Source organism: Acromyrmex echinatior, chromosome 18 (assembly GCF_024713525.1).
Source record: "Acromyrmex echinatior isolate Ae372 chromosome 18, ASM2471352v2, whole genome shotgun sequence".
Taxonomy (NCBI): Eukaryota; Metazoa; Arthropoda; class Insecta; order Hymenoptera; family Formicidae; genus Acromyrmex; species Acromyrmex echinatior.
Window position 1 is genome coordinate 1,191,861 of NC_141869.1, and position 576,716 is coordinate 1,768,576.

Sequence of the window (576,716 nt, forward strand, 5' to 3'; positions counted from 1 at the left end):
GACGCGGTCGTGGGTCGTGGTGGCTAGCCGCGTCACGGCACCGGCTATTCTCTCGTTCTATTCCTCATCGTTTTCCGGTGGAACCGGATATCGCACGAAAGACCCGTGACGCCGTTCGCGATACCAGTTCATCGAGAGCGATCGGTGACGCTTATGCCGCGAATATCTGACAAACAGAAACATTCTTGATTATGTTTTTAGATATCTTCTGATGATGTCTCGATCTTCTGATAACGTTCAAGATCTATATTCGATATTTTCGTATACGTAATGTCTAAGGAAGGATTAATAAGGTTTTGAAATGTTGAGATATATTTATTTGTCAAGAATTTCGAGTGTTGGATCATTGAACATTTTTATGTATGCTATTTCAAATTTTTGAAATCCTTATGTGTTTCAAGATATTCATATCTTGGTGTTTTAATATTTCTCGGACTGCAAATGTAATTCTTCACGAATTAAGATATTTAAATATTTCTAGTATATTTCATTAAATCGATGATATTAATATATCAATCAATATTTTTTCGTATTCTAATTTAATATGAATTGTAACTTGTAAAAGGAAATTTAAAAATTGGCTCGCAGTGCAATTTTAAAAGCGTGACTAGCAGAGTCCTCTGTTGCTTTATTCGAAAATTTCCTGGAAAACAGTTATCGATGTAAGAAAGCATTTAAAAAGAATGTTAAACATTAAAAAAATATACCTCTCAAATTCGAACAACAAATTAAATACTCAAATTATAGCGAATTATTGATAAAATGCATGATCTCGAAATATATTGCAACATACAAAATCATGCTCGTATTCACTTGTAACAATTACATAGACACAGCATATGTTAAAGCTTTATAAATTAAAAAAAAAAAGAAAATTAAAGAATAAAAATATCAGTTTTATTTTATAATTCGTCAATTGATTAATTACATAAAATTAAGAAAAAAAAAAGTTTTGCCGAAACCCGGGATTGAACCGGGGACATTTAGATCTTCAGTCTAACGCTCTCCCAACTGAGCTATTTCGGCTCATGACGATAACTCTCTCGTTAGACTTTAGTTCAGTTATCACCAACGTGTAGTTATGAACCGTTATGTAAATTGTGACGTAATCATAACTGACTTTTTCTCAGACGGTTTTGCATTACATAAGCAATATTAGAGTGATACGTAAAAATTAACGATTGCAAAATTCATTAAATTATACGAACACGATTATTACACGTTGTGTTGTGCTACTCGAGATAAAATATGCGTCGAGCTATAATTAATTGTAATCAGGTTCAGACCGAGGTGATATCAGAAGGCCGTTGGATAGAGGAAGATCCGCTGCCACATTCCAGTAAGAATATAGTCCTCGTCATTACTGGGAACCCAGGTGTTCCGCGATTTTACGAGGGCTTTATCAAAACACTCAAGTCGAGATTAACGTCGTCAGACACGCCTGTGTGGGTTATCGGACATGCTGGACATGTTCAACCACCAGAGAACCTGGATATTGCTATGCCCAGCGATCAGAAGTGGGCAGAGTGCTATGGTCTGACAGCGCAAGTTCAACACAAGGTGGATACTCTAGCCCTCAAGCATTTTCTATTGATCTCCTGACCTCTTATAATAAAGCTATAATTTTATGGTTGCAGGCTGAATTCATAAAAAGATACATTCCGGAGAATGCGCATTTACATCTTATTGGACATTCTATAGGTGCCTGGTGTGTACTCAAGTTGCTGAAGGACAATGACATTGATAAAAGGATACGGAAGTGCTATCTGTTGTTCCCTACGATAGAGCACATGGCAGACACTCCTAATGGAATATTTTTTAAAATTTTTGTACGTCTTTACATGTTTATCATTATATTTATCTATGAAATATTACTCAGAGAGGGGAGAGAGAGAGAGAGAGAGAGAGAGAGAGAGAGAGAGAGAGAGAGAACATCATTTAACAATAATACTCCAGCACATTGATGTTATGATATTACATCTTTAATATCATGTCTTGATACTATAATTACACACTCAACAATAAATGTATTATAATGCATGTATTACATACTAGTTACATTGTTGAATGTGAAATTGTAACAAACCTGGAGTTTGATGTTATATATGTTACTGTTAGTTGATGTTTACTGAGTTATAATTGCTGCATACAACACATAATTGTTTCCTATTCTAGTAATTATATTTCTAGAAGTAATTATATTTATCTTCTCAGGTATCACATACGGCACCAATTTTGATTTTCCTGTCTTGGATCTTTACAATGATGTTTCCAGTAACTCTACAAACATTTATGATACGTACTTTCGGTTGGTTTTTTGGCATCTCAAGTAGATCTGTTAGAGCAGTTCGAGAAATGCTGGATCCGAGAGTCTTAAGTAAGATAATCAATCTTGCCAAGGAAGAGATTAAATGTGTCAAAGAAGCTGATCATGAAACTATATCAAAACATGCTGATAAACTCTGGTTGTATTACGGTGCCAATGACGGTTGGGCTCCGGTGAAATATTATAAAGATATAATATCAAAACATCCTGGTCTGAATGCTCAATTATGTCAGCGTGGTTTTCAACATTCGTTTGTATTGAAGGATGACGTGGACATGGGACACATCATCAGCGATCTCATTAATGAAGATTCGGGACATTGATGGTTCAGTTAATTATATTAATTATATTTTAGCTAATTATATTTTACAATTTATATTATTTTTTGCATTTATCATTGATATTATTTTTCTATCTTCATTTGTATATGGGTTTATATTTTTTGTTGTGTTTTTGTCATATATTAGGTCATTTAAAAAGTATCCGCGGTTTTTTGTTCAATTTTTGAATGAAAAAACTGCGGATACTTTTTAAATGACCCAATACATTAATTATTATGTATCATGTTTTTGGGCATTTTATTTTATTATCTTTAGGAATGCACACATTTTTTAACAGTGATTGCTCTGTAGCCAAATATAAAATGTGAACAAAAAGTGGTACAACGGACATTTTTTTATGTATTTACAGTATTTTATAATAAATTATTATAACGATTTTATTATTACTGATTTAAAATTTCATTTCTTAAACAGCAACAACGATACTTCCACTTATTTCACATTCACAAGTTTGATTCTGTTTTCATTTTTGGCGCCATTTACGACACTAGCGATATAACTAGGCGAAATATTCAACCATCCAAAACTTCCCTAGAATCAATTTATAGAATGCTTATATATATATAATTAATATTTTTTACTCTCATTTAATATATCTTCGTAATTATATTTCTCATTCACAATCTGTAATGCAACTTTTTAAGTAGTAAGTATCTAAAAACATTATTTAAAAACATTGTAATATAATTTTAAAAATTTGTTCGGGAAATGAAGCAACCACTCAATCAATCGAATATTGCTTATGATTAATGTTACTTTTGAATCTACCATCTTATCTCTTCTCAATCGTTTTTTTTTATTAGAATCCAACCGATGCGACGCACTCTTCTTTTTGATTTCCCAACCTCGGACTATAAAGCCGCGCTTCTCACAGTTGTTGATATGACTCACGCCCAACAATAGAACTAGAATACTGCAACCACTGCGGATTGTCACAGTTAGCAGGTAGTTGCCTGAGATTCGTCACTAGACTCGTACTGTTGTCATAGCCAGGCACATTGCTCGACCACCGAGCGGCGTCTACAAATAGTGAAGTTCCATTGAGAGGAACAGCATCAAAATGTCACGTCTCGAGGTAACGTTGCTGCTGATTTGTCTTCACACGGGATACGTTTATGGTAAGAAAATGAGGTTGTTCAACAAAATAGTCAAACGCGATTTTATTGGAGGAACGTGTGTACATACATGTATGTACACATATAGGATCGTTAATGCATCAATCCAAGCGGATTTTTTTAGGCACTTATCATATTATATATAAGACGTACGTTTATGAGGGTATGATTAATGATGCACTCTTTTGTGTGTGTGATTGTATATTACGTTTTTATCATACCTAGATAATCGATAGTTACTTACTTTTTATCTTGTTTTTTTAACGTATTAAGAAACACGATACATGATTTCTTTACATAGTTTCTTGATGGAACTCAAATTATTTCGTAATGGAGTCATAAGTTTTTCGTTGAAGCTGAAGCTTAAAAAGTTTGTTTTTTATCATGTAAGCGAAAATTTTTTTCTCTTGATCGCTAGTCTATCACAAGGCAACTTCGATCAAACTGCTCAGTCGGGAAAATATTTCGCAAAATTTTTAAGGTCATGTAATTCGTTATTCTTAATTTTTTCTCTATTAAACTGATTAAAAATAATATAATTTTATCCATGATAATAAGATAATACAGATACATTATTTGGTAAATTAATTATCGATTAAATTAATTGAAATGTGACTGAAATCATTTATCCGAATGCTCAGACGTTAGAGAGAAAAAAACTTCATACTGAATTTATAGCACTTCGTTCTTTAGGCACAATTTTATAATCTGTTAAATTAGATAAATTGTGTTTTTATATATTTAATATTATTCGCTAATTTCAATACATTAATAAAACATAAAGTACTATTAATATACATATATTATATTAATTTGAGATAAGTTGCGTATCGTATTCATTTCTGTGAATCTCGTGAAATCGGATCTCTCGCAAATGCGCTTAGCAAGACGCTACAGTTATCGCTGTGTTAAGATGAAGAAGAAATTGATAAAATTTTCAAACGTCGGCTTATTAACTTGGAATTAAATTTGTTAGGATCTCTGTGGATAAACAAAATACGAGTTTAAATTTTTCGTTAGTTATTTATTAGCACGAAAACACATTCTGCCAAGTTCAAAAGCTTCTTATATTAATTTTGATTTTTTATTTATATTATATGATATACCATATTTCATTTTTAATTTTCATTCATATTTTTCATATATTTTTAATGCGATCTGTCGTAATTTTCCTTTATTTCAAAAAAGTGTCACTTTATGTATGTAATATTATGAATGCCATGATGTACTATAAATAGAAATAATCACTCTTTAGACGGTTTCAAGGAAGTGAGATAAGATAAACGAAAAATTTATTTATATAGAGGGTAAATGTTTCCTACCACAGACTCCTGTTAGTTAAAAATATAAAATGCATTTTTAATTGTTGTAGTATTTAATTTTGTCAATTATCGATCTCAATTTCTTGTGAAAATCAATCTATTGTCTGACTGTTTATGATCTGTTTGATACAACGTTCAAACGTATCATTGAGGACATTGTGTGTGTATTATGTGTATTTTGATAACATCGAGATTACTGTAATCGATACAGTACTTCAATCAATCTATTTCTCTCTTGTAATAAGTGCTATAAACTATAGTTTATAATTGAGTATTAGCAGTAATTGATTAAGATCAATGCGCGTTGATTATGGTTTACAGAGATTTCTTTGATTTTTTTTTACGCTCGCATATTTTTCGCGTATAAGTGCGTGCACGCACAGCGATCGATTACGTTTAATATAAATTCAATAATTCGGAATTCAATAATTATAATGTGATACCACGAATTCTATTCCAGTCGCGTCTTTTTTATTAAAAATATTTGTATGGAAAAAAAATTTTTTCAGAATTTTTTATCAACTTTTTAGTATTGCATTTTCTTATTTGTACCAACATGAGAAAATGCGGTATTAAAAAATTCTGAAAAAGTTTTGAAAAAATTCTTACAGTTCTATAAGAAGAAAATAAACAATTTTTGTCTCTTGCAGTTTTTCTGTAAAGTTGATAGTATTTGAGTAAAAAATTGTTGAAGACTAATTTTCGGCAATTTTTAGTAATTAATATCTTGTTAACTTTGTTAAAATTGCGAAAATTGCAAAATGTTAGAAGACTTTTCGACTCAGAAAAGTTTAATCCGCTCTACTTGCCCATGAAATATTTGGCGATTATTTTGGGACACTGTATATTTTAATTTGGATTATTTTATTAACTTTAACCATTTTTCGCTTCGTACCATTTGGAGATAAAAAATTTATTGTCAAAGAAAAAAAAATGATTTAAAAAATTTAGAAAAATAATGAACAAATAGAAGAAATTATTGAAAAAGATTTTTAACTTCTTGAATCGACGAACGAAACTTGACAAGGTTTTTTAAAAGTCCTTTTTTAAAGATACAATGCGTCATCGTAGATCTCTAATCTTCCTCACATAGTTTAGTATTTACATACAAATATAAACTATAAATTGCTGCCGTACATTTCCTAGCTGATACGCTAGCGAGTTCAAAAATTCTTTGACCAGTTCTTGAAGCCAAATATTCCTATAGTTTGTAAATAGGGAATAATCATTTATTACTATTAAGATAAGATTAAGGTAGTATTGAATTGAAATTCAGAGAGAAATATACATTTTGAATGTGTGTATATGTTGGAGAATAACATTTATTAATTTCGTTATTAATTTAATCTTTAATTTTTTTTAACTGTTAGTACTTAAAAAATTTTTAATGCATGTTACGAAATATTTTTGTTTATTCTTTTTAGGACTTTTGAATTGTAACTTTGAAATTTTTGAAAGGAATTTTTTCGACCGCTGGATTACTACATGCCCAAGAATAGTTAACTCAAAGAGCGACAGTTATTGCTGCGTCGATGTAAAGAATAAAAATTCTTATTGCTGTCCTTTGTGGGATTTTATACAGACAACTGGGTAAAACATTATAATCGTTTGTAACATACAGTTTAAGTAAATAATATGTAATACGTTAATTCTACATGATGCGCAATCTTTTACATAATTTGTAAGTGTAAAATAACATGGTAAATAATAGAATTACTTAGGATAGCAATTTACATAACTAAAGATAATACATGATATTTCTTTAATAAGGATATTATTGTTTTACAGACTTAGTTTGATTCTTCCTTTAACAATAGCAGCGATTGGAATTATTTTTCTATTAGTATGCTGCATATCTTGCTTCTGCTGCAACTGCTGTCCCTGGTATCGCCGTCAAATCTATGGAAGTACGTCTTCTTTCTTAAATTTTCGTGTATTAATATTGAGTTATCACACATTTTTCTTAAATTTCCATGTTAAATAAACTAACTTTTAATATTTTCATTATGATGGAACAAATATAAATCGATAGATTTCAATGAATTATAGTTTGTGTAAGAGACAGCGACATTTATCTTTATAGAAGCATTTTTCTAAAATAGTTAACGTTCACAAATACTTTTGTGCGATAAAAATCACGAACATTAGATAAATTTTTAAATAAAATTAAATACATATATTGATGAATTCTGAATTGGCAAGTAACAGAGTCATCATTCTTTCTAGGACCAGGCTTGGCATAATACCATTCCAACACAACGTTTCTCCTACGAAGAGCATATGCCAATATTTGATAAATTTTTAGTTTATATTCTGCTTCCTAATTATATAATATGTAATCTAACATTGAACTAATTCCCATGAGGAACATGTATACTTATTTTACTGTACATATATCTATTGCGAAAGTATATTTTTTTCTTATAAGAATATTAGCATTATCTCTTTAATCTTATTGTTACGTCTCTTAGGAGAAACGTAATATTACTTTTTCCATATATGTGGAATTTTCCTCAGATATATGCAACTTTCAGTCTATGTTGCTTCTGAACGGCCTAATTTAAAGATAATTCTCATGGCAACGCTACTCCTGATTCATTGCTACTGTCTTCTAACAGTATTATGCCAATATATTTTTTACAATATTACATTAATAGCAGAGTGTTTTTGTAGAAAATCTAAATTTAAATTCTTATCCAATTGCTATATTCTTATAAGGAGAATCTAATCTTCCAATTATAGATGTAAGATAACTTGCGCAGTGGAAACTAATAAGTCTGAGACACAACCTCGCGTATAACGTACAATAGTACGTATGAAATGCTGTGTTACATTATTATATATTTTTATATAAATCGCATTTTGATATTTTTTTGTTACTTTAACGATGTCTCATTTAATGTTAAGCATACCTCATTAAAATGTACATATGAAATGTTCCAAATTACTTGTGAGAAAAATATGATATAGTTTTTATTTTATAGATTGTTATTTTTTTATATTATTAAGAGTAACATACAGCTGTGTGTGTGTGTGTGTGTGGGTAGGTATATTTTATATATATATATACACACACACACACACACACACACACACACACACACACACAAGGCTGTATGTATTTAAAATATTTTTATTTGAAAAACAGTATTAAGTATAAGACAATTGTATTTTGTATTATACATTTCAACGCAGCAAATGTAAATATTTTGTGTTTCATAGCAGCATATAAAAGTATATTTTGTATTTCAATATTAACGAAAGATTGAAAATATTTTGTATTTTGTATTTTTAAATACTAAGATTGACAATTAATGTTATTATTTGAATTACAAAGGACTTATTTGTTTTATTTTATATAAATACAAAATACAAAATACTTTTATTAGCTCTCCGCTAAAATACAGAATACAAAGTTACAAAACTGTTACAAAAACTATATTTTTAAAAGTATTTCAAATACATGCTAGCCTGTCAGTGTATGTATATATATATATATATATATATATATACATATATATATATATAATATATATATATATATATATATATATATAAAAGATTTGATATTAATTACTAAGCAAATATGTATAGATGGAACATTTCGTATGTAGATTGATTTTTTAATTCTTTTTAATTAATGCACCTTCAAGTGCATTACATGAAATGTGTTCAAATAAACATTCCTTCTACATGTGCATATATGCATGACATTAAGTTTAGCATTAGATTCGCCTCTACGAATATTATAGTTACGATAATTAAATTTTATAGTAGCATACAGGTCATGTATTTTACTCATAGAAGCTTAAATATATAAATTTTTTTATAAAATATTAAAAATTGTGTGCTGCAACCCGACTTTATCACCAATACACATCATAATTGTTTTATTTTAATCGAATGATAAGTTATTTAATAAAAACACATTTAAAAAATTTATCAATTAAATATTACTTTTTTAAATTTAAGATCTATTTAAAAAATTCTATATTATAAATTATTATATTTTATTTTTTGTCCTGATTTTATTGTAATTTTAGTCTTGGTACTAATTTGCTCACTGTCTCTGAAACAAACTTAGAGATATACTTAGAGATATCTTTATGTATCCGTTACACAAATATTTGTTGCAGACATTCAGACACCTATTGTGCAAGTAATTCAGCCCCCGGCAAATGTTCCACCAAGCTATACTAGCCAATCTACTCAAAATATTCCACCAAGCTATACCAACCAACCTACTGAAAAATTTCCAATAAACTATACTAATCAACCTGCTCAAAACTATGTTCCATCATATCCAACGGGTTCGACAGGTATTTGATCAAAGTTTCTATATATACATTTTAAATTTTTTACATTCAAATACAGTTAACATCTAACATATCTATGAAGATTTATAAAAAAAATATTTACTTTTAACTTTTCATATATTTTAGAGTTGATTCTTTTTAGAAGTATTTTGAATTTTGGTATTATTTTTTAACATCAAAGAGAAATGCAGTAAGCTTCTTCAGTTTCTCGAATAGATAATCATTTTTATTTAATTTTTTAGCAATGCCGCAACCCCCACCATACACCGACGAGGCGTACGCTAAACAGGCTCCATACAATCCTGCTTATCTACCATCACATCTATAGTGATCTTTCAAGTTGTAGTTATCATAACTAATGATTAATGATGGAGAATTTGTGATTCCTTTCTATCATTCAAGCGATTCTCGTCATCAGTTTCGAGTTTGTGAACGCCAGTACAGAAAAAAAATATTGTGTTCATGGTATTATCGCATCACAATTGCGATTTGTGCTTGTGCGTATGTGCATGGACAATTTATTTAACCATAAATATTCGCACAAACTTTTTACCGTTTACAAGAAATGCATTTTTCTTCCTCGATATCTTTCTAGAAAAATGCTCAATACTTTTATATATATTTGTTAAGACATATACGTAATTATCAGACTATAATTTATATAAATCTTTTTTTTTTGGGAGAAAAACGGAATAAGACAAATGAATAGAACAAACTCTGTGAAATACTCTCAATAAAATATGAATTTATAACAAAGAAAAGAGAAAATGTATATATAGTTTCCCAAAAGTGTGAGAATTCCGTAATAATTTTTGTAAAAACGAAGATATAAAATTCGAAAAATGATGAAATACATGTTTCGAAAAAATTACTTTTTGATATATATATATATATATATATATATATATATATATATACATATATTTATCAACTTATCCATAGATGTGCAAGGGCGAAAGAGATGATGAAAATGGCATTAGAGGTCAAGTAGGGGCTTATCTGAAAGGCTTTTGATGGTAATTAAAATGCTGACAATTTTAAGTCGCTACAAACGACTCCATTCAAAAGGATGATCGTTCAAAAGTGAAAATTTTATGTTGTGAAACTTGACATTTTCATCGCCCTTCCCATCCTCGTGCACCTTGGAACGTTGATTAAACAATACTGATGCCAAAAGGTAGCTTTTTGAACATATATTTCACCGTTTTCTGATATTTTTATTTTTACAAAAATTATTGCGGGATTTCCACCATTTCGGAAAACTATATACAGTATTAACTATTAAACTTTGTATAGTATTAAAATACTCTTAAGAAAATTATATCTAATTGTAAATAATATTAACTTACACGAATTTCTTTAAATTTCTTGTATTATTATTGCAGCGGTATATTGAATTATGACCTCTTAAATCATGTGATTCTTGCGTTTTTTAAAGAGCAATAAGAAAGTTCTTTTATATGACTTGCTGATTCATCGCAAACGTCCTTGTTATTCGATGAAAGTACAGGATTCCAGGATAAAATTTTGATGTGATTCATTTAATCCAGTGAAAATCGCGTTATTATTCTCAATATTTTTGATATACAATAATAATCGTTATTAATTAATTAAAAGGTACAGGAACACTTGTAACGTTCGTGATATAATTAATAATGTTCAATTACGTACAATTACAAATTGTCATCGGTCGCACATGTCGCCTTCAATATGAATCTCTTCATGTTAAGAATTTGCGGAGGTGCGAGTTTTCGTAAATTAACGCAGTATGCTTATCGTTTCTATACTTTTTTAAATCAATTTTTTCCCGGGAATCATGTGTAAGAAGCGAGCTTCGGCAAATTATCAGGGTATTTTTCGTAGAATATAATAATTTATATTGTACAATGTAACAATTGTGTTATAATTTAATCCCTTCAGTCTCAAGTGTTATTCTTTTTTTTCTTCAATAAAAGATCTAATTTTTTTATACAGTATCTTTTTCTATTTCGACATACTTCGATAGATGAAAGTCTAAAACAAAAAAAAAAGAAATAAAATTGATATTCTCAGCGACGAAATCGGCGTGAATATAATTTTGACGAGATTTAATATCGGACACAATGTTTTTCCTATCAGGATTGGGCCCCTGTACTATAATTTATAAATATTTCTTAACCTTCTTTCTTAGACTTATTTCGATCTTACTGCACTAAAAAGGCACATATTTCCGCACCTGATACAAACGTTATTACAATCTAAACGCTAATGATCTTCCTTTCTCCACTGGTTTTCCCGTCCCGACGCCAACTACGTGTCAACACATACTATAAATATCGCTCCGTTATTAGGCTACGCTCGGTGAATTTATTTCACAATATTGAATGGATGACGATAATGCAACATGACGGTAGTGGCACAATGGAGAAAAACAAACATGATTCACAATTTTTTTTTCGCATTTTCGCGTATCGCGCATATATGTAAAATATATTACATATATTATGTACGAGACAACGTCTTGTCTTGTATTTACATGAAATATACGTAATATATTTCCTTAGATGCTAGTTTGTATAATAATTATCGTCTTCTATGTAAGTCTAGTGCCTACGCAGACCTTATTAAGGCGATCAACTACGCGAACCTTTGTACAATCGTTTGGAGAACTATGGGAAGTTTTCGAGAGGAAGAAATTGTTTAATCGGTCACAATGTTTTCGATATTTCGACGTTGTCGTTCTCGCCCAAACTATACTCCGTGAATGTGGTATTACGCCAGGTAAAATTATAATAATAATTCCATCTGGCAAAACCCGTACCGACAAAAACGCATAGCATTGTCATTAAAATCGTTTACGTGCTAATTATGTACAATAAAGCGCTGTCGCGCGAACTGTCCGTCGTGTAAATTCGTTGACAAAGTAATCTCAATTTTAAAGAATTGTCCCTTTTCTTTCTTTGCCTTGAATAATTGTATTATAAAAGTATAAATGTGACAAAAAGTCTGAAATGAAAAAGATAAGACGAGTATGATTCTGATCTTACTCTGATTTCCGCTCAAATAGTTTTCACATTAGGTACCTTTTCATGCTGATGATTGACGCTCATTTTCAGCGTCAAAATAGGCTGCGATCAAAATTGACGCTGGACAATGAAAAATGCATTGAAATAATGTCATGTATATAGCGATTAATTTTGAACCAAGCGATCTGACATTGGAAATTGAATAAATGCAATTTCCAGTGTCAGATGCCACGTGTCAAATATTGAGACAACGTGATCAAGCTATAATGCTTTCCAATATCTCATGAAATAGTATCTACAGTGTCTACCTTATTAGATTAGAAAATGCGATATCAATACAATAAAAAATACAATTGGTGTTATGTGTATGCGTAAAAAAATCGAGCCTGACACAACAATATCCGATAAGCAAGTTCGCATTAAGTGTGTTGGCGAATCGGAAAAGCAATTCCGGCGCCTGTGATCCCTAATCTTCTCTCATCGTCAAAGGTTCCGCATTTATTGGCGTGAATCTCTGTGAATCGAGCATTCGTCATAAAGACATCGTCATAAATAATTGCGTCGTGTGCAAGGACAAGAGACACTTGTTCTATCTATGTAATAAGTTTAAACGGATCTGTAAAAAACATATCTGTATCGGACCACGTTGAAAAACAGTGAAAAACGCAAAAATTTGTTTCAATTGTTTACAATCTCATAAAGGAACTCCGTATAAATTTTCGAGTTGCACCAAAGCAAAGTTTGCCAAAGACGCCATAATACGTTTCTGCATTTGGAAAAATCGGTAATTAATTCTGAAGCGTCAAGTTCAGGATCTACCTTATCTAAATGACTACCAGAAATAGTCGATGGCGGAGAAACTAGTCTAGCGGTGGTGTTATATTTTAGGCGTCGAAATTATTAACGAGCGCAATAATCCATCTTCGCGATCGCGATCAAAATGTAATTAAATGTCGAGCCTTACCAGACACGGCTAATTTTATCACTGAATCTCTCGTAGAGCGTTTAAGAGTACAGGTAATTAAACATTCGATTTCTGTTAACGCGATTAACAATATTCTGTTAATTGTAGGGTTGGAGAAGTTACTCTTTTTGTAAAAATAACTAGTTACAGTTACAGTTTTCTTTTAAAAGTAGCTAGTTACAGTTCCAAGTTACCGAGATTAAAAATTAACTCGTTACAGTTACGGTTACTAAAATAACTTTTCAGTTACTTTTCTGTTATCATGATAAAATAATATGAATGACATCGATATTATTAGGGCTATCAAAGAAAAAGAAAATTTACGTTTGCAATTTACTGACCAATCAAAAAATACTTCGAAGCATTTGTAGCATTAAGTGGATCGTAGCCTTAATCAATATTCAGATTTTAACTAATCACATTAAATTGACGAATAAGTTTAAAATGTAAAGTATTAAATTAGTTACTAGTTATTGAAAGAAATGTAACTAAGTTAAGTTACAGATGGAAAAAAAGAACTAAGTTAAGTTACAGTTACTAAAAAAAAGTAACTGTAACTGTAACTTAGTTACAAGTAATTAGTTACTTCCCAATCCTGGTTAATTGAATCTGGGATGATGTTATCGTTGTTTTCCATAGGACAAGTTCAACCTGTCGCGTAAAAATCACGACCTTTACCTACAGAAGACGCGATTAGGATGGGTAATCGCTGGGGATCCGCCAACACGAATTCCCTCGAAACTTTCGACATGTTGTCTAACAATCTGGAGAAACAACTATCTAAATTTTAGGAAATCGAAGAAATAACGATGGACAGACCAAGATCGGAAGAAGCATGATGTGAAGCATTTTTTAGAAACCATTTCTCACGACAAGAGCGGGCATTATATAGTGCGATTACCATTTCGAATCTAACACAAATATTTCAGCGACTCCCGTTCTGTCGCGCTCTGCAAAAAAAAAAAAACAACGAAGATATATCACTAAATGATGTATTGAGGATTAGAGTCCGACCAAAATTTTTATTAAAACTGAAAACGAACACTCATTACGCGTCAGTTTCGACTCAAATCATATAGTTCTTCTTCATAAATATTAATTTTAATATGTGTAATTATTGTTTCAATAATTAAATTATGATATTTATGAAGAAGAAGTACTTATTCTTTGGTCAAAATTGACACAACCAAAATTTCGGTTTTCGATTTCGGCCAAAATTTAATTACAATGTTACTGTTTCAATAAATTATGATATTTGAAGAAAAAGTATATGATATATCCATCTATATGGTAGACTTTATAAGATTCCTTTTTTTTTTAAATTTCGGTTGAAATTGACATGTAGCCGAATGTTTCGGCAAAAGTTTCGGTCGGACTCTATTGAGAATAAGGCCCACCATCTAAAATAAATTATGTATGCATTTAATCCGATTTCGTACTTATAATTACGTATTTATAATTACGTTTTAACGGCAGACGTCGAACAAATATATTGTCAAATGTGGTTACACGAGGACGACCGACGTTACCAGAGGATACTCTGGCAGGCAAACGAAAACGTCGAAACGTTCAATTCAATACGCTTACGTTCGGTATTTCTTCAGCATCATTTTTGGCTATTCGCGTGATACGGAAACTCATGGATGACGAACGATACGCGTATCCTCGAGCAGAGGAAATTCTGCACAAACATCTATCTTAGATAATTTGCTAACCGGCGTATAGACAATAGAAGAGGCTCGAATAAAATTCGGGATGAATTAATTACATTATTAGCTGAAGATGGCTTCATAATTAGACAATGGGCGTTCAATGACGAATCATTGACTTGATTAGCGGGGATTTTTTTATCCAACGGAGACCGTTTGTTAAAAACTCTAAGAATAGAATAGAATACTACTCTTATATTATATGATGAAGTATGTTATTTGGCCCACTCTATCAAGATACTGGAAAAGTTGTCGAAACGAAATATTCTAGCAGAAATTGCAAAAATCTTTGATCCAATGGGTTTGCTAGGTCCCATTATCCTGCGTGTTACAAAATTAATGCAGGACGTATGGAAATGTAAATTGCAATGGAAAGAGTCTGTTTCGCAGTCTATACTTTCTGTAGTAGGATGGAATTCCCGCATCAATTAGAACCAATGGGCCAAATTTCTTTTATTCGTAGGAGACATTCAAATTCACGGGTTTTGTGACGCCTGCTTGGTTGAAGACACAACTGCATTCACTTAAAACCTACGTAGCGAATCGAGTTGCTGAGGTGCAGGAAATTACCGAATCACACGACATGTGAATTCGAAGGATAACCCGACTGATGCCATATTTTGGACAATTACCTCGTGTTTTCTTGCAGAATCATATATGATCGAAGGGTCCTCCATGGTTAATAAGGAAAGAAAGCGACTGGCCTTCCCAAATTATGCAATCAATAGAAATACTCGAATTAAAAGCAAACACGTACATGATAACGATATTTAACGATTTCGAGGCGATATTAGAAAGATACTCCTCATGTCGAAATACAAATTTTAAAACTTCTTCAATCAGCGTAATTTTCGAACGAAATTAAAAGTTTAAGAGGGCAAGGAGCTGTAGGATTCTAAGTAGAAGTAGGATCGCTAATTTGAATCCTTTCGTAGACGAGAATGGGTTGGAAGGCTTCAATCGTCACAATTAACGTTTTCTCAGTAGCATCTGATTTTGCTCCTAAGTAGGCATATCTTAGCAGCTAACATTATCCGAGAAAAACACCTTATATCTTATAAGACATTCGAGACCCAATATCATGCAAGAGTTCAAACCACATTGTATAGTCTCCGGAAAAAATTCTAGTTAGTTGACGGTCGGGATCAAGTGCGAAAAATTATCCGGGCGTATTGCTTCCGTTTTAAAGCTAACTCACAAGGAAACTTCACCAATCGATTTCAACGAAACTCGTTGTAGCGATAGGTATTCACGTTGAGTGTTACTGGGTAAAAGGATAATAGTCACTATTCAAGCGTTTGCGAGAAAATGGAAGTTGAAAATTTCGAACCTAATAAGCCAGTTGTTAAAGTTGACAGATATTCAGATCCAGATTAGGAAATCTATCACATCGACGACATTGAGAGTTACATAAATTTTCTACTTTTAAAATCAATTCTCTGTTTTAAAAACACAAATTCTCTGCTTTAGAAATACAAATTTTCTTCTTTAAAACAAATTACTTTTTTTTATATAATTTTTTTAATTTTCAATTTTGATTTTCTCGCTACAATGAGTTTCGTTGAAATCGATTAGTATTACATCATGAAAGCTCCTTGTCAGTGAATATAAAAGTAATCTCTCTCCAATATGTGTGTAAGAGGCAGCGCCGTTCGTCATCACGGGTGTAATTTTTGCAGAGCTTTTTTCATTAAAGAAAAAAAAACACTGCAATCGAACAAAAATTAAGATGTACATGTGCATGTTTATATGCATGTTGTTCCACGTTCATTGTATTGTCGCCGTCGATCAGATGTCGGTTCTGATCTCGCGATCGCGAGGAAAATAAAAATCGGACATTTTCGAAAAGCATATCCGATAAGATAGAGAATCGCCGAATCGATCCAATCTTCTCGTGACAACGATACCGAGCGCAAATGAGTCTGCGAACTAAGATCGGTATTCATTCTTATTTCCAAGATCGTCTTAAGTAATATCTTAATTATGTTAATATGGCCCTCTGAATTGATGACATCTTAAGACTATACTTGAGATTAGAGATGTAAACGACGGAAAAATTCTAGAATTTTAGAATAAAAAATTCGGGAAATAAGGTTTTTTCCTTCGGCTTTGACAGTTTTTTACTCGAATATTTTTTTTTTTAGCATTTCGATGCTGTATTATTGTTCCAGAATTTAATCGTTTGTTTTATCAATAAGATTTCTGTGCAAAAAAAATTGTTAAACAGTTAAAATATAGTATAATGATTAATATCGACGATTATAAATAATATACTTTACTTCTATTATTTGAATGATGTTTTATACTGTACTTCAATTTCAATTTCAAAAGTTAAGTAAGTGTTCCATACTGTTATTAATATAAATAATACTTTAATAGACTAATTGACACTGTTTTTGTCGTATACCATGATTGTAATTATACATATTCTAAATTTGAATTTGCGAGACAACGTTCATCAAATCTGTAATTACTCTTAAATCAATATTATATTGGGATGTTGTCTCAAGATAAATAAAATATAGAATATAAAATAATTAAAATATAGAATAGAATTATAATATGCAACAATATCTATTATGTTTATAATAAATATATAAAATCTATTATCTGTATTAATCTATTATCTGTACTAATAACATCTTTAACTTATTTAGTTTAAATATAAAATATCTGTCAAATAATTATATCGAAATAACTACATATTTTTTCATGAATTTTATGTAATTTGATAAAAAATACCGTTATTTACAACTAGTTTTTTACTCAATACTTTTTTCCGAAGTAAAAATACTTTTTTTTTACATCTCTGCTTAAGACAGTCTTGAATACAAGAATCGATTATGAATACCACTCTAAGCTAAGCTCTCGATCCATGTACGTCGACCATTTTTTCTCTGCGATCATTGTCCAATGTAGTATTTATAATCATCCTTATCAGAATAAATCGTTACTGCATTTTTTACTGCTTTAAACAGTGAGTGCTCTCAGTATTATTAAGGAACGTAAATACAGTGCAAGAGCTAATGCTCTTGTGCTGACATATAAATACATTGTACCCGACAATTAAAAGAGAAACAGCGAATAAGTCAAGCGCGAATATTGGAGCGCGAAAATAAATTAGATAAAAATTTTGTTTAACGATGAACATAATATATTACGTTTTGGCTCTTTTTTGATACCTCTATCTTCAGATAAAGACGTCCAATATGATAAAATATTCTTCAAGAATGAATATCATTGAAGTGAGTCACATTCAAGATTTTAGCATGATCGATAATAAAGTAACACTTCTAACTAAATCTTACTGAAAAATATTTGAGCGGAAAGAAATTCAATGAAAGTTATTGCACTTATGATGTGAACAAACCTACAAAAAATTTCTTCGAGGACATTCGATCGACAGAACTTGATGTGAGGCCGTTTTTTTTTCATGCTTTTCCGCAATGTTCACGCGCGAAACAATATTGCTCGATTCGATATTTTATCTTTTTCGATAAAAACTACTTTTCTTAGGCAATTATGAGAAAGAGGCCGCGTGACAAGCGTTAATATGTATATATGTATAAATACCGAGCGCCGACTTAGTGGCGGATTACTTAAATAATATTTATTGCGGCACTTGGTCAGAATACGCGCTTCGTTTTCTTTTATTCAGTCTATTACTCAAGCGCCTTAACTTGCGCCATCACTTTGCCTTCCCACAGTGGCAGGACCTCGGCATCATCCGTTATCTCCTCTTGTATAACTTTCGTATCTAAGTCTTCGCATTCCGTTTTGAAAAAGTATCTATAATTAAAAAAGGTAATTAAAAAAAGATAATTAAAATATATGAAATTATTTAGTCTGTCGATAAGTAACGATGTATGTACCGATAGCTCCCTTTCTTCGGAAGGTACTCCTTGAACTGCTTCAACGTGACGTAGTGACCAGGAATTCTGGTCCTGTAAGGGAATTGCTCGTCACAGAAACTGAACACAACAGTGGTGAAGTCGTCCTGCTTCGGTTTCCTCAAAGTAGACTGGTTGGATTGGACGTACGGTTGATACTGCGACGCGAACTCGTACGGCTGTTTCGAAACGTTGGGGTGTCGCTTGCAATTAGCGCGCATCCTGTTTTCTTCTACTTGCAATCTTCTACGAGTCTCCTCTAACTGTATTTCCTGTGACATAGTTATTCGTAATACATTCAGCTCTTGATAATCTAAAGAGGGAAAAGAACAGCTCCTATTCACCGTATGAGGTAGAGGCGGAGGTGGCATTCCCGGATCAGCAACGAACGGTTGAGCAGGAACTCCCATACTCCATGGTTCTCTGTTTGGCCTTTCCAAAGATCCACTACGCGAGCCGTATCTCTTGCCATGGCGACTACTATGCTTTAAATCAATCTTCTTGTCCATTTCTTTAAACCGAGGCATCAGACGAACTTCCTTGTTTATGGAAGGCTGCACATCGCTGACTACGCTTACTCCGCTATCTGTTAGCTCCGTCATCGATTTTTTCGTAGCTGATCGTCTGGTCATGTCCGACCTTCGGAATCTCTGATCGTGACCTGCGCAAAATAACATTTTATTTTACTATACACAATTCGTTCATAATGCACACGTATGCCGTCATTCATCATTATTATATTTACCTTGACCATGCAGATCCTGCTTGTGAAGGAAATCACCGTAATCTGATGGCACAGATTTAGATTTGGGAAGGTGTGAACCCAGTGAACTCATAGAGCCGGCTCCAACAAGATCGCTGCCCTCTTGGAAGTCGTGGATATTACCGCTGTCCACCGAGAACGTGGAGTCCATATCTTTCTCTTTCCTCTGCTTGTAAGGCCGTGGATAATTGTGGGTAGGACGCCTTCTCTCGGGTGAAAGTCTGGGAGATCTTGAAGGTGTTTGATCTGACCAAACGCGAGATACGTGCTCGTCGAGAATAGCCTGATCACTGTCCTCCTCCATAGACAACTTTTCCTTCAGCGCATCACCTAGAGTTTTGGAAGCTCCACAAGGTTCTACCAACGCATCGCTAGCGATCGATAAGTCATTTTCTTGATACAGATATTTCTCCAGTTTCTCGTGGGCCTTCTGCTCTCGTTGCACGATCTCCAATTTTTGTCTGAGCTCTTCCGCGAATTGCGCCGGCGACATCTGTTTCGGAGATGTTATACGTTGGGTTCGTGGGACAACATGATGCGCCATGGATTCGCGATTTATATTCGCGGATTCTTTAATTGCCCTACTAGATTGCTTGCTGTATTGCTTCTTGCTTCTCTGTCTGCTGCCCGTACTATCGCTGTAGGCGATAAGTTACAAATACATACGGATTAGTAATAAAGTTTGATAATGAATGATCAAGATGAAAGTTGGAAAAATCCCACTCTCCGTTTATGTGCAAATTCAACGCTGTAAAATTAAAAAGATAAAAACAACTTACATGGATCCGTCATTGAGGGACACATTGTCCACCTCGGTACGTGCATCACTGCTCAAACTCTGAAGCTCGGAATCCTGTCTGGATACTGGGTTGTAGGAGGAATATAGTGCGTGCATTCTGGATGGTACGTGCATGTGATACGGACTAGCCCCATGTTGCAAGTAAAGGCTATAAGTGCCACGCAAAATAGCAAAACAAAAAACAACTAAATAAAATATAAATAAAAATATCAGGTTATTTATCAAACAAACAAAAAAGAAAATTTTGCATATCCTGCATATGGACAAACTATCAAAAACGTTATTAAGGGAAATAATTTATTTTTAGCGATGTCAATCGCTTCAGGAATTGGTAATAAAATGTAAACTTAAAATATAATTCAGATTATATGCAAGTTTCATCACATCAAGCTTTAAAAGAAAAGAAGACAGCATTGTTAAGGCATTCGCAGGACTGATTTGAAGCGTACTATACAAATGACGAATTACATTTTAATAAGACTCGATTTCATTTCAAAAAGCGCATTACCCGGCAAACGCTTCTGGCCTCGGTCGTACATCCATCGCTCTACTCTGTTGGGTAACCATTAGCATATCTTTGGTCAATCTCAGTTCTCCGGGCGTCTCGCCGGTCGAGTGCGAATTGTGCATGTGTACACAACCGGTGCCGATGTACTCGCTGTCTTCATGCACGGTGGGCAGCAGACTCGGTCCGCAGGAAAGAGACATCTCGCGGCTACCTGAACTCGAACTTGGACAACCGCCGGAATCAAGAATCTGATAGGACTGAATGTACTGCAGGTACACGTCAGATTGAAGAAAATTGGGATAAGTCGTCTCGTTGATCAATCGCTCGACCTCTAATTGCACTATGTCGAACACTTTGTGATCGGCGCGACCCTCCTTAACCCGACGATCTGCCTCTTTCATTACATCTTCTGGTATGCTTAGCTGCGACTTGAGAAAAAACCTTCGATAGATGAGCTTCACCAATTGCGAGATTTTCTCCATGTCCTTCTGCTCTTTAAGACCCTCGCAGGCGAACCAGAAATTGAGCGGATCCAAATGCCCCTCCTGACTTAGGTATCTCTTAAACAGCTCTAAACCCATCGGATCCTCTAACAGGGAGTGCAGACTTCTCGCCCACCGTGCGTAAGCAGGGGGCGAATTGCTCTCCATGGTAGTGGTTCCGCAACAACCCTCCGGTTCGAATCCCAACGGTGCCGAAACATCGCAACCACCGGAGGCTTGCGATGTCGCAAAGGAAGAGCGTCTTGGCGTCAGAGCGGGACTTTGTGGACGGATCCGACTAACATAGCTTCCAGTTTCCTCTCCTGGAATACGCAAAACTCTCGCTGTAATACATTTTAGTATATCTTAATATATATTCTCCTTATAATATAAATTAAGCAATTATAATTTTAAAAAAAATTTATCTCAAACAAATTTTTAATTATTTTATTTAAAATGTTTTTAAAGAATATAAATTTTTAGAGCTACAATCTCATTTCTAAAAAAATTAAAAAATGTAAACTAATAGTCTGATATGATTATATATGTGTATGCATTAGTATGTAATTACTTCTACTCTATTATTTAAATATTTTGTTTTACCTGGCACTGGCGGCCTGGGAGAGTTTTCACTGAAGCAACGCGCTTCGTTTTGCCGAAATGCGTTCATTCTATCTATTACGGCCTTCATGTACTACTTTATTATCTACGCTTAACTTTTGCCCGCGATGCCTCTTAGTGGACATGGTTAGTCCCAACCTGAAACAGTAAATAAATTTTATAACATAAATTTTAAATGTTACATTTTTACATGTTGTATTTTTAAAATATATAAAATTATATATTTTAAAATAGAAATAATAGCTGTCAGGATATATATCTCTTTATAGATGACATATAGAGTATATAATATAGAGTATATTCATTTAATATATGGAATTAAAATAAAAATAAAAGTCATATTTATAACAGTTACGTTCCCTAAACGTTATTGATTTCAACACAGTCATATTTTTGCGTAAGAGCGGAGTGGGTATATGCAAACAAAGGCAGGAAATCTGGGATGCTGGATCGATCGAGCTCTGTGGTGAGTCATATCTCTCAATTAAGCAGCTAAGGGAGTTTTTTCTGTTGTCAGGAACTTTAAGGGTGGAGCATAGCGGAGAAACTATAGACCATCTCCTGGCAGGCTGCGCAGAGGGATGAATTTTTGCGTGTACATGTATATATGTACAACCCCTATTGGTCTGTTGCGCAGACCATTTGTGTGGTATTGATCGACAAAACCTATAACGCAATCTATTGAAAGTTCTTGTCAGTTCCAAAAATGTCTATATCTATATTGCGAGTTTAATACCTTTTATTAACTGAAATTGAGCTCTAACACAGCGGAAAAATATTAATAGGTTTATGTGGTAGGCAATATCAGGGGAAAAAGGCTATTATGCCTCTAGGGTTTGTTCCTTTGTTATGACAGGGCATTGAAATATGGTTCATATATGGGGCCATATTTCAGCCTGAGCAGCAAATGTACAACTATCCACTTGAGCAAGAGATATTACCCCTTGTATACATAATTAATTTACAAGAACAGCTTTCACTACACTAATATATAACATATCGTAGTGTAAACTACACTAAAAAACTTGAAACATACACAATACATAATCTTGATTACACACTTAAAAAGAATTCTCTATACACATTCACAAAAAATGCACAAAGTGTAATCGACTTGTATCACCAACACAAAACAATTCACGATGAAATAATTTTGACATAAAGCTATCATATCATAGAGCTATTGAAAGAAAAGGTATAGCTCTTGAATGAATACGAAACTTGATCCTAACCCACACAAAGGCAGAAATATGAAATGAAAACCTGTCATATTCAATCATTTCGCTCCACTGCACATTTACCTGAATCAAAAAAGAAGAAGAATCAGAATACATACCATCGTGGTGGTGAATCTAACGCAGACAACTCTTAAATTTGTTAAGTCTACACAAATCTATTATGATTTTGATAAACGTGAATTGATCCAATACCACAAACACTGCAAAATCTTTATTATATTATAAAGAATAAGCCTAAGATGCTTTCGATGGCTTCGATAGCACTGCTGGAAGCATACTGAACCAAGGCTGCGTCCTGACCAGGACTGAAGCCACACTGATATAGCGATAGGCAGGGTAGGGATAGCGTCTAGACTCCTTGTGACCTATGTCGACTTCCGAATGCCTCGCTGAAGTATTTTCTTGGATTGTTCGCTGAAGATGAATCAAGACCTCTAGTTTGTATATACATTTCTGACACCAAAGATTTTTACACAATTGATTATAAACACATTTCAACCATAAATTATAACCTAGAAAAAATCATGGAAGAATATCTCAATTTTACGGAAATACCTCTTTATTCTATTGTTCCATAATTACAACTATTATTGTATAACTACAGCCAAAGAATCTATTGCTGCTAAAAATATAGATTCTTCTATATCTAAGTAACTTCTTCATTTGTTTTTTTCTTTATATTTAAGAAAGAAAACAAAGTATATATTTAGGCTATCAATGGATTGGAACAATAGAGAAAGAGCTCGAATGTTCTAATGCACCCACGCTATTCGCATGCTTTCAAATATAATAATCAGCGAATTCCTCAATTTGTTTGCAGTTATACCTCTTCTGAACGAGGGGAAGGTGGACTGGTCGAACGCGATATTCCCTGATGAAAGGGAAAGAAAATGTTTGTCAGCAACGGCGACCACGAGGTATTAACTTAAGAAGCTTTCCCAACCGTATCAGTTCTACTGCAGACATCTCCTCATTGTTTGACAATCTCTCCGAGTTCATTCTCAAATGTTGGGCGAATAGACGCTTTCGATTTGTCCGGCGAAATCTCCTCCTCGTGACGGCAAAATAAGCCTCACAACACAATCGCCGTTTGACGACGCACATCGCCGAATTGCATTTCTTTTCTTGTACTTCCCCTCCCCCACCCCCCTTTCGCTTGTCGTCGATCGTCGGAACGAATGAATCCGCATTCGATCCGTCGAAAAGCGTCGATATTAAGTATCGATCGTAGAGATCTTTCGAAATCGTAACGTACAGCTCGAAATATTCGAGTCTCATTGTTGTATCAAAGTGGTGCCGCCACCTATGGCGACAGTGACACCAATTTGAAATTCACCGACAAATCTATCTTGCCGATCGTTTGCAGATAGTAGATATGGGAACGTTCGTTTTTCCTGCGTAAGATAAAGTAACTCACTACTTCAAATTCAACATAAACAGAAGGAGAAGCTAAGAACTTCGATAAATGTGTGTTCAATAATTTGATGTGTACAGAATTTTCTACACACAAAACACTTCGAAGAATTAAGAAAATTCCTATAATTTTAAATTCCAAAAGAAAAAAATTAATCTCAAAAAATTGACACGGTATTAGAAATATAATTGGCAAGAAAGTCGCACTATCTAAAATTTTAAATAATTTCTGAAATTCTCTAAGAGAATTCTGAAATTATTATTATAATTTTAAGTTTCGGGAAAACTGAAACTTTTGAAAAATTAATAAAGAATTAGGAGATTGTAATTTGGCAAGGTAGGTTGCCTCATTTAAAATTCCAAGAATTGTTTCGAAAATTCTTGAGATTTCTATTTTTAGTCAAAACTTTGAAAAACCTACACTATCGGTATCAAGAGAATTGATAAGAAGATTGCACTATCTAAACTTCCATACGCATAAGAATTTTCCTAATTTAAAAAAATTTTTCTGAATTTCTAAGAACTGTGATTTTCTAAAAATTGCCAGAAATCGGGATTCCGGATATACTCTAAAAAATGTACATATATGATATAAAATCGACACAGACAATTTTAGTATTATATTTCGAAATTGGGAATAATTAGAATAGTTAAGATTTAACGAAGCTCATCTTTTCATGGAAAAAAAAGAAGATTTGTATCGTCGTTCTGATAATCCACAAGTTCTTGCCAACTATATGTTAGCGACGGTGCTCCGTCGAATAATTACGACGAACGTCATTAGGCAGGTATAAAATGAGAGGAGGAAAGAAGGTTGAGGTGTGTACAAGATACAAATTAAAATTATTATATTTCGCGCCGCTCCTGGTGATTAGACTTCGCGAGGACGTTAACGAATTACGAAACGATTATCTGTGTGTGCCAGCCATCATCTCCATCATCGCCATCCCGTTTTATCATTAATGACTTTAACCCTCGTATTTTCAGAACTGGGAAATGTATAAACCTTTTTTAGTTCGGCACGATCCGATTCCAATCAGAATCGCGCGCGTGGAAGTCCGAGATAATTTTTTTATCTTTCTTTCTTTTCTTTTAATTCACCAATTCTCGTTTCCCTCAAAGCTGAGAGAGTTTAAAGTAAGATAACTTTGATCTTCTTAAATCCAGCGATTTTACGCTTAATTTTACATTGCAAAGAGTTTTAATATTTAGACGATAAATAAAAAAAAATACTCGCGTTGCAACAAAAACATATTTATATATACATAGTGTATTTTTGATATTTATATATAGTTTTATATTTTCGATATTTCACATATGGAATTACCATAAAGATTTGTCAAATATTCGGTTCCTTCCCTTGCAGATTCTATAATAAAATCGCGATTCGTCCAGCGTAAAATCGCGTTCACTTCACGCGGTCGACATAGCATTATATAGTGGATTTTGAGACGAAATACCGCGAAAGCATAAAAGGGACACGCGTTCGATATATTAAGATTTGCCGAAGCGTGCTATATGGTTTCCTCCGTGTGTTGCGAAGAATCCGACAGAAGGAATTTTCGCACCGAGAGGTGTTTCTTTCTCACCCCTACGCGAATGATATTAAAATTTACGCCCCTGTGACTTCCGATTCTAGATACAAAGAAATCGTGCCGCGCGGCTTCCGGTCACCGCCGATATCCGGGCCTATAACGTGTCGCCGAATATCTGACCCTTGGATTTTTCGTGTCTCTTCAAACTTTTCTGTTTCGTAAAAATGACGCTTGAGAGATTTACAAGTCACTCTATGTGTTTCGGTATACCATTGATAGCTAATTAAATTTTATTACCGAATGACATGTGGATTTTAGACAAAGAATTTGTGCGAAAACTGCATTTTCAAACTTAAAGACTGCAGCACAGAATTTTGCATAATGAATAAGGTATAAGAGAATCAATCAATCAAAGTGAAATAAAGGACTTTAATTGATTGTTTCTCTTATGCAGAAGTTTGTACTGTGATTTTGTAATCTACATAAATATACATAAAACTTGACCGAACTTGACGCTCTATAATTTTAACATGTAGATGAATACATTGACAAACATTGACAGCAATAAATTGACTGAGATCCGCTTGTCTTAAAAAAATTTTTAATCCTTAAAAATTTTTAAATGTTATTAATTAAAATTCTTAATCATTTAATCATGCAGGTAACTGAGGGTGTGCCCGATGAATGCACTTAATATTCGAATAAATAAATAAAAACTGAATAAAAATATCCATTTGAATACACTTTTTTTTTATTCGTCAAGAAACGAATACTTTTTTCATTTCATTGGAATGAATATTTTTTGAATATGATTACGAATATTTTCGTTTTCGTATTTACTTGTACTCTGTATTATTTGCACACAGTTTGCAAGCCTACAAGAGAATAGAAATCTGTAAAAACAATGAAATCGTCAGAGGAATCCATCAGTGATGACAGATGACAAATTAGTGACGCGGCACGGTATATAGTTGAACAAATTGAGAACAAAAATAATATCATCTCAAATAAAGGCTTATGTATTAGGTGTTGGAATTAATTCGTAGCGTTTTTTAATGAAAGAATGTTATTTATTTCACATGAGCATTAAAAAATACATTAATGAAAGTACTTCCCATCACTTGTAAAACGCTACGAATTAATTCCAACACCTAATAAAATTATGTCATATCATATTAATTGTACTTATAAATAAAAAATGTATTGCTTTTTAAAATATTTTTTTTTAAAATTTAATTTCTAAGTTTTCCTCATGAAATCTAAATATTACAACGACAAAAATTAATAAAATTTATTTTGTTTTAATTTAAAATCATCAAAAAAAACTATATATATATATAATAGTTAAGAAGTAACAATTGCTATTGGAGCTTTTTTCAGTTTATATTTTGTTTAAATACTTAAATGAATATAAATAGTCGTTAAATAATAGGTTTTTTGTGAATAAATATTTTTGAAAACCCAAAATTTTGAATGAATATATGATTACATTTTTTTAACGTGAAAATTTTGAGTAAATACAATTTGTAGCTCAATTACAAATTTTTGTATTCATCGGGCACACTAGTTGTGAGACGCGATGCAGTCGATAATCATGAGATCATAGTGACACGTGATGTCGTTCACAACATACAATTTGAGAAACGATTGTCGCTGCGATATGTCCCAGAGCGGATAAAGGGCCATTCATCGTCTACCGAATAGCGATGTTACCGACGAAAATGCAATGATGGGATTAACTGTACCAGCATCTCATAGATGTACATTGTAGGACGACAGGAATTTAAACGAAGAAAAGAGAGAAAAGACAAAAAAAAGGTCTTTATTAATTAAAATTATTGAAATTAATTTAAATTCGACAAAAATACAGAGACAAATATATTTTTCTACAAATATCCAAGAAATCTAATTCTACATCGAGACATAAAATATCTCATGCAATATTTTAATATGTATTATACAGAATATTACAAATAATAACAATATGTATACAAAGCGATATTCCCATCCTTAAAATATGAAACGTGTATCGCGTTTGATTTCTGAAGATTTCTAAAGAAAAGATTTCGCTAAAAAAAACGTTCTCATGAGAAAGAGAAAGAGGAAGAGACAAGAATTGTCGAAGCCCTTTGGACCTTTTTTACCGTATGAGATGTCGCGTAGCTCTGAGATGTCCCGAGATTGTCGGGAATGCACTTTGAAATCGTCGTCTCGCGGAGGACCATCGAAATGATTTGCTCATCCGAAGCCACTTGAGTGACGATTCGCGACGAATCTACTTCTCCATGAATTTTTTCTATATTCAAGTATCCTATAATCGGCTTTCGATTCCTCGTCATTGCGCGATATTCTTTATCCTACTCAATAAATGACGTCGCGATAAGGTAAACGGATCTCGAATCTTTCAAAATTTTTAATAATCGAAAACTTAATAAATACACTGGAAAAATATAATATTAACAATATAATATAATATAATATTAACAGTAAATAAGTATTTATATACTGTTACAGTAAATAAGTATTTACTCAATAAAAAAATGATGGTTAGGTTAAATTAAAATGGTTTTTGTATCAAATAAATGTATGTTTAAAATTTACTTAGAACTATTCAAACAAATATTTATTAAAATTTAGTATTTTTCAGAATATAGAAAATAAGAAAATATATGATAATCTACAATAAAATTAAAATTATTACAAAACCTTAAAGCTCCTGAGTAGTTACCACAGCCATATTGAAACGTGACGTCAGAAGCGAAAACGTGATATGTCAATTTTTATTTCGTGCCATTTATATAAAACTAAAAACAATTTAAATAAAATGATGAGATTGCTTTAAAAGATTTGTAAAAATGAACGAAAACTATGCTTATCCTCCCAGTCAGTAAACAATCGTACAAAGTGATAAAAAACACATGTAAGTAAAAATAAACTACGCATGTGCATTGAATAAAAGCACTTGTACCTTTTATCACTTTTTACGATTATTTACTGACTGTCTGGAGGGCATAATTTTCGTCAATTTTTACAAATGTTCAAAGCAATCTCATCATTTTGTTTTATCCAAATTGTCTTTATTTATAAATGGTACGTAATAAAAATTAACGTATCACTTCTCGCTTCTGACGTCACGATTCAATATGGCTGGACTATTCATTCAGGAGCCTTAAGCTGAGTATTAATAATTAGAATAATAAATATTCAATCAATATTAAATCTTAGAGTAATAAAATTATAATAAAACTCTTTGTTGAATGCTAATTAAAATTAAACGTTAGATTAAAAGAATCAAAAACGACGGTGATGGCTGGAAAGAATTAGAAGCGAGAACGACTACGGCCAGCCACCGCCGGTCGGTCGCTCCCGATTCTCGCGAGGGCCGTTTATCGGCGCGAGCGATTAAGATTCTTTCAAAAAACGAGAGACGCGGACAAGGGAGAGAGGGATGGAGGGAGGTAAGGAGGGAGCGAGTGAGAGAGCGAAGAAGAAAGGCAACAACGGACGGAGAGGAATCTTAAAGGCCATCCGGCGATATACCTCTCTATGCAGCCGCTGACATGCCGGCTTTTTGTACGCCGCTATCGAACAGAATCCCTTAGAAAACCGTGAGTTTCTGTTCTCGACTTCGCTATCAATATCTACTCTCTTCCAATCCGCATCAATCGGTAATCATTCTCCAAAAATAATAAAAAATTGCAGTATTATTTAAGAGGGAGAGGTGCATCAAGCTGCTTGGTATTCGTTATTATCTTAATTATCGATCTTTAAACAATGTAATCTACTAATATGGATCTGAGATTGCTAATTAAATTTAATTTGATTTTTGAGTTACCGAAAAATTCCATAATTCTCGATTAAGAATATTAATCGCAACGATCATTATGTATAATACATATGGTAAAAAAAAGAAAATGTTTTGTCAATCTAGAGCTTGAAATGCCGCTCAACTAAACCGGGAAGGTTCAAAACGAGTACTAACAGCAAGCAGAAGAGAAACGGAATGACATGGCGAGAGAAAGCACGAGAGAAAAGGTAGAAGCGGAATAAAGAGGCGTATAGGTAAGTCTGGTCCTCGATGCAGGTACGGCGGTACTTTTGGAAGAAAAGGAGAGAAGAGAAAAAGAAATCAAAGAGAGAAGCAATGCCGTATCACGATATCTTCCTATCCCTCAAACTCACCAGTTCATGTATTCATGCTTGCTATCAAAACTATCGCCAATATCGTCAAAAATTTTAAATTATATATACATAATTATAAAAAAAAAAGAATAATATTTTACATAATATTTTAAGAAAGTATGTAGCTGTATTTCCGAAACATTATAGCTTTGTTCCAAATCTAATAAAGAATCTAATAAAGAATTATTAATTGCCATCGTAAACGCATTTATACGATCAAACAGCAATTTACAACTTATAATTATTTAAGAGTAAAGAATAATTCTTTCGAAATAGTAAGAGTAATATAAATTGTTATACAGGTGTCCATCTTAGAGGCCCAACGTTAGAGCAGCAGTTCGATCGCACCCTATAGGAATACGGTCCTGGGGGAGGAGACGGAGGGAGGGGGGGGGAGGGAAGGGGGAACGGAGATGATGGAGAAGCGCGAGAGCGAGGTAAGAGAAAGGCGGAGAAAAGAAACGGATATAAAAAGAGAAACGGAAGACGTAGGCCTCGGCCGGCGGCTGGCGACTGGCGGCGGCACCGCTTGATGTACGCCGGGTCCGTAATTACAGGTTTTCGGAACGCCTCACTCGCTCGCTCGCTCGGCGAGCCGCGCCGCTGAGAGTCTCCGGGGCCCTTCCCTCGTCGCGTCGCGCGATCTAACGGGTGTCCCAAGTGCGTAACCGGGGGTCCGATATGTCCATGCAGCGTTCCAACAAGTTCCAACAAGTTCGTCACCGACGAACTCGATTCGAAACGGCGAATTGATGAAAGCGCGTTTTCATCTTGTTTTCTCCTTTTTCTTTTTTCCTTCGAGGCATTTGAAATTCTAATTATAGAGCGGCGCTTTGACAACGCGAAATGAAAAACGGGGGAACGTAAACTTGAAAATTTTTTCTCGCCGGGGAACGTATCTCGCTTGATAACCGTAATATGTAATAATGTGATACGTCCCGGAGTCGAGAGCAGTAATTTCCACAAATCTGATTTTCAATACTGTACATTTATATCGTAAAAGATGTTTCCTGCGTCGGAATTAGAGCCTATCAAGATTGCATTTAACGAAAATTTTTTCGTAACGGAGGAAAACTTCCGCGAAAGATAGCAGCATCCTTCACAAACATCCCGGGATATTTCTAGGAAGAACCGTTCTTACAGGCAGGTAAACGTCCTCTTCGCTTCTGGATCGAGATACCGATCCAGTGAACCGAAAATTCAACTCATCGTAGTACCGCATTCCCATTTCGATCATAAAATAGCTTTTTTTACTTTTATGTATATCCTTATAGTATTCAATTTTATAAAATTGAAAGTATTTTACCACATAATTGATTTTTATTTAGATCCAGGTTTCGTTCTTTATTTGCATATTTATGTTTGTCAATATTAATTAAATTTAGTCTTAATTTAAAGATATTGGTTAACGTTCTAACATTAATAATAACTTGAAAATTTAATAAATTGTTCTATTTATTATCTAAAGATATATGTAAAACCTAAAGTCGATTCTCTATCTAGTTTATCCAATTAAATTTTGTATGTGAGTTTTTATGGAGTATCCCTGAAGGAAATAAATCACTGAAATCTATATCAGTATAATTTTAGTATAATTCCATATCTATTTTAGTATAATTTATACTAAAATATGGATTAATATACATGAAATGTTATTAATATGCGGCACATCTTTCTTTTTTTACGATTGATTTCAAGGAAAATTTACGACCAAAAGTTTTTACCGATGATTAAAAAAATACAAATTCACTTGTAATGCCAAATATCACATTATTGACATTACTTAGGTTTTATACACGATATGGCGCATAATTTAACTTATAAAAGTATAGAATTTCAAATTTGAGTAACTTTTGTCTGGGACTGTATAGCCAGAACATCCTTAACTTACTCTTCATTTTTTATAACTCTTATGATTATTCTACAATGTACCTTTTGTTTCTTGCTTTTTGCTATTTTTTTACATCTTGTCTTTTTGCTTCTTATCCGTTTTTTTGTTTTATATCGCCTGAAATAAAACTTAACGAGTTAAGCTTCGGAAGAAACAGGAAGCACGTAGTAAGAAACACAATTGTCGATAAAACGATTACAAAGGGGAAAAAAGCAAGAAGTAATAAGCAAGAAACAGAAAACAAAGAGCACATTGTAGAATAGGCTTTAGAATTAGAAAAACATGAAGAACAGATTAAAATTAATCCACATTGATAAAAATTGATATTACATGATTCCTAATTAATCGACGCTTCGCGGGCCACCCTGTATTAGAAATGCCATCGAACTCTCCACCACCAATTCAAATTCATACGAGCACCGACGAGAAAATCAATCGACCGCTCACTATTAGCCCATATACGACCGTAGGAAGCCAAACGTCGAACATCGCAATGAAAACCGTCGTTGCGACGCGACGCACTTAACGGGTGTTAAATAATTATGCGAGTGGTTTATCACGATGCGCGTTAGGACAGTGGCGCAGGGTGATTCCCTTACAGCCCTGGACGATACGAGGCTTCTCAAACGAGGAAAGCATACACACGGCTCCCATTCAGCTAACCCTTTCAACTAACCCTCTCTGCGCCTCCGTCCCTCACTGCGCCCGTCCCGCGCGATCCTCCCCCCCTTTCCTCCTTTCTTCTCTCCTTGTTCTCCATCCCGCTGTTTCTCTCCTCTCTATCCGCGAGAATCCCTTCGGCCTCTCGTCTGAGGAGAGCAACGTCGGCGAAATCTCTTTTACGCGCTCAAGAGAGCGGGGACATGTCCGAGACTCCCCTCCCCCTCCCTTCTCTCTCCCCCTTACTTTTCGCCTCTTTTCTTGTGGTCCCCTTTACAGAGCACGCACACATGGGAGTTCTATCTATTATGATAAAGATTCGAATTTTTTTCAAAGATTTGCTTTCTCGCAACGACAGCCGTAGGATCTTTTTTGAAGATTTTTAACACGGGTCACAGTTTTGAGACCTTGACCATCGATCCCTGAAAGAAAGAAACGAGAGACGATATCGCTAACTTACACTAGTATTCTTCTATTTTCACGCCTATTATAATTGTATAAATCATAAGTTATCATTAGTCGATTGAAAATTTAATTATATCGCTTAATGGATTGCGATTTATCACTCCCAGTAGTTCAATATAATAGTAATATAGCTGATAATTATCAATTAATTGATATCATTCATAAACTTATTATTCATATTATTCATATATAATTATACCCTTTTAGTAATAACTCCACAAGCATTGGCTGCGTTCAGCAGAGAAAGTAGATTTGCAATTTTTATAAAATTCTTTGTTATGATTGATTTATACGAGTTTTTATATTTAGATCCAGTAAGGAACTAAGAGCAAGATCAAACATCTTAAAGAATTTCAAACAACAAAGTTGCTTTCTCCGCTGAATAATAACATAACCGTTATTTTGTGCAAAGAAAAAAATTTTTCTATACAGAAATTAAAGAATTATCTACTTTGTATATATAAAGAATTATCTATTTTGTATACATAAAAGAGCTTTTTCTGCTAAACTCAAAGCGACCGAAATGAACAGCGTCGCTTCATTCACGGGACATTTGCGTTTTCTCTACCTTCATAAAATCGAATACCTTTTCACGATACCGATCTAAGAACATATTCGTTCAAGATAACCGATATGACTAGTAAGGACGGTTATATCGGTGCGGTAAAAGACAAGGCGGAAGCGATCAAAGGCGTGTCACCGTTATCGTCAGATGACTTTACGCACATCATCTCACAGAGATACTACTCGAGCTGCAAATCTTTCAAAGGAACTTCAGAAGGGCCGCTCACCCCAGGTGGTGGCGTTGGCAAGGACGACATTCAGCGCGGTATTAACCAAAGCCGGTTCCCCTTCTTCTCTTAACAAACAACTACCTGACCTAGCTTGAGTTTTCAAATATCTATGCTATCCATCTTTTAGTTAGACTATGTCAATGCTGTAGGTATTTAGAAGATGACAAAGTAAATTAGGACAAACTTCAGTAGTTAAAAGACTTAAAAGAAGATGTGCGTCTCGGTTTTTTCAGGGAGCAACCTTCCCTATATTTGTATACGAAGAAATATGTTACGTCGCACTTCATAGGTACTTCAATTAAAAAATGTTGGAGTTTTTTTTTGTAGAATTGTAACACTCACTACATGTACAAATGTGAGAAATAAACAGACAACAATAGAGTATAGTAATTTATACTTTATGGACTAATCTTTCAATATTTTCACTTGAAATTTTAATTTTATGTACCAATTTTATACTACCAATTAGGTTGCATTTTATACAACAATATTATGCCGTGATAATAGCGAGATTGCACAGAGCGGAAGTGGTCCCTCCTTCACCCCTTTGATAGGTGTCGCGATTAATGATCCCGTTTGGCGCGCCGTAATTAATAGTCTCCCGTAATTCACCACAATTAATACCTTAACTCCGCGCCGGTTCATGGAGACTCAGCGATGCGATGCGATTCGTTCATCATTATCGTCGCCGTGCGTGGCCGATGACTATCAGTCGTGACGTCTCGTCTACTTGCTCTTTTTGAAATGCCGCCGAGAGCAATTGCCCGATAAAATCGATATCATTCTCGATGATCTCGCGGCTATACCAGAAAATTATCACAAAGATGTTTCACAAAAAATTTATCACAATACACACAGAAAAAGATTTTCCCTTAAACTCAAACTCCTTCTTTTCTTGCTCTTTAAATTCAAATTTTATTCTTTCATTGTTTGTTCTCTTGCTCTTTAAATTTTAATTTTATCGCTGCACTTCCATCGAATTCCATCAAAAGTCCACGATAGAAACAATGTTTGTAAATCAAATCCTCTTCTTGACTTTGTAAATGCTGAAGAGAATAAAATTCTATTATTCAGAGGATCAGAAGAAGAGATGTGCTTCAGAAGTTTTTTTGAATACGATTCCACAGAATTATTCTCATCCTTGAATTATCGATTAAGATTTTGTCGTTTCCCCGCTTTTTTTTTTTTTTTAGTCGAGTAGTGACTCGGCGGAAATATCGTAACGATTATTATCGTAACGATTATATGTTATCTATCGAATACGGCGAACGGCGAATCTCGTACTTAGGTGATTGCAGCATCACTCGCGCCGAGATTTTCCAGACGGTGGCATCGAAGTCTCCCGTAGTCGGACGTACATTCTCTTTTCTTTCTTCTTCACGAATCAACCTATCACACAGAGTCGATTTTACTTCCGCGTGAAAATTACGTTCATTTTTCATCATCGGTAATCATCCCGCGACAACTGCGCGTCATCTAACAAGTCGAATCAGCGGAATCGGAATTTGTTTTTTTTTTGCAACAGTTTACCTGGATCGTCAATTTATCTAAATATTTTCTTTGTGAATAAGAACGACAATGGACAATCGGTTAAAGGTTAATTTTTTTCCATATATTATCTTCACCTTCGGCTTTTAACATTCACAATTATTTTTAAAATAATCTATGATGATAATAATAACACAATAATTTATATCCACACGTAATTATTCATCAACGTAACATATTTGTATATTTAGCATCTCTTTTAGAACTTCACACGAAACGATCACATTCTGAAGAATAGACACGTGTTCACGATGGGGACGATTTACAATGATAATCCGGAGAGAAAAACCGAAAGACTTCGCCGGCAAACGAAAGGACTGGTTGACGAAGGATCGGATTTGTAGGACCTGTGTCCTACGCAACGTACACGGTGAGACTGAAACTACAGTGACCGTAGGAGCCAAGGAAAAGAGCGAGCATTATCTCCGTCTCTCCTTCTCGCTCTTCTGTCCCTTGCAGCATGCTTCTCTTTTTCTTCTCTATCGTGCTGCATCCCCCCACTTGTTCTTCTTCTCTACCTTCCTTCGTAAGCACACCGATCTCCTCTCCTGCCCGATTCTCTTTCTCTCTATCAAAGGAGTGAGAAAGGGAGGTCTTAGTGGACGAAGCGGCGGTACAAAAAAGTGATAGGGTCCAGGTACAAGGGCAAATTCTTAAGATCTTTAAACGGAAACTTGAATTTTTCGACTTTATTAACCGTTTTTTTTCTATTGAAATCATCAATAAACGTTTCAAGTAATAATCTCAAAAATAAATAGTGACCATACATGAAAATTTTTTTCTTAGAATTTACCCTGAAAATATGATAATCCTGGAACAATGTATTGTATTTCGAAGAATTTTATGTTTTCTCCCATTCGTTTAATAAAACTAATAAAATATAAAATAAGTTTAATTTTACTGAATTTTACTATGGTAAAAATCTTTAAAATATTGCATTGTATCACAACTATCATATTTTCAGAGTAAATTAAAAAAAAATTCTCTTCGTGTACGTATTAGATTATTTTAACTAAAGCTCTTATTTTTTTATCTGTAACATGAAATACGCCAAAAAAAATTTCGCATTATTTGTATGATTATTGTACCGAGAAAGAGATTTTAATATTATTTTTTTTTTACTAAGAAAAACATTAAAACATATTTGCTCATAAAACATACATTTGTTTATAAAAATAATATACAGTTGGAGACATACAATGATGTGATAAAGCGACAAATTCGCATGACAGTCGGGAAGAGGACAAAGAAAACATACGAAAGACCGAAGGCTGTCGGAGAGTTAGAAGGAGGGGGGGAGAACGGAAAAGTGAAGAAACGTAAGGGGAAGAAAGTCGGCAACTTGAAAGGTGTCAGCGGTTTGACCGGGCCGACGTCGGATCGTCAACGAAAGAAGCCGGATGACACCCGATCTTGAAAGATAATGATATATACACGAGGTGTCCTAAGAAAAAAAAAAAAAAAGAAAAGAAATTTATACTCTCGAAATTTCTCTTCACGATGAAATTAAACCCTTTATTCGATTCTCTTCGTCTGATCTTTTCTTTTGTATTACTATCGATTTCGATATATCGAATACACGGCGAAATACTTTCGAAATAGCTATGAATTACGTCGTTCTCTTAAAAAACGAGATATTAGATCATTTAAAAAGTATCCGCGGTTTTTTGTTCAATTTTTGAATGAAAAAACCGCGGATACTTTTTAAATGATCCAGCATTTTTTATAATAATCTGTTCGACTGAGGAAAAAATGCGAGATTTTTGTCAGATTCTTATTTCAAGAAGATAATCAATTTGTGTCGAATTAGTCACGGTGTCTTCGATCAAGTTTTAATCGTGTATTTGAAATGGCATTTTCCAGCTGCGTGATTCAACTGCAGCAGCCAGCTGGCAGCCCGACAGTCTTATCGACTTTGGTAAATACGAATTTAAAGAGATTGTCAGGTACACGACTCCATTACTCCGAAATTCTCTTAAAGCGGAACTCGCGACTAATTTTACCCGTTCCAGACTAAATCTGTCTTTCACATGATTGAGAGAAATATAATTTTAGTTTCGCTCTCTTTATACGATATTGTATACTACATTCAAATAAATTACGTATATTTCCATACAGCTAGATGAATAAACATATAGTATAAAAGATTTAAAGTATATAAATCATAATAGATTTAATTTTTTCAAAATTTTTTATCTTGAAAACTTACGTAAATGTTTTCAAAGTCGAATCGTTCCTAAAATTCAGCAATTTTGCTCTCGCGTAGCAAAATTCCCTCAGGTACAATATCAGTTTTTTAAAAGGGGTTAGCGTTTTAATCTTGCAGAATCCATGAGAAATTCACGCGCCCGGCAATTAATGGAAATTAAACTATCGGCGATAATAATGGAATCGCGCCTGCGACGGCGGCCTGGAGCTCCTCTTCGGCGGGCAACAGGAGAGGGCAGAAGGCAAAGGACGAAACCAACGAGAGAGAACCGGTGTTGGTTCGACGTTGTCGTCGAGGAAGAGAGAAAGATGGAGAGAGAGAGAGAGAGAGGACGCGCTCGCGAGCAAAAGTGAGAAACTGGTAGCGTGTTTGCCAGAGCTCGGGCGCGACCGAGAAGGGAAAAGAGAAGCCGCGACGAGGACGATGATGTTGACGAAGAGAGAGAGAGAGAGAGAGAGAGAGAAAGTCAAAGCGGGAGGGAGAGAGACAGAGCGTGTTCGTTTGATCTCGCCGCCGCACGCGATCCCACACACGCGCGCTCCTCTGGTCCCCCTTCGTACCCCCTCCGCAAGATGTGGATTCGCATGAATGCACTAACACATCACGCGATTTAAAACCTCCGCGTCTCCTCCCCCTCCTCCCCCTCTTGAGTCAGCCACATCACGATCCGACGTTCTCTCCTTCGCCACCGCCAATCGACTCCGGTGCGGCGCTCCTGCCTCTCTCTCTCTCGCTTTATCCTTCTCTTTCTCTTTTTCTCGTCCTGGGCCTGCTCGCTCTCGCGCCGCGCGATGCGGCGGACACGCGTAATAAACACCGTGCAAAGCAACCCGGCGTTGAGTCGCCTATAATTTCTCACGGAAAATTATATGTTAATGCGCCCTTAATGGCGTCGTTCGTTAACGGGATCGCCGTCGTGGCCGAGGGAGCCCGGGGGACGACAGGAGAATTACCGCGAGACTTGTTCGAGCAGGATCCTCTCCTGCTTCTTCGAATGAGAGAGAGAGAGAGAGAGAGAGAGAGAGAGAGAGAGAGAGAGACAGAGAGAGAGGCGGGATAAATTCGTACTCTGAACTTGGATCGAAAGTTATATCAAGTCGTGATGCAAGCGATTCTTACAATTCCTCCTTTTTTAACAATCCCACGGTTAAACTCTGAAAACTATAAACGTTTATGTTGCACAGTGGGATTAAAAAGAGGAACGGTAAGAAATCGTTACAAAACTATAGAGTTTAAGATCTTGCTGAGCCGAGACAGGAAAATGTAGAACGGCACTGCGGATTATGCCGGAGATCTCGCTGGGTTTTACGACGAGCTTTTTCTTTTACATCGGATGAAAAATGCATAGCTCTTTCCGAGTTTTGCCGTTTGATCGGTTTCGGTCGGGGCTGTTTGAGAGAAAGAGAGACCGTAGGCAGATCACCGGTGAAATCCTGCACCGAAACTTTTACATGGGATTAAGCGGGACGAGATTTGCCTCTTACCGACGTTAAAAGATTCAGCCAGCCGAATAAGGAGGCAATAGTCTCCGTCGACCGTCGCTTCCGGTATCGTGGCTGAAAAATTTACGTACCGCGAGTTTTGCGTTTCATCGTCGAGAATGCGCTTATGTTATGTTAACGAGTATGTATCTATTTATTGCAATGCAATCAAACCAATATAAAATAAAACTATTTATCTTTAAGGCCATCACATGTAAAAAAAATTTAGTCGAAATCAAAAGCAATGCAATTGTAAACTTAATATTTCATGTGTCATATGAAAACTTTTCAAATCTATTAATTGATTACACATTGAAAAAATTTTAATCATTTTTTTGATTCAATGAGTGATCGTTAATCAATGTCCGATTTAATGTCCAACTTAATGTAGTTAATTTATTGATACAATAACTGGATTCATTTATATAATTATATATTCATTCTTGCAATAAATTCTAGTAATAGTTTTACAACCTAAATCATTATGACAATTCGTTGGACCAATTTTCATTATTTTGTCATAATTTCAATAAATATTTTATTGTGTTTTACGTAGTTTTGGTTCAGTGCAGAACAATGTCCTCAGATTGTTTTGCAATCAATCAAGAGACTTGAAAAATTTTATGTCACACGATGAAATATTAGGTTTATGTTTTAGGATGTTCGATTATGATTAATCGACATGCTTACGATTATTTATGACTGAAGACAAAAACACAGTTTTACCTAAAAAATGAATCGATCAAATTTTTTCCTTTCTATAAAATAAAAGAATGATGGATTGCTTTACTTTGTTATACTTTACGCCGGATCTATAATAAGTTTTAAGCCTTAAGCCATAAGAAATGGACATATCACGGTCAATTATTCTCCTCGTATGTAATTGGTCAATTTTTTCGACTCAGTTTTTTATTAGAAATAGCACTGTACGATTAGTGAGTATTATTTCAGTAACATCCCGTATAAGTACATAAATTAGCAGAAGCATACAGAAGGCGATAGAAGCAAGGTAAAGATAATAATATTCGCTAGTAATAGCATTAGACTCCAGTACACGTTCAGCGACATATTCAATTATTGGCAACGCTTGAGATGAAGTTGAGCTCCGTACGCTCCTCAAGCGATACGTCATCTCCTGCTATTTCCAAATGTTCAAATTGTGAATAATTGTACCATGATTATTATGGATAATTTCATCAGGATTCTTATGAATGACATGAGAGTGAAACGATTTTTAAGAGACGTTTTTCCACTTCGAAAAACATAAAGACTTTCCAGACAGGTGGTAATGCGTTCTTTTTTCCTCTAAAATCAGCAGGATTGCAAAACTTAACAAAAGAACTACGTATTTCTGCTCAGAACGAATTAGTGAGATAGCCGACGTCGAGGTATCCTTTCAAAGCTGCAAGAACACCCCGTGTTTCATTGTGCCTTTATCGGTGTTGTCCCCTCGTCGACGCGGCACTTTCGAAAGAAGGAGCACAGCGCCCGTTCGTCCGAAAGCGAGAGCACTCGAATGAGAGAGCACACTTCGAATTCACCGGGCGATTAGCGTCGCTCGGCGGTTAGCTTTGCGATAGATACGCGAATCAAAGCGGTCGGGACGACAGACGGCGATGAAGCGACACACTGAGGAAGCTGAAGTGGTACGAGAAACCTGGAGAGGGAGGAACCGAGGAGAACCGGACAAACAGCGGAGAACAACAGAGATAACTGGCCGGCGATACAGTGGCAATTATTGCCAACGAAACAGATGATATCACGTCAGAGAGAGCATTCGATACTTCCGCTCGCAAAGAGCAGCCGATACTTCCGGTTTACGTTAGAAGCAACGCGATAATCATCTCATACCGCGATGGTTAACGTCATTTTCCTTCTGTGAATGCATAAATTTTTAATGTTAAAAATGTATTATATAATTTTCATACGTATATACATGTAGTTTGTTTAAAGTTTGAATAATAAGTTTAACATATTTGTAAGAATAGTTATGTTCTTAAATGGAAATAAACCTAGAGAAATTTCAACACAAAACTGAGTAAAGAGGGCTATACTTGAATAATTTTTCATTTTTCATATTTTACAAGCCATTAAAAATGTAAAAATCAAATCAGATCAAATCTATGCAAAGTTGTTCTTTATTATTCGAAAGGTGGGATTTTCGGGACGTCATTTGCAGAAAGATAGACAAATTTTTACTGTTTAAATTTAAGATATCCCCACTGAAAAAAATTTGTTAAATTTTAATACATATTTTTTCAATACTAAACACTTATAGTAAATAAATAATTGCTCGATAAAAAATGATAGTTAAATCAATGGTTTTTGTATCAAATAAATATTATATTCATTAAAATTTAATATTTATTTAATATTTAATATTTTTATTCAGTGCCTGAATAAAAAAGTTAAGATAATAAAATAATTTCTCAGGAAATACAGTAGTAGAAATTTGACGAAATTTGTCGACGAAAGAACGGATTTCTCTCAAAAAATCTTCAATCGAGGCGCGACGAGTCACTTTGTCACTTAAAAGCTAAAAAGAAACGTTACACATACACGCACTCGTGCGTGAGAATGGATTAAAGGAAAGCCGGTATCTCATGAGGTCGAAGCGACACTTTAAAGAGATTCTCCTTTTACCCCACGCCACGGTGCGATTTCAGTGAGAAAATATTGCCTATAGACAACGACAACGACAACGACGACGGCGACGGCGACGGCACCGAGTGTATATACGACGTAAGTCACTTTCTTTGGCGGTCGGGCGCGTTTGCGGCAAACAAGAAACGGACTTGAGAAAAGTGGAGAGAAAGAGCGTGGGCGACACCGCGCGGGCAAAGAGAAAGGTTAAGAGGGGAAGGAGGGATAAAGCTTTGTAATATCAAAGAGCATCGTTTTAGCGGTTCTCGCTAGAGAGTCTTTGATATCGAAATGGGGAGGAATTCTCTTCCTCCTCCCTCCCTACTTTGCCGATGTCGGTCGCTTTTTATTTCGACGAGCAGAGCACGTGGTATCAAACAGCACGACCGGTGGAGGAGGATGAGAGAAACCCTAGCAGCTACTTTGACGACGCTTCAGCGGTGTTGTGCTCCGGGGGATTCCCAAACCGTGCACCGTCGTGCGTGCTGTTCCTCTCTCTTCACCCTCCCCCATCCTTCGCAGAGGGTGGCCACGTGTCTCTTCCGGTCGCGTGATCTACCACGGCAGATTTCCCTGTGTTATCTATTACCAGTCGGCTATTCCACCGCGGGAGTAAATAAAAGGACAGGAGGCAAGCAAGCCTCGGGGAGAACGAGTTGGCTAAATAGTAATCGTCGCGGCGTTCGGCTTTCACAAAGCCGAATACCTCGCGCGCCAAGAATTCTCAAGAGGTCTTCGATTTTGAACCCTGATCCTTGCGTTGTTTCCTTAGAAATTCCGTTGATTGATTTTATATTATTTTAACGTCTATCGCTAATTTTATTTAACAGACAAATTTATTTATTTAAGTAATTCTTGCATTTTTACAAAACATTATTACGTCTGCTTGCACTTTTTGCACTCAACATCTCCACTTTCCCTCTTATCACCGTTCAAATATACAGGGTGTCCCCTGTATAAGTGGACAGTCTTTTTTATCTCATAAATTAACAAAGATTTAAGTGATTCTAATTAAACTCTAAAATTCTTTACTCTAGGATCCTCTTAAATGTAAATTTACTTCATAAATTATTGCGAACATTTTCGCTCGAAATTCGTATAAAAATCCGTGATCTTTTGACGAATGACTGTGTCATCACGAAAATCGCGTAGTCGTCATCGTGGTCGTCGCGAGATACGCATCTTGCTGGACCGATGGCTGTGCCAGTTGCGTGTCCCGTTTCAGATGTTAATAGGTGTTAATAGATAGACACAGCTACGCGGGCAGCGTGCTTCGTCGAGGGTGCCGCTTGCATACTGTGGTTCGGTGAAGCGGAGTGAGAAGCTTTAGTGGTGGTAGTGGATGGCCGGAGGAGACGACGATGACGGCGACAACGGCAGCGACGGCGGCGGCGGCGGCGGCGGCGGCGGCGGCGACGACGACGATGACGACGACGACGTCGAGTGAGGCAGAGCAAAGTGGAGCTCAGAAGCGGCCGCTTTGATGTAGACACGCTCCGCGACTCCTTCACGCCAATAAACTAACGGTTAGGTTAAGCCGTCTCTTTAAGCCGTAATATCATTATCCTTGCCTTGTGCCCTCGGCGCAGCACGACGTCGACGTCAACGTCAACGTCGCTTTTGTCGCGTAGCCGCGCCGCGCTTTCTTCGCGTAAATGTCAACGCGTGCGTGTTTCTTGCGTGCTTCCGGAAATACGAGTGCATGGCACTGTCCGTTAGAGGACAACGATATGGGGTATATGCTTTAAAGATTTATACGGTGTAGAAGCGCAGGAGAGCGAGAGTCCGATAGAGTCGGCACAGATCAAAGCCTCAAATGGTTGGATCTCAAAATGTCAATGGCACGTTAAATATCCGACTCTTCGTTACGCTGCTCTTTAAGTTACGCCAAACAACCCGGTTGGATACACACACACACACATATATTAGGTGTTGGAATTAATTCGTAGCGTTTTTTAATGAAAGAATGTTATTTATTTCACATGAGCATTAAAAAATACATTAATGAAAGTACTTCCCATCACTTGTAAAACGCTACGAATTAATTCCAACACCTAATATATATATATACATACATACATGTAGTTTCTGTTCCGAGCTGAAAAATTCTCTTTCAACTTCGATCGTGACTAAAGGAACACCCGGTATACGAAGCACGAGTAGGAGGCCATCGGCAGTGCGGCACGGCGCGGCGAGCAAGGACCGAAGAAAAAAAGCACCGCGACCAGTCGAAACGAAAGCACCGACCGCAGAAAACCACCGCGGCACGAGAAAACGCACGGCTGCATCCGCATCGCCGACACGCGCTCGTTCGGACTCGTACGCGACGTTTTGCGGACTTGGTAGCCCACTTTTAATGAAGTAAGTCTTCAGAGACATCAGCATTTAGCTCATCAGCGTTTAGCGACAATATTATATGTAATTTTTGAGCTTGAGATTTTTAAAAAAATCACATTTCGATTCGAAATTCAGTTCGTTCAATCGTAACGATTTTACACCTTTTTAAATAAACGATACGGTTGTGATTTTCACAGTCATATTTTTTTTTTCAAAACGAAAAACGTATACTGTATAAAGGTAATAGTTATCTGTATCCAGTATTTCAAAAATTCCAGCAAATCTGTCATATTATAAGTTTACCAAAAACATTGAATTTATTCAAAGTATATTCGAATATTTCAATCAAGATTATTGAGTTAAAACAAATCGATTTGCTTAATTATATAATACATAGAAAGTCGCTTCTTCGATCGATTCGATAATATATTCTTAAAGAGAAAATTAATTCTTGTTTTAAATACATAATGAGTTTTTTAAAATTCGTAATAAGTACATTTTAGATTACCAAGAAACTATTATTCGTTAAAGATGATCGCTACTTAGAAAAAAGTAGGCTGAGTTAGCAGTTTTCTTAGCAATAAAATGATACATATCTGTATTTTTTCTGAACTATAAATAAAAAAAGATTACAGCAGAAAAAACAGCTTTACAACTATAAGATTCTTTAATCTTTGATTTAATAATTGAAATTGAATTTTACAACAGTTGCAAATTGCTTTTTCCACTGCTAAATGCAATCGATGTTTCCTTGATTGACAATTTAATTTATCGAAAGTAGAGTATGCGCTTTAAGAAGCATGACGAAGAGCGGTAAAATAATGATGTTTTAAACGCGAGTTATTTTAATGGATTCATGAGAAAGTCAAGAAAAAAAAGTTGTCAAAAAATTTTTATATTCCTACATAAAAGAAGTTATATTAACATCATTAGTCGACAGCAGTTTAATCAAAAATAATCCCGTTAATTTTTAATGATAGTTTTGATAAAATAAATACATCTTAAATTTTTTTTTAATAAAATGTTGTATATTTATTTCATTAAAATAAATCATTGAACTAACATCATGACTATTTTAATTAAACTGTTATTAGTTAATACTGTAATAAATCATTTTTTTTCTGTATAACATGCTCATCCTTCATGGATTTTAATTATCGTATGTGTTTTAAAACATTTTTAATATTGCCGGATGTTCTCCATAAACCTTTTAAACATCTGACAGTTCTAACTAAAGCTTTTCACACGAAGAAAATGTCGCTGTATGAAATCGCGCGTAAGCAAGACGACGACGTTAAGGGGAGGATGACAGAAAGAGAGAAAAACGATAGAAGGGGCCAACACGGTGTCCAGATGCTCGAACGTCTGCTAGAAATTTGCAGCACAATAAACCCCGGGGTTTAAAAAAATTCAGGTAACATCCTTCGGAATCTCAAAGAAACGTAAACAAAGTTCAAACGCCGAAACTCAAAGTACAAATCTCCCTCCCTTTCATTCTCCACTCCGGAAACTAAAATTCGTCGGAAACTACGCCGGACTGCCGGACAAAAAACGTCAAGGTAGGAATAATTCCGACACGCAAAACGAGAGGATCCTTTTTTGGAAGGAACGAATGTGCTTCGGGTGCTTTCTCGGTTGTTACCGCAGAGGTCAGGGTCAGGTATCGCATCGAGAGAAATTGCGAGCGGCAAGTCACAAATCGCGAAGCGGCAGAGGAGACACGAAGGGAGGGAGGAGGGAACGAAAGAGGAGAGCGAAAGAGAAACAGAGAGGATGGAAGCAGCGAAGGAGGGAAGAAAGCAACAGCGAACAGACGAAAGCAAAAGAGCAATGACTCACTCTGTATATCCGTCGGTGTTTACTGACGATACCGGGACGACAGCACGGCTTCTTGGCGACTTGGGGACGACTGGTGGTGTAGCCACGAATCCATGCTCTCGCGGAGGTGTCAACTCTCTCGTACTCGCGGCGATTCGCCGTGAACTGCAACGCGACACACGTCTTGTTTCTTTTCTCACTCTCTCTCTCTCTCTCTCTCACACACACACACACACCACACATGCACACTCTTTTGCACGCATTCTGGTATATTTACCTATACACGCATATCCTTCTCCCCCTCGCTCGGTACAGACGGATGATCCACCGTGATCTGGTCGGCACTTCTTCGACACGACGCACACCACACCGTTAAGCACACCAACGAACACACGCATTCACGCGCGACGATTCGCGGCACGCACTCGATGACGGGATACGACGACGGCAGAACGTGTCGTCGTCAGGCGTTTCGTGGGGACGGAAAACGTACGGGATAGCGGCAGAGATCGCGCGCGAGGGGGACACAAGACGAGGATCTAAGGACGGCACGGGAACACCACGTAACTTCGCAGGCACATCTCGGCGGTCGTCGCCATCGGTCGCTGGCTCCCGCACGAGTGCGCGTTACGCACGCGAGCGCGCCCTTACGGCCCACCGCTGAACCCGCTGGCTCGCTCGGCCAATCAACACGATCCTCCGTCGGTAATCCTCCCCTCTCTCTCTCCTCCTTCGTCCATCCGTCATTCGCGCCAACGCGGTGTCCTCGTTATAATTGTGTCCTGCGGTAATAATTTGTAATAATTAATTGTATTGATTAGTAAAAAAAAAATAATTGTATATTTGAAAATTACGTTTGTATGTTTTTTATTGTTTGTTACATGATGTTTACAAATTTTTTTATGTAGACAAAACTAACATATAAATTATTGTAAATTAAATAATACAAAAAAATAAAGAAATAATTTAGTTTTAAAATATTAATATGATAATATATGATTTTATAATTTTTGCAGAGTTTATTTTTTTTTCTCTCTTTTCCTTTATATTTAGAGAGAAAAAGAGAATTTTTTCAATTTTTTTTTTAATAATCTTTTATGGTTTAATAGATTGGTGAAATGCAGAATGCGTCCAAAAAGAGTAATTCATAAGTAGTTACTTTCTTGATTTTCTTGATATCAAGATTTTTTTATAGGAATCAATTATGGGAGAAAGGAAAAGTTGCGTGTACTATAATTATTGTGTGTGCGATACAATAATTACGTGTGGAAATTAAAAAAATTACTATTCAACGTACTTGATTGTAGCTTAGCAGTGTTGTGTGAAATCGATGCGGACCTCATATAAATTTTACTTTAAATATGTTACCAAATCACACATACGTTAACATTCAAGTTAGGACTTCTTGATTACAATCAATTAAAACAAATTTAATTTTTAATTAATTTTTAACATTTTAGCATGAGATAAAAATATATATATTTCTATCTCCCTCTCTCATTAAAAAAATTAATATCTAAATAAGAAAATAAAATTTCCAATTTTAATTTAAATTTTATTTTCTTACTTATAGATATCAATTTTTTTTACAAAAAAAATTATATTCTTCTAGAATCTCATACTAAAGTGTTGAATTCTATTTAAAAACTAAATTTGATTTGAAAATAAATTCTAATTAACTGAGGTCAGAAAGTTCTAATCTGAATATTATTATAATAAAGTATTTTATAATAGTGTTCAAGAATATATTATAATGTGTATGATTAAAAGTAGCGCGCGCACACACACACACACACACACACACACACATACACACACATACACACACATACACATATACACACAGCATACACAAAGCGATTATATTACAAAAACTGATATATTTAACAAACCACACTTTTTGAAAATTCAAATAAAATATATTTAGTTACCTAAATATTAATCTAATATCCTGAACTGTCAATTAACCCCTTTATCGAAGTAATAATCGACCAGGAAATATATCGAAGACGTTTAGAAATTATGATGATTGCGCAAGTATTGGAGAACAATTGCTAGTACTCGGCAATTGCTTGCAATTCTAAATACATTTATCACGCAGATCTGTTTTTCTAATGACTGATCGTTTGTCCTCCACACGCAACTGTATTGAGTACAAATCCAGTTTCTCAGAAGGGGAATTCAATACTCTGGAGGTCCCTCAGACTCTCCCACCGACTTTTGTTAAAATATCAAGTCGTACCATCGTTACATTCAGTCTGCTATGCCGCGCGCCGATACACGTTAAACGGGATGCGATCGAAACTAGTTCAACAAATTGTTTAGATTATTTCGGAAATTATTTGCTTTCGCAAATACGTATTTTTCTTTTACGAAAGAGTGTTATGCCCCAAAATAAATAAATCTCTTATTAAGAATCACTGATAATATTTCGGCACATGCAGTGATATTATATATACTTGGCATTTTTCATTTCTGTACATTTTTCAGTGTTCTTTTTCAATTTGAAAGTTCGAAAAAAACAATCCAGCGGAATTAATTTAAATTGGATACACATCTAAACAGTTTGACGGTACGTGCAGTAAAACGATTTCTTATTTCACAGCGATCTTTCCGGCAAGTAATAATGATCTTTTTAGTGTAGCTTTTATATTAAGAAACTCTTTTTATATTAAGAAACAACTTGTCTAAAAAGAACGATATGGAATTAACCAAGTCATAGTAGATTGTAATTTACATAGATATAATGATATCGCGTTATGAATTAAATTCAAATACGTAAAAAGAATAAAAGATATCTTTTTTAATTTTTCATTTTACTTTAAGATTTTATACATATTTTACGATTTCATTTTTTGTTTTGTCAAATTTATGTTATCACAGATGTGATAACGACAGATAAATGTGATAAGTAAATGATATAAAAAAGTGTTATTAATAGTAATATTGAAAACATAAAAATATAATTATTTCAATAATCGTATAATATATGAACGTTTATTTTGAGTTATTTTTGTGCTGCGAGTTGAAAATGATTAGAAAAAAGTAATTTTGTTTGATTATTATTCTTGAATATCGTTCATAAGTTACACGTGTCATCTATTATTAAGAAGCATCAATTATTTTCGTTTGTACGAAAAAATAGTTCTGCTGCAGTATTTCTAGATTTGTTTCAACTAGATACAAATCTAAAAATAATTTTGTTGGATCACTAAAATAACTATATAGAATACTCAAATGATGACAACACAAAGATTTCAACATTCTAATAACTAATTTGACTTATATAATTATTTTGATGGTCAAAGAAAAGTTATTTTTATATCTATGTAACTAAAATTTTAGATACATCGACATTTTTCCATTTTCACAAAACGATACTGTACAGAGTACATCAATTGAATGAATCAAGAGAAAACACGATAAAATAAACATTTTTTTGTTCGAATAATCTGAATTTTAATTAGCGAATATATCAATTTTAAGAAGAAATTTTAAGAAGAAATCTTAAGAATTATCGTTTATTGTTAGTGATGTTTTCCAAGGTATTTTTCTATCGAACTATAATTAATATGTTGCTATATTTAACTTTTCAATAAACATTTTATTAACATATTTATTTTATTACATTCCGGAGCAAGCACTTTGCTCAGTAGTTCTCTCTCTCTCTCTCTCTCTCTCTCTCTCTCTCTCTCTCTCTCTCTCTCTCTCTCTCTCTCTTAATCACATAATTTAATGTTTATTGGAAATACTTTGATGATGCCCTCTCTTTCTGCGCAAAACAGCAACTAACAATGTCAATTAAAATAAGTAATAAAAAATAAGTAATAAAAAATTACTTATTAAATTACAAAAAACTATTTATTCCAAATGATAAACATAATTGATATAATTACCACGAATTAATTATGATTTAATTGCAACAAATTATACTGTAAATTATATACTGCAAGGTATATCGCACATGAAAGCAAGTATTTTTCTTAATCGCGAAGAGCACGCGCATTATCTACAAGCCCTCGTGCCACTTAGAGAAAGCTGACGACTGCGTGATCTTAAGAAAGAGTTTTTAATCTTTCGAAGTAATTTTCACACTAAATAAGAGTAAATGCGTTTTCGATGCTCTGTCATAAATATTGAAACAATCTGAGTGAGCATCGCGCTGAATATCATGGAGCGGAAACTCTTTTTCTACGTTTGTGGTCGATAATGAGGAAATCATTAATATATGCCACCTCATGTAAAAAGAATTAAATTATACATAGATTCGTGCGTATATATCCAGAGATATAGATATTTTAGATATTTTATCATATGTCATGCAAGTATATTTCAAAGTATACTTGAAAAAAGGTCGCATCGGTTAATTACATTAGCGTTTAGCATTCTTTCTTTCGCAAAAAATATCGTCGTAAAGAGTGAAAAAGAGAAGTCTTTATTATCGTTAAAATGTTAAGCTTTCTCGGAGATAGGCGTGAGAAAATGTCAACGAAAAACTTATTACTCTACTATAAAAGAAAACTTATTACTCTATTATAAAAGAATAACTAAATTAATGAATTTGTAATAAATTTTTATATTTAGTAAATATTTATTTAGAACTATTCAAAATAAATATTTATTAAAATTTAGTTTTTTTCAGTACATAAATTATGTTGTATAATTCAAGCAGAATATAAAAATATCATGATATCAAAATAGCTTTTGATTATTAAAAAATACTTTTTCAGTCATAATTTATTTTAATGTTATTTCATATTATCATGATCTCTCTCTCTCTCTCTCTCTCTCTCTCTCTCTCTCTCTGTCTCTCTGTCTCTCTGTCTGTCTCTCTGTCTGTCTCTCTGTCTGTCTCTCTGTCTGTCTCTATCTCTGTCTCTGTCTCTCTGTCTCTGTCTCTCTCTGTGCGTGCGTGCGTGCGTGGTGCGTGCGTGCGTGGTGCGTGCGTGCGCGCGCGCGCGCGCGTGTGTGTGTGTGCGTGTGTGTGTGTGTGTGTTATTTTACTTGAGGAATATTTTCAATAATTCTTATATAATTCTGAAATAATACGACTTCATCACGCATTAGTGTTTATAATAGTCAGTAAGACACGTGTGAAGACGTTTGTAGATAATATAATTAATTTAGATTGTAACGAGATTAAGTGAAACGATCACGTTGTATTTACAAAGAGATGATAATAATATAAAATAAATAAATATTTATAATTTTTGTGTATTGAATTTATTTTTGAAGTTACACCAACATTGTTACTATTGAGAAACATTTTGTATGTACAAAATTTCAATATGAGTTTAAAAGCAAAATTTCATGAAGGAGCGAAGAAAATATGTGTCACTCGTCATTCAAAGTTGAATGTAACTATTACGTATTCTTATTATACGTATTCTTATATAAATGAATTTATCTTGGAAATATATATTAGTTCATCCTAACTTTGATGTCAAATAACGTATTTGGATGATGTAATCATATATAACGGTCTTATTTCCAAATGTATTATTGAAGAAAATGTGACACAAGTCCTTGAATGAACTTGTTTGGATTTATTTGTGCTGCAAATGCAAAACGCGTATACAGTTATTGGCCCCAAAATTCCTAATCCCAATCTATTGCGAAAGAAGTCACATTGTTATTCAATGATCCATGCGTGTCAAGCATGCGATAGACTTATGGTTTATCCGAAGCTCCGCGAACCGTGACGCGAAATTCAATGCAAAATTCAATAAGACCACCTACCAATATTGCTAGCTATGCTGATATGCGATGTATCCTTACGTATAATAATTACGTAATACTAAGTTCGATCATAACACGTTTTGTTGATTAGCACATTTTTTCCAAACATATTAGTGCACGTATACATATTGAAACGTACGCAGATATTTCTTAAACTCGAAAGGAAAATCGGTTGAACTGAATTTAATTGTTTGTCAAATTAATATAAAGTGTCAACTGACGGTTGATTAACTGAATGGTGCTTACTTTATAGGCAATGCTGTGGAAAATGCGTATAGTGTTCACTATTATAAATGTTGTATACAATGTATTTCGTCCGATATGGTTGTTTTTTCACAAGAAACCACCAAGTATTCCACCTATAACTCGTTCCATATGCATGTTGAGTGCCACGAAACTCGCTAAAAAGATCAGAGAGAGAGAGGTACGACATTTATTACATTTCTATAAAGAATCCTTCTGCGTAGTTTCTTTCAGCGATAGCTTTTATCGTTTTGTACCGATTATGTATGATACATGTTATGTAATTATGACAAACTTAATTTTATTTTTGTTGTAAAAATAAATTTTACTTTGTAATATATAGGAAGAAAATTAAAAAGTTTATATATGCAATGTTTAAATGTATTTAAATCTATTTAAAAAACAGATTACAAGTTATGAAGTAGTGCGAGAATATATAATGCGTATTAAAGAAGTAAACTCTTTTATAAACGCTGTCGTTGACGAACGATTCACTGACGCAATAATCGAGGCAAAAAATTACGATCAACAATTGAAAGAGGGCAAATTTAATATTAAAACTTTAGAAAAAGAAAAGCCGCTTTATGGTGTTCCAATTACCATCAAGGAATGTTGTGCTGTAAAAGGTAAGAATAGTTTTTTTATATTGTTGCTTCAACATTTTCATCTTTACATTTTAAAGAACACATGTATCTAAAAAAATGCACAAAAAAAAGACGCTATTATGTGAAATATATTAAATAAGTATTAATTACATTAAGTATATCAAATGCGATTGTAAAGAATCTTGTGTATGAAGTAAATAAAATTTACTATGATTGCAGGTTGCAGTCATACAGGTTGCACTTTGCCTCGCAAAGAGATAAAGGCAGACTGCGATGCCGCGGTCGTCGAGATGCTCAGAAATGCTGGTGCGATACCATTGTGTGTTACTAACACGCCTGAGATGTGCGGTGGTTTTGATAGCACTAATCTACTATATGGCCGTACTTGTAATCCTTATGACACTAGATATTCGGCCGGTGGATCATCCGGTGGAGAAGTAATTCAGCTCTAATTATTAAAAAAAAATTATTATTTGAGAATCATTTAAGACTTTTGAAGAAAAATTCATCGTCTGTCCATATAAAATAGAAAAGATAGATCGAAAGAATAATATACAATAATAGAAAACATATTTTTCTGTGATTTATATATATAATTACATATACACTGAGAAAAAAATGCTGTTGATTCCATTAAATTCTATATTACGGGCTGTCACAACATAAGTGATTAATTCATGTATATTTTTATTGACATAAAGGCCTTGATTATTGAAATAATAATTTATTTATATTAATTACTTATGTTAGTGGCCCGTCTAAAAAGATAGACTAATATAGACTTTAATTGAATCAACAGTATTTTTTTCTCAGTGTATGTACATATAAAATATGATTAATATGAAATATAATTATACTTTTTGTATAATTAGTCGATTAACAATTAGAGATTAACAATTATCATCGACGCTGCGTTTTATCGGTTACGAACGCAGATTATCTTTCAATCAACTTCGATCAACATCGAAATTCTATGCGAATTCCAATTCTTACGCGAGCGAAAGATATACGTTGTCGTTTATTAATCATTACTGACTTTCGCTTAGAACACTTTCCTTTCCCGGAACACCTAGACGTACAATCACGCGATATCATTCGGTTGTAATGATGTAAGATCAGAATGTCTAAAAATTGGCGAATTAAAATACCACAGAAAGACACCTTATATAATAGACGGAATTAACGTATATAATTCCTGTTTAAAATGATACAATCTAGTTTCAAATAAAAAGAAAAAAATGTTTAAAATAAAAATTCTTATTTAAGGGCGCATTACTTGGGGCAGGTGGTTCCGTAATTGGAATTGGCTCAGACTTTGGTGGTTCTATAAGAATACCTGCTTTTATAAACGGCATTTTCGGGCACAAACCCACATCTGGTAAATTAATTTTCTTTATTATATTGGTATTCCCATTGTGATCCATTGATAAACTTAATTCTTTTAATTAAATCTTGTTGCTGTTTTAAATTACTTTCGGATACATATACCTATTAAAGATATTAAAAAAACGTCTTACAAAATATTTTAAGTACAAGTTCGCTGGAAAGATAAAATGGAAAATTGAAGAAACTGAGCGGTTTTAATATTAACCATATTCTCTCCTATTCGTTTTGCAGGAATTATTCCGACTAATGGACACTTCCCATTCACCGAAGACAAATACTTTCATAAGTTGCTAACCTTTGGTCCAATGACTAGATACGCTGAGGATCTTGGTTTGCTCATGAAAGTGATGACATCGAAATGCAATCACGACTTGCGTTTAGATGTGCCGGTAGACTTGAAGCAAATAAAGATCTACTATCGACAAAGTTTGGACAAAACGATTGGTGTATTATCCATGTCACAGGAAATTGAGAATTGCGTTCTGAAAGCCGCTAATCATTTCGCGCGATATAATGTTCATGTCGAAAAGGTACAGTATTTGCAGCTGATATATCAATATGCACGCAGGATTTAACGTACGTTAACTTGACATTACAGTTACCAATAGAGTGGCCAGTAACAATTATCGACATTGCGTTAACGGGATTCTTGAATATAAAAAAGCCGCCTCAAATGGTGCTAGACGCGAGCGATTCCAAGGTATAAAAGATGCAAAATACACGAAGATCAGTATATTAAATAATTTAAACTTAGACCTTTATAACTCTTAATGATAATTAAGTCGATATCGTTGTATTATTGTCATTGCATATTTTTTTTATTATACACAAAATCCACGTAACGACAAATATAATACGATATCGTTGGGATCTTTAAGAGAATATAGGAATCTTGAGGAAGATTTAATAACCTAGCTAATTTTCCATACGTGAAAGTCACATCACGTACATGCCTTTTCCCGCTGAAAAAAATGCGGACGTATTTCACTGTAAGATATTACGATAGAGATATTGCAGCCTGCTAATGCAGAATTGTTGCAATGTTGTTTCAGAAGTGGGGTACTTAATTTATCAACATTATGATATTATTATTAGAATCTCAGAACTAAAAAATAAAATGTATTATATGTACAGTTATATTATATACAGAGGAGATCGGAGCAAATTGTTACAATTTTTTATTAGGAATTTTTTTCCGTATAAGTTTATTTATTTAAATTACTGAATACCTATGTTTCAAGTACTTTATCTAATCAATTTTTTCTGATTTATATCTATGTTTTTAAAAAGTGAAAATTAAGATTTTCTATCAATAGGTAAATTGTAATAACTTACCCTATTATGGGGCAAGTTGTTACACTTATTAGGTGTTGGAATTAATTCGTAGCGTTTTACAAGTGATGGGAAGTACTTTCATTAATGTATTTTTTAATGCTCATGTGAAATAAATAACATTCTTTCATTAAAAACGCTACGAATTAATTCCAACACCTAATATAATATCACTTGAAAAAAAAATATATATATATATTGTATATAAGCAAATTCAATATTACAGTATAAAGCATATTCAAAATTACAATGAAATTCAACATAAAATATTTCACAAGAAATATTTATTTTATAATACAAAATTAAAAAAATTTTTTTTAAATAAATTATTAAAGTTAACGTTGGAAAGTCAGAAAATTAATATTACATTTGTTGCTTTTCTCACAGACAGGTGGCCATCTTTTAACTTTTTTTGCCGCTGTCGCGATACGATTTCTACATTTATAGATTCTCTGTTTATCTTTTTTTTTGTAAGATCATTCCATAGACTTTTATAATTAGACTACTGACTCATTATGATAGAAAGAAATGAACCTGATTCCTAGTTGTACTTGTTTCAGTTCATATATGCGTATGTATGCGTCCTGTTTGTAAAAATCGCATAAATTTCTGTGAAAACACTAACGTTCTTATCCGTGTGATTTATACATATAGAGTGAACACAAATATAGTGCTGCCTAGAACTGCTTCAAACATGGACACGAAGTCGACAATCTATTTATAAACCTGTGCATCATTCTGTAGAAGAAAAAAAATTATTTTCAATGGAGTACAGTGTAAGTTGTTACACTGTAACAACCTGTCCCGATCAAAGTTAACAACTTGTCCCAATCTTCCATTTCCAATTCGAAAAAACAAAAGATCAAAAAGTACATATCGATTCAAAACAAAATGTGTTATTATAATCAAATGTATACAAAAGAAGTATACAAAAAGATAATCACATAACTGTAAATTATATATACAATAACACAAGCGATATACAATAAAATATTTACTTTTAATAGTAAAAATCAAGAAAATATGCGTAATGTCTTCTAGAATTGAAATAAGGCGGCTAAACTAAGTGAAATTGTAGAGTATCATAAGAATCACATATAAAAATTCATAAAAATGTGGCAAAAAAACAAACTGTAATAACTTAGACGGAGAGCATAGATTCTTGCATAACACAGAATGCATAAGAAACTGAATCAATCAAAGTCCTTTATTTTCTTCCTTTCCATGAAATAAAGGACTTTGATTGGTTGATTTTCTTATGTCTTATGTTTTATGCAAGAGTCTGTGCTCCCGATTAACTCCCTGTAACAATTTGCTCCAGTCTCCCTTACAACTAGATGTAAAAGATACACTTCAGTTTTGGATTGATGATGTAAAAGACAGCTCCAGTTTTGTTATTATTGCGATTTATTATTATTGCAGCACCGTAAGAATTTAAACGTCGAAATGATGAAAGTTCTATTTGGTCTGTCAGAACATACGAAACAGTTGTTATTCTTCACTTTTCCATTGGAAACGCATTTTCCATTCACAGAATCAGAGATATCGCATTACACGAAGCATGCAGAGGAAATTCGACAGAAACTGCTGGTTAGTTCTGGAAGTCTAATACAATTATCATGTCTGTACAAGTCAATTTCGTTACCAGGTTTTTTTACATTTAACTGCCGCTTTCCTTCGTCTGTCCTATAGGATCTATTGGGAGACAATGGCGTACTTATTTACCCGACCTTCCGAAAGCAATTTCTTCCGCAGTTTGTATTATGCGAATTAATGTCCGTTGCGAACTGCGCAATATTCAATCTTATCGGTTTTCCCGCGGCGCATGTACCAATGGGGCTTAATCTGCACGAAGGAATGCCCACAGGCGTTCAGGTAAATTTTAATTAATCAATTCAGATTAAATAATATATATATATATATATATATATATATGTATATAAATTTAGATCATAGCTGCGCCTTATCAAGATCGTCTCTGTCTGGCGGTTGCAAAAGAATTGGAGATGGCCTTTGGTGGCTGGGTACCACCATCTGTATCAATAAGCGATTAGGAAATGTATTCGGTTTTTTTAAGTAAAAAAAATGTATCGAGCTAAGAGTCATATCTTTACAAAAACAAATGGTGCACAAATAAAGGATCTTATAACGATCTTTATATTAGCAATTCCTCTTACAATATTTCAACATAAGTCTGAAAATATGATGTTTCTAAATAAAATATGTATATTCTCTACTCTGCTAAAGATTTATTAATATTAATTAATAAGTTTATATAAATATTTATTAATATTATTGTATGTATTTATCATATATGTAGCAATACGTGAATTCTAAGAAATCATCTGAATGAGATCACTACCGCTTTATAATATTACTCAACATTAAATCTTTGCAAAATTTAATTCGACATATATCACTGTGTTCACAATTATTCGGCTTGTATAGTACAATTGACAGTATAAATTGTTTATTGTCCGTTTCGTCTGTATTGTTTATTATTATTTTTATTTCGAACGACTTACGTACTAAATATCATCATTATCGTAAACAAATCTTGTTATAACGTTAAGGTGTTTTCATTAAACTGTTTAATCAAGATTATTTTTATAGCTTGCAAAGGTATGTTAATAATGCATAAGCTTAATGTGATAAGGAACAACGATATCTTATCTATTTCTGTTCTTATTTATAAAGAAGATTTATACAGAAAACTGTTTTAGAATTACATAACTTTATCACGAAAAAAGATAAGTTATATATATTTTTTAAAGTTATAACCATCTTTAATTATTTAATAAAAAATATTATAGAAAATATTATAGAATACTGATGAACGACAAATGCTAGAATGATTAAAAAGCTAGATTTTTAAAATAGGAATTTTAATATATCAACAAAAAAGTTTTTTGACTTACGTAACTGAATGACGTAAAATATAATTTACGATATAAATGTATCGTTTGTGCCGTAATGTAAAAGGCACATCTCGCAAGGCACAGAATCGCCGATGTATTCATCGGGCGAGAACTTACGTAAGATACGTAAAAATTATAACAAATTTAGTGATTTATGCGGCGTTTCTTTTTTTTTTGCGCGACATAATGCAGAAGTATAATTCTTCTACAACTGCGTCGCGAATTCTTCACTTCTTGCGATCACACGGCGCAATATATGGTTTACCACCATATTTCTCCCACTCGCGATTGAATTCATGTTCTAAAACCTCGGCACCGCGTTTCCTCGTTAATCCAGTCTCATCTAGACTTAACTCGCACATCTGCATATCGTCAATGCCTAACAAACAAAAAAATAATTAATAATTTAATTGCATTTATAAATCTGAAAAATCATTTTGACGCGCAGTTTAAATGATTACATATTTAAGCTACGTTTTAAAACTTCCTTTCTGAGGAAGATTTTACTCTATATGCTGTAATATACGTTACGTGTATTATATATTTCGAGTAAAATTTTCCTTAGAGAAGAAGTTTTTAAACGTAACCTTAGTATATAAATTCACACAAAAATTATTTAAAAGCAGCTTCGACCGTAATAGACATTAAACTCTTACTTGTTGTGAAAAAAATAATTTTTTGAAATTAAATTTAACATAACGCGATATGATTTAAAGTACATGTAAAGTATAACACAAATTTAAGCAAGAATTTAAGCATTTCTGTCAAAACACTGTGAAGTCATGAAAATACCAATATAAGCTATATTTTCGTACATGCGTATAAAAAATATAAAAAATTATTCTGATGTTTTACTTTTTGTTTCAGTCGTTAGCTACGTTTCATTTACACTTTTTTCATATTATGAAAAATTAAAGATTAATCATTTTTATCTGGGTCAATTATTACTTATTATGTTTTCAGAAAGTGATTCAAAGCATTATTTACAATGCAGAGAGTTCGTATTAAATATACGAGCATAAGTAATAAATACATAAAGATAAAAACATTATGTAATACGGAATTTTACCTGCTACGAGGAGTATAGGCGATTTATCAGGATGAAGTTCCATTTGCCGTGCGACGTATTGACCATCAAAGTGCGCGTACCACCATCCTCTTTTGCCGCCACCGTGCGTGTTATCTTGCTGTCCGGCTGCAGAGGAACGAACGAAAGGAATTCGAAAATATCTCTGAGATGACTCAACTATCTGTTGCTTTAATGGAGTCCTTGGTGTTTTTGCAGCTGGAAAATGACATGTTAATTTAAGATTATTTTCCAGATTGATGAAGATATTTTTCAATCATCACACATACATATACAAATCTATTAATCTTACTAAGTAATTGCAACGTGAAAACTACTTTATGAAATTGCTTTATGATTTGATTAATCTGATTATTAGTTTTTTCTTTTGCAAGATTTCTTTGATTGAAAAAGATTGGCTGCAGTAAATTAGATGGTAAAATATGGCACAGCACTTTTAATTGCAGCAGCCAATTATTTGTTACAACAGCCAATTTTTGGCAATATCAGTATTTCGATAGATAACACAATCAAAAATTGACTGCTGTAACCAATTAAAAATGTTATGTCATAATCAGCCAATCTTTTCTTTCAGTGTAAAAAACTTGTTTAAATTCTGGCAAGATATCTATAAATATCTAAAGACTCTTTTATCTCCATTGAAATGAAATAAATAAGTTAAGTCTATTGATCGTAAGTGATCAAAGATCAAGGTCAATGAGATTTTTAGTGATATAGTGCAAAAGAAGGATTTAAAATGTTAATAAAATTGAGTCGAGAAGGGCTACGAGCCATAAGAAAAAGATGTAATGAAAATAATATAGTGTATTAAACAAGATATAGATATTACAAACGACATTTCGATCCCGATCGGATCATTCTCAATGTTAAACAGAACAAATATAATTATTGAATTTAAATTATAAATTCTTAATTAAAATAAAAATAAAAATTGTAGACGACTTAAAAATAATAATTAATAAAAATACAGATAATAATAACAGATTAATAATAACAACAGATAATAATTAATAATAATTAATAATAACAGATTAATAACAGACGTAAGATCGCTAGATCTTATCCTGTGATTATTACGCTGATAAGTCACACATGTTCTTCGCATCATAGAAATCACAACAGACTCCATTATCAACCAATAAGAATGTGTATGTAAAATATTGTTGCTCGTTACAAATGTATCATGATTAAATTACTAAAAAATCGAAGACTATAGAAACAGTAAAACAATCAATATAATAATATAAAAATATATAAATCTAAAAACAATTAGTATAAATTTAATAAAAGTAAAAAAATAATTGAATTAAATATAATAAGTAAAACTAATGAAGACCTTAAAATGTAAAATCAGTTATAATATCCAAAATTGAAAGATAAGATCAGTCGGAATATAAAAATATATAATATAAAGCAGATTGCGATAGAATGTCTTTATTGTCTGACTAAATTGCGTTCCACTTAACGATCGCAAGCATCGTTTGTACTTGTTTAACATTTGATAAACGACAAGGATGAAATGATTCCACAAGCATTGTGAGCGTTAAGTGGAACGCAGCTCAAATGTTATGAAATGACAAAAATGTTACAATTACAAGTGGAGGGGCAGGGGGGGGGGGTAAGAACTGACAGGGAAATGGTAACTGAGAAAGGGGGAGAAAAAAGAACTAGGAAAATGAAGGGAATTGCATAATAGGAAGATTTATATAGCGATTCCGTGTCATTCTGCCTATTTAGATCTTATCTTTGCTTTTTTATGTGAACCAGATATTAATCGCTTGTTGTAAGAAGGCTCGCTATATAAAATTCTTACTTTATTCCACTTAAACTCTGGTTACAATTAATTTTGTAGTTAGTGATAACCGATGATTGATCCCGTTTTCTTCTTTTTCTTTATATCTGACTTATAGTTCCTGTAATCTATTTTTTAATTTTCTCTCGTTTGATCACGTAGCTGGTATCATAATCCTCGCAATATATTTTATAAACAACCTCTTGATTTGATAAGAAATCCAATTGGTCTTTGTCTTTTTTTATGTAATTTTAAGAGTGTTAGGGAAAAGGCTAATTTTGAATTCATTTTAAGAGCAATGGACATAAAACTTTCAAAAACCGATTTAACGTATAGGATAGTAAAAAATTGTTGAGTAATTTTTTCCTTTTTTATTAGGTTGAACAATATTGCTTTTGTGGATGTGGTAATTTAATCTATTCTATATAGGAAAAAATAAAGAGGATAACCATTATCCAAGAAAGAATGGGTTCGTAGCCCTTCTCGACACAATTTTATTTATATTATTTAGGCCATTCTTTACTATATATATAAAAATGTTAATTTTAAGAGATGTAATATATCAATTGTTATGTATTAATGTATACATTTTCAACGAAATTTTTCCAATTGTTACAAGTTGTTCAAACAGTTGTTTATTAATCTATTAGGTGTTGGAATTAATTCGTAGCGTTTTTAATGAAAGAATGTTATTTATTTCACATGAGCATTAAAAAATACATTAATGAAAGTACTTCCTATCACTTGTAAAACGCTACGAATTAATTCCAACACCTAATAATTACAATTGAAGCTACTTCATTATTATTAATTTGCAGTGATTGTAATTATTTACCTTCTTCCATGATAGATTTTGGTGCTCTCTCGTTTTCGTCCATGATGGTTCTCCTGCGGTTTCTCGCCTTCCAAGCGTGATAAACTTTCAGTCTGCGATGAAATTCATGACGACAAGCCTGGAATAAATAATTTTAAATAAAAAAAGTTACGGTTATATAACCGATATGCGTGCACGTACTTCAAGTAACTCAATGTCGCAGGACGTATTGATTGCGTCTCGCAACTCAGAGTACTTCCACTTCGACAAATCGTACTTCTTGTTGCTCATAGCCGCCTGTTGATTACGAACCTGCTCCGATCTACATTGCAAACAGATATTCATAAGAAAATAATATATAATGGATTTATAACATTCCGTAATACAATATTTTAACATTGGAATATATCATGCGCTAAAAAACAAATGCTGGTATTAGTCAACAAGAAAGTTAATAGCCGAAATTAGTGCATCATGCGGTTCAGTGTGAGTAAAAAATTTACACAAGAATCTGAAAGTGTTAAAATAAATCTCACAATTAATAGTATGCCTAAAAATGTACATAGAATCATTTATTTTCTTTGACAGATTCTTTGAGAAATTACAAGCCTTTCTTTGATAGAGAATAATTTATTTGCGAAATAGGCTTTATCGAAGAATCGGTCGATGAAAAATGAATGTGGATCAATGCGTGCGAGGATTATTAATTCATTCGAAAAGGAGAATTTCATTAGAAGTTAGTCTTTTACACGAGAAACCCGAATAATTATACGGTACCTTATTAGCCTGTTGTTGTTCATAGGTGTTCGTACATCGGAGCCACTGCATCAATTTAAACAACAAAATTGTATCTTATTTCTATTTTAACAACGTTCTTGATTTTTCTCATATTTAAATCAACGAATGTAAAATTATATGTATCGATCAATATACCGATGAAGTTACAGTTGAATGAAATTATAACTGACAATTTTAATAATTCAAAAATATCGTTTATATTTTGTACGTATCAGTTATATTAATTAACAAATAAGATTTTTACCTTCGTATAGGCGGTGGTGAATCCTCGACTTGACCATTCGATTCTTGAGCAAGTCTGACCGCCAATTCGTGGTCTCTTCTTTCTTGTTCCAGTAATTCTCGGTACCGATTCTCCTCCATGGCTTCTTTCTCCAATTGAGCCTTTAAATAATACAAAATAAGAGCATATATAAATATATATTAATAATTAAATATTTACAAAAAAATTGTCAGACTATTTATCAATTCTTTGGTAAATAAAAAAAAATTTTTTTTAATATTTATTATTTCTCGAATTTAAAAATAAGCTAAACTATTTGTAAGTATAAAATAAAAATACATAAACACTTTGCTTATAACAATTTAGATTTTTACACTAAAATTAATTTACCTGTTTATAAATTAATATTATCACACAGAAACTTAACGAACCTGAAGAGCAGCTGCGGTCTTTTGATCCTCCTCCTCTTGTTTTCTCCTCTGCTCCTCTTCGATCTTTCTTCTGGCTTCCATATCGAGTTTTTTCCTCCTGTTCTCTTCCTCCTCCCTCCTCCTGCGTTCCTCCTCCTCCTTTCGTTTCTTCTCTAGCTCGAGCTCCTGCTGAATCTTCCTTAATCTTGCTTGTTCCTCAGCGACTTTCTGCTGCTTCACCATGTCTTGAAGAGCGATCATTTGTTTATTCATCTGATTTACTAGAGATGTGTAAAGACCGTCGATCTCCGTCGGTGCAATCCTTGGATTGTTTTTGATTTTACGTATAGCTGCCTCTAGATCGTCGTCGAGCCTCTTCATGTCCTGCGTCGATTTCTCCCGATTCTTCAACTGACTCGCGGTCTCCTCCATTCGTGTCAACTGCTTCCGTAGATTCTTGATTTTCATAATACCGCGAATACGTGGCCGGTGTTGTTTCTTCGCGATGTACATCCTCGCCGTTTTCTGCAACACAATCAGATGCTGTTGCCGATAGATGATCTTGTTCTTCAGCTTGATCACCGACAACGCACAGAACTGCAGCTTGTTCCAGCGCGACTTCAGTAGCCACTTCTTCACATTAGCAACTAGCTTGCGCAGATTCTCCGGATCGGACTTCATAATCCGATCAAATTCTGCGAACTTGCCTGGCTTGAAGAAGACTCGGGTGATGCCGAACTTGAAGTCCTTCTGATTCAGCTTTAGACTGTGCAGCAGAGCTTCGCAGAAGAATCTGGGATCGAGCTTGGCAAGCTCCGGCGGCAAGTAAGACTTGTACATATTATAAAGTTCGTGAAAAGGGACCCGGCTAGGATATCCGTGCTCCATCAATTCCAGAACCGACGTCATTCCCGAACAGCGTAGTTGATTCATAATGCTGTTACCGTCGAATTGATGCGCTACCATATCGCTATTCGGCTTGATGCATCTTATAAAGTTTGTTCCCTAAAAAATTCAGGTAAGCATTATAAACAGAGAAGACAGAATAAAGTGTAAAAAAATTAAAAAATCCGTATTCTTACATTGCTTTTTAACTTGTCCATCAGTTCGCCGAGCTGCGTCTTGAATTTACTGCCGACACTGATAAAGGTGAGTTTTCCCTTTTGCAACGAATGATTGGCGAATTGCGTCCTAAGGAATTTATTCCCACTTTCCTGAATAAGCCCTTCTAAGGAAGCGTGCAGTGCATCGTTGTTTTTTTCAATGAACTGATTCTATAGGATCAAAATATAAACTCACAGTTACATACATATTTTTTCAGAAATTTTTCTGGATGCAAAAATTCAAAATGATTCTGGATGCTAAAAATCAGGAAAATGTCTTTAAAAAATGCATTTATGATTTTTTTATTTTCCTTATTTTGCAATTTTTTACCGTTTGATAGCAGACACCGCCGGCGTAATGGCGAATCACGAAGCCCTCATCATCTCGTAATTCTCGATGAGCCTTCAATCGTGACGTTCGCGGTAAAGTGATGCGGAAGTGACCATTCCACGCGCGGTGAACCTCGTTGGTGAAATGTGCGAAACTGTGAGTTGGCAGTTTCGACTCCTCGTCTAGCAGGAAGAAGATACCTGTATTCTTCGATTCGATTAAATCTGAAAGTTAGCGTGACACGCAATTTATTTTCAAAATCTATAAGAAATACTATTTATCATGAAATGTTATCTTAAGAAAAACTGTGAAAACATTTGTTTGGATAAAACGATACGTCTTCTAAATTACTTTACATAAAAAATAATTAAATAATTCATTAATTGATAATACATACCCGGGAAAAAAATATATATATGATATGAAATATATATGAAACATTTTTTCCGGATAATTTATAATTTTTCATTTTAAGGAATAAATGTCCGAATTTATGATTTGCTCTTTATTATTTGCAACTTTAATTTTACGCACCGATGCAATCCTGATTATCGACGTACGAGATTTTTGGAACGTTCAAGGACTCTCGGGCGTAAAGCTCCTGCTCATATTTCAGGATCCGTTCGTTGAAGAACTGCTGAAGTTTCTCGTTGCAGTAGTTTATGCAAAACTGTTCGAAGCTATTGACTTTGAAGTATTCTACGCATGAGAAATAAAAATTGTTACGATTCGCTTTTATATAAATCAGAAAAATGTTCACTGATTAAGAACATTGTTCTCACCAAATCCTGCAATGTCCAGTACGCCAATATAGTAACTTGAAGCCTTGAAAGGTATGCTCTTGTTAATCCGCGCAACAATGTGATCAAACAATTTGCTATAAATAGCCTTGCCGAGAGCGTCCCTAGCATTATGGGCTTCGTAAACCTTCAGGGGCACCCTATTGCAATTAGACAGTTAGAAAGAATAATAAAAAAGGCCGCATTATAACAGAAAATTTAAAAAATATTTAAATTCATTAGAAAAGCAATAAAAAGTAGAATATTATTTAAAATCTTTGTGTACTCACATGATGACGGTCCCTTTGATACCACCCCGACTGGTTTGCATTACTTTCGAGACAAGAGCTTGTCGCAACTCTTCGGGATCAACTCCCAGTAACTTTGCGGATATCGTTACCGCTTTTCCCGAGTCGGCGGTTATCCTACAACCGCCTTTTGTATCCTCCGGATTATCCTCGAACATAATGTTGCCGAGATGTAGCACTGCAGCCACCATCGTGTAGATCTCCATGCGTTCCGCATCCGTTAAACCGAGTCGAGTAAATGCCTTTCATATTATAAAAATAATAAAAAGAATGAAAATATTAGCGCAAATATACAAGAAATTTCAGAAATATATTAACAAAATAAACAATAAAATAAAATATCTTAACAGGACTCTCACTTCTTAAAATAACAATAATAATCGATTCAAGGCTAATAAGAATCAGCGCGGGAGGGAGTGCGCAATATTAATGTGGAATGATGACTTAATTCCAATTTTTTTATGATATCTTCTTTATTCAAAGTATTGAACGTTTCGATTCTCTTTGGAGTCTTCCTCAGCAAACAATCATCGCAGTATAATTTGATGTTAGACACGGTCAACACTCTACAAATATTGTAATTAGTTCCGATATAATGACTAAATCTTATAATTATTGAATTCAAGAATATCCAAAGCTTCTAAACATGTTTGGAGTCCATTAAGCGTCCACTTCGGACTTGGAAACCTGTAAAGTGGTGACTTTTCTTGACGGACTATCGGGTTGTTCTGCGATGATTATTATTATTACTATTCTAACAAATCGAGATTAAATAATTACTGGAGATTTTCAAGTTTTCAAATTGTTTGAAATCGCTTGATTTATGTCACTGAAAAAAATTTCGCCATACCTGATCGATAGCATTAAATCCTTCAACATCATCCAAAATAGGATCGTGGAGACTACCCTTTTGTGTTTGCTCGCGACTCTTTTGCGCCTCATTCAATCGTTTCTCCGATCTCGCGTTGCAGAAATACTGAGTGCAGCCATTCCTCAGATAATGAAAGTCATCCGGCTTGGTAATCCCCAATTTTGCGCGCAAATCAGCCGACGCACCAGCGCACATCATGTAGAACACATGATAATTCCGCTCGTCCGGGCTCTGCAGGCACACCCTGGACTTCTCCAGCAAGTAGTGGGAGATGTATCCGCCGACCACCTGACACTTGGCATCGAAATGCACCTCCATGAACTTGCCGAAGCGTGAGCTGTTATTGTTGCGCTTCGTCTTCGCATTACCGAACGCTTCCAGAACCGGAGTTGCTACGAATCAATTGTAACAAAAAATACGTCACAATCGATTTCTAACTTGTCAAACCATGACGCTGAGTAAACAAGAAGAACAAGATTCTTTTAAAACGCATTGTTTAGCTTGCGTATTTTTTATGTTTAATAAAAATAAAAACATTCAATAAAAATATTATATATTTAATATTATACAAGGTGTTTGATAAGTAATGATAAAACTCCCGCATAGGAGTAGAGCGGACTGAATTGAGTTGAAAAGTCCTGTACTATTTTACAATTTTCGCAATAGTTAACAAAATATTAATTACTAAAAATCGCTGAAATACTAGTTTTCAATAATTTTTTACTCAAGTACTTTCAACTTTATAAAAAAATAGCAAGTGACAAAGGTTTATTTTCTTCTCATAGAGTTCTGAGAATTTTTTCAGAATTTTTCATAATACCGCATTTTCTCATTGGAAAAAGTAGTTGCCAATAAGAAAATGTAATATTAAAAAATTGATAAAAAATTCTGAAAAAATTCTTAGAGCTCTAGAAGAAAATAAACAATTTCTGTCTCTTACTGTTTTTCTGTAAAATTGATAATACTTGAGTAAAAAATTATTGAAAATCAATATTTGGTGATATTTAGAGTAATTGATATCTTACTAATAATTACGAAAAATTGCAAAATGGTAGAGAACTTTTCAGTTTAATCCGCTCTACCCCTACGCAAGAGATTTTATCATTACTAATCAAACATCCTGTATATGATGTTATTCTATTAAAATATTCTGTAATTTATGAATACACATATACTATATACACATATACTATATTTTATAATTAGCAACAAATAATGTTGTATGCATTTATTATAATATTTTTGTTCTTATATAATTGATTCATTTTTTTGTAAAAATTAATAAATTTCAAAGTTTGAGATTATAAATATTAAAAAGAAAATGGCAAGTTTTTTAATATTTGTCATTATTATGACTTTGAGTTTATGGTACTTGAGATCATGTTGAAAGAATCGCAAAATTACCATAAAAATAAAAACATTAACTATTATATAATTATTTAATTAAAAATTTAATTTTTATTTCACGATGTTAGTTGGACGGAATTAAACTTCACGGATTTAATTGGGGTTCGTATTAATTATTTTCTTTTACCATCAAGAATCCTCTGTTCAATCGGACCGGCCGTCGAACCCCAGAGATCACAGAGATACCGCAGGAGATACTTAGTCGACTCGGTCTTGCCAGCTCCCGATTCACCGGATACGATAATGCTTTGAGATTGTTTCAGCACTTTCATATCTCTAAACGCTTTGTCGCCTGCAAACATAAAGCAAATGACTCTATACTCTCGCCGAGAACGAATCAATTAGGGGGGAAAGGGGGGGGGTAAGAGTCATATAGGTGTGTGTACGCGATCACGTACCGATGGCGAAGACGTGCGGTGGCGTTTCACCCAAAGATTTTCCTTGATAACCTTTGATAGTCCGCGGTGAATAGAGATCCTTCACCTCGTAATACGGATTCACAGCTATCAGAATGTTGGCGACGTAAGTCTGAAATTTAACGATGTAACGAGAGATTAAGAATGACAAAAGTGGTCGTCGACCTCAGCATCATCGTAATCACTTACATATATTCTGTCCTTGAAATAACGAGTGCGAATATTATTTAGCAGCGTGGCCTCATTCAGGTACATCAAGGCACCTGGAAGGAGATAATTTAGAGATAAAAAGATGAGTGGGAGAAAAGGATCAGTGAAAGTGCCTTTGCAAAAGAGCGAAAGTCGCGTGAGAAGCGAGCGTGACCGAGCGATCTTAATCTAGCTCTGATATATAAAATAGACGAAACGCACAAATGCGTCACGGTGTGTAGTAATCGGGGGGAGGAATTGCGAATAAATAGCAACGTATCTTTTCACTCCCGTTTTCTTCGCTCTTAAGAAGGTTTTCTACTTTATCGCGTTTTTTAAGAATTTATTGATATTATTTATTTATATTACTTTTAGGAATTTTTTTGGGAAGGGGGATAGAAAAATATTTTTGAAAATTAAATCTCTTTAACATATACATTCGCAGCAAGATCAGTATTGTCTTACTTTTGTTGGCAAAGTCAAAGTTTCTCAGAATTTTTCTTTTCTTGTCTTTCGTTAAAATTACAACGGACAAGTTTTGAGAGAAAATATTTACAATTATCCTCGACATCTTTGGTGTAATCGCCGGCAGGATATACTTCGTCCAGTGGACAGGTGCGTTGCGGATATTTCGGATCGAGGGGCATGATCAAAGCATCCCCGTCCACCATGTCCGTGAATTTCCCGATGATGAAACCCTCCTGAGGGTCACGGACCCACACCTGTTGGTTCTCCATCCCGAGCTTTACTCTAGAACAAACGATTACGAAATGATACATTCTGCGATCTTTTCTTATTTTTACTCTTTAGTCTATGTTTTAGATTCTTCGAGAGAAAGTGCATTAACTAGAACGTTTCGTATAATATAAATCATAATTTTCTAACGTGAAAAGTACAATAAAAATTATTTATGAGAAATGTTATCGCATATGTAGAATATCTTAAGATCATCCGACGATCTCTTTTTGTTGTCTTACAGTTAATTCCTTTAGCTAATTTAAAATTAATATTCTTTCATAAATTAAATTATCGTCAGTAATTTTCAAGCAATTAGCCGTTTAAATTAAAGAATTCTTTTGAGTATTGGAAGAAAATTTTAAATTCTGGTCTGTTCAAATTTATTGTATAATATTATCATTTGAGTCAATATGGTTAAAAGCTCTAAAAATAAAAAAAATTTCACAATAAATCTTATATTAATAAACAAAGTCAAATATCAGAAAAAGTTTTTAATCCTCTGCTGACAATTAGGATCTTTAAAGGCTTCATTGATATTTTGATTGTAAATTTTGATAGATGAATTTAAATCTGTAAAAAAATAAATTAAATATAATTCGACTTCTATGATAATAAAAATTTGTTACTGGAGCTTTAATAAGTATATCAAATTTTTTCAAATTTTTATATATTGTAATTTGAAACAATACAAAATTTGCTGTTTCTTAAAAACTTTTATTTGTTGATGCAAGAGTTAAAATTCATGTTACTGATAAATAAAATAAAATAAAAAATTAAATAAAATATTATTAAGAAAATATAAATTACATTTTAAGTCAAATAAATCCAAACAGATTCGCAAGATTAAATAAGCTTGATTAAGATCTTAATCTAATTTTGATGGAATTCTTTCTACGATGACCTTCGATTTCTTCGCTGCGAGAGAAAATCGATTTCAAATTGAACAAAGTATTTGTAGATAAACGGATATCCGGTAGTTTCGCAGAATTATCCAATACGAAAGCGCAAACTCACGTTGAAATTTGCAACGAGAACGATCAACGCGAACGAGCGAGCTATAAAGATGAACGAATCCATTTGTCATTCTCACTTATACGGAATGTAAATCGCCAATGACAATTTCTGCTGATGCATACACTTTCTAGCCGTGTCTTTCGAAGAAGTTTCCGGCGAATGAATCGTCCATGTCTGACTTCCGGCGCTCTACCACGTATGCTGAATGGAGATTCTTAGCAGTCCCATCAATTCTTGGTTTTATTTTAAGCCGTGTATTACCTATTGGCGAAAGAAGCAACAAAAGTGCTGTGACGATCGATAAGGATTGAAGAAGGATTGGTCGTAGTCTAAACGATAGTTTGACAAACGAAGATCTCTCAGTTTAGCTTTAGATGAAAAAGCTTTAAATGATTCTAATAAATAGCAATCAGCGTGTTATCAGAATATATATGGAAAGAATGATTTTATTGAAATTAAAAAATTTTCTTAAATACAGATTTGAATAATTTTATTAAACCATCAAAATAGTTGTGTATTACGCTTAAGCGTTAATAACAAAGCTGCAAAAAGCATTCTAGCTATTAATTTGAACGTCTCGTATAATTTGATAATCCAAACATTTTGTGTGTGTGTGTGTGTGTGTGTGTGTGTGTGTGTGTGTGTATACACAAAGAATACATTTATAAATCTCATTATGTATCAAATATTTTCTTTGAATAGTAATGATACAAAATGCCTTATAAATTTCTGCAAAATTTCTTTCTTTAATCTTTTAGACTTAAATCAATATTAAAAATATTTTTAATTTCGTTTTCAAACAAAAATTACAGAATTATTAAATTAATTGTGTATTTCATTAAAACATTTTTTTCTTCCATTTTATTTAATTGAGTATTCTGTCTAAAATACTTCGCTAGTATAATTAAAATCGATTATTCTAGAATATTCTATATATACGCAATGATCATCCCGTGACATGTAGGACAATTCTGTGATAATAACGGAAGTAGAAGCTTATCGGTTTGAAAATTGGATGAAATTTGGACTTGCACTTTGATATTAATACTCTTCTTTTTTCCTCAAAAATTGAAATTCTCAATTTATCGCTTATCACAACACGTTATCGAGATAAGCATGACAGAAGGTACGACGAATTCAAAATAATCGCCAAAACCATATAGTGCAGCTGCTCCGTGTATTCTTTTCGCTTCTCTTTCTTAAAATAACGGACGATATCGGATTATGTTTCACCTGTCAAGTATATCTCCTTTGTATCAACATTATTATTTCATAGATTCCTAAGAAATTCTATAATATAAAATATGAAATTATAACGTATCTCTTTCTCGAAGCTCTCGTTTCTAAAATTAATATTTAAAATATTGACTACCCCAGCAAAAATCTATAAATGAAACAAAAATATTGACAACTCATTTCACCTTGTGAAAATTTCAAAAACCTTAGGAAGTTGAAGATTTGTGTCTTTTTCTCAAAATTATTATTCACAAATTGTGTAATGAATACAAAAAATTGTAATTGAACTCCAAATTGTATTTATAAAAAATTTTCGCATAAAAAAAAGTGTAATCATATATTCATTCAAAATTTTGGGTTTTCAAAAAATATTTATTTACAAAAAAACTATGAATATTTAACGAGTATTCATATTCATTCAAACAAAATATAAACTGAAAAAAAGCTCCAATAAGCAATCGTTACCCTTAACTATAACCGGCTATAATTTTGATGACTTTAAGTAAAAAGAAATGAATTTTATTTATTTTTGTCATTGTAATATTCAAATTTTGTGAAGGAAACTTAGAAATTTTAAAAAATATTTTAATACATTTTTTATTTATAAATAATTTATATCTATTTGATAGAACGCTATATACATATTCCAATATAATTCCGATTACGTCACAGTAATGAAATTCATAAACGTGTTATAAGATATCTTGGGTGCGTCGTTCATTATGATGGACATTAAATTCTGAGATATATTATTTATTTTCAATAAAAATATCTTTGTTTAACCTATATGTCTATTATATAGGTAGGTAGTTTCTATAGATTTCTGTTTTCTCTTGCAGGCTTGCAAGCTATAAATGTGCAAATAATGCAGAGTAAAAGTGAATACAAAACGAAAATATTTGTAATCATATTGAAAAAATATTCATTCAAATGGAATGAAAAAGTATTTTATTCGTTTCTTGACGAATAAAAAAGAAGTGTATTCGAATGAGTATTTTCATTCACTTTTTATTCATTTATTCAAATATTAAGTATATATTCACCGGACACACTTTAGAAATTATTATTTACAAATTCCTCAATTTTCTGCCTGTCTTCGCTATCATGCGGGGACAATTTTCTCGATTGCGTAACTCAATCCTCTCGACGATTTTCGAGTTCAGCATGCGCGGCGGACACGCTTCCCGAGGTTGTGCAGGCGGTCGTGCGCGGCGATAAAATCACAGGCACAGAGGTACAAAACTCGTCGTCGTCATCGTCGTTCTGGCGACACGGCCACACCGTGTGTGTTTTCCGGCGTCACCAGGTACGACAATCCGACAGGCAGCCGCGCGCGATCAAAGGTCGTCACGAGCCGCTGCATCTCGCGTTTTACACGTGACAGAATTTCGAAAAAGTTCCCGGTACCCCCATCCCTCGTCGTCGACCATGACACGCTGCACTAAACCTGTCGCATTTGCATACGAGTGCATCTGATATCTATAACATTTTATTAAGAACAAGTAAAAAGCGATTTAAATATATCCGGCTTATTACTTTTATTTATCGTACTAAACCGGTATCTTTCCTTTTGAGTTCAATTTGTTACGCCTTCAAGTGCTCCAGTTTTATTTTTTAAGCTAAATTGATATATAATCTTTCTGTTACATATAAAAGCAGCAAATAGATTGGTAACCCAATCTATAATAGATCCGTTCTTTTTAGCTAAAGTTCTTGCACGGTTCGTCTTTCTTTCTTTTTTCTTTACATTGAAGAGAAAAAGAGAAAAAATGAACCGTGCAAAAAGTTCAATTAAAAGGAATAATATTTTGTAGGCCTAATATTTTGTTATTTTTAACTTCCATGTGTGTCAACATGTAAATCCATCTCTATGTAGTTTCAAAGTAAATATCGCCTATATCTCTTTAAAATCAAGAGAGAGAGAGAGAGAGAGAGAGAAATAAATATAGATAAAGCATTTATTTCCATTCTAGAGCAAACCTTCTAAGAACGTACAAGTAATAACAATAATAATAATTAAGCAGGCAAAGAGAGAGACAGAGTTTTAAGTCTCGCTTAAAGTAACTTTGGTGCAATTCAGCCCTATAGAAATATTACGATTAGGTGTAATTCGACTTTGTAATTATGAATTTAAGTGCCGAAAGGAGCGCGTGACAAAACGTAAAACTCAATACGCAGTTCGGTAGAATAGCTGAATAAAGACTCTCTGAATACCTGCAATTGTTACTTGATATATAACACCGTGTGATTACCGTGTCGAATAGCAGTCGCAACTGCTGGGAATCACGCGCGGTCGATCTGGAAAGCGCGAGAAATTGCCTTGTTCCTTCTGTCGTACTCTCCGCATCCCGTTAGAGATATCGTAACGGTAAAAGCCAGCGGTAAATCCTTGCATCGATCCACAGGACATCGCAGCTACGAGTCGGTGGTGCATGTATTTTGAATCGCGCTAATCCACGGAACCGAATCTCATCTGGTCTACTGATGACGAACAACGGCGACGACGGATATCGAAACGTGACGGCTGTCTGAATTGACTCTACCACGAAACGATGCGATCGAACGAAGCGAACAATGTAGCAACACGTCGCGGCGTCTAAGCATGCTAAGAAGCAATTTTCTGCGTTCCGAGAGATGAGAGGTGCATCGCAAATAGGAAGAAGAAAGAGAGGAAGAGACAGAGAGAGAGAGAGAGAGAGGGGCGAGGAATCGTTCGTATCGGTTCGTTCACCTTCTTCTACATAGCAGAAGAAACCGTAACGTCCAGATGTTGCATCGTTTTTCTCCTTTCCCTCCCGCGTCGTCTCGTTAACCCTTTCCTTTTTCTTCTTTTCCTCTTTTTTTTTTTTTTTTAATTCGCGATACAGCAAGGCGCGGTACTATCGATCCTCCGGCTTTCTCACTCTCGGGCTCGGCGTCTCTTAAGATCGCTTTCGAGCATTGTTCCTCGATCGAGGTGTGGTTCCTCGCGAGGCGCGTTCTCCGCCTTTCGTTCGCGACCTCAGGTTTATAGAGACAATCGTGCTAATGCGCGATCCGAATCTCGATCCGAACGTACTTTGCGTGCGGAGATACCTCGCGCTGACGCGTCGCGCGACAGACCTCTAAATCCATTGAAAGAGCCGGTCGAAAGGGAATGAAAGGGACGTGAGAGGAAATAGGAAACGGCAGGTGGGACTGGCATACGAAACAGGGAGACACGCGTGAGCGCTCATCGAATTTACCATACTGAAACTCGCAGTCAAAATAAAGGAAAAAAAATATATAATCCGTGAATTCTCTCCAAAGTCTTCTACTATTCTTCCAAAAAAAGATAGATACAGATATCTTTAACGTTTTTATTTATTATGACTTCATCAGCGGCATAAGAACAGGAAAAAATAATGGAGGTTTTATTGTAATGAAGGAAGGAAATATCCATCGTTTGTGTTTTTAAATTTATAGTATAGATTAAACATTATATGTAATTTAAAGTTGAAAAATTCTTAAAAAATTGAATAAAAAAACTAATAACAAAAGTTTTAATGAGACTCACATATGTTCCTCTTATAGATTAATCGCGTTAATAAAATTATTTATTTATGTACTATTTAATAATTAGTTATTTAATTATTTATTATTTATTTTGTTACAAAAATAATGCGTTAATTTTATTATACAATCGCAATTGAAAGATTTGCAATCCCGAATCGCAATATTAAAAATGAAATCGATAAGTAGATAGCACGTAATCAGAAACAATAAATATATTATGTAAGTACAGTTCGATGTTTATGAAAATGCATTTATTAAAATATAGTTTATTCTCAAAACCAAATAAGATCATTTCGTTAATCGATAAACTTTCAGCAAATGAGAGATCTAATTATATCAATATATTCGCCGCGCGATAGGTTTCTTGTTTCAATCACGGTAATGTTTCACGTCATTTAACATTAATTAGAACAACCTTCACACTATCACCGTCATCAAGAGCACTTAGTGATTAGATCGAGTACAGTGGGTCGAGCTTTCGGTCCCGCGGTCTGCCATTTGAATCAAGTTCCGCTCAACATTTTATGGCAATTAACGGAGCAGCGCATTTTGTAAAATAATTCAACTATATATCTTCAACTACGCCGAAATATTATCTAGATACATTCTCGATTAATCTCATCATATAATATTACATATTATTAGCTGTTACTGCTAATTTAACTACATATTGTATTATTTCGCTATGTCATCATTAAATAGCATTGGCTACATAATGTGAACATTTTTTCGATCAGTGACGTGACGTGATTCCTTGGAATACATCGCAGACACCATTAGTTTAACAGTACATGTAGACATATACAGCGAGTGCAAAAAGTATTCGTATAGAGAAAATATTTTTTAAAAAAACTTTATTTTTAAAGTGTAAATATTATTCAGCGAGAAATGAGTCATTGAATTGATGTCGAATCGATATCGATATGATAATTTCAATATCAATTTGACGTCGATTCCAAAAAGATGTGTATTAATTATAGAAAATATATCATCTGAAAAAAAATTGAAAATTAAATATTGTATTGTTTGGATACTCAAAAAATATTCGTACATTTGAGAAATTTAGCTTCTAAAATTAGAAATACACGTTTGTTTATGTTAGAACATAATGTATTCATTGTATAAAATTTATTTCTTACAAATAAGACTTTTTTATAACAAATTTCCTTATACGAATACTTTTTGCTCTCACTGTATATGTGTGTTTATCCTGTAAAGCGAGCGGAAATTAATCTTGACAGTATCCGAGGATCGGAATGCAAATTTTTGATGGACGATTTACTGTAAAAGAAAATCGATCAATGCGATGGCTCGGGAACGGCATGATCGGAAGTCGCTACAATTCACATTTAAGTACACATAATCGAGACCACGGATGAGTCATGAGCGTCCTCGATGTCTCTCACGGCTGTTCGCCCACCTATATATACATATATAGGATCAAGCGATTCTTTTTCCGCGGTTGCGTAACGAAATTCACGCCGTATCATACATTCGTTCGTTGAAAGGATCCGCCACTAAATGACAGCGAGGTTCTTCTCGCAAGAGAATCTCAATTCTGTCGATTCACTTTCGCTGTTACTTTTGTTAAAGAGAAACAATAGGGCGACAAACGCTATCTCCAATTTGAATGAGTTTCTTACATGATAAAATGACGGAAAATGTTCCGAAATCATACGAAAGCATATTGTTCCGCATGTGTTCTTTTGTTGCTGAGGTCGGGATAATTTCAACAGCTGACTCGACGTCTCCGGCCAAGTATTACCGCAATGTATAGGAAAAAAAAATATAAAGTACCTTATTTCTCAGATGAAAAATTATACCGAGTTTGAAGACACTTCACATGGAAAGAATAGTTTTGCTGAAATATTTAAAAATTTAGCTAGATAGAGATTTGAAAATAAACTTTGTTGGACTATCAAAATTCATGTACACTGGAAAAAATAATTAAATTTTAATAAATGTTTGAAACATTCTATAAGCCAAATATCTACTAAATGTAAACGTACAGATTTATTTGATGTAAAAACTATTAATTCAACTATTATTTTTTTATTGTGAATAAATATTTATATTATTGTAAATATATGTTTATTTAGTACTATTAAAAAATATATATATTAACTAAAATTTGCAATGATTGCTAGAATATCAAAATTTTTTGCAGCAAAATTATTTATCGTGTTTATATTTTCCACATAAATATTTTCGATAAAATTATTTTCAAATCTGCAACTAGTTAATTATTAAATATATCAGCAAAATCGTTCTCTCCGTGAGAGAATAGATAAATCGCTCGCGAGAGATTTAGAGTGATTATGCGAAGCCAGGTTCGCACGCTAAATGACGTTTTCTCCAGCAGTAACAATTAAGACAAGAATTCCGAGGAATTATAAAATTGGTTTAAGTGTTCTTATTAAGAATCGCAATTAATACGACGTGTGGCACGAATGATTAAACTCGAGAAGAACAACGAAGTTACATCGCGCCCCACAATTATATGACGTTCGATAAGAAATCCGAGATAAAACGTAATTAAGAATTTTGTGACAATTAAAATAACTTTGAAGTAAAAATCGGGACATATAAATATATACGTACATGTAGAAAATTAAGTGCAAAACGCTTTAAATAATAACGTCACTCACAATACATTGCGATGTATGATTCATTATATATCAGACTTATCTGAAATAAAACCTGTTCACCCAATCGTTATCATTTGTATCGTTATCTCTCTCAGACTTAAGGTGATCGTTTTCGTAATTCTCTTCCTTTTTTTCGTCGAAAGAGACGCCATTGTGAAAACGTAGAAAACCGGCAGCGGTAATTACGGTTTTGCACAAGTATTCATCCACCCATCTATTTCACAATTGAAACGACGTTTCGCGAGAGCGAGGTGCGCGTATCATCGTATACATATTACGCGTAATTTTTTTTTTAAGAGAACGCGGCCAATTTTTCTCTTTCTCCCCCTTTTTTTCTTTGTCCTCTGTCTAGCTGTCGGATTGTTTTACGAGGTGCACGTAGCCGTTTACGCAGGTTCACACACTAATTCACACAGGCCGCGCCGCGCTTTTGCATTCGCGCATTGCATTGCATTGCATTGCACCTGCGGCGCGCCGCTTCGTTCCACTCTCCTAATCACGGACTAGATAAACCGGCGAGCGTGCAGAAAAAGGAAAAAGAACTTCCAGCAACAATTTTTCATTCCCGCTTCGGCTCTCGCGCCACCGTAAAACAGACATACGGTAATACATTACGTAAAACCTATACGCGTCCGTACTTCTGAATTGTTTGCCCCGCTGATTTATTGAATGATAAACGACGAATGTGTGAATGTTTCTTTTCCTCTATTAAATCCGTAATCTTTTGCAAACAGGACAACTTTTAAAATAGATAAATATAATACATCATGGCTTTCTTCATAGCGCGAATTTGTTTTCACGTCTCCGAAACTGGAAAGTGGAGCTTGAATTCTATTCAAAAATTTATTGGAAATTAAAACAGATAAAGAGAATAATATAAATAAATATAAGAGAATGATATCCTATACTGTTTGCATTTTAGGAAGTTATTAGTTCTTCAAACTCCTTTTTCATCGTTAATACAAGTTCTCCGATTCATTCGCCCTCGATCTTGTTGTTCTTATTATACTTTCAAAGTCCCCCGGCTGATCAAAACATTGAGCATATACTTACGACGCATTACATGAAGATTATACTCGGATTACACCTGTTGAAAACAATAATTCGTGCTCGAGTAACGATAACTCGAGGATCGGCTTATCGCTACTCGGCGGAGCGCGCGGTCGCGCTCCGAAAAGTTTCGCGAAAATTCGCGGGTAGAATTTTCGCAAACAGTTCGCAGGGCAGATTTACGGAAAACGGTTTTACTTACCGTCTCGCCGTGCGAGGACAGTCAGCCGGCCGGAGCGAAACTATAACTTGCGAACGGCACAAAATTCCACATGCAACTGTCGGCGTGCTGTCGGCGTGTGGCGTGTCGACTCGGCGCGGCTTCGGACTGTTCGGAGCGACGAGCCCGCTTCGTCCGCTCGGCGATCCACGGCTGTTTCCGCCGATGCCACGCGGCAAACAGCGATCGTACCACCGTCGCTGTCGCTCGCATCAGCGATACCCCCGTCCACCCCCGTCCACCCCCGTCTAGAGATGATCTTGAAACACGGAATGATAAGAGGTCTGTTCTTTTTAGCTGAACTTCTCGCACGGTTCATCTTTCTTCCTTTTCCCTCCACGTTGGAGAGAAAAAGAGAAAAGGTGAACTGTACAAGAACTTTAGAAACTGAACCGAGAGATTCAAGGCGCGCAAATGAAATGAATTCTCGGATGCAGAGAGAGATTGAATTGTTCAAGATTTGAAATAATTATATATCTGAAATTATGTAGATCATTTTCGTGGTAGTCGTTGGTACCAGCGATGTCCCAAGCTTAAAATCAGTTGGAGAACGCGGATTAACGTTGAATGAAACGCATTTGTGACCAAACACTATTAAATTTGTAATCTACAATTTAAAGTGAAAAATAATATTATATAAAAATAATTTTTATAATTCATACTTAAATACTTTTTTGTATGTATATATTTTGATATGATTGCTGATTTACAAGATATATTTTTAGAGACAAAGATTTTTTAAATACTTAATACGTACATATGTAGTAAAATTTTATCATTGTATAAAATAATGATTTGTATTACAAACGTGATATGATTATCTAATTTTTTACTTTATTCATTTATTAGACAGACTAAAGCTGCGTTCTATTTGACGCTCGTAGCGCTATTTGTTTAACATTTGATAAACAAGACTGAAAGTATTCTAAGAGCGCTATGAGCGCTTTAATGGAACGCAACCTAATATATCTGTAATAGATTGTTATATCTAATATTACATTTATAAAATCGTTTATTATAACACAACAGAAATAGATTATCATGTTAATGTACAGTATACTTTGCTAACTTTTGAATTTATATTTTGTTGACTATAAACGTGACGGTGACAGTTATCAACAGCATGCCAATTTATCGAGTGTTGGTATAAATATAACAATTGTAATTTTAGAAAATTTGAAAAATATTTAAAAAATATAATTCAACATGAGATTAGTCTCTTTCTATATTTATCCAATTTTTAAACATTGAATGTTTTTTAACATTTTATTTTTTTACTCTGTTTAATAATCGATAGGTAAATTATCGATACTGTAGATATATATAAATTATTAAGATCATCAATATTTCATTCCTACAGCAATGTAATTATATAATAATTATATATAGTTATATATTGAACACATATAATTTTATCATTACTTTGTCTACATGTAACGTTGGAAAGCATACAAGACAATATAAGTCGGTTCTTTTCCTTGACATTTGATAATGATTTATTCACTGCGTAAATAGATTGCATTGATATTAATCAACATCTTCGTCAAGAAAAATTGGATCAGAAAGAGACGTGTTTGAAACAAACATCCGGTAGTTCAAAGACGCTATAAATAATAATACGAGAAAGTCGTAAATGCAGATCTCTGAAGTGCATACGCAATAAAGAGGCGAACAAATATCGTTACCGGCAATCGAGCAACACCGAGCTCGTGTTATAAGCGCTTCTGTTCTTCCTGTATTACTTACTACTTTAGACACCTGCCAATTGAAAAGATAAAACACGTAATAGAATGATTTATTGCATACATTTTATTTTCGATATTTTTAAACTTTATTTCCTGAATATTACGACTGGTCGTAAATAAGATTTATCCTCTTTTTCTTTGCTCTTTCAATTATATTATTTAATTAAAAAATCTCGAGCTTATTTGTTTTCGAAATTACAATAAAGTTCAAGTTTCGAGTCACGAAAATTAAAGAGTCTCAAAAATAGACAAAGTATCAGGAGAATATGATCGGCAACGAGATGGCACTGTCTAAGGTTCCAAGAGATCTCCATTGCGTAGTTGATATGTTTACCTTCTTTATTTATCTGTACAATTATCATAACTTTCAATACATTTTCTGCATGTGCATTTAAGGCATTTCTTTGTATTTAAAAAAAATTACTTTATTTAATCCAAAATACATATCCATGTTCGTAAAAAAAAAAAAAAAAAAAAAAAAAAACCAGTACTGTTCATCATTATCTCAATTTTATAAATGAATCATACTTTATACAATTTAGTATGCACGAATTTAATGATGTAGTCATAATCAGCGGTAATCCCGCTTACGATTTATTTGCATCAAACAGGATAATTTTATTTTTTCGCGTTTTTCATTACTTTTTTATTTAAATTTTTTTTACAATTCAAATAGGTACTAATCAAACGAATACCATAAATTCCTTCAAAAGCTTTTATAAGCTGAAAAGAAATCTTATTTTAGGCAGGGATCTCATTGTGATATTATGCAATTAGATTTCAAGTTAGTCAAACATCGAAATAGTTCCGGCTAGCAACAAGGAAAATTTAATAGCCGCAATTAGAAATCTAATTATATGCATTAGCTAAAAACAAGGCTATATTTTCAAATCAAGATAGTTATGATATCGAGACTTGGGCAAGAAAAATAGATTCGCGGATCACAATCTTTGTTTTTCATATTGACGTGATTAATATTTAAAAAGAAACATTTTATCTCTGGCCATCATAATTGTAGATAATATAAAAGCACAGTATAAATTAATTATCATAGTATCAAACAAGTGTATTATTTGACAAGCGATCAAAATAATATTTACGAAATCGAAGTAGCGCGATAAAATAATAAATAGTTTACTGACATTGAACTTTTGCAATTTCATGATTTTCGCAATCCCATCGAACGGACAGCGCGATTTCGCGAACTCGCGCAACTCAGTTTCCTCAACGTTGCAGGTGAAAGTTAAATACCTGAAACAGAATTTCATGTTGGTCATAGCGAACGGAAGTTCTTAAAAATATTGAAGACTACTGATGAAATTGTTTATCAGTTCTACACACATCATATTCCCATTAATAGTGCCTTTCTTGCGGAAATATATTGATATAAAATTGAGTTAACAATCAAGCAAGATTAAAGCACTTCAAGGAAAACTTCATCAAAGAAAACTTGAACATTCAATGATCTCCCTCAGAAAATAAAATTTTTTAACGTAGTATAAAAAGGAACTGTAATATAATTTTTCAAACATATATTTTTTCAAAGAAATTCTTATTTTCATTTTAAACATTTAGATTTTAGATAAAATGCATTTTTTTCGCAAAACTATAAAGAACTGTAAAAAGAGGATAGTTTACATGAAATATATATTTGTTTATTTCAAGATAAAAAATTAAACTTAACTTAAAATAAAAGAATAACAGAAGTGACTCATACTCGTTAGAATTCGTAAAAAAAAAAAGTGTAACAAAGCGCATTGTGTAAAAGCGAATGTTTCTTTATGAATTCTAAAGATGGTCACATCTTCTCAGTCATCGTCAGTTGTAATTTAAATGATATCGAGAATGCATACGGCGTTGCTTTTTCGGTATTCTTTTTTTGTTGCGTACATTTATAGACAGTGCAAAAGTAATGACGATTAAATTGTCGTTCGGTCGCCTTTCATCAAGATCTGTTGCAAATGATTCACGATCTTTTTTCGCAAGATGTGTAAACCAATTATATTTTAACGTTTAATTTATTTCGTTATACACATTAAATAAAAGCACATCAGGTATGTACACGATGATGATGCACTTGTTCTGCGTCGTACAAATCGGTAGATGTTTTCTGATGTGATTACGTCAGATATTCAAATTCGACGTAATCATGTTCAAAGAATAGAAAAAAACTATATATGGGAATATCGCAGGAGCCAACAAAGATTCCGACACTTCTAATGAATCTACATGAAACGAGTGATGAATTAATAGAAGAAGCGACAAAAATTCGTTTTGTAAACTTTCAAAATAGCTTTATTTAAAATATAAACATGATAATCTGCTCGTTATTGAAACTAGTTTCGCTTAATTTTAATGTATTTTAAATATATATTAAATTATATTATTATATTTTTAACATCTTATTTTATTCGCTCGTCTTTAGCCAAATTTTAATATAATTGATTTTGTATTATATATCTTTATTTACTTTTAATTTAATTGAACGATTGAATATAAAAAAGCCAAGATTTTTAAAACTGATTCTTAACTCTCGAAAGTGATTATCTAATTCTATGTATTCTAGAATAAAGTAAAGAAATATCTTCCCATATTTCAATTCATTTTTTTTCTTTACGGAAATATCCTGTTTCAGCAAAAAAAATGAGTGACATGTTGACGTAATAGATATTTCAAGGCTACAACGCAGAAAAGAAAATATTTAACGATAAATAATTTGAAACAGAAAAGCAATGAGGCCAGCAACTGAAATAAGCAGGAAATATTTGTACCGGTTAAACTGAAAACACTTGCAATTCTGGATGAAAGAACAAAATAATTTACGATTAATATAACGCGTCAATTTATGTTATTTTTTTTCGCTATCTTTTAGTATTATTCGATATTTTTAACAATTAAAAAAAATGATAAAATAGAATTTAACTCAATTGCTTCATGTCTGTTAATTATTCATGCATATTACCATGTTGATTTAAATCACACCAATTTAAATTTATTTTTAATTAACAATGTAAGTACGCATAAGTACGTGTGCCGTGAGCAAAATAAACAACTTTTACTTTATATATAACTTTTACTTAATAATTTCCGAACGCAGAAATTATGTAAAAATGATACGAGCGAATTACAAAAATAATCTTTATTCGGTTATCTTCTACACATTGCATAGTAAATAACATTGATAAGCGGGTATCTTAATTAAATACACGCCCCTTGTCGTGCAATTAGAATGTTATTTTTAGTTTACAGAGCATAAAATTTCTTTTCTCATACATACGAAATTCTGCGAAAGCACGACGGGAGTTTCCCTTCATCGGGGGATTCTCGCGGAAGAATAGATAACGTGGAGAATCCGTGAAATAATTGTATACCACGGCATCATCCGGTATTCCGGTCGATTATTCGATAATAGTCGACTGCATTCTGGACTACAGACTACTAGGATGTTCTCTGTCGAGTTCCCACCCCCCTCCCCTCTCCTCTTTTCCTTGATCACGTGTTGTGTGCGTCATATACGTAATTGGAAACGCAAATTCATGCTCTCGAATTAAGGGTCACTTCGTATAATTTCGATTAATATTAATCGATGTTAACTGAGAATTCGTATAATTGCTAACAAGCTTGCGTTAAGGCTCCTGACAAGTTGTGAGTAGTTATCACAGCCATATTGAATTGTGACATCAGAAGCAAGAAATGACACGTTAATTTTTATTATGTGTTACTTTAAATAAAGACAATTTAGAACAAAATGATGAAATTCCTTTAAAACATTTGTAAAAATAGACGAAAACTATGCTTATCCTCCTTAACAGTCAGTAGATATAATGATAAAAAGTGATGAAAAGGCATGAAGTTTATGTAATAGATTTTTATGCAATAGTCGCGCAAGCGCAATTTATTTTTACTTAGATGTGCCTTTTATCATTATTTGCTAATTTTTTTTACTGATATATATATATATATAACTGAAATGCAGATAATCTTATTGTAGATATATCTTAAATATATTATTAGGTGTTGGAATTAATTCGTAGCGTTTTTAATGAAAGAATGTTATTTATTTCACATGAGCATTAAAAAATACATTAATGAAAGTACTTCCCATCACTTGTAAAACGCTACGAATTAATTCCAACACCTAATATGTTTTTTATTTATTATCTTATTTATTATATTAAGGATCAAAATCCGATTCTGCAGCAGGCTTTATAAAACAAAAAAAGTCTTGTAGTGAAATATTTGATCTGTTTTCCTGCATTAGATTATTCTAGAACTCTCTTTCTCGCTTTAGACAAATATCTATCTTACTTTAAGTTTCAAAAGTGTACATTTTCAGTTCAGTCACAGAAAACAGACCTATTATACGATACAAAATATGATTCCTCGCGACTATACCTGCATCGTGAGAGCAACAGATCATTTTATTTATTATAATATTTATTATAATATTTTTAAGAGCAAAATTACAAAATCTGGATCTTTAGGCTTCGTAAAACATTAGTCAAAACAACAAGTTTCAAAATATGACAAAATATTTCTTCTGTAAGACAATATACGAATATAGAATAGAGATATGTATCTGCACTGCAAATGAGGTGTAAATGAGTTTTCTCATTACTCCTGCCGACCCTTAATCATCGAGTAGAATTAATCGATGTTGGTCGAAAGTCCTCCTCTGCTTTTCCCCACCACAAGGTAATCCTGAATGGCGCCCGACGGAGAATCCTCTGATGCTTCATTCCTCGCTCGTGCATTCCACCCGACTCGGTGTGATGCCTCACAGTGATCCCTTCTGCTGGTACCTCTTTAAAGTCACCGACACGTCTTCGGCGTCACTACTCCGTGTCCGGCATCGTCACAGATCAGATCAACCGATGGTCCATCCGTGTCTCGACTACGCCCAGCATATCCTCCTCTATTATCGCGAAAACTATAAACATTTATAAAATTATCTTGACAATCGTTATCGGGAATTACAAGTAAGATATTTTCTTTTTCTGCGAGTGTGTTAATTCAAGGTGAATCTTGACAACAACGATTCATATCTCTAGACACATCTATTGACAATCTGTCATTTCATCGACACATATCTCGTCTATCAAACATCATTTACAGCGATTCGACCAATTATTACCTCAATTATATGTAACGTTCTACAATGACATTCGTTCTTCGTTCTTCGTTGATGTGATTAGCATGTTTGATCAGCATTTTGTGATCAGTGTTCAGTTTCTATCGACGCATTCCTGGGATTGATTTGTCGGACTAGTGGAATTTCACTGGAAAACGACGCGGTATTCGTCTTTTTTGTTGAGAAGGCTGTAACTTAAAACTTACTTAACTTGAAAGATTCAGGTAAGAAAACAGATCAAAGTAGTAGGAAAAAGTTTTCCCTACCTAATTCGATGTGCATGTATCCTCTATATTGTAAAGGAATCAATGTATATATATCCTCTATATTGTAAAGGAATCCTCAGTCCTTTCAGGTAGCCATCCTTTAGATTTATTAGGTGTTGGAATTAATTCGTAGCGTTTTACAAGTGATGGGAAGTACTTTCATTAATGTATTTTTTAATGCTCATGTGAAATAAATAACATTCTTTCATTAAAAAACGCTACGAATTAATTCCAACACCTAATATTTATTTTTCAAAATTTAATTTAATTTTTTATTTTAATAATATTATTTTCCTTTCTAAAATTCCTTTCTAATTAACATTCCAATGTTTAATGTACTAATGAACGAATTTTTACAGAAATAATCAATATATTTTATGCAAGAGTAATATTAGCCAAAATAGAACAACAAAACAAAATCATAATATCATAAAGATAACGCCCAAATAAATTGTAATTGATTGAAAAGTGACTTTTAACAATCAAATTTGCAGCTATTTTAACGTTCTTTTCTTCTTTTGATGTTATGATGACTTGTGCTTTACTTGAGTTATCTCAGGTATAGGAAAATTTCAGAAATTAATATACAGATTTCTAACACACAAACTAGTTTGGAAATATTTCGAAATAAAAACATAAAATTTTCAGGTTTGCTCTTTATTTTCTCTAAGAAAACATGATCACCGTATTCATCGTATTATGTTCACAAATAATCAGATTAGAAAAAAAAATTATTTTATGAAGTTTCTGAAATCGGCTTTAAAGCAATTTAACAAACGTTAAATTCTTTCTGTTTGAATATTTAATGAATAATATTCTCGTTGAAACAAATTGGAAATTTAATTATTAATTAAATATGGAATACTTTTTATTTCATTAATTAAATATGGAATAAATAAATAAAAATTATGAAAAAATTACATATTATTTTATATCACATTTAAAAATAAAGTTTATGTCTGGATCAAAAGTTATTTTGAATAAAAAGTAATATTTTTTAAATCTATTTTCTAATAGAAATGTATGGAAATGCATTATACATTAGTGACAAAAATCTCAATTTTTTAAAATATAAATACTTTAAAGTATACTTAAAGTATAATTAAAGTATTTAAAATTTATGTAAAGATATGTTGCTATGTAATAATTAGTTGTCCTAAATAAACAAAATATTTATTTGTTCTAAATCTTGTAATTAAGCGGTGAATTGCAATAAAACTTTATGTGAGTTATTTAAAAAATTTAAAGTATTTATACGAAAACATTTAGATTTTTGTTATTATTTTTAAAATTTTAGTTTATAATAATAAAAATAATAAGTAAATAACTATAAATAAAAGTATCTGTGAAAATGTGTTGTTTAATAAAAAATAGAATGTTATAAACACAACTTTCATATATTTATAATTTGTTTAAACTATAAATTTAACATATGGATTATATACATTTATCGTACCTTCTTGACTTATCATAGCTTGCTTGTACTCTTCTTAACTTATTGTTAGAATGAAGCTAAGATGCATTAAAACGACGATTAAGTGTTATTAGCATTCTATTATACTAATTACACAAATAAATATTTTTTTGCCTTAAACACTACAAAACAAGGTTTTTCTTAAAAAAAAGTCTTAGATGGTTGAATGCTGAAAACGATCATAAGTCAATTTTATCAACATGTTAAGTTTCCAAAATAATTGATTTAATCAGTTTAATGTTGCAAAAATGACTTTTTTGTAATATTTAACATTTTTTTCTAAATAAGATTAACATTGAAATTCTGATTAAAAATTATGAATGTGTTGTATTCATCTCTTATAAAATATATTTTTAAAAATTTTAATATTTCATTTTTAGCCATGTACTATATAGTTTAAATTTTAAATATAGAATTTTTCCAAGATAGTAATTTTTCAGCTGTGACCATGAAATTATATATACTTATAATTTCAAGTTTGTTATCGGTATAACTTTTATCGTATAACTTTATCTGAAACTATGTAACTTTTAAAATTTTATCTGAAACCGTATTTTCAAATCTTGTTCCTTTCAAAATATTCTAAGTAGACAATTAAAATGAGACACTCTGTGTGTTTATATATATATATATATATATATATATATATATATATATACACACACACACACACAAATTCATATTTATACATTTAGCGACATTTGCCGCAATAAATTAATAAGATAATTCAAAGGATGCCACAAAAGAAAAGATGCCACTTTGTTTATAGTTTCTTTATAAAACGCACGTTGGTCATACATGATTGTGCAAAAACATATGGTAAACAGTTACACAGTTGTCGGCAGAGATGAATATGTTCGTACCAATGTCATTCTTAGAAAAGACAATACGAAATACGAAAAGGTCATGAAACATGCTCTTTGTAATATTGATATGCTAGTAGCTAAGATCTATACTTCGATGCTTATTGTAAAACTGGGCAAATGATATAATGGGGGTTTTGATCAGTGTTTCCTGGCGGTCATGTGGCTGATATAAATTATAATTTATAAAAATTGCAATTAAATATTCCTCTTATACTTGGGGATAAGATGACAGTAAATACAAAACAATTTTTCCTACTTGAAACCGTCATTAAAACGATTTTTTGAATTAAAATTTTGGATGCTATATAATTCGAAATATTTTAAGTTAATGAAATGCTGTTTAAATGAATAAAAGTATGTATCCAACTTACTTCCTAAATTACTCTCTTTCATATTGCCTCAATTTATGTTTTATCGTATTTTTATATGTTTTTACAACTTAAACTCTTGATTATGGACTGTAAATAAGTAAAATATGTAAGTTTACATTACATTGCAAGTTTGCATTACATTATTTAATTGTTTGTGACATCTTCTCTCCCATAGCAGGTGACATTCTTATTCATATATATGTAGAGGCAGATTTAATATTTTTTCGTAATTTAATTCAATAACATTAAGAAGTTATTCAAAAATAAAGGTTTAAGTGTGGCATCTTCCCCCTTTATTATGTATCAATAATCACAAACTAGAAGTTATAAATAGGTATGACTTCATCGTCATAGGCAGAAAATTTATTATCTTAGAAAACTCTATGTTTAAATTCTTCACAGCTAAAAATAAAATATTGAAATAAAAAAAATGCATTTTATAAGAAATGAACAATATACATCCATGACTTTTGATCAGAATGTAAAGACATTCCTTTTTACAAAAAAAAAATGTCAAATATTGCAAGAAAAATGCTATTTTTAGCATATTAAAGGTCAATTATTTCGAAATATGATGTGCTAATGAAATTTGACTCGACATTGCTTTCAGCATTCAAAAATCTATCAGTATCAGGCTACTCTTCATCCTGATGAAGTGACTTGCAACGTTCATGAAACGTTGATATATCAAGAACGGATATATTATAAATATAATTCGCGAAACAGTCTCTATATAAAAAGTACTCGTGGAACTTCAAAAATATTATCCATAAAAATCTGTAAGGAACACCTTGATTGGTAAAAAGTAATAAAAAAAAATATTTTTTGTAAATCATGCTGACACTATGTATCGCATATTAAGTAATGTATTTACGCGTGTTCTACTTACTGAATATGACTCATGAATCTTATTTCAGTTCCCTTGCACACGGGAAAATTCTGTTTCCCGAAATTCTGTTAGAAACGAACGAGGATAATTGTAGCTAAAAGTGAAAATATTTTTTTTTTTCTTGTACTTTAGAAGGAAAGTCATATTTAAGTCATATTTTAGTTATAACGTCATATTTTCAATTTTGATTTTTTAGTATAAAAAATATGAAACTTTTTATTTTAATAAGGAACTCTGTAGAACTGTGAAAAGTGCTACTGCAATTGTTATTTTTTTTTTATATTAATAGAACGGCGTGCTAACTACACAATTCAAATTTATGTGGACCTGTGAAGTCAATTCATATTTTATTAATACATAAAAAATTGATGATAATTCTAATAGTATTTTTCATAGTCTTCTAGTTTCTTATAAAAATAAAAAAAGAGTTTCCGCATTTATTATAATAAAAAACCAAAATTGAAAAAGTAGCAGCCGGAACTCTGTTTAAAAATGATTGTAGAATTCTGCTAGAACTAACAAGAAATGTCGCTGAAATTGCGATAAATTAATGACACGACACTTTTTTTCAAGTGCCGTGATGTCTTGTATATTTCAAATCTATTAAAATTAATAATTATTAAGATTTTGTTTTCATATTATATGTATTAATACCTACAACTCAAGTACAAATGGGAATTGTAAAACATAGATACTCTAAAATTCTGAATATCTTTCCAAAGCGGAAAGAGACGCTAAATGTTTTTTAAAAATTTTTTATCAATACATGTATTGATAAATACATATAATAAATGGTAAAATAAACTCGTTCTCTCTTCCTAATTTTAGAAACAAGCAACGAAAATTCAATTCAGATAATAAAAAACAGAATTTTTATACAGTTTTTCCACTTTTCCTCGTACAAGGGGAATTCCCCGTGTTTACGGGAACATCCGGCCGGAGAAATGCTAATGCAAAGATACGTGCAATGCTTTTTCATTGCATTTGATATCGTATAATAGGCTGGATCGCCGCATCAGCACTTAGAAGTTGTCACGTTTTATATATATATATATATATATAAATCTATATATTCTATATCTAATATATATATACGGTATTTCAAACAATTATATAACTTAATCGTAAGAAAATTTGAAAGTTATGTTTGCATCAAGATTGTCTGAAGATAATTAATAACTTAATTAGTGACTAATGTGGCTATTACGATTCAAAGTATATTAATATTAATAAAGTTGATAATATTATTCAACACATAATTAATAGTAAAAATAATTTTAGTAATAAAATCTTCCGAACATCAGGTAAATAAATTTACCGATCCGTTATCTTCTATTTTGAATGATATTCACTTATGTAGATAAAGTGAGAGATGCGAATTCGCGATTCGGATATCAATAAGGCATTGATCGGAAGTACATATAACTGCGTTATATATACGATGTTATGACGCATAATCGACCGACATATGTATTTACACGTAAGAGGCTCTTGCGCAATTGCGTAATCATACGTAGAAATATCATCAATATCATGATAGTATCAGCTGTTTAAATATGGATTAAAAGGCAATCGCAGAAAGAGAGTGGAGGGAAAAAAACACTTGACGAACTCCCCGAGGTGTGGAAATGTACTCATAGATAAAGAATAATTGAGAAGCTTTTTAATTTAATAATAAGTAAACAGTGTGAGAAAATTGTTTTTCGCGATAATTTCCAACGAATTGAATCTTTGACGAGAATTTTTTCCGGTGTTTTTAATGTCCGATTTAATTTTAAAATTCACATTATAATAATAGACAGAAAATATAAAAAACAGCTTGAGACGAATTCCTTATTTTTTCCAGGATAAGCGATCGGTTGCTCGCAATCGATCTCCTCGAACGTTTACCTTGAACGACACAGAAATCTCTCCCCCCCGTCCCGGTAACTTTTGACTTTTTTTATCTACCAGAGGGTCACGTCGCACTGCACTTTCACTGCATTCGATACCTCGGTGCCTAGCACTGCCGCACATTTCAAAGGCCGTTACTTCTCGCGGCGTTCTCGCGTTGTTCGCGTCGATTGCATGAGTCGAGTCGACTAACGATCACCGTTAAATCGCGCCACTAAATCGGCACGAGCGGGAAAGATCGGCGCAGTATGATTCCCGAGTCGGATTCCCACGTCCCGAGAGAGCTTTTCGCAACAATTTCCTTTCGCTTCTCTTCAAAAAAAAGATACACCGTCGATACGTCGATCGACATCATCGCGTGAACGCCGGTCGATTTGCTACTCGTAAAGGAATGCATGAAAACCAAAACGATCGGACAGATTAAGATAACGATTTCGAAATTACGAACCAATGAATTAAAATAAAGGAAACGTATATCTGCATCAATTTTTCTATAAATTTATACTGTACATTGATACTTATATACGCTTTTATAAAAGCATATGTAAAGGCAACTTATCTTTAGTTCTACTCTTAAACCTTCTCTTTTGTCTTCATCTGAGGCATGCCTGTGGAAGAATAAAGACAATAGAATATAGCCTATCCTTTAGTCTTGTCACGCATTCTCTCATATGAAAGCGTAGTCTATCTATGTATAGAAGTCTATGAATTTTTCTCTTTCTTTTCTTTTTTTTTTTCAGCTACAATACTATGTATCGTCATCCGATCGTCACAGGGTAAGGCACCGTCCTTCACTGAGAGAAAAATGTTTCGCATTTGTGACTATAATTACAATAGATGGTAAAATAATCATGATTAGGAGCTTCCTTTTTAAAAATTATACTTTAAATTGTGATAAAATATTAGTACAGTAAACTATAAAGATATAAATGGCAAATAAAATAAATATTCTTATTCAATAAATGTACTCGCAATTATAGTGAATATAACTATTTTCTTAAATTCACTTTCTATTTACGTGGTAATGATAATTAAAATATGTGTTAAGAAAAAGATTTTCAAGCAGTATGTGTGTGTGATTATTATTAACAGCATAATTAACTATTGTATATTTGCGTAGATATAAAACAACTATGTAAATATATAGTTGTTCCAAAAATGACTATGAATCATAATTAAATTATGGTAATTGCAATTTTTTTCATTTTTTCTCTGCGTTCGCGATTTTTCCTCATCTTTCAACTACGGACGATTATTATCGTTTTCTTTTTCTTTACACAAAAACGTATATATCCCATAATCGTGCACATGCACTGAAGTATGAATGTATACGTATGTATGTAGCTATGTAGAAATCTTTATATACATATCAATGCCTGTTGCTCTGTTGGTGGGTCCGTTTCCAGTTTCCATCCGCGGGTGCCTTATCGCTCGTCGACGTGACGATAGTGAAGAGATCGGAAGACGATACAACCGAATGGCATACCGTATATATATGACCGGTGGAAAAAACAGACGATTAGTAATGCGTCAACTTTCGTGATTATATATGGTGTAGCAAACGTGTGTCGCTTGCTAGACGCCGTACTTGGAAAAGGATAAATTAATGTGCTATCATAAGAGAAAAAGTCTATAAAAGAGTTTTTAAAAAAAGGTAAAAACGACGAAGCGAACATTGATTTATTTGGTATAATCTATTTGTAATCAGCAATTTTTTGTTATCAGACACATTTTTGCAGCGTAATTTTCTGTCACAATTACAATATATCTTGAAAAGTAATAATACAATCATATCTGTCATTTAGAAAAAAATTGTCTTTGTGTGATAACTGATAATTAATATAAAGAATAAATATAAAGTATATATGTATGTATGTATATATATATATATATATATATATATATACACATATACATTTATATATTTATATATATACACACATACACACTACTTATTGTCAACTAATTCTCACACTACTTATTGTTAAAATAATTCATTTTGAGAAGTTAATTACAACTTATATTTTAATTAAATTAGTCTTTCATAATATATTCCAATATTTAACAATAAAATATAATATAATAGTACAATAACTTCGACGCAAGATTTAATGTTGAAGTTTAATGTTTCAGAGATTATAACCTGACAATTTTATTCCAAAGTTCCATGAAACCGAGTCGCCCGTTGATTGAGTTTTTTGATACTGAATTGCATTGCTTTCGTATTCCGATTGCATATTGTTGATGAAATCTAATTTTAAAAATTAAGATACATATTTTAAATCAAACAAATTTTTAGCATTTTGAATATATTTGCACTAAATTAAAAAAAGATATCATATAATTCGTTTTAGACAAGTTACGCCGAGATATTAAAGCTATTTAAATTTCTAATTAACACAACAAAATAAGATTATCTATCATATATATATTATCAAGAGAATATATGTATTAACGAGATAACATTTATTGCTTTCTTTTATGATATGAGATATGTATCAAAGATAAGGAAAAGTAATGTGAGAATTAAAAATAATTTTCCTGAAAAGTTCTTTTGCGTTAATTTCTTTAAAAATGAAACCATGGGAGTTTAATTATACTTGAGTTAACCCATTAAGGCCCATGATTAGACCAATAAGATTAAAAGAACAACAATTGGAAATAGAATCCGAGCATGAAAAATATTTCCGACACATAATAGAAAGTACATTAAATAACAACTCTGCAATTGTTCTGCAGTTATAATCTTTGTAATTATTCTTTTGTTAACTTTACTACTCTAATCATAAGCAGGAACAAGTTTTAATAATTTGTAATATTTATTACTTTTTCTTGCATAAAGGAGAATGATTTAAAAAAAGTTACAAGAATTTCTTTTATAATTCTTTTAAAATAAATTTCTTTTATAATTCTTTTAAAATAAATTCCGTCTATAGTCAATATTTAATAATTCGTTTATTATTAACAATTAGTTATAAACCTAATTTTTATAATGTTATTTTATATTTCATGCTCCAATTCTATTACAAATATTTTTTTTGATAATCTTGCCATGGAGTTCAATAAGTTAATATACAGAGCTTTTTATAAAACGATTTATAATAAAACGATTTATTATTAATTTAAACGTATTCTCTCAGACGAAAAATTCTTGCAAAATGCTATGTTCAAAAATTATAGTACTTTTATAAACAATAAGATAGGAAACAAGACCGTTAATATTAAATAACATTACAATCCGAAGCGCCACTACGGTCTAAGTATTAAGATGTTGAACTAATATATATATTATTCAAACGAATGAATTAATTTCAGAAATAATAATTACGTGTCGATATGGTTGTCGATATTAACGCAATAAATCTGAAATGTAATACTCCCCCCAAAATTTCTCGCAATAAGTTTATTACAGTTTTTTAAGATTAATTTGGGGAATTTTGGGGGGAGTATTACATTTCAGATTTATTGCGTTAATATCGACAACCATATCGACACGTAATTATTATTTCTGAAATTAATTCATTCGTTTGAATAATATATATATTAGTTCAACATCTTAATACTTAGACCGTAGTGGCGCTTCGGATTGTAATGTTATTTAATATTAACGGTCTTGTTTCCTATCTTATTGTTTATAAACGCGCGCTGAAATAATGCGTTACTCTCGAGACATATCGGTTATTGCGAAAAATTATTGCTAAGGTCTCGGTAGTCTAAAGGCTCAGGACGCTCGCACGGAATGCAAGAGATCCGGGTTCGACTCCCGGCCGAGGCAATATTTCTCGCAATAAGTTTATTACAGTTTTTTAAGATTAATTTGGGGAATTTTGGGGGGAGTATTACATTTCAGATTTATTGCGTTAATATCGACAACCATATCGACACGTAATTATTATTTCTGAAATTAATTCATTCGTTTGAATAATATATATATTAGTTCAACATCTTAATACTTAGACCGTAGTGGCGCTTCGGATTGTAATGTTATTTTATAGTACTTTTAATTCGACAATAATTATAGTACTTTTAATTCAACATGGTTCCCTTTATTCTTTAATTGACAAACGTAATAGATTAGGATATGCTTTTCGATCATAATATGTGACATGCAGAAATTATATTTATTTTCGTTAAAGAACATTTATCAGAAACACTTATCAAACACAATAGATAATTATTCGATAAAATCAAGAGGTATGAATTTACTATCAATATTGTCGGAAAAACTTGATTCAGAGATTATGAGATCGCTTTGAATAAGATAAATATAATAATAAAACAGTTGAAGAAAGAGGAAATGAGAAAGAGAAGATTAGAGATTAATTTCTTTTAAAATAAATGTATGTAACAACGAGAAACTATATAAAAAGCTTGGATATGTGGAAATTGTCCTGTGAGACGTGAAGAGATAATGTTTCCTTAGTAAAGTTAATATATTGACACAGAATTTCTATGCAGTAATAAAATACCCTGAAGTCGTAAAAAGAGAGATAAAATATATTAAAAATGCGTGAGTAGACGTTTAACTGCTGACTGTAACAAATACCCGCGAGAAATGTCCAGATGAAGATGGGTCGTAAAAAGATTAGGCACGTATTTTCGTAACAAATTCTAAAGAGAATTGCACGTATTTTTATTAAGAAAATACGCAATACAATAGAGCGAAAATATTAAACGGTCGGTTAATTATCATTTATTAGACAATCCAATGTTTTATTAATTCGCAGTCACGTATCTTTAATAGCAAATTTGATTGAATGTACTCAATGCGCTATACTGGTGTACATTAAAACCTTATATAAATTAACGTAAAAATGTGTGTTTAATATAAACATAAAATCCTTAATACATTTTATTGTGCTGTTAAATCAAATCTGTATTTTATGATTAAAAATATTTGTATTTTATTTTAACACGGATTAAATCTCTGTACATTATGTATAACTTTAATATGCACTATAATCCAACCAAATTCATTATAAAATAAATAAGGTAAAAAATTATTTTCACGTTTTCGGTTTGATTAATTATAAATATCGTTGTGTTTGCAGTGACAAAATATTGCACCATGTCGCTAACAGATGCCTTGCTCTTGATGGCGAGACTGAATACGTCGTCTTTTGACGACGAAGAGGAACATTCCTCGGAGAATATGGAAAAGGACGTATTAATTGCTAAAGCCGTTACCATGGTAGTTTTATGTATTGTCAGCACGATCATGGGCATAGTACCGATGTTTTTGGCTAAATGGTTAAAGTGGGACATGAGCGGTCAAAACTCCAGGTAAAGATATCAAGCATTTTAAGCAACAGCGCATGACTTTAATATAATCGTACAAATCATGACAAGAATATTTTTTTATCATAATAATTCTCAAGAGCATTCTTACTCCTTATTAGAGTGTTTGTCAACACTCGAAGGGACCTACAGTTTAATCCGAATGGCGAATGCGAAAAATCGCGTATATGAGGTGCAGGTGGGATCGAATCCACAGATCACGAGTCGATGTGATCCTATCTCTTCTGCATATATCTATTGATATATATCTATTGATATATGGAACTTACTGTTGTTAACGCTATCAGTTGTACTAATCAGAAAAAGTTGTGACATAGAGACTCTCGGTGGTTCGTCATTGCCTTTCAAAAAGTGCTCTGGATGGATTTGAACCCGGATGTTTGGTTCTCACAGAGAGCAGCCACGCAACTCTCTCTGCCACAATCGCTAATGAGTTACATGACAATAATCTTGACAATAATTTAAGTTTACGTAGCTGTAAAAAGTCTTTAATGAGATATAAACACAAAAATAAATATTTATATTTTTATTCGCGAGTATCCACGCGACAAGAGAAAAGAATCGATCAGAAACAATAATTCAAAACGCATAATGATCGCTATAATACTCAAGAGATTACAACGTAATCCTCAAATGACATAAGTACAGATATATATTTGCGCCGATATCGTTTTAAGACCGATGATGTGATACGGCTGAATGAGTTAAATCATTAAATACCGTTTTATCACGATGTAGATCGATGAAGACGGTGGGTATTCTACTTGGCTTTGGCGGAGGCGTTCTCTTCAGCACGACGTTCCTTCATTTGATACCAGAAGTCGCGGAAGGCGTACAGAATCTTATTGAGTCTGACAAAATACCGCAGCTCAGCTTCTCACTGGCAGACATGCTTGCATGCACCGGGTGAGTCAATCCTTTGACGTCATTACGTGCAGATGCAAAATAAAAATCATCATCTTCTCAGAAATAGAATATCTCTTCATGAACGAGTGAGATACCTTGGATCAATAAGAGATTAAGAATCATTCGTTACTCGTTTAAAATTGTTAATCTGATCACAAGTTTATAAAAATAACTATTTGATTTTATAAAGATAAACTTTTTTCTATTTAACTCTTTTTTAATTCAACGCAGTCATAATAACATATATTAATTTTATTATATTCTTTGATGATATCGAATTGAAAGTATCGCGAACTGAAATGGCGCGCTTCGGAATAAAGGAATTAATGACCGCGGATTTCTTCCGTAGCTTCTTCATCATGTACTTGGTGGAAGAGTCTGTGCATACGTATCTCAGGAAGCGACAAATGACGAGGCGGGATTCCAACAAGAAGGACATAAATCTTAGCACGAACGAATTGGTGGAAAACGGTCAAATACAATCGTACGCTAGTAACGGTCACGCACACACGTAAGCCTGTTTACACTCGACTTTATCAATCTTTTTATAGTCGAAGTATCATGCCGATGATACTTCGACGGCACAAAGAAGTCACAATAAAACTTAATCTTTTCTTAATTTATAGGGGCCACAGCCATTTACCGGCGATAATGACTTCGGATGATGACTTCGTGATAACTTCGCTAAGAGGATTATTAATAGTACTCGGCTTATCCGTGCACGAGTTATTCGAGGGATTGGCAATTGGTTTAGAAAGCTCCGCCAATCATGTCTGGTAATTACATCGCGAATACGTCTTAATTCAAACCCTAATTCGAACCGCGCTCGTCTACGCTCGTAAATTAAAAAAGCCGTTATAACGGCGAATTGTCAAACCTCACTTAACTATAAATGAATAGAATAGAATTTATTACACTTCAGCATATTTACAGCCAGGAAGGGGACTAGTTTACATAAATTCTTAACTCATTCATACATCCATAACTCGTCCACAAGCTATCGCACATATATTATTATACATTTTTGCTTATCCCTTTACTTTCCTACTTTTCTGGTTAAAAGACTGTGACTTCGCTTCTTTACATCCTACATTATTTCATTTTATTTCTTTTCGCTTTATCCACTTTTTTCGTTACTCTCGTTCAATACGTACGTTATCTCTATATCACAGTCTTATCACCGTCACTTACTATAAATGTAGTACTATTATCACAACGGCTCCATATCTGAGATTGTAATGAAAGAAAATTTCAATATAATTTTAAATTAATCTCAAGAACACAAGTCATAATGATGCACTCAAAAAATTGATCTTACAGTTTTATAACGAAAATGATCTAAGTACGAAAAATTAGCTAAAATAGATAAATTTCTAGCAAGTATTGCGATATTGGATATATATTGCATCTAATAATGCAGAGATAGAATTTAGATTTGTGCTATAAATTCTATGCGTATGATATATAATTTTTTATCAAATACGAAACATAGCAATAATTCTAGCTGGATCAGCAAAATATATTTTCGCATATATCATATAACATCATCATCATGTTATTTGATACTTAAAAACAAACTTATAAATGACAAATAAGATCATGTTGATGTCCTTATAATATTATTACGACTTCTATGTGTTTGTCTTGAGATTTTATTAGCGTAATTTAGATTCAAGAATCAAATTTAATTAAATTTCCTAAAAATATCATTAAGCTTAGATTAATAACTTTAACATTGTAGATTAGTCGATGATTAATAAATATCTCACATCTTAGTAAAATCGCGCTATATATTTAACACCGCCAGGTTAAACCGCTCTCGCAAAACGAAGGACAGTGGTATGACAAACGATACGATTCATCCATAGGTATATGTTCCTCGCGGTGGCGTCCCATAAATTCGTCATTGCTTTCTGCATCGGAGTAGAACTGATCGCGTCCAGAACCAGGCCGTACCTGTCCGTGATTTACACATGTACATTCGCCGTGGTGTCACCGCTGGGAATTGGCATTGGGATGGCTCTCGTCGGCGGCGGAAGTGCGGCCGCAAGTGGACCAATGGCAGTGATACTGCAGGCAAGTTTCTCCATTTCTTTTAGGGGAGATACCGGTTTGATGAAATAAAAAATTTCAATGAGATAATCGATGACGGTAATACGTGTCGGCGTGTCGAAGAAGCTCCTCGTATTCAAAGAATCGGGATTCCGCGTAAATCTGTGAACTGGTCGAGCAACAAACACGCGGTATGTAAGGAGAAAAAAAATACTCTTATCGCTTTTTTTTTTCTTTATCTCAGGGATTAGCATCGGGTACTCTGCTGTTCGTGGTGTTTTTCGAGATCTTGCAAGAACATCGCACCGGACTCAGACAATACTTCTCGATTCTCTTCGGTTTCCTCGTGATGTTCTGCTTGCAGATGTTGAGTAAGTACGAACGATTTTATTTTGTGCTAACGCACAACGATGTTTTTGTATCTCTTGTTGATAGCAAGCACATAGGAATTAGAGTATTTAGCGCTATAAATAAACATCCGATTTCTACGCTCTATTAAACCGCGTTCTTCGTATCTAATAAATGTAAGAACTGGGAATTTTAATGGATAAGAATATTGTGTCGACGAGTCTCTTATTTATCGACTTATTTATATTGCTAACTAAAAGTGCACAATATTTCTTCAAACGTATCAACATTTGGAAAAATCGAAGGACAGCAATAAACAGAATGATAGATGCTTTCCATTTTTTTTTTAATACAAGTGTCGACAAGTGTCATTCTATCTTTATTACTTATTAAATATATTACTTATTAAATGTAAAGAACAATAGAACAATGCTCGTATCACTAATTGGAAAGCACTCATTATTGAATGAGAATAGTTTACAAAAATAATACATGATAAAGCACAATTTAATGGTTTATCATGTATTATTTTTCTAAACTATTCTCATTCAATATCATTCTGTTTATCATATATTGTGCTTCAATTTTTCTAAGTAGTTGATAAGTTTGAAGAAAGATTAGTTTCGTAATTAACAATCAGTTTAGTTTTCAAATCCCTAGTTGAAATAATTTTCAATAAATGCGAATATTTCTTTATTAATATAAATATAATATCTTCTCTTTTCTTCAAACCGAATTTAGATAAACCTTAAAAATTAAAAAATACGCTTTAATTAGATAAAAACACGTACATCTAAACAATAAAGGAAACGAAGAAATATTCTGTGAATAAAAATTTAAAATACACCGAAATGAAAAAAATACTTCAAGCATATATCCGAGGTCGAAGATTATCGACACAGCTGACACTTATCGATTCTTAGTGAGTAATTATTGTCATTGATCAATAGCCAACTTATCACAATATATAAATATGTGTGTACAGTTTGCAGTTTTAAAAGGGAGAACTTTTGTTAAAACTAATATTCGAAATGACGTGCACTGTAAATTGTGCAAACTGTACACACAAGAGATAGCAGAATGGGATATGGAGGGAGAAAGAGAATGTGGCACAAAATGTAAAGGACATCCTGGCTGATGATTCACGCGGCACTATTCCCGTAACGTTTGATTTTGTTTGTTTGTGAAAATTTTTTCACACTGTTTGACGATAACCAGAAAAATAATACACGACAGTTATTAGACACGAAAAAGGTTCCCGTTTGCAACGTTTACTTATTTATGAGTCATACAAATTATTTCTTTGCTTACGTGTTATTCTTCATATACCGTTAAATCTGTAGTGTCAAATTCTATTTAATGTAAGTCGCCACTGCTTCTACTCAATTATGTCGTTATTTTATACTAAAACAATCATTATATTTGACATTATACAGTGTCAATTTGACACTATACTGGGTGGTTTTTTATCCAGAGACTGTAAAATACCTGGAAAAATAAATATTATACGAAAAAAATGTTCTAAATAAACCTCAATATTTTTGAGGGAGCAATTCTATTCCGCAAAAGTTAGCCACTTCCCGCCCCCTCCCTCCAAAATATTGAGGGTTCATTTGGAACATTTTTTCGTACAACGCTTATTTTTCCAGATATTTTGTAGTCTCTGGTTAAAAAACTCACCCAATATAGTGTCAAATTTAATTACCGTTTAATCTAAAATAATTTATTTATAGTAGGAGCAGTGGCGACTCACATTGGGTTAAATTTGACATTGTAGATTTAACAGTATATGACTTACAACTCAATGATCATGAAAAATCTAAACTATGCATAAGAAAGTAAACGGCGCGATTATAAATTGCGACATTTTGTTTTTGCGACATTTTATCAATATAAGTAACGATGAAGGATGTTGCCATCTTTATCGTTGATCTCGGTTTTATTACATTAGACGAAATATTTTACGGCTGCTTGAACTTCGTGATTTCGACGACGTTCAATGAAGCGTCCAACACGGTGGTGTTATCCTTTCGCTTTTCACGCGAAAGGGTGAAAGTATCATAGAGCCAGTAAATAATCACGGAGGCGTGATCGTCTCGATGGTCCACATCGTTAAATTCAAAGCTTTGAAAGTGACGAGTACTTTTACATTTTCTCATCCATATCACAATGCTATAGAAAAAAAAATTTCTCTCGGTTAAAAGAAATTATTAGTTTCTATAAAATTGTATCTCAAATCCTCTCTGTGAGAAATCTAGAAGGTTGACTTTTTAAAGATCTTCTCTTTCCTCCATTCCGTTATTTAATCTTCTCGTTATACCGGTACTACTCAAGGACAGATTCATTTATTATATTTGCGGTCTAATTCACGAATTAGATGTGAATGTTATTTATGGCACTGTGGGCGCGAACGTGGAATAGCCTGTATCTGCACGCGTGCCTCTGCACGTCGCCAACGAACTTCTCTCATTCACGCGTGTACACGCGCCCACGCACGAACGCGTCTACCGCCCACGAAGACGACGGGAAAATATATTGTACGTTGCTCTTCGTCGGAGCACAACATAACTACAACGATGTAACAATTGTTGAGCGCGCCCAACAATTACGCTGTAAAGACAAAGTGGGAATTCAGCATCTTTTATCTTTTCTCCCTTCCCTTTTTTTATCTCCTTTGCTTTTCTCTTTTTTCGCTTAAATCCTTCCTTTCCTAATTTTTTTCTCCACTTTTACCTTCTCTCCTGACCTTCTTTTCCTTTTTTTTTTCATTTTTTTCTTCCTCTTCGTTTATACTTCCGTTGGTGTGCGTTTCCATTCTCTTTTTCCCCCATTGACCTCGCGTGCATTTCGATGAGAAGAAAGAGAGCAACTCCAACGGGACCGTCGGTCTTTACGCCATTGAATGAGAGACGATCAGTCGTGGTGCAGGTGCCAGAAAGAGTACGCACATTAGCGAATGATCGTTGGACAAGGACGAGCGTAGCGGTCGCGGGAGTGGGCAGGAAACGGTTCGGTTCGGACTATGTAAGACGACGAGGCGGCGGCCGAGGGGTCCGATCGAGTCGAGTTTCCATCGAGACCGGAGTAGTGTCCGATCGGCCGTCGCGGCGCGTGGAGCTTTACGCCGTTTGTAATTCATTTGTGTCGTTCAAAATCGTAGGATACGACTGATCAGCGGAGAACCCGATCAGGTTCAGTCCGAAATCTTGCTCCGGGTAGATCACCGCGAACGTCTCGATTATCCACGCGAGAGAGTCTTCATGAATTGGAGAACGGGACATCCTCGATAAAAAGTGCAGGATTGAGATGAATCCCATCGCCGACAGGAACACGCGAGAAGTAGTGAAGTGGTGACGACGTAAATTCTACCGCGACGTCGGTGTCTTGCGCGGATTTCACTCCCGATATTTTGTTCGCGTGTGCTTGACGTGACCGTTTCGGTGATCGATCTTACTGGCGTAAAATCTTCTCGAGAAGGAAGAAGAGAAAAAATAAAGATCGAAGCTCCTTTCCTCGTCATATTGTTATCGGTATTAATTTAACGACATACGAAATGGAGGACACGACGTCCGGACAAGATCCGTCCAATATCCTTCTGATATCAAAGATCGGCGCGATGGTCGGTCTTGGCTTTGGTTCCCTCGCATTGGGAACGCTGCCATTGATGGTGGGACGTTACAGAGCCAAGAAACAACTTCAGAAACGTCAGCAGGCGATGTCTTCCAATTCTAGCACTTCCACGTCCACTTCAACATCCGACGCTTCCTCGCCGCACGTTGATTCGGCCTCCGCGGCGAATAAGCAAGTACGTCCGAGAAACGATCAGAATCCTAGCTACTGATACCTGGTCCACTCGCAGCATCTCCGGAAAGCTCGTCTTTGTGCCAGTTACAATCGAATCGACTCGCTGCAGATGTTACGAGGTCACATTCGGGAAAAAATAATGAATATAATCAAGGATATCCAGTAGAATATTCTTGATACCGGTGAATATCCTTGGATCTATTAATTCTACTTGCGTTGTGTATAGATTGTTTTTTAATTCAGCGATTTTTAATTCCCGAATATCGATTATGTTCCATTTTATCTTCGTTAAGTGTATGGCTTATTCTGATTTCAAATACTGTATAATGTGTTATTGTACGAGTAATCTTAAATATATCTAAAATGGCACAAAGTCGAGACAAATAATATTTGATTATGTTAGAAATAGGGAAGTCGTATTTGCAAAAAATATTTAATAATAGTTGATTTAACTCATTTAATGATAGTCGATCGATCAATATTAATTGTAATCCGGAGTAGCTGCTCTTAGGATGCTCGGTATTTTACAATCAGCATTTATAGACTCTCTGGACTATTTGGAATCAATTTGGAATTAATCTTGATTCTTTTAGCTGCAAACGCCGTATATATGCATTTGCTTATAACAGTAATAAGTAAATTTTAAATAAACCATTACAACTTCTTATGAACATCACTTATTTTATATTACATAAAAAGTTGATTCCAAAATAATCAAAGAGTCCATAGAAATTAATAATCCGAGCATCCTACTTAATGCGAATATAAATTCTAAAACGGATTCCAAAGCACCGCGGCATCGTCTTCAGGGTCTCTTGACGTCACTCTTGCTCTGCTTCGGCGGCGGCGTGCTCCTGTTCACGACGTTCATACATCTGGCACCGGAAGTTCGCGCTAGCGTAGAGACACATCAGTCGAATAAACAACTGCCCGATTTGGGTTCCCTCGGTCTGGCTGAGCTGCTTTTCTGCGGTGGTTTCTTCCTCGTTTATTTGGTCGAGGAAGCTGTGCATGCCGCCCTTACTGGCAAACCCGAGTCTTCGGAAGCATTACTTTACCGAACAGTGTCGGTGCGCAGATGCAACAACAATCAGACAGGTCCATCAAGTTCGTCGGTGATGTCGAATGGCTCGATCACCACCGTGTCCACGACGACCAAGTCCACCGCGTGGAAAGACACCAATGATGCCGAGGACAGTAAAGATCCGGCAAACCGGCTGAAACTCCAGCTCAATGATTCTCGCGATCAAGCAGGCAAGGACGACAAAGTGTTGCCGCCTATATTCGTCCTGCCTGTCGCGTTATCGAACGAAGAACATAAGGTTGTTCGGAGACATTCTGATCTAGAATTAGCAATTCCGGAACTAAACTACTCGATCAATCATCATCATTCCCATGACCATCATCATCAGCATGGTACGATGCAAAACACCTCAATACAAGGACTACTGACTGTGCTCGCGTTATCCTTTCACGCGATATTCGAAGGTTTAGCGGTGGGTCTGGAACCATCTATTAGTTCGGTCGCATATCTGGCAGCTGCTATCGCGACCCACAAACTGGTGATTGCCTTCTGCGTCGGAATGGAACTCTACGTGGCTGGCGCGTCGACCAAGACCACCCTTGGCTATCTGTTAATCTTTGCCATGGTTACGCCGATCGGGATCGCCGTGGGACTCGTTCTCGCTCATTTCAAGAACGACAGCGATAATTTAGGACCCACACCTACCATACTCCAGGGAATGGCAGCTGGTACTCTACTTTACGTGGTATTCTTTGAGGTGCTGGCGCGGGAGAGGGCAAACGAGAAGAGCGGCTTGCTGCAACTAGTCGCTATCATTATTGGCTTCACGCTGATGCTGGGTCTACAGATCGCCAGTGAGTTCGTTTCCCGGAAGACAAGGGAATCCCCCGCGTCTCCAAAATGCACCGGAGCGTATCGCGACGCAACATACCGCTGATGCCGGATAAATGCATTATCGTCAGTCTAACGATGACCTTCGTAACGTCGCTTAGTGCGCGTTTCCGTTTCCCTTCTGCTTTTCGCGTGACCGGTAAATTTCCGCGTGTCAAAACGGGAAATCGCAAAAAAAAACAAATTTATTATTGTATGGTGAAAGTTCATCCCGGCTTCATTAGGATTCACCGGAAGCTATCTCTTCCTCAACTACCTCGACGCGAATTTGCGTACGCATTGTTATTCACAGAGACCAGTTTTATCTTGACTAATTCAAACATTTTTCCTGGTTGTCTTCAGATTAGTGTATAATATTTCATATGCGAATTATCGCGTTTCAAAATCTATAATCTTTATTAGGTGGACATGTCGACAAAGCAAATCGCTCATCGTGGCTTCTCAATCGTAGATATTTAACATTCTTCTTATGTACAGCTAGAGTACATTTTAGAATTCTTCTCATGTAAAATTACCGTTAAATTTAATTTGATAATACAGGGAGTTTTTGCAATATCGTTTATCCAGATACGGTGAATGCTAAAGTCAGGTTATTTTCTTCTTAATAACTAATTAAGAAAAGGATAATGTAACTTTAGCGTTCACCGCGTATTTATTGCAAAAACTCTAATTACTTACGGTAAAATTACAGTAAAATAGTAATTTATTGGTAATTTTGATAAAATTTATTGTCTTTATAATTTTATGTACAAATAGATTGTATTTTCATACTTATGTGTAAAATAAAACAACATTCTTCTAATATTTCTAAGAAGAATCGTTGATAGAATAATAGGGCTATTGATAAAATCTAAACGTATAATTTAATTCGAACGAAGCTTACTAAATGTTGTCGATTGTCATCTAGAGATGTAAAAGTAACGTTTATAAACGTTACAATAAATTTAATTTGATAATTACTTAGGGTAAAATTGCGATAAAATTTAGTAATTTTGATAAAATTTGTTGTTTTTTATAGTTTTACACAACTAGGTCTTATTTGCTTTCTTGATATTGATGCATAAGATAAAACAACATTCTTCTAATATTCTCAGCAAGAATATAAATCGCTGATAAAATAATAACAGAATCATTCGCTAAACCTATACGTAAAATCGATGCTAAAGTCCGTTTTCAATATAGTGTCATTATAGTTCTCTAAAGATTAAAAATTATCAAAAGTATTTATAAATGAATATCATTGATGAATCTTTTGGTAACTGTTATCTTTAGGCAATCATATAATGGAGATATCAGATCCGATTTTACAAACGTAAGATTTAACTTTAATTTCAGTTTAACTTAGTCTCTAACTTTTTCTAATTCTAGAATTAGAAAAAGATATTGACAACATATTGATAACATATTGGCAATTGTGTTATTAAAATGAAAATATGAGTTAAAGTCTTTTTAAAATGGCTAAATGCTTTACATCTAATTATTTTATCATTTTTTAAAATTATCATTTTACCAGATTTCAAAAATTATTGACTAATTTATCGTAATGTATCGAGTAAATTACCATCAAATTCAGTCATTTTCGGCTTTAAATACAGCACATAAGTTTGCAGCAACATTGCAAATATTACAGTAATGTTGCTGCAAGCTCCTGTACTGTATGGGCTGAATTAAAATTTTCAGAATCACCCGTCGTGATTGTTCCATCAAGGATATTCGATATTCTTACAATTAAAATTTTCAGAATCGCACATCTCGGTGCAAACCTATTACAGGTACGTCCTTGATACACTTCACGTGTTGGTTCTTCGGTACTTATCTAATCTATCGATTTGTCTTAAACCGACGAGCTACAAGCTGAAAAGTCAGGGTCAGGACAAATTGGAGTAAGAGAAGCAGGGTTCCTCGTCATAGAAATTCTCGTGCAATGCTCATTTGTTCAGAACTTAACGAACTTTTCGCTTGCCGCGAAAATAAATCTTATCTAGACGTTTTAAACGTTTGTTAAAAAAAAAATTGATATACGAATCAGGCAGATATGTGTATATATATATATGTATATACTGTGTAGAATTAAATTATTTGTTGACACAGAATACCAGCTGATAACAGCTGTTTACTTCTGATAGTTTATGCTACTATCATGATTCCAGAATACGGTTAGTGACTGAATAAAATTGACGGATTCATAATGCCAGTAGAAGCAAAAAATAATTCGTGCTAATCGTGAAATGTTTCTAATTCAAATTCACTTAAAAATTATTTCATTCTTTTTTTCATAATCAAGAGTATTCGCCTCCACTTTTAAAAATTAAATCTCCGTCGAAAATGTTCGGAATTAATGAAATGAGTTACTAAGTGAGAATTTCTATGACGAGAGACTCTGCTTCTTCTATTCCAGATTGCTCTGACTCTGACTATTCAATAGTAAATATTGTATTAGATGTTTATTTAGCACCTAATATTTTTAAAGATTAGATAATAAGCAGGTGAACAACATTTATCAGGGTTGAATTGAAGTAGGAAAAGCAAAGATCTTATAGGAACGTTCTCGTTCAGTAACACATTTCATTAATTCTTAACATCTCCAACGAAGTCGAGACTTAATTATAATATCACTGACGTGATCGGTTATTTGCACGCGTGCGGTATACATTATTACTTTGCATCCAATAACATTAAAGAAATTGTATGAGTGTCATTTCGTCGAGAAAGTAACAACAGGTGGAAAAGATGGAGCGTAATATCTCTGCAGATCGTCTGTTACGCAATCGTAATTACATCTTGACCTTCTCGCAAGAGTACGAAAGGTTCGTGAAATCGAGAGATATCGTAGGTGCAATGTTCCACTTCAATTCTAAAGCTGAATGACGCAAGAAACTAGATGCATTAACAAATTTTAATCTTGCGAAACAATATCATAAAAGTACACAAATGAAAAAAAATCTAAAACCCGTTAAACTAGATATTGAGATTGAGATTGAAATTAACCAATTAGAAGAAAGAAAACCAATATCAAGTTTAGTGAACTTTACTAAAGTCAAATTTAGTTTCAATTTCAATCTCTAGTCTAATACGAGTTTTAGGAATATTAATAGAGTATAATTGTTATTAAAATATGATAAAATAGCGCATATGAAGTATTTATTAGTTCGGATATTTTATAATGTCATACGTATAAGAAGTACGTATAAGAACGCAAAATATTATAATACAAAGAAATTAGATTATATGCTTTCTATTCATTAAATGATTTATTGGAGCATTTATCCTACGTAAAATACGAGCTCGTTATTCTTACTCGTGTCTATGCGAAACATGAACTTTTACACAAGTCGCGTCGGCTACCACATGATTGGCAAATTGCATACGGAAACAACCCACTTCTTCCAAGGCACACACAGGTTTCACGTGTAGTGCTGGAATGACGTATGAACACTGTCATGTTGACAACAGACAAGCGAATCTTGATCTCATAAGGGATCTGGTTATAGTCCCAAGGCTTTCTCTCCACCCATGGCAATGACCCAGGACGGTTAGGTCGATGGACGATCCGACCGACTTTCGACGGCTTTCTCAACCATTTGACGTATTTCGTGATGACAAAATTGCCGTCAAGTGTTTGAGTGCCGTTTGGAGAATTTCGTATGTATATATGCACACACACACACACGCAGAAATTAATTACGGAGAGCTCGATGAGCAATGACATGGAAACGGATGGTGCATGATCGGATGCGTAACATACACACGCTCAAGTTATGATATAACTTTGTCGCGAAATATAACATTTCAAAGGAAATTTTATAATTCATTGTTATTAGCTCCAGTAATTAATAAAATCTTAAACCTAATAACGTTAAACATTACTGTGACTTTACGACGAACTATCCTTCTCTTAAGCTAAAAACTCATCTCTTATTGTTACCAAATTATCTCATAAAAATAAATTAAAATAAATTCAGAAAATGTATTTCCAGAAATGTATTTCCAAAATGTATTAACAGAGTCAAATAACGAAGTTAAATAACTTATTATTTAAAAAATCGAGATTTGAAAATTCAATTGTTTCTTCTTCTAATAATGTAATTAATAATAAACGTAAAATAGAGAAAAAGAAATAGAAATAGAAGAATCTATCTCTTCTAACTTACAAAAATTTTGCAAAATTCAGTACATATGTGAACACAAATAGTTCAATTATTCTAATTCATCTTCACAATCGGAGAGGTATACCTTCGCAAAATGAACCGCCAGTTCTTTTTACAGATCCCCTCGCGTGCTTTAAAAATCGCGTGAAATCTCAAACATCTACGCTTTCTGTCTACAGCTGCCCATTCCCACTCACATGATGGCAGTGGTCACGGACATTCACATGGTGGCCATGGACACTCGCATGATTGCCATTCGTCCAACCATACGGAGATAGAAGAGGAACATGATCATGATCATGATCACAATCACAAGCATGACGTAGTCACAGGGATGATCGACAAAGTAACCGACAGCATTGCCGAGGTCCTCTCTAATGCCCTTTCGTCCTCGACGACACCGTCGACGATGGTACAGAGGAATAATATAAACGAGACCAGTCCATTACATCCTCAGCGCAGTTAGGGGACCGATCTTTAGGTTCCCGTACGTTCCAATCTCTACGACTGAATTCTCTTCAGTAGAGATTTCAGCGTCAACAAAGATCTCTCGGGAAACTCAAAGCTCTCGAGATGGCAACAATGCCTTTACTCAGGGGACTCTTTTCGCATTTTTTTTTTAATCATTTAGCAAAGGAAATGAAATATTAAAATGAGAGGAAGATCAGCGTTGACTTGATTTTTTTAATGCGTGACTATACGATCAGATGGATATTTCTGATGGACATTGTGCAAATAGCGAGAAACTCACTATGTTCGATAAGACAATATCTTTCATTGCTACTTTGACTGGGAACGGCGTGACGTACGGAACAAACTTTCCGGATTTCCGATCTTTTCGCTGACTTATCGCGACAAACATCCTGAAAAATTTCTCTCAAAGTCGCGATCAGAAAAAAAGCGTTTCCGCGCCGATATAACGTATCCGAGTTTATTTTTTTAGATTACGTAATAGAGAATAAGTTAATCCGTAGTGCATGATTATTTAAATGTCTTCAAGACTTAGATACTCTAGTATCTAAAGTATTTATTGATAGAACATGAAGGCGTTCTCCAGAGTTAAAATAATTCTTGATAGTAATACAAAAAAAAAGATGCTGAGCTCTTCATTACGACGAGAGCCAATCCATCAATTTCCTAATTATTCAACGAATCCAAACAGGCCACGCGCATTTATAGTAAGAATTTTTAATAAATTACCACAGATATTTTTTACAACTGTGTCATATTTTTTTATGCCTAATGGGAAATGCGAAGTTTTTTAGCAGATCTTTTAGGCTCTGTAATTTCCTAAATTTTACGTTTCCTTATATTTTTGTAAAAAAATTAATAAAATGTTTATTATTTTTACACTAAAAAGGAATATTTGAGACTTGATATTATTTCAAGACTAGTGAGAGTTTATCCTCGCGATTGGAAAGTGATTGTAGTAAAAATAAATCACTTGAAGCGCATATAAAATACACTTTTCAAACACTTCTCCACAAGGCAAAAACACTTTCGTAAACGTCATCTGGATTTCGCGTTGAGAGCGGTTATTGTTGGAAAGCATGCCGTGTCATTATTGTGATGCGACGAAACAATAGTGGCCGCGAACAAGCCACGCAAAGAAGCACACTACACTATGCATCGACCAACATTTGCGATTACATAGGGTGTCCCTGTCTTCTAAAGTAAAAAAAAAAAAGTAAAGCTTTATCTGTTCAGCTTAGTTCCCAAAAAAGTCATTCTTTATTTTCGATCGTTTGCTAAAACGCTATCACAATACTTTTATAAATAGAAATTAGAATTAAAAATTAAAATTAAAATTAAACTAATAAAAATTAATGAAATAAAAAAAAGAAGGAGAAATTCCGTCGAAGCTGATCTTAATGCTTACCTAATAATATAATCATATACAAATTATTGAGGACCAAGATCCGCTCCGACCGAAAATAGAATTCTTTCTCTTGAATACTTTTTCATATCTTTGAAAATTCTGTTTTTAAAGATATGAAAATTTATTCAAAATTGATGAAAAGTATACTGGCGTAAATAAATTTCTTGGACACCCTGTATATAAACCCTCCATAAAAAGCTCCCATACGTCTCCGTCTGCAACTCTCGACATACGGAGCGTCGTCTTAACAAGATAAATTATCGTATTTTTGCGGTTATAGAGGACGTATCGAATGCAATGCGTTGCGCAGAATGAGATATCAAGATTCGAGTCTCCGTAAATTAATCGCGTTTAATTTAATCCTTCATGATCGCAAAGAGCGATCTCAAAATTCATATCATGAGTTTCTCACGCGATTTTGAAAGTAGCGATACTTACGCAGTTTCGTTGTTTATTGTCATAAATAAGTTTAATTAATTCAAACTTTAATGAAAATTTTCTCGCGTTACTTACGAGCATTGAGAATCGAACGACAGTGAGATTAACTCGCGCTTCGTACAAAGTATCGTATCGCGGCCAGTCACTCTGCGTTTATTTGTATTGTTTTGAGACCTCCTTTTATCAGGTTCGATGCTCGCCATAATCATACAAGGGTGCATTAACACGCGTAAATAAATGATAATAGTTTTGAAGAAACAGACGCGTTTCAGCGAGACAACGTCTCAAGAAAATAAGTTCTAACAAATTTTCCATTGTTGCATACACCTTCGAGTTATTTTAATTATTAAACGACTGAGACGTTCATTTTTTAAACCATTATGCGTCATTTAAATATTTTCTACACACAGAAAAATATATACTGTATTTAAAAATTATTTGTTTTACAATTGTTTTATATATCCGCAAATCATATCTAGCATAAGTTCATCATAAGTATCAAATTTATTCAAAATATATTCTGAATCTAAAATAAGAGATTTATACTTCAATAATGGTTATTCAATTAAAACAAATTGCGCTTATTACATTATATCGCTTCTACAATAATATTTTATAATATTCTTTAAAAGAAAAAAGTTTTTGTTTTGAATACATACTTTTTAAATTTTGCAGTAATAAGTATATTTTAAATTTTATGAATTATATTCTAAGATTATTATCTTTGTAAAGATAACGATCACTTAGAAGAAAAAAGTAACTTGAGTCATTACTTTTTTTAACAGTAAATTATTTTTCTGTGTGCACATTTATGCAATGAAGCGATAAATTTTAAATTCCCAAGGTTAATGTAGTGTAACAGTGTTTTTGTCTCATTGATCATGTTGCTATTGTTAGAATTTTATAGCATACGTAATATTAAGTATAAAAATTTAAATATTAGCAATGTATACATATAGTTATTGTTAGTTTAGAATAAAAATTAGAAATGCAAAATAGACATCGATGGATTTCAGGCAGGTGAGGAGATCGTTTGCATGTTTCATTTCTTTTTTTTTCTATCGTGTCACAATTCGTATATTCATATATTTATGGTGACAGTTATCTACATATGATGATGCATTCTTATGCAGCTTACAAAACACGTTGTCGATAACATATGATGCTCATACTTCCCGGTTTCCATAAACACGAGATTACGAGGGTTGTCTCGTTTGAGTTCCCAAAGTGCGTGCAATATATATCTTAAGGAACAATTTATAAAATGCCGTTTACCGTGCCGGCGATGCGTGAATGACGAGCGAAGAGAAAAGCGCACGACTGTTTATGACCACTTCGCTGCCAGTAAAGCCTTCTTCAACGCTAGAATCGCCGATATCACATTTTTGTGCGATACGACAATTCACATTTTTGGAATTAATACGACGGATGCTTTCCATTTAATGATACAAATCGACACAGACCATCATTCCTCCATCTTTTTTTACATACAATGGATAACAAAGACAAAACGACATTTGTGTCGATTTGTGCTACCAAATGGAAAGCACTCGAATATTCATTCATATCTTTATTCTGTCTTTTTTGGAAAAAAAAAATGCGCGTATATAAAACTCGCAGTGAAAAAAACATTACTTACATATAATTTGCATTCGAAAAAATTTCAGGAATCCGATGGATCAAGTATTGAATCGCTCTCCGTAATCTCTTGTCGTATGAAACGAAAATTCCACAAGACTCGTCGATTTGGGAGTCGCATTCAAAATGTAACAGACAAAAAGTGCTGTGTCCCTTGCCATGTAGTACAATTTCATTCCGCAACAATTCGCGATAAAAATCCAAGATGGGAAAGAAAAGAACAGAAAGCATATAGAAACAGCCTACTTTTTCGCTATTTGCCCGTCCACAAATTCGAGATAACTGGAGCCGACTTTCAAAAATGCCACTCCAGTGCCGATGCCAGCTAATGTACAGCAGACTGGACTTGGCGGGACTATGGAACGTATCACTGCCCACAGTAAGACCGATCCCAAGCTCAATAATACTGCGCCAGTGGCACTGAAAAGTAAATGCGACGAAAATAAGAAACAATTCCAAAAGGAATGTGTACAATTTGTCTCACAAAAGAATATATACATCTGCACAAGATGAGAATTTTAAAAAAAGTGTATATCACTTTAAAGTACAATCCAATAGCTTATTACATCATTGAGTATTGTCTTCATTGCGTGCTTTTTGTTTAATGACGGAAAATGACATCAATCTTTTTTGGCATTTAGTGATTAATAATTTTGTACATCTTTCATGAAGCTTCCTTTTCATAAAGCTTTTCATAATGCTCAATATTTTTTAAATGAATTGATTTGTATTAGGAGACTACACCAGCCAGTCCAAGCTCATAATTTTTTAACTTCTAAGCAGTGAAATTAATTAAAATATAATAACAACAATATTATTGGCCGAGTGATCTAAGGGTGTATTCACACCTTGATGGAAAAGCGGAAAGTGGAACAGCAGCAAGCAGAACTCTAACTGGTAGTCTACAATTTCGGCTTTTTGTACTACTTACTACCAGTGCGAGTTCTGATTGACCATTGCTTTTCCACTTTCTGCTTTTTCATCAAGGTGTGAATGCGCCCTAAGACGCTAGACTCAAGGCTCATACCTGAACTCGGTTCAACACCGAGTTTGGGGCTTTCTGATCATTTCTAAAGGCATAGATTTGAATCCCACTTCTGACAACAATACATGCTTTCCATTTAGCAACACAAATTGACACAAGTGTCTTTGTTACTGAATGTCGAAAAAAATAGATGTACCTAGTTGTGTTATCAAATGAAAAGCATTTATGATATATACATTCTTGTGAGACTTACTGTACATATTACCAGTATGGGATCTTACCTGTATAGAATTCTCACAGATTGTGGTGCAGCCTTCATATGTTCACGTGTGTAGATGTATGATCCAGTACCAATCAAAGTACCAGCCAGTAAGAAATTCGTAATGTCTTTCTTTGGGAATACTCTGAACAAAAAGAAATAGTACTATTTATAATCTCTCTTTTAATTCACATCATTTATCTTCTGCGACTCATTAAAATTTAAAATCTAAGATACATTCTTCTATCGTAATATTCAAATTGCATAGAGTTACGTAATAAGAGACGACAGAAGAGGACTCGTCATCGTCGTGTTGAATTGAACGAAGTGGAGACTTACTTGACGACGAGGCTCGGGTTCATGACATTGATGGACATCGAGGTGTACGAGAGGGCGCCGAATGCCGGCGCATAAAACTTGGCGATGTTGCACCGCGTGACCGGTCGCAGGCCAAGCTTCTTTATGATCGTCGAGCAGCAACCGCCGCCGTTACCGCTGCCGCCGGCGGCATCACCGCCGCCGTTTCCCGTACTGGACATTGTTTCCTTCGTTGTGTCCACGCGCTGTCTTCCGTACCGCTGTCACTGGAAAATTCCTTCCTCGGAGAAATTACTACTTACTAGCTGTCGCCGCACACCAAGTATCGTCTCCTCTCGCGAGTACTTTGGTCGGTAACCTTCGACTCGCTCGTACACATACACAGTTACACGCGCACGCACAAATCACATGCACCGCGCGCACGCGTGAAAATCACTACAAAAACTGCGAAGTACGCGGCAATGCGCAGGCGTGAAAAGTAAGGTAGCCCGTTGAGTGGCGTTCCTATCGCCGTAAGGTTAAAGTTACTAGATTTCTAAACTACTGCCAGAGAAAAACTTGTAACCGTAAAATGCTTGTGGCGTTGCGAGCGTTGGTTGCGGCGCTGCGAGCGTCCGTCGCGGCGCGAAGTTATTATATCGCTAAAATCATATTGCATTATGATTAGCGAAAGACAATAAAATAATTAACAATTACATTGCATAGCTTTTAATATTATCTTTTATTGTAATCCTTTAATAATACAATAATTATTTACAATATATAAAAATGTTGTTCGAAATATAATAAGAATTATATTATAGGACCACAATCAATAAAATTTAGTAATGAGGTATTATACGAAAATGTCGAAAATACATACGATAACACAAATTTTCTAAACCAATGTTTAATGAAATATTGATAAATGTAGAATGAAAATATTAACAACAATTAGATCGTACTTACTATTAATTATTAACTTGCGATTATATTATAAAACTTATTAATATCGTGATAAAAAGTCATTAATACATTTACGACAAGAATTTCATCGCATTTAAGATAATTATCCCGATAATTTGATCAAGGTCCCTCCACGTTGATAAGGTTAGTTTCCGATACAAAGAAGAAAAAAATCTTCATAGAAAAGCGAACTTGATGTATTCTGATTCCACGTCCAATTCATAAGATCCATTCGCAAAAAAAAGTTAAGCAATCCGTCAAACACCAGCGATCTTATTACAGAAGGATGTGAATTCCAAATCTTTCAGACCACTTATGATAGAAATAATTTTGGTAGCATCTTAATTACATTTTTATTGCATTTTTAATATAATATCAAAATTTGCGAGGAAATTATATGTTCTGCCACACATTACTACAAATTATCTCTTATTAAAAATAAAAAGATAAAATGATTTCCTTATGGAATGATGATTACGAAGGAATATATTTAATAGTAATAAAATACATGCATCATTGTAATTTTTTATATGTATGAATACAAAAGTATCTCGGGGTACCAACTGTTCAAGATAAATCGAAATTTGATAATAACGAGATTTTAAAGAACTAAGTATGCTTTCTGAAAAATTTGTTATTATATATAATTTAACAATTTTTTTTTCTGCATTTTCCCAAAATTTTAATTATTAATACCTCGCTAATATAAAGGTATCCATTCGACTTATCTCGAATTTTTTGTATCCACACATTTTTAATTAAATTCATGTAATCACGATATCATTAATAAAAGAACATAAGGTATTTTGATAAAAAAATTATCTAAATCGACAAAAATCAAAACTTGTTAAATATAATCTCGTAATATATCTGCATGTATTTTATCATAGAAAAGTTTATAATATACATATAAATTAATAATTAACAATATTCTGGAACGGTGGGATGTCTCCAATACCTAAAAATGATTTTAAAATAACAGTTAAAAAATTAACTATATACATTCGTAATCATATTTTTTTGTTAGAGCAATCATCGAAAAATAAGCAAATTATTTGCATAAAGCTTAAATTTATTTACTTAACAATTTGGATTTAAAAAAATAATCATTATATGTATAGCCATACATTAAATATATAATATTAAATTCATATTGTTATTAAGATATAGTACTATTACTAACATTATTATTACTAGTGGGAGAACATTTAATAAAACAAAAAAAGCGACGAAAATTGTATATTAAAGTATACTAAATTAATTTCATAACTTGATTTTAAAATATATAGCTTATAATTGTCTGACTCATTGACAAAATTATTACTTCCAGTGCAAGATGAGAAAACTCGGGATTAATTCCGATCCTGTACAAGAATTCTCAATAAGATACCAAACTAGACTTTGCGAATGGACTTTACAGAAAGCGACGAGGAATAAGTCTTCGTATGATATTGTAAAAATAATTTCGACTTTCTATCGGTACAAATCACGCATTCATCGTATCAACATAGCATCCACTTGACGCGAGGGATAGCGATGAGGCTTTCGTACATAATAAATTAATCATTAATATTTGTAATTTTTTAATGTTAAAAATATAAATGTAAAAAACAAACAAGAAGTTAATATTTACCTATATTACTTCAGTCAAAGCTCGAATCTTTACTGACTTTTATTTAATAAATTAAATAGACGAAAAATTGACGATTATTTTAAATATAAAATTTTTAATTAAAAGTCACTTAAAATTATTAATGACTTTTTCATATTTACAATAAAATCCAAATTAAAAAAATTGTTCTATCAAATTCGTTAAATTAAAAAATAATTTTTGTTATCATATGGTTCGTCGATTTCGTGTAATTTACATCAATAAAGCAACAATAAATTTGATTTACTACGACAAAATAAATGCTATCTGTATGGAATAGATATATTTAATATGAATATATAAACATTCCAATAAATGTATAATTTAAATTAGTAATTATTGCGGAAATTACAAAAATAAACATGATGGCATTTACCTGGATATAGTTCACATAAATTTTATATTACGTATGTAATATTATTATACATACATTTATTTATGGTAAAATTAATTACAATATTAATGCGTTAATACATACTTTGTATATGTATAGAATTTTATAAGATATTAAGTTTAATTTCAGGGAAGTTGAAAATTCAATGAAATTTAAAATTATATATAATATATAATTATAAAATTAAAATTATATATAATATATAATCATATTTGACATTGGGTTGTTGACAATTAAATAAAATTTAAGATTAATATTTAATTTTTAATCTTTTCTTTGCAATTATCAAGTACGTACACATGATGTCTATGTATCCTTATCTACATATTATATAATTTAGTAATTAGATTTATTATATAATATTTTTTTAGTTTAATTATATTTATTTTTTAAAACAAAATTTAATTACCCGATCGCGAAATCTATTTAAGTGTCATTTTATTTATAATAATTTAATTTTTCAATTTATCTACATTTATTGTCTTTATCTATACAGTCCCTACCTATCCATATACTTGTCCTACCTATCCGTATTTTCATTTATTCGTGCCTATTCGCGTATCCTATCTCTGTTCATATATTTCTACTTTCTACATTACTTCATTAACGTGTAACACCGCGAATATAATACGTTAATGACTGTGTTCAGCAGAGAAAGCAGCTTTGCAAATATTATAAAATTCTTCAACACGATTGGTTCTTGCTTTAGGTTCTTTATGAATTTAAATGAACTAATGATTGAATTAAATCAAATTTTACAATAATTGCAAAACTGCTTTCTTTGCTGAATGCAGCAGCTAATGCCTAACCATGTCCTATCGTGTACTGATAAATTCAGAGAGATTACCTAATTGTGATCGTATTAAATAAATGAGCAATAAATGATAATAATTAAAATAGACTTTTAATTTTTAAAATACAAAAAATTAATAAATAACAAAGCTAATGAGAGCTATTGCGGATAATGAAGTGCAACTAGAATATGTGGATTAAAAAAACCTACAAAACTTGCGCTTCATTATCTGCACTAGCTCTCATTAGCCTTGTTATTTATTAGTTATTGTATTTTAAATCAACAATATAAGAACTCGCAATTTGCGAGTAAGTTGCCCTCCCGAATATTCAGAATTTATATTTATATATATCTTTTAAAAAATTAGATTGGTGTTACACACCAACACCCACGTTCGTTCAGATCCTCGTCTTTTTTCTGCCAATATTCTGGCTTAATATGCCAGAGATCGACAGCAAGGCTTTTTGCTGCCGACTAAAAGCGTAAAATTTTACGCCTTTGTATGATGCGCGAAACACGAACGCGTCGCGAAGGGGCCACCATATTAATCAAATTGATTAAATATTAATTATCAATAATAATAATTTTATTAATACATGTGTGTGAATAAATTTATTCTTTATTCGAAACTAAAAATATAAGTATTTGACTAAAAATAAATCTAAATTTAAAAAAATCTCTATGAGGGATATTTTCAACATTTTGATTTTATAAATCTCAAATATTGTGAAATTAGATCAAATTTCTTAATATAAATTTTACACAATATAAACAACAAAACTTCAAATTAAATATAAATCGGAAATTACTAAATCGATTACTAATATCCCATAAAATTTAAGGCCCATGTACGTATTCTTAACGATTCGAACGATTCGTTGCTGAATCTCATCTCAAAACATGCAGAGAGATAAGAAATTCAGATAAATGATGTAAGATTCAAAAGGGAGGAATTTTCCCTTACATTGATAAATATCGTATATCGTTTATGTTTTAAATTAATACAATCATTTTCTGCATAATTTATTATTTCAAAATTAAGTATTTTAAAAGATGCAAAATTCCGAACACGATTTTTAAAATAATTATAAGATAAAATTCTTTTATTTCTTGACACAATGAACCTATATTGGATCTTACATCATGTTACTATTTTGACTGGTATAAAATCCAGTTACTACATATGGATAAGTTATAAAAGTTTAGGTTAAGTAAGTGCATTTAGTGCAATTTAGGTAAATTATAGTAACAGTTAATAATCATAAAATATTTTTTATAATAAAAGCGAGGTTAATAAATTATACGACAAATGCGCTACATTAAAATATCTGTTATTTCACTAGTAACAAGTATACAAATAATAAATGTGAAGCAATACAAAGAATATCTTTGAAAACAGTATGTTATATACATATATGCGTATGTATACTATTTTTTCTGCACTAACTTAAATCAAATTTAATCCTGAATGAATATTTGAAAATAGGATAGATAGAAAGAATAATAAAACTATACTTATACTGTAACAAACACTGTTCTATATCATAATATCTATAGACAAAAAAACAATTTCATTTCTCTAATTTCATTCTCTAATTACTTTTTATATACATATATTCTTTATATTTTTTAATTTAATGTATTTCATTTATTTAAAAAATACGAATACTTTATTAATTTTTGTTTTTACTTCCAAGTGACCATTAAGATGTAATAGACAAGGTGTTTGATAATTCTGTTGACAACGCTCGTAGGTACAGCAAACTAAACTGAGTCGAAAAGTTTTGTATCATTTTGCAATTCTTACAATAATTAACAAGATATTAATAATCGCTCAATATTGGTTTTCAATAAATTTTTACACAAAAGATATTAATTATTAAATAGGCGAATATAGATCTTCAATTTCGGCACTATTTAATAATTAATATCTTGTTACTATTGCGATGATCTATTGATCGCACTATCAATTTTATAGAAAAACAGCAAAAATTGTTTGTTTTCATCTCATAGAGCTCTAAGATTTTTTTCAAAATTTTTATCAACTTTTTAGTATTACATTTTTTCTTTGGCAAATATTTTTACCAACATGTGAGGAAATACGATATTAAAAAATTCTGAAAAAAAATTTTAGAACTTTATAAGTAGAAAATTAACAATTTTTGCCGAAATTGAAGATCAATATTCGCCACTATTTAATAATTAATATCTTGTTACTATTGCGAAAATTACAAAATGGTAGAGGACTTTTCGACTCAGTTTAGTCCACTCTACCTGTCCACGAGCGTTATCAGTACAATTATCAAACTGTATATATTTTAATGTAAAACATATTTAAAAAACCGATTACATAGAATCAACTTTTATGATATTTTTAAGATTGAATTATTTTGTATCAATTGAATTGAATTACATACAACTGAGATTAAATTACTTATATTATTATTTTATATATATATATATATATATATATATTAGGTGTTGGAATTAATTCGTAGCGTTTTTTAATGAAAGAATGTTATTTATTTCACATGAGCATTAAAAAATACATTAATGAAAGTACTTCCCATCACTTGTAAAACGCTACGAATTAATTCCAACACCTAATATATATATATATATATATATATATATATATATATATATACACACATATATAAAATATATTTGTGTTAACATATGAATTTAGAAACAAAATTTGAGCCTTTAACATTGTAATTTTCTTGAATGAAATAATAAGTTCTACTTTATTGTTTTAGTTAAATTAATGAGAGATTGAATAAGAACAATGGTGAAAGATTATTAAAAATAACTTAAACTGAGTGTAATATGATATTATAAATTTTACAGTGCATGTACAATAAAATAAGAAAAAGCATCCAGGATTAAATTTATCCTAATCTGTTCTAATTTATCCACTTTAAGATAACGGATGCATGGAATGCTACATATACATTTATAAAAAATATACGGGTATATTTTTATTAAATTGATGCATATATGCATCTGTAAATATATTATTATAATAAAATCACCACGCATCCGTTACCTCAACAAAAACATTAATTCATCACTCACCAATTTGATGCGTAACAGCGGAGTTTCATCTGCATCGTCGCTACGATGATTCTGTAAAAAAAGAATATAAAATCTAAATTAAAACAAAGCAAAAAATCAAGTAATATTTAAAAAAATATTTTGTAAACGTAATTCTCTTGAAAATAATCATATAATTTTTAAAATATTTTTACAAGCATCGAATTTTTTAATTTACCATTACTTACATATTCATAAAAATAATTATATACTCGAAAAAATGTTATATATATTAATAGACATTACATATATAATTATATATTATATATAAACATTTTTTATATATGAAACATTTTTTCCCGGGCATTTTCTAAAAAAAATCTTAAAAATACATAGATATTTATAAAAATTTTAAGATAATTCTTTTTTTTCTAATTATTACTTTTAAATCATTGTAAAATAAAGCGAATAAAAAAAAGATATTGATTTTACAATAGCAAAAAAGATATTTACCGCAAGGTTGCTCCGCCGATGCCCGATGCCTCTCCCAGACCTCTTCCTCCTCTCAAAGTTGGGATTGACACATCCTCTCGCACTGGACACTCGCGAAAAACACTCGCGAATAATGAACTATAATCGCGCGCGGACTATAACTTGAGTCCGATTACTTGAACGACACTCCCGAACAAACGCGCGACGCGACGAACCGGCTGCGGTTCGTTCATTTTCAAATAAAGCGGCGACGAGGGTACGTTAGCTTCCCCGTTGGATTTTTATACGAAGAGAACGATTTTATTCAATATCTAAAAATTTATCTAGATATATCATTCAGATCTGAAAATTTTTAGATTTGAGAAAAATCGTTCTTTTCGTATAAATATCCTCTGGGTACTGAGCCCTCCCACCACGTCAAGGTGTACCCGTGAGAGGGAAGATAATCTGAAAAATGTAATAGCTATTATCTATATTACTATGCAATCGGTTAACTTTTACAAACGAATATCAAATACAGTCTGCAATTCGTTATCATTGCGAAATAAATTTAGAGCAGCTAAAAGGATTGAATCTTTTATTTATAGATGATGTCTGTAAGATATGATTAAAGTCAATGAAATGGGCTATTTAATAAAAAAGAGAAATGTTTCTTTTATTATATCGATAATAATAGTTTCAAAGAATTACGTTTAATTTTTAAACGGATCGTATAACGGAAGGTGCACAAAAACAAAAAAATAATGAAATTATTAAACTACATTCTGAAAGCAGGAATTGCGTTATTTGCATGAGAGTATTATTCATATTAACGTTTTATGATTCGTATGATACCGTTCGTACAGACAAATGCGACCGTGTCGCTCTTCTTCACATTTCTTTTTGAATATAATAATCGCAAAAAATGCTAGATGTATAATAAGAAATATTTTATAAATATTCACGTAATTCGATTACTAGAATGATTAATTATTCATAAAGTACAACGTTTCGTATTATATTTAGCATTCTTCGCAATAAGATTTTAAAAAGTAATGTAAAAGAACCGCAACACGCGACACGACTACCTATTTCTAAGAATCTCAGGAACCGCGCAGTAACTACGCGTAAACGTAAACATGACGCGCCGCTTCGTGCCACCCCGTACCATCCTCAACACAAGGTCGCGCCAACCGTCTAACTGCCGAAATAAAACGAATATTACGAATATTACGAATAAATAAAATAATATATTCTTCCCATTTTTAATGTTCTTCGATTAATAAAACGATTATTTCTAGTTTTAGCGGCGCGAATCGTTCAATGCGATATCATAATTATATTGCGATATACCGAGGAACATATTTGACTTTATTTTATAATTTATTTTATTTTATAATTTTAAATATCAATTTTTCGTATCCATTACAATGTAAAAAGATATTCTTATTAGCATGGTCTTCCTTATATAATTGCTCACGTGAAATAACTTTTACATCCCAATATTACATCTCAATTTTGATTACTCTTTTCTGTGATGTACAATTAAATAAAGATTAATAATATGTCATCCTTTTTTTAAACGAAGATAAATACAAAAATTTATTTTGAATTATAAAACAATTTTTACTAAATAGAATAACAGCATGCATCTAACAATAAGAATCTCATTTCTATTGTTAGTTATCGTACATCCGCGAACGCACGAAATATTTAAAATATTCATGAGTTGCGTATGTGAGTAATGAATCTCAGAAATAAAGGGAAAAAATGCATACAACCTATAATCCTTTTCAATCCTTAATATACTCCTTAGTTTTAGGCAACCTTATGTAATTCGCGTTCGTAGATATTGCTGTTAATTAATGCGACACGCGGAGCGACTCGAAAACACGTACGTCTCTCACCGAGATCGCCTAGCGAATGCCGAAGTGACCCCTACGTCTTCGCTCCGCGTCCCACCGCTTTTCGTCGCCAGTGACCCCCTTCCCCTACCGAGCTTTTCGCCAGATGTTTTTAGATTACACTCAACTATCGCGTATTCAAACGACGAAAAATATTCAACGATTTATTCAATTATATTTTTCATATTTTACATGATTTTGACAAACGGATATCGCCGTACATTTCGCGTTTTGCTTTGTGGCATCTCGGGCACAATCCTATATTATTTGCATGATTCTCTTAAACGAATTAGTAATTATTCGCGTGAAATATTTTTGATATTTTCTATAATTCTCAATTTTCATAATTCTTTTTAATGATCCATACTTCAATAAAGATTGATAAAATATTCTATATATGTTCTTTATATAAAGATAAACGCAAAAAATCTTAATAAAATGAAACAATTTGTGCTAAATACAGATTTGGTTAAAAGTACTAAATATCTTGTTAATCGTTATTTAATTTTTCAATTAATAAATTAATTTAGGACGCTACTTTTACTGCAAATTATTCTGTCTTTCAGAAATTCTTTAAACGTACGTATAATAAAATATAAAATAGGTTCCGGAAACTTATTTAAAATATTAAATAAGTCAGAAATGTAGTTATTTAAAATAACAAATACTAAATTTCTATTTTAATTTTTTTAATTTAAAATATGTACTTTCATCGCTTTTACAAGTATGTAAAAATTATTAAACGATTTTTACGTGTATTTTGGCAAAAAGAATTTGTAAAGTTGTATATTTACAACAAATACTTCTGCATTGTTGTAACTAAATATAGTTAACAAATTGAGAAAAATACTTTTTCAAAAATGTATAACTCTGAAACATAAATATTTAAACGAAAAATTTAAACGTTAATGTTTTTTTTAAACTAAATTAAGTTAGAGTTAATGGCTTACAAGTTTTTAATTTAAAAGAAGTTAATAAATTAAGGTTTAAAAGTAACTAAATGATGTTAAAAATTAATGCATTTGAAATTAATTGAATTAATATTTAAACGAAAAATATGTTCAGGATTGTCAGGTAGTAATTAGTTAAAACGTTAAAAGTTACAAAAAAGGTAAAAAGTTAATAACTTTTAATTTAGATAATTTCAAATGCATTAATTTTTATTTAGTTACAACAATGTATAATTTGTTATAAATATACAACTTTACAAATTGTTTTTAAAGTTGCCAAAATATACGTAAAAATCGTTTAATAATTTTTACATACTTGTAAAAGCGATGAAAGTTAAAATATACATTTTAAATTAAAAAAATTAAAAGAGAAATTTAATATTATTATTTATTATTTTAAATAACTACATTTTTGACTCATTTAATATTTTAAATAAGTTTCCGGAATCTATTTTATATTTTATTATACGTTTAAAGAATTTCTGAAACACAGAATAATTTGCAGTAAAAGTAGAGTGTCTTAAATTAATTTATTAACTAAAAAATTAAATAACGATTAACAAGATATTTAGTACTTTTAACCAAATCTGTATTTAGCACAAATTGTTTCATTTTATTAAGATTTTTTGCGTTTATCTTTATATAAAGAACATATATAGAATATTTTATCAATCTTTATTGAAGTATGGATCATTAAAAAGTATTATGAAAATTGAGAATTATTGAAAATATTAAAAATATCTCACGCGAATAATTACTAATTCGTTTAAGAGAATCATGCAAATAATATAGGATTGTGCCCGAGATGCCACAAAGCAAAACGCGAAATGTACGGCGATATCCGTTTGTCAAAATCATGTAAAATATGAAAAATATAATTGAATAAATCGTTGAATATTTTTCGTCGTTTGAATACGCGATAGTTGAGTGTAATCTAAAAACATCTGGCGAAAAGCTCGGTAGGGGAAGGGGGTCACTGGCGACGAAAAGCGGTGGGACGCGGAGCGAAGACGTAGGGGGGCAAGGTGCGGTGGTCGATCGTCACTTCGGCATTCGCTAGGCGATCTCGGTGAGAGACGTACGTGTTTTCGAGTATTAACAGCAATATCTACGAACGCGAATTACATAAGGCCTAAAACTAAGGAATATATTAAGGATTGGAAAGGATTATAGGTTGTATGCACTTTTTCCCTTTATTTCTGAGATTCATTATTCACATACGCAACTCGTGAATATTTTAAATATTTCGTGTGTTCGCGGATGTACGATAACTAACAATAGAAATGAGATTCTTATTGTTAGATGCATGCTATTATTCTATTTAGTCAAAATTGTTTTATAATTCGAAATAAATTTTTGTATTTATCTTCATTTAAAAAAAGGATGATATATTATTAATCTTTATTTAATTGTACATCACAGAAAAGAGTAATCAAAATTGAGATGTAATATTGGGATGTAAAAGTTATTTCACGTGAGCAATTATATAAGGAAGACCATGCTAATAAGAATATCTTTTTACTTCTTGCCTTTTGTCAGCATTACATTGTAATGGATACGAAAAATTGATATTTAAAATTATAAAATAAAATAAATTATAAAATAAAGTCAAATATGTTCCTCGGTATATCGCAATATAATTATGATATCGCATTGAACGATTCGCGCCGCTAAAACTAGAAATAATCGTTTTATTAATCGAAGAACATTAAAAATGGGAAGAATATATTATTTTATTTATTCGTAATATTCGTAATATTCGTTTTATTTCGGCAGTTAGACGGTTGGCGCGACCTTGTGTTGAGGATGGTACGGGGTGGCACGGAGCGGCGCGTCATGTTTACGTTCACGCTTAATTACTGCGCGGTCCCCTACTGAGATTCTTAGAAATAGGTAGTCGTGTCGCGTGCGATTCTTTCACATTATTAAAATCTTATCGCGAAGAATGCTAAATATAATACGAAACGTTGTACCTTATGAATAATTAATCATTATAGTAATCGTATTACGTGAACATTCATAAAATACATTTCTTATTATATCTAGCATTTTTGCGATTATTATATGTTTCAAAAAGAAATGTGAAGAAGAGCGCATTTGTCTGTACGAACGGTATCACACGAGTCATAAAAAAAGCAACGTTAATATGAATAATACTCTCATGCAAATAACGCAATTCCTGCTTTCAGAATTAATATAGTTTATTAATTTAATTATTTTTTTGTTTTTGTGCACCTTCCGTTATACGAACCGTTTAAAAATTAAACATAATTCTTTGACTAACTATTATTGGTAATATAATAAAAGAAACATTTCTCTTTTTTATTAAATAGCCCATTTTATTGACTTTAATCATATCTTACAGACATCATCTATAAATAAAAGATTCAATCCTTTTAGCTGCTCTAAATTTATTTCGCATTTATAACGAATTGCAGACGTGTGTTTGATATTCGTTTGTAAAAGTTAACCGGTTGCATAATAATATAGATAGTAGCTATTACATTTTTCAGATTATCTTCCCTCTCACGGGTACACCTTGACGTGGTGGGAGGGCTCAGTACCCAGAGGATATTTATACGAAGAGAAGAGGTTTTTCTCAAATCTAAAAATTTTCGGATCTGAATGATATATCTAGATAAATTTTTAGATATTGAATAAAATCGTTCTCTTCGTATAAAAATCCAACGAGGAAGCTAACGTACCCTCGTCGCCGATTTATTTGAAAATGAACGAACCGCAGCCGGTTCGTCGCGTCGCGCGTTTGTTCGGGAGTGCCGTTCAAGTAATCGGACTCAAGTTATAGTCCGCGCGCGATTATAATCCATTATTCGCGTGTGTTTTTCGCGAGTGTCCAGTGCGAGAGGATGTATCAACCCCAACTCTGAGAGGAGGAGGAGGTCTGGGAGAGGCATCGGGCACCGGCGGAGCAACCTTGCGGTAAATATCTTTTTTGCTATTGTAAAATCAATATCTTTTTTTTATTCGCTTTATTTTACAATAATTTAAAAGTAATAATTAGAAAAAAAAGAATTATCTTAAAATTATTTTGAAATTTTATAAATATCTATGTATTTTTTTAGAAAATGCCTATATAAAAAATGTTTATATATAATTATATATGTAATGTCTATTATATAATTATTTTTATAAATATGTAAGTGAATGGTAAATTAAAAAATTCGATGCTTGTAAAAATATTTTGAAAATTATGTGATTATTTTCAAGAAAATTACGTTTACTAAATATTTTTTTTTAATATTAATTGATTTTTTGTGCTTTGTTTTAATTTAGATTTTATGTTCTTTTTGTTACAGAATCATCGTAGCGACGATGCAGATCAAACTCCGCTGTTGCGCATCAAATTGGTGAGTGATGAATTGATGTTTTTGTTGAGGTAACGGATGCGTGGTGATTTTATTAATATATTTACAGATGCATATATGTATCAATTTAACAAAAATATACCTGTATATTTTTTATAAATGTATATGTAGCATTCCATGCATCCATTACCTTAAAGTGGATAAGTTAGAACAGATTAGGATAAATTTAATCCTGGATGCTTCTTCTTATTTTATTGTACATGCACTATCATATTAACACTCAGTTTAAGTAATTTTTAATCTTTCGTAAAAGTCGTCATTGCTCTTATCCAATCTCTCATTAATTCAATTGAAACAATAAAGTAGAACTATTTCATTCAAGAAAACTACAATGTTAAAGGCTCAAATGTTGTTTCTAAATTCATATGTTAACACGAATATATTTTATATATGTACATGTGTACACACACACACACACACACACACACACACACACACACAAAATATACATATATATATATTAAGTAATTTAATCTCAGTTGTATGTAATTCAATTTGATTGATACCAAATAATTCAATTTTTAAAATATAATTCATTGATTGATTCTATGTAATCGGTTTTTTAAATATGTTTTACATTAAAATATATACAGGATGTTTGATAATTGTACTGATAACGCTCGTGGGCAAGTAGAACAGACTAAACTGAGTTGAAAAGTCGTCTACCATTTTGCAATTTTCGCAATAGTAACAAGATATTAATTATTAAATAGTGGCGAATATTAATCTTCAATTTCGGCAAAAATTGTTAATTTTTTCCTTATAAAGTTCTAAAATTTTTTTCAGAATTTTTTAATATCGTATTTTCTCACATGTTGGTAAAAATACTTGCCAAGGAAAAAATGCTATACTAAAAAGTTGATAAAAAATTCTAAAAAAAATCTTAGAGCTCTATGAGAAGAAAACAAACAATTTTTGCTGTTCTTTTGTTAAATTGACAGTACGATCAATAGATCATCGCAATAGTAACAAGATATTAATTATTAAATAATTAATATTTTGTTACTACTTATTTTTACTAACATGTGAGAAAATACGATATTAAAAAATTCTAAAAAAAATTTTAGAACTTTATAAGGAGAAAATTAACAATTTTTGTCTCTTGTTGTTTTTTTGTAAAGTTAATGGTATTTGAATAAAAAATTATTGGAAACCAATATTGAGTGATTATTAATATCTTGTTAATTATTACAAAATGATATATGACTTTTCGACTCAGTTTAGTCCGCAGTACCTACGAGTGTTGTCAATAGAATTATCAAACACCTTGTATATTACGTCTTAACGTACTTGGAAGTAAAAACAAAAATTAATAAAGTATTCATATTTTTTAAATAAATGAAATACAATAATTTAAAAAATATAAAGAACATATGTATATAAAAAGTAATTAGAGTAAATGAAATTGTTTTTTTTGTCTATAGATATTATAATATAGAACAGTGTTTGTTACAGTACAATAAGTATTATTTTATTATTCTTTCTATCTATCCTATTTTCAAATATTCATTCAGGATTAAATTTTATTTAAGTTGATGCAGAGAAAAATAATATACATACATATATATGTATATAACATACTGTTTTCAAAGATATTCTTTGTATTGCTTCACACTTATTATTTGTATATTTGTTACTAGTGAAATAACAGATATTTTAATGTAGCGCATTTGTCTAATTAATTGACATTTGTATAATTTATTAATCTCGCTTTTTTATAAAAAATAATTTATGATTATTAATTGTTACTATAATTTATCTAAATTGCACTAAATGCATTTACTTTAGCCTAAACTTTTATAACTCATCCATATGTAGTAACTGGATTTTATACCAGTCAAAATAGTAACATGATGTAAGATCCAATATAGGTTCATTGTGTGAAGAAATAAAAGAATTTTATCTTATAATTATTTTAAAAATCGTGTTCGGAATTTTGCATCTTTTAAAATACTTAATTTTGAAATAATAAATTATGCAGAAAATGATTGTATTAATTTAAAACATAAACGATATACGATATTTATCAATGTAAGGGAAAATTCCTCCCTTTTGAATCTTACATCATTTATCTGAATTTCTTATCTCTCTGCATGTTTTGAGATGAGATTCAGCAACGAATCGTTCGAATCGTTAAGAATACGTACATGGGCTTTAAATTTTATGGGATATTAGCAATCGATTTAGTAATTTCCGATCTATATTTAATTTGAAGTTTTGTTGTTTGTAAAATTTATACTAAGAAATTTGATCTAATTTCACAATATTTGAGACTTATATAATCAAAATGTTGAAAATATCCCTTATAGAGATTTTTTTTAATTTAGATTTATTTTTAGTCAAATACTTATATTTTTAGTTTCGAATAAAGAATAAATTTATTCACACACATGTATTAATAAAATTATTATTATTGATAATTAATATTTAATCAATTTGATTAATATGGTGGCCCCTTCGCGACGCGTTCGTGTTTCGCGCATCATACAAAGGCGTAAAATTTTACGCTTTTAGTCGGCAGCAAAAAGGAATATTTTTCCTTGCTGTCGATCTCTGGCATATTAAGCCAGAATATTGGCAGAAAAAAGACGAGGATCTGAACGAACATGGGTGTTGGTGTGTAACACCAATCTAATTTTTTAAAAGATATATATAAATATAAATTCTGAATATTCGGGAGGGCAACTTACTCGCAAATTGCGAGTTCTTATATTGTTGATTTAAAACTAATAAATAACAAGGCTAATGAGAGCTAGTGCAGATAATGAAGCGCAAGTTTTGTAGGTTTTTTTAATCTACAAATTCTAGTTGCACTTTATTATCCGCAATGGCTCTCATTAGCTTTGTTATTTATTAATTTTTTGTATTTTAAAAATTAAAAGTCTATTTTAATTATTATCATTTATTGCTCATTTATTTAATACGATCACAATTAGGTAATCTCTCTGAATTTATCAGTACACGATAGGACATGGTTAGGCATTAGCTGCTGCATTCAGCAAAGAAAGCAGTTTTGCAATTATTGTAAAATTTGATTTAATTCAATCATTAGTTCATTTAAATTCATAAAGAACCTAAAGCAAGAACCAATCGTGTTGAAGAATTTTACAATATTTGCAAAGCTGCTTTCTCTGCTGAACACAGTTATTAACGTATTATATTCGCGGTGTTACACGTTAATGAAGTAATGTAGAAAGTAGAAATATATGAACAGAGATAGGATACGCGAATAGGCACGAATAAATGAAAATACGGATAGGTAGGACAAGTATATGGATAGGTAGGGACTGTATAGGTAAAGACAATAAATGTAGATAAATTGAAAAATTAAATTATTATAAATAAAATGACACTTAAATAGATTTCGCGATCGAGTAATTAAATTTTGTTTTAAAAAATAAATATAATTAAACTAAAAAAATATTATATAATAAATCTAATTACTAAATTATATAATATGTAGATAAGGATACATAGACATGTGTACTTGATAATTGCAAAGGAAAGATTAAAAATTAAATAAAATTTTAAATTAATCTTAAATTTTATTTAATTGTCAACAACCCAATGTCAAATATGATTATATATTATATAATCAATAAAATAATATATTATATATAATTTTAATTATATATTATATATAATTTTAAATTTCATTGAATTTTCAACTTCCCTGAAATTAAACTTAAATTAATCTTATAAAATTCTATACATATACAAAGTGTAATTAATTTTACCATAAATAAATGTATATATAATAATATTACATACGTAATATAAAATTTATATGAACTATATCCAGGTAAATGCCATCATGTTTATTTTTGTAATTTCCGCAATAATTACTAATTTAAATTATACATTTATTGGAATGTTTATATATTCATATTAAATATATCTATTCCATACAGATAGCATTTATCTTGTCGTAGTAAATCAAATTTATTGTTGCTTTATTGATGTAAATTACACGAAATCGACGAACCATATGATAACAAAAATTATTTTTTAATTTAACGAATTTGATAGATGTATAATTAAAACAATTTTTTTTAATTTGGATTTTATTGTAAATATGAAAAAGTCATTAATAATTTTAAGTGACTTTTAATTAAAAATTTTATATTTAAAATAATCGTCAATTTTTCATCTATTTAATTTATTAAATAAAAGTCAGTAAAGATTCGAGCTTTGACTGAAGTAATATAGGTAAATATTAACTTTACATTTATATTTTTAACATTAAAAAATTACAAATATTAATGATTAATTTATTATGTACGGAAGCCTCATCGCTATCCCTCGCGTCAAGTGGATGCTATGTTGATACGATGAATGCGTGATTTGTACCGATAGAAAGTCGAAATTATTTTTACAATATCATACGAAGACTTATTCCTCGTCGCTTTCTGTAAAGTCCATTCGCAAAGTCTAGTTTGGTATCTTATTGAAAATTCTTGTACAGGATCGGAATTAATCCCGAGTTTTCTCATCTTGCACTGGAAGTAATAATTTTGTCAATGAGTCAGACAATTATAAGCTATATATTTTAAAATCAAGTTACGAAATTAATTTAGTATACTTTAATATACAATTTTCGTCGCTTTTTTTGTTTTATTAAATGTTCTCCCACTAGTAATAATAATGTTAGTAATAGTACTATATCTTAATAACAATATGAATTTAATATTATATAATTAATGTATGGCTATACATATATATTTTTTTAAATCCAAATTGTTAAGTAAATAAATTTAAGCTTTATGCAAATAATTTGCTTATTTTTCGATGATTGCTCTAACAAAAAAATATGATTACGAATGTATATAGTTAATTTTTTAACTGTTATTTTAAAATCATTTTTAGGTATTGGAGACATCCCACCGTTCCAGAATATTGTTAATTATTAATTTATATGTATATTATAAACTTTTCTATGATAAAATACATGCAGATATATTACGAGATTATATTTAACAAGTTTTGATTTTTGTCGATTTAGATAATTTTTTTATCAAAATACCTTATGTTCTTTTATTAATGATATCGTGATTACATGAATTTAATTAAAAATGTGTGGATACAAAAAATTCGAGATAAGTCGAATGGATACCTTTATATTAGCGAGGTATTAATAATTAAAATTTTGGGAAAATGCAGAAAAAAAAATTGTTAAATTATATATAATAACAAATTTTTCAGAAAGCATACTTAGTTCTTTAAAATCTCGTTATTATCAAGTTTCGATTTATCTTGAACAGTTGGTACCCCGAGATACTTTTGTATTCATACATATAAAAAATTACAATGATGCATGTATTTTATTACTATTAAATATATTCCTTCGTAATCATCATTCCATAAGGAAATCATTTTATCTTTTTATTTTTAATAAGAGATGATTTGTAGTAATGTGTGGCAGAACATATAATTTCCTCGCAAATTTTGATATTATATTAAAAATGCAATAAAAATGTAATTAAGATGCTACCAAAATTATTTCTATCATAAGTGGTCTGAAAGATTTGGAATTCACATCCTTCTGTAATAAGACCGCTGGTGTTTGACGGATTGCTTAACTTTTTTTTGCGAATGGATCTTATGAATTTGACGTGGAATCAGAATACATCAAGTTCGCTTTTCTATGAAGATTTTTTTCTTCTTTGTATCGGAAACTAACCTTATCAACGTGGAGGGACCTTGATCAAATTATCGGGATAATTATCTTAAATGCGATGAAATTCTTGTCGTAAATGTATTAATGACTTTTTATCACGATATTAATAAGTTTTATAATATAATCGCAAGTTAATAATTAATAGTAAGTACGATCTAATTGTTGTTAATATTTTCATTCTACATTTATCAATATTTCATTAAACATTGGTTTAGAAAATTTGTGTTATCGTATGTATTTTCGACATTTTCGTATAATTACCTCATTACTAAATTTTATTGATTGTGGTCCTATAATATAATTCTTATTATATTTCGAACAACATTTTTTTTTATACATTGTAAATAATTATTGTATTATTAAAGGATTACAATAAAAGATAATATTAAAAAGCTATGCAATGTAATTGTTAATTATTTTATTGTCTTTCGCTAATCATAATGTAATATGATTTTAGCGAAATATAATAAAATAATTAAAGAAAAAAAGAGATATAAAATTAAAAAATAAATTTAAAACATACTTACCTGCAAAAACCGACTAAATTTATTAGTAACTCGTTTTTTTACTGGGGAATATACTTACAAAGAAAAGAGGATCGCCATTAAAAATTGGCGGGAGTGGTGGAGAAATCTTTTCAATTATATATCATTGCATGAGTCTAAATCAAATAATATGATATTAGGTCATTTAAAAAGTATCCGCGGTTTTTTGTTCAATTTTTGTTTTGAATGAAAAAACCGCGAATACTTTTTAAATGACCCAATAATTTACAATATTTAATATATAATATTTTATGAAATGATATACCTATATAATATTTTTCTGAATTTTTGATTTCTTTTATATTATTACAGATGCATTTTGCTCCTAAAATATAGGAACAGAGAATGGATAATAAACTAGCGCATTTAATAGCGCAAATAATGCGCAATAAATAACATTTTGTATAAAGTAATGTGCAATATTACAAAATGTACAATATTGCAATAGTACAAAATAAATGAAATTTTATAATAAATAATGTATGTAAAAGTTTTATTATTTTATATACAATATTTATTTATTATCATTTTTTAATTTGTCACAATTTTTGAGCATGAATTCAAAATTTAGAAAATAATGCGTTTAAAAAACTGGAGGGAATAGCTAAAACATGGCGTCACTCTGATTGTAGGCTCTCTAATTTCGAATAGTGCTAATTGGTTGTTTCAATGACGCATTCTTCTATTCCGTAGCCCTTTTCCGCACCGTGTGATTTCACCCTAAGGTTTTCGACTAATCGCATTGCTCGATTGATACGGTTACGGATGACCGAATCGAGCAACGTGATTGGTCTACCTACGTTATGTGTACGATTACTATTACGGAAAGTGGGTGTGTGAGATTAGCTTGCTGATTATTGATTGGTTACGCGCACGAAATAATAAAGAGATCAAACTTAAGCGGCCGGTCACAAAAAAAGTGAGCTTGAAATGGTGTAGGAAAACCCATGGAAAATTCGGCAGATGTATTATATAATAATATTGTGATCATTATTTTTAACATAACAGTTTAAAGCTTGAAGAATTATAAAATTGAAATAAATATATATTTCAGTTATATTTTAATTCATACTAGCAGACATATGAATATTAGCAAGCATATAATGTTAGCAAGAAAATTGAAAAAAAAAAGTTTATTTTATTAGGTATTGGAATTAATTCGTAGCGTTTTTTAATGAAAGAATGTTATTTATTTCACATGAGCATTAAAAAATACATTAATGAAAGTACTTCCCATCACTTGTAAAACGCTACGAATTAATTCCAACACCTAATAAAAACAATGTTTGATATTGTTTAGCATGCTAATAAAAATTAACAGGACACATTTAAGCAAAGAAAAAAAAATTACATTTCTTATACATAGAGAATAGAGAAGTGTACATAGAGAACAATAAGTTATTTCAAAATAATTTACATAACTTTGATTTCATGTGACTAATTTCATAAATATCTATACCTAAATTATAATTTAATGTTTTTTTAAAAAAAAATATTAAAAAATAATAATCTATAGTATTTGTTACTATAAAAACAGATATAACAATTTTAATTTATAATCAAAATATATATAATGTAATTATTTATTGATTATAAGCCTGTTCTTTTTAGTTGAACTTACACAGTTCAGCTTATCTTTTTTTCCAATATTGAGAGAAAAAAAGGACAGATAAGCAATGTAAGAAGTTCAATTAAAAAGAAAAGCCTTTAGAGCATCTTAATTATAGAAAACTTTCCATTTGATGATACAAGTCGATATATATACATATATATATACATACATTATAAATTGACAAATCAATTGTCCATACTTGTGGATAATAATTGATATAATAATATTTTGTTACGCCCACGCGGCCGATTTACGAAGTCTCTCGAACCGCCGAAATGAACAGCACGAATGTTAAGAAGAAGAACAAGAAGCGTTTATTAATGAAGAATACAGAACAGAACACCGCGAAAGATGTTAGATGGAGCAATCAAGAGATACGTCCGAACACGCCGACCGCTCAAATCTGGCGATTTTGTTATCAGACGAATGCCTAATGCTCGTCTCGGCAATGCGTGCTCTTCGCTATACTACAGGCGTCGGCAAAACACGGGCATAACAATATTATGTATATTTTAGCAATTTTTCTTTATTCATACAAATCAATGAATTAAACTTTTGATGTTTCGTATCATAAAAAAAATTTATATGTTATCATACTTTGCAAAAGTGGCATCTTCCCCCTATATATACGGGTAAGATGCCACTTCCTATGGGAAAAGATATCACAAACAATTAAATAATGTGATGCAATATAAACTTACATATTTTACTTATTGTATACATGTATATTATTATTGTTATATATGCATGTTCATCTATACTTATATCGTAATTTCGTGTAGTAAGTTAATATTATATTACTAAGATTAATTCATTTTTTTATTGTATTGTAAAAAAATATGCAATTATCAAGTACAGAACAACTGAAAAGAAATAATACCTATCTACAGCGCGGCGCTTATAGCACAAGTGGGAACATAACATTATTATATAATACATGAATAAATTCGGTATTCGATGCTCTTTAATTTTTGTTCATATAAAATTTTTTAATTTTGCAGAATTAATGAGTAGGATTGGGAGAAAGTTAAAAAATTTGATATTAAAAAAAATGAATACATCATTATATAGAGCACAAAATATCATAAAACTTCTGTATTAAACGTTTTTTTATATATATCACATAATTTCGAAGATATTAAAAATATTAAAAACGATAAAATTCTATTTTTCGAGGGAGTGCTTAACTCCCTAAACCTTGAGATACACTGATAAAAAAAATATGGATCTAATACTTTTTTATACTCTACAATATATCCAAAGCCCATCAAAATCGGTGAGGGACGACTCGTTAGCAGATAAAAATTATTATATTTTGCCAAAATATCATCAATGTTGCTCTCATATACTTATTGTTAGTTTAATACGTACTTCCGATGTAAACAAATTAATTAAATTAAACCTATCTTATGAAAAATATCATCTTTCTGTTATGGAGAAGTGCTTCAATTTATAGAATAAGACAATCGATCTTCAAATAAGGCAAGCGAATAGTATAAAAAATTGTAAATAGGGCTCTTTGTACATCATGTATAACAAAATGGAATTCTTTTCACGACAGCGTGATAGAATTATTGAAAATTAAAGAATTATTAACGAAAATTTCTGAAGCACTTGCCATATTTTACTGCTCAAGATATTGAATTCTTAAAAGAATATAAGACATGTACAGATCCCACAGCATATTATTATTTAAATATTTTGCGAGGTGAGAAAGAAATATTTTTTGGCGATATTTTATCTCTTTGAATCTTTGGAGTAAAAAATAATTTTAAAAATATTAAAAGATTAGATGAAAACGATATAAAACATTAAAATATTGCGAGCCATAAGAGCATTTTCTAAAACATTTGCGTGACCGTTTTCATAATATAATTAAATTAAATAATAATACAAAAGATTTTATTATTGCTACAGTATGTTACCCAAAATGGAAACTTTGTTGGGTATTTGAAAATCTAAAAGATAGTAAATTGCAGTTTATTAAAGTAATCAATTCTATTATTGAAACAATTATAAATAATGGAATCTCAATTGCTTCGACAAATATTAATAAATTGTATAGTAATAAAAAAGAGCAACAATTTTTTAGTTTTATGGACAATTCATGTATTTCTCTATCTCAAAGTAGAACATTTAGCCGAGATGGAATTGCTTCAATATTTATCATTCAGATGATGATGTTTCGCTTCAAAATCTTCATAAATATTCAAAAATTAAATTATTTCTTAAATATAATACATACTGCAATACCATCTTCTGCTCCCTTAAAACGTCTGTTTAGTTTCTAACTAAGATTTCTAACTAACGATTTCTGCAAGAAGCAAGCTCGTTATTGCAATTGTACTCGTACGAACAGGATTCCAATATCTTCAATTGTTTCCAATTGCCGCTTGGGAAAAGTAAAACCCCTGTACGCGTGACCTCACTGTTTCCCATTTTGTAAGAGCTTTTTGTCAGAGGATCCGATTCGCAAGCATTTAATTGTCAGGACGACTATTGTAACAACGGCTCCGATGAAGGACACGATACCGAAGACCGCCAGCACCGCGAACCAATTCTTGAATGTGCTGATTCTGCTGTCGCAATCGTAACTATCGGTGTCATTAAGATTGAGAGCCGACAGATTGACTGGTCTGAGGGAGATCGATTTGTATTTGTGCTTCGCAACGATAGAATTCCGCTCTTTCCTGATGAATCGATAGGATATAGCATAAGTGAATTCCTGCCCATTGTGGGACCCTTTGGCGCTGTAGTACTGGATCAATAGTTCGTTTCCGGTAGACATCAAAGGTATTTGGATATTGTTGATGTCCCAATGAGACGCATCACAATACGACCATATTAAGAAGCTGTTGTTTACCTGCAAAATTCATAAAATGTAACTGTTTCGTAGAAAAAAAAGGAAAAAATAGATAGAGAAAGAATAGAATTTTAATGTTTGAATCGAGTATGCAAAATTTTCGAATTCCTCTTTGTCATTTTTCCTTCATCAATTTTCATATCTTCAGTTATTAAAATTTATTTAAAATTAATAATTAAAATTTATGTACTCCCTGTAAACGAAGATTAAAAAATTCGACGAAGATAAAACCTCGCGGAATGAATCCTTATCGATTCGTGCACCCATAGAAAAGATTTCCGTATCTAAAGTAACTACTCTTTGATCTATCATAAAATAGAATCAATACAAGGACAATCATATTTCTTGTTATTAGAGGAAATTTTATTTTTTTTCAGAAAAAGATTAGGCTACGGTATTCGCATGTTTTTCATTATTTTAAAAACATGTGAGTACCATAGCCTAATCTTATACGTCTCATCGTTTATTTTATCATATGGATTCATCTGTACGTACTGAGGATAACTAAAAAGTTAGCCGAAACATGTATACAAATTACCAGTTAAATATGATAAATACAATTTAATAATATTGAAATTTATCGCGCACGTATTACAGCGCTAATTCCCTATTTAGCCAAATTTATTATAATAATATATTTTTTAACTTGTTAATTATATTTTTTATATCAGGAAATTATTATTATATTTTCATATTATTATTATATTTAAATTATTATTCGTTTATTTTAAACCTAAAATTGTATAATTTAAATTATGTGTGTTACTGTTGTCTCAAAATAATAAGGTAATTTTATTTAATTTAAGAGAGGAAAATACGAATTATTGATCCAATCTTAATATTGTTTTTTTTTTATTACATATAAGGTTGCGATAAAAGAATATTGTTTGAATATTTTTTTATACGTCAAGAGAATATTTTTTGTCTCGTTATCAGAAATCCTTTCTAAGAGAGCGAATTCCGAGAAGCCATTATAGAAATCAATTAAAAAATATGAGAGCTTACTTGCGCTCCGTTATAGACAGTGATTTCGTTGCTCGGACAAGAGTTTAAAGTGAAGTTTCGCCTCCCCGTCTCCGGTTTCTCGTGTTCGGGCTCATTTCTGAGAATCTTTATATAGATCGAAACCTTCTCAGTGGTTCTACCGAGGAACTTGTAAGTGCACAAAGTATCTGGGGGATACCAGCTCTGCGGGGATCTAATGTTCTCCCTGCTGTTCCGTGGCCGCCCGGTGCTCCTGTATGCGAATTCGCATCTCGTACGTCTCACCTCTCGTGAAACGCGTTCCTCTTGAAGGGTCACCTGGAAGCCATCGTGGGTCACGGTGCCGTCCTCGCGAGCGACGAACTCCAGGATCACGTTTTTCCCGCTCGAGTAAATGCGCGGGACTCGGCCGCTACCGCAGAACCTCGAGATCTCCAAGATCCTCCCGTTCACATTTTCCAGAAGTGCAAGATAGTCGCCGCTGCCGCATGTATTTGCCAACGATCGATTTTCCCTGAGATATTTGGGTTCCAGTGCCTTAATAAATTATACGGGATATTATTGATTTAGGTGAACAAATGTACTTGTTCAGAAATACTTTGATATAATTAAGTTTTGTTAAACGAAAACGTGGATCTCGTCATGTGTAATTATTTAAATCTTCATATTTTAATGGACAAAATAGTGTCAGTTTTATGTCAGAAGTCTGGTATTTGAAAATATTAATGAAATAATAGGATTTTGCTGTATATAGATTATCTTAAGGTTCCTATTCACTCACTGCCGTCTCAAATTATGACGTCAGAAGCGAGAAAATAAAAATTTTGCAAATTATATTTGAATAGAAATATTTTTCAATAAAACAACATTTGCAACTGATAGATTGTAAAATATATGAAAATTATCTTTTTGTTTGTATAATTAGGAAGAAATTAAATCATATTTATTTTGTTTTCGGTTATGCATAATTCATTTCCATATGTATGTTTATTGATTAATTAACAAAACAAAAAGAGAGTTTACGGTGTATTTTACAAGTCGATTTTATTTTATAAATTGTTTTATTAAAACATTTCCATATTAAAATATCTTGCAAGATTTTATATTATATATATTTTCTCATTTCTGACGTCACAATCTGAGATAGTAATGGTGAATGAACAGGAACCTTAAATAGCAATAAGAGTTCCATGATTATATATGTATACTTAATAATTAAAATAATATTTTAAAATAGTAATTGAAATCACTCTTTAAAATGCTAATAAAACACTTAAAGTAAGTAAAGCATTTCAACTGAAAAAAATGCATATGTGTTCTTTTAAGCAGAGCAATTATATTAGCAAATTAGCAAAAAGAATTCATTGATCTTCCACTAATGCGTTTTTCTTTAAGCTTAAACGAACTACATACCATCGCTCTATTGATCGTTTCGTTCGGTCTTTTAGAATCGCTATTGAAATAATGATTCGGAACGACCCCTCGATGGTTCTTTCTCGTTATCTTCGAACGCATTGATTTTATGCGAAACTTCGGCTCGTTTGTGTCAGACTTAAGCGGCAGTTCTTTGTAACGATATTGCTCTCCCCTGTACTGCTGTATCGCCTTTTTCTTGTAATGCCTGAGCCTCGCTAATTGTCCATTCGTTTCCGTGGTGTATTTCATCGCAGGAATCCGACTACTGTACTCGTTCCTCGACCAATCGTCCCTGATAATAGATTCATCCGCTTCGATGAAACTCTGACCCTTCGTGACCAACAATTCCTTTTCCCTGGAGTCGAAGGAGTCCTCGCAATTCTCCATCTGGCAGCTCTCCTGATCGGTGTAGTTCATCAAATCGAAAAGGTCCTCGGGCTGACCACCTATCCTGAAGCGACCAGCGTTCGACTCCAAGGCTATCCTACATCTGAGAATCGATCGAATTCGGCAATCACATGGAAAGAATGGTTCTGCTGAAGTATCTAAAAAGTAGCTAGATATAAGTTTGAAAATAATTTTGCTAATCTATCAAAATAATTATATAGTTCAAGCTGGTTGCTAGAATGTCAAAACTTTTTGCAACATCATTCATCATGCTTAAGTTTTTTACATAACTGCTTTGATGGCTCAACAAAATTATTTTTAGATCTATATAAATTTTTAGATACTTTAGTAAAGTCATTCTTTCCATGCAGCGCGATCCATGCGACGCAACAGTTAGTAATTTAGAACTTTGAAATTGAGATAATTTTATCTCTCTCGGCGTTTTATTCTCGGAAACATGTTTCAAACCAAATTAGCTCGATAAGTTTCGCCAGAAAATCGAGTTTGAACGACTCTACCCGTTCGATATTTAACGTATAATTAGTGATGAAGCGTAAGGAAGCAAAATTTGCAGCAAGCAGAGTTTGCTGGTTCGAAGAGAAGGTTTGTGTTATCTTGGTGAACTGTTCGTTCGAAACTTCGGCGAGTTTGAGCTTAATGGTCTCAAAGTCTATTGTGCGCACCTAATCCCACGTGGATAAACGCTGGGATAACCCGGCGAGGTCAGTCTGCAGGACCTGTGCTTGTTGTGAACGGTGCACTCCACAGGACACGTTGACGACGTGGACGTGGAATAGCCACGATGACGCTCGATCGCCAGGCGCATTGGCAGGACGGAGAATTGGGCGGAAAAAATGACCGGATTCGCCGAGGCGAATTGCTTGTCCGACATCAGGGTGATCGTTAGATCGGGACCGCGACGTAGAAATAGCCTGTGGAATCGCAAACGAGATTTTAGGTGCTTTCCAGCAAAATACATACAACACAGTGTAACACAGTAAATTCTTGTTGTTTGCCAAGGTTAAACAAAGATATTAAATGGTCAATACTGTGTTACACTTTAGCTCTTGTTGGAAAGCACCATTTATCTCAAATCCTGAGAGTCGATAGGATTCATACGATTTACGAAAAAGGAATAGATACATACCTCGTAGCATTTCCGCTCACACGGCCGCAATATCGACCTGTTATTTCGTCGTCAGAATCGTCAGCATTGTCTGAGAATTGAAAATATGCTCCTTCGCAACGGGCCTCTTTCAAAAAGCCTACCTGCAACCTCCTGACTTTCACTTCGATCACCTACAATAAATCCACATTTTATTTGATTATATTTTGATATTATTAATTGAACGTCTGTCTATTTTTTATTAATTATTATTTAAACGCCTTTTTCTTATAACAAATCCGGCATTCTTTTTCCAATGCTTTTATGCAATGTTTTTTCCACTACTCATTACTTTTTTATCAATAAAGATACATATATTTGCTTGGTCATTATGCTCTTTAATCTTTAGAGAAGAGAGTCTATTTTCAAAAATTTTACAATTTTTTCTTTGAATATGATTTGTTATATAATTCATTATTTTATTGTGTACTTTGTCTAAAAATACGTCATTGTTTCAGCATCACTATAGTGGCTTTCCCGTTCTGTAAAGATTAATGTTTTTCGTTTTGATTAAAAAAAAATTACAATATATTCATTATGAAAATTATAAACAATGAATTAGATGTCTAGTATTGTCGTAATGCAGCGTTTAAGAGTTAAAGTGCTCTAATTGTCTGTTTCTCTTTAACCTTTATTTGCTTATTTGTTGCATTTATCTTTTATTACCAAGTAATTCGTTAAATATAATCAAATGCAAATAATTGTGTTAACCTGCGGATCCTTGAGTGGCGCTCTGATTCGCACGATGCAACGACCCATTCTTCCTGTCCAGCGAATCCAGCCGACTGAATTTCTGATGGTACGGTTGCATCCTATTGTAATGTAAAAAATGTATCGTCCCAACGAAAAAAAATAACGCGCGCAGATACCTTGTATTTACAACAAAACAAGCGCAAGTGCGTAATGAAAAAAAAATTGTGAAAATCTCATCTGAAAAAACATGCACATTCCAAAATGCAGAATGCACCGATTAAATAGTTATATATTTCTCACTTTCTTTTATTTTACCACAGCATTTAAAAACGCGTTCGTGTAAACTGTATGCAATAATATAGAATAAATATCTGCAAATAATATATATTTCGAACAAAATAAAATTCGGATATTACGTTCGGCTACCCCAAATAATATTTCGTCCAAATAATATTACTTCCTATTTCTTTGGCCCTTCCGCCAAGATTCCCTGGAGATTTTACGAAATTGATTTCGCTAGGCAAATTATTTCACAGGAAAGGACGAGAAACGGTTATCGAAATACCGCCGGTATTCGCCGATGAAAACACGACCTTATTTATTTAACGACCCTCACCCTTCAACGGACTAATGAAATTACTCAGAGTTTACTGACTAATTAATTACCATAGATGTAAGCAATCTCGCTGAACTGAGGCGTCGTTTGCCAATATCGTGTTTCGTCCCGTGCTTCCCGACTCGGCTATATTTGTCACCTTAATTATATCATGCATGCACGCGTGCGTGTACACGCGTGGAACGTGTCTATGTTCGTGCAATGCCACTGTTCAACCGATTAATTGATACTGCTTAATAATATTCCCGTGAACATCTTTTATCTTTAAATTATGCCAAATATTTGATTAAATTTTAGTTACGTTATTAGAAATTAATTTTAAATAGAGCAAAAATTTAATTATTTTACGGTAAACGAACTTTAATAAATAAAATAAAATAGTAGTATATATTACATTTCGTTTATATAAATGTAATAAATTTTTTTCATGTATTTTTATATATCCTTCTATACCCTTGTTCTTTATGTAACTTGAAAAATGTACTGCACTCTTTTGCTTCTTAAGTATATATTTAGTACCTTTCATCGATGTTAGCAGCTAGTGCATGGTATAGAACCGCCACAGGCCGTCCGTATCACAGACGCGTGACAATGCATACGATTAATTACAGTAAGTATCCTCGGGCGGTATGCTTTTCTGCGTAATAATTTTCTCGTTACAAGGGATATGAATAGTCATCGACCAACGACTCTTTTGATATCAAATACAGGAAAAACATGTCAGATATTTTGTATTTTTACAAAATTGGAAAATTTGTTTTAATTTTAACACGTTTTGCGTGTCCCAAACGGTCCATTTAAATTTTCGTGTTAATTTAACACAAGATAAATATATTAGACAGTAATGCAAACATTAGATAAAAATTCACACAAAAAATATTTAAAAATTGTGGAAACATATTTCTTCGATGAAACTTTTAACATTTATAATTAAATTGATACGTACATTCATGTTTTATTTATTTATCTTAGGATTTATATTTTAAAATTACATTATTTTTATATTATTTGTTCAATTATTCATAAATTATGTTATTTTAATACTAAAAAATGTTAAATATCAATTAAAATATTTAAATAATATTTAAATAATATACAGTAATATTATAATAAATTGATATTCGAAAGTGCAGTTAAAAATTCGACAAAAAATTTTTAATGTGTATTTTTTCATTTATATATTTCGTTTTTTCATTTATATATTTATATATTTTATAGATATATTTCGGGAAATTAAATGTCATAGATATATGGTATTTACTTCCCCGAAATATTTCCCGAAAAATTTCCATGTAATCGTGATTTTTATATAAGTATTTGTTTCATTTGACCTAAGGACGAAACACGTTTAATCTCTTACTTGCACTCATCAGCAATTTTAACGGTAGCATTAAATACGTTGTCCCTCGATCTAGGCGAATGTTATTCCATTACAAAGGTGATCAACGTTCTTTCTCGATAGAGTTTCACCCTTCGCACTTCATTAAGCTACGCAATTTCATTCTCGTGGAGGCTTCTATCGAAATTGCAGTTTCTCTTCAATCGAATTATTTGCGAATTGCTCGAACAAATTTATCCCAATACAAACAATATAGTATATAAATTATTCAAAAAGAAAAAAATATAATATCTCTAAATATAATATATAATATCTATAAATATAATATTATAAAAAAAACCATATTTACATATTTAATTCTCCGTCTATAATTGGATCCTTTAACATAAATGATAAAACCTTTATGTTTGATAAAAATTGAAAGAGCAAAAATGAGAAAAAAATGAAAATTTATTTTAAAATGTATAACAATAAGGGAACCTGACTTCGTCCTTTATTTCGGAGAAATTTGAGAATATTTTGTGGCAAGAAAAGACCCAGATTGTAGACGAAAAGTTAAGAAAATTAAAATTACCTTGAAATAACTCGATAGTAACCATTAATAATATCTTGTTTGCGGCACTAATTAGCTAACATACTCAATTGCGTTATCAACGAACCTCTGATCTCCACGGAAGCCCATAAAGGATCATTGAGCGACAGGATCAGTAGTGAAAGCAGATACAAAGCAGTTTCCGATCTCATCTTCGCCGCTGTGTATTATGAGGCCACTTTGCGTGTCTGCGTTTTCAAACATTCGCATCTCTTCTCATCGCAGACTCTCACCAAGGCAACCAACTCGTAGAAGTCCAAGAGATAGGATTATCTGCGAAAAAGTCGCACTTATTTCACGACCATCTCCACGGTCATTAACTCGTTAAGTTATCTCTAAATATTAGATTAAACTTCATTAGTTTAGTAACAAAATGGATCTAAATTTAACACTCGCGTTGACACTAAAGACATTGGCTGACACCAAAGAGACTTGAGAGTTTGCAGTTTCGCGAAAAATTGATTTGATCTTTCCCCTTTTTTAATTCGCCTGCTCATTCAAGATTCTCTTGGCGTATGGGAGGAGACGAATGGCGTAAAAATAAAAGACGGGATAAAGTTGAAGGATGGTGGATAAGCGGAAAGTAGGAACGAGGGATATACATGTAAGCCTTGTAACTTTAGAAGACGCGACGAAAAATTTCAAAGTTGTTTGAGCCAGCTTGGGGAGAAAGAGAGAGAGAGAAAGAGAGACAAACCACGGCCAGTGATCCCTCTCGAAGAAATAGCATCGGTCTTTAAGAACTTTCCAAGATTCTTCTCTCTTTTTCTCCTCGGTGAGCAGCAGCGACCAAACTGTCCGTGGAAAAAAAGCAAAGGATAATCAGGTCTTTTTATCCTGGAGACCCGGAACACCGAGAAGTTCGGAATCCACCGACTATATATATATCTTCTTCTTCAAGCGGAAGTAATCGATTCTCGTTGAAATATATAAGTCGGAATGCACGAATGTCGAAGGACAAGAAAGGATTGCACGATAAATGAGACGCAACAAGTTGCTGACTTTAACTTCTTTACGATAATAAGAAAAATAAAATACGATTGTTTTTTGAAGATTATACTTCCCCTCGCGATTAAATAATCTTCTGCAATAATTTTGATTTGAATTTTTTTTAAATTAGTAAGATATAGGTATTCGCGTTTAACATTGTAATCATTTACGACAAAATCTGATAATATGTTGAAATATTTCGTGATACTAAGCAAACATTGAGAACGCTTAGTTACAAATAGCAAACTGTAACAGCTACACTGAGAAAAAAAATTTGTTCAACGAACTAAATTTAGTTGTTTGCAGATTTGGCTAACTCAACAAATTTTATTTAATCGAATTCAACCGTAGTCTGCTTAACATTAAACAGTTTGTTAAGCAGACTACGGTTAAATTTAATTAAATAAAATTTGTTGAATTAATCAAATCTGCAAACAACTAAATGTGTTTAACTAAATTAGTCGAACAAATTTTTTTTCTCAGTGTACGTGCAAATTATTTAACACGTTTTCTTTAATAAAAAATTTTTGATTGAGCGCTATTAATATTATCTTGTACAACGATTTCGCGAAATGGAGCGAAACGCGCAATAGTAATTCATTCGTGGAAAATAATTTTGAAATGAAACAAACAGAGAATATTACATTTTATCAGACGCATTCAAAGCGCTTCGTGACAACGGTTAGCGCTTCAATGATTATTTATGATGAACAGCATATTATATATTATACAGTGTCGTTGCCATTCGTGCATCTATTAATGCTCGAACGGGAAAACAGCAATCGTTCCGTGCATTACAATTATCCATTCAATTATCCTTCTAGGTGCACGCAATATAAAGAAACGTGATTATTAAAATATTAATATTTGGACTCCTCAAATTCAAAACAATAAATTAGTATGAAGATTATGTGAGTCAGCGCGGTAAACAGTGCGCAAACTAAATTAAAATTTTGTTACAAAAAACCTTGATTATACATAAATAAATTTCAAAATGTACGTTTTGGTTCAATTTTGAACCATCATCAGCGTGAACTTCTCATGACAATATTAAGAAACTAAATTATTATAATTTTGTGTATTGAATCAAACCGCATTGTTACATCCAATGTTTCTTTTCTGGTCACAATCGTGAGAGAAACAAGATTCATCCTTAGTACACTCAACCAGCTCCTAAGCTCGATGGAAAGGATTGCATGTATCTTAACTATAATTATTATAAAAATTATTGAAGTAATAAGCGTAGTTAAGCGTAGTTTTGCTATTAGTGTACCTATTATTCATCTCCAATTAATGTAATCAAATGAAAAGCAAATAATTAAAATTATGCATTATTTTCCTACAAGTCAATCATTAAAAAAAATATATAAAATTGTCACAAATAGAATTAAAATTAGAATTATCGTCAAACATTGACTAGATGACGAAAATGATATATATTATGTTAAAAGGTCATACAGGTCATATAGATAAACATTTAAACAGCACTTACATAAAATCAGAAATAATTAATCAAATCATTGTACATAAAGTATCATAAATAATTGACCAAATCGTTATAAATTTGATGTAAACCCTCTGTATCCGTTTTCAAATTTAATCCATTTTTTTTTACTTTTTATATGTATTATATCATTTCTAAAATGAGTTTTATTGTACATTCTTTCTGCATTCTCCAGAATCTTGACTTCATTCCAATTAAAATCATGATTGTGATTCTACAATGACAAAATATGTTGTTGTTCTTCTACGTATATGGTTAAAATGTTCTGATATTCTTGTTTTTAATTTCCTGCTAGTTTGTCCAAGAATACATCACAATCCTTACAATCAATTTTATACTGTATTCATTTTATTGGAGTCCGGCAGAGAGTCTTTATGTACTTAATAAACTGGTTTAATTTATTCATACTATAAATAGTTACTTTTTGTTATATATTGTTAAATGCGTTTTTAAATTGTTCAGAAATACCTTTAACATAAAGAAAGATAATTTGTGTTTGATTTTTGTCTGATTTATGATATCAGATGTTTTCTGTGTTTTTTGTTTTAAAGTTTTCTTATTGGTTAAACATTTAATTCTCTCTACCATCTCAAAGATGAACTGTATAGGATAGTCATTATTCAAAAGCACTATTAATGCAAGATTTTCTTGATGAAACTCTGGATGTGAAAAGAAACGCTTTCTGTGAGTCTTATATTATATTTATTATATAAAATTATGTGAGTCCTATTATTATATTTATTATATTGTATAAAAAAAAGAAACATTGGATGTAACAATGCGGTTTGATTCGATACATAAAATTATAATAATTTAGTTTCTTAATATTGTCATAAGAGATTCACACTAATGATGATTCAAAATTGAACCGAAACGTATGTTTAAAAATTTATTTATGTGTGATCAAAGTTTTTTGTAATAAAATAAAATAAATTTTAATTTAATTTGCGCGCTGACTCACATAGCCTTTATACTAATTTATTGTTTCGTGATTATTTCTTTCATGAACATTTAGCAATTACTAATTGACTATCGCGTACGAATCGGGTATAATATCTGTTTCCTCGATAAGATTACGAATCAATTGATTGGTTTATACATTTAGAAGAACTAAGAACAAGACCATATTAGAGAATTTTACAACAGTTGCAAAGCTGCTTTTTCTGCTGAACGCAGCCAATGATTCGTAATCTTATCGAGGAAACAAATATTATATCCAATTCGTACATGAAAGAATTTTCCTGAACTACTAATATTTAAATATTTAGCTAAATATAAATCTTTGAAAATAATTTTATTAGATTGTTAAAATAGGAAGGACACTCAAGCTAGTTGCTAAATTGTCAAAATTCTTTATAACATTGCTTATCACGTTTGAATTTTCTATACATAATTATTTTTATGATTTAACAAAATTATTTTCAGATTTGTTATTTAGTTAAATTTTTGTATTCTTAAGTAAATCGTTCTTTCCGTATATATTCGGAATAATAATAATAATCGAAGCTATATAGGATATTTATAAGTTATCATCTCATTATGATATTTACGAGCGATCCTTTTAAAGATGCTTGACATCGAATAGATTTTCCGTCGCGCTTTGAATATTCCGCATCTCAATGTAACTCGACCGTCATTCTGGATTCGCAAAATAATACACGAATCCGCGGATCAAGTAACATCAAGTCATAATACGTCAACTATTTATTAATACGGACATTTTGCGAGATTTGCGAGATGTATTATGCACGTAATTAGCCGTATTTTCATAAATGAGTGTTGTGACATGAGGATATAATAAGAGAAAACAGAAATGAGAGGAAAAGACTGGATGAGGAGCCATCGGATGGTGGCGAAACAACCATGGAATAAGTAATTTCTTGCTTTATATTTTATTACAATTATTTATAATTATCTCTCCTCCCCCTCCTCCCATAAACAGTAAAATTATTATTGAAGGTAATAAAGTAATGACATTTAATAAACATTTTATCGCGATATGAATAATTCTTTGTAAATAGGTTAGTTCAACAAATTGAAATTAGAATTTGCTACACTTAAAGAAAAAGATGTAATAATTGGTAGTAGATAAAATTATAAAGGTGATAGCTATACAAGTTTTATATGTAGAATTAATGTACATAGTTGAATAAACTATTTCATAATTGTTGTTACTATTGAATAGTCTATTTAACTATGCACATTAATTTATTCAATATATACGATGCTTCTACTTATTAAACTTGTGCAATTGTAAATTTTATAGTTGCCGTCACTATTATATTTTTCTCTGATGTCGCTAAAATATCGCAACTATGGAGTATCGTGTCTTCAATTAATTAATTAATTTTAATTATCAATTTTTATTTTTTTCCTCGCTTACAGGAAACATAATACATACTATGTTTCCTGAAATGCTTTGCAAACATACATATATATTAGGTGTTGGAATTAATTCGTAGCGTTTTTTAATGAAAGAATGTTATTTATTTCACATGAGCATTAAAAAATACATTAATGAAAGTACTTCCCATCACTTGTAAAACGCTACGAATTAATTCCAACACCTAATATATATTTTGGTCCATAGAGAGCATTAGACAAATAAATGCACGCTGTCGCGCGAGTCGGCCGAACGTTACATCGCGTTGCATGATGCACATATTTCTGATTCTCGATTTGGTCCGAATTTAGCGGCACACGCGCAAAAGCCATTTTCCACCGGAATGACACACACGGATCTGGTTATTTTGGGCAATTGTTAAGTGCTGTCGCAGCTACACCGAAAACACATTTACACGCTCGTGTCTCATCAAGCCATGATTCAGCAGGCTCTTATCTCGCTGCTTTGTCCTGCCCTAATAAATGTAAGGCCGCGCGAGCTAGGCATAATCAGTCTTATCCCCGTAATTACCTAAATCTCGGTATATTTATAACGGTGTTACCCGAGACACCGTTAATTTAGTATCTCGTGTATCGTCGCTACATCTCTCTTTCTTTTTTGTACGCTTTGCAACGTGATCCGTCGACGCTCTTTAATTTCCTATGTTTTCGATAATTAAATAAGTAAGCTTTCGCTAAGCGGATCAATTTTTCTAAAAGTTAGCATTATTTGAGGGTGCGGCGTCGCAATTGCATCAAGTTTTAATTGCAGATACTCAGAGGAACCCATTAAGCAATTTAATTCTACATTAAAAGGATTAAACTTTATTTGACGTTGAAATTATGGTCGTGATACGTTGAATGAGATTTTAAGCATGTATTATCATAAAAATATCAGAAATAATAGATATAATAAAAGCGTATTTATGAGAGCAGAAAGAGAGAGAGAGAGAGAGAGAGAGAAGTACAAATGTAATTTATAATCATGACAATCATACATAATTGAATTATTATATAATATGTGCATTTTTAACTCTCGCACATTTTACAATAAGTCATTATTTAAGCTTTAAGTCTGAAGCCGTGAGAAATTGATCACTCACAGCCGAATGTAAGAAGAATAATCGACTATCGGTTAATTTTTTACAATTTAAGACTTAGACTCAGTATGTTTGTAAAAATGACGAAAATTAATACGCGATGACCCATCATGTGTAGTAAAAAGCTCTAAAATGGCGTCTACGATGAGATTTTAAAGTAAATTTAACTTTAAGTTGTAAAAAGAATTGATCACAGTCGAATGTAAGAAGAACAATGATTGGTCAATTTCTTATGGTGTAAAACTTAAAAAAACTTAAGTTTTACGCTTTAAAATCTCATTATAGACGCTGCTTTAACCGACGTTTGACTTATTCTTCATCTTTTTCTAATGCTAGAATTGGAAAGAGATAAGAAATAAATTGAACCTCGATTAAGCATTGTGAGTTATGAAACTGAGACTTAAAGTTTATAGGTAATAATTTATTGTAAAAAGCTCATAACACACAATGTTTTTTCACGGTCTTTTATATATGAGTCACACAATATAAATGTATGTTTGTAAAAGTGACAAAAATTAACGCAGAACAATCCATCAGGATTGCTCTGTGTTAATTTTTGTCATTTTTACAAACATACATTTATATTGTGTGACTCTTATATATACTTCACTTTAGAAAGTATTTATAAAGTTGGGTATTTAAAAAAAAGGAAAAGATAAGGACTACATGCTAAGTGTTCCTGGTATTTCAAAGAAAAGAAATGTGCACAAAACTATAAATGACTCAATTATGTTTACTAACTAAGCGTTAAATTTACATACATTTGCAAGTGCATATACAAACGATTACGTACCTAATTTTAATCATGAAGTCTCTTACGATATTCTTTGTGCTTTCCTCGTCGGCGAGTGCCACGTGCCCCAGATTGGAGTACAGAACAAGAGCATCTTACGAATCGATCGAAATGAAATCTCGATCGGTTACTTCACAGATCTTACAAATAAAATAATAATTAATAAATGATTTAGTTCGATGACTAGATTTAATCGATATTCGATACTTGAGACGTAGGAAAATAAGTCGGTTGTCGTTATTGCTGGTGTCACGTGTCCCGTACCGTATCGCGCGACACCCGAATTCTCTCTGTCGCGGTGGAAAAGCTATTTCCACGAACGCTTCCAGCGCGACACGTAACGCTTTTTATCGGGGTAGGCACACGTGTCATGCGAGATTATTGGCCTTTGTGAGGAGGCTGACGAATGGTCCACCGCATATGGCGCGTCGCGCACGACTGAGGCCAGATTTCGGTCCAGTAGAATCACTAGAATCTCCCTCTGATCCGCGCTTCTCCCCCCGACCACCCCCGTCATGCCGTGCTCCTGATGCATTACGCAGAATCCACGCATCCCTCGGATATTGTTGAGAGACCCTCTCGCAATAATGTCTTTTATCTCCTGTAGAACATTTGTCACACACAGTTTAGATTTTATACAAATCTTGTACGGCTGAGAGACAACATTTTAAGAAATGCCTAAAAATTCTTTTATAATAACAACGTGATTGTTATTATTACAATATTACATTTGTGACATATAATAATTACAATATTATATTTGTGACATATGATTGATTCAATTTTTTTAAATTTTAGGATATGAAATTAGCTTTTGCGTAATGTGATCCGTAAATTAAATGAGATATAATTTGGCAAATCTTACACCTGATCTCATCCCGGATTTTCCTAACGGACAGACGACAGGAAGGATATACGAATATAACTGGCAACCAAACTTGAATGAAACTTTCTAGAAGATTGCTCCCGCGGGACTCGTGACGGAGTCTAATACGCTTTAAGAATATCACAAACGGAAATCGTGAAAGGGGCAATCTCAAAAGGTGCCATTTAATTCGAGGAAAATCTCTGCACTTTCGCCAAGGAATGTAGAAAAAAATTCATGTCTGCAATTTGTAAAAGTTCGCTTTAATTCGACCTCATATTTGCGATCCATTTTTTTATTTCCTTTTTCAAAAATGTAAATAAATATATAGAAGTTAATAAAAAAAAAATTCGAGGATTAATTTTGAAGATTGAAAAGATCAGAAAAGATGAAAAAAAGATTGGAAAAATTAGAAAATTTCATTCAAATTTGCCATAATTTCTTGAAACGCGTGTTGTTAAAAATTATTATTAATTTAAGATATTACATAGCTTGAAGACAACAAATAATTGCTTGCACTAAAATTATACAAGTTCACTTAAAAAATATTTAAATATTATCAAGACTCTTAATCGAATATAGCCTTCACTCATATTTTAAACCTTTCTCGTTTTATTTGCGCTTAATACTGAGTACATTTAAATTGATTATTTTAATTCGGTTTTTATTATAAAAAATATTTAAATATTATCAAGACTCTTAATCGAATATAGCCTTGTTTATTTATTTTTAAACTTTTCTCGTTTTATTTGCGCTTAATACTGACTACATTTAAATCGATTATTTTAATTCGGTTTTTGTTATAAAAAATATTTAAATATTATCAAGACTCTTAACCGAATATAGTGTTGTTCATTCATGCTTTAAACTTTTCTCGTTTTATTTACGCTTAATATTGATTACATTTAAATTGATTATTTTAATTCGGTTTTCGTTATTTCGGATATCTAAGATTCCTATCAGGGTTCGTTCTAGTTCGATCAGTACCAATCTAGTCGGATAATGAATGGCTCAAAATAAACTCGAATCAAACGAAGTCGACGGCGGCGATTCCATCGCGACTTCGAGAGGAGGCATTCTACTGGAAAAAGAACTTAAGACGTGTGAAGGGATCGTCGAACTTTTCACAAACTCGAAAACTTTGGATCTTTTCTCCCGCTGAGCCCTCTTTCCCGCCTGATCTCGCTTGCTCATCCCGCTCACGTACGTGAGGGTGGTTGTTTTGGCGATGAGGGTAGTCGGGATTCGCTCGGGCGGTGCTCTCGGCAAAATACGAGATCCGAATTATTGGGACGATCCACCGAAACCATCGCGATTTCCAAGTGCGACACGTATGAAGTCGATATATCGTCGCAAACGATATATGCCACGAGCGTTCTTCCTTTCAAACACGAGTTGTCACGAGGAGATAAAAAAAAACAGGTTCGTTAGGAAGACGCGAGAAAGTGTGGTATTGAATGGATAAATAAAACCAATTTTATTTTGTAATGATGTCTTTTATGCGATATATTAGGAATTATTGATTAATTATTATTGAGAATTATTATAGGAAGTGGTATTTTTCTCAAAACTTATCGATTGTTTTTAATTTAATCTAAATACATCGGGGAATTTATATTCCATTTTCTCTTGTTTCGATTGCATTTTGAAGAAAAGAACATATTTAAACGCTATTTAAAATTTTTAAGAAAATATTTACGATTTCCTTACTGAAAAAAAATAAAATTTTAATAAATATTTGTTTGAATGGTTCTAAGTAAATATTTACTAAATATAAATAATAAACATATAGTTATTTAATACAAAACCATTAATTTGATTTAATCATTTTTATTAAGTAAATATTTATTTACTCTAAATAAACACTTACTTATAATTAGTACCATTCAGAAATATGTGTTAAAATTTATTAAATTTTTTTCTGTTTAAATAGACGCTTTTGATTTATTTTTCTTTCTGTCTAAAATAATTCTATACGATTCCGTTTTCCTTTTCTGCCCCGCAGAAAAAGGTTTTTCCGAACACTTGGCGGTCAAGTGATCGTCATTATATTGGCGGGATCCAGTGTATCGAGCGGACAACAGAAGTGGCTTGTACCCGTCGCTACAAGAGGTACAAAGAGCACGCGGGGGATCCACGAGGCACCCCACAAAATTCCAACTGCAATAAATTATATTCGAGGCACGTGCCAGTCGTAGGGGTGAGTGTCGTATGTGCTGTACCAAATGGCACTTTCATTGCACTTGCCCCGCGGTCTTTGCATCTTGCCGAGTTTCGTCACCCCCAATTTATAGCTCCTCTTCGTCTTCCTCATTTCTTTTTTGGGGGGAGGACAGATCCCACTTGAATGGAGACACGTATCATACATTTATTACGCGTTACGTTTATTTATAGAATTTTTTTCAACACGAAGATTAAAGATTGTGGACAATTCGAGAGGTATTGTATAAGAAAGGGAATTCGAGGCTTTTGTTTTATTTTCGGGATTTAGTTCTTTTCATGTTAACTTCCCTCGATGAGTTGTCAGGAAGATATATTTTATCTTCGTACTATATCTACTGATAACATCATTATTTTCGAAAATGATTCGCCGTACAGTGCATGCGAACAACGAGCGTGGGAAAAAAAGGGGATGGAACCATTAAGCCACGCAAGATCTATCATTTTTCATACTTTAACGTAGCGTATACGGGTGCGTGAATAAACCAACGTGAGATTCTCGCTCGAGCGCGAACGTACAGCGATAAATGGCACGCTGGTGAACAAATGATAATTACGACGAAACCGTGTTTTGAAATTTTGTAATTTTCGCGCGCCTAGCATACAGAAATGAAAAACAAGCCGTATAACATAACTATTTTTATCTTTATTAAAGAAATGTATTTAATAATTCTCTAAATTTTATCCAACGCATTACTGCAGATAATTTTAACTTAAAACATAGATTTTGTTACGCAAAATTTAGATGGAATTCACAATAATAAAGTAAGAATTTAATGACAATTGGATTATCGAATTTTTATATATCTTTAAGGATTTTTCTTTTTTTTTTTTACGTATACTCTGAAGAAGTATTCAATCAAAATTGAATCGAAACATGAGCTCGAAATAGATTATAGACAATTTAGCTTTTAAATACTATATTTTTTCACTTTATGCATCAATTTCCACGCTCGATTCCTAGATGTCCTTTTCTTATTTAATTTTGTACAGCAAAAGTTTAATGCACAACGGTCGAATGGATTTTAGATACTTCGAATAATTTCTATGTGAATTTGAACTAAATATATAGTTATTTGAATTGCGCGCTGAATAACTACATATTTAGGGGGGAAACTCATGTGGAAGATTGAAAAATATCGAAATTTTTTTTATAAATCAATAGTATGCAACATATAAAACAAAATGTCAAAGCCGTAGAATTGAATTCGCAAATTTAAGGCAGCTATACAGACAGCTATTAGTGGCAGTGTCGAGCCCGCAGATATAAACGCGTCGTCCTTCCGATCAATTCTTTTGTAGTTGCTCGAAAAGAGCAACAGGCGGGTTTATTATTATATTTTGAGGAAAAAGCAAGAGATTGAGATGTATAGCATTGCAGATTAGCATAAAACAGCTGTAAGTTTAAGTCCAAAAAATGTTATTTTTCTCTATCGATAAATTATGCGTTTTTCTCGAAACGACTATTTTCAAACGGCATTTCAATACATTCTTTCAATAAATTCTTTGAAAATTGATGAATTTTTAGCTATTTACTTGAGTTTCCCTCTTTAGTATATAAATTTACATAGAATTTATTTAAAGCGTCTAAGATTCAGCTTCGTTATAGGCATTAAACTCTTGTTGTGTATACGATGTCACGTATATGGTCTTAATAAATCATTTATTATTGTTTAAATGAAATTGTTGCTTTTTTTTATTTTTCTGTATAACTGTAACTTTAGATTTTTGAATATTTATATTCGCGAACTTCTCTTGAAATTTCTCAAATTTGCGACTGTCAAATTTCCCTCTATATTTTTTTAGCGATATTTTTATATTCTCGTATTTTTACATTCTCTCGTAGTTTCCAAATTTCTACATTTTCGAATCTACTGACCCATCAATCATTATTTGTGACGGATTTATGGACCTGGAGTTACCGGATATATGGATCTCGTCTATAGCCGACTTACTTGTCCGTTCAAGGTCGTGAAACATCCATTGTTAACTTATTACCAGATGGAAATAATGCACGAAGTTGTGGAAGCATCGTTATTGCCAGACATCGTAGCGAGACGTTAGTTTCGTGTCTCATCGTGCGGTTGACGTTTAATTCAAAATCTTGTGTTGCCCTTCCCTGGCCATGACTCGAGCTTATTCACGCCTTTAGTCGCAACGCCCGCGTTGCTCATAAATCTCGGAAAACTTGCCGGTGGCTACGGGTTAACCACCCACCAATTAGCATCCTGAATTCGAGGGTGCGAGCGAAAGTTTCCGATTTCCCTATTGTCGCAACAGCGCGATACCAGAATGTCTCTCAGACCCTAATCTTAATAACAGATTCTTCAATAAGGTTGAAGTCAAATTTCTTTAAAGAAAATTATTTTAAAGACTTGTTATTTTTATTTTATTATTTATTTATTTACTTTAGAATTATTTATTTATTTATTTAATAAATAAATAATTCTCTTTCTCTCTCTCTTCCTCGTCAAATCTTCGATATTGAGCACCTCACGATTATTGTATTATCTAAATATAAATCGCAAGGAAAGATTTTTAATTTTGGAAGTTTTATAGCATGATTATTTATATTTTAATCATTTAAATTAAATCGAACACAGTAAAAATAAAATTTTTTTGGTCTTCAATAAATTTCTCATTGAATCAGAGAAACACTACCTCTTCAAATCGTTTGAAGATGCTAGCGATCGCGTCCAACAATCCGTAATGTCCAGAGGGATGAATGGCAAATGGTTGGCTACAAAACAGTGAGAGCTCCCTATGGGCTCGTTCTCGACAACGGCCGTCTGCAAAAACATTAATCACAAGTCGGTCGGTGTTTGCGCTGTCTATTTCAAAGCATGTCCTACGCACTTTGTCATCGATAGATCGTCAACAAACATTTTCGAGCTTATAGCGGTACAGTTTTTAATCGAAGCTAGATAGAGGCAGAATGTAGTAACAACAAAATATGGAACTTTCTTTTTAAACATTTGAAATAAAATAAACTATTTAATTCCAAAAGTAAAAAGAAGCTAATAAATATTAAAATATTAAATACGATAATTATAATATTTTTTTTATCTATCTATAATATTAAATTACGTATTCATTTATAGTTAATTACATTATTCTAAATTATAACATTATAAACATTTATATATATATAAAGATATATTTATAAATATATATTATATACTCGAACTGTTTCTAAGAGATAAAAAGGTAAAATATTGTGTTTAACATCGTGGATATCATTGGATAGTGCAATTAATAAATACTATACGTAAGCGAAAAACTGGAAATTTTTCCCATCTGCTGGAGAACTGGAAATTAGTCTCGAAAACTGGAATTGAAATTTGGAGATCTGATCCTAATCCTAACAATAAGTGAGAATCTAATCCTGAAGGAAGAGATCTAAATTAATGAATAAAAAGACTAATTGGGAAGAATTTATGAGAGATCTGGATAATTGCATCAACTTGAATGTTTCGATTCGAACTCCCAAATCAATTAGAAGAGGAAGTCGATATATTTATTGAAAATATACAACAAGCTGCATGGAACAATACGCCATCAATTAGAGAAAAAACATATAATAAAAACACTATTACTTACTCAGATAGAAATACGCAACTTAGTAAATGAGAAAAGGAAGGCACGTAAAAAGTGATAACAAACCCGAATGTCTTATAATAAACCCGAATAACTCAAATATATATTTTATATAATGATTTTATATTATATTATATATAATATATAAGTATTGTATAATAAATTTATATATAAAGTATGTTATACATATATAACATTATATATCATGACATGATTTATAATTATTATAAATATAACAAAAATGTAATTTTTAATTTCAAGTAAAATAATATACACATTTTCTTTTTTTATTTTCGAAATAGGTGTATTTTTATACATTTATTCAGCATTATTGTATGTTTATGAAATAATAAATGCTTTTCTCGAAAGTGCTTCTTGATTCGTATGTCTATATATAAAGAAACGACAATAGGTGTTCAGTCGGTTTAGTAGGAAATGACGATAACCGAATAGCAAGATTCATAATGATTGTTACCATGTTTATCATGGGGACGTAATTCTGATCCTATTTTTATTATCATAAATAAATATAATTAAGCAATTATACATTTTAATGAACATATATAAAATGTCTCTGTAAAGAATTTAGTGATTTTATAATTTAACGTTTGGTGAAAAATAGATATTTTTTTTGATAAAATTTGAAATATATTAATAATTTATTCAATCACAGCATATGTAACATCACAACTAAAGTTTAATTTTTTATATAAATATAGTAATTACATAAATATGTAACATCATAATTAAAGTTTAATTACATAAAATATAATCACATATCCATACATTAAAAACTTTATCACATACAATTATTTACAAAATTTTTAGCGTTTTCGATCATAGCAAATTTGAACCAAGCTGAATTGGATTAATAATATGTCATGTTGTACCAGAGAGAATAAATCGCTGAAATCGTTGAAATCTTTATTAATTTAATAGATTTTAGTTATTTTAGCGATTTCAATTATCTATTTGCATCAGGAGCAAAAAGGTGAATATTGTTGCATAGTTAACATCCACTTCTTCAGAGGACGGTAGCATTTTGCAGTTACAGATTTTAGGCCGTCATGTCCTCTCTTAGATTTCTTTCTGGTTCTACTATTGATTAATGTTACATATTCTAACAATAGCACAGCATGCAACACCATTAATTCAACTCAGATTCGTTTAAATCTGTTATGGTCGAAAATGCTATATGTAACTTATTGATCCGTAGCGATATCTGTAATCATTTATTTCTTACCAAAGTTTGCAAGTGTAATATTTTAGGGTGCCACAAATCTGGAAAATCAGAAAAATCAGGAAAATTGAAATTGGTCGTGGAAATCAGGAAAAGTCAGGGGAAAATGTAAAAATCTGGAATTTCAAAATTTGCTCACAATTCTCTGAAACTGCTTCTATTTTCCAAATAATTGTTATAATTTTTTAAATATTGTATCTAATGTTTATAGTCAAATATGTTTAAAACTTATGCACTTTAAATGATTTTAATAAAATAATTAAAATTTATATTCTATTCAGTATTATTTAATCCTTCTTTTTCATTATAATTGCATTCTTTTTTTCAAAATTAATTAATTTTTTACTGACTTGAATTTGCACCCAAAATTGTACTATGCTACTAAGCTTTTTTCCGTTGTTTTTAATAATATAGATTAGCTTTCCTACAATCCTTGAATCTAAATGTCAAAATTTATATATTTTATATTACTCATGGAAAATTTGGAAAAGTCAGAGAATTGTAAAATTCATTTCTCTGTGACAATCCTGCATTCGCTTTACTAGTCTTCTGACTTTTTGTCGCAAAGTTTTCAGAATTACCTTTTGTTGCTTGATGTTCTTGATTACTATTTTTCAGTAAATTTTAATTTGCATTGATGATATAGATATCTCTTCCCATCGGACATCATATAGATACTTCTTGTTTTTCTCTGGCTCATTCAAGTCTGCTGGAGTGAACAATATTATATACAAAAATTAATTATTTTATATTTAATATTTTTCATTGTTTTTAAACATAATATTAACTCTCTAGTAATATTCATTTTAACTCTTCTGTCAGAAATAAGAGTCTAGTATTTCTTATCTTTCAAATAGTTTGTCATCTCTTTTAACTCCTATACACGATTCTAGTATCAGTACACGATTTCAGTATCTAAAGCTTTTCTCAGGGACATTGCATTCAATCATAGTGTTCGTTAGCTGGTTGTCCTTGTTATTTGTTTTTATTATCTGAAACTGTGTCATCCCTGCTTGTCTCCTTTAAACAAAGGGATATTGTATCTGGCTTTAAATAACATTTGTTGACTATACTATATAGTAACTATATAGTATTATAAAATAAGTTTCCTTGAAGTAACTTGAATATATTTGCCACACTTTGGTAATTTTCTCCTCTGTACCAAGTATGAGCAACCATCTCTTCAATAATTGATCAGATTTTGGAAACCTTAAATAAATTAAATCCTTTTGAGTCAAATAATGTATCAATATGATATTCATTATAGACATACACAGTAAACAACTCACTTGAAAAATGATATATCTTATAAACGACTATATCTATTAAACAACTAGTCTGGCAGTGACACTTTGCTTGTATGGTACTTACAGCAGATGCATATATGTGTCATTATATGCCATATATGCCAGATGTATATATATATATGTTATTATAAAAAATATTACCTGGCGATAAAATTACGAAGAAAAAAGATTGCAAATATTTCCATCACGCCAAATTTTATAGCATTCAATTCGAAATGAATTAATAAACTCTAAATGTAAAAAATATAAATAAAGCATCATATTATTCGTTGAACAATACAAAGATATTTTTTATATATGTCTTCTAATAAAATCTCTTATTCAGATCATTGAAATTATCGACTTACATGCATAAAAGTTAAAGTTTATATCGGTTGCTTCTGTTTATAAATTAGTGAAATGACAGATTAACTCCAAACAGTTCAAAATCTGAACAGGCCCAAGTATATACTTCAAGTAGGTCCAAGCTGAATAAGTACTCTAAATCTAAACAAATCAAAACAGATTTCGTGCATTACAACAATACTGATTCCTGTCAGTGATTTTTACACAGTTCAAACAGAACGCGTCAATGCTAGATTTCTACATTTATTTAACCACCGACGAGACACTATTAAAGACCACCAATCCTGGGTAAATTTTCAGATAAAAAGAGTTCGGAAATAATTGGACAACGCTGACATTATCGACAATTGATATAAATTTGCTATTATTAACATAAATATTTGGCTCATATATTATTAAATTCATGATTCTTTATTATAAAATAAATAAATGTCATAAATGTTCCATAAATAAATATGCATACTTGTAAAGCTATAATATCCTATATATTACAGAAAAATTACATTTTTTTTCTCTGTAGTTATCATTTCTATTGATAATCAAACTCAGATGATAATATTAAAATCACAGTTTTAAATAAAAATCGAGTATTATTAATTAAGTTTTAAACATAAAGCCTGTTCTTTTTGACTGAACTTTTGCATCACTTCATCTTTCTTTCTCTTCTATTCTCCTAGAGAGAAAAGGAAGAAAGATGAACTGGTGCAAAAGTTCAGCCAAAAAGAATGGGCCTACATGTCTACTAATAATTAATCATGAAATTAATACCGTATTATTAGTTTCTTATGCCTGTTTCCACCAATTAGATTAACTTTAATCACGGTTTAATTTGGGACGGAATCAGATTATGCATTGAAGATTGAGATTAAAGATTAAAGATTGAAATTTCACTAATGAGGACAAAGAAGTTTCGGTTTCCTTTTGTTCTGATTGGTCAAATTTCAATCTTTCAATCCTCAATCTCATTCTTCAATGCATAGTCTGATTCCGGCCTTGTTCTTTGTCTTTTTTTAGTTCTAAAAATTAGAAAAAGACGAAGAGTAAGTTGAACCGAGATTAAAGTTAATCTATGTTGGTGGAAATGAGTATTAATCACTTAAATTTTAACAGACACGCGACTTTCATAAATGTCGACCATCTTAAATAGCATTTTGTCAGTGGCTAACGGCTTTAACGGCTTCAATGCTAAAGAATGATTGGTTCACACGTTATTCCTTAAGGTACATTTTCATGAGCTGCTCAAACTGGCCATTTCAGCAGATCCACCAGATGTTAATGACCAATGAAATTATAAATATTTCAGTAAATTCGTTCACAATTTTCACCTCATTTCAAAATACACGATTGACCTCCAAGGCTGTGTTGTAAATGACGGACCAATTAAAAGTGGCTGTTTCGTGTCTTGACTTTGAATACTCTGATTAGAGGGTCTTTACTCCTGTCTTATGTACGCTCGTATGACGTATGTAAACACGAATCCTGTCATCGCATATGAATTGTGAATCTCGCCGTTCCCATTCATCCCGTTTGCCAATGTTTTAAAATGGCGGACGCGAACGAGAAGTTGCTAGCGGAACTTCTGAAAAAGTCTGGGAACAACGTATGCGCGGATTGCGGGGCCAAAAGTAAGTGTGTTTCTTCAAAGATCTCGTTTACCTTAAATCGTCACTAGCGAATGAGACTCGTTCGACCGCGACTTAACCTCTTGATGTTCGATGTTTAGACATTTGTTTTTACGACATTAAATTTTACGATAATATATCGTAAAGTTACTCGAGATTACTCGTGATACCTGATATTTAACATTGTGCGGTGTCACGGACTCTAATGACCATCGGATTTGATAGTATCGATAATATCGTTAAACAGTAGTAGTGTAAAATCCCCCTCCCACTTCTCCCAAACTCATTGAAGTTTCTTTTACTAGGGATACGATATCTTTCATTCATTTTGCTGCATGTTATTGTTAGTGTTATTTTATATTTTAGATCCAGAATGGGCATCTTACAATATAGGTATATTCGTTTGCACAAGGTGTGCTGGTGTACACAGATCTATGGGAGCACATATTTCAAAAGTGAAGCACTTAAAATTAGATAGATGGGAAGATTCTCAAGTGAGTAGGATACGCGAAGTAGGTAATAATAAAGCAAGAATGCGCTACGAAGAACGTGTGCCCTCGTGCTACCGCAGACCAAATCCAGATACTCCACAGTGAGTTATTGAACATTTGTGTGGTTTTCCTGTTTTAGTCATCACTTTATGACACATTATTCATGGCACAGTTATCAGCTCTAGCTTTTATACAGATTATCTTTTAAATAGTATTTTTATTGGATGTTATGCAAAGCATTTGAATTATCAGAAATTAATTTACAAATCTAGATATCTCACAATGAGTTATCAAGCATTTGTGTGGCTTTCCTGTCATAGTTATCACTTTATAACACATTTATTTATGACACAATTATCAGTTAGCAGTTAGCAGTTATATAGATTATATTTTAAACAGTATTTTTATTGGATATTGTACAAAGTGCTTGAATTATCAGAAACTAATTTACAAATCCAAATACCCTACAATGAGTTATCAAGCATTTGTGTGGTTTTCCTGTTTTCATTATCATTTTATGACACATTTATTCATAATACAGTTATCAACTAGCAGTTATATAGATTATATTTTGAATAGTATTTTTATTAGATATTATATGTATATAAAGTATTTGAAATATCAGAAACTGATTTACAAAATTTATTAGAGTTTTAGTTGAACAGTGGATAAGAGCAAAATACGAGAGAGAGGAATTTTGTCATCCTGAAAGACAAAATCATTATGTATCAGGATTTATGGAAGGGTTTTTAATGAAACGTGGAAAGGAAGATTCACGTTATCATCCTCGTAAATTTGTACTTCGCGAAGCAGAGGATACACTCAAGTATCATGTTAAAGAAAATAAGGTAATTTAAATAAGATGCAATGCAAGTCTAGGAATGCAATATTTAATATCGCACTTACTTTAAGGAACCCAAAGCAGTTTTAAGGATATCAGAATTAAATGTTGCATTTGCACCACCTAAAATTGGCAATCAGAATAGTCTTCAACTGTCCTTTATGAAAGATGGCACGACGAGACATATCTATGTGTATCACGAAGATCCAGAAGTAATCACGAATTGGTACCTTGCCATCAGGTGTGCGAAACTACACCGCTTACAAGTAGCGTATCCAGGTGCAAATGAGAATGAGTTACTGTCGCAACTTACAAGGGATTTCCCGCGCGAAGGCTTTCTATGGAAAACTGGTCCAAGACATACAGACGCTTATAAAAAAAGATGGTTTACCTTAGACGGTAGAAAACTCATGTATCATGACGATCCTATGGTACATACTAACTTTTACTTAACGCTTGTGTTATTTAACAGTCTATATTGTTAGTCTTTTTCTCTTTTTCTATCTTTTAAGGATGCACATCCGAAAGGTGAAATCTTTCTGGGTCATAGTTCCGAAAGCTTTGCGGTAAAAACGGGCGTACCACAGGGTGCTAGAGATCAAGGGTTTTCGTTTACTCTTGAAACACCTGATAGAACTTACTTGCTCTCTGCACAAAGTGATGACGACAGATCGCAATGGATTAGTGTGATACAAAAAGTAATAGATAAACCACTAACGCCACAGGACGCGACCGGTAAGCCGGTAACCGAAACGTCAGATTTTTCGAGAAAATATGTGTGTATACGTTGGTTTTCATTTACAGTAGCGGCGAGACTCGTAAGAAAGCGCACAACAAGCGGAACAATGAATATATTTTCGTCCACGAGATAGGGCTGGATTCCTCTTAGACGTCTTTCTTAATTATATGCCGGTAATCGAATCGTATCGAAATAAATAAATATATGACTCAGCACACATGCGAAATGGCACGTATAGCTTCGAATTATTTACTCATCTTACTGTTGAGTCATGTATTTATCTTGCGCACGGTTGCATAGAGACATACGCATAAGACTGCTCGAAGATGTTGATCAATGTGGATAAACTACAAGCACCAACCACTTCTCGATAACATTCTTGAAAATAAAGCTTGTGTCGCTTACCATCGAAACGCGTAGGCAGGCAGTATCGTAACAATATTACAAGAAATTTTTACTTAGCAATAATATTGTGTGTGATACTTGTCTCTGACAGTGTAATGTTCGGAGCACTGAAAAAAATTCTCTTCCAGAAGTTTGATCTAATCTATTACAGAACAATCTACTGAACAGCAAATCTAGCTTAGGATAGACATTATTTTAAAAATCATTGATTCGCAGTATTTTCTTTCCTCCTTTTTTTTATTAAGTTAGTACCAGCTGGTTTATTTAGATTATCATTATAATTTAGGCCACAAGTGATAATGATACACAATCTGTACATAAAAAATAAATTATGAGGGCCTATCATTTTTCATTTTCATTCTTCAAAAATATAAAGAATAACTCTGTCCTATGCTATTCCTATAAATAAAACTATATTCGGAAATGAATAAATAATGAATTGTCTATATATGTGCTGATTATGCATTAAATATTGTGACATTTCTTTGATTGTTTCATTGACAGTAAAAACAATGATTGATATAGATTATAGAGTAAAAAAGTATTATTTGTGATATGTATTTATGTGAAAGATTTCAGTATTTTATTTTCTGCTCGTGTTCAGAAACAGGTAAATTTTTCAAATAACATAGAATATTGACCCAACAGAAAGCAGCAATACTAACATATGTCACTCGAAAAGATGGCGGAATTAATAGAAAGTTCACAAATTGCACTGGCAACCAATATCCGCATGAAGTCTGGAAAACAAAAATATATGTAATCCCCGTAATGTAAAATTTTCGCGCGAATTGGAAAACAAACCTGAAAAGTGTGCACGAATTTAATTTTGCATTCTTGAAGGAGATCTGACTTAGCTTCCATTAAACTCATACCTGTAAGATTTATGAATCAGACTTATTATTCTATCATGAATAAATTAAACAATCTTCACATAAAGCGCTCAAAGATACGAACTGATAAAGAACAAGATAATTAACGGTGGTGTTAAGATAAATTGGTCTGCAAACAGTTTTTTTAATACAATCTTGGTGGATTTTCCACTATAAAACGTATCCAGCCATTTGTACCTGTCGTTAATATAATTTAAGAATTAATTTATAAATTCATTACGAAAATAAGCACTTTACACCATTTGATGAATATTGTCGAAATACCATCCGTGTAGCATTGGTCCAGCTAAGAGGCAACCAAAGATCGCATATCTTTTCAATTGCGGCCAATTATAAGTTGCAGAATTAGAATTTTTATCTACGAGATCTAACACTTCACAAAATTTTTGTATTTGGATTAATATTGATCCTTTTATGTTGGAAGAAATTTCACGGTCTATGGTAATAGGCTGTATCGGCTACAAGAGCACAATCCATTCGTTAGCATGATATAGAAGAATTTATATTCTATACAAAAGAATCCGAATCGGAAATTGCACCTTTGACATCTTAGTGAAACTCTGTTGGATGAACTCGGCGCTCGTATAGAAGAAACCATATACCATTGAATTAAACAATAAGGGTCTTTTCTGCATAATACTGCTTACAACTCGAAGAGCCTTCGTCAATGACATATTTTGTCTTACTCCTGTTACAGTCACGACTCTTATGTCTTATTACTTGATTCAAGATATTCACGTTTCAAGATGCGTTATCAAATAAGCAAGATATTACTGTTACAGTTTTACTAGCGCTGAATAAGGAATTAAATGGATACTGACGCTGATACTGATTGAGTGCAAAAGCCGTACTATCCATTTAGACTCAATTACGTTCAATCATGACTCAACTATATCAATTGTATCGCATCAACATGTGCTCTCTTTCTCGCTTATCTCTCAAATTCTTGTTGTAAGTGAACATATGCATTGAATTCTTATATTTAAAAAGTATCTTGTATTTAAAGAAATTCTATACATTTTTTTATATAGTATAAAATCGTACAATTACAAATATATAAATTATATTAAATTTGCTTTAATAACAACAATAGTTAATTAGGTATAACAGATTGTAATTCAGAATGCAACCAACTCGTCCAATCAGAAGATGTTTCCTTCTCTAGGGTAACTTCTCGAAAAACTTCACTTCTTTCCTCCTAAATTATAATTTTATCATTAGGTATTTAATTTTTTTTTACAGTTTCTGTTAAAAATGGCTAATATTCTATACATGCCTATAAAACGATTTAATCTAATTTTAAATTTAAACAAATAGATAACTACATTGAATCATTAAATTTTTCGAAGAAATTTTAGACGTAATGGTTTAATGCTAAACGTGTGATAAAAAAAATTATATCTCTTAATAGACTAACCCACCTCTCGGAAACCAAGTTTCTCAAACATTCTTATGCTCACTGCATTGTCTAATTTAATTTTGGCGCAGAATTTGTTAATGTTTAGCGTCTCAGTACCTGTTACAAAAGTAGATATAAATTATAAGAATGTTAAATCGAATAATTGTTATAACAGCCGAATTACCATAGAGTAACATTAATATAATAGATTCCCAGCCTCTTCTTTTGCCTCGATTAACTTCCTCAGCTATCATAATTTCTATTTCAGCGACGCACAGTCCCTGTGAGTCGTGCAAAAATAAATTTGTATCTCCCACCATGGCATCTGAAATGAATTAGTCGAAAGAAGAAGTTAGATATTAGGTATATATAGGGTGTGGGTATATATAGGGTTCCTACAACAGTGACAATAGGCACTTTCCATTTGGTAACACAAGTTGATACAAACATCATTCCATCTTTCTTGATATTCAGAGAATAATAAAGATAGAATGACATTCTTGTCTTGACTTATGTCACTAAATGCAAAGCAATCAATAATATTATTATAGAAATATATTATTATAGAAATTCTAAGGATGCATTCATATAATTCCCATATAAATGCTCGTTCATTTTATCTTTGTTCACCAAATATTAAGCAATAGATAAAATGATATCTGGAATATTCGAAATACAAACTACAATAGATTGTATAAAATAGACTGTGCTCCAAAATATACTGTTAAGAGTAGTGCATATGTTATAAACTATAACTTTCAATACTGAAAAAATTTGATATACAACTATAATTTATGTACATACTTATTTCATTTTTGGTTGTCAGGTAGACATGTTTGTCCAATATGATAAAAGTGCATTCTGTAACATAAAACCACAATCAAAATCATATTTTGTATAGAAATTATATTTTGTGAAAGTAGAAGCAAATATTTCATTACTGGCTAGTATCGAGTACAAAAAATAAAGCAATACAAAAAGAGAGAAAGAAGATACGTAGAAATCATTTAATGCAACATTTCAACACAAGTGATTATTGTGATAGATAAATCAATAAGTAATCTCATTTTATCCTGAAAAATCAGAATAGTAAATAAATTATGTTAAAGCTAATAATTGATTCACCCATTTATATGAAGAATTACGATAAAAACTGATAAAGCATTTACGTCTAAAGGGTTTTGTTAGCCTAGATAATTACTATCCTCGTCCTCCAACCAACGTTTCTGCATCTTGAATTCCTCCTCCAGCGTCAACGGCTCGGAACTTGTCAGATATTGCAGAATAGGATTTTTCATCCATTCATGATATCTGAACATAATTTTCAAGATAACATATTAGTTGTATTTTGATCATCCAGTTAATAAAACATTAAATATAAGAGAGTAGTTTATATACAAACTTTATAACATGCTTTTCTTGATACGGTACTAAAATGATATTTGTTCCAGTGATACGAGTATTCATATTTTTTCTCATAATTATTAGCAACAATTAAATAATTTAATCAAAATTTGGTAATTATTCAGACTACTCTCCGCATTTCAAAAATCAATAAAGGCTTATTCGATGCGTTTTTGCATAAAACGAAAGAATCTGGCAGAAAAAACCGAGCATTAAAGTTAATTACACACACTTTCCGGTTCTACAATACATTAGTTGCAAGCCGGTCACAAGTTTGACAGCCAATCTGAAGCTTGCATTTTGAAATCAATACTTCATATTGGCTGTCGCAATAAACTTGCGATCGGCTTGCAACTAATGTAAAACCGGCTTAAAGACCATTCCACACAACTTGTATAGTCGCATAAATATAATGCATAAAGAAAATCATCTAATCATATTTTACGTTTGCCTTTATGACAGAAATGTGATAATTTTCTTTATGCATATGCAGTTATGCAAGTTATGTGGAATGGCCTTAACAGTAAGGTTTTCGACCAATCAGGTTGCTCGATTGTTACGGTTATGGTTACGGACAACCGAATCAAGCAACGCGATTGGTTGAAAATCCACGTTAAGTGTATGGAAAGCAACTATGGTGCTCGTAACTAAGGTCGGAATAAGGGCTGCCGCATATAAAATTTCTGTAGCAGTAAGGCGTGAACTATAAGTTGATGAGCCAATCAGGATACTACTTTAGATCTATGTACTTTAACGGAAATAAAAATAGCAGTAAACTTATCCATAAGGCGAGTTTCAACCGGTTAAAATTCATATTATTGCGAGGTTATGGATAAGTTTACTGTTATTTCCATTTTTGTTAGATTACGTAATCTAAAGCAGTATCCTGATTAGCTCATTGGCTTAAGTTTACATCTTACGCATACTGTTACGGAATTTTGTATGCGGCAGCTCTAAAGCCTATTCTACAATTGCGTAAGCGTAGTTGTAAGTTGTAATTGTAAGAATTAACCAATCACAGTCGAATATTCTTCTTGTATTCGATAGTAATTGGTCAATTCTTACAACTACGCTTATGCAATTGTAGAATGAGTTTAATCCGTTCTAAATCTTATGTTTGAGGTCTTAAGTTCAGTCTTAAGATGTCTTAGGGTATATCCACATAACTTGCATAACAGCATAAACATATGCATAAAGAAAATTATCCAACATTTTATGTGCGTCTTTATAGGAGACATGTAATTGAATAATTTTCTGTATGCATACGCTTATGCGTCATCTACAAAACACGGAATAAGAATCGATTATTCTTCTCACATTCGACTGTGATTGGTCAATTTCTTACTCTTACTTCTTTATTCTGTGTATTGTAAACGATGCATTATGTGGCAAGTTTGTATGGATATACCCTTAAGCCAATCAGTGGCCGGTATTTATAATCGATTCTTATTTCAAGATCATCTTAAGTAATGTCTGATGCTAATGCAGCCCTCTGATTGGTTCGTGACTTCTTGAGACAGTCTTGAATATAAGGGGGTCGATTGTGGATTTTAAAAGAAGGTGAAAATTACAAAAGTAAGCAAAAATGATTAGGTATTACCAATTAAATTATGAATACTTTAGTGAATTTGCTCACTTTAATCATTTTCACCTTATTTGAAAATACACAATTAACCCCAAGATTCGACTATGAATACCGGCCTAAGGCAAGCAAGAAAACAAGCATCGCAGGTTTACATAAGACGAACAGACTTATGATTTCTGATAAGTTGAAATTTGTTACTTCCTGTTCCTATTGCCTGTGTTTTTCATTGTATTTCCTTTATTTTTATTTGCTTTAAATGTGCACAGTGGCTGTGTTCAACGGATTCAACAGTTGAATGATCGCTTGTTATTTATTGGTGTATTCTTTTAGATTATCCAATCAGCATTTCAGATTTGGAAAAATACATCAATAGCAGCGAGCGCTCAACTTGTGTCTGCTGAACGCAGGCATATGTCTTCTACAGTATAGTTTATGTTACATACACTATAGAGTTTTTTTTTATAGTCACTATTCGATGCGTTTTGGTACGCCTTTCGTGACCTGACAGCGGAGCTAAACGCTTGCGCCGTTCTAGCTGTCATAGCGGCAAAGAGAATAACGTGCTGACAAGAGACAAGATATAGCCACTGAGACGGCAGCATCGGGACGGAATAACAAGAGAAGAAGACTGAACGAATATCTCACGCACCAGTAAGTGTTGTCTTGTATTTCTTTAGTTGTACGCCACGAGGTCCACGCTGCCGCGTCGCTTTGCGAAAACTCGCGCGCCTTGGCGCCACGCGCTGTCACACGCGGGATTGACAAGGCCTTTCGTCCTCTCACGACACACGTGCATTGGAGTATTTTCGCGTTTAACGCATATCCCGAATCCTAGAAAATAGAAACGCTTCCCCCCTCCCTCCGTTCGTTTTGAATCGAAACGATTGATAACGATGATGCAGCAGCCACGTTTTTCGACATTCTGTGTATTTTGACTTTGACCACCGGTATCTGACAGTTGTGGTATATATGTAATACGGCTGTAAACATCGACCAACCGTACGACTTCACTCCAATTCGCAGCCGCGAGATGCATCGTCACCGTGCCGGTGAGTGAACGATTTTTCCCTCGCTCGGCGGAGCGGCTGTTTTATAACGCGCTTCATTAATGTAACATGCTGTGCGCGCGCGCGTGCTTGCTCAATGTGCGGGCGATGCGAGATTTTTCTGAATATATCGCATGAACAATCTCTGTGAAGATTTGAAAATGTGTTGGTATTTATATTTTCTAGACAAAATTAATGTGAAAACTATATGCATAACAGTTGATATGAAATAGTTGTGTAACATCTTTTTATTCGTTTTGTAGTTTATTTATTATATATTTGTCATTGTGCCATCATTTTATTGTTGTGTAACATTTCAACTTAAAAAATGATAACAAAAATCTCAATTTTTTGGAGTAATTCTTCAAGTATTCAAGATGATTTATGCAAAGTTTTATTGCAATTCACTGATTAGTCTATAAATAAACAAATATGAACAAAATTTATTTATTTGTTTATTTACAGAATAAATAATCGTAATTACGTAAAGAATAAATAAGTGGATTGCAATAAAATTTTGCATAAATCATCTTGAACACTTGAAGAATTACTCCAAAAAATTGAGATTTTTGTTATCCTTTTTTTGAGTTGAAGTGTTATAGGAATAATAAATACAATGAATAAACCACAAAAAGTATTGTTGAATAAAAATATCATGTTGCACAACTGTTTTATGTATATATAGTCATACTTTTTTTAAAGTAAATATTAACATACTTTTAACTTTTGAAACATTTTTTATATGTTCTTTAACGGTAGTTATCCATTATGCAAATTTTTCCGTATTATAGAATGCTAAAACGCACGTAATGAGACGTGGCGATACAGAAAATTTGTGTCCTCAGGATTCGCGCAGTCCTGCTTTTATGCTGGAAGCATTAAGCTCAATTTATAAGACGCAGATCGCAAGGGAAATGTATTTTAAATTATAATAGGTTGTAGATCTCGATACGCAGGACGCAAAAGTTGAAGTTCATCCAACTTTCTGCGTCCTGCGTGCCACAAGTCCCACAATCATATTAATTAAAATACGTTAGGTTAGTTTTACAATCTGCGATCTTTTGTGGTAATTGATATTTAACATTTCTTAGTGTCAAAGTAACAATTTATGAGTAAGTGGATTAATAATAAAAATAATGTGTTTTAAAATATATGTTTTAAATAAATGAATAAAATTTGTGTTAATTTAACATATCATAAATGTTAATTTTATCCACATTCTGCGCCTTACGTAGATCGGACTTTAAAAGATTTCTCCTTAATTAATTACTGTACACGAATATATAAAAAATAATAATTCCCTCTTCTGTTGTTTTGTAACAAAGAAAATGTCCTTGTAGGATGACTTTTGGAACAAAGAAAAATGTCCGCATATTTCCTCCTTTCGCATTTACAACAAAGAAAGTCTTTTTCTCCTTCTATTATAGAAGAAAGTTTCTTTATTACTGTTTTCTTTGTGCAATACTTATATAAGCTGATGTATTCTCGAAAAATATCGCATGCGAAAATGCACAAAAATACTCCAGTACACGTCATGTATATCATAAATTTTCCTAATAATTATATATATAAGATTTTTCGAGAATAAGACGGTGTAACTACTGTTGAGGTGATTTCCAATTGCTTGACATTTCTGACATATACATTTCCATTTCTTAACTTCTTTTGAATTTCATTTTGAATTTCTTTAAATGAGCGTTCAAATATACATGCGTGCCACGTGTTGGCAAGGTCTTTTTATCAATAGGTTTGAAAAAGCAGACTTGAAAAATTCGTTCAGCAAAAATAGGCAAATAGGATGAGGATACATATTAAACCTAGCGAACAAATGCACCGAATGCGAATGTTTGGATATTCGTGTTTGTATTTGTGAGCAGTTTCTTCTTTTTCTTGATTGAATTCTAGCATTCGATCAGATTCGATGTTCGTTGCACATAGCAATTAAACTTGTGCAACTTTTATTTAACAAATAATAACACAACAAAGTTTTGCGTTCGCTGTTCGTGTATTCGCAGCTTTAGGCTGAGGTTTTACCTGACAAATATCAAGCGTGACCTGTTTTGAAGTTGAAAATGAGCGTCGTAGCGTCAAATGAAAAGCCTTAATGCCTTGGCACACAAAAAAACTTAAACAGTAAAAAACTTAAACGTAAGCAGTAAGCGAATCAACCAAACACGAGAGTCCATAAGACCATAACGTAAGAAGTAGCCAATTCAACACGTTGATTTCCTTACATCTTGTTGTTTACATCTTACTACCTTAAGTTTTTTGTGTGCCATGACCTTTATTCTAAGGAATGGGAGAAGCATCTTTTTTAATTTCTTTGTTGAGCCTCGAATTCTTTTATTGAAGTATGGACATCGTAATTATCTTGTCGATCACGCTCTCGCGTTTCAAGTATAGGTTTATATTTTATTTCACGCGTTTATGTTTGTAAACGTAATAAAAAAGCGCGGTACAAAGATCAGTTCGTCCTGAACTCAATCACGCGTCAACTTTTCATCGTGAAAAAAGTAAGTAGTCTTTTTCGTTCGCATCTTTATTTCAGAATTTTTTATTACATGTACATAAAAAATTTTATATTTGTGTTGGAAACGGTTCACTCAAATTATTAAAATTTGTATTAAATTTTTAATAAATTTGAATGTAAATTTTATGTGTGGTTGTATTATTTAAATATTTTGTGGTAATTGATATTTAACATTTCTTAGTGTCAAAGTAACAATTTATGAGTAAGTGGATTAATAATAAAAATAATGTGTTTTAAAATATATGTTTTAAATAAATGAATAAAATTTGTGTTAATTTAACATATCATAAATGTTAATTTTATTGAAAAAATATACTTTCATAATTTGCTTACAAATTATAACAGTATTACGTTTTTTGTACTAATTTTTTTTTACATAATATTTGTATTACTTTCTAACTAAATAGTTCTAATATTTATTTAATGTGTGATGACTGCAAATGCCTACATTTAACATAAATGGGAAGAAGTCATACAACCATGTTATTTATGTTTTATGTTATTGAGTCACCTCTAATAATTATTGTTAAATTTTAATATTTACCTCGTGTTAAATTAATAAAAATTTGAGTGGATCGTTTGGAACACGTGTTAAATTTTTAACTGTGTATTTTCTGTTCTTTTTCCTAAAAAGTAAATATTTATTTTTAAAAGTATTTTTACTTCAACTTAAACAAATCAACGAAAAATAATTTCTTTAATTTAAACATACTTTTCTCTGGATGTATCAAAAGAATGTTAATTTTGTCACATTTTTTTCATATCTTCTGTTCTTTTTCACTTATGAAAGTACAGATTTTACATCAATCTCTGGACGGTTAAGAGTATTGTATCAATGTGTATAAGAAATAATCATAAAAGATATAGTTCTTAGTTCAATTCACGTCTAAAGTAAACTTCATAGAACTATTAAGTAATAAAAGTTAATAAATTAAATTATTAGTCTTCACCATAAGTTTGTAAGAAATAAAATATTTTAATATAAAAATCTTGATAACGCCCAATAAACGAGCAAAAAGAGATATTAGAATAATAACAATTTAATTATGATTAATACATAAATACAATTAAACGTTTCGACTCACAGAGTCTTCCTCAGTACAATATGAATACAATAAAATAAAATAAATTATTAAAATCTACAATCTAATATGTCAAAATGAGATAATATTCTAAAAATATTATTCGTCCTCTTCGAGATTATTACAGTCGAAATAGTTTTTGTCACACCATGTCCAAATGAATAGGTATATAATAATCATCAAAATTATTCAAATTAGATCCTCGTTGACAGCAAGAATCGTGTTAGTCCTTTGCGTGTAATATGAGTCAAGATATAAAATTGTTGTAACATAGTTAGTTTATAAAAAATGATCTATCAATAATAATAATCAGTAATAAATTAAAATCTTGATAATCGCAACTTGCTGATTACAATCAATGATCCGCACATAATATGAACTTCTTCATTCTTAGATAAAATTGTTGTTAGACTCATTGAAGTTTCTACAGGTACTTTGAAATTCAGTTTTACATTGAACGTACTTCTTGGAATATCATACATTTTTGAAGCAGCTCATTGTGACAATGTTGTTTTATCAACTTCTTGCATGGCTTTATAAATATCTTCTGTGGCGAGTAATTCCTTTTATATAATTTTCTATTATCCTTCTTCATTCTTTTTTCTCTGGGTATTTTGATCGCTATAATTAAAATACATATAAGACTTTAATTTTTAAACATTTTTAAACAGATGACAGACATTTTTTGCAGATATTTATTGAGAGGTTAGAAAAATGTGCAATTGTAAATAATTTTTTTTTTAATCTCTCTTTATGAACTTTAATCTCTCTTTTACGAAACCGGTATATTTTTTTATCTTTTTAGATATATTTTTAGATATATTGTATTAAATGTTATATATGTGTGTAATATATTACTTACCTGAATATGCATATTGAAAAATATATAATTTAATATGTATCGTATTCATATTCAGTCATAAGGACAGCGCGTTTATGATATTTTTGATTGGACCAGCCAATAATACGGTAATTGACTTTATCTTAGTATCGATAAATAGACATCTATTTTATTCAATGATCCTTTTATAAATTTAACAAAATGAATAATTGATCTTATTCTTTATACTTTGTTTCAATTAAAAAATTGCTTGCCAGTCATCTTTAAAATTCAAAATAGTTTAATAGGAAAATCTTATGAACAACTTTTTGTTTCCTTATTGCGAATGTCAAAAACACTCAACAAATAATACTTATATCTGTTACACCAAATAAAGTATTTTTTAATCCTATAAAATATAAATTCAAGAAAATAAATGTTTGAATACTGTAACTAAAGTTTCAAATATAAAAAAAAATGTTATGTTTTATTTTAATTCACGTGATACTTATTTTACAACTAAAATAATAAAAATGTCCAGACATAGGTATGTGTTCAAGTTTTTTATTTATTTAGGTATGTGTTCATTGATACGTTTACCTTATAATATTTTTAAAAAATTAAAAACTGCTCTTTTATTCTGTTTATTTGTTTTTTTTTCTGACGAGAGAAATTTTGACAAAAAAAAATTTTGTATCAAAGAACATCTTGTCAAAGAATGAAAATTCTTAAGGTCTACATTTTGGTGTAACTACACTAAAAATAAGGCCTTTTTTGGAATTTTAGAAAACTATAGACATACGATTCTAATTTTTCACGGATTTATTAATACATGTGTCAATATATGAAAAAAATTTTACAGCAATATTTTCATTCCAAAATTCTAAGAAATTAGAGGCACAGCGTTGAAAAAAATGAGATGACCAAACGGTTGACACGATATCTCGAAAACCAATAGTCTGAAGTAAAAAAAACAAAATTTTTTCTTGAAGTTTATGAATGAAATTTATTACATTATTGAAAATATTGCTGTAAAAATTTTTTTATATATTGACATGTATATTAATAAATATATGAAAAATTAGAATCGTACGTCTCATAGTTTTTTTTAAAAACAATTCCAAAAAAGCCTTATTTTTGGTATATTACATCAGAATGTATCATTAAAGAGATAATATTTTTCTGCATTTCTATATGTTTTTGTTTGAATATATATTATTTATCTAGATTTTAAAAGAAAAACAGTTTTGTTTTTTTAGAGAATGCTCAAAGAACATAGGTACATGTGGTTCCGAACAGCCTGTTAAAAAAAATTATTATAGCAGAGATACTCTTAGTAAATTTATATATATTTCCATTTACATTTACACCATTCAGATTACCACCTTTCTGCCGGGGTTCCATTATCTTGCTGGAAATTGATTGCTTGTTAAAATTGTGTTTTGTAATGTGTTATTTAAAAAAAGAAAGTTATTAAGATTTTCATATTTTTTACATGGACAATTTATAAACAATCAATCTCAAGCAAATACTGAGACCTTCGATTGAAAAATGACAACCGTGTTGCCATTATCTTTCAACATTCTAGCAACCAGTTTAAGTGTCTTACATAATTATTTTGATGGTCCTACAAACCTATTTTCAGATTGGTATGTAGCTAAAATTTTAGATACTTCAACAAACCGTTCTTTCTGTGCAAAAGAAATTATACTTATTAGCATAATACAACAGAAATATACACACATGTATCTAAAAATTAATATGAAAAATAAATAATATAAAAGAAAAAAAGACTGACATTGTCTGGTTACATAAATCGCATAATAATCAAGAGACACTTTTAAAAATGAAAAAGGTATTTTTTACAATTTAAATAATTATATCTGTGCTCTGTGAAGAGTTCTTTCTTATGGAAATGGCCTTGCATATGTCGACATCTTTGATATATCATTAAGCCATGGAATCAGTCATATTTTTAACTTTTAAAAAAGTATATATATATATATATATATATTAGGTGTTGGAATTAATTCGTAGCGTTTTACAAGTGATGGGAAGTACTTTCATTAATGTATTTTTTAATGCTCATGTGAAATAAATAACATTCTTTCATTAAAAACGCTACGAATTAATTCCAACACCTAATATATATACAAGTATATATATATATTATCTTTAAACTACTTATAAATGTATATTTTTTACATTATATGTATATGTCATAGTCAAAATATTAACTTTAGTAAATATATATACTTACTAGTCAATATATTGACTATAAACTGCAGTAAATGTACATACATTTACTGAGTTAACTTTGACTGTGACATACATATATATATATATATACATTCAGCTAGAAAATATTTCATAATTCATGCCCTCTTATTCTAACGTTATTTCTTAAGGAACAAGTTTTGAATTAATTTTTTCTTTAATAAAACTTAATGAAGAAGACATTCTTAGATAAAACTCATTCACTCAATGTCCGTCTTAAAAAATTGGAGGAAAAAATTTTTAGAGGAGATCCGTATTTAAGTATCTTTTTCGATAAAGACAGGAAAGCTATAAAGGAAAGATAAAAAAGGTATAGTTAAATAGATTAACTGAACAATATATTTTAATTTGCTTATTCTCGAATTACTTATCCTGTCTCTGCGATAATTTCAGAATTACTGAAACTATCACTAGTTTATTTATCAAAAAGTCACGCAAATATGTTTTTATTAATTAAAAGATTCTCATTTACGACATCTTCAAATATTTTATTCAAAACGTTTAAGTAAAATATTAAAAGACGTAATCCGCTCAATATTGTCAAAAAAATTATAAACGTAGATAGGTCAAAAAACGAGAAATCTCGTTATATTCTATTTCATCTTGTTGAGATTTGGAAAATTAGATGCATATATACACGTCCAAACCTTGTTAGGATCACATAAAAGTCATAAAAGATCCATATAAATGTTTATGTCTTCACGGATAATGTATTTCACAGTTAAAGTCAAAAGCGCGACGAGGAGACAAATTAATTTGCGCAGAATCCGATTCTCAGGATGATAATATCATTAGGGAGAGAAAGAGAGGAAAGAGAAGAAAGAGGAGAAGAAGGAGAACCATAACTCGGAGGAATCTAGTTCGAGTTATAGTCCAAGATTAGCAAGTCCGTAAAGTGGGGCGCTCGCGTTATCTAGTCCTGGTCATTGGCCAGTGGCGCGCCGAGAAAAGTGGCGAAAGAATTGCGTAATGTGCGCAATAATAATTGCTATCGAAAGAGAGACAGACTCTCCATGCGTTCGTGCCTCCTTCGAGTCCTTCGTTCATTTCAGTGCACGCCTCACTCGTTACGCTCGCGCGCGAATTTCGTTTGTTCTCACAGTTCCTTTGTCTAGAGATGCTCAAGAGATTAGACACTGTTTAGACAACTTCTGATTGGTCCGCCATATTTTTCGGGACTTGCTTAAAATAGATTGAGATGCGTGGATATGCCATTTTATCTCATACATTTATCTTATTCTATCTTAAGAGCAGATCCTGAAAAATGACAGACCAAAATCTTCAAATCTTTTACTTGAGGATTTCTAGCCTTGTCCATCCGTACGCGCCGCCCGTTTCTTCGATATCTCGTATATATGTACTTTCCCATGGATTCGCGATTATCCCAACCGCGGTCAACCTTGAATCGTGTTCTCGGCTGGCGTCGCACGACGAGACGCGACGCAGTGTGGCGACGTGATAAGACGCGCGCGACCGGCTGTCAGAAGCGCGGGGCACATGAAGTGGCGCTATCGGTGTTACGTAACGTTTTACGATGAGGTCGCAACTTCTTAGGAGCTCTTCGTTCCGTATCTCTTGTCCCCTCTCGAGAGGAGAGGTTGTACTGAACGTCGAGCAACGACACGATTGTAGACGCTCGCGAACCCGAGACCCTCGACGTTTTGCAAATTGCGCGATTTTTAGAAAAGATACACACACATACACACATACACACACAGTTTTGGAATTTAAGCAACTTTTTTTATAGTATCCCTGTAGATATTTTATGAGAAATCCATGTTGAGATTTATTCGAGTGAAAAATAAAATGAATATTTTGAATTTATTTCAGTTTGACAACTTTCGGTTTGACATGGCAAATGTACTCTGTAAAATTATGGTGTGAATCTCATTCTAAAAAGTGAAATCTCATTCTTAGATCCAGCTTCACAACTCACAGTTAACTCTTAACCGAGGTTCATTGTCTCTTTTCAATTCTAGAATCGGAAATATAATCAGAACTATACTACTGATACTAAATAACTATTGTTTTGTAATGTAAGCAGAATGAAATAAATTAAACATTATTTGTATACTGTAGAAAAAAGTCATTATTTTTATTAGCATATATAATATAAGCAGTTTTCCAATGAATGACAGCAAAATATACGGTGAACTATTATATCATCAAATCGTTAGAAATCAACATCGTTTATAAATACAGAGGTATACAATGACACAAATCGAAAATAGATACTCGATGAATATCATATTAAAAATACACTATTAAAGCATTTGTTCCAAGATAGTTTATTGAAGGATATTCAGTTCTTTTAGATGCGAAAAGATCACTTTTAGAGTGATAGAATAAAGTATTAGGTGTTGGAATTAATTCGTAGCGTTTTTTAATGAAAGAATGTTATTTATTTCACATGAGCATTAAAAAATACATTAATGAAAGTACTTCCCATCACTTGTAAAACGCTACGAATTAATTCCAACACCTAATATAATGGCTTTTTTTCCAATAGAAAGCATCGATTTCATTTTAAGACATTTGCATACTTTAACGATAATGTGAAAACAGCTAACTGATGTCAATTGTTCCTTTAAGATAAATGACGTTATACGGTTAATTTATCTGGCATAATTAATATTTACTTTGAACTAACACTTCGCATATTCATTGCCTCAAAGTTATATAGTATATTTAAAGCGAAGTCTTATTAAAGGGTCTGATGTACGATAATATATTTTGTGTTTCTGCATCATGATAGTAATCTTCACTTAGTTCTTTCGTGACCTTCCTCTAACAAAACGTTTCTGCGTCGATGTGCACAGAATATATAATTGTATAGAAGAAATACGATCTATGGCAAAGAGAATATTCTAGAACTCCCTTCTAAGAAAAAAGGAAAAAGAATAATGAAAACAGAGGAATACCGGTTGTATATCGAGGTTTGCTTGCGCGTCACATACTCCAACATGCTTCAATATATTTTTATCACAGCTCCTCGCTATTGATAATGAGTAGAAGTAGAGAGTTTTACAGGGAGAGAGTGGCAAATTGCATCACGTGAATGCCCACGTCCAATCACGACGGGGTCACGTGACCAGATTTCTCCAATCTCTTCCATGCCTATGGAGCTTTTATGCCAGATTATCTCTGTGTTTCAAACACGGAAACGTCCGAATGCAGTCATAGATTCCACCTTTCCATCCCTTCATATGGTCATAAATTATCAGAAAAATCGTCGAGAGCAGGACAGGTAGTACATTCATGATAGGGGAGAGTAGGCATGAAAGAGCCTTTTTTTTTTTCAAAACATGAAAAAAAAATTTAATCTGGTGTTAAACAAATATGCTTTTTTGCTTAAGTGTACTCATTTATCTATGATCCATTTAACGGAAAAATAATATTTAGTCAACAGAGATTTAATTGCCATTTTTCATGAACAAGAAATTCTTTCAAAACAACGTGATTTTGACAAAGCCATTACCTGTTTTGAAAAAACCAAGTATTAAATTATATAAGCTTTAATACAAATAAAATCAAATGTTATCCTTTAACAAATATTTTGTTAGAAAATTAATAAATGTGTGAAAAATGGAAAATATAATATTTCTAATTAGAAACATTTATTGCGAAAGGAATGAAAATTTCTCTTATTGCCACATGAATTATGAGCCTAGTCAAAATACAATTTGCACTGATACCAATCTTCATTACTTTAGAATAATCTGGCTAAGCCAAGCACAGCGACATTGCCGTGGCTATCTATTAAACATGATAAATGATTAAAAATAGTGAAATATAGAAGTTGAGTCGGTAAAATGCTTCAGTATAGCTTAACCTAGCAGCAACATAATAACTTACAAACCAGAATGCTGTTTTATAAAACAACAGAAATATATGAAAATCTGTTTATACTTACAATAAATATGCACAGAGATGCTCCTCGAAGAAGGAGACTGCATTTAAAGACAATCTTGTATAGAAATGTTCTGATAGAATCATATATTGACACCACGCGACGATATATTGATACCGAGCGAACGAAAATGGACTGAATTGTACTGAAAAGAATATCCCTGGATATGTAATGAAGGAGTCAGGCAAAGCAATAATAGAACTGGCTTTTTCAACTGGCTTTTAGCTCTCAATATCGACTCTTTCATAACATTATACGTAAAAAAATCTAATCATAGAATATCTGATAAATCAAAATAAAAAATTTGTAATTACAGTTACGTTAATGTATACAGTGTTCAATAAAAAAAAATAATACTTGTTCTAAAAGCTAATCGCAAATAAATGAAAAAGACTTGAAAATTTAACTTAAGAAACGTATTTTTTGATAAATTTGCATCTCTCATTACGGCAACGCTGTTTTGACGATGACTATCAAATGTTTATGGACGACGTAGATTTAGTATATAGTTTATTTATTGTTATCAATTGAGAAAATATTTTTTAATTTTTGGTGATATTCAATTTTGAGATACAAAATGGCTCTTTCAAAATATGTTTCTTTTATGTCCATTCTCCCCTACTGAGCCTCATTGTTGTGACCGAAAATCCGATTAAAGAAAAAGAAAATTAGGTTTTTTTTTCACAGCGCGGTTCCGTGTGTGCTCGCACGTGAGGGAGAGAACTTGCTCTTTTTTTTCTTTCATTTTCTTTTTTCTTTTTATATTTTTCCATATTATACACCATAGAAAAAATGTTGAGAAATCGCTTGCAAAAGGTTCACCGCGCACAATAAACAATTTATACTTACAATTTATACTTACAATTTATACTTACAATTTATTTTCTCTTTCTTTCTCTCATGATTGCTCTTATAATAGTCATCTAATCAATGAACAGATACTTACCTATCGAAAAAGCGCTGTAGATAACTAACAACTTTTCGGTAACGATTAAGATCCAGACATGCGTTGTTGACACCTCGATTTCGAAGCTGTCACACAAATGTATTATATTATCAACAATGTTACGATATCTTGTTACTCGCTTATCAAGCTTAAGATTACCGTAACTTGTGTTAACGCAACGATAAAATGCGTGTAGTAACAGTTCCGATGACTATATAAATCACGCTAGATGTATATCCGATTTAACGATTATCGCTGACGATTGACAACTCGGTGTTATCCTTCCATGTATATCGTCAGTGCTCTCCTCGCTATACTTGTATAAAAGTTGGCTAGATAATTCCAGCATATCGATTCTTCGAATTATTCGTTTATTTAAATATAAATAGATTTATTAATAACAGAGGAAATTGCATTGAGCCATTTATCACGACTTCGTTATGTCAAGTGTCCTCGTAATTTCTTCGAATTTTACGTTTAATACCAGTTAAAAGGTCTATTCGACAAGTTTCGCACGCGATTAGATAACGAAATATTTTTTATTGTATTCTTATTATTTATTAACCTTTAAATAGATAGGTGAGTGGTTTAAAGATACACAAGTTGATAGATGAGATGCTCAAAATGAATTTTAATTTTATAGATGTATTTTTACTATATAATTTATTATGTGTTATAGTTAGATTTACATTAATTATATTCTTATGAAGTAGAGAAATGTAAAAATAATGAACTTTAAGACTTCTTGACATCTGGGCATTTTATATTTTTTTCCAAATTAAGATTTTAAAAACAACTAAACTTGCAGCGTTTTCTCTTGGGAGCTACACTACACTAGAGTGGTGGACACTACATCATTATTGTGCTAAAACCTTGTTCCCGCTTGACTTCCATTTTCAAATTTTAAATGTCACGCTGGCTCTAGACAGTTCCTTTAAGATGGTGTAGCAAAATCCCACTTCGTGCATAAAATTTGCACTACACTGTAGCCACGGAAACACGGTACATCGAATAAGTTCGCTTATCACCAGCCAAACACTGACTGAGTGTTGCACTAATAGGTGATAATGCAGCCAAGAGAAAACTATTAAAATGTAAATGGCATGCTATTTAAGAAAGAAAAGACAAATTAGCTTTTGATTATTCTGTCTTTTTATGTTCAGCAAGGATGGAAAAAGGATAAACAAAATATTGAAGTGGATTGTTTTTCTCTTTAGAGTTTTTATTTGATTTTAATAATTGAATTAGTCATTTTAGGAAGCTAATTTTTATCAAAAATATATATGAAGATTTCTAATTCCCTCAAAATGAGAAATAGAGACATAATTTATTAAAAAAAAATCACACTCAGGCATTCTTTTCTTATAGATATTAGATTTTTACTGGAAACTCATTCACATGTCGATAATAATTTTTTTTTTCACATGCTTGTAAAATAAACAATGAAGTGAAATATCTTAGATTACAATCCGTTATTTTATGATGTCTTTAGAAGTGCGTTATTTACAGAATTTTCTAAAGAAACCTACGTATATATTGTTTGTACGAAAATGTTAATTGTCTTAATTCATTTCTTTAATAAGTCAATTTCTTTAAAATTAATTTTATTTTTGAAAATAAGTTTTAAAAGTAACTTACGTTTCACTCACTTGATGTATGAGACAATAAATTATTTTTTACATATTTTTAACTTATTAATTTTACTTATTTTTAGTTGTAAAAACTGGAATAGTCTTTTTTTTTTAATTTATAAAATTTCTAAAATGATCGTTTCAATTGTTATATTTTAAAGAAAAATTAATATTCAAACAAATCAAGGTACAGAAAGGTAAAGATAATCATCAAGAAATATTATATAAATTTTCCTTTCCTTTAATTGTATTTATACACAAGAATACTAGAACGCGTTGAGTTGCATGTCTCAAGCAACCGGTCTAAAACTGTTTAGATTCTTCGCTTCCGCATAACTGGTCGATCAACGAGATTTTATGAACGATGCGCGTATCTTCGCGATTTCCAACGAACCGATAAGTGAATTAAATTCATTTCAAGTCGCATTCATGTCCGAAGCTCCATCTTTGGCAGATACGTACCTCTAAATCGGTTGAACTTGCATGCTTATTGAACTTAAGGCTTTAGGCTATAGTTAAAATCATCCTGCTCGCTGATTGGCATGGATGCATTCTTTCTTTCTCGTCTCGGTCGTAAAAAACATAGCACGGGAATTATCCCTTTTTTTCATTAAAGGAAAAGGCTAAAAAATGTCGAAAATGCAAGATGCGCCGAGAAATCGGTATGCCGTATTTTCATTCGTTTGTTCAACATGTAATTCGCTAACAACTGATACCTGACGACATCAGGTCACCTACAGCTACCTGACTGACGTTTCCTGTTCCTCGCTGTTAATGCTAGCCACGCAGACGACGAAGACGACAGCGACTGCATGACGTTCCATTCGCCGGGGCTAAACATAGAAACGATATTAAAAATACCGGCACTCAGCGCGGTGCGACACTAGAACGAGTATCTTTCCGGCTTCGTCATGTGGAGCACTTATTACGAGACAAACGCGTATTCTAGTCGCGCGTCTCGCGCTTGCGCCTCAAGTTCTCTCCTTTCCTCTCTTTCTTTTTCTCTTTTTGCGTACGTATATATATATATATATATATATATATGTAAGTGTATTTGTCGTACGTCATTAAATTTAGATCCTAGAGTCTACCGGCGTCAAGAGATCTTCACGATACCTGTTCTTTTTTTCTTTCGGTACACCGAATTATACTGGGTCTGTTCTTATTCCTGCAGATGTACCTGAACTGATGTACATGGTACATAATAAGTTGAAGTGAAACAATATACATTTTATACCGTGTGCAGATCTTATACCAAAGACATAGAGCATGAATTGCACCATTCGTGTATAAAATTGGTCGATAAAGAGAGATAGGATGCAAAGATAGCCAGTCTCTATTTATTCAACGAATCACAATATAAGGAAGAGATATTCCTTCTTTTGTTGACTGCGTTTCCTATTCTAAAAGTGAATAATGCTGTTCATGATTTATGTCTTTCATTTTTCTAAAAAGAAAATACCTATTTGAACTGTGCAAATATCCTTTCTCAATTATCATTTCCTTTCTCTAGTATCATTTTACCTGAAGTACTGGAATTTATTTATAATTTTCACCAATCAGTTCGCTTCCCGTTGTTAATCTGCAGACCATCTCATAGCGATTGTAGAAGGTAGGAACTAAGCTGAAATTTATAGTCGAAATTAATAGTCGAAAGTTATAGAAGTAAATGCGTCGGCACTGGTCCGAATTAAAAGAAAAGAATTGCTTATTCATTGAAAAGAACAATTTATTCATTGGAATCGTTCTTCAAAGCTGTTTCTTTAGTTGAAATCTTCCATTCCTGGCTTCTTGACACTAAAAGGGTCGTGCGGGTTATCTAGCTCAGCGTTGTATATTTACTTTTGCTTCTTATCATCGCCTACCTACGATATCTTCGTCTCGTCAGAGCGTTTAGATCTTTAACATGAAGTGTGAATATGCATAACCGAATCGTAGAGAAAATCTTAGTGAGAAGAATTATATCAAAAGTTTCGCCGTTTATTAATCGGTAATGAAATAGATTATGTTTTTTAAAACAAATTTTTCGTAACTTACAAAAATCAAATATATTAATACAAAACAAAGTCTCATGTCATTTTTTGGGTAAAATACACAGTTCTTAATGTAAGAACCGTTAACATATACTCGTTATTGTTAAAGTTGACTGTAACTGACTAAACTTCGAAAAATAGAGTTGCATACAGTTGTATACGATTTCCTAAATTTCAAGTATTTACCAAGACGGTGTAGATCGTTTCCGCGCAAAATTACTTATCTTAACGTTATCTGTACGAGCATCATTGTAACGATGCGCTTATCTGTTACAATGCTAACTGTAGATACCCGATAAATTTCAGCAGTGATAAGTAAAACCGCAAAACTTTCGCCTGGCGAAAGCTTTCTGTCATTTGTTCTACGGTTCGACAAAGAGCGCGATTAAATTGCAAAATTTGATGGCGCGTTACATTGTTCGATCGATGACAATTGGCGCCTGCTAAGTAATATTTTATGATGATGTGCTTGTCTGTACGACATTTATAAATAGAGCCGGGCGTCGAAAATCGGCTTCTGGCAATTTGACAGCGAAGTCTCCTCGAAATGAGGGACAGCCGAGAGATCTTTATTCGTTCTCGAAAATCTTGCATTGAACCGAAAAAAGAAGTCTAAATTGTGAATCATTCTAGCTTCTCCGTGTCTCGTGCTTTCCGTATAATATATTTTTCAACCCGTTACTCTTACGAGTTTTCATACACACACACACTGCTAATCGGATAGTTTCCTTGACATGTTTCGGTCATTGGACTAACATGAGAGATCTATTCTGTCATCTCGTCGTGAATCGCATAGTGACTATGCCAACAAAAACTTGCCGCTCATATTTTTCCACCCAGATACCGCGACTTCAATGTAATTACGCAACTTTCTATAATAACCGTCATCTGTCACTTATCTTTCAATAAATCGAATTAAGTTTAGGCGTAGCATCAGATTAATTCTGTAGTATACGAAAATGCTCCAAGTTTCACGACCGTTTGTGATTTCATTAACACGCATCTGTCGAATCGTTTATTATGTGTTTATTATGTAATAATCATTCACAATTATTCACAATTATTGAAATGAAACTATTAATTACTTATATAGTTTGATTTCAATAATTCCATTTAAATTCTAGATTCCAAGACTGATAACGTCAATACTTTATTAATTAAAATACCTTGATACATTTTAAGGTCTGTTTTTTATTACTGCACTCTCTGAATTGCAAACGTATGTTTGTTTCATTTCAACTTATTGCACCAATTCGGAGAGTGCAGCAATAAAAAACAGACCTAACAAGTCATTATAGAAATTCTTTGTAGAAAAGAATTATTAGATACATCTTCATAAACTTTTATGGTGCATTTTATTCTTATTTGACATATTCAGTAGGAACTAAATAAAGACAGAAAAAAAAGAAGATAGATTTATCTGATATAATTCACTTAAGTTTTCTTTATCAGTTTCGAGAGTACAGACTCTAGGTTTTTTACTAAAATGACATTTCACGTCTAGAGCATCAACAATGTGAAGTTAGCCAATAACAATAATTATATTAGGACTCTTGAATTTTAAACAATACAAAAAGATAAATATAATAGGCTAATGAGAGTCAGCAACGATAAACGGTGCAATTATTTGGTGAACAATCAATACTTAGATATTAGATTGATGTCTTCTTTATTTTGAACGTTTCGATTCACTTTGGAGTCCTCCTCAACAAGAATGATACAAGTATAATTAGCTCAATGCCTAAGTCACTGAAGTTAGTATTGCGATTAGTACTCGGGATATAAACGTGTCGCAATCAGGATGGTCGAATGAGCATCTCGTGGCGACGCGACGACGAAAACGCGAATGTCCTTTTTGCGTTAGCGTCGACGAGCTAACGAGGAGTGCGAATCTTTTCGCTCGCTGTCCACGATGTGCACAAATTATTAAAGAAGCCCGCGCGGATTTGCGCAAGGCATTTAGAAGGTACGCGCTAATAGCGACTCACACGAGCGGGTTATTTAGTGGTCTAGTTTATACCGCCGTATAAATATCCTGTACGAGCTTCGTATGTTCTTCTATGAGGTGATATGGTGCGTTTCTTGCGTATGATGAATATTGGAGAGATAAAATCGGATAGCATACGCATAATGCGCGTATTCCATTAATTTTTATTGCATAAAATAGTAGTGTACGTCTCAAGGAAGAGAGTTTTTTTTTTATTATGTTTTTATGAGTGCTCTTACAATCTCCGTTCGACAGGATGAATAATCGCTCAACAATATCTTACATTTATGTATCACTTAAAATCTATTGTAGATGACAAATTTAATGCATGGGGTCTCTTGTATATATAAATAGATTTACTGTTATAATATCTAACAGATTCACTGCTACACAGAATCTTTTCAGTTACTATTCTGATCTATCTCTACTTTTCTCCTAAGACAGATTGATTACCTAAAAAGTTTTAGATTTTATTGCGATTATATGAATTGTACAAAACGTTCACATCTTGATGGAGAAGCAGCAGTAATAGTTCTTCTTGAGCTCTTTTTTTCTATTTAATTTCACTTTTTCCCTGTTTCTATTTTGTCCTTCCTTTCTTTGTTCATTTTTTCCGCTGTATCATTCAAATCTATTCTATTTTGTGTTACTGTTCTTACCATACTTTCTTTTTCCTTTCTCTCCTTTTTTTCTCTTTCTATGTTATGTCTTTTCTTGTCCAAGATTTCCATTGAAAAGCATTTTAAAAAATTCGAAAAATTTCGAAGAAATTCGAAAAAACAAAATTTTGCAAACAATATACAAAAAAAATTTATCTTATTGTATTATATTAGGCCCAAATGTATATTTTTTTATCTCAAAAGGAAAGGATAATAAATGAGTGTTTGTATTAAAAAGTCTATATCCTATAAATTCATTTTTTTTTCTTCAAAACATATAAAAATGTCAACGAAGTGTGAATTTCGTCAGTCGCTTTACAAGCTTCGAGTAGGGGAGTATGTGAGATATCCGAGCAGTTAGTTTTTTTTAAATATTTCATACTTTTCAAATGGCAATAGAGCTTATTGATTTAGTATCTTCCTATTATTGATTATTTGACAGATTGAAGTAGCAGTGGTTCATTGATATTGAAGCAGTAAATAATGATAGTGTCAAACATGCCAGAGGTACTGTAAACACCTCATCTACCCACTTGTATTTTTTTATACTTTATTTTCTTTTGAGTTTTTGAGTATAATCAGAAGTTTTTCTCTGCTGTAGTCCAGCGTTGTCTTATTTATATTATTTTTCTTGTCTCTTTTACATTATTTTTACATGTCTCTATCTTATTAGGATGTCACTGATGTAAATTTAATAAATTATAAAAGTATATTTAATTATAAAAGTATAAATAATAATATGGCTCAATACAATAAAATTAACAGTAATGGACAAGAAGGGTTAATCGTTATCAACCATAAATCACAAAATACATGGACTTTCGAATTTCATATAATAATTTTATGTATTTTTTTTTATTTTATATTTCTCTTATTATAATAATGTATGCTTATTATAATAATAACGACTATTTTTATTTCAATTTTTAATGTAACATTGATAATGATCCGATCGGTGTCGAAATGTCTGTAATATTTAATATGTTGATTATTATTTTTTGATAATTAAATTATAATAAATTATAATAAATTATTGTTTCAGCTCGTAACTCTTCTTATCTATTATTCATTTTAATTATAAAAAGTAAATAATTTTATTTTTCTTTTATTTTTGTTATTATATTAATTTAATTCTATTATTATTTTAATTCTATACAACAAAATTTAATTTTGTATTTTTTTATTTCAAACATTGACTGTTTTACATATTTTTGTCATTAAAATATTCATTTCTAGTAAAAAAAAGTTCTAATTTGAAATAATTTTTGTATCTTTTATTTCATTATTTCTACTTATCTTACTTTCAACTTCATATTTTTTAATGACAATTTTGTACAATTTATGTTTAAGATACTGTTCATCAGAATATTTGTATTTTAATCCTTTTTTTGGTCAAAATTACATTTTTTAATAATAAATAGTGTTAGGAAACAAAACGGGAAAATTCATGACTAAAACGCTGTTCTGGAAATAAAAATTAAAAAATTCTATTCGGAAGTGTTAAAGTGTCATTATTTTTACATTTCTCTATCTCACATTACAGTATAATTAATGTAAATTTAATTAAAATATAATTATTCTAGTAAAAAATATAATTATAAAAATAAAAATTTTTGAAGTATTTCAGCATTCTCAGCATCTTATCTACTTATTTGTGTTTAAAAAATCTACCTACTTATTCAAAGATTAAAAATATAAAGATTGAAAAGCTTAGAAAAGAATTTTAAAAAAGTAGAAAAGGAATAAAGATTGATTTTTTTTTTAATAAAAGATACCTCTTAAAAGCAAAAGAATCTTTTTGTATGCTTGCTGATTTTCTGATAACCTTTGGACATTGAGTACCTGAATGCCTGAGACCAAACTTTCTACGAGCAGCACAATTCATTGGTAAAACATTGGTTAAACGTTGGCATACATTCGGGATATATTGGGCCAATGTTGCGCCGATGAATTGTGCTATTAGAGTTAGAAACTAGGTATATTTTCTAACAAAAAATCGTTCATTTGTTATTAATAACTATTATTACAATAATGGTTTTTATATTAGAATTCTATTTATACTAGTGTGTCCGATGAATACAAAAATTTGTAATTGAGCTCCAAATTGAATTTATTCAATATTTTCCCATAAAAAGATGTAATCATATATTCTTTCAAAATTTTGAATTTTCAAAAAATATTTATTTACAAAAACTATGAATATTTAACAAGTATTCATATTCATTCAAACAAAATATAAACTGAAAAAAAGCTCCAATAAGCAATCGTTAATCCTCAACTATAACCGGCACTTTGACTTAAGTAAAAAAAATAGAATTTTATTTATTTTTGTCATTGTATTCAAATTTTATGAAGAAAACTTAAACATTTTGAAAAATATTTTAGAAAGCAATACATTTTTTTATTTATAAATATCTATTTGAAAGAGTATCATACATATTCCGATATAATTCCGAATACATCACAGTAATGTGTTATAAACATTTTATAAAATATATTGGGCGTGTCATTCATTACGGTCTGTGGATATTAAATTCCGAAATATATTATTTATATCCTACAAAAATATCATTGTTTAACCTATAGATTAAATAAGGATGCTTATCATAGATTGTGACTAAGTGCACGATGTAATCGTAGCCATTGATTTTATAGATTTTTGTTTTCTCTTGCAGGCTTGCAAGCTATATACAGATAATACAAAGAGTAAAAGTGAATACAGAACAAAAATATTCGTACTTAATTATATTTAAAAAATATTCATTCATATGGAATGAAAAAATATTTATTCGTTTCTTGACGAATAAAAAGTGTATTCGAAGTTGAGTATTTTTATTCACTTTTTATTCATTTATTCGATTATTAGGTGTATTCAGAGAGACACACTAATTTACATAGTGCGTTTTGATGACGAAAATTTACGAAAAGCAAATATTTCGAGATGAGTGTCTTACATCTACATTTAGATTTTGTATTTACATTCATTTTATCGAGACGCACGCGTCGTTTGTCGTAGTATATTGTAGATAATAAAATATGATATGACGTCGATAAGATAAAAGCAACTTCTATTACTGTTAAATTGCTATTAGTGTGTTTAAAAAGCTATGATTATCTAATATCAAATTGCCTCTGTTAATATATTTAGCGTGAGAAAGGAAAGGAAAAATCATGTAAAAAACGTAGAAAAACATTTATAAAATAAATGCTATTTTGAGAATATTCACTACGATTATATCGAAATGTCATTTCGTGATTTCGGTGGGTAAAAATTAAAAAAAGAATATTGGAAGAATTATTTAAGAATTGATTTTATACACGTCTCTCTCGAATAGCAATTAATCAAATCTTCCGTTAACTTTTTTTCTACTAATCATTTTTATATTATAGATATAAACATTTTACCAATCACGTTCTTTTAAATCTGTCAGTGTAATAATATAAAAATAGTAAATTTATTTTAAAATTTTATAGAACAGCTAAAATACTTGAACATAAATAATAAATTATCATAAAATATCAGAATAAAGAAAAGTTAACATTTAATTACGTACTGTGTACTCCTGTTAGATTAAGATTACTCTATTATTATTTGATGTAGAATCTGTAAATCTTCAGATTTATTATCTATTTGTCAATAATAATTATATTCAACGTTATGTTGCAAAGGAGACGAAAACATCTAACTCTGTTTACATAGAACACATAGCTTAAATTTTTCACATATCTTAATATGTGAGAAATTTAAGCTATGTGTTCTAATCTAAATCTTAATATTCTCACATATCTTAATTGATTAAATTGAGTTTATATTTTTGCTCTTCACTCGTGTTTATGAAAACACTGCAAATATATATTAGGTGTTGGAATTAATTCGTAGCGTTTTTTAATGAAAGAATGTTATTTATTTCACATGAGCATTAAAAAATACATTAATGAAAGTACTTCCCATCACTTGTAAAACGCTACGAATTAATTCCAACACCTAATAGTAAGATGCGAGCGGCTCAGGACCTTGACAGCATTGAAGCGCAATTGAGAAGTTAATCGCGGTTTGTTGTGAATTTGTTTCGCAAGCGCGTGATTATCCAGCGAGGAAATTGCCGAAACGACAAAGAGGAATCATCGCATAAATCATTAGGGTAATGCGAATGCGAATCTAAAATATTAGGATCAAGTTATCTGTTAAACGTCACAGATAAGACGTATCGTTCGTTCAACCGGCACATTTACTTCGTAATGATGAACATTTTTGATACTCACGTCAGTTTCAATTACGATTCACGTGCGAAGAACCTTCGCCTTCAAAATAAAGTTTGTTTGAGAGAAGATTTTCCTATATGTCTCATCTATTTTATCTTAGAAATCATTTATTTGGTCCATTAAATGGAACACGAAAGAAGATAATTCTTCACAATTTCTTTACTCAGATATTGGTTTAACACTTAGGATTATTTTCATAATATATTATACCTAAACATTAAAAGTTACCAACAGATTCATCAATAAAATTCATTCATGAATTTCTTACTTCTTTATTCTTTACCATATACTGTAAAATCGGGCTTTAGGTTGCGTTCGTTTGATGATAAATACAATAAAGTAAGCCTTAAGCATAAGAAACTGACAAATCGTAGTCGAGTTTTTTTTTTAAATTTTCTAAGGATAATTTTGCGGGTGCAAAAATTTGACGCATGTATTCCATTGAGGTGTTTTTTATTTGTTATCTGACATGCAGAAATAGCTCTGTGTAAAAGGAGAAATCATTTTGAAAAAGTTGCTCCAAGAACATTCCAAACTTCAATCAGCTGTCGATCACTTATACAATTTTCTAACTATGAATAATCGATTTTCTGAAAGCTTACTACATCTATTGTATTTATTCTTATTATTAAACAAGGATAAGATGACACCGATTTCGAAAGTTTTAGCATTTTTTATTATCTAAAGGAAATGTAACGTATTCATTCTTTAATACAATAGCATTTATGTATTTATCTTTGATAAATGTGCCGTGTATTATAAGAAAACTACACACCACACCACCACAATGAAAGGAATAGGGAACAAAGAATAAGAATCTTAGCCTACCACAAACTGTGTATTTCACAATACATGATTTCTAATAAATTAAATATTTTTATTCTCTATTTCCTATTCCCTATTCTCTATTCCTTTCATTGTGCGCAGCTCCTAAAAGAATTATCACTCATTTATCCTGTATTTATTGTGACAAGTTATAAATCGCTTACTCGTTCTGCTTTTCGTTACTTTAGAACTCTTTGAAATAAAAGTTCATTTTAAATGTGACTGGCACTCTAACAACTCACAGATTATCACTCTCAGATTATAACGTAAATTTTTAAGTAGCTTATAAATTGAATTAAGATCGATATTCATGCGTTTAATATTTCAATTTTAATATCGGACTATCGAAATATATATATTTTTTCAGACGATTGAAGATCCATGAACGATTATTTCTGACTTTATATTCGCGATGTGTTTCTAGTTTTAGGCATCTCTCTTTATATTATTTAAATTTAATATAATAAACATTTAAATTTCTTTTTCTACTTATTTGTTACACTGAAGTAGGGTTGCTCGACCTCGATAAAAGAATCGATTTTTTAAATTGACTTGAATCGCAATTACAAGTATCGATTTACCAAAAGATTGAATGTTAAAGAACCAATTCGACAAAGATTGATCGAGCCTAATTGCATACTATAATCCTCTTAAAAAAAGAATCCAATGCGTACAAGCTACACTCTGAAACTTATTGAAAAAAAATGTTGCAACTTTCGTTTTAACATCTTTTTCTTTAATTTTACTATGACCCATAATAGATGATTTATCTATCAACAACATTATTTTAACTGAAAATAATTTTGTTAATTTAGTTAACACTATTAACGAAATAAATAAAATTTTGATTAAAATAAAAGCATAACGTATTTCATTACGTTTAAGTCTAATTTTAAGAAGTACATATTGTTTCTTCATGCATACTATTAGTCTCTGTGGATTACTATTATATTTCGTAATCACAGCTTTTATATGAAGCAAATGTTGTTACAACGTGATAGCTCTGGAGTTTTATATTGGATTAAGAAATGATAAAGATCTCAATTTCGAAATTTTTTTGTCATCTCAGCATAGATTCTATCTTATAGATACATATTAATGTTATATACTTCTTTAATCTTGAAAAGATTTTCGAATCGGTAAAAGAGGAAAAAAAATAATTGTTGTACAAAAATTATATGATTTAATCGATCATACAGATTTTAGGATTCCCTTAACAGTGTTACTAAATTAACAAAATTATTTTCAATAAGAATAATGCTATTGATAATATCATTTTTTTTTAGTGACATGCTAAAAGTTCAAAAGTAAACGACCGAATCTGCCTGCGATAAACATAAGATTATGTCAGACTTATTCGTTATCGTGAACCAAAAGTCTTATGGTCCATTCTACAATAACCATTAGTAATAAATCGAAAGTCAGAATTTTTTAAAAATTGACAGTCAAATACAAGAAGAATAATTGACTAATGATTGGTCAATTTCTAGCTTCTGACTTCTGATTTATTACTAATGGCTTATCGTAAAATATGTGTTATAACTTGGTATCGCTGTGAAAAATCTTTGCCTTCGAAATAAAGTGTACCTTCCAACAGATGACACAAGTGACACGGTGTGACCCAATGGATCATTACATCATTGTTTGCCATTGATTAAACAAAGATGATATGATCCCTGCGTCGCACCGTGTCGCTCGTTAGAAGGCACACGAAGTTTGCTCGATTAGAGAAGATTTTGTAAAAAATAGACGCCAAGTTTAATCGCGACCGCGACGCTTTAAATCCATTCCCCCTCTCCTGATCACGACAGTGGTGGTGGTAAAAGTTAAGTCGCGAGAAACGTTCGCCGGCCGCCCGGCGTGGCGCCTTTTCAACTCGCCGCTGATACTCGTCGTTTCTACCGATAGTCGTCTGAGCCGTCAGTCACGCGCGGACCGCCGACCGGTGTGGATTGTGGAGTGTCGCGGAGTGTCGTTTCTCGCGTGACTCGTATTAAGACTCCCGCGGAATTCACAGATCGATAACACGTGTGCTCGATTGATTGCCATTTCGGCGCGATCGAGAGAACTTTATTTACTGTTACGCTCGTCGATCGTCATCAGTGGAAGTATACCTCCTATAGGAAAGACACAAACTGGATGTGGCAATCGCGTCTCACGTCCGGACCGGGCGGGGACGATTGGTCTCGGAGACACGCCGGACACGCGTCTCAAATGCGGCCACGTTGGGGAAATCGATCGGCGATCACGTCGCCGCCGACGTCGCTATCGCGCCGTCCCCTCGATGACGATCGCCCGCACGTGATCAAGCGAATCGGACGCGCGGACTTTTACCGAAACCGGTTTTCTACGCCAAGCGCGCCTCTCGAGAGAACGATTTGCACGCGTGAGCCGCACGGATGTCGTGACTCCTAAAGGAAAATTCGTCTGCGACACGTAAGAAACTATCGTGGCAACTCTTCGCTCTTCTTTTCTTTTTCGAATGGATTGCTGACCTTCAGGATCGTTAAAGACTTCTTCTCTCCGATCTTCTCTATAAGATGTTAACATTCACATGCCGCTGATTCAGAGATTCAAAGTTTTTATTTTGAACGAGAAAGAAGAATGCACATTGGCATGCAGTTAGACAGGAGAATGAGCAATGACGGGCCAGGTATAAGTAAGTGTTTGATTGTGAAAGAAGTGAAAAAAAGAAATCGTCTTTCGTTTTTCGAAAGTGTCTTTGTATAAGATGTTATTAGGTTTTATATTTCTTCGACTTTGTTAAGCTCATTCTACATTCTTACAAATCAACACTTAATATTGGCTGTGGTAACAAACTTGCGATCAGCTTGCGTCTAATGTACAATGAGCTTTTGTGTCGCGATATAAAAAGAAATGCAAATAATAGCATTTGACAACATCTTACAAAACTCTAATTTTTTTAATTCTATAATTTTTTCAATCAATTTCTTATAAACGTAGAAGGAGGATCCTCATACATATGAATTGGGATCGAATACGGAAGTTATTGGCGGTTACATTCTTATACATGGAGTCACGTGACATCCTGAATATATATTTAAAACATTATTAAGTTAATATTCCTCAAGAGCAATTTACTAACTAAGAACTTGATCCTAATTAGATCTCAATCCCGTGTTAGAATGGATTCTAGAACGATAAACTTCTAATAAAATGGAATAATGATGTGATATTATTTTTTAAAGGCAGCGGTAATTGTAGAATAATCCTACGATTGTATGAAATAATTATTCGCGTTATACGAATCACGGTTATGTCGAACTGCCATGTTAATGAGCGAAAGCGGGCCTTGCTGTTAACGATTAGATTAGGTCCCCTTTCATCTGCATCATTCGTTAATGAACTTTTAGAAGAGAATGTCAGATTTTTTGAAAATTGAATGGATATCGAAAAAATTGTAATTCTAAATTTTTATATTGATTTTGTGGAGTAAAATTCTATTTTGCTTGCAATTTTTATCTATTTTTTAAAATATATATATAGGACGATTCTAATGACAGTTTTTTTTCTAACAAGCAGCAGACAAGAGCTACAAAATGAAAATTAACTTAAATTTAAAAAATTTTTGCAACTTGAAAGGTGTTTATTAACTAAACAAAACATGAGTGCATAATTCCTTATTTTTTATCGGAAAACAGTTGTTCAAAATTGAGTGATATATTGTATCGAGTCATTTTATGACCACTGACAGTTGTTCAGTGGCAGTGAATAATGAACGTAATGAAACATCTAACGTTTAACTTTCGGTTCGCGTATTTCCGATTCAAGTTCTATCGATGAATCTTTTTTTTAAATAAAATATTAGAATTATATTTTTTTACAATGATAAGTAAAAAATATAAAAGTTGAAAATTTTATTTTTTTACACCGTATTTGTTAATAAACAAGTTTAATCTAGTAAAGGTGAAATTTATAATAATAAAAGCAATTGAAACTTAATATTTTATTATCACTATTTATTATATGCACCATAGCTGAGGTAAAATATCGTCACAACTTTTCAGATCCGTTTGATTAAATCCGATTTGAATCTTGACGAATCTTTTTCTTTCAGAATGTTAAAATTGAATATTTTTAAAAGATAGATTTGAATAAATTTGTTTGTCAGAAATCGATTAAATCCTGAAATAATACATAACTTAATACATTTTATTGTACTATTAGAAATATGTATTTTATAATTCGAAATATTTGCATTTCACTTTTATATTAAAATTAAATTAGTATACAACGACTTTAACATGCACTAGTGTTTTCAATCGAATTCGCCATTAGTTTACATAAATTCTAGTTCAACAATACTTTAAGTATTTAACTTAAATTTGGTAATGAGGATATTGACCAATAGGAAAATAGCTTCGACATAGCCTCGATATAGCTTCAAAATTTTACTTATTATACCTTACAATAGATTGTAAATAACCTGGGAGGTAATAAAAAAAAATAACAGAAGGAGTAAACTTTTATATTAATAAATAAAATATTTTAATATCTGTAATAAACTTTTATAACACAAATTATTCAAAATTATCTTTAAAAAAAAATTTAATTCTAACATTTTGAAAGAAAAAAAATTTATCCGTGTGTCTGAACTGTATTTGACTTGAAAAAATATTATCTGATAATCCAATGGATTCATATCTATAGCCTCATACCTATACTTTAGGTATACCTGAAATTTAATTTCTTTCATTTTTGCTTAAGACCATTTTGATGTATCTCTTATCTGTGTTGAACTAAAATGGAAAATGTAAAAAAGATTTTTCCGGTCTGATTTGGAACCATTGGTCCTATTTTTAGATTTTAGATAAAATTTTAAAATATTTTAAATATTTTTGTTAGTATTGAATAAAAACGAGCAATTTGACAGTTAAGATAAAAATTTTATTTAGAAAAAAAATTACTGACAGTTTATATTATTAGAATTGAAATCAATAAAACTTAATTAATCTGATTAATTAAGATCTAATCTTATGATTCATGATATTTTACTGATTTAATTCCTTGGACCAGATCTGATCGATCGATCACCAGTACTACAATCCCTATAAGTTATCTACTGTACTGTCCGATTTGGATACGGGTCCTTTCGAACTTTGGAACAAATTTTACAATAAACCACAAAAATGATCACAAAACGCTTGATATTTTTGAAAATGCTTGAATTCTACACTCTTTAATTATTTTAAATTAATTATCTTTCAAATATTTTACACTTTTTAAATAATGATTTACAATTTTCTTTTTAAAAAAAATTTTCGCCCGATGTCTTATAAGAACTTTACATTATAAATAATGCAAATCTGTTTAAACATGTTCATTTAAATTAAAAAGATCCTATTTAGAACACGGTTTAGACTACTCTCCTCTACAATAAATTGATCAAAAACTCTTGAGTCTACTTTTGTGTTTGTTAAGTTCTTAATAATCTTCTCTAATGATCTTGAGCATAATCGAATTTTAAATAACTTGTTAATTTTTTCAAGCTTTTATAACAAATTTATATATCATTTAAAAAATGTATTTATTCTCTAAAAAAAAAATTCAATTTTAACATTTTGGAAAAAAAGTTCTCTGACAGAAGGTGGGAAGGGAGATACCGGATTCGAACTGGTTTCCATGAATGAATTTGACCTGAAAAGGTGACGATTCTACCATCCGAGCTACGAGTGCATTCGTAAGTAAGGATATCCACGAGACGATTCTTGAGTATGCGATTTGATTTTGAACTTTTTTTTTTTGTTAAAAAAAGAAGACCATACACATGCCTAATATTCTGCTTATAATTAATAAGAATTTTTCTATTTGTATTTTAAATTAAATTAAATTAAATTAATTTTATAATATATAAATGAAATTATTTAATTTATTTAAAAATTTATTTATTCTAAATTAAAATATTGACTTCTTGCTTGTGTGCTGCTAATAAAGGAAAATTAAAATATCAATTTAGCCTGTACTTATCTACCATTACCTATAATTATAATGCATTACGACAATGTAGGATCGTATGATCGAATCGCATTTCATTATGGATAACGGTGGAAGGATGATTTAACCTTGTTACATGTAACTTTATCTTGTAAAACTTTATTACTTTTCAAGTCATGTCTCCGCAGTTTGATAATCTCTAAACGCTAGTTAAAGCCATAGATTTAGAGAAGATGGAGATTCTCCACCAATCCCTCCTTCGAATAAGATTTTACCACACCTATAGAGGCGTCCACAATGTAATTTTAACCCATAAGAAATTACAATCGATCAATTACAATCAACCATGATTAATCAATTTCTTGTTTAAAGTATACCTTCAAATTTCATTGTAGATGCTACTTAAGCTAAAATTGGAGGTTGTAATTGTTGTAAGCCTCACCGTTTGACTAGGAATTATTTCACCATAGGTCATAAGATCAATTTAACAATGATCGATTCTAAGATTAAAATGGCATAAAATCCATTCGTAAAAATTTATGAACGTTTATTGTAACGATAAAATTAAGATATGCATTGTTCAAACATTCGTCTCGTTTGGATTTCGTCATTCGACGTTGATACCGCGTATTTTCTTGCAGCCATTGCTTCGGCATCGCTCTATTCTCTAGCGTTAGACATTTTGCATACGTCGAAAACACGTGGTGTCCGAAAGTGGGGGAAAGGAGACTCCGTGCTGAAGCCTGTGTGAACCCCGTGGTATCACGAATCGTCGTACCTCGCCACGTGCTCGGCAAGTTTGACGGGAAAACGCGCGCGAACGCGAGATTTTATGTCAAAGCACGTTTCGTCATGGATATTTAAGATTTAAAAAATTTTTTTAATCGAATTGGCAACGAATTTATTTCGGCGAGTTGTCCAAATCGCCGAAATGTTAAATTTTATGTAGTTTTGATCGCAGATATTTTAACGAAGTAAACGTCAGATGCGTCAGATTAATACTAGCATAAATAGTATAATATTATAATACTACTATAAAAGCTAAACGAACTGTTAAATTCATAATTTCAAATTATACCCACAAGTGAGTTTGAATTATTTTGAATTATTTTTATAGGTCGCCAGTGCTTCTACTCAATATGTTAATTTAACTGAAATAATAGAATTAAATTAATAATTTAAGAGAAAATCAAGAGAAAATGTATTAAATGACCCAAATTTAGTTTATTATTTGCTAAATGCATACATTAATATGAATCACTTTACTTTGAAACTAACATACATAGAAATGGATTGATTTATATTGTGACACATGTAGAAGTTAAAAAAATTGATATTTTAACTTCTATATGTTATTTAACTCATTAACTCACAAGGGACGTTAGTTGCCATTATTTTTTCGATATTTAACATCGTTTAAACCTACATGTTTGTAAGCGGGACATCGTATAAATGTTCACCTTCGTGACATCTGTGTGACGTGTTGTCAGCATACTTTGCATTGAATACGACGATTACATACCTCAGCCTGGCCGAATCCATATGCAATGCATTTCGTTGATTATCGCAGGTCAATCTTGATCATGGTGTTTCGATCATATATTCTAATTTTCGAGATTATGCAGCTTTACTCAACCTTTACTCTTTTGACTTGTAAATAATAGGATAATGAAATTATAAATCTTACAAGAGATTAAAAAGAAAATTTTTAAGTTTTTTAAATTAATAGTTCGATCAAATATATGCCTTCCTAGACAAACAATGACATTTTAAATTCGAAGTGACAGTGTTTAACTTGTATATATAATTTATTTATTATTTTTGAAAGCATTACAGCACTACACTATAAAGAATACGAGGTAATAAGACATAAGCAGTAAAGAGAAAGAGAAAGAGAGAAGGGAGGGATCCTAATATTAATTTTCTTACTACTCGTCTTATTATTTAAATTTTTTTGGATGCCACAGTCTTAAATCTGATCCTTGTTTCATCCAATTAAAGTTCATTCGTCGTGCTTTTTTAATTGCACAGTTTAATAAAAGTGATGAATAATTTAATATATGAAAGGAGAGAGAAGAGAGGAAGAAAAGGAAAGGGAAAAGTTTTCGTTGGTCCATTACCGTTTTTGAATATAGATTTTTTTCCGCCGAGAAGATAAATTACATCGTAAAATAACAACAATGATGCGACTGTCGCCTAGACACATACGAAAGCGGGAACAGCTAATTTTACGCTGTCGGGTTACTGGACGTTATCTTACGTAACTTCAAAACTCGAGCGCTAAGTTTAGGTTTCTCTCTCTTAACTCTCTAACGGCGGGTTTCGTTTCCGGAGACGCCACTCTCTTGCGAAATACATATGCATCTCCTCTTTGAGGGGAGATCTTTCTCGTCGCTTAATTTACGAGATATTGACACGGTGATCCAAAGGTTCGAGTGTCTTAAAATTCATAATTACATCATTTACGAAACAAGACATTGCATTTGAAACGAGTTTCATATTTTTAGAGAGCTATTTTAAGCTTCTTTCTTCTATATCGAGTCGCTTCGTTGGAACGATTGTTGTTTAAATATGAATTAGAATACGTTAATATTTGATATAATTTTTTTTTCAAATGGGAAATTGTAATCTATTTTGTTTATAACCTTGCTCAGAAATTATTCCAATAGTCTCGGCTGATAACAATTATTTGCCAATCATGTAACTTCTCTTATCTTTCTCTCATTCCATATGTCACATTAAAATTTGCATACAAGATATTTTATTAATGATTTTAATATTTTGAATATATATCTCTTTAATTTCATTCTGATAAAATAATTCTTCGAGCTAGGGATTCTCAAGTTAGGAATTGGACACCGTTTAGATTATTTTTTATAATTAATTGGTCAGCTTTATTTAGGATAAATAAAGCTTAATATATGTATAACGCATTCATATATTTCATTTTTATCTTACACGTTTGGCCCGCCTTTGATTATTTAGGATACTTCAAGACAACGTCCAATGTTGAGTATTTCTATTCGAAGTTAATTTCCTACCTTTCTATGTCCGCTTTTCTTTTCTTTTCTCTTTATCGTGTCGTAAAGCGTGTTGCCTCCAACTTCGGTCTCTGTTTGACCGAACGCAAATCAGTCCGATACTCGCGCTAAATATGGAACCAGCGGAACACTTGGATTATTTTGAGAACGACGAGTTTCTAGCATTACTTAGTAGGTGTGACCGCCTGTTAAATCACGCTGTAGGTAAATGGAAGGGTAGGATTGTTGAAAGTTGCATCCATTGATCTCTATGCAGTTTACGAGAAAAAAAGTCTTTCTTAATTTCTTTTCTGTCTGACAACATATGTCAAGATTCTAAGAGTGGGAGACTACCGAAAGATTTAGATCGATCCTAGTCAAAACATGTTATATCTTGACCGTGAATCCTACGATTTAAACCAGCGAATCTTTGAACATAAATTTTAAAGACAAAAACATATAAACTTGGATCGATATCCTCTTCTCGGTTGCCGAATCTTTTTTTTTTTTCCATCGCTAAATTTACTGTGACACGAAATGCCAGCTTCTAAAATCACTAAGCACATACCAGGGTGTAATGACACTTGGCAAGCCACAACGAATGGTTTGTTGGCAGCCGAAGTTGCGGCGAAAAAGACACATCGACGTCCCGTATGATTTCGATGTTAATTAAGATAGCTTTGAATGAAGCATTCAAATTAAACAGTTTAACAATTGTGTCATTAGCGACGCTTTACGATGAAAGATATTCCCGGGAACTTTTTTTTTCATGAAATAGCTTAGGAACGAAATTGTTTACGTTGCTAATTGATCAATTCAATACAAAACCTTTCAATTTTGATTTATTAATGGAAAAAAAACACCAATTGTTGTCAGTGACAGTGATCAATCGCAACTTGGTAAAAAAATGAAACGTTCCTATGAATTATAAAAATAATTACAAAGTTTAATTAAAATTAATTGAGATATAGAAAGTTTTATTATTTATTAAAAAGTTAATTTTTTCAAGAATGAATGATGAAAATTGAGAGATACTGAGACTAACTTTTAAAGTTTTTACAGCCAAAACTGAAAGACTTGTCGAAAAAGTAAATTCTATATTAGTTGCTACATACATTTGGCTATTTAATAATATTTTAATAATGTGTAAAAATTAATAACTGATATAAAAGAATATTTTTGAAATTTATTCCTTGTATATCCAGTAGCCCGAGTATTGTAAATTTAATGAGGGGGACGCGATTTTATCGCACTTGTATGTTTGCTGTGCAACGGCCTTTGTTCGTCGTTTTCTATACGTTTGACGTTTTACATTGCTTTCGACCGACCTCTGCTTCGCATAAGTTTTACATAATCATTCGAACAACAAGCTCCGGAGACCGTCTCGCATATCGTGGAAAGGGAAATCGACTTTAGAGTTTTATTTCTATATGATTTACGGTAGTGCGCAGTGACGTTTTCTGACATATTCGCAAGGTACAACACGATTTATGTAGCAATATGATTTTACAAGCATGTGCAAAATCACTCGCATCATAAATTTATATTTACACATACCTATCTATATCAGAGTTGGGAAGCGTTACTTTTTTCGTTACTTTTCCGTTACTTTTTATAATAAACATTGACGTTGCAATTTTTTATAAGTAAATGCTAAAGTTGTGTCAAGGTTGGAAAAGTCGACATTTCCAACCTTAGCACAATTTTAGCGTTTAGTTATAAAAAAATTGCAACGTTATTATCAAATTGTTTATTATAAAAACGAAAAAGTAACAGAAAGAGTAGCAACTTTCCAACTTCTTGTATATTGCATATATCTATTCTCAGGATTGAGGAGTAACGCGTTACTCATAATATCTTTATCATTGGCTACGTTTACACTGAGAGACGTAGACACGGCCTGACCTATAATGCGACCCAAAATAAGTCTAGGCACTATCGCATTTACACCGGTAAGCAGTCTGAAGTATTTTACAGTCTCAGCGCTGTCTACGTTACACTGGCTTTTTTTGTTAAATCGCGTATCTGAGGACGACAGTTTGATGATTAACAAGTGTGTTGTGTAGTGTGTAGTTCATTAATTTTATAATGGCATCCGAGGAATATTTAACACAATTTTATTATCACACAGTTTATTTTTGGAAATAATAGATAAGGAGAAATTTTCTCTCCATAAAAATCATGCATAAAGGAAGACATGTGGGAAAAAATTTAACATTTGCAAAGGCTTTAAATGATCAATCTGCTTACGTATGTTATCAACGAAAAACATTGTGGACATATTTAAACGCAATAGAAGATGAAAGAAGTATATGTATGAAATCGAGGAATAACCATTTTTGGAGTGGAATTGTGCTAAAAAGGTATACATACACTGAATCAGATTGGATAGAAACTTTTCGAAGGGTACATTTGTGTTCATTATTGCAACCGCATTTGGAGCCAAAGCCTGTTTTCTTAAAATCAAGAGAATCATTATCCGTTCAAAAACAAGTCGCTATTGCATTGTATAAATTGACAAATAGCGCAGAGTATCGGATAGTTGGAAACGTATTTAGCATACGTAAGTCCGCTGTGAAAAAAAGTTTGTATAGAGTTGTGTAAAGGCTATCAATGAATTACTTATGCCAGAGAATTTTTGCAAATGTCAAATGAAATTGAAACTTCTGAAATTGCATTACATTTTGAGAGAATTTCCCACGTATCGCGAATTATTGGCATCGATTCTCATATACCTATATTAGCATCATCAAAAGATTATCGAAATTATGTTAATTGTAAGGGATGGCCTTTCTTTAATTTACAAGCAGTTGTCGATGACAAATGCAGGTATGTATTATTTACAGTTTAATTTATATTAATCACAATTAAACAAATGGTCATAAATAATTAATTATTCATATAAAAAAAGAAGCATAATTCTAGAACAATCTAAACTTTTGATATATATATAAATAGCGATAACACATACGATATAACGAATAACAATGTCACGAGAAATTTCCATCTGCATAAGGGAAGTGCTTAAGATTCATCATTTTGTCTGTAAAACAGGTAATGATTCAATCCTCATAAATTTGACTAGAAGTTATTAATGATAGTTTAATTTTTAAATTTGGAAATTCTTGTTCTACATAATTTGCAACATGATTGGCGCTGTAACATTGTTGTACGATATAATATTGTAACATTGTTGCACCTTAACAAGATAAAAGAACACGTTTATACATACTTATATTATACGACGGCTGAATTCCATGTCAAATATATGTAAATTCTGCGTTTTACTAATATTTGTGATTTTACTGAAGATGGCCAGATTGTGGCTGAAACGTCTAAAGATTTTCTTATTAATGTAATGAATAATTAAATTTCACAAACAACATCCAGTGCTGTGGTTCCATGCTCCTTTTTTTATATGTTTGATTTATAAACCACGTTTGTTAGAATTATTTAATTAATTCTTATGTACAGATTTCGAAATATTTGTATCCGCCACCCTGGAAATACTCATGACGCTGCAGTCTTCAAAGATTTCAATTTATATAAGAATGCTAAAAATATTATTCCGCAGGTAAAGCAACAGTATATTTATTATGAAATATATTTATATATATTTAATTTATTTAAATTTTTAAATAAATTAAATAATTAATTAATTAAATGATAGAAATAGAAGAAAAAAATACATATCATCTAATTTTAAAATTTTATACATAAGAACGAAAATACAATCTATTTGTGCATAAAATTATAAGAAACAAATTTTATAAAAATTACCAATAAATTACCATTTTACCGCAATTTTACCGTAAATAATTGTAAGATTGAATTTTACGGTACTTTTGCATCTCTAGTAATACCATATTTAATCAGCGTATCTACTTTTACCATGGGTAAAAGTAGATAATAAAGGGAACGTGATATCACTCAACCATTCGTCAACATTTGACAGACTATCTATTGGTTATCTCCTGCGTAGAAATGCATTACGATAATCACGGCTAAGGTATCTTTCGCAATAAATGATTTACAGTTTTTAAGATACTTATTAACATCAAATTATTATAACAGTTTTCTGTTATAACATTTCTGTTATAATTCTGTTATAGGGGATACAACTTTCACCTTTCTATATGTATTTATTATAGAAATTGAATAAAATAAATTATATTTTTTTGTATATTTTATATATATATATATATATATATTTTATATTTTGTATATTTTTATATTTTATATTTTTTTATATATTTGAATTTTATATTTTAAATTATATTTTAATTTGTAATATTACTAACCTAGATTATGATTGGATTTTAAGACTAAAAATAATTTCGACGCATTAAGATCCAACTTAGATTGACGAAGTTAGTTATTAAATTACTAATATTTTTTATTAAAAATTTAATAAAAATTTAAAAATTATTGATATTAAAAATAAACAGAATACTATAGAATCTTTTTATTGAGACATATATACATAATAATAGTTATTAAGGCGTTGAAGTATTTGTTTCTATTTGAGATGAAGATGAAGGAGAAAGGATATTATCACCATAGGATGATGAAATATTATTATATAATTGTATTATTGCATATAATAAGGATGATAAAGATGAAGTTATTAATTGGGAAGATGATTTTGGTTTGTTAGATAAATTATTGAATGAAATGGAATCGAGAGTGGTGGATGAGAATAATTTTCATGAAAGTTGCCTGAATATGACTAAAAGTTTCTATGTTGCATTGCTTGCATTCTCAACATAAAATTATGTAACATTGTGATAATTACATAACTTGTTGATGATTATGTTCTCTTTTCAACATTATATTTTCCCACTGACGTTGAGACATTATTTTTGATCTTGCGTGAACTCATTGAACATTTTCATTTTTCATTAATCTGTGCATTTTCTGTGCCTGATATTTAGTAAAAACTTCTGCGAAGTCCTGTGCCAATTTCAGTGAGTATATCGCCCTGAGAACGTAAATGCGATATATTAGATTACTTTATGTAATTACACTGGAATCTCGTAATAGTGAACCTCGAAATAGCATGAAAAATCTCTTTCACGCTGTGAGTAACATGAGTGGAGAGTAGCAGTAGCCGCTAAAATCTTGAATTTTATTGTTTTGAAGTAAAGTAGAGGCAATCTCATTATAACGTTTAAACCTCCGCTATTACGAGGTTTCAGTGTACCTATATTTATTTTATATGTATTTTATTTATTTTCTTTTTTATTTTTTTATTTATATATGTATTTATATTTATTTTTATATGTATATGTACATATATTTATGCGTGCTCTTGTATATGTGATTCTGTATTCTCTAAAGTCTGTATTATCTTTCTTCAAATACATGGATTTTACACGATTAATCTGTGTTGGTTCACATCATTGGCTTTGGATATTTATTTTGTGATTTAATCTTTGGAGCCTTCGATGAAGATTCAGAATATTTTATTTAAGTAGAAATTTTAAATATTGAACAATGTTTTGTACTTTTATATTTTAGGTTGCATTGTGGTATATACGAGATTTCTCAAACTTTTTTGATACACCGCTTATAGACGGGAGTAAACTAAACTAAATTGAAAAGTTCTCTATTATTTTATAATTTTCACAATAGTTGAGATATTAATTTCTAAAGATTGTCGAATAAACGGGATAAAATCGACGCATAAGACAACTTTAAAATATCTTTCAGAGTTCTTTATGAAATATCTAAAAAATATTTTTTAAAGATGTCTTAAAATTGTTTTATGCGTATTGTTTTATCTGTTTTAGACATTCTGCTCATAGAATAATTAAACAAAAATTGCAAAAATTGAAAAATAATAGAGAACAACTTTTCGACTAATTGTAAATTTAGTCCTAAATTTTATCTATCTACAAATTTTCACTATCAGCAATGAATATTAACAATTAATATTACCTGAATCTTTCATTTTTCCTTTGACTTTCACTTTGAATCTTTTTGATTTTGAAAAAATTCTTTTCTTTTTTACCGAAGAAAAAATCGAAAATTTCTTATAATATAATTTCAGTTACCTGAAAATGATTTCTTACTTTCAGAAACAGGACAAACTTCGATTTAAAAATTGCTGCGTATATACAACATGAAAATATTTAAAGCCGTAGCTGTCTATCTCGAACGTCGTAACGCGACCTATCGCACGCTTTTTCTGACCCTTTGCAGATATCATCGATTTATGCAACATTCTGATATTATTTACCGCATAACTTACGATTCGTTACTTCGATGTAACGTTAAACAGATTATAATAAAATCCTGATATAGCTCTCGCGACGCTGATATTGTATAACATCATTTATATAATTATCACTATCGCTTTCATTGGCAAGGATATCCTACTTTTTCGTGTTTTGTTTTTTTGAAAGATATTAAGCTTGTTCTTTTTGACTGAACTTCTTGCACGATTTATTTTTTTGTTTTTCTCTAACAAGGAAAGGAAAAAAAGATGAATTTGAATGATTCTAAGATTTCTAAGGCCCAGTTTAATTGTTAGAATTGAAAAGAGATGAGGAATAAGTTGATGCAAGAATTGACTGTAAGTGAAACAGGCCCTTTTTTTGTTTGCGAGAGGAGGAGAAAAATCTTCACAAAGCCCATCATCCGGAATGCTCCCAAAGAGAGAACCTAACCGGATGATGGAAAGACGCCCAGAGGCCAGTTCCCTGGGTATGCGGGATTTGATGGGTCCGTGTCCCCTCCATAAGGAAGGACAGCGGATGCCATATCTAGCTTAAAAACTCCCTCTGTAAAGCTACTACCTCAAGACTAATTGAGTGCACTCTGGAACCGCCTATCCGGCATTTCATCAGGGTAAGTTGAAACAGCCCTAAAAATCGTCTGCCAATAGCATGGCTGTATCGCCTTATCGGCTGTAGGCTATCAACAAAACAATATAAGTGCGGCGAAATAAGTCCAGCATGTAGATGCCCAGGAGTTGTTTACTATAAGGAAGGCTTACATTTGATGAAATTGAATGAGGCATTTTCCAAGAAAAATGGAAGGGAATTGATGGGATGATAAATTTTATAGACCTGTCACCTCTAGGGTGACATTTGGAATAGTAGTGATTTTTTCAGATATATTTTTTACAGATCAAAATTTGAATTTGTGCGTTTGACTGAGTTGGAGTGATTTGGATTGACTTCTCAAGTTTGATACTACAAAATCAAAACTTTTACACCAACTTAACTTCGATTGTCATCTGATTTTCGCTAACCAATGAAGTTCCGATGACTAATCAATTGAGAGAATTGACAATTGTAATTTCATCAAGGATTCGGCAATTACTTCAGGACTAATGATTAATATGTACAACGTTTCCAATAATTTTCTATACAAGGATCTCAAGATGAACAACATTTTTTTTTACGTTATATCAAGACTAGCAATAGAGAGTTTTTGCAATATCATTTATTCAGATACGTGAAGGATAAACTCAGGTTATCTTTTTCTTAACATTATAACATTAATTAAGAAAAAGATAACGTGACTGGTAGCGTTCATCGTATCTAGATTACACATTATTGCAAAAACTCCCTTATTTTATATTATAAGAATATAAGAGATAATTTAGCGACTTGATATTTCGACTTTATTTATTTTTGTTATTAATGTTATCAGTTTTATACGCTGAAGAAGTGACCCGTGGTCACGAAACGTATTTATTGGATTTTATAATAATAAATATAAACAATAAATATTTTAATTATATTTGATTTATACATCTGACAATTAGCTCATTGACCTGACTTTCTCACAGTTGCTTTGCGTAATACGAGCGAATTCTATATTTTTAAAAATATGAATGTTTTTATAAAGAGTGATCTACAACTAGTAATTTTACCCTATCCTTACAAAGTGTTTATTTTACATAGAAACTTGTTAAATTACTTCTTGAAACTATCATGTGTCTCAGAAATTATGAAAAATGTATTCTTAAGTTTTCAACAGCATAATTAAATACCATTTTTTCCTTTTCTTATACAATTAAAAATTTTTTTCATTATAATATTTTAAATAAGGAATAGTATTGTGTGATTTAGGCAACGGATTTCCTGGTACTAAAAAAAATCCTTATTTAAAACGTTATAAGAAACGCTTTCTTACGATTTTTTTATTTTCTGAGCTAAAATGACGTGTCATTAATCTAGATTACCTTCCAGCTATGTTTCCGTACAAAGTTCAAAAGAAATCGCTATTAATCATTATTTTAATGTTCACTGAATGCTTTCCATTTGATGACACAAGTTAATACAAGTGTTGTTCTATCCTTATTGACATTCAGAGAGTGACAAAGGTAGAACGACATTTGTGTCGATTTGTGTCGACTTGTGTCATCAAATAAAAAGCATCCTATGTGTATAACTTTATCTTTTAACTTCCCTGTTAGATGCATATTAAGGTCAGTTCATCTTTCTTCCTTTTGTTTCAAGAAAGGAAAGAAGAGGAAGAAAGATATACTGATGCAAAAGCGAATTGGACGACAAACACCTAGGAAAAAGAATAAACCAATCATCGATTCGACACCCCAGGATATCGATCATATAACTTTTCCTCTGAAGCGAAAACATGAAAAATGAAAATTTTTCACCTTTCACGTTTAGTTTATTCTTTTTCCTAGATGTTTGTCGTCTTAGAGAAAGAAATTTCCGAACCGAGTTAGTTCAGTTTATTCTTTTTCTAGATTTTTATAATTCCGTAACTAAACCGAGAAGTGTTTCGAATCCGACGGCCGTCAATATAACATGTCCATACACACACATATAAAAATTTTTCCCAAGTTGCCGCTTACAAGCTTGTGAAATAATTATAAAAAGAAAATAAAAGCAAGCTCATGAACTGCAACTCAGGAACAAATTTTATATGTATAGACATATGTTACATTGACGGCGGACGGAACACTTCTCGATTTAATTACGGGATTATCAACATCTAGGAAAAAGAATATGCTAAATTAACTCGAGTACTCTCTGGTCTAATATTGTGCGAATTATAAAGCAAGATATGCACTTGCAACAATAAAACATCGTAACTACAAAGTCGCGCCGGCGGTAACATTGATATCTGAACGGAATGTTACTGTAACACTGTGCAATAAAAATAATTTTTTTTCACACATAGAAAACTCAAGTTATTATTAAAAGACAACATGTACAAGCGTACGTGTCGTTCCACGATATCAAATCATTTGTGTTTTTTACACACGTTTGAAGTTTTATGCATATTTGAACAGGTTATTTCGGCCTCGTGCAAGATGAAATTTTACAATTGTCTGAAAATCATGTATTTTCATACAAAATTAGTCGCTAAGAAAGAGAAAATGATAAAATTAAAGGAAGATATTGAAAATATGTATTTTTCATTCAAAATTTTTGATTTTTCTACAAAATCTGAATATTATGTATATATTTCATAAAATTATGTATTTTCATGTAAAATTGATCGCTGAATGAGAAAACAATCAAATTCAAGCGATTGGAGTAGAGCAAAATGATGAAAAAATGTATTTTTAGTTGAAAATCCCCATTTAGGCCATGATCTGAAAATGTTCATAACTAATAATGCTCGTTTGATAAACGACAAAGATGAAATGATTCGTAAGCATTGTCTGAATCGGATCGCGGCGTTATATATAGCTAACTTCAAGAGAAAATGGCGGCGTTATGACCATTTTTGTAGAAAGATCGAAAATTTTGAATGAAAAATACATATTTTCAACATCTTCCTTTATTTCCGCTTTAATTTTATCATTTACTCATTTAACTAATTTTGTATGAAAATACATGATTTTCAGACAATTGTAAAATTTCATCTTGCACGTGGCCGAAATAATCTGTTCAAATATGCATAAAACTTCAAATGTGCGTAAAAAACACAAATGATTTGATATAGCAGAACGGACACGTACGCTTATATACATTTTGTCTCTACTTTTGATAATAATTTGAGTTTTTTATGTGTGAAAAAAAAATTATTTTTGTTCCACAGTATTGCAATTATTAATAGACCAAACTTCTCACTCAGATTCTCTGAAAACCGCGATATCATATTTCTGAGTCGTGTTTAATTAATTTAATAGCATACATTTAATAGTAAAATTATTTTCTTGTTACAGTGCCTTACTGCAATCGACGGCTTGCCACAAGGAGAGCGTCGCCTCCCACTGACGATGAACAAAGCATATCGTCGGAGGCGGAAAACACATCGCCACGTGGGTCACCCTTAAGTCGCGGAGAAAACCGCGTAAATCGCCGTGCTGTCGCCGCACAAAATGCCACGGGGAGAAGGCGACGAGGAAATCTGCCCAAAGAGGCTGTAAATATTTTGAAGCGGTGGTTGAGCGAGCATAAGTTCAACGCGTATCCTAACGACATCGAAAAGGAGACGCTCAGCAGCCAAACCAGCCTCACAATAATGCAGGTAAATGCTCTTTTTAATAGATTTTCAAATTCTATAAAAATCTTCTTTATAAATTGCTGCATTATAAATTGCTTACCAATATTTGGTAATTTTTAGTAATTAATATATTAACTATTACGAAAATTCTATACGTGGGATTTGAACTCGTGATCTATTAATAACGAGTCCGTCACTTTCAGTTCATGCCAAGTGTCGACCCAATATGTGTATACTTATTACAAACTAGATTTATACATATCGCTTATTTGTTATAATAACAACATCGACAACATAACTCATTCTCAATTTAATAATTTTCCATTTATTTTTGTCTTCTAAAATAGGTATTAAAAGAATTTTCTTAACTTTAGAGACAATTCTTCTAAAAGATTTAGTACCAGATATTCTTAACTTATGAGAATGTATTAATAAAGTGAAATTTATTTTCACATTAAGAATTTCTTTTTTTTTTATCAACATGAGAAAATACGGTATTAAAAAATTCTGAAAAAATTCTCAGAACTTTATGAGAAGAAAAAAAATGATTTTTGTCTCTTGCAGTTTTTCTGTAAAGTTGATAGTATTTGAATAAAAAATTATTCAAGACCAATATTTGGCAATTTTTAGTAATTAATATCTTAACTATTGCGAAAATTGCAAAATGGTAGAGAACTTTTCGACTCAGTTTAGTCTTCTCTATCCTGTGAATCCATGAAATATTTGACGATTATTTCCAAATATCCTGTATATATATAATTTTATTATGGTAATTTTTTGAAATAGCCCCTCATCTAAAATTTTAATAAAACTATACTCATTCGATGTGTTTTCACTCAAAACGAAAAAATCGAGGCAAAAAAAACTTGGCAATCGGGCTCGTGAATCGAGTTATTAAGCATTAAATTGAGTTGGAGATGATATTTTAAACAATAAATAAGGAGCTTCTGTCAGGTCATTTCAATAAACGAGCTCTGAGATGTAAACAGTAAATCTTTATTACTCTTTTATTATAATTTCACGGAACATTTCGACCATACTAAATTCTCACCAGCCGTGTTTATAAATGAAATAAAAACTCTTAACAATAATTTATATGAATATATTAAAAACTTAGAAATTAATTTTTGTAACGGTATAAAAAATGTATTAATCGAATCATCTCGTCCACAATATATGTTACAAATTCATCTATGTTATACTGAGTCAAATTATAAAAACGTATATAAATTGTAATCTAAATCAATTCTTCGGTTAACAGCGAGAAAGAGTAGTCAATGTGGTCACAAAAAAAAATCTAGTCAATAACTTAGTAGTAACATTATTTCCAATTGTATAAGATATTTTAATCTTTAAAGCAGAGCCTTCCAACTCACAAGCATCGCGTACCCCAATCCTAAATCCCTTTACCTCTCGACCGTTCGTCTCCTTTTTCTTCTTCTTAATTAGTGGCTCCTGTCTTCTGTAAAGCAAGCGGAAGCAACAGGGACAATATGGCTAGATCATGTCCTGGGGTGCGTTCCGAGTTACGCATGAAACGTATGATATATCGTTTTATTCTTCTTTATTATTTGGTGAACAACAAGGGCAAATGATGCATCATGCGTTTTATGCTTAACTCCCTGATCTTGTTCATCCCTTCTTTTTCTTTTTCCACCACCTCTACTTGGCTTTCCAATCGCTTCGTCCGTTCGTGCTTATCCCCACTATGAGTCCAAAACTTTTCGTCTATTCGTAACAATAATGACTGCAGTGATTGTAGAGTGCAGTATACCGGCGTGACGACGCGACGTGTCATTTGGTATAGCCATATATTGTGGTATAGCAGTTAAATGTTTCATCGAAAGATAGATACATATACCGAGAAAGTAATGAAAGCAAAAAAACCGGTATTTATGACTTATTAATTTTTTGTTTGTTTGAAATCTCTATTGATTCTAAGGGACTCCGCACCATAAAAGGAACAGAGAATAAGAATTTCAACCTATCAAAAACTGTGTATTCCACAATACATGATTTCTGATAAGTTGAAATTCTCTGTTCGCTGTTTCTTTTATTGTGTGAAGTCCCTAAGTCCCGATCTACAAGGTGTTTTAAATCTTAAGCCGTAAGAAGCTGATCAATTACAACCGAATGCGAAGAATATCGATTGTGATTCGTCCATTTCTTATGGCTTAAGGCTTAAAAATCTATTGTAGATTCGAGCTAAGAGTTATATCTGCATACTTGCTTGCGACGGCTCTGAACGCGTTTGGCGGGAAAACTGGAAGGTAGCATTGAAGGGGGTAACATTAAGAAAGAGAGGTTTGTTTACCGTTAAAATCTTGATTGATTCTTCTCGTCTCGGGTGTTGCGTCATCTCGATTATATTTTTAAGTAAAACAGTTACGAAATCACGCCCTTGTACTCTAAAATCTCTAAGGGTGCGTTCGAAGTTACGCATAAAGCACATGATGCATCATTTGTCCTTGTTGTTCACCAAATAATAAAGAAGAATAAAACGATATATCATGCGCTTTATGCGTAACTCGAAATGCACCCTAACTTTAACGCTTGATAACTCGATACATGAGGCCGCGTTTTTTTTTGTCAGATTCTTTTGAATGAAAACGCTTCGAATGAGTATATTTTTAAGATTTTAAATAGGGGGGGGGAGATATTCTAAATAATTACCATTATTAACCCTAGCTGTACACACTTGTTTTTTGCATCTTTGATGTACTGGAGTCCCTGGGACCCCATCCATATTTGTTACCGTGTAACTTCCGTAAAAATGGATATATTTCAATTAATTTTGTTTTCGATGGAGAATTGATTAAGAAACAAGCCCATAATGTGTAAAAGTCGATAAGGAACTTCGAGATATAAGATTAAAAAAAAAAAGAAAAAAATTTAGAAACGCGAAAAAATCTCGATTTAGAAAGTTGCATTGGGATCTTAGAGATCCCAATGTGTACAGCTAAGGTTAAAAATAGGGATTGCACAATCGAAATCCATAACTGTTTGCATTCTTTTTTTTAAATAACTTGTAATAAATCTTATAGTTAGATTTTTTTATGTCTTGCCAAAAGATTTTTATAATTTCTGATCATTCGACATGTGCACTATTGAATTTTCTATTAATTTAATTTAATTCGGAAAGGAGCATAATCCTATGCAGTTATTGTTGCCAGTTATTATAGAAATTATAATTTATCAAGACAGTAACATAAATATTTCGACTTCTTGTATAATATATTTTATTTACTTTTACAACGATTGTCTACTACTTATCCAATTATTATAACTCCTAAATAATAAATTTGTGTTTTTTTTTTACCTGATAATGAAAAATCAGACCTCAGTCTTTTAGATAGGCAACAATAATTGATTTATTAGGTGTTGGAATTAATTCGTAGCGTTTTACAAGTGATGGGAAGTACTTTCATTAATGTATTTTTTAATGCTCATGTGAAATAAATAACATTCTTTCATTAAAAACGCTACGAATTAATTCCAACACCTAATATTAATGTGCGATTATAACAGTTCAAGCTGATTTTTGTTGATTATCTTCCAGTTTGATTTGTTAATAATTATTGAATTTTGCAGGTGTGTAACTGGTTTATAAATGCCAGGCGACGCATTCTTCCTGGAATATTAAAAGAGGCTGGTGAAGATCCAAACCGTTACACAATATCACGTCGTACTCGTCGCGTAAACTCTAGCAGTCCCCTTCGGCATGGTCGAAGAACTCCTCTCGAACCGATTGAAGACGACCCACCAGCACAGTGCAACGTAAATTTTCCTCAACGTGGAATGGAAGAGCCCACATATCGGTAAGTATCTCTTTCTGCATCTCAATTATTATCCTCTCTACAATTAATAACAAAGAATTCCATCGACTCAACAACGCCGACCTACTTATACGAAAAAGCTCGATAAGAAATTTACTTATCAACTAATTTGCTTATCATCTAATTCGCTAATCTGCTAATGTGCTAACAATGGCGAAGTTTCCTTTTTTTTTGGAGAATTAAGAAAATAAAGAGGGAGAATAGATTAGATGTGTGAAAATATTAGATGTATCATTCAAGATTTGCGTACGCAGAAGCGAGGACTGTCCGAACGATTACGAGAGCAGTTTGAACGACTACCACAGCGAGGAGGAGCATCCTTTGATACGATGGCCCAACGTAATCGTTCGTCCTTACGCTGAGGCTCAAGTCGAGCAAGACGGCGACGCTATTTCTCATCCGTATGCTCGACGAAGGCAAGTTTTTAATTGATACAACAGTTGCGTCCAGTATAAAAAATAAGTGGGAGCTTTGCAACTGTTGTTCGCTAAAAGTGCCTTCTAATAGTTTTTTTTTTCTTTCAACACATTCGCTAAGCGCGATCGCCATTTTCTCTGACATAATAAGATAAATAAATAATTAAAAAGACAAATAGGCAATAAAAAAAAAATGAGGAAAAAGAGTCGTGTATGTGAAAGTCGAGCGTTTTCAAATAACACGCATTTTTCGATGGTTGAGAATATTCGCTGATTCTCGCGCGCATCTAACACTATATCCTGGCGTTGTGAAAAATGCCATCAAATTTTAAGAACAATAAATTAAGGATAGTGTTTTTTTTTTTGTAGGCCTAATCCTTCATCCAATATGGACAATTCTGAGAGTTCTGCCCAAGAAGAACCTGCTGCATACTGGAGCGCACCCCGTGAACATCTAGTATCGCCCGTCGTTCAACAGCACATCGCATATCGTGGCCTGTCGACGCGAAGTCTTGAAAACGCTTATTTTCACGAACACAATGGTGATTCATTCAATATGCTCGTCGAACTTGCGGTAAATTTACCATATGCAATTTCTTTACCCAACACGCCTTCACCAGAGTCTCGTCTTTCGACGTCTTCCCCATATTCGTCACCTTCGTCTTCTGTTCCGTCTTCTCTTCCATCAATGGAAGAACCTTTACACTCGAGAGATACAACGATATCGTAATTATCGTTGCCATTGATAATCGCGGCTCAATGGATATGACGACGATATAAAAGGTAAATAAAAGACAAAAGTTCCTCTCAAAAACCTAGTAAATTATTACACTTTTTAAAAATTGTTACAGTTATATTAAAGCAATCATCAGTCATTATCATCATGTTGATCTCATTGCTACATTAAAGGATCTTCTTTTTCTAAGAGTTGAAAAAATTAGGCATTTTAGGAATGTTTTAAAGGAAACATTGAACCATAATAGCGAATGAAAAAAGAAATCTAATATAGGCGCAAAAATTAAGAAAAAACTTATATATATTTTTTTATGTGCGAAATACGTATTAAATATGTATTACGCATGTAAAATGCGATATATATATATATTTTTTATGCGAAATTCATATTAAATGTAATATAAAAAAATATATATCTTTTATGTGTAAAAAATTCAAAAATTTTGAAACAATATGCATATTTAATATATATTTCATATGAATATATATTTCATATGAATATCTCTTAATATTTGTGTTTATATTTCTTCTCGTCATTATGGTCCAATAAATGTACTTGTGAGTGTTCTAGGATCCTTCCATTTTGGAATTCGTCGAAAATTATTATGGATTGAACCTACAAATTTTTATCTATCTCGCAGACGATATTGTTGATTTTTCCATGTTTGAAGGCAGTCCCAAGATAGGATTTCATTTATGCATTTTTGTTTTACGATAAATTTTTCAAGTCTTTTGATTGGCTATAGAATAGAGAGATCCTCTCTGTTCTGTACACATTTATCATATGCAAGGTTGGGATGTATTAAATATACGTTATTATACATAATTTTTATACTATGTATTATACGTACGTTTTATACATATTATACATATGTATTATACAAAGACAGATATTGTTATATTATATATGCAAAAAACTACTCACAATTCTAAATTGTGAGTAGTATAACAAAAACGCACAAATAAAATAATAAATCTCTATTCTGTAATTCTTAACGCTTTTGTGAAGCGATTAGGAATAGAACTTCATTTTGGTCATACAATAAATGCATGCAGGACAGAGAGATCCTCGAATTTATAGATAATCAAAAGGCTTTAAAAATTTGTCGTACGACAAAAACGCACAAATGAAATCCCATCCTTAGTCTGCTTGCCAAATAATTAAACATGATTGATTGGACCACAGGTTGGACAACAAAAAACTAGAGACTCATACATGATGTATGCACACTATTGGTGGAAGAGTGAGAATAGTCTATATTTCTTTCTTTGGAGAAATTTGACGAAATCCTTATGATCAGTGTCTGCTTAAAGGGTCTCTAGTAAAAATCACTCATGCTGATTCGTTCGGTAAGCATGCCTAATCGCTTTGCCTCGAACCCAATGATAATAAAAGTTACAGAATAAGCTCGCTCGACAGCTCCTTCAAATTGACATTCTCACGTGTACAAATCACACAAACAATATCAAAGAGACAAAATCACTAACAATTTATAACATTATCACATGATATATTCACAGACAGAACGCATACATATGCATACGTAAACTAAACAAAGACAGCTCAGAATCAGGTTCAGTTCTATCACAAAAGTCGACAGTCGGTAATAGAGGCGCATTTCATTTTTACGCTCACACGTTATAAACATTGTAAGGAAATATAGAGGAAATAGGCATAACAGAGAAGCTGTCAGAGGTTGCATTCGGAAACTTACCTTACCAAATGTTAAATAAGGATGACACGGTGACTTTGGGAACATCCAGATAGGAATTCGAACACTCCTATAGAAGTCTATGATTGAACCATAATAAAGAGAAGACGAAATCCAAAATGGAAAAAATTTAGAAATATTCGTAAAATATATATCTTTTATAAAAAAATTTAAAATTTTGAATGTTTTCTGTAAAAAAAATTCTTAAAAACACCTTATTTTTTCAGCACCTAGACTAACACCTTCCCTTAATATTATGAAATAATATCAGTTGTCAAGTAGTTAAGAAATTATCTGATAAGCAGAAACGTAATAATTTCTAATTTTTTGGGAAGAGAATTTTACAGCAGTAATGAATATACAATGACATTTACATAATGTCTATGAAACTCGATTGTATGTACCATTATTTTACATATAATTTTGGTATTCTATACTCATTTTACAGTTTTCATATTATCTTGATTATTCTATTTCTGTTCACGTCGTTCTTGAATTTCATTATGTTTCAGAAACTTTTAAGCATTGAAAATGTTGTCTATTGTCTTCGCGAATCGCATTTATGTTTAATAAACGCGAACGAAATATTTGTCAGGATAATGCATTTTCGCACAAATCGAGCTTTCGAGATCACTACTCGTCTCATCGTTTTAAGTTTATCGACAAAGTAAAACAATTAAATTGAAATAATAGATGCATAAACCTCTTACATAGTGTAAATATAGAAATAATACGTCTGAAAATACGCATTCTCTTGTATGAAAACAAAAGAAGAGCGTACGAGCCAAAGACTATTGTTATATTTTGTTAGTGCTAACTATTATGTAAGTATAGTACTAATTAAATTGTGTTAATCGCGATAGATTCTTAGACAGTATAACGTAGCAATTTTTGTCTGTAAATGTCACGAGAGACGATTAGGCGACAAATCCGCTTAAAGAAACTGCGAGTATATTATATGCGTGAGGTTCGTTACATGCGTGTACATGTGTATATTCATATGCGAATTGCCATGTAAATTAAGATTTTCTGCTGCATTACAAGAGTTATATTATGACCGTGAAGAGACCATAATGTGGTACAAGTAATAAACAGGTGTTCATGGACAAAGTTGTTAAATGTACAACTGAAGTTTATTTTAATACGATACAATCTTGTTATCATAGTGATAAATCAAATATTTCTGTTTCGATTCTCCTACACCATTTAAAATAGTGCTATTTTGTAATCGCTGACGTTTACACGCTAAAGCATATGGAGGGGGAAAAGTGGAAAATTTTAAGAAATATCGCATATGTGCCATAATTCGGGTATGCAGGTTGTTTGTCTACTCTACACATTATAGTGTAACGTAAGTAATTATGAAATGGCATTACTGCACATTAATTGATTTCATTATGACATTCAGTTTTAATTCGAAATACGAATTAAAATTCTATCGAGCTCTACTTGATATTGAACTGATAATTATGGTATTGTTATTCATTTTTATGTCCCCGAAAATTAATCTCCGAAAGGCCCTTGGGACCGTTCGTGAATAACAGTACAATATTCATTTCATTTACTTATCATGGCTTACTGAAGATTTTTATAGTTATAACAAATTTTTTGATGAAGTTGAAGATTTCTTCTTAGCAAAAATGTAGCGCTACGAACAATTACAAGGGCTTTTCAATTGTATTTATTTCTTAAATTTCAAGTAGAGACTTAAAAATACTACACTGCCAATCACGCAACGAGTAAAGTGTCTTAAACTCTCCATTTTTTAAATTGTTATTGAAGCACATTTGGAATTCGAATAGTGTCGAGTAGTATCATTTTATCGTTGTTTAATATTCGATGCAAACAACAAAAATAAAATGATACATGGGAACACTCGGTTTTCCGAACATGATTATCTTTATATGCTGAGCGTTTGCAGAATTTATCGTATTGTAGGAGAGATCGACTTGACAAGCGTTCTACTTTATTGTACAAAACTTATCGATCTAAAATTGTGCCTTCCCTCGAGACGTCCTAAATCACAAGGGACGTCTTTTAATTCATAGTTACTACCATTAGGACTGTTTGCTGTAAGCAATAGTGAAGCGAACATCTTATTAAGTTCAATTCAAGTTTCGTAACAGCACAATCGCGCGTTTTCTACACGTGTATGAGCCATCCAGGAGAAGAAGAATATATACTCTTTAAACTCTTTGAAATGGATTCTCACTCTAAAATATAAAAATTTAACTAGTCTTAAAAAAGAGTGATTCAATTTTTAATTAAATCTTTAAAAATGAGATTTCACTTGTTATTATTATCAGATGAGATTCATTTTAAACAGTATTTTTAGAGAATATCCTTTTAATATGCAAAGAGTTCACGCAACTCCAATTCGAAAAGACTCTGGAAAATCATCTTGGGAACGCAGGATTTTTTTTTCATCAAGTAAGTACGATATCAATTATCAAAATTTAAGGAAAGCGAGTCGATTGATTTCGTTTTCTGAATCTCTTCAATTAGTGTTAAGATATAATCTTTGCTATAGATATTACAATTGCACGTTCTTTTCATTTTCAACATTTTATATGTGAAAAAAATATTCTTAATTTAACTTTCAATATCTATCAAATATTTATAATTCCACAAGAATCATAAATTAATAATTAATCGCAAAAGGAGTATCTACGTTCTATCGGTAGGAAATGACTTGTGCATGAGTGTAGAAAACGCATGATCGTGTTGCAGAACTCGGGTTGATGTAAATTGGAATTGGATGTAAGGAATTCGTTTCCATTAGTTCGTACATTTTGGATAATTGATTGAGATGAATTTGTTTCTTTGAGGAAACATTCTCCAGCAGGACATAAGATTTTTCACGTTTGATTTAATACGATGCGATTGAGAATTGAATTCTGAATGTGTATTTTTTTTCTTTATGTTATGGTAATGTTGAATGAAAGTAACAATCGAAAATAACGCGATCGCAATATCTACGGCGCAATATCTACTAATCTATGGAGGAGAATCTATTACTTATATTAATTGAAAAGATTCTGAGATTCTGAGAAGAGAATCTCATATTAATTGAAGAGATTCAGAGAACAAACCTGACTTTTCTGGAGATGGATTTCAATTAATATTTAATATCATCACATTTACATGAGGAAAAAGAATCACGCGTTCCCGAGATGATCCATCAACCATCATCATTGCATCAAGGCTACTACAACGTTGCTTGTAGTATTATTAAAATGTTCCATGCTATCTGGGTTTATAAATCGAAGTTGCGCACTCACACGAGGAATAACTTGTATTCCTATTCAGTTGCTGTCTTGGATGGCGAAAGAATTTTGGCACTTCGCGTGATGAGCTGCGACTTGTATCTTATGTTTCGAAACTTGCCGAGACGAAGTACCTTGTGGAACTGGATTTGTCTCCATCCAAAACTATGCGAAAGTCAGGATTACTGGCTACAGAGAAAATGACTTGTCCAATGTCCTTTTGTCGTACAGACACATCGCGATACATATCTTTATAGGCACGTTCGAGCATTATTATTGATTACGTGAACCTGTTCTACGACTATTTCCATGTGTCAAACAGGTTATATTTTTGGATAATAATTAAACATGTATGCAAATCCATGTATGTAAAAAGTTACTACAATATATGTGTGTGTGATCGGATTAAAATATGGATTTAAATACATTGTTCGATATAAAAAAAGCGAATTTGAGCATTTAAACGTAGTAATATGTAGTGTCATTTTTACATTAAAGTAATTATACATATATATTGTATCACTTCTTGCACACTTGGATCTGCAGTGTGCGCGCAAAACTATCATAGATCATTTGTACGTTGTTCTGAGTTTGATTTATACGTACATACAGAATGTACGTATTTTGTGATGATAGATCAATAGAGCTAAGTAAGAAATTGATTATTCATTCAATTGTTCACTCTTAAAACTTACTACTCTATTGTAGAAATATATGCATAACGTACAAATCTTTTTAAGCACGTATAATGTTTTTTAATACGCGAACCGTTAGAAGCAGACGAGAAATTTCATTCTGCGCGTTATTAATATCACTGTACTTTCATACAATAATTACACGTGCGCGTAAAGTTACATATTCAATTTGTAAAAGAATACATCGAGTTTAAGTTTCATTTATACCCGTATACGAACACGTATTATGTACGAATCTTCATAGGCACGTATAAGCATTAGATACACCATGAACCTGTTATGAGCAGTTTCACTCTCTGCGTCGATAAGCATATCGCTATACTTTCAGACAATAACTAAATACGTGCGCGCAAAGATATCATTTGTAAGAAAGTACATCGATTTTAAGTTTGATTTATACGTACATATTACGAAAAATAAAATGTACACGTGCCATAAAATACTTGTCATTATTTAAGATCTGATATACCTATATATTATTTTATAGCTAATCATGTATTTAATGTAATCGTTAAAATCGCGTTTCTTTTAAAAAAACGTTGGACCGCTAAGTCGTAAGTCGAAATTGATTCCTGATCTCTTCTCGTCTAATTTGGTATAAAAAAAAAAGTCTAAGAAAAAACTCACAAGTTAAATATGTACTTAATTAATTAATTATACTCGATATTTGTTTTACATAAGCCTAACGCGAAAAGTTAGCGTTTTCGTTATTGTTAACGGTAATCTTTATTATGATCTAACCGTAACTACCTTTCCCTCTTTAACCCCCTTTTTTCTCCTTTTTACAGCGACGTCTATATACCGCTATCTTCGTAGATGTCCTTCGATTTTCTCCTTTTTCATTCCCCAGCCGGCTGGTTCTTTCATTTTGCATAACGCCCGTCTTCCTTTTCCGCGTGTCTCTTCGTTCTCTTGTTCCCAATATCATTCCGTATTTAGATACAGCGACGGCTCATTCGAGGCGGTTTGTTCGCGACGCGACACTTCGCTGTTCGAGATACACTGTGCCTTTACTTTAAACTCCTTATCAATATGTGCGAGTAGAAATCTAAGCGATCAAAGAAGTATAGGCTCTAAAGATTAAAGGAATATAATGCTAATGAGAACCGACACAATATAATATTTATGTTGATTACCACCAATTACAGACGTTTCGATCACATGATTCGGTCATCCTTAGTGTATCAATATCATTTTTCGGAGTCAATTAGAATCGTGTAACAAAGATAGAGCGAATACCATTAAATTATCGTTAGGCTGTTGTCCAAATTTAAAAACTTTATAGTCGTCTGTTATACTTATTATAATTTAGCTAAATATCCAAACAAGAATTCCATAATACTTAATTTAGCTAAAATTATGTTAATAATTGAAAGTTTTTAGCAACGCTGTTGATAGTCAATGTATTAAAATTAATTATACCAATTAGAAAAACTTACTCTGTGACTCAGCATAACGATGATCCGTTATAAATTCGATGTGATTATAACTATGTCTTGAAAGCGTGTGAGAGGATTTTGTGTTCGCATTGTTTATAAATATAAATGTTAAGAAGAATACATACCTAAAAATTGACAAAATTATAATATAACTTATCAAACAAAACAACTAAATAAATTACTAGCATAAACCGAAAAATCACTAAATAAAAAATCAATGAATTTTATAACTTGTAAAGCAAGGAAACATCATTTTGTCTTTTTAATTCACAGTCATTTTATAACGGATCTAACATTTCCGTGTTATTTTGTAAATTCAGTCCATTTTTTTGCTTTTTTATATGGATCGCTTCCGAAATTAAATCTTTTATTAAATCCTTTTGTTCTTTATCTAAAATCTTAAAAATATCTTAGAAATGTCCTCTCACACGTTTTCATAGTTATAATCACATCTTTAATTTATAACGAATCATCGTTATGCCGAGTCACAGAGTAAGTTTTTCTAATTGATACAATTAATTTTAATACATTGACTATCAAGATTTTTCTAATTGATATAATTAATTTTATTAACGCATGACTATCAACAGCGTTGCTAAATACTTTCAATTGTTAACACAATTTTAGCTAAATGACGGAATTTTTGGGAATTCAATTAAGTACAACAGACAATGAAGTTTTTAAATTTGGACAATCTAATGATGATTCATTAATTTGCTCTTTGTTACAACCTGCACCTTTGTTACAACGATTCTAATTGACTCCGAAAAATGATATTCATACACTGAGGATGACTGAATCATGTGATCGAAATGTCTGTAATTGATGATCAACATAAATATATTATATTTTATTACATACGTACAACTGTGTCGGCTCTCATTGACATTATATTCCTTTATTGATTTAATAGTTAAAAAATTTCTGAGAGCCGACGTTAGTTTTGCGCACAATAATTTTATTATTTTCAATTCACACGTAGATAAAATAAATATACGTTAAAAATCTAAGATTCTTCTCCGTTTTTATTTTGCGTTAATCGTTGGCTCATTGTATTTCTTTAATTATATTTCTGCAATACTTGACTGCCACGTGTATCTAATTATGAACACATTTACATATGTAATTCCAAGGCGCCGTTTGTATTATATAATATGAATACATTTTATAAATATTTTAAAAGACATGAAATTTTAACAATATTAAATGAAAAAAATCAAGAAATATGTTTAGGACAATAAAGTAAAAAATATTTGATTAAGACGAATCTTAGTGCCTTAAGGGTGCCTACAATGAGATTTTAAGGCGTACATCTTTAAGTTCTAAGCCATAAACTGTAAGAAAGTGATTAATCCAGGCGTATCCAATTTGAGCTCCGGCGCTAAAACGCAAAACCATCGGCGCAAAAAATTCAATATAAAGTTTCAGGGACTGCACAAGGATGGCCGTAAATAAATTATAGTCAACATACGTTTTGATCAACTTATGATTCTGACACGATTCATCATTCGTGCTTAGGCCCTTAAAATCTTATTGTGTACACACAATTATTTTTAGGCAAGGCACAAAAAAAAACTTAAAAAGGAATTGGTTAATCACGATAGAGACTGTAAAGCCATAACGTAAGCAAATCCAACATGTTCCTCATTGCTTACGTTTTACTGCTCAAGTTTTTTCTGTGAATTTTTTTTGAACTGAAAATTATAAATTTCACACAAAATTATTATTGGATACTTTGCTTTATAAACTCGCCTTGATCGAACATAATCCTTTAATTATAATGAAATTTTTAATTAACATCAATTTACATATATTTATTGTATAAAAGTTAAAGTGCAAAATACAATAGTAAGTCTGTTTTTTATTCCTGCATTAGACTGCATTAAAACTTTCTTTCTCGCTTTCGCCAAATATCAAACATATACCTATCTAACTAAGTTCTAAAAGTGTACACTAGTTCAGCCACAAAAAACAGAGCCGACAAGGGTGACAGGCAATCGATTGAAAAAATCGGGACAGTCAAAGTGTTGACTTCCTAATATCCTGTGACTCCTGTTCCCCTTCGACCGAAAATTGGATGAGATGTATTCTTGAATGACGACGCGCTGCCCCACCGCACGAAATGATCAACGAAGGCTCGGCGAGGAGGGTGAATCCCAGCGCGTAATTCGAGGAGGGAGACACGTAGTCTCGTGCCAGAAATCGACGATGAGGGCCGCGCGTGCGATCAGTCTGAAAGTCAGCGAGCGCGAGCCGCTGATCGTTCTCGGTTGATTCTTGGCGAGCGAAACAAGAGCAGGGGACCGAATCCAGCGCGCGTCCCAATCATTTGACATACCGTGATCGATAAGGCGACCCGCCTCCAAATCAACAGCGTCCGGCAACACCGATTAAACTTTAAACTTCCAAGAATTCTATCGATGATATTTCATGGAAAAGAATTCCGTTAAAAACTGACAGAGGCATAGAGGCACGAGACACACGGATAGAATCTTTAAAAGGTGGCACGGAGGGTGTCTTCGAGGGAGAAGTATTCAAACTCACTCGCGCACGATTTAATTTCTGGCAAAAGTCATCGATGGAAAAAAATTTTCAGAACGCTCCACGTCGCATTTAGCCACGGACGGAGTATTCGACGCGATATCGGGCTCATCAACCGACACCTCGCTGCAAGGACGCAGAGGAGGATACCGTCGTTCACCGTCGTTCACCGTCGTTCACCAGTGCCGCCGAGATGAAGAAGCGTCGCGGATAAGATTGAGCTTGACGAGCGATTTGCGATGATAGAGCGCGAGCCGCGGTCAGGAGAAGCGTGCACGCCGATATCCGCTCGGCCGTTCTCCGGATAGCGAGATAGGAAACGGGTGTTCGTTAACGACGCGCAGAGAACTGGATCGCCCCAGCTCGCCTCCTTCTCGCTATCCTTCTCGTTCCATTTTTCACGGCCGACAATGCGCGCCGGATAAGGTGTCCGTGTTCGCGCGTGTACGCGCGTGTACGCGCGTGTACTCCTCTTTCTTTCTTTCTTCACGCCCGAAAACCGGGCGGGACAGAGGGAGATATGCCCGTGTAAATTAAGTTTCATTTATGTTATTTCATCGACACGATCACCGGCCAAACGAGGAAGCACACCGCGGTGCGCCGCGCCGCGGCTCTCTTTAATCAGCTTTGTTAATCAGTGTGTGTCAAGATTACCCTACATATCGTCCCACCGGTGGATTCGTCCGCCAAGTATTGCGGTTGAATTAAAGGTGAGATATGGTACTCGCGTGTATAACTTTAGTTAAGTTAGCTTAGGTCGTGGCTACCTTCCCAGTCGACGCGAATTAAAAATAATATCTACGTTATATATACTCGTAATTTCACAATCATGCCCGTTTCTATTAATGTAATTATAATTTTAATTATGATATAATTAACTCTTTTTCTAGTTCTAAGAAAAGATAAAATATGTAAATTGGACTCTCTGAATTTAATTTACATTGGTAGAAACAGTATCAATATAAATGTGATATAACACATGATATTACATAAGTTACATAAGTTAGTTGTCGAGTGCGAAATTTTAACGTAGATTTTATGCTACTTTTAATTAGTGTCGACTAGGTTGATATTCGAATTAACATCTCGAGATTAAACATTTTTACCAGCAACATATTTTTCTTCTCTAATTTAAAAATCTCTTTTATTTATTAAATATACATAAATCGCGTGTTATCTAATATCATAAATTCTTTAGTAAGCGCGATGATGTTCCAATCCTTTACACACGATGGATCGTTCATGTCCTGGAATTATTAATTACATCACTTTATATAAAATATATACTACAATATATTATAATATACTATAGTGAATACAAAATATATAAAAAAATTATTAAATATAATTCTTACATAGACTTTAACATCTTCAGAAAATATTTATAAAATCGAAATCGTGCATTAATAAAAAAGGAAAAGAGATCATTATTTAGCCTCCTATCTAGTATTTGAAAGAAAAGAAATGTGCAAGATATGAATAACCGAATCGTGTGTAATAAGGATTAATCACTGAAAATTTATAAGAGTTATTGTTTTGCATCGAGATAGAAGTACTATTTGAACGGTTTTATTTTTATTCTCACGAAACTGAACGAACGTTCCTATAGCGCAATTCTTTTTATGTCAGCAACAAGTAGCCGCAGAAGTGCCTTTCTTCCCTCCCTCAGTGATGTCAAGCTTAATCGAGCGTCAAAACCTCTTTCTTTCAACGTCGCCTGCCGGACTTCTTTCCCGGCGTCGTCACCGCCTCAGTTTTTTTCTCCGTATTACCATTCAAAAAAGCGTTGCCGTGATGACGGACAGGTGGATCGCAGGACGAGCGCCGGTTTGCTGGAGTAAGCGAACGGGTTAATCTCCGTGGTTAAGCACGTGTAGTGAATACGCGAAGCTTATGATTACTGATCGACCAGTCCACATGGTTATACATGGTGGATGTGGCATAACGGTTGCGTGTGCATTTTCACAGTGCGCGGCGCATATTTTCTGAAACCGAGGCAACGCCAAAGACTTGATTTCACGCTACCACGTTGTCGACCGCGCACGTGGAAGAATGAACAACTGCACGCGGCATGATTTCTATTTATTTTTGATACCGCACGGATAGATGAATAAAAATTACATTGCAATAAGATCGGATGATTGAAATCTGATGACTGAATTAATTGAGATTAATTGAGATCGCGTTACGATAGTGGAAATTTATTAATCCTCCGGATATAAAACTCTCCACTCTTCCAGAGAGATACGTAGATATCTTTTCAAACCTACATAAATATGTAGACTACAGTATTTTCTTTGTTAAAATATAAAACATGGCGTCTCAAAGTTTTTTGAAATTCTTGCAAACACTTACTATTATCCAAATTTTCCCACTATTCAAATTACCCAGCTGTACCCTAAATATCTTTGTTAAAAATGTCAAATAATTCATTTTTCTTTGCTATAATTTTTATTATGTTAGCTGCAAAATTGTTCTTTTAAAATTTATTTAATATTAATTCTTTTTTATACGAGTTATGTCATTTTATTCCTTGAATTAATTACAATCTTTTAATTAAACGGATCTTTCAGATCCAGTATTAGTAAGACTCATTTTTATAATATATATTTATTTAAACACTAGTTAAAAAAAAAGATTACTGAAAGATTCAAAATTTATTCAATTTCTTGGGAAGCTTTAATCTTTAGATATAATCATGGTCGGTTCATAATTCGTTTTTATTTTAAATAATGTTTTAAAATGAGGCTCTCTGATTAGTTTTCATAATATCTTAAGACTGTACTTAAGACAATTTTAAATATAAGAATTGACTATGAATACTGGCATATATATTAAAACGGTCCTAACTATTACAGATTTTAGTTCCGAAGGAAACTTAAAATCATAAAATGTTTTTCTCTAAGCAAAATTAACGAAAAATTAGTGTGTCAATAAATGCATGAGTGAAATGATACATCGTTTTACGTATTGATAAAATCAGGTTTTGCATAGATCTATCCTGTAATTAATCGCAACATAATTAAGCTGTTAGCGCCTAGACCTCCTCGACGTCGAGTACAATACATATTACTTTATTCTACTGTCGATCTCCTCGTATGAATAATACACGTATATATCGGAAGCTCGTATTATAAAGTCAAGATCGCAACCTCGCGTGTCGCAGCGGTTCGCGAATCTCTGAAAATCCAGATTTTTCGTAAGTTTACTCGTCTGATTGAGGACTCACTCGACTGGTTTCGAGTCTCGACCCAGGCCTGAATATTAATCGGTCCCCATTCGGGTGGTTTCACCGATCGTCCTCGTCTTATCATCGTGCATGGAGATGTGGATATCGATCCGCTATCGACTTTTCTGTCGAAAGAAATTTCCAAATTAACACTAGAATTAACACTACTAACGTTTTTTACTCATTAACAAAAAAATAAATTAGTATGAAAATAAAAAAGTGATATAAAACCAAATAGTTCACTTCAATATGAAAGTCATAATAAAAATTTCAGAATCCTATTGTATATATACAAAAAAATATAATATTAATTTAAAAAAAGAACGGTTAATAATGACTGTTCGGTACTTTTAATCCTGTCGATTGACTTTTTCTTAGATTATTTTCTTACGTTAATATTTTATAATTGGAGCAATTCTCTATGAAGTGAATCCAAATTAAAGTTTGTGACATCTACTTTCAAAAGCCGTTTGGCTTTTTTCTGAATTCAAAATGGCGTATCCAAGAAGGCGGCCGATTTCACATTTTTAGTTTTAGCAAAATTCAACATAATTTGCCAACCACTTACTCAGCAATGCATTATGATGGAAAATAATCCAATCTGAAGTTATCATGTTTGGGTAGAGTAACCACCAGGTAAATGTAGATTTGACCTTAATCCCTTTTTCAAGAATTTCGTCCATGCACTGTATTCCACCTGAAAAATATTCGTTTCATTCAATGAATTAAATAAACGAGAAGAAAGATCAGGACACTTGGAACACTCATCTAAATGGCACTGTAGAGTGGGATTTTTGCACATCATTTGTTGTAAACAATCTTTACAATTGTTAATTTATTTCTCTGGATCCCAACTAAGTTTCTGAATATCTATTGCTTCAATTTACAATTCTGATGTATTATGCAAACACAGATGCTGTGTATTCCACGAGCCTCAGCAAGAATACAATATTTGGGACGTAATTTAGCGAACGTACTGAACCCCAACTGAATAGTTTTTTCTGATTTTTTAAATAAATCATAGAGTTCTCTCAAATCATAGAGCAGGGGACGTTTCTGCATAGTAGTTCGATTCCCAATCAATCTTAATAGATACATCTTTTTGTTCAAGCATAATCCTACTGTATAAATTGTTTATAGAATTCCTTGACTTTTTCGACAGTTGAATCGGGTACAATTTTATCAGCTTTTTTGGCAGTTGTATCATCTAAGATACTCCGCATCTTTGAGTTGTTTTGACTAAAGTTTTGAGGCGCCGAATTCACGAGCAATTTTATTGATACTCCAATTCGATGGAGCAATTGTGAGAATCTTAATTCTCAAAGGATCATTAACTGCCAAGTTTAAAAAAAATTTTCTTCGTTTAGATCTGAGAGTATCTCCTCTAATTCAAACTCCCTGTCTGATATCGTATATCATCTCCAATCATTGCATCATTACTATTGTCTTTGTCTCCTGTTTCGACAATCGCACATCTTCACTTTTATCACATGCAAGTCTCTGCCGGTAAATATACTAGTGCGAGGAACAGAAGATGTACATTTCTTCCTATACTTACAGCAAATTTTCGAATTTTCTGGTTAAATTCGAAAATTTCCTTTTCAATTCCCTCGACAAAGAAAGTAAGTCTTTACTTACGTGATCCATTACGTTAAGAGAATTGATACAACGATCGTGACGCAGTATTTCAGATATTTTGTCTAAAATATAGTAAAAGATTGAGGGATTAATGATTTTATATTATATAATATTTATATAATATTTATTTTATATAATATTTTTCTAGATACCTCTGAAAAATGCTGATGACAGCTTTGAAAAGAAATACAATTCAGAAATAGTATATGAGCCGTCGCAGGCTTCATTTTTTTCAAAACTGTTCTGGCCAGAGAGATGGAGGTCCGCTTCAGAGAATGCCTCAATTGTAAAATCAATTATTAGTAAACTCTAAGAAAAAATTCTTTCCGTGTACGAATCGCCACATTCGCTTTCACATGAATGCGCAATAAATACATATTCAAATAATATACGTGGATCATAAGATTATTACTCCATAATCATAAATTTCCAGACTAATAATTTTCTAATATTGTATTATTAATAATTAAATTTATTTTTGATTTTCTCAATAAATTAACAAAATTTAATTTAATTAAATAACATTTTAAAATTCATTCTCTTAACAAAATCACAGAGAACAAATTTCTATCGAGATAAACGACATATAAATTTTTCAAATCTACCCAGCCTGATTTATCTTTCCTTATATCGCTACTCGAAAAAAAGATTATATCATTGCCGATATTTGATACGATAAGGTTGTATACGGTAGACTGCCGTGATTAAAGTCCTGTTAATTTCTTAACATATCTTTTACTATTACGCAGCAATACGTTCTTTTTCTACAATATTACATTCTATAATAATTACTACTGCACGACGTAATTGCCCGCATTGCAAAACAACCGCACGTGTCGTTTACACTTAAAGAGTAGCTGATTACGACCGCGCAGTAATTACTCTCCGACACACGTGGCTACGCACACAGTAAATTAATTCTGCGGACGGCGTAATGCCACGCACAGCGCTATATAGTCGCGATTAAGACGTTCGATCGCGAAACACGGAGGTCAGTCAAATTAAAAATTATCTCTATTCACTGGCGAATCCACAGGAGGGAGGAGGTCCATGATTCCCCCTTGGAATAGTTTTTTAAATATTTGTTATATATATTTTTTATACATTTATGTTATATATATTTTCATATTTTTGAAATACTTAAGTTATTTTTTATTCCAAAAATATTTTTAAATTTCAAAAACTCCTATAGATATAAAAAATACCTACATATTACATAGATTCGATTATATTATTCTTTTTTTCATGCTAATATAATTTTAAATAAAACAGTTTAAGAATTATATATTTAAATAATACACACATTCAATGTAATACCACTAATAATTTAAATTATACCTATCTTTTCATATTTGATTTTTAAAAAATGTCGCTTCCGGCGCGCCAATGACTCGACTTCCCTCTTGATAAATTTCTGAATCCGCCAATGCCTCGATTATGATTATCAACGATGCGAGAACACCCGGAACATCGCGTTTAATAAATCAAACGCCATTCTTTCGCATCATTGCGTTTTGGGATAACTACTCCTTCCATTCTCTCTTCTCTCTTCTCTCTTCTCCTTTCCTTTTTTGCCTCGCGAAAGTCATCGGGAGCGCGATTCTTTAAAATGCATTATAACGATACTATACCGTTAAGTGCGAGTATAGAAGGCACTAGGTCAGGAATTTGCTGCATTTTGATGTGAAGGAACATAAAATGCTCATCTCTACGTTGCATATAAGATCAAGTGCAGTGCATCTCAGTTGCCACTGTTCGATGTGAACTGTTATGTATTACGTTTATCGTTGAAATCGGCTCGCTGCAATTCTACTGTGAACCGATTTTAGATGTTAGACCTAAGAAAATCAATCCAGGGGGGAGCTTTTCGAATTAAATGCGAAGGATGAATATTGATTTCGTTCAATAAAATTAAGGAACATGCAATTATTGCGTAATAGTGATAGAATTTATTATATTCAATGTATATCTTTTAGAAATATTCTCGATGTTTTACAATAATATAAGAATTCGGTTTATATAAAAAGAATTGATAAAAAAGACGCGATAAAATCGATATTCAATTATTGCATAATACACTGAAAAAAAAATCCTGGTTGAAAATGGACAAACCAGAAAATTCTGATCATATATAATCAGAATTCTAGTTATTTCAATGAGAACATAAATTATAATTTTAGATAATCACAATTCAAAGAGTCTGGTTGCGTTAATTGGAATTCTGATGAAAAATGGACAAATCAGAATACCAATTAAATGCAACTATAGATTCCTTTTCCAGTGTAACGATAAAACTTCCTGTAATGTGTATCTTTTAGAAAGGTAATTCTTATTGTAAAACATCAAGGATTGATAATGAGGATTCCGTTCGCACGAGCATTTCCTCCAATTATCGACTTCTCGATTCCATATCATCAGTACTTGGCGGTCGGCTAATATTATTACTGAATCCTGTTGCAACACCCCGAAAAAAGAGAATTACACCCGATCGCGAATACGGTCGCCTCTCGGACTGTCTGCAGGAACCAGATCTTAAAATTGACCCGGTTTTTACGAGCAATGTAGTTAACGGTGCCTCGTCAAAAGCACGCAGCCGATATCAGGTACCGGTACCCGGGTGGTTTAATTTAAGACGCGTCGTCCGATCAGCCGACACGGCGTACATATCGAAATATGGGGGTCAATCGTATTTCGTATTCCGCACGATGCGCTTAGCGGTTGGCCCAACTCTCTTCCGTTCGCCAAACTTTAACTCTCGCCATCGGATTATCAAACAATGTGGGCCAGCTAATCTAGATCGAGTCGATGTTTCTTACGTTCCCGCTGATTTAGCAGGAGGATGATAAGAGAGCATGAATACGAGCTACACAGAAACGTTATTCTTCTATCTCTTTTTTTTTAGGGTAAATGATTAATTAAACACTGTTAAATTTATAACGTCAAATTATACTCAATTTGAGTTACTTTTAATCATTTCTATAGGTTGCCATCCTATATTCATTAATTTAACAAAAACAATGGATTTAAATAATTCACTTGAGAAAATGTATTAAATTTGACTCAAATTTAGTTTATTATTTGCTAGATGCAAACATTATATAATTACTTTTTGTCGTTTACTTTGAAACTAATCAGAAATGGATTGATTTACACACTAAACCAAAAATGTACGTAATAAATACAATAAAAAATTCATTAAAATTTATCCAGTAAACAATTTTATTCTCATAATGATTTAGGTTTTTATAAAAGGATATATGAGTTATAAAACTATTATTAGAATTCATTGTAACAATGAATATGTACATTGACACAATTAAATATTATCGTAACGTTCCTTCTTAAAACATTTTTTTAAATACATATAACGAATTCGATTATTGATTTAATGCACTTTATCAATTAATAACAATGCGTTTTATAATGATGCATTTTATCATTTCTATAAAACCATTGCTCTTTTGATATTTAACAGTGAACATGCAAACTCTACATTGAAAAAAGTTTGATATTTGTGACTATAATTTCATATTATTACAATTATAATTAGCTGCTATATTATTATTAATAATAACTACATATACTCTCTAAATTCTTTGAAGTGGAATCTCACTTTAAAAAGTGAAAATTGAGCTAGTCCTAAAAAAGAATGGCTCAATTTCCAATCTTTATAAAATTTCATTCTTCAGAGTGATATTCACTCTAAAAAAAAGTTTTAGAGTCTGGTTTCAAATATATACATATTAAAGAGAGAGAGGGGGGGGGCATCAAATATATCGGGATCTGCGAGACGAGCAATGTCTTCTGCACAAGAAAAGAAACGAACGCGATGCAATGAGATACGCAGACGGTATACGGGCAAACACGCGTACGACTTGCATTTTTCTAGGGCACACCTGATTCCCCTTAATCATGTTGTTTTGCAGTTTATATACTGTTACATACCGGGGGGCTCCCCGATAGGGAGGCCGGTCGGATGGCCAAAGCCCAATAAACTCGACACACACACGTAATGTCCCGGTAACCGTAATGACCGGTAAGACGACGGCGACGACGTGCCATTGCGCGCTGTCACGCAGTTCGATGTAAAGGGAAGAAGAAATGCGTGTAGCCGACACGAAGCTCGCGATAACAATCGATATACGTTCCACGATGCGTCCGTCGCAATTAAAGCAGTATCCCACTTAATCTTACTACGTGTGTGCGCGCTTGATATATTCTCGAGTGCCGACCACGTAATAGAAACGTAATAGTATAATATAAATAATGAAGCGAAAATCTCGCGAGCGTGGAATTTTCTTCGGATTCTATTTCCTCGGATTTCCAAGCCTCAGCTTCCCGAAGACACTCCGACTATTAATTTACGACGCTCCTCGACAAATAATTCTTAGATGCGAATTTTCAGCAACATGCGACATGATAAATGAACGTTTAGCGTTATTGCGCGACGAGGGAGCACAGTTATCTTTCTAAGATGCTATCCTCCTTACCCACAAATTAAGTTTCTAATTGATCGAATTGGACAGCATGAGGCACACTACCCGTCCCGAATATCAATCAGAAGAAAATTCCCTCGCACGTGCCTCGTCCGTTTTTGTGCGAACAGGATGTAAGTCACTGATGATGGCGACGACAGCAAGGTAGACGACAAAATCCATCGGAGATACCTGTCGCAGAAAAGTTTTTCCTTGACACCCGACTCGAAGTAAACACACCGCAGGTACCGTAAGTCTCGTGACTGCGATATATAGTACAGGCATGTATCCCGTCGTGGGATTTATCGCAAATAATTTCACGAGGTCTGTCGTCCTACTTGAAGTAGATGGCCCGCTGGGCCATCGAGAGATATGAGAATTATTATACGCCACTTTGCAAGTTTCATTCGCAAATAAAACGATTAATTTGATCTACGGTCTACTCACAGTCAATGCCGCCTCTTGGTATTTATTTAGCCCCTTCCTTTGACGGTGAATCTATTTGCTTCTCCGAGAGATGCACGCGGGAGTAATAAATTTTTTTGCAAGAATTTTCATAATATATTTTTTCGCTTTTGATATCATCAATGTGAAGATCCATAGTGAATAGCTAGAACCTGAAATCAAAATAAAAGCTAATCTATTATATACACTGTTAAAAGAAATGTGTTTTATTTTATTTTTATCCTCATTTTTTAAACACTTAAAGATATTTTAGTTTTAAACTTTTTGAATAGATAAACCATCTTTAAGTGTTTAAAAAATGTAGACAAGAATTAAACATTTTAATATCTTAAAATTAAACACTTCTTTTTTCAGTGTATTGACAATAAATAGACTTTATATTATACTGATAGAAATCGAATTTATGTGGCAGTATACACTCCTAATAGGTATCTCGTTACGGCAACTCGAACAGCGCAGAATGTCTCAAAGAGGATGTCTTCTACTGCTGCTGCTCGGTCTGGCAGTGCTGAGAGAGTCATCATCTACATTTAGCGATACCGTTCACGAGAGCGAATCTTCTCGCCAGGCACCACATCACAGGCAGAAGAGAGTCTTATGGTTCACGAACGATGGACGGATCGCATTGCCACCCGGTACCGTCATGACGATCACGCCAACATTGGCATTGCCCTTCGTTCGGCATCCTCCTTATGGCTTCCTCAGCAATATGACTATCAGCTTGCCGTTCACGAGTGAGTCCATCCGCCACGTGGATGAGCCAGCAAACAAGCTGATGTTATTTGTCATTTTATGTTGAAGACGTCAAAATGATGATAAATAACGTCAACTTGTTTGCTGAAGAATCACGTGGATCTGTGATTAACCTAAAGAAAATGAAGAATTATGTGAGAAAGTGAAGAATTATGCTAGAATTATGTGTCTTTTTCCCAGTCGATTTTGACAAGCTGGGCCTGACGGATAACGAAAACCCATACGGTGCTCTGCCGTCGAGTTTCGACAGGAAGCTGAAGAGCCGGCAGGCCGGCATGATGATGGCTGACTTCATCGCAGCATTTATCAAGCGTAGATTACACAAGCGAGACATAACAGATGTGCCAAAAAATGCGTTCCATGGCGGCGAGCGAGCTCTACTCTATGTCACTGCTGAGGATATGCTGTCCACGCTGGGAATGAACGGGAAGGCATGCCTATTGAGAGCAATTTGCGAAGTCCAGGGACATCATCTGAATAACTTCGGGCTTATCGGCGAGATGCTGAAGTTGTTCTTTACGTAAGTAGTACTGGTTCATAAAACTGCAGTAAGGAGTCTCTGAAGAGTAGAGTGGAGTAAAACACACTGTAAAAAGAAATATGTTTTATTCTTGTCCTCATTTTTTAAATACTCAAAGATGTTTTGTTTATTGAAAAACTAAAACATCTTTAAGTTTAAAAAACAGAGACAAGAATAAAATATTTTAATATCTTAAAGTTAAACGCTTCTTTTTTTTAGTGTAGCTCCGGATAATTCTGTTTCATAAGTCCGCAAACACAATTAGTAGTAAGTCTCAAGCCTTAAGAAATAAATCAAAGTCGCATGTGAAAAATAACTATGATTGATCAATTTCTTAAAGCTGAAGGAATTCCACTGAAACTTTTAAAAAATCGAAAATTGTTTATCCGAAAGTGAAATTCCCAATATTAACGAAGATACAGTTAATTATGCCAAGCAGTGCACAGCATCGGTGCCTCCACATTGTTTAACTGTTTCGTTTATTTGAATAATTCAGTTATTTGATGTTATAATTACTTATCTATAGATAAACATTGACACACAATTTTAATATAAATTATATTGGTTTCGATTAGAAATCAATGCGTCTATGTGCTTGAAATACAACGAAAAGAGATTATTATTGAAACTTTAATTGCGTTTTTCTCGGAATGGTTCACTGTTTTCAAAAACAGTGAACACTAGAACTACCACAAAATCTATTCAAATGCTTTGAAATTTGGCTTAGTTATCGTCAATTGAATTATCTAAAGAAATATGATTTTCAAAATGGTTTTCGTTATACTTATATATTTTTTTTTGTAATTCATATTTTTATCTTAAATTTTTAAGTAAAAATATTGAACTTCTTTTTTCATGTATGCATATATCATTTTCACATTTTTTAATATTTTTTAAATCAGACAAGTATTTCTCTAGTAAATTTAATGCAAATTAAAAATAATTAATCAAATTTTTGATACAACATATTTTGAATCCGTTCTGCTGTCCACCGTGAATGCTTTCATCATGCGCAGGCCTCCGAAAAACGTGCTGTAGCGCCGTCAGTTGCTTATCAGGAATATAATTATTATAAATAATTTTGTACACTAAGATAAAAGTAACAAATAGATATAAAGAAATTTTTTTGTATTATATATAATTTTTTAGTACTTAAGTCTTAAAATAAGGTATGATTTTGAGATTTCAGGATGGAATGTCACTCTATTGTGTTTGCGGGGTCTACTCTAAAACTTTTAAAGTATTATTGTCATTCTGAAGAATGAAATTTTACTCTTAAAAATAATTAAAAATTTTCTTTATTTTTGTCAAAACAATTTTTACTGTTTAGAATGTGAAATTTTATTCCAAATAATTTAGAGAATAAATAGCCATAATAAGCACATTTTAGTCACATAAAATAATGTTGAATTTAATCCAGGCATTTTGTTTTTAGCGCTAGCCGATCGCCGTTTGCAAATCTCCTCAAAGAATACGTCGAGGCAGAAAACCGTGGGAAATTTCACGGCGAGTGCTGGCCCTACTTCAAGGACTGTCCAAAATCCTTATTTCTGCCATCCAACAACAAATATCAGTTAGTAATATAATTCTTGATATTATATAATCATCTATAATTCTTCGATTAGGTCTAAAAAACTGATAACTTTGAAAAATTCTCAGAATTTTACCCGATGTAGCTCGTAGGAATTTTCGTGAGAAAGAGAATTTAAATAATTAGATTAGTCTTCACTTTAATTGAAGTGTTTCTCGAATACTCTGAGAAAGGTTTCTTCGATAAATAAATTCTTTGCTATACGATTAAAGAAAACATTTCTTTGATTTGAACGTTATTTCTTTGATTTAAATATCATTTTCTAAAATTAAATAAATTTTTTTATTTGATTTCAAAAAATAATGTTCAAATCAAAGAAATGATAATATTAAGAAATTTTATTTTAGATTATATACACAACACAATGAGAACACAATCAATACTAGAAATTAAAAGCCTATAACGATTGAAGCTGGATCTTTTAATGCTTAAAATAATTCAATCTTGAATTACTATATATATGTACTATATATATGTATTATGCATATCATATTTGTAAAACAAATAACGCTCAGATCAAAGAAATGTATTCTTTAATTATAGCAAAGAAATATTTTTTTTTCATTTTCGAAAGAAACTTTTCTTTGGATAAAAAGCTATATTTTTTTCTAATTTCTTCTTGCTCTTAATTTTTATTACATTGAAATAGTGACGTGTATCTTAATATACATATAAAAAAACTGTAACTATGTTCTTCAGGAAAGATTCGTTTCACGACGAGGAGAATGAGGAAGACGAACATTGGAATCAAATCTCTAACGAAGAGCCTCTCACAAGGATATCAGGGCAGAACACGAAGGACACCGTACATCCCATGTAGTTTTATAATCACTGTATGTAATTATACAATTATAATTGTTCTCGATAGTCCTCACACGGCCCTTTTTCTCCCGATTCCACAGATTCTCTAACAAATTAAGTTGAAGTAAAGTTAGAACTCTATCTTAAAAAATGAAGGACAGTCGACTTATCCTCGTTACTGAAGTTAATTGCATCTTTGTTCAGTCTGTAGTTATCTAAACTCATTGCGTAAGAAAAAATATTGCTTAATTACAATATAAATCCGAAATTACAATTATTGCTCATTAACGCGTTGTAAATATCTTTTGAGAAAAAAGAAGATTTTTGTAAAGAGAGCCTGCTAAACAACTAACAGGGCTGTGTGACAAAAGGATTACCATTATCGTGATCATGATAATGTGATAAATTGAATTTATATCCGAACATAAGAAATTGTTAAAAGTTTTGGCTAGTCGTCGGCATTGTAAAATGTATGACGCTCGTTGTAAATATATAACGATCGTTGTTTTAAGTATTTCGTTGTTTTACGTACAGCGTGAGAATACTTTGATCTAGCCATATAACTGCATGTATATACGATACAACTGTTTGTACAGGATCACGAAGAGAGGCACGGACAAACAATAAAGTATTGGTTTCGTGCGTTTGTGTGATTATCTAGGAATAAGTAAATTTGAAGTATTTCCCCTCGCGCACGCGCACGAACGCACGCACACACACACACACACACACACACACACACACACACACACACACACACACACACACACACACACACACACACACACACACACACACACACACACACACACACACACACACACACACACACACACACACACACACACACACACACACACACACACGTATAATTTATTAATTTATTTTCTATGTTAATATTTATAAATATTTATATTATAATTATATTATATAATTCAAGCGATATGTATATATAAATGAATTTTTGTTAGAATATTCTATCGTTAGAAATGAATCTAATTTATTTTCTTTTACACATAATGTGTTAAGTCTGAATATCTTGGTTAATATAATCTCGAAATTCTAAGGTTCTAAGTTTCTTTGTAAGATTTTGATTAACATCAGGTATGCAAACACTTTTGGGGATAATGTCCTATGTAATGTATATGTAACTAATGAGGCACTATCACAGTACCGAATAATCAAGAATTCCGGAACACGATACTTTGCTGCCATAATATAAATATAGTGATGTGTATCTTAATATTAATATCGGTACAAACTGCTTCATTGCCAAGTGTATAAATAAACTATTTATAAAATATTGTCTCGCGCGAGTGTAAAATATAAATAATAATTACAATAAAATGTATTTTCTAGGAATGCTTTCCACACGTTTCAACATGATTCTCTCTTCTATACAAAAATAATATAATATATCCTAATAGATATCTAATAGGATATTTATTATGAATGTTTTGTCAGTCGATAAAACCGTAGATAATCCATGTTACTATCTACAGAGACTATCTACAGGGTAGGACTATTACAGTAGAATTTATGAGTATAATAATAGAATAAACCACAATGATGATCCTAAAAGGACAGCTTATGAATATTTTGTAAGCAGTTGATAATAAGCAGAACATTATTAGAAGTATTAGAACTACCTGTATATCTGTCAAGTTCTGTGAAGTGACTAAATTAATACGTTAAGTGCCGAGCCTATTCTGTTCACTTTCCGTTTACACCACACCATGTCATCCAGGTAGCTGGAGAGATTCGCGTGCTTATATTTATATTTTCCACTTATTACTTTAAATTCCTCAAGGAATACAAAAGAAAGTTAAAATGACTTTATTTCGATGTCAAAATGATAATTTTTTAGAAAATTTAATTGTTTATTAACGTTAAGAATCAAAATAAAATCATTTTGATTTTTTGTTGACCTAGTATTCCTTGGGTTATTATTATTATGTTCCAAGTAAGCCGAGTCTATTAAAAATAAAGGAGGAGGGGTGATTTCATAGGCATTCCATAAGGACTGATTTCGGTCCCCTCCAAATTTTGTCCACACTCACGAAAATCTACAGTTTGAGGTCAATTACATTCAATTCGAGTGATTCCAGCTTAAACGGAGCGATGGAGTTGCCATATTTATTTGGAATAAATCCTCCTCCTTTCGTTAAATGCTTGCTATAAATTTTAGTAACAAAAAGATATCTTTACTTGATGCAAATTCTATTATATTTATATAATATCTGTAAAATGGTACAAGCAAGTATACAACAAAATTTACTGAGAACAAATTATCGATAAAAACCGTATTAAGTTTATTTTGCTAATCTAATAGCAAGTTGAAGATAAGAATCAACCTTTGCTTTTTGTTGATAATTTGCTCGTTAAGTCAACAAGTTTTAAATTGTCAGTAAAATACATCAAACTTTAACGCGAATATAATCGATGCCAATTTACTGAAATTTTCAAATTTATCAGCAATTTTTATGTAAACAAATCATTAACGTATTGCTGACTAAAATCTTATGTGCAGATATAATTATATAAAATATAATATAAACTATAATAAATAAAATATAATATAAAAGATAAAATATACGAACTTTTGCACTTAAAAAAATAACTTACAAGTAACTTGTAAAGTAATTTTCCCAATCACGTTTCTAAATATTTTTTTCTTCTTTTTACATTCGCAATCGTATTCAGCCATATTTAGCAATAAACAAGAAGTTGAAGACGCAAGTAGAATCCTTTAGTAAGAGTTAAGTCATCGAGTGATAATTTTTGATCCCGCCTTATTCAGGGAACAAAGGCGATAGCACCGACGCGATAACGGACGCGTTCAAGTTGACAAAACGGCTAACTTGAGCTAATCTACTCGCCGAGCAAATAAACATAATTACTTGTTACTTATAGATTCAATCAATCATATTCAATCGTTCGATTAGCATGCCTAGCCGTTTTGCCGTCTTGAACTTGAACTCGCCCACTATTAAGGTGCCTTTTCATGTTGACGCTCGACGCTCATTTTCAGCGTCAAAATAGATCACGTGATTAAAATTGATATTCGTCAATTTCTCACGTAATTTAGGGCGGTATTCATAATTCTTATTTCAAAATAGTCTTAAAATGTTAATACAGCCCTCTGATTGGTTATTTCTTAAGACTGTACTTAAGAAGGTCATGAATATAAGATCTGAATACTAGACTCATTTTGAAGCCGAAAATGAGCATCGAGCGTCAGCATGAAAAGGCATCTTTATTATCATATGTAGATAAGATAGAAATATATTCCTTGTACCGATTGGGCATCTTTGTTTTTTTTTCTCTTTGTAGTCGGACTAGTCGGGCTGTTCGGACTTCGGAGTAATCGGACTAATTCGGACTGATTCGGACTTATACGATCTTATATCGTACCGATAACAACATCATACTATCGATCTGAACGGATTACGCTCGTCCGGCTCGTCCTTACATCACGATCGTCGGCGTTCACGTTACGCTGCTCGAGATTTTCATGCAGAATACAACGTATAGTACCTGTCATTCCTATTCGGTCTCTCAACACAGTGATATCTCACGACGCGCAAAACGAGAACGTTTCAGGAAACGAACGGGCGATAACGGGCGACCCGAGATGGCTTGCGAAGCCTGCAATGCAAAGTTCAACCTGTTTAAGAGAAAAGTGAGTGGATACCCTCATCGGGGACACCTGGCCCTTCTTCCTCGCTGAACGACCGGTTTCCTCGCTGAACGACCGGGCGATCCGACAATTCGACAAACCTTGACAAGTCATGTTTGTCCGGACAATGAATTCGAGCCTTCAAATTGTCATGCAAATGTCACCGTAGAACCAAGTGATGACACAGATTCACTGCGTACTAAATTATTTAGCAATTAACATTTGACCTTCTTCTGTTAGGTAATCTAGAAATTTTTTTTATTAAGGACTCCACAGTAATCTGGTTCCAGGAATTTATTTGCCTGATGATCGAACTTTATCATAATTCTTGATTACGAAATTCTGGTTTAATATTTGACATATATATTTATTCCTTGTATAATTTCTAGAAACAATGCGTGGACTGCCTAAGATATTTCTGTTCCGAATGTGTTATCAAACGATTCGACAAGGTGTTCACCTGCGATAGCTGTGGTCTATTGTCAATGAGGCCACTCATCAGAAATCAAATCAGACAGATACGTTCTAGGGACTTGCGTCAGTATCTTGTGGCAAAAAAAGTTTCTGTTAAAGGTTGTGTCGGTACGTGCGTTAATATGTACAATACTGCCTGTCAATATGCTTCTCTCTGTAATAATACCTTCTTAATATCAATTTCATAAGAATTTGAAGAATTTTTTTTATAAAATTATACTTGAATTTCAGAGAAAGAAGACTTGGTGCATTTACTAATGCTTTTTGCTAATGGAACTGATTCGAGCTTGACTTCTGACAACAGTACAAGCTTCAGAACGCAAAATGTTGCTGAAGAACAACAGTATGTTTTACATTGCAGTGTATATAATTACTGGTAGACTTAATAAGAAAAGAACAGACAATAGGACAACAGGGAATAACAGCTTTCAATCTATCAATTACATCAAAATACATAATTTCTAATAGGATGAAATCTGTTATTTTCTATTCCTATTATCTGTGCTTTTCAATTGTGTATAATTAGGCTTAACACTTGAATTCTTTGAGAGCCAAGTTTTTTGTCTAATATGAACTCTTTTTATTTTATTTTATTTTAATACAAAATTTATACAAATTATATTTCTCTTTTAAAAATATTTTTCTAAGTAATATGACTGTTTAGTTCCAGAGTTGATTCTCCTTTAAATAGAATGGAAAATATGCCAAATGTTAGTACTGCAAATAATGAATCTGGTGCAAACGCAACGGACGTGCAGGGATCAGCAGAACCTGTGAGAAACGAAGACATTGAAATGGCGGAGGAAGCAAGTGAAAGTAGTCATAGTAGTCCGGTTATTAGTGTTCCACTTAGCAGTGATAGCGAATCACCCGAGGAGAGACCAACGAAAAATACTGACCTCTTAATAGAAGAAATATTTGGGAATGACAGCAGTCCAACTGGGCCCAGTACTGCATCGCAGCCAGTAATCATCGAGCAGGAGGAAGTTCCCGAAACGTCGAATGAAAAAAAATCGGATATGGTCACAGAGATTCCTACGGTATATGCTTCTAAACAACATTTATGAAATATTTGTATAGTATTTATATTATATTTTATCTCTATTTGCAGTGGTCAGATAAGGTGCAATTATCAGACATAAAAGAAGCATCAGAATTAGAGTATCTAAGTATTAAACAATTGAAAAATTTGTTGAGTACAAATCGCGTAGATTATAAAGGCTGCATAGAAAGATCAGATTTATTGAACAAAGTGACCAGATTATGGCAGGAGTATAATCAGTCTAGAAAAGGTAGCGTAAAATAATTTATTATAATGTATATATCGTAACACAACCGGATAATATTTATATTCATATAGAATATAATGTTGGTTGTTCTTTAGACAGTAAAGAGATATTTATATAGGTATACAAGATTATTTAATATACAAAACAATTCAAAAATCAGCGACCAAATAACGAGCAATATAAGGTATTTTGTTAATATATTAATATAAATTTAACCTATCAATATATAAATTAAAATATAAACGTTTCAGCTACACAGAGCCTTCCTCAGTATAAATAAGTTAACATATTTCTTTCGCTTTACAACTATTTTAAATTAAAGAAAAATCCTATATCAATTATTGATGATATACTGGTGAATCATGTCAGATCTTCAAAAGATGTTCATATTAAAAATGCAAAACCAATTACTCGTTCAATGACGAGAATTACGTTTAATCCCATAATGTAAGGATTTTTTCACAATTGATTTATATAATGGTGCGACAATGATTTCCTCAAAGATTTTTATAAAAAATATGTAACAACAATATTCGTTTAGTTTTAACAATTACGATATATAATGTTATGTCTCTAGGAAGGCTCTGTGTGAAGCCGAAACGTTTATATTATAATTTATATATTGATAATTATATTGATAGGTTAAATTTATATTAATATGTTAACAAAACACCTCATACTTAGTCGTTATTTGGTCGCTGATTTGTTAATTGTTTTGCATTGCAAACTTCGAGCGTTTATTTATATTCTTGTTTTGATATTATTTAATATATTTTATGTTCTGTCATTTACCATAAAATACATTATTAAAATTACAGATGTGGAACAACTTAGCCAGGAAGAATTGTGTAAAATCTGCTGGGATGCGCCGATTGAGTGTGTTATTTTAGAATGCGGTCATATGGCTTGTTGCATAAATTGTGGCAAACAAATGTCTGAATGTCCGATATGCAAACAATATGTTGTCCGCGTTGTACGATTTTTTAAAGCCTAAAAAAATGCAACGATTGGATATAATCGCGACTGATAATTTTGTGCACCTGCCAGTTTTTATAGATTGCGTAATTATACGACGTGTACATTATAAAACAAAATTTATGTATGATAAAGAATGAAATTGTAAAATGCCAAATTTTGGTGCTATGATTTGCATTTCGATAAACAATAAGAACTAGTCCTGCACAAAAAAGCAAATTTTATGCTGTCTTCACTTTCAAGTCTAATTATAAGTTGACTGGTCTTGTGACATGTTTTGTCATTTTAATTACAGTTCAGAACTCTTCCTGGATAGAGAATAGTATTTTAAAAAAAGAATAAATATCGTTATATATCACGTATTAGTTATATTAATTCAATTAAACTACATATATGTATGTATATATACATATATATATGTGTGTGCGTATGTACATATGAATGTATATCGCGAGGAATATTGCTAGGATGTAATACAAAGTTTTTATATCGTGGAGTTGTGTGTATATATATTTGTGCACATCTTATAACACTCCAATCTCCTGTGATGCTGGAAATTTTGTAAATTCTGTGTTGTACAGAATGTATGTTTTTTATGAAAATAAATAATATATTAATATAAATAATAATAATATATTATATAAATATATTATATAAATAATAACAATAGATTCTAAATACAAAATTTAAAATAATGTCTATGGAATTTTTTAAAGAATTTTAGTAGCAGTTTAAATTTAATTATATTTCTTTAACTCTTTATACTAATGATGATAATTAAAGTGTCAGTAATTGTGGTGTTTATATAGACGTAATAGTCTGTTCGGGCTGTTTGCACTTTTTGCACTCAGCACATGCATTTATTCTCTCTCTTCACGCCTGAATATATATTTATTTCATTTTAAAAGTGCAAACATTTTTGGGGATTTCAAGCAATGCGAACAGACTTATGAAGTGCTATGAGATTTGTTTGTATTGCTTGAAATTCCCAAAAATGTTTGTACTTAAAAAGAGATAAATATATATTCAGGCGTTGAAAGAAAAAACGAAGATGTTAAGTGCAAAAAGTGTAAGCAACGCGAACAGATCGATGAAGTACAGATTTTCAGCACCATCAGAACATTTCATCAATTCAGAGAATTAAAAGCGCGGGAAACAAAACGCATGCGCATCAATGTCAGTCTGCAAAAAGCCTTCTAACCAATTCCAAGCAAATTCTAAATTGTGTACAATATTTATCTTTTTTAAATCAATGTATTATAGTATTTTATAAACATTCAGAAACAGGCTGAATTGTCTCCGTCTGGAGACAGGAATTCAAAACGGGAAAAGATTATTTTGTATCAAAGGAAAGCTTTATATGATACAAGACTGATAATTATGGAATTAGAAACAAAAAATAAAATAATTGATAATTATAATATGTTCTTCTATGCGACCATGTGTCATGTTTGCAAACGATTTGGCGATGGCGTCTGTTTGAAGAAATGTGGTGGCTGTAGAATGATCGCCTATTGTAATCGACAGCATCAAAAGCAGCATTGGTCGCAGCATAAATCTTTGTGTAAAGTCATACAGGACGTACTGCGAGACTTCAAAATGGAAGATCACGGAACTTTAGAGGAGTGGGACGATCAGAAACTGAACTTGATCTTGCTTATATCATTCAAGCTGGAACGTCCTTTAGAAATATACGAAAAAGAAATGTTCCAGTTTCTAAGGGAATGTACAGTCTGCCATGAACAGGATGGTCAGTTGTTGGAGGATTGCCAGAGCTGTGCATCTGTCAGCTTCTGTAAAGATCACAAAAATAGTATTAAACACAAAGACACTTGCGTTTCTCTAGAACTATGTCTTCGTTCAAATTTATCATTTATAAATGGAGAAAACAATACTTTAGACATGCATTACTTGCAGTATGTTTTTGACACTGATACATTTCGGAATATGAATGACTTTATAAACGCTTATGGAAATATTCAGACTGAGTCGGAAATGTCATACAATATCTTAGCAGCTAGGCATTCACAATATCTCACACGTCCTTTGACATTGTTCCATACTATGCAAATATTAGATTATATACCACAACGCAAAGATCTAGTCATTCATGTTATAGCTGCAAGTTATATTGAAGAAACTACTTTGATGACATGGGAAATCCTGCTGCATTTAATAAAGGCTATAATATCATTGGTAATTATAATGATTGGACCAGAATTAAAATATAAATCCAATCTATTACACATTTGTGATAACTGTATGTTGCAAAAGAAGAGAATTTCATTAGAATTTCACGATGTGTTATATGAGGACTACTTATGCAACCCATTATTCATAAAACCAGATTTGGTTGTGGGATTTAATGCGGGTATTCACGAATATATCTCCAATGGAGATACATGGACACCGTCCATACAGATGCTAGCGAAACAAAATTATCCATTAATCTTAACATGTTATATGCAAAAAGAATTAGAGGAAGAGATAGACAGAATAAACATTATCTTGGATAGAAAAGTAAATTATCTCTATAGTGGAAAGAATCCATTTGCTAGTTTAAGACCATTCAGAGTCCTTGGGCCTGAGCAAGTGTTTTATCAGAATCATTATTTAATTGTCTACAGGAATCTTTGTTCGTAACTGATATGCATAATTAGAGGTAGAAACGTTTCCTTAAAAAAAAATAACGCGTTACTGTTACAGTTACATTTTATTAAAAATGACTCGTTACCGTTACTAATTACTTATTTTAAAAAGTAACGCGTTACTTTCCAACTCTGTGCATAATATAAGCGACCAATTAAAAACTACATTGAAGAAAATGTCAAATGAAGGATTCATTGATGAATCCTTCATGAATTGAATCTCAACCACTGACATCCCTTATATGTAAAAATCTAATAAAAATTGGCCAATACTACTAAAAGGCAGTAATTAACTTATGTATTTTAAAAACACTGTTCAGTGTTCATAATATTCCAACAAGTAATTAATTACTGTTTTTCAGTAATAAATAATTATAATAGCTAATATTAGATATTTTATATATTTTGATATATATATTTATCAGTCTCTGTTATTTATAATTCAAAAATCCTAGAGACCATTTCCACTATTTACTATTACGAATCAGTTGCACTATATTAGTCATCAAGTTTTTAACGGATTATATAAATATAGCAGGATATAAGTGAAGAGTAGTATATATAGTATATGATATAGTATATGAATAGAAATATAAAATATAACACAACGGTTGCTATTTTTCATGAATTTTGTAATAAAGACAAGATTTTTGTCAATTGTTTGTAATAAATATATCAAGCGTTTTTTAAATGAAAATCATTTTTTTCTTTCTCGACATTTCTAATCATTACATCTGTGATATCACGCGTCTGACAGCTGTCTGCGACAGTTGATAACCAAACAATGGCAGAGATCGAATGGCCCTGGCAATACAGTTTCCCGCCGTTTTTTACGTGAGTATTATCGCGAGAAATGTGTATTCCAACGAAATTATTAATATTACTAATAGTGGCATACATGTGCTAAAGATTAACAAAATTCAATAGATGTTACTCGTAAAATCGTCGTTTGATAGGAGCTTGTATATCACAGGTTAGGAACGTAAATTATACACAAAAAGCAAATTTAAATCTGGCGATAATACAATATTTGAAAAATATTCGAATTTTTGCCACATGACTTCGCCTTATTCATTGCAGGCTTCAACCTCATGCAGATACTAGAGCTAAACAAATAGCAGCCTGGAAGAGCCTGGTGCTCGAATACTATCGTATCACAAAACAGGCGGTCGTAGATGTGCGCGAGATTCACACAAATCCTTTATTTAATAATGCTAGCATAAACAGTATCCTTATTCGTCACATCGAATGACAATTATTCTACCAATTTTGTCGTATGTTATACTTAATGTAATACTCATTCCTGTCATGTATTATTGTTTTCAGCGATTCATTTACTGATATTATTTAGATTTCACTTATTAAAAATTTCCTAGCAAACATCAACTATAATATAACTCGTTACAATTTCTTATTTAACAATATAATTAATATAACATAATAGTTGTATTGTTGAATAGAAAATTAACTGACAGTTATGTTTACTATTAAGTGATGTATTCAGGTGGATTATTACTATAGTTTCCTAATAGCTAATGTATATTAATAAAATAATTACTCTGTTATTAAAAGCTCCTTAACAGCACAATAACAGGAAAATTACCGTCCGAAGCTGTACTAATAATATTGGAAGAATTAGGAAAATCAGGAAATGCGTCACCCCTAGATAAGACCAAGCAGAGGTGGTTGGTTTATTGGCACACTTTAGAGGAATGGGGTGATATAATATATAATTGGGCACAGGAGAATGGCTTCACTGGCTCTGTGTGCACATTCTTCGAATTGACACAAGGGGAGGACACAAGTGAACAAGGTAAATTGTATAATTTGTTTTTGCTCTATTTATCAGTATTAGAAATAATCGATATTAATAATCATATTGCTTATTTTAGAATTTCACGGTCTAGATACAGAAGTGTTAATCAGGTCACTGAAGACATTGGAAGCTGCAAGAAAGGCAGAGATTATCTCATTCGATGATAATCAAGGTGTTAAATTTTTCTAACGCTTGGAAAATTTTTGTCATTCGTCGAGTTATAGATATGTGTATAAATGGTATTTATAATTAATAAGTGATGTAAAAAACTATAACATTTCTCATAAATGCAAACATTTATTTAACACAATAATACACTTTTCTTTTTCTTTTCTTACAAAAAAAAGGCAAACCAAAATCGCTCGGATGCTAAATTAACATGAAGTACAAATGTGAGAAAGCTTGATGATATTGAATATGAAATTAATGTAGCCAGTTATATAGCTTTTAAGGCAATTATATACGGCACATAGATTTACTCGAAATTAGAAAGCACAAAAATTGTGATGAAAACTTCCTGTGCCAAAGTCAAGGTGTTAAAATCAGAACGAACAAATTATATAAACTTAAAATGTATCTACACTTCCCTTGTATAAATTAATACTTTTGCATTAAGTCAAACTTAAAAAGAGAAGGATCGTTCTATAAGCGTCTTAATTTAATTAAAAGTACTAATGGTGAATTCGATCACTTTATGTATTACACTTGATTAGTGCACATTAAAGGCTGCTTTATATAAAGCATCTAAATACAGTGGCATTAAATAATCAACTTTAACAATGAAATAATACATAAGTATATAAATAACGTGACATTATTAAGTATAATATTATTGGTGACATTCCACTGTTTTATAATATTCACATATGCTTTTATATTTAACTTAGCTAATTTCATGTACAGTAACCTTTAATGGGCACTAATCTAGTATAATGCAAATGAATGAATTCTACAAGTTCCTACTAAAAGGCACTGTAATCACATTATTCTTATGAATTACTTCGCTTCGGAATTACAGTCTTTGGAAACAAAAAACTAGAACATTTCATTTTGTTTCAAAGTTAATATATTGCGATGTATCTCTTATTCTCGAGTTTCAATGCAAAAAGAAAAGTACAAAAGCTAAACTGGAATTAAAAACTAATATATTTTATAAACATATATACAGCATACTTGCTTGACATTTTTTAATGAATGACAACGCGAAGTAATTAAAGATAAAACGACCATGGACATACTATTTTGTGGAATTTTCTTGAAAATTCGTCGCTTTATTTTTATTAAAGATTAGTTCGCGACTTTTTCAATCAAGCTTTTAGAAAGCAAATTTGATGTTTCATGGCGCATCGATTTCACTAGCGAAACCGAGAGAGAAAAACAGGAAGTGATGAGATACGATCGTAAATATGTTTCACTATAAATATGAACATGATCTAAATTGTTATTTACAAAACGATACAACTTCGCTGCGTTTAATTCTCTTTCCCTCTCAGCTCTAGAGGCGTCGTTATTTTCCTCTTGAATAGCAAAATATGTGGTTCTGAAATAATTCATTCGATTAGAAATATTCAAAAGACACACAACGTGCAAAGAAATCCAACTAACATAAATATTATATTAATATTATAATTTCGTACTCAATAATATCATTGTTATGTATAACATGTGTTTATATTATATTGTTATATTATTGTTGAATTGAAAATTATAATATTGATGTAATACATTACTGTTTGTGTTCTGTGGGAAATGTTAAGATCAAACTGAGTATATACCGGGATCATGAATCATATAGTGCACCCATCCTTGACTTTGTTGAATCCCAATAGCTCTCCATTCTTGCTCGGACAGCAAATGAGTTCTTGGCACCAGCTTCACCATTTCTTTGGGTAAAACCACATGCCTATACAAAATTTAAAAAATAAAAAATAGAAAATAGAAATGACAAATACATGAAAAAAGCAAAAAATAAGAAATATGTATACAATAAGCTTTATTTGTAACTTTTCAAATTTTAATATATATACACCCTTTGACAAAAAAATGTATTAAATGCATAAATTGTTTTCTCGATAATAGTAATAGATACTTCGACGTGTTGAATTTTTTTTTATCACGAAATGCATATTAATTAAGAAGTGAAAAGATTTTTAAATTTTTATAGACATTTATAAATTTATATATAATAATAATTAATCCTCCATTTATAATGTTTTTTTTTACTGTTTTAAGCTTTCAAAAAATGTGTAAAAATAAGGATTATTTTTCAACATATTTATTACATTATCAAATGGTTTTTAACAATATATTAGGAAGAAAAATCTGAAAAATTTTTCTTTATTTCACAGAAATTTGAAAATGAAAAAAAATTTCTCATAAAAACCAACTCAAATTAATAGAGGGTTAATAATATTTAAAACCATTAAAAATTATGAAATTACTTTTTAATTATAAAATTAGATGAAATTTCCATTCAATTTTATATATCATTCGTAAAAATCAAATATAAATAACAATTCTCGCAAAATATAATTTATATTTTGCGATTTTATATAATATTATAATCAAACAATATTTGTCATCGAATTTTTATTTGATCCTTGCAATGTAGCTTGAACAGAAAAAAAATTTTGAAAGATGATTTTTAATGCGAGCACGCATAAAAAAATCATCTCGATTTTTCTATTATTACGTCTTTTTTTTTACGTACGTCATGTCTCTCGACATTTGTTTTTCTCCTTCCGAGAAATTATTCGCGTTAAAATCATCGCGAGTCATATCTCGTAGAGAAAAATGCGAATGCTACAAAGATTCGTACAAATCCAAGCTGAATAAGCTTCCCAATCCGCAATGAAACATCGACAAATCGGTCTTGAACGAGCAGTCCAGCCTTCCGAATCGACCATTTTAAACGCTTCGATTCCGAAGCCGGCAAGACGAATGGAAGAAAAAAAGAATCGAGTGACAAGAGAAAAAAACGCCGAGTTGAGCGTAGAAATTTCGCGCAGACATTCCACGTTCCACGCAGAATCGCGTAGAAATTGTATGAAAAGAAGACGCCATTACGTCGCACGATCAGGGGGCCTCATGTTTTTGGGCAAAAAGGGCCCCATGTGAAGGACTCGCAAAATGATTGCTTACCTGTACTCGAATTTATCATCGTAGTACTTGTCGGAATAATAAATGTTGTGCGGCATCGCGTCTTCAGATTCCGCGATGGCGGTAACAGCTCCGATTCAGAAACAATGGATTCGGTCGAATGACACGGTAAGCTCTCCGAGAAGCCTCCCTCGATCGCGTGCGTGCGTACGTACGCTGTCTAATTTGAAAGTTCCAACGGATGTGCCAACACTGCCAACCGAGCGAGTCGAGCGAGCGGAATGGCCGTGACGAGTCAAGAGAGGATTTCGTCCACGAGCTTCTACTTCGTTTTATATTTTTATATTTCGCCTCGTCGCGAGAAACACTGACAAGTCGACAGAAATGAATCCGAGAGAAATATAAAAGAAATCCAAAACGAGAATAAATCCAACCGGCGTTCTTCCTTCTTTAGTCTTTTATTCACCGCCGTTGACTCGCGTAGTCTGGAATCAGCTGCGCCGGTAGATGACGCGCGTCTGAAACGTTCGTGACGTTCTTCCGGTTCTTCCTCGGCGGGAGGGGAGGAAAGTGAGGTTAGGCACCACAGCGATTTATTTCAATTTATTTATTTATCTTTTTCCCTTCCCTTCGTGATGGAGAAATACTCGCGAGACCGCAGTGGATATAAATCAAGGAAAGAGCGTGACGACTACAGAGGTGAAGATCGAGCGTCGCGAAGAATCCGCGATCGCACGGAGCACCGATCCGGAGAATCGAAATCCAAACACGATCACTCCAGAAGGAGATCCAGCGAGAAGCATAAAAAATCGAGGGACGATGAGTCTCGCTCGCGTCGCGAATCGCGGAAGTCCTCCAAGCGTAAGAATCGAAAGAGGTGAGTCTTTTCAAATTTTAAAGACCGTAGATGCTTTCTATTTGCTGACACAAACAGCCGTTCTATCCTTTTTAGCAGTCAATGAATAACAAAAAAAGAATAACACTTGTGTCTCTTAAACGGAAAGCAGCCAAAATGCTTTCTAATTGATGCCAAGAAGACAATGTTGTTGTCTTTAGGTCTGTTTGCGTTGCTTACACTTTTTGCACTTAGCATCTTTGTTTTCTCTCTTTTCAACGCTCAAATGTATATCTATCTCATTTTAAGTTCAAAAATTTTTGGAGATTTCAAACAATGCGAACAGACCTTTTGTTATTCATGAAAGATGGAAGGATGTTTGTATCATTAAAGGGAAAATATGATTCAGAAAACACAGGCTGTGTTTCGAAATTTATAATTTACGTATACTATAGATTTTCAGTACTGATAATAAATTTTGGAACACAGTCACAACATTGGTGCAAGTAATTGTTGCCTGTAATTGAAGTAGACCTTTAGATCCATGCTAAATTTAGAAGAATCAATAGCAGCAAATATTTCACTCAACTGAACATACATCTTTTGAAATTATATATATGAAAATTCTATTTGATATATATTTTTAATTTAGGGAATCATCTTCACCGTCAACATCTTCAGATTCGAGCAATTCCAGCGATGGCTCATCTACAGATTCATCCTCAGACTCCACAAAGTTGCTGGAGAAACTTCAGAAGCAACGGCAGAAGCAAGTAGAGGACCGTAAGCGACAGAAGGAATTGATGAAGGCAACGGAGACGCCAGAAGAGAAACGTCTGCGTCGCCTGAAGAAGAAGGAAGCCAAGGAACGTAGACGTAAGGAAAGAATGGGTTGGGACAACGATTACTTACATTATACAAATACAGATAATCCATTTGGTGATGGCAATATCCTGTCTACTTTTGTATGGTCGAAAAAGTTGGGGAAGGAGGGCCTACTTGGTGTAGGCAGAGAAGAATTGGAGATTCGTAACAGACATAAACAGGAGGAGAATAAGAGAGAGCTAGAGAAGGTGAAGAAGAGGAGGCAAGAGAGAGAACTAGAACGACAGCAGAGAGAAGAAGAGATGACGATGTTGCAGAGAGGCAAGGAGGCCGCGCAATTAGAACAATGGGCTCGGCAGGAAGATCAGTTCCATCTTGAGCAAGCTAGATTGAGATCTCGCATTAGGATTCAGGATGGCCGTGCGAAACCCATCGATCTTCTCGCAAAATACATAAGTGCGGAGGAAGAGGTTGATGCAGTGGAGATGCATGAGCCATATACATACTTAAGAGGTTTGCATGTGAAAGACTTGGAGGATCTTATAGAGGACATAAAGGTGTATAAAGAACTGGAAAGAGGAAAAAATTTAGATTATTGGAATGATATAACGGTGATCGTGGAAGACGAGTTGCACAAACTCAGGAAATTGGAACGAACAGAATACGAAGTTGGTAAGAAAAATAATTCTTTTTTTTTCAACACGGATAAGTGAAGGAAGCTATATTTGATAAGGTGATTTTTGATGCTTAAATTTTTGTATAAATTTTACAATTTAAACTCAAATTGTAAAATTTATACAAAAGTATTATTAAGTATCAAGACTCACTTTAACATAATATTAATCTTTACTCATTTGTACTGAATATTTCTCAATTGATTTTTACTTAATATTTTTTTTCTTGCCTGTTATGATTTTTGCTTACATCATACTGCATCTTTTTTTTAGCTGTTGGTAGAAGAGAAGGCATTCATGAGTCGGTCGCTAAAGATGTCACAGCTATTTTTAAAGGTAAAACTGCAACGCAATTGGAAGCTTTACAATTGCAGATTCAAGCGAAAATTACAGGGAAGCCAGAAGGTGTTGATATTGGATATTGGGAAAGCCTTTTGTCTCAATTAAAAGGTAAAATATGATATAATTTAAAAACGTGTTTGAAAATTACAAATAATAATAATAATAATAATAAATAAGGAGCATACAGCCACATACACAAGATATTTTTTGCCAAAGTCATATATTTAACATTAAAAATGTAAACGTTTCGGTATTCTTTTATTGTACTGATGATGGCCAAGACTTGACCGAAACATTTATATTCTTAATTTTAAATATATGACTTTGGCAAAAAATATCTTGCGTATGTGGCTGTATGCTTCTTCTTATTTACGTTTTATATTATTGAGCCATCTCTAATAACTATTGTTAAATTTTACAAATAATAATACATGTGATTCATACTAAGTATTAAATATGTAGCTCACATGGCGAGAGCGCGGCTTAGAGACCGACATCAGGAGAACTTGCGTAAAAAATTGGAGGTTCTTATTGCCGAGCAAGGTGTAGCCAGAACGGAGAATGAGTCCGAAGGCTCGCAAGCACAGGAGAATGAATCTATTGTAAGGCAAGATGAACCTTCTTCCAGTACAGCTGTTGAAAAAGATGAAAATAGTCATTCTGAGTAAGTATTCTCTCCCTTATGCCGATTCAGGAAGTCTTTATCTTTTCTTTGCAGGAATAAGATATATATAATCATGTCCTGTTTCAGTGATGATCAAGAAGAGACAAGTGCCGCTGACGATCTGTTGTCTGAATCCTTCCGCGAGTACGAAACTGGTGGCTACTCGCCAACTTATATACCTTACTCGCAGCTCGAGCCGGGCACACTCGTCACGCAGGAAGACGAGGATAATCAGCGATTAGAGTATGCAAGGCAGCAAGTCCTCAACACTGGCAGAAAAATTCAGAACGTACTGACGATCGAGGAACAGGCTATGCACCGGGAGGCGCGCAAGGGTATGGGCTCGGACGAGGCGCAGTTCAGTGTCGAATCGTCGTTGGAAGCGCAGATCTATTTGTGGTCCGACAAGTATCGACCGCGTAAACCGCGCTACTTCAACCGCGTGCACACAGGTTTCGAATGGAACAAGTACAATCAGACACATTACGACATGGACAATCCGCCGCCAAAGATCGTACAAGGATATAAATTCAACATTTTTTATCCGGACCTCATCGATAAAAATACCACGCCGGAGTACTTTCTTGTAAGATATTTGAATCTTTTTCGGACACAACTATTGTGAGGTCTGTTTTTTTTTCGAATAAAGTTTTAAATTATAGTATATATTGATACAGTAAGTTGAAATGAAACAAATTATATTGGTTTACTTATTGCACCACAATGTATACTAGTTCAGAATTTTCTTCAAAAAGGAATAGACTTGTAGTATTTAGCCTACAACATTTAATGATGCATTTCTTCCTGTTTAGAATGCTTGCATTTTAACAAATTTTTATGGGCTTTCTACAATAAGCCATTAGGCATAAATCAGAAGTTAGAAGCTGGAAATTGTTCAATCATAGTTAATTTCCAGCTTTTAACTTTTGATTTGTGATTAATGGCTTAGAATGGACAATTGGAAATTCTGCGTTTTGTGTAATCCAATTTTAGTAATTTATTAAAAGGCAAGCAGTTCATAACAGGAAAAAATGTATCGTGTGCCCACAGACTTTAGATTAGCATTGATGATTTATAAATTTTTTAAGTAAATTATTTAATTTTGATTTTAATTTTCAGACACCCTGCACTGACAATAAAGATTTCGCCATCCTGCGATTTCACGCGGGCCCGCCTTACGAGGACATTGCATTCAAAATTGTCAATCGAGAATGGGAATACTCATATAAGCGTGGATTTAGATGTCAGTTCCATAACAACATCTTCCAACTATGGTTTCACTTTAAAAGATATAGATACCGTCGTTAACATATGTATATATCATCATATAACAATTTTATAGACTTGTACAGACTTGTGTATATATATATATATATATTATATATATATATATATATATATATCTATATTACATCGTTCTATTTGTACCATATTGCGCGAATAATTTTTTAAATATCATATTTATATAAAAAAGCGAATAAAAAGAGATCTATGATACGCAGTGACTGTATTACGATAAAATGTGCGGTTTTCGCAATTCATAATCACGCATGCTTTTATCGCTTGCTCGTTCGCTTTCGAACGACTTCCGTGTAATGACGAAAACACGCAGCACACACCGGGCACGGTATAGTCAGTGTTTTAAACGGCGGTCGTTGGATCGATTTTTCCTCTGCCACCTGTATATTGTCACACAGTCGACCGCACACTCATACATATAGAAAGGTAAAAGCTATACGGAGTTAATGGCAAGGTGAAGCCGAGCTCGCAGTACGCCGCGCAATTCGGTAGCAAAGGGCTGCCGCGTCGTCGGGAACTTCGCTTCCGCCTGTGCTCACGCACAATTAAAAATAGATGTAAAATAAATGGATTGCATATCGACGATCACGGCTGTTATTTGCGCATTCGTGTTATTTGCATGTGCGATTTCTAAAACAAAGGAAATTTCCGCATTTTAATTTATTACGAGTACAGTTGGTGTAACGCAATTACCTTCGGCGTTGTCATTCATTTAATATTCTAATTAATCGGGTTTCTCTAACATTCGTCCGAATTATAGCACAGGCATTGAGACATACCACCTGTTCATCGGACGGGGAAAAACACTACACGTTGTGTGACGTCAATCGCATAACTTAAGTATACGTTCGAAGAAAAGCGATGACCGTTTGTATAGAAAGTATAAAGTGAAATTTAGTAGGCATCGAGAAACGTTCCCTTTCTAGCACGAAAGTTCTTCGAGATGTCACTGATAAGACAGATTACAGAATGATCGAAGTTTCACTTCTAAACGATGAAATTTAAGTAACGAACTTTAACCCTTTAATTGTTTTCGTGTCTTATATCGATATATAAAAACGTTGAGGGTTGAACTCGTGGAAGATTTATTGTCGGCAGAAAATACGATTATGCTCGCTCCGCGACGCGAGCAATTCACGAAGGACTTTTATACCCGTGATTTGTGTAGATCACTAATATCGATAAAATCGTCATGAAGTGGAAGAGAGAGCCTTGTGAATTTTTATCGCAGAAAACATTTCTCATAATAAAGGATGACTTGGATATTTCAAAAGGTAATGACCATCGTATTTCGTTGCCAGCGACATTTTTTTCTAATTCTTTCTTCAAATGGAACAATGATTGCATCGATCCAGAAGCAAATCATCCCAGAAGAGATGATTTCTTTTGTGACTGATTCTTTTAAAAATATATGGTAGTGATGTATTAACTCATTGAAAACTAATGTCTTATGTTTTAAATAAAATCTTATCATGTGAATTAAATAATAATAATAATAATAAATAGTCTTCTAGTAATTTTCAATAATTTTTTCAATATTCTTAGCAATTAGATATCAATTTAGTCAGTCGTAATTAATTAACAACAATTAAAAGTAACACAATTATGTTACAATTTCATACTAAACATGGCAAATATAATATAATATAAAGGATGTTACATAAAAGTTACATTGTTGTGTTCGAAATTATAACATTGATGTTACTTCTAATTGGTGTTGACTGAGAATTAACTATCTGTCTCTGACAATCACAGTATTAATCTGAGATATTTAAAAAAACAAAAAATGCGTATTAAAATCTCTACTATAGTTTTCAATAAGATAAAACCGATCTACATTTCTGTGTCGATGCTTCCTATCAACAACAGATCATCTTCGTCTAAATAGATCCGACTAAGACGACAAATGGCAAGAAGGCAGCGGCGAAAAATGCAGCGCGTATCGGCACCTGGCCGCCAAAAATGAAGCGCGTAAAGGTTTTCTGCGAGAAGGAGCCGGAGAGGCCAAAAACGGCGAATCTTACAAGGCCAAGTGTACTGGACCCCGCGCTTGTGAATAAGCTTGACATGTCGTTGCTCAGTAAGGAATTGCTCTGCGACTCGATGACGCGTTTTCATCAGAATGGCAAACCAGTCAGTGGGGGTACGACATCATCATCATCATCGTCGTCGCTATCATTGCTGTTACCGTCGCCGCCGTCGGTATCACGACGACGCCAAAGCGCCGTCGTCAATATCGCGACGACTACCACCTGGTCGTCTCATGACGCTCCAGTGCGTCGTCAGCGACGGAGCTTCGAACAGATTTACGAGCCGCGGGTCGCAGCGGGTCTAATGGAGGAAATTGACAGATCTCGATCGCTTGCAGTTATCGCGACGCAGGAATCTGTGTCCAAACGAAACTCCGACATCAGAAGGCTCGACGATAATAATAACAAGTCAGTGATGATTAGATCGTAAATTAATTGAGCTAATAATATCTTATAAATTATTAAAAAATATCAAAAATATCATTTATATTTACAAGAGAAGGGCCAAGTAGTACACGCGAATTTTGTCTAACTTTAAATATATTTAAATATTTATCCCTCACTAATCCATTATAGGCAAGTGACTCAATATTAAGTATTTACGATAAATTTGCGTCGATATTATTCGTATAATTACAGGCGTTAAAATATTCGTTAAAATCATTTAATTATAAAATAATTTCTATTGTACATATATCTAATTATTATATAATATAAAAAAAAGACGAAAAACTATCGATTCAAATTTCTTGTAAATATTTAAATTTTGCGTTATATTACTTTCTTATGAATTAAGACACTAAGACATATTTAAAGTTAAGCAAGTATGTATAGATACTACTTGTAGCCTTCCATTGTTAGTTATCAGAAGATTATTAAAATTTGAAAGTCTTGCACATTTTATCTTTGAAAAATATAATTACACCTCATCATGATTACTTATTCTGTTCGCTTTTAAACAATCATGTTTTAAATTCTATTCATGCGATTAGAAACAGTCCTCCTAAAGTGCTATCAATGGTGAAGAAGAAGAACTCGCGGGCCGGTCTATCAAATGATCTGGAAATATTCACTTCCACCTCAAAGACAACAAAAAGTGCGCCAGAGCCTTGCAAGACTTGCGGGCGTCCAGATCAGCCGGAGAGATTTCACAGTCATCCTAAGGGCAGTCAGTCCAAAATCAAGGATATTCCATCGCCGATGATAAAATCGAAGCCTACGGTGTTGTCGGTACCAAAATCCATTCAGAAGCCGGTGGCGTTGAATTTTCGTAGCGACCGAAACAGGAATAAACTGGATGAGACCGAGAACCCGGTCATTCCTCAGGATCATTCTTCTCAGGTCTCGGATCAGCAAAGCAGATCGTTGTCCGCGCTGATGAAACGAGGTCCCAGGAGTGTCACGTGCTACGTATGTGGTCGAGAATTCGGCACTGCCAGCTTTCCTATACACGAGCCTAAGTGCATGGAGGTAAAGGATGACTTCGACATTATCGCAATATCCTAAAACACAATAATATAATTACTATTAATATAGTACGTGATCCCCCAGTAAATATCCTTAATGCTACAATATTCGATTCAACAACGTGATTGTTACATACAACATGTTATATAATATTTATATTATTGAGGAAATTACATATTGATATCTTATTGTTAGTTGGTGTATGTGTTTACTAGGCTCTACCTTTTACTTCGAATCACTTTTCGTCGTGATAAAAGCCTTAAAATAGATAAAGCCTAAAATTAGGGCAGCACACGACTGACATTTTGAAGAGGCCGTAGAGTCGCCGATAAATTTCTCTTCCCATTTCATCGCGGAAGTAACAGAAGGTTCATAACATAATAGCTCTGCAATGATAGCGCGCATGTAATAAGTCAAGGCCCTTTCGCAAGATCGATGATGGTATAACGTTGCGTTGCTTGTACTATTAAACTCGGTATCAGATGCATTCGTTTGCGTGTAACCGATGTGTCATAGTTGAACAGAACTATAACGCAACAATCGGTTGCGGTAATTTGTACGCTCTTAGACGGGGTGTCTTCGACCGACCGACCGCATTTTCCCGTAACGATGGATTATTTAATGAATACTCTATATCCTACATTTGCGCACACAAGTTTAGCGAACGTGATGTTATGCGATTCTTATCTCGCTTTCACATCGCGATCTTTGCGATCGATACGTAAAATTCACATTTATGCACGCAATCACTCTTAGTTATATGAATGGTATATACATACTTTGAACCAAGGGACATTGGAACAAACGTTATACACCGCAGCAGTGCTAATGTGCTGCAATATAAAATCGATATAATAGTTGCATGTTGCACGAAAAAAATGATTACTGAAATATCTACAAATTGATCTAGATATAGATCTAAAAAAATATTTTTATTGGACAATCAAAAGAATTATGCAAAAAAATTCAAACATAATGAAATAATGCATAAAAATTGTATATTCCAGCAATCAGCTTGCGAGTGTTCTGTATAATTATTTTGGTTATTAGTTTGTTTATATACGTACTTGATGTAATATAAGATTCATTAAACATTAGTAACTATTAGCTTTGGCTCGTAGTTCTTTCTTTATTTTAATTTTGAGTAATATAATTATTTCAAATGTGTAGCTAAATTTATAGATATTTCAGCAAAATCGTTTTTTGCATGTATATATTATAGAAAGTTGCATATAAATTGTCGGAAGAGTCTTATTAAAAAAAGAATTTCATTTCTTCAAAATTTTTTAAATAATAATAAAATTGACTGATCTGTTTATTCGTTAAAAAAATTATCATTGTTTTTTTACTTTAGTTCCATAAATTATTATATACTAGTATATCATACGTATATATTTATTTAATAATTTTCTACTGTATTTATTCAAGCGAACATCTTTATTACAGAAATGGGAGCGCGAGAATAATTTGCTGGCTCCATCTCAGAGACGGCCCAGACCACAAAAACCTGCGGTTGGTATCGAGCACAATGATTGGAACGCAGCTGCATGGGAGCAGAGTCAGGTAGATCCTTCGTTATATTTTAATTAACGATGCAACGTTAACGAAATATACGACGGAGTAGTTATTCTTACGAGATGCGTCGTTTCCGTCTGAGAGGATATTGTTCGCGCTTCGTTAATTTTATCGGACGATGATGCAGTTCTTATTCATCGATGATGTAAGAATCAATTATAGGATGCACATACATAGCTCTAGGAGCGCCCGGAAAATTAGAAGCAAAGGAATTTGCTTGTATAAAATTGAACACTTTTTTAAAATTGAGCCTTAGAAATTAAAGAAAATTAATAAATTTCAATTTATATCTTGAAAGATTCATCATGGCTTTATTATTAGAATCGAATTACCAGACATAATAATTTAATAATATGTGTCGCGTGCATTATGAAGATTTCGTGCTGTTCACGAGTGCGTGATTCTAACATCGAATATTAAAGATTGCTCTTTAACATCTCATATGCATACGACTCGCACGAGCGCATATCAAATAAGAATTAGGTGTCGTGTAGGAAAGGTCTTTGACTATTATCATTTACGTAAAAAATTAGAAAAAATTGTTCGTCATATACCGAATGATAAATTAGTGATTTTAATGCTTTGTAATTACCAGTGATTTCAACTGCCAACATTTGCAAACGTCGATTCGAAGATAAAAAAAAATGTTTTCTTTAATGAATAATTTTTTCAGATCATTTCGAATTTTATTAATTATTTCATGTCTTGATCAATGCATTAATTTCTTATTAATCTTCTTTATAGAACACATGATGACACTTTCGTGTACAATTAAATGCCAGTAGAGATATACATACTTTTTTTCTGTATAATTCAATAAAATATGCAAGAATTTGCATTTTTGTAGGAGCAATTAATTCCGTGTGCGAAGTGTGGGAGGACGTTTTTGCCTGAACGATTGCCAGTTCATGAGAGAAGTTGCAAAGCCACGCCTAAGGTATTAAATGTATTCAGCGATTTTTCCATTCTACTTCCCGAAAATATCATCTATTCTTCTAGAATAACGAACGACTGGCCACTCCAGTGAATGGGCGTAATGCACCGCCTACCGTTCCCTGTAGTATTTGTGGACGAAGATTCGGTACTAGAAGCATAAAGATTCATGAGCCTCAATGCAATAGACGATGGCAAGCCCAGAATGATGTCAGCCAACAGGAAGATCCAGCCCTTTACAGGCAAAAATCAGTCAACAGTGGACAGGGAAGTTCACAGTCAATGTATCCGGTAAGCTAAAAAATGGAAAACGTACACGCTTTTATCTTTGAATCAACTCGTATCGCTATACATCTTTCGTGCGAATAAATGTTTTCCCTTTGCATTGAGCTTTTTTAATATTCTCTGACATTTAGAATAAATTATTTCTAAATTTCTATATAAACGTTTTTTTGTTTTGAAATAAAAACTGTCTTGAATTGTGTCAAGTATGAGATAAAATAGTTTATTATAATTAATATAAACTATTTTAGAATAAAAAAAAACAATTAAATGGAATGTTCAGCAATAAGAAAAATAAGGAGACACGTTTAAACTGCTTGATTTTAGAATTTGTCGCAAAAGAAAACGGTTACATGTTATATCTGTGGTCGAGATTTCGGATCGTCTAGTATCGCTATTCATGAGCCCCAGTGCTTAAAGAAGTGGCATGCCGAGAATGATAAGCTATCGCCGGCTCGAAGAAGAAAGGAGCCGCAAAAACCTGAAATTATATACATACGTAAGTCAATGTTCTCATTTACATAATACTTGCACTATAATGCCTAGCTCTGTATTCGCTTTAAGCATTCGTAATTTCTATCACTCTATCTTTCTTTCGCGTGTATAAATGAGCGATAAAAATAGTGCTTACAATGCGTGAGCGCCCAAAGCAAACGCAAGAAATGTTACATAGAAATATAATGACAAAAAGATTATTGAAAGGTATTTACAATAACTTAAAAAAAAGTTTAATATCTTGAAGTTATGTTAAAGTTATGATTGCAATTTCTATTTTTTAACACTTCGTCAGCAAATTTGAACTTTAAAGGACTTTAAAGTTCATATTTTGATTGTGAATCATGATAGATAAATTTAAATTTGTGAAAGATGAGTAAAATGCAATCCAAGTTTTATAATAAAAATTAATTGTTAAAACTTTCACAAGTATGCAAGATTTTTTTTTAGATTTTTATACAGTCTGAAATAAAAATCTATATTGATAAATATATTGATAAATTTTATTCCCTTTCTCCGTACTTTCTCTTTGTCTGACACAAAGGTATAATCTCATAAAATAATGCATAACGATCAGAATAGATTTTTTCGAAGCTCGTGGTTATCCTTTCGCGCATATTTGTCACTCACCTTGAAGTTCATTCTGAATTCGTTGTCACGGTCAAGAGTACTATGAAGTGAATTAATCAGGTTAAAACGATTACATGTGTATATATGAAACATGAAGTAATGTTCGTCATGTTCCCGCTATGGAATGAAAGTGGGTGTAGTCCTGATTAATTATACATGCGTCGCAAATGTATTCTTGATCGGGAGTTTCGCTTACGAATCGATAATCGCTTGACAAAAATTTTTTGTCACCCACATCTCTTGATTTTCCTGTAGGAATAAAAAAATATTATTTAAAAGTAAAAATTTAAATCTAAACGATGCCACATACTCGTATATATTATCAGCAATTTGCATTTATAAAATTTTATAACTAAAATGTCCATTTTTATTTATGTAGATTAATTTTCATTTAGGTTTAATTTTTATCTTTTTCTAATTCTTAAAACTAAACAAGAGTAAAAAGTAAATTAAATCGAGATTAAAGTTAATCTACATTGATAAAAATGAATATAAGACACCAGTTAGAAATAACATCCCAGTAAATACTAACTATAATAACATTAATATAACTATTAATTCTAATTCCCACTCGACAAAGCAATTGTTATATTACAGTTATATTGTTGAGAAGAAAATTACAATTATGTTAATGTTAGACTGCGTTCTAATATTCGCTGCCAGTACTAAAAATCTATAGCACACATTATGAGCATTATAGATTTTTCAGCACTGACAGTAAATATCGGAATATAGCCTTGCATGTTGTATTTGCTAAAATAATCAAGTTATAATTTCGCAATCACCAATGTTACATAACTTTATGTAACATTATGTGTTTATTACATTAATATTGTTGAATTCAAAATTATAATATCGATATTGTTATTTTTAGTTTGTATGGGAGGGATTTATTTCGACAATCAAACAGTAGTATGATTATCGATGGAGGCAACAGACAAATCTATTTAGGAATCGAATATCTTCTTAAAGCTTCGCCTACAATTTTCAAGGTACAATACAATCAGCAATGACGACTTCACTGTTCGCAGAGGATCCCAGCACCGGAAATATGATGGTTGACCAGGCAGCAACAGTCGAGGCCAACTGGATGACACATCTGAGCCAATTGGTACCCTGCAAGCATTGCGGAAGAACTTTTAATCCCGATCGTGTGAACATTCATGAGAAAAGCTGCAAAGGGAGTCGTTAAGAATCTACCAGCTCTCTCTCACCTTAATGTTAGAATATATTATATTAATCAAGTATCGCTTATATTTTTTAGAAGTGATCTGTGTTTTTACATGGATATTATAAATAATATCGACTTCTGTAACATAGCGTTCATGTGGAGATTTTTAAGTTTTTTTACTTAAAACTTAAAACTGCTTAAAACTTTACTTTTAAAACTTGCTTTTATTTAGGTTTTCATTAATTATGAATGATATTATTGATAATATAATTCGATTTTTTGTTTCGAGGAAGCACTTAATATTGGATTATAAAAGCGATAATAAAATCAAAAATTATGGCACCTATCGTGCACTTTGCATAAACGCATGAATGTTGTTAGATGTTACGAATCAGTGCATAATTATAACACAATTTAAGTTTAATTAATTATGCAAATTAATTAATAATTTATTGTATATACGTGTTGTCATTATTTCGGTTCGCGGATCATCTCGTCAATATTGATCCTAGATGTGTTCTTTGTAGTTGCGTTGTGTTCTACATTTTATACCTAAAACGAAATATAATTAGACAATCTAGAGAGAAAAAGCAAAGATGAAAAGTACAAAGAATTCAGCTACAAGGAATAAACATTTGAACAAAAAACTCAACGTCTTGAACGATAATTCATAATAATGTCTTTGTAATTGATTCGAATGAGTTTTATAAAATAAAGTCCATTTAAAGGAGGAACTTACAAAATGTCTTATTATAACTATCTGATGTCTTATTATATCTATCTTGCTTTTTTCAGTCCATTCAGTCTCATGTGCTAAAAAGTGTTGCAAATTGAAACTACGTTTACATGGCAGCCTTAATTGGGTTTAAAATCTATTCTACAATTGCGTAAGCGTAGTTGTAAATAGTTGTAATTGTGGTAAATATTTGTATAAACGTTTTCCGCTGCTGATGAAAGAACATTTTGGCAAGTCTATGCAAACGTCATTTGAATCGCGTTCCAAAATTCCATTTTAATTTCGTGCAGGCAAACTAAGGTAGGGAAAAATCTGAAAGTATAGAGCCAGTTTCACCAATGCCAACCAGTTAAGCTTATCCGATTAATTTCATCATCAAAATAGCCAACAGCAAGACTTAAAATATCTATCTTTCTCTTATTCTTGTTAATAATAGTAAAAAAAAAGTGTTGTGTGGAGATAATAAATAAAACATTGAAATATAAATATATTTAACTATTTTTTACAAATATATACTTTCGAAATTAGAGATAATGAGTTTTCAGTTTAGCAGTTGGCAATACTCAAAGTTAATCGGCGGATAAAGTAACTGACATTGGTGAAACTGGTCCATAATCAGGAGGTCGATTCTATTGTACAATACAATATTGTATATCTTGAAATGAGATGAAAATTACAAAAGTGAGCGAATTTACTAGAATACTAATATTGTAATTTCATTGGTAACAACATCTAGTAAATTTGAAGATACAAAATCGACTCTCAGATACAATTTCATACAACATGGGCTGTATTCCAAAATTCACAGCGTTAAAAATATATAGTACACATGACATAAACTGTAGATTTTCTGCGCTGGCAGTGAATTTTGGAACACAACCAAAGCTTCGCTGAAAAAAGGTGCATTCACATGCAAGTGTAAAGTAGCGGAATCGGCAATCAACCAACGAAGTGATTTTTACAGAGTGGCGTAAAAAATATTTTTTTATAAATATTACTATCCATATCGCCCAGCTGATTGGTTGTTGCTTCCGCTGTTTGACTTTTGACACTTGCATATGAATGCACCTGAAGATTTCCCACTCCATCAATTTGTGCGAAAATGCATAGCGAGCGAAGCTTTGCAAAATTCGACAATAGCTGCGTTGAGCAGAGAAAGCAGCTTTGCAACTCTTGTAAAATTCTTTCTTTAATTTTTTTACAACATAAACGATTGATTCTTGCTTTTGAAAACACTCATGTTGAGTGCCAAAAAGTACAAGCAATGCAAACAGACCTTTTATAAATACAATATCAACCTATTAGCGTTTTCGGCCCGATCGAGTTTGCATTAACCTGGATTGAAATAATGATGTTTCGTACTCTCCTATTGGTAGAGCGTATAACGTCAACCAATAGCGAGGCATTTTCTAATCCAAGTTGGTGCAAACCTGGTCGGGCCGAAAACGCTACATGAATACCGGCCAGAATCTAAAGTGACGTGCGCGCGCAACTTCACGCGTATTGGACGCGCGTTACTGCCGGTGCGCAGAAGCGCGCGCCGCCGCAACGTGGCGCTCCCTTCACGTAAGAGGCGACATTCGGACAGGCGGCAGATAGCTTGTTCTTTCCGAGGGAGTCCGCCATAGTTGGTGCACGTATAATTTGGACCAGGCCTTCGACAATCGGACAACATCCACGATGGTACGTAACCGTGTTGCAACGCTTTTGCAGCGATCTTTGGCCACGCATCACCGCGCTCGAGCTATCGTCAATATTTTTCGCGGAATATCCTTTACGGCCGAGCACGCCGAGGCTTCGTTTCATGGTATCCTCCCCTCCTGCCCCGCGTACAACGCATTCGCGATCGCTCTTTCTGCAACAATGCTATTACTCCGGATTGCGCAACTCTATCCGCGCGATATCCGTTTTGAGTTTCGGATCCGGGATGGCCCGGATCCGGATCATTGACCACGAGATATCATCAAGGGTACACGAACTCGAGAAATTTCACCGTCGCGGCATCCCCACGAGCGGAAATATATCTCGCAATGTGTCATGGTGCACCTCGCGTGGCTGCCGATACGCAACGTGCTCGGGGGGGGAAGGGCCAACGCTTCTCAGCTCATTTTCGAGGTCCTTTGTCGGTTCGATCTCGACGCGACGCTCCCGGGATTGAGAATCTGCGCATAAAAAAATACATCGGCTGTTGAGAATGTCTGGAAAATCGTCGTGGGATGTCTCGAACGGAAGAAATATGTTGCGCTCGCAACGTGGTAGGTCTCGCGTGTTTCTCAACGCGTGAGGCGTGTGTTAAAGTGTTCTTGAAGCAGTTGCTCCTTCGGGACTCTTCTCGGGAATAATGAATTTGGCAATACAGATTGAAACAAAGGATGTAGAAGAATGCTATTGAATGTTATGATGAGATCCCTTTATCCTGGATCTACAATAGATTTTTAAGCCTTAAGCCACAAGGAATAGATGGATCACAATCAATTATTCTTCTTACATTTGACTGTACTCAATTTCTTATGGCTTAAAACACCTATTGTAGAACTTATGATTCCATATAATATAGTAATACAAGTATATTAAAAAATTGTACACTACATAAATACAATTGTATTTATATTAGGACAGTGGGATGAATTTCTTTTCAGTATTAATTTGAGACAGTTCTGGGCGTTAGACATTCTGGGCATTAATTTTAGACATTTTCCTGGATGTACAAGGAGCATGTTTCAATATATTCATTATTAATATCTATTAAAAAAAAAAGTTTCATCCTTACAAAGATCAATGATTAAACATTTTATATATATTGTAGGAAAAATAATTTTTAAAATATATATATATTGTAGGAAAAATAATTTTTAAAATTAAATTGCGAATGACTCATTTTTCCCTGTGTTGCAATATGTTGCAATAGTCATGTTTGAAATTATTTATGTAATGAACTGCTCTATATTTCAGACAAATTATTGATTATATTATACATTTATATATATACACGCAGATAAATTTGAATCAGAGATTAATTTTAATCAGTTTCTAATATATATTATAGTAGAAATAACTTGTGGACTTATACAATTAATGTGTACTTAAATTAAAAATATGCTGTTGCAGGTGAACTTCACGGTAGACGAGATCCGTACCATGATGGACAAGAAGAAAAACATCAGAAACATGTCTGTCATAGCGCACGTCGATCATGGAAAGTCAACTCTGACTGACTCCCTTGTATCTAAGGCCGGTATTATCGCTGGTGCCAAGGCTGGTGAGACCCGATTTACGGATACGCGTAAGGATGAACAGGAGCGTTGTATCACCATTAAATCCACGTAAGTTTCACGTCTCGTGCCTTGCGCCTGAATCTTGCACTATCCATTATTATGTCCACTCAATTAATATTGCTTACTGCTCTCCTTCTAGCGCTATTTCCATGTTCTTCGAACTCGATGAGAAAGATTTAGTCTTTATTAAAAATCCAGATCAACGTGACAAAGATGAGAAGGGCTTTTTAATTAATTTGATTGATTCACCCGGACACGTAGATTTTTCGAGCGAGGTCACAGCTGCCCTTCGAGTCACTGATGGAGCCCTTGTTGTTGTTGATTGTGTATCCGGTATGTGTTTTATGATTTTCTTCTATTCATATATCGGTTTTTTCGCCATTATCGAACAGATTGATCTTCCAGCACACAAGTGTTACTCTATAGTATGCCGGTTGGTTTGTACAAATTAATCGGTGTACATTGACAGTGTTGACAGTGCAATGGAAGAAGAGTAAAAAGCAGTTGTGTCTAAACGCTGTTAGTGGACCTCTATCCTTATGTCCGTTATTAACACGCTACGATACAAATGCTACATTGCCTTTCATGAGATTATTATATTATATTGTTATATTTACCATTTTGCAGTCATACAATTCTTACCAGAAAATAAATAGTATCGATGATTTCTTGAAATGAGGCAAGTGATTATAATTATTTGCTTATTTCTTTTTAGGTGTATGCGTACAAACTGAAACTGTACTTCGCCAAGCAATTGCTGAACGTATTAAGCCCGTTTTATTCATGAATAAAATGGACCGTGCACTGTTGGAACTCCAGCTTGATAGCGAAGATCTCTATCAAACTTTCCAGCGTATTGTTGAAAACGTTAACGTTATTATTGCAACGTATTCCGACGACGACGGCCCTATGGGTGAAGTTAGAGTAAGTGAAATAAGAACTTTTAATATAATAAATAATCGTTATACATACTTTTTCTAAATGTGTATTTGTAAAATAGGTAGATCCCAGCAAAGGTTCCGTAGGTTTCGGTTCTGGCCTTCATGGCTGGGCTTTCACCTTAAAACAATTCTCCGAGATGTATGCCGAGAAATTCAAGATTGATGTAGTGAAATTAATGAACAGATTGTGGGGCGAATCCTTCTTCAATCCTAAGACCAAGAAGTGGAGCAAACAGAAGGAGCCTGATAACAAACGCTCTTTCTGTATGTATGTCTTAGACCCAATTTATAAGGTAAATTTTCACTGTCTTGAATGTTACGTAAAGTAATCAATCTTTACGTTATTATCATGATAAACATTGATAACTAAAATAAAAAAATTATTCTTTAGGTATTTGATAGTATTATGAATTATAAGAAGGAGGAAGCAGACAATCTTCTGAAAAAGCTGGGAATCGTGCTAAAAGCCGAAGATAAGGACAAGGATGGAAAAGCTTTGTTGAAGGTAGACTTCTTTCTAAATTGTAGTATTGTAATACATATATATTTCTTGTGTAATTACGCATAATGATGATTGTTTTTTTCTGACATCTCTTCTGATTTATAAATTATGAAGGAGAAAATGCTATATGCTTACTGAAGGACATTTAATGACCATATTAAGTTTACTTCCTTTGGAATGTTCTTTATCGTGTTGTACAACTTTTCCAGGTTGTTATGAGAACATGGTTGCCTGCAGGAGAGGCTCTTCTTCAGATGATTGCCATTCATTTGCCATCTCCTGTAACTGCTCAAAAATACCGCATGGAGATGCTGTACGAAGGACCGCTCGATGACGAAGCTGCCATTGGAATTAAGGTTTGTAATATATGTTTGAGCCTTTCGGATATTTGGTACAAATACATGATGATATATAATTCACAGACCTGTACTGAAATGTAATGACAGAAAATCGAAATTCTGACTAAAAAAGAATCCTAATAGATTATTAAAAGAGTCTATTTTCAATAATTAAATTAAGTTATCTTTTGTAGAACTGTGATCCTAATGGACCACTGATGATGTACGTCTCAAAAATGGTACCGACATCGGACAAGGGACGTTTCTATGCTTTCGGCCGAGTATTTTCGGGCAAAGTATCTACCGGTATGAAGGCCCGCATCATGGGACCCAACTTCCAACCGGGCAAGAAAGAAGATCTGTATGAGAAAGCTATCCAGCGCACTATTTTAATGATGGGTCGTTACGTCGAAGCTATCGAAGATGTGCCTTCTGGTTAGTATCAAGATTATGCGGTGCTTTTTTGGATTTTCTACTTAGTTTGACGTTTGTGTCGACTTGTATCACCAAATGGAAAGCACCCTTTATTTCTAATTACGCACATGATGTTTGTTCTAACAGACCTGTTCTGACTTACTTATGATAGATAGATAGAACGGCCAGCTGATTTAGCTAAATAAAATTTAAATGAATTAATGTATATCCACATGTGTTATAACTAATTTAATTTGCGCAGGTAATATTTGCGGTCTTGTCGGCGTCGATCAATTCTTGGTTAAGACCGGTACCATCACAACGTTCAAGGACGCACACAACATGAAAGTTATGAAGTTTTCTGTATCGCCTGTTGTGCGTGTCGCAGTCGAGCCGAAAAATCCTGCTGATTTGCCAAAATTGGTCGAAGGTATGTAAGTTTCCCAGCTTAATTTATTATTAGCCTCTCAAAGAATAATTAAATTTTATTGATCTGTGATTTTTGAAATACGATTTTTCTAAAATGAATTATTATATACTATTTATAATCTTTATTTATAATCTTTAATCAGTTTTGTATAAAATTGAGACATTGTGATTTTATATGATGAAAACTATTATGAGCATTGGGTTATGAAGATCCATGATTTAAATTTTTCCATCTGACGATATATCGATAAATTTTATTAAATATTTTTAATATCTTGTTTGCCATGTGTTGTGATTTAATTGTGTTCAATTCTACAGGTCTCAAACGTTTAGCGAAATCCGATCCTATGGTACAGTGCATCATCGAAGAATCCGGTGAACATATTATCGCTGGTGCCGGAGAACTGCATCTCGAAATTTGTCTGAAAGATCTGGAGGAGGATCACGCATGTATCCCGATTAAGAAGTCCGATCCCGTCGTTTCGTACAGAGAAACGATTTCTGAACAGTCGAATCAAATGTGTTTGTCGAAATCTCCGAACAAACACAATCGTCTATTCATGATGGCATGTCCAATGCCAGATGGTCTCGCTGAGGACATTGACAGTGTAAGTTTTTTTTTGTTTTAAGGAACTTTTAATTAACACGATATATTTATTATACACGATTAATAAAATTAAATAAAATTTTAATAAAAATTTTAATAAAATATTAGCGTAATTAAATTGATATTTTGGATCGAAATAAATTTTAATCTTCCGATATTTTGTAGGGCGATGTTAATCCGCGAGATGACTTTAAAGTACGCGCTCGTTATTTGAACGAAAAATACGATTACGACGTGACGGAAGCAAGGAAAATCTGGTGCTTTGGACCTGACGGTAGCGGACCTAATATACTGGTCGATTGCACTAAGGGTGTACAGTACCTCAACGAAATTAAGGACTCTGTGGTAGCTGGATTCCAGTGGGCCACGAAAGAGGTGAAAGATTTTTGCATTGAATTAAGTATATAGATTATTAACGTTCGTTCAATAATTTATTCTTACGTTATTGTAGGGTGTTCTTTCGGAAGAGAATTTGAGAGGTGTACGTTTCAACATACACGATGTAACATTACATGCTGACGCGATCCACAGAGGTGGTGGTCAAATTATCCCTACCACAAGACGTTGCCTTTATGCCTGTCTTCTCACTGCCTCACCCCGTATTATGGAACCCGTTTACTTATGCGAAATTCAGGTAAATTATTGAAATCCATTTAACCCGACGTGAGTAAAGTACTTAAAAGTACCTAAATCTAAAAGTACTTTATAAGACACAACGGATCTCCCACTATATAAAAACTACAAATAAAATATTCAGAATTATAAGAAAATTATGTTTATTAAATTTTTAATCAAATTAGTAACAATTTTAAAACGTTAAAGATATCAATATGTCGGATGTGTGACATACCCAACCTACCTCACGCCAGGTTAATGATGACACACATCGTCGATTTTATACACAAATCATAATAAAAAAAACTGACAGAACAATTAAAATATGAAACTATCTTTTCGTAGTGCCCAGAAGTAGCGGTCGGTGGTATCTACGGTGTGCTGAATCGTAGGAGAGGTCACGTGTTCGAAGAACAACAGGTGGCGGGTACTCCTATGTTCGTAGTTAAAGCATACCTTCCTGTAAACGAATCCTTCGGCTTCACTGCCGATCTGCGCTCCAACACCGGTGGTCAGGCTTTCCCACAATGTGTGTTCGATCACTGGCAGATCCTGCCGGGTGACCCGATGGAACTCGGCTCTCGACCTTACCAAGTTGTGCAGGTACATACATCCATAGTTTTCTCGTATATCTTTTGCGTTTTTCTACTATAATACGGGGTTTACAATAGAAGTAGCATTTTAAGTTGTAGAAATTTGACCAATTATAGTCGATTATTCTCATATTTGACTATGATTAGTTAATTTTCTACGACCTAAGATCCTGTGATCGACTTCTATAGTAGAATCCGCTTAATGCATGTTATCCATGAAACAAAGTATCGCGTTTTACTAAACAGATGATTGCTTTATCGCTAAGCAATTTTTCAATATCACACCACGTGCATAACTGATGGCGGTGACAATTCGAGGCACCGCTATTTTTAATCTCGTGGGAAAAAAAGCGTTTTTAGTTTTGGTGTTCCAGTAGACTATCCTGGTTTACCTGAATAGGGAAACATACAATTTTATTCAATTGCAAATAAAACGTTATGGAATTAACTAATTAATTAATTAATTATAACCAAATCGACATATTGTTTTTTCGCAGGATACACGTAAGAGGAAGGGATTGAAGGAGGGTCTCCCAGACTTGAATGCATACCTTGACAAATTGTAACCTCAAGTCCGCGCACCATATTTAAATACCTATTTAAATATTGTAATTCGATTAATATTGCTGGAGCGGTTGTATACAATTACAACATAAAACATCGGTTTACTATGAATTTTGTTTTGCGCAATCATCCGTGAGAGACACGCAATTATAAATACGAACAAGAATAATAAAATGTAATTATAACGAAGTAAAAAAAAAAGGAATGAGCGGAGCATATCTGCATGTAAAAGTGGGGCGGTATGTTTTGTACATTTATTTAATTAAGAACGGTAAAACAAGATCGACCGGTTGCTTATGTTTTTAGCATATTGGGTGAATAACTATAATTGTTATTACGGCGTTTTCCGCGCCAATCTTTGTTTAAAAGAAACGAAAGATAATTCTGTAATCGTTTACATTGCTTTTTTACTGGAATTTAGTATCTTACTTTACATTGTGAATTTTTCAATCGATTGGATGCAAATGGTTCCCGGAAGCTAATATTAAAGAGGAAGAGGATCATCACAACAATGTACTCATACAAAAATATCAAGAAATTAAAGCTGAAATTACGAAATAGAACAGCGAGCTTTTATTTCCTCTGCCTGATTAATAGGCACCGAACCTAATGATAATTTATTATGCACATCATTTTATTTCTAAGGCTAGTTATATGTAAGTACGTTATATTCCTTTATTCACAATTTTTTATTCTCTAATTGATCTCTTATAAATTGAGAAACGAGTTAATCGTTCTTACGTGCTACATAATCAGGATTATATAAGTTATTAATTTTTTTTAGAAAGATGTTTCATAATCGCAAAATCTCATTTATATTCAGCAATAATAGATCTTTTTTTGCATATTAATACTTTTTAATTGTTAATTTTTCAATCTCGAATACGACGTCTCTCTTTGCTCGATATTTTCTACAGAGAGATAATATTAATATTTTTTACATTTTATTTGACAAATTGAAAATGTTATTTATTTAAATGTTATTAGCTAAAATTATTAATATTACATGCAATCGTAAAGTCAATACAACAAATGCTCTATGCGATTTTCGCTATTCGTGCGAAACAAAGGTATTATTTCTTTGATTGCGGAGTGGTGAAGTCTCGGAGTTGCATGGGTATCACCAGTATTGGCTCGTTAATTTGTGGAATGTCCGTGTAAATGGACCATGTACGCTTGATACAATCAAAGATGCCTGAAATAAATAAGATTAGATTTGTAATAGTTCTAGAAATCTCTTGCAATCTTACACGGTTTTTTTTCTTTATTTGCATTGGAAATATTCCTATTGCAATTCTACTAAACGAGTTCTGATTCATTGAAAAAGAGTGGGAGACTGAAAAGCACGTGCAGAGATTTGAATTAGTCTTCATTTCTAGACAACAGGAAAATAAATGACGTAGAATTATAATTTTCTTTGATGTAATCTTTCTTGCGCAGCATCGTTTTTCATTTCTAATCCGTATACTACCGTATTTATATTTGGTGATCGAGTTAGCATGGTCTATATCTTTTAGTTGAAAAATAAAAGACAAATTTTAGTTGAAGAGAAATAAAAATAGAGAAGAAAATAAAAAAATAGGAATATATTGGATTTTCTGATATAGGCATACCAGTGGCAATCGTTGTAATCTCATCATCTCTGCCGAAATCTTGATAGATCCTGTAATCTTCGCCCGTTTGATCGCTAAGTATATTGATCACATCCTGATGACACTCCACCGGTGGATATTTTGAAATCGTCTCCATCCTCCTGATACTGCTCTGTATGATCTTTCCTTTTACTTCCTTTACCTTTAGACGTAGGTATCTGTAATCGTAGAAATTTATTATACGAGAACAAAACACGAAGATCCATGTAGTATTTCACAACATAAAATATTTCTGAAATATTTCCAAAATATAAATATATCCAGGAAATCAGTTTTTGAAATATTCTTTTTCTTACAATATTTATACAAGATTTTAAAAATATTTTTGTGAAATGTTTTAATGCAATATTTTCAAAAGTTTTAGAAATGGGATACTATAATTATGACTGCATTATTACAATATATTGTACTTCGCTATTGTATGTGATTAAAAAGGGACAAGAGGAGGCGAAAGAATGACTTCTTCGAGATGCAAGAAAGATAAATAAACGCGTCATTTCGCGAATGGAATGCTCTATCCATGCATATGTAAATCTATACGCAATGTGGGAATCATGTACTTGTTGCAATGGAACGTATTCTCGTCCGGGCTGACGGTCAGGATATTGAGTTCCGACCGATTGGCGCCCGCCTCGGCTGGGCCCACCTCAGCATTGTGAAACATCCGGTCGCCCTCCTGCGCGAGGAACGTCATGTTCACCGAGAAGCCCTCTGCCGCGCCGTAACCCTCGTTTCTTAGCGTTTGCTGCGCCTGCACGAAGTTCTCCACGCCCAGAAGTGCTCGTGTTAGGAAATATCGTGCTATGTACAATGAGATCTCAATTAGAGAATGAAACTAATATTGAATTTTTATAAAAAAATTTAAAAATTATTTTATCGCGAATAGAGTTTTTCCCAACGGGCTTACATTTCGAATAACTAATTTAAATTATGATGTTTGATACACAAAGAAAGAAAACTCACGAATCTTGCCAGATCGCAGGATCGCAGCGCTAAGGGTATTGATGCTGTAAACGAGGCCATGGTGATTATAGCCCATCGTATAACCCGGCAGGAAACCGGCGTAGCTTAACGACGTGAACTTTTCTTCTCTGTAGCCCGTCTCAATAACGTGAGCACTCACGAGATACCAGTGATTCAAAGTTTCACTGACGGCATCCTCATTATGACCCAAGATCTCCTATTTTCATAATTAAGCACGTGGCATAGAAACAGAACAGATTGATAAATAAATCTGACGTAAACTGATGAAATAATATGATACAAATAATAAAGAGTGAATACTTTAATAGTAATAATTGTAGAGAGAGAGAGAGAGAAAGAGAGAGAGTAAATTATACGTTTTATATAATAGACTTTGAATGTCGAATATTTATGATTTATTTGCGAATACAATTTGCGAATGTTAAGATAATATCGTTTAAATAACACTTATAGTTTGGTATATAATTACGTAAGACAATAATCGTGGCGTCCAAAGAAATTTTATACGGAGGAAGAAGTTATAAATTGAAAATTTATTCTATCATATGCATGCATTATCGTTTTTCGCAGTAAAATTTGACTCCGATTTAACTTTCGCGTTTTACAAAGCTATTAAACTATACACATCAAGATAACACGAACATTATTGCCGCAAAATACAGATAATTATATGATATCAATGAAAAATATCTGTTGACTAATTTACTCCGAGAAAAGGTGGATTTTGATTTATTTCTTAATTATGTGTTGTAATAATCGTCGCTATTATTTTATTATATACATCTTCATTCACACATCATCGAATTTAAATAACATGAAAAGATTTAAAATCCACATCTCTAATCTTCGCTAATGACTCACAGTGAGATATATTTTCCTGGGAAAAAATGTTTAATTATGTATAATTATATAAAATTATATATAATCATATAATATAAAAAATTGATATATTTTATATACTATTATATATTAGGTGTTGGAATTAATTCGTAGCGTTTTTTAATGAAAGAATGTTATTTATTTCACATGAGCATTAAAAAATACATTAATGAAAGTACTTCCCATCACTTGTAAAACGCTACGAATTAATTCCAACACCTAATATATATATAATACAATTATATAATTATATATAAAATATATATAACATTTTTTCTCGGATTTTCCAACAAAAATGCAGTATAACAAAGTGAATCATTTTATTCTTGTTTAACGTTTAGATTACTATGCTCTTGCCGGAAAACGCCTGTAATCTTTTGATTTATTGTCATTTGATATATTGTCTTACATGTCCTGACTGGTTGCACATGATGGATGTACAACCGACTGGAAGGGCATTTCCTTGCATTTCAATAACGTTTGGAAGAATGTCATCCAGATGCATCAGAAACAGCTGCAACGATTACATTTTAATTTAATTCCAAAATTATTCGTACAAATAAAAATCCTTGTAATTACTTAATTTTTATTATTATCCCCCAACAGTCTCGTTTTATTTGAAAACAAAATAAAACAAGAAATTTGCAAAGTTTAAGAAAAAAATAAATTCAATTAATTAATCCATTAAGCAAAGATGAAATCTATTTTGATAAGATTACTGATAATTAATTAATTATATCCCCAAGACGAATTCTTATCTCTTTTTTTATTCAGCTATTTTTCCATACTTTGTAAAACGGCACATTCGCACCATCCGCCGTTCCTTCAATCTCCCTCAAATACTGCGGGAATTGTTTCTTGACGGCATCAAGGGTTTCATTATAAACTTTCTTGCCTTCCTCGGTCGCGAATAGTGGCAGATAGATCTTATTCAGCGGTTGATAAATGTCCACGAAATCCTGTATCATCTTAGCGAAGGTGCGTCCCTAATGTAAAAAAAGCAGGGAAAGAGAATGGATTTTGTGAATGCGAATTAATCAAATGCACATGATACATTAATCAATGTGTGAGGGACTATATAAGTCTGTATGTAGAACAACAGGAATTTAATCCGGGTGAACGTCACACCAATGACCATTCTCCTTTTCTTACTGTCCCTCCATCTTGCATGTGATATCGCTTCACATTCATGCCGATCAGATTAACTATGCACCGTCTTAAATCACGCGTGATATATCGGAGTTCATTCCTCCGGATTGAACATAAGAAATTGCATTGCAAAGTGCATTAGCGATCTTGATTTACATACGCGCTTTGCGCTACTCATGTTTTACGCGAACGCAGGTGTCACTATAAATTACATCGGTCGCTGACAGGTATCTTATTTCTAATATAGTTTTCTTGTCATTTAGAAAATGCAGAAAAAATTGCGATACAACATACTTGACCTGTCACTAAAACTGACAATATTGAATTTTGAAACAAATTGAATGAATTATAATGCAATTATTACTACTCTATTAACCCGGGAAAAAATTTTGTATACGTATATGGACATATTTTATATATAGTTGTATATAATTATATATGAAATATTTTTTTTCTGGGAATACTACTATACTAAAATTATTTAAACTAAAATAATTGTTATTATTATATTCATTAGATATTAAGATAAAACAAAATTATATGTGAAATATACATTATATATAAAAATTATATATAAATTATTATATTATATTATTATATAAGATAATACAGAATTGTAAATAATGAGTTTGTTATTCTTTACCATGTTTAAAGTCCAAGTTTTTTTATCTTCAAAAGATATCGAAGATAAAAAAACTTGGATAAATTTTATATACAGAATATTCATCAGTAATAATCGGATTACATCACTTGGGCAAGTAGAACAGATTAAATTGAATACAAAAGTCTCCTATCATTTTGCACTTCCACATAATTAATAAATAATTAATAAATCTAGAGTGTTCAGTAAGAATCAGATCGTTTGTCATTGTTCAGATATGTCCTAGGGACTTATGTTCGAACATTTACACAAACTTTATTTCTTTATGTTATTATTAATCTCAAATGCTTTTTTAATATAATATTATAATTTAATTGTAATCATTAAATACAATTGAATTACGATATTATTGTAATAAAAATTACAATATTGTAATTCAATTGTATTTAACGCGCGCGATTACAAATATAATTAATATTAAAAATATTAAAAATACAATTAAATTATAATATTATATACTTAAAAAAGCATTTGAGATTAATAATAACACAAATAAAGTTTTAACATAAATAACATAAATAAAGTTTTGTGTAAATGTCCGGAACTAGGCTACATGTCTGATCACTCATTTATCTTAGAATGGATTAAACTGAATAAAAGTCCTTTGCCATTTTTCAAACTTTGAAATAATTAATAAGATTGAGATTAATAGCATAGTTAAGTATGTGCTGCTTCTAGTTATGCAGCTATTGTCATTCATAGAGCACACTAGACAATGAGATTCTCTAACATTCTTACATCGGTATTCACAATTAGATTCATAGATTCTTATATTTGAGATTGTCATAAGCCAAGTCAAAAGACTGCATTAGCATCTTAAGACGTTACTTAAGACAGTCTTAAAATAAAAATAAACTAAATACCGCTCTTATCGGTGATTCTTGCTTTATGAATCATCTAATGAATATAATAACGTTAATTACTAATGCAAACAGAAAAAAACAGCCGCATTTTTTGCTGAATTGACTGTTGCTAGTTAACGATAGTGACGATAATATGTTAAAAAATACCGTAATGATAAACGTGCGCTGTGCTGAATTGTCTTTTTTCATGGGTACACGTTCATTCGTAATGTAAACTTTTATTAATTATTGTAATTAATCTTGTATTGGATTATGGATTGTCTCATTAATTATTTGGAAGTATGCAAAATGACAGAGAATTTTTTAAATTCAATTTAATCTGTTCTATTTGCTTAGATTGTCCAAAAATTGATGTGATCTGACTAAAATTTATCAAAGCTTTTTTTTATCTTCGAGATAAAGAAATTCTTTTGAAGATTTTAAACACGCGTAAAGAATATTTCTCGAATTAAAATCTCGAGGAAAAAGACACTCAACTTGGAAAGTCAAACTGATGTTTTTGCAAAATCTATGTTGTCGCGTTAAATAATATAGTTTAATTCTTACAATGTCAAAACCGATATCGTAGTGCGTTCCTCGAACGTGGATTATGGGAACGACATTTCTGCGGCTTATACACTTGATTGTCGACTTTTTGTTGCATATTTCGGTAGTTGTCATGTTTCCGTCGTATAAATAAAGATGTTTACTTCTTCTTCTTTTTAAATCGATGGATATTCCTAAATTATGATACAGAACACACTTTATAAAATATTCGCTACAAAACTGAAACTAGATCTAGGTAGACAACATGTCATAATTAAGTCATAATGATATCACAGAACATCATTATGACGTTATTTGATACTTAAAAATTGACTTATAAGTGACGAATGAGATCACTATTATGGCTTCTATGTTCTACTTGGGGATGAATCGAAGTACCTATTACATAACTTTTTCTAAAGATGTGAAAAGTGACAAATTTCTTCGTAATTTTTTACCACAAATTTGGCTTAACTTTATATTTTAATATAAATATATAGAAAGATAGACTCGTGTACATGCAACGCAATATAATTAATAAATCAAGGCTTTTTTGAATGAGCAATTATAGTTATTCATAAAATAATTCATAAAATAATTCGTTTTTAATTAAATAAATACAATGCTATAAAGTTTTTCAAACGTTTCGATTTACAAAAGTCTTTCTCAGTGAAATACATAACAACATTTTTATATAACTCCTTACAAAGTCAACGAACTTACAAGACAATAAAAATTTTCGCTCTAGGCTAATCTTACATACTTATTTCTTCATTTAGATGTTACGGATAAAAATAGGTATCTAATCAGAAGTTTAAAATCCAAATTATAAAAGTGTATGTTTTACTAATCCTCGTTATCGAGAGTTCAGTTCAATCAACGATTTGATAAAAAATATACGATCCAATCGAGAATTTCTTCAACGACTATCCTAATATATTTTGTATAATAAATGTCAATTTATAATTAAATGATTAGTATTAATAATATTAGTAAGTTAATTGAATAATAATGAGAAATTGTGTTCAAACTTAATTTATAATTGTTAATTTATATAGAATAGTCTATTGAATTAAAATCAAAGTCAAAAACTGTGTCATCTCTTGCTTGTCAGATGTTTTAAAATGGACTGATATTATAGATCAGAGAATATATATCATTAAGTCATGACATAAACAAGAATGTTCGAAAATGTTACAATCTTAATTAGCGTATGTCGTCAAATATGTTAAAATAAGATTGATCCAACAACTCAGTATCCTTCATTAAATTTATGCCGTTTTTTTTTGTTCTTTTATGTGAATCATTTCCGAAATGGTTCTTTTTCGGAAATTTGTTCTGAATTCTCGATAACAAACGAGGATTAGTAAAACACTTTTATAATTTGGACTTCAAATTTCTAATTAGATACCTATTTCAATCCGTAACATCTAAATGAAGAAATAAATATATAAGATTAGCCTAGAACGATAATTTTTATTATTGTAAGTTCGTTGATTTTGTAAAGGGTTATATAAAAATGTTATATATTTCACTGAGGAAGACTTTGTAAGTCGAAACATTTGAAAAGCATTATAGCTTTATAACATTGTACTTATTTAATTAAAAACTTTATTTTATAATACGATATAACTATTATATAACTATAATTGCTCGTTTAAAAAAGCCTTGACTTATTATTTATATTTTAGTGCTTATCCCTTAGTAATTAAGTAGTACGATGGAATATTTAAGTATTCGTGAGAAATTTGCATTCAAAGTTTTTCTGTAAATTTTTTTAATGTAAATTTTTATAAAGTATTTTAATTATAATTGTAAAATAATTTTTATACTACATGCGTTGTCTAATCATTCACTTAAACGCATAAAAATGCGTTTATTAAATTGCGTAATATTATTTTACAATTATAATTATTTTTTATAATTATGATTATTTTCATGCATATTTTAATGACTGCAATTATACGAATAATATCGGTTCGCAATTCAACTAAAACTTCCAAAACTTTCTATGTAAATTCCTCGCAAATATTCGAATTGCATCGTGCCACTCGCCCATGAATTAGTGGCGAATAAATATATTTAAAATATATTTAAATTTAGGCGAAGTTCATGTATACACTATTTGACGTTCCCCTTGTTAAATCAAGAAAGATAAAAAATTTATCTATTGCAGTGAACTAAGAAAAACATCATATGAAAATAATGAAAAAATCTAATAACATATTAGAACACAAAATTCTTTTCAAAGTGCGATAATATGTTTCATGAATATTTCTTCACGTTGAACACGATGTCATTGACAGAATTGATGTAGCATGTCAAGATTTGAATAAATTGAGATAAAGTAAGCAAAAATAACATTTTTAGTCATTTTAAATATTTTTTTACTGTAAAACAAAAGGTTGTATCTAATAAAGTTTATTTCTCGAAGTACAATTCAAGAGCTTTCAAAAGAAAAAGTGATTTCTTGTTCTACTGTATAACAATTACTGTATAATAATTACTGTATACATAATATATACTATAGTATTTTGACATTTTTCAAAAATATGTTTTCTAGTCCTATGCAAAAAGAGAGGAATAGAAAAAGTTAAATTCAACGATACTCGCCTACCTGACTTCTTCTGGGCTCTACGTCGAAAGGGATCGCGGATGGAGAATATTACAAATAGAGAACGCGAGATCACTTGCACAAGTAATATATCTTGTCTGCATGTGCAGGTAACGATCGACAGGCGACTGATACCTCGCGGTCTTCGCGAGAAGGAAGACTCGTGAATGTCTCTCTTATCTGGCTTTTATAGCATTTATAACATTATCGCTTTACGTTCACACTTTACGCTGCGCGGGCGTCGCTCGCTTACTACGACTAATAAGGATATAAAAAATAAAGAATAAGGATTTTTTTACGTATCGCGAAGTAATGTGTACTTACCGTCGCCCATTACCTTGAGACGATCTCAAAGGCAGATCTGGGAGGCAGGAGACCGCTGATAAACCACTCGAAGAGAAGGGAAACTCATTTAAAGTCTATTTACTACTATCACTTTGTTCAGATCAAATTTGTCGTTGATGATAACGTCAACGATGTGAGTATGTTTCAATTAAAACGAATTTCATTTCCTGTTTATTTGATCAAATGAATGATTTGAAAAAGAATTACGACAAAATTAGGTCACATCGAGATGTTATATAATAAAATAATAATACGTTCATTAATCTTCTTGCCATGATTATTTGTAACATAGGATAAATAATTGGATATTTATTCAGCAAAAGTTGCTTACTCCGGAGTCATCTGAAAAAATATAATAATAATTTGCGAAAGGTTACAAAATCGATCTTTCAATTTCCAATAAATCTTCTTTAAAGCCCTTTTATTATAAGCTTTTATCTTTTGCGAGACAAGCGCCTCATCACAATTGCGATGAATAATAGGAGGAAAAAAACGTGCGAAAAAGCGTGTACCTCGTTTATATGCCGTTACATAGCGTTAGAAAGACAGCACCGTTTAAAGTTATCGGATTTTTAAAGCGTTTCTAAATCCAAATAAGTTATGTTCATATTTGTAGAAAGATCTCATTTATGATTCTCCCTCGTAATATCGCGCTCAAGGATCATATGCGGGAAATATATCTTCGCACGTGAAAATATATCTTCTCATCAACAACGAGACTAAACGCGCAAAACTCTTCACCGCTAAATCTGGAAGCGTCGAGGCTCATCCGCCTTTGTCTTCGCAAAATGACTGTCAACGGTTTCCATATAAAAACCTATGAGACATGACAATTACGGAGGCAATTATATGACTTGGGTATTTTCTACGACATAATTGGTCCAGCGTGGGAGAAGATATTTTTCAAGGATTTAACAAAATGTGTTTAGGTTGGAAGGTCAATCTTCGTCCGATATATTAAAAATGTATCACTGCTAGCACTAGCGTTGTATAAAAACAAAGATAATTTACCATTTCAGAACAATAGTTCATCTGAGATTTATAAAAATGTATATAGTTGTCGTGCAAATTTGTAATATTTCCGTAATTGCAACGATATTCGCGCAAAGTCCGAGCAAGTTACATCATGATCCAACGGAATTTGTGTGGCTTCCAAATTCTGGTCTTTCCGTGAGCTAAATCAATTATTGTCTATTTTATGCGGCTTCCGATGAAAGGTCGCACCAGTTCAAAGATCTTGCTGCACTCGTATAGAAGAGATCGACGGGAGTGCGCTGCATGTTTTCCTTCTACTTTATGTATGTTAGATTACACGTTACGTAATTGCATGCATTAAGTTACGTGTTAATGTCCCAACAGAATGAGATAACTAATTATGGTAAACATCAATAAAAGCACAATAAAATATAGTGTATGTTTAACGTACAATATGATGAGAGTACGTGTACCATTAATTTTTTAAGAAATACTTTTTTTACTTTTTTGAAAGAGAGATAAACTTGGAAAGAAAAATATCTTGTAATTTTATGATTTTTTTTTTAATTGTAAAAGAAGAAATTTGGATGGTAAGATTTTTGTGCTGAAAGGATTAAACTCAATAATATTAAAACCATGTCATGTGGCATTTTATTAAACCAACAATATGTTACAATTTTCTTCGCGAGATAAAAAATAATATAGAAGTAAAATTCATTACGAATAGAAACTGCAAAAAGGATTTTCATATATATGAAATATTTCTTCTATATTTAAAATTATTTTACTTTTTACTAAATTATTGATTTTTTTTTAGTACTTCTTTAATATCTTTTTTCAAATTTAATATATCATTTTTTATAAATTTTGTTACATGTATTATTGTTTGACGTTTATGTATGTTTTTGTCATTATAAAAAGTTGAAGTAAAAAAAAAGCTGATTCCTTGAACTGATACTTTACATCTCAAATTATAATGCTTTTATGATCATGTTTTATATCATAGGAATTATTATTATTCCTATTTACATCTTGAGTATATAGAGTTTTCAATGTGTCCTATATCTGTACCTATATCTAATTTAGAATCATGAATCGCCCGATTTTTCGTTTATCATTAAGTAACATTATCATTAATTATTTAAGTAAATCATGAACAATAACTTTAATTGTTCTTATTTGTTATTGATCACATCATTCGTAACTTATGCTCATCCCCGTTTATTATTAATTAATTAATGAGATCTGTGAAGGAAAAGTGAGATTTCCTCGCCACGCAATCATTTAAACAATTTTTTACTGTTTATTGAAACGTTCATTCGAGTTTACATTTAAAGTGTTAATTCAAATAAAAATGACGTTCTTTTGATGTCGCGTTGTGAAAATATTCTCGTATGGTGAGAAAATTCTTTCTAAGTGTGTCTACAGAATCTTAAGGTAAGTATCACTTCGTATCACAGAATGAGATTGCTTTGCGACCGTAAAGATACCATTCTGTATTAAAAAAATAACACAAAATTGTTTTATTTTAAAATTTTGATTGTGCGAAAGATTCGTCGCGTTTAGTATAAATGATATAAATGGCGCCGAATTTCTTTTTATGTTTGCAAGAGATATTGTAATATTATAATCACAAAGGAATCTCCCTTTACATATAAATGGAACATCTTCCGACTTTGATAATTATACATGTGCATCATTAACAAATATTCTCTCGATTACATAGTATAATTTTTCTATACAGTTAGAAATGGGGCGATCCAAATTCGCAAATTGCAAATATTTTCAAAAAAGATCATGTTGAATCATAATTATTTAATTTCTCTTATCGGCTATTTACTAAAGTTTCTTATATTGATATTTAATTTCAATTTAATTCTAATTCAATTCGAAAGCGTCCAAATGATATAAAAATGTAAATCTGAGAAAATACAGTTTTTTTTCCTTTCCCACAAGATTGATGTTATATATACATATATTAAGGGAATAGATGCAAAGCTCATCAAAATCGAGAAGAGGAGATATTTTAAGGTAACTTTCCTTGTAAAAATAAGAATCAATCGCAATCAATGAAAGTTACATTTAATAAGAGATAAGATATGACTTATCAAAGATTCCATAAAATCTAGACGGCTAAATCTAGATTGTTCGCGACATAAAATGCTTACAACGTGAAGAAGAAAGGAGGAAGAGCTCTCTGTGTCGCATAAATGGATTATTTGTGTCAAATCAATTTGAAATAGATCGAATGGTAATTCTCACTCTGTGTCAATGCGAAGAAAACAATCGCAGCCAGAATTCCGCGAAATATGCGAGCATGGACAGAGACAAATAGAAAAATCGCGTTCATCAATCAGTCTTGTATAATGTCTATTTGCGTTCCTAAGAGAGAATCGCGTCAAAAATGGACATCTAGAGAAGATCATTTTCGATAGCGTTTTCTTCATTCTCCTTTCTTTCTAAGCAATCGTGAACATTAGATTTGCTTAAAAAAAAAAAAAGAAAAAGAAAACTGAAAAATAGAAAATCTCATATCAAAACATGCGCCCTTCTTCTTGCAGCTATTCTCTCACTCCGTCGTAGCAAAGGTGGCTCATATTCATTCGCATTGTAGTCTTCACAATATTTCCATTTGCATATTTTACCATCCCACTGCAAGCATAAAACATAATTTTATATTTATGCGTATCTTATCATAATGATACATGTAATTTTACTTGAATCATTAATTGAAAGAATATAACTTCAATTTGTTCTATATACACATAAGAAACAAAAGTTTTACACAAACAAAAATCTTTATGAAACAATTTTATTGACAATTTATAAGCAAAATATTTTTCACGATTTTTTAAGTCTCTTTTTTAAAAAATCATATAATCCAAATTATTTCTTCCTTTTGTCATAAATATGAACTTCGAAATAACGGCTGCGTCTCGTTTCACGTATAATGCGAATGATGCATCATTTATCCTTGTTCACTGAATATTAAACAAGGATAAATGATATATTATGCACATCATGCGTGAAACGGACTGCACCCAACGCTCTTCACAGTTGCGGCTTTTTTTTGTTTAAAATGTATGAGATACGTTTTTGTAGTAAAATAATTTTACTTACAGATGAGGTAATAAAGTTGTGATCAAAGGGATGCCAGCTGACATCACGCACGCAGCCTAAGTGACCTTTTGCCTTGTGTACTATCTTTCCAGTTAGAAGATCATATACTACAGAAAAAAAGAGGACATAAAATCAGGATCGTTCATTTATGATATCGCATATTGAGAGAAGCAGAATGTAACACTCAAAACTTACTAATGAGCCGTCCTGTTGAATCTCCCGTGTAAATGTATCTTTGACCAGTATTGTTCGGCGGCGAAAAACGACAACGTATCAAAGTCTTACGAACCGAATGACCATAATACGTCATGATACTAGTATCACCGTCTAAGAAACCTCGATCCCATACTGAAACAGAGAAATATCATATATACTCTGTAATTGTATATAACAATAGAGATCAATTGTCACCTTAGACATTTCGGATGTATCTGAATAATTTAGAAATAAAAACAAGTTGTCTTAAGGATTTTTCTTCCACTTCCTTTTCTTTTTTTTTTTAGCTTATAAAGATATTTACATCGTTGAGGTACAGGCTGCCATCGATAGTCCCAATCTTGACGCTCTATAAGCTGGCGAGCATTTTGCTGGGCTTTACAAGAAGAGAACACGCGCGTATCCCATAACTTGATGCATTGGTCTTTAGAATTGGTTATAAGATACCGTGTGTCGCCACGTGAATCGATGTATGTAATCCCGTCTCTATGACCAGCCAATACTCCAACTGGAGATGGATTAGATACGTTTACCAATCTCCTATCCCATACCTAAACCGACAGGAAGACATTGAAAATGTAATATAGAATGAAAATTTTTCTGAATAATCGCGTACATATCAGACCATTATCGATTCATTATAGCGCACATCGATTTCTTTCGTGACACATAGATATTCGACTTAAGGTCAAGTGATGTTAGAAATGAAGCATTCTATAAGTAAAAAAATAATTTAAAAATAAATCACTTAGTAAAATTTTTCCTTCTAATTGAACCAATTAAATGCTTCAAAGTATTTGTAACAACACTTTTCATAGCATCCTTATACATTCAAGAAAGTGGCGTCTCGGATAACTTAATTATACCTTGCATAATCCATCGTCACCACCACTATAGAAGATTTGTGAACTATTGTCTGCATAGCCAACACAGTTTACATCTTCTTCATGACCTATGAACTATAAAAATGAATGGACATCAATACAAGAAATGGCAATGCGCTTCTATCGTTGTATAATAATTTTACAAACTCGCTCGAATCGACGTTGGCAATATAGACTGTATATGTAGAGACATCGATCATTGGCGCCACCAAGAATTTCTTCGCCGTTGTTTGAAAAGGCTAAAGAAAAGACGCAAAATCGTCGTACACCTGGATGTAGAGGTAGTGTTTCTATCGAATCATCGGATATATGACATTGATATACTGAAAAGATAAAGGAATCCATATTGTATTACATCTTATATCTGCCAGCGTATAATTACACAAGATAAAAACATTATATCACTTACAACAATCCGCCCAGCTCGAATATGCAAAATGTTGTCCGTCCGGACTAAACGCTACATCCAGAACACTCCATCCAACATCATGCGCTAACATCTGATTGTACAAGGTAAAATTACCATTGTTCGTCCGATATATATACATCCATTTATCTGCAAAGATTCACAAACATTAGATGTGGACAGTCGAATTAAGTAAGCTTGTTCTTTTTAGCTAAATTCCTTGCACTGTTTATTCTTTTTCTTTTTTCCTCTAATGTGGAGAAAAAAAGAAGAAAGATAAACCATATGAGTTTAGCTGTAAACAGGACTATAATTATACGTGACAAGCTTGTACACAATAAAGAAGATTCTGGATGACGTATAGCTTGATATCAATATGAATGATTAGTAATCTATGGGTCATGAGTTCGATTTCGGTTCTCATTCCATATACATTTCATTAGGAGGTAAGAGATCAACTTTGATAGGAAGATTTATTTTGGTAGGAAAAGATTAAGGTTTCTTTATTTTGTAAACTCTTATGTCCATTTTATTCTTTATCTTTTTTTAGTTTTACAAATTAGAAAAAGATGAAGAGTTAGTTGAATTGTGATTAAATTTAATCAACATTAGTGGAAATAAACGTTAATGACAGCAATGATATCATTACATTGTCTTTGCGCAGGTTTTGTATATAGAAAGAAAGCTGCATAACAACTGTATTGTTATTGTCGTTAAAAGTTACGTAATAGGAGCTTAAATATTTAAAAAATTGGATTAAAAAGAATAAGAATTTTAAATATTTAAGGATGTTATTATATTATATAAGCAGAATTGGTGAAAATAGTTAAAAGTATAAGAACAGATATATTATACAATGTGGAAGAATTGGTTGAAAGCACCTTCGACACAATAAACAGAATAAACGTTGTAGAATATACCTTGAGTGGCAGTGACGAAGAACTCTCCATCCTTGGAATATAAACCACAGAATACTTTCGAACCGAAGTCATGTAAGGCCTCTGGCTTATTCGGCAAAAGATTATTGGCTATTCTACGTTTTTCTTTAACACTAAAACCATTTGGTTTGAGGGCCCTCTTCTGTATTATTGGTATTATAGACGTGTTCTTCTCGTCAGTGACCCCTGAGGCATTTTTGGTGACACTGATTATGTCGTTTTTCTGAAAAGCATCATACTGCAATGGCAAAAATGAAAACAAGATAAAAGACTCACATTTTTACCCTCGGCAAGTTTTATATAGACCATTACCGAGGAACGAGGTTTCATTCCACAGTTGAACTCACCTCTAATCTGGTTGTATCTGGAAACCTCGCTCGTGCGCGAATTCGTGCCAATTCATCCTCCGATTCATCAGATATATCTATAATGGAACTGCAACAACAAAAGAGACAGTACTGAGGATATTTGTCGAGGATATTTCCACGATCGTATCGACTGATGCGTGAGGTTATGCGACGAGACGGTGAGTATACAAAGACGTTCCGTGCGAGTCGTTCCTTGTATTTTTTTGATTTTCAGAACGATTGTACGAAGATGACGATCACGAATAAGAAAATACTGGGCGAAAACGAACAGCGACGCGTTCTTAAGATTATTTCACAGCGAAAGACCACGAAAGACACTAAGACAGGCGGAAAAGGTTATGAAAATAGCGCGCGTTGCAATAATAGAGAAGAGTGGGGGTAATGACAGAGTAAAGGTCTGTTCAGCGGGATGTTATGACATGTACATAATTATTCGACTACTCATTTCAATGTAGATTAACTTTAATCTCGATTCAATTAAACTCTTCATCCCCCTTTTTAATTTTTAGAATCAGAAAAAGATGAAGAGTTATTTGAATTGAAATTAAACTACCTTTGTAAGATTAACTTTAATCTCGGAACTATCAATCTCGGAAGATACAATTTCACATGTTGCGAAATTAAATAAGTAATTGGAGCGACAGATCTACCTGTCGCTGTCATTCAAGCGGCTGAAATTTTATATTGTGAACCGATTAAACTGAATGGTTTCAATTACAAACGTCAAACGCTCAGGGTGATATTTCATTTGTGCATTTTTGTCGTACGACAAATTTTTCAAGCCTGTTGATTGGCTATAGGATAGAAAGAGGATCTCTCTGTTCTGCACACATTTGTCGTACGACAAAAATGCACGAATGAAATAGCATCCTCAAACGATATTGACGGTGCTGCCGCACCGTGTCAACCGTATTGACCAGCGTTACCGCGATATATTGGGTCATCTAAAAAGTATCCGCGGTTTTTGTCACTAGATGGTATTGATGGTCAACACCATCTAGTGACAAAAAATCGCGGATACTTTTTAGATGACCCAATATATGATCTAATTTATATTTATCTTTCCTTATTTATATTTCCTTTTGTTACCAGATAAAAGGATTTGGTACAGTTAGAATAATCGGTGTACATTAAGATTAAATTATTAAAGACTCAGTTTTGGTGTCCGTCTGGATATATCTATAATTAATATCAAAGTTTTTTCCCCTCCTTTTTTCTTTTTCTTTGCGATTAACGTTTTAGGTGTATTAAAAGTTATTCATTAATTAACACTGATTCGCTGAATGGTCAAAGAGTGGTTTTTGACTAAACCGATAGAATTTAAGTGTTGCGATATGGTGAATTTTTGTTTTAGTAAGTTACCTTCTATTATTTTAATAAGTCGTTTTTGTTTTTAACAAATTTAATAATTTTAATAATTTTAATACATTTTAGATTAAAATAAATAAAAAGGACTATGAGCCTAAAAACAATCAACATAAAATGACAAACTGTATAAATAGTTAAAAAAATAAAATAAAACATGTCATGAAATTAAAAACGTAAATTATAATTTGACAATCAGAAGATGAACAAAACAAACGTTTCGATCCTTGTTGGATCATTTTCAATGTGACAAATAAATTAATAATAGAAATGTAACGTAGATAAAATATAAGAAATTAAATAAAATTTGCATTCGGACGCAATATTAACTATAAAACTCGCTCCAAATTGAGAGGAAATCAAACAAACGATTATAGTTGACACAAATGTGCTCCTCCGAACAGTGTGTGTATAAGGACGAACATGTTTCTGTTAGCAAGTATAAATTATAATAATAAATTAACGACGGAAGTAAATAAAAATAATAAGAAAAGTACAAATCGAATCGCAAACAATAAAAAGAAAGATACAAAACAAGTCGCAAGTAATAAGTTAAAATTAAAAGAAAGAGGCAAAAATTATCTTTGATATTATAAGTACATAAGAAATAATAATGATAGAAAAAGAGTAAAATGCCGACATTCATTGTATATGTATAATGAGTTTAGAATAAATAAATTTATAATAAATACCTTATGTGTGCCAAAATGATGTGTTATCGATTAGGCAATGCGATGGGAATCAAAATCGATCATCTCTAGGAAGCTTAAGAGATAAAATACGATATATATAAAGACAGGAAGGTTGAAATGGAAAACTAAAAAGGAAGGGGAATATAAGAAGGAGAAAATAAAGTAGAAGGAAGAGAAAATAGGGAGAGAAGAGATGGATAGGAAAGGGAAAGCAGTTAAGAAGGAGAAAGATTGGATGATCTGTAAGTAAAGATTCGGTATCATTTTACCTATTAAGGCCCTGTTTCTGTCTTTTAATATGAATCATTTCAGATACCAATCTCTTATTATAAGAAGATTCGCAGTCCAAAATTCTCACATCATTCCATTTGAAATTGTGATCAAAATTGATTCTATGATCAGTTATGACAGTAGGAGAACCTGTATTCTTTTTAATGTCAGAGATATGTTCGTGTAATCTCGTGTTCAATTTTCTTTTTCTCTGACCAACATAACTCGCCTCACGATCATCACAGGAGATCTTGTAAAAACATTCTGATTGGATAGGAAATCAAGCTTATTTTTTCCTCTCTTTATGAAGCTTTTTAATGTGTTGGGACATTTTAGATTATTAGAGTTCGTTTTTATATTATAATTTCCATTAATAGGTGGAGGTGGCTCACTGAAATGAATTAGTTTGTAAAAAAAAAAATTTTTTTTATAATTACAATATCATATTGTCTCTGAGGATGGCTCAAAAATGAGCCGAAATAAGCCATATAAGCGGATTAATTATTAATAAAATTGTTTTGTCAATCGTTTATTGGTTGCACAAGAATTGTCGTGCTTGACTTCTATTGCCCTATTATATCCATTTTGAATCATTAAGGAGTCTTTAGGAATTAATTTATATTTAGTTAGAATAATCTTATAACTGCAGAAAATAACTGGAGAGAATTTTTTCTTAGAATTTATCCTGAAAATATGGTAGTTCTGGGACAACATTGTGTTTCGAAGAATTTTATATAAATTTCTCTCATTCATCAATAAAACTACAATAAAATATAAAATAAGTTTGATTAATTTTATTGAAGTGTATAGTAAAAATCTTTAAAGCATTATATTGTATCACAACTCTACCATGTTTTCAGGATGAATTTTAAAAGATAATTCTCTCCGTGTGCTAATAATTGTTTAATTTAGCGCGTCAATAGTTAATACCGCAAGTGATACATCAACGACACAAACAATGGTTGCATTCAGCAAAAAAAAAAGAACACAATTTTGCAATTGTAAAATTCTTGAATATGATTTGTTCATACATTTAGATCTAATGAGAAACTAAGAACAAGACCAACCATATTAAAGAATTTTACAACAGTAAAGCTGCTTTTTCTGCTGAACGCAGCCAATATGTAAAATCTGTCGCTCAAGTGTCAAATTCAATGCTTCTTTTTCATGTATAAATTTGTCACTCTAATAATTCTGCGACAAAAGCCATCACGTGATCTTTTTTGAGGTATAAGGGTGCTGTCCCACAACGCGTATTCGCATGTCGAAGGATCCGATCAATCACTGATATTAGGTGTAGTAAAAAGAAATCCATTATTTTTCCAATAGATGGCTTTAGTAATCTGTATTTTGCGAACGCGATTTTAATCTTACTATTAGTCTTAGAATTAGTCCTAATTTATGCTTGATTTATGCTTCGGTCTTAACCCTAAAATCTTAAAATTCAGCCAGTAGGGTTGCCAGTCTTAATTGGTCCTAACTGAAATCTATGTTGACTGAATTTTAGGATTTTAAGACCGAAGCACAAACCAGGCATTAATTTTCAAGAACTAAAGTTAAAAGATATGAACTTTCTTGAGACTAAGATTAAGATTACGGTTAAGACTGGGGAAGCATAAACGACTTTATGGCATTCTTTGTTGCCACTATTAAGACTATGATTAAAACTGAAGCATAAACCAGTGATTGATCGGATCCTTCGATACGCGAATAAGCGTTATGGCATCCTAATTATTCCGTTTTAACTAAATTCCTTGCATCGTTTATCCGCTTTTGTCGCTGAAGCGATTTGAGCGGTTCGTGAAAATGTACTTTAATTCTTTTCTCCAATTTTTTAGTGAAAAAAATAAACAGTAAGTTAAATCCAGATTAAAGTTAATTTTATATTAGTGGAAATCGACTGAGCCTAAATCAACCAATTAAGAAGCTGATGTAAAAGAAGCAACAATATGTTTCTTGCACCAGACATCTGACTGGTAAGTTTTTTGATGTGTACAAATACAAATTATCGCATTCAGCAAAATGTTCATTTTATGACTTTTGGAAATTTTCTTCGATAAGATAAAACTCTCTCAAGCAGAACTGTCTTAACTTAAGTCACGATAACGTCAAAATGACATTTAAATGAATTAGAAATGATTGAAAAATGACTTTTAATGATTATTTTGGAGTCATTTTGACATCATTTTGATATTATAATGACTTGTTGTTTTGCTTGGAATTCTTCTGAACGTGATCATTTGTTGTATTTAGGCGCGAAGAGATCGATTTTTTAAAATAAGCAAAATACAATCCAACTTCTATGACGATAAAAATTTATTGTTAAAACTTTCATAGGTAGAATTTTGTTAGTTTTTCATGCCAGTCCAGAATACAATATAAAAATACGCATTGAGTAGCGATTATGTAACTTTTTACTTAAAATGAAAACGTGAAAAGTGAAAATTAATTTTTATTATTGAAGATAGAGAAATTTTCCACTTTTTATCTTAAGGAAAACATTACATGATCACTATCCCAAAAATCCATATTGTAAAAAAATAGGACTCATTGTCAATAATAATAAATGATAAAAATTTCACATCGTCGACAGACGATTAATTACGTTACCAACATTACCAGTAAGTTTTATAAGAGTTTTTGATATATAAGCAATGTACTTGGCAGCTTGATATTGATGCTATTAATATTTGTAACTTTCTTCAATTTCTGTGCATTACAATTAAACGCTTGTAATATGACACCTACGCAATCTCAGTATACAATTTCGTGATTTCGTGCAATATAACGTACTTTCCTCTTTCCTTTGGTCAACAGTAATTTTGTAAATCGCTCTTTGCGAGCTCCGTTATATTATAATTATTATAATTGATATTTCGTAGAAGTGCGACCTTCCAGATTTCTCTGGGAATTAATTAACTTTTGTCCGATTATGCAAACTGAGTCTTATATATTCATTACCACTTTCTTATAAAGAATAATATTGAAAGATAAACATCCACATTATTTTAGATATTCCGAAATTTAAAAGGTAAAGGTCGAGCAGAGAGAGAGAGAGAGAGAGAGAGAGAGAGAGAGGGAGAGAGGAGTTTACAGAGGGATTAGGATATTACAGGACGATATTAAAAGTTACGTATTAGAGGCGTACAATTCAGGCCAGACACGTGTGGCTATAATTTAAACTTCATCTGACGAAAGCCCGGAAGATCGTTAATTAATTCCGTGCCACGATTAGTTTCGTGGTCAGCTCGCGGTTAGATCAGTATTACAAGGATCTTGTACTTTTATTGATGTACATGATTAATTAGATCATACTCAATACTTCCGAAAGAAATAAAAGATTAACGCAATGATCTACACTAGCAAGCTAATGTTATTTCTCACCATTTTAATATTAAAATAACAGTAAAAATGTCACTTTAATGTTAAAACAAAAGATAAATAACGTCAGCTTGTTACTTAGGCTTGTTTCTGCTACGAAGACCCGTCTCTGTTTTTTAACTTTTATACAGGATAATAAAGTCGCTATATAGTGGCGTTGAAACAGTCTCATATTTTGAGACAAAGAACACATACACACACACACACACACACACACACACACACACTGAAATAATAAATTATACTGAATCTTACTCGAGGAAAAGCTATAAGATTTAAAAAATAGACTTTCCTTCTTTAAAGCTTACGCAAGCAGAAAAAATCATTATAATATGAAAATGCTGTCAAAATATCATTTTCGATTCATTTGAACGTCATTTTAACGTCATTTTGACGTTACCGTGATTTGTTGTTCTGCTTGGATTTGAAAATTGATTTCACAATTTTTTTTCTAAAGAAAATCCATTTCTCCTCTATTTTACATCGCTTTAATAACTATATTTAGATACAGAATACTAAAAAAAATATGGCACAGAGAGAGAGAGAGAGAGAGAGAGAGAGAGAGAGAGAGAGAGCACGTAAATTGATCAACGAAATCCTGACGTTTTTAATTCACGGTCGACTGCATGTTGCACTTTACGAGAAAAAAAATGAATACTGTCGCAATTACTTTTCTGCAACGAGGAAATACGCGTGGAAAACAATTTCACTACGGAAATAAAAGTGTTTGACCTGCAATGTGATATGTCACGTTGTTATCGCACACGTAGATACGAGATGAAGTAGCGATTTAATTGTTTATCCAGTAGAATAGAGATACAGGGACTGGAAAATTATTATCCCACGCGTTTATGGGATTAATAGATTAGATAATTGAACATTTACAGGTTCGATCCAGTGAGAGATTAAGCCCGTTATATTTAGATGAGCTTAGGTATTCGCGGCGAGCAAACATTTTTTTGTTCATCCAAACTAGTAATCTTATAACAAAGTCTGGTCACGCGATTTTGTTAAAATCCTACGAGAGAAAGATACACACAGCTGGTCTCTCTGTATATATATTATTTCACTTTAATAGCGTTTTCAACTGCAGTTTGTGTGAATCAACCTGGATTGGATTAATGACGTTGGTAGAGGAAAATCTACTATTGGTAGAGCATGAGTAAAGTGAACTAATAATAGAGCATACAACGCCATTAATCCAATACAGATTAATTTAAATCCCACTGTAGGAAATGTAACTTATATTGTCTTATTATAATTATATAAGATTATATAATATAAGTTAGAATGAGAGAGTATGAATGTATACACATATTGAAAGAACGATTTTGCTGAAATATCTAAAAATTTATCTAGATGCAGGTATAAATAAGGTTTTGTTAAAAACCGAAATAACCAAATAATAATTACATGAGATGAGTCGAAGCTAATTGCTAGAAAATCAAAACTTTTGCAATTGCTCATTACACTTTTAGCTTTTTACATAATTATTTCTGTAGGGAGATGGTACCAAGGAGAACAAGAAATTTGAAATAATGTCATATTGATCATGACCAAAAAAATGACACATATTCGATAATCGGTTAATACAATATGAAATTGACATTACTTTGACTTTCTTATTTCTTCTCCTTTCTTATTCTTTCCTCGAATATATATAACTTTTTCTCCCGTAGGATTTTGATCAAATCGCTCGTGGCCAGACTCTGTTATAAGGTCTCTAGGTCATATCCTCGGCGGGAAAATCGCGAAAATCATCACTCGTCATCGGCAGGGATGATGCGCCATCACCACTTTCGGCCTTGTCGATCAACCTGCGGGCGGGCGTGTAATAACGTTAGCAAATGTTGCGCCGCTATTTCCGATTGTCCCTCAGCCAATCGTATCTGTATAACGGTTTGACACGCGGAAACGCTTGCCGGGACGTGATCGTCCTGAGAATGGTGCTCGTCGACAGCGAACGGAATGCAGATAACGCGCGATAACACCCGCAGGAAGCTAAGGAAGCTCCCGCAGGAGTCACCAATCGATTCCTGATTCCTGATTTTATATTCAGCACGAGTGTACGTCTAGAACGAAATTATTGAAAATGTATCGGGGAAAAAATGTTATATAATATATATATGGACATATTTTATATATAATTTTATATATAATAATTTCATATAATTATATACGAAACATTTTTTCCCGGGGTGGATCTTGGCGCGTCAAACTTTGTAAATTACTAGTCGATAATTTAAAACAAACTTTGACAAAATTATTTATTAAACTTTGGTAACAATTTTCACTTAAACCCGGAAACATGTTAAATATATACGTTGGTGAAAACTCGACAATGAAGTGACTATTTCCTTGCGGAGGAAATATCAGCATCAAATTAAAGAATTCACCTAAAATTACAATTCGCTCTAAAAAACGTTGGAGCGTATTGCTATAGACATTAAATTGCTTTCACTCGCTGCGTGTCAATAATGAAATTTTCAAGCTGCAAATGTTGGGCCCGCAAATATTTACACTTTTCTAACGTATTTATGATTAATCCCATTTTCAGAATACAAATACGTAAAGCAAGCTTTACTTACGGGCAGAAAAAATATTAGTAAATATTGCGAGCTTGTAGATTTTAAAGAGAAAACGCCCGAAAATCGTACAAATTCAGGGAAACTTGCAAATTTGCGGTTTTTTCATTACAAAACGTCGCTGTATATCTGATGTATAAAAGTATGTAATGGGCAATAAAAATATAAAAATCTATCAAAAAATAATTAGTTTCAATGATCTCTGAAGTTTTATTTCTGATCTTCTTAAAAAATGTTTATATTCATAAAATCGCACACTGAAATCGTGACTTCTTCCTGTATAACTATACGTACGAATTATTATTGTATATATGTATTATTAATCGAAACGAGCGCCGTGAATAATTCGAGCATGATTTAATGCAAGAACGAAACCTCATCGGGATATAAATTTGTTGAGCGACACGCCGACAATCATGAGGGAAAGAGCCAAAGAGGGCTGGCTGATAGAAGAGATCTGATCAGGCCGGACAATAGGCACTACGGTACAATAGCATGATCACGGCTAAATTAGATCGGTCTATCGATTGGTTCGTTGACTCGCAACAAACTTGTCACAGTGCGGAGTTAGATGCGACCGTGACTCGTATTTCTGATGGAGCCGCGCGTGACGTCAGAATCTATACGCGACGAAATCTGAGGAGTTCAACGCGGGAACGAGGTGAGACGAGGGCAATCCATTTTGGACGCAACTTGCGAACCCGAAAGTCCCAGACATGCTTTCTCTCCACGTCGAATCTCCGATTTATACGTCGTAAAAGCTTGCACGAAATCTTACCTATAAATTTTACAGAATAAGATATTTTTATTGTATCTTAAAAAAAAAGATCCTATATAAAATTTAAAAAATGCTACTCGTAAACTACTATAAAAGTAATTCGATATTTATATATTTTATATATTCTTGTATTACTATACTTTTTCTCTTTTAAAATTAAAGTGCATTTCAAAGTTATCCTGATAAAAGTAACGATAAACATGCTCCCAATGGTATCAATACTTATTTATTTTTTTATTACTTTTTTTTATTACCTTTTTCTTTTAAAATTAAAGTGCGTTTCAAAGTCACCTAGACAGAAACGATAAAATAAACAATACTGTTCCCAATTACGTCGATATTCATATATATTTTTAATACAATTTTTTTTCTTTTAAAACTAAAGTACATTTCAAAAGTACTCCGATAATAACGACAAAAAATGCTATTCCCATTTATATCAATATTCATATATATATTTTTGCATTGCTGCTTTCTTCTTTTAAAATTCAAGTGCATTTCAAAGTTACTTCGAACAGTGACGAACACTATTGGAGCAATAATGAGACTGAGAGGCTTGAAAATCATCTTCAGTCAAGACGTTTCGTAAATTTCGTAAAGCAATTTGGAGAGCGCTTGCGATATGACACCGAGTATTAAAGAACGAAAAGTTTAACAGCATCAGTCATTCATCTAGTAGGTTAATCAGCCGGATCAGTCAGTCATTCAGCAGACAATCGCTCATCTTCTCGTGATACTCTGATTACCAAAGAAACAAGGGCAATGAGATACGTATTGGGATGCAGGTAGGTTTTTCAGTCACTCCACGAGCCGAGCCGAGTCGAGCTACGAGAGGGAAAAAGCCCCGTATCTCAAATCAATCTCCATCCTCCTCTCTCACCTATATAGATATATCCCGCGTATATCCAGCACCTACCTACCTACCTACCTACCTACAAACCTACCAACCTACCTACCCTGCAACCCAGACCTATAATTTCCAGGCAACGCACGAGGCCTACACCCTGAGCCCGGAGCCGGGCGAGGACCTGCCGAGAGTCAGGAGGAGAGTCAGGAGGCGGAGGGTGTCGCGCAGGCGCGTATCCTTCGCCGCCGTCGCCGCCGTTGACGGCGACGGCGACGGCGACGGCGACGTCGACGTCGACGTCGACGCTGTCGCCGTTACCGTTGAAGCGGAAGCGGGGGAAGGGGCCTGTTTACAGGATAACAGGATCCTCTTCACCTACGGTCGCGCCAGTCCACCGCCAGTCGCGATACCACCACCGGCGCATCAATCGCGGCGCGGCGGCCGTACGACCGCGCACACATTCACGTACGCACGTACACACGTACACACGTACATACGCGCGTCATACATATACACGCGAGCCACACGGGCGCGTGTCACCCGCGCGAGAGCGGCGAGAGCTCGATCCGCATCATCTCGTCGTGCATCGCGCGCGCGCCACGCGCCTATCCGCTTCATTCCGCTTCATTCCGATCCGCTTCATCCGAACGTTCAATCCGAACGCGAACCCGCGCGATTATTGGCTCTCTTTTTCACAGCCGCCGCCGTCACCGTCGCCGCAGCCACAGTCGCAGCCACAGCCACAGCCACAGCCATAGCCACAGCCACATCCGCCGCCGCGGTGTCTCCTCTTTCCACTTCCTCTACCTCTTCTCGGCACAGAGAGAGAGCCTATGTGCGGTGGTGGTGCTATCGCGCGTTTCCCGATATCGTTCGGCAACAGGTGAGTCACACACTCTCGCGCTCCCGGTCGGTCTAACCGTTCGCACGATCTATACGCTGTCTTTCGTTCGTTTTCTTCCTGCGTGCGTACATACGGGTGATGTACGCGTGAATGCGTGAAGAATGCCGCGTTCAACGATCTACTACCCTCTCGGGCTCTCGCCTCCAAGAGTCTCTCTCGGCTCCATGAATTACTCTACTCTCGGCCTCGCGATTTCACGGGGTGAGTTGAGTTAGTCCCGACAAACTGCGTCTCTCCATCAGGACGCACTTTTTTCTGTTGAGTATTGTATCCAACTTCTTGCACTCTAGCAGGCAATTTCCCACTCGCTTTTGCGCGGGAGAAGGCGCGACGAAGGCGGCGCGCGAGAAAAAAATTATGGACGGGAATAATATGGAGCAGGATCGGGGTCACCGGGTAATCCGGCAGGATAACATCGCCATGGGGTATCGAGCCGAAAATCGAGGATATAATGTTAGAGGGGTTGCGCTCGTAAGCTGCTAACGCTAACAGCTCGTGCGCTAATATCGATTTACTGGAGCGGATAACGCCCGTTAACGTCAATCCAATGAGAACTTATGGCGATTAGAATTTCACGGAACGGTATTAATTCTACGGGAGAACGTGGGCGAGATAGAGGAGCGTCTCCTCTTCACGAAACGGACAGGTGGCTGACGGGAGGAAGGAAGGAAACGAACGCGGCCTTTTAGCGAAGGACGCCTCTCTATCAGGATTCATATTTCCTGCATGGGAAGTCCTCCGAGAAAGGAGAAAAGGCTTGAGGAATGAGAAATAGAAGGTTTCTCTCTTTCGCTCTAACTCTTTCACTCTTTTGCGTTCTCCTTTTTAGCTCTTTCTTTTTTCAATCGCGACTTTTATATATGCTGTTAGAAAGATGAATATTATCGTTATTGATGCATTAATGACTACCTTTTAACAAATGAAGACGTATTTGTGTATAAGATGTACGTGTGCAAAGAGCTGGACAGCTAACAATAAATGTGCACTCGCGAGAATTCCCTAACAAACTAAATAATAATTAACGGCGATTCGCGTCAATCGCGCATTGTACTCAACGTCAGTTGAGTATCCGGAAAAAAGTATTTCAGAGAGCTCGTATTTTTGTATTGAGCACACAAAAATGATCTCTATTCCTGTCATCCGACCATAGAAGTTATGCGAAAAATGACTCGAGTCTCTTTCGCTCGCGAAATGCGAAACTGTTCGCTCGTAATACGTTTCAAATAGCAAAAATATAAATTTTACAGAGAGAAACAAAGTATTCCATGAATTTTGTTTTTAAAAAGAATTTATTTTTAAAGGTCGACCATTACGTAGACAAAACGTGGACAATTAATATAAATTTGAATTGATAAAGGACCCTCGTATCTTTTTTTCTTTCTCTTTCTCCCTCCCTCCCTCTCTCTCTCTCTCTCATCCCTCTCTATTCAATTATACTTTTAAAAGGAATTCATTTATACATATGTAAAGCGCTCATTTTGTATTATACACGTTTATGAACACGATTTCGTTTCTTCTATTCACAACACGTCAAATATAAAAAAGAACATTCGAAGGGCTTTCCCTTCGCAAAAATATCATTTGCTCTGTTTCTCGAGGTCTCCTCATACGAATGTTCAACCTGTGGTTGAACACAGCGACTGTAAATAGTTAGTTTAATTATATATTCTAGTTATATTACAGCGAATCGACATCAGGTTCAATATTTACAGGATTATTTAACATACCGGGATGAAAACGCTTTTTCCAAATTAAGCCGCTGCAAATGAGCAACGAAACCTCATTCCCGCTCAATTTTAACTTTCAGTGTCGATAATTAAAAAGTTGCTGATGATAACGATCGGACAGACTCAATCCCTTCAGACAGACTCAATCCCCAATTGAGAAAGAATTTCGTATTTGGACATTTCATACAAAGCGCGGATAAAAAATTTAATTAATCACGAGGCGCAGGGACTTCAAATTAAATCTTCACAAAGAAAAAGAGATCAATTGCGGATCACACACAGTGTCTTTTAAAAATATAAAATAAAAAAGAAATTTAGTTTTTATGAAATGGAATACGAATGAAACTATTATTTATACTGTATCAAAAATAAAATTAATTAAAGGGTATTAGAAGACTTCAGTTTTACAAAATTAAATATTCAGTATTGAACTCGGGAATTATTTATAAAATTTCCGTATTCGTTATGCTCTTGTATTACTAATAAATTGTACTGTATAAATTGAACGTGCAACATATTTGTTTCATTCAGCACTTAATAACTTAAAAATCTCTTTTAATGTTTTTCATTTATTTCAACATAAAAACAAAATAATTTTATACGAACAGATATAATTATATAAAATTCGATTTAAAAATTACAAAAATTTGTCGTAACATGATTACAATATCAATTACGATATTCCTATCTCTTCTCTCTCTCTCTCTCAATTTATTTAAATTCACCACTAATCCCTGTAATTTCTGAATTTTCCGTAAAATTTATTGTAATTTTCGTGAATGTCTATTGAAAAAACAATACGGGTACAGATATAAGAATAGAAAGGAAAGAACAAAATGGAATTTATTTGAATTCCTTCTCTCGCGAATATATATTGGAGATTCACAATTTCGCGGAGTGAAATCCTCTCGTTTCGTCTATTTTTCGCCTGGTCGCGCCAATTTACAAAAATTCCCGCGTAACAAAGGCTGCGATAAAAGTGATGTTTAAAATCAATGTAATTTTCATGAATCCGATTTCGCGTGTCACAGATACAGGAAAAACCTCACTATAGGAAATACCATCATTGTACCTATCATCACGAACGACCATAGAGATTGCTCTCCCGATGTTACACCGATATTTCGCCATCCTCCCCCCCCTCGTCCAACCCCCTCTTCTCTAAAGCGACAAAATAACGCAGTCGACATGATTTCGATTTGGCAGATAATAAACGGGCGAGGTCGACGCTGATTCACCGAAGCCTCTGGCTGGCTGATTCAGCATGTTCGCAAAATCCAGAGGCAGCAGCACGACGCCGTGCGACTTGCTTCCCGATCCGATACGCAACACATACGAGATCGGCAAGCAGTCCGCCACAGCCGGACCGGAGAACGTCTGGCGCATATACGATGGCTATCGGAAAAAGGACAGGATGGTAATTTGTTCGCGGGAAAACTCCCCCAAGGGATACAAGTCAAGAGAAAGTCAAAATGACTTTATACTTCGACGTCTTGAAAGTCAAAATGATGACGTTTATTGACATTTGATTATAAAGATATTTTGATTTTTTGTTGACCCTTATATGGCTTCCTTATGAGCCGTTTGCTCATGTTTTTTAGAATATGTATACACATATAGAATATGTATATACATATATATATACACTTCACACTGAATTATTTAAGCATTTGAAGATCCAACTTTGACTACAGCATACACCCAGGTTTCTTCGATTTAAAGAAATGTTTCTTCGCTAGACGGTTAAAAAATTAAAAAAATTTCTTTCATTTGCGAACGTCACTTCTTTGATTTAAACATTATTTTTTTAAACCAAAGAAAATTTATTTGATTTGAACATAATTTCTTTAAATCAAATAAATTTTATTTGATTTAAAGAAATAATGTTTAAATCAAATAAATTCTTGCACCTAAAATAAGATTCTTATTGCTTATGTTTTTTCTATTTTCTTAACGTCAAAACGATCTCAGATAGTAAGGTGTCTATTTGACATCATTAATTAGGCATTTTTATGTGAAGGATGACTAATTAATGATGAATCTGACGTTTAATCATCATAAAAATGACGTGGATTTCTTATAACTATATAACATCATACAAACTGACGTTATTTTCATGTTATTAATGGCATAAATAAATAACAATTATTAATTGATCAGTAATAATGTCACTAGTACATCGTCAATTGGTCCGACGTTAATAAGTATGACGTTGTAAATACCTCGTAGGTTGTATTTCGAAATTAATTGCCAGTACTGAAAATCTATAATATAATGCACGTAAATCGCATATAAATTTTCAACACTGGTAATAAATTTGGAACACAGCCCTCGAATGGGTAAATAAATGACGTCATTATTTTAAAAAGATGACGTCATTCTTACATCTTAAATAAAAAGTAACGTAAGATCAATAATTTAAAATGACTAGCTATTGACGTCAAAAAGATTACTTGGGATATCGATGGATGATTCAACGATTCCTATCGACATCGATTGACTTTAACCGTCGTAATTTAGTTTCCTATTTTTTTAACGGTGCGACTTTAACGATATCCGGATAGTAAAATAAAAAGAGAGATGATCGAATCGCGGATTAGATTTGAATTGATCGGATTTGGAAAGTCACTTTTGGAGGGATTCAAATGCGAGAATGAGATATAATTCATTCGATCTTGAATCTATCTGATACGTAAATGCATGGAAAGAATAGCTTTATAGAAGAAGTATCTAAAAATTTAACTAGATAGAGATCTGAAAAAATAATTTATTATTTTGAACTTTGAAGCAAGTCAGTATTAGGCTGTTCTTCCTTGATGAATTATGCTGCAATATTCACGAAACATTGGTACTCTAATAATAGATCTGAATACGGAGATATTTCGCGAAATGCAACTTCTATGTAAAAAATATCCGCGAAAGCCCCGAAAGCATTAACTTTTTAGACCATCCAACCAAAATATATATATATGTAGAACATTCAAGCTGTTAGAATATCAAATTTTTTACAGCATCACTCATTAAGTTTCCTACATAATTACTTTGATAATTCAAGGAAATTTTTTCAGAAAATATTTTCAGATCTGCGCGGGTATCTAATTAAATTTTTAGATATTTCAGCAAAATCTCCTTTTGTATTTGGGTTGCATTGAGAGAAAAGTGTTTAATATTTGAGATTATAATTGCATGGTAAAATAATTATGGTTAGTAATTTCATTTGTATGATTAATATTGCTGTAATGCTAGTATAATAATAATAATCTTATATGTATAATGTTCTCTCAAATATGAAAAAATTATACTGTAATTTATAACAATTTCAATATTAATATATTAAAATATATTAATACAATCAAGTTATAAATAATAAACAAAATAAATGTTTTTTTTTAGTAAATGCAATTATAGTAAATTGCAATTATAATAAATACAATTCTTTTTTAACATTCGCTTTTTTAACATTCACTATGACATGAGATAATATAATAAAAGATACATTAAAAAAAAATTGACTATATTTGCTTGGCTAACTATAAATATATTATTCTAAAAGATAACTATAAATTACATTTAAATTATGGTAATCGCAATCATTTCTTTCTCTCAATGCAAGAGAGTCTCGTGTTTGAATTCCAAGTTTACGATTCGTAGAGCGCGACGATAGCGGATAGAAGATAAACGCAAGTATTTGTTCGCTCGCAGGAGGTCTCGATCTTTCTGTTTGACAAACGATCCGTGGAGAAGCTGCACAAGCCGAAACGCCGAGAAACGGTCACGGACATTCTACGAGCGGGAGCTGCTCAAATGGAGCGGTACTCGCATCCGAAGCTTCTTCAGGTACGTGCATACGCAAGGTATTCGCGGCACGTGAATTCACTCGAGATATTTCGATCAATGCGCATTATATCGCAATTCGAGCGTTTTCGCGAGCCACTCCGTAGATCGATCACGCGCTATATTTGACCGGCGATGTAGGCGTACAAAGTGGAGGAGTGCGCGGACACGTTGGCCTTCGCGTCGGAGCCGGTCCTCGCCAGCTTAGCGAATGTCCTGGCGTACAAGGAGCAGTTGGCAAATACGCTCGCGGCGCAATCCTCGGGGCCGATGGGCAAGCAGAACCACCCGCCGACCACCAGCCACCGTTCGACCTTTGTCAAGGAGTATGAGCTGCTCGAATTGGAGGTCAAGTACGGGCTTCTACAGGTAAGAGAGCGCGATGTCGAGGACAAAAGAGGGACCACCGACAATACATTTCTGGGGGCAATAGATTCCCTAATTGGGCTTTGAAAAGATTTAATAATTTTTCATCTCTCTGTGAGAATGAAAATTTATCTGTGTGAAAAATTACAAAATTCAAATACGTGCCACGACGAAAATTTTGCGAAAAATATTTAACAAGACTCAGCATAGTAAAAGATATTTTTTATTTGTGTTAAAAAATCGGTTCACTCATACAAGTTTTTGACAAGTTTAAAACTTTATATTGACGTTTTAATAAATTCGAGTAATGAATTTAACATTATGCAATTATGTTATGTAAATAGTTTGTTAAATTGATATTCAACACTTTATAGTGTCAAAATAATTTATGAACAAGTGAACGAATAACATAAGAACAATGTGCTTTAAAACGTAAACTCTAAAATGAATAAATAAAATAGATACGTGTTAATTTTTTTTAAACAAATATGCTTCCATAGTTTGCTTACAAAGCAAACTTGTATTAGTGCTACATTTTTATATTAATTTTTTTTTACGTAACGTTTGTATTACTTTCTAAAATATTCCTCTTGTATATTAAATTAATACAAAAATTTCAGTGAATCGTTTGGGACACGATGATTAACGTGAAAAAAGATAATTGTTACTTTCTTCTTTGCTACGTATACCTCGATTTCCGGAAACCTCTCTTGTTTGTCTACGTACCTACTCTCGCGGACTTTGCGACCTCAAATCCGGGACACCGATAATGGAGTTCGTCCATTAGCAGTTAAGTCATATAAAACACGAGTACGGAGAGAAGAGGGACAAAGTGATGTGTTTTTAAGCGCTTACACTCGTGTTATTACAATATCGCCATTGTGCTTTTTTCTACATACTCTCTCCATCTCTTCTTTCTCAAATAGACACGCGATCGAAGGTTTCCATAAAAACTACACCCTTGTGTTATTACGTTGTAACGCTGCAGCGTGTAACGTTGCAGCACGAAATTAGGTATAGGCGATACCTATATAATAGCAAATAGAGGAGAGGCAATTTCGATGTACGAGTACGCATGTATGACCGTGACATTGTGCGTAAGCACGGAATCGTAGCGCGTAGATGTGATAACGGGGTTGCAGAAAATTAAGTCGAATCCGAGCGCATGCGTGCAACAACGAAAGGGATGGTGAAAGGGAGAGAGAGAGAGAGAGAAAGAGAGAGAGGAAGGGAGAGAGAGAGAGAGAGAGGGTGGTCAAAGTGAATTTTCTCAAAAACGAATTCCCGGTTGTAACCATGCGAAATCAACTCCATCACAGCGCGGCGAAGTAGTTCACATAATAGAATGTATTACGAAGGGGCGTAATAGAATGTCTAATGCCGTCAACCCTCTCAAACCACGAGTTAGACTTGTGCCGCTGTCTAACAGCGATCGCGTTCGGTAACTCAGTTTAATGATTCGAATTTGCAATTATATCTTTCACGAAGAGAAATTCATATAATTCTATATCTATTCGAGCCGTTAAAGAGAAAACAAATAGAAATTCGAAATGTAAAAAAAAGTGAAAAGGGCTAATTATTAGACTATTTACTTTTTACTTTTTACTTTTAAAAATTATTTGAAGCATAACAATTAAAGGAATAACATCGAAAAGTATATGAGACGTTATTAAAAATAATATTGGAATGAAAAAGCGAGAGTTTGGTCCAGATAGTCGGATTCATGAATTTTTTATTGCTTATATTTTGCAGATCACGGAAGCCCTATTATTTCTTCATGGCAACTGTAAATTTCTCCATAGAAATGTTTGCCCGACGAGCATCATTATCACAAAAAGAGGCACGTGGAAGTTATCGGGGTTCGAGTTTATCGGTGAGTCTAATCTCGTCATCCTTCGTACTAAGGATAAAAACACTAATCGAAGTTTATCCATTTTTAGTAAGTATCAGCCACTTTTTATCAATTAAAACATTATCTTTCATCAAATTATCGAAAGGCAAATACGATGAAGTATAATTCATCAATAAATGAATATATAATAACAAAAATTATATTAGCAAATTTGAAGGACTAGGAGTCATTAAATCTTGAAATTATTTCCTCGTGCACATTGCGGCTTGGTGTACCAATACATTATACAGTAGAAATAAAATCGATGAAAGGTAAATGACGTATCGGTTAGACGTGATATCGAGGGCTAAAAAAGACAGATGCGCGACCTTTTTACGCTGCAGTTTTTAGTCAGAATATATTTCGCTTGTTAGAGGGTGCCAAGGAAATACCGATAACCGTGCAGTCATGGACGAAGCACATGCCGAAAATGACTCAGCCGAATCTCGATTACATAGGTGAGACATCGTAAAGGTTGTCGTTAACGCACACCCACGCTGGGAAAGCTGCTTTTAGTATCTGCTACGTGTTTTACGAGCCTTACAAATTTCATAAAAATCAGATTTATCTTTCCTTAACGTTTAACACGTTAAGTGCGTTCTCGATCTCTCGTATGAAAAGTAGCAGCTCTCAGTCTATAAATAGAAATGGTTTTTCTATTAATACAGACGGACATTTTGTATAAATATATTTAGAGAATCTCTTTAGTGTGATAGAAATAAGCAAATCAATCTCTCTGTACAATCGAAAGATGTAAATCTGTATTTTGAGCATACATTTATTAATATTTAACCCGGTTTGTTTTTCATCTCGTATTTCCTTTACGATTCTCGATTACATAAAGCAATTTCATATTTAACATTAAACGTGCAACGAAAATAGAAATCTAATTATACAGTCGTCACAATAACACAACGTGAACTCTGTTTTATAATCAAAAACATTCGATAAACTCCGATCAAATGTAAAATGTAAAATGAGTTTGTTCTACACGTTAAAAAAATAGACTTGCTTACACGTGCAAGGAAAAAAGAAAATAAATTCGGTAGCGTCAACGGGATCGGATTTATGCAAGAAACTTCATTAACTCCGAACTTTAGCGATAAAACGGGCTGCTGCTTTCTATCCGGCAGCTTCAATCGAGCCACAGCAAGCTCTCCGAAAATTATACTGGGATAGCTTTCCGCACGTGGCGATGCGATACGATTTCCTATTTGCATTGTTGATGATCCCTCTCGCACCTCGTCGAGAAGAGGATTTGTAACGCGGCCGCGCTACATGTTACAGCACCAGAGGTACAGCAGAAAAAGCTCGGGAGCTTCTCCAGCGACATGTACAGCCTAGGGATGACGATATGCGCGATTTACAATCAGGGCCGGCCACTGATACAGGCAAATCACAGCTGCTCGGATTATCTCAAGCAACTCGAGACCGTAAGTTAATCCGTTCGCGAGACGCAGGCGAGACGATATTCCCTTCGAAAGCATGCGAAGAAATCATAGGATGATCTTTAAAAGTATTTAACTCTCGAGAGACACGGAATCTCTCTTCGTCTTCTCATCGCTCTGATCGTCGTAAATAAACTTTGTTCCTTTCAGTTGTGCTTCCTCAAGTTGTAAGTTCACGGAAAGAACTTTTGCTGAAGTATCAAAAATTGAGCTAGATACAGATCTGAAAATAATCTTGTTCGTTCATAAAATAATTATATAGGATATGCTTAAACGTTACTTAAGTTAATACACCAAGTTAAGAGAAAGTCAAAATAACTTTATTTTCTGACGTCATGAAAGTTAAAATGGTGGTGATTTTGTTTTTTTTTTACAAAATTTGAATGTTTAAGAATCGAAATAAAGAGTTTCTTGGATGATGGCAATGCTGCAAAAAGTTTTAATATTCTAGCAATCAGTTTAAAACGTTCTTTATTTTGATGATCCGTATCTAGCTGAATTTTTATGAGATGCTTTAGCAAAACTGTTCTTTTTTCATTATGTAAATGGCACTTCGATCGCAATTCCGCCGAACGTTTGATCGAAAAGTAAAAGAGAAAAGTAAAAAAGTAATGCTGAAAAGAGTCGTTAGATTGTCTATACTACGCTTTCTATACTAGCTTGACGATCAAGTTGCCGTTCTTTTGCCACTGATACCGATACCACTTCGGGAAGCTGTGACGCGACTTTTGCACAAGGACCCCAAGCAGAGACCAACTGCGCAAGTTTTGACCATGATCAAGTTCTTTCAAGATCCATTCGTACACGCTCTGCAATTTCTCGACGTCAGCAAGATGAAGGACGTGCATCAGAAGGAGCACTTTTACACGACGACTTTGAGAGAACTTCTGCCGTATATGCCAAAGGTACACGCGAATGTCATGACGTTATATGTATATTCAGGATGGACTTGGAGTGAATTAGAATTGCGAAGAATTGGAACGAAGAATCGGCTATCTAAAAGCTAGTTTGAATCTTGATATAAATCATAATGTATGTATATCCCTTTGAGATGCTTATCGAAGATGCCTTACAATTCTTCTCATTTTATAATAATGGTAATCCGCTTTTTGCTAATTATTCTACTATAATCCCTCACAGCATTTCTTTCCCTCACTTCATTTTCTGCATTTTAATGCACCGAGAAACATCCTTTCCGTAATTCCGAGCGAATCCAATAGATTTCCGATAGATTATTATAGAGACGTGAAGAAGAAATGTTAAAACGTTTAGTGGAGCAAATGAGATCTTCGACAGAATAATGCAATGAAATTTTCCACGATAAGCAAAATTAGTTACGCTCTTCCTTTTTTTAACACTTTTGGATCTGATTTTATTGGAACCATGTTAAAAGAATTTCTTTTAAATTCAATTCAGGAACATTTTGATAAGTATCATTCATACAAATCAATTTTTTTTTCAAATTTTGACGTATGCATTATTATGTAAATCTGATGTCAGATGATCATCGGTAGAATTGAATAACTTCAACGGACAATGTCTTCGAATTGATGTACATTACGATATCTGAAGAGGTTAACATGTTTAGCATTATTTTACAATATGCTATAGATTGTTTACACTGTGATCGAAATTCCAATTCATCTAATCGTACGTGCCCGTATGCTTCCGCGAAATGTCGCGTATCACACAAACGTTCTCCGTTTTGTGCAGAAACTCTGGTATCAGCATATCTGGACGTATCTTCACGCGGAGCTGCAGACGCAGGAAGTGCTGTCGGCCGTGCTGCAGCCCATGCTGTACATTGTCCAGAACAGCACGAAGGAGGAATACGAACGGATTGTGTTTCCCACGCTTAAGTACGTATTACATACAGAACGAGAACGGAAATGAGCGCGAGACCGCGCGAAATAGGCACGTCTCATCTCACCCTCTCTTCCGTTTCTCTCTCTCTCTCTCTCTCTTTCTCTTTCCTTCGCTCCCGCAGACCTCTCTTCGCCAATCGAAAGTCGATTCAGGGAACCGTCACCCTACTGGAAAATCTGCACATCATTCTGGAGAAGACGCCCCAGGAATACGAACACGAGGTGCTCTCGACGCTGTACACGTCCTTTGAAAATTCGACCATTCAAGTGCGGGTGAGTAAACTCAGGGAAAAAGGAAAACACTACTGTGATTTCAATATTCATGAAATAAATAGCGATAATTCAATAATTGCAGGAACCAAACTCTAATGTTTGAAAAATTATATTTACATTTTTCGAATATCTTACTGTCTTAGTGAATCTAATTTTTAGCAAAGGATTAATAGGATTCTTAAATTTAAAAAAATACAATAATAATTAAAAAGAGAGCTAAACGCAGATCTCGGTACGTAAAATAAATTAATCATAAGTATTTATAAAGATACATAAATTTGAAAATTTCGATAAGTTCGAGCATTTTACATATAAAAATTAAATTTACGCTCTCAATCGAGATCGATCTTGGATCGATCTTTAAAATTGAATTAATGTCAATCACAGCCGGTTGGTAAACTGAATAAACTATGAATTCCAAGATAACGGGCAAGTGAAGAAGAGAAAACCGGAACATTTTTAATTCATTTATTTTACGCATCGAGATTCGGTTCTCATTAACCTTTCTTTTTAATGATTGTCTTCAAATTTTTGATATGTATTCTTAATTTGATATACATCTCTTGTAAATTCTATTTTAATTCATTGACACTTTTTTGCGGTATTCAGAATTTTCGTAGTGACAATATTCTTGATCTACGTATATCTGAACGATAACAGTTCATGAATATGCAAGATCACATAAATATGCAAAGTCATCGAAAAATTTTGTCGCATCAACAATTCATTCGTTTATCAGACGGCCGCGTTCGTGGCCGTGGCACACGTGACGAATTATCTCGAAGATGACGCTATACGTAATGTGGTGCTGCCGAAACTACTAGACGCCTTCGAAAATAATTTGACGAATGCTCGGGTACTCATGGATGTGGTTCCATGCATCCTAAGTCGCCTTGAGAAGCAGAAGATCATCGATTGCATTCTTCCGCTGCTCTGTAAAATCAAGCTGCAAGAACCCGAGATCGTCGTGCGGGTTGTAAGTAAGTGAAAGTAAAGGCGAATACACGTGGATTTACGCGGGCGTTTAATATAGAAGTCATACCCCGACGATCGATTGTTGCTTTACCAGCTAAACAATGTTAACTATAATCATATTAAATTATATTACCTATAATAATATTAAATTTTCACTATAATTGAAATAAAAACTAAACTGAACAGCAAAATTAAATTAAAGCACTTGAATTAAATCAAAGCACTTAGAAGATGTTTCAAAATGCGATTTTATCTTTCTATTTTTATCTGTTGAGACAAGCAATTAAAAAAACTTTCTACGTGGAAAGAACAGTTTGCTGAAGTATTAAAAAATTTCATTCACTTGTATTATATTTATATATTCTAAATAAAGAAATTTTATCTCGCTAATAAAAAACTAACGTTGTGACACATGCCCTTCAGTCGATTAATTAAAAATTTAATTTTAGATACGCTAAAAATAATTTTATTTGACCTATCAAAATAAGTTAAGCAGGATGCTTAAATTATTCTTAAAATGTCAAAGTTTTACCAGTATTATCATCAACGTTTAAGAGTTTTAATAATTATTTTGATGGTCCAGCAAAATTATTTTTAGATCTCTATCTAGCTCAATTTTTAGTTACCTCGGTAAAATCGTTCTTTTCGAATATATTTCAATATATTCACCTGTAGATTGTAACATAAAATGTTCAACTACAATAATCTCAAAAACTTTTTAGTACCAATATTCTTATTGGCTGTCAGTAAGAGGATAGATATCAGCTAGAGACCGTTTTAATACATAATGTAATATGATTCGAGACAGAAAAATAAAAAATAAGACAGAAAAAGGAAAAATACGCAGGGTTATAATATCCCATAGGGATAGATAATGTAGATATTCATTTTAAAAAGGAAGAAACGGTCATTACTAGACACGCATTTAATCATTCTCGTTTCTTTCGCGTATTTCAGATATTTACAGGGTGATGTTGACCGATAAGAAATATGGGTTATCAGTGAATTGGATTGCGACGCATGCAATGCCTTCTCTATTACCGCAAACCGTGAATCCGAAGCTGAATCTCGAGCAATTCATATTGCTCCTTGAGGTACTGCAGGATATGCTGAATAACATTGAGAGGCAAGTTTCAATTAGAGTTAAGATCGTATGGATATATATATATATATATATATATATATATATATATATATTCAGTAAACAGGAGTGCGGAATAATGATTCCCTAGCGGCTCATAATTAATAATCGTTGTGAAAATAAATGAATAATTATATGCGGTAAATGGTACATAAAATCATTAAAGAATTTTCCAACTCATAAAATATTAATGACTGTTTGCATATATCCATTCGGAAGTAACTCAATGTAAAATTTATAGAAAAGAATATCTAGTCTTTTATATCATAATTAATTCTTGTTTCCGATAATTCTTTTTATCGTTGTTTCGACCGTTCAAAAGATCTTATTTACGTCACTTAACGCGATTGCAACATGGAGCACTCCATACAATTAACGAATATTGCGGTTGCTAATTAATTAATATTGCGCAACTATCGATCGATATAGGCATCTTCATAATTTTCAAAAGCATCTTCGGAATTTTCATAACGCTCACGCGCGAGCTCTCCTTTATTTTTTTTTAAATTGCAGAAATCAGAGAAACAAACTGACGCTCGACAATCTCTCTTTACCGAGTCCCGACAAGTCTCGACCCTTGCGACACCAATATAGCACCGACAACGTACACGTGCCGGCGTTTAACATTCCCAATTTGCGCATCGAGCAACGCAAGACCTCGTCGGCCGAGGACATGGCCAGAAAGAATAGCATTGGTGCGAACATTGACAGAAATATTAGACTCTGGTGTCTGTTCCAACATCCTTTGAGCAATGTGATATTCTTTGTGTCAAGGGACTGAATTTTTTCAAACTTTCTCGTTGTCTTGGATTAATTTGTAATGAGGTCTAATGTTTCCTTTTCAACACATCCATAACAGTTAAAAGGGTTACGACACTTTTCTTCCACAGCGAAATAGCACTCTGGTGGACGGTTTCCATAAATATTAGCTAAGCTGAGCCGGCTGAGCGATTATTTAATAAAAACTTCGACTCCTTCGAGTGACAGATAAGGTCCTCGAAGACACCTGGAAGAAGCACAGGGGGATGGCTCCATTAAGCTTATTTAATATTTATGGAAAACGGTCCTCCAAGGAATTAAGCGATCCCAGTTTACGGATATTAAAACGACGTTTCTCCCTGCATGCAGGATCCATATCAACGGCATCCGCGGAAAATATGGCGCGGAAAAGTTCAGTGGCTGGTAAGTGAAGATGACGATTTCCTGATCCTTCGTGTAATAAAATATTTATTTTATTTTTCCTTGGTGGAAGAAAAAGAAAAACGCGATGTATCTCGAGACGTTTGTAGATCGATTTAACCGAACGTAACACGTAACTGTTTAGCGATGTTCGGCGGATGGTTCAACTCGCCCTCGGCCAACGACAGTAATTTCCTGCGAGTCGCCAATACATTCACCAACAGACGACTGTCGGACAACACCCTGATGACACCGAAGATACGGATAGCGCCGTCCTGCGCGAGCTCGCCAGGTGGGACGCCAGGCACCAGCCTCCCGCTGATCCGTCGACACTCCAGTACGGGTCCCCAGGACCGACGCGGGTCCAATATTAATTTATCCCCGCCCACGGTATATACATACATACATATCTTCCACGCCTACTATAATTTGCACGTCGTAAAATGATGTCGCCGCTACGCGACGTACAATAAAAAAAAAAAGAAAAAAAAAAAGAAATATAAAAGAAATACATGATGTTAAAATTGATACGAATAATGTAGAACGATCGCCTCTGCGGTCGTGAAACGCGAAAGAACCGATATTCTGAAACGAGTCTCCTTTCATAGAGAATTTTTAACGTATTTTTTTTTTATTTAGAGAATTAAATATATTAAATAATTGAATAGCACAGGAACGCGTTAAAGTTAAACTTAAACTAGCATGACCTACTAACATTCTTCGGAACAATCGGAAAACTACCTGCCATCTATAAAAGCGAATCCCTCCTATTGATCATACAGACGGCGTAAAGCAGAAATAAATCGGAGTTGTTAATTGATCCGCCGTGCGGAGTATTAATGCGCGGAATATTAACAGAGTATAGGCGGGCGGAATCGCAAATTAGATTTACGCGGAAAGTTTTAACGATCATGAGTTTTAACGATCGAGAAATTTGTTTTCCTCTCTCTTCTGCTTCTCGCGCATAAATCGATGCGTAATTTTGGCGATGGGTAATTTCGATAGCGATTCGTACAGCACAAATTATTTCAGTAGTATTAATGGAAAAATTGCAAAAATGTTGCTGCAAGCTTCTATGCTATAGGAATTACAGGTGCACAAAGAAAAATATATACTGTATGCAAGTAATAATTACCTGTTAATAAGTATTTCAAAAATTTATTAGGTGTTGGAATTAATTCGTAGCGTTTTACAAGTGATGGGAAGTACTTTCATTAATGTATTTTTTAATGCTCATGTGAAATAAATAACATTCTTTCATTAAAAACGCTACGAATTAATTCCAACACCTAATATATATTCACAAATTTATTCAAATTTATTCGAAATATATTCCGAATTCTAGCGTAATACTTCGATCAAGATTATTATAGTAAATTAAAACAAATTCGATTTATTTCTTATACGTAGTTGTTTTCTCGATCAATTTTAAAATATTCTTCAAAAGAAAATAAATTCTTGTTTTTAGGTTTAATGAGTTTTTTTTTTCTAAAAGTTGTAATAATTCGGAAAAAAAATGTTTTATATACAATTAATTAAATATAATTATAATATATAAAATATTTTTTTCCCAGGAAGTATATTTTAAGATTATTATCAAGAAAATATTCTCTGTTAAAGATAACCGTTACTTAGAAAGAAGAAAGTAAATTGAGTAACTATTTTTCTTAGGCGATAGAATAATATTTTTCTGTGCGTGGGGCCATCCGAATAAAATCGAGATCTGTTCGCAGGGAATGCCGATCACGAGTAGCAGCGTGCCCTACCTGCTCAGTTCAAGCTTGAACAGTATTCGTGGTTCGAGACGGCCGTCCGTGTCCTCGACATCGTCGCAGCAGGGACTCGGACTACTGCAGCAGGTTGGCTCCAGCATGGTAAGACAACTACCCCCCATCTGCCTGAACCTGAACGGACCACCACCACCACCAACACTCTCTCCATCACTCCAGCTACCGGGACAGCATTCCCACTGACCCTCCGTTACAGTGTAAGAATATTCACTAAGCCTTAGCTCGGTTCGCGCCTACCGCTCTCTCTCTCCGATTTGATCACTTCCCATGCACCTTGTCCTTAGATTAGATTCTCTCTCTCGCTCTCTTTCTCTCTCTTTCTCTTTGTTCTCGATTAATTCGGAGAGACCGTCGCAAAGGCGCGATATCGAAATATTGATCGGAGCGGTCCTCTGCTGGCGATGAGATATAATGAAACAGGATAATTTCGAAAAGGGCTTTGTTCCTAGGAACATCCCGTGCTTTTTCTGGTACAAATCAAGTTTAATACTCTACTATCCCAGATATATCGACAAAAATTATGTAGTAACGTTCTTTCTAAAGTTACTAAATTATTTTTCCAACATGGATATCACGAGAGACAGGATGGATATCTTCTCGAGAAAAATTCGGTTTTACAATGGCCAAAGAGGATATAAATTCAGAGATATTATATTGCATATAAAAAAAATCCCTGGGAACTTTTCTAAATGATTCTCCTACGTACGTTGTAAGAAATCCCATCAAGATTCGCGCTTTTCCAAGACCGATCGTTAATGCGGTTCCTCTTTATTGTTGCAACAAACGTCTCGCGTACACCTCTTGAGAAACGGTGAGAAGCGTAAAGGACGACTCTCTCTTTCCCGTGTTGCAGTATCAATTCTTCAATAGACAACCCGAAGCGTGAAGCGCCAACGATTGTCGCTGAACGAAGCTCGGACAAGATCACGGTGGTTGTGGAGTCTCTAATGAACGCACACCGATCTCCTTGCACGCTCGGTCAATCGTAAAGAATAAAACAAGGAGGAGGTGATAATGAATCGTAGGAGACTCTCGTCCAAGGATACGTCCCCGTGCAACAAGATGCGACGATAATTCTTTCTTAATTGGCCTCGAGATCCCGAGAAGACGCGAAGATCTCTTATCGGGAATTGACGATTCGATCTACGTCCCCCAGGAATAGATCGTGATTTGAAGAGAAATGGAAAGCGGCACTCGCTGCGGATTATTCTGGCCAGATCTGGACCGAGCGAATGCGAATGAAAATGCGAACATGCGACTGGCCTCGGTGAGTACTTCCGTTTGCGATCGTCGAGACGAGATGCTCAACAATCCCCAAGTAGAACACAAGTCATCACGACGTCACAAATTCCTTATCCTAAAATTTCATAACTTTTCCTTGATTTTCAGACAAAATTTCATGATTTCACTGAAAAAAAGGAGTGTTTAATTTTAAAATATTAAAATGTTTTGTTTTCGTCTCTATTTTTTAAACTTATGGCCGGTTGTTCCATCTTTAGATAAACTACGAGAGGTGATTTATTGGATAAACAAAAGAATATAAGGATATAAAAGAGTAAGAGAGTGAGATAGTGAGTTGAAATTTATCGAAAGGTGGAAACAACGAACAATCTCTTGAAGATGTTTTAGTTTTAAACTTTTTCAGTAAACAAAACATTACGTGTTCGGCTTGAAAACACTATGTATTTTAAATTCAAACACATAATATTTTCATCAAATACGATAAAGAACGCCAAGATTGATCAAATTTGGATGTTACAATTAATACATTATATATTCTTTTATTAAATCATATATCTTGAAACTAACGTGATTCTAATATTAACACATATAAAAAATAAGAGCATAAAAAACCATAGCACAAGTTATAGTTTGTGATATTTAATTATTATTACATTAATTAAAACATTAACTTATGCTGTGGTTTTTTATGCTCTTATTTTTTATATGTGTTTATTAAATCAATTATTCCAGATATAATTGCGAGCCGATAACATTCGATTTCAACACAATCATTTCTGAAACGCTAATAATCCCCCCTAAATTAAATTAGAAGGAAAGAAAGAAAGTAATAAATTATATATGTTTTGTTTATGAAAAAAGTTTAAAATTAAAACATCTTTAAGAGTTTAAGAAATAGAAACAAACAATATATTTCTGTAAAATTAAACACTTCTTATTCAATATTCCCCTGACAATAATATTATTATTATAATTTAATATTTTTTGCATTTTTATCTTAATTTGGAAACTGTTAAATATCTTGTTGAGAGATCAATTTGACGTAGCAACGTAAATTACTATTAATGTTGCTGATATTGCTTGCATTTTTAATTGTTGGGTCGATAAAGTTACATACATATGTACGTATTTAAACCTCTTTAAAGCCGAAAAAATTTTGCAAAATTCACCGGCACTTTTCCTTAATTTTTTTCCTGATTTGTCCATATTTCCAATTTCCCTGAAAATTCCCTGATTTCCAGTTTTGTGGCAAAATGTTCAAAGTGACATCAAAATGATTATTAAAAGTTACTTTTTAATCAATAACGGATTCATTTTAATGTCCTTTTGATATTATCGTTGACTTGTTCTACTTAGGTCGCGTTCATTCGCGCTCGCTCATCAGATCCGACTTAACGCGTGTACAATCTGACCTAATACATATATAGTATACTTACATATACATATAGTTATACACACAATATACTCTTCGCGGCTGACAGGATCGCGATTTGATGGCCGCAAATTAGCCCGGGGAAACCCCTCCTCTTCCCTCCCAAGTCGGGCTAATAATCGCACCGCGTGTATCTCGGTAATATTACTCTCGTTACCACGTAGTGGTGACGAAGGGTTCAGGGATAGATCATTTGGCAGTTCTTGTACAACGGACGTGAACACTCGGGGTACATCAGAAGACGTCGACCGATTCCTTGGAATGGATGATCACGAATGCATCAAAATAATGAGATTATTTCCTATTTCCTCATATCGATTATATCTATCAGTATAATCCGAGTTATTACATGCTATCGTTTCCTTTTTATGTCATTAGTAATTAAGAATAAAATCGCGTTTAACGCTCAATGTGACCGTCCGATTTTGAACTTCACTTACTCTGGATCAGCGATCGTTTCGCTGTAAAGCGGCTCGAGAACATCCGAGAACATTCCGATTTTCGACAGTCAAACGACGAAGATATTCGGAGAGTCGCGACTTCTGATTTATCTCGTATATCAAGGAGGCACGTCGTAAGAATAAGTACACGCGTATCTCACAAGCAAACAAAGTAATATACATATATAAATACTATATATACATCTCTCTTAGCCACGTACGAACAAAGAATGAATATTTTTCTCGTCGATATATATTTGTCTATGTAACAATCTATAAATATGTATATCGTAATAACGGCGTGAGCGGTCACATGCGTCTGGCATGTGTCTAGTCGTCACGCCGTCAGTCGTCAATTGTCGCACTACACAATCACTAAATCTTAAGGTAGCTTTTGTAACTCAGGCGACGTCGCTGTGCGAAGACGGGTAACGCATACAGACGCACACTTCCTAGCAGACATAAATATACGCAAACGCATCACGTGCAACCGTTTGAGTTTCCTCGCGGAGCAAGATGCGGTATTGTCGTTTGAATTGGCGGGCAAATAATTATATCGATAAAAGGACTGATGAATTGTTCCATGTATTTCATACGTCTGTTCGCGTACGTAATTGACTGCGCACAGATTACATTTTCTACTCAAGAAATATACATTTCCTGCTCTACAAAATATATTTCCCAATACAATCAATGACGTAACAGAGAAAAGAGTGAATGGAATATATTTAACAATTCATAGAATTATATTAAAAGATTCGTTTCTAAAAGTTCTTACTGAGGATCAAATTTTGATAATGTAAACAAGCGACAAGATTGTGTTCCAACGATAGCGTGGAAAGATTTAGAAAATAATAAATTTTAAAAGATACGATTTAGTCGCGAGATCATTTATTAACCCAGTCAGAAATGACTGGGAATTAATCGCAATTTATTCTAATAAATTTATTATTATTATTATTATTAATAAATTTATTATTATTATTTATTAAAGACATAATTCAACAATCAAATGAGGCTAAATGAAAGAATGTCCGCAATTTATTAATAAAAAAAAAAAAAAAAATAAATAAATCCAAAACTCATGCAGAACGCGAATTGCAAAAAAAAGTTTAACTTAAAGTTTAAATTAATTAATCATACTTTTTTTGATGGAGAAAGAGAAACAGAGAAACAAAATATTCAGTACAAATGTTTGAAGAAATATCAGGACATATCGTTACGATTTTTTCATCTTTTATATATTCCAGATATAAACTGATATGCTCGATGTAAAAAAAATACAAAAAAATTTTCAGATAAAGTAGATCCATCCAAATAGAACACAGAAGTCACAATAATATATCATAAGAACATTCTCATAAATTTATTCGTCACTTATAATTAGTTCATTTTCAAGTATTAGATGATGTCATCCTGATAACATCCTATGAATGAGAGTCATAATTAAATCATTATAATATTACAGGAATATTACAGGAAGTCATTATAACGTCATTTGCCATTTACTCCGGATCTACAATAGAGTTCCAAGCCTTAAGCCATAAGAAATGGACGAATCATAGTCGATTATTTTCCTCGAATTCGACTGTAATTAGTCAATTTCTTACGACTTAAGGCTTAAAATACCTATGTCCGTATTCACCTTGTACTTAAGATACTTGTTCCTTAAATTTATCTTTAGATGCTCAGTAGCCAATGAAATAATTCATAGAGCACATCTGAAGATAAATTTAAGGAAGCCTTAAATATAAGGCCTGATTATGAATACGGGCACTATCGCAGATCCGTGGTTAAGGAAATGTTGAAACGACGAACTTGATCTCGATATCGATAAAACGGATTCTCAAGCTTTTACAATGTGCTTTTTGTATCTTAGCTTAATTTTGTCTTTCATTCCGTTTTCTCTGTTTTCTGTCGCCCGAGATAAAAGTTAACGAACTTTGGAAGAAACAAAAAACGCAAAAAATACAATTTCAGACTTTAATTCTAAGTAAAATATTACCTACATTTCTTGCTCTACATCCTACATACCGCATATTAAGTATAATATTAACATAAGATATTAAGTATACTCAGAACGTACTTTTCCATTCATTTCTATTGTAAGCTTTAAAATCATAATTTCTCATTATATATATTTTTATTTTATTAGAAATTATTCAAATAATGAGGAAAATACTTTTTGTTTAGATATATACTTGGAATCATTTAAATTTGTTCGAATTGCATGCTCTTATTCAACGCGTCGCAAAACGTGCTCATTAGAGTGAGTAACAAATGGTAGAAACATGTTCGAGAATGCGACGCGAAAAATCTTTATACAATGTGAAGAAATAAACACGTGGTAACAGGAAACTATAATTTACATTTTTTTTTTATTTTTCATACATGTTTGCATTTTCCTGTAATTATTTGCGTGTTTTCTTTTATTCTGGAGAATATTTTTTATTATACATAAAAAAAAGCAAAGAAAATAGAAAAGTACGAAATGCATGCTTTGTTGCGGTACGCAAATGACTCGAGCATTTTCTTAAAAAGTGAACTTATAAGTAACAAATAAAGTCATGTGTGATTAGAGTTACTCTAGTCACAATAATGTTCTTACGATACCTGTACTTTACTTGAGATTGGAATTTCGGAAATACTCTCTTTCTCTCTCCTTTTTTTGTTCTTAAAATATTCTTACTTGTTATGTATGCTCACGAAGCAATGCATTGCAGGAAAACAAAATTGCTGATATGCGATAGTCATACGAGGGAGATTCATCCTAACTTGAAAAATATATCACTTATTGAAATAATATGATATACACAATACACATGCATCCGATACACACAATACAGTGGTAGTGCTGTAAACTTCTTAAAGCCTGTATCAGACTATTATCACTTCGCGGACTGACTGCCATCTCTCGGTAATTAGGCCTGCGACACACGATGCTTTCCCCGCTGGATTAGAATCTTGCACCGTATTGGCTGTGATGCTGGCACTGACAGCCAATACGGTGCAAGATTCTAATCCAGCAGGGAGACAAGCATCGTGTACCGCAGGCTTTGGAATTGTTGATATAAGCTATGTTTGAAAACATTGACCGCGTGCCGTGTCTTCGAGTACATTTTACTTTTTAGGTTTGTTCCCATGCTTAAACATGCTCCTACTTCGTCCAATCATAGTTCCTATTCACTCAAATGCGCTCGTTAGAGTGAAGAAACTATGGAACTATGGTAGAAACATGTTGGAGCATGTTGGAGTATGCGACGCGAACAAACTTTTTGACTGTGTTCGCTTTAAGCGTCATCTTTGTTGCTTATTAAATATTAAACAAAGACAATTGATGCTCACAAGTAACATGAGCGCCAAAGCGAACGTAGCCCTATTTTATTCCTGTTGTTCACCGAATATTAAATAAGATATTTAATATGATATTCGAAGGTATTCTATGTTTTCAAACCTTGCAGAGTCGGTAATCTGATATTTAATGGCACAGTCCATCCACTTGCGTTGTGTTTCACACATATAGTACAGTGAATATTCTCCATAATGAGATTTTAAGCGTAAATTTTAAACAGTAAGAAATTGATCAATTATAATCGTGTGTGAGGAGAATAAACGACTATGATTAGTCAACTTTTTACAGCTTAAAAGACTTACGCTTAAGTTTCACATCTTAAAATCCCATTGTAGATGCTGCTTAATGTATCATTTCATCCCTCTTTATTCCGCAAACATAATAGAGTAGTAAGCCTTAAGCCTTAAGAAATTGATCAATCGAAATTGATCAGTCGAATATAAGAAGAATAATCAGCTATAATCGGCCAATTTCCTTGAGATTTAAGGGAATCCTAAAGTGAAGTCCGAATTCTGATGAAATCATTGTTTTACCGATAAAATGCAACACATCGACATATCTTTATATATTATTACATCAATATCGCACTCATACATACGTACAAATTTTCTAACTAACTAATCTTTCGTATTAAGCATCTAAATCTAATTCTAAGTAACTCTCAACATTGATTGTTTATGTAATCTCTAGTCCAAACCAAGATTATTTTATAATTTATATTTACGAAATATAAAACTCGTATGTAAATCAAACATTACGAGTCGATGTTAAAAGTCAGTAACAAAAATTATAATTTTCCACCTTTTTTCGTTTTTGGCATAAAGTTGACCGGTTTAAACTACATTATCGTTTATACTTTAATTATGGAAAAAGATTTTTTAATCTGTAAAGACAGTTGGAAAAATGTGATAAAAACAAATCCCTAGTAGCAAGCTAACGACAAAATAACGACAAAATGACATAGCTTGCTACCTGGGATTCACTTTAGGATCCCCTTAAAGCTTACTGCTCTATTGCGTTTGCAGGGTAATATTCTGTGTGAACAACAAGGATAAAATAATACATCATGAGGATTATACGTGAAACAGAATGCATTCTTTGATATACTATGCGGAATAAACTCGCTCGGGAGCTCTACACAATCAAAGGAACTGTGAAGGAACGGGGAACACAGGAAATAAGAATTTGAATCAATCAGAAACGATGCACTGTGGAATACGATTTTCAATTGAAATTCTTATCCTCTTCCTGTTCTCTATTTTTTCTTAAGGAATTGACCAATCGTAGTCGATTATTTTTTTCATATTCAACTGTGATTGATCAATTTCTTAAGCCCATTCTACAACTGCGTGAGTAGTGTAGATGGTTGTAGTTGTAACAATTAATCAATCACAGTCTAATATGAGGAGAATATTCTATTGTGATTGATCAATTCTTGCAACTACAACTATTTACAACTATGCTTACGCAATTGCACAATAGGTTTAATTAGGTTTACTACATCTATTGTATTTGTGGGCTTACATACGTACAAAGGAACGGAACGATAATAAACTCAATAAAGATGCACTTGAGCGAACAGAGTTAAAACTTGAACACGCAACTGCGCGTTACGTCGAGAACAAAGTTCTACCAAAAACATGTTCTACCGAAAACAAAGGTGAATGCAAACAAAAGTCTATTGTATCTCTTTGTAGCCTTTTGTTACACTTTCTAGAAATGCGAGTTGACGCGAACTTACGAGACGATGCGACGAACAAACGAAGGGACGAGATGAAACATGCGAAGAGTTCAGCTATGGAGAACGGAACAAAAACCGTATATTAATTGATCCTTTTTTGTACTTCTCTGGAGGCAGATGTCGTTTACCTAAAGAAAACGAAGATCATGTAGAAAGTATCGATTATGTAACATTTTTTTTACAGAAGAAACGTGAAAAGTTTTATATATGTACACGCACACACACATTTCATTTTTCAAGTTTCTGTCTTAAAAAAAAGTTACAAATTAACGCACTCCTCTTTCTTATTCCGGTTCCGTCATTCAAAAAACACATTTTAGTCAAAATTTCATTCTGACGTCATAACTAAAAATCAGTTGAATGATGAATTTTTGTTACAAGATTTAATTTCAAACGTCCATAAAATTATAACAGTAAATAAATTTTACGATACAAATTACAGGTCTGTTCTTTTTAGCTAAAATTTTTGCACGGTTCATTTTTCATTCGAGAGAAAAAGAGAAAAGATGAACCGTGCAAAAAGTTCAGTTAAAAAGAATAACTCTTTTATCTCAACAGACGTTGGATGGTGAGAAGTGATACGTACTGTTGCACAATTACAGAAAACTTTCACGTAATTGAATTTATGAGACCAGCATAAAGTCATCTTTTCATCATTGAGTAGCAATCATATTACTGACATTAATTTTTCGTCATACAAAAAAATGTTTGATCATTATGAATTGAAATAATGTCATTTTGACTTCCTGTGTTGACTTTGATGTATTTCTTGAGCATTTTACTTCAAGCCAATGAGAACTTACTAGCTCGCGACCGAATTGAGGAGACTTTCAAAATGCGTTTTGTTCAAAATTTATAATTTTCAGAAAACGAGAAAGAAAGAAATTGCGCACACAAGAAAATTACGCACTATAGAAAATAACAACATGCTAATCAGTAGGATGTGAAATATTAAACGAAATTGCTTAACAATTGCTAAAAATGTGAAACAAATGCATTTTGTTTGTTTCTAGTTAAAAAAACAAAATGCACTTTGAAATGTCTATATTTTTTCAGCATATAAATTAACGATGAAAAAATGCTTTTTAAATATCTCAGAGTAGCTTATAATATATAAGTCATTCAACATTAAACACTACGTCATCTCTAAAAAAAAAAAGAAAAGAAAAGAAATTTTGGACAAAATGCATTTTAAAAGTCTGCTTCTCAATTGACGACAGTACGATGATCAACGAATTGTCCTCGTTCGAGCGTTGGAAATGTTTACGATTCGCGGAATTCGATTTTCAAGCGCATGTTAAGTCATGCCTCACAATTGCAAAATACAAACATATACTTATATTGTGTTTATCGCTTTCTCGTAAGCATTACGATACTGAGTAGCGATCACGTAACTTTTTCCCTAGAAAAAAAGTGAAAATTCTTTGTACATATGTATGAACATACATACATAAAAATTCACTTTTTGCGTTCCTCCTGGAGAAACTGGTGCAAAAGTTCATTCAAAAAGAACAGGCCTAAGATCTGGTGATCAATTGTGTATCTTGAAATGAGGTGAACATTACAAAAGTGAGCAAATTCACTAGTATTCGTAATTTAATTGGTCAATACCTAGTAATCTTTGCTAGTAATTTTTGTAATTTTCACCTCCTTTTAAAATCCACAATCGACAAATCCTCCTGGTCGCGGAGAGAGCAAGTTCGGGAGCTCGCGAAAACTCGCATGGCTCTTCGTTCGTGTAACTGTAAGCCAGTGCAAACATTCAGTAAAGCGGCCCCCCCCTAGACGATCAATATTATTACACAATATTTGATATTTATACACAATATTCCCTGGTGAAAATAAAAATTGGAGAGTAAATTGAATGGGAAAGGGAAAATAATGAAAATAAAGCTTTTAGAAAGCAAAAATTGAGACAACAAAATAAAAAAAGAAGATTAAATACATCTTTTGTATTTCGTTGTCTTAGTTTTCGCCTCTTAGATTCAATTCCAATGTAAGATTAACTTTAATCTCGGTTTAACTTTATTGTTTATCTTTTTCTAATTCTTAAAATTGATAAAAGTTGAAGAGTAAATTAAACCGAGATTGAAGTAACTTACTTTGGACCTTAAAAACTTCATTTTTGTCTCCTCTTACATTCGATTCACGCTCCGATATTTATTTTTGCCAGATATTACTGATTATGTAGACTTTACATGATCAGTAATATCTAGCAAAAGTAAAAATTGGCTGCACCTTAATTGTAGAATAATAAGGTCTGTTTTTTTGACTGAACTTTTGTACCAGTTCATCTTTCTTCCTGTTCTTTCCTCCTGGAGAGAAAAGAATAAAGATGAACTGGTGCAAAAGTTCATTCAAAAAGAACAGGCCTAAGATCTGGTGATCGATTCTGTATCTTGAAATGAGGTAAAAATGATAAAAGTGAGCGAATTTACTAGAATACCGATTATTTCATTAGTCAACACCTAGTAAATTTGCTCGCTTTTGTAATTTTCATCTTGTTTGAAGATACAGAATCGACCCCCTGTTTTCTATGGCTGAACTAGTGTACACTTTGGGAACTTAAAGTGAGATAGATATACGTTTAATATTGGTAAAGCAAGAAAGAGAGTTCTAGAAGAGTGCAGAAACAGAAAACAGACCACTATATTAAATCTAAGAGTCTCGGAATTTTTTTCGTGCACGCGCGTGCGATGTGTATACGTGTATAGGTTAGTATTTCGTTGCTACCTTCAAGTTGTAGTTAAACAAGTACGATAACGGTCGTATACGCGGGAAATCGAGACGATCGCTTTTCAAACATCGGACACGTCGTGGGTGCATCGATTTCGACAGGTAAGGATGCTAGTCGAAAGTACATACGGACAAGTTTCGACGAATGCCTCGTGGAAGATTCGTGCGATGAAAATTTTCACTAATTGTAAAAATTTTCGCCCAACTATACGTCTCGTTGCGCGTCTCGTCGCGTCGCCTCGCAGTCGCACAAAATAAACAAAGATAGTCATCGTTTACGTATTACATCCATCTTGGAGGTCGATGCACAATTCTACCAAACATTTTAAAGAAAGGAAGTTTGATCCACTCGACAGCGACATTCGCCGGTCCTCCACCCGTCTTCGCAATCGCGGGATCGCGGGATCGAGAAATCGGACTCGCGCCGAATTCACATCGATCCTGGGCACGTATTAAAACCGTGTCACACTATATTGTAGACTGAAGATTACTAATCATCTAGAGAGTTTTTCGTGCTCTTCTCGCGATAATATTTATGTTTTTCAACAACATATTGAATATCTAAAGGTTGTATTTGCGCTCTCAAGCAGCAATCATGATTGTACATATAATGTAATTGTAAGCATGTCACTGCAAAGAGATAATCGATTTATACCGTCGTAAATTTTTTCATATTATTTTAAAGTTGAAACTGACGGAATATCCCCGTTATCCCATATTGAGCCTCCAGACTGTTTGTTTTAAATTGTTTAAAGGCAATAATATTGTACAAAATTGTACAATAATATTAAGTCTAGGAATCGCCTTAAAAATTTTTGCTAATAAGAGATTAGAATTCAATCAGTCAAATGATATTTTTAATTTCATTTCGTTTTAACTGGCTGAATTTTAATCTTCAATTTGCAATTCTCAATCTCCAATGCGTAGTGTGATACGAGTTTTATGAAATTATTGGGAATGAATTCGGATCGAAATTTTTCAATTATTCCCCTTAGATCTTTATTGTGCCCTAATAGTAATTTATTAATAATACATTAATTAAACGTTGGGATGAGCCAATATTGGGCCAATAAATTGTGTCACCAGAGTATTTCCTAAGAAGAAAACAGTATAATTCCGATCGAAATTCATTCTGAATAATTCCATGATACATGCCCTGTTTCCCGTTTTTTTGCAATTCCAGAATTTAAAAAAAGAAGAAAAAAAAATGAAAAAAAAAAAGCATTTGTTCATGTGTGATTATTATTCTAACTAATGACGTAAGATTATACAAAGTTAAGTGTCCTTAACGTTAAGCACACCCCGACACACAAACACTTGGAGAAAGTAATGTAAGGCGTTATCAGGAGACATCGAGGCCTCCCTTTTTCTCCTTTCCACCTTCTCTACCAATCCCGTTCTTTCGCGTACTTTGAAATAGACATACAAAACGGAGAAGAGATGTTGAAATGTGATTATTCTACGTGTACAATCGCGGACAATCACAGACAATCATTTACACGTATCAAGAATTATCGAGGTAGATGTATGCATGACACGCATTTCGTTTTGTTAGATAGAATCGCGTTTGGACGAGGAACTCTTTTATTCGCGTCTCAACGGAACGCGACGATCGGAGAAATGATCGATCGCGAATGATGACTATATTTTTTTATTATTATAATTTTGTATTTATTTTGTATTTATTTTATATTTATTATATTTTATATTATATTTATTCAGAATGACTTAAATATATTATATATTTATCTATGATATATTTATATCAAATATACTATATAATTCTACAGTTGCAAAGTTACTTTTTCTAACAACGCAATACTTTTACGTATAATTTAAATCGCATAATTTAAATCGAATTCGTACATTTAGAAAATTTATTTGAAGAAAATAGAAAATCCTTCTATTATAGAATATCCTTCTATTATATTATATAAAAATATAGAATATCCTTCTTTTTTTCGTACTTTTTTATTACAATATTTTACGCTATATTATTTATTATTTATGTTTAAATATATTTTTACATATTTATATCAAATATACTATTAATTTTACAAGAATTTTACAACTGTTACTTTTTCCACTTGAAGTAATCATTACTTTTACGTCGCATAATTTAAATCGGATTCGTGTACAATTTAGAAAATTTATTTGAAGAAAATAGAGAATCGATATAGGGATATCTTTCTTTTTCTGATCTGCGCGATCAGGATAGCTTTTAGATCACATTTTTGTTTCTAAATTTTAATAAATCATTTCGATATTAATTCTATTCTATTTTCTATTTCTCGATTCGACTGTTCCACTCGTCTTGCTCCACATTGCCGGGAATACGTAATGCATGGAGTCGGTCAACATCGCGCCAGCGACATACAATCAAATTAGTAAACACTCCGATGTTGATCGGCACTCGTAGCTCGTCCAAACGCACACGTTTCGAGAGGAGCAGCCGATCGATTCTACCGATCACGAGCATCACTAAACTACTCCCGTGTAAAGGCGCGTTTATTTGTCGAATCGTTTGTATAAACGGCTAAGTCAGTCCAGATGAATATTTAGAAGCACGTAATTCAAAGTGCTATTTTAGGGAAACGAAAATCAACCCTCGCATTTCGCAAGGCCTAAAAAGTACGACCTAAACACGGAATAAACGCGCCGTTATGGTACATTTATGGATGCTCCATTCGTTTCTGCACTTTCTCTTCGGATGCCTCTCTTACAAATTTCGTACAGGAGATACGATTCTCATTTATGGATTTCAAAGAATGACCTCGCTTTTGCCACGGTAGATAGACTTCTCATCTATCAAAGTTGATTAAAGGTTTATTCTTTTCAGAATGAACTTGTACCATTCTTTTTTCCTCTTTTTCTCCCTACTGGGAAAAACGAGGAAGATGACTAATGCAAAAAGTTCAGCTAAAAAGAACAGGCCTAATATCTTCTCTTGATTCATCTTTTTTGTACTTGTGAACCAAAACAACTCTCGTCTGTTTATTATTTACTTAATTATAAGACGCTACGCGAGCCGGTGATTATGTAACTTCAGTATGTTGATTCAATCTTGGAAAATTTGTGCTAAATTTAATATTTCACATGTCTCAAATGGTCCACTCAAATTTTTATATTAACTTAACACAAGATGAATATGTTAAAAGATATATTATTTTAAAAAATAAGCACAAAAAAAAGAAATATACTGACTCAGTTTGTAAATAAATCATAGAAACTTTTTTTCAGTAAAATAAATATTTAGGATATGTTAAAAAATAACAAATCGTAACATATTTTGTTTGTTAAAAATTAATATATCCTTACATATTTTATTTATTCATCTTAGAATTTACGTTTTAAAATACATTATTTTTATGTTATTTATTTAGTATTAAAATGTTATTTTAATACTAAAAATATTGGATATCAATTTAATACAAAGTATTTAAATTACATAATCATGTGATCTGCAGATTATATTAAATCAATACTCGAATATGTTAAAAATTTTACACAAAATTTTAACAAGAACTTGAGTGGACCGTTTCCGAAATATTTACTATATTGAATCGATGATGAAAAAAACACGTTTCAGATTTTGAAATTTCCAATTTTAAATTAACTGATGGCAAATTATTATAAAATAACGATTTTCGAATATTTGAAAATGTAAGAAATTTTCTCTCAAAAATAATATTATCTATTATAGTACGTCTCTTAAATTTTAAACTAAAAAAAATTCAACGGAAAAAATCAATGATGCGAAGAAAATTTTAAATCGAGACACTCCAGAACTGTAGATAATAATTATGCGATTAAAGGAAAAGTATTTCTTTTAATCACGAAAGACGAATACGAACTCTTTAGGATCAGTCGTAGAATCGAGCACATTCTATATTGCAATTTCGTAATTAGTGAGCGTAGAGAAAAAAAAAGAGTAAAACACCGTACCTTATACCAATCGTGGATATAAACATCCAGCACCTCCAAAATAAATCGATAAGATGTATAGAGATTAAATGTTAAACGAGAATATTTTTCAACGTAATTCGTTAAACATGGATGTATGTTATGCTCGGGAACACTTTGCATAGAATGAACTGATCCTAAAGAGACTACCTTTTGCTGTATACTAATTATTTGTACTAATTCGATCGAATTTATTCCTGTTTCCCACTCTCACTTCTCTCCCCGAAATCGGTTACGCACAGAACAATATTTATCGACGCGTTTCCTAAATGACGAATCTCTATTGATAACAGTATAGAGATTCTCTCGCATAATAAAAGTATTCGTTACCGGCGAGTAAAGTGCTCAACCGAATAATCCCCGTCAAGATTATGTGTTCAGAAAGAATACGTTCTACGATACTCTTTGCGACACCGTTAGCGATAAGATAGAATTCAGAAGTCTATATTCAGAGAATAATACAATCCTTCTACCAATTATACATACATATAATTATAAATGTATATTTCATGTATTCGTTTTTAAAAATACAGTAAAACTACCGTTGTATCGACATAATGTTGAAACTTTGCACCCAACATGCCCGTTTGAATCTTTTCCATCTGTATGTAGTTGCCGAACTCGTTAATTATAGTTTTACTGTGCAATAAGAGTATAATTAAAATATTGAATATTTTATTATCATCTAAAAAATATAAAAATTAAATACCTTATGCATGTAGAAAAATATACATATTGCAGTATATAATCCTTAGTACACACCTTAATTTTTCGCACCTTTATTACACATGATAGGTCTTTCGTGTCCTGGATTAATTTTCACTTTTACATACAAATATATAAAAATTATTAAGCAATTTTTACGTATATTTTGATATCTTTAGAAAGTGGTGTATCTATGATAAATTGTATTTATATAAATTATTATATACAATTATTGTATATAATATTGTATATAAATCAAAGAAAAGAAATGGACAGGATACGAGTAACCCAAAGGTGTGTATTAAGGGATAATATATATTTAGCATAATTAGAATTTTCCTTATTAAAAAATAATACATAAATTATGTTAATTATCCCTCTCTATGAAGGATAATTATATTGAATATAAGAATATATGCACTTACAATATTATTCTCCTCATTATTATGGCGAAATTAATTCTTTGTTGTTAATATAATTGCGATAAATTCATACTTGCTAAGATTTGCTTCTCATGATATTCTAAAGCAGATGAATTTCACATCCTGATTTTGCATTCTTGATTTTAAGACTTGCAATAAATTACTAATCTTCTACGAGCTTTAAGTGACTAAAAGCCTTCCTTTGTGCAATGTTGTGATATATTCTTACATATATTCTCGGGGCATATCTTGCTTTTCGTATTCTAGTTTTAATAGTTGCTATTTCAGCAGGCGTGAGAAAAGATAGCAGCTTTTGAATCGAAGGTGTTTTTTCATATTGTTTGGCTTGTTGTTTACATTGAAGTAGATGCAATTGTTTTGTAGTTAATTTTCGTTTCTTTCTCGACGTCCTTTCTTTATGATTTAATTTAAATGTTTCTGCCGTTGAATTAATTTGCTCAATATTCTTATCTAATAAAATTTGTGACTGGTCGAATGAGCAGGATTTAATTTCTTCCGAAATATCTTCGAATAATGTAATTTGAGTTGTTTCTAATTCTTCTATTATTCTTGGAATTTCTGTTACCTTTTCTTTTGCAGTAAATGTTTCTCTACTCGCAGGCGATGTTTCTACTTTAATTATAACAGGTACACTAGAATCTGGTCTGTTTGGCAAATTTAAGGAAGGTGCAACTCCACGTTTCAATTTTCTTACTCGGAAGGTTACTAGATAGTCATTGTCAGCAAAATGCCGATAGCACACAGCACACTTGCTTATCTGCTCATCGGTCATATGTTGAATTTTCTCAGAGTAAATCAGGCTTTTCCATTTCTGGAAGAGAGCTGGATTCTTGGGGATCTGATGAGATGGAGCATCTCCTCCCGAGGGACATCCTAAGATGCAACATGCCCTGCCCATTGCCTGTAACGAGATTACGTATCCATGTCGATTAAGCATAACTAATTAACAATTGCTTATCAATATCTCTTTAATCTTTTTAATTAGGTAAAAGTGATTTAAAGATATGCAAGTTGATGGGTGAGGTGCTCAAAACACTTTGAAGAAACTTCAATTTTATAGTTGTATTTATTATTAGCATATCATGTGTTATAGTTTAATTATTTCATTATAAGATAGAGGAAGATAAAAGAAATAAACTTTAAAACTTCTGGGAGTATATTTTTTGTTTTCTTTTCCCAGAATAAGATTTAAAGTTTTTTTTTTTAAACTTGGAATACTGTGATCACCTTACCTATCCACTAAGGCTCGGCTTTTCATTTTCTGGTTGTAACTCAAAAATTATGAGTATGTAAACTATGTTTTATGTATCATCTATGTAAACAATCTAAGAATCATTGAAGCCTATATTCTTTGTTGCATTAGATTGAATTGAAGTTTATATCTTGCTCTTACATTTTTATTTATTAATACTAATTTTTGTTAGGTGTATTAACTATTTTAAATTACTATTACTTAACTATTACTTTTTTTCTGAATATTATCCAGTTTGTATTAAATTTACATGAGAGAAAGAAATAGAAAAAGATTCATGTAAACTTAACGTAAATATTTTATGTAAACATAACCGTGAAAATACAGCACAACTCTGCACAACTCTGGATGAAACTTAACCTAATAATAGCATTAAACGGATAATTTTATAATGAGTGAACTTTAAAGTTACCGCACAACTACATAAAAGCATCAGTTTAGTGATTAATTATTGCTAGAAAAACAACTTTTTAATGACTGTCAGATTAAATGAGGTTAAGTTTAAACCACAAATTAACGAAAAAATAAAACGAAAAAAATCAGGCTTTAAAGATTAAATATTCACTTAAGAGATAATGCATTTCCAAGTGGTGACAACGTCAAAGAACTGTCGACCACCGTCAACACCGTTCACTGGTTCACCCCAGGATTCCCCAGGAAGCATCACATGATCGGCACCGTCGGCACTCGGTTACTTCCCGAGAGGCAGCGACAGGTGGCATTAGGTGAGGATTGAGAACGGCGCGAGAGTCGGCCATCTTTCCTCGCGGACCGCCAACCGGTGTCGTCGCGTCGGTTATCGTTCGTGCGCATGCGTCGGCGACACTCGAATCGTGCGAGAGAGGCTGGCTACGCGAAATATTTGAAAAGTGCGGTTGTATCGCGTTACGGAGCGTCGACGTTCTCGCGTTCGCTCTGATCGCCCGGTGGCCGCGTCTCATCGCGTCTCGTCGCGTCTCGTCGTCTCTCGCGAGTGTGGCATGCGAAGAAGCGCGTTGGTGGCCGTTTACCCGCGTCACCCACGCACGGAGGATTATGCTCGATGAGCCGTTGTGACGCCCCGGCGGAACGACGATGCAGCGAAATGGTAAGTGAGATGTAATAGTGAGAAGCGATGAGAAGTCGCACGCCGCGGTCTCTCTCTCTCTCTCTCTCTCTCTCTCTTTCTCTCTCTCTTTCTCCTCTTTATTTTTTGCCTTCCCACAGGTGAGAGAAAGACGACGGAAGACACAGTACACACGGCGCCGACCATTTTGGCAGCCGCCAAATTTCGTCGTCAATACGGCGCGACCGGTCGATACGCCGCGAACCGACCTAACCTACCAATTTAATCATTTAATAGTCACTCCCTCTCCTCTCCTTCCCTCGACAGCTTGGATTAATTAGATCTCGTCAACGCTGTTTTTCTTCTTTCGCCTCCTTTCTGCGTAGCGGCGGTAATTACAGGACGAATTAAGGAGAAAAATTGGGTAATTTGGAGCACTAATCTTGTGCCATCAGTCTGCCTGTCTCTCTTGTGTTTCATTGCTAAAAGAGGAAGATAGAAGGTGAGAGTGAAAGAGAGAGAGAGAGAGAGAAAATCGAGTTTTTTTTTATTAGTCGTTAATGTTTATTAATATACTGACTTAATTTAACGAGGTTGGATGTAAACAAATTTGGCGTACTTTTGGAGCTTATATTTTTCTTGCGATGTACATGTATGATTGATTTTAACAGGTGTCTTATTTTCGAAGGCCATCTTTGTTCACCCGCGTGTTGACGCGTTGCCAATTATTATTCTCAATGTTATTACCTTGCTTACCGCAAAAGTGATATTATCCGTTGTTTTCTATCATAAACATCAATGATTTAGCATGAAAATGTTATACATGTATCGCATTGATGGACTGGATATAACTTATTATGAGAAAATGATGAAAGAGAAAGACCTGTTAGATAATTTTTGCAAACTTGTCGATTATCTAATTGTAATGTGAAACAGAAACAGTTCTTACTTGACGATCTTAAGAATGAAATGTTTTGAAAAAATTAGGAAAATTATAAAATATGAATCCCAATCAGAGTCTCGATATTTATTTACTTTTATTTTATTTATTTTTATTTAGTTATTTTCATTTTATTTATTAAATTCCTTTATTATTATTTAAATTCTTATTTATCGAAGAATGTCGCTTTATTTTAAATACTTGTTTTCACTAATATAGATTAACTTTAATTTCAATTCAATGTTCTTAATTTTTTTTATAATAAGAATTGAAAAAAATGAAGAATACATTAAATTGAGAAAGTTGAAGTCAATCTACATTGGTAAAAACAGTATAAAAATTTAAATATTCCAGATAATATATATATTTTAAAGATCCGAAGATTTAGATGAATTATAATGGAGAATAAACATTGCAATGAAGAATAAGAAATATATCTTAAATCCCAGCATTGACGTTCTTTCCATATCGACGTTCTTTCCATATCGACGTTCTTTCCATATCGATGTTTTTTCTGAAAAGAACTAGATTATTTTAGATATCTAATGGTTTTCATCAACATAGACTAACTTTGATCTCAATTTAACCTACTTTTTATCTTTTTCTAGTGCTCAGAATTAAAATAAGATAAATCAGTTGAATTGAGATTAAAGTTTATCTAATATTAATGGAAATAGGTCTCGATCATTATTCTGAAATCGAATTTTGTTCATTTTATAGTCTGACCTCGCTTGTTCGTGTTCTAAATAGTAATAAATTATTCACAATACACAACACGTCACCCGATTAGTTTCCCATTAAGATAAGATTGCCCGTTGTGTTGGTCCTGCATAGATAAAGCGTTGCTATTTTCACGGACGTCTGTTCCTGCAATCGGTCGAGATAGGAAGAGAAATAAAAGTTACATAGCTAATATATTCAGGGCACGTATTATAGAATTGTTCGGAATAGATTTCGATTAGAATTATTCCTTAGGAATTACAATTGAAGTCTGGAATGAATTCCAATCGAAATTTTCTTTAGAGATAATACAATGGAAATTCAGAGAATAATTAAACAATTGATCTCTGATCAGAATTCGTTCCGAATAATTTCATAAATTAACACCAAGAGTCTTAAATCCACATTACATTTTGGTGTTATATTTGATAATAATTTTATTTGGACTATCAGAATAGCTAAGCAAAACGTTTCAATCGTTCTTGAAATGTTAAAGCTTTTTCAAACATTGTCATCAACGTTTAAAAAGTTTTAACAATTATTTTGATGGTCCAGCAAAATTATTTTTTAAATCTAATAAAATTTTTTAATTCTTCAGCAAAACAGTTTTTTTGCTTGTAAAATATGGCGTTTATTGTTACAGTTGCCATAAGGTGACAATTTGATGAAATCTGCATCTCTTCTTTTTCGAATTTAATAAGCTTTTATAAGATGTCTCAAGAAATGAAAAGTATTGACAAAACTACAAAGTTTAGACGCGATAATGATAATATTTATGATCTGCGCGTTTTATCGATGAAGTCGCTCGAAAATAGACCCGCGAGGAATTCTGCAGGGTTAAAGAATCAATTCTCTTAATCGATTAAGGGGGAAGAATGCGAGAGGAGGAAAGTAGGAGAGCAATGGTGGAAGGCAGAGCAAGTGGGCGAGGATAGAAGAGAACGCTTCTTCGTTGCATACGAGAGAAGCTCTGAGCGATCGCGAATCGCCCGAGTCGACGTTGCCTTTAGTACAACTCGCGTATCCGACACGCGAACACGCGATCGTATCTTCCACCAAGGATATTAACTTTATTGTACTGAACTTGCACTCACGTGAGCTCACGAAAAACACACATTAATCACTAGCAAGATACATCGGGATTGTGAATGTCGCGATTATCCGCGAAAATCTGCGAGAGTCAAAAAATCGGTTCGAATTGAGATAAATTAATCGAGTCGTCGATTTTCTGTATCTGTATGTTTTTAGATTTCCTCGGCTTTCTCGTTTTCTCGAATCGTTTAAATCCTCGAATCTATATATATAAATGGAATTGTATAGATACATCTCCGTTCGAGTTCCGATAACGGAGGTATATCTGGAACGATCAATAGCTCTTTCGAGATTACATTTCTCAAATCACACTTTTTAACCCTTTTTCTCGATGCAAAGGTTAAAATCTGTATCGAATTTTAAGTAATAAAAATTTTATATTTTTGTGCGACTTTTTTCATTATAACGCCTCAAAAATCTCTGTACTCTTTGAACAACAAGAACAGTTTTGCACAGACTTTATCTTCACTTTTATATTTTTAAAGGGAAATCCAGTAGTGGAAAAGGTGAAATTATGCATGAAAAGGATGTTTCTATTAACATATCTAAAAATTTAGTTGGATCATCAAAATAATTATGTAGAGCTCAAACTGATTGCTAGAATGCCAAAACTTAAACTTTTACAGCATCGATCATTATACGTATTTGAAATTTTTACTATTTTGAGGGTCCAACAAATTTATTTTTAGATCTGTATCTATAAGCTAAATTTTTATATACTTTAGCAAAATCGTTCTTTCCGTGCATTAAGGATTAACTTACGTTTCTCGTCGACTGTTGACGTTACTCGCGATCGTCCAGGCATTTAAATTCGCCCGAGATTTCCCGGTGTATCGACACACCTAATCGGCCATATATATATATATATATATATATATATATATATATATATATATATATATCGCGTGATATTTAAATTCCAACCTCGGGGATTCGTACATTTTGGAAAATCTATTTCGGTCGATGGCACCCCTCGATGCGTACATAGTCATTCACGCGATTTGCCGCGACAGAATTCAACGATAAACGACGTGGGGGTATCAGAACGGACGATCAGGATGGAGGCTTCTACGATTGCTCTGCAAGACGCACGTAAGATGCAAATTTCCATTTCTACTCTCTAAAATCTTTGGAGTGGAATGTAACTCTAAAGACTCTGAAATCTCACTTTTGACAATTGACAATTGAGCCACTCTTTTTCAACACTGGCTCAATTGTCACTCTTTGGCCAGTATTCATAATCCGTTCTTATTTCAAGACCGTCTTAAGACGGCTAATACGGCTCTCTGGCCGGTATTCATAGTCAATTCTTATTCTCTAAATCTGAATCAGTGGATAATCACTGATATCAATGCCAAGTATGCCACTGGTAATCAGTGAATGAAATAAAGTAAGATCCCTAACCTAGCTGATCTTTATTATGTGATTATCTAATCTACTAACCTTGTTTTAGTGCATATATTCAATGAATATGGCATTGGAAAATTGAAATTAACATATAAGTATCTATTTTATAGTTATACTATAATGCTCAAACATTTTTCCTTTTTTAGTTAAATTTTATTGATTAACAATGCCAAGTAAGCCAGTGAGTAATTAGTAACTAATTCACTGATTCAGATTTAGAGAATATATTTAAAATCGTTTTAAGTTCTGTCTTAAGGTGTCACGAACCAATCAGAGGGCCGCATTAGCGACTTAAGACATTACTTAAGACGGTCTTAAAATAAGAATCGCCTAGGAATATCGGCCTCTGATTGATTTATAACATCTTAAGTCTGTACTTAAAATGTCATAAATCTTAAATATAAGATCCAATTATGAATACCGACTTTTGTCATTCTTTAAAATTATATTCCACTTCAAAGATTTTAGGGAGTACGTGTATCTTTTTGTGCCTTTTAAAAATTTAATATGGCTTTGATAATTTTTACATTCTTATATTATTTCAACACGATGTGTAAATACATCTCAAATATCGTGGAGAAGAATTTTTCGAATGTAACTTGTTTCTAAAGCAAACGATTACATTATAATTTTTGAAAGAGAAACTAGTTTCTGCTTTTATTATTGAATTAAACTCTCGAGAGATTCTATTTACCGCGCATTTGCAGTAATTATCCAGTTTCGATGGTACATAAATGCTACGTTGCTTAAAGCATTGACAACCAGTTACGGATACTATATATTTATCGAAGATAAAATATCGTGATAATAACTGTAACTATTATAGTTGTTATTTTCTAAAATTTATTGATACGTTTTATTGATCAAAAGCATTCATCGGAATAAATTGTCATAAAATACATATCTAAATATATACCTGACGAACAATTATGATAAAGAAAACGTCAAATGTATGCCTAATGCATACTTGACGAACAGCTATATAAAAAAAAATGTTGAATATAAAATATATATTTTAATACAGAAATAGATAATTCTAACGTAACGTTTCTCTTCTCCTCCTCCTTCGTATCCCGGACGATCCTTGCTCCTTATCATGTTTGCTCTTTATCGTCCTTATCACGGTGTTACAATACTGCTTCCTCTTTTATCCTACGTCCCATCCATTTTTCTGGTTTGTTTCCGGTGCTGTACGGATGCTGGACGACCGCATGACTCCGACGATGACGATGACAACTGGGACGTCATCGGCGTCACGGTCACTTCGGACGTTACGGCAGCGGTGAGTCTCTGTCTTTCTTTCTGATAAGGTTAGTCGCATTCCGATCGTCGGAACGTTGAAGTCGACTTCGTGTCCGCAATATTAATACTGCGTCGCTTGAGTTCAGCATTTGCACGATGATCGGCCGAAGAACTTGTCGACGCGTGGAAGAGATTTTACATTAATTTTCACGAGGAAATTAGGATATTAATCTGTGATAATGTGTTGAAAGCATTTCATGTAGAGAAAGATTGATATATACCTATATTAAATTATTGCTTAATTAATCATATTAAGATTAGGAACATTAATTAATTATCTAAATTATTTGGAGAATTTTGAAAGTTGCATATGTGAAAATAATGTGTGATTTTTGTCTACTTTAGTCTCTCCTAAAATTTCGATTACATCTTATTTTTGCTTTTAAAACGTTTAATCTGCATGGAAACTTGGAAAGCAACGCCCACAATTACAATTTGCTAGACACTTATTGTAGATTTTATTTCTCTACTTAGTTCCGTTTGTTTTTCTACGGTACTATTATTATCTCTAAACTTGTATTATGACATCAGTGTCCTTCTACGATTCTTGGAATTGGATACTATACTGGCGTAAATTATTGTATATTCAACTTACATAGAAGCACAAGGTGATCCTTCTCCGATTTTGAACTTTTAGTATGTTGTCTAAATTCAAATCAAAATAAGGAACAATATTTTTTTACGTATCCCACTTTTAGGGAGATAAAACACCTTTTTTGAAGAAAATTTTTTTTCGAATTTTTTCAAATATCATTGAAACTATAAAGGATGGAAAAAATTTTTATAAAAATTAAATGGTTTTCTGAGTACTCTCTCTTGATACAATATTGAAACAAAATCATTTTTTAAATATTTGTTTTAAAAAATTTTTTATTAACAACTCTTTATTAAAAATTTATTGATATTAAAAATTTTTTGATATTATACAGTTCTCTTGAATTTATTTAACTTTTATTAAAAATTTTTTTTTCATTTTGTAAGTTTCGACAATATTTGCTTTAAAAAAAACTAACAATTGGATATTTATCCTCTAAAAGTGTATATAAAAAAATACATCATAATAAAAACTTATTAAAATTGGAATGGGAAACATTTCTCTATACTTCCTTGTTAATCTTACGCTTCTGATTAATCATTTTGTTAATCATAAAATTTAATAATTTGTGTGGTAATTAAGTGCATTTGTGAACTCGAAACGATTTCGATGATTTTGGACGGTGCAGTATTGTTTTTTAACTTATTCTTGCTTCGTGCTGTTCTGATTTCACTGATTGCCAAACCGCAGAACGACACAAGTCGTTCCGGTTTCAAACCACAGTGGCAATTTAAAGTCACGAACAGATAAAAACCCCTTCAGTCTCGACTTTTATCGGCCAATCCCATTTTGCTATCAGACACATTAACGTTTAAAAGCGATCGAATGGTGAGAAAACCGAGCTCGTTGTGCAAAGTTCTCGTTCTCGGGCTCATTCCTGATCGCAATTCCTCGTGTTTCGTATATACAGTGAGTCGCCGAATTACTCATGTCGTAATAACGTGTTTGTGAAAGTGAAACATTTTCCGCATATCGAGTTACAATTTGACCATTAAGCAATTGGATGAACGTCGACGCGATGTCGACAACAGACACGCCAACGGTGGCGTCAAGACGTCGCTTGAATCCGGCTGTTCTCGCCAGATATAATTCCCAGAAGAATCAAGAGTCTCAACAGGTAGCTGTAATACATCTCATTCGCATATAACGATAATACTCTTTCTACCAAATATGACTGCGAGTCATATATAAATAAGCTTGTAGCAGATTACAGATTAGGATTGAGATTAGATCGAAATTTGAGCAATGTAATAAATTCATTAAACTTGGTTTTCTTTCTTCTGATTAATTAAATTCCACTTCAATCTCAATCTTAGTTTACAATTCGATTCTGGCTTAAGAGGATCCTAAAACCGACTATCTGTATTACCGACTAATCATAATTTTTGTATAACAATTATTTTTTTTCTCTTTTACAAATTCGAAAACCTTTTTCCAGGATTAAACTATACACATTAATATAACGTGTGAGGTGGAGTTTATGTCGACAAACAATTTTTTTTAAGATTTCAATTTCGAAATTTTTTTATCATTTTCGGAATAAATTCCATCTCACAAACACGTATTAATGTGTATACTTTAATCCTGGAAAAAGATTTTCGAATTTGTAAAAGAGGAAAAAAGTAATTGTTATACAAAAATTATGATTAGTCTACACTTTACAAAAATTATGATTAATCTACACTTTAATTCTGGAAAAGGATTGTCGAATCTATAAAAGAGAAAAAAAGTAATTGTTATATAAAAAATATGACTTTAATTTTGAAAAATCTTTCTGCCTTCGATCACAATTTTGCAAACTCAGGATTGTTCAAGTAATCGGAATCTCTACTCACACTTATTTTCAATCTACAAGCTGTAAAACTTTTATATCAAACAAATATTAACCTCAGGTGACAATTGTACGTGCCAGAAAAAGTGAATTTTTTAATTTTTTTCCAATTTTCTCGTGAAATCGTGTTTTCCGGGATCTTTTTGTGCGTTCTTTAATTCTGTAAAAAAAATTTTGCGACCCATGAAGCCAATTCGTTGGAGATTTTTCTTAAAACGTAATCATGGTAAAACAGAACGACTTTAGGATCCCCTTAAATGAGTTGAATTTCAATGCTTGCTAGAGCAGTGTCGTATAAATGGACTGAGCGATTCCTCAAAATAAGAGATAATTGATAATAAATTGTGCTCAAGTGTTCATTAAGAAATTTAGAAAAAGAGAGTAGGTGAACTTCTTAGAAAAAATTTGGAATCCCTCCAAAGTTAAGAAATTTAGAAAAAAATGAATCAGTTTCTTAGAAAGAAAGGGATTCTAAAATTAAGAAATTTGTTTAAATGGATTAATTTTTTAAATTTTTTAGAGAGGATTGAATGACATTTGTAAAAATATTAAATTATGATTTTATGCGTAACAATAATATATGAATATTTGCAATCTACAATAAGAAACTATCAATCTCTATGCGTAATGACTTGATTAATGTACGAGATAATGTCAGATTACTCGAGGAGATTGGCGAAGGAATCCTCAAGAAGTCAGAGTTTCCATCCGACTTCGCGAGTCGAGAACCGACGATGCCATTGTCACGAACTGCATTCCGTTCGAGATATTCTTTTTACTCTTGTTTCGTTCTTTCGTACATGCATGCATGCAAGCACGCACGCACGCACGCACTCACGTACGCAGGCACGCGCGGTCTCGACAGTTCGGTGCTCTTATTAACTCAATGTCCAATTAAGGCCGCAAAACGAGTACGATTGCCGCCGTGCTTACTTCCTAGTGGACGCGCTCGAATAACAAGCATCTCATCGAGAGACGAAGACAATCGCGATCGCGAGAACGTTGACATCAAGAGCGGCGCGTATGCGTGCTCGAATCACTTAAGGTTCAAAACAGCCATTGTTTTGAGTGCGTGATTAGTCGACGCGATGCTATGATATGAGAATCTTCTGTCATTCGATAAAATTGGTTTCATCATTCTATATTCTCCATATTCTTGTAATTTTGCAAGCTACGTTTAATCGAAACAATAATTGCCATTTTGTCACAGTAATCGCCAAGTCGATTTTTCTGACAATTATAATTTTCTTACATCTTAATAGTTTTTACATTAATCGTTGTATTTCTCTAGACTTATAAAATTGATACTTTCTATATTTCTTGGAAATGGAATGAAAATCGTAACTACTGAATTAAAATTTGTATTTATTCTACATGTATTTTCATGTGAGTGATTAATAATTAAATTATTAATAATTAACGAAATTTAATTAACTATATTACTATTAACAATTAATTATTAGTTATACTTAATTGGAGGCAATTAATTGTATAATAATTAATTGCATTTACGAGCTTGTTAAATATTAATAAATACGTTTCCTGCAGTCTTTCAATAATAATTGCCCGCAATGTGCATTAATATCTCCAATAAAATGATATCGAGTATCTTGCAAAAATTTAATAATAATTCGATTTCGAAAATTGAACAATTTATTTATGGAAAATAATAATATTTATTTATTGAAAATAATATTTGGTTCATATATTTAAATTTAAAATATGATTAATATTCAGTTCTCTGAAAACGATAAGTATATATTTAAACAGAATCAATAGGTGCCCAGTATTGTTAATGTAATCGAAGAATTTTAAGTTTTTATTTCCTAAACTTTTTACAGAATGTAGAGACATGTTTTATTAATCCTCTGATCAATCGTAGGAAAGAATATAAGGCCTGTTCTTTTCAGCTGAACTTCTTACACTATCTTCAGTCTTTTTACACCGTTCATCTTTTCTCTTTTTCTCTCCGTATTGAAGAAAAAAAAAGAGACAAGATGAACGGTGCAAGAAGTGCAACTAAACAGAATAAGTTTATCGTCTCCGAAATAGCGTTTACATAAAATAATAATATACACAATAGACTGTCTAAATTAAAAAAAAAAAGGGAAATGTAGGTCGAATGAGAGTCAAAATTCGCGATAATTAGAGTGCAAATTAATTATTTAATGTACTTTTTTTAATAAGTACAAAAGTTAAATGTTTCATTTTTTTTTCCGAGCCATTTTCGGTGAACCAAAAATATAATTGTATTATTTTTCAAGCTGCAAATAGAAAAATAATGGGTGCCTTTCATTTAGTGACATAAGTCGACAAATATCGTGTTCTGTCTTTATTACTTATAAAATGCAAAGAGAGATAGAACGATATTTAGTTGATTTATGTCATTAAATGGAAGGCACCCATTTAGTGACAATATAAGTCAACACAAATATAGACTTTATCGCTCATGCAGGCTAATTGCAAGGCCAAGTGGCTTGTGAACCCAAAAGGAGTCGAGAATCACAATAAAATCTGTAATCATGTAATTGAAATTAATAAATTAAATATAAAAAAATAGGAGACTTATTGATACAACGAATAAAATAAAGACTAACAAGGTGCGAGGTCGACTGTACAAAAGTCTTTACATAAAAGTCGCGACGAATGAAATCAAAAGTGCTTCACCGTTCAAAGCCCTTGTAAAGGATTGAAGGTAGCGGCATGGCAAGCCGATGCGGCGCTGCAGTATCGACGCTCGATATCACTCGGGTTCGTTCTCGCGCCGTCTCGGCGGACGCTCTGATTGGTCCACGCGATCGTTCGGCGGCGCTCGCGTCGTCGCGACCGATAGCTGCGATTGGCGTATGAAGTTTCTCTCCTTCTCGCTCTTTCTTTCTCGCTCTCCCCCTCGCGCCCGCGGCAGCTGCGTCAGGCGTGGTCGACGCAGTTCATCCGAGTCGGGCGCGGCGATAGTTTCGCGCGTCTGTCGTGGTTCATCTCGAGAACGCGGTAGTGTGGAACTGTGGCGTCTCGCTTCGTGCGCGGTGGATAGGTATACCTGCGTTTACTCGGCGCTCTTTTCTTTCTCTCTCTCTCGCTCTTTCTCTTCTCTCATTCCCGCGCGACGAACCCGCACGTGAAATGAGAGTGAAAACGCCGCTGCATTCGGCCGGTTCGCCAACGGCGTGAATCATCGACAACGCCGGCTTCTCGGGCCTCGAGGGGCCCACGCAGTGCGACGCGTCTCCCTTTTCCTTCTCACTCTGTCTTGCGCGCGCGTACTCTCGTTCATTCTCCGATCCGCTCTGTTCCTTGTCTCTGTCTCTCTATCTCTCTCTCTCTCCCCCAGAGAACAACCCTCGTATCCCGCGCGCGCACCACCTACGCAGCGAGCGTGTCGCGGTATCTCGATCTCGGGGCGAACGAGTGCATGTGCTCGACGGTGTTCTCGCTAAATAAGGCTCAGGCCCAGTTCCTGACGTTTAACTCTTAACCGAGGACTTCAACTTATTCATTGTCTCTTTCCAATTATAGAATTGGAAAAAGATGAGAAACAAGTTGAACCTCTGTTAAGAGTTAATGTGAGTTGTTGAACTGAGCCTCAGTTTCACAACTCACAGTTAATTCATAATCGAAGTTCAACTTATTTCTTATTTCTTTTTAATTCTAGCATTGGAGAGAGATGAGGAATAAGTTAAACCTTGGTTAATAGTCAAATATGAGTGAAATCGTGGCTAAGATATTCTGGCATGATGTACGTCGACTTAAGGTCTACTCTTGAGGTAATCAGTTTGAATGACGACGTATGATCGTCGGGAAGCTCCACGTTATTCCCTTGGGGGCGAGAAACGCTCTCTCAAGCGGACACGCGAACCCGGTGACTCCGGTTAATGCAATACTGTCTCCTTCTACCTCATTCTACCTTCCACACGAGGACGGTGAAACCGGTATAATTTTTCGGCGCACTGAAAGTGACCTCTATGTTTATCCGCGACAATGGAAACGCGACGATCACCTCGGGGTGCTTTTTCCTCCGTATTTACACGCGTCGATAATTGCATTCGACGAAACAGTACCGGTTTTTGAAGTCCCTCCCTGAGTAATTCTGCTTGCAGGACGAAGAAAGAGACTTGAATTCTGTTTCATTAACGCACGCAAATCCGTATGAAATAATAGATTTGTTTTTTTCAGCTGGACTTCTTGCACCTCATCTTTTCTCTTTTTCTCTTCACAGAGAAAAAAAAGGGAAGAGATGAAAAGATGTTAGACTGGATAGAACAGATCTAATACTAGGTTTTGATGGTTAAATTAATGTACACTTGTAATTAAAATTTTAATCTTGATTTAATTAACTTTTCATCTTTCTCTAGTTGCAAGACTTAAAAGAAGATAAAGAGTAAGTTGGAGCCGAGTTAAAAATTAGTCTATATTGAAACGGACATTCAGCTCATTTCTGCCAACATAGATTAACTTTAATCTTGGATTAATTTATCTTCTTTTATTTCTTAGAACTAAAAGTAAATTAAACTGAGATTGAAGTTAATCTACATTGTTAGAAGTGAATATTAGGAGCAGCCTCTTCGCAATTTTCGTCTCGCATTCACAGAACGCTCTTTTCACTTCCTTCGGCGAAGTTAGACGGAAGCGGTAGAGCAAGCTTTTTCGTAGGATTCGGTTTAAACGCGATTACTTTTACTGCAATGCATTCCTGATATCGAAGTCATACATGAGTCGAAACACAGACGACTGCCGGTGAGTCAACGTTGGGTGATCATGCGTAAACAACTCGTAACGTAGTATATCAGATGTCTACGAACGAAACTGACATTCTTCAATCTCTTCCGATATCGAGTTAGAAGAGCGATATAAAATACAGATTGATTGAATGTAACCATTAGAAATAGAAAAATGCAGAAAAATATGTTTTCAATTGCAACAAATGTAATTTCCTATACTGAGAAAAATGTTCTGATTATAGACCAACAAAAATGTCTAACAAGAATAACATTTTGAGGCCAAACAAAAGTTCTGATTATCATAGAATAATTAAAATTCTAATGAAAAGTTAATTAGGCAATAGAATAACACAGAGAGTTGTATATTGAAAAAAAATGTTTCGATTAAACCAACAAAATGATATTTTGAGGAGATCAAACGGAGAATTTTTATATAATAATAATCAAATTTTTACTAAAATGCCATTACTGTTGGGCTTTTTGTTAGTTTACTCGTAATTAGAACACTTCTCTCAGTGTACAAATCTATATATTACCTCGTTGTATCCAATTAGTTTTTATGAGATTCTTAATTATTCTTTTATTAGCTTTTTATCGACATTTTTTCATTGAATTGAGAAACAAATTCACACATAAATGGAGATATTATAGAGACTTCAAGATATTTAGTTCACCATTAATAAATGTAGTTGACAGTAACATAATTATGGAGCTCTCTTAATTTGCATTAAACATCGAATTTTCTGAAATGTCAATACAGATTATCATTCAGTGTGAAACATTTAGACGCAGAATAACGTTGCACTTCTATTTGAATATCGAAAGAAGGATCGTAGAAGGTACAAGTATTGATTCTACAGTCCTCACATTTAAATTCACGTTTTCCCTGTTTATCGATCGATCCCGGGAAATGCTGCTGGTCCATTCGTTCGTGAGATACCCAAGAAGCCGAAGCGAGAACACCGTCTTTCATCGTAGTCGTCCGGTTATCCTCGTGGCGCGTAAAACGAGCCGGATGGCTCTCGTCTCGTGGAGTACCACTCTTTCAACGATAAACAAAACCGTTTCATTGCGTATCGGTTTTCGACGTGTTTTGCCGGCGCCACGATCAAGAGGCTTCTCCCTTTTTCCCTCCGCGGCGACTTTGCAAGCATAAATTATCGATCACAATCGTTCATATTGAAATCATCGATACACAAAAATATCACAGAAAATGTTGAGAAACGTAGCTAGTATTTATTTGTTTATTATAAGATCTTTTGTCTGTTTAAAAACTTGATAAGAAAAAGAAGATATATTTATATTTATTTTTTGACAACACAATAATATACTTATCTTAATGTTTGCATTTATTGTTATATCTGGACGGAAAAAAAAATTACTACATCTCAATACATATCTCTTTGAATAATAAATATTTACCCAAGAAAAAAATGAAGTTAAATTAATGATTAAATTTTTGTATCAAATAAATATATGTTTTACATTTATTAAGTATTTACTTAGAATTTCAAATAATATTTACTAAAATTTATTAATTTTTTTTTTTTTATGTACGCTTAAATAAGTTCAAAAATAAGAAAAACAGGTATCTGTTTAATTAGAACAGTAGATCGTTCCTTTCATTATTGGATAGGCAGGGATAAATTCATCATCGCGTGAGAGAAGCTCGCTCAATGAGCAGATGGTTTCTGCTGAAGTGAGTTCCAAATAGTTTTACGGGGTCATTCAGTCTTTCGATCGGTCGCTCCGAAACACACGGTCGATTTACAGTTACATGCATTCATACGCCTTGCATCACTCGAATCTTCACTGCATCTACAATTTCTTATAAGAAGTCAATCATGTAACCTTTTCCCTAGGGCGTGAAAGTGAAAATTTTTTGTATGTGTACATACATAAAAAAATTTCACTTTTCCGTTCTGAAGAAAAAGTTATTCGATCGATACCCAGCTTTGGACTCTCTTTCATAAAACTGCGTACGGTAATTGCAATTGTCGCAGCTCTTATACTTAAAAATTTTTAATCAAAACGGTTTCTGAGACGCAATGATATTAACAAATTTCTATTATGCAGTAATATATATGTACATTATCTTTTATACATGTATTAGACTATAAATCAATTAACATTGAAAGTACCGTTTTTACTTACTAAAAAGACCAAATAAATGAATATTATTACGAATAAATTATTATGAAAAAATTAAAGAAAGTAATGAAAATCAAATATTTCGCAACCAGAACGCCTTGATGTCTCAGAGACACGTTTTTATTTAACGCGTTCGCACGAGAGTCATTACATGAACCTTTTTTTTTATACACGTATACTTATGCAATACGGATACGTGATACTGTCGTGTCGAGTACATAGTCAAATGAGAGTCACACGAGCGAACTCGTTAAGCATCTCTCGGTTTTCGGTTTAAGGGTTAAATCCCCTGTCGAGTTCCCGCGGCGATCTCCTGCGGGAGGAACGAGCGAGAGAAAGAGAAGGCCGCTCCGCGTGGTGAAAACATGTCGACGACGGAGAACCAGAACGGTACCGCGGGCGGCGCCCAGAGCAACGGCATCAAGCCTCTGTCATCATCGTCATCTTCATCGTCCACGGCGTCGTCGGGCGTCTCACCGTCGTCCGGCGGCCGAGTCGGCCTACCCAACAACAGCAACTCGTCCTTCCTCTACAGCAGCAGCACGATGCTGAGCCGGGAGAAGGTGCGGCAGGTGCCGCCGCCGACCCTGCCCAAGTACACGTCGAGCTTTAATGCCGGCTCGAATAACGGCGGTGGTACGGCTGAACGACTCACTAGGGAACGCGAGACCGGTGGTAGCTACAGGCTCGCCAGCTTGGACAGACTCGCCCTGAGGCAGAGGATACTGGATGGAGAAAAGGCGAACGGCGAGCCCATCTCGGTAAGCGAGACAACGGGATGATCGTTGCGACATGGATCTCGAGCTAATGGCTACTTCGCGGCGTTATACATTTTTCGACTTGCAAAGCTCCTCTTCTATTGCTCTTTTTTTATCCCTCGATATATTGCGAATATTTATGTATTATTGCGCTGGACGAATATATCGTCTTATGAAATAATATAGCGCATTTAACGTGTTTTTGAACTTTATACTTGAAGCTTAGGCTGATATATTCATACACGGAGAGAATTGTTTCTTAAAATTTACCCTGAAAATATGATAGTTGTGATATTTTAAAGATTTTTACCACTTCAGTAAAATTAATCAAACTTATTTTATATTTTATTGTAATTTTATTAATGAATGAGAGAAATTTACATAAAATTCTCTGAAATACAATATAATGTTGTTAACATTATTATCACATTTTCGGAATAAACTCTAAGAAAAAATTCCCTTCGTGTTGTCGGTTCTTATATAAACAAGATCGTTTTAAGTACAGTCTTAAGATGTCGTGAACCAATCAAAGAGCTGTATTTGCATCTTAAAACATTACTTAAGATAGTCTTAAAATAAGAACGGATTATGAGTACCGTCTACATATAATCTGTTTAATCTATTTTTATTACAAGACCGTCTTAAGTAATGTTTTAAGATGCTAATACGGCTCTCTGATTGGTTTATGACATCTCAAGATTGTACTTAAGATAGTCTTGAATGTAATAACTGACTATGAATATCGGTTTTAAAGGCAGGTTTTGTTCATCCCAATATCTTCACGATTTCCACCTTTTATAATTTAAGAAACTGATCTTTATTATACATAAAATTGAAACATGAGTCCCAAAATCAGATTTAGAAATTATTGATTAATCGTGACATGTACTAGTCTGGTATTTGCATACATCTATACTTTATTCTAGCACATTGTGAGCTGGCATGTATAATATTTGCCATAAGAAGCATATTTTTAAAAAATATATTATGCACATCAAAGAATATTTTGAAGTTAAAGCATACTTAAATATAAATGATGATATGTGAATTAATTATGAGAAAAAGACGCAAGTTTTACCACTCAAGCTTAATCTTTAATTCAAAATTACGAAATTATATATTAAGTTTATTGAAATATATATGTTACGGTAGGCTTTTTTTGCATCTCGTCTCAGTCGATGTCGGCAGATTCTTTGAAAGATGAAATACATTTTTACTGGGTAGAAATCTAAAAGCACGAACCAAATTGTTTCTGTTAGAAGAGTCGGAATGTCTCGAGAAAGTTGTTCTCGAAAATTTAAGATAAATATTCATTGAGAGTACACACAATGTAGTTTTATTCTTGAAAACAAAGCTTGTGAAGTAGATACTTATTCAAGTTTATATGTCTATTCTCTAAAAACTCTCTCAGTATCAACTTTTGTAAAATTTCTCAAGAAAACTGACGGGAATTTTCAAGGAAATATACTGATGGATTTCAAGAAATTTTATGAAAATTTATACCAAACTGTTATAATTGAGTACAATTTTCTATCACTGCGACATTCTCGAATAAAGTAATAAACTCTAGAAAACTTGTTATTTTTGTAATAAACCGAAGTTAGAAACACTCTAAATCTTACGAATGATAATTTCCTAAAATACTATAGCAACATTAATTATGAACAATTGAAGATGACGAGATAATTTCACTTTGAGAATCACTGTCAAGCAATATATGTGTGTGGCGAAGGAGGCAAACCTCCCTTGCGATACTTTTCTGGCCGAGGGGTAGTTCAAGTTTGGGGATCTCACCCTCAATCGAAAAGCTGTAATTCGTGAGTCATACAAAGCAGAACCTGCGTGTGCGCTTCGTATTTAATCGCGAAAAAGAGTATTTCTTCGTTTTTATTGCGTTTGTTCACGTCGTCATTTATCGCGAAGATTATAAAAATGTCCAATGCTTATGTTTTATAGACCAAATTACAAGTCTATATATATTGTCTTGAAGCATTCAACAGAAATCTCGAAATTTATTCTTTGTAATCTAAGATTTAAACAAAAAAATATACAGTTTCAATTAACCTGTATATGTATATAATAGACATTGATTAAAGATTAGAAAGATGCAATAAATGATAGTTTTTCTTGATGTTAAAAATGTTAAAATACATACAATGTAAACAAGTGTACTACTTTCAAACGCGTGAGAATTATCAGTTACGAAAATGACTCGTTGTAAACAAAATAAGCAGGGAAAATAAGAATAATCGGGAAAAGAGGAAATATAATGAGGCATGAGAGCACGCATGATGATAAAAATATCGTTCAAGCGTCTCGACCCTGAAGAGGAGGGTCGACGAGCTCTTTACATAGTCTAATCGTTCTGACACATTTTTAACATTAACGAAGGAACAGTGATATTCTCCGGCGATAAGCTAGCAATCCATGGCAAAAGAAAGAAAGAAAGGGAGAGAGAGAGAGAGAGAGAGAGAAAGAGAGATACATGCACTTTATTTGAGTTCGAACAATCATGTCATTCAAAAGCCTGCTAGATATCTGGAGAAGTTATAAATTTTTCCTCTCTATTGCAATACAATCCGACTTTGTTCTCCGCGGTAAAATGATATTTTCTCATCAACATCATTTATATTTTACGCCGATGTATATTTTATATTTTGTGCTGCGAGTTTTCGTTTCGCGCACGTACGAAGTATTAATTTAATTACATTGGTACTAACAATTTATATATTATTCGAAATTTAAAAAAACTGAATTATATTAACGAAAATATTTTTTCTACTTGTTAAATAGATATTTCTTTACATTAATGTAATTCCTCACAATTTTTATTTAGGCCAATCGTAAATTTTTAATTTAAAAAACATTACAAGTGGAGAGAAAACTCTGGAATGTACGTTTTCCAAATGATGTCTATTATTTACAAGCGCTTTTTGTACGGTAATTCTTTCTCCGGGTAGCCAATTACGAAGCAACGCAATTAAAAGTTAATACGTCGCAATTAAGAGATAATTCAACTATATATACATTTATAAAAATTGCCCGGTAATTCGTTATAACCGAAAACAATGCCGCGATAAAATAATTCCACGGATAAAAATAGAGATTGAACGAAATTGCACTGGTGGCACGTAGGCGGCAAAATCGATATAATAGAAGTTCGCTTGGTGCGCCACCATTTTTGAAAGGACGCGTTAATTAAGGAGTCCGTACCCTTATGTTCAGGTCGAGGACACGTGTATGGCGTGCGACACGTTAATGATTGTCTTAAAGGCGAACGAGCAAGCGAGCGAGCGAACGAGTGCGTTATTGCGAGCTGTGTTGCGCAATCAGCATTATATCGTTCGCCGAAGCGGTATTGTCACAGTGCATTGTCCGACAACAATTCGCGAAGAACTACTTTCAGCCCCGAATGCATTCCGCGCGGCTAACCCAATTCCGAGTTTCGTAAAAGCGAACTCGTCTGAAATTCGGATGGAATTTCTCGTCTTTTCGCTAATTAAAGAATTTAACATGCTCCGCGTTGTGTTTATTTTTCATTACTAAGCTTTAAATGACGAATCGTTTTATCAGCTTCTTTTATCAGTCGTGATTATTCGATTATCTCTATATTTGTTTCTTCTTTCTTTTTTTTTAATTTGTGGAGCATAGCACACAAAATGCATAGCATAGGTAAATAAAATTATCTGGCTCAATAAACATCTAGCATAAAGTTTCTATATTGATTTACATAACATTTTCATTGGTCCATTGTTTTATGCTAGTTGTGCTATACTTGCGCATTTTGCGTTCAGTAGACTCAACAGTTGAGTGAGCGCTCGCTGTTATTAATGTATTCCTTTGGATCTAAAATTCTGATTGGATGCTCTAAAAGAATATTATACATCAGTAACAACAAGCGCTCAACTGTTGCGTTCGCTAATCCATGTACTTTATGCTTATGTATTTTATGTGTTATAATCTAAAGGTGGTTATGGCATACAAAAAAATGTAAAGCAGTGAAGAGCTACGTAGAATAAAATAGGGAACAAAGAATAAGAATTTCAGTCTATCAGAAACCATGCATAGAATACACAGTTTCTGATAAATGGAAATTCTTATTTCTTTATTTCCTGTTTCTTATTCCTTTGATTGCGCACAGCCTCTAAGACAGTAAATGAATCGACCAATCACTGGCAGAGACGCAATAAGCAATAAATCATGGTGTCCAGCGATTCTTGAATATTCTTGGATCCTGGAATTATATTGGAATTTTATATATTCCGGAAAATTCCTACACTGAAAGAAAAGATTGGCTGCTGCAGCAAATTAGATTGGATGGTAAAATATGGCATAGCATTTTTAATTGACTGTAGCAGCCAATTTTTGGTTGCAACAGTCAATTTTTGATTGCGTTAGTCTATCCGCAATGTCAGTATAGGATTTTGATTGGCTAATGCAATCAAACATTGGCTGCTACAATCAATTAAAAATGCTATTCCATTTAGCCAATCTTTTCTATCAATGTGGAAAACCTCTAAAATTTTAGGGCTTGCTTGGAATTTATTACTCTTTCTAAAAAAAATCAGGGCATGAAAAAAGAAAAAAAATAAGAAGAAAAATTGTGATTTGAGTATAAGTCCTCCTTTAAAGATGCAATAAGTTACCAAAAGAAAATGAGAAACTTGAATTTAATGAACATCTAAAATAGAACATAGGTAGTAGACAAATTGTTTGTGTTGACGGAATGTTCATTTGATATTATTTATGAAGCAATAAATAATATTGTTTCAAATTTGTTAGCGTTTTAATTCATTACTATGGTATAGAATCCTAACTTAAATATAAAGCATATAATAAGTGCAAATCAATGAAAATCAATTAAATAATGACAATTAATCGATGGGATAAATCCTAGGAAAATCAGAATTTTTATCTAGAATGTCCTGGAATTATCCTTGAATTGACTAGCCAAATTTTGCTGGACATCATGTAAATCCAAAATGTTAGTTTGTTCACTGTTTAAGTCTTATTGCTTCATTCCTCATCTTTTTCCAATTCTTGAATATAGTTTTTTATGTGTCGTATCTTTTATTATTATATATAAAAATAATATAATACATAAAATATATAAGCATAGCGTAACTAGTATGAGACCATCTGAACCATCGAATTACGTAAATCAATGTGGTGGATTTTATGGTGGATCCAGATTATGCTATACTATGTTATGCTATGCTTTGCTTATGCATTTTGTGCTATAACCATATTCCTAGCTTTTATATTTCTTCTATTCATTAAAACTGCTTTTTATAACTGGACTAATCAATAACGCTATTAATAAAACAAATACGTCATGTTTTTGTTTTAATAAAATTTTATTTGTTTCATGAATAATGAAATTATTATTGTGTGAATTAACAAAATTATTGTAGTGTAATTAAAATGATATGCTGATACATTATTTTTTTCAATGTAGTGCAGCAATAAAAAATAAACCTACTATTTCGTTCTGATTATCTTAAAGATTTTTTTGTTTTTTCGAGCCAATATTTCTTAACTTTCCTATAAGGGAAATCATCTTTTCGACATGCATGTAATCGAATCGTCGAGACTCAATAACGACTGTCGCCGCCTTTACTGTGTCGTCAACGGCATCGCATAATGAATTGAATCACGACTCGCGGTGGCCCAGATTTACGGAATCGAGCCGTTTATTCTCGTACGGAATCGGGCGTTGAATTCTTCATGACCGCGTCTCCGTTAAAGAAAGAGAGGAACAGACGAAGATGATAATTGACGCAAATGATGAACTCTTAAGCGTAATGGGACCTAAGTTGCCGCCAATGAGAACATAAATTCACCTCTTCCGCTTCCGCGTCGTCGCACATTTTCTCGTGTCTCTCGAGCCGGAAGATTCAAACGAGATGTTTTTGCGAGCGGATAATCTGCACGCTGTCGTTTATCCGACGACGTCTGTTAATTTTATTAAGTACTTTTCGAGATTGCCCATAAAACAATGCCCCTTTTACCGAACAATGATGATCGGGAATGCGAGAAAATAGTAAGTTTCTGAAGTAAGTTTCTTTTCCATTTTTTAAAAATCCCTTTTCACGAAAAACATTTTGTTTTTCCCGAAAGAGGAAACTGTTTGCTCTTCTCGGGATAATCCCTGTATTTTTAAGTTTCCTGAAAACCCTCGGAATAAATTCGTCTAATTTCGAAGAACACGCGACTGTTCAAATGTCATACGATCGTAACACCAAAATGGCTTTCTTCGTAAATGTTGAAAGATTGATTTACATTAATAAGAATAAGAATCGGATCAATACTGAGAGTCGACGCTATAATTCTGTGGTTAGTAAAAGGGCTTTTGAAGAAGAGGTTCCACGCGATCGAATCGTCAGCTTGCTTCATTAATATTAAAATATGCAGCTAACTCGGCAGATAGAGAGAGAAAAGAGGAAGCCGTTCGCTGGAATTTTATGAGTGCGCCTATTATGCAGGCGATGGACAGACAGACCTACATTCGCCTTACACGAGTAATCTCTGTACACGGCAAAATTTACGAGAGTCCTTTTACCACGCCGAAACGACGTTATTTAAAGGATTGCAGAAGCGAAATTGAAAAAAATTTGGCCAGCTTTTTACATATTCAGTATTTTTACATAACGCGTTGCTTATTAATATGTTACTTTATATAATTATCTATTTGTTTATTGAATAAACGACGAATTATATACGCAGTCCTTTTTAAGTAGCTATCCTTTAGATTTGTTTATTTTTTCAAAATTCAATTTTGTCCCTTATTTTAATAATATTACAGAAAATTCCTGCCTAATTAATATTCCAATGTTTAATTAATATTTTAATGTACTAATGAACGAATTTTTACGGAAACTATCGACGAATTTAATTTTATGCAAGAAACAATATTAGCCCAAGAACAACAAAGGTCATATTATAACGTCAAAATAGTCGTGATTGATTGAAAAGTGACTTTTAATAATCAAATTTGCAGCTATTTTGACGTCACGGATGTTATGATGACTTGAGAGTTATTTCGGAGGAAGTACCCTGCACAAGAAAATTTTAGAAATTTGTGCGCAGACTTCTGACAATCACAAACTAATTTGAAAATTTTTAGAAATAAAGTTCTAAAATTTTCAAATTTGTATCCTTCATTTTCTCTCAAAAAATATGATCATTATATTATATCGGGATTGCAATTTGTACGCGATACAATTTAGCCTGACCACATCGCATATTAATGTAGGCGTTAAATGTAGGTGTTATCATTTATCAGCCTCGCTCGAGTACGCTCACGTGTTTGTTCCCGTTCAACAATTAACATGGCTTACGTATTCCCGCCCGTATAATAGCTCGTCATTAAAAGAATGGCTTAGCCTTTGTTGTATGAACGTTGCCATAAGTCCAGATTAATTAATTCCAAATAACGTCGAGGGTAACAACAGTATAATTACTTAAAATATGCAAGCGGTACTTAAGCAATACACCGACCGCACGTGGAACACGTAGATCGCGTAAGCACGTTTTGTATCCACTTATTGAAAATTATAATGAGTGTACTTATTAGATCCCCTGCTGGAACTTTCATCAAAAGGAATTCATTAATGAATACCGTCCTCGTTATCGTGCCTGTCTCCTTTCTCACGGCGCTTTGTGCGAAAGAATCTCAATTCTCAGACGTCGTCCCTCTCGAAAGCGGATCGAGCACGTGCCATGTTGCAAGCATAACGCGGTCCTTAAGGTGAAAGTTCATTCGCCGGTGGACGATCATCGAGAGCGACGGTGTCCGGTGTGGCAATCCTAGCTGGCGGAGACTCGGAAGAAGATGAAAGGAGGCAGCGCTTGGACTCCTTTCTGTACAAGAGGACTTGATCGCCTTGTACTCGAGAAGAGCTTAGCGAGACAAAAGCGTCGGCTGTGGCGCGCCCGCGATGCATTTTCCACGGAATCGATTTAATCGAGTCACCACGACGACGATGACTCGCCACCCAGCGGCGGTGGTGGTGCCTGGTGGTGGTGGCGAACCTCGCCGAGAGAGTATTGACCTACGACAGGGGTTCCCAAGCCTGGGAACCGAAGTTGGATCACGTGGGGGGGTGAAAGACGCCTCTGTGGGTCGCGAGTTCGAAGATAATGAGGCCGAGAATGGTTACGTTGAACAGAGAAAACTGATCAGTAAGCGTTCAGTGATTCCTTAACATTGAATTAGTTCCCACACTTTAGATCCAGCCAAGGATTAAAAGAGCAAGTACCGATTGTATGAAAGAAAACAATTGAAAAATTGTGTTAGATTTAACATAAATTTTTCAACTGTTTTCTTTCATACAATGAAGAGATGAATTTACATTTTTGTTTAATTTAATACAAGATGTACATGTTAAAAAGTAATACAAATATTATGTAACAAAGTTAATACAAAGAAAATAATACTGACACAATTTGTGAGCGAACTGTGGAAACATATTTTTCAGTAAAATTAACATTTATGATATGTTAAAGCAATACTATGTATATTTTATTCATTTATCTTAGAATTTACGTTTTAAATTAACTCGAATATGTTAAAAATTCAACACAAAATTTTAACAAGGATTCGAGTGAACTGTTTCTAACAAATACAAAATATTTTTTACGAATCACTGAGCACTCACCGATCAGTTTTCTCTACTGAACGCCATTCGATTAAAATTGTAGCAGTAGCCGGAGAAAGAGCAAATGTATTTTCTGTTTCCGTGAGAACTTTGTTTTTGCGCGAAATGTGTTTAAAGCTTCCATCTTGCTTTGTGGATACAGAGAAACCGAGATTCCTCAGTGGAGTCGGTTGTCTTTCAGTATTCTATAGGTTTTTATATTTACTCTTTGAACTTTTTTACTTTCATATGCTTCCATAAACTTTCCTTATTGCAATTTTAGAGATATTGATTTACCGTCCAAGATTTACCGCAGAGACTTTTTTATTTCATTCTACATGCACCTCATTTTATTGTAAACATGCAAAGTAGTTATTTTCCTCAACTATATTACATATAACTTTTAAGTAAACATGTCAGTTATGCGTTCCGGGAAATTTATCAAAATCACAGTTTGTTAACTTTATCATTAATTATAGTTAAATCTCTCTTCTCCGCGAAATCGGGTCATCATTATTTTACTCTTTTCTTCTTTTTTTTTTCATGTACATCTTTCCCGTAAGACACGGCCCTTCGAAAGGCTCCGCGAGCTTTTTACTTCTGGAATGATGCTGCATCGCTCGCTGCGGGACCGGTTTTCTGTTGTGCATGAATCGTACGGTCCCTCGTCGATTTCCAGAGTCACTTTGTGTACGCGAGAGAGGCAACGCCAAGCGATATAAACTCACCGTCGTACCCTCCCCAGAGGGGAGTTCCAGTGCACTATGTCATCCTTTCTCGACGGCGAAAAACAATAACTACGAGCGACGTGTGCAGAGAGTGGCTCTCTCGCAGTCGGCGAGCCTTGCCTGCGAGCAACGCACGCGAATCAACACTTTACTCTGGACGTCGAAAGCAAAGTGCAAATAACAATTGTTATAATACTGGGTGCTTTTCAACAAAGAGACACTGAGTGCTTTCCAGCATGAGACACTGCAGATTACACAGCATAACACGCTGAATTGTTACATCTTTGTTGTTTGTCGCTGTTAAACAAAGGTCACTGTGTTTCTTACTGGAAAACACCAACAGTTGGCACACTGTGAATCGTTACGTTTTTGTTGTTTGCCACTGTTAAACGAAGATGAAATGATCACTGCTCTCTAAATCTCGTGGAGTGAAATCTCACTCGAAGAGACTGAAAATTTAGCCTGTCTTGAAAAAAGAGTGAAAATACGGCCATTCTTGTTCAAGAATGGTAGATTTTCATTCTTTCTAGAGTGAGATTTACTGTTTTTGAAATGAGATTCACTCCGAAGGAGTGAAATCTCAATCCCTTTTTTGGAGTGTAATTCCACCAGGGTGGAACTTCACTTCAAAACAGGATTGAGATTTCACTCCTCTTTGAAGAGAATCTTGTTTCAAAAGAATAAATCTCACTCTAAAAAGAAAATCTACCACTCTTGAACAAGAATGGCCGTATTTTCATTCTTTTTTTTTTCAAGACAGATTAAATTTTGAATCTCGAGTGAGATTTCACTCTACGAGATCTAAAGAGTGCATTACACTGTCTCTTGCTGGATAACTCTAACAATTGGCAGTGAATTACTTCGTCCTTGTTATTTGCCAACGTTTAACAAGGATGAAGAGATTCACTGTATTACACTGTGTTCCTTGTCGGAAAACACCAGCAGTTGGCACAGTGAATTACTTCGTCCTTGTTATTTGTTAATAACCAACGTTTAACAAGGATGAAATGATTCGCTGCCTTGCACTGTGTCATTAGCGTCTCTTACCGGAAAGCATCCACTGTTGCTCTTCGAAAGAGACGGATGTGACGAAATCGTCTCTTTCCGGAGTCTATTAAGTACGCTCGTTAAAATTTTTAAAGGAGAACCACGAAGCTTTGCGACATCGCATGCTGGTTTTCCCATATTTCGTTCTTATATCGAATGACTCTAAAGATAGTGGTCGATTTTTATGTGTATTTATCTTATCGATTGGCAAACAAAGCACTCATATCTTTAGGACTGTATTTTTGTTACATACTGTACAGCCAAGAAGGATTTACTAGACTCTAGAGATATCGTTCGTTTTCACGTATAGTTTTTTGGATTTCGCCGACGGCTGGAGGCTTATCCGACTGCAACAAAGTTGCAACGCTTTAAACTGCAACACGCTACGCTCCATTTGCTCGCGTTCCTCGTGTATGCGTGAAATGCTTTTAAAGCGCAATCGTTCGTACGTTGACTCGGCGGAACGATAAGCCTTCGCGCTTTTTGAGGGCGAGGATCTTTTCTCATATCTATCGGGATTACGCGCCTCGTATTCGGCACGATAATCCTGCTCATCTGACTCAGATTTCTTCAACTTATGAAATTTCGTTCAAAGGACACAAATCTTTCTGTGTGATATTCATTCTTGTCGCTACTCGTTCCGAGATAATGATTATGAAATGTCTCTGTATTTAGGTGAGAGTGAAACAGTTTGTTTTATTTTATGAGATGGTATCTACGTGAAATAAATGAGAATACAGGATTTTGTATCAATTATATATGGAAAATTGATTCCCTGTGTAATGAGCTAGTTTTCACATATAATGTAGCTTATAATATGGAAAAGCTGATGTAAACATTCGATAATGGATTTTTGATTATGATATATCAAAGGTGCTCTGTGTGAACACAAGTTTTCCACTTTTGATGAATGACACTATAGTTCAAAAACTATACACTAAAACTATACTATACTTTATTATCGAACTTTGTGTCTATGACAGTTTTTGTACACCACATTATAAGCATTTATACGTGAAAATTAACTTATTTCATCGGAACTCAATTTTATATATATATATTAGGTATTGGAATTAATTCGTAGCGTTTTACAAGTGATGGGAAGTACTTTCATTAATGTATTTTTTAATGCTCATGTGAAATAAATAACATTCTTTCATTAAAAACGCTACGAATTAATTCCAACACCTAATATATATATATATACATATATATAATAATTTCTTAATAGTCCTTATTTAGTTTTAATATTTGAATTATTAATTCTATCGAGCCGTTTGATAGATTTATTTGTAATCATTATATTATAATTAATGCAAATCTTTTATTTTCGTTTATATCACGCTGCTGTAAAATAAAACAAATTCTCCTCTCATCTAAATACAGAGTTTTATAACCATTATCTCTCTCGGAATAAGCGAAAAATGAACATTGCATAAATTGCGCGAAATGTAATTTTTCCAGTTAACAACTCGATAAAAATTCGAATAAACACTGACCAAAGTGAAGGAGCTGTTGAACTGACTGTTTCAGGTTCATTAGCGGAAACTCTCTTAATGACGCGACGAAGATGGACGACAGTCTTTTCTCTGCCTTGACCTTACACACGCTGTGTTTATGAGTCGCCACGTGTGTACACAAAGATTATCTGATTCATTCGTATTCCACGATCGACTCCCAAGTGTAACGGAACGTACGACGTGTACCGCGGTTTCCTGTACCCTTATACGACTCGAAACGCTAAACGATCGCCATTTAGACGGCCAATCACCTTTCCGAATTGCATAAGGCAACAGGAATACTTATTGTTATAGAGACACTCGACGGAGGCTTGACTCAGAGAATTAAAATACTTCCGTCACAACTTTTACTAACAGTTTTGTTTTCTTTCAACGATTAATTCTCTTTAATAATAAATATATCAAAATAGATTAGATTTCCTGTGACGGTGATAACATTTTTTACAATAAATTCTTTACAGTATTTTGAGAACTTATTATTTAATTTATGATTGCGTTTTAAGACCAACACTAAATGTGACGTACAGTTTACACAATTTAAAGATGTATTTAGAATTTATATTTAAAAATATTAGATACTAAAATCCAGTCTCGACTGTATACCATTTTGTCACTTATTATTTACTCATTTATTTATTTGTATACTCAGATATAAATAATAAACTTAGAGTATAAGGTTCAAACCGATACTTAATAACGAAGCTGCAATCAATGAATACTTCTTTTCCCATAGTCTCGAGAATATAAACCGCTTCTTTTTTTGTGTCCAAAGGCAGTTCATGAAGAAAAGATTGTTCTGTCTCGCTGGTCATTGCGGCAACTTTGCTGTCCTTCGAATAACGGTCGATGTTTAGTACTCCGGCCACTTCCGGCCGGAAGTGTATAAGACTGTAGTATAGCGGAAGCCGCGCTACCGTCGTCGGCTGGCGCACAATATCGATCGCTCTTCCACGGCGATGCGATTTTATCGCCTCACTGGTGCTCTTTCACGAGTTTACCTGCATTTCGTGTATACGAGCATGTCACGGTCGAAGTAACACGCGGAATCGCGGTATTTGCTGGTAGTTGTATTACGGAACAATGTTGGCCTTTCCCGGCAAGTCTTGAAAGCAGACACGTCCTTGTTCGCACTCAACCGAATCGGAAATGAAAACGGGGATAATGAACCATGATCCTATTCTTCAATAATAATAGTAATAAATTTTGTTTAAATAATTAAACAAAAAAACGCATATTATTATTACAATTTTTTTATTAGATTACTAGGTTATTATTGGATTATATCAAAGAAACTTGTCTTTGGCTTCAAGTCGAATAAAATGTTTAATCCATGATAAAACTTAATGGGAATTTTGGATGAAAATCTTAATTGAAGCAATTAAAACTGAACAGCTTCTTTTTTGCTATAAAAATTTATTGGCTATATTATTAAATTGTTCAAATTCTGTTCGAGAAATTCAAATACCCGATACGTGATAAAAGACAAAAAAAAATTAATGATTATTTTTCTTTTTTTTTTTGCAGATTCAGACGAAGCGTGAACTGTTTTTCAAAGGCGACGGTACAGGTATAATCTCGTCACCGTCAGTACCGTCGGTACCGCCACCGCAGCCACCGACGCAGAGTCCTGGGTCTCAGATGAACAATTCGGTGGCGAACACCACGACAACCAGTAGCCTCACGTCTCCTAATACGGCGCCAGTGTATTCGAGTGGGGCCCTGACCGGGGTCAACGCAAAGTCGCGGCTACCGTCCACGGCGGTGACAACGGCGATCACGAATGATGCCTCGGAAGATAGCAACAGGCGTGAGTCGGCACGTACCGCGATCTCTTCCAAGGAGGACAGTAACAAGGAGACCAGTCTGCTGCACCATGCGCGACCTACGCCGCCCACGAAGCCTAAGGAGCTCGACGGCTACGTCGGCTTCGTGAATCTCCCTAACCAGGTGTACAGGAAAGCCGTAAAGAAGGGCTTCGAGTTCACGCTCATGGTCGTAGGTCGGTAATAGTTTGGTATAGTTCGTAATGAAAATTAGAATAAGTCGTTTGCACGACGAAATTTTTTTGACACGAATTGTACAAGTAATTAATGGTAAATTTTTAATTCTTAAACGTCTTTTTGACATACTTGACCTTTTTTCTAATGTTTTTCCAATGTTTTTCCCATTGTTCATAACTTTTATTCATAAAAATACATATATTTGTGTGATACCATTATGTTCCTTAATGTCTAATTTAAAAAACATTGTTTAATTCGTTTTTATACAAGTTATAAGTAATTGAATTATGTTGGGTATGCCATATCCAAGTGTGTTGTTCCTGTAGTGTAGGGCATTTAAGGACTAATATAAATAATTGTCAATATATTAGAATTAATGTAAATTCGTTATTTTGAAATAATTCAGTTGTAATCTATTAAGAAATTGCTATTTCGAGAGATAAATCAATGAATATTTACGTTTATATAAAAAAATATGGAAACGTGCATAAGCATTTTCTTAAAGCAACGCCGAATCGATAAGGAGTAATCGCGGCGCCCATAGAAGCGCCGCGAAGTCTATTGTCGAGGTCGAATTTGTTTGCGGTGAGAAACGCGATCTCACTTCACGGGGAGCTGGACATTAAAATGCCCTATTATGCGGCAGCGGAAGAACAACGGTCGTCTGTCTGGCTATAACTGGCCCGGGTAGAGGACAAAGGGATCCGTTTCTTCGGTAGTTGCAGCGGTATTCCCATTTCGTCGGGAATATCATCTCGCGATGCAACCTCTCATCTGCCGAGCACGTGCGAGTTCTTCTCTTTCTCTTTCGTTTGCTTCTTTGCTCGCTTGTTGGATCAAGGCTGTCGCCGAGGTTCAGCGGTTCTCACACGCGAGGATGCTCATCCGCAGAACACGTTTGATTTCAACCTTCGTCGACCGTCGAATCTTCTTTCTACGTTGACCTCGGTTATTGTTTATTATGAATTACCGTCATGCACACTCGAAACGGCCAATTTGCTGTAATAACGCATCGCGTAGTGACTTCGCCGATTGAAAAAGGCTATAAATTGTTAATTACAGTCTGTGTTTTCTCTGCTTAGATTTATTACTTAACTCCGGTTTTCTTAACTGCACGACGGAGGAGCAGTATAATTGAAGGCTCTTAACGTATGGATATGTCATATTTATTTAATTATCTATATTCCTTATGATGAATGACAAATTCTTTTATAAAATAAAATTATGTACGACCTGGAAATATGTACGCAACATTGGCATGGAAACTTTAAGAATTCAGCTGGGAGTTTGAGGAGGAGGTAACAAAAGTACTGACTAAAGTGCTGTCGATCTTGAACGAAGCGCATGCACGCGGGTGTGAAAGAGTGTCATTGGGTCTGGAGAAATTTGAGAGCGTGGTCTGCTGCGTGCAGGGGCTATTATTAGTCCGCGTATAAGCAGAGCCGTTCCTCCGTAAATAGAGAACACACAATTCAAGAGCTTACCCTTGGCTGAAGGCGTAGGCGCGGCACTTCGCCTGGTTCAAGGTTTGCGCATTAAGAGGTCACAGCATTCATTTTATCTCATTATGTTTCGGATACCGTCATCGAATTTATTTGGCCGCAAATCCATTGGATGCGAGACATCCTAGAAATGTCAACCACAAATATTTGGACTGAGATTAATGATCGTTATATTTAATGATCATTAATCTGACGACGGAATATTTAATGGCTAGAAAGTTGTTTTTGAGAATTAAACAGTTTTTTTTTGCATATAGAAAGTATTTATGAAACAATATTTAAAAGAATATATTTGAAAAGAAGTCATTCAACTGAAATATTTCAACTAAAATATTGCACGATTAATATATATCTTTTAGAATATTCCTATAATTAGAACTGTAAATTGTACGTTTCCGCAAATGTTTAATCAAATTATTTTAGTAATTAAAATACGTATTCTACTATAATTGTACAATTTGTTAAACTCTATTATTCAATTTTTAAAAAAGTCCCACAAATTAAATTATCTCAAGATTACATATATTTATCAAAACATACTAAGCTTTTTATATTTTTATAGGGGAGTCAGGTCTCGGTAAATCCACCTTAATCAACTCCATGTTCCTGGCAGACATATATAGTGCCGAATATCCCGGACCCAGCCTCAGGATAAAGAAAACGGTTGCTGTGGAAACTAGCAAAGTGCTGTTGAAAGAGAAAGGTGTAAATCTCACCCTCACGGTCGTCGATACACCTGGTTTCGGTGACGCTGTGGATAACAGTAACTGGTAATAATCTGACGAAGCAGTTGAAAGCTTCCGATTAAATCCCACATATATTCATTTTTGGACTTCTACAACTTATGTGAATAATACCTTTTATTTTTATTCAGTTGGGTGCCAGTAATAGACTATATCGAGTCGAAATACGAGGAATTCCTCAACGCAGAATCCCGCGTGACAAGACGGCAGATCCCAGACAGTCGAGTGCATTGCTGTCTCTATTTCGTTGCGCCCTCCGGTCACGGATTGAAGCCGCTCGATGTGGAGTTTATGCAGCGTCTCCACGACAAAGTTAATATCATACCTGTTATTGCCAAGGCGGACACCATGACGCCGGATGAATGCGCACACTTCAAGAAACAGGTACGATTTATTTATAATATACTACAATTTTAAAGAAAAAAAAATTTGCTGTATTGAAAAATACCAGGAAACATAACAGAAATGTAATCTTTAAGAAACTTTTTCTCATGTAAATCTCAAATATAAAAATAATAAAATATGTAATAGCAATCCGTATTAAATCTGGACTTGTTTCCACATTGTTTTTCTAAATTAATAATTTAATCGTTGTTCCGTTTTCCAGATCCTAAACGAAATTGCACAACACAAAATAAAAATCTACGAGTTTCCGGAGGTCGAAGAAGAAGAAGACACCAAACTCCATAAATTATTAAGGGACAGAGTGCCATTCGCAGTCGTGGGAGCGAATACAGTTATTGAACACGACGGGAAGAAAATACGAGGAAGAAAATATCCATGGGGAATTGCAGAAGGTATACATGGATCATTGATTTGAAATGATCGCGCGAAATTTTATTTGCTGAACAAAAGTTATCATTTAAATAACTACAGAACTAGAGTCAAACTAAATTTTATGTTTTGAAGTTTTTTTATTTAGCTATACTTAATTTTATTTCTGCGTATATCTTTGCTCATTTTTACACTGTTTATATTAATATGAAATAAGTAGTATATAAAATAATAGATAAGTAAGAAAATCATTTGAATCTTAGAAATATAATTAACGCATATTTTTCCTCTATACAAACTAGGTATCGTTTTTTATAATTCATTCCTATTTCATTTCTTTGCGTAGTTGAGAATCTGGAACATTGCGACTTTATTGCACTCCGAAACATGGTAGTAAGGACGCACGTGCAGGATTTAAAAGACGTGACGAATAACGTACACTATGAGAACTTCAGGTGTCGCACCCTGGCCGGTCTAGGCGTAGATGGCAAACCGACAAAGGCCTCGAATAAGTAAGTACATCCATACGATTTCTCTTCATATATTTTATTACTGTACTAGAATAGTTTTGTCGAAAAGTAGATGTGTCTTGTTTTATCGAAATAGATAAATCGAGCGTCATAATTAATAAAAAAGGTTAGAAAAGAAAAAATAAATTAATAGAAAAAAGTAGCTAAATTATTTATCTTCTTAAATTAATTCGATCATTCATCACTAGAATCAAATGATAAAAACTGCAGCCTCAAAAACATATTTAATATAACAGTCGTTTAGCCTCATGCGCATAATGCGGCTCAATTTATTAATTCACCTGCCCCAGTGGCGCAATATTAATATTATTACCGGATGTGATAAAGATGACGGGACAACTACTTATCTCCTTTAGTCGGGTCCGCTGTTACGACGCTCGCTTTTTCTATTCGAAACACAAGCAAGGTTGTTTGTTTCGTTGAGTTTGATTTGAGCACGCGGTGTGTGTCTCGGCGAAGCACTCGACTGTGTATGCGTGATGAGATGATTATTTATTTCGAGCTTCAGTATCACCAATAATACAACGCTGTGGTTCTTGCGAATCGATTGCGTGTACTGTACGAAACATGCTTGTACCACACGGTGTGTTTCTGTCTTTTCATTCTTTTTTATGGTCCTGAAGAAAATTCAGAGAAAGGTTGTGCATGCAAACTATCAAAGGCCCCAGTGACTCACGCTCGAATTATCTTAGCGTATCTCGATCGCGCGAGCGGGATCTGTATCCGTAGACTAGACACGAGAACGCTGCCGAGGGAGCGGAAGGAACGGACCAACCAACCCTTCGACAGCGTGTCGCCCGTGCGAATTTTAATATTGAATTTCTTATTGGTCAGTTTGTGCCCTCCAGGAGTGATGAACAGTTTCATGACGGTGTGGTAAGTCCTTTAATAAGGCTCAAAAAGATATACTATGGTTTTGTGTGCACAAGCCTTGTCGAGTTTCGAGACTATTCCTATAATCTTCCAATTTGAGAGGATTCACTGTGCAGAGTATCATAAAATTGAAAGCAGAAAAATTAATAAAAAAAATAATTTAATAAAGAAGACTCCGTACATCTTAAATCCGTATTTTAATTGATTTTTAAAGCAAATAACTAAATTAAAATATTAATTTAATTACTTCAGCTTATAATTTATATAAGTCATGTATTTTCTTTCGACTCTGTTTTTGCTGCATTATATATATAAAACTACAAAATTAAGATGCATGTTCTCTGATTTATTTATTGCGCGAGATCGTTCAAACGCTTACATTTGATATGCTCAGTGAGCCCTCCGCAATAATACAATTCCAACCCGATGCAAATTATTTGTACGCTGTTTAAAAAGAGAGTAACTGATAGATTAGATTTTCCATATTGAACGTAACACAATTTATATTTGCTTGACGCCTTTATATTTATATGCGTTTACTTTTGCATTAGTACTTAGCACAAACAAGTAGTTCCCTTACATATAGAAGAAATGTATCTACCTACTTTTATAATATCTTTTATAACACCTATAAATGTGTTGTGGCTTTTGTATAAGAGCTCTGATTTGCATCGTGTATAAAAAAGAATTAATATTGCAAATCGATAATAAGAATATATTGATGATTTATAAAATGTTCTCGTATTATATTATAAACTCTTTGAATGTGAAATAGATATAAAATCATATATTTCCGCATTGAGATGATATTTTGCACAAATTTCACAACAAATGTCCGGAATGTAATCGGATCTCGTAGAGTTGGAGCAATGTTTTAATTGTAATGATACAGTAATGCATCAATTATCATCTGTAATTTGCATAATATTGTTTCGATGCAAATCCGAGCTCCAGTTAGCTTAGTCCAACCTGATTACGGTCCCAAAACACTTATAAGCTTATCACCAATGAATTATCTATTCTATCGCGCTATTACTAAGAATTTTTCTATTGTTATTTTTTAGCTATCTCTCGCGATAAAGAGTACAGTTATGGAAAATACGTGTGTCTCTATTTCTCGAAATATTCGTCATACTGGGCGTGTAACTTTTCTACGATGTTATCACATCTGTTAATATCTACTCTTATCTCTTTGCAATATTACGTAATTATTTACTCCTAATGATCCGTCAATTCATGTTGATTATATTAATAATTATTTCTATATTAATATACAATACTATCTAATTATATTAATTAACTAAGAACTTTTATAATCTTTCTTGAAGGGCCGAAAGTTTATGTATTTAGAATACAAAAAATGAAATTCTAAAGTGCATGCAAAGAGCTAACGAGATTTTATATGAAATATTAAATAGTAGTGCGCTCAATATTAGCAGCTATGTGCCGAGAGTATCTGAATGTCACACGCGTCATTCTGTACCTGTATTTCGACAGTACGAAATTCGATATTCCATCAGCTCATACATTTTAGGTTGAATTTATTTGAATCTTTTTAGGAACCCGTTGGCGCAGTTGGAAGAGGAGAAACGTGAACATGATAACAAGATGAAGAAAATGGAAACAGAGATGGAGCAAGTTTTCGAGATGAAAGTTCGCGAAAAGAGGCAGAAGTTGAAGGATTCCGAGACAGATGTAAGTGAAGTATGCCACCGATGTTATCTTTTTTTTTATTTTGGGATTTAAGTCGAGATTGATAAAAATTTGTTTATCCGGCTATTATGTCACTGGTTATTTAATTGAGAATAAATTTTGCATTTAAGAAAATAACTCCTTATTCAGTCAAGATCCTTTTTAGTTTTGACATAAAATTATTCTCAATCAACGCAAATTTTTAAAATCTTACGTGATGTTTTTACATTCGGTGAAACGTAATTGTCTGAGTAATAACGTTGGGATACGGGAAATCCGTAAATAGTTGCAGAGAAGGCACGAACAAATGCGACGCTCGTTGGAGCAGCAAGTGCGGGAATTGGAGGAGAAGAGACGAGCGTTCGAGGCGGAGAAAACTGCTTGGGAACAGCAGACCGGACACAGTATTGAAGAATTGCGTAGACGCAGCTTAGAAGCGAATTCGAAAGAGTAAGTAGTCTGCATCGACGAAAACGACACGATAAGATGTGTTTTTTTTTTTTGCATTTTCATTTATTTCTCCGTTGTATCTTAAGAAAGATATATCGTTATTTTTTGCACGAAATTTTTTTGTTAGAAACGTCTTTAGATATTTTTTTTATTTTTATATTCAGCTTATTCTGTTTTTTTTTATTTTTTATTTTATTTTAATCGCTAACCCGATTGCGAACGATATACGAAGCAGTTATATATCGCTTGATGCTTAGTCGCTGGTGATTTAGTATGGTTCTCGAAGTTATTTAGACATCCGGTTTGACTGGCGCAAAAAGCATTCGGCGTAATTAGAGTCTGACGCAGCTTAATAGCTTTCTTGTACACTATGTTCTGCCACCGTATCTTCTTCCGGCTACATAGATTGTTTATCAAAAATGGAGTCGAGTTTGCCATGGCGAAGTCATAATGGGATCACATTATGGAAACTATTTAATATCATTGAATAAAATTTCCTAAATTAAGACTGTAATACGCTCTTCACTTTAATTGAACTCAAAATAGCTTTAGTTTAAGAGTCTTTTTTGAAGTAAGGTTTTTTTTATCAAAAAGTCGGAGAGAAATTCATAGATAAAGAAAAGATACGATAGTCAGTACATATTGTACAATATAGACTTTGCTCTCGCTATAGTATTTCGTAGTCGCTAATACGTGTTTAGATTTTGATGTGCAATTTGATAGTTGTTGCACCGCAATACATTCCATTCACGCTTGACATTTAAGATCCTTTACATCCCGATCACTTTTACGAAGCTTGCACTAATAACGGAATATAATTATTATCGATTCGACTCTAAGATTATCATCGCCGAACGAATTTTATTTTACAATTTATATTCACGTCATATTGTCCGCACATGTATTATGACTTCCATTCGTATCATTATCGTGAATTTAGCGCTGAACGAGGCTGTCTAATTTTAACTTATAATTAGATATTATATTATTGTTAAATATAATATTTAAACGTTAAACATTTCTTTTTAATCCAGGTAACATAATTGTTATTTAAAATACATCGAAAGACGTTCGAGAAGTATCTTTTTTTATATTAATTGGGTCGACAAGCACACATTCAGCGCTAAATTGCCACCGACGTTTGCCGCATCGTTCCCTCGAAATCCGAAAGAGAAAAACGAAAAACTTATCGTGCAAAGAACGTCGGCGGCGCTCTCCAGGACACCGTTTAGTCCCATTGATCGCTAATCGCACAGGTACACGTAGACCGTGTACCTTAAGTTCATGCGCGTTTTTTTTTATATTCGAGATGTAGAAAAAATTGGCTTGCTACCGGATGTACATTCGCAAAAAAAAGTCCGGTTTGTTTGTCTCTCTTGTGTGTATACCATATCGGGGTATCCTCCTGATCTAGGACGGGATCGATGTCCTCCGAGGGATCTGGAGGCGGCGGGGGTACGTTGAGGGGGTCCCGAGGGATAAGCAGCCTCCTTCGTCGACACACCAGTTTCAAATCACCTCAAGAGAGCCCCGCACAGATACAGCTTGTCATACAGCATCCTGAGCATCCTTAATAGAGACCGTCTCCCAGACCGCTCTCGCTAGCTAGCGAGATCCGCTCCGAGATTGCCGCGCCAACCGCTCCTCGCGCTCGACCCTTGTCAACCCTTATCCAGAGATTGCCCTCTCTTAGTAGCGACAGTATCACTCGACGAATATTCCCTTGGACTGACAGGAGTGGGAATCAAAATAATTTAGATTAGTCAGTGGCTCAAATCAAAACAGTAAGAAAAGGAAGTCTTTTATTTTTGGAAACACACGCGCGTCGGTCGCCTGAATAAGGGTTGAAACATGGTCTTATCATACTCGAGAAGAGTAAGTGCTGCCTATCTCAACCATTCGTCAACTTTACTTCAGTAAATTGTACAACATTGTCAGCGCTTGTCTTAGCAATGATTAATAACGAATTAGATGCTTCGCATTGATGTACATAAAGCCGTATAGACTGACGTAAAAGATGTTCAATATAAATATAAAAACGATTATATTGTGAAATTTCCAATACACTTTATTAAGTAAAATATATATTTTATAATATTTACACTTTACTTTTATATTCAGATTAAATCAATGTATTATTATGCATCAGTGCGTTCAAACGAATTTGTTATAAAGCAGAAATCATAAATCTCTGACTTAAATTATTTTTCAAATGATTATTAACTTTGATTTGTTATCGCTTTATTTTCGTCCAAATTTCAACTTTTCACTCGAAATTTTTAACAAAAATTATCAAATTAATTTTTTTAGCTTTCATATGAATTTTTTTATTTAGTAATTCAATCAATTTTTCGATAAAGGCTTTATAAATTTTGAAGTAAATAGATCTGAAAACATAACGGTACTTTATATACCGCTTGTTGCGATAAGCTGCACTTACTCGACACGCGTGTGCGTGCGCTCTATTAAAGCCATTCGATACATATCGTAATCCAAAGTGACTGTACATTTCTTGCGTCCCGTAAAGGCATTGCACAACATGAGACATGCGTTTACAAGCGTGATTCAGTGAATCTCCGTTTGCTATTTTCTACTCGATCTCCTCGCATTCAGTTCACTCGTCGACGTTTCATTCGCGCGTTAATTAATCGCTATGTCAACGATTCTCGTCGCGAGACATTGCGTACGTTTAACGTTAATTAAAGCAGGAGGCTGAAGAAAGTAGGAGGAATGAAGTATCCTGGAAGACATGGAAATCGCGCGGCAGACTGTCGCATTCTTGGAAGTTGAAGTCAGTTTCTTGTGCGAATATTTAATTAGCGAGTATCTTTAACCGGGCGTCCGTTTAACATACATTTGCCGAATTAGATTTTAAGAAACATTTTACTTAATGCTAAAATGCAAGTCATTGCAAGTCTTACTTCGATGGAAGTTCGAGTTGATACTTAATCGAATTGCAGTATCTCAATAGAAGTAAATTAATCGTAAGAACGAGAAATACCGCAAATTGAAAGAAACTTGTCATTGAAGGTTGAAGTTAAGAAAGTTTCGAAAGTTAAGAAAGTTCTGTTGCTAAGTTGAATTCTATTTCAAATTTCCTTCACGGCGCAAACTTGTCCCGGCTGGTTTCCTCGTTTTCCCGGATACCATTTTCATTCTAAATTCCTTCGTTGTGAATTACGTATTTCACGCAATGTACATCTCAAGCGCGATTCATTACTCGCAAACGCCAATCTCGTGTGTTATTTTCTCGGCGCGTTTCGCCACTATAAACACAAATACCATAAATGCGGAGTCTCGGGCTTTTGCGCTCCGGTAAATCGCGGTCTGGGCGATACGCAGCGCACACGACTTATTAAGTATTTATATATATAGCGATATGTACATTTAGCAACGTATTTTTGGCACTTCAACTTTGATAAACTTTGAGATTGTATGTAAAGAGGCGCAAAATTGTATGTCAACTATCACTCGCCTTCGAGCAAGGAGCGTCATTTTTTGTACTCATGTCCAACACGTTTTACACACATACATGTACACTTTAACCCTTTACCGCATCGTGTGCCATAATCGACCCCTCCTCTTCTTTCTGTCGACAGTGTGGTTGCCGCATCACACATTCGTGTCACGTTCGTTCCCGATCGTACTTAGGTATTCGTGCCGCTTTGTTGGAATGTTCTCGAATTGTTGATGCTAGCAAAGGCACAGTCGTATTGTTACTCGCGACAAACGGGCTGTATACATTTCTTGCATTTCTGACTTTTGCCAGGTCAATATATATAATATTTTACGAGATATCGTGGCGTGGCGAAGGTAAGTTAACGTCTGTCGAGAGCGCAGTAGAAACGTGAGAATTACAAAGCTCTTGGAAAAGTTCCTTCATCCTCTAAGAGAGGCTTGTTCTTTTTCTATATTTCAGTATCCCGATTCTGTAACTCGTAATTAACGACAGTGTCGATATATTGTCATCGGGTGAATATTATATACTCTAAATTTCTTGCAGTGAAATCTTACTACACAGAGTGAAAATGCAATCTTCAAAAAAGGTGAAAATATTTCATTTCTTGAAAAAAAAGTAATGATTTTTATTCTTTTTATAGTGAAATCTCACTTTTTTGGAATGAGGTTTCACTCCTTTAAAATGAAAATTCTCTAAAAAGAGTGAAAATTGTCACTTTTTAAAAATATTTTCACTTTTTTTCAAGGGTGGTTGTATTTTTACTTTCTTGAAAGAGATTTCACTGTAAGAAATTTAGAGTATACGTGATAAAAAAAACTATGCAATGTCAATAAAACGACACTGAGCTGAAAGAAAAAAATCAAAAGGTAAACCGTGCAAGAAGTTCTGCTCTCTAAAATCTTTGGAGTGGAATCTAATTCTGAAGAGTGAAATCCCACTCTTAAAAATTGATGATTGAGTCACTTTTTTCAACACTGATTCATTTATCACTTTTTGTCATTCTTTAGAATTAGATTCTCCAAAGATTTTAGAGAGTGGTATGGAAAAAAAACAGGCCTGCAGACTCGTCTCTCGAAGAGTCGCGAGAAAAGTTCAACGTTCGACGAATATTTTTATCATCGAAGAAAACGATCACGAGATACACGCGGTAAAGGGTTCACATAAACGGCCACCTCGTAAGTTCGCGGTTTGTAAAGTCTCAAGTCGATTGTAAACTCTCAGCAAGCTGTCGGTGTCTCATACGTTTGATTTTATACTCTTATACATTCGTTTCCTGTTTATCGCTCGCAATTGCCCAAAAGTATACACGCTCGTAATTTAGATCGCTCGCACATGATCTAACGTTTCGTTTCGTCGGACTGACGAGACTCTCCAAATCGCGGAGAATCGATCCCAAAGAGAGGAAGCAGAGACAGCTTGGTAGAGGATATAACCGCCTATTACTAATAATCACTCGCAAATTATACATTGTTAATTTCGTAATTGATAATCTTTTTTTATCTCTTGCAAATAAACGCAATGCTTACCTAAAACCGTTACTAACCGTTTTCAATCCTCTCTCGTTGCGATTATTTAGCTTGTCGAAATGTTTGCGACGCGACGAGGGAAAATTGCGACTGCGATTCTTGCAATAGGATTTCAAAAGAGGAAGTAAATGATTAAATGTTTTTTAAAAGTGTGAAAATCCGTGAAAAACGAACACAATTTTCCCTTATCGCTTTTGGTTATGTTTTATAGTCTGCCATGTGCATATAATGTTTTTACCGTTTTATCACATCGTCATTTTAAATCCGGTTTTTTATACAGTTTAATTTTTTCATAAAATATTTTATGCAAAATTTTTCATAAAACATTTCACATCAAATTCAACTTTGAATTGAAGCGAGTAAGTAACAGTATTTTCAAACAGAACATCTTTCTAAATTTACTCGCGTTTTTTTCGTCTTGTTCTTTTCTCTCGTTTTTTCTCTCTCGAGAGACTTTTATTTAAAATGACGATATGGTAACGTACTCTCGGTGTGCATATGTATCTACAGTTTTATATAAAATATTGGAGAATTCAAATATCGTAAAATACAAAACGACTTCGTATCTTTGTATTCGCGGATAAGACGAACGTGATATCTGCCGCGGAAGAGAGTTAAACAAAAATCAGAAGCAACGAAGCACGAAGCGGAAACGCGGGACTTGATTTCTGGATACACACGTGAGATCAGCATGTTGTTCCCTAGTCACGAACAGAGGATGGGTTCGAAGCATGGTTTTCGCATGAATAGATTTTTCATTCGCAAGATATTTATTTTGCATTACAGTCTGCGAATCGGCGATAACAATAGGCATAACAATTTTCCATAACGATATGTTACGAGTCGCGTCTCGCTCTAGAAATTTTTGTTGAGACTGTTGACGTTTTCAGATCTCGATTTTCAGCATTTTTCTAGGATGTCTGTAGCGACATATAAGGTATTAAATAAATTTTTTTCGCGAAATCTAAGGTAGGATCATGCATAGAGAAAAGAACAACAAATAAATTTTTCTTACGCGATACAAAGAGAAATGTATTAAATAATATATCTGCATATAATCATATTATTTTTGGACATTTTAAAATATTCACTATCATGCGAATTTCTCACGTAATTATGAAAAAACGCAATTTGAAAAGAATTGTCATGCATACATCAGCGTTTCTGTGTTTTAAATTATTTTTTATGTTAATTGAATTTAACTTTCTGATATCATAAACGGAGATAATCGTAGACGAAAGTTCTTGCACCAGACTTCATCAAGATCACTGCCTCTTTCGTCCTCACTCTCTTCATCGAACATCCCATGCCACGCATATGCCGATTATCAGAAAGCGTCGATCGGTGTACAACTAGGATTTGCAAACAATAATCATGATATAAAAATTCTCCTTTCAGGACTGTTGACGGTAAAGATAAGAAGAACAAGAAGAAGGGCCTCTTTTAATCATGTCGATCGGCAAGAAACATTCAGCAAGAAAGAGAGCAGGCAGGAACAACCTGATTTCGGCTTGGCTGTCGTTATACTTTCACGTTATTTATCTATGATATATTTACGATGAATACGAGTTAGGTAATTCCGATCAAGGCTCAATTCATATTGATATACAAGATCTTTAATCGGAAAAACCGATGATCTGGTCATATTCTCGGTGAACACTAAAGGATTATATGATTTTGAACATAAGATTGATTGATTGCGAAGCAACTGCGGTATTCACGTTGATACGAATCATCCTGGGCATTGAGATTCACGTGAATGTTTCATTGTTCGCGATACCTAGTTCGTGCAAAACTACAGACAGAAAGAAAGAGAACGCTTTTGCTACGATAGAGTGCATCTGCCTGCGCTCTTTTGCGTTTCCTATCTGGTATCCGAGAGGAAAGAAAAGAAAGAGAGAACTGGAGATGTGCACAATCATCTTTTCATGCTCATCAGCGTTCAACCGCGATCATCATTTATTTCATGATAACAACTGTACAAAAAGAAACCCACGTAGACGTAATTTTTTGGAGAACGTAACTTTCGTACTTTCCTCGGCGCGAGTTAGCTCCGTTTAAGCTTATGTATCTTTCTGCGTAACGAGAGCGTCATGTTCGCCGCCTTCTGCCGATTATGGTTACACGTATGTTAGTTTTATGACTGGACAGAGTCGAGGACATTCGTCATATCATTATCTCCCGATTAGAAAAATAGATCGTCTTGCATTTCATGTCTTGAAGTACAGAGACAAGAGCATTAGATACTTCCGCCGAATATGGTGAATTTGATCACTTTGGTATTGTTAAATTATAATCTTGCAAGTGTGTAACTGGAATCCATACTTTTCTCTCTGAATTACCTGCTCTTCTGATACTTTATTAAAAATCAAGTTATCACAAAGTTATTTTATTTGAATATAATATACAAATGAAATTATATACCTAAAAGATTTATTTATAATGTTTTAGGTATCTTTGCTTTCTTGATGACTTTGAATTCTTTTTGGAAATATCACATTAATAGTTATCAAGTCACGAACAAAAATCTAAAAAAATGTTTATATATTCAAGGATATAGCATTTCTTGAATTAATTTGTTAATAGAATTTTGTACAATTTAGTAAAGTATTGAAATTCAGACGTTAAAAAATTATACAAAGATTATATATATATATGACACGTGAAGACTTATTAAATATTATTATGTGGTTGACTTTTACAAACAAGAAATTTACAATTAATTAAAAAAAATTCGAATGGATCAATCTTTAATAAGTCGAAGAAAATTAGCTTGTAAGAAAAAAATCATTGATATACGTTTTATTGTATTATTATGCAAATAGTTGCAGAGGGAGGCTGAACATGATATCGCACAAAAACAGCGGCCATATATTATATAAATATATATATTTATGTATAAATAAAGAGCGGAAGGAAGCGTAAATGTAAGTCTAATTCATGTACATGTACACATAAGTCACGCCTTGCGACAGGCGCGAAAGAACGATTACGATAAGAACGAATCATTGTATAAATAATAAATCTTGATGTGTTAGACTATCGCGATTCGAGACGGTGCGCTTTTTCTTCCTTTTTTTTTGCATCGCCGCTTGAATCTTTCTTTGCTGCGGCTGAAGTGTTACTCCCTGAACAATAATTTCTAAATATAATAATAATTACAGCTTTAGAACTAATGAAAAATATAAAAAAGCCTATCAGAGCCTACATCAGCTGTGTACATAAAATTCTTTATTTTCGTATGAATGTAAACAAAACGAAGAAAATAAACGTTTCAATCCTTTAATTTGGGTCCTTATTAATATAAAATATAAATCAAAATTTCATAAAAGTAATGCAAATTACATTTTTTTTTATCTCTGACTGTCGACACCACAAACCTTTACGTTGAGTCGCGAGAAAATGCGCTCAAATCTGACAATCTGATGAGTGATGTGATTCTACTTAGTGATGTTTATGACTTCGGTTTTACTTTATCTAATTTGGCATTTGAATAAAGAAGAACGAAAAATTGTCGGGAATCTGCGTTACTTATGTAATTTCGATTTTATATTGATAAGGATTCAAATTGAAGGGTCGAATCGTTTATTTTATTCGTTTTGTTTACATTCACACGAAAAGAAATTTTCTGTGCATCTGAACAGCTGATGTAGACTCTGACTTTTTTACATTTTTCACTGATAGATTCTTTCGAGCCTCATTTTATATATATTTATTTAGAGCTAATTGTAGCAGATCAGTGACACAACATTGACAACGCAAACGAGGAGTATTGTAACTTTTTAAGATTATTATTAAAACTATTTATATCATAAGTTTCTTCATGAAAAATTTCTTTATTTCTTAATTACAGCAGGTCGTTAAAAAAATACAGAACTGAGCGGATTGAATATCTATTTACAATATCCCTTTAGAACGTATAAAGTAATGTTGAGAAATGTTGGAGAAGTGTTCGAGAACACTTAAAAATGCAATTGCAAAGTTATCGATGTGCCGTCGATATTTAAGATGGTAAATGTTTATACATTCGCACCGTCTGGAATCCGTCCATGTCGATATGTTTAGGATATAAGATAATTAAGTTACTTCTGTGCCAAGACGAGCGAGGGAGTGAGCATTTTGTAACGCTGTAGCGGTCTTTTTGATTACCGCGAGATGAAGCACACGGTATTATCCCCGGGAAGATTACTTAATTAAGTACGTTTGAAAGGTTCAGGAGTAACCCATTTATCAATTCCTCGACGGACTGTTTTGAAAAATCCGAGAATAGTCGATTTCCTTAACGATTTGGCGTATCTGACGACACGTAATTTATTATTCGATCTCATTTAAAGATCTGTTCTTTCTAGTTACACTTCCTACTACTTGTGTCTTCTTCTTTTTCTGCGTGAAATGCAAATATATTTGTTTCGTATTGAGTAACGTAAAAAGAAATAATAATAATAATTGTGACTGGAAGGGACAGATCAACGAAACGATAACCGAGGCCAGTAAAAATTATCTTTTGACGATTATCTGTTAGTTTCTCAGCAACGTGTTCCATTTTATTCGCGCTATGCTTCCCCCGTTTCCTTCATCTCACGGGGATAAGGAAACGAGCGTACACCACATTCCTATTTTGTACGCATTTTTCTAATTAGGCTCGCCGGCTCGAGCGCGTTTAGCTAATCTCCCGTTCGCATTTGACGCTCGTTAATTGACCGGTCGAAAGCAAACAATCGCGTTTAATGCTAGCGGGAATTCAAAATACGAGCCTGAAAGATGTGAGAACGCCCCGAGAGACGTCTAAGAGATAAGAAGACAATGTCATTTTCTGGATGTCTTTATTCATCTTTTGGAGATTCGCACTGTTGACTGGGGCATCGCCAGGATCCGCGAGGCGGATTCTAAGGATCCGTGTACTCTCGGAATTTGGAATTCAAGAAAGCCAAAACTTTGGGAGCCATCTGAACATTCTGAGAATGAAATTCAAGGATCTAGAATTAAATTGGAAGATTTTTTTTTCAAGGTAGCAAGTACACGCAAGAATCGAAGAAACAAGAGAGATAGAGAGACTAGATTCTCATGTACGTCTCTTTCAGATATTTCATATCGCCAAGTCGCGAAGGATCAAAAGACTCAAATTCATGATATTATTACAGGGCATTCCAGGTTAAACTCAATGAACGTACGCTATAAATAAATAAAATGATTATAATAAGAAAAACTGTATACAAGTCCGATTTGAAAAGTTTTAGAGGATCATCATAACAATAACAATGCAATTAAATATCCATGTTATTTGACTACAACGATTAATATTTAATTTCATAAAAATCTCTATAAATTAAACTTCGTTAAATATCACGTTACAATTTTCAAATCCGATCAGTTTTGACACTTTCTATTCAATATCGTATTTTCTTATAAGTTTCACCTGGAAGGTCTTGTCGTCGCTTTGCAGGTCTTGGCGAGGATAGGCAGTATCGATTGTACTTAATTATCGCACAAATTGTCGCCTGATCGCGCTTCTTTTTGCAGCCGCGCCGAGGACGACGTCGAGCCGGACGGGGGAGGAACCTCGTTTAGGGCCGCGGGGGGGAGGGGGGGGGACTATCGATATAGACTATGTGTATTTCTATGGACGATGCTTGTAATACGGTTTTAAATGGTTACTCATAAGGTCATCGCGATTGCGTTCGCTTCGGGACGGGACGAAGAATGGGAAGGAATTAAGAGAGTGACATGTACGGACAGAGAAAGTGGCGAGGGAGGTAGATAGACGAAACAAATTATATATTTTGCCGTGCCAGACGAAAACGAAAGCTGCCGCTGCTAATTGTAGACCAGTTGTAATAACGACACACTATTGTATCGCGACGAACACCTTAGAATATGTATCCAAGTAAATTATATATAAAACCATATAAAACAATCAGGGTGATTATCTGTTTTATAATACATCTCCGCGAGTTACATCTTCCCATTGATTCCACGTAGTACAACGATAGTCCGATTGATTAATTCTTATGGGAGAATTTTCTATGAGACTTTGAGTTTTTCAATCAGCAAACAGAAAGACGCTCGATAATGGAATTTTTTGTGGTCACAAAAGTCTTACGCCGAATGTGTTAAGTCTGTTATCACCAAGAAAATCCAACAGCTATTATTTTCTTATCGAAAGACATTCATTTTAAGGACGTATAAAAAAGCATGTTGGGCCTCAAATATTGAGCCTAATTTTTATTATTTAATATTTTTGCGGAAGTAATTTATTTTTCCAAATGACAATAATGATATGTAATCAATAGATATTAAAGTAAAATTGATTACTTATATCTATTTCTACCAATGTAGTTTAATCTTAATCTCGGTTCAACTAACTCTTTATCTTTTTCTAGTTCTAAGAATCGGAAACGAGTATTTATCGATGAACAAAATTTAAGAAAATACAATGAAACAGTAATTTTTCTCCGTTTTACTATTATAATTTTATATATATAAAAAAATAAAATATATAAAAAATAGTATATTTTACTATATATTTTACTATATATTTTTACTATATATTATACTATTGTAGTAATATATACTACATAATAGTATATATTATTAATATTTTATTAATAGTATATATTATTAATAATAATAATAATAATATGTATTAATATATCTATAACAGTTTTCCAAATTATTCCAGCGAAGTCGTTAGTGGATATTAAAAAATGACACAAATCGATACAAACGTTATTCTATCTTTCTTGACATTCCATGAGTATGACAGAAAGATACTATCGACTTGTGCTAGCAAATGAAAAATGAAAAATAAGTTCAAAGTAAGATTGATTATCAGATAAATCGAGATAGATTTAGATAAGAAAATACAAAGAGACAAATTTTTCATTGTTATACCTTTATTTATTTTTCTATTGTAAAGTTCTTTATAAAATAAGCTAAAATAAGCGTTAGTACAAAAAAAAACTCGAGTAGCTTGTACTTATCGCATTTTCGTTGAATGATAAAGTTGGACTTTCTCTCAAGCGCAAAATAGATTGTAATTGAAATATTTTCAGTAACAGCGAAAGTTGGGGAAGGGAGAAAGAAAGCCGAAATCTCCGAGCTGATCCTCAGAGAAGGCCTGCAGGCCTTTCTAGGAATTCTTTCTTCCAGCCTGCTTTTACTATTTCTCAACGCCAGCCACCGTTTGGAAATCGCCGAAGGTGTGTGGAAAATGGAGCCTGGATATTAAATAGCTATTTGCATACGTGTGTGTGATTTACGCGTACATACGCACATGTGCACGTGCCTTTCGACGGAAATTCTTTGCCTTCGTGATTAGCTTCATTTTTATGTCGTGTTCTTTATATCCGGCACGTTTCTCGCCGCGAAATCGAGAGACGCGAAAACTGAATTAAATCTGCGAACTCAGAGAGGATTTTTACGCTGTTGTCTTTTGGTATTAACATCCATGAACAGATATAAATACAATGAGTATTTTTACGCAAAGCAGATCAAACTTCCAGAGAGTCATGATTTTAATCGAAAACAGAAGCAAAATTGCTGATTGAGTTAGAGGGATTTCAATAAATCCTCCGTAAAGTTGATTATATTTATTTAACTTATTGTTATTAACATCTATATAGATAAAATTATTAATTTTTTTATTGTTTCGCAATTAAAAAAGTCCTATTGTATCAATTGAAATTTCGATAAATTTTAAATTTGATTTAACTAGTGTCTGATTTGAACCAGAATGGTCAAATCAAACAGTTTAATCTATCAAATTCTATAATAGTATTGAGATAACTTTAGTAACAATAATCAGAATTATAATTCATATAACAGTTCATTTTATTTATACTTTCTTGTTAGTGCAACTTTTTGTTAGTACAACTAGAATATTTTTCTCAATGCATATAAAGAAATATAAAAAGAACAGATCAGAAACCATAACTAGTTATCTTACTTTTGCGGTTAAATTAAGCTCGACTATTTCGAGACACCTGGTTGTATGACGTCAGAAGCGACTTGCAATAAATTAGAATTGCTATGTACAATTTAAGTTTTTAGTTTTTACTTAAAAATAATTTCATAAATTTCATCTTGAAACCTGTAAAATATGCAACAAACTGAAATATCTGTCCGATATCACGTAGAAATGTAAAATAATTCCTAAAATAATGGTACATTTCTCAGTTATCAACAATTGCCGGTATTTTTTAATAGCTAAGAAATTTATGTATTATATCAGGAATTATTTTATTATTTTTTATAACTTTTTTATAACTTGTCTCAATTGCCACATAATTATTAATTATTTTTTATAAAATAAGAATGTGCTAAAAAAAAATGCACAAAAAAGAACATCTTGAATAAAATATATTAATATCTATCAATATGTCTATCTGTCTTATTCTTTAAATGCCAAGACAGACCGATTTCAGGATTTAAGGAAAAAAAAGTTATACGTAACAATTAATTTATTGCATATTATTTCTCATCTCCCATGTCATATGACCGAGCTGGCATTTCGAAAGTTGAATTTTAATAATATAATAATATAATAAATAATATTAAAATAATAAATCGATAATAAGGAAGTCAATTCATCTTCTAGTTCGCATGTTAATTCTCGCTAGTTTTCAATCTCCATAAGACACCAACGTATTCTCACACAACACAATTCTTCAAGAAATGTTCTTAGGACATCACTGTCTTGTTTGAATTTTTTTCCAAAAATTAGCGAACGCGCGATATTCTAACATTTTTTACTGGCAAAACTGATGCACATTCATTGTCAGTGCACATTAAAGCTGTTGTCTGAATGTAAAATGAGATATCTCAATTAATAAAATACCCAATGTATAATATATTTTATCAAATAGCACAATAAAATTGAGGATTTCGCGGTTTAATTCGTTTCTATATTTTTATTAAACATTTTTACGTCGATTTGTGTATTATACAATGGCTTTATAAAGTGCATTGAGTGAGCACCAGCTCTATCAGTGAAAAAAATGAAAGAAAAAAAAGAACATTTGGACGACGCAGACAATGGGTATGTTCTATCAACCATTTCTATCAACAGGTAGTCTATTTGCGTTGCTTGAAATACACAAAAATTTTACACTTAAATGAGATATGTGTGTGTGTGTGTGTGTGTGTGTGTGTGTGTGTGTGTGTGTGTGTGTGTGTGTGTGTGGGCGTTGAAAAACTAAGTTGCTGAATGCAAAACGTGCGAACACCGCGAATAGATCTAATATAGATTTAAAACTTTAAAACTAATAATCTAATTCTTAGAACTAGAAAAAGATAAAAAGTTAACACGAGATTAACTTTAAATTATGCATATAATTAGTAGAAATAAATATTAGAATTTCGAAATTTGAAGTCTATTATTGAATGTATACTGTTGGCTTCTAATCATATTTTGCAAACGTGTTATCGACTATCTATATTTGTTTATGATCATCATAAAACAATTTTATTTCATTTGAATATGCATGCACACTTATTATACATTTATACATGTATTCACATACGAATAAAAAATAACTACTATTATGATTGTTTTATTACGCATAATTTACCAAGTGTAATTCAAGCCTCCGGTTCTAATAACATTAATTATAATAATCTCAGTTCAACTTATTCTTTATTTTTTTTTAAATTCTTAGAATTAGAAAAAGATAAAGAATTATTTTGTTGAGAATTATTTATAGTTGAGCCGAAAGATTAAAATTAAATTATGATAGAAACTGGTACAATTCTATAACTGCGTTACTTTTTCTTAAAACGCGATACGTAATCAGATGTATGAGAAAAAAATATAAAAATAATTCTAAAAAAAACCGATAACAAGAAACAAATTTGAGAAGAAGTCGGAACCGTTTAAAAATAAAGAAGGAAAACGAATGGATAGTTCAACGCATTGACATTTAGTTAATTAATAACTGATGATTTAGAACTGACGAATAAATTGACATTTAAATGGCATATATAACTTTCTCATTTATCTTGTCAATATATAATAGAAAAGTATAAAATATGCGCGAAACACGCGCAAATTTGTTTTTTTTCTATCTTTTTTTTTTTATTCGTATTATTATGCAAGAAAGGTTATCGATAATCGTCAAGGCAGAAGGGAAAAAAATCAATAAATTCGTCTTTAAAAATACGTATTTTTTTTCGTCATTAAAAATTGCATCACTATGTAATAGACACGTGATGTTTATTGTTGCTTCGCCGAGGGCGATGTTCACGGCCGTTCCTTCGTAATGGCGGACATGAGTAACACCGATTGCACCAACGTTATTTTTATTTTTGACTTTAAGCGAAGTTTATTCATATTCATAGTCAGACCTTACACTGAAAAAAATATTTGTGTGAAATTATATGATTATGCAGGATTTTTTTTCGGTCCAGCATGTATTATTGTCTACATGAAAAATTACAAATTATATTAATTTCAAATTAATAAATAGTAACCCAGGTCAATAACTAAACGAGCTATAATTAGATGTGATAAAGCAAAATTTTTATTATTTCACAATATAATTTTTCACCGATACGTTTCGACTACAGTTAGTTCTCATCAGTCGCAGAAATATAATTACTCCATATAACAAAAATTAAATTAACATATTTAAAGGATTATTTCAATTTCGATTTTCAATAATATATATTAATGAGTTAGCTGTCTATTGCGATTGCAAAGTAAAAAACTTAGAGTCGGATCTTATTCACGTGATACAAGATCTTGATTGCAAGAGATTTTAAAGCACTGATCAGTCGCGTTTAAACTATCTTGCAATCAAGATCTTGCATCACGTAAATAGAATCCGACTCTAAGTTTTTTACTTTGCAATTGCAATAGCCAGTTGCTAACTCATTAAGATGTATTATATGTTATTTGCGTCATGAATAATTTATTTACCAATAGTATTGAGGACGCACGTACAACCTTTTTATATTATATAATTTGACATCAATTTATCTGTAATTTATTATCTGCAATTTTATTGGAAATTTTCTTTTACTCACACTAACTGCCCTTTCTCGCTGTTAACCGAATTGGTTGGATTATGATTCATTATTACTATGTTTTATTGTTCGACAAATTGACTGAATATAACATGGTTGTGTTTATACTATTGAAAATCAAAGTTGAGATGATTCTTTAAATATGTTAATTTAATTTTTATTATATGGGGTAATTATATTGTATTTCTGCGACTGATGAGGACTAAGTATAGTCGAAACGTATCGATGGAAAATTATATTGTGAAACAATAAAAGTTTTGTTTTGTCACATCTAATTATAGCTCGTTTAATTCTTGATCTGGGTTACTATTTATTAATTTATTTTAAAGTTATACGAGAATTAAAGAATTGTTTGTAATTTATAATTTTTAAAATTACATTAATTTCACATGCAATATGTATTTTTGGAATTCCATTGAATAATGGAATTTTACATACAAAATGTAAAATATAAAAGCGAGCAGACACTTACCGAAGGAAAATTTCTAGTTATATTAGGTAGTTTTCCAGTCATAAACATGTAATTTGCATAAACATGTAATTTGTAAAATTATATGCATTTTTTTCAGTGTAAGGCCAAAATTAAAATTAAATTATAATGAAACTGATATAATTCTAATTTTTCTCGTAGTCGTGCAACTTTTTCTTAAAACGCGACACGTAATCAGATGAAAAAAAAAGAGGAAAATAATACTAAAAAAGTCCGACAACAAGAAACAAACTCAAGAAGCAGAAATTTTGACTTTCTTAAATTTATCTTCAGATACACACAATCAGTAATCACAAGGATGGACAGTATTTGAAGTATATGTATTTAAAATACGTATTTAAATTAAAAACCATTTTTGTATTTTTATTTCGTATTTGAATACTTTATTTGAGAATATTTTGTATTTTTAATTTGTAAATACTAAATACATTCAAATTATGTAAAAGTTTTTTTGATGAAAGTTAAAATCGCATCATTGTTGACTCAATTTAAAGTTCCATTTCACGCATAATGTACATAATAAATCATTTATCCTTGTTTACATTTGGTGACAAACAATCTCTAGCGTTGTGTCTCGGCTAGGAGTGAACGTATTTGAAATATAATATATATTAAAAATATATATTTAAATATATTTTTATTTTATTGATATTATTTTGTATTTCGTATTTGAATACTTTTTTGAGAGTATTTTGTATTTTGTATTTAAATATATTTTGTCCACCTCTGAGTCAATAAAATAATTCGTAGAGCATAATTATATAAAGATAAATTTGAAGAAGCCTTAAATATAGGGCCTAACTGTATGAATACGGGCATAGAATTCTCTCTATTTTTCCCTCTCTTTCGACTTTAAAGAGAGAAAGTGAGAATTTCAAGCCTCGTTTAAAGTCAAAGTAACGTTGGTGCAGTCGAGCCTAAGAAATCTTTATTTTCATTGTAAATATTCCCTTCCCAAGGATCGCGTCAGTGAAAGAAAAAAAAAAGAAATCAATAGACCGTTTGTGAGCGATGCTCGGCATTCTTCTGGAATCGAGCAAAGTGGCGCTCTACTTTAGGCGCACAATGGAAAAGATATTAGGAATAAATATTTAAAAAAAGTATTATTCTTTAGTCAGTATTTTTCTGTCTTCACAGAATCACTTATATATTTTTACCTCTGGACAAATTTTAACTATACATATATAGAGGAAGGTCACCGACATACACTTTGTTTTTTACCACAATATTTCTTAAACAAAAAGATAAATATAAAACTTTAAAAACATAAAACTTTAAACATATTAAACAAACTAAAAAATGTCTTCCATCAGACAATAGCAGTTTTTATAATACTATTTGCAATTTCGCAATAATTAATTTTTTCATAAGCAAAAATGAACGTCTGACAAAATGGGCTCTAAAACCTGACACAATAGGCAGTAATGCTTATACGTATTTCTATTCTTTTTTTTTTATAGGAATTATCTGAATAAAGTACCTACAAATGAATGTATATAAGATATTCCAGAATCTTCTCGTTATAAAATATCTTTATTGAATTATATGCATATTTACTTTATGCTGATGCGTGTGTGTGTGTGTGTGTGTGTGTGTGTGTGTGTGTGTGTGTGTGTGTGTGTGTGTGTGTGTGTGCGTGTGCGTGCGTGCGCGCGCGCAAATATGTAACGCAATAGTCTTTCAAGAGTTTGTTCATATATGCACGATTGTCTGCAGCGCCAATAAAGCTATTTGATACTCTAAAGCAACATTATAAAACTTAAACTAGCCCATGATCTGTTTTACAGACAGGTGTGGCGATTTACGTTGCACTCCAATTTTACATTTAAAATCATATTATGAAAAAACTAAGAGAAAAAAATAATATAAATAAAACTGATTTAAGAAATTACAAGTATTTAAAATGACGTAACATTATCAATAATATAGTCACTATTATTTAAACTACGCTATTTACAAAAGAAAATCATAAGAATTTCATTTTTGTATTCGAAGAATTCGTTTTTAACTGATTTGATATAGAAAACAAGTCACAAATATACACGAATTATGAGTTCTTTAATTAGCTAAACAGATCATTATTTTCTTAGTATTAATAAGTGCAGTAGTTAGTTTCTGAGAAATAAAGGGGTGTCACTTTAGAAGACCTATCGGCGACTTTCCTCTATTATAATATATACGTTTAATTTCATATACTTTTAATTATTTCTTGACCAATTTATTTCTGCCGTGATATTGTTATTTCATTTTCTGACTACTGTATATTTTTATCATAAATTATCACACTGATTTTTAATATTATTTTGATGAATATCTTTTCAACATGCAAAACATAATTGTTTCGCCAGTTCGGTGAATTTCTTACCAGAGTGACGTATTTACTTGTTTTTTATCATTATAATTTATAATCTATGTAATCTTATTTAAATTTAGATTGTTTACCAGAACTTGGAGAAATTCCAAACGACTGGTCAAACTATTTACAAACAATTCTTGTTTCTCTGTGAAACATTCATCTAGCCGTCATTATATGTTATATTACATACATAATATTATCCATCTCTGCAACTGCGTTTCATCTTTTTAACATCACTGCGTACATATGCAATTTTGTCAAATATCTGAAAAGGATTCAATTCGTGAGACCGAAACATGTAATATATATCCATTTTTGTTTAATTAATTACAGAGTATTATATTTTTTGTCGGAATTTTCATGTTTTATTACGTATAACTTTTTAATTCGACTCTTATATGCCCTGCATATTTTTTATATTGTTTTTGAAATTAAGAGTCCTTTGTTCTTGTCAATTTTTAATAAATATTAGAAAATTAAAAATATCAATTTTTAATTAATTTCTATTAATTTATCTTTGCGCAACGCGCAAAGACTTGCGAGTACCACGCCTGATTCGTATTTGCCGTTCTTCTAATTTTTTATTTGGAAAAATTATAATTTTTAGAGAAATAAAATAATTAGGAACAAACGTAACACACAATAGATGTATTGTAAATAAAACTATATATTTTATTTATGTCGGTTTAATCTCCCTAATTTACATTTCATCTCTCTAATTTTTTATTTCCCTAAATTCTGTTCTAATATTAAATTCTTTTAAGATTTTATATTATATTAGTATGCTCCCGTGACCTACTGATCCAGTCCAATCAAAATCTATAGGGAATGGAATGTGAAATTATTCGTGAGTATTCATTCGGAATATATGTATGTATAATACATTGTACATACTTCGGCGCGTTACGGTCGCGCAAATTTGCATTCCGTCTATTGTCAGCCCACTTGCGAATGTCATAATTTACTGTAAATTGTCATGCAAACTTGCGAAACTCCGAAGTCTCCGCGAAATTTTCAAGTTCCGCTAGCAATGACGTTATTATACAATGCTTAAGCTAATCTAAGCTGTGCGGCAAATTTAGAGGGTGCAGCATTTTTTAAAAAAATTTCTTAAAAAATTACCAGTTTTTATCAGACGTGAATGATTGTCTATCGAAAGCAATAATCTAACAGAATTTTGATTAATTTAGACAATGGTTAATCCAGAAATTTGTTAAAGAGGAAAGCCATTGCACTGAGAAAAAAAAACTTAAACTTGGCTAAATGCGTTTAGTTCGTAATGATTATTTTATATATTATATTAGTTCAAATATTTATATATATTTAGATTAACAAAACCTTGTAATTTAAAACATGTTATTTGTTTGAATTAACAAATTAATATTATTTTAAATCAACTAATATTATTTTGAAACAGCAATTTTTTTTCTCAGTGTGCGCTGCAAGCAAAATTTCTTTTTAAAATCAAATATATGAAAACATAGAATATTAAATTAAATTATTATTTAAATATGTGTAATTCATAAAATATTTTATTTTGAATCTAACACAAAAAAAAAGAATAATATAATGACATAATATAAATCTATATTTTTTTTATATTTAAGAGTTTTTTAAATTGAAAAATATGTTTACAATATTAAAATTGTGATTAAACATTTCAGAAATATTAAAAATATAATATTTTACTATATTCAAAACATTAAAATAAATATATAAATATAAAATATAAATAAGGACTCTCAATCTTAAACGATAAAATATAAATAAGAGTTTATATAAAGCTAATTGAGAAATCAATGGAAGATCTATGATTTTGTATTCGCTGAGAAAGACTCCAAAAGAAACTGAAACGTTCGAAATAAATTGAAGAGATAACCTGAGGATTATCTGCTTCTCCTATCTCTTTGCTCTTACAACAGCGTGCGATTCTCATTAGCCTTATCTGAACTCTTATTTATATTTTATTTTTGCTATATTTCTTGTGAATCTGCTGAATTTAAATTATAATAAGTTATATTTGAGGCTTGAGTAGGGAGCACAGATTCTTACATAACGCATAAAGCATAAAAAAATCAATCAATTAGTATTTTATTTCATAAAAAGGGAGGAAGTGAAGAATTTTGATTGGTTCATTTTCTCATGCATTATATGTATATGTATCAGATTGAGTAGTGCTAAGTTAAAAAGATAAAAGTTAATTTAAAAAGTTAAAAAGTTAATTAATTTTGACTTAACTTAGTTACAATTTAGACTGTTAACTTTTTAATTTTATTTAGTTACATTTTATCTGTAACTATTAATTTTTGTTTAATTTTTTTGAAGTTAAGTCTCAGACATAATACGCGGCAATAACGATAGCTTAATATGAGATGAAATTGCAAAGATAAACAAATTTAATAGGTGTTGACCAATGACATTATAAATATATTTCGTGAGTTTGCTTTCACTTTTGTAATTATCATCTCATTTCAAATTATACAATTAATCTCCATTTTAATCTGTCAGAAACCGTATATTTTGATGTATCTAATTTCTGATAGTTGAAATTTATTATTCCTTATTATTAAAATATAACACATCAACTATTTTCGGGTACACCTCACATGGGTTCTTCATGTTGACCGGCTGTTCAGTGTAGGAGGACTCATTTTTGACTTACGAGAAAAGATGTCCGACAAAAATGGCTTTATTACTTAATATATTTAATAAGTATATGTGAACAAAATATTCGAACAGTATATATAACAGTCTATGTAAATATATGAATAAAGTTTGTAAATAGAATATAGAGTAGTTTCTAAATGAAGTATATATTTGTCATTTCCGTTATTTGTAAGACTGAAATTCTGGAATCATGAAATAAAAAAATATAAAAAAAACAAATTTAACTTTTAACTTTTCAATTACTTTTTTTTATTAACTTAACTTTTAATTCAATTATTAGGTGTTGGAATTAATTCGTAGCGTTTTACAAGTGATGGGAAGTACTTTCATTAATGTATTTTTTAATGCTCATGTGAAATAAATAACATTCTTTCATTAAAAACGCTACGAATTAATTCCAACACCTAATAGTTTCATTATAAATTAATTAATATCTTAACTGAGTTAAATTTTCAAGATTGTTAACTTTAACTTATCTTAGTTAAAAAAAAAAGTTAACTTACTCAACCTTGATATGTGTAAGACTCCGTATTTTCGCTTTAAATAAACCCGATAAAAATCTGTTATGCATGAATATATATAAATATATATAAACATACATAAACGTATAAATATTTATAAACATATATAATTAAGATGATTCCGCACTGAGATTACGTCGCAGAAACCAGAAAAAAAAGAAGTAAAAATTTTCCCACGACTCTGTTACATGTCTTTATATTATATTAGTATAGTGTTAAGATTTCAGTTTCTTACTGTTAATATTAATGAAATTATTGTGAGTTATTGAATCGATTTGTGTGTGTGTCACTGCGTTAAGTAGCACCATCATTAAATTATAATTTACATAAAATGATTAGTGTAGGACGTGCAAAAGACTTAGTGGTTATTTCGTGATACATGAGTGTAGAAGAATAGTAAAGCATGTTGTATAACAAAATACAAGTAACACAATGTTATACAAATTTTGTTATACAATTTTCGCACTATTTGTTTTGGAAAAAAATCAAGTTTGAGAAAATGTAAAAAAATTATTTATGTATAATTATATATAAAATTATGCATAATTGTGTATGAGCAATTTTTTCTTACATTTTTCTTACAAACTTGTTTTTCTCTAAACAAACAATAAAGATGATCCCTTTAATTATTTTTTATGTTTTCACATTACTATTATTATTTGTATTACACTGAAAAGTAATTTTACAAAAGAAAAAAGGATATATGAACATGTATGAACATATTTTATGTATGAAAATATAATTATACATATTTATGAATGTTTATGCGTGTTTATATATATTTATACATATTTATACATATTCATATTTAAAAAATTTTTTACTGGAAAAGTGATTCTACACGATAATAGTAATCAGTAATATTGAATCAGTAATACTGACAGTATGCATCAATATTTTTAGTATTTTTATAATATATATAGTTTAGATAATCAGCATTATTGATAATATATTTCACTTCTATAGTTTTACATACAATATCTATGTAACACACTGTGGCATTAATCCTAATACACAATTAATCTCCATTTTAATCTGTCAGAAACCGTATATTTTGATGTATCTAGTTTCTGATAGTTGAAATTTATTATTCCTTATTATTAAAATACGTTACATGGATCATCGTCAGTATTCTAGAGATCAATCACTTGTAGAAGTTCTGAGAGAAGATATAAATTTTCCGAATATTTCTGAGTATTTTTGAAAAATGTTCCAATTCGTATAAAAATTATAAGAAAAATTTTCACCAGGGCAGCCTTTGTCTCTTGAAAAGCTCTTACTGACATTTTTATTGACCGTATAAAGTCACTTTAAGGACAGCAAAGATTTAAAGATTTAATTAAAATTGCATGAGCAGGCATGAGTTCTAATCTGAATCTATCCGACTCCGTCAGCGACGGAGAATCTTTGTCCTCTCCCACCATCGAAGTCCAAGTTCGGCGGCCGGTGGCGGCGCCGGCTGTATTATTGTTATACATCGCGCGTGAGCAGCTGAGCGCCGCATTTGCTCGCGACTTTCGCGAGAGTCAGGTCGCGTGCGAACGTCTTTGTCAACACCGTGGAAACCACGTGAGGCGCAAAGGCCGAGTCGAAGAAGTGAGTGAGCGAACGAGCTGTCGACCGGCCGACTTAACGAAACGAAGGTGCGGGCTTCGAAGCACGCAATTGAAAGCGACGACCGGGATTTTCACCGAGCTGAGCGGAGTTTCACTTCTAACCTGAATTCGGCGAAGACGAGCAAACGGGTGTACGTATACATGTGTGGATTTATGTGTGTGTATGCCTTGACTCATAACGACTTGTCATCATCATTATCAACGAACGCTAGACGGAAGATTTTTACTTGAACTCGATTACTCCAGATATCGCGAAAGCACGTCGCGTGGAGCTACGCGGTTGCTATATATATTACGGTAAGTTCAATAGGGTCAGGTACTTACGTATTACGCGAGAGATAATAACACAGTGATTAATTAGAATCAATCAATCAACAGACTCGAGCTTTGACAAGCTGACTATATAGATCCCAAAAGAGGAGCATCATTTCCAAGAACATCGCACGACTCGACCAAGATGTGGCCGAAGGACGTTGGCATCCGGGCTTTAGAGGTCTACTTCCCGGCGCAGTACGTGGAGCAGACGGAACTGGAGGCGTACGACGGCGTGTCCGCGGGCAAGTACACGATCGGCCTGGGTCAGTCGCGAATGGGTTTCTGTAACGATCGTGAGGACATCAACTCGTTGTGCCTCACTGTTACCTCTCGGCTGTTGGAACGTTACGAAGTCAAGCCACAGGACATCGGCCGATTGGAGATAGGCACCGAGACCATCATCGACAAGAGCAAGTCGGTGAAAACTGTGCTGATGCAACTCTTCGAACCTCACGGTTGTACCGACATCGAGGGCGCAGACACCACCAATGCCTGCTACGGCGGCACCGCCGCTCTTTTCAACGCTATAGCGTGGGTGGAGAGCAGCGCCTGGGACGGTAGATTCGCCCTGGTCGTTGCAGCCGACAACGCGGTGTATTCTACGGGTAATGCCAGGCCTACGGGTGGCGCGGGCGCGATAGCCATCCTGGTAGGTGCAGATGCACCACTCGTGTTCGACCGTGGTCTCCGAGCGTCCTGTATGAGGCATGCTTACGACTTTTACAAGCCGAACATGCGCTCCGAATATCCCATGGTGGACGGCAAGCTGTCGATCCAGTGCTACCTTAGCGCTCTGGACAACTGTTATCAGTTGTATCGTGAAAAAGTCAAGAGGAAGAGCCCCGGTGAGAACCCCGTCACTTTGATCAACTTCAACGCAATGCTCTTCCATTCACCATACTGTAAACTCGTACAGAAATCATTCGCCAGGCTGGCCTTTATCGATTTCTTGAACACGCCGGAGAATCAGATTCCCGACAGTTACAAGGACGCAGTGAAATTCCACGCTGCCAAGCTCGAGGACACTTACTTCAATCGGGATATCGAGAAGATATTCATGCAGCTGAGCAAGGCGGACTTTGAGCAAAAGACTGAACCCAGCTTGCTGATAGCGAACCAAGTTGGAAACATGTACACACCATCCGTGTACTCCGGTTTAGTGTCATTGCTTATATCAAAGCCGATAAGTGAATTGGCAGGCAACAAGGTTGGCATATTTTCTTATGGCTCGGGTCTCTGCTCCAGTCTATATTCGTTGACAATAACGAGGGATACGCGTGAAGGTTCTGGCTTGTCGAAAATCATTACCGCTCTTTCCTACGTCAAGTCGCAATTAGAAGGACGTCACTGTGTTTCCCCAAAGAACTATACCAAAGTTCTGGCGTCAAGAGAACAAAATTGTCACGTTGTACCATTCACTCCGCAGAGTAGTATAGACGACATGTTTCCGGGCACATATTACTTAACGCAGGTGGATGAACAGTACAGGAGGACTTACAAGAGAGTATGAGATCAATGTGTTAAATTTCAAAGTTTAGAATTGTTTATAGTCAATTTTATTCTACAAAGATATATATATATACATATATATATATGTGTGTAAAATAAAAGGTTCGAGGTTTTGCTTGATTAATTCTTTTTTACACACACACACACACACACTCACACAATACACACACACATCAATTATATTATATTGGTAATACATACTTTATTGATATTATTTATCATTGAATGAAGCGTCTTCGTATTAGAAATCAAATCTTTTTTGATCATTTTTTTTGTCTCGATTACATTAATATATTATTTCTTATCGCATTGATATTTAAAACAAATTTATTCTTTAAAAAGTTATTATTAATTTATTTTTTAAAATTTATTCTTTTAGAAATCATATTAAACAACAATAATAGTAGCAATTCATAATCATATAATTCTTTAAGAAATATAATTAACAAAGAATTTTTATACATGTATATTATATCACGCATAGCAAGTATCAAATACAGGTAAGAATCTCAGGCACTTATGTGATTTTAACAGAAAATATTTTGATAGAAAGGATATTTAAGTCGAAACTATTATAGCTTCTTTGTTGATTTGTAAAATGAAACATAATTATTTTGCAACATTCTCTCCTTACATTGTCAATTAAAAATGTTTTCAAATATGTCTACAATTCGCTGAAATTTAACTATTATCATTCGTAGCTTTGTATTTACATAATAACAACGATATTAGATCTGTTCGCTGCTTGCAATACTTTTTGCATTCAAAATCTTCTTTTCTTTCTTCAATATCCAAATATATATATATATATATATATATATCTAATTTTAAATGTAAAAATTGTTTTTAGAATTTCAAGTCACGTGAACAGACCTATTTACATACAATGTAAAAACAGCATTATAAAGTTATAACATTATAAAGTGCCTTTACGTAAAATTGTTTTTATATAAGACTAAAAAGAAAATGTTTATACATTTATGCTAATACTAGTTATCTAAATTTTTCAATATGCGATGAATAAATTAACGTACAAGCAACAAAATATTTGTGATATTTAAGATTTAATTTCAAATTAATCTTTGTGAATTTATGGTCGGTAATATATCTGAATTATGTTGTCAACTAGAATTGTCTTCTCTAGCTCGCTTCATCTTGTTTAATATAGTTATTAAATCTACTATATTATTTTGATGCAATAAAAACGAGTGAATATTAGTTAACATTTTATGATCTTTTAATATTAATGCGTGTACATGTTATTCATATACACTTACAGTATACTAATTCATATCGAAATTGACAATTCTCTAAATAACTTTTATATATATAATTCCACATAAACCGAATAATGATGTTGAATAAATATTTATAAAATTAAATTGACTTTGTCGCAAAAAACTTTCTCATTAAAAGACGATTAGTTTCTATATATTGTCTCTATAAATATATTTCAACAATTATCGAATTACAATATAGAATGTGTGAATATGAACAATTTATAATATAGAATGAGTTATCTTTGGAATCAATATACATTTATGCAAAGCAATTACTTCTTATATCTCAAATATATCAAATGTAATACATAAACCCATGTTAACTAACAAAACCAATACACTAAACATCATGTATTTTAAAGAAAAATATATTTTTTAATTGTCTCTACATATACATATAATATAATAAATATTTTCAATTACATCTCGTATGGTACAATTGCTCGCAAAATTAATCAAGTATTTAAAAAATTTCAGAAGTTTTTATACAACGAAAAGAAGAAACATCAATATTTTATTCTCAATAGACTATAAGTAAAATTTATTTTATAGCAAGCTTCTAAATTCTTGTATACGCAATTTTGAAACACTTGATCAGTCTTGCGAGACAGTATTTTATGTATTATTTCGGCGCACAATTGTAAATATTTTAAGCTTTAATATAAAATTATGTTTCGTACAATATCCTTTTTTTTTTGCACACAGTTCAGACAGTTTCATATCTAATTATATTTATTAACAACAGAATTTATTAAAAACGGATATATATATATTCTTTTTGACTGGTCTAATAAAATTTTTTATTCACTTTGATTCGCTTCGAATATTGTTTTCTTCATTTATTTATGTTAAAATATATATCTATATTTTTTTCAAAAGATGCAATTATCTCTAATAATCTAAATTCGCGAAAGAATACTTTACTTGGATATATTCTCTAAGATTTTACGTATCTTACTATGTTTTTAGTATTTCATTTCTTATCAAAACATAATTTGCATTCACAATGAGTATTTTGAGAGAATACACGCAATATAAGTATCAAAAAAATATATTACGATTTATTACATAAGCAATAATAGAGATTCGTTATATCTGTTCACAAATAACAATAGCGTTTGTTTAAACGAAACGCATTCTACATACCTGCTCGCATTCCCATTGCCCTTCAACGTCGAATGCGAATCTGAATTATTATATAAATTATGTTTGAATTAGATCCGAGTTATTTAATAATTATTGAATTATTCAATTTAACAAAAATCGCAAGTATTAGAGTAATCGTTTTTAGCGTAAAATGTACAATGAGAATGCGACTGTGGATTAATATTTACAGCTTTTAATTGATGCTCGGCGATTGGGAGGCCAAACTTCACATTCGCACGTGCAAATAAATAAAATAAATAAAAAAAAACACATTAAGTTATCACTCGCAATTTAAATCTTCTGCAAATGTCTCGATTATACTTTGCGAATATCTGTGTGTTTAGCGTACGAAAATGTGACGTTTTAAGGCACTAGATACTCTAAGATCTCTTCAGGTCGCAATATTGGGTAAAGTGTCAACATGTGTGCACAAGTATATATTTGTACGTTTTTGTTAAATCGCATATAAAAATATACATATGTACTTTCCCGGAACAGCGAATTTTTGGAGTAGAAATGATCTATTTTTTATTCTAAAAATTAGATCTTTTTGCTTTCATGTCTCCCAAGATTAGATATAATAGCTACTGTTCCAATCCGCGCGAATAGAAAAATATCTTAAATTTGGCACCTGAATATCTTTCTGTTGTATGGATAGAATTACGCTGATCGTGTGTAGTCTATTTTGTATCGGGCTAATAAGATAAAGGGCAGTGAAATTTTTGTAAAAAGATGATAAGATTCATACGATGTTTTAGGGAAATCGATATTCTTGGTATAGTTAGTATACTGAGGCATACTAATTTCTAATTTTTCAATTATTATTTCAAGAATAGTAACATTAAAATGTACGATGCAGACGAAATTGTGTGATATCACAATCGTCGACTGCCTTTTATCTTATCTATCACTGGACACTCAGCTCATGAAAATTTCATCCGCATTCAACGTATCGAACGATATGTCTGTGATAAGAATTTAGAATATTTTATAAGAACAACCCGAACAAGAAGATAGATTTCGACCGACACCGAGCTTCACCACTTCTTCCTCACTTGCGCTAATCTGTCGATTATCGTGTCGTCTCTAAAAATAAATAATGCGTTAATTTTTTTTTAATTATTTAAGTACTTTATGCGCGATATAGAAAATGGGTTTACCTTAAGTTCCGATGCCAGATAAAAAAAGATGGAATCTATATTTGTATTATCTTTGGCTGAGGTCTCCACTACGTGCAAAACTTCCGGCAGGTATTGGCATAAGGCTTCAGCCTCTATTTCTTTCACCTCACGTAAATCTTCCAAATCACATTTATTACCTGCAAAGCAAAAAATGCATGGAAATTATGCAATATCATTACAGCATAATAATTATTATAATGTATGCACATAAAATGATCATACCAACTAATACCAGTAACACATGCGACGACGAATACCTCCGGACTTCTTCAACCCAACGTTGTAAACTTAAAAACGTCGATCGTTTCGTAATATCGTAAACTAAAATAATCGAGTATTGTTTATTAGAATAATGTCATAGTAATATAATTTTTCAGATAATAGAAATTATGCAACAAAAAACAATTCTATTGCCCTGACCGAAAACTACAGTATAATTCCCATTAATTTTTTTATTAAACTAATTTTTAAATTATTCTTTAAATTAATAGTACAATACATGTTAAAAAATAAATTATTGCAGACTAATATGAAATATAAGAATTCATAATTAGTTACGTACCTACGATTACCCCATTTGCAGATCTATAGTAACTCTGTGTTATTGTTCGAAATCTTTCCTGTCCTGCGGTATCCCATATTTGTAACTGTCAATAACAGGATAAGAGCTCCAATAATTATTATGATTTTAAATATTAATAATCTCACTATCTATATTAATAATTATAATCTATGAATTCAAACAGATTACATTATTCTTTTAGATTGTATAAAAATTTATCAGATTTTGCTTCAAGGATTATCATCAATAAGATATTTAACGTACAAATTTGTAATTTAAGCATACAAATGAATTTCATTAGAAGAAAGCTCAATCTCAAATTGAATACATAATCCAGACACAGACGACACAGCAGTCTATTTATACAAGTCTTACATAATTTTTTATTAATTACAAATTTTTTTCTATCTTTTAACTCTACTCTTTTTCATGTTTCCTCTCCTCTTTCTATTGAAATCGGAGTCGTGATGTACACTTATTATTAGTTTGTTCGTTTTACTAGATCTGTTTTTTTATAGCTGAACTATATAGTATATACTTAAAATAAAATAAATATATGTTTGAAATTTGGCAAGAGAGATCAAGAAAAGTCTAGTCCAATCCGGTAACAATAAAAAACAAACTTATATAGTAAACAGCCTAGAAAAAAAAAACATAAACACAGAGTACTGCGGAGTACTGATAATCACTGATTTCTGAGAAGAAATTCTATAGAAGTGTGTTGATAACGCAATCGGAGCATAGGTTAAGCTTCAAGCTTGACGTGAATGCATGTCTGGAATGCGGCGCACCTTCACCCTCTTGCCGTCTATGAGCACGGTCTTCATGGTGAAATCGACGCCGATGGTGTTGCCATGGCGCTCAACAAATGTTCCGGACCTGAAGCGCTGCACCACGCAAGTCTTGCCCGTGCCGCAGTCGCCAATTAGGACGATTTTGAACAGGTAGTCGAAGCTCTCGTCATCGCTCGTGTTCATCATGAGGTTGTCGGGGTTACGGCACGACATTCTCAGGACGAGGACTCACGCGAAGGCGAGGGCGACGACGACGGTCGCGAGGACTTTGCGCTTGGCGGACAACTACCTACGCCATCGTCGTGTCCACGAGTCTCCCCAAGTCTCTCTTCATCCAATTGCGTCCATTTTGGTCCATCTTACCATCCCGCTGTTTGCGATCCGTATCAGTGACGAATCATGGAACTGCTGCTGACCCCCCCTTCCTTTCTGTCTTCCTACTTTTCTTTTCGGTTCCTTTTCTTCGCGCGATTGCATTTATCTGTATGAATCTTCTTTTCTTATTGTTGGACATATCTTATTTGAGATTTGAGAACAAGCGAAAATAAATGTATGAAAAATATTGAATTTAAAAAAAAAGAGAAGAAACGAGAATACAATAAATTATATATTGTAAGAATTAAAATATTTAAGATAAAAAAGTAATACAAATTAATTTATTTTGTATAGTACATAAAATAAGTAAAGATAAAGGGAGGTAAAAAATACAAGAAATCACCTTAACGACTATAAAGTCTGGTAAAATATCTGGGAGATAAAAATTCTAGTTTTAATTTAATACAGTTTTAGTTTATTCATTAACAGGGAATATTTTCTTTTTACATGATAAAACAAAAATGTTGTCATTGTATTCTAATATACTCCATTTTGTTTGAATGTCTTGGAAATTAATTAGTAAAAATACGCGTCAGCACATAATTTTATTATATAATTCTTACAAACTACATCGTTACGAGAATCGCAGATAATCTTAACATCTTAATATTAATTCTTAGAATTATTTTCCGGATGTGAACTTTGATAAGCCCTCCAGTAGACTGACATAGGCTGTATGCTCATAGCATGTGCTCAACTCAATCAATTTCTCTGCAAATTCGTTTGAAATACCTTTCTCTTCGAGGTAGTTCATCAGTAGATCGTACAGATACTGCAAAATAAATAAATAGTATTTAATTTAAGCTGATTTATCTAACATTTAATTAAAAAAAAACAATCTAATTTATGTAAAATGTATTTTATGTCTTAGTTATAGAAGTATTCAGATCTGGAACAGAGAATTAAGAAAACATATCAACAAAAGAGTTAGAATAAAACATGTCACATTCTTATTTCGACGAACACATGACAAATAATCATGAGTTAATTTTATAAGAACGTTAATGATTTTCCAAAGATCAATAATCAAAGCAGCCTTGATATAAGCTGCTTTGTACTCAACACTTTGGAGATATATTTATAATCTTTATGTATCAAATTGATATGTATTTTAACTTCTTTCATTTTTTACTTAAAACTATGAAGCATATATTAAAGCATAGTCTACAAAGCAATAGTCTACAAAGCAAAAAGATAAATTTAAAGTCCAATTTATTTTTTTATTTTGGGCTTTTAAGTTTTTGATATTTATACTACATGTCAAACTATAATATATTTAATTATTTAGTTGTACTAATTTTTACATAAAATAATAATTACAGAGATATAGAGACAGGATAATAATTCCTTGCTTCTTCGAAAATCATACTTACTCCATCGATGATTTCACCAGCTACGGAGTACACCTTTTCATTGTGGTTGCCTTCATACAGCGTGATTTCATCGATGCCAAATATGTCATCTGCAAAAAAAAATTAATACAAATTAAAAATTAAAATTTGAAAAATGAATAATATAAACAATCTAACAAATCCCTTATTTATTGCTAATGTACTTACTATAATTATCATCAGCACCTGATGCACCAGCTTGATTGTTGAAAGAACATGAAAAACCTAAAGTCTGATTGCCTCTCACTATATCTACTGTAAAGTTTGGCTTGCTCTTCATTTCGCCGATGTCTACACTGTCACTACTAGGATTTATTTCTGTTTCAGAATCTGAATCTACCGTATGGTTCACATTAAATGAAATATGGATACTGGAAAAGAATATTATAAATCAGGTACATCATAAATCAGCACTTTAAATCCATATATCAATATAATATATCCATATATCAATATAACAAATTTCTTACGTATCAGTGCCGTCTTTCTTTTCAAGAGTGACTTCGGCACCATTAAGGGATACTGAAAAATTATCTAATGTTGTTGGTATCATCTTTAATTTTTGTGCCTTCTTTTCAGCTACTATCTCCTCAGCTAGAAATTCCACTAATTCCTTCTCCGCTAATAAAAAAAAATATAATTAGTAAAATAAACAAGCAGAATTATACAAAATTACATATTTCTGTATACAAAACAAAAAAATCTTGCTTATTGATATAATTTTAGATTGTCATACTTAAGAAAGATCAAATTATACAGTGCACAAAGCAATATTAAATAGAATTTTAAAAACGATATATGAAATCTATGTTCTCAGAGAAAACTAATTAATATTTATAAATTATAAGACTTCATATCTGTTCTTTATAGTACTGTATATTATACTCTTTGCATAGTTAAACTATACATTAGAGAAAAAGGAAGGAAATGAAAAGTATGAAGTTTACCTACAAAGACTAATAAATTTTTCAATTGCATCAGTCTATAGTCATAGGACTTAAGAAAACTTAAAGAATTGCTATTTAATAGAAGAGAAAAAAAAAAGGATGTTTCAAGTCACAATTAATGTTTAAAACATTTCCGTTTCCGAGTTGAACATCTCTTTCAACAAATATGGAAACCAATAAAAGCGCATGTGGTCCCAGTCACGGAGACGATCAACGCGTGGTCGACAAGACACCCTCGTCGATGGGTCAATACCTTTGCTGTGCGACATGCTGTAGCATCTTTGAACGCGGAGATTATGCAGTTCAGGCGTGGAAATGAGAGGCGTGATCTCGACGATCTGCCGGCGACTACACACGTTCCACAGAGCCCTGGCGGGTTGACCGCTGATGTTGCTGCCGCACGAAGACGACAGCATACCGCGAAATGCCGTGGCGCGAAACGCGCTCCTTACGATACCGTTCATGTTGGAGGAAAGTTGACGGCAGAAAACTACGCGATGAATACAACGTGATGAATACGGAATACGACGAGTACGGCGTCCGGCACGAAGGAAATGATTGCGTCACGGCGATCTCTTGCGCCAGGTTTCCGGTGCGCAGACGAAGAGCAGAGAGTGTAGAGACAGCTTCCGGCGACACACGTGTTTATATTAGGCTGCATTTTCATGCTGACGCTTGACGCTCGATTCGAGCGTCAACAGGTCTCGTGATCAAAATTGACGCTTGATATTCGTCAATTAAGATAAAGTCACTAGATTAACAAAGTATTGCAAACTGCCGCCATTTTGGCTCCATGATGTTATTCAAAATTTCAGTCTCTATTGTTGCGATTTTTGCAATTTTCAACACACAGCAACTGGGCATTTTTGATAATAACAGAATCAGGTTCTTCTTCTTCTTTCTAACCTCTATATAGAGTTCCAAGCTTTTAAAAGAATCATACTTAGAATAGTACTTCGATCATTTTGGCTCCAAATAATTCAGTGAATTTTTTCATCGCGGTAATTTGTTAATCTAGTGGCTTTATATTAAGGTGTTATTACATAGAAGCGTTAAGCAATGGGTACATTTAGTACTACACTGCTCAGTGCGTTCTTGCATCTGATTGGCATATTCCATTAGATCTAAAAATATAGACCAAACAAGAGCTCACTGAGCACTTAGGAAGCGTTTATATTGGCCGTAATCGTATGTCGTAATCTTTAAGAAGATTAAAAAAAAAATTTACTAATTACAGTCGAGTATTCCCCTCCCATTGAACTGTAAGAAGGAAATATTCAAAGATGATTGGTCAATTTTTAGCAAGAGCTCAGTGAGCAGTACTAAATGCATCCAATGGCTGCGTTTAGCAGAATATTTATCTTGTGACTGTTTAACGATTTTTTTGATGATTGGATTATACTTTTAGGACGCGTTCATACCTTGACGGAAAAGCAGAAAGCGAAAAGCAGTGGCCAATCAGAACTCGCGCTGATAATAAGTAGTACATAAGCCGAAATTGTACACTATCAGCGCGAGTTTTGATTGGCTGCTGCTTTTCCATTTTCTATTTTTTCGTAAGGTTAATGCGCTCTTAGATCTTGAAGAATAGTTTTTGTAGTTGCACAATTAGGTACCTATTTTTATTATTTGTTTCACTTCAACTTATTGCACTGTGTGTACTAATTCAGAAAGTGCAGCTATAAAAAACAGTCTCAACTACAGTCGAGCATTCTCCTGTTGTTCGACTGTAACAGGGGAATACTCGACTGTAGTTGGTTAGTTCTTACATTCTAATCCGGTTTAAACCCTCGGTGGAAACTAGACCAGTAAGGTGCTGTTATTGGAATTATTTCCCATACGGGAATAATTCTTACGACAGAGTCTCACTAAACGCAGCCAATGAATGCATTCAGTACTACCTCTCACTGAGTGCTCAGTGAGCTCTTGCATCCAATTGGCATATTCCGTTAGAACTAAAAATATAGATCAAACAGATATAAGAGCTCACTGAGCTCTTATAGTGTTCAGTGAGCGATCATAGTACTGAATGCACTCAATATTATCTGTTCGGCGGGAAATAGTAGAACATAGTAAAACAAGGCTAAAAAAAGCGGGCATTATCGTATGTGATCGTTAAGATTTGGAAGTTTTTTTGCGAAAGCCCTCTGTTTCGATAAGAAATTGATAACTCTTACGGCCGTGCTGATAATAATAAACCGCAATCATGTACAATTTAACAGAAGGAGCATTGGAGGTAAATCTTTTGAAGTTTCTTTATATTGCGTTGTATTGTTTAATACTAAGATTTTATCGTTTCAGAAAATCATGCGAGGCATAGATATCGATAATCCAGTTCTCCAAGTATTGGTGAGTGCGAAAATAATTCGACAGAATCTGATCAGTTATATCTTTGCGAATCGAAAATGTTTATTTTGAAAGCATGATTTTTATAGCCAGGTTAGGGAAGTGACGCTGCTTCTGTCACTTTTATCTGGATTATGATTGAAATTTAAAGTTTGTCATACTGTGGCATATATCATGAGTTGTGATGTGTGCCTGTTATGTTAAACTTATTTTTATTGTCAAAAATTACTAACTAAAATTATTATACACAATGGATACTTATATTTTGGGTTAATTTTCGTTTCGTAATAAATCGTTTAAAAAAAATTGATTCTTATATATACATATATTTCGAAGAAAAGAAATGTATAGGATATGATTAATCGAGTCAAAAGGTTAAGTTCTTTCACAGAATTTTAACTATTGCAAGGATTCTATCTTGCAGTTTTTTTAGGAAACAGAGTCTTTAATAATGTGTGTAATTTTGCAGGGTTACAAGAAACTGCCGAGAAATGTTAATAAAGATGGGTCTGCTACTGATCGATTCAGATTGCTGATATCCGATGGACAAAAGTTAAACTCATTCACGATGTTGGCCACTCAACTGAACAATCTGATCACAGAGAACATTTTGAATGATTTTGCGATCTGTAAAATAACCAATTATCACATGAGTTCAGTGAATAACAGTGGCAAAGAAAAGTATTGTTTCACCTTCTTATTTATGTATTTAAATATATAAATAATTCAAGAATCAAATTTTATTCTATTAGACGCGTTATGTTGATACTGGGTATTGAAGTGTTGGTCCCTGGCGATCAAGTTGGAAACAAAATAGGTAATCCGACTAATATAGAAATGAAGTCAGAGCCTGAATCTACATCTACGTCTACGTCTACATGTATATCTAAGGCCACAACTTCACATTACCAAAGTAAGTATATCGTTGAGTGTCAACTGTATTGGAATAAATTGTCAATCAACTTGGATTTGTGATATTTTGGTATGTAACAAAATTTTTGTTATTTATAGATGGTTCAGCCAGAAATGCTACTTCAAATTATCAACCTTCTTCTGACATATATACTACACCAATCGCAGCATTAAGCCCTTACCAAAACAAGTGAGAAAGAAAAAAAGAGAGAAAGTTCGATTCTATGTAAACTATGGATCTGTTTTTTATTCTTGCATTCAACTCTGCATTAAAACTTTCTTTCCTTAGCCAAATATTAAATATTATTTATTTGAAATTTCAAAAATGTATTTTAAAGTTTAGAAAATAGACGTATTTCCTAGATGTCAAAATATATTTTATACATGTGTGATGCTGAAGAAAAAAGAATAATGATAATATGTGTTTAATAGATGGGTGATCAAGGTTCGTGTGACTAATAAATCTCCGATCAAAACATGGAGCAACTCCCGTGGAGAAGGTAAGCTCTTCTCCATGGATCTGATTGATGAAAGTGGCGAAATTCGATGCACTGCATTTAGAGATCAATGTGAAAAGTTTTACGACATGATAGAGGTATGTTTTTTGCACTAAAATCTACTAAAATTAGCAATGCAAATTTTTTTCTACGGATGAAAATTTTTTTCTAATGGATGAAAAACTATTGATCGTTTTGTTTATGTAGACTGGAAATGTATATTATATCTCACGGTGCACACTGAAGGCGGCGAACAAACAATTTTGCACATTGAAAAATGATTATGAGATGACTATGACTGGCGATACGGAGATCATACCTTGCCACGAAAACAGCGATGATATTCCAACATTACAGTTTGACTTCTGTCCCATAAGTCAAATAGAAAGCAAAGAGAAAAATGACCTATTAGGTAATGTAATATTTTTACAGTTAATGTTTTGTAATGTTTAGGTAATGTAATATTTAACAGTTAATGTTTTGTTAAATCTTAAACATTAGTTTCATCAATGAAATAATTTTTTTGTCATTATATTTATTCTTAATAATTTTCTGAAGCTAACATATATATATATATATATATATATATATATGTATGTATATATATATATATATATATATATATATTAATATATATATATTGTTAACATTTATATTACTTTGCATTTTGTTATTCGTTTTTATCTTATTTCTAAAATTATTTAAGTATCAATTAATAATTGCTTTGTATTAAAGTTTTACTACATACTTGTAATAAATAATAATCTTAAATTTTATATGAGAAAAAAAAAGATTTATATGTAATTTGAAAATTATTTAATATGTTCACACATAATAGATGTCTTGGGTGTTGTTACAACTTTTAACGATGTACAACAAATTATACAGCGAACTACTGGCCGAGAACTTTTGAAGAGAGACATTAATATCGTTGATGACAGTGGTACGATGGTGAGTAATTTATTGACACGTCAGATTTTAAAATTTTGCTGTTTTGGGCAGAAATAAATGAATTTTCTGTTAGGTATGTGTTACATTATGGGGTAAGCAGGCCGAAGACTTTGATGGTTCGAATAATCCGATCATAGCCATTAAGGGAGCGCGCGTGGGTGAATTTAATGGTGGAAAGAACTTGTCTCTTTTACATTCCTCTGTATTTGAAAAGGATCCTGATCTTCCTGAAGCACACAGGTATATTCAAACTGATTCTTAATTAAGATAATACTTTTAACTTTTTAATTACAATTAAAATTTATTCATACTAGAGATAAATGGCCTTATTTTTTATCTGTATGTAATTTTTAACAATTTTTTTTTATTAATTTCTGCTTGGAGATATATAGTTACATAAGGTTAGTAATATACCATTTATATAATGTATTACAATGTATATTTCAGATTGCGCGGATGGTACACTGCAGTTGGTCATTCGGAGAACATAAAATCATTGTCTAAAACAGGCGGAGGTGGTGATTTCAACGCGCCATTATATACTTTTGAAGAAGCGACTGAAGCTCGATTGGGAGAGAAAATGAATCTTGCAGATTCGTTTACGGTGGTGGCAACTATTAATATGATCCGTGTGGAAAATGCTATCTATAAGGCGTGTCCGGTAGAAAGTTGTAAGAAAAAGGTAAACAGAGTACGATATATTTATGGGAAAAAAATTTTGTTATATTTCCAAGCTTCAATGTGAGTTAATGAAATTTCAGTTGATCGATCAATCTACTGGAGTCTTTAGATGCGAGAAATGTAACAAAGATTACCCAAATTCCATTTATCGCTTACTGGCAAGTGTATGTATTATCTTCGCATCCTTTTTATTCATTATATTTGAAAGTATTTTCTGATATCTTTTTGGTTTATTATTATAATAATTTTCAGATGAATATAGTGGATGCAACAGGCAGTCGCTGGATAACTGCTTTTAGTGAAGATGCTGAGAAAATATTAGGAATGTCGGCACAAGAGTTGGGAGAATTGAAAGAGAACGATAATGATGCCTTTTTGCAAAAATTCGGCGAGGCGAGCTTCAAGAAGTTCATATTCACTTTAAGGGCGAAATCCGAAGTTTTCCAGGTAATTAATACAATTTATTATTAATAAGATTTCTTTTGCAGTTCTTTCTGCTAATTTTCACCAATAATTGTCCATTCTATCTTTTATTATTATCGTATTCCAAGTTAATTTTATTTTCAATGCTATTTCATATTATTTTTTAATACTATTTTTTAAAATAATTTCTACGTTTCTCAGGATGAAATGAGAATAAAACATGTATGTTCGTCAGTCGCACCTGTAAATTATAAGACTTACCTGACACATCTAATAGACAGAGTCTCCAAGCTGGTGCACATTGAGAAATTGGATTCCAATTAGATTTCATCAGATACGTTTCATTAAAGTGAAATTTTTGTTTAAAATTTATAAGTGTACGCATTTAATTTAAGTATTGTAATGTATATTTTCTATATTTTCTTGAAGTGCACTTTCTGATCTGATTAGATCATTTCTATTATTCGGTGAAACGCGATTATTCTTTATTGTAAGAGAAGAAAAGCAAATGCATTATGTAAGATGAATACCTCTATGTTAATCAATTAATCGTTCCACAAGAATATTTATAATTCTTTATATTATGATTGATTATATAATAACACATTTGTTGTGTCTGTAGATTTATAAAATAAATCTTTCTAATTTACACGCATTGAAACGCTTGTGCGTTTTTATTATCTATTATAAATGAGTTAATCTAATGTAAGTGATATGACCGGAAAATAACAAATTAATATTCCATTATTATTGTTGCCTCATTTTCCTTTTTAGATCCTGAAATTCTTGCAAAATCTCTGGAATAATTCCGTTACTATTACATAATAGCAATGTAATATTTACTTATTAGGTGTTGGAATTAATTCGTAGCGTTTTTTAATGAAAGAATGTTATTTATTTCACATGAGCATTAAAAAATACATTAATGAAAGTACTTCCCATCACTTGTAAAACGCTACGAATTAATTCCAACACCTAATAGATTAGATTAGATATCAGATGCATAAAATATTTTTCTGTGAATGCGCGTACTTTCAAACTCAAATATGATAAGATCGTTACCGGAAAGCGGATCCTTATCAGAAGACGACTTGTCACGCTGTAAAAATTTTTCGATAACGTGATTGAATTTCAAAGTTCTTATCCGTTGATAGTTCTTTTCTCATTCTTTTGGTTTAGACAAAACGATGAATTCCGCGGGAGATCGAACGAAGGAATCGGGACGATGTATTTAATACTTAAATGGTTTATTATTTGCCAAGAAGTAAAATACACAGGCATTTGTTATAATGATACTGCCGAGGAGTAAAACTTTTTTTCCTTTTTTAATACGACGGTATCGTAAATAACATCTAGCGACATTATAATCGGTACTAAAAAGAGAGAAGCTGGTCTCGTGTCCCGTCTTTTTCCCTGCTTACATCAGTAACTTTACAATTTACAAATGCGTTTCCCATGCGCCGCGATCTTCATTCATCGTCCTCGCCAGTCTTACATTCGTCGTCGTTCTACTGTATGTACGAATTGCACGAATGCCTCGAGGATAAGCCCTCCATCACACCTTGCACGTCTGCACGGTGGTCCCAAGTACATTTGTCTTTCGCACTCGTATAAGTACACGAGGAGGTGGCTCGCACCTCCACGCACGTTTCCGAAGCGGGAATCAATCAATGGAACGAGTCCTAACGGCTCGATCGCGAAATCAGTACTTCGAATCAGTTATCATTTCATGAAGTTTACGAGATCAAAGATCGAAGAAGAGAAAGTGCTACAAATTTTTCTTTTTTTTTTTTCCCAGACACTTCAAAGTCTCATCGAGACGTTGAAGTAATAACTAAGAAAGAAAAAAAATATTGTTTAGTTAATATAAGAGTATATTATTGAAACGTGCAGATTCTGGCGCCGATCGGATGTAAAAGTTGGATTCGATCTCGTGCCACAGCATCGATTCCCAAAAATTTTACGCCTCTAGTCGCAAATGAGGCCGCATATCACATTGCCGGCAGTTCCGCTGAAGCTCTTTCGATCTCCTTTAACGTTATTAACTGTCGATGCGATTAATTATGTCAAGGTACGTAATTGTCGTTTAGGAAATATGGAATTGTTTCCGTATTCGTACGCAGAGTGCCTCCGGATCTGTCGATCTGTCAGCTCTCCGGTTGAAGGTCTCGTTCTAATTTCAGATAATCATCCGCGTTATTATTGACTCGTCAATTTTTACCTGACGTGTCTCGAAGCGAACGAATATCCTGGATATTCCAAAGCGAAAACGAGTAAATCGACGAGTTGTTTAAAACTCGATCCTGAAATGAACTTGATCCAAAATGATTAAATACTAATTCTAGGATTAATTTCTAGCGCAAAATAAATTCTTTCATCTTATCCTTGAGACCAAATTTACCGAGAAATTTTCATTGAAATTTAATAATTTCAAATGTTAGGAAATTACTTCGAGCGCAAGATTGTATTTCAAAGCAAACATTTTCCTTCAGCCTGATCAATACTGAGGCTAAGCACTTTCGACAACCCCAGGACACTCTGCGCTTTTACAAAGAGCATGATTTTTATCTTAAATTCCGGGTTTCCTCCACTTTTCACGCGCTCTTCATCCCTCACGTCGTTACTCTCATTCGCGTAAGATCTTTCTTTCGCTCTCTTTCTCTCTCGCTTTCTCTCTCTCTCACTTTCACTCTCGCAACGCACATACGCACTCTTTTTACTTTTTTACCTCATCCTTTTCACTCCGTTAGTTTTATTTTTCTTTAATCGTCATATCCTTAGTAATCTATCTACCTAATTGCCTGTAATCTATACATTATTTGTGTGTACGTTTGTGTGAGTAGGTGTTTAAAATGTATCACATAGATCTGCAGATTCGATATGACTTAATCGTCGGGATAAAGGGAGGAGGGGTCGGGAAAGAGGGATGAGAGGAATAATACTCGTAAAATAAGTACGTAATCTCGCAATAGGCGGTGATAAACAGTAACGATGAATTTAACAAGTACAATATTGCCCGATCCCGTATTATATTTATAATATTTATACGTATGTATATATTTATATCTATTTTTTACTCGTTCATTTATATATGTATAATATGTATAATATGTAATAAAGATACTCTCCGCTCTTTCTCTCTCTCTCTCTCTCTCTCTCTCTCTCTCTCTCTCTCTCTCTTTCTCTCTCGCTCGCTCGTTTCAAATAGTCTTCTCTCGCAACTCTCGACTCTCTTCTACCTGAAGCTATTTAAGAAAGGGTTCACCGCGTTTGCTCCCTACACGGCTATGTATACATATGCATAAATATATGTATATTTATATATATATATTTATATATGCAAGTAAATGATGTATGCACACCGGACCGTCCCATGTCCGCCACGTTGCATTGGATTCTCTAACCGATTTAGAGTCGGTTTTCTCCTCAATCAAGAAACTTCATCGGCAACTTTCCAATATTGTACGTCTTTCGAAAGTTATCGGTGAACATCTTCGTTGAGAAAGAGTTGTCTCCGGACTGGCCAAGGGATCCATCGTTAAAGAACAGTGCGATAGAGATGGGTTAGTTCGAGTACATACATCACGCACCCACATCTATTTATAATTATTTAAAATCTCTCTCGACCTAAGTGATACACTATAGGCCTAATGATCTCGCGTCGCACAATCTCTCTCTCTCACTCTCACACGCACTTTTACTTTTCGTTCTTCATCTCTCTCTCTCTCTCTCTCTCTTTCATTCTCAAAATTCGTACAAACCCTTTCATTCCTCTTGTAGTTCGTCCGGCGAAGCGTTCGAAGGGCGTTTTATTTCCCTCTCCGAGAGAAAGCAAAGGACAAGCGAAATCGAAAAGGCTACGCAGTTATTTTTGCTCGGTCCATGACCGCGCTCGAGACCGACACCCGTTGGCTATTTTATGATTTTTTTACCCGAAAATGCTTCCTTTCTTCCGCGATTCGGAAACGAGGTGTCCCCACAGCGTCAATTAACTTCTACCTCGAAACTGTAAATCAATCAGTTCTCTCGACATTTCGTAAAGTGCAGCGCTAGAAAGGACAAGAGGTCGCAATGGGTGCGAGGACTTTGATGATTTTCAGATCTCGTAATTCATGGCGAAATTGATGAATTAGCAATTTACAAAATCGTTGATGAATACTACAACTTGTGCTGTACACCCCCTTAAAAATTGTCCAAGAAATTCACTACGCAAGGACTTCTCTCGCTATCTCTCGCTGTTTTATACAGTAAGGTCACGAAGATTCACCCCCCAGGATCACGACGGTCGTCCCAGAATCACCGACGGATATCGATTCTCGAGCCGCGTCATGCTTCTCTACCGACTCCTCATTGTATAATTTAACAAAGTAGGTACCTAGATCGCCCTCGTGTAAATACAGTAATGTACAATCTTTCTTTGGAGTTAAACCTTACTGTGATCTCGGCGCGATTGGCGCAAAAGGGGAGAATTAGGGGATAGGGCGGGGTGAGCTGGACTGGATAGGGGGGCAAGGGAGAGTAACACCTATGTTCTACGTTGTCGAGTGCGAGTCGAGCTTTTTTTTTTTTATTTTTAAACGACGAAAGAAGACCTCGCTCTATCTACAGCTTCAGCTGGCTCCTAATAATCGTACGGCTGAACGCGTTCTCTTCGTTGCTTCGGTTATCTCGCTATGTAAGTCCTCCTTTTCTTCTTCCTCTTCTTCTCCTACTTATCCTTCCTCTTCTTCCATCTCGTTCTGCTCCCTCGTCTTCCATCGCTCGCGATTCCACTCCCTTCCTCCTCCAAGTGTCGCCGCGATCTCTCCGCGTACTTTTCGCACGCGAAAACACCCTCGAAATTTGCGAAACTATTCGCGAAATTATTCGATATCGATCTCGGGAATGCGCATTTGTCGATCAGGGGGGGGAAACAGCGAGGTCCACCCCCTGCGTTTCGGGGGAGACTCGAGGGAGAGGGAGATTAGGGTGTTGCTTCTTTCGCTTGTAGACAATATCGCTGACACGTTCCGAGTGTGATCTTCAAGCGCAAGTTATAATCGCGGAGAGCGGCAATACATGATAAGACAAATAAATAAATTGTACTCGAAATCTCTTTTCCTAACGGGAGATAAGTGTAGTAATTTTTGTACTATTATCATGTTTCCTTCCTCTTTTTTTTTCTCCGTTTGTTTCTCGCGTTTCCAATACAAATCCCGACTCTCTAGAGTCGATTAAACCGAGAGAATTGAATTAATCGCTGCATTTTTTTTTTGTGCATATAATCTCCCCGGTTCGTGTACGTGTAATGTGTATGACTAACGAGAAGTAATATATATATATGTATATATATATATATATATATATAATATACATGTATTATTATTTATGTTTATTTAAATTCCAATATCGTTCAACGCGCTAACTCTGCCGGTAAAGAGAACGAAGCTACTCGTTCCCGAACCGGAGATTGAATTTCTCCGTTTTTTTTTTTAAACTACGCGACAAATTCGACGCTTTTGCCACGCTAGAAAAAAATTCCATCGGCTTCTTCGTTGTGATTCGGTATGAGATTACTCCGACAATCTTAAGTTAGAGATCCGTTTTTAATCCAGCTTTGATGACCGATTAGCGGCACTGACACCTCGAATCATCGAAGCTCTTCGTCGGCGGATTATTGCCATTGTAAAGACAAAAAAGCCCGTCTCGGAGATTAAATCTAATTTACGGTTGCAGAACAGGGACTAAATTAAAGTTTGATAATAAATTAGATTGGATGTTTTTGATAAAAATCAGAAATCTACCTTACACGCTAAAGTCAAACCGAAAATCAAACTCAATCTCCGAATCTGTAATATATATATGAATCTATTTCGGCGTATATTAACCCTAAACTTGCAAAAGCTAAAGAAGTGAAAATCGAAAATTACATTATACGAAGGAAATGCAGCAGATACTCACCAGTACGACAAACAAATTCAGCGTTTATTTTTCTTTCTCGTCGATTTCATCGGCCGCATCGATCGCGGAGCGTATTCTAATTTAATATCTACAATGTTTTAGAAGAGAAACTGCGTTAAATGTTCGAAAGACGATATTAGGAGGTCGCAAGTCCTCTTTACATATCTTTGCAATGATTTTTAGATGCTTATGACTATGCGATTCACACGGTCCCTTACTTCGAAAGAAAAAGAATATTACAAAATTCTAATTAACTTTACGGACTCTATCAGTCAAGTTTAGGGTTAAGTATTTTCATTAAGTATATTATATCATGTTTCGACGATACCAAACACGAAAGGTATCGGTAAACGTGAACAGAGAAACAACGTTCTAACAAACGAAACGCGATAAATCGCGAGCAAAACGATCGAGTGGACTTGTCGAGTGTAATTGTACTGACTGTTGTTGGTGTTGATGTTGTTGCTGTTGTGTTGTTGTTATTGTTGTTGTTGTTGTTGTTGGTGGAGGGTGATGATAGTGATGCTCGTGGGCGGCCGACGGGGTGCAGATGGTCGACAGAAAGTGTAGCCGCTTTACTTGAGTAGCTGGTGGGCTCGCTCGTTGGCCACCTGTATCCTCGTCTCGTTCGATTCGCCCTGCGTGTCAAAGAACAAGAAAAAACAAGAACACAATGTCGTATGCGCGAGCTGCGAACGTCGAGAACCGGCGGTTGCGGATCGAGGCTTCCGGGGATCGGAACCGCTCGAAGTTTCTCAACTCTGCGGAACGTGATTTTTTTTTTCTTCTGGGAACCTTAAGACCGTCACACGTCAAAAAATTTTTGTCGTAAGACTGTAACGTACAGTCTTAAAAAAAAAAAAAAACTTAATTTTAATAAATATTTGTTTGAATATTTCTAATTAAATATTTTACTAAATGTAAACATGTATATTTATTTGATACAAAAGCCATTAATTTGATTTATTTATAATTTTTTATCGGCTAAATTTTATTGATTTATTTACTGTAAATAGATGTTTACTTAGTACTCTATTCAAAGAAATATTATTAAAATTTAATAAATTTTTTTTTCAGTGTACCAACCAATGATCGCGTATTCTAAACGTAAACTTTTGATTCTTGTGATTATGAATAAAAATTGTTTTACGTGTGGTGGCCACAGGAGCTAAAGCTGTCCCTAGACGCTCAATATCGACTACAATCTACTTGATCTTACAAATGATCGAAGCATTTGTAACATTATTGCCTACTTTCCACCAACATAGATTAACTTTAATCTCTTTCAACTTACTCTTTGTCTTTTTCTAGTTCTAAAGATTAGAAAAAAACGAAAAGTAAGTTGAATCGAGATTAAAGTTAATCTACGTTGATGGAAATGGGCATAAGAGAATTGACTCTTTATTGTACAATTATTTTGTGCAATATTATTGATATAATATTTTTAACAATTCAAACCAGCAGTCTGAAAGTTCAATATAGTTTACCAATAATATTGTGTAATATTAATTATTAAGCAATAATACTGATTGCTTAAGGACTGCTTAAAAGATTCTTGGAATATTTCACTTGTAACGTCGACGCGCTTTCGTATTGCAGGAGGAAACAAGTATCGATTGTGGAACGTTAATTTAATGCGGAATATTTTCGTGCTGTCGCAGAGAATTTCGTCAATGTTATCCACCACGTAAACAAGTGAAATAACTTGATTAAGAAGAATCTGATTCGAAAATTGTTTCGCTGAATTCGCGGATTGTTTCGCCATAATAAATCGATTCCATTACTGAAGCGGTGTTGGTTTCGCTGCGACAGCAAGAATAGATTGTTCCATTTTTGACCGCAGATTCCAATTTATAAATTGACTCGGCATTTTTCTACTATTCCAACAAAAGTCTTCGTGAATCACGTCGAATCATTATAGCGAGATTTATTTTTTATTTTACTTTAAATAAGCAATAAGTTTCGCGACAGTAATCTCTTTTCTTTCTTTAATTCGCGATAAGGCTACACTGAAAATATTTGGTTGAAGATGAACAAACCAGATAATTTTGATTTAATTAGAATCTTCTGATTTGTTCAGTTTCAACGAAACATTTTTTTCAGTGTACATTCAAATTCCCATTTAAATGCCATTCAGGTATTATTTTATTCTTGTTGTTTACATGAATGTGAAACAAGAAGAATATGAACCTGGGGAGTTCTCAGGTGGGAATTTGAATGTACCCAAGATTAGAGACCCTATAACAGAGTCTAACCATGAGAGATCTTATCAAAATTTTACGGGAGAGAAAGGTGTATATATATATATATATTGTATAATGTCTCTCTGTATACAGACTGTTTCACTCTAACTTATACTATTACACTTTAACCTTAATTAAGATTATAAAATGAGATAGTATAAATTAAAGTGAGATAGTATATATACAGTCGGTATTACGCAGTCGGAAAATTTGTGTTAAATTTAACACGTTTCATATGTCCCAAACGGTCCACTCAAATTGCATTAATTTAACAGGAAATGAATGTGTAATACAAGTAATATGTAAACAAATATTATGTAAATAAATTAACACAAAAATACTGACATAGTTTGTAAGCAAATTGCGAAAGTATTTTTTTTTTAAGTAAAATTAACATTTATAACATGTTAAATTAAATCTTATTTTATTCACGTGGAATTTACATATTAAAGTACACTATTTTTATATTATTTATTTATTCATAAATTGTTATTTTGACACTAACTAAGAAATGTTAAATATCAATTTAAAACAGACAAAACCATAATTACATTAAATCGCGTTAATGACGTTATAATGACGTTAAATTAACACTTGAATATGTTAAAAATTCAACGTAAAATTTTAACAGAGATGTGAGTGGGTCATTTTTAATACAGAGACAAATTTTGACAAAATCGCTCGTGATTAGACTCGGTTATAGAATTTCTACGAAAGACACTATGAGCCAAAAGTTACGCAGAAAATTCTCCAAGAATCCCGAAGCTCATTCTCATGTCTCTGCGTACATCGTGCAGGGCTAATAGTCGATACGGCCCTGACATATCGGCGAAATCCACGCGAACCACCGGGAAAGATGAAATTCGCATGCTGCTCTTCCGCCACGTGTCAAGCGTGTTAACCCGATCGACCCCGAGGAGGCATTGGAGCGAAAGCTGGTCGAGAACGGTGCGGTTCTGACACGGGGTCGTTCAAAGGGATCAACGAGAGGCATTCCGTTGCCGTCGTCGGCGACGTTCGTTCGTGACACAATCACAACGAGAGTGACAGTACGTGTGATGGACCTTAACAACGTGTGTACAGGGAGCGATGACACATCCCAGTGCGATGCTTTTACCGCTCGCGGTAGCCGCAGCACACCACTTCTGTTGGCCGAAATAAAATTTCCATCGATACACAATACAACAGTACAATTTACGAATCGTCCAGAATTATCTTTAAAGAATGGAATTTATGAAGGTCATAATCAATTAAAAAGCAATTAGCTTATTGCCACAGTATTGAGTTAACAGACCAATTCAATGGATTTCTGAAAGTGGGAAGTCGGCACAATATTTCATTAATATAAAAAAATAATGACGACGGTTACAGTTATCAATTTTTTCATAGTTTTACAGTTCATAAAAATGAAAAAGAATTCCGTATTTTTTATGCTAATTGTAAGAAATCAAATCTCACTCCATTTTTGTAAAAGCTCCATTGACAATTATTAATCAATAAAAAAAACACAAATTCCCTTCTGATGATTCCAGAAGAGAAAGCTCAAGTACACGAGGTGCAATTTAGCACATTTTTTTCGACGTATCTGGAATCGATCTTTCTCTAACACACACAAAAAAAACCGAGACACTCGTAGCTTTTTATTCGTGAAAGACAAAGATTTTTCGCAAGAGTGTATTCCTGGCCCTACTGGGCAAGATTATATTCCTCGCGTAATGCGGCTGTGCAAATATTAGATCGGCCATTCTTACCAAGAAGCTCTTTCGTGTACCGCGACTATCGAGCGGTTGTTCACTGTATATCGTCGTATATCGACGAAAAGCTTAGTAATGGTGATAGAAGTAGTAGAAGTGGTAGAGAGTTATTTGGTGGTGGTAGTTTTCCGTTGTTGCACAGGTTGCTAGCGGAATCGGATTGCCCGGGTGACGACGAGAAAACAGCAAAGAGAGAACGGGAGATAGACGGGAGACTCGTTCGCAGAGCTGGGAGTATTCGATTAATTCGATATTCCAACGTTTCAGCGATTAAGTATGAGCCAATTGCAATATTATCGCACCCCCGACTATTCCAATAAATTATTATTACAATTTATTCAGACGTATGGCGATATAACTCCCGGTAATCGCTTAATATTCGCGCGCGTATACAATGTCACTATGCGTTAATCTATTTGACAAATCAACACTCAAGTAATCCGGTAACTGATACCTAAGCGCGTGGATTTTGTAATTTAGCACTTAACGTCTACCGTAATTACACTACCAATTGCCGATTGGATTGCAATTGTGATTGCAATTGGCGATTACTTTTCAACTAATCAAAGCAAAGCAATCGGTGACTGCTTTGCTCTGACTGGTTGAAAAATAATCGTCAATTCCAATCTAAGTCATGTATACTTTTTTATTTTTTAATTGTATTATGGAATATTGTGCGGATTTTTTTTTTGAGAGCTTGTTTCTTTTTTTCGTAACCCTAAAGCCTGTTCTACAATGTGCTTTTTGTTTCCTGTTTCTTGCTTGTTGCTATTTATTGTGTCTTGCCTTTTTGCCCCCATTTTTCATTTTCTGTTGCTCGAGATAAACGTTAACGAACTTCAGAAGAAACAGGAAACATATATCAAGAAATATAATTGTTGATAAAACGATCACAAAGAGGAAAAAAAGCAAAAGGTAAAAAGCAAGAAACAGGAAACAAAAAGCACATTGTAGAAACAGTAAGCGAATTAACCAATCACGGTAGAGTCCGTAAGGCCATAACGTAAGCAGTAGCCAATCCATGTTGATTTCCTTATTGCTTACGTTACTTACTGCCTTAAGTTTTTTTATGTACCTTCAGAGGAATCAGTAAATAAATATTATGCCATGTACCACAATCGGCAACTTGGTGTGATTACAACTTTATTCATGCCCGAATAATCCCAGCCCCGAGATCATGTGTGTCAGGCCTCTCTACATGTATAATACACACAAGTACACGCGTATAATCTCCATTTCTTTTCTTTTTTTTGCTCGAGACGACGTCTCGATGTGCAACTTGGGGCTCGGAGGAGGCGGACACGTGGAGACAGAGAGAAGACGCATTTTACTTGAGCAGGGCGTGCGCACGTTGGTTCGCCACGGCTATCCTCGTTTCATTCGACTCGCCCTGCGGATTATCAGTTTGGGTTTCGGTCACAGAGATGTGTGTGTGTGTGTATGTTGGACGTGTGATTGTGCGGCTTAAGTTCACCGGTGAGTGGTGCACAATCTCTCGTGGCATTAACTCAAGTCTTGCGGTTTCGCAACCCCCTCGATACTGTGTCTATATCCTGCTCGACTGGACTGTAACAAGCTTTGCCATGCTTGTCGGTTACGAAAAATCGTCAGCTGGTCGCTATATAGCGATACGATCGATAACTAATGTTATATACATCGTATAAGGTTGCATGAATTATATTTAAAACGAATCAATCGAATTCCGATGCCAATCATGAAAAGTTAATACTCGATTGGATCTCTCTCGCTTGTTTGCCGTCTCCAACTTGTCTATAAATCTTCTATTAATTAATCACGGACTGTTCGAGATTGTACACCACTATGATATCCCGTTAAAGACCATATCCTTCTTCGGATGAGGTTTCGAAATTAACATGAATTATATGTGGATTACAAGCAAGATAAAAAATTAATAAATTTCCAAAATTACATTTATACTTTAAAACGTATGGCCTTTAAAGGGTCAAAGATTCTCAAACGATCAATACTTGTCGTCTACAATGTGATTGAAGAAAGAATGTTGATAGAAAAAGAGTAATGTTAATCTTAGAATTAAAGAAAAGAAAAGATAGCGTAGAGCTGCTAATAAGAAGAAAAAGGAATAAGTAGAAGAAAGCGAAAGAAATAGCTCGATGATAAATTTAGTCTGAATAAATATCGAAGGTTGAAAGGAAAATGTTGATATATCCAAATATCGATTATTGATAGCGCGTTTAATTCGGGTTAATGTTAAACGTTGCAAGATATCATATATGCGATAAATATGAGTCCTATGACAAGATCGATCGCAAGTTCAATAGCAGCGTGTTATAGTAAGTAATGACAGATAATTATTGAATACAGTCACCGTAAGTTATAAATACGTATTGTTCGTTCGAGAACCTTTTTACGGTCAGATAATTCTGTCTCCTTTTGTCTAGAATCTACTAAAAGGAACTATGATAATAAAAATTTAGACATAACTGATCACAAATTCTCAACTATTCTTATTTAAGAAAAAAAGAATATTAATAAAATTGTTTTATTTATGCTTATTTGTTATTTTATTTTTTTATATTTTATTTATTTATTTGCACAAACTAGTTCATGTCTTTAACGTAAATATTTTATAATATAAATTATTTTATTAGGTGTTGGAATTAATTCGTAGCGTTTTTAATGAAAGAATGTTATTTATTTCACATGAGCATTAAAAAATACATTAATGAAAGTACTTCCCATCACTTGTAAAACGCTACGAATTAATTCCAACACCTAATAATTTCAAAAATATCTAATTAAACAATTAAAGAGATTTAATTGTGCCAATGTTTTTGGACAAATAAAATAAAATTTAACATTTTTCTCTGATCTATTTTTGAGTCAAATAAAAAACTTTATTTTGATTTGTTAGTGATATACAATATGATTTTACAACGTATTGAAAACTTATGAAAAAATATCATAGTCCCTAAAATATCATGATAAAGATTTTCATGAAAAAGAAATAGAAAGAGAAAGAATAAAAAGAGAAGGACAGATAAATCTGGAGCGTGGATGGTGCAATAATTACGTACAAGAACACTGAAGGCAGGCTGTGCTGAAGGGATGATCGACGAGTAGGGCGGAGAGTGCCCAGAGAATTTCAGCGAGGAGCCGTGGAATAAGGGCGCGATATTTAAGACGGCGCTATTTAAGGGGGCGCATATCGTGGCGACTAATATTGTGCGATGCACGTGCGTGAGCATGCAATTTCGAGTTTATTGGAATTTCATGGAGCTCTAGAATCAATTTTAAAATTTTCACAAATCGTAATTTCGATCACGTTGGAATTTTAATTCAAAAGAGCAAAGGCATTTACTTCGGGCTCAATTAAGAATATTATAAATTCATTATTTGATCTCTGTGCCTCCTACATGAAACTCGATATAATTAATTCTTTACCGGAATCTTTGAAGGTACCATCGATATTTAGGTTGTAAATTTTAAATAAATATAAATCTGCAAGAAATAAGTAAAATATGATCCGACTTCTATGATGTCAAAAGCTCGTTGTTAAAGCTTTGATAAGTATGAGATGTATAAACATAAAATAAAATACATTAAGCTCTCGAGATAACAAATAAATATAAATTAATTGACAGGCAATTGAAAGCAAAAAGGCGTAGTTATTAGATCGTTACAATTAATAAATATATTTCTTAGAGATCTTACAAATGATTTGACAAAATCGGACGTTTCAGCTCAGTTCGAGCCATCCTCAGCGATGTCCAAATAATAAATTTAAAAGTAGTTCACAATAATTAGGTCCAAGAAAGCAGCCGAGAAAGTCTCTTCAATTCCCACGTCCGATTTGTCAAATCATATGTAAAGTTTTTAAGAAATATATTTAATTGTAACGCTTTAATAACTGCATCTTTTTTGCTCTCAATTGCTTGTCAATTCGTTTATATAGCAAAATTTTTTCAGATTTTTACATAATCCAGTACAATAAAAATTTGCTCTGTTTCTCGAAAATTCCTATTATTAACCAAAGAGTTAAAATTTATATTGTGGAGGGTTAATAATAAAATTTCTTTCCGAATAATTACATCTCTTATTTAAAGAACAAATCTAGCTTTTAAATTTACGTTTTTCTTTTAAATTGATTATTCATTACTTATATATTTAAGATATTTGTATATTGTTCAAGATTCAAATTGCGCTATCGAAAATTGAATAAATTGAATGAAAGTTGAATAAATCGGAAGGCTTAGACATAGTGCATATTACGTTGCTTTTTAGACATTCTTGTCTTTAGAAGAAAAGACGCAGAAAGCGACGATAGACATCATCGGGATACCTGCCCGGATTGGGATTACGTGAAATATAAAAATAGGGAGAACAGGATGAAAGAAGGAAGGAAGGAAGAAAGGAAGGAAGGAAAGACATACAAGAAAGCGAAAGCGACGACGAACGTGATGTGCATCGCTCTGAGCCTGTGCATTGTGACATAAATTCGCGCATATCTATATTGAGACACGTGTCAGCTCATCCTACAGTAGTCTAATACACACGTACAAATAGTGAAGTTGCACCGATCATCTTTCAGACCGTGGCATTAATTTGCGTCTAATTAAATTTATCTTTTGTGCACGTCCATTATAAACACACATAATTCAAACAAATACAAATATTAAAAATAAAAAAAAATATTATAAATATTAAATTGTGAATTAATGTTTTTCTACAAAAAATTCAACGTCTCCACGATTTAACTAAAGATTCAATCTAATTAATAATCATTTCACATTTTAAATTAATAGATTTGAAGAATTTATGAGTTCAATTAAAAAATTTAGAGAAGTTAATTGAAAATATACTAGAATATATACTTTTGACTAATAAAATTCATGAATTCTAAGTGCTAGTTTTCAAACTTTTAGATTTGTATTTAAAATGGATTTTCAATTTTCCAATTTTCCAAATTATTTTAATTAAAATTTCTCAAAATAATTTGCTATTAGTTCGATATTTGCTAATAATACTGTTCGCAGTGTGCATTGGACTTCAGTAATCTCATCGACATACTGGATTACGTCTCGAAGGCTATCATTTGATACTTTAAAGTTTACCAACCTACAATCTTAATGATAGCCCTACAACCTTGGTGATATAAAGCGTCTTAAATATAGAGAACATCATTAATCTAAAAGTAAAATTGGTTCGTGAATTAAAAAGACACATTAAGTCTTCTGTATCAAATGACAATAGCGTAGCTAATCAAGAAAATCCAGCGTCCATTTTTCAATCTTAACTACAAATCTTTCAAGAATTTTATATGAAACAATTTGTTAATCTTCATTAATCATACAAAAAAAATTTCCTGGAGTATCTAAAAATTCAGGTACAGATCTGAAAATAATTTTGTAGATCTATCAAAATAATTATATAAAAAACTCAAACAAGATGAGCAATGTTACAAAAGGCTTCGATAGTCTAAAAGGTTGAACGTTTCATATAATTACTTTGTCCAAAAAAATTATTTTCACGTTTACATATTTAGCTAAATTTTTAGATACTTCAGCAAAACCATTTTTTCCGTGTAAGAACTTAGAAGAAGAGTGCAGTAGATAAATGTAGAAACTCCAAGCTTTAGACGCTCTATTCTTGCTCCAAGTCCAAGATTTGTCCAAGATGCCCCGTTTTTCTCGATCAATGCTCGCAATATGTATGTCGACGAGTAAGACGAACGCGGATTGCCGTCCGAGCGATTTCTTTAGAGCCATGCCAAGTCGCGCGTCGACTGCGGTGCAGCGTTTGGACGCCGGTGGTGCGCATTCATTCGCCATTACTCGCTGTCAACTCACCTTGCGGTTGATCCTATCGATCTGCCGATTCTGATTCTCGAGCTCGCTGCCCATGTCGATCGCCATGTTCCTCAGGTTGCCAATCATCGTGTTCACCTGGCCCATGTTCTCCTCCATCTCCGTTTCGCGCGCGTCATTTGTGATCTTGGCGATGTAGCCACTCTGCGGCCCGATACCGTTGCGGTCATCCATCACCCGTTGCGGCTGGTTGTTCACAACTTTACCGTCGTCGTTGCCCTTCCACGTACCCTCGTCTTCCTTGAAGCTGGCACCTCTGTACGCGCAAAATTGTCGCGCGAGCGACGCGATTAAGTCGGTTTCGGAAGAAGAAAAGATTAACATTCAGCAGACAACGGCAAACATCAATTTGAAAGTCGGTCTTGAGAAGTCACGTTCAATAAAAGTAATTTCGCTAATTTTGTAGATTTCCGCTACTTTATAATTTGCACTTCAAAACTTTAAATTGCTTTTAAACTTTAAATTACTAATAGACAAGTTACTCATTTTGAAAAATTGTATTAAATGGCTTCTTTTCAATATATCAATTTCAGTTAAAATCTTCGTGAAAATTCAATTCTAATATTATTAATTTTTATACAGTTCAGCATAGATATAAATTTTCCATATAAATTAAATTAAAGTAATTTCTTAATATTCTTCTCAAATAGTTAACATGTCTTCAATTATTCAATTTCTAAATTAATCTCTTAAATATGGAAATGTTAAATTTATTTCTCAGCGCTCGTAAAGTCTAATCAAGCAACTTATTAATACAGATAGACTTCAGAGATGGTTAAATATGCAGAGAATTTTTTTCGATTTTTTTTTTTAAGGAAGAAGAGCACTGTTGCTCTTCTTCCTTAAAAAGGAGAGAGGTAAGATACGCTAAAATAGTTGTGTCGTACTTGTTACAGGGAAGAACGCAAAGGCCGCAGCACTTCTCCATTCCAGTGAGATTTTTCTCAGCCTCTCTCATGTCGGCGTTAATCTGGTCCATACCCTCCTCAATTCGGTCCAGCTGTTCTGTTTTTTCACAGGAATGTAACGTTAGTTGGCGATAAGATGATTCTCGTTCGTGAAGACACGAAGGGGAAAGGGCAACCACGCGAGAAAGATCGTTACTTCTAATTAGAAGCCATAGCGAACGTTCTACAAAAGCGCGAACTAAAACTGACTTGGAGAGTGTCTGCGACACTTCTCTATTGGCAAAAAAGTATTCTACGTGATATAATCAAGCTTCTGTAAAATAAGAAAAAGAAAGCTTTAACCCTTCGCGGTGCAGGTTTCGATTTTAACTTCATTTTATTTAAACTTTAATTTTTCAAAGTTTTGTATTTGTCTCAATTTTATTATTAGAGATCTTTTATTAGATTAATGTATTCATTTTTTTATAGATTTTATTTCGATTAATTTCTATTGCAATGTTAATTTCTAGAATTTGATTTATATCTTTCCATATTAAAATAAATACATGAATATATTTATTTAATATATAAATATAATATAAATATATAAATATATAAATATATTTATTTATTTTTTTTTAAGTAAAGATGATCACGGAATAAAAGCCGCCGCCAAGAGTTAAAGTATACAACTTCAAGCTAGCTCATAACTTATGGGAATCTTCATCATGAACATAAACAGCCTAATGTGATCAAGCGGTCATCGGCTAAAAGGGCAAACGAAAGCGCGGGTACATTGCCCAATCCTCTTTCGCTATCTAATTTAATCTTCTCGAGAGATAAGCGGATTCGCTTAGAACTCTCGCCCGAAGGAAGGAAGCGTCCTTTTTGTAATCTTCCGAATTTCTACTTGCTCCTCATCTCATTTCTTCAGCAACATATTATGATACTTAACGAAACGTGAAAATTTCGCATTTTTAAATGAAAATTTATTAAGCATTTCCAAGTTCGATTATTCTCGGGATTTCATGGTTTCACGCGTTTGTTTGCAAGAGCACAGGTGCCCCTTTCCTTCGTCATTCAAGCGATTGCGTTCAATTTCGTATTCTAAACGGGAGATCAATCGAGCGGAGGTCAATGATATATTAATAGAATCTATTATCTTCGATCAATGAACTAATGGTCATTCGTTTAAAAGCTCAGATAATGTATCAAAAAACAAATATATATTATATATACATATATGTGTGAACAATTAAAAGAATGGATAGAATTGATCATATATTTCATTTTACGTTACAAAATGCTCGTGAAATTTCATAATCATAGAAAGTACAGAAATATACAGAATCGATATCTATTATTGAATCACATGATTAAAGGATATCTCATAAAATGCGAAAAAGCATGTAGGAATTTCTTATTGTTATAAAATAAAAAAGAACGACTCCCGAGGAATTTGAACAAAATATTGTATTTCTTCTTATAATATTTTATAGAACATCAATCTTTCTTCTACAAAAGACAACGTTTCCTGAGTGCCATCAGCTGGGATAAAGGATTGTTCGTGAGAGGGAAAACATCCGCTCGATAGAGCCCCCGAACTCTGCACAAAGTGAAGTGCAACGAAAGCGCGAATTGCAGTTAAGCGAAGAGTTTCCTTGCTCGACGTTCCTGCATCGGGCGAGTTGCTCTGTTATGTGCTTAGAGAATATGTGCAGTGAGTTGCTTCCTCACTTGGTGGGTGGTGAAACTTTCAACTAAGTGTACAGGGTGTCCCGAAAGCTCTTGTCTAACTACGCATTGATCAAAACGGGATCCATGAAAATTAGGCGAAATCTAGAGCATCCAATTTCGAACACTAACTCGCAAGTGTTGCAGAATTTCAAATGAAATACCACAATAACTTGGGAATGCAATTTGTACTTCGGTTATTGTGACAAAGCCATTTCTTCATTATTTCACAAAAATATTTAAATAACAGATGAAACTTTAATTTCAATATTTACATTTCCATAATCTTCAAATTGAAATTTATTTATAATAAAACTTTACATAACATTTATTTTCGGAACATATAATCCAGCAGCCCTGTCATAATTTAATTTGTCATAGATTATTTTAAGAAATTGTGAACGAGTATATAATTAAGTAATCAATTTAAATCAGTTAAACGATAAATAAGAAGAGTTTTGAGACACCCTGTAGTGCCCATGAATTTGACTACGTTATACAGTGGACACAAGTTTACCTAAAAGACAGTTCTATATATAGACGCGCGTAGGAGTATATTCATTCTAGACTAACAATACAATATGTGTAAGCGATATCCTTGTAACACGAGTATAGTGGGTGTCCGATTTAACTGGTAACGATACACGTTCGGCTAAAAAGCGGATGCCGGATTCGCGGTTGTTCGCTTTGCGTCTTATTGTCGTGTTGTCTCCGACCTTTATCTCGATGAAGGGATATCGCGAAGGCGAAGAACCGCGAAATCGCTCCGCTAAGATGCGTCGTGTAATGTGTGTAAAAACGATTACACGCGTCGTGTTGACTGAGAAATGCTACGCGGATGCTGTGACATGCGTGTCATGAAACATCATGACCACGTCTGTTGTCCGCTTGTTTCTGTTTTCCTCTGTTTCTTGTAAAGGTCCGCGCCTGCGTCGCACGATTTTTGTTCGCGAAAGTGTATAATTTTTTGCCTAAATACGTATAATTAATTAGTGACAACATTGATTAATAAATTATTTCAATCATCAAATTTAAATCATTTATTCAGTTATACCTTTCATTATCATAATTTCAATTAATTATCTAATATTTACCAGAATGAGTTCAACACTTTTATGAATATAAAAAACTTACAAAATTTATTATAGTAATTTATCAACAAGTAATGACCTTTTCATAAATACTGAAATTAAAATTAAAAAATTATATTTTCTTAGACATCTTAAAATCTACTTCCATGTTAATGTAAAGATTCAATCTGATTCAATATACATACATATATATAAAATTTGTAACTATATTAATTATCTGACTTAGAAAAGTTTTCGTCTAATTATTTAATTTATATTTATAATCTACATTATAATGTACACCTTTATTTCAACTTTTTTCAATTGTATTATTTGTCACCTTAGTTCACTTCTGAGTAGACTTGTCTCACTAAGTACCCAAAATGTAAAATACGCTACTCGATATTTATAATAAATATCTGATTTTAATGTGTGTGTGTGTCGACGTACAAAAATCATGCGACGCACAGCAAACCCCGGGGAGCTCGAGCAAAAATCTCGAAGAGGCGGAAGAGAGGAACGAGGGTTAATAATTTGAGGAAACCGGAAGAAGGACGAAGGAAATATGAAGAAGAGGTACGACGGAAAGTAAGTATCGTAACGATAGTATTAGTATGCAGTGTGGAAGAGAAAGTAGTATACGCAGACAGCAGTGGCGAAGCCCGAGAAAAGCCGAAGAAAGAGGGGCGGAAAGAAGGGCGGAAGAGAACCAAAGAAGCGCGCGAAGAAGTCAGAGTTAGCCGAAAAGAAAAAAAAGGAAAAGAAAAAACGGAAAAACACCGCGCTTGAGCGAAATGTAAGTGAACGGTATAACGATGGTCTGAGTGCGCTGCTGAGCAATATATAGTTCTACTAGGTAGAATGTATACGGTACATATCATTGTTGATAACAGGGGTGTAGCGATAAAGTAAAAACCGAGTAAAACAGAGGGATTCTGTTTCCCTCTTCAGGATTTCATTCAACGTTATATTTAGTTCATATGAGAGATTACACTGAAATATTTTCTTTCTCTAGCCCAAAGATACCGGCTACACCCCTGATTGATAAGTAAAACAGCAATGTGTCTCGATGATGCACGCGTGAGTGTCGCGTGTTATTATAAACCCTAGCGAAAAAGGGTTACGCGAGTAACGGGGCCCCATTCTGTCGTCGGCAGATTCGTGTCCGATTTTCCCCGATTGGTACACCGATGTCTATCTAATCTAAATTATTCCGTCATTACAATTACAACACTCGCAGATAATTTCGCGAGAGGGAAAAAAAATGGACTTCCAAGAAAGACTGGAGTGCTTCCGCTCAGGATTAATGGCTGTATCATCGGTAGAAATAGAAGTTAGAGAATGAGATAGACAATATAAAATGGATGACGAAATGTTGCTTCTCGAATTAGAGCGGGAAAAGTGAAATTTTCAGAAAACGTGGGATAATCGACTTCAAACTGCCTCGGAATCGGAGTCCTGCTACCGGGTTCCCTTTCCCGGGGCAATCTGTATGCAGGACGTGTCGGAAATACGCGGCAATATTTCAGAGCGATGGTCATGAGCAGATGCATAATGGCGCGGAGAGATGAGTGTGCAGGAAAATATATATACTTCTGCCACTGAGAGAAATGATTTTGTTATAGGAACAAATCAAGGGAGAGCAAATGTGATATTTGTTAAAAAAATGATCGATTTGTTACGATTGCAAATTAATTCGTCAATGTAACAAATAATCAATAGTATCAGCAAATAAGAGGCTCATATATATATATATGTGTATAAAAGTCGTAGACGGTTGCAAGACGTCAAATCGTAAGAAATTGACCAATTCTAGTCAAGTATTCTCCCTATATTAGACTGTGCTTGGTCGATTTCCTACGACTTAAGATTCCACAAATTCAGATCATCTACAAATTTTATGTAAACGAGCCTAAAATTTATCCAAAAGATAGATTAGTTTGCTTCTATTACTAATAATTGGTTGGACTAGCAGCAATCACGACAACAAAATTTGTTGTCACATTTACCGATTACCGGTTAAAGATACAATGGCTTAAATTAACAAAATCCTTTCTCTCAGGGTGAAGCTTTATGCCTAGTGCAGATTGAACGCAGCAAGCGAGGCGATATTTTTTTACCATTGTAAATATTGATTAATTGTTCCACCGCTGCTTGACGCTTGCTGCGTCCAATCTGAATTAGACATTAGATACACCAAAGCGCAATCCTTTTTATCTAAGCTGAAATGTGACAACTTTCCTATTGGCTGTTTCGACTGCCATTTTCGATCCAATTGTCTGTAGTCCAATAAGCGCTTAGTATTATTCCCCTATAACACAAAGTTGCACGAAAGTTGCAGTAGCATTGCAGCAACTTTTGTGCAACTTTGTGCTGTAAGGGAAGAATACTAAGCGCTTATTGTTACGATACAATAAGCGTTTAGTATTATTCTCCTACAACACAAAAGTTACAGTAACATTGCATGTTACAGCAATATTGCAGAGAATTTGCAATGATATTATTATAAATTCTATGCTGTATAAGTTGGTATATAATATCATTAGTAAGTTCAAAATGGAGGAATTTGCGCTATACTTTGGTATATCTTTAGATACTTCCGTCTATTAGCGATACGAAACTCGCAATTGCCACGCTCGCGAGATATCGCCGCGTATTTTAATCGCACGGCGGATAAGAAGATATTCTCTATTTGCGCCGCAATTAAAAACGCCCGTAATTAAAAGTATATAAAAATCGAGGGGACCAATCGATATTATCTAGTATCATTTACGTTTTTCAAATATTTTAGTAACAACACTGAAAAAATAATTACTAAATCTTAATACATATTTCTTAGAATAGTATCAAGTAAATACAGTAAATGAATATTTATTCAATCAAAAAATATAGTTAAATCAAAATAATGGTTTTTGTATTAATTATTATATACGTTTATATTTAGTAAATATTTACTCAGAACTATTCAAACAAGTATTTATTAAAATTTAGTATTTTTTTTTTTTTTTCGTGAAGACAAAAGAGATCGGGAAATAATTTGCGACGAATCGCGAGTACTATTCTTATCCACGGTGCATCGGTATATGCACGCTGTAAAAATGTTGATATTGTTGATATTTATTGCCGGTTGTCGCTTCCAGTGTCTCGGGACCGACGTGACGGTCGCAAAGACCGCGCACGCCTGAGTATCTTTCGTATTTTCTCTTTCCTCTCGCGCAAAACTAGTTTGTGTTAGAGGCTAGAGTGAAGTGGCTTACCGCCTTGTTCGTCCAGCATTACGAGGGTTTTCATCCCGACCTCGTGGCTCTAAACAGGCAACCGACAGGCAATCAGGCGACGTGTTAAACATTGAGGTAAAGTTAATCGCCGTCGGGACGCTCCCTCGCCTCGCTCCGCGGCGATCCTCAACGCCACCCCCCCAAATAAAGAAAGAAAAAAAGATTCCCCCCGCCATGTTCGCCTGTGCCAAACGCGGGGAGAAACGAGGGAGAGACGTGAGACAGAAAGAAAATGACGGAGGAAGAGATAGAGATGAGAATGTCGGCGGGCGAGAGGGCGCGGACGACGAATTTTGGCCTCAGCTAATTTATTTATTATGCATATCAGGAGGTTGGATGGACGAGGATGGATGACGACGTGATGACGCTTGACAGTTGTCGACAAATGCTGGCACAATGAGGTTCAACGATGATAATGAAAGAAGAGACCGGAATGATGAAAAGGAACGTAGGAGAATCCACCCTGCATTACTTTTTTTCCTAATTAATTCTCAGAAAGGTTGGATGAAGTGACGAGGATATTATTTTATACTAAGTATAATTAATAGCAATTAAATTAAGATCTAAAAGGGGAATAAATGGGTGGCGACGTACAGATCTTCACACTCCTGGATGAGTTATTCGATGGGAGATCCTGGTAATTGGTAGGAAATGGGTAGGTTTCGCTCTAATTATTTTCTTCTTGAGAATTTCAGGGGATGAATGAAAAATTTGATGAACAGAACGCGCATGAAAGAGAGCGATATTTTAAACACTCGAGAATGAGGAATGAAAGGTGTGTTAAAAATGTAGGATGAAACCTGCGCGGTTTCCCGTAACGAGAGTTTATGATCTCATGAATTCGATGCTGATAATCTTTCGCACTCACATCTGCATATTTACATATACATATGTAATGAACATTCAAATTCCTAGTGATATATGAATAAACGAGTTGCTTGTAAACTTTATGACGTACGTAAAAAATTACATATACATCAAGTATGTACAGAAAATTACTCTAAATTGACGATATTCTGATCAAGCGAGCACGTTTCGAGTAGCTTCTAATAAAGAACGTGAAATTGCTTATTTCTATATATTTCTAAATAAATTTCGAATGTTGTATTCGAAGGAATAAGCTTTTCCAACTTCGATATGCTCTTCGATATATTACGAGCGAAGAATATCAAATTTCTGAGTGCGAACGATTCCGTCGACTGATGACGCACCTCGTAGAAGTAAATGGACACCAGAGCAGAGCAAAGCTAGAGAGGAAGGTGGCGAAGGCGAGAAAGATAAAGAGAAAGAGAGGCAGAAGTATAGAAAAAGGTAAAAGGATAGCGGGTTCCACTCGATGAGCGTCCCACACAGTAGACATCGATAGAGCATCATGCCGCTGAAAGATATGATACTGGAGATACGGTGTCAGGGATCGGGGGACAAGATCGGGGTAACGAATGGAGTTCCGTCGGGTGCCCTAAATAAACCTAGGTGGGAGGCCTAAAAGCGACAACGTCGCTGAGGTGGTTCGACATCGATGACGGCACGGTCGTTCGATCTTTCACCTATCGGTATGCTGGCCGTTCTCGTCATCGTGGCAGTCTCACTTGTTACCTCTACCCGGATGACAGCGAATGGGTCATTGTCATTCTCAGCGAAGGAGAGAATCGACTGCACGGTTGATTCGCATCGGCCGTACACGATTTAAGCACTGATCGTATTGATTCGAGTCACAACTAGACAATTATATATTCCATAAGATGTTAATAAACAAAAAAAGTAAATATCACACTCTGATCAACCCTTAAACACCTTTTCGGTATACATCCCAGTAACCGGATATGTACAGTTGCAATATTGTAATTTAATTGTATTTCAAGATCACAATTAAATTATAATATTATGTTTAAAAAAGCACTTGAGGTTAATAATAATATAAACAAATGTACAAAGTTTTATGTAAATGTCCGAATATGTCTGGGACGTTTACTTTATCTGACTTTTTTCCACTGCTTTTTCCATTGCTCATAATTTTTTATTAATAAAGCATTTGCTTGGTATTATTATATTCCTTAATGTCTGGCGTTTCGAGTGAAAACAATTATTTACAATATTCATTTTTATGAAAGTTATAAGCAATTGGGTTGGGTCTGCCATATCCAAGTGTGTTTAAGTGTGTTAATAAAAGCAAAAATGAGGTGTTTTTCAATCGCAGATATCGTTAATATTCCATTCTATTTATGGAATAAAAACCTAAAATATTCCTGAATCCTCTGGTCGACCGTTCACAGTCGATTCTTTATTTCGCACGACTTTATCAGGATTCCGGTAAATCAGGATCACGCATTAGAAGCACGCTCTTCCCAAAGGGAAACGCAAATTGACAGCTAATGAAGGGCGTTCTTCGCTTCGCGCCAGCTTTTTTCCCCTTTTTTCTTGTTACACGTTAATCCTCTTTTTTTCATATCGACGTTTTACACTCGTCGAACTAGCGCATCGCTCGCTCGTTCTTCGCAGAATAGAGAGATAGAGAGACAAAGAGAGAGAGAAAGACAGTGACTTATTGATGTTTACTGGGAGACTGCTTACCGCCTTGGTGGTCTAACATCGTCAGAGTGTTCGCTCCGATCTCCTCGGTCTACGACAGGTTCGAAGGTGCCACACATTAACGGAAACGAAAGAATCGTTTTTCTCAGTGGATGCGTGCGAGAATTAACTGCAGAACAAAGTCACAGACAAGAAAGCAACAAAATCGCAGGGGCACGTCCCGTCGGACCGAAAACGACGAATTTCTGCGCGGTAGCAGAAACACGTTATCGTTTGTAAAATAATAATGCTATTACGAGACCAATCGTTTGTTGCAATTGTATCGCAAGTTGAGTCTATCAATATAAAAAAAAAAAAAGAAAAGGAAAAATCGCGTTCTTCTCGATAGAACGTGCCGCGCGTAACGAACAGATAATAATATGTTCATTAAAGTCAAACAAATAAGTAATAATAAGTAATTATAATAATAATAATAAATAATAATAATGTGTTAAAAATAGTAAGAAGGTTAATAAGAACGATGATAACCGAAATAGCGATCCAGAGGCAGCTCGTCGTGTCAATGTCTCTGAGATATCATACGTACATGATCCTAATCGCAACGATGTAACCACAAACACCTCACCCATCTGTTCATAGGCCAATTGCAGTCATGCAGTCATTTTAATTAAATTACTTATTTTTATATTAACCCTCCACTACAAGGACAAGTCATGTGGACCCCAAACCAACATTTTTGGACAATTGCGCAATCTGTATGATTGATACTATGAGGTTTTAAGTTGCAAATAAAATAACTTTGAACCTTCCTCTATCGATCGCCGTAAAATGGAGATTCACTTGCATTCTGTACTTCAAACAGGACGTTTTAAAATTTAGGAGTATTTTTCAGTACATAGTTGAAGGTTAATAATAAAATTTCCTAAAAAACACAGAGTCACTGACGGCAATTATTCAAGTAAGCTGAGTTCCCAAAAAGGGCTCGATTAAAGAACTGAGATTACCTGGCACGAAACCATCCCAATTTCTCAATAATCGATTCTAATCGAATTTCTCTCGCATTACAATCGCGATCAATCAGCCACGACTGCAACCGGTTTCTGCATTTAGCACTTACGATAGAAGTTACAGCAAGAATAGAGAGATAACAATGATGACGGACACGACGTCGACGATATTAAGAGTAATGACTGATGACGAGACGATCTAATGGAGCGTAAATGGGCGAGATGCGTCGGCGACGTTGATAAAGAGAGAGATATTGATTATCGGTGAACTATAGTCCTCGCTTCCGGGGGAGGGGGAGGAAGTTTTCTTCGTGGATAAGAAATAGGTGTGAAAATTATTAGATTAAATCAGAGATTGCTCTTTGCTTATTTCCCCGAGGTAATCTCCCAGGATGATCTTTCGAGGGGAATTGCAAAGCAAGCTTAAACGTGAGAAAATGATTGACTGTTGAAGGAAACTTCAAGATTTTTCGGGGTTAATCTAATAATTTTCATTTGCTTCCTCTCGTGATCTTTTTAAGGTCGTCATGTCAATTATAAGTTCAAGCGACTGTCGCGGTGCGTCTCTTGAGAGTCAACGCGTATTTAGGCGAATATACGTTAAACCGGCCAGATAATGATGAAGAGATGATAAAAATAGCAACCACGACAACGACAACGACGACGACGACGACGACGATGACGACGACGACGACGACAATGACGATGGTCATTTAATTACTCTCGCCGTGCTAATCGGTGATTAGCGTGATTGGCGCGATCACGCCGAGCGGAGTTTCTTTGCGACGTTTCGCTTTCTTGTTAATCTACTTCGTTCCGAGCTCAATTGGACGACCAATTCTCGATTCTCACACACAAATGTTATATCTATATATAATAATACACATTTATAGTCCTTCCTGATGACGTATATACACCGCGCACATTACATTTCGGCCAGCGACTCGAAGTCAAAGCAGGGTCAAGTAGTATCTACTTTGGTAAGACGACGGCCGACAGAAAGTATAAGTTGCACGTTTGATGCACAGATTGCAACAAGAAAAAGAGGAAAAATAAACAAGGAGAGATACAGAGAAACGGAAGACAGACAGGCAGAAAGAGGAGAAGTGAGAGAAGATGTTAGGTTAAAAAAGAGAGGAGTGGAATAAAATAAGTTACAACAGACAGACAGATATCTACTGTCACAAGCGTTTACGAGAATTACGGGTTATATACTTTCTTGATATGTACACTAGATAGACAGATACATGTTAATATGTACATACATAAAGAGAAATATATATGTATGTAGTTACATATATATACTGAACAAAAAAAAATATATATATATATGTATATTTTACACGTAGACTGAAAGCGACACAGCTGTAAGCTTCGCGAGAATGGCTACAGCATACAAAATACAGTAAAGAGATAAGTACACAGTCCAGAGAATTACAGCGTGTATCTTGTGAAGTGTGGATCGATCGGGCTAATTGCGACACGAGTGCGACATCGCGACACTTTCAATGATTAACGAAGTAGATGACGAAAGTGATGCTGAAATCAATATTCGCTCATAATCGCTTTATGGCGAATCACTTTATGGTAAATCGATCGTTTAATTGATGACGGCTATTGCCGGTCGAGAATTATGACGATGATGATTATTATGGTTTCACGTAACAATAGTATCTCGATATAATTTGCCTTGTCACACTACAGTAAGTTAATTACACAAATTATAACATAGATTATTACTTACTATTAATTGTCTATTCTCTAAACCTTCCTTTTTAGAAGGAATTGTCACTCTCCAAAGAAAATTGAGCTACTCCTTTTCAAGAGTGGTTCAATTTTCACTCTCTAGAGTGATATTCCACTCCAAAGAATTTAGAGAGGATTGAATTATTTAGTAATAAAATACGATAATCCACTTGTGAATATCGAAAATTGTCGCAATGCCTAATTCGTGGGACTGTCCCAATTATTCCGATACGTCCCGTATACGAAAGCAGACGCGATAACAGCGTTCGATAGGTGAGAGTGTGCTTGGCACGCTTTAAAATTTCACCACATCTGAGAAAGGATATGAAGGGCCGCGAGGAGGAAAATTCGAATGTATGATAAAATCATTTCTACATGTCAGATGTCGTTATTGTATTTCGCGAACGCATTTAGCGTGTCGTGTGGATGGCAGAAAGTATTTGAGATCTTCTACAGAAAGAGTGAGAGTGAGAAAGAAAGGGAACGAAGTGGGAAGGATGAATGTGTGAGGGTGAAATCGGTTTATACAGGAAAAAAAAACAAAAAAAAAACGATCACGATGGAATACACCATCAAAACAACAGCTGTTCATTATACACGAGAGCAATTGGATCTCGTTAAGCGGTTCCTACAAGCGGTCCAACAGTCTGCGCGACAAGAAAGAAAAATTATGGAAAAATTACAGGGTAAAGGTACCTAAATTGAGATAGAAGATCAACAGCTGAGATCAGAGGGGTTTAAAGATCGGTATTAAGATAGAGATATCTCATATATATATATATATATATATATATATATATATACATAAGAGATAAAGGCTGTCAAAATATCGATATACGTTAATAAAAATATCTGTATTGAGATGCAAAGTTAATATAATGGTTTTTGCAATGATGATGTCCGTTTTGCGACAACAATCCGCGCAGATTGTTGGATCGTGTACGAGCCGTTTTCGCGTCAACGCTGGCAAATAGCAGCAGCGATAGCAGCAGCAGCAGCAGCAGCGATGACTGATTCATTGCTGGAGGCACATTTTCACGTCATGTATATGTTGTGACCGACAATGTATGTCGTGAGAATTTCTCCTATATATATAAAACGTTAGATTTCTTAATAATGTCGGTGGTGAGACATGTAGTGACGCATAGAGTAAAAAATGGGCCTGAATAGAATTCGCGTTAGTCGCATGAACTGCATTCGTCAGGTCGTCAGGGAAAAAAAAATTTCATATGCTAAAATTTAACAGAGTCAAAAAGAGATTCTTTCGATTCCGATCAGAGATAATAAAAAATAGAATATTTAGTAAATTTATATGGGATTGATGAGTTAATGAAAATTTGAGTTTAATTTAATAAAAAATAAAAATTTTCCTCAACGACCCAAGACGCAGTCTAAGCGTAGTGTAATGGTACAAGTAGTAACGTTAGTAATATTAGCAGTATCAGTAGTGTCTCAGTAATGGCGATATGGTGTTGTAATCAGTATAGTAATCGTAGTAGATTCGACAGTAATGGTATACAACTTGCGATTGTGCAGTGGCAGTTGGCTGTCGATCTCTCTAATCGAGATTGCTAATCGGGCGCGAAATGATCTTCATTGTTGATATCCTATTATAGTGTAAGGATGATTTCCCATCTAAGCCTTCTTAGAAACGTATAAGAGGCGATTAAGGGAGAGCAAAGCTAAAGTGGAACCAACGATTGGCCCGCACACACGTTCACGTTAGAAACGTTAAATCGTTAAACCGCGTCGAAATGAAGTAATTTCAGGGCGCATTAGGTAAACCGAGCGTAAATTTATCGATATTTTGGAGAGCAGAGTTCAGAATTGAACTCCACTCTCGCACAAAAAAAAAAGACCCTCAGAGGTTCTTTCAAATTTTTTCCTGACGTTTCACGCCAATGTTTATAGAACAAATTATACGTCTCGCGAGAACTCCACGTACCGTCTGCGTCTGCGAGATCCGACGCTGCCGAATTACTCGTACAAACGTTTGCTGAATTGGGACACGCTAATATCCGGCGCATGCACATCGATCGTAATTAACGCGGATGATTGTTCGGGGATAGCAGTCCCCAATATCCGTAATACCTCGGGCCCCGGTAGGACTGAGTATGTTAATAGAATAATTTCCGTCTTGTTAACAGTTACAACCTGCGAGCATTTCGAGGCATTGACTCGAGTTCGTTGAATTAACCCTTTCGGTCGCTTTATAGAGAAATTGTTCCGCTCGTAAGAAAATTTAATATCGAATATGAAATATATAAATATTTTTTTGTGCTTTTCTGTGTGCCAGGATCTTTCTTTGTATTTCAGAGCCTTCGTGATGTGTACGACCGGAAGAGTCAGTGTTCAATCGTTATACCGTCATGCGTGTGTCTAATTATCAGAGAAAATATTTACGTAGGTGTATTCAAAAAATTTAACGCGTTTCTGAATTTCTCTCACAAGTAGCAAGCATAAATAGCGTTTAGGTTGAAATCTACGGGGGTGCCCGAATACTGTTAACTATTATTGTTTAGCTTCAACGTAAAAAATATAACGGGAAAAATTAGGGAAATCGCAAAAGATCTACTTTCAACCCTTATAAAATCAAATAAAATTTACTTTCAAATGTTTATTTTATTTAAAGCAGCCTAGCTTTCTAGAGATAGAACAAATACAAAGGAAAGACATCTTACGACGGAAATAAACTTTTAATTACTTTCACTCAATGAAATTAAAATATTTCTTGCACATCTCGCGTAGAAAGAACGCAAAAAAGTTATAAAAGGCTCGCTATGTATTTTTCCCATAATTTTCCCGCTCGAGACTCCGTCATATATTATATATTTGTGTTATACGTTTGCGTGTCATATGCGTGTGAGGAGGACACTCGCTCGTGGCTGATAGACGGTGTGTTAAATTGTAAGACGTGCGTGATTATACGACAACGAGTAGTTCCCTCGTTTCTTCATCTCCTACCCTCGTTTTCGGCCATTACTTAATTTCTAACAAGCGGAATTCACTCACCTCCCTGGTCGTCGAGTGCGACCAGAGTGCGGATGCCAGCCTCCTTGCTCTACGACAGACAGAGGCAGCACAACACAGACAACCACCACCAGTGTTAGAGAGCGAGAGATAGAGATAGAGAGAAAGAAAGAAAGAGAAAGAAGGAGAGATAGAAAGAAAGAGAGAAAGAATCGACATCTTTCTTTACTCTTTCTTCACATCTTTCCTTTAAGTAAGTTTATAGTATATAGTAATATTAGTAGTATATTAGTATAGTAGTTAGGTATATATATATATATATATATATATATATATATATATATATATAGAGGTATATGTAACGGACAAGTCGGTGATGGGTACTGGGCAAGCAAGATAAGAGGTGGACATTGTGGCCGGACATGTTGAGGTGATGGCACGCGTAGAGAGTGGGACAGAGTGAGAAGTATTTCGGGTCCTCTCTCGTTTTTTTCGTTTTCTTTTTCAGAGGTCTCTTTTTTTTTTGGTTCCTTGTTTTTTTTTATCTATTACAAAGAATGTCGCAGCGCGCCGTCGGGTTCGCCTTGGCGTATTGTCGATATATATCGCATATGTTTGTCGCGATACCTGCCCGCGACGCAGAGACAGGTGGGCACAGCAGGGTGAACAAGAACAATTGGAAGAGAAAAGTATGGGCCCGATCGAGGTACCGTCGTACGCGGTGTGACGGTACGAACGTGTTGGCATGTTGTTGCTTGTTGTCGATTTTGTTGATGTTGTTGTTGTTGTTGTTCTTGATGTTGTATCGGTCAATGGCGATGTTGTTATTGTTGATGTTGCTATTGTTGTTGTTGTTGTTCATGTTGTAGTTGTTGTAGATGTTGTTCCTGTTGCTGTAATTGTCGTCGCCGTTGTTGTGCGTTTATTAATTTTTGTTTTCACATGGCGGGATATCTTCCTTCTGACAAAGCGCGTGTTTTTTTTTCTTTCGGTCTTTGTTTCTTTTTTTTTTGTTTGAACTTTTTATTGGGGGGGAGGGACACTTTGCCTTTTGTGACATTCTACGAGTTTCGGCTGAACAGGTTCGATCCCTTGATCGTCACCGATCGTCCCTGCGCTCTTCTCGCGTTTCGAGAGCGAAAGAAAGATCGAGCGCAATCGAAGAGATCCACGTCTGCAGTGTTTCTTTTTTTCCTGGGTGGTAGATGGGAATTTCTTGGACACCCAGTAAAAGAACGATATATAGTAAAGTGTAGGTAGAGGTACAACGCAGGGTACGGAGTACACTTTTCAATGCGCAAGGCAAATCACAAGTCCCGCGGGGCCTCTTTGAGTCAAGAATGTGCGCGCGCGGCAGTAACGGTTTGAAATTAATAAAAGAAAAAAAGAACGTATCTCTATGCATATATATCATAATTGAATACCTTGAAATCTGAGAAATAAAATAATATTTTATAACATTTAGCTTAATTTAATATTTAATATTTAATTTTAAATATTAAATTAATTAATAATTAATATTTAAATTTCATAATTTGAATCAATATGTTAATTTAAAAAAAGAAAAAATTTCAAGATTGAATGAAAAAAACAAAAAATAAAACCTAAAAGAGAGCACATCGTAAAAGTTTATAAAACAAATAAGAACATTATAACGTATACAAATTTTTTTTGGAAGCTTAAGACCTAAAAATTATTTATACTTGAAATACATTAAAAATAATTTAAAATTCAAATTATTTCTCTCGTAAAAATGATAAGTAATATTTTATATTAATACTATACTCGAATTTATATCAATACTAATTATGATAAGGATTATAAGGGTTGTAATAATATATAAGACACACACAATTTAATACAAATTTCAGCAAGAAATCCCAACGCGAGACACTTCAGGACTCAAAAAGGGTTGCGAGTACTTGGATAAGTGCAATGTAAAACACACACGCACACGTAATTGGAGTGGAAGGGGCGGGAGGGTGAATGAAGGGGCAGCGAATGAGTGAATGAGCGAATGAATGAAACAATCGATGACTCGAGGAGGAGAAAAGGATAAGCGACTATATATTTTTATATATGTTTAACAATTTCCTCTTTTATAATAATACTTCATTTATATTATATAATTACTCATATTTGAACATCGTATTTAATACTGAACACGGATATCCGATTTTAATTTCATTCGATCATTAACACATCAAATAATATATTGAACGCGATCGAATAAAAGATATCAATTAAATAGGACTTGAACAAATCGCATTTAAAGATTAAACGCCATGTTAAATAAAGGCGATATTGAGAGAATAATGTAAGATATTGATTTTCTGACAATTTTTTATTTTTCATTGATATTTGTTCATGTTTTGCTCCTTTCCTCATTCGACTTGAGGCACAAGCGTGCATATTAATATTTAAAAAAAATATCGGCGGGTAATGGTGGAAGTGCATAAGAAATAAGGGAGGAAACGTGAAGAGTGAGAAATTGGCGATATCGAAGTGACGAGCATATAAGATATAAATAAAATATCGTGATCAGTAAACTCTAGATTAATCTAGATAAATTTTAAATAATAGAGAAATAACAAATAGAGAAATAAAAAAATTAATAAAAAATGTCCTTCGTTCATTAAGTGCATTTAATTCCTTGTACTCGATGTGTTATATACATTATTATTTAAAAAAATGTAAGTGTCACACACATTCCACAATATACTAAATATAATTTATTTTTATCAATTAATGATACAAATAAGTCGCTACACATTCGGGTACAAAAGATTAAACAAGTATTGTTGTCTCAAAAAAAGTTTACATTAATTGTGATATTTTATTTATCGCGTTTGGTTTTTCTTTAGCAAAAATTGTGTATGATAGAACTAATTAACATATTATTGAAAATCAGCAAGATATAAGTAATATGCAAACAAGATTTTAATTATTTCTTTCCTCAACATTTTACTTCATACACAAAATAGAATTTGTAAACCCAGAGAAAAATTTCTTTGATTCAAAGAAATGTTTCTTTGTTATACGGTTGAAGAAAAAAATTTCTTTAATTTAAACGTCATTTCTTTGATTTAAATATTATTTTTTTAAATCAAATTAAAAAGTTCATTTGATTTAAAGAAATTATGTTCAAATCAAAGAAATTTTTTTTTTGACCGTATAGCAAAGAAACATTTCTTTAAATCGAAGAAACTTTTCTCTGGATGTAAATTGATAGAGTCGTACGTTCGTAAAAAATTGCACAAAGGCTTACGTAAGCTTTATAACAATTATTTAGATAAATTTTTAATAACTCTCACATCTAAGCAATAATAATTTTTCAATAATAGTTTCCTAAAATTCTTCATTACCTTATAAATTATTAGATGCTCAAATAAAATTTTAATCACGACAAAAAATCGATTCGTTCATATCATCGGTTTGTTCGTAAAATTTTTTGGGACAACTCATGCATCGATGAAAAATGTATTTGTTTTGTATGATAGCGTGAATTAATGTAGTGCACTGAGTATTGATTATACTGAGCTGTGATAACTGCTTCTAAAAAGAGCGACAGCACGATGCACTGAAGAGGGAAAGTGGATAGAGGCTTGCAAAGAGGAAAAAGGCAAATACGCGCACACACACACCCACACCCACACATACATACACACACACACACACACAAAACCATACACGCGCAAACACACACACACATACACAGAGATAGCCAAACAGCCAAAGCGAGCAGGCAACAAAATTTCATCAATCAAAAAGATAAACCAGCAACAATGAATATAATGGATATATTCAAAATTTTTGTTATTTATCCTTTCTATAATTTTTTTTAAATGTATGACAAAATGTTTTATCAAAGAAAAGAATGCATAATCATTATTACTATCTTTTCACATTATAAAATAAAGATGTCCATCATTTCAACATTTTGATGTTGTAATAACATAATGTCACTTGTACTGTTCTACATCTTAACTTACGTTGAAAATATTAAAATTGTAAAAATCGGCAGAAACATCTAATTTTCCTTGAATATTTATAATCATGAAATGTTTAAAATTTTTATAAAATTTTCCATATCGTATTGAACTTGAAAAACAGTCGCTGATCATTCTTTCGATCCTTGAAATCGTTTAAAGCGGATAGGCAATCGAACAGGCAAGTGTAGAGATTGCGGATTACGCAAGCAAAGACCACACACAGGCACACATCGCGCACACGTATACAATACACATACATTAACATCCAGCAACAAACAACATTGAGAGAAAGAGATAGAGACAGAGAGAGAGAGAGAGAGAGAGAGAGAGAGTAGCACAGCTTTGGTATACACATATACAGACGCAGCTTTTCTCCTTTTTTCCTCATATCTTCGTTCAATTCTTTTTTCCTTTTCCTTTTTTCTTTTTTCGCTTTTCTCTTTTTAAGCTGCATTCGCCGTTTTTCTCTTTTCGGACATCTCGTTTCGATGGGAGCTACTTTTAAGCGGTCAACCTCCCTCTTAGTAAGGACCAAACTCCTTCTCTTTCTCGATGATGGCATCTTGAAGAGCCCCTCGCACGAGATCTATTTGCGCTTTAACCCTTTGCACTCTCGCTGATGCGTCGAGATGCGAGATAGTCATTCTTATAAAATACTCTCTCAAATAGATAAAGTATAAAACAAAGATCATAATTCATAAATGATATTCTTCCATAACAGATACCTACTCTGATCTTAATTTCGATCACGAATATACAACTTAATAGTGAATTAAAAAAAGATAATTTTCTCAAATTCTCTAAAAATCAATATTAAGAACTAGAATATTTTTTAAATAGAGAACACTAAAAAAAAAACATTTTTTTATCTACCATTAATCGCTCCACTTTTAGATAAATTTAAATATTAATTTTAAGAATAAATACATTTCTGTATGAACCGGCATTCGTTTATCTTTTCAAAAGATCATTATTTCAGAACAAATAAAAGAAAAGTCTGACATGAAAAAAGGGGACAAGTTCTAAAAGAATATACGGAGTGTGTCATATCTCGCTCTTACAAGGTGATCATGAAAGCGCAAAGGGTTAAAGAGCGAAAAGTCGAACTGCAGTTTCATCCGCGAAAGATAATTCTTATGCTTCTTTTTTTTTTCTTTTCACGCGAGCACTCGACATTCTTCCCTCCGCTCGCTGCGCTATCGCGAACTTCGACGCTGTCGTTGAATAATTCGCGTGCTGCGTTGCACAACGCAATCGTTTGCGTTACGTTTACAGTACAGCGCGCGTATGTATAACACAATTGCCGGAATTAATAGTGCATCAAAAGCACGATGAGTGAGTCGTTGCTTTGCGTCTTCGGGTCCTCGTGCGCGTTACAATCTCGTCCAAAGGAAGATGAAGAGAAGCACTGATCGTTGAATCGATGTTTACTTGTCTACACATACTAGTAAGTAACTAACGATTGTAGTACGCGATGTCAATTAAAGAGGCACACACATACAAGGAAAAGGAAGGGACTGCCCTTCGCAAATACGTGATAATGAGAAGAAAAAAAAAATAGGAGAACATATATACGTCTGTCTGCGTCGACGGTGTGCAAGGATAATTAATTGATGAAAGCACCGAGCTATTTTCGCGATCATAATAAATATTATTTTTATAATAAATATTAATCTCGTAATAATTTATATACTTATTAGTATCTAATATCATTTAGTGCTATAATTAATTATTATTATATCATATTTTATTAGCCTGTTAGTTCTGTGTATATTATGTAAAATCTATATTATGTAAAATCATATTAGCGTTAATTGGCAATTAACACGTTTTAGAGCGTTTTGGAATCAATATAAATATTAGGAAATCAATATCTCAATATAATATTAGGAAGTCTCTGTCGGCGAATAATAGGTTAATCAGCGGAGGATTGTCTCACAATAAGATGTATTTGCCACTAAATTTATGGAAGTAAATAAATAAGAAGTTATGTTGTATATTATCAATAAGAAAAGCATCTATAGAAATATTGAAATTAACAAGAAAGTTTCATTAAATGTAATTTTTTCTTTATTTTTATGAATTGTATATATATATATATATATATATATATATATATAAACTTTATAGAGATAAAAATAATAAACCATGTTAATTTTTCTTATTAAAAGTTTGCTTTCTTCATTTTCTAAAAATAATTTTTTTATCCTTGAGAAAATTTTCATTACAAGAAAATCGTGTAACGTCGACGTTCATATCAAGTACAAACTATTGATAACGAAAAACCGTCGCTCGCACACCATCGCGCAGGAAACTTACGTTGATGGAAGTTACGAAAGAGATGCGGGTGTACCGCGAGTTGATTCGCGTTCATAGTGACAAAAAAAATATCACGATCGAGTTTTGCGGAGATAAAGACCGATCGGTCGTCGTAATTCTCTCGCAATTCGAAGAAATACGCGTAGCCCCAATATTTTTACAAAACCGTTTCCTCCCATTCCCTCACAGAAGCTCGTGTTATCGGTTTGCGATTCGCTTCCTGGTCGATCGAGAGCACGACCGACTGTTTACGCGATCGTTATCACGCGTCACGAGGTGACGATGATGACGCATTGCGCATTGTGAGTGTGTGTACGTACGCTTCTCTTGGTCGATGATGATTCGAAGGACGTCTTCGGTGCTCGGAAGAATGTGACACAGTGCTTATTAGTGGAGCCACAGGTAGATAAGTAGCAGCGAGAGAAACTGAAACGGAACGACGCAAGGACCTCGACGGATCTTTTCCGTCCACAAACGAAGAAAATTCAAGCAGATATCCTCTTTCACCTCGTCATTATAATATTTCTTGCGAAAGTCGCGAATAAAATGAACGAAATTACAGCGAGTTCGAAATTTGCCTAATATTATGCAATCGTAAAAGTTTGCTATAGAATAATAGTGTAATTTTATTTATACCATTCTAAATATTATGACATTGTAAACTGTGAAAAGTTTAGATCATATAAATACTTTCACTTCAAAGGTACTAAATTTATATTGATAATAATCGAGCGAAAAATCAATATTAATGAGACACGAGATTGTAAAAAAAAATCAATATGTTGTTGCATTAAAAAAATAATCTTCTAACTCTTTCTAATTCAGAAAAGCCAATTACTGATAAAATTATTCACTAGTGTCAATAATAATAATAAATATGATGCTAAAATAAGATCAAACATTGTAACGATAATCTGATTATTGAACGAATCAGATCACGGAAGCCAGTTGCGTACGTTCCTTCGACAAGTATAAGTTAAAAGTAGAAGAAGAGCAAACATCTCTGTATGTAAATATGTACAAAAACAGATATACGCGTACATTCATGTATATAGAGATGTACACACGCGCACACACATATGTATCGAGAAGATAGTATAACAGATATCGAAGGTACGGACATATAGACAGCGAATAATTAATTATGCGTGGAAAGAGAACGTGGAGAGCTGCAGAAATGCAGACAGATCGTATTTTTGTCACGGTCGTGGCACACGCGCGAACGCACGCACGCAATGTGTACTGTAAAATACACGCGAGTAACACACGCGAGTGGAACATTAGATCGATATAAAATTCCGCGAAGCGGAAGTCGAAAAGGTACTCATACATCGTCACTTCCGCAACAGCGATGCGAAACTTGAGAAGCGAAATCTAACTCACTTGTCGCGTAACATTCCCCTAAACTCGAAAAATTTCTGCGATGAAAAAGTTCTTTCTTTCGCAGATCATTAAACAGTCCTTCCCTTGAATTCTTCTATGTATAATTAGAAAAAAAAAATATTTTAATTGAAAATTATCCACACAGCATTCTCTTATATGTATACAGCGACTATGAAATGAAGTCAAAGCAATCTAATCGGAGTATTAAACGATATTTCCTTGAATTCTTTTATGTAGAATTAAAAAAAATATTAAATCGATATTTTAATTGAAAATTATTCAGCATTCTCTAATATGTATACAGCGACTATAAAATTTCTAGCACATCCGGTACAATGTAGCACTTTAAAGTTATCGGATAGTCATTCAAGAAAGTTCTTTGATAAATGCTTCTTTGATAATTTAATAGATATTGTCTTGGGAAAATTTTGACTGTAAGCTTTCTATTTTGAAACAGTAAAACATTTTGAGAATACCGCAAGTTCTTTTTGTTAAAATAAAATCTGTTGAACAAAAAAAATATCATTTTTATTTTCCCCTCCTGTCCTTCGTTTCTTTAAATAAAGAACGAGATCCTTTTAAAAAAAATCCGTGACTGAAGGGAAATGCGACAGTTTTGAAGTACCTTGGATAATAATAAAAAATATATCGAAAACGAACAAAAACATACATAGGATGGTTCAGTTCCCATATTTTCATACTTACAATCTTCCAAAAATCCTCAAGATTTAGTAGCAACATTAGAATAGTACGTTTATCTCCAATTATTAAAATAAATGACTACATTTCTATGTGGTACTCCTTTGTGGTACTTCTTTATCTCAATTACTAAACTAAATGACTATTTCTATGTGGCATCCCTTTGTATCTTTGTTCTACACTAAATCGTCATAAATGAAAGACACAATATCTACTATATATATATATATATATATATATTTTTTCAGAACTTAGCGAAACCGTACAATTACTCACGATGTATCTTTCAGAGTCCCAGTCTGAACCATCCCTTGTAATTACGAAAGTTTACTCGACAAAAGGGACGAGAAAAGTCCGTCTTTTGCGCACGTTCGTGGGGCGCCTCGCCGTCTTTCGGAGCGCGTCGATGCGTCGTCTTACAAATTTCTCCTCGCGCGAGCAAACGCTCGTTCGCGCGATCATTCCGTTCTCCCCCGATTGATTTTCCTTTCTTTCTTTTATTATTATTATTACTTTTTTTTGTTTTCTTCTCTTTCTAAGATCGCAGACACTGGGTTCGTTGTCCCCCTTCCCTTCCCCTGTCAGGAGCGAACCCACTCCACTCGTTCGTCGCGAAACGAATCCTCTTTACCCTCTCTGCTTTATACGCTCAAACCGCAACACGCCGCCGGAATCGTCGCCTCCGTGTATGACGCCAGAGCTGGATAAAATACTACTTCGAAAACATCGCACGTTTTTTGCCCACGTCCTCGACGTCGCCTGCAATACGTCCTCCCCACATCCCTCTGTATATACAGCCCCCACGAAGCTTTCCTTTCCTCCACCCACAACTTGAAGATCCCGCAGGAGGTTGTCTCGCTGACGTGAATCTTGTGCAAAACGGAATCGGCGCGCCCGCTAAGAACAACGCTTAACCAGTCAAGTGGCGTTCGTCAGTACGTCAATTATCTATTATTAACGAAACCGCGAGAAAAATAAGAAGGACGAGATGTATGAGACTTGGTCCTTCGATGGTCTCGCGGTCGGATAAATTATATTACTGTAGAAGCCTCCACTATAAAAAGTATCGGTGTGGATTTAATACCCACCATGTATTAATATTAACATTATTATTAATGAACTATTAATCTTAAGACCAACATGTTGTGGATCTTAAATTCCTTTTAAAACTCATGGTATTAATATTAACACTAGAGAAGACTAGATTGCTTTGGCTTCACACCAGTGAGAATTATACAGATACCGCATGTTAAATTCACACCGCTATCTTTTAAAGTGTCAGGGAGTGAAAATTTAATTTGAAAAGATCCATACGCCTAGTCGGTCTTCTTGATTCAAATTTAATCGGTCGAGACTATACGTATTCAACCGCATCATACTTGATATTACTTCACGTGTACTTCACGGTCTATTAGCTAGACCTCGACAATGCGAATTATATGAATCGAATCGATCGAGATCGAGACACTCGCCACTTGACCGGTTAATCGAAATAGTACTTTGCCCACCTCTCTCTGGCGCGACTCCTTTTTCTCTTTACTGCTATTTTCATTTTCTTTTTCTCTCTTTTTATTTCAAAGCAGTTCGAGGTGGAACTCCAAGCGAGCAGTGGCGCCTGTCTTGCTGCAGTAGCGCGTATAACGATTCGTCGATGAAAATCAGTTCCTAGTTTACGAGACAGAGACAGGAGGAGGTTCAGGGTTATTCGAGGGTTTTGAGGAGATTACGGGGGACTAAAGGGCTGCGGGAGGGTCGCTACACGGGATTTGATTCACGGAAGAATATGGGGATGGTGCACCGACGCGGGATTCTCGAAGACGGTCGAGAGAGGATCGAGGATTCGATGCGCAAGTAAAAGGAAGGAACAAATGCCGAAAGGGATAGACTCACCTCCTCGCATAGCGCCAGCATACGTCTCGTGCTCTCCAGAGACTGAAACAAAGTCGATCACGCCGGTTATCACACGTGTGACCCGAGGAATCGCGAATGTGTTTTAAAATTTTTATTTTTTCAGAAGAGCTACAACTTTGCTGTTCTACCTTGTCCCTGATACATTTTCTCGCGCTATGCTAGATTATTTTTCAAGAAAAGGCATTCCCTAAATCTGTGGATAGTCACTGATATCAGTGCCAAGTATGCCACTGATAATCAATGAATGAGATATGAGATCGCTAACCTAGCTAATCTTTATTATGTGATCTAACTAACCTTATTTTAGTGCATAAATTCAATGAATATGATATTGGAAGATTGAAATTAACGTGCAAATATCAGTATTTTAGTTATATAATGCTCAAACATTCTTCCTTTTTTAGTTGAATTTCATTGATTATCCAGTGCCAAGTATGTTATTGGGTAATTAGTGACTATCCACTGATTCAGATTTAGAAAGCAGAAGTACGATTTCTTTTGAATTCCAGCACACTGGTAATTTTGTGCTACAAACATGTACGCTGAGAGAAAAGTATTTGATATTTGTGACTCTAATTGAATGATAATATAATTATGACTAGGAATTTTATTTTTATTACTATTAAAATGTTAAGAATAATAATTATATTTGCAATTCTATCAAAAAATATACAGGTGGCACCGAAAAGGTCTATAAATTATAGTTCAATTATGATAATGGCAATAATTTTTTTCTTCCAATATAATTTATTCGAGAAAATCGATTTCATTGTGTTATTAATAAATTAGTTATTTAAATTAGTTCTTAAGAATTATCAAGGTTAAAGGAATTCTTTGAATTAAAGAATAACATTGATTACTTTTAGAGAAATATATGAATAAAACATGCAATAATGGCTTCGTGAATAAATTATTATTTTTAGCTATTCTGAATTAATTATACATAGATAAATAAGTCGATTCAATAACTCATGTGCTGAAAATTGTGAAAGATCTACGAGATGTTTCTATTCGATAAGTTTCCGACAGCGCAGATACGCGGGAGAGGATTTTACGCTGATTTGTCGCCTTTCTATTGTTGCGAATAAACACGAGAGTTTATCCTCGCGCGATTAAAATCGGAACTCGAAGTTTCAGCGAAACTACGTTGATTTCAATCCCCGCGTCGTAAATCCTCGTGGATGTCACATCGCGTGAATGTATATACGCACATAAAATATACACATACATGTGTATGTATACATATACAATATCAATATATCTCAACTCACTTCATCCGTAGTCTGACCGGCCTTGAGCTGTAACTCCTGCAGTTCGGTGCGGGGCGGGCCGCCCTCGGCCGCACCCGCCGCTGACGTCGGTGCAGGCATCGCCGGCTGGTGATCTGGTGCCTGACAGGGGATTAGATGCCAGGCGACGGTCTTCCTCTTCCTCTCGGCGAATCTGCCTTCCCGCCTACCGGCGCCTCAGGATACCGGTGCGACGATGCGATGGTGCGACGCCGCTTTCTGGTTGTTCGCCGAGACCGGAACGGCGAACCGCTTACCGCAGCCTGCAACACGCAAGCAACGAGCACGAGATCAGACCTCGTCAGTTCCGCGAGGAAAGGACGACGCGGTTGCACGAAGAAGTTTGGATCCCTACGTGAATACGCGACGCGCGGTACCGGACGTGACGTTCGCCAAGACCTGGCAAAACGGAAATGCCGTCCTCGTGGAGTCACGTCTACCCAGAGACCATCCTCTCCCCTCGGAGACAATGAGGAACAGGGTGGGAGTGACAACGTCACGTCGGAGCACTGTCTATTGGAACTTTTCTCCTTCAGCGACGACCGCGCGATGGCAAAACCGGTAACGAATGAACGAACAAATGAATCAGGGAACTCGAGATAATGTCACCTTTCTCGAACGAGATCACGAATGGAAGCCCTCGCGAGGTGACGACGAGGTAGCCTGGAGGGTACCATTCGACGACGACGCCGGGGAGAGACTTTGCGGAATTCCGCGGGCGGATTGGCAGCCGCGCCGCGGTGTACCGGTCGTTGCGGCAAATGTATGTGTGAATTTACGTGTGTATACTGTGTACGTGTATGTGTGCGGTCAGCGCGTGTGCGCGCGACTGCACACTCACACATGACGACGTGGAAAATCAATACCCCCGACCGACCGACCGACCGACCCACCGACGATGGCGTCGGGACGCGCAGACGCGACGCGGCTCCGTCGTCGTCGTCATCGTCGTCGTCGTCGTCGTCGTCGTCGTCGTCGTCGTCGTCGTCGTCGACGTTTGTTCGTTCGTTCTCGTCTACCCTCTTCGGTTGACTCCTTCAATGCCGATGTGGCCGGCGCGACCAGGACAAATGATCAGCTGGTCGGACTGAGTGCGGGCAGGTCAAGAAACAGAGATGCGTTTCCCGCCGCGAATTACCGTTAGAGTGAGATAAAAGAGCGTTTTTAATGAGACTTTTTAGGTGGAAGATTCGAGTAAGATGGAGGAATGAAGTTTTCGATGCTCTTTTAGAAACACGAAGAGAGAAATGCTTAATATTAAAATATCAAATATTTCAACTCTTTCGAAATATACGTTCTTTTTTTTCTTTTTTCAGTTTTTTCAATTTTAACATTTATTGAAGTGAACATTATTTTTTTAAAAGCCGTTACCTAAGCTTAAACTCTCAAGCTGTAAGAAATTGACTAATCATAATCGATTATTTTTCTCATATTCGACTGTGATTGATCAATTTTTTGCGGCTTAAGACTTAAGCTTAGGTAGGACTTAATGGCTTATTGTAAAAAACATATTAATTTTAATTCTCAATGGCAGAGAAGCTTTTTAATAAGAATTCGCAAAAACTAATGATAAAAAATTACTTTAACCTTTAGAGGCAGGGATCTATTTTCACAACCTTACAGAACTTTTCCTTGAGCAAGATTTATTATAATTCATTATTTTTATTACAGTCCCCTTGTCTCAAAATGTAACACTGTTACAGTGTCACTTTAGTGGCTTTCTTATCTTGTAAGGGTTAAATTGAATATTTTTTAATTGAATACTCAAAAAAAGAGATAAGCTTGTTCTTCTAAAAATTATCTAAAAAAAAAGATCGATCGAAAATATTGAAAATAAAAAAAATATATATATATAATATATATATAAAGATCTCTCTTATACGGATCAATAGAAGTCGTAGTCCTCGTAGGATCTTAAATCGTAGAAAATTGACTAATCGACGATTATTCTTCTCATTCGACTATGATTGGTTAATTTTCTACGACTTAAGACCCTACGACTGCTACGACTTTTGTTCTAGACTTTTGTTCTCCGCATTACGTATTCGAGATTTAAAAAATAATCTTACGATATTACAAACGGAAACAATTGATGTTCAAATATTAAAGTGCTTTTACATAACTCGTAAATCGCAAAACGAAGTTCGCAAATGCAGAGACAGAATAAAGATTTGCGTTTGTTTTTTCATCGCATACAGTTAGTTTTCATCTATGTGTGTTTTGCGTGCGATGATCATCATTCTGTTTCAGCATTTACTCAGCACGAACTACGTTTTGAATTTGCGAATTATATAGAGACATCCTTAAGGTCAACAATTAAATCAAATACGGACGTCGGACACGCACGATCCAACCGACCAATAACTATCCCAGTGAGAGGTGTAAGTTCGTAACGACCACCCTCGCAAACCGCAGAGAATTCCCAAAAGGCTTGGATCTGTGACGCAGAAAACCGCAAGATTCGTATCGTCCGATGTGGACATAGACAAGCTCTATCTTGGGAAAACACTTCCGAAATACGATCAGAATGAAATCACTAATTTGTGATTTCGGATCTGTCTGGAATAACCGTATCGAGGTGCAATCTAGAATTTCTGTGTGAGCGAGACGCATTATTTACAAAATAGATATATTGTTAAAGGGACACGGCGGAAAATGAAAATAATGACAATACAATGACTAACACGGCCTGTTATTACGAGTACACCAGTGGCAATGTAACGGATGGCAGCGTAATCTATTGGCCGGCTTTGTCCTTGCCCTCGAGGAAGTTGGCGAGCTTCCAGGTTCAAAGGTACCTCGTCGTTGGACCGATCTCGGCGTCGCTCGTTACGATCACAAACGACACAATTGGGAAACCAAAATAGAATCAGCTCACCGGTAACTGTTAAAGCCAATTAAACAAATTCAAATAATTGCAATAGTAAAATTGACTTTTTTTGTTGAAAAATTTTACGCGCAAATAAATAATGTAAATGTGTTCGAACAATAATTTTAATTCTCCGCCAAATTGAGGACTTTAAGGGGATCTTAAAGCCATCTGTATTATTAAATCATGTAATTTTTGTATAACAAATATTTTTTTTTCTCTTTCACAGATTCAAAAAGCCTTTTCCAGAATTAAAGTATACGCATTAATACGTGGTGTGAGGTGAAGTTTATGCCGAGAATGACCAAAAATTTCGAAATTGATACATTTTTCATTATTTCTTGTGGCGAATTCGATTGGAAACACTAGACAGTGCGTCCAATCGAATTCGCTATTAGTGTAACATGCCGTCTCAAGCTGTCAAGTCGTGATAACATTTACTTGATACGAAAGTTTTGCAACCTGTACTTACAAAATAGTAATCCACAAACATGTAGTTTGAACAAATAACGTCGAGTTCTTAGAATTAGACTTAGATGCTTTATCGCGATAAATTTGTTGTACGAAAATTGACACGAACATGTGACTTCGTGTATTATAGATTGAGATATTGATGTGATAGTATATAAAGACATGTCGGTGCGCTGGAAAAATACCTCTTGTAACTTCAGCTCAGAATTCGAGCTTCATTTTAGGATCCCTTTAAAGTTAAGATTGCCGTACAAATTTTCGAAAATAGAACTTATCGCCAAAAACAGTTTCACACTAATTTAACTTGAAGAGAAAGAATTTTCTTTTCGTAAAAATATTAAAAAAAATTTCCCTCATCTGTATAGAATTTTTATATATTTAGATATTTTACTCTCAAGAATCTTTTAGGCCGTTATTATTTTCAGTTCGCGTCTTTACTTTAAATGATTTAAAACTTGCAGTATTCAAACTGGAAAAAAATATTGTAAAAGAACAACGAGACCTTGATTTTATCTCACCGTTTCTTCTAGTTCCAGGTATACGGTTCACGAATTATAATAACAGCAAAACGAATATAGATGCAACAAACGAGGTCAGCAGACTCCAGGTTTTTCCATAACTTACAAGAAGAAAGGGGGATCATTCACGCAAGCCTGCGGTACTCGAAGAGGCGATCCCCAAAGGATTATGGTAATTGGTGCATGATCGCGGCGTCACGATAGGACGACGTCATTCCTGTAACCACCCACGACCTGGGTGATAGGAACACGCAAGTGGGTGATGGAGGATACTCTAAATGACACGTGTGCGGTCGATCGTGCCGCAACGTGCAACGACGATGCAGCTATCTGCATGCACTTGCACCAGTTTGTCGTACTGCGTTGCTGTTAGTGCTCGGAGCAGGAAAGAGAAGAGGAAACTCACGCACAGATAAAACTCGCGATAAAACGACAAAAATAAAAGTCAAATGGTTTATCCGACTCGTTTGACTCGTTTGACTCCAAAGAGAGAAATGAAGAATAGAAGGATTTTAACAGGTTTTTATCCGGTATTCGCACGATGGAAACGAATCGCTTTCGACGGTTACAGCAGATATATCACGAGATGGATTTTATTACGACAGTTATACTCGTCGTTATACATAAATGTTACAAAAAGTGCTATCTTTTTGTTAGATAAAATTTTTTTATAAAAATTGATGTTGAAAGTAACGAGAGTATAATAACGTCGTATAACATTTTGTAGTGATATAGATGGGATTTATACCGCAATAAAAGAGAAACATAAATCTTATTCGTAAAAAAAGTCAACACATAACTACGATAACGTTCATAATCGCGGCACGTATTCGTCATGCAAATGGAACGATGACGAGCGAGAAAGAACGGAACTTTATTTTCCGCTGCTGAGAAAGTTATTTCCTTCGGAACGAAATGAAATTGCACAAGGGCGCATTCCTTTTTTCGTTTTCCTTTTGGAAATCCGCGTTCCGACGCGGTGGCGTGTGATTGCCACACTACTTTTTAATTTGTCTAGTCTGGCAGTTGACAGACAACGAAAGTTCATGCGTGTCCTGTAGTTTCAATGAGCATCGATCTATCTAGTTGCGCAATATTACTAAAGGTGAAATTGATATCTAATCGCAATCTTCATTTTGTCACGCACTGCTGATGCAATCGGAGCATAAAAAAATCACATTGTTCCTCACCGTTTATGTTATAACAGAAAGAATATTTATAGAAAGAATATTTTTGCGAAGAAAGTATTTAAAAATTTAGCTACACTGGAAAAAATCCTAAATTTAAAAAATTATTTGTTTGAATAATTCTAAATAAATATACCAGATGCAAACATATATTCATTTAATACAAAAATCATTAATTTGATTTAACTATTATTTTTTAAGTAAATATTTATTTACAAAAAGTAAGCGTTTTACTATTATTCAAAGAAATATGTATTAAGATTAAGTAATTTTGTTCAGTGTGATTCAAGATCTAAAAATAATTATGTTAGATTATCAACAAAATAATTATGTAGAATGTTCAAGCTGATTGTAAAAACTGTTTAATTACACTTAGGCGTCCTACACAATTATTTTGGTAATAGTCCAATAAAATTATTTCCAAATCTAAATCTAGCAAAATTTTAGACACATTTCAATAAAATCGGTCTTTTCATTTTCGTTCCACATTTTTCATCAAATATTGGAATTAATTTATTTGCACGGAAACAGAACCAGCAACGATATCTCTAACTATATACAAATTGACTTTTTCTGAAAAGCGCAATCTATTGCGTGTTCTACCATCGCAATTATTTTTAACGAGTCATGTCGTATTTAATCATAAATCGATAAATTCCATTGTAATATTTTGCTAATAACCCTGGAAAGACATACACCGTGTTTACCTCGCGCGATATTGTCAAAAACAGCATCAGAGGAGTAACAGTGGAATATGGCAAGGGAGTGAAATTATCGCGGTAATTATATTTGCGGTAGATCCCGCCCGCAATTTATGTTTCCCCTGCCCTCCCCTCAGTCGTTTATTGCCTACGTACGTAACAATAGCTGGTAGCTTCATTGTGTATGGGAGTGATATAATGGGTCGAAAGTATTGCACAAGTTTAGATGCCGAGATAGATACGGGAGCATCTCTACAAATACAAAAGGATGAAAATGAAAAAATCAATATTTTTATATCTATTCACACGCGCGTGCACGTGAGTCACCCATATTCGTGACACCTGTAAGAAGAAACGGCACGTAATGTGAAATAAAGGAGAAAAAAGGCAACCGCAATCATTTTCTTACTCACGAACTGTAAATAACAAGATATTCAGGATACAAAGTCCTCTGTCAAATTTACATAGAAAAAAACATTTCTAACTTGTGTTGGAAACGGTTCACTCAGATCCTTGTCAAAATTTCGTGTTAAATTTTTAACATATTCGAGTATTAATTTATAATTTGATTATGTTATCTAAAAAGTTTGTGTTAAATTGATATGCAACATTTCTTAGAATCAAAATAACACAATTTATGCGCAAATGAACAAATAGTATAATATAAAAATAATGTATTTTAAAACATAAATTCTAAGATGAATGAATAAAATATTAATTTAACATAAATATTTATTTCACAAAAAAATATTTTCACGATTTGTTTACAAATTACGTTAGTATTACGTTTTTGTATTTATTTTTCATAATATAATAATATTTGTGTGTTATATATCTAGCATATTCTAGCATATTCTTGTATTAAATTAACACATAAAGTGAATCATTTGAGACACGTAAATTGTATTAAATATAACACTAATTTTCCAACCGCGTACTTACAATAGTTAAAATTAACAGTTTCTCCGTCGTTTTCTCCATCGTTTTCATTTTGCGAAAATGAATTGTCTCTATTTTAACTTGAACTTTTGTTTCACACACTTTAAAAAAAATATTTTATACAGTCGAGGAAAATAAATAAACAGAGATGTAAATAATAAAGAAATTTTTTTTATAAAAAGATATTTCGAAAAGTAAAAAAATTCATTTTTTGTTCTAATACCTTCAGGTAAACAATTTATCTACTGGATAAATAAAAGAGTAAAAGAGTAAGAGCATAAAAGTGAAAGAGAGTAAAAAAGTGAGCTGAAGTTTACTGAAAAATGGAACAATCCAGCCGTAATATTAAGGAAGCCTCGTTTTATTCTAATTTCGGGCCAACAGCAAACACAATTTACTTGTAAGAGTATCCACGTGTACAGTCCTATGAGATTTGATATTGTTTACTTGTAAGATTACCTTATGTCAACAATCATTTAAAATTAAACTGCCACGTGTATAACGCACAAAGGGACCAGAAATTATTTTTATCTGCATAATATGCATACTTTATCTCATTTCCATCGCAAAAAATGCATTTCCATTGCATGTTTAACTTAAAAGCGAGTCTGCAAAAACAATCTCTCAATTAATAATAGCTGTAACGTAAGTAAGTTACGCATAATTAACATAAGGATAATAATAACAGTTTCGTAAAATAACAATAACGAAACAATCTCGTAAAATAATAATAACTGTTAATTTTAATTATAAGCGGATTCAAGCATGCAAAAGTGCATGACTTTATGATCTTGAGTTGGCTATAAATCTCACTTGCTAATTGATCTCGCGAAAATGTATACCGAATGAAGCCAGAAAACCAGTCAGGATACTCGACAAAGGTCAAACTTAAATCGAACTCTGCAGTACCGTTGCGACTTATCAATAATGTGGGTGGGAAGTAGGGATGAACGATATTTTAAATATCAATATTTCTGAACTTTTTTCGCAATAATTTGTCTCTCGATATTGAACAATCTACCGATATTTGAACAAAAATATCGAATTTCCGATATGGGATGTTCCATTTTATGCTTACAGCACTTGTAAGCAATATCATTTGTCTTTATTTAATATTTAATAGACAACAAGGATGAATTTATGTTTACAACGTGTGAGCATAAAGACGAAACGCGCTCCACGCCCTCTATTAATTATGTATAAGCGCGTGTTAGTTTAGTACTTATTAAAATTGGATTGAAACTTTCATTACTTATCAGTAGGTTATACTCATTACTGTAAGAATGTATAAAAGATTGGAATCATATATAATAAATAAATATAATAAAAATAAAATGTGTGAATGTATATATATATATATATATATATATATATATATATAAAATATAAAAGATATTATATATATAAAATAAAAAGTATATATATATATATATAAAATGTATATATATATATATACACATGTATATATTTCAATTAGTACTATATATAATATTTATATATAATATATTAGTTTTAATAAAAATAACAATTAAAAAATTCTGATTAGAATAGTTATTCAAAGAATCGATGAAATAGCCTTAAAATGATTTGCAACCGTTATTTTTGCAAAAAGATTGATTTTTTGTGCATCGATATTTGCGTATCAATATGCATATATGCGCGTATTGTCTAAAAATAAAAATATCGATAACAGCAATATTGCACATTATCCAACCAATATTTCGATGTATCAATATTTCTGTTTACGATATATTGCGATACGAAATATGGAGATTTTTTTCTATATATGTCGCCCATTCTTAGTGAAAAGGTCAAATTTAAGAGTAACAAGGAAAATATACGTTCTAGATAAACAGAATTACGAGTGAGATTTATAGACAAAATATCGAACGTAATAAATTCTGAAAGAAATAATTTTTTAAAATGTTATAATGTTCTTTGCAATTAAAAATCCTTTTTATTCTAGATTTTTTAAAATATTTTCTGTTATCCCACGTTAGACAATCTGAAATTTATGCTAGAATTTAGAATATAATTACATTTACAAGTTTACGTGCAATGTTACATATTGAAAATCATTGAAAAATTAAAAAATGCGTGTATGTAAAATATATATTAACATTGTATGTACACTATTAAACACTGTAGTAAACACTGTAAATGAACTAGTAAATTTAATCTAAGTCGTTTTTATACTAAAACAACGAATAATTTGACATTATAGATTTAACAAGGGATAAAATTAAAATTATTTTCAATTAAAATTGAAATTTAATATATATATAAAATACATAAGCACTTATTAAAACACACGATGCGTAAAATTATAAATGAAATTTTGTTCCAAAATTCGAAGATCACTCAAAATGAATAATTTGTCATTTGTTCAAAATGCAATTGAAAAATATACAATCAGCATTTGTTTATTTCAATAAATATTCTAAAACGAGGATAAACAGTGTGATATACGAAAATAATAGGAATAGGAAAGTTTTATAAAATCCGAATGTAAAATCCGCACGACTTTGCATAACACTTTTGAATATTGAAAAACAAATATGAGAAAAATAACATAATTATGTACGAGCTCAATTATTCGTGATGAATTATTGTAAAAGTTGTCCGTAAATATATTTATAATAATTACTCGACTGACGAGAGATCGAATTTAATTTCGATACGTCGATCGGAAATTTCAATCGGAAAATTGAACGGCGTAATGTCGTCACGCGCACATATATACAGGATATCCCAATATCTCCAAGCTGTTTTGCAATGACAGATTCATCGATGAATTTCAAATTGATTTTATCCCCGCGCGAGACGGAAATTTGTTGGGAGACTCAATTGACGACCATATTAATTAATTTTTGAAGAGTAGGGGATCTTGAATATCGCACGAGCGTAAATAAATAAATTAAATATTAAGATCTTAATTTTTTCGTGAAGAGAAAACGTTTTCGCCACGGGGGGGGAAGGGTGAAGGGGGAGGGGGGGAGTCAACTTCTCAATTACGAAAATTTCCCACGTCAAAACGGCCACGACTTTCCCGCTAACTTCCTCGCCGACGAAGAACTAATTTCAAACTCATTAAAGAATCACTAAGAAATAATACATCAGTCTCGGATTACGGTATTCACGATCGTATTTAAATTGCCTGGATGCTCGAATACTCCCAAGGGTTCGTCATCTGGCTGATTATGGCGACTTTGCAATATTATCAAGAAAATTTTATTTTTCCTCAGTAGCTGTACAATTGAAAGTCTATTCGTATCACTTTAGACCTGTGTGTCACTGCATTGGATTGCGTTAAAATTTTCTCTCTCGCTTTTATCAACTTCAAATATATATCTATTTTATTTTAAATAAAAAAAAACGAGTGCATATAACCAATTTAAAAGGTCTATGTATCTTGAAACATAACTACATTATGCAGCTTGAAATAAGGTGAAAATTACAAAAGTGAGCAAATTCAATAGAATATTTAATTTCATTTGTCAAGACTTTGTGCAGAATTTATTCACTTTTGTAATTTTCACCTCATTTCAAGATGCACAAACGACTTTTTGGACAGCGATATGTAATGTTTTCACTAAGACGGAAACGTGATAATGAAAATTTTTATCATTGAAGATAATGGAAAAAATTTTCACTTTTCATTTTTTCATTTTAGAAAAAAATTGTATGACCACTATGTAAGCCACAAAAAACAAATTTGTCTATCTGTATCGCCCTAATCATACTCTCTAAATTTCTTGAAATCTTACTTCTAAAAAAGAGTTAAAATACTGCTATTGAAAAAGAGTGAAAAATTTATACTCTTGAATAAGATTGGCAGATTTTCATTCTTTTTTTGGTGTGAGATTCATTCTAAAGGAAAAGAAATTTCCTTTTCTGGAATGAATCTCACGTCAAAAATGAAATCGCACTCCAAAAAAAAGAGTGAAAATCTATCACTCTTATTCAAGAGTGCAAATTTTTCACTCTTTTTAAATACTGGCAGTATTTTAACTTTTCTGAAGTGAGATTTCACTTCAAAAAATTTAAAAAGTAGTGTTCTTGCATATTTCTTTTCTTCAAAAAATTAGGAACATCAAGTAATTAGTTATATACAATATTTTAAAAAATATACAACCTTAAAAATACTTTGTAAGAATATTAAAGTAATATATATATATATATATATATATATATATATATATATATATATACACACACACACACACACACATGCACACACACACACACACACACACACACATATATATATATATATATATATATAAGAATTATTTAATAATTTTTGTTAAAGTGATGAAAATTAACTCACGACCCATTGTGTTACTAAGGATTATGAAATAAGTCAAGTACGAGAAACTCGATTAATTTTTACTGCGTTCTATCGCGGATCGATCTCTCGTATCCGCCCCATTGAAATCGGCGCCGAAGGATGGGAAGCTGATAGGTCTTTCGCGTTGCTTGCACCTTTTGCATTCAGAGAATCTTCACTTTCTCTCCTCCCTCTCTCTCTCTCTCTCTTTCTCTTCAATGCATGATACATTTATTATAGAATACATATATTTATCTCGTTTTAAATACAAAAATTTTTGGAGATTTCAAGTACAACACGAACAAACCTGGAGATCGATTGTGGATTTTGAAAGGAGGTAAAAATTAGAAAAGTGAGCAAAGATTATAGATACTGACTAGATTCTGACCAATTAAATTACTGTAGTGAATTTGCTCACTTTTGTAATTTTCACCTCATTTGAAGATATACAATCGACCTCTGATATCTTAAGGCGCACAGGAAAGTGGTGCATCACGCTCTATATATAAACGAATTAGCTTATTCGCGGGGAATGCTCTCTCATAGCGAGACGCCGTCGAGAGCAAGTCGTTAATCGCCGGCGCGCTCTTAGTTACGCTCGCTAACCTTGAAGTGGATCGATAGACCTGGCGAGGCTGGCGTCTGCTGGCGGTGCGACGTCCTCAACTGGAGCACCGACAGAGGTGACCGGCTGTCACTAGCACTGACGACGGTCGCGTACGTGCCGCTGGATACGCCGTAATAGCGACGGAGCAAAATGATTTCACGTCACGTCCCGAGCGCGCACACGCACAATATAACCACCACCACCTTCGAACCGCGACGGACCGCGAATGAACGCAATGAAGTGCGGCGCGGTAGTCAACCTTCCACGGATCACGTGACCGCCCGAGGTGCGCGCGCACGGGAGCTACCGTTACGCGGGAAACGGGGCGTTTCAAATCACGCCACTTTCCGTTTTGATTTGCGTTTTCTTTCTGTATCGGACTACGCCTTAGAGATTGATGGCAAATTAGAAATTAAACAATGAGATAATCTTAATTTTCGAAATTTCTGTTTCATATTCATCAATTTTGACCACGTGACCTATTTTGACACTAAAAATGAGCGTCGAGCATTAGCATAGAATTGTGTGTATATATACGAACCTTCAGAGTATATTTTAGACTGTTGTGTAAATTCGCTCTATTTTACGAGCCTTTTTACATCCTTCCTTTCTTAGATAACTTCAGATCGGCAAACATTTTACGCTCCCGAAATAAAATTTCTCGCGACATAAAATTTCTTTTCTTAGGAAATAAGATTCGTAATAAAGGCTAGTGCTGATATTAGAAAATATTCGAAAACATCATGAATATTTCGTCAGCCTTGTTTCCGCTGAACCGCGTTACAGATTTGTCCGCGATATCGGGTCACTGCGCGACTGCGTCGTTCAAAAGAAAATCGATACGGTCTTGCTTTGACACGCAACGTGCGCCGCATCGCCGTTCTGTCGTTCAACATTTCGCGATGTATCTAAAAGATGTAGACTATGACGACAAGAATAGCACGCGTACTCACCGCCGGAGATGGAATCCGATGCGAGTTCCCTCGAATCCTTGGGAACCTGCCGTTCCCTCCACGTAATCCTCGATGCGCAAGCGGAGACTCCTGTCTGACGAAGCGCAGCCCGCTGACAACCGGAAGTTGGCCGCGAACCCCCACGCAAACCGCCAACGACGTAATTCGAACGGTAACCACGGAGACGTCGCGACGGAACGATGCGCGGGTAAAATGAAACCGAGTTAAACTTGGTCTACCTATTTTTGTTTTCTTTACAACAATCTCGTGTATTATAAATTCGTACTTTAAACATGTTTTAAACTCGTAATTTACTCGGTCTATTCTTTTTAATTTTTTTTTTAATGACGAATGCTGTTTCTACTACTATCGATTAACTTTAATCTTGGTTAACTTACTTTTTATTTTATTCTAGTTCTAAGAATTAGAAAGAGATGATAAATAAGTTAAATCAAGATTAAAATTAATCACAATTAAAATTAAAAAAGAAATGGAACGAAATTCGTGTGTACTTTAAACTCGTACTTTACTCGTGCGTATTTTAAACTCATGTACTTTATTTACCCGTGATCCATGTAAAACATAATACGTATATATAAATGTAACATAATATACATATATATATATATAGAGGAAAGTCCCCTATTATGAGATAGGCGCATAATATGAGATAGTGGTGTTTTTGTTAAACTAATAAACGATATCTATTGGTTCCATCATAAATTTATTATTCTTGGATTGAAAACGACTTAGTAGAAAGACCATAATTAAATCATACCTAGTCATTGTAAAAAAAGATTTTAGAATTTGGGTGGTAAATAAATATTTGGTAATAAATTCTTCATATAGAGTGATAAGGTCACTACTAATAGAAAAAATACAGATGTTGAATTGTTTAATTGCAGAAGTTAGATTTGATGATCGTAAGGCATGGAAATCGTAATATGAGATACCCAGAGTATTTTTAATATAAAATAACCCATGCTCCTATGTCATACTAAAAATCATTGTTAAAATATAAATGTTATTGTACAATAATAAAAAGAATAACCGTAATGAACGTCGAGTGCCTATTTCTGTTTGATTCGAACCACCTGAAGACGAATTCTGGGTTTAATCTGTCGCATGCTCATTTTTTGCGCACACTGGCTGTGTTTGTTTGTATTTTAGAAACATTAAATAAAGTTTTTTAATTGCAATACTGATATACTTTGCGTTTTACTATCGATTTCTCGAGGCATCTCACATTAGAAGCACAATTTTTTTACTTTGCGATTTATTCACTTTTTACATTTCTTTAATTTAAAAAAAAAATAAAATTTGAATTAAATTTTATACATCTTACAGCTTATTAAATTCCCTTGCAAATGACCTATTATTTTTTTAAATTCTGCCCATAGACTTTTGGGTAATATTTACCCAAAATGAACTCGATATCTCATAATAGGAGCCTTTCCTCTATATATATATATAGATATATACAGTGAGTGCAAAAAGTATTCGTACAGAAAAAATATTTTTAAAAAAGTTATTTTTAAAAAGTAAATATTATCCAGTGAGAAATGAGTCATCGAATTAATCTCTCAATCGATACAAATATGATCAATATAAATATGATAGATATGATTTCAACATCAATTTGACATCGATTCGATGTTTAATTGACGATCATTTCTTGTTGAATAATGAACAATTTATTATATAAAGAATAAAATAGAGTGTATGTTTCTTAAAATTATATATACCAAAAAGATGTGTATTAATTATGCAAAGTATATCATCTGAAAAATAAGCGAATTAAAAATTGTATTGTTTCAACGCTCAAAAAATATTCGCGCAGATGAAAAATTTAGCTTCTAAAATCAAGAGTACATGCGAAGTTTGTTTGTTTATATTAGAACAGAATGTATTCATTGTATAAAATTGCTAATTAATATTTATTTTTTACAAATAAGACTTTTTTTATAACAAATTTTCTACGACTAATACTTTTTGCTTTCACAGTATGTGCGCGATAATATAAATCTTGTTTGTACACTAAATCATAATCAAAGTCTAATTGTGAATCGTGATTTCTCGCATGAGAATAATTGTAAATCTAATAACAAACTCGGTTCACTCACACCAAATTACGGTTCACTCACTCGCACCAAATTAATGCATACTGCTATATATGAAATTAGCAGAAATTAAATATAAAAACATATGAATATTTTAAACAATTAAATAATAACATGTTATATTTAATAGAATATATATTATTTCATTATCGAAGTTGATTACATTATGTTATTGCATTTAGATATTTTATATAAAGCAGTCTTTTCAATGTACATTATAATCCAATGTGGAGTGAGTGACCGAATTCACCACAATAGAAGTGCCTTCGAGTAATATGTATAACATATAATAAACATGAAGTATATTGATTGAAAATAAATCGATCTGATAATGATTTGCGCAAATGAATCTTAAAATATTCAAAAAGACACGCATTAAATTGTAATATAATTAAATTATATAAAACGGTAAATTCGTATATAATTATGCACTAAACTTCAAAATTTTCAAACCAATTTACTGATCATGTTTTTCGATTGACTTAGGTTTGTTATCCAAAACTCTCTTTTTTTTGTTTTTTATATGTTTGCATAAATCTTAAAATACTCAAAAATAGTTCGCATAAATATTCAAAAAGGTATAATCGTCGCTTGTATAACATTTTTTTTGTTCCTAATTTTGATTAGATATTTCTAAAACGTGAAGAATGACATCGTCCACCGTTTTCGTTGTCAAGAGAGATTTCACTATTTCGTCATTCACCGTGTCGACGACAACAGTGAATAGAAGTTTGACGTTTTGTCGCAGCCTCTCAGTAAACACCATGTTGGTCTCCGATGTTATCGGCTCATGTCCGCATCTTCTGATTACAGCTTCGAGGACATCTTGTATTGGAGCATCCGGCCAACCAAATAGCTATCGGTATTAAATTAGCACAATTAATTTAAAAGATAATGTTATAAAATTAAATTAAATTAAAAGACTTATACCTATAACATAAATTTGGGCTCTCGAGATAATAGCAATAAAGAAAATTAAACTGGCAAGTGAGAGCACTTAACAACGCGGTAATTTGTGCGTAATAATAAAGTTTTGTAAATATAAAACTATGTAAGATTATACCTGTAATGTTTCCTCATCGATAAGTAATCTCAAAAGATCTACAATAGCTTTCAACAATTCGTCGGTGGAGAGTCTTCTAGATTTGCCGGTTTTCATTTTGGCAGCAGCGGTCGATGCGATGTTATACAACTGTGTTTGTAAATGTTTCTTCTCAACCTCGTTCATTACGTCCTCCAATAGTTCCCGATGCTTCGCCCGAATGTGTCGCATCAGACAATCTTGTCGGATAAACACTCTATTGCATTCGACGCATGACTGGGGCGGTTCGCGTCTGTGAGTGTTGAGGTGCGCTTGTAACGATGACTTCACCGAGAAGGCCTTCGAACACTTGTCGCATTTGAACGCTGAAACATAATGCAAAAAGAAATTTATATATAATATAATAAAACGAGCGACGTATTTCAAAAATACTAAATACATTTTTTTGTAAAAATTCCTTTTTTTTATAACATAAATATGACTTACGTTTGATGCCAGTATGTAGCACTTTGTGTTTCATCAAGTCCTCCTTTCGCATGAAACCTTTATCGCAGACTTCACACGTAAATGGAATCGCTCCCTCGTGTACGAACTTTTTGTGGATGTTCAAACGCGCCTTCCGATTAAATGCCTTGTCGCATACATCACAATAGAAACCATTTTCTCCAGTGTGATGGAACACATGTGCTCTTAATTGCGCTGCTTGAATGAATGATTTGCCACAATATTGGCACACATGTGGTTTTTCACCCGTGTGCGTCCTTAGGTGACGATTCAGCGTTTCGCGAGCAGCAAATTTTCTCTGACACTGGCAATGCAAACACTTATATTAGTATTCGCGTAAAAACATATTAATAGAAATTAATTGTTCTTGTAAAGTAAAAACTACATGTACTTTATGTATCTTGAAACCTCTTTAGTTCAGTACCGATTCATAGACAATTAAAAACTTACGAAAGCACATGTCCGTTCAGCTAGCTTGTAATATAAAATGACACAATAAAAGTTAGTGTTATTATTTCTATACTTAATCATCATCAAGAGAAATACGTAATATTAAGGAATTATGTAAATACTCGTACTGCATAAACTCGATAAAAAATACTTACGTATTTACATTCAAACGGCTTCTCTCCGGTGTGTACCCGACGATGCTTTTTCAGCGCGAGCGGCGACAGGAATGTCTTCGGACATAAATCGCATTGGACTGGTCGCTCTCCCGTATGCATGCGTTCGTGTACCAACAATTGTTGGTACGTAAAGAATTCCTTCGGGCAATAGTTGCATTTCTTCTTTTGTCTCTGAGGCGTGCCCGCGTGAGTACGCAAGTGTTCCCGCAAATTATCCTTACGCGTAAAGTCTTTCTTGCAAACCTACAAGATCGTTTATTTGATCATTACAATGTCTAATTTTCTATAATCTCTAATCTCTAATTTTAAAGAATTATCAGTGGATAATTGTGTACTTACTTGACAACTAAATTTATTAAGTATGTTACCATGACAACCAGACTGCATTATATGTCGATTTAAATGATAGCTCCGAGAGAAATATGTGTCGCAAGGATCACATCTAAAAATAAAATTTTGTGTCAAAATATAAATCTTAGACTGATTAATAAAAACTGTAATAGAAAATGAGAAAAATTATTATGAAGTATTGAGTTCGGATTTTATAACAATAATTTTACATTTAATGAAAAATAACTTAAATGCATGCTGATATGAACATACTTAAAAATTTTGCGATCTCCGTGTGTCGTATAGCGATGCTTATTTAAAGCTTTCTTATCACGGAAAGAAGAACCGCATTCATTGCATGTGCACGAATCGCAAGTCCAATGTATGACTACATCGTGTCTTTCCAAAGATGCTTTTTTCTTGAAGCTGAGATCACAATGTGAACACTTATATTCTCCGCCGCTATGGGCCGTCTTTAAGTCTTCCGCACAGCAATGACACTGCGTTTCGGGCACGGGTTTGATGAGAGGTTTTTCATTGTTATTCTTTTGGCCCTTAGAATCCGAATCTACGAAGATAGATAGATTGTAAGATTCTTTGTATTGTGAGAGTGAACAGATAATCTTGTTCAATATATATATATAATCACAAACCTTCAGCATTTAAAAGTGGATCATCTTCATCCTCTTCCTCTTCTTCTGAATCGTAAGTTACTATATTACCAAGCATGTTATTTGAATCATCTTCCTCTCTGCATGTGTCTACATGCTTCTGCAACATCTGTCTCAGAGAGAGAGAGAGAGAGAGAGAGAGAGAGAGAGAGAAAATTATAAGACATAAATCATTAAAAGAAATGAAAAGCATAAGAAAATAATAGATTTATAAAATATAATCTTAAAAAACTTATAACTTACGTCCTTTGATTGGAAAATACGTTGACATGTCACACATTGATAATCGGTTACAATTGAAATAACCACACCTAAAATAAAATAAAATATATCATCAAAACTATATTATGTGATTTTGCGGGAATATATTTATAATTTGCAAAATTATGAATATATTTAAAGATATACATACAAGATGTGCCTTAAAATTTAGTTTTAAAAAGTATACAGTTGCCAAAAATTAAAAGCAATCTATCAAACTTATCAAAGATTGTACAATCATATTTAAGTTCTAAAAACATTCTGATTTAAAAATGTCTTAAGACTTAATATGATTGGACAATTCTTAATGTATATACAAAATACAATTACCTTTCTTATTGGCAGTGGCTGCGCTGTCAGTCACAACTAAAGATTCGTCTTGTGAGAGGTCCATATCTGCAAAATCAGAATATTCATATTGTTTCAAATATTTAGAATTATAGTATTAAACATTTTACTTTTGAATGATCAAATTACCAAACACGATCCCATTAGTTTCGTCCACAATTAGATCATGACTACACTCCTCAATCTTCAGGATTTCTGCAAGAAAATTTGTTGAATTAAAAGAAAGAAATTCCTGAATGTAAATAACACATTAAAGCAAATAAAATTAAGTTTATCAATTCTTGCGTAATCTTAACTTCCATATATTATTTTTATGTATATTAATTCATTCACTAATCAAACTGTTCTAATATATACGCAATTTTTCAGTCTTAATTATTTATTAGAAATTTAAATACTATATAAAATAAAGAATATTTGGATATATAATCTTTGCATAAATATATAAGAATATATATGTATATATATAAAAAGCTACATTTTACAAAGTTGACTCTTCATCATTTGATTTTAATTTATTTATTTGAGTAGAATAGGGATACAAGTTTTATAATCTACCATGTATAAATATTCACAAATGATTTCGAAAGTACGTGATATCCTATATCACGCATAGAGAGTCAATTTTACTCACCTATCTTCTCCATTCCATTTGCCATTGCGTCATGTAATAATTTCTATTTCCAATTTTCTTATTCAATTGTATGAGAGATTTTTCTTTTAGATAAATCAGTCTATTCTTACTTTCTATTTTCATTCCACATTAAGAACATCTGCAAGCAATAGAAATCTGCAAGTAACATTCTGAATATCAGTCACTCATATCAGTTATCCAAGGGATAATATCTACTCATAAAACCAACCTTTGCTTTCGATTAAGATCCGTGCAGACGAATATGCGAAAAGGGAGAGCGAGCGAGTGCGTTTGCCCCTGAAGGAACAGGCCCTTTCATCAGTCCCGATGCTATGTAAAATGGCCTACGTGAAGGGGCGCGTCATCATCCTCCATACGTCCGCTGTTTTCCGTGTCCTCTTTTTCAAGCGATCTTGTCTGCGTCACGTCGTCGCTGAAGACGAGGAACGATTCTCCTCGGCGACGATCAATTAGTGATGGAGACCAATTTGTCAGAGCAAGAAACTCTGAACTATCTGAACGGACAAGCGTGGTGGTGTAATATTCCCACCACAGCAACAATAATTTGTTGCCTCTAGCCTACTCGTTCGCTATTGGGTCATTTGGGTCTTGTAATGTCTCGTATACGCGACTTCGGCTTCAGTGGTGCTCAAATCCGCTTTCCTCCGAGAGAAAACACAAACAGGACAATGAAAATCTTTGCATCTAGGAATCGTCCTTTACGTGCAATAACACGATGTGTAAAATTTTGCGAATTTTCTATTTCTTGCCATTACATCAATTATGACGGATGTGCTTCCGACGAACTTAGATATTCTCACAGAATTCCTAAAAATTTGTTGTATTTTATAGCCTGTATAAAGATCTTTAAAGATTAAATGTATATTTTAAAGAAAAAAGGATTTACCTCTGGATATTTTTCTAAATTTAAAAACTTTACAGAGTCAACAATGCTTGAAAATACGATTTACTTGCTTTAGCTTTGGTTGCGTTCAGCAGAACGTTTATTTTGCAACTGTTGGAAGTTTTCTTTGCAATGATTGAATTATATTTTTAAATCTAGAAGAATAATCCTATCTCAGTAGACAATCATAAAACGGTTGCATAATTATTGTGTTCTGCTGAATGCAGCCTTTGAATCATTCGTATTTCTCTATAGGTTTGTCGCGTCGCATGCTCCAACACGCTCCAATATGGTCCTATCATAGGATACTCCTATTTACTCCAATGTGCTTATTAGAGTAAGTAGTAACTATAGAAGAAGCATGTTGGAGCATGTTGGAGCATGCAACGTGACAAACCTTATATTTTTCTATTTATGTATTTATTGTACATTAGAATATATTATATTATATTATGTTATATTATTATTATATATTATTATTATTATTATTATTATATTATTATATTATATTAAATTATATTATATTATATATTATATTTTATATTTTATATTATATTTATGTACATACATTAGAATATAGATGCGTTTCAAAAAAAGAAAGTTGGTTAACTTGTCATGAAATCTCATGACAAGTTGCCAGATACAGCTGCGGATTGGCTGTGGCATGTGAGATCACCTGAAGTTCCTAGAACTCCCAATTCGACGGCCAATCGACACGCTCGACGATCTCGAGTCCTAAAGCGCGTGCCAAAATATACTAAAAATAAATATCTAAAATGTAATAATAAATAATTATTAACATAAAATACCTATACAATATAGATATAGATATCTACATTACATTAGTATCTATATTAATCTACACGTTGAAATACAGATTTTTCAATTATTAATACATTTTGAAACGAATCACCAATTATTGCCTTCCTCCTTCTTTTTTCTCGGCATAGCTCCGGACGATATTCGTTCCATTTCGGAGTAAGAAAACACGGCCACGTGACTCTAAGTTTCTCCGCTCTGCTCTGCCTTTTCATCGCATGATTTACGCTCTTATAACGGATCCAAAAAGTACAATTAATGCTGTTGAATAATGATATAATTATCGGATATAATTATATAGAATTAATTAGATATTTATCTGTTCCCTACTCGCACTTTCCTAGAAGGAGCTTTTCGCAGTGGGAAAGCAATCGAAAAGGTGCGTCTGCACGCACCGAGGGTGCGTCTGCGACTCGATGCGCAGCAATCGCTAATTGAGCGTTGTTTTCTTCGTGAAAGGGATCGAAGGGTTTTTCTCCAATCTCTATATATAAAGCCACGGGCAGAAATCGCTGCGCGAAGGGAGCGTTCCTTCGTGCCGTCATCGCTCGCGTCTCGCGTCTTCCGACGCTCCACATCCGTCATTCCGTTGACGGTCGACGGGCGACGCGACGAGGAACACGTGACGACTGGACGCGCATGTCGTCGCGCAGGTGTCGTCCGTAACCAAGAGCCAACGGAGCGGCGTCGGATATCGGCGGTGACGGCGCTCCGCACGTCTTCTTCGCGGAGAACCGGAAGAACAAAAAACATCCGGTTGCTCCGCCATCTCATCCCGACGGTATTCGCCCTGGATTGCCCCACGTCGCCAATTTGTTGCCGTTTCTCCCTTTTTAGGTTAGAACCCCGTCCGTGCTATACCGGGTGTCCCGCAAGTATCGGTAAATATTTTTACCGATGTTCCCCTCGACCGACGCTCTGAGTTTCCTTATTAAATCTTCCGCGAAGAATTAATTTTATTTATTTATTTATTATCTATTTATTATCTATTTTATTTATTATAATTATTTATTAAGCTTGGAAAAGATAAGATTTTTTGTTGTCATATTTTTGAATTTTTGTATATACGTATTTAAAAAACTGAATTTTGAATGCATGATTATTTTTACAAGCTCATTAATTTAATGTTAATTTTTGTGAGTTTTAATATTTCTAAATTATCTTAACGAGCCATCAGAAACTGAAAGAATTGATACCTTGATTAATTAATCGCTAATTGTCCTTATATTTTTCTATATCCAGTCTAGATAGAAACAAATTGCTCAATCACAAATTCAGTATGTCTGTGACTGAGGAAAGGATCCAGGACTTGAATCGACGGTTTGTGGATTTCATGAGCAAGCCAGAGAATGTTGAAGCAGCCACAAAGGAAATTTACGAGGACTTGTTGGATGATGTTCTGATGGGTTTCGTATTTGACATACATCGTATAACCAAGACTGGCAATTCTGATGTTGAAGAAGGCATTCCCGATGATAAATCCTACGCCATTGTCGGTACATACAAAAACTTTTAGTGATCACCTACAAGGAGTGATATATTTATGCAAGACATTTTCTAAACATTTCAGTAAAATATTTTAGAAATACTGTACAAATATTATAAGAAAAAGGATATTTCAAAAATGCTAATTTCCTGGATATATTTATAGTTCAAAAATATTTCTTGAAAAATTTCTAAAATATTTCAAATCTTGCAATGAAATATTTTGGAAATATTTCTAAAATATTTCATGCTGTGTAGGCAGGGAGAATTTCAATCAAATGCTTGGGAAGATGGAAAATGTCTAAGTTTATATGTGTATATAACTTTTGTAATTTTTTTTCATTCTTTGTACAACTTTGTAACTTTTATTTTCTGCATTAGATTCGCCCGGCCTAGACGTGTTCGGTCAGCACCCGATGAAGAAATCTCAGGAATGCAACTGTCCAAATTGCGAACGTGGTGTGGCAGCTTGTAGATTCGCTACTCATCTAGCAAAATGTATGGGCATGGGGAGGAACAGTTCGCGTATTGCATCGCTTCGTATCGCGAATAATTCCAAGGACCTGAACAACTACGGCGGAGTATTGAGCGATGACGATGACGACGTTGACTGGAGCTTGACCAACGATAGCGGCAACAAGCGTAAACGTCCACGCAAGGATCGCAACGGCGTGAGCAAGCGTTCCAGCAAGCAACAAAAACAACAGGGCGCGGCTGGCGGTAGTGGTTCGCAGAGGAACGGCGAGACCACCACTGTCGTCGGCAGCGAACACAACGTGCATAGCAGCAACGAAAGCTCGCCATCGAATTACGAAAATATGTCACTCGTGGACAAGCGGGCGCTGCTCACGCAAATCTGCGGTGTCGTGTCTGAGCACACGAAGAAGCTATGTACCAGATCGGTACGATGTCCCCAGCATACTGACGAACAGCGCAGGGAGATACGTGCCAATCTGGAGTCCAATGGTCAGGACAATCTGCATGTTGACGTAGATACGTACGAGGAGAACGACGGCCAAAATCTGCGAGACACATTAACGAGGTGGGACCGGGAGGGTTCCAGTCACTCTAGTCCAGCCGACTCTGCCTCGACCACGTCAACCTCATCGATCAGCCGGAAACGAGAGACCAAATCTAAGGGTAAAGGGAAGGCCTCGTCAAAACGCGATCGCGGCTCCCCAATATCGCAAGGGGACTGAGGCGAGGGTTCATCTAAAACTGTTTCTCAGTCTAGAAGTGTTCCTCGGTTCAGGTTCACTTCCCGCCGACAGAGAAATATTGTACGATAATGTTCCTACGAGCTGTACATAGATTGAAGGGAGATTCTCCTTTGATGATTGCGAAGTTTGCGTAATACTTAATTCTAAATATCTACGGCGTCCTTTTGTAATTATTATTTTTAAGAAAATAAATAGCAGCGAATTGCAAAACGAAATGTAAGTGAGATACTTGTTGCCTTTCCTAGACTTGGATATCTTATTTTATTTAGTTTTCCGAGATATTGATATCTTCCTAGCTTTTAAAAAATTATTTGACTTACGAAAAATGCCTTTTTGATATATTTCTTTTAAATTCTAGCATTTTTTTTTATTTCACGCATTTCTGGTAAGTATAGAAATAATAATTGCGAAGGATTTTGCCTGTTGCTATCTAATAATCTTTTACTCTGTAGCAGTTTTATTATATAAATCTTTTATTGTTATAAAATATATATCGAAGCATTGAATTGCTATGCACTTACAAGATATTTGTTCTTTCAATTTGTAACAATAGATGAATTTTCATTATCTCTTATCTTCGAAGTTAACTTAAAGTTTTGTTTTGATTTAAAAATTATTAGTACTATAAGTTTGATTATAAAAAATCAAATTTATGATGTACTTTTTGTAAGAAGTGTAACAATTCTTACTTTACATTTTGTAGAAGAGCTATAATAAATCAATAAACATCCAGGAAAAATATCTTTGAAGTATACTTCAAGCCATGGATAATCAGAATAGTTAATATCAGATATATGTCAGTGAATGGATTATAAAGATCTATCGGCTAAACCGTTATGTAATTTGTACAGTAGAGATAAGGTAGCGAATACATAGAAGGTTAACGAATACCGAACGTAGTTTGAATGGAACACTCGACGAGCATAGCTTATGCATAATGCAATTTACAGTAAGAAGAGAGATTCTAAAATATTGTGTTGACAAAAAGATATAAAGAATATAAAAACTACATCGATGTAGTAAAGTTATGTAAAAGATTGTATGAAAATTAACAAAAAAGATACATATATAATTTCTTAAAATTATATAATCATAAAATTAATTCTCACTTGATTGTTCACTTATTTTCCAGCTTTCAGGCAGGATGCGATACTCACTACTTTGTATGCTTGTACTTTCATGCAATACAGCATTCTCCACAAGTAAGTTTTCTATAATTTAGAATAACTGAATGCATGAGTCAACACATTATAAATTGAATCATACATTATATGAATAAAAGTAGTTCAAATTCTTAAAGTAAATAATTAAACTAAATTTCTTCGAACGCAATCTGTGTTCAAGAAATTCAAATATATTACCTTTAATGTTAAATCTGAATTTATAAATTATATGTATAAGAAAAAATCATAATAATTTTCCAAAAATATTTTAAATAAGTAAAAAATTAAATCATTATTTTTAAATTATATGATTTATAGCAAATCTATGGCAACGAAAAGATTTTCATCAAGAAATTTTATTAAGTATAGTTCCTGTTAAAAGCGCGTAACGTTACAGTAAATTTGACGGTTTGTAGTCAATGTGAAAAAACATCCTAACTGGTCGTTACTGGAACAAAATAATTGTGGCAATTCCAACAGCGATCGCATTATTGGTGGCAAAAATGCGAGCCTCGGCGCGTATCCTTGGATCGCGAGAATAGGATACAGCATGCCGAATGTTAATGACTTAAGCTATAGATGCGGCGGTACAATAATTAATCGACAATACGTAGTCACGGCTGCCCATTGCGTAGTGAATCTACCTGAAAAGTACGTACAGAATAAATAAATAAATACAAAAAAATACAAAAAAATTATTAAAAGGAAAAAAAAACGAGACTTTTGCCATGTATTTTACCAAGCACAAGCGTTCGATTGAAGTAATTATTTTTAGTCTTTGAGAAGAAATGAAATAAGCATTTCTTAATTAAGGATCACTGGTCGATTTTTCGACCAAAAAAAAATAGGTCAACTTTTTGTATTGCTTTGGACCAATGGTCGCAAAATTGCCATTAAAACGATTTTAAATTTTGAGAAAAAAATTTGTTTTGGTCCTTAATGAGTTAAACTATATTAATTTGCAAATTATACGACAATTTCTGTGTTTATTAGTCTGTTTAAAATAGAAATATCGGAAAGATGCTCCAGATTATTTGAATAATTTTTAATCTTAAGAATTTAAATGTATATTATGTTTCTGTAAGTTATATTACAGAAATTTTGCAGCGATATTGCTAAAAATTCTATGCTGTATGGAATGTGACTTCGTATTATTTAATAAATATGGAGATATATCTAAGTTTCAAGGTTGGTGGAGTTCGTTTGGGTGAACACAACATTCTCACTGATCCCGATTGTGAGCAAGGATATTGTGCGGAGCCAGTGCAAGATTTCCTGCCCGAATCGATAATTGTCCACGAGAGTTATAACAAGCCGGAATTCAAAAATGACATAGCCATAATACGATTGAATAAACCGGTGATTTATAACGGTGAGTTTGTAAACTGATTAATCTTTATTAATCAATTTCAATCGATCAACTTCGATTCTCAGTAAGTAAATCTGTTTCTCTTTCTTTACGATTTATACAGAACATGTCTTTACAGAACATGTAAAGCCGATTTGCATGATGAACGATGAACTTCTCAGTAAGGACTTCGTTGGCGAAACAGCGGAGGTCGCCGGTTGGGGAATTTTTGATATTAGTAAGTAATTTAAATTAATCTAAGCTAATAAATTAAACATTCATATTTGTTCATACCTTTTCATATATATTATAAAATTCATTTAAAAATAAGAATTTTTATTGTAAAGATAGTTGGAAAAACTCCTGTTGAGTGGATTAAATTAATTGTTTTCTGAAAAATATTTAACATCTACCGAGAAAAAAACAGCTGAAAACTTCAACAAATCTATAGTCGTAATATACATAGACAGTCAATTTTCTATGTTAAAGTAGCAAAGTTGACTAATCGCTAAATAACATTAGCGATTATTAAACCATCAAATCTTCATAGTTACAGATATTGAATTCGCGCAGTAAATTGTAGATTTGTTGTACCACTCAATTAATTTTTTTTCCGTGTCAGTTTTTAAATTCATGTTAAACCGATTGATCTCGTATTTATTTTTTACCTTCATATCTTTGTTTAAATCTTGAATTTATGCATTTTAATAATCTACTAAAAATTTACAAATCGTCTTATTATCAATAGATGACCCGAAACCTAGCACGATCCTGCAGACTGTCAAGCTACCTATTGTCAAGATGGGCAGATGTGTGATGGCTTTCAGGAGATATGCAGAAATATCGGAGGATCGGCAGATGTGCGTGGGTGGTGTTCCTGGTCACGATTCCTGTGGTGGTGATAGTGGTGGACCTTTGATGCAAGTGAACAGCCTGAATGGACCTCCTAAATATTACTTCATCGGCATCGTTTCCTTCGGCCAAAAATCCTGTGGCGTTTCCGAAACACCTGCTATCTACAGCAGGGTTGCGGCGTACACTACATGGATCTTGAACACCATGCATCCGTAAAAGTGTTCAGCTTTATCTGTAGAAAACAAATTCATAACTTACTTGGCGGAAAATTTCGTGTTTAATTTTATTTAGATAAGCAATTGATATTTTTTTATCTGGAACAATTTAAATCTGAATCTTGCAATTGTGATAAAAATGCTTATCATTAATATTTTCAAAAATAAATAAATCTGTAATAAATATATATTATGTATAATATAAATATATATATATTAAATACATTATTATACTAAAAATAATTTATAACTAAAAGGAACAATTGTAAAAATAAAGATCTTTCTATGGAAACTCAAACAGAATCGCAGAATACTTTACAAAACAGAATAATTTAACACAATACAATACACGTTATAGAATAATTTACAAACATCTGAACACACACTCACTAGATAATTACTACTGGAAGTAATTATCTAGGAGTCGATTTAAAAAATCAGATCTAGTAGGAAATTTTTAATCTCCTAGGATTTCCTTCACCTGTTTGCGCATAGTTTATTATTCGTGGAACTAATTAACAAGGATATGTCGAATTAATTTAAGTCTAATACAATTAGAATTTTGATTAGATCTAAAATGTATTTCTAAATTTACTCAAGCGAAACTTATTAAAATCGAACATTGAGATCTTCTTGGAAATACGACCGCAACTTCCGACCTTTTCGCGAAATTTATGTGTCATATAGAGATGCATTATGATATATATACGCACACATATATATGTATGTATACTCTCTGCAAGTGTTTAGTATATAACATATTACACTCAGAGAAATCAGGGTGTTCCCATTTTGTCAGATCTAGATTGCATCAGTTAAATACGCAACATCATCGAGCTATTTTCCTTCATGTTCATCGAGGAATCTACATGAATCATTTTGCGGAAGCACGTCAATGCGTTCGTACAACTGCAACAATTAAATATAAAATGAAAACAATTTCTTCCGCGAATTTTTAGAATACATAATAGAGCATTTCCTTTTTTTACGGAAGTAGAATCCCAACAAACACCAATTTAAGTTACATATAATGTAACTTAAATTGGTGTTGGTTGTAATTTCCTATTATATTCAACAATTAACTGTAATATTGTGTATTATGTTATAGCTTTGTTGTTGAATGGGAAATTACATGTACGTTGCATGTAACTTGGTGTTTGCTAAGATAAGTGATTTAGATTACAGGAACTAATGCAGGAATAAGGCAAATCTAGCACAATTATTGTTTCATTCAATTTATAAATTAATGCATATGCTGTAAGATATTTCGAATACTTTTGCAAGTCAGTGCAAGTCGTATAAGATACGATCTGTATTACGCTATTATATGTTATAATTATATATGAGTAGATAATGCGCATATTAAGATAATCGATTCGTTAGTCGGCTATTAGTAACGTAATCTTAAGATTATTGAGATAAAAACATTACACCATTTGTTTACATTAATTTCACAATTATAAGACCAATTCTTCACGCTCAATTTCTTTATTGGCGAGATTGGTGACATCAAGACATCTTTTTGATTCTGTAATCCTCTTTTGGATAATTTTTATGTAATACATATTTTGCGGAAAGGAGGAAATTTCTACAATAGGATCATTCCAAAGAGAAGAGCAGTTATATCTTTCAAGAATCCAGAATTTTCTGTTTCTAAAAAATATATTATTTCATTATGTCAGATTTACGATAAACTGAACTGCATAACTGGAATAAATTGTTTATAAATATTACAAGCATATATATATATATTAGGTGTTGGAATTAATTCGTAGCGTTTTTAATGAAAGAATGTTATTTATTTCACATGAGCATTAAAAAATACATTAATGAAAGTACTTCCCATCACTTGTAAAACGCTACGAATTAATTCCAACACCTAATATATATATATGAATTCTATTTGTTAAATTATATAAAATTATATATACAAAATAAATCTAATTATTTATGATAAATTTATATTAAAAAATATAACGTTGATAAGAAAGCAAATAACGAAAAAAGAAAATTGCCACTAGTTAAATCAACAATATATTGGAATTTACAGGAAAAATCTCTCAATAGATCGGAAATTGCAAGGATCAGTGTAATGTTTGTAAGTACTAATATGTAACTGATATGCATCGTATATTAATTTGATATCAGTTATACATTAATATTATTGAGCTATATATTAGATCAAATAATATATTAGCTCAACGTATATTTATATATTTAATAATTAACAGACCCTACTACAGAATTAACAGAATATAGAATATAGAATTTCATAGTAACCAAAAATTTACTCAAAATATAGTTGCAGGAAAAAGTTTTGCTCCTTTAATTCCTTTTATTCCTATTTCCTCAAAAACGTCTGTGGCTTTAACTACAGATTACAGAAATAGGAATTTTTCCTGACCAATCCGCTCCTGCTAATTAACTTGGCGAAGCTTGTTGACAGCGATGGTGGGGACAGTTGTTGACCCTGGCTCTGATCACTCTATCATGGATATTATCGTCAGTTGATGTTCTGATCTGCGACAAAGCTGCCACATAAAATAAAAGGATTTGCCGGAACTGAACGAGTCTTTGTTAAAGTGTGCTGTAATCATTTTTTAGTATTCGGTTAATAATATCGAAATTGAATAATTCGCCGATAATGTCGACATCAATTTTTCTAGTGTCTCTTAAGTTTCTAACGTTGCTGATCATTAGCATCAATGCACGTAAGTTGATTCTTCAAACTTTGAAAACTACTTGACATAACATTAATGTTAGTTCAGGAACATGTTGAAAGTTAATTTGTTCTAATTTATTATGCTCTTCGTTCATGTATGCATTCTAGAAAATATGAAAAATATCATAAAGATACTTATAATATTTTTCACATTCTTTAAATTTTTGGTAGACATTATTTGAATTCATTTGTCGTTTCTTATACTTAAAAGATAAGACACAGACAAATTACAGAAAATAACTAGAATTAATTTACTGTAAGATTGCCCTCCCCCCCCCTTTTCGGCTTCAACAAACAGCGTAACATAAAGGAAACGGTCCAGAGGAACAGCTCAGTATCAGGCTGCTCCTCGGCCTAATGAAGTGGATTGCAAGGTTTATGAAACGTTGGCATTCCAAGAATGAATCTGAACAAGGAGAGAACCCGCGAAACGCGTAATCTTTATATAGAAAGCACCCATGGAAGCTTCAAGAATATCATTATAAGATTATTATAATGATTCAAATGATTGAGAACAAAAAATTAGTTTATGTATAAATAAATAACATTAGAAAAAAATAAAAATACATTTAACAAATAGTTTGCATGTATCATTAAACTTTTTTGACTTTTTTTCATTAAAATTTTTTGTTTTTAAAGATTTAAAATTAAAATAACTTTTTTCAAAAAACAATTTTTTACAAGTTTTTATTTTTTTTATTATATCCTATATAAAAATTATTATAGCCTAATTTCTAATTTTTTAAATAAATTTAGTAATGTTTAATTATATTTTTCTCAAAAGTTTCTCTATTTTCTTTTTTACTTGGCACACAAAAAAAAGACAAAGTATTAATTGTATCAAAAATTATGCTTGCTAATGTACACAATATTAATAACTATAGATCAAATGCGCGTCTGAAGTTTCGATAATTGTTCAAATTTAATTTTATTACTGGAAGTAATAAAATTGGAAGTAATAATTGGAAGAATAACTGGAAGTAATAATTAATCACCGTTGGACACAACTATCACGCGATCCACGACATTATTAATTATCAATATATGACATGCTTCCGTAAAAACAAAATTAGGTGTCAGTCACATTCTTTCGAATTATATATGCGGCATTACGTCACCGAATTAATGGTTAACGTCGAGGAAATATGCATAGTCAATGCGATTGAATCAACTTTGTTTGATTTCGCGCATTGCAATACTTGGATGGATCTCTGAATTATAGACATTTTTCATTATCTAATACAATAATTTATATTGTAATATTAATGTAATTGTGTATCATTATAATAATCCATTATATTTATTTTTGTATAAATAATACTGATATCATCTGTAGTATTAAATTCTGAAAGAAAGAGACTTCTACAAAGAAAGTTCTACAAAGAGAGTTTTACAAAGAGATCCTTATATAATCTAGAAAAAAAATGATCAGTTCTGTTCAGAAAATTAGAAATTTTCGACATTTTAAATTCTAGACAAACAGCGAGAATAAAAAACATATGTATTCAGGGTGGGGGGTAAGTTAACTTTTTTTTTAACTAAATTAAGTTAAAATTAACAACCTTGAAAATTTAACTTAGTTAAAATACAAGTTAATTTATAATGAATTTAATTGAATTAAATATTAAGTTAATAAAAAAAAGTAATTAAAAAGTTAAAAGTTAAATTTATTTATTTTTTATTTTTTTATTTCATGATTCCAAGATTTCAGTCTTATAAATAACGAAAATGACAAATATATATAATTCATTTAGAAAATACTCTATATTCTATTTACATAGACTGTGATTACGCAAAGTTGTTATCTTTCAATTAAAAAAAATTTTTCGACATAAATCACTAAATAACAAATATTTGTTATTTTTCATGATATTTTTTATAAAAGAAAATTAACTTAAAATTAATTTATTGGGTATAAAATAAACATATATCATTGTCAGTAATTCTAATAAAGATAATATTATGTTTTCTTATTCTTATTAATATTCTTTTTATCTTGATATCTTATTCCTATTTTTCGCAGAATACCAAAGCCCGAGAGATCAGTGTACGGTGGATAGCCAGGTGGGAACATGCATAAACGCACGTGATTGTACATTAGTGTCCAACATTCTGCAGCAATCGCGGGAGCAGGCCATCAACTACCTGAGACGCAATCATTGCGGTTTCGAAGGCTCAAATCCTTTGGTGTGCTGTGTTAACAGTGCGAGCATCAGCACCCGTCCAAGCGGTGTCGTGACGAATCCTGGGACTACATCGGATCCGAGTAGGAACTCGGAATCATCCTCTTCGCCTATCGAAAATCTCCAGCTAGACCTGGCAAATAATCCATTGCTGTCGAACGACTGCGGTCGCGACCTGTCGCAGAGAATTGTAGGTGGCGAACGTACTGATCTGGACGAGTTTCCTTGGATGGCGCTGGTCGAATATCAAAAACGTGAATAAAAATAAATAAATTATTAATTAATTATAGATATATAAAGTCTTAAATAAGTTATCATTTTATCATATGAACAGTTAACTTACAATGTATAATATAATTCAATGTAAATTATATTGTTAAAAGTACATATTTTTATATAGGATGTTATTTGATATTACAGCAAATGGTAGAACGACAGCATGCGGTGGTGTTTTAATAAATAAACGCTATATCCTTACTGCCGCTCATTGCGTTAAAGGCAAGGACTTACCAGCTACTTGGCGCCTGTCCAGTGTCCGCCTGGGCGAATACAACACTGACACCGAGAGAGATTGCGTGCCGGATAGTGAGAGTAGTGAGATATGTGCCGATGATCCAATAACCGTAGGTGTGGAAGAACAAATCGCTCATGAAAATTACCGGCCCACTTCACGGGATCAACGTTATGATATTGCATTACTACGTCTCAGCCGTGACGTGCCATTCACAAGATACATTCAGCCCATCTGCCTGCCATCCAATTCGTCGCTCGGAGGCAAACTTTTCGTGGCCGGTTGGGGCAAGACGGAAACCAGCTCGGCTTCGAATATTAAATTGAAATTGGCCTTGCCTTTGGCAGAGAAGAGCCTGTGCGATCAAACCTACTTCAGCGCTGGAGTTCGGCTAGGACTAGGACAGATCTGTGCGGGTGGTCAGAAAGGCAAAGACTCGTGTCGGGGTGATTCGGGTGGTCCCCTGATGGCCCTCGAAAGGATCGCCGATGGTACCGGCAAATGGACTGCTGTAGGCGTTGTATCCTTTGGACCATCGCCTTGCGGCATGCAGGGATGGCCTGGCGTATACACGAAAGTGTCAGACTTCGTTCCCTGGATTCTTAACAATATGAGGCGATAAATGAGACACTATATTATTTACGAAGGAAGATATCTTTTGACTATTGCTTGGAAATGATTTTTTAAAGAAGATATTGATGAACAAAATGCGAAAAAAAAATTTTAATTGTGATAAATAAATTATGTATATTAATAAGATAAAGGATGAGATTGTCATTATAAAATAACAATTTTTTTTCTTTCTCTCCCTTTGTTTTTCTATATATATAAAAGATCCATAACATACTGAATACTCAATAACATAAATATGTGACGTAGTTAAGTAACATTCGTTTTATCTGTATTTATATTGACATGTTAAATAGCAATAATACTTACAAATATTAGTAACAAGTTTTATTTAAACACGAAGCAATAAATCTAAAATAAAATTCACGATATTGACAACAAATGATAAAGAAGTCAATATTCATAAAGGAGTTATATCGCTTTTAAGAACGACAATATATGTGTAAAAAAGTTTTTTAAGTTTGTAATAACACTTAATAAAGACCAATTAAAATTCTTTATTAATTGTATTGAATTAATAATTACCTTTTTCTTTTTTTTCGGTGTACTATTCTCTTCTTTCTCTTTTATTGTCCTGACATCGATGAATAATTTGTTTGCTTTTGAATTATAATGATTTTCATAATAGTGATATTTTTTTTAAAATTATTTTCCTTAGTATTATTCTCGTATTTTTATAGAGATTACTCTTATCATCATAATGTGAATCCTTGATGAGTATCGCATAAAATTTATATTTCTAAGAAACGTCATTTAATCATCAATAAATTACAACATTATTTGTAATCTACTTATTTGCACTTTATCTAATTAATATAAAAAATTAAATCGATTTCCTGGTAATTCCACTTTCTTTTGAAAAAAAAGTAGTGAAAAATCGCGAATTGTCGAATCGCAAAATTATGTGATTAATAATTACGTAATTCACTATTCATATTTTTATTTTTTGGAGTTAATAAAACGAGCGGGGTTACTATGGAATATGACCTATTGACTGATATATAACATTGTAACAGTTTATCCTACGCAACTTCGAAAAACACAATCAAGGATTGTACTAGAAAATAAAATTCATTAATTGAAATACTTTATTAATTACTTGGGGTACCGTTAATAAATCATAAATATTAAAAATTTCTCTCGCAAAACTCGAGGAGAAAACTTTCTGTTTGTCGATTTTTCTTAAAATATTATTTTCATGAGAAACGACAAGTAGAAAATTTTCTCCTCGAGCATTACGAGAGAATAATGTTTGAGAATTACAGTGATTGATTAATTGCTGTTAATTATGTGCCATTAATTCATTATATCGCTTTTAAGAACGACAATCTTTAACGTAATAATCTTTTAGAGAGAAATGCTTCTTTAATGTCACTAGCGAAGGAATCTTCGTAGTTTGTTGCGATCATAGATTATGACATATGTTTAAAAATTTTATTGAATTAAATAACAAATAAGTAAAAAAATTTAATACGTAGCGAGCAACATCTTTGATATCCAGATTGAAGAAACTGATATTTCGTCGTAATTTTCTTCATCTATCAAGCTTTGATTAATAGTTGCATATTTTAACAGAACAACATACATCTCTATAAGAGTTTGATCACGCAGCAATATTATCTTGGGAAACTCCCGGTAATTATAAAAATCACAATGTTTATTCTTTATCAACCTTTTCTGGCAATATTCGTTGTAATTATCGTCTTCCGAACAAGAATAAGTGTTTCGATAATTCAAACTGACTTTTTCTTTCTCCTTCTCTTTTATTTTAGTCTTTTTTTCCTTATATCTTCTTTCACGTATATCTTTCAGAAGAGATTCCAGCGATGCCTTTATCTTAATTTTATTTATAAGCAACATTAATTTTTTTCCTAAAAGAAGCATTTTGATTTTGTCGTTTACGTTTTCATTTTACTGAATAAACTTATGTTCCTTCCGAGAAATTATGCTAACGCCGTTAATTAGTGATAAAAGAAACATATATATGTTTATTTCCGACTTTCACGATTGTAGAAGTGTGAATAACACAATTCTAAAAATTGTTGATAAAAAACATATGTATGTTTAGTGATCAAAATTAATTGTACAATTTTTTAAACGTAAGAGAATAAGAGAAATTACAATATTTATAAAAATATAAATGTAAGAGATTGAATATTTGTGTGTGTGTGAAGTTTTTTAAATAAATATAAAAATTAAATTTCAAAATAAATACATAATAAAATAATATATAATAATTTATAAGATAATATTTTGTGACAACTCTTTTAACATAAATCGTAAAAATCCTATCAGTAATATTATTTCTATGAATGGAATGTACGTTAACATCAACATCTCCAAAAGTGTTAATTCATATAAGTAAAGACTTCATAAAAGGACAACTTTTTTAAAGGAAAACTCGCACGATTCAGATTTTCTCAGCATTTTACGAATCCCACGATAAGCTATAATTAGAAAAGAATAATGAAGACAAATCATCACTAATGAACATCCCCACCGAAGCAGATTATTAGACCTAACAAGTAGTAGAGGAGCTTAGTTGATTGGCGATCAGTCGATCAGTACTGGTTTTGATCTGACTGTGATACATTTGATCTTGAATGCGCGACGAGAATCATCGGAGCGAACCAGAAAAATCTCCGCTCGATCTATAAGAGAAAGAAAAAGAGAGAAAGAAGAGAATTTCTATAAAGCGAGATTGATTGGAGAAGAGTTACATGCTAATACCACAAATAAACATGATGTCCATCAGCTTATTCGTCTTTTTTCTCTCTTTAACAGCAATTGATGCACGTGAGTACTTTATTAAATTCGTTGCATTTGGGTATTCACTTAAAAAGGAATATCTAGTTCTTTCTTTAAGGTAGTTCTAACAGTAAATCTTTTCTTGATATTTTTTTAAAATCATGCACTTATTTTAGATTGTAGAGACACATTTTGTACAATTAATATATTAATAATTAAATGCATCTATCTGATTCTAATCATATATTTCTCAAGGCGCTTTTTCAAATAAATATTATTTAAGATATTTTAAATTATATATAATATGTAGTTTGAAAATGCAGAATTTATTCTAAACTTCGATAAGACTTTTATGTATAAAAGGTTTTGCTTAAAAAACATTAATTGATTAAATTGAACAATAATTTATCGTTGCAGAGAATAAGTGTTCAAATTGTGATGTTAATTGCGTTAACATTCGCAAGTGTCCAGAAATCATATCTATCTTGACAAGTTCAGGCCAGCTTTCTGCAGAAACATTACAAACCCTTAGAAATTTGCAATGTGGTTTCGAAGGCAGCGATCCGAAAGTTTGTTGCAATCAGGTAATTGAATATAACGCATTAGTTTATCTACAATAATGTTAAGTTAAAATTAATTTACTATAATCTAAATTAATAAATCTAAATTAAAATTATTTAATATAATCGATGATCTCTAATTTAAAAAATACAATTAAATCTAATATAATTTAAAGCTAATTTAAAAAGTAAACAAATTAGTAAAAAAAATATGATTTATGTTTTATAAATTATTGTATAATTAAAAATAAATACATATCTTTCGAGAATATATTGTAGCAACTTTGAATTGATAATTTTGTTTCTCTATTTGTATCCAAGTCTTTGTTAATTATTTAAATACATTTATAAAAAGTTAAAAGAGTATTAGCAGATTGATTATTGGTTCTCGTCGAGGACATCAGATTAATGCGTATTTCGGAGTATTGTTCATCATTTTCCATGAAATATATCAAATTATTCATACATCGCATGCTGTCAATGGTATATGTAATAATCTAACAAAGATGCACCGTTGTTGCGAATCATTTAATAACGTTTTCAAATAATTTTGAAACAAATTTCTGTGAACTCGATTTTTTACTTTATGCTGATCTTATTGTTTGATCGGGATATTGACTCAAACTTTACTCGTAAAATCTAAAATTTATAAAATACTTTATTATATCCAATGATAATAAAATCAGTATTTTATTATTATCCAAGATTTTATTGCAATCAAAATTTCTTTATGACTGTCCGACTTTTTTTATTTTAGGTGAAATATTAGAAATATATTTTTCCAAATGAAGCAATGAAAACGTTTTTATGGTCAATTTTAAAATATTTTAATATCTATTTGAAAATGCGCATTTCATGTTTATATATATATATATATATTTGCAATATATAATAAAGTTCTCTTTAACTAGATATTGTTCGTCATTGTTGAATTTCCGATTCCATACAAAAATACATTAAATTCAAGTGTTTTCAGTTTTTCCAATTTTTCTCATGTTAAATATTAATCTTTTTGATTATATATCTTTGATAATAGGCACTAATAACAATAACGACAGAGGCTTCAAATCTAGAAAATCCACCGAATCCACCAGATGTGACGAACCACCCGAATCTACGTCTGTTGAATCATACAATGTGTGGGCCCATCACTCAGACGAAGCTACTCGGCAGTAACAAGACTGGAATTTTTCAGTATCCGTGGATGGCGTTAATCGCATACGATACTGGAAGACCAAATCCGGAATTCCGTTGTGGCGGCACGGTCATCTCCTCGCGCTACGTCCTCACCGCCGCTCATTGTGTTACTTTCCTTCCAGGCGGTAAGGAAAAAACTATAAAGTCATATTGCCATAAGTATGGCAAAAATTAGAATTAAGTTTTAAACTTAATAAGAAATTTAAGATTGAATTTAAAAATAAAGTTTGAAAGATACTTAAGAACATTCATTGTTCTTGGCGTTTTTTATAACGCATAAATTTATGTTATTCTCCAGATCTACGACTAATAAGCGTCAGGGTAGGAGATCACGACTTAAGCAAGGAACGTGATTGCGATACGAATATCAAAGGACTTGAGATCGTGTGTGCCGAGAGGTATCAGGATTTCGGTGTGGAAAGTGTCCACTTCCATCCGGAATATACGAGAACAAAGCTGCAAAATGACATCGCGCTTATTAGATTGAATAGTACAGTGGATTTCAGACCTCAGAATGTCAAACCCATTTGTCTGCCGTTTGGCACTGCGACGACACTACGTCATAAAAAAGTGAGAATGATCAATATACTTCCATTCATAATTAGGAAATAATAATAAAAAAAGCAGCTAAAAAGATTTACGAGTTACATTTATTTTACTTCAAATTATTTAAAAAATCTGCTAACTGATTTAACATTATAATTGGAAAAAGAAATTTCTAAATTATGTTTATCGCATATTCTCTCTCTCTCTCTCTCTCTCTCTCTCTCTCTCTCTCTCTCTGTTCCCCTCTTTCATAAATTGAAATATTTCATAATTGTATTTTTTCAAATTAATGCTACAGTCCATTAAATTTTTTCGAGAAATATTTTCTACACCTTTAAAAAATTTTCACTCAAACTATCTCTTGATTTTCGTAAAGATTACTTCGTTTGTATTTCGAAATTTTGCTTTTAATTGCTCTCAGGTTGTAGTGACCGGTTGGGGCACGACGGAGTTGGGTCTACGCAATCAAGAACTCCTGCAAGTGACGCTGACACTAGTGGACAATAAACAGTGTAAGGAAATGTACAGGCCGACCATGCAGATCTGGTATAAGCAGCTATGTGTCAGTGGCCGAAAGTACGTGAACTTCTGTTTGGCCAATAGCGGTGATCTCCTGCAGGCACCTGGTATATACAATAATAGATCAATACGCATGATCCAGTACGGTGTGGTCAGCTACGGACTGAATCAGTGCGGCACTGAGGGATTTCCTGGTGTCTATACCAATGTCGCCTACTACATGGACTGGATTCTCAACACACTGACCGATTAAAACAAAACTAAAATATTGCGGAACGAAGTCTTTTATATCGAATATTTTTAATCTCTATTTGGAAAATGTTAACGCAAACGCGGTAATCTCAATTGTGATGAGAATGAGAAAACAACTTTGGCGAGGCGTTCGATAAACAGTACGTAAATAAATAAGACTGATTTCAAAAGATTACCAAACGAATAATAAGTATATTGACAATTTCTTGTCCAGAAAACTGAACAAAAAATCGCAACATTTTTACTGAGAGGAAATTAATTATTACATTAGTTTATTGGATATAAAAAAAATCTCAGTGATTCTATTAAAGATAATGAAATTATCTTTAATTTTTTCTTATTATTAATATTCTTTTATTCTGACATCTCATTCTTATTTTTCGCTAAATACGGAAGTCCTAAAGATCAATGTACGGTCAACGCAAGGCGGAAACATGCATAAACGCACGTGAATGTACATTGGTGTCCAACATTCTGCAGCAATTGTGGGAGCAGACCATCATTTACCCGACATGCAATCATTGCGATTTCGAAGCCTCAAATCTTTTGATGTGTTGTGTCAAAAGCGTGAGCATCGGCAACCATCTAAGCGATGTCGTAACAAACTATGGGACTACATCCGGCTAGAATTCGAAATCCCTGTATATCGAAAACTTCCAGACAAACCTGACAAATAATCCTGGCCTTGCCCCCTTGATGAACAATAATCTGTGTGATCAAACCTATGTCTGCGCTGAAGTCCGGCTGGGCTATCGACTGTAGTCAGAAAGGCCAAGACTGGTATTAGGGTGATTCGGGTGGTCCCTTGAATACCTGTCGAAGAGATCACCGGGAAATGAACTGCTGTAGGCGTTGAATCCTTTGGACCATCACCCTGCAACATATAGGAATAACCTGGTGTAGGGATAACACGCAAGTGTATTCAGATTTCGTTTCATGAATTCCTAACAACATGAGGTCGCAAACAGAGATACATCTATCGAAGAAATTAAGTTATTTCTTGACTATGTCTCAGAACTATGTCTCTAATGAAAAATTTTTTAAAAATTTGTGAAAATATATTATATATGAAACAATGTATTTTTATAGTTCAAGTTTTATCTTGTAGAATTAGTTAGTTTTGTAAAGATTCATTACATTTACATGTTGTTAAAATAGGATGAATAGAATGTTATATATTAATCATTTTGTCAAAGTTTCTCTGAAGAAATTGATGAATAAAATTTTTTACTTATGGTAAATAAATTTTATTTGTATTAATAAGGTAAAAGATGATTGTGTGTCATTATAATAATTAATTATAATAATTAATTACCTTTCCTCTTTGTTTGCTATATATAAAAGTCCCATGAACATATTTAATAATATTAAGATATTAAGTGACACTAATAATTGCTCATTTATTTTACCTATATTTATGTTGACACGTTTTATAGCAATAAAATATTCTTAGTGAGTTTTATTAAAACACAAAGTGTAGTAACTCGTGAATAAAATCCACGATATTGACAATAAATGATAAAGAAAATAATATCTATAAAGAAGTTAGCTTATCTCATAAGAACGTAAATGTATAAAAAAAGTATTTTTTACGTTTTTAATAACACTAATAAAGACAAATTAAAATTTTTCCATAACTATATTGAATTAATAATTTATACCTTTTTTTCTCGCCAATTATTCTCCTCTTTTTCTTTTTATGTCAACATCAATTTGTCAATATCATTTTAATCATTCATTCTCATTTGAATTATAATAGTTTTTACAGTGTTATTATTTTTTTTTAATTACGCTACTTTCCTTCGTATTATCCTCATGTTTTCATAATGAGATCTCTCTTATTATCATATGTATATCCTTGATGTATCTTGTGTAAGACATATATTTCTGGAAAACGTCAATTAATCATCAATAAACTGCAACATTATTTACTTATCCGCATTTTTCTAATATATAAAAAACTAAACCGATTTTCTGATAATTCCACCTTCTTTTGAGGAAAATGTTGTATAAAATTGCGAATTGTTGTATTGCAAAACTATGTGATTGATTACGTCATTCAATATTCACATCTTTATTTTCCGGAGTTATCAAACGAGCGGGGTCACTATGGAATATGACCTATCGCCTGACTTATTACGTTGTAACAGTTTATCCTATGCAATTTCGAAAAGCACAATCAAAGGCATCGCACTGTACTAAAAAATTAAATTTGTTAATTATAATATTTCATTAATTAATTAAAATAATATTAATAAATTATAAATATAAAAAATTTCCATTGAGGAAAAATAACAAACCTAAAATTTTCTTCTCAAGTATTACGAGAGAATAATACTTGTGAATGCAGTTGTTGATTAATTGCTGCAGCTAATCATGTGCCATTAACTTGTTGACGTATTAGTCTTCCAGAGATAAAGAGTCTTCTTCAATATCACGAGTGAACGAATCTTTGCATTTTGTTGTGATCATAGTAGATCACGATAATGTATTTAAAAATTTGAATGAAATAACAAATAAGAGATAAAGAAATACATAGCGAGTAACATTTTTGATAGTCAATTTGGAGAAAAGTACTAATATTTCATCGTAACTTTCCTCATCTGTCAACCGATGACTAATAGTTGTATATTTCAACGGAAGCATATTCAACATAGCATTCCTGCATGATACAACAATATTATCTTGGGAAACTCCTAATAATTATAAAAGTCGCGACGTTTTTGATCTACTTTTTCTGGCGAAATTTGTTATAATTATCATTTTCTGAACGAAAATAATTTTTAGTTTCAATATCCGACGGCTCTCTTTCCTTTTTATTTTAGCCTCTCATTTCTTATCTCTTCTTTCGTGTATATCTCTCAGGAAAAATTCCTGCAATGCCACTTCGTCTTTATCTTAATTTTATTTATAAGCGATATTAATTTTTTTCTTAGAAGAAGTACGTTGATTTTATCGTTTAAGTTTTCATTTTAATGATTAAACTTACGTTCCTTCCGAGAAATTATACTGACGCCGTCAATTGATGAGAGAAACAAATATATATATTTATTTATCCGATTTTCACGATTTTAGAACTGTGAATAACATCATTTTGGAAATTGTTGATAAAAAGACATGTATATACAGTGACTAAAATTAATTGCACAATTTCTTAAACGTAAGTGATAGAATAAGAGATTTTTAAAATATGTATAGTTTTAAAAATGTAAATGTAAGAGATTAAATATTAAAAGCTTTAATTTATTAAAAAATCAAAATTTTAAAGTAAACAGATAATAAAATAGTATAAAATAAAATTTTGTAACAGTTTTATAAATGTACTGTAATATTCTTATCAGTAATGTTATTTCCATGAACGGAATATATGATAACATCAACATCCTCAAAGTTGGTAATTCAAATAAGTGAGGATTTCGTAAAAGGATAATGAAATTTTTTTTAAAGGAAAATTCGCGCATTTCAGATTTTCCTAGCATTTTACGAGTCCCACGATAAGCTATAATTGGAAGCGAATGACTAATGGATCATCACCGATGATCACCCTCCCCTCCCCCCAAACCAGCAGATTTAATAGGCCCAGCAAGTAGTGGAGGAGCTTAGTCGATTGGCAACCAGCCGATCAGTACTGGTTTTGATCTGACTTATGGTACATCTCGACTTGAACACAAACTCGACACAAAAGACCGACGTCAGCCACAAGTGGAATTATTACATTTCCCAACGGAATACGAGCCTTCTATCTATATATATATTGAAGGACGTCGACGAGAATCATCGGAGCGAAACAGGAAAATTCCCGCTCGATCTGATCTGTAAGGGAAAGAAAAGGAGAGAAAGAAGAGAATTCCTATAAAACGAGATTGTTTGGCAAGAGTTACATGCTGATATCACAAATAAACATGATGTCCATTGGCTTCTTCGTCTTTTTCCTCGCTTTAATAGTAATTGATGCACGTGAGTACTCCATTCGACGTCAATTCATTGCATTTGAGCACTTTCACCTGAAAAATAATTTTAGTTTTTTCTTTAATAAAGTTCTAACAGTAAATCTTTTCCTGAATTTTTTTTCGTGCGTTTATTTTGAATTGTCAGAGCACATTTAGCACAGTTAATTAACATATATTTATAATTAAATGCACCTGTTTAATTCTCATTGTACATTCATCAAGGTGCTTTCTCAAATGAATATTTAAGTTATTTCAAATTATTTACAATATGTAGTATGTTTAAAATGCTGAACTAAACTTCGGATAAGACATGAATTTTAAGTTTTGAAAGTTGTTGTTTAAAAAACATTAATTAATTAATTAAACAATAATTTACCATTACAGAAAATGAATGTTCAAATGGTAATTGCGTCAACATTCGCAAATGTCCGGAGGTCATATCTCTCTTAACAAGTTCAAGACCACTTTCAGCAGAGACATTGCAGACTCTTAGAAATTTGCAATGTGGCTTCGAAGGCAACGACCCGAAGGTTTGTTGCAGTCAGGTAATTGAATTTGACCTAAACGCATTAATTTATTTATAATAATATTAACTTAGTATTAATTTATTAAAATCTAAATTAATAAAGTTAACTAACATATAATGTAATGGATAATCTCTAATTTAAGAAAGAAAATTTAAAGTTGAAAAAATAAACAAAGAAGTAAGAATTATGAATTATGAATTATAAATATATATCTTTCGCGAATATATATTATAACAACTTGCATTGACAATTTTGCTATTTTGTTTCCTATGCTTTGTTAATTACTTAAATACATTTATTTAAAAAGTTAAAATATTATATATTGGCAGATTGATTATTGGTTCTCGTCGAGGACATCAGATTAATGCGTTTTGGATGATTGTTCATCATTTTCCATGTATTCATGAAATATATCAAATTGTACATCACATACTGCCATCATTGTTGTACGTAATAGAGATATATCGTTGTTGCAAATCGTTTAATAGTCTTTTGAAATAATACTGAAACAGGTTTCTGTGACCTCGACTTCCTGTTTTATCCTAATCTCATTGTATTAGCAGGATATCGGCTGAAACTTAACTCATAAAATATTAAATTTACAAAATATTCTATTATATCAAATAACAATAAAATCAGATATTTTATTGTTATCAGATATTTTATTACAATCAAAGTTGCTTTATAGCTTCTCTTATTTTAGATGTAATATTAAAAATGCATTTTTCCAAACAAAGCAATAAAATTTCTTATGCTCAATTTTTAAATATCTTTATCCATTCACACACAAAAACGCATTTCACATATTTATAGAACATAATAAATCTCTCTACAACTTGATATTGTTCGCCATTATAACACTGTTGAATTTTCGATTTCATAAAAAAATGCATTAAGTGTTCAGTTTTTCCAATTTTGCTTATATTAAATATTAATCTTTGGTAATAGGCATCCACAACAACAACAACAACAACAGAGGCACCAAATCCAGAAAACCTTTCAAATCCACCAGATGTGACGAACCACCCGAATCTGCGTCTGTTGGATCATACAATGTGTGGGCCCATCACTCAGACGAAGGTAGTTGGCGGCAACAAGACTGGAATTTTCCAATATCCGTGGATGGCATTAATCGCATACGATACTGGAAGACCAAATCCGGAATTCCGTTGTGGCGGCACGGTCATCTCCTCGCGCTACGTCCTCACCGCTGCTCATTGTGTTACCTTCCTTCCAGGGGGTAAGGAAAAAACTATAAAGTCATATTGCCATAAGTATGGCAAAAATTAGAATTAAGTTTTAAACTTAATAAGAAATTTAAGATTGAATTTAAAAATAAAGTTTGAAAGATACTTAAGAACATTCGTTGTTCTTGGCGTTTTTTATAACGCATAAATTTATGTTTTTCTCCAGGTCTACGACTAATAGGCGTCAGGGTAGGAGATCACGACTTAAGCAAGGAACGTGACTGCGATACGAATAACAAAGGACTTGAGGTCGTGTGTGCCGAGAGGTATCAGGATTTCAGTGTGGAAAGCGTCCAGTTCCATCCGGAATACACGAGAACAAAGCTGCAAAATGACATCGCGCTTATTAGGTTAAATAGTACAGTGGATTTCAGACCTCGGAATGTCAGACCTGTTTGTCTGCCTTTTGGCACTGCAACAGCGCTAAATCATAACAAGGTGAGAATGATCAATATATTTCCATTTATAATTAGGAAATAATAAAAAAGAAGCTGCTAAAAAGATTTATAAGTTATATTTATTTTGCTTTAAATTAATTAAATCTACTACTGATTTAATACTATAAATAAAAAAAGGAATTTTTAAATAACGTTTTTCATGTTTCATGTTCTCTCTCTCTCTCTCTCTCTCTCTCTCTCTCTCTCTCTCTCTCTCTGTCTCTCTCTTATAAATTAAAATATTTCACAATTGTATCTCTTTAAATGGATTCTACAGTCCATCAAACTTTTTTGAGAAATATTTTCTACCGCTTCTAAAAATTTCGACTCGGATGAATTTCTCGATTTTCGTAAAGACTACTTCATTTCTATTTCGAAATTTTCTTTTTGACTGGCAGGCTGTAGTAACCGGTTGGGGCGCGACAGAGTTGGGACCGCGCAGTCAGGATCTTCTGCAAGCGAAGCTACCACTAGTAGCCATTGAACAGTGTAAAGAAATATATAAGCGGACCACACAGATCTGGTACAAGCAACTATGTGCCGGCGGCCAAATGAACGTGGACTCTTGTTTGGGTGATAGTGGTGGACCTCTTCAGGCAGCTGGTATATACAATAGTAGATCAATACGCATCATTCAATACGGCGTCGTCAGCTACGGACTGAAGCAGTGCGGCACTGAGGGATTCCCCGGAGTTTACACTAATGTCGCCTACTACATGGACTGGATTCTCAACACACTGACAGATTAAAGGTAGACTGAAACATTGCGAAACGAAGTCTTTCATATTGAATACTTTTAATTTCCGTGTTCGGAATATGGTGACACAAACGCGATAATTCCCATCGTGGTGAGAACGAGAATTTAGCGAGAATTAAATTTGGCGCGTTCCATAAATATGTAGATAAATAAAATTGATTTTAAAAGATTGACAAAACGAGTAAAATTATCACGGCAGAGAAGGAATATCTTTAATGCTGTGGAAATAGGCGGTTTAAGTGTCTAGGAAGGTGATTCGCAAAATACCGTTCTAGCGTATTTTTAATTAATATAAATAATTAGTGTTCATTTTAAAAACTTTTGTTATCTTTTTAATGGAATAAAGTGTCTTATTATCGATACACTTTATTCCATTAGAAGTTTTCTCGAGATTGCGACTTAAATTATATTTTACACTATTTTATTGCATATGAGATAAGCGTGTAATATCTTTGATGAGAAGAAAAAAAACAAAAAAGAGAGAGGAAGAGAGTTTTTTGCTCGCTTTAATGAATATATGTGCTAAACCGATGCGTGATTATGATTTATATGTTAATTTATCATGTTTTTACGCTTCATAAGATATCGATATAATAAACCATTTTTCTATAAAAAAGTTGGTTGTTATTTGCTTCCTGAGTTCTACGAAAAGTATTTCGTAGAATAGTTAGTCACGATAAACTGGATTCGCCGAAAAATTATCATAATCGTTTTAATTTCAAATTGATTCTTTAATCAACTTTGAACCGTTCTTGATATGTCGGAATATCAGCTTAGCTGTAGATTATTCTTATAAATATAGTTCAATTATAACAAAGCTGAATAAATAAAAAGCTTTTTCTTCAGATAATTTCAAACTGAAAAGCTTGGTCAAGGTTTACCTATTTATCGTAATATATTCTAATCATAATTAATATATAAATATAGGAACCTGACATTCAGAATAATTTCGCGATAATAATAAGAATTATCGGTTCAATTCACTCTTCGACATCATCGCTGCGGGATCGCTCATCGCTACTAAACAATTTTTCGTTGCGATCCTCGATCCATTCCGCCGTTTCATTGATCGAAACCTTCAATGGACCGCGATCGGCTTTTCTTTTCAGTGTCGAGGCTTCTGACTTAGCAGCCGATTTGTCGGAGGAATCGCCCGACGACTTCGATGATGATTGGTTTGACATCAGAGTACCGGAAGAACTGACTAATGATCCGGAATTTGGTCTAGAATTGCTGGCAAAGCTTAAATACGAGTCCAAGCTACTTGACGTAGATCTTTTCGACTGTTGCTGTTGTTTCTTTTTCTTCCTTTTCTTCTTCCGGACGTAGGCACTCTTCGAAGGAACCTTCTGTTGCGCCTTTACGAGCGATTGAAAACTCTGCAAAATTCGTGTATAAAGCGTAGTTTACACAATACTTTATTAGAATGTATCCTAAAGAATTTACATTATTTCTTAATCTTGCTTTATATAAAATATATTGGTGCATAAAATATATAAAGTATTAAAATACGTTGTTTTTTTTTTCATAAAAAAGACATTTATTGATAAATATTTGTTTCTACTTAGAAAGTAAAATTATCCATAATTACAATTATCTAATAACGACGCATGCAAATAACAAGAAATTCATATTACCTGAGAATGACGCTCGAAAAGAGTCGGTATTTGCGTCACACGGTCCAGCATCATTTCCATTTGCAGTCGATGACGTTCGGCCTGTTCCCGCGCCTCGTCACGACGAAGAGACGTCCGTATGTCTAGGTCTCTGTCATGCTCGTGCCTTGTTTTCGCGACATTAGATCAATAACTGATCATAAAAATCGATGAACGCTTAGATCTATAGATCCAGTGCGTACCTCGCGGCCGATCTCAGGGCCTTCCACGCGGGTTTTCGGCCGATCAGCGTCTCCCTGAACTTCAGTATCTGTTCCCGCCGCTTCTCCTCCATCCGCTCCTGTATCTCGCGCTCCAGTTTCTCTCTGTGATGAGTTTTCGATCGTCATTTACACGTGTGAATTCCTCTCTAATTAAAAATTATCCTTTGTTTGTATTTAGGAAAAAATTAAATCCTATACCAGAGCGACTTTTTATGATTCGCAACTATCATTTCGTTCTTCAACTGAATTTCTACTATTTTAAAATCAACTTTTCAGAAATATAAGTAAATAGAGGGATTCTGGGTTACGCAATCTTTCTCATTAAAGGTCGTACCGTGAAGCTTGACATCTCAAAATCGCAGCCAGGTTATTCCCGCGCGAAGACAATGCGGACGTCAGCGCGGACCTAGTTCTGTCGGACATCGTCGTAGTCGGAATGACAGATTCGTCATCATCCTTGTTGGGCTCCATGTCCTGAAAATGTGCATATGCGGACTTGACACGTTCACGCCTCGCCATCGATGGCGGTAACGAAGAAGACTTCAACATCTCCGCAGCCCTCAACCTTTTCCTTAGCTGTCTGGAATCGCGTAAATAAATCTCTATCTAATTGTTTTCAATTCTCAAGAGATTTTAAAAAGTTTTTAGCTCTTTAAATAATCTTGTTGTGTAAGTATCTTACACAACTTTAGAAAGCCGAGTTCTAATAATTAAATTCATTTCTTTTAATTGCAAAGTAATTAGTCGCTTATATATAAACTTTCACTTGTATACAGAATAAGCTTTAAAATTAAATTAAGACTTAATTTCTAAAAATTTTTATCTATTTGCAATTTTTAAAGACTGTCGATATATTTCAATCAAGAAAAATAATAGAATTTTCTGGACATTCAATATTCGTAATGCGACTTTATCGACACTAAGAAAGAAAAAAAAGAACAAGAGCAAAGATATATAAATATAGATATTAAACGTGCATAAAAATGTCCATTTAAATTTTTCTAAGATAAAATATGGAAAGAACTCGACAATTAACGACAAGCTGACCTATAATATTCATCCTCAAGCATACGGTCGTAAACCTCGGTGCCGAACAGGTTTCTTGGTACTGGCTTAGCCTTGAAACGCGAAGAACTGCTCTTGCTCGAGTAGAGTTCAGGACTGGACCTCGCCATGGATCGCCAGGCACGACGATCGCACTCCAGCTTAAAAGGTCGCACTTGCGACAATAGATTTAGTGCGCTCTCTTCGCGTACAATACGACTTCTGAACATCAAAAACGCACGTTATATCGAGGTTTAATATTAATTATAATTTCACAGACCTCTAAATAGTTAAAAAACTAAAATAATATATAAAAGTATAGTGAAACTTTCAGAATTGAAGAAATACGATACTAAATTTGATTGAAAATAAAAAAAAAGTAGATAGTATTATACAGTCATTTGTAAAAATGCTACCTAACTGACCTTTCCTCTTTTTCAGCCATTAATTTGTCATAAAGTGGTATTTTGGATGTAATAGGAATTGGTCTGACTCGTCGTTTTTTCGAAGGACTTTTCTTCTCGTTATCTTCATTCGTCCGTTCGACTGTCTCTATCTCTGTCATATATTTTTCAGCCTCTTCCCTGAAAAAGGACATCAAATGTTTCTTCAATTATATAAACAGGAAATGAGTAGTATAAAATATTTAATTACAGAAAAACAGATACACTTAATATAAATATATATATATATAAAATAGTATAAAAACCTAAAAATATTTCAAGACATTTTACAAACTTAAAAAATAAAATAATTTATAAATATCTATTAATAATAATTTAATAAAATAATTTTTTCTTTTATTGATATATTGATATAAAAAATTGCTTTTAATTCGATAAAAAAGATTGAATGTCTACTAAAATTAGATTAATAATGAAAACTAATACAGTTTTATGTTAATATTCTAACAACGTAGAGAGACACATTTGAAACATGTATCTATTAAGCAGGTTTTTAAATGCAAGCAGGCTCTTAAATATGTTTTAAGAATCTCATCCTCAGCGTGATATTCACGTACCTCAGCGTGAAACTGAACGGTTTAGGCACTGTGGGGTGCCATTCTTTCGAGCTACTTGGTGGTAAACTTTTTGTCTCGATGCTATCCTCGCCATCACTGTTCACGCTGTCATCGCTTTTCGATTCGCTCCACGTGCTCCAGCTTTTATTGGCCGCAAGTATCTCCTTGTTGCGCATTGTCTTCATTTCCTTATCCTTGTCTCTGCATCTAGAATCAACATTAACGTGTTTTATAAATAAAAGCAATAGAGACAATAAAAGATAAATATAATTACATATATATAATTTCTCCAATGCATTCGTAATTTAAGATTTTTCCTTTCAGCTGCCTTTCTTCCTCTCTCTCTCTCTCTCTCTCTCTCTCTCTCTCTCTCTCTCTCTCTCTCTCTCACTCTCTCATCGCTTAACAACTTTATAAATTATCACCTATACGTCAGTAGATCTTGATCTTCGGCGAGACTAGCAAAATTTCCAGATGGAAACAGTATTGGGCTGCTGGTTCTCGACTCCTCGAGGTAGCATTTCTTGCCATTCAACTTGAGATCATCAACAACGACATTCGATTTGTTGTCCTTTGACTTTGAGCTCTCATTTCTCGTAATTGACAGACGCGATGACGGCTCCTCTGTGTCATCCAGCGAGTTTCTCAGATTCTGCAGAAGCAGCCGCTGCTTCCTTCTTAGATATTCAACCTTTTGCTTGAATTGCTCGTTCGACAAATGATGTACTTGTCCATAATCCGGTATGCTCTTCAGGAACTCCAGAAGATTTTCCAATGTGTCGCGCGGACTCGACGACTCTGAGTTCTCAACGGCAGTTGGTTCACCCTCGGCAAAGTTAATTTTTTTCACTTTCTCTGATCTTCGGCTGCCGGATGACAGTCGAGGACGTTCGTAAGAAGGAGTTGGTTGCCGGCTACAAGGATCCACCGGCATCTTCACGCACGAGTGGAAAAAGGAGGTGCCTCTGTGCTCCGTCATGGTTCACTGATTTATTACGAAATATTATGTAACACGTATAAGTTAATGTAACAAATAAATAATGTGATAAAATAAATTTTAGATATTAATGAATTTACTGTTACAAGATATGTAAATATTTGTAGATAATTAAAAAAAACTTTTTCTATTAAATATAATAAGTATTTCATAATTTCTAACACATTCGTCCTTTTTACAATTTAATGATGAAAAAAGGACTTCTTAATTAAATAAATTGAAATTAAATTTAAAATATGAAGTTTAGATATTATCAAAGGCACAACTATAACACAATTAAAGATAATTACACAATAGAATCGTACAACTACTGTCTATAATTGCAGCATAAGTTAATTATATATAATATATATACGACATACACAGATATACAGGAAAAATTACTAATAACTGAACACAGCAAACATTAAAATATAAGATAAAGAATACAATAAATCAAACTAACTTTTCTAATTACCAAACAGTTAAATTTTTAAATTGATTGCATCTGTAACTTTGTAACAGCCATAAAATTTCAATCAGGATAACATGATTAATATACATATATTTATCTTAAGGTCTTAAACTCTACCTACAAATGTGCCTTTTATTTTATTCTAATCGTCATCAAAATTGAGACATTTTGCCGACTTTTTCTTAGAAGATTTCACCAGATTCTTCATGGAATTTCTTGTGACTAATCACCTTCATTCTCTGAGTAATCAGCCAAATACGAGTTCAAGTCGATTCTAAGAAGGTGGTTTGTGACCAAATCCTGATTTCAACACTGGGATACAAACAATGTACTGGCAACTTCGATGGCCGTTACTGTACCTGCTACGGGGGATCAATGCGACCTGGCGTCGCCGACCTGGCGTCGCCGTCGTCATGGTGAAGCTCGCGAGGAAGTGCTAACGCCCTGCAACCAGTTCTACGGAATTAAATGGCGCGCAAAACAATCCGATCGATTCGTCTGAATGTGAATGTTACCGCCGAACGTACGTGGAAAATGATTATGTCTGCGAAATCGTTGATTCCTCCGAGCATGAACTTCGTTCGAGTAAATGATGAAATTTTGATAACCTATAAAAATTTATATATATGCTCAAATCTTTGCGATTACGTAGAGAGAAAAGCTCTATTTATATAACATGCTTATTCAAAGAGAATGATTAGAATCTATTTTTTTCTGGATTATACTATGTGATATCTGCCATATCAATCCTATTCTGGAATTATACAATATTATATTTAACTCAGCATATTTAATAAATCAGGATTTTTTTGTGATTTAGATTTTCTAATTAAAAATTAAAAGTGAGAAGTTTAATTCTCTTCATTTAAAATTAATTATCTTTAATTAGAAGAAATTAACTATAGATCAAGGTTTATTAATCTTCTTTGGAGTTGAAGTCTTTTAATCCTGAATATAGGCATTTGTCTCTCGAAAATACATTCCGATATATGTACAAGTTCATGTAAATCATTTTTTATGCTTTCTACACTTCGTATGGACAAAATGTGAAAAAAATACTACGATTAATCTTATCACCATGCGATAAGGCTAAATGATGCTACATAATGAGAATCAAAGAGAATGATTGAACAACAAATCGGCCTGTTGGCGCATATTTTACAAAAACAGAGACTTTTCATTTCCTCCTTTCTAATTCCTGTTGATCGAGTCGCGCGCTGTCGCACTTATTGTCAGTGTAAAATGGCGACTATCAAGGTAGGTATGTCAACGTGCCGGCTTGTCCTCGCGTCGTTGTCGCGAAATTGCGAACGTGTCATCCCCGGCACGACCGTCGTCTCGAAGAAGAGCTACTCAACCACCGCAGAAAATGAAAAGACCTATGATATCATCATCGCCGGAGGCGGCATGGTCGGTACGACGTTGGCGTGCGCCATAGGTTAGCTTTTTATCCACACTATTATTTGTAAATAAATAATAACAGATGTTCGAGAAAGGAAATTTATTTGGAAACTTACAAAAATTATTTAAGACGTTTTTAATATTTAAAAGTAAGATGTGGGGATGATTTAAATATAAAATTAAATATTTAATGATTATATTATTTATCATAAAATTTCTTAAACTATTTTTATTTTAATTGAAGATTTCTCAAGAATTATTTTATTATATTTTTAACCGATAAATTTTTGACGATTTAACTTTGTTCTTAAAAACGTTTTTTTTAGGTTAATAAAATTAAATAATAAAATAAAATTATTTATTTATTATAAAATGTATGATATAAATACTACATATACCAAAATTAGCGTTTAATTGAATTGCAATTTTTTTTCAATATTTTGAGACAAAAGATTTTGAATATATTTCTCTCAAAATGCATAATCTGTTCTTTTAGCTTTGTTATTATACTATTTACATTTATGATATATGGAGCATGTTTTGCAAGTATGTGTTTAATTTCAGCGAACAATCGGAGATTGGCAGACAAGAAGATCTTACTTTTAGAAAATAATGCTAAACAGGAATACACACCACAGGAGAAATACTCCAATCGAGTTGTTGCATTGAATCAACAAACCCGTACTTTATTATCCAGCATAGGAGCATGGAAACATATAGAGGCAATCCGATATTCTCCAGTACAGAAAATGCAGGTAACTAGTCCTTTAAATTTCTGTTTTGCTATTTTAGAATTAATTATATTATCAAGCAAGTAAGTGACATTATATAAAACAGTTTCTATTTGCAACAATTGATAAATTGCATAACTAATAGTTATTACACTGAAAACGTTATGATTAAAAACGTAATCTTTGAGTCTTGATTTTTATTAGTTTATATTCTTTTAGTTTATAAAATTAATTCCTATGATATATTTATATATAATTTTTTAATAGGTATGGGAGGCATGTTCCGATGCTGTAATAACATTCAACGAGGATTTCTCGTGTAAAGAATTGGCCTATGTAATCGAGAATGACCTGTTGCTGCACGCGATCAACAAGCAGCTTTCTAAGAAAGAAAATGTTACTTTGATTTACAATTCTAAAGTCGCCGATGTAAAACTTCTGAAGACGGGAATAGAATTCGTTACTATACAGCTGCAGTCTGGAGAACAGTACAGGACTAGGTTACTGGTGAGCACCAAGTTATGTTAAATGTATATAAATTGCGAAGGATATATATATATACACACACACACACACACACACACACACACACACACACACACACACACACACATACATACATACATACGTGTGTGTGTGCGTGCGTGCGTGTGCGTGCGTGTGTGTGTGTGTGTGTGTGTGTGTGTGTGTGTGTGTGTGTAGATTGTCATAATCGAAAATGAGATTTGTTACATTCGTATTTTTATTGTCATTATTAGGCTTTTCATAATTTATGTCTCTTTTGTCTTAAGTTCATATTTTCTTTTTGAGACACTTGTTCTTATAGACTTTTCATAGTTATTTTCATAATTCTTATAGTTTTTTCTTAATTGTTTAAATCATTTTTCAATTCAATGAAACAATAGAGGTACATTTGCAAAATACCATGCAAGTAGTTCCGTATATCATTTTATCCTTGTTTAACATTCAGTAAACAACAAAAATAAAATATATAGGGGCTTGAATGATGTTTCCGAACGTAGCCTAATTAGGCGACATGTCCAAGTCCTTAACAATACTTTCCACTTTGTTGATCAAACTGTCCAGCTTATTGCTGATGTTATACGAGCATCTCTTCAATTCGGCTGCCAGTTCATTTAGCTGTTGCTGGTTGCTCTCGTTGCTGTACATCCTACTGAGCCTTGTGTGGCTCGACTCCACCGTAGCATTCGCATTTCGTGGTAACGGTGGCACACTGCCTCTATATGTTGTCCGCCGCGTTTTCCTCTCACTGACTAAGCGATATATTGCCCGGATGAGATCTCGCGGTAAACGTTTTTCACGTGGATCATTCGGTCGAATGTGCAAGGCGCAATGATACGGTGGATGTAATAGCAGAGCGCCTCTCCTGCATGCCTGTATTATGCTCCATGCCGGAGCCCGATCCAGAAGTTTGGAGAATAGCATATTCTCGAGATGAGCCACTAGCTCAGCACGGCGCACTAGTCTATCAAGGCCAGCGCATCTGCGCAGTTCTTGAATATCCGATACGGCTAGACCAACCATCAGATTCGTCAGAATCACTGTCACTAGAATAACGAAGCTGAGAAGCATCAAATGGGCTGTACCGGGATATTGGAGCGGGGCTTTTTCGTCGAAGAAGACATCCTCGAACTCGAGCTCGCCCGACATCATGATCATCGTCTTGAGTAGACTGACCAATGGATCAGCGAAGGACTTGTAGTTCTTATGTAGCACGCTAAAGCCAAGAGAGAAGCCGACTATGAGGCAAATGTAGGCTGCGAGAAACTTGAAGAAGTTGATGGACACTTGAGTGAACATCTGTACATAGATGCCAAACATAGGAAAGCGACCGACCACTATCATTAACTCGATCCAGACCAGTAGGACACCCAGAGCGGCAACGTGATGCTGCCAAGTATAGGCTGACGGAATTAGGATAATGCCGGATGCCATGATCACGCTCCATTGCAGCCAATTCTCCCAGCGTTTGGCGTAGCAGTAGATACCATGAGCGACTTGAAAAAATTCCTTGCCTGCAAGCACACAGGTGAAGCCCAGTACTGGCCAGAGAAGGCCATTGCTGAGCCGTTTCACGTGCCAGAGATACGTTGCTCCAACATAACCAGTGAAGAGAGCAACGAAGATCGAGTGAAACATCAGGCTGAGCAAGAAGAACTTGCGGATACGCAGCCACTTGAGGTAAAGGAAACTCTCACACAACGGATGCTTTAGCACGTGACCCTGACCAACTTCTACCAGACAGAGCATCAGATCCGTCTCACCACGACCGCCTGGCACCAACGGCCGGAAGTCCAGTCGTAACTCGCAGTCTACGTCGCCCAGTTCATGATCGTGCAGCGAAATCGCCTGATCGAAGCGTGCCACAAAGAGTGGTAATACATCTGGAGTGCGACGTATAATAAAGCTAAGAGCTGTAACGCCGCCCTTGGTGCGTGCCGTCATATCGGCGCCCTTCGACAGTAGCAGCATCACCGTAGGCGAGCTCTCGTTCAAGGCCGCGATGTGCAATGGCGTGTAGCCGAATTTGTCCGCCTTGTTGACTGAAGCACCTGCCTTTTAAAGAAAAAAACATCTTATTGTATCTCTCTGTGTTGTTAGAAAAATCTTTCTCAAACTGGAAATAGTCACCTGATTTTTTTGAATGTGAACGGTCACCTAGGGTGTTAAATTTGTAGAGAACAGTTATTATAAAAAGAAATTATTATAGAAAGAAAATATATTAAACAATGTCCATTTATATCTAGACAAAATAATATTTTACAACATTTTTTCGTTGCTGGGATATAAAAACATTCCAGGTGACTATTCCTGAAGTATAATATATGAGCGAACTATGAACCTGTATTAAAGTCTTGACTAGTTCACCACTCCTCAAGGCTTTTGCAACTGCAGCATGTAGAGGAGTTCGCCCATCGTCGTCCTCCTCGTTGACTTTCGCACCGGCATTTATTAATACATCTAACGTTTCTATAGATTGAGCAAGCGCTGCAAGATGCATCGCCGTCTGACCGCGCGAATTCTTTGCTTCCCAGGCCGCACCGGCATTCAGCAACAGCTTAGTACACTCCACACTCCCCTCTTCGGCTGCCAGATGCAGAGGTGTCGATCTCGCGATTCCCAGTTGCACTCTCACATCCGCTCCATGATTCAATAGTAGTTTGGTGCAACGCACATTGCCTAAACTAGTCGCTACGTGCAGAGGTGTCTCTGTGTAAACCTGTTAACAAATCATATTAATTCACTGAAGAAATCTTCACTTGAATCTCGAAGAGATGCGGTTAATTTGGTGGGAAAATAATATCTGATCCATAATCGACGTTAAAGATTTTAGACGTTACTTTCTGTATATATTATCAAATTTCAACTTATCAGATCAAATTTCTTTTAAAAGATTTCTGTTTAAGCATCACTTCCCCACCAAATTCATGTTTGAGTTGGTCATGGTAAAGGAGCACCTGTGGATTATTGGGACAAGCACCTGCTTGTAGTAGAGCCTCGACACAATCTCCAGCGTTGTTTAACACGGCATAATGAAGCGGACTTTTGCCGGATAATCCGGCGTCTACATTTGCGCCCGATTTGATCAGGGATTTGACGGTAGCGACGCAACTTGCCGCTGCAGCACAATGTAACGGGGTGCATTTCTTTCCGAGATCCCATTTGCATGGATCAGCACCGTGCTTCAGTAACTCCTCCACGAGTTTTACGGACGTGGAACAAGCTGCCAGATGCAATGGTGTTCTAGGATATAAAGTTTTTGAGAATTAATTGAAACTATAAAGCTCAATTGATTGGAGATATCTTATGGTTCACTGTGATGGAATCAGATAACTTTCGAGGTACATAATAAATAACATGATTCTGGATAGTAATTCTGTCCATCGCAAATTATAGTTTTATATACATATATACCTTCCATCGCAGTCACTCGTAGAAACTGGCGCACCTTTGTCTAGCAAAGCCTTGGCGATCTCCACGTGACCCAACCAGCTAGAAATCAACAGACACGTATCTGGCCATCCTGCAAGTAACTGACCCGGAGTCGCGGCAGCCGCTGCTCCATTTTCGCTATCTAATACAGCCTTTCGCATAAACCTGTAAACACAGATAAGCTTATTCTTATTTCTCACTTTTACCTGTAAGATTGAACTGTAGATGTGCAACTATTATTGCCATTACCCGTTCGCAAACGTAGGCAGTGTGATCTTTCGATGATTACAGTCCATAATTTCGTTGAGAGTCAAGCATTGGAATTCCTCTAAAGCCTTTTGCAGAGTATCATTTTGAAGAGTAGGGATCAGGGAAAGAGCAGCTTCGCCCCCTGGAAGATTTGATAGTGCTATTTCGACTTCCTCTTTGCTCCAGAGTTGCTCTTGCGTCATCGGCGTTGATATGTGACAGGTGACAGAATCCGAGCTGTTCTCGGAAGAGATACTGCCACTGTCAATCTCATTCATCCAAATATCGTCGAGTTCTTCCTAAATTCGGCACACGAACGTTAAGGAAACATCGATAATTGATCACATTTTTCATTCACTGACCTTATTGCTGATCACAACAGACGGCATTCCGTTATTGGTAGTTTCTATTCTCGGCGCCTCTCGCGTCAAATGACTGCCGGAGAGTCTTTCAAAAAAGTTCTTCTTACCAAGAATCGACATAATCATGTCCTTCTTTAGATTCTTAAAGAAATTTGTCTAACTCTACATGAATGATTACTATAGACATTTTGTTAGTGTAATCATGTAGCGTATAAAGAATGGAAAGTTTCTTATCTTTAACTAAGTGTCATTCTTGTGGCTACGCAATGATAACAGCACACATTTCCATACAATAATACATTTATCACGATTAGATCGATGATGTTCTCAATCAAACAAGTATTAACAAGATGATTAATATAAATATCAGTAAAAAATCTCATTAGATCAGTCGTTTGATGAGCAGTCGTTTTAACATTGTAGAATGGATAGTTTTCTTAATGCGCCTTCATCGTCTCTCAACTCTAGCTCTCACTCGCTAATACTGAACATTTATTCGACTATTCCGGATCTTTGTATATCTCAGGATACCCACATGTGTTTATAAAACAGTGTTATATATTTAGCTTCTATTAATCTCTCACGGTTCTCCCTCACTCCTTGCGTAAATCCGGCATGTTTCAGTGACAAAAAAGGAAAAGAAAAAAATTCCCAACCGCAAACTCCTTCCCTATCACTCTTTCTCAGCACGATGCCGGAAATGATTGTATTATCAATTAACGCCAGTCATTTCACGCGTAAATACTTTTAACAGAATTCAGTCGATGTGTCAGCAATATTATTTAACAAAATTATTATCCTGATACATACTTTCTTTTTCTTACAATTAATTTTTAATTAAAATTTGAGAGAGTATGTTTTAACAGCTTCTTTATTATAGTTTAATACAAATGACGATTACAGCCGGCTTGCAATTATTTCAATTTTCAAAGAAAATAAAGAAAATATAAGCAGATTGAAGAAAATAAATATATAATATAAAAAGTACATTATTTTTTATGATGGAAACTAACATTATAATTTATTTTAAATAATTGTGAAGTTTTGAATGTGACTTTCTGAAATATTGTACTGTTAAGTATCAGAATATAAACAATATTTTTTGCGAACATGTCTACAGATTTGTGTATAAACGAAATAGCATTTACGATGTTAATATAAGATGTTAACCATCCTGCGCAGATAATCTCTGATGATCTCCGCTGAAATCTGAAACAGAACTGACGTTATTTTCGTACATGCTTGTAAATTTTCAATATGTTTGACTGTCGCAACGCGCCAATTATTCGCACTATCTTCGTTTTAATTCAATAATTCCCCTTATAACAACGCTTATAATTTTACTTTTAAAATGTTGTTATCGTCAAGCACAAGGAGCCAGAATAAATAAAGTGTTTTGATGCGTTCCAGGTGGGTGCCGATGGCGTTAACTCCCTGGTGAGGAAGGCGATGGGTGTGATTTATCTCAACTGGCAGTACAATCAATTGGGCATCGTTGCGACTGTTAAGCTGTCTGAGGTAATTCTCTCGAAAATATGTAATATCGTACATAAAACAAACAAGAGATATAGCTGTTTCTCACGTTTAAGAAGATATCTATGAGCTATTGAGTTATAACACATGTCGTTAATCGATTTCAGCCCATGGAGAACATCGTGGCTTGGCAAAGATTTCTTCCAACGGGACCCATCGCCTTGCTTCCGGTAACTTCTCAGTTTTCGTATTTCTATTAATTCGTTTCTTCGCGTGAACAACGTCAAAGTCTAAAATACTCCTAAAGACTAATGCCTGGAAAATATCGTGGAAATACAACCAAGTCAAATGAAATGTAACATTATTCTCTAATATAACGTTATGCTCGTCATTTAAGAATAATTTCAAGAATAATTAATAGATTTAGAAAATGAATATACGCAATGTTTGACACATCAAGTCAGACATTTTAAGTAATTTAATTTAATTGAACAAATTTGAGGACCAAAAGAAAATTAATAGATCGATTCAATATCATTCTATATTACTATTTCTGGTAATCTACTCTTCTGCTCGTTTCTTACAAATCTCACGCAGCATATCCTCATATATAATCCTTTTCCTCTTTTCTCCTCTCCTCGTACTGTTCTCTCTGATGATTCCCCAGGATTCCATTCTAGGTCCTTTACTTTTTATTAGGTGTTGGAATTAATTCGTAGCGTTTTACAAGTGATGGGAAGTACTTTCATTAATGTATTTTTTAATGCTCATATGAAATAAATAACATTCTTTCATTAAAAAACGCTACGAATTAATTCCAACACCTAATAGTATTTTTGTCTCTGATTTATCTAATGTTTCTCTGTCCTCCGAGCTCTTTATGTATGCAGATGACGTAATTCTTTTTAAATCCTTTCACACTTGATGCTGAAGCAGCCTGTTCTGTTTTACGTTTTCTTTATCCCCTTCACGACATCCTTTCCTGCTCTCAAAAACTTCTCACTTTTCAATTCAAACTCTATTTCTTTACGCGAAACTACTTCTTTAACGAAACATTATTTCTTTATTTAATTACGCGATGTCGTCTATATTCCAACTCTTAATTTAATTGCTAAATCATGTACAGCGTATCCAAAATTCTTGCCTCCGCTTCTCGTATTGCGTCCATAAATATGACCATATATCCACATATTATTAGAGATCTGGCTGATTTAGGATGTGGCAATGTTTTATATACCACTTGTGCTGTCTTGTATTCTCTCTCTTTCGCTCCAATACTTTTCTATATCTGCGACGCCTCTTTCAATTGAACTCTGAGCTTCATTCCATTCTATTAACACGCTTGTCACTAGATATCAAGATTACTTATCCTTCCTCATACATCGTTCTACTAAGTTCCGCTTTCTTCTACACCTCGGTCAAATATTTTAATTCTCTTCCTGTATCAATAAAAACCTCTCCCTCTCTGTCCTCCTTCCGTTCCGCTGCCTCACGCTTCATCGGGTCATTCACAGTTTTTAAACAAAACTGATGTAACGGGTGTGTGTATATGATTGTAACTATTGTTTTCACCACTTATTGCATCTTTATTTTAATTCTGGGTTTCAGTCGTTGGTAGGCTTTGTAACAGCAGTTTTGCTGACACCATTTGCAAGCTATTAGTCTATTGTATCTTTTATATCTATTACTCTGTTAACATAGTCTTTTTATAGAGCTTTGCAATAAAGTAAATTAATTAAATTAATTATTTCTATATATTACTGTTCTCTAATAGTTGACAGATTCTCTCAGTTCACTCATATGGTCCGTAACGAAAGAGAAAGCAAAGGAACTATTGAATATCTCGGAGGAAGAATTTGTCGACCGAATAAATGAGGCGCTGTGGCGAATTTATCCGAAGAGCAGCATTGTCGAAAGCGGGATGCAAGGATTTCACTGGTTGCTTACAAGACTTGCCTTAAAGATCAATACATCCAGGCAAATGCCACCCTCCGTAAAGGCAATTGTCGAGGGATCGCGGGCAGCATTTCCTTTAGGTTTTGGTCATGCCTCGTCGTATGTTCAGTCAGGCGCGGTGTTGATCGGGTAAGAAAATTTTATCTAATTTGCCAAACTGAAATTTTTATATTGAGATTTTAATTATGTATAGCTTATTTTTTTTTAATATTCTACGCGTTTTAAAGGGATGCTGCACATCGAGTCCATCCTTTGGCAGGTCAAGGTGTGAATCTAGGTTTCGGCGATGTGGCAGAGCTGACGCAAATCCTCGCCGAGGCTAACGTGAACGGCAGTCATCTCAATGATATGTTCTATTTGCGGACATACGAGACGCTGAGGCAACGTCACAATGTACCAATGATGCTCGCCATCGATGGACTTCATCGGTTCTATCAACACACCGCGGCACCCATTGTTCTTGGTAGAAGTCTGGGTTTGCAATTAGTAAACGCTCTCCCGCCAATCAAGGTAAAGAGAATGTCGCATTGACATACATTTTTTTGAAGAAAGAAGTATTATTTTTCGTTCGATATTAATCAAAATGCGATTTTTCTTTTTAGAAACTTTTTATGCAACAGGCTGCAGGAAATAATATTTAAAAAATGCTGATCATACTGGAGACTAGAATGTACAGAATGTAAATAGTGTAAAGGATGGTTAATTTATTCTCTGTATCATACATATATATCGTCAGAAGTGGCAAATAAGGTACGGTTAACGCGATGCTACAATGCTTTGAAGCATTTTTTAATTGGTCAATTTGTAAAATTCTTTCTTCTAATTGGTCCATCAAACGCTTCAAAGCATTTATAGCGAGTCCTTGACCAGGCATAGGTACAGGTTCGTAATTAGTTTATGGACGCTCCAAGATAATTATATTAAATTTTTCTTAATTTTAGATTTTCTGACAATCTCTCCACATGCAATCTTTTTTTCCTTTAGAAGAAACATATTTTCCTCTAAAACATATTTAAGTTTAAAATATGAATATTAATCGGGCTCTCAAAATTAAAAAATACAATACAATACATGGACAATAAGAGCATATACATAGCGCGAAAATTGGTGCGCGAATTTCTATATAAAAAAATTTACATAGAATATAAATGTATATAGCGAATCCATAGATACAGTCATAGATGTCTTTACAATGATAATGATTGGAATTCCTATCTATGACTGAGGATGAGCATTACCCTACTTTCTGTTGGGGAATAGTCGTAAGTCTCTTCGTTAAAAAGCCAAGTGACTAACCTCACAGATTACAATTCGTTATTCAAAATGTAGGAAATCAAGTACGAGGAACGATAACAAAAAATATAATATTTAGTTTTGTCACATTACACAATATAAAAATTTTTTTGACATGTATTATCCCAACGAGAGTCAGACAACTAATGAATTGTCTGACAACCAATAGATAGGAATTACAACATTATCATGAGAACATTGTAAAGACATCCACGACTGTATTTACGGATTCGCTGATGATTGTTTGAAGAAAAATCCAAACGTACGAATTCAAATAATATGGTATAGACAATTATTGTACATTTATATTCTATGTAAAATTTTTTTAAATTATATAAAAATTCGCGCTGTGTATATGCTCTTATTGTATTGTATTGTATTGTATTTTTTTATATTTAAATTTCCTGTTAACATATTTGTACGCATATATGGGGTTTCCAAAGGACGTGGAAATTCTGTAATAATTTTTGTAAAAAAAGAGAATACCAGAAAACGGTGAAACACGTGCTCCAATATTTCAAAAAAAGCTACCTTTTGCACGAGTGCTAATCACATTTCCTAGGTGCGCGAGGGCGGAAGAGGTGATGAAAATTTTAAATGATATTAGGAGGCTTATTTGAAAGACTTTTTAATGGTGATCAAGATGCTGACAATTTTAAGTCTCTACTAACAATTCAAAATAACAGTTAAAAGTGAAAATTTCATGCATTTAGCATTACTTGGTATTACCCACGATCATCTCTCGCGTCCTCACGCATCTGTGATAAGCATACATATTAAAAAGTAACTTTTTTGGAATATCGAAACACATATTTCAAAATTTTCCAACATCTTTATTTTTATAAAAATTATTACAGGGTTTCTACACTCTCTTTGGAAAACTGTTTGGAAAACTATATTTCTTCTTCTTCTAGCCGATTACATTTCCAATTTTACTTATAAAAATCGAAAATTACGCTTCCAAAGAAACTGTATATTTATACATGCATTCTATGTTGTTGCCTCTATGATTCCTTTGATAAAAGTTAATTGTTTTGTTATAATAATATGAAGACAAATTGTGCCAATAATTGGAGTAAATGAAATTACAAAAAATTATATGTAATTATGTACAATTGTGTACATTATATATGTAATTATACGTTATTATTTTAATATTCTTCTTGTACTTATATATGAAATGGCATTTTGTAATATAGTTTTTAAGATTTTCAATAAAACTTAGAGTGCATTCCGAATTTCGCATGAAGCGCACAGAAAGTCGTTTCAAATTAGCTATTGCGCGCTTCGAAAGTGTTTCGAAAGTGCTACTAATTCCCCAGATTGGGGAATTTTTAGTACTCCCAGCGCATTAACTGCTTCTCTTTTGACTTGAGACAGTTGATGCGTCTGATGCGTTCATGTGTAATTCGGAACGAATATTCGTGATACTGTGATCCTTAAATAGATCGGGAATCTTTCTAACTCTTATAAAAAGAAAAATAAAACGAATGTTATATTATGGCAAAGAGGAAGTCGAAACAAATAACTTAAAGCCTTGAAAGTTGTTTATTTTATATTATAATTAGTTTATTTTATCGTAATTAATCAAACGAATTTTTAAATTTAAAAGTTAATCTTTTTTTCAAACTCTAAGATTATGTTACGTTATTATATTACATACTTTTAACTAACAATTAAAAATGTGTTATAAAATAATATAATATTATATACATAATATATATTATATTATTGTATAATATTGTAATATATTAGGTGTTGGAATTAATTCGTAGCGTTTTACAAGTGATGGGAAGTACTTTCATTAATGTATTTTTTAATGCTCATGTGAAATAAATAACATTCTTTCATTAAAAAACGCTACGAATTAATTCCAACACCTAATAATAACATAATTTGCAAAAATATTTTTAATTCTTAATAGAATATTTTTATAATCTGCAATTAATGATGTTTGGATGATATTTCAACATAATAACAAAATTATAAAAAAACTAGATTATTCTAAATCATTTAAAAATAATACGATAAATTTGGAGACAATTTACTACCTCATTATTTATATTTTGTATTCTTAAGTCACTCTTAAAAGTTAAAAATGTTAAAAAAAATATATTTATTCGTTCTGTCTTTGTAAGTAATTAATGAATCGCAATCGCCCATTTTTAACATTACCAATGCAGTCCACTCAGCCCACAGCTTGTATAGGAAACCGTTTCGAATTCAAACGCTTCATGAGTATTATACGCGCATTGAAAAACTGGAACGATTTCGAAGCGTTGCGCATCAGTGTTGCATTTCACGCGCTTTATATGTATTATAAATTGGAACGCACTCCATGCATGAAACGGAATGCATCTTGTGGGTATGGTCAATATGATATTGCAAACGCTTTGAAGCGTTTTTTAATTGATCAGTTTGTAAAATTCTTTCTTCTAATTGGTCCATCAAATCATTTGTGGCGAGACTTTGACCACAGCCCTAGTGACACGCAGTGACACGCTTGTCCACATGGTTGGACTGAAAACCGATAGATCCAAGTTGATCTATTTAGCGACCGTTTGTAAAAGTGTCGTGTATTTATAATCTTGACAGAAAGTGCACAGAATTGTTGACAAGATATGTAAAATACAAACGAGGTTAGTTTAACCCCTTTCTAAAGTTTATACTCTTCACTACTCCTCAGTTTGTCGGTTTCGATGTCATAATACGCTCTTATATCACGCGAATTTATGAGGATTTTTAATCATCACGTTAGTAGGTTAGTGCAATTTTTTAATTATATGTATATTTTACTGATTATGTAATGTTTCTAAAGGATCTTAAGAGAAAATATATTTTACAGTTCGTTGTTTTTTTTTTTCGGTTAAAAGGATCTGTCAACTGAATGGCAATGTTTACATCCAGAAGACTGTTCAAAGCCGTTGTTATTGGAACAGTTGGGCTGGGTACTCTGGCATCTCTTAGAACAAATGAGTACGATATCAGTGCCATTGGTATTGTACGCTTAGGCCGTGCTGCACTAACAGTGCTTGACATAGGCCATTATTATAAGAGAGAATTATATGACAGTAAATTGGATAAAACATCACCGGAGTACTTGCAGCTGAAATCAAATGCTCACAAGTATGGAGCGCAGAAGCTCCTAGAGCTTTGTTGTGCCAATAAAGGGGTGTACATCAAGGTAGGTCAGCATGTAGGTGCACTGGACTATCTGTTGCCTCAGGAATATGTACACACCATGCGTATACTGCATAGTGCGGCACCTCAGTCCTCGTTCAATGATGTACTTACCGTTATTAAGGAGGATTTTAAGAGGTCTCCGTATGAGATATTTCAGAGCATCGACCCGGAACCCCTGGGTACTGCTAGTCTCGCACAGGTACACAGAGCCGTGCTGAAAAACGGCGATGTGGTGGCCGTGAAGGTACAGCATCGTGCAGTCAAGAGCAACTCTTATGTTGACATTAAGACCATGTCGACTTTGGTGAAAATTACATCACTGATATTTCCGGATTTCAAGTTCGAGTGGCTAGTCAAAGAGACAAAGAGGAACATCCCTCAGGAGTTGAACTTTACTCTGGAGGGCGAGAATGCCGAGAAGGTACAGAGGCTTTTCAAGAATTATCATTGGCTAAAAGTACCAAAAATATACTGGGACTTGTCAACATCCCGCGTGCTCACAATGGAATTCCTAGAAGGCGGACAGGTGAATGACCTAGAGTACATGCGTGACCATCAGCTGAATCCGTACGAGATCACCAGTAAACTCGGTCGTCTGTATAGCCACATGATCTTCATTGAAGGTTTTGTTCATTCGGATCCGCATCCCGGTAACATCCTAGTGCGCAATCGCGACTCCCAGGCGGAAATCATTCTGCTGGATCACGGTCTCTATGCTAATCTGTCCGATCAATTTCGCTGGGACTATTCAAAGCTATGGCTGGCAATCCTCGATGGTGATCGGGTGGCTATGAAGAAATACTGCGGTCGTCTCGGTGTTGAGGATTACTATGGTTTGCTGTCAGTTATGGTATCAGGCAGGACTTGGGAAACGATTATATCAGGCGTGCGTAAAACTCGCTACGACATTAGCGAGAAGGAGATGTTTCAGCAGAATGTTCCAAACTTGCTGCCGCAGATCAGTAATGTGCTGGACCGTGTCAATCGGCAAATGCTGCTGATTCTTAAAACCAACGATCTCATGCGCTGTATCGAGTATTCACTGCACACTCAATCCAGGATGACGGCCATGATGGAAATGTCCAAGTGTTGCGTGCGTTCTGTATATGACAAGAAGCTTCGGCAATGCTCAAATGCATGGGATAAGTGCTGGGTGTCGTTAGCTGAACGCTGGACGCTTCTTAAATTATCATTCTACTATATATACCTGGGCCTGATACACTTCGACCTAAACAACTCTGTCAATTCTCTATGGACAAAGGACTTTTATCCTTTTTAACAAAAGCTTGTCTTTAGTCTATTGATTGAATACGCTTTTTTGTAAATGTCTATAATTTAAAGTTTTTTTTTTTTCAAGAAAAGTCTAGAGATATCTATTTTTTTTATATAAATAATTTGAATTTTGTATATAGTAACTTATAAAAAATGTACATTTTACACACTCTCTTTTACACATCAATTTGCCTTTTAATTAGTCATTAAAGTTGGAGAAAGATATAACAAATTTAAATATTTTTTTGTAATAAATAAATCTTTGTTGAAAGAATCACGCTGTTTATTATATACATATATTTATTACAATAGAAACAAAGATATTCTAGTTACAGATTAGTTTGTTCTAAGAACTTTGCTTTCTTTGGCTAATTCAAGCTGCTCACGATACCGCAAGACTTCCGCTTCTCTATTCTTCAGAAACTGCCTATATTCTTCTGGATCTATTTCACGTACGATCTCGATGCCACATGTACGAGCAATGCCGACAATCATTTGACACATTTGTTCTAAATTTAACAATGCATTGGGTGGATCCTCCAGCTTAATTTTGGCGATTTCATATAAATGTTTAAGAGTTATCTTGCCAGCTACTTCGCCTACAAAAAGAAATTCATGAATCTTTATTATCTTCTCATGCAGTCATGTTAATTATCTTTGCACTCCATTGAAATATCAAGGAACTACAATTATTTTATACTCCAAGAGCAAAACAATAAGGGACCAACACGATTGTCACCTCTCTAATTTTTAGCTGAAGACTGGGTTTTTGATCAAATCTGTTAATTATTCAAAATTTTAAATTTTCTGAAAAAAGTTAAATTTGACCTTTTTTTTTAGAAAATATATTATAAAACTAGAAATTTTGATAATAGTAATTAATCTTTGTCATGATTAAATCTGATAATGCTCTTTTTCATTTTTAGAAAATACTACAAGAAAATTGAAGTTTTGGCAATTTCGACAGTCGATCTCCAGTGGAACACAAATAAAAAGGTAGCAACTGTGACTGAGAATTTAAATTTGAGAAAGTTAAAAGGAAGGATTAGTATTCGTACCCTTCTTTATTTTTCCTTTCTGTATTCCAGCAGCCTGTTTCAAGTAGTATGTTGTTGGTGGTTTATGAATTATTAGATCATATGATCTGTCCGACTTCACTTTCACGCGACATGGTAGAGGAATACCTTCCTTAATATCGCCTGTCCTATTATTGAAATCCTTGCAGAATTTTTCAATGTTGATGTTCCTCTGAAAACAAAATCATCCATCCACATCAAACGCTATTGAAGACGAGTAAATCTTGCAAATCTAGCACGATTACTGTCAGAAAAAAAAACTAGAAATAGAATTTAGGAGATGATAACAAATTTTTACAACAAAGGAATTAAGAGAGAGAGAGAGAGTAAATCGAATACATTCTATTGAAGTTCGGCGTGATCCTAACCTGACCGAGCTGGGAACCAAGTGGCGGTGCGGCCGACGCCAATCCTGCAGGAATATTCACGCGCAGTTTTGACGAGTGATCGATTTTCTCGACCAGCTTCTTGCTCGTCTTCCCTATTTTTTTCAATTTTCCTAATATTTTCGACATTTTCCAATTTTAATATATGCACTGCCAAAGAAAATATGTTTACATTCCTATAACCTAGATCACCTATAACCTAAAAGTCTATTCTTTTTAGTTCAACTTCTTGCATGAGCAAGTTTAGCAAAACGAACAGACCTGTGTAGAAAGTGAAGAAGCCGAGTGTAAAAAGTGCAAGCAACGCGAACAGATCTAATCAAAGATGATTGGTCTTTATCTTTTGATCCAACCAATCACCGATTGCTATTTGACTACTCATGTTCTTGCGTATGTTAATTGCTGCAGCCAATCAGAGCTTGACCTTTTAGACCACCATTTTCAGGCAAATTGGTTTCAATACACTTACTGTGACAGTAAAACTTAGTTTTATGCATATTAAATAATCAATACTCTATTCGTAATTACTTATTATCATTATTCGTTTATATTATTTATTACTTATTCACTTTATTTATATTAGAACTTGATCATTTCAAATTTTATGTTAAGCGCGCGAGCCATATATTTTAAATGTTGTTTTAAAATGGCGGAAAATAAGGTCAGTACGTTGCTATGCGCAAACTTCTTGCTTTAGTTACGAGTAGATTGAAGCATAGCACACTTGTCTACTTGCATCATGCTATAATATAAAAGTAGCGGATAGTTACAACATAACTAAGTCTGATTGATATCAAATCTCGAAAAAGTCGACAAATAATTGACAATATCAAAGGTCTCGTTATCGCGAAAAATTATCATTGTTTTCTGGATTGATTTCGCGCGGAATGACGGGTTGTTGCGTCCCCGGTTGCAACAATTCGAACAGAAAGGGATTTTTGATGAGAAACTTTCCTTCAAATCCTGATCGGAAAAAACAGTGGATCGCTAGTATTGGTAGACCGAATTGGACACCTAGTATGCACAGTCGAATATGTGAGGTATGATTTATTTGAATTTTTATTGTTACTGTTTGTAGAATGATTAACGAGTCTGTCTATTTATAAACAGATACATTTCACCAAAGACATGTGGGAGAAAGATCGTTGTGATGGCAAACGCAAACTAAAGTATAATGCTGTACCTGTGATTTCTTCTCCTTCTGTGCCGCACATTATATCTGTGCCACAAGATATTCCTGTGCTGCAAGATGTTTTTGTACCACAAGATATTTCTGTGCCACAAGATATTTCTGTGCCACAAGATGTTCCTGTTTTATCAGAAAATTATAACAAGAACAACAATGTCATAAACATGCTTATTGCAAGCATGACAAATGAAGGAAATGTAAAAATAAATTATCAGTATCAATTACACTCAGACAATATGAAGCAATTAAACGACAAACAACCGGAAGATCTTTTAAGTATGTTTACGAACGTTCAGGAAGAGATAGACTGGAAAAAACGATGCCAGGAACTGAAGCAGCTATTGGCAAAGAGCAAAAGTAAGTGTGAGCAACTTCAAGATGCTATGAAAAAACGCGAAGAGTTGTTTAACAAGATAATAAGAAAGAGTTATTTATACAAGATAAGATCAGAGAAACGTTTGAAGAAATTGAGGCAAGAAAATCAAACTTACAACAAGTTAAGAGGTAGATTAGGAGAAGTCTTCAATGAAGATCAGATTAGGGTTCTCACCAATCCAAAAATGAATTGCCGAGAATGGTCTGACGAGACAGTTAAACGAGCTATTCAGTTAAGACGTGCATGTGGCAGTGTTGGATACCAACAGATTCTAGAGCAACATATTCCTTTTCCCTGTGAACGAACGCTTCGAAGGAAAATACATAATGTTGAATTAGATAAAGACACTGAACATATTACAACCGAATATATTACAACTGAACATATTACAACCGAAGAACCAATTAACTTGTTTGATAACAAGGAGGAATTGTATTGAATGGTACAAATTGTTAGCTGCTTTGTCTCTTTCTTAGTTATTTAACATTGTTGGGTTATATGTATTTGTTTTTAACCTTTTAAAAACTAAGCTGGATTCAATTTCCAGTCCAGTTAATCTCCAGTTAATCTCTGAAATGTATCTGATTGATCTATACAATTATATTGTTAATAGATAACTAAATTTAGTTCATTTTCTCTTACATGAGTTGCCATTTTAGTTTCTTGAAATTAATTTTGCGTTTATTAATCAGATAAAATTAGTTACATTAATTTAGATAAGTTAAATTAATTTAATTACATTAATTACATGTTTGGTAATGGGTCTCAGATTTAGCGGGTCTCATTTAGATTATAACTGGTATTCAGCATAGAAAATAACTTGAACAACTTAAATTTCTAAATGAATATTTAAATAGAAATAAAGGATTTTAAGTCTGTATCAAACTATAAATTGAAATTGAGATTGGATTGAAATTTAACCATTTAGAAAAAAGAAAAATAAATATTAAGTATAGTAAAATTTGCTTTAATTAGTCAAATTTAATCTCAATTTCTAATCTGATACAGGCTTAAAATTTTTTAGTATGATTAATTCCTATATTTAGATCCATTTAGAAACTAAGAACAAACAAAGTAGACAAAGCAACTATCCAGGTCGATCGTGTATCTTGAAATAAGATTAAAATTACAAAAGCGAGCAAATTCATTCGAATATTTATTATTTCATTGATTAACATACTTAATACATTTGACTTGTAAATTTGACTTGTAATTTTCACTAGTTTTCATTTCGTTTCAAAATACACAATCAACCGATTGTTCACAGAGCGGTTGATTAATCTACAAGTAAGAACAATCGTGTTTAACTATTCAGCATATAATATAGCTTTTATCAACTTGATCGCACTCATTGTTAATATTTTATTAGATTTTATTAAAATGAAAATTTCAAAAATATCAAATGTTATTTTAGAAGATAGAAATTGATACATTATTTACAATAATTTTATATTAATATCAAGTATTACTTATTATTTCTAATGATGGTGGTGTATAATGTGTGGAAAGCGTATATTTCTGTATTTTTTTCTATTTAAATTCTACAGATGATGGATGTATACATGTTCCAATTGAGAATCAGAAAATAATGCAACCATATAATGCATTAGGAGAAATGGGAAACGCTATGAATAAACATGCTTCCAATGAAATAAATGATAAAAGTAATAATATATATATGTATATATATTGTTATTTATAATTTTCGTTCTAATTCTATTTATCTCTTTCTATAATATCTAAAAAATATATACTCCAAAACGATTTTTCTAGATCATTTTTCCTGGAATGAAAAAGCTGTCTTTTTAATGCTGGAAGAGTACAAAAAAAGGGCTGAACGCTTTAGAAATCCTGAAAACAAGAAAAAGCAACTTTGGCAAGAAATATCTGACGAGATGACAAAATATGGGTATAAAGTTGAGGCAGATGCAATAAACAAAAAGTTTAGAAATTTGAAGATGAGATATCTAATTATAAAGAATAGTGATAAAAAGAAAACGTCAAGGTCTGGTAGAATGTCTTGGATTTATTTTGATATTATGTCCGAAATTGTTTTTGCTGATAGGACAGTAAATCCAAACTTAGCAATGGCATCAGCTGTATTTTTTAATAATGATAACGATAATGACAATACTCAGAATGAAATTGAAAAGATTGCTAGATTTGAAAATTCTATTCTTTCTAAGAATTTAAGTGATCGAGAAATCGAAAATGTTTTATCGGTCGCATCTACTAGTTCAACTATCAGTATATCAAGTATTTTAAAAAAAAATGTACGAAATAAAAAATTTAGAAAAAGAAATAACTCTATAGATAATTATAGAAAAAGATATATGGAAATAGAAGAAGAACGAATTAAGGAATTAAGAAAGATAAGAGAAGCTATAGAAAAAAATAACATAATACAAAAAGAAAGAGTAGAGATATTAAAACAGTACTTGTTAATTCAACGAGGAAATCTTAATAATATTTTTTATTATTGCTCTTAATACTTTTTGATAACAATTTGCGATCGAAGTTTTAGTTCTTCATATCTAGGCCTTTATTTCAGTTTCAAAGATCTAATTAAATACATTAAATAAATACATTAGTAAATCTAAAAAAATTATTTTGTTTAAAAAATATTCTAAAGTATTTAAAATGTTTTACTTGATAATAGAGTTTATTATTACAATGTGTTTTCATGATAGCTAGTCAATTATAAAGGAATTTATTTTATAACACAAATTTATTTTATTTTTTATAAATCTTGATAAGTATATTTTTCTTTGAGTATTAAATGCTTAGATATATTATTACAAAAAATTTACATCATACAGTTGTTGCAGAAACTGAAAATATTAGTTTATAAGAATTTTGAAGATTGTTACATTTATTTTCTTATTTTATAATATCTCTGGCTGTTTTTTTTTTATTTTTCATGAAGCATACAGAGTAATGGCTTAATTTTTAGTAACTACTGTATTTATATTTTAGAAAATATAAATACAGTTTTCTGTCTAATTTTTTTTGCTTTATTTTATTTAAAGAAATAAAGCGATTAAAAATTTTATATTTTATTAAAAAATTATCTAAACATTTATAGTTGACTTTAATGTAATATTGACATTATATTATTTTTTATTGCAATCCTATATCTCGAAAATTTGCAAATTAACTTCATTATCTTGATTTTCAATTTATTAATATCAATAGAAATCTATGTTTAATTCTAAAATATATAATTTATTTGCATTATTTGTACTCTAATTTACTTCAAAATTGTATTAAAGAATTCTCTGATTTTCTCTTGAATAAAGAAAAACCTGGAAAAACCTAGAATTTCCAAAGAATTAAAAAAAAATTTTAAGTACCCTAATATTATGATATATAATATTGTGATATGTAATATTAAAATATAAATGTATTGATTTTTGTGTTAAAGAAAAATTACGACAGCATTTTTTTATTTTATACACGTCTTTAATAGTTTCAATAGGATTTAATGTTGTGAAATTTGTTATTAAAAATATAGATAATATTAAATTAACAATATAATGAATTGACTTAGAAAGATATTTTTTCAAAACGAGCATTCATTTACATTTTTTTTTAAGTGAAATATTTTAATACACCAATACGATAGAAACCGTCATAAGCGATCAAATAAATCTTTTGTATCTTTAAATGTCGCGGTCGATTTCGCCATGTTCTTTCAATTTGACCAATTCATTAAGGGTTTAAAATCTCGTGAGACTTGTCTATCTGTATATGCCAACTATTCAATGGACGAACAGAATAGACAACAAGTATCCTGAATTCAAGTTTGCGAGACGTTTGTTCACTTTATTCGTAATTGATCGTAATTCGTTTCATATTACTGTCAATTACTGCGATATTTTCTTAAATAAGACAGCTGTAAAGATACTTCAAAATGGGAAAACGCCAACATCAGAAGGATAAAATGTGAGTTGCATTATTGTTCTTTTTATAACCTTACAGTCTAACTATAACAAGGTATCTCGCTTTTGCTTCCAATCATTTGACAAACTTCTAAATTCCTTCAGGTACTTAACGTACACGGAGTGGTCGACGTTGTACGGTGGAAGAAAATCGGGAACGAATCTGGAAACAAGCGAGGAGAAGACGTTCAGGCGGTTGCCATACGATCATTGTTGCTTATCTCTTCAGCCCTTCGAGCACCCTTATTGCGACCTGCATGGCAACGTGTTTGAGCTAGAGGCTATTTTGCAATACATAAAACAGTACAAGCACAATCCCATAACAGGAAAACCACTGGATGCCAAGAGCTTAGTCAAATTGAACTTTTATAAGAATTCCCAAAATGAATATCAGTGTCCTGTTCTTTTCAAATTGTTTACAAAACATTCGCATATTGTTGCTATTAAAACTACAGGAAACGTATTTTCCTATGAGGTGAGTATATAAATTATAATATTTCTATTTTTTTATTTTACTTTAGAGACTATTTTGTTTTTTTTTTTTAATCTAATCTATTTGTATATAAAAGAATTATCCTTTCAGGCTGTTGAACAGTTGAACATAAAAACTGGAAATTGGAAAGATTTGATAAACGATCAGCCATTTACTCGCAAGGATATTATCACAATTCAGGATCCAAATAATGCAATGAAATTCAATTTGTCGACTTTCCATCATATTAAAAATAACATAAGAGTGGAAGACGAAGGTAGGCTTCTCATTCAACAGATTCAGTTCAATAGAATGAGTTTTACAGTTAACATATGTTCTATTTTTGTAAGTTATATATGTATGAATGATATTTTTCAGAGACAGTGAGAGAGAGGAATAATCCAAACGCAAAATTAAAAACTGTATCGGCAGAAACCAAGGAGATCCTAATTGAATTGGAGAGAGAATACAAGCCGGCAAAGAGTAACGAGAAAGATGAACTCTCTATGCAGAAGGCTGACAAATTTAACGCTGTTAGTACATCATTTGCAAGAAAGTTATATTGGCTGCGCTTAGCAGAAAAAACAGCATTGCAACTGTTGTCAAATTCTTTAATATGATTGTTTATATTAGGTGTAGTAAAAAGAAATCCATTATTTTTCCAATAGGTGGCTTTAGTAATCTGTATCATGCGTAGACGAGATACACCTAATACATTTAGATCTAGTGAGGAACTTAGAGCAAGATTCATAATCATATTAAAGAATTTTATAATAATTACAAAGCTGCTTTTCCTGTTTTGTAATTATTATGTGTGTAATTATGAATGCAGTCATTATATCGAATATTGGAGAAGTTATTTTATTATTTATTTGTATGTAGGCGCATTATTCCACTGGTGCGGTTGCTGCAGGATTTACTTCAACGATAATGCCGGCAGAGACTACCCATCAAGCAGCTGTGATTGCGGAAGATTTAGTGCGATACGAGAGAGTCAAAAAGAAAGGTATATTATCACAATTGAGTTGATCTTTACTCAAACTCGTATATAATTCTTATTCTTACTTATCTGCTTTTTGTTCAGGATATATAAGATTTTTCACGAACTTTGGGGCTTTGAATCTAGAACTTTACTGTGATATGGTTCCGAAAACCTGTGAAAACTTCATGAAACACTGCCAGAATGGTTATTACGACGGCACAAAGTTTCATAGGTCGATACGAAATTTTATGGTAAGTATATTGAGTGCGACGATGAGTCTCTTAACTTGAATGCATTTTGAAAATTGTATTTTGCATGTTTTTTTATTTTTCAATTTTAACTTCTTTATTTCATGCAGATATTTCGTTTTTCCACAGATTCAGGGCGGTGATCCAACCAATACAGGTAATGGCGGCAAATCTATTTGGAGCAAACCGTTCGAGGACGAGTTCAAGTCTAATCTGATTCATCAAGGCAGAGGTATTTTATCCATGGCAAACTCAGGACCAAACACCAATGGATCCCAATTGTAAGTTCAAACAGGAAGATAAAAAACAAAGAACTTGCATTTTGCAATCCTGTTATTTTATTAATGTACTATTATTGTCGTTTCAGTTTCATCACATTTCGATCGTGCAGACACCTCGATCGCAAACACACAGTCTTTGGGAAGATCGTAGGAGGTCTGGACACGTTAAATGCGATGGAGAAGGTAGAGGTGGACAATAAGGACCGACCGATAGAGGATATAGTTATACAGAGTGTCCAGGTTTTCGTGGATCCCTTTCAGGAAGCGGATGATCAGCTCGCCGTGGAACGAGTTGTCGAGGCGGAACGATTGGCTCAAGAAGCGAGTCAGAACAAATCGGCCGACAAAAAGGACAAGAATGACACTCAAAAGGTCTACCGATCGGGCATAGGAAAATATGTGAAATTGGAGCAGGAGAAGTAAGATCTCTGTCATGAACCGAGATTTTTAAATTTTATTTATGCGGCGTTTAATCCGATTTTCAGATTGGACAAATGGGACGGGAACGCAGAACCTTTGACAAAGAAGAAGAAGGTCTCGTCGCAATCATATGGAGATTTCTCCTCCTTCAACTTCTAATAAATTCATTGGAATAATTAGAATATCAAATGTATATAGCACATGTACATAATCTAGTTTATTATACATATAATTTTTCTGGCAATTTGCTATAAAGCCTCTGGCATATTCAAGTTGTTATCTTTTGAAGAACCAAAATACGGAAATTAAACATAGTTGCTGATGGAAAATGGTAAGGAGCTTTGAATATTATGTTACATATATAAATATGCGATTCCCTCAATTGTTAAAAATACAACCCTTAAAAATAAAATTGCAAATTTTTATCACTGAGAGATTGAATAAAGAATATATATTAATTAAAAACACTCATTCCTTATTGGAAAAATGCGCATATATTTTAATTTCGAGTTGAATTTTGATTTAGATTTGCATTGAATTTAATTAAAATGTTCCATGTTGGATTACTCGATTAAAGTATTTAATGCTTTTTATAAATTAATTTTAATTTTGGTTTAATTTACTCTTTAGCTTTTCATTTAAGGAAGTAAGGCCATAAAATACATATGTTAATATTTATGCTTTAATATTGCATATGTAAAAGTTAACATTCTGTTTTTATGAGCAACACATTTTTATAGATTATTTATTTTATTTGATATTAGTTTTATTATTATAAACAAAAATTTTAATAATAATAAAAATCTAAATCTTTTTTAAATATAAATATTTTAAGTACTAAAAATGACTTATGCAAAGTTTCATTGAGATTCAATTAGTTTATATAACAAATAAATATATTTTGTTTATTTATTGAACAATTAATGTATGCATCTCAATGTAATTTTATATAAATATTTTTGAATTCATAAAATACTTATATTAAAAAATTAAAATTTTTATCATTATTTTACAATAAAAAATAAACAATTTTTAAAATATTACTTTTTATTGAAATAATTTTTTATTCATCCAGATGGTCAACTCTAATTTTTTGTATTACTTTTAAATGCAATTTAGAATAATGCAATCTATAGAATAATGTAATCTATAATTTTTTCAAGTAATTCTTAACATATTGCATTTGCTTAACATATTGCCTTACAAGCTCCTTAAAACTAAAAAAAGGATAAAAGAGCTAAAAACGATAAAAGAACATAATTTTTAGAACATAATTCTTAGAACTCGAAGCGAAAAGTAAAACTAAGATTAAAGTTCATTTATATTGATAAAAACGAACATACATCTCATTTCTATATATTATATATCAATGTAGATTTATAAATTTAATCGAGATTACGGTTAATTTATGTTGCATAATTCGTACTTTTTTATATTTCTGAGCAAAAATTTATGATCAGATATGTTTAGGGGTTCCGCGATGCCTAGAGCGGCTACTGGTCCGGTCGAGGACCGGAGCCTCCATGTTTGACGTTTGCGGCGCGCGGGCGTGCGAGTCGGAGTGGAGCGAGTTGTCCAGCGCACGACTGTGACAAGGATCGCGTTCTCTCGGTAATCGGCACGACCTGTTCGGGTGGGTGGAGGTGGCTGCGGTACTCCGGAATTTCGTGGGACGGAGATCCCGGCTCGCATCATGGACGATCTAGGTGAGTAAAACTCTGAAAAGTTGGAAAATTCCGGCCAGACGCTGAGTTAACCTCCCACAAGCTCCTAGCCTGTCATTAGGACGACGCGGGGATGTTGCTACTCGTCGATCCGTGAGAGAATCATTAACAGACGCATGACTCGCTGAGTATCGATGAAACCGGATCTCTTTTGTCAAGTGACACTTAAAAGATGTTTTCATTCGGGCCTGTCAAAGGCGATTACTGGAATCGAGGTTACGTTTTCTTCTTTTTTTTTTTTTATCGAAGATCTCGGTACTCTGAGGTAGATATTTGTTTGCGTTCGCCAGGCACGTTGATACCTGTCAGCATTCTGGAGCACATTTGGTACCGTTACGCTGTCATCAAAAACATTGACAGTTCGAGATGCATTTCTTTTTACATCTTTCAGGAATGTTAGAATTTATTGATACGAAGACTTCCTTAAGTGTTTAGTGAAGATATCATTGCTTTGAAACGTGTGTCTTTGAGATTAGAAGACTTATATTGTCGTCTAGTAATGAATATCGTTGTATTTTTTACTACATAATATTTAGTCGCAAAAAATGCAAGAAATTGTTTTAAATTAATACAGGAAAGAATTATTTTGCTGAAGTAGATATAGATTTGTGTGTGAAAGTAATTTTATTAAACCATTAAAATAATTATGTAAGACAGATATGATTAAAAAATAATTTTGTTAAATTATTAAAATAATTATATAGGACGCTCAAATATAATGAGTGATACAATAAATTTAGACATTCTAATAATCAATTTAAATATCCTACATGATTATTTTGATGGTCCAGCAAAATTATTTTTAGATCTATATTTAGCTAAACTTTTATATACTTCAACAAAAACTATTTTTTCCGTATATAATTAGAAATAATTATATTACAAATTTTTATAATATATATCATTTAATAAATATGTATATATATATATATATATATATATATATACACACATACCATATATATAATTTTAAATTATATATAGTATATATTATGTATTAAATGTATAATATATATTAGAAATTACAATTACATATATTTATATAATTTATTTTAAATTATATGTACTATATATCAATATTATCAACATTTTTGAATATAATGATACCGGGGGAGATTAATCCTATATTGAGAAAAAAATAACCTAAATTTAAATAAATATTTATTTGAATACTGCCAAACTAAACATTTATTTACAATAAATAAATATTTACTTAATAAAAAGAAGAATTTGATTGTTTGGTGTAAAAATTAATTTGACATTAATTTTTACACCAAACAATTAGTTTTTTGTACCAAATAAATATATTTTCATATTTTATAAATATATATTTAATTGATACCATTCAAATAAATATTTATTGAAATTTAGAATATACAATATATTTTTTTCTCAATGTATTCGTGTACTCTTTGAACGACTTTCTTATGCGTTTTGTCAGCAGTTCTGTCGACCTGTTTCCAAACTGTTTGCTAACATCATCACGAATCCGCATAGAGATCCGTAGATAAAGCATGTTGAATATCCACGAGAATGGGGGAGGAAAGCTATGAGAAACTGAGGAGGGGCATGTTCGTGATCGTGACTATTATCTTGTACTCCTATATAGCGAGAAGGCCTCATTGCATCAGTGTTATGCCAGCTGTACATTAGTTTGTCACTCGTTATGGTACCGCAACTCGGTACATTCGTGACGTGAGACGGGACATTTCACTTTACACGCGCTGATCGGAAATATGAGACGTCAGGCGCTGAAAGGATAATTTCGGTCAAACAGAGAGAAATCCTTTGTGTACGATACGAACTTAGAGTCATGTGATTTATATAAATTAGGGATGAAATGTATTGTGTTTCGAGTTAAGTGCAAAAGAATTACATTGCGCATTTCCATGAGAATATCTGAATGTGAATAATATTTCTGCATCGTTTTGCTTTTCTGATCGATGTCTAATGGTTGTGGTTGTTAACATACTAGCGATACGATAAAAAAATTCTACTATATTGCATGTACTTTGCCATTTAAACGCGTGTAACCCTAAAATCCGTCATCGATGTGCAAGAATTTAATTACTATTTCCTATAGGAAAAATTATCATATATTTAACACTGATGTAAAGAAGATATTGTTCTAACTATAGAGTATTAAAATTATTCCATAATAATTTGCGCCATTTAGTCGCATTGATTCTCATTACTCTATTTTTATTTATATATTATTTAACACTGATACTAAATTCATATCTATACTTTGTAAAGTATATCTCTTTTCTAGTGTACACTTTTGAAACTTAAAGTGAGATAGCTATATGTTTGATATTTGGCGAAAGCGAGAAAAAAATTCTAGTATAGGAAAAAAAACAGACCTAATATTATCCTAATATTGAACTGTTCATTATAAATGATAAAACTTTTTTAATTAAAAACGACTCCTTCAATAAAATGTCCATGTATGTGGCATGATTCTTTCTTGTGAGAGACTAATGTCGTGTAATTCACAAAATGCGCTAATCTTTAGGGGTCGATGGGTATTCGCATTGATAACACGGTAACCCTGATAACGATGGCAATATCAGCATACGGCAGCTCGATATGCCGTATCTGATCGCCGAGATTTTTATTTCTTATATTTTTATTTTTTTTCTTATATTTTTGAATTTAGTTAATCTCCTCCGAAGTTGACGTCAAAATCTGTATATAGCTACTGACGTTGGATCTGTAACATCCTCGGTTTTGCTGAAATATCCAAAGAAACTAAATGCAGATCTGAAAATAATTTTATTTGGAGCATCAAAATAATTATGTAGGATACATATATATTTCTGTGTAGAAGCCACTAGATATTATGTTCCACTAGTGTCTCTCTTTCTTTCTCTTTCGTGGCGTCATCTTTCTATATCTACATTTGTCTTCCCTTCACTATTCATTTCCCTCTCTCCTTCTTCATCTATTTATTTACCTGTCCTTTCTTGTCCGTCTCTCTCTTCTCTTTCTCATTCTGCTGCACCTGTCTTTTCCGCAACGATTTTCTTTCCTTTTCGTCCGTCTCACTTTCTACGAAAGTGGAGAGACAGTGGCCAAGACGAAAGAGGTCGAAAGAGAGCTCTCTATGACACTGGGCGCGGGTGAGCGCCGGAAATACCCGCGTGTGGCATCTCGTCTTGCTGTTGTTCGCCGGCGTTCACCAAGCCGGCACCGTCGGTTCACCAAAGAGCCGCACGTCGTCCGTGTTGCTCGTGGCAGTCGCGACAAATTTCCCGTCGTCCCGACGCGCGTTCTCCGCTGCGTGTCAGCGTGTCGGCCTCGTTACTCGGTTCCGAAGGGAAATCGCGTCGCTGCGCCGAATCGTTCGTTCATTTCAGCGGATAATCCATCACGGAGATGCTCCAGTGCAAATTCCGTTGTATGATCGCGTAATTACACGGTCGGATGTTCCCTTCTAAAGCTCCCCATCCGAGAACGATTCTCGTTTTAGTTTCTAGTCTTGAATGTCATTCAACTACGTTGTTAATTGGAAAATGCATTTTTCGCAGAAGATTAAGAAACGTCTATGTATTTTCTGAGGATCACATGTTTTTGAAACGAAAGCCATGGTTATTCTTCAACCGTTCTAGTGAAGTGTGAAAGGGTTAAAGTCACCTCTACGAAATGTGCAATAATTATAGTTTGAGTAAATCATGTTACTGACATGCATTATTACGATCTATTGATTTACTTGAAGAGAGCTTTATGAGATTGCCCGAGTGAAATTTACACAGTGTTAAAATTAGCCTATGGTCCACTTGAACTTTACTAACACAGTTAAGGACCAACTTCTTCTGTTGGAACCGTCGTGTAAATCATTTCACTCAACATAGTGCTTCGAGACGCTTCATTTCTTCCTTATACTCTTCTAAATCTAGAGTTCGTTGCCCCTCTTGATTGTAAAGACCGATAGGAAAACAGACATTTATTCTCACGAAATATCTGCGGGATTGATCACTATATATTGAGAGATCTTGGAAAAAGAAATACAATTTGAATTATATTAATTTATGGAAAGAACGATTTTACTGAAGTATTAAAAAATTCAGCTAGATACAAATTCGAAAATAATTATGTAGGACATCTCTCAAACTGTAATGCTAGAATGTTCAAACTTTTTGCAATATTGCTCATCATATTTGAGATTCCTTAGTTATTTTGAGGATCCAACAAAATTATTTTTAAATTTTGTATCTAAATTTTTAGATATTTCAACAAAATCACTCTTTCCTTGTTACACATTTCTTTTTTTTCCATCTATTATATTTTTTAATTATTATATCGCAATTTTTTTCTGTTTTAAACAGCCACAATTTATATTATTATCATAAAATATAATTATTTTTTATATGTGAATAGAAATTTCGATAAAAAATAAAATCTCTCATTGTTAACTTGTAACTTGGACATTTGGGAAAGCTGATCTTCCATCACGCTAACCCGTTAAATTAGCATCAATTCGCTGTCATGCGTCAACGAATATCGTAATTACTTCCCCGGGGTGGAGGAAAGAGACTTATGTCACTGTTTACGCGACGATCACCACGTGAGTGAACACGTGCACGCGTACGCACGCGCATCCAATTCCTCCTACGCAAGTGTATGCGTGTGCGCACGAGGATGGCGATGGATCGGACGATGTACGGCAAGGTGGAGCCGGGCGATACTTATCAGCCCTACAGGATCACCATGAAGAAGGGCTCGCCTCCTGGATGTAAGTTTATCAAACGGGGTGTGTCTCCCGCATAAACGCGACAGTAACGCAAATGGTGGATCCTCTTTGCGAGAATTAATTGACGCTTTTATAATTGTATTAGGTGTTGGAATTAATTCGTAGCGTTTTTAATGAAAGAATGTTATTTATTTCACATGAGCATTAAAAAATACATTAATGAAAGTACTTCCCATCACTTGTAAAACGCTACGAATTAATTCCAACACCTAATATATTATTGCTCATTCTTATTAATTCGCGATGCATTTCCCATTGATCGATTAATTAGATATTATATATTAAAGATTCTTTTATCAGCAATAATGTCAGCATCGAGATGAAAAAAAATTTCTGGTTGAAAATGGACGAATCAGAATTTTTTGAAATTATTATATAATTATTAAATTATTAGAATTCTAGTTGAGATAAACTGGAATTCTGGTTGATACAATATTTCTGGTAAAATCTACTAGAATTTTTATTTTTATTAGAATAATTATATCAATCAGAATTTTATCTCTACTAGAATTCTAGTGTACTTAATCAGACAATTCATCGATTTTTCATCAGAATTACTATTTAATTCAACCAGACCATTTTTCTCAGTGAAGCGAAGGATTTTAATGGATTTATAGATAAGACTCTAAGATTTATGTTTTGCTACTGTAAGATGTAATTTGAAGTTGTTTCGATTGTTAATAGTGATTTAGTCTATTGAAAGACGTTTTGACGATTCATATTTGTAATTAGAGCAGTTACTAAAAATTATCGGTGTTCTTGGAGTTAGTCATAGGTTGCTCCATCGAAAACAGACGAAGCTTTTGTATTATGTTGGGAATTGTTCGATTCAGAGAATTCCTAATGCTACTGCGATATTTGATTTGAATAAATAAATTATTCCTCTTTGCGAGAATTAATTGACACTTTTATAATTATATATTATTACTTATTCTTATTAATCCGCGATGCGTCCCCCGATTGATCGATTAATTAGATATTAAAGTAATTTTCGCAAAGAAGAATAATTTATTTATTCAAATCAAATAGTACATGAAATGATACGTCAGTTTCTAATACAGTATATGATTCTCATAAGTATATGATAGAAGTACTATTTGATTTGCATAAATTAAATTATTCTGCATTATTGATCCTTAAAAGACTTTGTGAACTTGGATATCTTTTCATGCATCACTCATCACTTTTTTCTAGAATAAAAAGATCACGTGACTAATAATTCGATCACATTAACCTTTTTATTACTACACTGAGAAAATTTCTGGTTGAAAATGAATGAACTATCAGATTCTGATGATATCAATTAGAATTCTAATCAAGATAATTAGATATCTCTAATCATGATAACTAAAAATCCGATTGATATGATCAGAATTTAACTGGTTCGTCCAACCAGAAATTTTCCTCAAGCAATGAGCGATGTATGAAAAGTATCTTCAGGATTATCAGTGAAAGGAATTGCGGTCAGCCATAATTTAAATCTATTTTGAAGTCTTCGCAGTAACTGAGATATGCCGATGCAAATGACACAATGTGAAAGAACGGAATTAATTTCTGAATGTATTACAAGAACATGTCCGAGGGTTTATCTGCATTTATGGATAGATTACGTCCGCTGCTTATCTCAGACATGATGCAATCAGACATCCATCAGAATATCCATTGGCGGTTCTCTCGATCGATCGGCGTTCCGGTTACACCCGCATGCAATTAAGCACGCAACGCCTTCGAGATTATCGCAGCATTGCCGGCATGTTCTTTGACGATCGCTCGTACAATCACCGTAAATTCAAGGTGAACACCGGTGCGTAGGTATCTCCTCTTCCTCGATCGTTCCTCAAGGGGATCCACACCTCCATATGAGGTCAGCCTCACGTAGTTTCCACCTCCTACGCTCGCCCGCTCGCGGCACAAATATGTAGGAAGGCACGATAAAGGAATCGCGCATACTCGGTTTAGATACTAGTCGATCGATTGACCGAGTAATCGGTAAAAAAAATATTCCGTCCGAGGAGGAGCCGCGTCCGTGTCTTTTGTAATTACTTCGCAATTAACGTCCTTTGCAAACGAGATTGATCAACGGAGGAGACGAGAAGAACTTTTCGAGAAGAGCGTGAAGACACTTCGTGTTGAAGTATTACGTAGTTAATATTGTCTTTTTTTGCAATTATATGGAATATTGTCGAACATAAAATAGATGGGTTAAGCGATTCTGACGTTAATTACAGTGATCGTGTGTGAGAATCATGTTTACGGTGGTTTGGGAGTTGCAGTGTGTTTTAGAGTGTGATATTTTTTTCTTCCTTCATCGATCATTATTTCGATTTATTTGATTGAAGTCTTCCAAATGTCGGGATCTTCCACAGGGATATTTTCTTGTCCCTGGTTCGCGGTCTGTATTAAAATCGTTGTTGGCGAGAGGGTGACGCACGGGAGAGAGCGATCTCACGTAACAGAGATTTCGTAAGCGTGACAGCCGCAACAACAACACGTGGTGCCAGTATCTTCTGGTCCTGCCAGACATCCGGACGATCATCTCTCCGCGAATTATCTCGTCGTAGCTCCACACACGTGCTCGTTTGTCCAGTTTTGATAGTACGAGTCGATATACGGTTTTGCTGAAATATTTAAAAAGCTAGATACAAGTCTGAAAACTTTGTTTTTTTTTTAACTCCCAATAAATATTATTCAAGAGATCTCATTAAAGAGTATTTAACAAGGTGTTTTTCTATTAGGTGTTGGAATTAATTCGTAGCGTTTTTTAATGAAAGAATGTTATTTATTTCACATGAGCATTAAAAAATACATTAATGAAAGTACTTCCCATCACTTGTAAAACGCTACGAATTAATTCCAACACCTAATAATTTAATGTATTGGATATGCGTGGAAAGAATTCAGTAAGTCTCTTATAACAATTTTTGTTGAACTACCGAAATAATTATGTAGATCACTCAAGCTTGCTAGATCAAAACTTTTTGCAGCATTGCTCATCGTACTTGAGATTTCTTTGTAACTATTTTGATTGTCCAACAAAATTATTTTCAGATGTGTATCTAGTTAAATTTTTAGATATTTTAGTAGAACGTCTTTTTGTGTACGATCAACATTGATAACGATTTGATAAAGTTCAATGCTTATCGATTTCGTCTTCGCGACCGTGACTTCTTGACCTCGTGACGACAATCACGTATATTTAGGGCACAATTACTCAATCAGCGTCATTGTTTCATTATGTGTAGCAGTCGAAGATCTAGTAGTTTCTTTTTGCTTCTTTGAGAACTTTGTGGATTCAATTCTAAAATCAGAATAAATGCAATCATATTTTTACTTCCTCCGTCTCTTCTTTATTAAGAAGTAAAATTTCGCTTAAAAAAAACTCAGATTGCAGATAGAGGATTAAATCTAGACTAATATTTTTTTCGACTTATCAAGAAGGTCGTTGTTTATAAATGCTGATTCATCAAATCGGATGTCCACACCTTATCTGAGACACGCGACATTTCCGACACGCAATCACGGTCATGATCGATCAAGAAACACACAACACACACACACACACACACACACACACATTATGCAATTCACGAAAATGTGGCTGCGTTTCTGGAGTAGGATTAAAGTGTCCAGCTAGAGAACGGGTCTAGCTAGTTCTGCTCTAATTTGAGGTTTATTTTTATCTCACTGCCAGCAAGTTAGAGCACAACACAGACGTCGTGTGGTGAATTCAGTTCTCGCGTGATTTACAGAGAATCCGGACGGGAACGGTTATCGTTATCGATAACGAACGGTAGATATTTTTGGCTTAATCTTTACGTCTGTTTACATCCTCGAGCTGCCATCTGTCGTTTCAGCTGTCTGTCGTACATTTCTCGTAGTTTCCTCTCTTTAATAATAATATTTCAATATCTGATTGTCATCGATAAGAACGCAGGATGGCTCAGAAATCACTACTACGAGGAATAATTTATTATACTAATATAAGAAGTTTAATATCACAAATATTATAATATGAGAGTTAATGTCGATTTAAGCATAAAAAATTTATGTATTGATTGCAATTTCTGTAGGTTTTTGTACATGTTGATGTGTATAAAAACACACAATGAGATTTAATAGGTTGTCTATGAATTTATTTTTGAAGTAATGACTTCTTGGCCAGAGCCTATAACAACGTAACATCTCGTTGTTCCTCGCGTAGAGAAAGCTGCTGTGAGTTCTTTGAAAACGCGTAAGAATGGCGGATGTGATGAGGCCTGTCTCGCCGATTTCACCGGTTCGCTTGGCGACGATTCGACGTCATGCACGGTGGGAGCAATACGTCAGTAAGTATTGAGAAATCGCCTCTAATTAAATCCTAATTCCGACAATATATATGTGGCAACACGCGCCTTGCGATTTATGCCTCTTATGATTCATCCTTATTTTTTAATAGTACAGAAATATTTTATGATTTGTAAAAAGGTAAATAAAAAATTACATATTTGTTAAATAGAGATAAAAATATTGTTAAATAGAAGACAAATTAATTATTATGATGTTATAAAAGATAAATTTAACACAAATTTACTTTTTCATCATTATCTTTTATTTGACAATATTTTTTCCAGAAAATGAATTTCAGAAACTTCATTATTATATCATCTTTTCTTAATGTTTATACATCTTGATGTATAATTTTAAGTTGGTCTCTTCAAATAAACATATAAATTTAAGTTGGTCTCTTCTTCGTTTCGCCAAGTTTTGTATTAGCATGCATAAATGCTTCGCATTTGACTGCGATTAGACTCGCGAGTAATAATTCAGATTGATAAGAATTTATATCGCGACAATAAGGAGGAAGATAGTCGCTAGTGATGTAGTAGAGTTCTCCGTCCTCTTCGCAGTGCTTTACGCAAGATACGTGCGTGCGTTACGCACCCGCGATACGCGCAATATTGATGTCCGGCTCGCGGTATGAATCAGCCGTACAAAATAGACCTCGATAAGCTCCGCTGGCACGAATGCCAGTGCTGAAGTCCCATTCAGACGATTATCCAATGCCCGCTCTTGCGGGCGCACGCGAGGCGCGCAAAAAAAGATCGCGTTAGCGAAGCGCAAAAACGCAAACGCGTGCAGCACGCAGGGAAGTACGCACGAATGCGTCTGAACGCGAAAGTCGATCTAAATAATTCCGCGAATATTTTTGAAAATTTTACTACTATTCTAAATATGCATTATCAAAACCTTATCAAGATTTTTTTTGATTTGATGTGGCTCTCATGTGACAATAACTCGTTTTACTATAAAATATTTATTCCGATGTTATATTTTTAACGGCGATATTTGAAAATCGGTCATTTCAGAAATCTCATAAAAGTCTAATTTTTGGAGAATTGAAAACAACGTTTTAATTTTGACAACTATAATATACTAAAAATAATTAAAAATGTGTAAAAGATGTCTCATTATCTTATACATTGTGGAACACAATACTCTTAAAATTTGTTTTAAAAAATTAATTTTGAAAATATTGGCTTATGGTGTTTCTAAAATGATCGATTGATTTAATACATATGTTTAATCGTGAAACTATAATTTTATCGTAATATTTTATGTCAAAGCTTGAGACATTTAGCCTTCTCTTGCCATCTACGTTGTATTTACGTCAACAGAATACTGCACGATTGTTCGTTTTATAGCACATTAAAGTGCTTTAAAAGATCCACTTTAACTACTTGCAAAGAATTGTTCGTCTTTGAGTTTCCTCAAAGCTATTTTAAACTTGCAATATTCATCGTTAACTATTACTAAATAATTAAAAATTAAAAAATTGACGAAGCAAAGTTAAATTAATCAAGCTTCAAAATAGTCTAAAAATTGAGGTAAAAATTTTTTAGCAGAGAAAAAAAAAACAGAAAATCGTACTGCATATTTGAATTCGTTTCGAAATAATCAAACTCCTGGATCGCTTCCCATAATTTCTTCAACTTTGCTCTAAAATTCAGAAATTAAAAAATTCAATTTCCGCGATCCAAAACTTGAGGAATTTTATTTAAGTACATTTGAGATGAATATTTAAGTTGAACTCTGGCGAAGTCAAGTTTTCAAATTGCTCTAAGAAGGCGAAATAGGACACCCTGTATGTCTGCTCTCCTAGAACTCCCTGAACAGCTGAATATTTCCTCGAAGCTACGGCATGTTTATACGCGGTGCAATCGGGTTCCCCGTAATCAGGCGGGGAGACATGTCGCGGAGCAACCAGCCGCCTAGGCATCCATTTCTTCTGAATACCACAGCTTCCGTTCAACATATGGGAATGCCCCACTACCGATCGTCTTAATGCCTGCTTAATGTCCTTCCTCCTCTCCAGCTTCGCTCCTTCCTCCAGCGCGTCTTCTGTATCGCCTTCCTGCGCACTTCAATGACAATCAGTCCCACCGACGTTCCCGTGTACACCGTGTCGTTCGCACGCGTGCATCCATTTAAACACGTGTTGTCCCTCAGGAGTGGAAAAATCGGAGTGAAACCCTTTGGAACCTCTCGAAAACGGAGACGAGCGCGAGTTGTTCGGGGTGAAAGCGAAAAGAGCCGTGTGAACGATATATAGCACTTGGACTTTGACTTCATCATCTTCGAGAATTTTTTTGTGCAGAAATTACTGTTGGATCTTGGTATCGACACTCAGTTAACTGACGTTTCTCGCATTTGTCTCGTATGAATTCATTTCTGCAGCGAATATACAGAAAAATATATATTGTGTGCAAGTAATAATTACTTGTTCCAAGTATTTCAAAAGTTCATTATAAGCATGAAATTTGTTCGAAATATATTCTAAATCCTAATTTGAGTTTAATACTTCAATCAAGATTGTTAAATTAAAACAAATTCGATTTGCTTGTTATATAAAATTGATTGCTTCTTCGATCAATTTTATAATTTCTTTAAAAGAAAATCTTTAAAAGAAAATGAATTTTTATTTTGAGTACATAAGTAATAATGAATTTTTCTAAAATTTGTAATAAGTATATTTTAAGATATATTATCAAGAAAATATTTTATGTTAATTATTAAAAGGAAGAAATTGAGCAATTACTTTTTTAGCGACAGAATATTTTTCTATATGTACACGGAAAAAACGGTTTTGTTGAAGTATTCAAAAATGTAGTTATAGATCTAAAAATAATTTTGTTGGACTTAAAAGAATTATGTAGGATACTCAGTTAGTTGCTAGAACGTCAAAACTTTTTGCAGCATTCAAGCTATCATGCTTGAGTTTTTTACATAGTTTAAAATTATTAGATCTATATCTACCTAAATTTTTTGATATTTCAATAAAATTGTTTTTTTCTTGTAGATGACGAGATAATAACAATAACGACAATAATAATCTCAGGATATGTACTCAATTGGTGCGATAAATTTGCAGATTAAAACGCTCGATAAACATATATTTTTCTTATCAGCGCCAAGTCTTTAACGCGATAGAGCGTCACGATGTCTCAGTTCGCTTCACTTTTCTCATATTTCGCTTCGGTGAACTAATTCGCCGCTGTATTTCTCACTGTATAGCATCTCAGAATTATATATGCATTCTTTCTTAACTCAAATTTTTTGTTAAACTATTTATCGAGTTCTCCGGGAATTTTTAATATTTTTAATAATTATTTTTTTATCTCTTACATTTTTACTTTTTTTTATATTGTTATTTGGTATACAGGAGGCAAAACCGCTGACGTTTTGTTTGCGAGAAGAGTCGCGTCGAGATCCTCAGTTTCGTGATTTTTTCGCTCGCGGATTTGTGCCCTCGGTTTCGCGCTTTCTCCGCATTTTTACGACGGACTCGCCAAAGTCGACCTGAAATTCGCGTCCACCGTTCACGGGGTTCAACGTTCCTGAAATAGTGGGTGTGTCGGATCTCTCTCACGATGGAGACGACGCACGTGCCCGAAGAAGAGAACATGTACCAGGTGTATAATCATGAGAGAGCGACTAGTAACCTCGTTACTCTTGGTAAACGCATATTTCTCTAATAATTAATCCTTACACGATTTCGTGTCCTGCGTATTTCTTTTTTTCAAAAAACTGGAAACATCAAGCAATTAATCAGGGTTGCCATGGACTTGGAAAACCAGGAAAAGTCAGGGAAATTGAAATTGATCATGAAAAACCGGAAAAAGTCAGGGGAAAACGAAAAAAAGTTTGGAATTTTGAAATTTGTTCACAATTTTCTTAAACTGCTCCTATTCCAAATAATTGTTATAATTTTTTAAATATTATATCTGACGTTTTTATAGTAAAAAAATACATTCAAAACTCGCGCACTTTAAACTTTAATAAAACAATTAAAACTTATATTTTATTCAGTATTTTTATTTGAGCGCTCTTTTTTGTCATAACTGCATTCTTTTTTCCAAATCTAAATTATTTTTTATTAACTTGAATTTGCACCCAAAATTTTTTCCTACAATCCTTGAATCTAAATATTAAAATTTACATATTTTTTATTAATCATAGAAAATTTTCCATTTTCATCTGGAAAATTTGGAAAAGTTAGGGAATTTTAAAATTCATTTTTTTTGTGGCAACCCTTTTAATTATAACATTTATATACAATTTTTTAAAAATATTTAACCTCTTACAGATATTTTCCAAAGTATATGTAAAAATCACTTAATAATTTTTGTATATTTGTTAAAATGAAAATTTACTTAAACACAAACAACCTATTATGTGTAGTAAAAGGTAGGAAAATCATCATGTGTACTTAAGGATTAAACTTACAAGGAACAAATTTAACAAGTTTAAGGGAACAAACAACGAATAAGACGAGTAAATTTCTGGAAGAAATTCTGAAGTTTCTAGTCTTTAAGGAATTCTCTTATAAACAAGAGAAAGTTCAGACAAGAAATCAATCTTTTATCGTCGACATTTTACGTACGAGAAATCTATTGTAACGTAGGTCAGAAAATGAATGAATTTACAACAATAGGAATTCACATAGCTTTCCTCGACCAATATTGTAAGGAGTTTCTCACACTGTTACGACAGTAAAATGTTTATACCTCATTACAGCTTTTCCATGATACCAATCAACTCCCCCATATTTTTCTTCTCGTATTCAATATTAAACGTGTGATTAACCATAATTAAAATATGTATAATTGTAACGTATAATTTTATATAATTTTTGGCATTTATATTTTGTTTCTACATTAAATTTATTGTTCATTGTTCACATGGATTACGTATTCGGATAAATTACATGATATTATAGTATTTAACTAGTAAACGGATAGATGATGTTACCTGATATTTTAAATTAAAAAAATTAAACGTGCCATAGCATTCATACGCTTGCCAAGGACGACAGCGAAGCGGTCGGCATGGCGTCATCATGAAACAATGTCGCAATATTTTTCTTTTTTTACATATGGTAGCTCGAAATTAAATGAATGAGTCCAATTGATCTAATGATACGATATCAATTTATAGGATATGATTTTCTGCTTCATAAAGGTACTTGCCAAACTATTATTTTTAAAAAGTTAACGTATATATTGCACCAATTAAGAACAAATTATTTGATAAAAATAGAAGTAGGACAATTATTATTTTGCTTCCTGTTCATTCATACTATGCTTTGAATAAAGATACATTACAGCGATATAATTAAAGATCTGATAGATTGTTTACAATAATTAATTCTTCAATTGTTATTAATTTATCTATGGAATAATAAACAAGAAATAAGGATAGAGACTTTTAAATAAAAAAACTAAATGTGCTTCGATTTAAAAATATCCACATTAAAAATTTCCAATTTTAATCTAAATGAGATAACGTGAGGAACCACTGTTACTTGTTTTATGTGGATCAAAATTGCGAGGTAGATTAAAATTAATCTATCGATTTATTGTGTTTCTAGATGCGTTGCTGGCGGACCTACAGAATACCGTGTCATCGGAAGGAAATCACGTCGGCGGAGGTAATGCGACACCCGGTTATGGATCGCTGAATGGTGCGCGCGTTCACACGACCACTGCGTACAGATCTTATGACAATCGCACATCACCACTGCCATCGCAATCGGTACGTCAATCCTTTACGCACTAGTCTCAATTAGATCATTAAAAGATCGACGAGGACGCGCCTTTTGCGTGTGTTTGCCTAATTATGGAGGTTTACGTCGAAAAGTTTTAGACCCTGCGTGTTCAGCTATCTCCTATGTTGATTATACGGCATAATCAAATCTATGACTGGTATTCTGTCGATTCTTATGTTTAAAACTGTCTTAAGTACAGTCTTAAGATGTTGTGAACAATCAGAGAACTGCATTAGTATCTTATGATCTTATTTAAGATGGTCTTAAAATAAGAATCGACTATAAGTATGAGTCTATATCTTTGCAGTGTACCAGCTGATTAAGCTAGATTTGCAAAGAGAATTTTATAAGGATAGGATTCTATTTTTTCTGGTACGCCGGAATTACAAGAACGGTCCCGATGATAAGATGCAAGAACATCGTGGTGGTTTATCGATGAACCAGGGAAGCTCAACCTGTCGTGGAAGAGACGTTGCTGAAGTCGTGGACGTGGTTCGCCAGATGGAGCCAAGTGGTTCGACGGCGACTTCAACTGTCCAACAGTCGCGGTTTTCCCACAAAGCATATAAACTGCCAACGCAAAGCGACTTTGGTGCCAAACGCGTTTGACATATTTCAATTCACGCGCTCAATCGTAAAAGATAAAGAAAACTCGACTATTTTTGACAGAATTGTGTAATAGAAATCCTTTATTTACTATACTAATGTAAATCCTATTTTTCCTGTCATCTCTCTTTATTGAAATATTAAAATATCAGATATATTCATTGTACTTTTATTATTTATCACGTTTTTATTCTTTCGATTCGTAAATTTAATATAATTTAATTTCAATGTAATGTAAATTCTAGTATATATACGTGCATTGAAAAAATTTATTCTTTAAATCTTAATGCATATAACATTTCTTTGAAGTACTAAACAAATATTTACTTATAATAAATAAATATTTACTAAAAAAGTGATAAAATTAAAGTGATAAAAGTGATTAAATTAATTGTTTTTGTATCAAATAAATATATGTTTACATTTATTTTTAAATATTTGCATGGAATATTATTCAAACAAATATTTAGTATCTTTTTTTCTATGCGGGACACTCTTCAGATGTTATACAAAATTAACTCTTTGGCACTAATGTCATTTTGCGATTCCAGTCTACAAAACGTCTCGAAATAGAGCAATCCGTCGTCATGGTCGCGAAAGCGTGACACAGAGGGAATCCATAAATAAACTTCTTCGTCGACGGTTAATAACTGTCGATACGATGTCTCGGCGAGATACAGCGTGGTCTTGTCAATGTCGATCGTTCGCTAGCTTTCAGGGCCACAAATATCATTAATATACGGACATTCACGAGTAAACGGGATCCAGTTAGAATCTCTCGTCGAGGGATTTTACTCTCAAATATGGATGCTTCTAAATGAAAATGTTTAAATCTTTTTAGAGCCTATCTCACCTTTCTAACGTGAACTCTTATCGAAGTGCAAAGTGCAGAAAGTATTTAATATTAATATGTAAGTTTTAATTTGTTTATTTACCCTCTGCATAACATAACAATTCTGTTATTTTACGGGCGGATAATATTGCGATCTTGCGTAACAATTTGATCGGCGAATGTTTTGAAATATTTTCAGAGCGTAACCACTTAAATTTGTTTAGACATGGAATCGTCCGTGTTATAATCATGAAAATAGACCGCTGAAGAAGTTGAAGAGACCGAACTCTCGCGCGTGACAAAATTCTGGTATCTCTCGCGTTAACCATCAGTTGTTTTGAGAAAGGAAAAAAAGAGAAACTTGTAGAGACATAAAACACGGTCGGAAATAACTGTGATGTAACGGGGGAATGTAAAATTAGAATCAATATCGTGTCTAAAATTGACTGTCTGAAGCATCTACAGGCAACAACGTTGAAACGCGATTCTGTTTGCGCGGCAAACGGAATCGCGTATCAACCCGGAGAGAGATTCTCAAGTTACTCTCGTTAATCTTCATTTTAACTGGGAAGAATTGGGGGGCTGAAGATACGAAGGTTACGCACATAAACTGAGCTTAATTTAATTAAGTATTCGCGGACGAAATTGTGAATGAAGAAAATTCGATTTTGGATTGTTAATATATCACACAAAAAATTTCAGAAATCTTCTAATTAATCTAATTCTAGTTAAAAATGATTTTAAAGGAATATTAAATATGAAGAAGTAAATTGTACTATACCGAGATATTTTTCTTGCTTTTTTTATGATTTAAAATTGCGACATTATAAGAAAAATATTAGCAATGTCATTAAATATTATTCTCAATGTCATTAAATATAATATTTGAGATCGAGGAATAATATGATACACAAATAAAATCGTACAGTAATATTACGTACAATAATATTACGTACAGTATTATTCTGTACATAGAAGACCAGTCGTATGTATTTCCGCGAGTTTTCCCGCGACAAAGAAATCCCCACCTGTTACATTCCCTGCCGATTTTATCGATTCTTGCTCGGCCTAGGGCAGCAAGGTCTCTATTATTCATGATTCTCGACTCATGTCGCGCTCCGGTTGCAAAATTTGCGGTCAAACGCGACTAAGCTACCGTATATTCGCTGACAGCGCCAGTTCTTATTGAATGCTTTATTGCAATACAAAAAAAAAAATAAAACCATCTCTGTCCATCTGCAGTTCAACAGCTCGTGACGTCAAGTCGCGAATTATGTATTTACGCATTCAGGAGTGTGCAAATATTATGTATCTTTTCGCTGACTTTTGCACACCTCGACATTTTCCGTATAGCGAGAACTTACATATTGAAAGTAGAATTGAGATACAGACAAGCACAGAATCGATTTCGATGCATTTTGCAGTGGAAATCGTACGATTAGTGGAAGTATTCATAGTTCTGCTTTTAACTTTTCTTACGGGATACTTTATTTTTAATCGAAAGAAAAGCTTACCGTCTTATCATTTTTTATCGGAAAAAGAATTTAAAAAGAATTTAAAAACATAATTTCTCTTTAACACTTAAGAGAAACTGGATACATTCATTGTTTGATTCTGCAAGTATTTACTTGAGAAAATAATAAATGATTTAAGCAAGATCAGAATGATTAAAAAATGATAAATTTATTTATTATTTCTTGGCTGATCATTCACTTATTCTACTTCAATTAGTATTGTTTGTATAGAAACAATGGAGGAGAGCGACGTTAGGTCAATGACTTTTGAAAGTCCAGGTAGTTGTACTGCAGTTGTAACACTATATTCAAATTATTTAAATAATAACTTAGATTAATTCGATTGCAACATTGACAGTAACATTTTTAAATTAATTATTATAAAAATTATACAATACATTTGTATAAATATTAGTTTTATGATCATATTTATTATTCAATTATAATATATTTTTAATTTATATTTAAATATTGTGTTAGGTAATTACATTTTTGTAACATTTATTTATTTATAGTACAGTATAGCATTATTATATATTATTATAACAAATAATATATACTTTTGAAGTAATAATTTTTCGATGTTTTGTTCACAATATGAAACTGTTTAAACTTGAAAAGGAAAGAAATTCGCGTGTTTAACCGATTGTTTAATCGATTGTTTAATGAATTAGGACAGCTAAGAAATTTCCGACAGCATGTTATAAATCGCTCTCACATAAATCGCACTAGACATTACTCTTCTTGAAACGTGTCGTTATAGCATCGATCTGTCATCAAGTTTGCTTTGCAGTCGTCATACTCGGATGTAATCCAGTTTCGATATAGTCCGAGACCTATTTTTGCGATGGCCAACTAGGCGAAATTGTCAGCGAACTTGTTTTCGTAAAGCATTTTAATGCGGATATGTCACAATCTTTGATTTAAAAATCACATCACTGCAGAGAAATTAAATCTCATTAATTATTAATTATTACAAATCTCATTAATTATTACAAATAACAAATTATACATCTGTTGTCAATTTTTCATTTTTAATACAGTTAATAATTAATTAATTTAATTTAATTGATTTATAGTATCGTAAATTTTTTTTAATCATCAAGTCTTTGTCGCAGATATAATCTCTAATAAAATAAAAATATTCTTAACGATAAATTTCTTATCGATTTGAGATACCTCTCGAAGCTTTGCTATTTCAACATTGTCCTTCGCGATATTGTCCAACACGCAATTGTGCACGACGCTAAACAACGGCTCGGGTTACAAGACACGTCGATGATGGCAATAACCATTTTCCTGAATTACCGTGCCGGGTGCCAAATCCTGCCGTCGTCGTGCTGAAGGTCGCGAGTTGTTTAAGCTTTCCCTTTGAAGCGCGAATTTAGCCCGCGCCAGCATGGCTCCAGAATGCGATTTGCGTTGTGGCTGCATCTGCTGCAGCCCTGCACACAGCCCGTTGCATAAACATTGAATGCGGTAACAACGCGAGCACGTGGCCACATACATGCTGGACGCATAATGTTATCTCAGATGGGTGAAATGTACAAAGTGTCTTTCAAATGCTGTTTTACTCCCGGGAGGAACCAACGGCAAATTTGAGAAAATCAAATTTTTAATTAAGATAATAAAATAATAGACTTGGTAAAAATGAAGAAAATAAATAGGCTTATAATAAGATTGGTAAAAATGCCGAAAATAATAGGCTTATAATAAATTGGTTCTTCTTAGATTGATCATTCTTGATTATAGTTATATATTAGTTATTGGAAAAAGTGTCTGGTTGTATTAATTGAAATTGTGGTTGAAAATAAATGAATCAGAATTTTCTGGTTGAAATAATCAGATTGATATGATCAGGATATTCTGGTTTGTTATTTTTTAATCAGAAATCTTTCTCAGTGTAGATATCCATGTTAGGTGAAATTGTTCAAAATCTATGGGAGGCGAATGTACGATAATTTTTTTAATTCTTATGAAAAAAAAACCTAAATTTATTAAAGAATCTTCTATCATGCAATAATTTGACAGTTGCAACGCATCGTGCGATAATGCGAAGATTGCACGAGAGATCTTACAGATGTTGCCTCGTGTTAATAATGATGTCGCCACCGAAATTGCCCACCAAGCGCCGATACGTCTTGCTAACATGTTTCTGCTGGCTTACCGCGGATATATTTTTAGATCGACAACTCATCGTGTAACCTAGTTTCCGTCCAGCAGGATGCGCTATAATGTTGCTTTATTGCAAAAAAAAAATATCATGCGGGAGTTCGGTGATAAATCTTGTCGTCTTTATTTGCTTTTCAGAAATTCGACTGCACACAATTTGTCTATTATTTTCGGAAATTATTTGAAAGAATTAATTTAAGTAATTTATTTAATATAAAATATCAATATCATGAAAATCTTAAAAATCATTTGTTTCAATATAATGACATGATTTTACAATAATTGCGAAAAATATATTGAATTATAAATGTATATAATAATTATGTTAAAGAGAGAAAGCTAAAGAGACTTTGTATACTTTAGATGTAAATTATTATAAATAGACTTTTCGTTACATTAACAATGATATTATTAATGTCCTGCGATTTAAATAGGGAGGACAATAACAATTGTAAATTACAGTGGCAATTTATTTTTATGCAGGGGGGATTATTAGTGATCGACCCCAATTGTACTAGTTTTATTACGCATCATTTCCTCTTCAAAGACTCGTAAGAGTCTCTAATTTATCGTTACGGATGGTTGCAATTCGCATTTGGCCATCGATTAGCCTGACGTCAAGCATCAAATTTAATTTTGGTAAACAAGTCTGAGCAACTTCTCGCGAGTCGCCAATTTTGTAATTGGAAATTGGAACATCTTTGATTTACTTATTAAAACGATATCTTTAACTTAGAATAGATGGACGGACATTACACATAGAACGACACGTTCAATTATCTAATAATCTTTAAAAAATGTTATTGTTTAAAAAACCTATATTATAAAACTATAATTCATATTATTGTGTGAATACGAATTTATTTTATACAATCATTGTAAATTATATTTGTATTAATTAAATTATATGACGCGCCAAAAATTTTATTACGTTTCGTAATTTTATTTAGTAATCTTATTCAATTAAATTTTATTTAATATTATTATTGAATATTTATCTTTTTAAGCAGAAGAGATGCGTGATGGCAATCCATATTTTTAGGACATTTTCTCTTGCGGCTAAAAGCGATCTAAAATTGACTTTGTCGAGACTAAAAATGCACATCGTCCTAAACGACAACGTTCCACACGCGCTGCATAATGATTCTAGTGACATCATAGTTTTAAATAATAATAACTGTACTTTGCGGAAACTTGGCAGGACATTGCTTTTTGTCGATTAACAAGCCAAGAACACCTGGGTGAACGCAAAATGTCACACAGCTGCCGTTCAAGTCATCTTTGTACTGTCCATTCATCCGAAGAAGTAGTTGCAATTTTTCTAATTTTCCTTATTTCAGTGAAATTTAAAGACTTAATTTAAATTATTAGGATTCTTTATGTTAGGACTCTCTATATTCTATTCTATATTCTCTCTATATTCATTGAAAAAACCTATTAAAAACCATTAAGCTGGAATTTCGTCACAAGCATGGAATTAACAATAAAATTGTCAACTAATACAATGAGACTAAATTTTACACTTGAAATCGCACGTCAATTATAAAGAATAAATTAATGAGAACGAATATTTCAAGATACGACAAACTTCTTATAAAAAAATATCAATGAGTTATTGCATTAATTTTTTTCAAGTCAATTTTTTTATGTAAAACTATAAAAGTGTTGTTACGTAAGATAATTTCTGTCTTTGACAGATACACGTATGATATGAAGGAATTTTGAATCGTTCGATTCATCGCGACCTTTCCCGAATGTTGTAGCCGACTTATCAGAATCGCGAGGCGATAGAAGAAACCATGGGTAAAACCGGAAGTACATCTTACACCCAAACCAGTACCGGGAGCAAGATGCCTTCCCTCAATAACAATCTTTCCGAGTTGGACACCCTCCTGCAAGACTTGAGCAACGCGCACTATAATACCCACTATCAAGAAAGAGGTTGACTATTTAGACTCTTAATTCTTTCCCGAACGGTCTGTCAATTTTTTTCAACATACATTCTTTGTGACTCCAATCTATAACTCTCTGAATCTCTTTAAAAAATCATGAGCGGTATTAAATATAGAAGCTTTTTCATAACTTGGACTCGTAGAGACTCGTAGACTCAAATAGAACTAACAGTCTATCTCATCATATTCTTTAATCAATCTTTATATTTGATATAACTTAAACAAAGATTCAATTCGCAATTTTAGTTGAGAAAATTAAATGTTGATTGCTAAGAAAGCAATAGATGAAACGTTTGCCGAATAGAAATTAGTTTTATTTGCGAGAAATCAAAGAGAACACGATAATTACGATAATATCTCTTCCATTTTCTTCATATATTACCAAACCCTTCGGGAAAGGGCAGAAACGGTTTCACAAGAGCGGTTTATCGCACAGAGTTCGATGATTATAGACAGCCGCGCGTCTGCAGGAGTGAACGGGGGTGCGACTAGCCCCATGCTTCGTTCTCCAAGTAGCATGTCAGCCTCTCGACCCACCGTCGACTCGTTGCTTGAGGAACTAAGCACCGCAGTGCCTAACGGGTGAGCTTTCTGTGTGTGCGCGCAAATTAATCCTAAAACAATGTGAAAACTGGCTGCTTTCAAACATTTAGCTCTTGCAATTAATAATTTTGAGATTGAAATAATTATATAGTTCCGGCGAGTTCAGACTTCGACGGTTATCGCCCAATTATTCGTGCGATCGTAGAAGATCGAACTCATCGGTGAACCAGGGATTTCAGTCCCTGAGATAATTCGCGTTTGGTAAAACGAAATATTGTCTCTCCCTCCCTTCGAGCAGAGACTATCCCGCCGATGGAAAGGTGAGAGTCACCATACAAGAAACGTCCACGGAGATACAGCCGGTCTACGACGGCTATCCCTCCAGTCAGCATGGCTCGTTGAATCGAACCGAGGTTCACAGGAGTTACCCTAACGGTCATACCGCGAGTAACGCTACCAAGGAGCTGGACGACCTAATGGCTTCGCTTTCCGAATTTAAGGTACCCATTCATCCATAATAATGTAATCACGTAATTGCGATACATAACGCTAATTGACCCTTGCGAAGCGGCTGATATCGTAATATTTCATTTTCCAGAGAGATTAAACGTAGCTATAATTTTTTAATAAAGAAGTCAATAAATGATTAAAATACAGCAAGTGTATCAATAATATTGAAAAGTTGGTAGAAAATTATCATTATATATAAAGACATTATAAATTGAAGACAATGCCGTTCTTAAAGGGTTAAATAGCTCTTTCGGTATCCACATCGGCTTTCAACCTTCAATGTTGCCAATGAGCATGAGATCGCCAAATAAACTAAATAAACGGACAAGACTTGCTTGCCGAAGTTTTGTTGCTGGCTGGAAGCCGAATGGACTTACGCATTTTTATGTTTAATCTCGTACCGAAAGAGATGTTGCTTCTCGTTTGCATTGTGTACATAACCAGGTAACATTTTTAAAGGTAACATTCAAGCATTTAGAAGATATGTCTACTGTTCCATGCTGTATCATTAAGCTCAGTGATCATTATCTTTCCCGTGTAAGTTCTCCGTGCATGGATCCGCATGTAGCTGTTGACGAAATAGGTATACAGGCCGCTGTCCGACTATCCCTAATCGTTCGCCGCTTTGATTTACCGCGGAATCGGAAAACACCGGGACGTTAAATCTACTCCTGCCCATTCTTGGCTCCCCACGTTACGAAAATAACCATCTCGCCACCATCGTGGAGCCGGGGACTACCTACCGGAGCCGCACTAGATATTCCTCCCCGACGACCTCCTTCATTTCCCGCGGCTGCGAAAGAAGGGGGACTAAGAAGATGAAGCCACGAAGAGGTGGGGCACCCGCGCGTCGGTGTGACCCACCGGAACACCCGGAGCTTTCGGCCAGTCTGCAAGCTCGCCCGTGGTGATCGACATCTCCTACTTTACCTTACCATCTCGCCCGTGGGTCTTCATTTTTCTTCACTCGACATCTCGGACTTGCCATCCTTGACATCCCGACCCTTTTCTCTCACCTTGCCCGTCAAATTAGCGATACTCAACCTTGAACAACCTTCGCATCCCGACACCTCTCACTCGACACCTGACAATACATACACATACAGACACGTGCACGATTGATACCAATATTCATAGAATTACGCGGGGAATTATATATCTTTTTTTTTTTTTCGAGGATTTAGTGCAACGAGTGCAACTCATTTCAACTTTTCGAGAAATTAAGATTATTGATCTCCAGGTTGAGGACATTTTTTTATACTTTAAAATTGCATCTTTTTTAAATTTTTTATTGCCTGATTTTCTCAACCTCAAGATCGAGATCACAGCGTCCGCATTTCGAATTTAATCTTAATTTCTCGGATAGAGAGTTGTCACTTGGATTTTTACGCGTTCGATCCTACGATACGCGTATCTTTGCAGATCAATAGCGGTACTCATCAACATCAGACGGTGACCGACTCTCCATACGCGAAGCCAAACAAAGCTACCAAGAGTTCACAGAGCCCTTTGCCCAACGAGGGCACGCAGACCCGCGTTCACATTACCGAGACTCACACGACTCACCTCTACCATCCAGGAGAGAGCCAACCTTTGAAGCAGAATCAGTTGGATTCTATGCTCGGCAATCTTCAGGCCGACATGAGCCGCCAAGGTGTCAACACAACCCAGAAAGGATGCTGCAGCGCCTGCGAAAAGCCTATCGTGGGCCAGGTAGCCGTCAACTTCATCATGATCCTTGAGAGTTAATGCGATGTTCAGCGATTGGATATTTTCCTTGACTTAATAATGTTCTTGCTGCGCAGGTGATAACGGCATTGGGCAAGACGTGGCATCCAGAACATTTCACATGTACTCACTGCAACCAGGAGTTGGGTACACGGAACTTCTTCGAGAGGGAGGGTCATCCTTACTGCGAAACGGACTATCATAACTTGTTCTCTCCTCGTTGCGCTTACTGCAACGGGCCCATTCTTGATGTAAGGATTGCGGAATCTCGGGAGCTTTTAAGGGAAAGAGTATAAGTCGTGATCGGATTTTATAAGTGCGATTAAGAGGAACAAAAACAAAATAAAAGACACAAATCTTCAATTTTCCCTTAAACTTTTCATCCCTTGGCATTCATGAAATGCCTGAATGACATGATAAATTTTAATTTATAGAATTCTTTCTCCGGATCATAATGCTAGTTACAATACAGAAAAAAAATTAATCATCACTGAAAATGTTAATCCATACTCTTTTCCTGGATGCCTCTAAATGTTTCATCATGCAAAGTCGCGCTGGTGGATTTGAAAGAAATGTTTTTTTTCCAGAAATGTGTGACCGCCCTGGAGAAGACTTGGCATACCGAGCACTTCTTTTGCGCTCAGTGCGGCAAGCAGTTCGGAGAGGAGGGTTTCCACGAGCGGGATGGCAAGCCCTATTGCCGCGAGGACTATTTCGACATGTTCGCACCCAAGTGCGGTGGTTGCAATCGTGCTATCATGGAAAATTATATATCTGCGCTTAATAGTCAGTGGCATCCGGACTGCTTCGTTTGCAGGGTAGGTATCATACTTGTGATATTTGTGTATCTTATTACTAAATTTCATTTTCAGCGCAAACCTTACGATCATCAACATCTTCGTTTTCTTCATGCGTGAAGGAAACGAAGGAAAGATTTCCTTCATCTTAAAAATCCCGAAAATTCGCGGAGAAATCGTCACAAAAACCATAGATCAAGTACATTAAATTCTGACAATTACAGGATTGCAAGAAGCCGGTCTCCGGAAAGTCCTTCTATGCGATGGAGGGACAGCCGGTGTGTCCGAAGTGCGTCGGGGTAGACGACGACGACGAGGAAGAGGAAGAGCAAGAGGCGTAAGGACGCCGCTCGATCCCGCCGCCTCACGTCGTCGTACCAATTCCTCACGCCGAATTTCTTTATCACTATCGCCCAATTACCCCCGCATGATATGTTGCCCCTTGTATGCCCTCCGGCTCTATGAATGCGGAGCCATTCCCCTGATTCTCTAACAGGTGATTTAGCTTGGCGCTAAGGAAGACCGAGTGCACGGAGAAACACCGATTACAAGTCGCCGTCGCTTTAATTTCCGCATCGAAAAAGAAAAACACACTTTCCACACTCGGACACAACACTCTTACATCGCAGGGCATACTCTCGGCAAGCACAAGTACGAGCTAGCTGCTTTTGTTTTCAAGCTCGCACCTTGACATTGTGCCGAGTTCTTGACAATAAAGAGGAATTCTGTAGAGTCGCGCGGATACTATTAGTACTATTTATGAAAAGTAAAGAGATAAAAACCTTCCCTCCCTCATCCCACTTCCTTCCAAAAAAAAGAAAACCCCTAAAACAAAAACACACGCGACACTGAGAGTCGACTGGCTCACCTACACACCCAGCGACTCGGAGATGCGCGTCTTGGCAAAAGATGCAGGGAAGAACTAGCAGCTGAACGCTGTGAACAGCAATGCCATTATCACAAATGGATGTTTTCATTCTTTAGATTGTATAGTAACAGCAGATGAATCAAATTGACATAAAAAATTCATCTCGAGAAAAGTAGAACGATTAATTTCTCTCGATCAAAATATTTTTTTTATGGTTAAATTATTATATATGAAATATATATAGATATAAATGTTTCTGCGAAGGAATTGAAGCGAGTCAAGAAAATACATATTAATTAAAAATTCAATTCTGATATATACATATACATTTTTTTTATCACAGTTTACTGATAAATATAAAATATAAATCGCATGTCGATTTTTAATCGATTTTTTTTTAATGTCGTTTAATTTTATATGAATCTCATTTTTATTCAAAATGAGAAATAGTAGTGGAATATAACATATACAGAATGTTTCCAAGTTACTATCCATTTCTTATAATTTTTAAATAATCGCAAACATTTTTTTCTTAGAAACTATCATTATTGATGTTCTCATGTCATAATATTAATGATACATTTCATTAAAACATTTAAACATTAATTAACATAAAATTTTGCATACTTTTCCATTGTTTTTTTCATGGAAATATTCATCTTTTAACTGAAATAATGATACATATTTTTTTAAAGTTTACAGAATTTAGTAGCGTGATATTTTTCTCGTATATTAAACTTTTTTTATATAATATTCAAACGCGCCTATTTTTTTATTTTGCAGGATTGCAGACAGAAGTTTCAGGGCGGATCCTTCTTCGATCATGAAGGATTGCCATATTGCGAGACACATTATCATGCCAAGAGAGGATCCTTATGTGCAGGATGCCACAAGCCCATTACCGGTGAGTACGCTAAATTTTTTAAAAATAAGATTTTAAAAATACTGTGAACTAATATCATTTGTATTTTGCTTTTTTGCAGGTCGTTGCATAACGGCGATGTTCCGCAAATTCCATCCCGAGCACTTTGTATGTGCATTTTGTTTGAAACAATTAAACAAGGGCACATTCAAGGAGCAAAACGACAAACCTTACTGCCATGGCTGCTTTGAGAAACTCTTTGGATAAATAATCTTTTTCGAAATTTTTTGTAACGTAACGAAACGAGAGACTATTTCTCTCGACAACATTTTATTACTCTTGACGAAATACGTACATAGTATAAATATTTACTTGCTTTGATTGTCTATATGCGAGAACTCACATTGCCTAAAGTAGCCTTATAGAAAAAAAAAATTTCCATTTTCTTAAATAAATATTGACTAACGAATGGTGTATGCAAAAGGACATGAATAGAATTTGGATTAAGAGATTAAATGATCTGTTATTTCATCTTGATCGCTGATTCATGAAATTGAGATCAATTTTATACAATTTTTTTTTTAGGGAAATTAAATGAGATTATAAGAGATAAAGTCATTATATATGAATGAACAATATATACAATTCCAATCTCGATTAATACCGAGAAAATTTCAATAAAAAGTTACGAAATATACTGTCAAAATATTTAATGCTAAAAAGTTGTAATAGATCTCTCTCTATTAAATTTCCACTAAAGAAAATTTTTCGAAAATTGATAGATGCGTCAGAATATTCTGATTTTCATGCAATGTTCTTTTTTTTAATTTCATCTAATTTTGTGTAAATCACACGCGTTTCTCAAACTGTTTATTTCGAGTTTGTCATGCCGTTTAAGGATTAACGAAAAGGGTGCTATATATATATATAATAGTTTATCATTATTAATAATTTGTCGATAATATCTAGTAATATTTGTACAACCGTATCTTTGCCACCAAATATCTCCCTGATGAAAGCTCTTCCCGTACGCATTAAAAATATTTCGTATATTTATAAAGTATTTAAATAGCATTAATATAATAATCAGTTAATATTACCGCGTGAACAGCGCTACATACATATGTCTACTTATATCGAATTGTATATTGTCATATAAAACAATCGAGAAAATTACGAAAAATAAATAGAACGAATTCGTGTCATCAGGTACAAACGACGCAATTTAGCGCAGAGTTGGAAAATAAAAACTATGTTATTAGTTTGAGATTTATTTGTTACACAGCGACAAAATCAATATATATATAATATGTTTAAACATGTATACATTAATAATAAATTTCTTAAATAGGCATGTGTAGGTGTGTGTGTAAAAAAAATTCACCGTTCATGTCTATAGAAAACTATTTAGATATATTCTCTTATATCGAATAAATTAAAAAAAATTTATGATCTAAATATATACAAAAATATATTCTTATAGTTAATATATCATTAGTTTTAATTTTATTGTAAAAAAAATTTGGTACTATTAATGTCAATTAATAGTTAGACAATATGTAGCAATATGTCGTGTTACTAATTGTGCTGGATAAAGCTACTATTCAAAGCTAATTTGTAACAAAAAGAAAGAATAGAAGAAACAAATTTATCTCTCCATAGAAGCTCTCTGCTAATTAAAATAACTTTTATATAAAGAGCCTCTTTAAATAGTTATATATTATGTCTTTTTATAATCATTTAAATGAGTATACAAGTATAATTAACGTACATATTAAGTACGAGAACGTAGGACACAGTTTTATTACATATTTACATAACTTGCATTAAATCAAGTCTTCAAGAGTTATATTTTTCGTTCAAAACGTTGAAGTTAAACTCCTCGATATTGATAAAAAATGTGCGAGAGTCTAGTCGAAGTTTCCAAGTTTCTATCTAATGTTAAACGATTTATTCGGCATATTATAACGATATTTTCCGAATTTCTCTTTCATTTTTCTTTTGTAGACTATTTTCGCTGAAATTTCCCGTGTCACATTTGTAACGGTTCGACATCGATCTGGCGTTCGCCTCGGCAGCACGCCTTATCCGGAATTGTCAGCCCAACGTGGGAAACAGCTCGCTGAAACTTTCGAGATCGAATAATTCCGACATGTGTGACTGCGGGGAATCGTGAGATTCGTATCCACCGTCCGATAAACTGGCGCAATCCATCTGCTTTGTCGAGGAAATACCGTAGCTGTCTACATCGCTCATAGCAGGTGACATAGAATTGGTGTATGCCGGTGAGAATTGCGCCGTCGGATAGCGCAATTGAATGCCCGATGAAGGAACAGTGAGATGTACAGCATCGTCTGTGGCATGGCTGATGGCACCGCTCTCGTTACTACTGACCACCTCTTGCACACATTCCTGGATACCCACACAGCCGTCATTCTCTTCACCCGGATACATAATCGTGATGGAGTTGGTGGTCTCGTCGTATGTACCATAGACAGTATCGAGATCCGATACCGTCTCAGACTCCTGTTTGATTTCAGTCTCGGTCTTGATAGACGTGGTTTTCGTTGTGTCGCAGTCCTCGAGAAACCAATTGGACGTATCTCGTAGATAAGAGGATACGCTGTCTATGCTTCCACCAGTTCTACTGGCTTCCACATTTTTTGATGTCTGCCCCACCAATGCCTCTGGATCGTCAGATTTTTCAACGGGAGCTTCGTTGACGGACACCTGTGGAATGAAGAGCGATCGACAGGTCATTAAGAGAGAACGACTAAATCATGAGGACGCGTGATTGTACAGGAAATGAATGAAATGTTCGGATTTTCTCCGGAGATTAAAACTTGCATTCTCTGATGAGATTAGAATTCCATTCTACTTCGGAATATTTCATCCATCTCTGCATCTTACATCTAAGTTACTACACTAAGCGTGCGATTTAAAAAAAAAAAGAAATATAATTAAGAAAAAATAATAAGACTTAATTATAGTGTTAAAAAAAAACTTAATGTGCACTATTTTTTAAAGAAAAAAAAATTATACCAGCTCTTGTAATTAGAAGTGGAGCGATAATAGCTATTTTTTCGCGATTTGCTCTGAGTGAAAAATACAACAAGATATGATGAAAATGCAATACAAAAGATGCAATTGTATATATATCGATTGCAACTCCCAAGACTCACTTGTTCATTTGATCTATGAGGATTTGCTTCAACCTCTGGACTGACTTCTCGTAAGAGGCTTTCCGCCAACTCTTCGAATCGTTCGGCGTCGGCGCTTTGGAATACGCTGAACAATTCTTCAAAAGGAAGTATAGAGTCAGAAATTTCAGCAGCGCGGTTGCTCCTGGTGTCCGAATCGGGCGCAATGCCGACTGTGCTGTCCCACCCTGCGGCAGAGGGTCATTGGGGGATACTGCAGATCCCAGCGAAGATACAGCACCATCGACACGAGTCCGACAGGCGGAGCAGATCGGTTGTTGTTGATCTGTGAGCGTGTTCCTTACTGCGTCTCTCTCGTTTCTAAGCCTCTTATTTTCGTTCAACAGCCATTCGTTCTGCGACGTCAGCAGTTCGTTCTGCGACCTGAGCATCGCACATTCCTGTTTAAGTAACTCATTCCTTTCCTTCTGTGTCCTCACTGTTTCCTCAAGCTCGTCCAATCTGGCTTTTTTGCGATCTCGCGAGGTTTGAGCGGCCACTCGATTCTTCAGTTTTCTAATAAAGCCGGATAAAGAAAACGTCGATGTTAAATAGAGCAATAAATAAATGAATAAATAGCCAAGATGATCACAAATTCTCTCTCACGGCAAAGAATGAAAAGAATAAAATCAATTATTTCTACAAATTTATAAAAAATTAAAAAATTAAAACTTTCTAACTAAAAATTTTAAGAATTAAAAATTTGTTTTTTTTTATTTTAATAAAATTTTAATAAAGCTACATATTATATTAGTATGATCGAAAAAAAATTTCTTTGTATTAAAATCTATTTCGTTTCCCAATGTATGATTCAACATTGTTTCTCGTTTCATAATTTTTTTTTACAGACAATTTATTTCTAATTAATATTTCTAATTAATAATTTATTTCTAAATAAAGTTAGAGAAATGTTGAAACAACTGCTATCAGTGGATTATTCTGCCAATTCATTTTTTCCAGATCCGGAAAAAATTAATTCGCATATAGCGATATCGCGTAATCGCATTTACGTCAATAGAAATGAATCATCAAAGTGACGCATAATAAGCAGGTGATCGCCGTTTATTACATGGAAAATATTTCGCAACAAAATTATTCTGAAATGGGCATTTTGTACATCCTTAAATCTCATGTAAATATTCATAATTTTAAAGGTCAGAGCATCTTTATAATGTATATTGTATAAAGTATAAGAGAATCAGTCAGTTCTTCATTTCATTGTCAGGAAGAAAAGACTGATCGATCAATTCTCTTATGAGCTTTTACAATAAGCCATTTAAGCTTAGAGCTTTAAGTTTTAAGACCTAAGAAATTGATTAAGAATGATCGTAGTCGATTATTCTTCTCACATCCGATTATGATAAATCAATTTTTTGTGGTTTAAAATTTAAAGTTTAAGTGAAGACTTTAAAAGCCCATTATACTTTATGTATTATGCAAAGATCTGTGTTCCAGTCTTAATTTTGAAAAATTCACTGAGAAATATCGTTTGGACATATCTGCTCGTTGATAAGCTGATAAGATTTATTTGGGAGTTAAGTAAAAAAGATACGCCTACTGAACACTAAACATTATAGGATTGCCACTTTTATCAAAGCAAAAAACAATCTGTGGATAAGCTAAACATTGATAAGTGTCAACCATTGCCATGAGTAATGCTGATACAAGTCCTTGACTGATGTAATTCTATATAGGAAAAATTTTTGAAACCAGAATATTTATACTTTATAGATTCGACGAATTCAATTAATTATAAATTAATTTATATGAATTGTGCTTATGGAATGCGTCCTATTTTAACAACAGGTCTGTTCTACAATGTGTTCTTTGTTTCCTGTCTTTTGCTGTTTGTTTCTGTTTATCTCTTGCCTTTTTGATCAATAAGACAAGAGACAAATAGCAAGAAACAGGAAATAAAAAGAAAATTATAGAATTAATCTAAGGCGTTGAAGAAAAGCAAAAAATGATGAGAATAATAATTCTAAATGTAAAAAGTGTAACATCAATAATCGTATTTAAATAAATGTGAACAAATGTCAGCAGAATTATAGGCTGCAACACTTCCACTTGGCACTCGCAACACATTTAGAATCATTTCAGCCTTGTTTATCTTATTGTTTAAATACTAAACAAAAACAATACTCGCGATTGAGCGTCAAGTGGACGGCATGTTTCCTAGAAATACGTAGAATTACAGAAATTGTAGAAAAAAGTGTATAGTCATCCCGAATTTTCGAAGCTTCTTTCAAAGCTTAACTCCGAACTTTCGAAAATTCGAATTCTTCCAAAACTTTGAATCTTTAAAGGTTGACAAAAATGATCCTGATAACTGGATTCTCTCGCTTACTTTCGTTGCAATTTCTCCTCCCACGTTAAATGATCCAGCCGGCGTTTCTTTCCACGTACGCGGATGTCCACGGGTTCGAGGAGCGTCGCGACGTCGTCATCGCGCGTCTCCTCTTGCTGATCAGAGACGACCTTCCTGCTGTCCATCCTTGCCTTGTCCATCAGGATCGACGTAAAGTTCAGCTTAGGTAGCGTGTTGCGCGACGATTCGGTCCTCGGGATCGCCTTGGGCACTCCCTTAGGCAGGGTGATGATGACACTCTTCACGGAGCTCATAATCCGCCATACGATGTGACGCGACGCGTCCTACTTTCTCAGTATATTCTTTAACTTCCGACCTCTCGCGCTACAACGACAATTCTCCGTGTCTTCGATCGCGTCGTTCCTTCGATGATGGATCCAGCTTGGATTTCGATATCAGTCTGAGCAAAACATTACAAGCTTCATCACTATACGATACGACTGACGCGAATAAACTGACGCAACTGGCTGACTCTCAGTTGTCACCATTTCCATTCAAGCACGTGTCGCGCCACGATTGGCCGAGCGCGAGGATCTTCTGGCCAATCATCGCCGGTCTGTTCGCCGCTCGATGCGGCTAACTTCGTGCGTCACTCCGCGTCTCCGGGATTCTCAAATCACGAATCTTTTTCTATGCGTTCTCTCGCGGGATTCGATTTAAAAGAAACGAATTATCGTTTTTATTTGTAAGACCAACAAAAATCGAATATTTTGTTAATAAGAGCAGAAGCGCTTTTGGGAAAGATAAGATAAGATACGGATTGTTGATTGTTTGAATTAGCAATATTGTATATGCAATACTGCATGCGCAGTCCTCGATTTTGAGAATCTTTATATTTCAAATGACTGTACAGTGTATGGTTCACGCATTTTTCTTTAGATGATATGTCTGATTTGAGTGCTTTCGTAAAGCCACATTATTGGCTTTGTTGTGTATCATGTTGCATCAGATTATTCTGACACATTAAAAATAGCTAATTCATACGTTTTGTAAAAAATTAAGAAAATTAACATACGGAAGCAATTTAATTAACGTTAAATATATGATATATTATTGTTAAGAAATAATAAGCGAAATATTGTAAGACATAAAAATGTATATATATATATATATATATATATATATATATATATATATATGTATATAGTTATCTATCATGTACGATTGGGAAGTAACTATGCTCGTTACTTATAACAAATTAGTTACAAGTTAGCGAGTGACTTTTTTCAGTATTAACTTCGTTCCTCTTTTTCGTTTATAACTCATCTGTTAATTTAACTTATAATAATTACATTTCTTTAGTAATTATGGTAACTAATTTAATATAATTACTTTATGATATTTAGTAATTAATATAAAGTCACTTATTCATAACGAATTTATCAGTTTGTCACTACATAAGTCTGTTCCTTTTGGTTGAACTTTTGCAGTTCATTTTTCTTCCTTTTCTCTCTAGGAGGAAAGAAGAGGAAGAAAAATGAACTGGTGCAAAAGTTCAGCCAAAAAAAATAGGCTCTCTGTTCCAGTGCCAAAAAATCTTCGCATTCGATTAAATTGCGCTATTCGTTTTTGGTATCTTAATTTAAATGCATAATATATCGTTATTTAATTTTAATTTAAGACATCATTTATGTTAATCAAAGAAACATAAACATGTATAAAGCAACTGAAGATCCCATACAGCACAGAAAGATTGCAAAATGATTGCAGATATATCTCATTGTAATGTTACAAATAAATTACGTAATGTTGCAGCGCAGTGTATTTGCAACTAAATAATTCTTTTGTTATTATTAAATTTGAAATATAATGATACATCATCTATCCTTGTTTAATATACAATGAATAACAAGAATAAATAATGCAGCATGCGCATCATGTGTGAAACGGAACGCAGCCTAGCAGAGAGAAACATGATGACCCAAAACCTGTAACCGCAAAACGTTATCGCATATTACCGCTTTCTGAAGAAGTGAATGTTAACTACACAATATCCATCTTTTTGCGAGATATATTCCTGAGGAGAAATAAATCGTTGAAATCTCTATTGATTTGATAAATTTTGGAGATTTCAACTATCTATTTCCCATCAGGAACACCACGAAAAGGTTGTTGTGTAGTTAATATCCATTTCTTCAGAAGTGGCGCGATTTGTGCGCGGCAGCATTTGCCGTTTACAGGTTTTGAGTTGTTATATTCTCTCTGGTACTAGCAGTAGGTTTATCTTATTAAATTTAAAATTATAAAGATTCTTAAAGTATAACTAATAATTAAAGAAATGGGCTAATATGAGAGTACAGTGCGGTTTACAATGTACAAAATATTAACGAATTTTTACCATTTATTCAGTAAACTGTACATCAATGACATTTTTTCGACTCTTTTTGAGTCAACATAAACGAAACTTAAATATATTAATGTTAATAATTTTGTCGGTTCATCAGGATAAGTCATTCACAGTTTGCCAAAATTGAAGTGGCTATGTCCTCAGAAAACCGAGATATCTGTATATGTAATAAGCTTGGAAGACAAAATTCTTAAAGTTTTTATTTAATAAATAAGTGATAAAGAGAAATATGGAAGAATATATATTCACTTACATTCACAAGACAAGTATCAAATGTGGGTTTTATTAAAGTTTTATTAAGGTTTTTAAAATTTTGAAAAGTATATGCATTATTATTTTAATTCCCTTAAAATTATATCACTTCATCTATACCTTTAGCTATTCTTACTGCCTTAAATTTTTTGTGTGCCCACTGCCCACTGCCCACTGCCAATCACAGCGAGTTTTTTTTCTAGCGTGCTGTGATTGACTTGTGCGCAATTGATATTAGAGTACCTTCCAATAAATGACTCAGTACAACACAGTGATCATCTCATCCTCATTTAACACTGGCGAACAACAAGAATGTAATGATACACCATGTCACATCGTATATGTGTTTCTTGTTGGAAAACATCCCTATCTTCTTATTACTCTCTGAATGAAAGCCGTATTATCTCCAGTACTTTCAGGGAGTCGCTAATTGAATAATAAATTCTGAATGCCAAGAAAGATGGAATGATGTTCGTGTTATTTATATTGACTTGTCACTAAATGAAAATATTAATTTCAAATTTAAAAAATCAGTAAGATATCAAGAGAATAGTAATAAAGTTTCGTAAAGATGCAGTCCAAAAATTCTAAGAAAGCTTTATTTAAATTAATTTAAACACAGAACTCTCATCTTAAAATTTATGGTATTATAATTAGTAAAAAATGAAAAAATATGTTACTCTTTTTTTGGAAATATTTATTTCTAAATATTAATTATCTTTTTTTTTATATTTATATCATATGCACATCATACCGTCAATTATCTATTAATTAATTATCTATTAACTCTATATTATAATATAATTAGACCTGTAATAATATAATGTATTAAAATAATAAAATTATAATATAAAAACATATATGTCTCAATTTATATGACGATAGTAACTGCAGTAATAATTGTACCGCCAAACATAATGCTAATCATAAGAAATTATTCGTATACAACGAATAATCATGGTGCAGCAACAACAAATGAATTATGATTGAAACTTAGTAATAACAACAATTAGTAAAAACGATGATAATCAGCCACATAAAAAAAAGTCGGCGTTACGATTTCCTAATTTGATATGCAATAATAAACGCAGCAACTTGTCACGTTTTATTAATTTTAACAATCAGAATGAGAAATCGGATAATCGACATTCTTATTGTTCCGCTTGTTTCATTACGAAGATATGCAAAACATAGTTTGGAGGAATGTTAGAATTAAATTACGTGAAGTATAAAAAGAGACGTCGCAGAAATACTTTGTTCTTTGCTGTTGACACACATTATATTTTTAAAAATAAAATTAATGTTCATTTTTAAAGTGAGAAAGAAGTTCTCTACTCTTTTATGTTTTAATTACGTTTAACCTTCTTGAATTTCAAAATGATGAAATAGTTTATTCATTACTTTCTCAAATTCGATTTCACCACTTTTATAAATGCACTCGTTTATATACAACTTTTAAGAAAAGTAGATCGAGCTGTCAAAAGACTAACATTTTAGTTTCCAATAAAAATATTCAAATAATTCAGTTTTTCTTTTCAAGTCGAAACTGTTTTGGATGCCTAAAAATTTTTGAGTACATAAAGTTCGATGCTTATTATTATTATTATTATTATTAAATAACATCTTATCTAATATCCCATTTTCCTTGATAATTATGCACGTTTTATTATGCTTACATTCTAAATTCTATCGCATCGAATTAAAATTATTTTTTAAAAGCAAATAAAAGTGATCGAACTAAAATTAAATTTCACATAGCAGAAAATAATTTTCTAAAATATTAAATCTGATTTACAAAAAAAATTTTTTTAATAAAATCTGTATATTGATGAACAAAATTTTTAAGAATTAAAAAAATGTCTTCTTTTCATTATAAAAACGGTTATAGCCTTTGATCGATTTGATTGAAAAATATCACTCGCATTTTTACAACACGGCATCATCCTGTCAAACTTAATTCGCTACGCAGCTCGTCATTGTACAGATTATAATTCTCTTTTGTTAATTCGTGGAAACGTGTTGACACACTTGATTGTCACAAATGTTCATATTTGCAAATTTTAAATAACTGTGTAAAAAAGTATCGATTGAACGTTGAAGTGGCGTGAATCGATTGTTACTTTAAAGTATTTAAAGAAATCATCGTGTAAAAAAATCAAAT

General features: G+C 33.2%; 46 protein-coding genes, 8 long non-coding RNA genes and 1 other non-coding gene across 124 annotated transcripts in view; 27 read left to right on the forward strand and 28 right to left on the reverse strand.

Moving 5' to 3' along the window:
* Nucleotides 1-953: 953 nt before the first annotated feature.
* TRNAF-GAA (transfer RNA phenylalanine (anticodon GAA)) lies at nucleotides 954-1,026 on the reverse strand. Its single transcript has one exon. It is a non-coding gene; the product is annotated as a tRNA-Phe (tRNA).
* Nucleotides 1,025-3,050, forward strand: sturkopf (lipid droplet associated hydrolase sturkopf). The gene is made up of 3 exons (XM_011063778.2): nucleotides 1,025-1,560; nucleotides 1,638-1,829; nucleotides 2,215-3,050. Exons 1-3 carry the CDS (start codon nucleotides 1,249-1,251, stop codon nucleotides 2,647-2,649), a joined length of 939 nt encoding a protein of 312 aa, XP_011062080.1. The 5' UTR covers nucleotides 1,025-1,248; the 3' UTR covers nucleotides 2,650-3,050.
* A 407-nt stretch (nucleotides 3,051-3,457) lies between these two features.
* On the forward strand, nucleotides 3,458-11,459 carry LOC105150594 (uncharacterized). Its single transcript, XM_011063779.2, has 5 exons — nucleotides 3,458-3,785; nucleotides 6,529-6,694; nucleotides 6,893-7,011; nucleotides 9,241-9,423; nucleotides 9,663-11,459. Exons 1-5 carry the CDS (start codon nucleotides 3,728-3,730, stop codon nucleotides 9,746-9,748), a joined length of 612 nt encoding a protein of 203 aa, XP_011062081.1. The 5' UTR covers nucleotides 3,458-3,727; the 3' UTR covers nucleotides 9,749-11,459.
* Nucleotides 10,961-47,169, reverse strand: Axn (protein axin). Of its 7 annotated transcripts, none has more exons than XM_087415685.1 (10): nucleotides 46,653-47,169; nucleotides 46,397-46,540; nucleotides 36,099-36,455; nucleotides 34,964-35,728; nucleotides 22,144-22,299; nucleotides 21,059-21,863; nucleotides 20,531-20,698; nucleotides 19,734-20,389; nucleotides 18,971-19,649; nucleotides 10,961-18,887 (listed from the first exon to the last, which is right to left on the reverse strand). In XM_087415685.1, the coding sequence occupies exons 5-10, from the start codon at nucleotides 22,229-22,231 to the stop codon at nucleotides 18,761-18,763; spliced, it is 2,523 nt and encodes an 840-aa protein (XP_087271811.1). In that variant the 5' UTR covers nucleotides 22,232-22,299; nucleotides 34,964-35,728; nucleotides 36,099-36,455; nucleotides 46,397-46,540; nucleotides 46,653-47,169; the 3' UTR covers nucleotides 10,961-18,760. The 7 variants fall into 7 exon arrangements, with proteins under 7 accessions (XP_087271811.1, XP_087271815.1, XP_087271812.1 ...); XM_087415689.1 differs by having other exon boundaries at nucleotides 18,971-19,260; nucleotides 19,333-19,649; nucleotides 34,964-36,455; nucleotides 46,653-47,160; XM_087415686.1 differs by lacking the exon at nucleotides 36,099-36,455.
* A 1,431-nt stretch (nucleotides 47,170-48,600) lies between these two features.
* Nucleotides 48,601-57,916, forward strand: LOC105150596 (fatty-acid amide hydrolase 2). Of its 2 annotated transcripts, XM_011063781.2 has the most exons (10): nucleotides 48,601-48,947; nucleotides 52,368-52,538; nucleotides 52,764-52,983; nucleotides 53,182-53,399; nucleotides 54,229-54,340; nucleotides 54,580-54,878; nucleotides 54,947-55,048; nucleotides 57,103-57,270; nucleotides 57,373-57,555; nucleotides 57,630-57,916. In XM_011063781.2, the coding sequence occupies exons 2-10, from the start codon at nucleotides 52,371-52,373 to the stop codon at nucleotides 57,732-57,734; spliced, it is 1,575 nt and encodes a 524-aa protein (XP_011062083.1). In that variant the 5' UTR covers nucleotides 48,601-48,947; nucleotides 52,368-52,370; the 3' UTR covers nucleotides 57,735-57,916. The 2 variants fall into 2 exon arrangements, with proteins under 2 accessions (XP_011062083.1, XP_011062084.1); XM_011063782.2 differs by lacking the exon at nucleotides 52,368-52,538.
* On the reverse strand, nucleotides 57,815-79,748 carry jar (Myosin heavy chain 95F jaguar). The gene is made up of 18 exons (XM_011063783.2): nucleotides 79,549-79,748; nucleotides 69,683-69,876; nucleotides 69,127-69,200; nucleotides 68,920-69,049; nucleotides 68,649-68,813; nucleotides 67,094-67,506; nucleotides 66,226-66,485; nucleotides 65,939-66,096; nucleotides 65,691-65,855; nucleotides 65,157-65,380; nucleotides 64,805-64,996; nucleotides 63,744-64,727; nucleotides 63,334-63,473; nucleotides 63,069-63,113; nucleotides 62,493-62,613; nucleotides 62,313-62,430; nucleotides 59,668-59,883; nucleotides 57,815-58,977 (listed from the first exon to the last, which is right to left on the reverse strand). The coding sequence occupies exons 2-18, from the start codon at nucleotides 69,861-69,863 to the stop codon at nucleotides 58,826-58,828; spliced, it is 3,738 nt and encodes a 1,245-aa protein (XP_011062085.2). The 5' UTR covers nucleotides 69,864-69,876; nucleotides 79,549-79,748; the 3' UTR covers nucleotides 57,815-58,825.
* Nucleotides 79,749-84,435: 4,687 nt separating this feature from the next.
* Nucleotides 84,436-86,543, reverse strand: LOC147906742 (uncharacterized). The gene is made up of 2 exons (XR_015548150.1): nucleotides 86,446-86,543; nucleotides 84,436-86,241 (listed from the first exon to the last, which is right to left on the reverse strand). It is a non-coding gene; the product is annotated as an uncharacterized LOC147906742 (long non-coding RNA).
* On the forward strand, nucleotides 86,238-112,031 carry LOC105150598 (zinc transporter ZIP1). 3 transcript variants are annotated; one of them, XM_011063785.2, is made up of 8 exons: nucleotides 86,238-86,666; nucleotides 97,253-97,484; nucleotides 98,238-98,405; nucleotides 98,755-98,916; nucleotides 99,032-99,181; nucleotides 100,274-100,481; nucleotides 100,702-100,828; nucleotides 110,852-112,031. In XM_011063785.2, the coding sequence occupies exons 2-8, from the start codon at nucleotides 97,270-97,272 to the stop codon at nucleotides 111,136-111,138; spliced, it is 1,317 nt and encodes a 438-aa protein (XP_011062087.2). In that variant the 5' UTR covers nucleotides 86,238-86,666; nucleotides 97,253-97,269; the 3' UTR covers nucleotides 111,139-112,031. The 3 variants fall into 3 exon arrangements, with proteins under 3 accessions (XP_011062087.2, XP_011062088.2, XP_011062086.2); XM_011063786.2 differs by lacking the exon at nucleotides 86,238-86,666 and adding an exon at nucleotides 93,837-93,855; XM_011063784.2 differs by lacking the exons at nucleotides 86,238-86,666; nucleotides 97,253-97,484; nucleotides 98,238-98,405; ... (2 more) ...; nucleotides 100,274-100,481; nucleotides 100,702-100,828 and adding exons at nucleotides 103,867-104,610; nucleotides 105,419-106,487.
* Nucleotides 112,032-114,029: 1,998 nt separating this feature from the next.
* LOC105150600 (hypothetical protein) lies at nucleotides 114,030-116,609 on the reverse strand. The gene is made up of 3 exons (XM_011063787.2): nucleotides 116,211-116,609; nucleotides 115,894-116,016; nucleotides 114,030-115,047 (listed from the first exon to the last, which is right to left on the reverse strand). The coding sequence occupies exons 1-3, from the start codon at nucleotides 116,408-116,410 to the stop codon at nucleotides 114,870-114,872; spliced, it is 501 nt and encodes a 166-aa protein (XP_011062089.1). The 5' UTR covers nucleotides 116,411-116,609; the 3' UTR covers nucleotides 114,030-114,869.
* An 18,091-nt stretch (nucleotides 116,610-134,700) lies between these two features.
* LOC105152264 (uncharacterized) lies at nucleotides 134,701-155,595 on the reverse strand. 3 transcript variants are annotated; one of them, XM_087415502.1, is made up of 9 exons: nucleotides 154,642-155,595; nucleotides 154,378-154,517; nucleotides 147,676-147,881; nucleotides 145,080-145,180; nucleotides 144,351-144,502; nucleotides 143,887-144,135; nucleotides 142,814-143,306; nucleotides 141,422-141,937; nucleotides 134,701-140,416 (listed from the first exon to the last, which is right to left on the reverse strand). In XM_087415502.1, the coding sequence occupies exons 3-9, from the start codon at nucleotides 147,758-147,760 to the stop codon at nucleotides 139,979-139,981; spliced, it is 2,034 nt and encodes a 677-aa protein (XP_087271628.1). In that variant the 5' UTR covers nucleotides 147,761-147,881; nucleotides 154,378-154,517; nucleotides 154,642-155,595; the 3' UTR covers nucleotides 134,701-139,978. The 3 variants fall into 3 exon arrangements, with proteins under 3 accessions (XP_087271628.1, XP_011064742.1, XP_011064743.1); XM_011066440.2 differs by having other exon boundaries at nucleotides 154,585-155,595; XM_011066441.2 differs by having other exon boundaries at nucleotides 154,378-155,595.
* A 6,145-nt stretch (nucleotides 155,596-161,740) lies between these two features.
* LOC147906743 (uncharacterized) lies at nucleotides 161,741-164,228 on the reverse strand. Its single transcript, XR_015548098.1, has 5 exons — nucleotides 163,954-164,228; nucleotides 163,748-163,836; nucleotides 163,420-163,508; nucleotides 162,881-163,319; nucleotides 161,741-162,340 (listed from the first exon to the last, which is right to left on the reverse strand). It is a non-coding gene; the product is annotated as an uncharacterized LOC147906743 (long non-coding RNA).
* A 1,140-nt stretch (nucleotides 164,229-165,368) lies between these two features.
* On the forward strand, nucleotides 165,369-168,394 carry LOC105152263 (arf-GAP with dual PH domain-containing protein 1). 2 transcript variants are annotated; one of them, XM_011066438.2, is made up of 6 exons: nucleotides 165,374-165,576; nucleotides 165,940-166,165; nucleotides 166,714-166,912; nucleotides 166,977-167,336; nucleotides 167,418-167,640; nucleotides 167,710-168,394. In XM_011066438.2, the coding sequence occupies exons 1-6, from the start codon at nucleotides 165,495-165,497 to the stop codon at nucleotides 167,775-167,777; spliced, it is 1,158 nt and encodes a 385-aa protein (XP_011064740.1). In that variant the 5' UTR covers nucleotides 165,374-165,494; the 3' UTR covers nucleotides 167,778-168,394. The 2 variants fall into 2 exon arrangements, with proteins under 2 accessions (XP_087271629.1, XP_011064740.1); XM_087415503.1 differs by having other exon boundaries at nucleotides 165,369-165,576; nucleotides 167,418-168,394.
* A 215-nt stretch (nucleotides 168,395-168,609) lies between these two features.
* LOC105152262 (mpv17-like protein) lies at nucleotides 168,610-169,813 on the reverse strand. Its single transcript, XM_011066437.2, has 5 exons — nucleotides 169,482-169,813; nucleotides 169,207-169,400; nucleotides 169,007-169,119; nucleotides 168,854-168,924; nucleotides 168,610-168,789 (listed from the first exon to the last, which is right to left on the reverse strand). Exons 1-5 carry the CDS (start codon nucleotides 169,614-169,616, stop codon nucleotides 168,625-168,627), a joined length of 678 nt encoding a protein of 225 aa, XP_011064739.1. The 5' UTR covers nucleotides 169,617-169,813; the 3' UTR covers nucleotides 168,610-168,624.
* A 102-nt stretch (nucleotides 169,814-169,915) lies between these two features.
* Nucleotides 169,916-172,111, reverse strand: LOC105152261 (alpha/beta-tubulin-N-acetyltransferase 9). Its single transcript, XM_011066436.2, has 6 exons — nucleotides 171,744-172,111; nucleotides 171,543-171,652; nucleotides 171,146-171,202; nucleotides 170,526-170,666; nucleotides 170,364-170,458; nucleotides 169,916-170,140 (listed from the first exon to the last, which is right to left on the reverse strand). The coding sequence occupies exons 1-6, from the start codon at nucleotides 171,818-171,820 to the stop codon at nucleotides 170,036-170,038; spliced, it is 585 nt and encodes a 194-aa protein (XP_011064738.1). The 5' UTR covers nucleotides 171,821-172,111; the 3' UTR covers nucleotides 169,916-170,035.
* A 1,706-nt stretch (nucleotides 172,112-173,817) lies between these two features.
* Nucleotides 173,818-227,851, forward strand: LOC105152260 (uncharacterized). Of its 3 annotated transcripts, none has more exons than XM_011066434.2 (5): nucleotides 173,818-173,981; nucleotides 216,471-216,775; nucleotides 220,343-220,569; nucleotides 220,842-221,003; nucleotides 221,373-227,851. In XM_011066434.2, coding segments are annotated over exons 1-5 (1,056 nt in total). In that variant the 5' UTR covers nucleotides 173,818-173,980; the 3' UTR covers nucleotides 221,734-227,851. The 3 variants fall into 3 exon arrangements, with proteins under 3 accessions (XP_011064736.1, XP_011064735.1, XP_011064737.1); XM_011066433.2 differs by lacking the exon at nucleotides 173,818-173,981 and adding an exon at nucleotides 199,302-199,998; XM_011066435.2 differs by lacking the exons at nucleotides 173,818-173,981; nucleotides 220,842-221,003 and adding an exon at nucleotides 199,302-199,998.
* On the reverse strand, nucleotides 186,701-199,120 carry LOC147906744 (uncharacterized). Its single transcript, XR_015548093.1, has 2 exons — nucleotides 188,289-199,120; nucleotides 186,701-188,195 (listed from the first exon to the last, which is right to left on the reverse strand). It is a non-coding gene; the product is annotated as an uncharacterized LOC147906744 (long non-coding RNA).
* Nucleotides 227,852-231,970: 4,119 nt separating the features above from the next.
* On the forward strand, nucleotides 231,971-246,225 carry LOC105152259 (hypothetical protein). 3 transcript variants are annotated; one of them, XM_011066431.2, is made up of 5 exons: nucleotides 231,971-232,101; nucleotides 241,627-241,932; nucleotides 242,132-242,471; nucleotides 243,907-244,044; nucleotides 244,762-246,225. In XM_011066431.2, exons 2-5 carry the CDS (start codon nucleotides 241,659-241,661, stop codon nucleotides 244,880-244,882), a joined length of 873 nt encoding a protein of 290 aa, XP_011064733.1. In that variant the 5' UTR covers nucleotides 231,971-232,101; nucleotides 241,627-241,658; the 3' UTR covers nucleotides 244,883-246,225. The 3 variants fall into 3 exon arrangements, with proteins under 3 accessions (XP_011064733.1, XP_011064731.1, XP_087271593.1); XM_011066429.2 differs by having other exon boundaries at nucleotides 231,987-232,101; nucleotides 241,611-241,932; XM_087415467.1 differs by lacking the exon at nucleotides 231,971-232,101 and having other exon boundaries at nucleotides 241,600-241,932.
* On the reverse strand, nucleotides 233,222-241,249 carry LOC105152258 (uncharacterized). The gene is made up of 4 exons (XR_015548082.1): nucleotides 241,181-241,249; nucleotides 236,411-240,925; nucleotides 235,189-236,320; nucleotides 233,222-234,745 (listed from the first exon to the last, which is right to left on the reverse strand). It is a non-coding gene; the product is annotated as an uncharacterized LOC105152258 (long non-coding RNA).
* Nucleotides 246,226-248,168: 1,943 nt separating the features above from the next.
* Nucleotides 248,169-252,688, forward strand: LOC105152256 (E3 ubiquitin-protein ligase RNF34). Its single transcript, XM_087415466.1, has 6 exons — nucleotides 248,169-248,545; nucleotides 248,932-249,124; nucleotides 249,248-249,359; nucleotides 249,681-250,056; nucleotides 250,128-250,308; nucleotides 251,124-252,688. Exons 1-6 carry the CDS (start codon nucleotides 248,378-248,380, stop codon nucleotides 251,297-251,299), a joined length of 1,206 nt encoding a protein of 401 aa, XP_087271592.1. The 5' UTR covers nucleotides 248,169-248,377; the 3' UTR covers nucleotides 251,300-252,688.
* On the forward strand, nucleotides 252,660-254,625 carry LOC105152275 (putative protein MSS51 homolog, mitochondrial). The gene has a single exon (XM_011066453.2). The coding sequence runs from the start codon at nucleotides 252,661-252,663 to the stop codon at nucleotides 253,921-253,923; it is 1,263 nt and encodes a 420-aa protein (XP_011064755.2). The 5' UTR covers nucleotide 252,660; the 3' UTR covers nucleotides 253,924-254,625.
* Nucleotides 254,544-256,057, forward strand: Vps25 (vacuolar protein sorting 25). The gene is made up of 4 exons (XM_011066425.2): nucleotides 254,544-254,762; nucleotides 255,009-255,154; nucleotides 255,523-255,741; nucleotides 255,821-256,057. The coding sequence occupies exons 1-4, from the start codon at nucleotides 254,713-254,715 to the stop codon at nucleotides 255,931-255,933; spliced, it is 528 nt and encodes a 175-aa protein (XP_011064727.2). The 5' UTR covers nucleotides 254,544-254,712; the 3' UTR covers nucleotides 255,934-256,057.
* A 5-nt stretch (nucleotides 256,058-256,062) lies between these two features.
* Nucleotides 256,063-259,103, reverse strand: Cks30A (Cyclin-dependent kinase subunit 30A). The gene is made up of 3 exons (XM_087415468.1): nucleotides 258,886-259,103; nucleotides 257,520-257,647; nucleotides 256,063-257,284 (listed from the first exon to the last, which is right to left on the reverse strand). The coding sequence occupies exons 1-3, from the start codon at nucleotides 258,939-258,941 to the stop codon at nucleotides 257,217-257,219; spliced, it is 252 nt and encodes an 83-aa protein (XP_087271594.1). The 5' UTR covers nucleotides 258,942-259,103; the 3' UTR covers nucleotides 256,063-257,216.
* Nucleotides 259,104-259,338: 235 nt separating this feature from the next.
* Nucleotides 259,339-264,065, forward strand: LOC105152254 (cactin, spliceosome C complex subunit). Its single transcript, XM_011066424.2, has 6 exons — nucleotides 259,339-259,720; nucleotides 260,331-261,175; nucleotides 261,451-261,627; nucleotides 261,982-262,183; nucleotides 262,271-262,769; nucleotides 263,303-264,065. The coding sequence occupies exons 1-6, from the start codon at nucleotides 259,479-259,481 to the stop codon at nucleotides 263,489-263,491; spliced, it is 2,154 nt and encodes a 717-aa protein (XP_011064726.2). The 5' UTR covers nucleotides 259,339-259,478; the 3' UTR covers nucleotides 263,492-264,065.
* On the forward strand, nucleotides 264,041-272,808 carry LOC105152253 (uncharacterized). Of its 3 annotated transcripts, none has more exons than XM_011066422.2 (8): nucleotides 264,041-264,756; nucleotides 265,371-265,920; nucleotides 266,505-266,982; nucleotides 268,426-268,542; nucleotides 269,402-269,491; nucleotides 269,554-269,778; nucleotides 270,097-270,268; nucleotides 271,887-272,808. In XM_011066422.2, the coding sequence occupies exons 1-8, from the start codon at nucleotides 264,675-264,677 to the stop codon at nucleotides 272,084-272,086; spliced, it is 1,914 nt and encodes a 637-aa protein (XP_011064724.2). In that variant the 5' UTR covers nucleotides 264,041-264,674; the 3' UTR covers nucleotides 272,087-272,808. The 3 variants fall into 3 exon arrangements, with proteins under 3 accessions (XP_011064724.2, XP_011064725.2, XP_087271591.1); XM_011066423.2 differs by having other exon boundaries at nucleotides 271,926-272,808; XM_087415465.1 differs by having other exon boundaries at nucleotides 271,769-271,904.
* LOC147906745 (uncharacterized) lies at nucleotides 266,702-268,428 on the reverse strand. The gene is made up of 2 exons (XR_015548080.1): nucleotides 267,202-268,428; nucleotides 266,702-267,014 (listed from the first exon to the last, which is right to left on the reverse strand). It is a non-coding gene; the product is annotated as an uncharacterized LOC147906745 (long non-coding RNA).
* Nucleotides 270,159-272,013, reverse strand: LOC147906746 (uncharacterized). The gene is made up of 2 exons (XR_015548081.1): nucleotides 271,877-272,013; nucleotides 270,159-271,143 (listed from the first exon to the last, which is right to left on the reverse strand). It is a non-coding gene; the product is annotated as an uncharacterized LOC147906746 (long non-coding RNA).
* A 1,530-nt stretch (nucleotides 272,809-274,338) lies between the features above and the next one.
* On the forward strand, nucleotides 274,339-281,280 carry eEF2 (eukaryotic translation elongation factor 2). The gene is made up of 14 exons (XM_011066418.2): nucleotides 274,339-274,484; nucleotides 275,910-276,124; nucleotides 276,216-276,409; nucleotides 276,792-277,000; nucleotides 277,077-277,310; nucleotides 277,409-277,522; nucleotides 277,729-277,875; nucleotides 278,052-278,292; nucleotides 278,534-278,701; nucleotides 279,019-279,308; nucleotides 279,473-279,682; nucleotides 279,759-279,941; nucleotides 280,268-280,525; nucleotides 281,013-281,280. The coding sequence occupies exons 1-14, from the start codon at nucleotides 274,482-274,484 to the stop codon at nucleotides 281,079-281,081; spliced, it is 2,535 nt and encodes an 844-aa protein (XP_011064720.1). The 5' UTR covers nucleotides 274,339-274,481; the 3' UTR covers nucleotides 281,082-281,280.
* Nucleotides 281,281-281,318: 38 nt separating this feature from the next.
* Nucleotides 281,319-290,545, reverse strand: tan (C45 family peptidase tan). Of its 2 annotated transcripts, none has more exons than XM_011066420.2 (8): nucleotides 290,406-290,545; nucleotides 287,814-287,986; nucleotides 285,383-285,580; nucleotides 285,004-285,108; nucleotides 283,695-283,911; nucleotides 283,292-283,532; nucleotides 282,693-282,889; nucleotides 281,319-282,274 (listed from the first exon to the last, which is right to left on the reverse strand). In XM_011066420.2, the coding sequence occupies exons 2-8, from the start codon at nucleotides 287,925-287,927 to the stop codon at nucleotides 282,153-282,155; spliced, it is 1,194 nt and encodes a 397-aa protein (XP_011064722.2). In that variant the 5' UTR covers nucleotides 287,928-287,986; nucleotides 290,406-290,545; the 3' UTR covers nucleotides 281,319-282,152. The 2 variants fall into 2 exon arrangements, with proteins under 2 accessions (XP_011064722.2, XP_011064723.2); XM_011066421.2 differs by having other exon boundaries at nucleotides 290,410-290,542.
* A 1,804-nt stretch (nucleotides 290,546-292,349) lies between these two features.
* On the reverse strand, nucleotides 292,350-332,383 carry LOC105152248 (DDB1- and CUL4-associated factor 11). 2 transcript variants are annotated; one of them, XM_011066416.2, is made up of 10 exons: nucleotides 330,773-332,383; nucleotides 297,638-297,725; nucleotides 297,273-297,528; nucleotides 296,356-296,502; nucleotides 296,094-296,269; nucleotides 295,929-296,021; nucleotides 295,367-295,613; nucleotides 295,042-295,194; nucleotides 294,847-294,953; nucleotides 292,350-294,378 (listed from the first exon to the last, which is right to left on the reverse strand). In XM_011066416.2, exons 1-10 carry the CDS (start codon nucleotides 330,850-330,852, stop codon nucleotides 294,256-294,258), a joined length of 1,470 nt encoding a protein of 489 aa, XP_011064718.1. In that variant the 5' UTR covers nucleotides 330,853-332,383; the 3' UTR covers nucleotides 292,350-294,255. The 2 variants fall into 2 exon arrangements, with proteins under 2 accessions (XP_011064718.1, XP_087271887.1); XM_087415761.1 differs by having other exon boundaries at nucleotides 297,273-297,513; nucleotides 330,773-332,382.
* Nucleotides 308,331-340,433, forward strand: bma (SCY1-like protein bma). Its single transcript, XM_087415779.1, has 17 exons — nucleotides 308,331-308,459; nucleotides 311,414-311,624; nucleotides 313,910-314,044; nucleotides 314,183-314,410; nucleotides 316,160-316,280; nucleotides 316,673-316,756; nucleotides 317,586-317,731; nucleotides 318,406-318,651; nucleotides 319,460-319,605; nucleotides 319,734-319,884; nucleotides 320,624-320,864; nucleotides 321,817-321,985; nucleotides 322,508-322,695; nucleotides 323,129-323,182; nucleotides 323,325-323,569; nucleotides 324,913-325,166; nucleotides 325,823-340,433. The coding sequence occupies exons 2-16, from the start codon at nucleotides 311,472-311,474 to the stop codon at nucleotides 325,150-325,152; spliced, it is 2,547 nt and encodes an 848-aa protein (XP_087271905.1). The 5' UTR covers nucleotides 308,331-308,459; nucleotides 311,414-311,471; the 3' UTR covers nucleotides 325,153-325,166; nucleotides 325,823-340,433.
* LOC105152247 (uncharacterized) lies at nucleotides 340,304-342,996 on the reverse strand. 12 transcript variants are annotated; one of them, XR_015548210.1, is made up of 4 exons: nucleotides 342,256-342,987; nucleotides 341,006-341,924; nucleotides 340,638-340,697; nucleotides 340,304-340,514 (listed from the first exon to the last, which is right to left on the reverse strand). XR_015548210.1 is itself a non-coding variant. In XM_087415770.1 (2 exons), exon 2 carries the CDS (start codon nucleotides 341,919-341,921, stop codon nucleotides 341,166-341,168), a length of 756 nt encoding a protein of 251 aa, XP_087271896.1. In that variant the 5' UTR covers nucleotides 341,922-341,924; nucleotides 342,841-342,996; the 3' UTR covers nucleotides 340,304-341,165. The 12 variants fall into 12 exon arrangements, 3 of the variants coding, with proteins under 3 accessions (XP_087271896.1, XP_087271897.1, XP_087271895.1); XR_015548208.1 differs by having other exon boundaries at nucleotides 340,304-340,560; XR_846925.2 differs by having other exon boundaries at nucleotides 340,585-340,697.
* A 132-nt stretch (nucleotides 342,997-343,128) lies between these two features.
* On the forward strand, nucleotides 343,129-390,232 carry pnut (septin 7-like protein pnut). 11 transcript variants are annotated; one of them, XM_087415741.1, is made up of 13 exons: nucleotides 343,129-343,362; nucleotides 348,795-349,389; nucleotides 349,959-350,493; nucleotides 358,355-358,837; nucleotides 372,293-372,767; nucleotides 374,833-375,040; nucleotides 375,145-375,397; nucleotides 375,621-375,810; nucleotides 376,134-376,299; nucleotides 377,152-377,193; nucleotides 378,750-378,885; nucleotides 379,169-379,332; nucleotides 380,747-384,324. In XM_087415741.1, the coding sequence occupies exons 4-13, from the start codon at nucleotides 358,442-358,444 to the stop codon at nucleotides 380,904-380,906; spliced, it is 2,190 nt and encodes a 729-aa protein (XP_087271867.1). In that variant the 5' UTR covers nucleotides 343,129-343,362; nucleotides 348,795-349,389; nucleotides 349,959-350,493; nucleotides 358,355-358,441; the 3' UTR covers nucleotides 380,907-384,324. The 11 variants fall into 11 exon arrangements, with proteins under 11 accessions (XP_087271867.1, XP_087271869.1, XP_011064711.1 ...); XM_087415743.1 differs by lacking the exon at nucleotides 358,355-358,837 and having other exon boundaries at nucleotides 343,134-343,362; nucleotides 348,795-350,493; XM_087415740.1 differs by lacking the exon at nucleotides 343,129-343,362 and having other exon boundaries at nucleotides 348,791-350,493.
* A 12,615-nt stretch (nucleotides 390,233-402,847) lies between these two features.
* On the forward strand, nucleotides 402,848-406,518 carry Hmgs (hydroxymethylglutaryl-CoA synthase). Its single transcript, XM_011066400.2, has 2 exons — nucleotides 402,848-403,287; nucleotides 403,369-406,518. Exon 2 carries the CDS (start codon nucleotides 403,448-403,450, stop codon nucleotides 404,813-404,815), a length of 1,368 nt encoding a protein of 455 aa, XP_011064702.1. The 5' UTR covers nucleotides 402,848-403,287; nucleotides 403,369-403,447; the 3' UTR covers nucleotides 404,816-406,518.
* On the reverse strand, nucleotides 406,449-410,193 carry Rab19 (RAS oncogene family member Rab19). Its single transcript, XM_011066399.2, has 5 exons — nucleotides 409,775-410,193; nucleotides 408,984-409,068; nucleotides 408,644-408,742; nucleotides 408,401-408,558; nucleotides 406,449-408,326 (listed from the first exon to the last, which is right to left on the reverse strand). The coding sequence occupies exons 1-5, from the start codon at nucleotides 409,988-409,990 to the stop codon at nucleotides 408,219-408,221; spliced, it is 666 nt and encodes a 221-aa protein (XP_011064701.1). The 5' UTR covers nucleotides 409,991-410,193; the 3' UTR covers nucleotides 406,449-408,218.
* A 351-nt stretch (nucleotides 410,194-410,544) lies between these two features.
* P32 (complement C1q binding protein P32) lies at nucleotides 410,545-413,095 on the reverse strand. Its single transcript, XM_011066398.2, has 5 exons — nucleotides 412,744-413,095; nucleotides 412,014-412,164; nucleotides 411,712-411,914; nucleotides 411,526-411,614; nucleotides 410,545-410,924 (listed from the first exon to the last, which is right to left on the reverse strand). The coding sequence occupies exons 1-5, from the start codon at nucleotides 412,952-412,954 to the stop codon at nucleotides 410,775-410,777; spliced, it is 804 nt and encodes a 267-aa protein (XP_011064700.2). The 5' UTR covers nucleotides 412,955-413,095; the 3' UTR covers nucleotides 410,545-410,774.
* A 1,369-nt stretch (nucleotides 413,096-414,464) lies between these two features.
* RpA-70 (replication protein A 70) lies at nucleotides 414,465-418,955 on the forward strand. Its single transcript, XM_011066397.2, has 13 exons — nucleotides 414,465-414,726; nucleotides 414,792-414,839; nucleotides 415,306-415,517; nucleotides 415,589-415,749; nucleotides 415,848-415,938; nucleotides 416,181-416,343; nucleotides 416,453-416,657; nucleotides 417,084-417,196; nucleotides 417,270-417,436; nucleotides 417,644-417,878; nucleotides 417,958-418,041; nucleotides 418,130-418,324; nucleotides 418,502-418,955. The coding sequence occupies exons 1-13, from the start codon at nucleotides 414,697-414,699 to the stop codon at nucleotides 418,622-418,624; spliced, it is 1,827 nt and encodes a 608-aa protein (XP_011064699.2). The 5' UTR covers nucleotides 414,465-414,696; the 3' UTR covers nucleotides 418,625-418,955.
* Nucleotides 418,956-419,530: 575 nt separating this feature from the next.
* Nucleotides 419,531-473,615, reverse strand: Snap25 (Synaptosomal-associated protein 25kDa). Of its 6 annotated transcripts, none has more exons than XM_087415777.1 (7): nucleotides 473,473-473,615; nucleotides 460,880-461,160; nucleotides 459,588-459,629; nucleotides 441,032-441,080; nucleotides 434,971-435,088; nucleotides 434,066-434,339; nucleotides 419,531-424,878 (listed from the first exon to the last, which is right to left on the reverse strand). In XM_087415777.1, exons 2-7 carry the CDS (start codon nucleotides 460,976-460,978, stop codon nucleotides 424,816-424,818), a joined length of 645 nt encoding a protein of 214 aa, XP_087271903.1. In that variant the 5' UTR covers nucleotides 460,979-461,160; nucleotides 473,473-473,615; the 3' UTR covers nucleotides 419,531-424,815. The 6 variants fall into 6 exon arrangements, with proteins under 6 accessions (XP_087271903.1, XP_087271902.1, XP_087271898.1 ...); XM_087415776.1 differs by lacking the exon at nucleotides 441,032-441,080 and adding an exon at nucleotides 443,624-443,672; XM_087415772.1 differs by lacking the exon at nucleotides 441,032-441,080 and adding an exon at nucleotides 449,347-449,395.
* Nucleotides 473,616-474,009: 394 nt separating this feature from the next.
* LOC105147735 (suppressor of Hairy wing) lies at nucleotides 474,010-480,827 on the reverse strand. 3 transcript variants are annotated; one of them, XM_011058954.2, is made up of 13 exons: nucleotides 480,238-480,827; nucleotides 480,009-480,164; nucleotides 479,504-479,569; nucleotides 479,357-479,422; nucleotides 479,009-479,076; nucleotides 478,748-478,874; nucleotides 478,368-478,662; nucleotides 478,104-478,206; nucleotides 477,744-478,007; nucleotides 477,589-477,612; nucleotides 477,121-477,442; nucleotides 476,656-476,999; nucleotides 474,010-476,448 (listed from the first exon to the last, which is right to left on the reverse strand). In XM_011058954.2, the coding sequence occupies exons 2-13, from the start codon at nucleotides 480,031-480,033 to the stop codon at nucleotides 476,206-476,208; spliced, it is 1,947 nt and encodes a 648-aa protein (XP_011057256.1). In that variant the 5' UTR covers nucleotides 480,034-480,164; nucleotides 480,238-480,827; the 3' UTR covers nucleotides 474,010-476,205. The 3 variants fall into 3 exon arrangements, with proteins under 3 accessions (XP_011057256.1, XP_011057257.1, XP_011057258.1); XM_011058955.2 differs by having other exon boundaries at nucleotides 480,009-480,147; nucleotides 480,238-480,819; XM_011058956.2 differs by lacking the exon at nucleotides 477,589-477,612 and having other exon boundaries at nucleotides 480,238-480,819.
* Nucleotides 480,828-482,034: 1,207 nt separating this feature from the next.
* On the forward strand, nucleotides 482,035-484,651 carry Sgf11 (SAGA associated factor 11kDa). Of its 3 annotated transcripts, none has more exons than XM_011058961.2 (3): nucleotides 482,035-482,612; nucleotides 482,974-483,227; nucleotides 483,598-484,651. In XM_011058961.2, exons 2-3 carry the CDS (start codon nucleotides 483,011-483,013, stop codon nucleotides 484,413-484,415), a joined length of 1,035 nt encoding a protein of 344 aa, XP_011057263.1. In that variant the 5' UTR covers nucleotides 482,035-482,612; nucleotides 482,974-483,010; the 3' UTR covers nucleotides 484,416-484,651. The 3 variants fall into 3 exon arrangements, with proteins under 3 accessions (XP_011057263.1, XP_011057264.1, XP_011057261.1); XM_011058962.2 differs by having other exon boundaries at nucleotides 482,035-482,512; XM_011058959.2 differs by having other exon boundaries at nucleotides 482,043-482,568.
* Nucleotides 484,652-484,775: 124 nt separating this feature from the next.
* On the forward strand, nucleotides 484,776-488,200 carry LOC105147750 (CLIP domain-containing serine protease HP8). Of its 2 annotated transcripts, none has more exons than XM_011058975.2 (6): nucleotides 484,776-485,385; nucleotides 485,569-485,638; nucleotides 486,016-486,250; nucleotides 486,781-486,971; nucleotides 487,087-487,185; nucleotides 487,696-488,200. In XM_011058975.2, the coding sequence occupies exons 1-6, from the start codon at nucleotides 485,374-485,376 to the stop codon at nucleotides 488,016-488,018; spliced, it is 930 nt and encodes a 309-aa protein (XP_011057277.2). In that variant the 5' UTR covers nucleotides 484,776-485,373; the 3' UTR covers nucleotides 488,019-488,200. The 2 variants fall into 2 exon arrangements, with proteins under 2 accessions (XP_011057277.2, XP_087271893.1); XM_087415767.1 differs by lacking the exon at nucleotides 484,776-485,385 and adding an exon at nucleotides 485,388-485,475.
* A 2,294-nt stretch (nucleotides 488,201-490,494) lies between these two features.
* LOC147906747 (CLIP domain-containing serine protease HP8) lies at nucleotides 490,495-494,567 on the forward strand. The gene is made up of 3 exons (XM_087415764.1): nucleotides 490,495-490,728; nucleotides 492,763-493,176; nucleotides 493,343-494,567. Exons 1-3 carry the CDS (start codon nucleotides 490,662-490,664, stop codon nucleotides 494,053-494,055), a joined length of 1,194 nt encoding a protein of 397 aa, XP_087271890.1. The 5' UTR covers nucleotides 490,495-490,661; the 3' UTR covers nucleotides 494,056-494,567.
* Nucleotides 494,568-496,368: 1,801 nt separating this feature from the next.
* On the forward strand, nucleotides 496,369-501,130 carry LOC105147749 (CLIP domain-containing serine protease HP8). Its single transcript, XM_087415766.1, has 5 exons — nucleotides 496,369-496,859; nucleotides 497,229-497,395; nucleotides 498,408-498,693; nucleotides 498,867-499,138; nucleotides 499,536-501,130. Exons 1-5 carry the CDS (start codon nucleotides 496,784-496,786, stop codon nucleotides 499,884-499,886), a joined length of 1,152 nt encoding a protein of 383 aa, XP_087271892.1. The 5' UTR covers nucleotides 496,369-496,783; the 3' UTR covers nucleotides 499,887-501,130.
* A 143-nt stretch (nucleotides 501,131-501,273) lies between these two features.
* Nucleotides 501,274-503,321, reverse strand: LOC147906748 (uncharacterized). The gene is made up of 3 exons (XR_015548211.1): nucleotides 502,186-503,321; nucleotides 501,873-502,083; nucleotides 501,274-501,772 (listed from the first exon to the last, which is right to left on the reverse strand). It is a non-coding gene; the product is annotated as an uncharacterized LOC147906748 (long non-coding RNA).
* A 164-nt stretch (nucleotides 503,322-503,485) lies between these two features.
* On the forward strand, nucleotides 503,486-510,115 carry LOC105147734 (CLIP domain-containing serine protease HP8). Of its 4 annotated transcripts, none has more exons than XM_011058952.2 (6): nucleotides 503,486-503,842; nucleotides 504,220-504,380; nucleotides 505,311-505,602; nucleotides 505,776-506,047; nucleotides 506,445-506,797; nucleotides 509,010-510,115. In XM_011058952.2, the coding sequence occupies exons 1-5, from the start codon at nucleotides 503,767-503,769 to the stop codon at nucleotides 506,793-506,795; spliced, it is 1,152 nt and encodes a 383-aa protein (XP_011057254.1). In that variant the 5' UTR covers nucleotides 503,486-503,766; the 3' UTR covers nucleotides 506,796-506,797; nucleotides 509,010-510,115. The 4 variants fall into 4 exon arrangements, with proteins under 4 accessions (XP_011057254.1, XP_011057253.1, XP_011057252.1 ...); XM_011058951.2 differs by lacking the exon at nucleotides 509,010-510,115 and adding an exon at nucleotides 507,913-508,314; XM_011058950.2 differs by lacking the exon at nucleotides 509,010-510,115 and having other exon boundaries at nucleotides 506,445-507,419.
* Nucleotides 507,514-512,708, reverse strand: LOC105147748 (uncharacterized). Of its 4 annotated transcripts, none has more exons than XM_087415748.1 (9): nucleotides 512,558-512,708; nucleotides 511,173-511,732; nucleotides 510,748-510,954; nucleotides 510,152-510,310; nucleotides 509,730-509,948; nucleotides 509,017-509,262; nucleotides 508,662-508,784; nucleotides 508,441-508,585; nucleotides 507,514-508,182 (listed from the first exon to the last, which is right to left on the reverse strand). In XM_087415748.1, exons 2-9 carry the CDS (start codon nucleotides 511,724-511,726, stop codon nucleotides 507,784-507,786), a joined length of 2,052 nt encoding a protein of 683 aa, XP_087271874.1. In that variant the 5' UTR covers nucleotides 511,727-511,732; nucleotides 512,558-512,708; the 3' UTR covers nucleotides 507,514-507,783. The 4 variants fall into 4 exon arrangements, with proteins under 4 accessions (XP_087271874.1, XP_011057275.1, XP_087271873.1 ...); XM_011058973.2 differs by having other exon boundaries at nucleotides 512,429-512,574; XM_087415747.1 differs by having other exon boundaries at nucleotides 512,320-512,559.
* Nucleotides 512,709-513,175: 467 nt separating this feature from the next.
* Nucleotides 513,176-525,125, forward strand: Coq6 (ubiquinone biosynthesis protein COQ6, mitochondrial). The gene is made up of 8 exons (XM_011058949.2): nucleotides 513,176-513,636; nucleotides 514,164-514,354; nucleotides 514,598-514,837; nucleotides 520,306-520,413; nucleotides 520,536-520,598; nucleotides 522,143-522,453; nucleotides 522,552-522,834; nucleotides 522,927-525,125. Exons 1-8 carry the CDS (start codon nucleotides 513,321-513,323, stop codon nucleotides 522,963-522,965), a joined length of 1,551 nt encoding a protein of 516 aa, XP_011057251.2. The 5' UTR covers nucleotides 513,176-513,320; the 3' UTR covers nucleotides 522,966-525,125.
* Nucleotides 514,871-520,616, reverse strand: LOC105147732 (transient receptor potential channel pyrexia-like). 2 transcript variants are annotated; one of them, XM_011058948.2, is made up of 7 exons: nucleotides 520,478-520,616; nucleotides 518,896-520,104; nucleotides 518,534-518,832; nucleotides 518,267-518,449; nucleotides 517,810-518,095; nucleotides 517,194-517,571; nucleotides 514,871-516,907 (listed from the first exon to the last, which is right to left on the reverse strand). In XM_011058948.2, exons 2-7 carry the CDS (start codon nucleotides 519,019-519,021, stop codon nucleotides 515,354-515,356), a joined length of 2,826 nt encoding a protein of 941 aa, XP_011057250.2. In that variant the 5' UTR covers nucleotides 519,022-520,104; nucleotides 520,478-520,616; the 3' UTR covers nucleotides 514,871-515,353. The 2 variants fall into 2 exon arrangements, with proteins under 2 accessions (XP_011057250.2, XP_087271865.1); XM_087415739.1 differs by having other exon boundaries at nucleotides 520,445-520,581.
* A 713-nt stretch (nucleotides 525,126-525,838) lies between the features above and the next one.
* On the forward strand, nucleotides 525,839-529,123 carry Adck1 (aarF domain containing kinase 1). Of its 4 annotated transcripts, XM_087415758.1 has the most exons (3): nucleotides 525,839-526,378; nucleotides 526,491-527,893; nucleotides 528,999-529,123. In XM_087415758.1, the coding sequence occupies exons 2-3, from the start codon at nucleotides 526,505-526,507 to the stop codon at nucleotides 529,017-529,019; spliced, it is 1,410 nt and encodes a 469-aa protein (XP_087271884.1). In that variant the 5' UTR covers nucleotides 525,839-526,378; nucleotides 526,491-526,504; the 3' UTR covers nucleotides 529,020-529,123. The 4 variants fall into 4 exon arrangements, with proteins under 4 accessions (XP_087271884.1, XP_087271883.1, XP_087271882.1 ...); XM_087415757.1 differs by lacking the exon at nucleotides 528,999-529,123 and having other exon boundaries at nucleotides 525,881-526,256; nucleotides 526,491-528,346; XM_087415756.1 differs by lacking the exon at nucleotides 528,999-529,123 and having other exon boundaries at nucleotides 525,882-526,378; nucleotides 526,463-528,346.
* Nucleotides 528,334-529,766, reverse strand: mRpL11 (mitochondrial ribosomal protein L11). Its single transcript, XM_011058946.2, has 3 exons — nucleotides 529,517-529,766; nucleotides 529,131-529,320; nucleotides 528,334-528,671 (listed from the first exon to the last, which is right to left on the reverse strand). Exons 1-3 carry the CDS (start codon nucleotides 529,661-529,663, stop codon nucleotides 528,409-528,411), a joined length of 600 nt encoding a protein of 199 aa, XP_011057248.1. The 5' UTR covers nucleotides 529,664-529,766; the 3' UTR covers nucleotides 528,334-528,408.
* A 370-nt stretch (nucleotides 529,767-530,136) lies between these two features.
* LOC105147729 (uncharacterized) lies at nucleotides 530,137-534,420 on the forward strand. 3 transcript variants are annotated; one of them, XM_011058944.2, is made up of 4 exons: nucleotides 530,137-530,574; nucleotides 530,645-531,080; nucleotides 532,647-532,763; nucleotides 532,873-534,420. In XM_011058944.2, the coding sequence occupies exons 1-4, from the start codon at nucleotides 530,422-530,424 to the stop codon at nucleotides 533,586-533,588; spliced, it is 1,422 nt and encodes a 473-aa protein (XP_011057246.1). In that variant the 5' UTR covers nucleotides 530,137-530,421; the 3' UTR covers nucleotides 533,589-534,420. The 3 variants fall into 3 exon arrangements, with proteins under 3 accessions (XP_011057246.1, XP_011057247.1, XP_087271888.1); XM_087415762.1 differs by having other exon boundaries at nucleotides 530,436-530,569; XM_011058945.2 differs by lacking the exon at nucleotides 532,873-534,420 and having other exon boundaries at nucleotides 530,159-530,574; nucleotides 530,645-531,541.
* A 147-nt stretch (nucleotides 534,421-534,567) lies between these two features.
* LOC105147728 (RING-type E3 ubiquitin-protein ligase PPIL2) lies at nucleotides 534,568-537,875 on the forward strand. Its single transcript, XM_011058942.2, has 9 exons — nucleotides 534,568-535,044; nucleotides 535,146-535,515; nucleotides 535,624-535,789; nucleotides 535,891-536,045; nucleotides 536,395-536,518; nucleotides 536,597-536,745; nucleotides 536,872-537,023; nucleotides 537,110-537,442; nucleotides 537,509-537,875. Exons 1-9 carry the CDS (start codon nucleotides 535,013-535,015, stop codon nucleotides 537,600-537,602), a joined length of 1,575 nt encoding a protein of 524 aa, XP_011057244.1. The 5' UTR covers nucleotides 534,568-535,012; the 3' UTR covers nucleotides 537,603-537,875.
* A 1,088-nt stretch (nucleotides 537,876-538,963) lies between these two features.
* Pax (paxillin) lies at nucleotides 538,964-567,742 on the forward strand. 5 transcript variants are annotated; one of them, XM_087415753.1, is made up of 10 exons: nucleotides 538,964-539,149; nucleotides 553,828-553,991; nucleotides 560,892-561,069; nucleotides 561,533-561,662; nucleotides 561,922-562,123; nucleotides 563,556-563,846; nucleotides 563,939-564,112; nucleotides 564,449-564,679; nucleotides 566,310-566,430; nucleotides 566,510-567,742. In XM_087415753.1, exons 1-10 carry the CDS (start codon nucleotides 539,137-539,139, stop codon nucleotides 566,653-566,655), a joined length of 1,650 nt encoding a protein of 549 aa, XP_087271879.1. In that variant the 5' UTR covers nucleotides 538,964-539,136; the 3' UTR covers nucleotides 566,656-567,742. The 5 variants fall into 5 exon arrangements, with proteins under 5 accessions (XP_087271879.1, XP_087271876.1, XP_087271880.1 ...); XM_087415750.1 differs by lacking the exon at nucleotides 538,964-539,149 and adding an exon at nucleotides 543,605-543,902; XM_087415751.1 differs by lacking the exon at nucleotides 538,964-539,149 and adding an exon at nucleotides 548,122-548,245.
* Nucleotides 546,072-547,710, reverse strand: LOC147906749 (uncharacterized). Its single transcript, XR_015548212.1, has 2 exons — nucleotides 546,854-547,710; nucleotides 546,072-546,538 (listed from the first exon to the last, which is right to left on the reverse strand). It is a non-coding gene; the product is annotated as an uncharacterized LOC147906749 (long non-coding RNA).
* Xbp1 (X box binding protein 1) lies at nucleotides 567,644-572,444 on the reverse strand. 2 transcript variants are annotated; one of them, XM_087415759.1, is made up of 3 exons: nucleotides 571,936-572,444; nucleotides 569,571-570,104; nucleotides 567,644-569,161 (listed from the first exon to the last, which is right to left on the reverse strand). In XM_087415759.1, the coding sequence occupies exons 1-3, from the start codon at nucleotides 572,208-572,210 to the stop codon at nucleotides 568,486-568,488; spliced, it is 1,485 nt and encodes a 494-aa protein (XP_087271885.1). In that variant the 5' UTR covers nucleotides 572,211-572,444; the 3' UTR covers nucleotides 567,644-568,485. The 2 variants fall into 2 exon arrangements, with proteins under 2 accessions (XP_087271885.1, XP_087271886.1); XM_087415760.1 differs by having other exon boundaries at nucleotides 568,871-569,118; nucleotides 571,936-572,443.
* Nucleotides 572,445-574,279: 1,835 nt separating this feature from the next.
* The window catches only part of sima (HIF-1 transcription factor component sima), a 47,049-nt gene continuing 44,612 nt past the window's right edge, over nucleotides 574,280-576,716 (reverse strand). For both annotated transcript variants that reach the window (XM_011058937.2, XM_011058936.2), the window contains exon 14: nucleotides 574,280-576,716. This exon is cut by the window's right edge and continues 801 nt beyond it. The gene's annotated coding sequence lies outside the window, so the exon portion shown is untranslated.

What these genes read in the sequence shown, in the direction of transcription:
- sturkopf (XM_011063778.2), top strand. Translation starts at nt 1,249, where the DNA reads ATGCGTCGAGCTATAATTAATTGTAATCAGGTTCAGACCGAGGTGATA. An exon ending in CAGCGCAAGTTCAACACAAG is followed by an intron (nt 1,561 to 1,637) that starts GTGGATACTCTA and finishes TTATGGTTGCAG; the next exon opens with GCTGAATTCATAAAAAGATA. An exon ending in GAATATTTTTTAAAATTTTT is followed by an intron (nt 1,830 to 2,214) that starts GTACGTCTTTAC and finishes TTATCTTCTCAG; the next exon opens with GTATCACATACGGCACCAAT.
- LOC105150594 (XM_011063779.2), top strand. Translation starts at nt 3,728, where the DNA reads ATGTCACGTCTCGAGGTAACGTTGCTGCTGATTTGTCTTCACACGGGA. An exon ending in TCACACGGGATACGTTTATG is followed by an intron (nt 3,786 to 6,528) that starts GTAAGAAAATGA and finishes TATTCTTTTTAG; the next exon opens with GACTTTTGAATTGTAACTTT. An exon ending in TCGCCGTCAAATCTATGGAA is followed by an intron (nt 7,012 to 9,240) that starts GTACGTCTTCTT and finishes TATTTGTTGCAG; the next exon opens with ACATTCAGACACCTATTGTG.
- Axn (XM_087415686.1), bottom strand. Translation starts at nt 22,231, where the DNA reads ATGAAGGCCGTAATAGATAGAATGAACGCATTTCGGCAAAACGAAGCG. An exon ending in AGGCCAGAAGCGTTTGCCGG is followed by an intron (nt 20,699 to 21,058) that starts GTAATGCGCTTT and finishes TGGCACTTATAG; the next exon opens with CCTTTACTTGCAACATGGGG. An exon ending in TCCCTCAATGACGGATCCAT is followed by an intron (nt 20,390 to 20,530) that starts GTAAGTTGTTTT and finishes TATCGCCTACAG; the next exon opens with CGATAGTACGGGCAGCAGAC.
- LOC105150596 (XM_011063781.2), top strand. Translation starts at nt 52,371, where the DNA reads ATGCTGTGGAAAATGCGTATAGTGTTCACTATTATAAATGTTGTATAC. An exon ending in GTGGATCATCCGGTGGAGAA is followed by an intron (nt 53,400 to 54,228) that starts GTAATTCAGCTC and finishes TTCTTATTTAAG; the next exon opens with GGCGCATTACTTGGGGCAGG. An exon ending in GAATGCCCACAGGCGTTCAG is followed by an intron (nt 57,556 to 57,629) that starts GTAAATTTTAAT and finishes ATATAAATTTAG; the next exon opens with ATCATAGCTGCGCCTTATCA.
- jar (XM_011063783.2), bottom strand. Translation starts at nt 69,863, where the DNA reads ATGGAGAACCAACAGGTGTGGGTCCGTGACCCTCAGGAGGGTTTCATC. An exon ending in AGACCGCAGCTGCTCTTCAG is followed by an intron (nt 63,474 to 63,743) that starts GTTCGTTAAGTT and finishes TATTATTTAAAG; the next exon opens with GCTCAATTGGAGAAAGAAGC. An exon ending in AAAATCTATCATGGAAGAAG is followed by an intron (nt 59,884 to 62,312) that starts GTAAATAATTAC and finishes GTCATTTTCCAG; the next exon opens with CTGCAAAAACACCAAGGACT.
- LOC105150598 (XM_011063784.2), top strand. Translation starts at nt 104,359, where the DNA reads ATGGAGGACACGACGTCCGGACAAGATCCGTCCAATATCCTTCTGATA. An exon ending in CCTCCGCGGCGAATAAGCAA is followed by an intron (nt 104,611 to 105,418) that starts GTACGTCCGAGA and finishes CATCGTCTTCAG; the next exon opens with GGTCTCTTGACGTCACTCTT. An exon ending in GCTGGGTCTACAGATCGCCA is followed by an intron (nt 106,488 to 110,851) that starts GTGAGTTCGTTT and finishes TTCTGTCTACAG; the next exon opens with CTGCCCATTCCCACTCACAT.
- LOC105150600 (XM_011063787.2), bottom strand. Translation starts at nt 116,410, where the DNA reads ATGTCCAGTACGGGAAACGGCGGCGGTGATGCCGCCGGCGGCAGCGGT. An exon ending in AACCCGAGCCTCGTCGTCAA is followed by an intron (nt 116,017 to 116,210) that starts GTAAGTCTCCAC and finishes CTTTTTGTTCAG; the next exon opens with AGTATTCCCAAAGAAAGACA. An exon ending in TCTGTGAGAATTCTATACAG is followed by an intron (nt 115,048 to 115,893) that starts GTAAGATCCCAT and finishes TTTACTTTTCAG; the next exon opens with TGCCACTGGCGCAGTATTAT.
- LOC105152264 (XM_087415502.1), bottom strand. Translation starts at nt 147,760, where the DNA reads ATGAGATCGGAAACTGCTTTGTATCTGCTTTCACTACTGATCCTGTCG. An exon ending in GTTTATCCACGTGGGATTAG is followed by an intron (nt 143,307 to 143,886) that starts GTGCGCACAATA and finishes ATCGATTCTCAG; the next exon opens with ATGTAGGATAGCCTTGGAGT. An exon ending in CTGTCTATAACGGAGCGCAA is followed by an intron (nt 140,417 to 141,421) that starts GTAAGCTCTCAT and finishes TGAATTTTGCAG; the next exon opens with GTAAACAACAGCTTCTTAAT.
- LOC105152263 (XM_087415503.1), top strand. Translation starts at nt 165,495, where the DNA reads ATGGCGGACGCGAACGAGAAGTTGCTAGCGGAACTTCTGAAAAAGTCT. An exon ending in CGCGGATTGCGGGGCCAAAA is followed by an intron (nt 165,577 to 165,939) that starts GTAAGTGTGTTT and finishes TTTATATTTTAG; the next exon opens with ATCCAGAATGGGCATCTTAC. An exon ending in CCAAATCCAGATACTCCACA is followed by an intron (nt 166,166 to 166,713) that starts GTGAGTTATTGA and finishes AAAATTTATTAG; the next exon opens with AGTTTTAGTTGAACAGTGGA.
- LOC105152262 (XM_011066437.2), bottom strand. Translation starts at nt 169,616, where the DNA reads ATGTCATTGACGAAGGCTCTTCGAGTTGTAAGCAGTATTATGCAGAAA. An exon ending in GGACCAATGCTACACGGATG is followed by an intron (nt 169,120 to 169,206) that starts GTATTTCGACAA and finishes TATTAACGACAG; the next exon opens with GTACAAATGGCTGGATACGT. An exon ending in AATTCGTGCACACTTTTCAG is followed by an intron (nt 168,790 to 168,853) that starts GTTTGTTTTCCA and finishes TTTGTTTTCCAG; the next exon opens with ACTTCATGCGGATATTGGTT.
- LOC105152261 (XM_011066436.2), bottom strand. Translation starts at nt 171,820, where the DNA reads ATGAGAAAAAATATGAATACTCGTATCACTGGAACAAATATCATTTTA. An exon ending in CAAGAAAAGCATGTTATAAA is followed by an intron (nt 171,653 to 171,743) that starts GTTTGTATATAA and finishes AATTATGTTCAG; the next exon opens with ATATCATGAATGGATGAAAA. An exon ending in TTGGTTGGAGGACGAGGATA is followed by an intron (nt 171,203 to 171,542) that starts GTAATTATCTAG and finishes TTTATGTTACAG; the next exon opens with AATGCACTTTTATCATATTG.
- LOC105152260 (XM_011066433.2), top strand. Translation starts at nt 199,944, where the DNA reads ATGCACATTGGCATGCAGTTAGACAGGAGAATGAGCAATGACGGGCCA. An exon ending in CAATGACGGGCCAGGTATAA is followed by an intron (nt 199,999 to 216,470) that starts GTAAGTGTTTGA and finishes TTCTTGTTACAG; the next exon opens with TGCCTTACTGCAATCGACGG. An exon ending in CATCCGTATGCTCGACGAAG is followed by an intron (nt 221,004 to 221,372) that starts GCAAGTTTTTAA and finishes TTTTTTTTGTAG; the next exon opens with GCCTAATCCTTCATCCAATA.
- LOC105152259 (XM_087415467.1), top strand. Translation starts at nt 241,602, where the DNA reads ATGTGGCAGTATACACTCCTAATAGGTATCTCGTTACGGCAACTCGAA. An exon ending in ATGCTGAAGTTGTTCTTTAC is followed by an intron (nt 242,472 to 243,906) that starts GTAAGTAGTACT and finishes TTTTGTTTTTAG; the next exon opens with CGCTAGCCGATCGCCGTTTG. An exon ending in CCATCCAACAACAAATATCA is followed by an intron (nt 244,045 to 244,761) that starts GTTAGTAATATA and finishes TATGTTCTTCAG; the next exon opens with GAAAGATTCGTTTCACGACG.
- LOC105152256 (XM_087415466.1), top strand. Translation starts at nt 248,378, where the DNA reads ATGCAGAATACAACGTATAGTACCTGTCATTCCTATTCGGTCTCTCAA. An exon ending in TTCTGTTAAAGGTTGTGTCG is followed by an intron (nt 249,125 to 249,247) that starts GTACGTGCGTTA and finishes CTTGAATTTCAG; the next exon opens with AGAAAGAAGACTTGGTGCAT. An exon ending in TGGTCACAGAGATTCCTACG is followed by an intron (nt 250,057 to 250,127) that starts GTATATGCTTCT and finishes CTCTATTTGCAG; the next exon opens with TGGTCAGATAAGGTGCAATT.
- LOC105152275 (XM_011066453.2), top strand. Translation starts at nt 252,661, where the DNA reads ATGGAATTAGAAACAAAAAATAAAATAATTGATAATTATAATATGTTC.
- Vps25 (XM_011066425.2), top strand. Translation starts at nt 254,713, where the DNA reads ATGGCAGAGATCGAATGGCCCTGGCAATACAGTTTCCCGCCGTTTTTT. An exon ending in TAATAATGCTAGCATAAACA is followed by an intron (nt 255,155 to 255,522) that starts GTATCCTTATTC and finishes GCACAATAACAG; the next exon opens with GAAAATTACCGTCCGAAGCT. An exon ending in GGAGGACACAAGTGAACAAG is followed by an intron (nt 255,742 to 255,820) that starts GTAAATTGTATA and finishes TGCTTATTTTAG; the next exon opens with AATTTCACGGTCTAGATACA.
- Cks30A (XM_087415468.1), bottom strand. Translation starts at nt 258,941, where the DNA reads ATGCCGCACAACATTTATTATTCCGACAAGTACTACGATGATAAATTC. An exon ending in GATGATAAATTCGAGTACAG is followed by an intron (nt 257,648 to 258,885) that starts GTAAGCAATCAT and finishes AATTTTGTATAG; the next exon opens with GCATGTGGTTTTACCCAAAG. An exon ending in CTATATGATTCATGATCCCG is followed by an intron (nt 257,285 to 257,519) that starts GTATATACTCAG and finishes GAATTATTTCAG; the next exon opens with AACCACATATTTTGCTATTC.
- LOC105152254 (XM_011066424.2), top strand. Translation starts at nt 259,479, where the DNA reads ATGGAGAAATACTCGCGAGACCGCAGTGGATATAAATCAAGGAAAGAG. An exon ending in ACGAACAGAATACGAAGTTG is followed by an intron (nt 261,176 to 261,450) that starts GTAAGAAAAATA and finishes TCTTTTTTTTAG; the next exon opens with CTGTTGGTAGAAGAGAAGGC. An exon ending in GATGAAAATAGTCATTCTGA is followed by an intron (nt 262,184 to 262,270) that starts GTAAGTATTCTC and finishes GTCCTGTTTCAG; the next exon opens with TGATGATCAAGAAGAGACAA.
- LOC105152253 (XM_011066422.2), top strand. Translation starts at nt 264,675, where the DNA reads ATGAAGTGGAAGAGAGAGCCTTGTGAATTTTTATCGCAGAAAACATTT. An exon ending in CTCGACGATAATAATAACAA is followed by an intron (nt 265,921 to 266,504) that starts GTCAGTGATGAT and finishes TCATGCGATTAG; the next exon opens with AAACAGTCCTCCTAAAGTGC. An exon ending in CTGCATGGGAGCAGAGTCAG is followed by an intron (nt 268,543 to 269,401) that starts GTAGATCCTTCG and finishes GCATTTTTGTAG; the next exon opens with GAGCAATTAATTCCGTGTGC.
- eEF2 (XM_011066418.2), top strand. An exon ending in TCGCTGAGGACATTGACAGT is followed by an intron (nt 279,309 to 279,472) that starts GTAAGTTTTTTT and finishes GATATTTTGTAG; the next exon opens with GGCGATGTTAATCCGCGAGA. An exon ending in TTTACTTATGCGAAATTCAG is followed by an intron (nt 279,942 to 280,267) that starts GTAAATTATTGA and finishes ATCTTTTCGTAG; the next exon opens with TGCCCAGAAGTAGCGGTCGG.
- tan (XM_011066420.2), bottom strand. Translation starts at nt 287,927, where the DNA reads ATGACAACTACCGAAATATGCAACAAAAAGTCGACAATCAAGTGTATA. An exon ending in CCTGCGATCTGGCAAGATTC is followed by an intron (nt 283,533 to 283,694) that starts GTGAGTTTTCTT and finishes CATTGTACATAG; the next exon opens with CACGATATTTCCTAACACGA. An exon ending in AATACGTTCCATTGCAACAA is followed by an intron (nt 282,890 to 283,291) that starts GTACATGATTCC and finishes CTACGATTACAG; the next exon opens with ATACCTACGTCTAAAGGTAA.
- bma (XM_087415779.1), top strand. Translation starts at nt 311,472, where the DNA reads ATGTTCGCAAAATCCAGAGGCAGCAGCACGACGCCGTGCGACTTGCTT. An exon ending in CGCATCCGAAGCTTCTTCAG is followed by an intron (nt 314,045 to 314,182) that starts GTACGTGCATAC and finishes CCGGCGATGTAG; the next exon opens with GCGTACAAAGTGGAGGAGTG. An exon ending in GCCGAATCTCGATTACATAG is followed by an intron (nt 316,757 to 317,585) that starts GTGAGACATCGT and finishes TACATGTTACAG; the next exon opens with CACCAGAGGTACAGCAGAAA.
- LOC105152248 (XM_011066416.2), bottom strand. Translation starts at nt 330,852, where the DNA reads ATGAATCTCCCTCGTATGACTATCGCATATCAGCAATTTTGTTTTCCT. An exon ending in CTTCGTCACTGCCACTCAAG is followed by an intron (nt 296,503 to 297,272) that starts GTATATTCTACA and finishes GAATCTTTGCAG; the next exon opens with ATAAATGGATGTATATATAT. An exon ending in ACAACTTTATTACCTCATCT is followed by an intron (nt 294,379 to 294,846) that starts GTAAGTAAAATT and finishes TTATGCTTGCAG; the next exon opens with TGGGATGGTAAAATATGCAA.
- LOC105152247 (XM_087415770.1), bottom strand. Translation starts at nt 341,921, where the DNA reads ATGGGCAGGGCATGTTGCATCTTAGGATGTCCCTCGGGAGGAGATGCT.
- pnut (XM_087415741.1), top strand. Translation starts at nt 358,442, where the DNA reads ATGTCGACGACGGAGAACCAGAACGGTACCGCGGGCGGCGCCCAGAGC. An exon ending in CGAACGGCGAGCCCATCTCG is followed by an intron (nt 358,838 to 372,292) that starts GTAAGCGAGACA and finishes TTTTTTTTGCAG; the next exon opens with ATTCAGACGAAGCGTGAACT. An exon ending in TTAGAAGCGAATTCGAAAGA is followed by an intron (nt 379,333 to 380,746) that starts GTAAGTAGTCTG and finishes CTCCTGATCTAG; the next exon opens with GACGGGATCGATGTCCTCCG.
- Hmgs (XM_011066400.2), top strand. Translation starts at nt 403,448, where the DNA reads ATGTGGCCGAAGGACGTTGGCATCCGGGCTTTAGAGGTCTACTTCCCG.
- Rab19 (XM_011066399.2), bottom strand. Translation starts at nt 409,990, where the DNA reads ATGTCGTGCCGTAACCCCGACAACCTCATGATGAACACGAGCGATGAC. An exon ending in TAGACGGCAAGAGGGTGAAG is followed by an intron (nt 409,069 to 409,774) that starts GTGCGCCGCATT and finishes TGTTATTGACAG; the next exon opens with TTACAAATATGGGATACCGC. An exon ending in TGCAAATGGGGTAATCGTAG is followed by an intron (nt 408,743 to 408,983) that starts GTACGTAACTAA and finishes CGATTATTTTAG; the next exon opens with TTTACGATATTACGAAACGA.
- P32 (XM_011066398.2), bottom strand. Translation starts at nt 412,954, where the DNA reads ATGAACGGTATCGTAAGGAGCGCGTTTCGCGCCACGGCATTTCGCGGT. An exon ending in CAGCATGTCGCACAGCAAAG is followed by an intron (nt 412,165 to 412,743) that starts GTATTGACCCAT and finishes TTTTTTTATTAG; the next exon opens with CGGAGAAGGAATTAGTGGAA. An exon ending in CTGGTGAAATCATCGATGGA is followed by an intron (nt 410,925 to 411,525) that starts GTAAGTATGATT and finishes TTTATTTTGCAG; the next exon opens with TATCTGTACGATCTACTGAT.
- RpA-70 (XM_011066397.2), top strand. Translation starts at nt 414,697, where the DNA reads ATGTACAATTTAACAGAAGGAGCATTGGAG. An exon ending in CACAACTTCACATTACCAAA is followed by an intron (nt 415,750 to 415,847) that starts GTAAGTATATCG and finishes TGTTATTTATAG; the next exon opens with ATGGTTCAGCCAGAAATGCT. An exon ending in TTAAGCCCTTACCAAAACAA is followed by an intron (nt 415,939 to 416,180) that starts GTGAGAAAGAAA and finishes TGTGTTTAATAG; the next exon opens with ATGGGTGATCAAGGTTCGTG.
- Snap25 (XM_087415777.1), bottom strand. Translation starts at nt 460,978, where the DNA reads ATGCCTGCACCGACGTCAGCGGCGGGTGCGGCCGAGGGCGGCCCGCCC. An exon ending in TGCTGGCGCTATGCGAGGAG is followed by an intron (nt 441,081 to 459,587) that starts GTGAGTCTATCC and finishes TTGCCTGTTTAG; the next exon opens with AGCCACGAGGTCGGGATGAA. An exon ending in TGCGTTCTTCCCTGTAACAA is followed by an intron (nt 434,340 to 434,970) that starts GTACGACACAAC and finishes TTGCGCGTACAG; the next exon opens with AGGTGCCAGCTTCAAGGAAG.
- LOC105147735 (XM_011058954.2), bottom strand. Translation starts at nt 480,033, where the DNA reads ATGGCAAATGGAATGGAGAAGATAG. An exon ending in AGCCACTGCCAATAAGAAAG is followed by an intron (nt 479,077 to 479,356) that starts GTAATTGTATTT and finishes ATTTTATTTTAG; the next exon opens with GTGTGGTTATTTCAATTGTA. An exon ending in GTATTTTCCAATCAAAGGAC is followed by an intron (nt 478,875 to 479,008) that starts GTAAGTTATAAG and finishes TCTCTGAGACAG; the next exon opens with ATGTTGCAGAAGCATGTAGA.
- Sgf11 (XM_011058961.2), top strand. Translation starts at nt 483,011, where the DNA reads ATGTCTGTGACTGAGGAAAGGATCCAGGACTTGAATCGACGGTTTGTG. An exon ending in TAAATCCTACGCCATTGTCG is followed by an intron (nt 483,228 to 483,597) that starts GTACATACAAAA and finishes TTTCTGCATTAG; the next exon opens with ATTCGCCCGGCCTAGACGTG.
- LOC105147750 (XM_011058975.2), top strand. An exon ending in CAATACAGCATTCTCCACAA is followed by an intron (nt 485,639 to 486,015) that starts GTAAGTTTTCTA and finishes GACGGTTTGTAG; the next exon opens with TCAATGTGAAAAAACATCCT. An exon ending in TTGGGGAATTTTTGATATTA is followed by an intron (nt 487,186 to 487,695) that starts GTAAGTAATTTA and finishes TATTATCAATAG; the next exon opens with ATGACCCGAAACCTAGCACG.
- LOC147906747 (XM_087415764.1), top strand. Translation starts at nt 490,662, where the DNA reads ATGTCGACATCAATTTTTCTAGTGTCTCTTAAGTTTCTAACGTTGCTG. An exon ending in GATCATTAGCATCAATGCAC is followed by an intron (nt 490,729 to 492,762) that starts GTAAGTTGATTC and finishes TATTTTTCGCAG; the next exon opens with AATACCAAAGCCCGAGAGAT. An exon ending in GCTGGTCGAATATCAAAAAC is followed by an intron (nt 493,177 to 493,342) that starts GTGAATAAAAAT and finishes TTGATATTACAG; the next exon opens with CAAATGGTAGAACGACAGCA.
- LOC105147749 (XM_087415766.1), top strand. Translation starts at nt 496,784, where the DNA reads ATGCTAATACCACAAATAAACATGATGTCCATCAGCTTATTCGTCTTT. An exon ending in TTTAACAGCAATTGATGCAC is followed by an intron (nt 496,860 to 497,228) that starts GTGAGTACTTTA and finishes TTATCGTTGCAG; the next exon opens with AGAATAAGTGTTCAAATTGT. An exon ending in TGTTACTTTCCTTCCAGGCG is followed by an intron (nt 498,694 to 498,866) that starts GTAAGGAAAAAA and finishes GTTATTCTCCAG; the next exon opens with ATCTACGACTAATAAGCGTC.
- LOC105147734 (XM_011058952.2), top strand. Translation starts at nt 503,767, where the DNA reads ATGCTGATATCACAAATAAACATGATGTCCATTGGCTTCTTCGTCTTT. An exon ending in TTTAATAGTAATTGATGCAC is followed by an intron (nt 503,843 to 504,219) that starts GTGAGTACTCCA and finishes TTACCATTACAG; the next exon opens with AAAATGAATGTTCAAATGGT. An exon ending in CGAAGGTTTGTTGCAGTCAG is followed by an intron (nt 504,381 to 505,310) that starts GTAATTGAATTT and finishes CTTTGGTAATAG; the next exon opens with GCATCCACAACAACAACAAC.
- LOC105147748 (XM_087415748.1), bottom strand. Translation starts at nt 511,726, where the DNA reads ATGACGGAGCACAGAGGCACCTCCTTTTTCCACTCGTGCGTGAAGATG. An exon ending in CAAGATCTACTGACGTATAG is followed by an intron (nt 510,955 to 511,172) that starts GTGATAATTTAT and finishes TGTTGATTCTAG; the next exon opens with ATGCAGAGACAAGGATAAGG. An exon ending in CCGTTCAGTTTCACGCTGAG is followed by an intron (nt 510,311 to 510,747) that starts GTACGTGAATAT and finishes GTCCTTTTTCAG; the next exon opens with GGAAGAGGCTGAAAAATATA.
- Coq6 (XM_011058949.2), top strand. Translation starts at nt 513,321, where the DNA reads ATGATTGAACAACAAATCGGCCTGTTGGCGCATATTTTACAAAAACAG. An exon ending in CGACTGTTAAGCTGTCTGAG is followed by an intron (nt 520,414 to 520,535) that starts GTAATTCTCTCG and finishes AATCGATTTCAG; the next exon opens with CCCATGGAGAACATCGTGGC. An exon ending in GACCCATCGCCTTGCTTCCG is followed by an intron (nt 520,599 to 522,142) that starts GTAACTTCTCAG and finishes GTTCTCTAATAG; the next exon opens with TTGACAGATTCTCTCAGTTC.
- LOC105147732 (XM_011058948.2), bottom strand. Translation starts at nt 519,021, where the DNA reads ATGATTATGTCGATTCTTGGTAAGAAGAACTTTTTTGAAAGACTCTCC. An exon ending in CTGCCTACGTTTGCGAACGG is followed by an intron (nt 518,450 to 518,533) that starts GTAATGGCAATA and finishes CTGTGTTTACAG; the next exon opens with GTTTATGCGAAAGGCTGTAT. An exon ending in ACGAGTGACTGCGATGGAAG is followed by an intron (nt 518,096 to 518,266) that starts GTATATATGTAT and finishes TTTATATCCTAG; the next exon opens with AACACCATTGCATCTGGCAG.
- Adck1 (XM_087415757.1), top strand. Translation starts at nt 526,505, where the DNA reads ATGGCAATGTTTACATCCAGAAGACTGTTCAAAGCCGTTGTTATTGGA.
- mRpL11 (XM_011058946.2), bottom strand. Translation starts at nt 529,663, where the DNA reads ATGTCGAAAATATTAGGAAAATTGAAAAAAATAGGGAAGACGAGCAAG. An exon ending in TTGGTTCCCAGCTCGGTCAG is followed by an intron (nt 529,321 to 529,516) that starts GTTAGGATCACG and finishes TTTTGTTTTCAG; the next exon opens with AGGAACATCAACATTGAAAA. An exon ending in GAAAGGAAAAATAAAGAAGG is followed by an intron (nt 528,672 to 529,130) that starts GTACGAATACTA and finishes TTCTTTTTGTAG; the next exon opens with GCGAAGTAGCTGGCAAGATA.
- LOC105147729 (XM_011058944.2), top strand. Translation starts at nt 530,422, where the DNA reads ATGACGGGTTGTTGCGTCCCCGGTTGCAACAATTCGAACAGAAAGGGA. An exon ending in GCTATTGGCAAAGAGCAAAA is followed by an intron (nt 531,081 to 532,646) that starts GTAAGTGTGAGC and finishes TAAATTCTACAG; the next exon opens with ATGATGGATGTATACATGTT. An exon ending in CAATGAAATAAATGATAAAA is followed by an intron (nt 532,764 to 532,872) that starts GTAATAATATAT and finishes CGATTTTTCTAG; the next exon opens with ATCATTTTTCCTGGAATGAA.
- LOC105147728 (XM_011058942.2), top strand. Translation starts at nt 535,013, where the DNA reads ATGGGAAAACGCCAACATCAGAAGGATAAAAT. An exon ending in CGAGAGAGTCAAAAAGAAAG is followed by an intron (nt 536,519 to 536,596) that starts GTATATTATCAC and finishes CTTTTTGTTCAG; the next exon opens with GATATATAAGATTTTTCACG. An exon ending in AACACCAATGGATCCCAATT is followed by an intron (nt 537,024 to 537,109) that starts GTAAGTTCAAAC and finishes TTGTCGTTTCAG; the next exon opens with TTTCATCACATTTCGATCGT.
- Pax (XM_087415750.1), top strand. Translation starts at nt 543,791, where the DNA reads ATGCGTGTGCGCACGAGGATGGCGATGGATCGGACGATGTACGGCAAG. An exon ending in CTTCGCTTTCCGAATTTAAG is followed by an intron (nt 562,124 to 563,555) that starts GTACCCATTCAT and finishes GTATCTTTGCAG; the next exon opens with ATCAATAGCGGTACTCATCA. An exon ending in ATGCCACAAGCCCATTACCG is followed by an intron (nt 566,431 to 566,509) that starts GTGAGTACGCTA and finishes GCTTTTTTGCAG; the next exon opens with GTCGTTGCATAACGGCGATG.
- Xbp1 (XM_087415759.1), bottom strand. Translation starts at nt 572,210, where the DNA reads ATGAGCTCCGTGAAGAGTGTCATCATCACCCTGCCTAAGGGAGTGCCC. An exon ending in GAGGAGAAATTGCAACGAAA is followed by an intron (nt 570,105 to 571,935) that starts GTAAGCGAGAGA and finishes CGGCTTTATTAG; the next exon opens with AAAACTGAAGAATCGAGTGG. An exon ending in CTCATAGATCAAATGAACAA is followed by an intron (nt 569,162 to 569,570) that starts GTGAGTCTTGGG and finishes CTCATGATTTAG; the next exon opens with TCGTTCTCTCTTAATGACCT.